The 576716-nt window shown below is 41.2% G+C and overlaps 1 protein-coding gene and 4 gene segments (V, D, J or C); all 5 read left to right on the top strand.

The window, feature by feature from the left end:
- Positions 1–27420: 27420 nt before the first annotated feature.
- Positions 27421–28237, top strand: LOC127230071 (T cell receptor alpha variable 19-like). The segment is given in 2 exon segments: positions 27421–27521; positions 27702–28237. Coding segments are annotated over 2 exon segments (585 nt in total).
- A 2468-nt stretch (positions 28238–30705) lies between these two features.
- Positions 30706–31822, top strand: LOC127230428 (mitochondrial 2-oxoglutarate/malate carrier protein-like). The gene is given in 2 exon segments (XM_051195746.1): positions 30706–30750; positions 30753–31822. Coding segments are annotated over 2 exon segments (951 nt in total). The 3' UTR covers positions 31659–31822.
- A 41427-nt stretch (positions 31823–73249) lies between these two features.
- Positions 73250–73821, top strand: LOC127230431 (T cell receptor alpha variable 23/delta variable 6-like). The segment is given in 2 exon segments: positions 73250–73301; positions 73444–73821. Coding segments are annotated over 2 exon segments (387 nt in total).
- A 50128-nt stretch (positions 73822–123949) lies between these two features.
- LOC127230430 (T-cell receptor alpha chain C region-like) lies at positions 123950–569511 on the top strand. The segment is given in 7 exon segments: positions 123950–124001; positions 124179–124452; positions 511045–511112; positions 565946–566203; positions 567500–567544; positions 568304–568411; positions 568980–569511. Coding segments are annotated over 6 exon segments (804 nt in total).
- Positions 316104–491568, top strand: LOC127230429 (T cell receptor delta constant-like). The segment is given in 9 exon segments: positions 316104–316152; positions 316381–316680; positions 357361–357378; positions 475734–475778; positions 488728–489006; positions 489472–489537; positions 489724–489729; positions 489869–489982; positions 490940–491568. Coding segments are annotated over 8 exon segments (876 nt in total).
- Positions 569512–576716: the final 7205 nt, after the last annotated feature.

The raw sequence follows: 576716 nt of genomic DNA, 5'->3' as shown, positions 1-576716 counted from the left end.
TGAGCTGAACAAGGATGAATCAATGGACATGCCAAAGTAGATATGGAAAAGTCCACAAGGGTAATGTGAACATTTAAGCCTGAACTCCTAAAGGGTAAGGAGCAAAAGGAAAGAAAAGCAAAGGCAGTCAGTCATCCATGTAATACTGCTCTAGACATCGATGTTTCAAGCACATTCAGCCCTGACCACAGTGGCCATGGCAAGGATGGGTACATGTATCTGACTTTTTGATGCTGTAGGAAAACATTCTCAAATGTTCCTATGCTGATAAACATATGTGAGCAATGCTTAAGGCATATTTCCCCCTCACCAAAGTCCTGTTCTTACCAGTTTTATTGCTGTGAAGAGACACCATGACCATGGCAACTCTTATAAAGGAAAATATTTAATTGGGGATGGCTTACAGTTTATAGGTCTAGTCCATATCATCATAGTAGGAAGCATGGTAGCACAAAGTTAGACATGGTACTAGAGAGGTAGCTGAGGATTCTACATCTACTGCTTACTGAGGATGGAACACATTTTCATCACTTTTATGTTATTGGTGGTTGACTTCCTGACAAAGCTTGGCTGTCCTGGAACAACTCTCTCTCTCTCTAACTCTCTCTAACCTCTAACTCAGAGATCCACCTGCCTCTGTTGACAGAGTGCTGAGATGAAAGGCATTTGCCACCAAGGTTTTCTTTAGTTCCTTTTCACAAGTTGGAAACTTAGCTGGGTGGTATCTTGTCCTGAGGTTACCACCCCTTTATTATTTACCCTCTAGCTTTTCTTTAAGCTTTTTCCTGTTCCTCCCATTCTCCTCAGACTGTATATTTTGTATTTTTTTCTTGCTCAGCTTGCTACTCTTCATTATAGATCTGCATAATCATGGCCACCAATAATCAAGCAACAGAGTCAATATTAAGCTGTCTGGAAACCTCCTCTGCTAAATATGTTAACAAATAATTCTTCAGCTTAGCCTCAGGCAGATTCTTTGGAAAGGAGCAGAAATCAGCCACATTCTTCACAGAAAGACCTTAAGAATAGTTTCTGGGCCAGATAATAGTATTCTCCTCTGAAACTTCTTGAGCTGGACCCCACAGTTCAAATTGCTATCAACATCATTGTCTTCCATGTTCCTTCTAGTGTGGCCCATTAAGCAGTGCTTAAAGCATCCCACTGCCTTTCTAATTCAGAGTCCCAGAGTCCAAATTCTTCCAAAGAAAGACACAGTCAGGCCTATCACAGCAATACCCCAGTCTCTGGTACCAACTTCTGTCGCAGTTAGGGTTTCATTGCTATGAAGAGACACCATGACAATGGAAACTCTTATAAAGGAAAACATTTAATTCAGGCTGCTGAACAGTTCAGAGTTCTAGTCCACTGTCATCATGGTGGGAGGCACGGCAGTGCAGAGGTACACATGGTACTGGAGAGGTAGCACAAAGTTCCACATCTGGATCAGCAGGCAGCTGAAAGAGAAAGACACTGGGCCTGGCTTAAGCACCTAAGACCTCAAGGCCCACTTCACAGTGACACACTTCCTCCGTCAAGGCCACATCTACTCCAACAAGGCCACATCTCCTAATAGGGCCACTCCCTATGGGCCTATGGGAGAAATTTTCTGCTGTATTTTCACTGAATGGAGTATCTGTGCCATCTGAGTCATTTTGCTACATTTTATTGTCAGATTGCCTTCTAAATGTGTATACATATGCCTGCAGTCCTGGGCTGCTTCTTCGCAGTTGGCAGCAGTCAATGCAGACATAAAACTGGTCAAAGAACTGAGAATGAGATACTGAGTGCTCAGCCTACGGGGACAGCTTTACTAACACCCACCGAGGCCCAAGCGACACTGAGAGAAAGGAAGCAGAAGGAATGGAAGTGTCAAAATATGGACAGGAGTCCTGTGAAATGCTGTCTTCTGGGCATGGCACAGCTGTCACACTCTTGAACTCACAATAGCTGTGACTGCCTGCGAAACGCCTACCTGTACAAACGTAGCCAACCAAAATTTATGCATAAATGGGGAAAAGTATCTTCAGAGCCCACCACTTATTGAGGAGCTATTGGCTGTTGGTGTCTACTGAGGGAAGGAGACCATTGAGAATGTGGGTATCCAGTGCTCCAATGGATGGCTCCACACCCATCCACACGTAGCAGAAATAATTGGACTTAGTGGGATATAGAAGAAGAAAAGGAGAAAGAGAAACAATAAAGTGAGAGAGAGAAAGAGAGATTTGTAATAATTAGAGATTGTGGAGGTAGAAATGGGAGATATGAGATTTTCAAGGAATAATAAAATGATTCTTAATTGAAAATACAAGCTTTTAAAATATAAAAAAAATTCTAATAAATGTATAGTTTCAAAAAGGAAATCACAAGGGTTAAAAAAATGTAAAAAATAAAAGGAAAGATAAGGTGTTGGAGCAGGCTGTTTTTGAGTACTGGAAAGCTGGACCACATGGTCATTGAATTTGTGGACTCATATTCTTTCTTACCTATGCTTTGTGCTGCTGCTGAGCCCATGATGAACAAGTGTCTGATGTCCAACAGAGCAGTATCATACTAATCGTGGTCTAGACTCCTTGCTGGATACAATTTATGTTTTTTTTTCTTCCACCCTCTCAAATCTCCCCACATTGGGTGCCATTTTGTCACCTAATGCTTTAGTTTTGGAATACATCTCAAGTGCATTAGGAGTGTAGGAATCACCACAGCACTGAGATTCCACAGGCACAGGACTGTGTTTCCATGACCTGCTGAGAATTAATCATTCTGCTTGAGTGATACAAATGTAGATCTCCTCCTTTACCCTGGAGATTCCAGGCTCCACAGCCAGGAAGGAAACAGGTGGCTCCAGAGTCTGAGTAGCCTCAAGCTGAGAATTCTCAAACAGTTATCTCAGCTGGTGAGGTCTCTTCTTGGCGATTGAGAGTGGGGCCGTCAGTCCCTAAGCTCTTTCTGATCCTTCCAATATCTGTAGTGTTTGGCTTCCCATGTCTGGGGAATTACAGGACAATTCATCTGCTTTGCTTCATGTCACTGGTATCATGAAAAATTCTTGAATATGCACTTCCTAATGGGAACATGTTAACTAATTAGATAAGAAATAAAAGCTCTTAAGGTTGTGAAATTAAAACAGAAGACTGGGTGCACAAGGTTCTCCCTTTACAATCTGTGAAACTGGCATTTTTCTCATGTTTTCTATCTTCAGTTTACTCATCTGTGAGTTAAACACAATGCTGTCTACCAGTGTGTAAATCATGTTCATACCTACTATATGACTTTACATTATACAGTGAAGCAAAGTACAAAGTTTGCAGTTATTGTTTGACCAGAGTTTTATAGTCATTACATAAAAACACCAAGAATTAGTTAAAGTCAACAAATATTTACTGAATATATATTATGACCCAGGCTCTGGTATTGGTACCAGAGATATAACAAAAATCACATGATTGGCTTCTGACATACAGATCTAATGTGTAAGGCAGAAGTTTGACCTTTTTTGATATTTCTGAAATTTACTGTAAACTAGGTAGCTCAATATAAAATTCACTGATATAATGGGAAAAAAAAAGCTTCACTATCAGTCCTTTCCTTGCCCTGCAGTGTGGCCAAATTACAATTTCTTGGTCAGTTGTTACTCTATGATCTTAACCCTCCAGGGCAAGTCATTATTGAATCGTAGACTCTTTCTAGCCAGACCTCTAGTCTGAGTTATGACAAAATGGGACTTCTCTTCAGCACCTGTTTACTTGATGAGTCGCAATCACACTGATACCCACACACTATACTTGTGGCTTGTTACTTCTGTGGGCTTCTCAAGATGATAGAGTCTCTTACCTTCTAAAGTTGCTTTTGGGAGGATCTAGGAGGAAAGGGGGGAGAGTAATGATCTAAATACATTGTATGAAAATAATTTTTATTCAATTAAACAAAACAAAACAAAATGGTTGCTTTGGGCCCTTGACCCTAACCAGAGAACTTCATAGCCAAGGATGTTAGGATGACTTCTCTCTCTCTCTCTCTCTCTCTCTCTCTCTCTCTCTCTCTCTCTCTCTCTCTCTTTACCTCTCCTTTTCCCCTTTTCTTTGTAGATTTCTGAAGCCCAAGTGTGTGGGAAATTTTATTGAATTTTTAGTAGACCTCAGGAGAAATTAAAATTAAATATATTGAACCTTCTAATTTATTACCATGAGTTACTTTTCTATTTAATAATCTTTCTTTAATTGTAGTCAGCATTGTTTTGAAATTTTCTAAGTAGAAGTATGGGAGTCTTTAAAAAAAGAAAATGACAAGCCACCAGGAGAAAGTATTTAAAATATGTTGTGTAAAGAACTTTAGATAGACTGTGTACAAAGCTTTAATTCAACAAAATAAAAAGAAAGACCCAATTTGAAAATAAACAAAATGTTTTAGCAAAATGAGTATGGCTAACTAATAACTCCATGGAAAGGTGCTAGGGGTCAACAAAATATAACTTCTATCAATTCTAGCCATGTTTCTACTTTTTCTGCTTTCTACAAAATTATGAGTGTATCCAGTGTTGTGAATGGTGTCACACAATTATCTAAGTCAGTCTATATAGGACCATGTTCTTATCATTGTGAAATGCTAATGCTGACTTGACTTTACAATGGGAAGAAAGGGAGTTTAGGCAATGATGGAGCCTGAGGGCTCACTGTGTCTTCTGAAAAGACCTCAGGGAAGATGTGGTACGTATATCACATTGCAGAAGCATTGTTTTTCCAAGGTGTATCCAAAATTTTAAGCAAGACTGACTCCCGCAAAGCATACCTCAGTACAAGACAGAAAGTATGTTGTAGCTCCCTCAACAAGAAAAGGGTATTTTCCATTGAAAGGAATATTGATGCCAGAGGAAGTCTCATTGATGCAGGTTTTCTGCACAGAAATCTTTAGGAAGCTCACCAAACTATTGAATGAAGAAAGACCTCCACATTTGACCACAGAGGGGCAGGGCTGCATCAATGCAGATGAAGTTTATATTTCACATATGAATCATGAGCAAGTTATTACTAAAACTAGTTATCATATCTCACATTGCTTAAGCTTAAGTAGAGATCAAATCCTATATTGTATTTATATATTGTATGTATTTATCCCAGGCTCACAGAGCTTATAAGTAGAACACTGGAAGTGAACACTTTGAAGATGCATGCTGTCCTTAAGCCCTGGGCCACATTAGTGTCTCTACTGTACATTTATAATCTTGTCATCTGCATTTGGTATAATCTTCAGCCACACTGATATAAACTGTGCCTAAATTTGCAATATGCATCCTCTGCACTAGAAAATCTACTCATGCTTTGAAGCCAGCTCAAACTTCTCCATCAGGATCAGAAAACAGTATCAAATCCTTTCCTTTGTCATCTTGACTGGACACACAGGTGCCATTTAGTATCTTTGTTTTTCTCTTCTTGTGTACTGGGAATAAGTTGAAGTTGGAACTGTGCCTTTCATAAAAGTCACTCAAGCACTACCCATGGACTAGGCAGTTAGAAACTTGTTGCACACATAGAAAATCTTCTTCATTCCTTAATTTTCTATGGGTTTTGCATCCCTAAGCAGTGGTCTTATAAATTTAAATGAAAAATTTTAAAAAGTAACTCATTCATTTCAATTGCTCACTCATTCTGAGTTGCATGACAAATTCCCCTGCTATTCTGCTGCATTCCACTCGGGATCTGAGTCATCTTTCTATCATTTCTGTGCTGTCCATATCGCCTGTCCATTTGATACTGAACAGTTATCAAAATGATTGTGCAGGAAGTGTTGTGCGTTGCTGTGATTTAGACATGCCAAAGAAAAGTCACATTTGCTTTCTTCAGTTGAAGCAGTGAAAACTTTCATAGTTGTTATGTATAGAGAAGAACATAGTGTGTGCCAAGTTCAGTACTGTTTGTGATTTGAGGCATTCAGTTGACATCATGAATTGTATCTCCCACAGATAGTGGATATAGTGTATGTTAGAGTAAATGAAAAAGACAACAATGTGTAAAGAGTAATTACAAACCCCCTGTGGTATAATCTGTTTATATTTTATTGTCTATTTCTTTATTTGTCAAGGTTTTGGGGGTTTTTGTTTGCTTTGTTTTGAGACAATGTCTCTTGTGTCCCAGGATGAGCTCAGTCTTGTTACATAACTGAGAATAACCTTAGATCCCTGATTCTCCTGCCTTTATCTTCCAAATGTTAGAATTACAGGTGTGTGCACATGACTAGTTTATACAGTGGTAGAAAACAAACTCAAAGCCTCATGAGTACACTCTAATGACTGAGCTACATTCCCAGCCCATGCTTAGAGATTTTGAGGAATGTGGACTATTGCCTTCTGTTGGACAGTGCTGGCATTCATCTTTGGTTGGACTTGTGATGACTTCACATACCAATAAAAGTTCCCTGAGTGTTGTACACATTCCTTGTGTTCTTTTAACTATTGTTATTGATAACACAGAGGACCTTTCCTTCATGAGATGCTTCCTTTTACACCTCTTTCCATGTCTTACTGTCATCCATCTGTCAAACCTAATCAAATTTTCATACTTTTTGCTTTACCCTAGCCTTATATTCAGTATAAGCTGCAGGATTTTTGCCACCCTTTCTTACTCATTTGAAGAGAAAAGCTCCTCCAGGGCAGATCACTCCAGTACTTTGTGATTTCTTTCCCACAGGCAGTTTCTCAGATACATTTAATTAACCTGATCTTTATTTGATAAAAAATTAATGAAACTGATATTAATTTAATTTCCTTAGATCTCTTGGTAAGACAAAATAAAATATGGACACACATGAAATTGAAATTCCCTTAAGACAAAGAAACCTCGTATCATCTGTGTTCTGATCCATGAACCTATCTGTTAATGGTATATGATCTTCAATGTGCATCCTTAATAAAACATATTAATATTTCCAATAAGAACAAATACCCTTATTCTTGCTAATATTGTGGCATCAGAGGAGTATTTTCTTCTATGAGTATAAAATAAAATGATTTCTTCTGACATGCCCAACTATCTTATGATGTAAATAGAACAGGGTTGAGGAAATGGGGTATTTATCACTCTAGAGGTGGTGGAACCTGGAAGAGTGGAGCCTAAGAATGATGCAGACTAAAGTCTCATGCAATAGTCCACTTTATTGAGAGCACTGGACAATCAACACTATGCTAAATTAGGTCAAGTTTGGTGAAATTAGGTTAAGTTAGGATTAAGAAAGTTCACATGAGTAAAGCCCTCATGAGGAGTTCAAGCTGAATATAATCACAAGGGCAAGCTACATGTGGGACAAACATGCATTTCCATAGACACATGTAAACAAATAGCAGTAGCCAGTGGTAACCAATTATCTAAAGTAAACTCACTTTTTTCCACTATACCTGGGAGGGCCACAAAAGCACATTCCAAGAACAGATCCCTGTTTTTGAAGATTAGCAGAGAAATTTTTTAAATTGATCCTTTCTATAATCATATATGTACCATAATTATCAGCACACATAAAAATGTGTGGGGTTTGCAGGGATATTTCAATGCTTGTATTTATGGCTATTTTCCTCATAGCCATCCTGCCTTCACACTATTTATCCTCTCATCTCCTATCCCTAGTCTCACTTTCATCCCCTAATTACCTCGGTTCTATTTCCTCATCAACCTCGTTTCTTTTTCCCTTTTTCACACATGATATGTGTCTAACTTATTTTGCTTAATATCATATCCCTTAATTCATCCATTTCCCTATAAATGTCATGATTTCATTCATCTTTATCACTGAACTTTACTAAGTTGTTTCATGTACAAAATTTTCTACATCTTAGCATCCATGAGTGGTGCTGTAATAAGCCTCCAGGTTTCTTTTTTGTGTGGTGGCCTTAGCTTCTTTGGATAAATGCTTACAAGTGATGAAGCTAGATCATTAGTAGTTCTACTTATATTACTTATTCATGTATATGCATATATGTATGCAATTATTTATCCCTTGATGACCCTATATTGTCATTCTTGTGTGCCTATTAATACACATTTCCACCCAAAGTGTGTAATGATTGCTTCAAAGGAAAATGATTTCTTATATGGGGCAGTGCTTATTATGTCAGAAAAATCTTCAATCCAAAGTACCTGGGAAAGGTTGAAGCCTGTTGAGAGAACTAAAGTATGAAATGAGAATAGGAGTTCTATTTGTGGGAGGGAAACTACCCCAGTTCTTACTGAGCTTCAGCTCTGCAAGGACTAGGCAAGGACCTAGCAGCAGCAATGTTAGCCCTAGGCCTTTACCTAGCCTGTGAGTTGTGGGGGACAATCCACATCATATTTGCTTGCTTCAAAAGAATGAGAGAATATGGGCACCAAACAAAATCATAAGCAAGGAAACTTTAAGCAGGAAGTAAACACCCTGGGACCTAATGATATTTATTCTTTCTCCCAGAGGAGTGGCCAAGAGACAGAGATGAGCACCAGCAGATGGAGTGAAGTCCTCCATCCCTGTTGAATGAAAAATCAGAATTGGATATACTTCATGTCATGAGAGAGGGAGAGATTTTCAGGAGACAAATTATAACTTATTATTTGCTCAGTGTTATTGTTAGGTTGAAAGGTGTCTGTTATACCATTTTCTGTGTTTTTAAATATGAGAACTATGCGATGACTTTAAAAGATTTAAACTATATTTTAAGAATTATGTATTTTCCATACTCTCTCTCATTCTCTCTCTCTCTCTCTCTCTCTCTCTCTCTCTCTCTCTCTCTCTCTCTCTCTTTGTGTGTGTGTGTGTGCGTGTGTGTGTGTGTGTGTGTGTGTGTGTGTGTGTGTGTGTGTACCATATCATAAGTAGACAATTTCCTGGAGTCAACTCTCTCTTCACAACTTACGGGTCCTGGAGATTAAACTAGGGTCATCAGGCTTGGCCACAGATGCCTTTGCCCACTGACCCATATCACAGGTCTAGGAGTTTTGTAGTTAAAAGAAGCATTTGTAGACTTTATGTCTACAGTACACACACAGAATGGAGGAGGGATCTTCTATTGTTTAACACTTTACAAGATGTATTTCCGTGATGCCAAAAATGCCAACAAAATTCCATTGAAAATGTGTTATTAAGGTATATGTTCATACCTCATAATTGAAAGCTCTGATATCACCACCTACATAGAGTCTAAGGCAGAACAATTGCTTGAGCTTGTGAATTGCATGCTAGCTTTGGCAATGTAGTTAAACTGTTTCTAAAAGCAAAGCAAAAGAATGTAGAGGTCATTTAATTTAAAGTCCACAGCCTACAATATCTCTTTCATAATCACAATGCATAGTTTTCAAAATGCAAAATAAAAAATAAAATTAAAAAAACTCAATTGGTTCTTAGCAGTAAGAGACAGATCACTCAGCTTCAGTTTGTGTGTTCTGTGAATTTTGAAGCTTTGCATTCTTTTCAAGTTTGAAAATTTGAATAAACAGTTGGAAAGGGTAAACACTTTTATCTGATAAGAGTAGACAACATTGCACACAAATGTACAAGAGTAAATAGAATAAATGCCATGTCATGGTTGGAGTGGGTATGAGAGCACAGGCATAGTCTGGAATGCAGGAAGGAAAACTTGGAAATTCTGGTCACCACAGCAGAAGTCTGTGATGCACAAGGGATGAAGTTGGGAATTTTGCAAAGGAACCAGAGTCTATGAGGTCAAGTGCATTTAGAATATCATAGTCATCACCACTTTGGTATCTTTGTGTGGTGGCCTGGTAAGCTTTTGGAGTTTGGGGATTAACATAAATTCCTTCACCAGATGTATTTTCAGCATATAGTCGAAGAGAGTTTTCATTCCTTCAGTGTCTGAAGAATGATATGTTTATTTTAGACAATGTTGACTTTTAGTTTGGATTTTCTTTAACAATTCAAACCCAATTTAACATTTTGGAATTACTTCCTTCTTTTATTTATATCTTTAACTTCTTTTAGTTGTTTGACTACAGCTACAATCATTCTTTTGAATTCCTTGTCTGAACGTTCTCTTAATGTTATTTTTATCAACTGTTATTATTATGCAACTTGTTGGTTTGGAAAGAAATATGTTATTTTGGGTTTTCACTTTGTTTTTATTTCTGCATTGGCATTTATGCATCTGGAGTTAGTTTGTTGGTTGAACTTTTTGGTCTTTCAGCAAAGGTATTTACAGGGTTCTGGAGGGGGCTAATTCATAGTAGGGTTGAGCTGTGGATCTCTTCAGTTTGTCTGATATGTGATGGGTGCAGACATCTGCTTTTCAGTGGCACTCTACTGAGTACTTCTCCTATATGCCTCCAGCAGTTCAGTCTAAAAGTTCAGGACAAGTTTCTTCTGATAGGGTGAACTAGTCCTCTGCCTCAAACCTGTATAAGGCAACTAGAGGCAGGTGACAGGAATTAGGGCCTCGTGTTCATGGAGTTTTGGCTTGAGTCCCTAGGGAATGGGCTGGGATTTTGGCAAGTCTCAAAGGGAGAAAGGAGGGTTCAGAAAATGAGGAAGTCCCTATAAAGTAGCCATAGAGCACAAGTTGAATCTAGAGCCCATTGATCAGACTAGACTAACAAACCCAAACCATTAAATCTCCAAGCCTTTCTGTATCTGCGTATCTGTTTCCCAGTGCTGGGAATACGGATGCACCCCACAATGCCTAAATTCAAATGTAGGACCTCAATGTTGTACAGCAAGCAATTTGTCCACTGAAATATCTCTCCTACTCATAATAACTAATATTTATTCCTGTTATAACTTCACAATATGTAAGTAAATGACCAACTTCTGAAATTCTAATGGGTGGCCTCTAATCCTCAGATTTAGAAGCAGTTTTGTTAGTTACAGAATTTAAATCAGTCCTTGTAGTTCATAAGGAAGGAAAGGGGGCTAAAATATTTTCAGTAACAGTATTTTCACAGAGAAATACAAACACCCGTGAAGATTCTTTTTTTAAAAAAAATAAATAAGGTTATGTTAATATTCTGAATGAAGAAAAGTAAATATAGGTTAATAATAAGTATTAATGTCCAGCTTCTCTTCTCAGCAGTGATAGACGCTCTCATACTCCCTTTAAACCCTGCTTCTTTTATTCACCAAGAAAGACAATAGTCTGTGGTGAGCTACACTTTCTCTCTCTCTACTTGGGACTTGTGGCCTATGGCCAAACAAACCTTCATTTCCTGGTTGGGGATGCAGTGTAAGAATGCAGGCAGTACACATGCACACTGCCAAGTACTCAGTCATTGAATACTGAGCTGAGCATAGCAGACACACTCATTCATGCTTTCCCATAGCCTGCTCTGTGTGTTGGTGCCCTTGGCTTTCTCTGGTATGGACGTTTTAGAAATAAAGATTGATAATATAGCACTGCTCCAGGCATATGGTACTTTACAGAAACCTGAGGAGAACAGGGACTGAAGAAAACAAACATAATGTATCTTTGGGTCTTGGGTTATTATGATTCCTACAATGTTTTATTCTAAACATAACAGTTTCACCTCTGTTCTCTAATTGTTCCCACAGGATCCACTATAGCACAAAAAGCAACACAAGTACAACCAACTATAAACAAGCATGAGGAGGAGCAGGTCACCTTGGACTGTTCATATGAGACAAGTATGAGTTTTTACCAACTTTATTGGTACAAACAGCCTCCTAGTAGAGACATGATTTTCCTTATTCGTCAAATTTCATCTTCTCATCTAAATGAGAGCAGTGGCGCTATTCTGTCATCTTCCAGAAAGAAGTCAGCCAAGTCAATCAGCCTCATCTTTTCAGCCTCACAGGTGGAAGATTCAATGAACTATTTCTGTGCTCTGTGGGAACCCACTCACAGTATTTGAGTGACAGCACAAACTGAACCTATATGAGAGTTCCTTAATCCCAGCCCCTTTGGGGGAGCCCTGCTGAGAACACACCTGCACACCCAGACTAGAAGGCCCCCCAGCTGTGGCTGTTTCATGTGTGGTCTGCATCAGAAATGTGTTTCTAAGTAAAAAATTCTTCTGTAAAATTTGGAAACAGTTACTATGAGCACATTTTCTTCTAATACATTGTCTTGAAATTTCTAAACAAAAACCCAGGTCATGCAATCTATGACAAATATTTCTACAGTCAAAAATCTTACATTATAATGACTTAAGCTGTTGAATCTCTTAGAGATGTTAACAGCATACATGTAGGTCTAGGGATATGAACAAGCACAGAACATTATAATTCCTTTGTGAAAGTTGTACCCAGAGAAGAGGCATCAAAGTGAAGTAAGTCAAAAATAAATTATAAACAATTCAGTCCATGAAATTACTTGAGGTCACTGGGGAGTCCCTTCAATTTTTTTTTTAACATCTGGTACTGAGTCTGAGTTACTGACAGTCAGCTAGATCAGCAGTTGAAAAGGATGGTTGCATGTGAGCAGCCCCTGGGTGCACTTAGACTTGTAAAGATATAATGAGATTCATAAGACTGCCTGGAACCTAGAAGAACAAACCTGCCTATTGTATAGTACTTTCCTCAACAAGTAAACCTTCCATACTGGGGGTAAACTCATTAAAACACATATTGCTAAAAGGTAGTTAAAACACACACACACACACACACACACACACACACACTATATATATATATATATATATATATTGTTTTTCTGTGGCTTTGGAGACTGTCCTGGAATTAGCTCTTGTAGACCAGGCTACTCACAGAGATCTGCCTGCCTCTGCCTCCAGACTAAAGGAATTCTCTGCCACTGCCCAGCTAACAATGGTATATTTTAAGACAGGATTGTTGTGGAATGTTAGTTGAAGATGCATTACAGTTTTTTATGCTATGGAACACTTGCTTAAGGATGCAATGATGTGTTACATTTGTTTAACTCTGTGAAACTATATTTCTTTGCCTGTCAAAAACACCCAATTGAGTTGGTCTAATAAAGAGCCAAATGGCCAATAGTGAAGTAGGAGAGGGATATGTGGGGCTGCTGGCAGAGAAAATAAATAGAATGAGAAAAGAAAAGATTGAGGAACAATAGAAGAAGAAGAGAGGACACTAAGGGCAAGATACCCAACTACACAGCAAGTCACAAAGTAGTAAAGAAAGGTATACAGAATAGAGAAAGATAAAAGTCCATAGGAAAAAGATAGGTGGGATAATTTAATTTAAGAAAAGCTGGCTAGAAATGAGCCAAGCTAAGGCCTGGTGTTTATAAATAATAACAAGTATCCACGTATGATGGGAGAGGTCATTCTGTAAATATGTTTCTTATTGGTTAATGTATAAAGCACTGTTGGCAAAAAAGGAAAGCAAGATAGGTGGGACTAGAAGACAAGAAGGATTCTGGGAGATGTAGTAGAGAGTAAAGATTGTGTTAGTTTGGGAGCTGGGAGATGGACCCACAAAGTGTAAAGAGTAAAAACAACCAACTACACAGGATGTTAGAGAGGAGGTAAAACAACTGGGTGTCCTAAATGGGTGTAAAACACTCCATCCCAAGGGATGCTTCTAATGCTCAGGAAATAAGCAACTCAAAAGCTTGAGGAGGGTCCTGAAACTAGCTAGGTTCACAAGGCTTCTCCCTCCCTAAGCAGAAGTGAGCAGTAACAAGTGCTAAGAGACACTTTGAAAAACTGAGCAGCTTAAACAAAGTAGAGAACAGCTGAGCTGCTTGGGAAGAGGCTTAGGCCAGCATAACTCCCTGGAAATGACAATCTCCCAAATATTGAATTACTTGTAGGTTGTGTAATGTACTCCATGCTTCCAGCTTTCATAGGTCATTACCCATACTGAGGTGGACTTTGCTGATGCAACTGCCTTTGAGTCACTTCTGCTCCTGAAAGTAACCTCTCTAATATTCTGTAATATCCTAAAAGCCACCCAAATAAAAAATTTTGGCTCATTAATTTGACCTTTAGTGACATCCATCCTTTACTCTGTTGCTAGTTCTCTTTCTGGAGTGAATGGATGTTTGTCCATATCTCATTAGGAATAATGTCATACAACACTCTCTCCCAATATCATTTCTTAGAACTTAAGAAGAAGCAGTGTCTTTTGTCAAGATACTACATACATACTTATTCCAAAACAAATAAAATATGTAGAAAATGAGGAGTAGGTAGTTAACAAGAAAACGAACCAGCAAATGATGAACAGATATGAGCCATCCCAGTGTCTAAGGCCTGAATATACAGAGAAAGATAAAAAGTAAATGCTCTCTCACACCAGTCTTCCAATATTATAGTTATTTTAATGGCAAAATTTGAAACAGAGCAACACTGGGAAGGAAATACTGTGAGACCTACTTCTAGATCAAACTATTATAGGACTTCTAGGTAAGATACTAGATCAAAAGTTGTGTTGATGTTGTTGCCATGAGGTGGTGGCACACACCTTTAGTCTCAGAACTGAGGAGGCAGAGGCTAGCACATCTCTGTGAGTTCAAGGCCAACCTGATCTACAAAGCTACACAGAGAAACCTTGTCTTGAATCACTACGCCCCACAAAAAAAAAAAAAAAAAAAAAAAAAAAAAAAAAAACAAAGAAACAAAATCTATGTTGATGCAATCAGAAAAAGAATTAAGGTAAAATACACTAGATCCTACCAACAAACAAGCTAAGGAAAATAGAATTTAGCTAATTCTCAAATTAAAAACAGCCAATTCACCCAGCAGAAACATTATTCTTGCCTGCTACACCAGTTGTAGATACTGATAAAATTTCTACATGTAGAGACATAAGAGGGAGAAATTCAAGCCACGCTAACATGAACACAGGCTATATTGGCAAGCATGGAGAGTTGACAGTAACTGGTAAGATACTGGACAGAGAAGCATGACTGTGGTACACAAGACTCAAGTTGAGATTGATAAAGTTTTGCCACTATATTAGCTGCTTTGCTATTGCTACAATAAAACATTATGTCTGAAGCATTTATCTAAGTTGTTCTATTATCAATAAAAACTCAGGAGTAAAATATCGTCATGAAAACCTGATATATCAAAGAAATGGTGGAGGAGTGACTAGCTGACCATATCTCCAATTTTACAGATTGAGAAGAGCCTGAAAAATTCAAGCCCCTCCCTCATCCTTACTATTCATCTTCTCTATCCATATTCCCAGATTTTCTGTGGCTAATTTTGATCAGCTAGCCACTGTCTCTGCCACATAATTCAAAGTTAACTTTATTTATACAGTCTCAGAGTGTTGCAGTGTGGTCAAATATCTTATAACATTTCCCCCTTTGTGTTTAAATAAAAAAAGAAAGGTTTTAACTCTAACACAGTAAAACTATATACAATAAGAACAATTATCAGGTATTGTCTAAATGAAAAGGAAAGGATTTAACTCTAACACAATAAAACTATATACAATAAGAAACGTCTTAAAGTTTCTTTTCTGAATGGGTAACAAAGAAAAAATTATAGCTATTATGTTTTCTATTCTCATCAGAGTCCCAAGAAGGATAAAACATTCCTGAGGAAACAGGAAGTACAGAGCAAACAACATTCAAAACTGTAGAAATGACAGAGATAACTGGCTGCCTGGATAGTCATCCAAGGTTCCTTTGCAATATTGGGTCATCCCTCTTTGGCCTACAGGCATAGATTATCTGACAGCCTCTTCTGTGATGCAAGAATTTTGAAGGACTGTCCTACCTGGTCTTTGCAGTTTGGCAGCCACCTTCTTTTTGTGTCCTGCTTGTTCAATTTGAACAGCATACTGTCAGCAGTCAAGGCAAGGGCAGTTTCTTGCCCAGTGGCTAACTTTGCCACAAGGAAAGAAACTCTATATGGAAGTTCTTTGATTCCTATCATTTTCTCTGAAGTAGATTGGTGCCAGGAGCAGAGTTATATAACTGTCATGAAAAGCCTTGGCTTACTAAACATTTTAAATGCCATATTCTATGGATTGCTGAAGTGTTTGAAGACCATCTACCTAAAATATACCAAAACCTTGAAAACATACCTAACATGACAAACTTGATTGTTATCAATGACAATTGAGCTGCATTTCTTAATGATCTAAATAGTTTATAATAATAGCTTTCAAGAACTAGAACTTTACATTACATTTTCCAATGAATAGAAACATATATACAGTATGTTTTAACTAAAATAATCTTAAATTTGTATTAATATACAAACATCCATACCAATGTAAAGTATTTGAGACTGGTAGCTGCTTTTTTAGTTCAAAAGTACAATTAACAATATACCCTTTTATCCTATCATCCCCATGTTCCCCTTTTTTCTTTTCAGAAAGAGATCCCTGAATCTAACCTCCTTTGCTTAGCTGTTTTTTTTCCTCTATGATCAGTAACAACTTACAACCCCTCTAAACAATGATAAACATCCAAAACCCACAGAATGACCAATCTACCTACCCACCTGTTGGTAGTGTGAGAATCATGTTCTTAAAATTCTTTCCTGTTGTCTTGGGGTGATGACATCTTTAAGGCTCCCTGAGAAAATTGAGATACCTGGGAGAACTAGCCGGGGTTATTTTTGGTCTCAGTGTGATTAAAAAAAAAAAAAAAAAAAAAGTTCAGGGCTTACATGAAATCCTGGATAGAGTAGTCTATGAAGCTGTACCGTCTCAGCAAGTCACCTTGAAATTGTCCTGACAAGCTTTTAGTCTGAAGCTGATCTTTGGGTGGTGTTTTTCAGCTTAATGGCATTATCACAGTCCAGGTATATTTGTCATTGCAGAGCCTCATCTTCTTCTTGAAGACTTTAAAGGTCACCATGAGGAATGGTCACAGTTCACTGCCAAATCTTAAACATTGCAAAGGTCATATGCAGCAGATCTTCAGGACATTAAAGGAACATAATCTGTTAAATATATCCAGGGTACACAAACTTAATGCCAAGTTATCTGTTTCAGACTGGGACTGGAATACATGTACAGGAAGACAGATGGAAACTATTTCTAGATTAATTAGTACTCTATATGTCCATATATAAACATATATATATATATGTATATATATATGTATATGTGTATATATATACATATATATATATATCCTTATACATTTTGGACAATATTTATATCTTTTTGGTTTATGTTTCTTACTTTACATATGGATCCCAGTTCTCTATTCCTTCCTCCCTCCCTCCCTCCGACCCTCCCTTGCCCCTGGAACATCCTCCCCTCCCACTCCACATGTAGGAGGGGTCATCTAAATCTATCAAGTCATTTTGAATAGGGAATAGGCCCTCCCTCCTGCCTCTAGGTTAATGGAGTATCCCTCCATGAAGAATGTGATCCCAAAGTCCTTTTGTGCACCAGAGATACATCCTGGTTCCATTGTCAGAGGTCCCTTAGACTACCCAGACCTTCTAACTGACACCCACTTTCAGGGGCTCTGACTCGGTCCAATGCTGGATTCCCCAGCTATCAGTCTGGGGGCCCATTAGCTCCTCCTTGTTCAGGTCAGCTGTCTCTGTGTGTTTCTGTAGCCTGGTCTTGTCCTCCCTCTCTGCATCTGTATGAGTTTGCACTCCTGCCAGCATTGGAGGAGTATTCTCCTTTCTTCACATCCTCTCCAGCATAATTGTCATTGGTGTTTCTAATTTTAGCCATTCTGGCAGGAGTAAGATGGTATCTCAAAGTTGTTTTGATTTGCATTTCTCTGATAGCTAAGGAGGCTGAGCACTTTCTTTTTTTAATAATTAATTTATTTTTTATTTTACATATAAATCCCAGGTCCCTCTCCCTCCCTCCCTCCTCCCCTCCTTTTTACCCTCTCTGCCCCCTCACATGCACCCTGACCACCCTACCCTCCCATTCCCCCACCCCAATTCCACATGTAGGGCAATGCCATCCAGGTGGAATCATGTAAATCTGTCAAGTCATGTGAAGCAGGGACTAGAGCTTCTCTCCTGTCTCTAGGTTAAGGGAATATCCCTCCATGGGGAATGTGTCTGCAAGGTCCTTTTGTGCATCAGGAATACATCCTGGTTCCACTGTCTAGGATCCCTTAGACTGCTCAGTCCTTCTAGCTGAGACCCATGCTCAGGGGGTCTGAGTCAGTCCCATGCTGGATTCCCAGCCTTCAGTCTGGGGCCCATTAGCTCCTCCTTGTTCAGGTCAGCTGTCTTTGTGTGTTTCTGCAACCTGGTCTTGTCCTCTCTCTCTGCATCTGGATTCTAGTTCGACTCAGTGTTTAGTTATGGGTGTTTGCTTCTGTTTCCAACAGGTACTAGATGAGGGCTCCATGATGGTGGATAAGTTAGTTGTTGATCTCACTATCCGGGAAGGGCATTTATGGTAGCCTTTCCACAGTTGCTCAAATTGTTAGTTGGAGTCAGTCTTATAGGTCTCTAGACCTTTCTTTTGGTTCAGTTTTCTCTTCAAACCAATAATGGCTCCCTCTTTTCTGTTCCTCTCTCTCTCTCTCCTGTCTTCTATTCCTATCCTGACCACTGATCTTAACATCATATCACATTACATTCAAAAGAAGGAGTAAATCTGTGGCAAAGAAAATAAATTCATAAACTGAACCAACAACCTTCATGACAGCTTTTTTCCCCTTGTCTTATTAATACAAGAAACAATCTTCCTACAGCTTTCATTTTTCTAGTTTCAAAACAGTTCAAGTTTCTGTTACTGTGTAATTATTCTTTTTGTAAACTATGACTTTCAAACAGAAAAAAGTATCTGATTGTTAAAAGACAATGTGTTTTGCCCATCTATTTTAAATATTGAATAAATGTTTCTTTAAGCTCAACCACCCCAAAAATGTTTATTCTAAAATATTATCTTCTCTATGTATAAGAATTCCTGTGGGAGGATGCATAGAAGGTAAATAACCAGAATATAATCAAGCTCTGGATCCAAGAAATCTACTTGTGCACCCTGTAATTTCTTTTCTACCAGAGCCAGTTCTCTCTCAGCCTCAACTGATTAAGTTATTACCTTGTAAGGCTTGAAATAAATTATGTAGTACTTGAGTTGTTAATCCAATTGTGGGCTATCTCCAGTTAATATCTCCCAGAAATATTTGAAAATCATTAAGAATTCTTAATTGATCTCTCCTGATTTATACTTTCTGTGGTTGAATTTTCTGTGAACATATCTTTTATTCTAGGTAATTAATCAAATCTCCTCTTTGTATTTTTTCAGGAGCAATTTGTAATCCCCAAAAAGGCAAAATTCTCTTTGCTTCTTCAAACATTTTTCTAAGGTATCTGTATCTGAGTCAGCTAGTAAAATACCATCCATATAATGGTAAATTATAGATATAGGAAATAGATTATGAATTATTTCTAATGGCTGTTGTACAAAATATTGAAACAAAGTGGGGCTGCTTAACATTCTTTGTGGCAAGACCCTCCACTGCTATCTTCTAACTGGCTCTGTGAAGGCTATTTTTCTCTGTCCTGCCCTTGTAAAGATATAGTGAAAGGAGGTCTTGTAAATCAGTCACTATAATAGTCTATACCTTAGGTCATATGGAAGGCAAGAAAAATCTAGTATTTAGAGCTATCAGAGCTGTTGCCATCCTCAATTTCCCAAGTTTCTTTTTAATGACAAATATAGAATTCCAAGGACTGGTCAATTCTTCAGTATGGTGAGCATTTATCTGCTCCTGTACCAGCTGTTCTAATGCCTGTAATTTTCTTGATGTCAAAGGCCATTGTTCTACCCAGACATTTTTGTCAGCTAACCATTTTAAAGGAAGGGATGTTGGTACCTTTTAATGATCAACAGCTATTGTACCCTCCTTATGTGCAACCTGGATGATCTGTGACTGTTCTTAATAATCCCCTTTAATATTTCTCTCAGAAGCATTCTTGTTTTGTTACTTGTTTCTGAGATAGGAGGAATGTTAATCTGTGTTTTTCATTGCTATGACAAATCATGTCCCCATAAATTCATTGCTGTGTTAGCCAGATATAGCTATAATTTTCCTATCTATCCTTCTGGCCCTATACACTTGGCCCATCTTATACTTTGTTTTACTTGAGAAAGAGTTACACTCCCTAGAAGCTGGATATTTACTTCCTAAAGAGGCCAATCTAGATACCAAAATTTTAGTAAAATTATTATTATATCTTTGCCTGTGTCAACCAAAGCTTCAGTTGTAATGCTATTTATTCATATTTTTAGCTTTGGTCTTTACTCATTCATAGAATTTACCATAATATCATTTTATTGTCTCTCCTGGTTGGGGGGGGGATCCTATTTTATCTATTGAAGCTGTTCTGTCATCTGTGAAGGAGTTTCTACAATGATGACAGGAAATAATTTAACCAAATTTGATATTGGGAATCACAAGAGTTCCCTAAGGTATTTTCCAATGGCAAAGGTTTACCCTGCCTGTCTTATGTTGATCTATATCCATTACTCTAGTAACAGTCTTTGCCACACCTTCTGAATACTCCAGAATGCTGAGGCCTTGTTTGGGTTATCACTAGACAAAACATGGTTTCTAGCAATGCCTTGCCTGTAATCGCTTTTTTAGATGACCTTGTCTACCACAATTAACACATGTAACATTTTGATTTGATTTTTCTTAAATTTTTTAGAAATCACTTCTATCAAAGAAGCATCGAAGCGTGAAATCCAATATCAACTGTATTTTGGATTCACTCTTGCCTTTAAAGGCCTTTTGCATTCTGAATTAGCATTTTCAAAAGACAAATATTCAATCCTTCTGGATCTCATGTTATTCTATTTACAGCTGAAGTAAATCTAAGAGAGAGAGAGAGAGAGAGAACAATGAAGGCTTCTTTTGGACCCTATATAATTATAGTAAGTGGCTCAATTCTCTTTCCTGATTCTTTGACCTTGTCCCAAGCACCCTAAGCTGTTAGGTGACACAGGGCCAAACCCATACTGTCTTTGCAAATCAGCATACTTGCTATCACCGAGAAACTGGCCTCAAGAAGTATCACTACCTCTAGACTTGTTCCCTGGCCCTAACTTCCTCTTTCCACCATTTCTCAATTGCAACTGAGGACCAGCTTCCCATATTGCTGTAGCTAAATCTTTTCAGCCTTATGGGATAATTCTGTTATGAGTTACCCGTGAATTTAACATTTTTCACATGGGGTGAATGCATACCATGTGAAATGACTGCTTCCTTAAATCTCCACAAATCTAATATTTCTACAAATCCCAGTTAACTTTTGCATATCATTTGAGGAACTTATCATCTAGTAATCATTCTCGTATAGTAACTGGATAAACAAAGGTTGATTTTCTAATAACTTTAGGCTACTCCTCTTCAGTTTTATAATACAATAGTGCAGTAGGTTCTCCTCTAAATTCCTGTTTGTGTCTGTATATTTGTCTTAGTTTCATTAGTAGGTCTTTCTAAGGCTTGTATCCTATCAATAGTAAGTCTTTCTGAGGCTTGCACTTTATTGGTCAATTTTTCATATTTGACATTTATCAAACTACTTTTTTAAGTGATAAAATATGAATTGCCAAACTGATAATAATTATAATTGCATTATACCAATCCTAGCTAAGTTAGCTAACCCTTCATTTATTTTTTTCATTTTCAAGCCATCCATTGTAGAACTATACAGAGTATCAACTCCTTGAAGTGTAATAATATTTCCCATTCTTAATGTGGGAAAGACTTTTTTAAATAAAGCCTAGTTCCTCCTCAAGAATTTCCAGGTATCTCTCTAGATCTGCTGAATTTTTAGTTTGTACACATCAGCAACAGTAGTGACTGCAGAGCTGTGCAGGGGTAACCAGCTGCAGCAGCAGCACTTGGCTTGGTGGAGGCACAGCAGGGTGCCCAGGCAGCGTGGCTAGCACTGTGCAGAGGGACTGTATTTCATAGAACAGGCAAGGGCACCTGCAGCTGCTCATAGCCAGGGGTTGAGGGCAGTGGTGACAGCAGTAGCAGAAGCCTGAGTGGGTAAGGAGGCAATGAGGCATCCAGCTTTTGTGGTGGCAGCCTGCGGAGTGAACCCAGGGAAAGTCTATGACCTGTGGGGAGGGGGAGCTAGCCACCTGAGAAGCAGATGAGGGGGGTGGGCAGGAGAAGCCCATGGGAGGCAAGGGCACCAGGGCATCTGAATGCCAGAACTGGCAGCAAATGTCTGTGACTCTGATGGCTGCAGAGCCAGCCACTTCAGAGCTGCCTCGTGATCTGGTGCCCCTTGTTGGACATGAGATAAACTATTTATCTAAATTGTTCTATTGTCAGTAAAAAACTTGGGAGTCAGATATTGAGGTAAAAACCTGATAGAACAAGAAAGCAGCAGAGGAATGCACACTCCCTAGATGGAAAGGACCCATGAATCTTTCTAAGCCCCTTCCTATTTTTCCTGTCTCTCTATCATATCCTGGATCCTCCAAAATCTCTGTGGCTAATTCCAGTCAGCCAATCATTGACTCTTCTCTGATTCAAGGTTAACTTTGTTAACAGTCTTGGAGTGCCACAGTGTGATCAAATATCCCGCAATAGATTGGCTTGAATTTCACCAAGATTAGGAAGGCAGAACTCTGGACTGCAGCTGCACATAAGGCGTTTTGTGAACAGCTTTGCACACACCACTTAGAGTTTGCAGCTCAGACTAGAGCCAACAGATCCTCTAAGGAATGGCCTGTGCTGTGTTTTTTTTTTTTTGTTTTGTTTTGTTTTGTTTTGTTTTGTTTTTTGTGCTGTTCCTGATTATGCAGTTGTTGATCCTGATTCTCAACCCTACTATGGACTTGGAGTCAATCTATTATTAATTTAATTTGATAATTAATTCAATTTTTCATTTTCTACTTAATCTAACAGGGGTCTATTTCTGTCACACAGCAATAAAATCCTTTATTTACATACAATATCATTCAAGCATTGGGAACAAGCAGTTTTTTTTTTCTATGAACCTCACAGATACATTTTATGTATCTCATTTATTATTGGTGTGTGTATATATATATATACACACTCATGCATCCAGGCACATATGTGTCATAGTGTGTGTGGAGACCAGAGGACAACCTCCTATAGCTGGTGTTCTCTAATCACTGTGGGTTCTAGGGAATGAACTCAGGCCATCAGGCTTGCATAGCAAACACTTTACCCAGGGAGCCATCTCTGCCCTCACAGATACATAGCTTTTTCAGGAGCTGTAGTTACTTAAGAAGTATTCTGTAAATTCTGTGCTTCGCCATTCTCCACTGACCTCTCACTGGAATTAGTCTGTGTGTCTTCTCACCATGTGCAGGAAGAAGACAGAGTAAAACAAGCTTGTAATTGTTGCAATCTACACACTCTCCATGCAAGAACACCTTCTAGTGGCAGGATACTGTGGTCAACACCAGATGGCAGTGCCTCTCTGTCAGAAAGATGGGGGCTGGGTTTGAGGTTGGAGTTGGGGGAATGTGGTGAACCAAGACTTGTCTCTGACTGGCTAAGCAAAAACCTGAGACTCTGGGGGACAAAAGATTAAATATAAACTCATCAACCAGAACTGAATCTTTTGTCTTCAGAACCAGGATCAGCTTCAGGGTACAGAACAGTGTTACCTGTGACGTCAATAAAGGAAGAAGAATGAACACATTTCTGAGAGTGTCTTTGGTGACTCTATGGCTTCAACTGGCCAGTGAGTTGGGGTTGGCAGTCATGGGGATGGGGAGACCTAAGTTAAGAGGCCACATGAATGAGAAATGTTCATTGGAAAATGCAATTTGAAAATATAACTACTGACTCCTGTTCTCTGGCCTGTGCTTCTATATAGGTGTAAAGGGCCAACAGGGAAAAGAGACTCCTCAGGCTTTGAGCATCCAGGAAGGGGAAAAGGTCACCATGAACTGCAGTTACAAAGCTTATTCAAACTTTGTACAGTGGTACAGGCAGGACTCGAACAGAGGCCCTACCATGCTAATCTTAATGCGTTCACATGAGAAAGAGAAACAGAGTGGAAGACTAAGAGTGACCCTTAACACCTCCACCCAGAGCAGTTCCCTGTCCGTCACTGCTGCCCGGCCTGAAGATACTGCTGCATACTTCTGTTCTACAGAGACATAGTGTGCAGCAGACACCTGCAGCCCCGACACAAACCCTCAGAGCTGTTTCCTAGACCCCAAGAGTTGGTGGACTGTTGCTTATGTTGTCCTGTGAGTGGATAACTGGAAAAGAGATCCTATTTAATTGTGTCATTTCTTTTTGTTTGTGTTTATCTCCTTAGGAGGGACAGAGAGCAGTAGGATGCTGAAATGCCAGGGTTTGCTCTGCATGTCCTAGCTAGCCACATGTCCTCAATCTCAACATCAGCGCAACCTCTCTGATACCTGCATGTAAGATCTGGGCCACTGAGCCTAAGGAGCCTTCAAGGCTTTGATTTTAATAAACACTGTATCCTTGTTCAGGATGAGAGAAGGTTGCATCTATCCCTTGTGCTGTCCTAAAGTCTAGTTGGTTCCTTGAGAAGCCAAAATTATTCTTACATCTCTCTAGTTCCAGGACAGTGAACATGTATTAAACAGTAGACTGAGGTCCCCACTCAGCACTTAAATTATGCCTCTCCTTTTACAGCTGGAGACTGGAGCCACTGTACAGTAGGGAGGCCAAGAGCTGAATATCAGAAGAAAAGAACCAAACATCTCAATCATCTTCTGCCTTTAAGAGCTCTGTGATTTTTTTCAGGCAATGCTTTACTCATTGGGAAAGTGAAAACCTATAAGTAAGTCAGCACCCCATTCATGTGGGGAAGCATGCTCCCTGTGGCCACATTCTGATGTGTTCTATGGAAGGAAGAACACTGAATCTGCTAAGAGGGGACATGTAAGAAGAACACGTGCCTTTTATAGTAAGGAATGAAATAAGTTTTGGATAGCACATGGGCAAGACTAGCAGCACTCCCCAGATGAGGAAAGCCTGAGCTAGGAAGAAGAAAATGGGATCCAGGCCACTGGAAGTCTATGTGCTAAGACAAGATCACTCATCTGTCCTTGCCTGGATCACTGCATTCATCCTTGAGAATTAATGCTTTTCCCACCTTCATTCATCACATTTACACACAACCCAGGAACCCTTTCAAGAAGTGGTACTTCCCACAGTACTTGGCCCTCCTACATGAATCAGTGTTCAAGATGCCCCACACACTTGTTGCAGGCCAATCTGGTGGAAGCAGTTTTTCAGTTGAAAATCCCTCTTTCCAGGTGACTCTATTTTGCATCAAATTACTAACCCACACAAGACATTTTCCTATAGCGTTTGTCTTATTAGTGTATTAATGTGTTGTTAAGGTTCAGGGAAATGATCCCACAGATGTGTATAGTACGAAACTAATCAAATCTTCCTTCCCTTTTTGTGGATCCCTCCCATGCCCTCTAGGCTTCCAGATGACTTAACTTTTCTTTTTCTTTTTCTTTTTTTTAACATCCAGAAAAAAACACAGGACATTTTCATGGTTATTGTTTTTCAGGGCAGATTGGGGAGGAGGGTCTGGTTTCTTCCACTTAATGCCCTCCAGGTCCATCAGTTTTGAAAAAAAAAAATCACCTTTTTGGCTGAATAGTATTCTTTGTATTTATGCTACATTTTTATCTGCCAATTTGCTGATGATGGCAACCTAAGTTGACTTCATATCTGAACTGCTATAACTAGAACCACATAAATGTGTGTAGGGGTGTGTGTGTGTGTATGTGTGTGTGTGTGTGTGTGTGTGTAAAACTAATGAATGCCAATTTCATCTTCTCTGTGCTCCCAGAAGTAGGAAAAACAGTAGTTCTGCTTTTGATTTTCTGAAGCATTTCACATACTTTCTACAATGAGGTGACTATTTTCATCTGCATCAGCATTCAAGGAATCCTTTTACATATATCCTCATCAGCACTTACGTCTTTATATGGTGAGTAATCTGGTGTCTAATCGTGACTTTGTTTTACATTACATCAATGGCTAATGGCACTGACCATTCTTATCTACTCCTTGGTTGTTTGTGTTTCTTCTCTGTTCTGCTCAGATCATTATTGATTGTGTAACTTTTTTATTGTTTTCATATTAACTCTGTGGCAGGTGAATGGTTGGAAAATAATAAAAATCTCTCCGACTCTGTAGGTTGTCTCTTCATCTCTACAGGTTGTTTGAATTTTATGCAGAATCTTTTTAATTTGATGTAATCTAATCTCTATTTTTCTTGCATGAAGTCATATTTCAATTACATGTATGACTGTCTTAGGAAATATCTTCCTTGATTTGGGGCTCTTATTATATATATTGGTCTGACAATTATGTTGGTCCCCATAAGAGCCACAGACTAACAAAAACCCCAATACCATAACTCTTAAAACAATATAGACTATTGCTGGTGCTCTTAGTTACCTCTCAGAGATGGAAGGTAAGTCCCTACACACTTTGGACATAGGACTCCAAAGATTTAAATGGGTCTAACCTGAGAGTCTTCCTCCTACAGTCATGATACAAGAAGCTGCCAAGAGAGAGAAGCAACCAATAGTCCTATTCAGTTGTGACACCTATGAACTCCAACAATAAGCAGCATGGCAAGCTATCCCTATCTTGCAATAGTGACATTCAAACCTTGGTGGGAACCAACAGCTGTTTAATGGTACTTAAGACTTTCTCAAAAAGAAAGAAATTGTGCCTGATACTAGATACTTAGTCAAGTACCTGGGGCTAGTAAGGTCATGGATCTTAAAGGAGAATATACTACATATACTACTTCCACTTTACTAGAGTAAAATAGTTTTACCATGCTACAGAACAGGATGCCAGCATGGATACATGGAAAAATGGCTGGGGTGTTGGTTTCATGAGAGACAAGGGTTTTAAGAGTCCTTGAATGTGAGAAAGTTGTGGCACCTTGTCATTCAATAAAATTTGGGGAATTTAATTTTGTTCATTCTTCTAAATATGAAACACACACATGTAAATAGAAAGACAAACTGTGTCTGTGTGTGTGTGTGTGTGTGAGAGAGAGAGAGAGAGAGAGAGAGAGAGAGAGAGATTCCTTCTGTTATTTGACATAGCATACATATGACAGATTTTGTTTCTTAGGGGACATGATGTAAAAACTTTCATTAAGAACAACATATTTCTCATATAAATTTTCCTATCTCTTTATTAGAAATGTAGATAGAAAGACTGAGGTGAAGTTTTACATTCTTGTTAAATTGTCAATCAATTTTTCCTCTCGGAAAAAGGGTGTATTGATAAGTCCAAAAAGGAACATAACTATATCATCCACATATTACTAGGTTTCATAATAAATACCATGTCCTGTGATGCCCATCACAAAATGATCTGAAAATCAGTCCATGTTAGTACTGATGGCTTCTGGTTCACTTTAATGAGACCAACAGATAGATCCTCAATATATTCTCCCACGCTGATACAGGAAGGTGTGACAGGGCACAATTAGACCAGCCCCATAACTGCCAACTGCATTTCCTGTTGGGGTGCTTGCACCTCACAGACAAGTAATGGAGCTTGTTTCTCTTAAGCACAGGTACAGATTAGGATCTGGGTCGAGACAGATCATAGAAAATATCACTCAAAACAAGAGCTAACAATATGTTGATCCTTAGACTGCTGGGAGCAATCTTCAGCTCCATTTTTTTTGGTAAGTATGTTCCCCAGAATAGGACAGGCTATCCCTCTAGGTCATAGGGAGAGGAGATCATTGTCCTCTGCTGAGGCTCAGAAGGGAGGGATCATCAGAATTCTGGCTCATAAGCTGCTTCATCCTTTAGACTTCTGTTATTATATTGAATGGTTGATGTCCCTGTGTTCTTTCCTTCAGCAGCCAGCATGGCCCAGAAAGTAACTCAGGCTCAGACTTCAATTTCCGTGATGGAGAAAAGGACTGTGACATTGGACTGTGTGTATGAAACCCGGGAAAGTACTTACTACTTGTTCTGGTACAAGCAAATGGCAAGTGGGAAAATGGTTTTCCTTATTCGTCAGGAGTCTTACAAAAAGGAAAATGCAACAGAGGGTCGTTATTCTCTGAACTTCCAGAATACAGAGAGTTCCATTAGACTCATCATCACAGCTGCAGAGATGGAGGACTCAGCAGTGTATTTCTGTGCTATGAGAGAAGGCACAGTGGCAGAGTGTCAACAAGAGCACCACAAAAACCTCAACCAGACAAAAGCTCTGAGGACAGGGAGAGATGGAACCTGTGGTAGCACAGGCAAGAAGCCTAAGTTCAATTCATGTAGAATGTCTACCTTCACCAGTCATGAGAAGTGTGCATGTTCAGGGCCTGAATGGGTCTGCACCAGGTCCTCCGTGTATATTATGGCTTCCAGTTTACTGTTTTTATGTGACTCCTGAGTGTGAGAATGAGTGGGTCTCTGATTCTTGTGCCTTCTCTTGGTCTCTTTTCCTTCTGATAGTTTGTCTTGTCCAACTTTGATGTGATAGGTCTTATTTTATCATACCACAGTTTATTTTGTTTCATTTTTTATTATCTCTTAGAAGCCTGTTCTTTTCTAATAAGATACAGAAAGGGAGTGGATCCAGAAGGAAGGGGAGATGGGGAGGAACTGGGAGCCAGATGCAGTAGTGCACATCTGTAGTCCCAGAACTCAGAGGTGACCAAAAGACTATGTGAAAAGTACCCACAATTTGTATCCAGGCAGATCATTAGCAGTGAGCTACTTGATTAAAAACTACTGGGTTAAATGTACATGCTGAGAAAAAAAAGTAAAACACAGTTTAATATATCTTCTTAATCTAGTGTTGCTTTTTTGGGGATGGGAAACTATTAAATTATCTTCAGACCAAATGAATAGTTCTACTCTTAAGTTGTTAAGTTTGCAGAATCATGATTTCATTATTTGTATAGAATGCAAAACTGCCTAATCAATGTTTTAATTTTTTTTATTTAAATTATTATTTTACATGTAGATCCCAGTTCCCTCTCCCTCCCTCCCTTTTACCCTCTCTGCCCCCTCACATGCACCCTGACCACCCTTCCCTCACATCCCCCCACACCAATTCCACATGTAGGGCATTGCCATCCAGTGGGATCATGTAGATCTGTCAGGTCATTTGAAGTAGGGACTAGGACTTCTCTCCTGTCTCTAGGTTAAGGCAGTATCCCTCAATGGGGGATGTGTTCACAAGGTCCTTTTGTGCACCAGGGATACATCCTGGTTCCACTGTCTGAGGTCCCTTAGACTGCTCAGTCCCTCTGGCTGAGACACATATTCAGGGGGGTCTGAGTCCCATACTGGATTCCCAGCTATCAGTCTGGGGGCCCATCAGCTCCTCCTTGTTCAGGTCAGCTGTCTCTATGTTTCTGCAACCCGGTCTTGTCTGCATCTAGATTCTAGTTCGACTCAGTGTTTAGATATGGGTGTTTCCTTCTGTTTCATGGATAACTTAGGATAAGTTAGTTGTTGATCTCACTATCCAGGAAGGGCATTTATGGTAGCCTTTCCAAGGTTACTCAAATTGTTAGTTGGCGACAGTCTTATAGGTCTCTAGACCTTTCTTTTTTTTAAATTTATTTTATATAACAAAGTCGATTTAAATGAAAACAAACATTTATAAACAATATTTGGGAATTTGCTTCTCATAGTCCCAGCACACTTGAGAAAGACCTCTAGCAGAACATTAGCCATCCAAAAAATATGAGTCTGTCCAGCTCATTGCTTGCTCACCCTGCTTTCTCATTCCATCCAGGACCACCTGCTCATGGGTAGCCCTGCCTGTGATAAGCTGGTCATCCTACATCAACCATCAATCATGAAAATGCCCTACAGTTTTGCCTATAGAAACATTTTCTTGATTATGATTCCTTCTTCCCAGGTGACCATATCCTGTATCAAATTGGCATTTAATACAATAGACAGCAAAAAAAGATGGAAAGACCTCTTGTGCTCATGAATTGGCAGAATTAATGTTGTGGAAAAGGCTATATTCCTTTAAGTGATCTACAGATTCAATTCCATCTGGATCAAAATCTCAATTACATCTTTCATAGAAATAAAAAAAATAATTAAATTCATATGGACCCCCAAATACCAAAATAATCTGGAACAAAGGTTAATGTTGGAGGCATCTCCATGTCTTAAACTATCTTACAGAGCTACACACATAAAGCAGCACAGTGGCGGCACAAAAGCAGAATTGTTTGCTGGAGATAGGACTTAAAACTAAATACAGATAGCCACCTAGTTTTTTATTCCATGAAAGGTCTGTTCATGTATATGATGCACATTGATCATATCCAGCCACCACTACCTCCCTCCAACTCTTTCTAATTGCCCCTCACTTCATAACTCTCCAATATTCATGTTTTTATTTATTTATTTTATTAATAAAAGTCACTTGAGTACAACTAGTGCAGCCCAAATGCACATAGTTGTGTTGTCATCCACTGGTTCATAAGCAACCTAACAACAGTTTCATCCCTCAGCAGCCGTCAACAATATGCACTTAATTTTCAACAAAGCTGTAAAAAAAAAATTATAAAATGGCAACTCATTTAATAAATAGTACTGGAAAAATAGGATATCCACATGTTGAAGAACGAAGGTGCCAACTATATTTCTCACTCTGCACACACACACACACACACACACACACACACACACACACACACACACACAAATCAGTTCAAAATGTATTTTAAAAAAATAAGGTAAAACTGGAAATCTAGGAGCTCAAGCCAGACTTGCCTGTCGGAGGGGCGTGGGCGCGCGCGCCCTTGCTCTGTTTCACGCTGGTGTCACCTTGGGCACGAGCGGGGTTGTGCGTGCACGGGACCCAAAGCCGAGGGCCATCAAGGGGTGATGGCGGAGGCGGCGAGTCCCAGGGCTGGCCGGATGGAGGGAATGGAGGGAAGCCCCGTACCTTCCCTAAGTCGGTCAAGTTCCTGTTTGGGGGCCTGGCTGGGATGGGCGCTACAGTTTTTGTGCAGCCTCTGAACTTGGTGAAGAACCGGACGCAGTTGAGTGGTGAAGGGGCCAAGACTCGAAAGTACAAAACCAGTTTCCATGCCCTCACCAGCATCCTGAAGGCAGAAGGGGTGAAGGGCGTTTATACTGGGCTGTCAGCTGGCCTACTGCGCCAGGCCACCTACACCACCACTTGTCTTGGCATCTATACTGTGTTGTCTGAGCGCCTGGCTGGGGCTGATGGTACACCCCCTGGCTTTCTGCTGAAAGCCCTCATTGGCATGACTGCAGGTGCAACTGGTGCATTTGTGGGAACGTCTGCTGAGGTGGCTCTTATCAGGATGACTGCTGATGGCCGGCTTCCAGCTGGCCAGCGCCATGGCTACAAAAACGTGTTTAATGCCCTAATTCGAATTGCCAGGGAAGAGGGAGTCCCCACACTGTGGCGGGGCTGCATCCCTACCATGGCTCGAGCTGTTGTCGTCAATGCTGCCCAGCTTGCCTCCTACTCCCAATCCAAGCAGTTCTTGCTAGACTCAGGCTACTTCTCTGACAATATTCTATGCCACTTCTGCGCCAGCATGATCAGTGGCCTCCTCACCACTGCCGCTTCCATGCCTGTGGACATCGTCAAAACTAGGATCCAAAATATGCGAATGATCGACGGGAAGCCAGAGTACAAGAATGGGCTGGATGTACTGATGAAAGTCGTCCGCTATGAGGGTTTCTTCAGGCTGTGGAAGGGCTTCACACCATACTATGCCCGACTGGGTCCCCACACTGTCCTCACCTTCATCTTCTTGGAACAGATGAACAAGGCCTACAAGCGTCTCTTCCTCAGTGGCTGATGTGGCAAGGTCCTGGGACTAGAGAACCAGGGCCCCCATGTCACCCACTGCTCCTATAGTGATGTGCCCTGGGCTCCTGGATTCTGCTACTCTGGGCTCCTCTATTTATTTTCCCTCTACAGTGTGGTTTACTCCTTTGCGGTAAAGAACTTTAACCTGTTCTACCCCTGCTTAAGCTTGCCATGCCTGGCCGATGCTTAGGATCATTCTGTCCTTGGCTATTCCTAGGAGGACTTGAGAAATTTCCCTGAGGATATCTAGTCACCTCTTGGGTGTTAGTTTCAGGGCACACAAGACAGACAGACCTCTCTCTCTCTCTCTCTCTCTCTGGAGAAACCAAGACAGAGCTGAGGTGGCCTGCGAGAGCAGAAGCTATCCAGATGGCCAGAAGGGTCTATGGTGGAAGGCTGTGGCTTCTTCTTCCCCGAGGACATAATTAATAAATTGGATTGATACACCAAAAAATGGAAATCTAGAAAGCACTAGATGCAACTATAAAGAAAAAGCTCTAAGAATAGAGGAAAGTAAGAAAAGAGGTACCATATAGAGGGTCCCATTATGAAATCTGGCATTAGAGAAATGTCCAGAGACCTAAAAGGATGACCCCAACTAACAATCTAAGCAATAGTGGAGAGGCTACCTTAAATGCCCTTCCCTGATAATGAGAGTGATGACTACCTTATACGCCATCCTAGAGCCAGTAGCTGATGGAAGCTGAAACAGACACTCACAGATAAACACTGAGCAGAACTCCTGGGATTCAGTTGCAGAGAGGGGGAGTGATGAGCAAACCTTGCTGGGGAAACCCACAGAAACAGCTGACCTGAATAAGGGGGAGCTCATGGACCCCAGGGAGACCTATCCAGACCCCCTGAACATGGATGTTAGTTAGGAGGACTGGCAGTCTATGGATCAGTATTTATTCCTAGTATACAAATGGACTTTGGGAGCCCATTCCACATAAAGGGATACTCTCTCAGCCTAGACACATTGAGGAGGGCCTGTACCCTACTCCAAATGATATGACAGACTTTGAAGTTCCATCATGGAAGGCCTCACCCTCCCTGGGGAGCAGAAAGTGGATAGGATAGAGGTTGGGGGGGGCAGGGAAGGGTGGGAAGGTGAGGGACCTGGGATTGACATGCAAAACAAGCTTGTTTCAAAATTAGATTTAAAAATATATTATGAAGAAAAAGAAAAATTCTTTTACACAGGTAGAGGTGAAAACTTTCTGAAAAAGTCATCAATACAAACATTGGAAATAATCCCAAGGAGCAACAATTAAGGTTATTAGAAATTAAAAACCTCCTGGAAAATAAAGAAAACTGTAAATGGAGTCAACAGACAGCTTACCAAATACGAAAATGTCCTTTGTCAACTATGCATCAGATGATTACTTGTTATCTAGCTTATATTAAAAAAAACTTCAAAATTAAAAAAACTCGAGAACCCAATCATCTAATTAATTTATGAAATGGTCATTATTTATTATCAATCATGACATGGATAGATATTCAATACAAACAGCCAATAAGTACTGGAAAAAGTGCACAACATCTTTAGCTATCAGGGAATGGAAAATAAAGGCTAACTCATTTCACTTCAGCCAAATGATTATCATGATAAAAACTGACAACAGACCCTGCTGAGGAAGGGAGGAAAGAGAAGCCCTCATACACTGCAGGAATAGCAAGCTGGTATGGCCACTATGCCAGTCAGCACAGAGAGAGGTTCCCTAAAGAGTAAAATTACAACTGCCATATGCTCCAGCTATATGACACATAGTTCTAAAGGAGGCTAAGTCAATACATGCATAGACACCTGTACATCTATGCTTATTGCTGTACTCTTCACACTATCAGGAAATTGGCACAATCTAGGTGTCCTCTGATAGGATAATGGACAAGTTATACATTCATTAGCTTAGGTTGTAAAGGCAGATTGTTTTGTCTCAAAGCTAGCCTTCCTTGTATTTAAAAAAAAAATGACAATTTGACTATTTCTTGTTTTTTCAATGGTATAAGTGATAAACATATATTACATTTTTGTTTTTATATCATGAAGGTGATAAATGATCTAAAAGATTTGATGTATGGTTAATAAAGCATGTGCTTCAGAATCCCTTACTTTTGGGTCTAAGCCCAAAAAGAGCCCAGTTCACATGGTCTTGAGTTTTATATTGTTTTTAAAAGTAACATATTTTGAAGGCTTTTCCTCTCAGAATTCCCCTTTCTTACAATTGATCTCACATTTTATAAACTTTGTTATAAGAAAACCTTGCAAATAAATAAACACAATAAGTAAGTCAAAATTAACCTGACCCAGAATCTATACAGCTTAGTGAACTTATATACACTTCAAAATGGCTGATGCTGATTATTATAACTTTACTTTTCCAGGTGATGATAAAGTGGCCTTAAACATATTTTGGATTTGTATGAAGTAAATAGTGGAGTTGTACGAGCTGTGTGACCAACTTTTTTGCCACCAAGATTTCATAGCCCTTAGTTATGGCTATTTCACAGAGACTTTTTTCTGTCTGGTTACTCAGCAGAAGCCGCAGTTTATTTCTTGCCAGTTTCCTGCACTGAAATGTATTCCCAATGTTCTTTTCTACCCTCACTCACTGCTGCCACGCTGTGCACTCTATTCTGTCTGAAGAGGGTTCTATCCTCTGTATTCCTCTTTTGGAAAAAAAAAAATGCCTCACTGATTGGAACCTGCTAAGGCTTACAATAATTGCTTTGATTCATCAACATGTTTATTTACACAATTTAATACTGGCAAAACCTTCCTTGAATTAGAATTGTGGTAGTAGAGTTGGAATGCTATGCTCATGATTCCTGCCCCCTGGTGTATGAACAGAGCAACTGAGCATAATCTCTTGTTGGCAGAATGTACAATATGACAAGTGTCATTCCTGGGATTAGGTTACATTTCATAAGAATAGCTAAAAGATTTCTGCATAGTTAACTAAATCTCTAACCAGTTTGACACATGTTGAATTTGACATTGAGTTAGTGCAGTGAACTGGAAATTGTAAGTTTCAGGCTGTAATTTTTTTGGCTCCATAATTCTTAATTAGGTCTTCATATGATAGAAAAAAAGAAATATTCCTAGTGCCATCAATCAAATTTCTACTCAGGAACATTTTTATGTTTAGAACTTTAACAATAAGATATTACACAGATTTCTGAACTGTGGTGTGTCTGGTAGGTTCCTTTAAAATATATTAAGATGCTGTATTTTCTCACTCTTGATTTTTTCTTTTTTATTTAATTTTATATAACAAAGTCCAATTAGATGAAAACAAACATTTACACAAAAATATTTGGGAATTTGGGCATTGTTCTTTCCAAACTACTTCCTGTTGGTAAGGGGCGCTGTCGTGGGGGATTCGAAGAAGATTCAGATATCCTGGCTGTAGTCTGTAGGGCTGTTTTCTCCAGCTGTTTTGAATGTAGGATCAGCTTGTACTCTGTTTCAGGCAGTCTGGCGTGATCAAACCACATTAGTCTGGAAGAAATCCACATCTTTTCATTTTCTGTGGAAACAAAAATAGAAATCCTTTTCCCCAGTAACTTGTCCTTCAACTTAAATTTTGGAGTCAAAGCATTTTTTTAAATTTAATTTATTATTTTACATGTCGATCCCAGTTCCCTCTCCCTCCCTCCCTCCCTCCCTCCCCCCAGCCCTACCTCCTTCCCTCCCTTTTACCCTCACTGCCCTCTCACATGCACTCTAAACACCCTCCCCTCCCATCCCCCCACCCCAATTCCATATGTAGGGGAATGCCATCCAGTTGGGGTCATGTAGATCTGACAGGTCATGTGAAGTAGGGACTAGGGCTTCTCTCCTGTCTCTAGATTAAGGCAGTTATCCCTCCATGGTGGATATGTTTGCAAAGTCCTTTTGTACACCAGGGATACATCCTGGCTCCACTGTCTGAGGTCTCTTAGACTGCTCAGTCCTTCTGGCTGAGACTCATATTCAGAGGGGCCTGAGTCAGTCCCATGCTGGCTTCCCAGCTATCAGTCTAGTGACCCTTAGCTCCTCCTTGTTCAGGTAAGCTGTCTCTATGTGCTTCTGCCGCATGGTCTTGTCCTCTCCATCTGCTTCTGGGTTCTAGTTCGACTCAGTGTTTATGTATGGGTGTTTGCTCCAATTTTCAACAGGCACTAGTTGAGGACTCGATGGATAAGTTAGTTGTTGATCTCACTCTCCCGGAAGGGCATTTATGATAGCCTTTCCACGGAAGCTGAGATTGTTAGTTGGGAGCAGTCTTGTAGTTCTCTAGACCTTTCTTTGTGTTCAATTTTATCTTCAAACCAATATTGGCTCCCTCTTTTATGTTCCCTCTCTCTCTCTCTCTCTCTTTCCTGTCTTCTATTCCTAACCAGGCTCAATCTTCCTGGTCGCACATGTTTTCCTTTCCTCCCCCTTGTTTTCTCCTAGTTCTCTCTCCATTCACTGCCCCCCCACTTCCCCTGAGATTTGGGGGACTTGTCCCTTACCAGTTCTGTGAGGGACTTTATATGAATCTCTTAGAATACACCTTGTATCCTAGTTCCTCTAGTGGTGTGAATTATAGGCGGGTGATCCTTTGATCTAGGTCTAAAATACATATATGAGTGAGTACATACTATGTTCCTCTTTATGTGACTGGGTTACCTCATTCAGGATGGTTTCTTCAAGTGCCATCCACTTGCCTGCGAATTTCAAGATACCATTATTTTTTCTACAGAGTAGTATTCCATTGTGTAGATGTGCCACATCTTCATTATCCATTCTTCAGTTGAGGGGCATCTAGGTTGCTTCCAGGTTCTTGCTATTACAAATAGTGCTGCTATGAACATAGTTGAACGGATATCTTTGTTGCATGGATATGAATCCTTTGGGTATATGCCTAAGAGGGGGATTGCTGGGTCCTGTGGTAAACTAATTCCCATTTCCCTGAGGAACCGCCATACTGATCTCCAAAATGGCTGTATGAGTTTGCATTCCCACCAGCAGTGGAGGAGTGTTCCAATTTCTGCACATCCTCTCCAACATAAGTCATCACTGGTGTTTCTAATTTTAGCCATTCTGGCAGGGGTAAGATGGTATCTCAAAGTTTTTTTTTGATTTGCATTTCCCTGATAGCTAAGGATGTGGAGCATTTTCTTAAGTGTCTTTCAGCCTTTTTGATTTCCTCCATTGAGAATTCTTTCTTCAGGTCTGTACCCCATTTTTTAATAGGGTTATTTGGTGTTTTGTTGACTAGTTCTTTGTGTATTTTGGAGATCAGCCCTTTGTCAGATATAGGATTGGTGAAAATCTTTTGGTCTTGTCAACTGTGTCCTTTGCCTTACAGAAGCTTCTAAGTTTGAAGAGGTCCCATTTATTAATTGTTTCTTTCAGTGTCTGTGCCCCTGGAGTTATGTTCAAGAAGCGGTCTCCTATACCAATTTGTTCAAGGGTACCTTCTACTTTCTCTTCTAAGAGGTTCAATGTGGCTGGATTGATGTTGAGGTCTTTGATCCATTTGGACTTGAGTTTTGTGCATGGCAACAGACATGGGTCTATCTGCAGTCTTCTACACACCCTCATCCAATTGTGCCAGCACCATTTGTTGAAGATGCTGTCCTTGCCCCATTGTATAATTTTAGCTGTTTTGTCGAAAATCAGGTGTTCATAGGTGTGTGGGTTAATATAAGGATTTTAAATTCGATTCCATTGGTCTACCTGTCTATTTTTATGCCAATACCAGGCTGTTTTCAGAACTATAGCTCTGTAGTAGAGCTTAAAGTCAGGAATGGTGATGCCTCCTGAAGTTCTTTTATTGTGTAGGGTTGTTTTGGCTATCCTGGGTCTTTTGTTTTTCCATATAAAGTTGATTATTATCCTCTCAAGGTCGGTGAAGAATTGTGGTGGGATTTTATTGGGGATTGCATTGAATCTGTAGATTGCTTTTGGCAAGATTGCCATTTTTACTATGTTTATCGTACCTATCAAAGAGCATGGGAGATCTTTCCATTTTCTGGTATCTTCTTTAATTTCTTTCTTTAGAGTCACAAAGTTCTTATTATATAGGTCTTTTACTTGTTTGGTAAGCGTTACACCAAGATACTTTATGTTGCTTGTGGCTATTGTAAAGGGTGATGTTTCTCTGATTTCTTTCTCTGCCTCTTTGTCGTCTGAAAAAAATAGGGCTACTGATTTTTTTTGAGTTTATCTTGTATCCTGCTAGTTTGCTGAAGGTGTTTATCAGCTGTAGGAGTTCCCTGGTAGAGTTTATTGTACTTATGTACACTTATGTAAGCTATCATATCATCGGCAAATAGAAACAGTTTGACTTTTTCCTTTCCAATTTGGATGCCCTTGATCTCCTTTTGTTTTCTTATAGCATTAGCTAGAACTTCTAGTACAATATTGAAGAGATATGGAGAGGACAGCCTTGTCTTGTTCCTGATTTTAGAGGAATTGGCTTAAGTTTCTCTCCATTCAGTTTGATGTTGGCAGTTGGTTTGCTGTATATTGCTCTTATTATGTTTAAGTATGTTCCTGTTATCCCTGACCTCTCCAATACCTTTATCATGAAAGGGTGTTGAATTTTGTGGAAGGCTTTTTCCGCATCTAGGGAGATAATCATATGGTTTTTCTTTTTCTGTTTGTTCATATGGTGGATCACGTTGATAGATTTTTGTATGTTAAACCAGTTTGAGGAGTAGTGGTATTAGTTCTTCCTTGAATGTCTGGAAGAATTCTGCGCTGAATCCATCTGGCCCTGGACTTTTTTTGGTTGGAAGGCTTTTGATGACTGCTTCTATTTCATTGCGGGTTATAGGTCTATTTAAGTTGTTTGTCTGTTCTTGATTTAATTTTGGTAAGTGATAGTTATCCAGAAACTTGTCCATTTCCTTTGAATTTTCAATTTTTGTGGAATACAGATTTTCAAAGTATGACCTGAAAATTGTCTGGATTTCCTCTGTGTCTGTTGTTATGTTCCCCATTTCGTTTCTGATTTTGTTAATTTGCATGTTCTGTCTCTGCTTTTTCGTGAATTTGGATAAAGGTTTGTCTATCTTGTTGCTTTTCTCAAAAAAAACAACTCTTTGTTGCATTGATTTTTTGTATTGTTTTCTTGGTTTCTATTTTGTTGATTTCAGCCCTCAAGTTGATTATTTCTGGTGTCTACTCCTGTGGGGTGAATTCGCTTCTCTCTGTTCTAAGGTTTTCAGTTGGGCTGTTAATTCTCTTATGTGACTATCCTCTGTTTTCTTCATATGGGCACTTAGTGCAATGAACTTCCCTTGTAGCACTGCTTTCAAGGTGTCCCATAAGTTCGGGTATGTTGTGTCCTCATTCTCATTGAATATTAGAAAGTCCTTAATTTCTTCAAAGAAGAAATGAAGAAAGAAATTAAAGACTTTCTAATATTCAACGAGAATGAGGATACAACATACCCGAACTTATGGGACATTTCTTCCACTTTTTTGTTTGTTTTTTCCTCCATTTCTTTAAGGGATTTTCTCACATCTTCTTTGAGGGCCTCTATCATTTTTATGATGGTAAATTTAAGTCGTACCCTTCTGCTTCCTCTGCTTTGTTGTTGTGTACCATTCTAATTGGTGTAGATTCCCTAGATTCTGGTGGTGTCATGTTTGTCCTTCTGTTGTTAGGTGTTCTCTTGTATTGCCTTCTTCCCATAGTTTCTTCCAGTAGGTGTTGGTGGTGTCTCTTCCCTCTCTCTATGGTACTTCCCCAATGGGCTTATGTGGGTCTGAGATTTAATATCTGTGGCTCTGTGTGGTCCAAGCTCTCTAGGAGGTTTCTCCGCAGACAGGGATCCAGGGATGGGGTCAAGGATGAGGATCCAGAAGAAGATGCCAGCAGGTACTCACAGTGGTCCTCTGGCCAATAGCTCTGGCCAATAGCTGGCGGAAGAGGACGAGGGCTGAGCTGGAACTTGAGAAGGTTTTGCAGGGTAGTGGGATCTCACTGGAAATTGGTGCTCTCCAACTGAGACCTCGTTCTTTGGCAGAGGCCAGGCTTGGGGGTCAAGGATTTTGCCCACAGGCTCACTCTCAATTTTTTGTGGACATTTTCAGTTGTTAATATTTTTTAAATTCACAAGCTTAATAACTTAGAAAGTATAAATTTTCCTTTATATATGACTTTCTTTGTCACTTTTCCTGTTGCTATGATAAACCATGGACCATAAGCAACTTGGGAATGAAAGGGTTTATTTCAGCATGCTCACCATTGAGGAAGTCAGGGCACAAATATCAGAGTCATTTTGATTTGCATTTCCTGATGGCTAAAGATGATGAACATTACTTTAGGTGTTTCTCTGATATTTAAGATTCTTCAATTGAGATTTCTCTGTTTAGGTCTGTATCCCATTTTTAAATTGGATTATATGTTTTTTTTTTGAAATCTAGTTTCTTCAGTTCTTTATATATTTTATAGCTTAGCCCTCTGTCAGATGTGGGGTTGAAGAAGATCTTTTCCTATTCTGTAAGCTGCCATTTTGTCTCATTGACAGTATCTTTTGGTTTACAGAAACTTTTCAGTTTCACAAGGTCTCATTCATCAATTTTCAATCTAAGTGTCTGTGTAATTGGTATTCTATTCAAGAAGTTGTCTCCTGTGCCAGTGCATTCAAGATCTATCAATACTTCTCTTGAGCATCCGAAGGATGCTCAATCATGCCACAAGAACACCTGTTCAACTATGTTCATACCAACTTTACTTATAACAGCCAGGACCTGGAAACAACCTAGATGTTCCTCAACTGATTACAGGGGATGGTCAGTTCAGGCTATGCATCCACTTCTGCAGGAGTCTTAGCTGGGGCCATCCGTGTACACTCATGGGAGTTTCTCCTTTGCATCTAATGTGAGGAGAGATCTTTGTGGAGCTGCAGTTGGAGCCAGATGAGCGGCCCCAAGTTCTTACTTGAGTGGGGGAGTGTGGATGAGGGAAAGGCTAGCTATAGCACATTTAAATGTGCCTAGCTATGGCACATTTACACAAGGAAATATTACTCAGTGGTTGAAAAAAAGAGAGAGAGGCATCAGGAACTTTGAAGGCAAATGGATTGAACTAGAAAAAAATCATCCAGGGTGAAATCACCTAGACCCCAAAAGACAAACATGGTATGTACTTACTCATAAGTAGATATTAGCTGTAAAGGATAACCATGCTACAATCCATAGTCCCAGAGAGGCTAGGTAACAAGGAGGGCCCACAGGGTAGGGGGTGGGATGCATGGATTTCCCTGAGAAGGATAAATAGAGGAGGTCTCCTGAGTGGACTGGAGGTGAGCGGGTATGGGAACTTGAGAGAGATGATTGGAAGGGGGGGTTATGGGGTTGATTAGAAGTTAGATTGTGGGTGCCCATAAAGATGGCTGCACTCCATCTTGGCACAAGAACAGAGAGTTCAAAACTGTCCTGAGCAAGTCATAAGACCTAAAGGTCAAAGGTGTAGCTACAGTAGGATGTTTGGCTGTCTTCGTCTACTTAACAATAGACCTGAATCTGAGGTGTGGCTACTCCTGACTCTCAAGGCTAAGGAAGGAGAAGTTGAATCTGAGGTGTGGCTACTCCTGACCTCAAGGCTAGGGAACAAGAAGTTGGAGCTAAGGTGTGGTTACTGAATCCTTAGAATAAGTGAGAAAGAAAAGTCTGTTTGTTCCATATACATGATACTGTGTTCCCCTTTTTGGTTAAGGTATATAAGAGTGGTGAAAAATAAACTCATGGCATTTCAGTATTGATTGATCAGCCCTCTTGACCTTTATCCTGTCTTTTCTTTATCATCTATAGCTAGCCTTTCCCTCATCCACACTCCCCCACTCAGGTATGAACTTGAGGCCGTTCAGCTGTCTCTGACTGCAGCCCCACAAAGACCTCTCCTCACATTAGATGCAAAGGAAACTCCCATGAGTGTACACGGATGGCCCCAGCTAAGACTCCTGCAGAAGTGGATGCATAGCCTGCACTGACCATCCCTGTGATCACATTGGTGATTATGATTACCCTAGTTGTTACTGGAAAGCCTCATCTAATGACTTATGGAGGCAGATTCAGAGACCAAAGGCCAAACATTGGGCTGACCTCAAGAAGTCCTGCTGAGGAGAGTGAGGAGGGACTGTAGGAGACAGGAAAACCCATAAAAATAGCTTTAATGGCTCATGGGAACTCTCAGAGTTTGAACCACTATCAGGAGACTGAATGGGACTTGTCCTAGGTCCCCTGCATGTATGAGACCATTGTATAGCTTTGCCCATTTGTGGGACTCCTGATAATGAGAACAGGGACTGTCCCCTGGTGCTTTGGCTGGCTCTTGGGAACCTATTCCTCATGCTGGATTGCCTTGCCAAGACTAAATACAGGGGAAGTGTTTGGTCTTGTGGCAGCTTGATAGACCATGCTTTACTGATGCCCATAGGAGGCCTGGCCCTTTCTGAGCAAATATGGAGGAGGGTGGTGGATTGAAGGGAGAGAGTGGGAAGAGAGGAGGGAGAAGAGGCTGAAGTCAAAGTAAAAATAAAATAAAATCAGAACCAGGGAGGAATACTACTTTCTGGCTTGCTTCTTGTGGCTTGCTCAACTTGCTCTGTCATATAAGCCAGGACCAGAGTTGTCCACAATGATCTGGGCAGTTACAGATCAATCACTAATCAAGAAATCACCTCCAGAGACACATCCAAAAACTAATCCCAGGTGACTCTATTTTGTGTCAAGTTGACAAACTTGACCATAGATGATCCCTTATCAACTTAGCTACTACCCTTCCTTTCTGGTTTTTTTCTAATATCTCACTAATATCTTGATATAAAGCACTGTATAACTTTAAAAGTCCTACAGCCTTTTAAACACTTTAAAAGTTTGGTCTTTTTAAAATACCCAACTCTCTTGAAAAATCAAAAATAAGACATACATGTCCTTGTTTCAAAATGGAAGAATCAAGGCACAGTTACAGTCAGATCAAAGCCAAATCTAACATTCTCCAGAGCAGATAAAATAGTGTACGTAGCTCATTCTCTGGTCTCAGGAGCTTACTCATGGTCTTGGCTTACGAAGTGCTAGGCAGTTCAGTTTACCTGGTTCTGCAAGCCACATCACACATAGCTTGTTTCATGCTCAGGCAAGCTCCACCCCATAACCACTGCAGTCTTTGAGGTCACCCACAGTAACCATGACATCTTCACCATGCCAAGGCCTCCACTACAACTGAGGCTTTACCTTTACTAATAGCCTCCTATAGCATCTTCAAGGACTCTGGCCTAACCTCAAGGTAACAAGTATCAAATTCTCTAAACAACCTCTTCATTCATTATGTTTTTCCTGAAAGATATTTATATATTATTGAACAAACTTGAATGCCATCTTGAGGTGTAGTTTTGTCCCTCTCTGGATCACATCCATGTGTAAATCCTGATGAAATACTTAAATTTAACCTTAGTGATACTGGTCTCTTATTAATCACAGATGATTTTTCAAACCTATTTAACTAACATCAATTGTCTCAATAAAGCAAAAGTTTCACTTCAGAAGTACTTATCTCTTGTCAATCACAAACGATTCTTCAGCCCTAAATGACCAGAAGCTACAGACTCTCAAATCAAAATATCACAAAACATTTTAAATAGTGTCTTTGGTGGACTTCCAAGCTTCCCTCTAAAACTTTGCAAACAGAGCACCTATTATCAGCATGCTTATCATGCAAACTCCTTCAACATCTCATTAAGCATGGCCAAAAGCCTGAAACCCTCTACCTTTCATACACAGAACAATTTAGGGCATACAACACCACATGGTCATATACATCAGAATGGGTACCAATTTCTGCCCTAGGTACTTGCCCTGTTGCTAAGATAAAACATCCACCAAGGTAACTTGGAAAAGAAAGGGTTTATTTCAGCTGGAGACAATCATTGAGGAAAATCTGGGCAGGGACCCTAGGCAGAAACAGAATAAGAACCATGAAGAAATGATGCTTATTTGCTGTCTTCCCATACCTTGCTCAGCATGCCACATTACACAATCCAGGATGGCAAGGCTTGGGGTGAGCCATATAGATCATTAATCAAGAAAATGCCCCACAGACATGGCCACAGGTCAACCTGATGGAGGCAATTTTTGAATTGAGGTTTCTTCTTCCCAAGTGACTACTTTGTGTCATATTGACAAAACTAACCAGACAAGAACTACAGCACTGTTTCTAAATAGGAAATGATTTTTCTGTAGACTAGAGGAGAGATGCAAAAACCTAATTTCTCTACTGCTATAGGGAGAGTCCTGACAGAGCACACTTTAAACAGTGATGGAGGAAGACTCAGATGCCAGCAGAAGCTGATTGCCAAAAATGCTTCTTCCTGCCAGTCCCTTCGAACTCCCTGTGGTGAAGGTATCTAGGTATCCTTAGGCTCAGAGCAACCTCTGTACATGTCTCTTGGTGTCCTCATAATATTTGCCTTTTGGAGAACTCCCAAGAGAGAGTGAGCTGCTTCTTGATCACCACAGTGACCTAACTGTGCATGCTGAAGCTTAGAGTGCTCTGAGAGTTTCACTCTGCTTTCATCTGTCTTCACAGAAGGAACACTGCACTGTTTCACTCTGAACAGATTTTCCTGTTGGCTGAGTCCCCCACACAGCACTGATGCTGCAGGAGGATGCAGAGCCCAGGTGATACCCAGTCTGATGGCTGCATCTGTGCATCTGCAGCTGCTGCTCTGAGGCTGAGGAACAGCTATTTACTTCTGTCTCTCAGGGTCCTTTCTTGGGTCTCAGATATCTCCTGATGCTCACAGCAGGAAGCCAGACTGTCTCAGGCATGAAGGGCTTCCAGACTGAGTGTGGAAGGATGGAAACTCCTTGTACCTGAGCATCCTCTGACAGCTGAACTGAGGGAGCTGGGTGCTCCTCTGCCCTGAGTCACAAGTACAGAGTTGGATACAAACCACCTGTGACTGCAGAGTAAGAGACAACAGCTACAGCCTCAGATACTTTCAGGGATTTGATGTGTTCGGTAAAACTTTAGAATACCTTTTCTCCATTGTTACATGTGCTGTGGCACACCAGAACTGCTGCTCCTGTCGCTCTGGAACTTACCGAATCTGGTTTGGTTTTCCCACTCCATTTTCTCATTATGGATCCTTTAAAAATATTTATCACAAACCTTGGTTGTAACAGGAACGTCCAAATGCACATATTTTTATCTATCCCAAGAAAAGGATACCATTAAATCTATATTACATAATAATTATTATCTTCTTTCTCTGTATGACTGGAGTATCTTCTTTAAATCAATCCATAGGTCAATAAAGATATTTTAGTCAGAGCATGCATCTTATTTCTGGGTATAACAATTAATTGTATTTTCTGTACCATACACCACTTGAGACATTTTTTTCTTAGGAGGTTCCTTCCTCCTCAGAAGTCCCTCATATATCTTATAACACCAATGTCATTTAAAAAATAAGGAACCAACTACATCTACTACACTCACCCCAGATTCTCAGCCAAGTCTGGCTGGGAGGAGCTTCAGGCTCAGAAAGCTGGGAGGGAACTCTGCAGTGTCTGTCCTGGCAGGGTTCCTGGGTGGAGCTGCCTGGTGCAGGAGGAGGGACATTCACAGCCATCCTGACACCACAGCCCAGGGCTTGGTTACTGCTTCTGTCTCCAGCATCCACACAGCACCATGAAGAGGCTGCTGTGCTCTCTGCTGGGGCTGCTGTGCTCCCAGGTTTGCTGTGAGTCTGGCTGTCCACACTCAGGGACAGAGAGGACTGTGCTGGGCACATGGAGGGTGGGGGAAGCAGCTCAGGAGTCCTGCACAGCTGCCTCCTTCTCAGAGGACTTGGGGTGTGTTCAGGGTTCTGTGGATGCTCAGTGACCTCCATCTGTGTCTGTTTCTCTGTTTCTACTCAGGGGTGAAAGGGCAACAAGTGGAGCAGAGTCCTGAGTCCTTGGTTCTGCAGGAGGGAGAGAGTGCAGAGATGCTGTGCAAATTTTCCACCTCTGCAACACAAATGCAGTGGTTTCTCCAAAGTCCTGGGGGACCCCTCATCAGCCTGTTTTTCAATCCTTCTGGAACAAAGCAGAGTGGAAGACTGAAGTCCACGACAGTCGCTAAGGCATATCACAGCTCTTTGTACATTTCCTCTTCTCAGACCACAGACTCAGGCACTTATTTCTGTGCTGTGGATGCACAGTGCTCCCCACACACCTGCAGCCAGTACACAAACCTTCAGCTGGGTGGGTGTGGCCCAACCAGTCACAAGACATCCAGAAACTACAACAAAACATCTGTCTGGTTTGATGCCTCTTATCTTTTTTTAATCTTCATTTCTCAATATATGCTTCTTCCTAAAGCAGAAATGTTCAACTTAGAATTGACAGAAAAGCTGATGGGTACTGAATCAATCTGAACATTTAAACTACAGTTTGCTTAAGCTGTAAAGGGTAAGGAGCAAAGGAAAAGAAAGGCAAAGGCAGTCATCCACATGAAACTGCTGCGTACAGTGATGCAACTGTCAAATGGTTTCACTTCATCTTGGCTTAAGGCCAGAAAGTTCAAGGTAAAAGTCATAAGCCTAAAGTCATAAGATCTAAGGCATGGCTACTGTAGGATGTTTGGTCTAGTGGTGGATATCTTATCTAAATAACTAGAGACTTGCTATAAGGTGTGGTTATTCTTAACCCTAAAGGTCAGATAATGAGAGATTTAGTCTAAGGCATGTTTTCTAAATGCTTAGAGAATTAAGGAATAAAGTCTGTTTCTTCCTTGTATCTTGGAAGAAGTCTTTTGCCATTTTCCCCTTTTTAGTTGGGTTGTTTAAAAATGTCGTATTAACTTGGGGCATTCAGTATTCACTGGATTGCCCTTCTGATTCTATCCTGTGTCTCTGTCTTTTCTTTACTATATTTACCTGTTTTTTCTCAATCTATACTCCCCATCTCAGGTATAAACTGAGTAAGTCGGCTGGATCCAACTGAAGCCCCACAAAGACGGGGTACTGCATGTCACTCCATTGTGTCTCGAGCACATCCAGTCCTGACCACAGTGGGCTACTGCAAGGGTGGACACATGCCTCTGGCCTATTGATAGAGTGAGAAAATATCCCAAAATGTTCCTATGCTATTAAACAAATGTGAGCATCACTTAAGATGTATTTTTCCCTCACCTGCCTAAGTCCTGTTCATATTCTTGGAGTTTCTCTTAACTAAGAACCTGCCCTACTCTGAAGAATGGTCTTTACATGTTGAAGAATATGTCACTGGCTGGGTGGATAACTGTGATCTCTCCTTGCTTTATAGTGTTGTTAGAGTCTAATTTCATTTTGTTACTCTTTTCATTGTTCTTACTTAGCATTAACAGTAAGGTACTGGAGTCTCCAACTAGTATTGTTAAATGATCTCTTTCTATTGAAGCCGGGTCAGTTTTTGCTTTATGTATTTGAAGGATTGTTATTAGGTACATTTATAAGTGTTATAATATCCTAATGTATACATTTTATTTATTTAATATTTAACCCAGGAAATCACTCTGTCATTGATCTATGTCCCTAGCTTTGAGATTGATTATTTAGATGCCTTCCTGTGCCTCTTTCCATGGAAAGTCTAGGCCATGCTAACTGTTAGCCTCATCTTCTCTGATCAAGAACATATGACTTCCTTCCCTAGCTGACTCCTTCCAACTGAGCTCTATCCACCCTGCCAACCCCACCCATCCAACTGTACACTTTAGCTTCTCATTTAAACAGACACCAGATTTGTAACACCATCTAATACATCCCTGCAACCCAAGGACCACTCATCTCTAAGAAGGAGTACTATACCAGCAACTCCACAAACTTCCACTACCTGCTAAGGTACACATGGTGTCTAACCCACCTGTCTTCCTGCACATCTTTTGGCATACTCCACTTCAGGTGTCTGATTTAGTTATTTTTAATATTCTGTCTGTCTCTTTCAGTTAGTTTAGATAAGGGTTTGTCTATCTTGATTTTCTAAAAGAATCAACTCTTTGTTCATTAATTCTTTGTATTGTTCTCTTGGTTTCTATTTTATTGATTTCATCCCTCAGTTTGATTATTTCCTGATATCTACACTTCTTGGATATGTTTGCTTCTTTTTGTTTTAGAGCTTTTGGGTGTGTTGTTAAGTTGCTAGTAAGAGATCTCTCCAATTTCTTTATGAAAGCCCTAGTACTGTGAAGTTTCTTCTTCACACCACTTTCATTATGTCCCATAAGTTTGGGTATATTGTGGGAGTGACCAACCAATTAGTGGTCCAACTTGAGACCCATGCCATGAGAGAGAATGCCTATGCATGACACTGCCTGGAGGTAATCAGAAACCAGAATCTGGATATCCCAGAGCCCTAGGATAGAACCAAACACAGACCAGATCCTAGCATAACTGTCAACAGAGAGGCTTCATCCAGCAACTGATAGAGCAGGTACAGAGAACTACAGCCAAATATTAGGTAGAGCTTGGACAATCATGCAGAAAATGAGGAGAAAGAATTGTAGGAGCCAGAGGGTTCAAGGATACCATAAGAAAGCAGCCTACAGAATCAATTACCAGGGTCCAAAGGGGCTTAGGCCATGATGGCAGTGACAATTGTTAGCTTCAGGGAGAAGAGACTGTTTTCTGTATGACAGTCACCCATGATATTTTGTAAGAATGTCATCCTAGAGCAAAGTACAGTAGGAGAGTACAAACACAAGAACATTTAGGCAGTGTAAACTTGTCTTAAAAGGGTTTGAGTTTTCCATTTGTTTGTTTTGTTTTGCTTAAGACGCAAGACAGGCTATATAGGACGAGGGGGATAGATCTTGAAAGAGTTGGCAGGAGTGGGGTGAGTTGTGGGAAGCCACGCTGGCTTCGTCAGGCTGTGCCACGTCAGCTTGTTTACTGCTTTTGTATCCTAATCGTCTGTGCATGAGCATATGACATTATCCTAATATGGCTACTCACCTATCCCGATTGGGTGATGCATAATCGTCCCATGAGACCTAAGCCAATCAGACAATGTTGCACATCCACATCATCCGGAGTATATAAGCTTGGCGCTCCACAGGGTCGGGGTCCTTCACTCTTTCAGCTTGGAGCTCCCAATAAAGTGTGCTTGAGAAGAATCCTGTTGTTGTCGTTCTTCCTGCTGGCGGGACAGACGCAACAAGTGGTGCCAAAACCCGTTGCCAAAACCCGGGAAATTTCAACAAATGGCCAGTTGAGAGGACCCCGGAGAATACTTCTGAGGGAGGATTCAGAACTCAACACACGGAGTGGCGGTACCGGTAAGTTCCCCTTTTAAAGGATGTGCTGTATATAAGCTTGTAACTAGTCTGTAAATCTGATGTAGATAAACCAGCTAATCTCCCCAAATGTAGGTCGACCGTATATAAGGTCGTAGAATGGAACACCACCACTCCACCTTTTTGGAGCCGCTACAGGAATTATTAAAACAACGCAAACTTAAGATATCACATAAGACTATTAAGGGGTTCTTGGAAGAGGTGGATGTGATAGCGCCTTGGTTTGAGCCGATTGGGGGATTAAATTTGGCCTGCTGGGATAAGCTAGGCAGAGACATTGACCGCGAGGCAGAAACGTGAAAGTTGCGCGCAGGCACACAGCCCTTATGGAGCTTGGTGCGATCATGTTTGGAGGACAAACCTTGTGAAGAGGTGATTAGTGAAGGCCAACACATATTAGCACATCATCAAGATAGTATGTCAGAGTCTGAAGAAAATAAAAGGGGAAAACAAAAGAAAGTTAAAATTAAAAGAGAACCTAGGTTTCAGACAGAACAGAATAAAAGTGAAACAAAAAAGGGAGGGCCAATTTCAGGTCCGAAGCTATATCCAGATTTGGTAGAACTTGCAAATTTGTGTATAGAAAGTTCTAGTGAATCTGAGGGAGAAGAATTAACCCCAGAGGAATAACAGGATCTTGAGGAAGCAGCGGCCGAATACGGTCGGGAACGTTATGGACCCTGAGAAGTTGGTGTCATTGCTCCTCTGCCATCTTATGCCTCTACGTGCAGGAGGTGTAAGCAAGATGGCATACTTCCGCCCGGGGCGTGTGCTTCATCCAGATGTAGTCTAGTGAAACCCGGCACTTGGAGCAAATTAATGAGTGTCTATCCTGTGTTTGAGGATCAACAGACAAATAATAGATATCATGAGCCTGTAGGATACAAGCATATCAAAGATCTTGCAGAGGCCACTAGAACTTATGGAGTGAGTGCCTCTTTCACTCTGGCGCTGGTGGAGCATCTAACGTATTCCGCTATGATGCCAACAGATTGGATGGGAGTTGCCAAAGCATGTCTAAGTATGGGAAAATATTTAGAATGGAAATATATCTACAATGATGGAGCACAGAATCAGGCTAGGACCAATGCTGCTAATGGACAGCCTGCTTGGAATGCAGATATGCTTTTAGGACAGAGACAATGGGTTAATAATCAAATTGCATATCCTCTTGAAGTTTATAGACAGATAAATGACATTGCTCTTAAAGCATGGAAGACACTTCCCAATAAAGGAGAAGTGTCAGGCAACCTGGCAAAGATTATTCAAGGAGCCACTGAACCGTTTTCAGATTTTGTGGCTCGTATGATAGAGGCAGTGGGCAGGAGTTTTGGGGATGCAGAACGAGCTACGCCATTAATAGAACAATTGGTTTATGAACAATGTACCAAAGATTGCAGGAGGGCCTTCACTCCCTGAAAAGGGAAGAGGCTTGAGGCATGGATGAAAGCCTGTAGGGAAGTTGGTGGGCCTTTATCTAATACAGGCCTAGCTGTGACAGTGTTAACTGCCACTAGAGCAAACAAGGGAACCTCATCTTGTTTCCGGTGTGAAAGAACAGGCCATTTTAGGAAACAATGCCCTCAAAATAATACTAAAGTGCAGGGTCAGGTGTGCTTACCTGGCTTATGCCCTAAGTGTAAAAAGGGAAAACATTGGGCGAATGAGTGTCGCTCTGTAAAGGATATTAATGGACAACCAATTAACCAGTCAACAGCCAATACAAAAAACAGGGTCAGGTGTCCCCGACCTCAGGGCCCTCAAACATATGGGGCATTACAGAAGCCCTTGCTGCGCCACCCGTCACAGTGAGGAGAGCCACTCCAGGTTCCGCAGGACTGGACGTCTGTGCTACCACCAGACTCATATTAACACCACAGATGGGAGTGCAACCTGTGGAGTAAGATTTTCAAGGCCCGTTACCCTCTAATACTGTAGGTTTACTGCTTGGTAGATCTTCCTCAGTACTAAGAGGATTGACTGTTACTCCAGGAGTCATAGATTCTGACTATACAGGCACAGTAAAAGTGCTTTGCTCATCCCAGAAAGGAATTGTTGCCGTCTCACCTGGGGATAGGATAGCCCAGTTACTGGTTATCCCTAGCCTTCATGAGCAGTTTCCTTCTTGTGGGAAAACTAGAGGGAACAAAGGACTCGGCTCTACAGGAGTTGATTTGACATACCTATCCATGGAATTAGATGACAGACCAATTCTACAGCTTACAATTGAGGGGAAACATTTTCAGGGATTGCTGGACAACATGGGAGCTGACCACAGTATTATTGCAGCTAAGTATTGGCCCAATCATCTTCACAAACCTTACAAGGTTTGGGGTATGCTCAAGCTCCAGATATTATCTCTCAGGAACTTACCTGGTCTAGCGCCAAGGGACAAAAAGGAAAAGTTATCCCTTACATAGTAGATATTCCTATTACATTATGGGGAAGAGATATTCTGGCACAAATGAATTTAAAATTAATTAATGAGTATTCTCCTCAGAGTCAGTCTATTATGAAAATGATGGGTCATATACCAGGTATAGGACTAGGTAAAAAATTACAGGGGCAGGTAGATCCTCTTGTAGCCTCAGGTAATACAGGCACAGGAGGGTTGGATTTTTCATAGGGACCACTGAGGATGAGATCCCCATTCCTTGGAAAACTGCTGAACCGGTTTGGGTACCTCAGTGGCCCCTTTCCCTAGAAAAGCTCATAGCAGCAAAAGAACTAGTAAAGGAGCAATTGTCATTAGGCCACTTAAAAGCCTTTCAATCCCCCTGGAATACTCCCATTTTTGTTATTAAAAAGAAGTCAAGAAAATGGCGGCTACTCCATGATCTCAGAGCCGTAAATGCACAAATGCAGGTCATGGGACCTATTCAGAGAGGTCTCCCTTTGTTATCTAGCTTGCCGGATGGCTGGCCTCTTATTATTATTGACATCAAGGATTGTTTCTTTTCCATTCCTTTGGCCTTAGAGGATTGTAAAAGATTCACTTTTACCCTACCAGCTGTCAATCATGAGGAGCCTGATCAGAGGTTTCAATGGAGGGTCCTCCCGCAGGGGATGGACAATAGTCCTACTATCTGCCAGCATTATGTAAACCTAGCAATAGCACCTACTAGGAAGAGATTCCCGAGACTGAGGATTTGCCACTATATGTATGATATCCTATTAGTGGCTCCCGTGGAGGACATTCTGTCACAGGCATTTCTATCCCTCAAAAAGGATCTTGAAGCATATGGTAAACCATAGCTCATGGGTAGGAATCTTTAGATACGGTCTTATCCAATTTATATCCCCTAACAATTTTTGAAAATCATTTAATGTCCTTAATATATCTGTTCTTATTTGTAGTTTTTGAGGTATAATGATATGTTTATTAATTGTTGTTCCTAGGAAATTACCTGCTAGTGGAAAGGTACAGGAAGGAGAGGCAGGTAAACCTACCCATGAGCTGAGACCCCTATTTCAAATATTGGAAGGTGACCCACATATCTCCTCATTCAGAACTTTGACTCCAGCTGTACGAGTAGCTATTTTTAAAGTGGAGCAAGCTTTACAGTCTGCACAGTTATGTAGAATAGCCCCAGGACAACCCATTTTGCTGTGCATTCTTGCTACGCCGGAAACTCCTACAGGGGTTCTATGGCAACAAGGTCCATTGCTATGAATACATTCTCATTCTTCTCCTAAAAAATGCATAGAACATTATCCAACTACGGTAGCCACCCTTGCTCTTCAAGGTATAAATTATCTCTGATGCACTTTGGTGTGGCACCTGATTCTTTAATTACCCCTTATAACTCAGAACAGGTATGTATTTTAGCTGCTGCAGTTGATGATTGAGCCATATTGATGTGCTCATTCTCTGGAAGATTGGATAACCATCTGCCTAGAGACCCTTTACTGCATTTTGCCTTGCTGCACCCCATTGTGTTCCCAAAGATTACCTCGAAGTCACCTGTTGCAAATGCCTTAGACATCTATACAGACAGATCTAAGACAAGTCTAGGAGCCTATGTAATCAAGGAACAACAACCAGTCACAGTATGATTTGAACCAGATACTCCTCAAATAGTGGAATGCCAAATTGTATGTCATGTGTTTGCACTTTTCAGTGAATCTTTTAATCTAATTTCTGATTCCCAGTATGTAGTTAATGCTATTAAGAATCTAGAAGTTGCAGGCCTCATTAAGGATTCCAGCCCCGTTGCTGTACACTTATCTAAGTTGCAACATCTCATTCGGTCCTGAACCAATCCATTTTTTGTTCAACATATCAGAGCTCATTCTATGCTTCCTGGTCCCATGGCTGTTGGCAATGATCTTGCTGATAAAGCCACGCAAGCCTTTTTTCTCCTGTCCTTGGATAATCTTTCCAAGGCTCAAGATTTTCACAAATTGTATCATGTGTCCTCTGCAGTGCTGCGCAAAAATTTAATATCTCTTGGGCCATGGCACGTGATATCATTGTCAACTGCCCTGCCTGTGTCCCCTTCTTGCACTCTCCTCATATTGGCATTAATCCCCGGGGACTGCGTTCGGGAGAGATTTGACAAATGGATGTTACACATAACCCATCTTTTGGCAAGTTGCAATATGTACATGTTTCTATAGATACCTGTTCAGGAATTATTCATGCTTCTCCCCTTGTTGGTGAACGTACTCAGCATGTTATTACTCACTGTCTAGAGGCCTGGGCATCCTGGGGAAAGCCCCGGGCACTGAAGACCGATAATGGACCTGGATATACTGCAAAAGGCTTTCGCCAGTTTTGTGAAACTATTGGAGTTACTCATACCACTGGCCTTCCTTTACAATCCACAAGGGCAAGGTATTGTTGAACGAGCCCATCATTCTATAAAAGAATGCTTACAAAAACAAAAAGGGGGAATAGGCCAAGGCCACACCCCAAAGAATAAACTATCTCTAGTACTTTTTACTTTGAATTTTCTGACGATTGATGCTGCAGGTCTAACGGCAGCTGACTGCCATATGAACCAATTCCCTCCTTGCTACGAGGATGCAAAATGGAATGATGTACTTGAAAATGTCTTGAAAGGCCAGGATCCAGTTATAGCCAGATCCAGGGGAGCTGTTTGTGTTTTTCCACAGGGCCAAGCTGATCCTATCTGGGTGCCAGAGCGGTTGACTCGAGTTGTACGTCATGAGAAGACAAGGAATGACAACCATCCCACTACCATTGATGATCCTGAGCCTGCTCCTGCCGATGATGATAAAGGGGGATAAGATGCAATTTTGGGCTGTGGCCAGAACATGGCCTGTCCCTGTGCAGGTTCATTCCTATTCTGGTGTCTTACCTACTTTATTCTCTACATCCTGTCAAGGGGAAATGCCTTGCATCAGGGACCCTATGCAAACACCAAAAATTTATAATCAAACCTCTTTTCAACTGAATGGCACTTTGTGCTTTTTCCAGGGTAATAAGAATCAGCCACCACCCTCCCCACCCCCCGTGTATTGTATTACAGAAACAAAATCTTAGTGCTTGGCAGGACCCACTTGAAAAGCCTGAAGTTGGTATGAGCGTCCTGCTCTCAGCTTTAACCCAGATAGCTAAGGGAAAACAGAATGGGTCAGGTTACAGAGGTTAACATTACCACGTTATTAATACAGAGTGAAGTGACCGTCCCCTCTAGACAGCCAAATCTTATGACAAATGCTAGTAATATTAAAAGTGCCCCCTGGTGTGAGCCTGATTATACCTTCCCCCCCGACTTTCACTCCATGTCAGAGTCCTGACCATATCCAGAAACAGATCCTGCAGGGATTCCAAATGACACCCTCCCCCCTGTTAAGGCGCTACCAATTTAAGAATAAAGGAAATGATACACTTAGTAATAGCGCTGGATGGCCCTGGTATCAATGGCTTCTTTCCAACAAGGTAGGTGCTATGGTGGATGTGTCAGCCTTAGCAGGATTATTGGGTGCTAAACATGCATTATGGAATATTTCAGCAGTTCGAATTAATAAGAATGATAAGCCATACATTAATAATATAACCAAAAATCACCAATGGACTAATAGTAGCTTTAATCCAGCCTCAATTTGTGTGCAAGCCCCATTCTTTTTTCTAACAGCGAATGTTAGCACCAACACCTCTGGTTGTTGTGCTGGCTTGCAGAATGCTGGAATGCCAGTGTCAATCTGGCTTTAATAGTAAAATTACCTACTTTTGTCCCCATTCCAGTGGAGGCGGATCCAAATAACTTTCCCTTAGTAGGACTCATTCGACATAAGATTTTGGCATTACTGCAGCAATTATTTCTGCCGTAGTCATCTCAGCTGCAGCTGCAACTACTGCTGCTATTGCCATGCCGTCTCAGGCTCAAACTGTGGAAATTGTTAATAATATAGTGGAAAAGACTTCTGCAGCACTAGAAATACAAGAAGCAATTAATAAGCACCTTCTCGCTGGCATTCATCTAGTTAATCAAAGAGTAGATCTGGTGCAAAATCAAGTAGAGGAGTTATATAAAATAATACAACTTGGCTGTGTTTCCCAGTACCAGCATTTGTGCATCACTCCCTTGCAATTTAATTTTACTGCTTTTTTCAATCAGAGTCACAAGCTAGCTGAATTCTTGGCAGGAAATTGGACGCTTGAAGGAGAGCAGTTATCTCGGAAGTTACTATTCCAGATTGTACAGCTGAATGGAACTCGTCTGGAGCCAGTCTCCCTGGGAGATTTTACCTCTTGGCTATCTTCTGCATTTTCCTTCTTTAAGGAATGGGTGGGGGTGGCTATGTCGGAGCAGCCTTCTGTGTGGCATGGTGTTCTGTCTCTGGCTTATTTGTCGAATCAGACGACAACAAAGGTAGGATAACATAAAGATTGTTCAGGCACTTATGGCTTTGGATCAAGGAGCATCTCCACAAGTGTGGCTGGCGGGCCTGCGAGATGGTTAGTTCCACCCTGTCTATTGTAAGGCTTTTGCACACCAAGTGACCTTGTTGTCATTGCACCTTGGAAGGCTTACATCCCTGCATGAGCAGCCTTTGCACCCCGACGGGGTTCTTCCCATTGCACTCGGGAAGGTGCTTAAGCAGGCTCTTGGTCTTGGGCTCTACCCTCGATCGGACCGGCCATCATGAAGGCTGGTCCTTGATCGGGTATCCTGAGGATCCAAAAACAGAAAGGGGGAACTGTGGGAAGCCACGCTGGCTTCATCAGGCTTTGCCACGTCAGCTTGTTTACTGCTTTTGTATCCTAATCGTCTGCGCATGAGCATATGACGTTATCCTAATATGGCTACTCACCTACCCCGATTGAGTGATGCATAATCGTCCAATGAGACCTAAGCCAATCAGACGACGTTGCACATCCACATCATCACGAGTATATAAGCTTGGTGCTCTGTAGGGTCGGGTCCTTCTCTCTTTCAGCTTGGAGCTCCCAATAAAGTGTGCTTGAGAAGAATCCTGTTGTTGTCATTCTTCCTGCTGGTGGGACGGACACAACAGTGAGTATAATCAAATCACTTTCTATGAAACTTTCAAAATAATAAAAGCAGATTCCTTATCTCTAGTCACTTTGGGGCTAACATATATCTGATCTAACAGTAGTGTAACTACTGCAGCTCCTTCATAGTTGCTATAAAGCATGTAAACCTTCCTATTCATTTAACTTATTTGAATCTCACACAGTATAGATTTTGAATGCCCCTAAAATGCTCATGGTTGAAGGCTTTTGTCCCTGGCAAATATTAGGATTTGAGACCTAGTTATATACCATAGTTCACTGGGAGCTTGACCTAGAAGAGACTTAAAGAATAGGGATTTTTTTTTGAGAAGGGGGGGGGGTTCTCTGTGGCTTTGGAGGCTGTTCTGGAATTAGCTCTTGTAGACCAGGCTGGTCTTGAACTCACAGAGATCCACCTGCCTCTGCCTCTCGAGTGCTGGGATTAAAGGCGTGCTCCACCACTACCCAAATGAGACTTTCTTCTTCTTCTGTACATATTTTTCTACAATGTCTAGTGCGGTGATAATTTGAATGCCATGAACTGCCTTAGCTTATGCTTTTGTTGAAACACCTTTATTTCTCCACCAGTTTTAAAAGGTGATTTTTATGGGCAGAGCAACCTTGGTTAACAGTTATCTACTTTCAGGGCTTGAATTACATTTTTTTTTCCTTTTGAGGACTACTGAGAGGAAAATCTGAAGTTATTCTGACATTTCTGTCTTTGTATACAGTAGGTTTTTCCATTATGACTTTTCACATTATTTTTTGCTTTGTATTTTTGACATCTTGAATAAAATATCCCCTACACCAATTCTTCTCTGGTCATGTCTATTTAGAGTTCTAAAGATCTTTGACATCCAAAGATTTGTTTCTTTCTCTACACTTCAGGATGTTTCTATTATAATATTTTGAGAGGTGTATCTATGCTGCTATTGTTTTCCTCAGCTCCCTTTTCCCATGAGTCTTAGGATTTGGTTTTTATATAATTTCCCAGAAGTCTTGGCTATTGCAGTCATTCTCATTCATTCCTTTTTATTTTCTTAGTAATTTTGGATGCAATATTCACCACCTCTGTGCTCTATTCCTGATGCTCATTCTCAGTAATAGTCTCTTTATCCATTCATTCTGTTTGGTTGAGTATTTTAATAATACTTTTCACTGTGTGTTCTGATTCATTATGTTTTTCATCTTCAACAGTTCTTCTTTTGCTTGACCCAGATCTTAATTTCCTGACTCTATTCTTGTTCCATTTTGCTGACTTTTTTCTCTTTGCTGCTGACTTTCTTCCCAAGGTCTTCAATTCAGTTTATCTACTCTTTCAAGTCATTAGTCTTTTCTACCAAAAATGTTTCAAAATTACACTGCTGCAATACTAGTAGAAGTATCAGGAGTAATGAACGACTTTCCAGTTGGATTTATACCTCACCTCACAAGATGAAATCCATACCCGGAACCATTGTTAGACTAAGAGCCTGTGGATTGACAGGCCAGATCACCAGGGAAGGCCTAGTACCAGTATTATTGTGCCACTAAATGAAGATATTATCAAGCCAGCTCCTAATTGCATCATTAAACCCATAGATTAATGCATGCTCAGCCCTCATCAGAGAAGGTTCTATTAGCAGTAGGTGTCAATTAACACGGAAATCTACCCAGAAAAAGTGACTAAGGCATGCTCAACTGTAAATAGGATATTCTTTTTATATTCCTTCCTCTCAAGGTTCAGGAATAATTAAAAGAGTGTAGAAAAATTACTAGACAGATGCAGAGATACACAGCCAAGCAATGGGCCAAGCTCCAGGAATCCAGTTGAAGAAAGGGTGGAGGGACTGTATGAGTAAGAAGGTAGAGGTCAAGATGATGACAGGGAAACCCTCAGACACAGCTAACCTGGGTAAGTGGAAGTTCATAGATACTGGATGGACAGTTAGGGAACTTGCATAGGACCAATCTAGGACTCTGTATCTGTATGACAATTGTGTATCTTGGTCCTTTATGGGAACCCTTACTGGGGTCCCATAATATGCTATTCCTGAAGCATAAGCTGGCTCTTTGGATGCCTTTCTCAGCCTTGATGCACTGGAGAGGAACTTAGGCCTGCCTCAAATTGATGTGCCATGCTATTTTGATTCCCATAAGAAGCATTACCCCATCTAAGTGGAGATAGAAGAGAAGTGGATGAGAGGGTAAGTGGCAGGTAGGGGCAAAAAGTGGGAGGAGAAAAGGGAGGGGAAACTGGTGGTTAGTGGGTAAAATGAAGTTTTTAAATGATGGGGGGGGGGGAGAATGTTAGAGCCAGGGAAGCAGAATTCAGGGAAATGGTGTTCTGTGGGCACAGGGAAGCTGCACATATAAACTCACATTAATTATGACAGCATGGACATGACCCATGCAAGCTTAAAACAGAATTAAATCTCAACATAGTGAGGGAAGATAACAGGTGGGAATAAAGGCCTATCTGTAACCAAGCAGCTGTTGATACTGGATAGCTGCTAGGAGAAACAGAGTTTTAAAAATAGATGCCTTGGTAACTTGACCAAACTTCATTGGAAAGCCACACATCCAAGAATAATGGAAAACACAAATTGAACTTAATAGATGAAAAAAAGAGACATAAAGTAGGATGGTTGGAGGAATAGGGGAGAGGCATGGATCTCAGAGGAGGTCAGCAGGTAAACATGATCAAATACTTCATAAGAAATTACCAGAAAATGGAAAGCTCTCCCAGGCTCTTGAACAGACAGGAAAAACATAGTAAAAATGGCATTCTTGCCAAAAGCAACCTAGAGATTCAATGCAACCCCATCAAAATCCCAGCATAATTCTTCACTGACCTTGAAAGGATAATACTCAACTTTATTTTTTTTAATTTTTTAAAATTTATTTTATATAACAAAGTCCATTTAAATGAAAACAAATATTTATAGACAACATTTGGGAATTTGGGCATTGTTTTTTTCCAAACTACTTCCTGCTGGTAAGGGGCACAGTCATGGGGGATTCGAAGAAGATGCAGAAATCCTGGCTATAGTCTGTAAGGCTGCTTTATCCAGCTGTTTTGAATGTAGGATCACCTCATACTCTGTTTCAGGCAGTCTGGCTTGATCAAACCACATTAGTCTGGAAGAAATACACATCTTTTCATTTTCTGTGGAAACAAAAATAGAAATCCTTTTCCCCAGTAACTTTTCCTAAAACTTAAATTTTGGAGTCAAAGCATTTTTTTAAATTTAATTTATTATTTTACATGTCAATACCATTTCCCTCTCCCTTCCTCCCTCCTTCCCTCCCTCCTTCCCTCCCTTTTACCCTCTCTGCCCTCTCACATGCACTGTAACCACCCTCCCCTCCCATCCCCCACCCCAATTCCATATGTAGGGGAATGCCATCCAGTTGGGGTCATGTAGATCTGACAGGTCATGTGAAGTAGGGACTAGGGCTTCTCTCCTATCTCTAGATTAAGGCAGTCCCTCCATGGGGGATGTGTTCCCAAAGTCCTGTTGTGCACCAGGAATACATCTTGGCTCCACTATCTGAGGTCCCTTAGACTACTCAGTCCTTCTGGCTGAGACCCATATTCTGGGGGGCCTCAGTCAGTCCCATGCTGGCTTCCCAGCTATTAGTCTAGTGGCCATTAGCTCCTCCTTGTTCAGGTAAGCTGTCTCTATGTGTTTCTGCCGCCTGGTCTTGTCCTCTCCATCTGCTTCTGGGTTCTAGTTCGACTCAGTGTATATGTATGGGTGTTTGATCCTGTTTCCAACAGGCATTAGGTGAGGGCTCCATGGATAAGTTAGTTGTTGATCTCACTATCCAGGAAGGGCATTTATGGTAGCCTTTCCACGGAAGCTCAAATTGTTAGTTGACAGCAGTCTTGTAGTTCTCTAGATCTTTCTTTGTGTTCAGTTTTATCTTCAAACCAATATTGGCTCCCTCTTTTATGTTCTCTCTCTCTCTCTCTCTCTCTCTCTCTCTCTCTCTCTTTCCTGTCTTCTATTCCTAACCAGGCACAATCTTCCTGTTCCCACATGTTTTCCTTTCCTCCCCCTTGTTTTCGCCTACTTCTCTCTCCATTTGCTGCCCCCCCACTTCCCCTGAGCTTTGGGGGACTTGTCCCTTACCAGTTCTGTGAGGGACTTTATATGAATCTCTCAGAATACACCTTGTATCCTAGTTCCTCTGGTAGTGTGAATTATAGGCTAGTGATCCTTTGATCTAGGTCTAAAATCCATATATGAGTGAGTACATACTATGTTCCTCTTCCTGTGAATGGGTTACCTCATTCAGGATGGTTTCTTCAAGTGCCATCCACTTACCATTATTTTTTTCTGCAGAGTAGTATTCCATTGTGTAGATGTGCCACATCTTCATTAACCATTCGTCAATTGAGGGGCATCTAGGTTGCTTCCAGGTTTTTGCTATTACAAATAGTGCTGCTATGAACATAGTTGAACAGATATCTTTGTTGCATGGATGTGAATCCTTTGGGTATGTGCCTAAGAGGGAGATTGCTGGGTCCTGTGGTAAACTAATTCCCATTTCCCTGAGGAACCGCCATACTGATCTCCAAAATGGCTGTATGAGTTTGCATTCCCACCAGCAGTGGAGGAGTGTTCTCATTTCTCCACATCCTCTCCAACATGAGTCATCATTGGTGTTTCTAATTTTAGCCATTCTGGCAGGGGTAAGATGGTATTTCAAAGTTGTTTTGATTTGCATTTCCCTGATAGCTAAGGATGTGGAGCATTTTCTTAAGTGTCTTTCAGCCTTTTTGTTTTCCTCCATTGAGAATTCTTTCTTCAGTTCTGTACCCCATTTTTAATAGGGTTATTTGGTGTTTTGTTGACTAGTTTCTTGAGTTCTTTGTATATTTTGGAGATCAGCCCTTTGTCGGATATAGGATTGGTGAAAATCTTTTCCCTGTCTGTGGGCTGCCGTTTGGTCTTGTCCACTGTGTCCTTTGCCTTACAGAAGCTTCTAAGTTTGTAGAGGTCCCATTTATTAATTGTTGTTCTCAGTGTCTGTGCCCCTGGAGAATGTTCAGGAAGCAGTCGCCTATACCAGTTTGTTCAAGGGTACCTTCTACTTTCTCTTCTAAGAGGTTCAATGTGGCTGGATTAATGTTGAGGTCTTTGATCCATTTGAACTTCAGTTTTGTGCATGGCGACAGACATGGTTCTATCTGCAGTCTTCTACACACCCTTATCCAATTGTGCCAACACCATTTGTTGAAGATGCTGTCCTCGCCCCATTGTATAATTTTAGCTGTTTTGGCGAAAATCAGGTGATCATAGGTGTGTGGGTTAATATCAGGATTTTCAATTCGATTCCATTGGTCTACCTGTCTATTTTTATGCCAATACCAGGCTGTTTTCAGAACTATAGCTCTGTAGTAGAGCTTAAAGTCAGGAATGGTGATGTCCCCTGAAGTTCTTTTATTGTATAGGATTGTTTTGGCTATCCTGGGTCTTTTGTTTTTCCATATAAAGTTGATTTTTATCCTTTCAAGGTCGGTGAAGAATTGTGGTGGGATTTTATTGGGGATTGCATTGAATCTGTAGATTGCTTTTGGCAAGATTGCCATTTTTACTATGTTTATCGTACCTATCAAAGAGCATGGGAGATCGTTCCATTTTCTGGTATCTTCTTTAATTTCTTTCTTTAGAGTCACAGAGTTCTTATTATATAGATCTTTTACCTGTTTGGTAAGTGTTACACCAAGATACATTATGTTGCTTGTGGCTATTGTAAAGGGTGATGTTTCTCTGATTTCTTTCTCTGTCACTTTGTCATCTGAAAAAACTAGGGTTACTGATTTTTTTGAGTTTATCTTGTATCCTGCTAGTTTGCTGAAGGTGTTTATCAGCTGTAGGAGTTCCCTGGTAGAGTTTATTGGGTTGCTTATGTAAACTATCATATCATCTGCAAATAGAGACAGTTTGACTTTTTCCTTTCCAATTTGGATCCCCTTTATCTCCTTTTGTTATAGCATTAGCTAGAACTTCTAGTACAATATTGAAGAGATATGGAGAGAGAGGACAGCCTTGTCTTGTTCCTGATTTTAGAGGAATTGGCTTAAGTTTCTCTCCATTCAGTTTGATGTTGGCAGTTGGTTTGCTGTATATTGCTCTTATTATGTTTAGGTATGTTCCTGTTATCCCTGACCTCTCCAAGACCTTTATCATGAAAGGGTGTTGAATTTTGTGGAAGGCTTTTTCCGCATCTAGGGAGATAATCATATGGTTTTTCTTTTTCTGTTTGTTTATATGGTAGATCATGTTGATAGATTTTCATATGTTAAACCATCCCTTCATTTCAGGGATGAAACCTCCTTGGTCATGTTGGATGATGTCTCTGATGTATTCTTGAATTCGGTTTGCCAGTATTTTATTTAGTATTTTTGCATCGATGTTCATCAGGGATATTGGTCTGTAGTTTTCTTTCTTAGTTGTATCTTTGTGAGGTTTGGGTACCAAAGTTATTGTGGCCTCATAAAAAGAGTTTGGCAATAAACCTTCTGTTTCTATCTTGTGGAACAGTTTGAGGAGTAGTGGTATTAGTTCTTCCTTGAATGTCTGGTAGAATTCTGCGCTGAATCCATCTGGCCCTGGACTTTTTTTGGTTGGAAGGCTTTTGATGACTGCTTCTATTTCATTGTGGGTTATAGGTCTATTTAAGTTGTTTGTCTGTCCTTGATTTAATTTTGGTAAGTGATAGTTATCCAGAAACTTGTCCATTTCCTTTGAATTTTCAATTTTTGTGAAATACAGATTTTCAAAGTATGCCCTGAAAATTGTCTGGATTTCCTGTTGTTATGTTCCCCTTTTCCTTTCTGATTTTATTAATTTGCATGTTCTGTCTCTGCTTTTTCGTGAATTTGGATAAAGGTTTGTCTATCTTGTTGCTTTTCTCAAAAAACCAACTCTTTGTTGCATTGATTTTTTGTATTGTTTTCCTGGTTTCTATTTTGTTGATTTCAGCTCTCAAGTTGATTATTTCCTGGCGTCTACTCCTGCGGGGTGAATTCGCTTCTCTCTGTTCTAAGGTTTTCAGTTGGGCTGTTAATTCTTTTATGTGACTATCCTCTGTTTTCTTCATATGGGCACTTAGTGCAATGAACTTCCCTTGTAGCACTGCTTTCAAGGTGTCCCATAAGTTCGGGTATGTTGTATCCTCATTCTCGTTGAATATTGGAAAGTCTTTAATTTCTTTCTTTATTTCTTCTTTGACCCAGGAGTGGTGCAATTGCACATTGTTATGTTTCAATGAGTTTGCAGGTTTTCTGCTATTTGTGTTGTTGTTGAATTCCAATTTTAAAGCATGGTGGTCTGATAAGATACAGGGGACTATTCCTATTCTCTTGTTTCTGTTGAGGTTTGTTATGTCACCTAGTATGTGGTCGATTTTAGAGAAGGTTCCATGTGGAGAAGAGAAGAAAGTATATTCTTTTGTCTTTGGATAGAATGTTCTATAGATGTCTGTTAACCCAGATGGGACATAACTTCTTTTAATTCTTTTGTTTCTTTGTTGAGTTTCTGATTTGTGGTCCTGTCTAGTGTTGAGAGTGGTGTATTGAAGTCTCCAACTATAAGTGTGTGAGGTTTTATATGAGCTTTGAGTTTTAGTAGTGTTTCTTTTACGAATGTTGGTGACTTTGTATTAGGGGCATAGATGTTCAGAACTGAGACTTTGTGTTGATGGATTTCTCCTGAGATGAATATGAAATGACCGTCTTCATCTCTTTTGACTAGTTTTGGTTTGAAGTCTAACTTGTTAGATATTAGGATAGCTATGCCTGCTTGCTTCTTATTTCCATTTGATTGTAAAATCTTTTCCCAACCCTTTACCCTGAGGTAATGTCTATCTTTGAAGCTTAGATGTGTTTCTTGTATGCAGCAGAAGGATGGATTCTGTCTTCGTATCCATTCTGTTAGCATGTGTCTTTTTATAGGTGACTTAAGACCATTAATGTTGAGGGTGAGTAAGGACCATTGATTGTTGATGCTTGTTTGATTTAGGTTTGTTGTTGGCAGTGGTATTGTGAATATATTAGTTCTGCTTTACCCTTGGTTTCTGGTGTAGTTGGAGTATCTGTTGCCTACATTTTTGTGGGTGTAGTTACCTTCCTTGGGTTGGAGTTTTCCTTCCAATACTTTCTGTAGGGTTGGATTTGTAGATACGTATTGGGAAAATCTGGTTTTGTCATTAAATATCTTGTTCTATCCTTCTATAGTGATTGAGAGTTTTGCTGGATATAGTAGCCTAGGCTGGCATCCATTCCATGTTCTCTTAAAACTTGTAGAACATCTATCCAGGACCTTCTGGCATTGAGGGTTTCCATGGAAAAGTCAGGTGTAATTTTGATAGGTCTTCCTTTATATGTTACCTGTCCTTTTTCCTTCGCTGCTCTTAATATTCTTTCTTTATTCTGTATGCTAGGTGTTTTGATTATTATATGTCGAGGGGTCTTTTTTCTTTGGTCCAGCCTATTTGGGGTTCAATATGCTTCTTGTACTTTCCTGGACATGTCTTTCTTCAGATTTGGAAAGTTTTCCTCAATGATTTTGTTGAATATGTTTTTGGCACCTTTGAGCTGGGCTTCCTCACCTTCTTCTATGCCTATTATTCTTAGGTTTGGCCTTTTCATGGTGTCCCACATTTCCTGGATGTTTTGTGTTAAGGATTTGTTGGATTTATGATTTTCTTTGGTCGATGAATCTATTTCTTCTAGTTTATCTTCTGCCCCTGAGATTCTCTCTTCCATCTCTTGAATTCTGTTGGTTATGCTTGCGTCTGTGTTTGCCTATTTTTTGCCCAGCTTTTCTATTTCCAGCATTCCTTTAGTTTGTGTTGCCTTTATTTTCTCTATTTCAGTTTTCAAGTCTTGAACTGTTTCCTTCACCTGGTTAATTGTTTTTTCTTGGCTTTTGTACTTTCCTTAAGGAATTTGTTCATTTCTTCCACTTTTTTGTTTGTTTTTTCCTCCATTTCTTTAAGGGATTTTCTCACATCTTCTTTGAGGGCCTCTATCATTTTTATGATGGTAATTTTTAAGTTGTACCCTTCTGCTTCCTCTGCTTTGTTGTTGTGTTCCATTCTAGTTGGTGTAGATTCCCTAGATTCTGGTGATGTCATGCTTGTCTTTCTGTTGTTAGGTGTTCTCCTGTATTGCCTTCTTCCCATAGCTTCTTCCAGTAGGTGTTGGTGGGGTCTCCCCCTCTCTTTATGATACTTCCCCGATGGGCTTATGTGGGTTTGAGATTCAATATCTGTAGCTCTGTGTGGTCCAAGCTCTCTAGGAGGTTTCTCTGCATACAGCGACCCAGTGATGGGGTCAAGGATGAGGATCCAGTAGAAGATGCCAGCAGGTACTCACAGTGGTCCTGCAGAGATAGGTGGATCTCTGGCAGGGGTCCGGGACTCCAGGAGAGGACTGGAGGCAGGGTCAGAGACCAAGCAGGTGGAAATTATGGGTGGTCCTGCACATGGATAGTCAGGTCTCCTTTGTTCAGAGTTGCTCTGAGAAGTCTCCAAAGTAGGGTGGACTGTTGGCTCCACCCTCTGTTCCAGTGCTCAACCAGAGCAGCAGGACCATGGATAGGGTAGGGCACAGGGTAGTTGGGGTAGGCTCGCCGTGGGGATGGGTGGGGGTGTATCTGAGCTCCAAGGGTGCTCTCGATGGGGATAGGAGACAGGAGCAGCAGGATCATGGGCCAACCCAGGGAGTTCAGGCGGGGGAAGGGGGGAAAGAGGTTGTAGGGGACAGGCAGCCCCGATTGGGCCCAGACTCACCTCTGGCCAATAGCTGGTGGAAGAGGACAAGGGCTGAGCTGGGACTTGGGAAGGTTTTGCAAGATAGTCGGATCTCACTGGACAATACTCAACTTTATATGGAAAACAAAAGATCCAGGATAGCTAAAACAATCCTGTACAATAAAGGAACTTCAGGAGGCATCATCATCCCCAACTTCAAGCTCTATTATAGAGCTATAGTTCTGAAAACAGCTTGGTATTGGCACAAAAATAGACAGGTAGATCAGCAATCGAATCAAAATCCTCATGTTAACCCACACACCTACAAACACCGGATTTTTGACAAAACAGCTAAAAGTATACAATGGGAGGAGGAAAGCATCTTCAACAAATGGTGTTGGCACAACTGGATGATGATGTGTAGAAGACTACAGATAGACAAATGTCTATGGCAATGCATAAAACTTAAGTCCAAATGGACCACAGACCTCAACATAAATCCAGCCACACTGAACCTCTTAGAAGAGAATGTGGGAGGTACCCTTGAACAAATTGGTACAGGAGACTACTTCCTGAACGTAACACCAGTAGCACAGACACTGAGATTGACAATTAATAAATGGGACCTCCTCAAACTGAGAAGCTTCTGTAAGGCAAGAGACATAGTTGACAAGAACAAATGACAGCCCACAGACTGGGAAAAGATCTTTACCAACCTCACGTCTGACAGAGGGTTGATCTCCAAAATATATAAAGAACTCAAGAAACTAGTCACCAAAACACCAAATAACCCTATTAAAAAAGTGGGGTACAAACTGAATAGATAATTCTCAAGAGAGGAATCCAAAATGTATGAAAGACACTTAAGAAAGGTCCTTAACTGTCGCAGACCTTTCAGTAGGCGATGGGTCTGTGGGGAGACCAAGACTCGGATGAACAGGTCACGAGTGGCTTCGGCTTGACAGACAGACACAAACACACTCAGGAGGTTTGCAACTGCTGTGATTTTTACTTCAGAGCATGGGGTTTTTATGCAGAAAGTTCAAGGAACAGATATTTTGCCACAGTTTAAAATTTACAGACATACTATAGAAATGTCAGCAATTACTTTGGAGCATGAGATCGTAAATACATGTAAGCAAGTGTGTAGCCGGGAACCTCTGTTTATTTTGGCCTGCTTATGATCAGTGTACCAGGGATTTGATTTACTGAATTTAGAGAATAATCATTGTCTCTGGTCAGTAAACTTTTAACAGCATTGATAAGAACACTTGTACTGTTTTATTGATTTAGGGGCCCTAAAAACTCAGTAGTAAATCCCACAACAGCTTTGCTCCAGGCGGGCTAATTAGGCAGGGTCATCTTGTGGGCAAATTCTTATAGCTTTAGGTATGTTAGTTTATTAGGCCTTGGGCTGACACCTGAAGTCTCAACTGGTGCCCTGGGATTTGTAGCTGATTGCTGGTCTATATCTCTTTCAGTCTCTTTCAGTTTTCTGGGCTTCTCTGAATTAACAGTGGAGCTACAGGCCAAAGCACCCATGATCAAAAGCATTATAGCTATCGTAGCACAACATACACCTAGCACCCATTCCAGACCTTCAGTCAGGCAATCACCTGCAGGGTCTTGAACCACTTTTCCCCAGGCGGCATAACCACCTGAGGTGCGAACCTCTGGACAGGTAGCCATTGAGAGTTCTCTCAGCCATTGCTACACTGTCTCCACTGGGGCTGGTGTGGCACTTAGCCATCAGGGAAATGCAAATCAAAACAACTCTGAGGTACCATCTTACTCCTACCAGAATGGCTAAAATCAGAAACACCAATGCCACTTTATGCTGGAAAGGATGTGGAGAAAGGGGAACACTGCTCCATTCCTGGTGGGAGTGCAGCCATTTTGGAGATCAGTATGGCGGTTCCTCAGGAAAATGAGAATCGGTCTACCACAGGACCTGGCAATTCCACTCTTAGGCATATACCCAAATTATCCACATCCATACAACAAAGACACCTGTTCAACTGTGTTTATAGCAGCATTATTTGTAATAGCAAGAACTTGGAAGCAACCTAGATGCCATTCACATAATGGAATACTACTCAACAGAAAAAAAAAACAATGGAATATTGAAATTGACAGGCAAATGGATGTAACTTGAAGAAACCATCCTGAGTGAGGTAACTCAGTCACAAAAAGATGAAAATGGTATGTACTCATTCATATATGGATTTTATACATAGAGCAAAGAATCACCGGCCTATAATTCACATTGTCAGAGAAACTAAGATACAAGGAAGATTCTAAGAGATTCATACAAGGGCCCTCACAGAAGGGCAAAGGAAAAGATCTCCTGAACATATTGGGTGTCAGGGACAGTGAGTGGAGAGGGAGTTAGGAGAAACAGAAGGGGAGGAGAGAACATGTGGGACCAGGAAAACTGAGTCAGGGGACGAATAGATGAGAGAAAAAAAGAGAGAGAGAGATACCATGATAGAGGGAGCCATTATAGGTTTAAAGAGAAAACTGACTCTAGAGAAATGTTCAGAGACCTACAAGGATGACCTAAACTAACATTCTGAGCAACACTGGAAAGGCTACCTTAAATGCACTTCCAAGATAATGAGATCGATAATTAATTTATATGCCATCATAAAGCCCTCATCTAGTAGCTGATAGAAACAGAAGCAGACACCTACAGTTGAAGAGAGGAAGGAATGATAAGAAAAGGGGTCAAGACCAGGATACAGAAACCCACAGAGATAGCTGACCTGAACAATAGGGAGCTCATGGACTCCCATACTGATAGCTGGGAAACCAGTATTGGACAACTCAGAATGTGGGTCTCAGTTAGAAGGCCTACACAGTCTAAGGGACCTCTGACAGTGGAACCAGGATATATTTGTGGTGCACAAAAGGACTTTGGGAGCACATTCCCCATGGAGGGATACTCCCTTAGCCTAGAGGCAGGAGGAAGGGCCCAGTCCCTACTCCAAATGACCTGACAGATTTTGATGATCCCTCTTGGAAGGCATCACCCCCTCTGTGGAGTGGGGACGTGGGGACAGTGATGGTAGGGGGTCAGGGGGAATGGGAGGGAGAACTGGGATCGACATGTAAAATAAGAAAAAAATTATATATATATATATATATATATATATATATATATATATTCAAAGAACTAATAAAAAAATCTCAAAAAGATGGGGCTGAAGAGATGGCTAAGCAGTTAAGAGTACTGACTGCTCTTTCAGAGGTCCTGAATTCTGTTCCAAGCATCTAAATGGAAGCTCACAACTGTCTGTAACTCCAATTCAAGAGAACCCAATACCCATGGCAAAGCTCCAATGCACATTAAAAGTGAAAAGAATTCTCCACTTTAAATTTATATTTTTCAGTATCTTTGCATTTAATAGTTGAGTTGCAGTGTTTTGAAAGATGTCACCTTTCTTCATAATGTTTCCTGTGATTCTCTATAATGATTTGTGTTATCTGTTGGTTTAGATGTCTCTTCCAGTTCTTACTGATCATCCTATTCTTGAATATTCAACCCATGTACCACCATATGAAGATAAAGTAAACTGTTACAGCAGCAACATGACACCAAAAACAAAACTAAACTAATCTAAACTAAACTAAAAAAACAAAACAGAAATGACAAGACAGGATTTCTCCCTACCACTGCCCATTTACCCATTCCACTACCCACTGCAGGAGTCAATACTAAAAACTTACTCAAGGCTTAGCATTGTGTGGACTTATCTGGAGAGCAAGCATGCTCATCTGCACTTTGTCTTACCTTTTGACAGCTATTTCTGCTTTCTCCCTAAACCTCCTCTCTCTCTCTCTCTCTCTCTCTCTCTCTCTCTCTCTCTCTCTCTCTCTTTCTTTCTTTCTCTTTCTGTCTGTCTGTCTCTCTGTATCTTGTCTCTATTAAGATCTCTATCTTTTCTCTCTGTGGGTTTCTGATGCTTTTCCTTTGTCTGAGTTTGAGATAAAGCCTATCTTTCCCTATTCTGATATTCCTTCATTAGTTCACATAAAAGCATCTCCCCTTTAGTCTGTGCTCTTACCTACAAGTCATTAGTTCATAAATGTCTAAAAAATAAAATCTTGGAGTTTTCATGATATTCCACTGAATTTATAGTAGACTTCTAAAAGAAACTGAATCTACCAAATCTTCTAATTAATTCTTGCGAGTTAACACAAAATCAGTCCTTAACTTTAGTCACCACTGCTTTGAAATTCTTTAGGAATAGGATTGGGAGTCTTTGATAAAACAAACAAATAACCAGGAGAATGTACTCAAAACACATACTGTTCAAAGAACTTTAAACAGAACATGTAAAAATATCTATTGGATAAAAGAAAAAAAAAGAATTTGATTTGAAAGTGGACCAAATGTTTTAGTAGACTCTGAAAGAGAATGACTGTGGCTAACTAATGACCACATGGAAAGGCCCTCTACATCAGGGTTCAAGAATAGAAGATCCAAGTCAAATAATTTCTATTACGATGAGGTTCTATAAAATGGTGACTATATCAAGTACTAGGAAGAAAGTCAAACAACTGTCCATTTTAAAGTCTACATAAGGTTATGTTCTTGTCTATATGACTTGACCTTAGTGATAGTAGAAGGATCATCTAAGCAGAAATGCAGCCTGAAGGCCCACTGTGTACTGTGAAAAGGCCTCACATCAGGTGTGGTGCATGAATCAAATTGCAGAAGCGCTGTTCTTCCCAGGTGTGTCCAGCATTCTAAACAAGACTTCCAATTCCCCCAAGGCACATCTCAGTGCAGGGCAGAAATATTGGTGCCAGGGGAAAACTCATTGATGCAGGGTTTCTACATAGAAACCTTTAGGAAGTTCAGGAAACTGTTGAGTGAAGACCTCCACATCTGGCCACAAAGGGGCAGTGCTGCATCAGAGCAAATGAAGTTTGTTTCTTCTAAATACTCACCAATGAGCCAGAGATTATGTACTCATCAGGCTGCACTTATATATTTATTTGCATATATATGCTATATATATATATATATTTTTAAAGGGCCCATGAATTTTGGAAGTGAAGAAGGCCAGTAGAGATTGGAAGGAGATGGAAGAGATAATTTATGTAAATACATAATATTTTTAAAAACTGCATAAAATAAATTCGCTCCTAACTTGCTGAGATATATTCAAAGAACAACAGATACATGTACTTGTCTAGCTGTTTACCTATATTATATGTTTACTCTTGGCCCATAAGGTTGACAAATAGGAATTTTCAAGGGAACACTAAAGATGCATGCTGTCTTTCATACCCGGGCCCACTTTACCTTCTCCGATGTACATTAGTAGGTTGTCATCTACACTTGGTCCAATCTCCAGCCACCCTGATATGACCTATGGCTAGAATTATGTTATATATCCTTTAGACTGGAAAAATCTTCTCAAGGTTTGAGGCCAGATCAGGATCTCCTCTAAGTGGATCTGGCAGCAGTGTCCACACCCTTTCCTTCATCATCTTACCTAGACACACAGGTGTCTTTGGTAGGCTTCAGTTTTCTGTTCTTGAGTAGTGAGACTAGATTGAATATTGGAACTGTGCCTGTCCAGGAAGTCACCTGAGCACTCCCATGCAGTAGGCAGTTAGGCACTCAGCAAATACACAGCACTTCATCCTCATCTTTGACTAAACTTGCTTTTATCTTCAGATCACCTCTACTTTTTTCTTCTTTTTCAAGTTTCTACACATGAGAACAAATGCATATTTTTTCTTTGAAATTTGATATTTTTTATTTTGACTAATACACCCTTCAGTTCTATCCATTTTCTTACAAATGACACGATTTCGTTCTTCCACATGGCTGAATATGCTCTCTTGTTTCATATGAAATATCTTCTTTATTTGTGTGGTGACAGGTGGTACCAGGCTGTTTCTACATCTTGGCTATCATGGTCTTGCTCTGGAACCAGTATGTAATGGTTCCTTTTAAGTATGTGCATGTAGGTATCTTTCTAGCTTGATGAGTTCAGTTAGCTGCATAAATGAAAACAAGTAGAACAGCTGAATAATTGGCAATCTATGCTTTCTTTTCCTTTCTTTCTTTTAAAAATCTTTTATTTAAACTTTTTATAAAATATATTTTGATCATATTTCAGCTTCCCAGCTCCTCTTCCATCTCCCTCTCTCCCCAATAAAAAAAACAAAATAAAAAATTTTTAAAAAGCAAAATACTAATAAGATGGAAAATGTCAAAACAAATAAAAAATGAAGCAAAGAGCCCATTTTGTGTGGCATTGAGGGCCTGGGATATGCCATGGGGTGTGATTGATATACCTGGGGATTCTCCATTTAGGGAAGAATGACTTTCCCTTTCAATTGCAAATAGCCTCTTCCTTAGGAGAGAGAAAGTTTCCCCTTCTCAGTGCTTGGATTTTTCAATTTTGTAACTTTGCAGGATTCATGCATTCTGCCACAAACTCAGTGTGTTCATATGTGCATCTGTCCTGTTGTATCTGGAAGACACTGTTCCTTACAGTCAGTCATCACCTCTGACTCTTAGAATCTTTCCATCCACTCTTCTAAATAGATCCCTGAACTTTAAGGGGAATACTTTGATGAAGACATCACATTTTGGGCTGAGTGTCTCAAAGCCTCTCATTCCAAGCACATTGTCCAGTGGGTGTCTGTATTAATTCCCACAACTGCAAGAATAACCATCTTTGATGAGGTTTGAATATAGCATTAATCTATGGCTAAAGCATGTATATACTGCCATTCTTGGTGACTATAGCAACATGCTATAATATGTTAACACCAGCGTGGAATGAGTTGTTCCTTGTAAGAAAGGGGTTTCTAATTTTCAATGACTGTATTTTCAGTGAAACTAAATTTGAGCAAAATAGGAAGTGCTTCCTATGTCAGAAATAGCTTGAGACACAGTGTTTGTGAGGGGTGGAGCTTGTTGAAAGTACTGACATGACTATAAAGTTGGAGTATGTATTGTGGGGGAGATAAAAGGCCACCTGTGTTCTCCCCAAGCTTCAGTCTAGGAGGAATGGCCAAGATCCTGAAAGCATCATTTGTAGTCCTAACCTTTCAAGCAGCCTGTGAGTCATGGAGGAGAAACCCCAGGATGGGGATTAATGTAGAAGCATGGGAGAACTGGGACACCAGACGAAACCATGAATGCTGAAACCATAAAGAGTGCAGACCTAGGAACCTAATAACATTTGTCATTTCTCTACACAGGGGTGAGTGGCCAGCAGGAGGAGGGACGTGACCAGCAGCAAGTGAGACAAAGTCCACAATCTCTAACAGTCTGGGAAGGACAGACTTCAGTTCTGAACTGCACTTACGACAATAGTGCATTTGACTACTTCCCATGGTACCAGCAGTTCCCTGGAGAAGGCCCTGCACTCCTGATAGCCATACGTTCAGTGTCAAATAAAAAGAAAGATGGAAGATTCACGGTCTTCTTCAGTGAAAGGGATAAACAGCTCTCCTTGCACATCACAGATTCTCAGCCTGGAGACTCAGCCACCTACATCTGTGCAGCAAGTGCACAGTGCTCTCCAGGCACCTGAAGCCCACACACAAACCTGCAGCTGAGGATCCAGGAAACCCTGCTGTGGGGCTGAGCCTGGCAGAGGTGCAGAGCAGCTTTCCTTTGCAGGAGCAGGTGACTGGTTACAGTGAATGTAAGGATTACACTCATTCAGTCACAGACAGACCGAGGTGAAGTCACTGCTTGCTTTTCTCCAGTCTCCCTTTGCTCCTCAGGCATCGCTGGAGTTTTAGATCTATTTCTGTAACTAGTTTAGTTTAATTGTTTACTGAGTAATTGTGTAAAAGGTTCTCTGTGTAGTTGGTTTGTATCAAGTGTAAATTAAATAAGGTGTCATCTCCCTACACTCTTGTCAACAATGTTAGTTATGATTATTACAGCTCAATATCAGTAGACTTTGACTGGTTTCTGTGATAAATATCACATAGAATTGTCTTTTACGTTAATTTCCTTTATGACTAGGGAAGTGGTGGTTTATGTGACCACCAACCTCTTTTACTTCTTTTGATTTGCCACTTATATCCCCATTTACCTTCAAGAAATTCAAGTATGTAAACCATGAGCTACTCACATGGATGCAGTTATGTTTACAATAAATAAATGACATTAGTGGGGAAGGAATGAAGTTTACTCATGTAATGAAAATATATAACTTTCACCAAAGAAATGGTTTCACATGTGGTTTTCACAGATTAATCAAAAAATACAATTATGAGTGTAAAAAATGAATGTCAGAATGAGACATACTTCATGACACTACTTATAAGATAGCAATGTCAGAAATACAAATGAAATATTGTGTGTTGAAATTCTCATATTCTAACATCATTATGTTTCCGTTGTTGTTGTTAGCTTGTGTTTGTGTGCATGTACATTCCACAGTAGTGCACTCATGGAGGTCAAAGGACAGCTTTATAAATTCAGTTCTTTCCTTCTTCTGTTACCTGGATTCCTAGGGTTAAACTCAGGTCACCAGGCTGCCAAGACAGTGCTTTTTACACAATGACCCACCTCACCTTTAAGTTATACTTTTAAAATTTTAGTGTGGTGTGTGTGTGTGTGTGTGTGTGTGTGTGTGTGTGTGTGTGTGTGTGTGTGGTGTGTAAGTGAACAAATGCTTGGCCCATGTGTAGAGTTTGCAGGGCATCTTGTGGTATGGGTTCCCTCCTTTTTACGCTGTGGGTCCCAGGGTCTGAACTAAGTTCATCAGGCTAACAGGCAGGTGCCTAACCCAGAGTCATCTCACAGTTCTTAGAGCTTTTTACTTAATAGAAGCAGGTGCAGTCAATATGACCCCCAGAAATTGCAAGATGGAAAAAAATGGCCTCTTATTCCCTAACACTTTGCAAGATGTATTTTGAAGATGTCACATATATGCTAACAAAAATTGCATGAGGAACAAATTTAAATTTGTTCATGCTACACGGTCCAGGGTTCCAGTAGGCCCAGATACACAGGAGCCTAAGAGAGGATTGCTTTTGTCTAGAAACTGGAGGCTAACCTAGGAAATAAATTAAAAGACTGAACCAAGAAAAATGAAACTAAACCTGAAGAACAAGGAAGTTGTTTAACTTAAAATGCACAACATGCAATATCTCTTCACTATTCCCTAACACATAGCTTTTCAATATGCAAAAAGAAAAGCTGGAAAGTCAAATCCAATCAATTGAGTCAACTGACTATTAGCAGTAAGAGACAGCCCACTCAATGCCAGTATATGAACTCCTTGTTTTGTTCAAAGATTTACATTACTGTCAAGTTTAAAACAGATCAGAAATTTGGATTGTGTGTGTGTGGGGGGTGTGAGTGAGTGAGTGTGTGTGTGTAGAATAGTCTTCAATGAATAGAAAGTGCACAAGTTAAAATAGAATATGACGCCGGGGTTATAGTGTAAGAGCAGAGGCATAGTCTAGGATGCAGGAGGGAGAACTTGGAAGCTGTGGGCACCACAGCAGAAGTCTGTGCTGTATAAGGGATGTGAAGTTGGGAATTTTGTAAAGGAACAAGAGAGTCTGTGAGATCAAGTAGATTTAGAATAGCATAGCCATCACTACTTTGGTGTCTTCGTGTGGTGGCCAGGTATAATTCAGCTTTCGGAGTTGAGTTTGGGGATTAACATAAATTCCTTCACCAGAGGCATTTTTAGCATATAGTCAAAGACGGTTTTCATTCCTTCAGTATATGAAGCATGAAAGGTTTATTTTGGACAGTGTTCTCATAGTCACAGTGTTGTCGATGAAAGATCATTGGTTTCTCTAAAAGCTGTAACAACAACTGCAGACTCATGTCAAACGTGGGCATTCTCCTATGGCAGTGAATATCATCACTGAATATCTGGTCACAGAGGCTCCACCGTGATCATGCTTCTCCTGCCCCAGACTTCCACTAAGATTCCCACAGAGAAAAAAATGAAAATAAAAAAGAGTCCCACAGCATTGTGTCATCACAATGAGCCTTTGCTGGGCCATTGGCTCTCTGGGACACAACCAGAGACTTCAGCCTCACAAGCCTATTCTGACACAATTTGTCTGAGCAGGCCTTTAGCTGATGTGAAGTCCCACTGGTTTGGGGTGAGAAGGAAGGAAGGAAGGAAAGAAGGAAGGAAGGAAGGAAGGAAGGAAGGAAGGAAGGAAGGAAGGAAAGAAGGAAGGAAGGAAGGTGTGAGTGAGGATTTCTGGTTTGTCTCTATAGGGAAGCCAGGGCTAGTCACATTTCACAAAAAAAAAAAGTCAGAACAGTTGAAATGTGAGTAAATAGGAGCATTACCTGGAGATTTGCTATTTTGTTTCAGGAAAGCCTCTCAGACCTTATCACAGATCAATTTAATAAACTATTTCTGAGCTTCCTTTATTCTTTGTCTTCAAGAATTTACTTTGAATTGTTTATTTGTGTGTGTGTGTGTGTGTGTGCGCGCACACACACATGTGTTGGGGGAGTGATTCTGGCACTTCTTTGAGACAAGAAGAGGATGTCAGATCCCTTGAAATGGGAATAAATGAAATTATTCATGAAACATGGTTATTGACAATCATGCTGATTCAACCAATTAAAAAATTTAAGTCCTTTTTTATTTATGGTTGACAAAGAGTGGGTCTGTGCCTTTGAAGGTCTCTTAGTGCACAGTTCACAAGTACAGATATTATAAAGGCCAAAACCACACTACCATAATTTACATCAAAGTTAGATGAAAGTTACGTCAAAGTACCCTTGAAATGCTCATTACTGGTAGAGCATGGTAATTATTTTAGATATAATGTGCCAATTATTTTTTACTTTTCTAGTTACTTTAACTTACTTAATTATTTCAGTTAACATATGTGGACATGGTCAAAATCATGGCATCTCAAATGTGTTGCCAAAGCAGGTGTGAGCATTGTAGTGAGGGAAGTAGAGGGCTGAGAACTGTCTAAGTAAACACAAACTGAAGCCAGAACAGGATGACCTCACCTTAGGTATTTCAGTAATAAGCAGTTGCTGGATGACCAGCAAACTAGAACCTGAATCGCCATCCTCATGATTGAGCCCCAAGTGTTCTTAATCATCAACCCATCTCTCAGACCTAAGCTTTATTCTTTACCAGGCCATATTGCTAGTCAATTAAACCACACAAAAAGGAAAGAGAATGTTTCTAATAGAAACAATTTCCCAGACCAATACAAACTTCATATACTATAAAACCACACTTTTGAGACCGTGGGAGAGCCTGCACCTGTTCTGCCAAGAGCATAGAGTAGGAATACAGTTCTACCATCGAGGCTGCCTGGGCTGCTGTGAGCTCCCATGGTCTCCTGCTTACCTACAGAGACTGAGTTACTGGGACCTTCTAGAATTCCGATGGACTTACTTTTACTGTGGGGTTTAAAAGTAGTTATTTTTTTTTAAATTGCAGAATCTATACAGTCCCTAGCTCTCAGTAAGGAAGGAAGATTGCTTCAGGTCCAGTGTTTCATAGGGAACGCATACACCTGTGCAGCCTTTTCTTTATTAGACAAAGAATGAAATGAAGTAAACATAGGACAATGGTCTATAAGTGCATTAAAGATAACACATGGATCATGGTGAATCTGACTTCTGGTCTCCCACATTATCCCACTGAACAACACCCATGTGTGCAAAGCAGCTTCACCCTCAGTAGGAATAAGTTATCCCATGCTGCTTTTTAATGGCTGTATCTTTTAACTACCAAGAAAGACAGGAAGCAAGTAAGTCTGTGACAAGCTACACTTTTTCTCTATGTGGAACTTGTGGCCTATGATCATTCAAAACCCATTTCCTGCTTGAGTCGATGTAAGAAGCACAGGCGGTACATACGCATACTGCCAGACACTCAGACATTGAGCACTGAGCTGAGGCAAAGCAGACACACTGGTACGGAGGGACACATCCTATGTGTCTCTCTGCGTGTTCTCTGGTATGGCCTTGACCTTCTGTGGTATGGATGCCTCACACACAGCTAAGGATATATTAAGCAGGACGAATTGCCCCATGACAAATCACATGGACTTGACGGGGAATGGGGATTGGAGAAAAGCAAGCAGAATGTGAGAATGTGTCTTCAGTTAGGTTTATCAATCTTAAGATAATCTAATTCCTACACTATTTTATTCACATCACACAATCAGCTGGGTTTTTTGTTTTTGCTTTTGTTTTTGTTTTTTTAATCCAATACAGGCCAGAAAGTGACTTGGGTCCAACCAGCACAAGTGGGAAGAGAGAGGAAGTCACCCTAGTCCGTTTATATACGACATGGCAGAACTTGCACCATAATTCACTGGTATAAGTTTCTTAGCAGAGAGATGATTTTCCTTATTCATCAGTTGTCTTCATCTAGTCAGAATGAAAGGAGTGAGCAGCCACTATTTCCATCATCTTCCAGAAGTCAGCCCCATCCATCAGCCTCCTCATTTCAGCCTCACAGCTAGAGCATTCAATGAATTATTTATGTGCTCTCTGTGAACTGGCTCACAGCGTTGGAAATGACAGCACAAGCTGAATAAATGTAGGAAGTCCTTAAGCACACTTCCCCCTCAGGGAGCCCAGCTGAGAAACACACCTATACACCCAGACAAGAATGTCCCAACCCTGGCTGCTTCATCTGTGGTCTGCATCAGAAGTGTGTTTCTAAGTCAAATACCCTTCTATAAAATTGGAAATAGTTATTGTGAGCACCTTATTATAATACATGGTCTTGGATATATTTTAGTAAAAGTCAGATTGGAGGGAACATATATAGCATTTCCTACAGCAGGGAAGAGTGCATCATAATAATTTAAGGTGCTAGTTTCTCTTTAAGGTGGTAACACTGCATACCTAGGTATCTGAAATAACAAAGAAAATAATTTCCTTGTGAAAGTTAACATGAAGTATGGTATGAAGTATGAAGAGTCAGAGATTAATATAAGGAATTCAACCATAAAATCACTGAAAGCGAGTGGCAAGTGCTGGCAAATATTTGTGTTTGTATCTGGCACTGAACCAGAGGTCAGCAGGACCAGCAGTTGGGAAGGAAAATTGTGTGGGGGCAGCACCCTAGTTACTGAGCCCTGTGAATGTGCAGTGAGACCAGAAAGGCAATTGAAATATATAAGGACGAACTTCCTTTGCCTCCTCAGTCTCTCTTGTTTGGGGGACCTTCAGAAAAAAGAATGTAATTTGGCAACATACTACACACAGAATTGACAGCATATGAGCCTGGAACATTCCTACTGAGGGTGAAGCTGAAAGATCTGCCTGGAACCCAAATCTTCAGAGTCATATAAAACATAAATGCTGAATCACTCTTGTCTTCCAAATCTTCTGTTCTTTCTTCTTTCATGTCCAATCCTGAAACCTAGCCACATAGGGAAGGGAATTCTGGGACATTATTTCTAGGCAATTTAAGTTGAGGCTCTAAAGCTACCACTTCTGGGTAAGAGATGTGTTTGTGTGATCATTTGAAAAGGATTTAAAACAGAAACACTATTGATCCTATTCACATAAGACAAAGAAAGAAAAAACAAAACAAAACAGAAAAACAGAAACAGCTAAATATCAGAGCAGCAGTGAGCAGTAGCCACTCAACAGGCTAGGGGTGGCCGGAGAGAAAATCCAGGCTTTAGTAATGCAGCCAGAGGCAAGATTGGACATGCATGCACAGAGACCCAGCAGAAGCAGACACTGGAGAAAGATGCACAAATGAAGCTGGAGCTGAGGCTGGTAGATAATTGCTAGAAAAGGCCTTCTCCTCTCCTTTGCCTGGAAAAGGAACGCAGTATCACAGGACACATACTGTGGAACCTGACTCTGTACCCTAGAGGTACAACAATGGTGAACACAGCATGGTGACTGTCATTCAGTGGTGGAGGGCTTGCCACATAAGCTGACACCCTAGATTCAGTGCCTAGAACTGCAAGAAAAGAGATTACCAAAGGTAAACTCGGTTGGCCAGGCTATCCACACACCCTGAGAGCATCAGCCAGAGAAAGGCTTGTGTTCAGAGTCGCCCAAGCTCCAGAAACAAGTTACAGTTTGCTGGTAGAAGACCTCACATCTGTGAATTCTAACTGAAGGTATACTTGGTAACAAAAATCCTCTTCTGGGAGGACACACTAACATAATTGGTTTAGATTAATGAGAACAGCAACCTTCTGATCATCTGTGAAGACTGGGAAACCTCATCATCCATATGAGATTGAAGGCTTGATTGTATGCACAATACTTTCAACTTTGTGTTATTACATATTTTAATTTTTTATTCATAATTATAAAGATATGTATCTGTAAGGAAATTTGATTCTATTCACCACTATTTTCTCTTATCCCTTCCCCTCTTCTTCCTGACAATGTCCATTCCTACTTCCATGTGCTTTTGTGTGTGCCCTCCTGGATTTAACTAAAGTTGTTTGCATTAGCATGAAAGGGAGGTTATTCAGTGGTGAAAGGCAGCTGACTAATGGCTATACCTCAGAAGAGTATGCTGCCTCTTGCAGGCATCCATTGATACTATGAAGTTATGGGGGTCTCATCAGTCCCCCTCCCATCAGTGACAGAGTGTTGATAAGACCAGGCTCATGTCATGTCACTGAAGGTAACCACTATTATGAGTTCGTGGGGTCAACAGCCACATTACACCTGAAAGACACATGTTTAATTCTGTATTGTTATTTGAAGTTTTACACTTTAGTAGTTATTGGGTTTTAATTCAATCTGGCTGTCAGTGAATTTATGACTGTCCTTTACCTTCCCAACAGTCTCTCTAGTGTGTGTAACTATGATTCACATGTTTCCTTTCTCACTTTCATTTTAGTACTTCCTCTTTCCCTTCCATTACCTATTTTGCTCTTTAATATTATCTCACAGACAGTACATTTCTTCCAAGCAATGCCTTGGAGCAACTATCTCTGAAATCTGCTTGGTTATACATGTAAAGTGTACCAGTGTCTTCTATTAGAAGTCAACACTGGGCAGTCTGTTAAGTCATTATATCTGCTAATGCAGGCACTTTTCTGGCTAAATCACCATGAAGCACAGAAATCCAAGTGAAGGCAACTCACTAGGAGAACTCACCTGAAATAAAACAGAAGGAAAAAATAAAAGCAGATACATCCTTCATTCCAGATACACAAACAACACTGATAAACACCAATATACAAGACAAGCACACACTATGACAACCCTTGGGAGTGTGCACCAAAGATAAGCTGAAATGCTAGGAAATGTCTTCAGACTCCTCTATTGAAAAAGATTCAGTGAAAATAGATAGGACTCAAATAAGCAGATGAACAAAGCAAGAAGATCAATTCGGGACCTAGGCAAGAAAATTACAAAGTACACAAAATGCTCAGTAACTTGAAAGGGAAATTTCAAAGACATGAAGAAAAACTCAGCAAGAAAATGGAGACTGAAAAGGAACCAAATATACATGCTAGCGATGGAGAAATGGATCAGTCAAATAAAACACAGTGGGAATCATCATTAACAGACAAGACCAGGCAGAGTGGGCTTCAAATGTGTTAAACAACATAATCAGAAACATGGGAGGGAAGAAAGAAAACTATGAACATACACCAGATTTCCAAGAACTCTGGCACACATGAAAGGGACAAAACATAGGAATCCAGGGGATAGACAGGGGAGCTGAGAAAAAGTGTAGCAGAAAACTCTCCAAAACTAAAGAAAGAAATACAAATCCAATCTTAAAAGCATTAAGAACCAACCCCTCCCCCAGCATATATGATTAGGCAAACTCCAGCTGAGTCTCAGGAGCACATGACCCACAAGGCCTTCATCCTCTGTTCCGAGAGACGTACTCACAAGGAAGTCAATGGGGGCTGTATAGAGGGGGCTGAGCTTTGGACAAGGAGGATTTCATCTGTGTAGTGTGCTCCTCCCTGGGGAAGTGAAGGATTTCTGCCTGCATCACCCCTCTCTGGAGGAGCTGGAGGATTTCACTGCTTACCACCTGTCTCTGGGGGAACTGAAGGATTTCCTCCCTGTACCACCTCTCTTGAGGAAGGGGAGGATTTGGGCTGTTTATCACCTCTCTCTGGGGGAACTAGAGGATTTTTACTTATTTACCACCTCTCTCTGTTGGAGCTGGGAAACAAAAGGCTCCTTATAAGTTTCTGTGGCAATTTCAGATGCAGTGAAATGAGGCTTGTACCTGATTTAATCCTTCCTGGTCCTTGTCACTTTATATGCTAGCATGACATTTTCTTCCAAACAATCTAATTCTGAAAAACTTTATGAACACTTATTAAAGAGTAAGCCTTTAATTCCAACCATAGACCCACAGCTGTTTTTTCCCAGAATTTTGCTAACTTGTTTTCTCGTGTCTTCCTAAACTTCAGGGAGGTCCTGTACACATTCTCTTCTTTAAGACTTGTATTGATTATTATATGGATTTACTTGTAAATTAATTTGGGTGATGTTAATTAAGAATTGAGGAATAACTGAGATCTTAATTTTGTTAAAAAATTAGTATTTTTATTTCACATGTATAAGTGATTTAACTGTTTGAATATGGGCCAGAAGAGGACACCAAATCCCCTGATGTTAATTGGTTGTAAACACCATGTAAGTGCTGAGAATTGAATCTCAGGACCTATGCAAGAGCATCCAGTATTCTTAACCACTGAGCCATCTCTCCAGCTCCAAAATCTTAATTTTTTAACATTTTTTTATTTCCTCTTCTACATTTTTTATAAACTGAAAGACATGCTAAAGGTAGGAGATTGCAACTAGTCACAAATGATGTGGGCATGAAAAATAATTGGGAAAAAGCAATTTTCAATTATTGGAATAATAAGCACCCCAACATTGTGAAGCAGAAAGTTACTGTTACTAAAAAAGATGATTAATAGACTTGATGAATGGCAAGCATATGGGCAAAAGGTAAACCTAATGCAGGTCCCTGAAAACCAGTGCTTTACTACACCATAGAAAACTTCTAAAGCCCTCTAGAGAATCAATGTGGCCAGAGATTTATCAGTCCAGGAGGAATTACAAGCATTGTCTAAGCCCTCATTACCACTACCTTGCTGTGTAATTTCACATCATCCCTTAAGCAAATAATATCTCATGAAATGAATAAGAATAGAAAATAAATGTGCTTATCATAGTTATTTAAAATAAATATTACATAAATACAATAAAATTATTTTTATAGTTTTTAATACCCTGTACCCTACCCTGCCCACTGTCCCTCCTCTCTGGTTGAGCACTGGGACAGAGGGTAGAGCCAACAGTCCACACTACTTCAGGGACTTCTCAGAGGAACTCTGAACAAAGGAGACCTGCCTATCCACGCAGGACCACCTGTAATTTCTACCTGCTTGGTCTCTGACCCCCACCTCCAGTCCTCTGCTGGAGTCCCGAGCCCCTCCCAGAGATCTGCCTATCTCTGCGGGTCCACTCTGAGTTCCACAGGCAAGATCCTTGACTCCCAAAGCAGGGCCTCTGCTAAAGAAAGAGGCCTCAGGAGGAGAGTGCCAGTTCCCAGTAAGATCCAACTATCATTGCAGAAACATCCTGAATATCAGCCCAGCCTCTGTCCTCTTCTGCCAGCCATTGGCTGGAGCTATCGGCTAGAGTCCACACTACTTCGGGGGACTTCTCAGAGCGAATCTGAACACAGGAGACCTGCCTATCCATGCAGGACCACCCGTAATTTCCACCTGCTTGGTCTCTGACCCCCACCTCCAGTCCTCTGCTGGAGTTCCGGGCCCCACCCAGAGACCCTCCTATCTCTATGGGACCACTCTGAGTTTCTGCGGGCATCTTCTACTGGATCCTCAACCCTGACCCCATTCCATGGAAACCCTCAAGGCCAGAAGGTCCTGGATAGATGTTCTACAAGTATTAAGAGAACATGGATGCCAGCCTAGGCTACTATACCCAGCAAAACTCTCAATCAGTATAGATAGGGAAAACAAGATATTTAATGACAAAACCAGATTTTCCCAATATGTATCTACAAATCCGGCCCACAGAAAGTATTGAAAGGAAAACTCCAACCCAAGGAAGGTAACTATGCCCACAAAAACGTAGGCAACAGATAATCCAACTACACCAGAAACCAAGGGTAAAGCAGAACTAATATATTCACAATACCACTGCCAACAACAAACCTAAATCAAACAAGCATCAACAATCAATGGTCCTTACTCACCCTCAACATTAATGGTCTTAAGTCACCTATAAAAAGACACAGGCTAGCAGAATGGATACGAAGACAGAATCCATCCTTCTGCTGCATACAAGAAACACAACTGACCTTCAAAGATAGACATTACCTCAGGATAAAGGGTTGGGAAAAGATTTTCCAATCAAATGGACCCAAGAAGCAAGCAGGCGTGGCTATCCTAATATCTAACATGTTAGACTTCAAACCAAAATTAATCAAAAGAGATGAAGATGGTCATTTCGTATTCATCGCAGGAGAAATCCATCAACACAAAGTCTCAGTTCTGAACATCTATGCCCCTAATACAAAGTCACCTACATTCGTAAAAGAAACACTACTAAAACTCAAAGCTCATATAAAACCTCACACACTTATAGAAGATTGCAGATAGACCCATGTCTGTCGCCATGCACAAAACTCAATTCAAAATGGATCAAAGACCTCAACATCAATCCAGCCACATTGAATCTCTTAGAAGGAGGAGGTACCCTTGAACAAATTGGTATAGGAGACCGCTTCCTGAACATAACTGCAGGGGCACAGACACTGAGAACAACAATTAATAAATGGGACCTCTTCAAACTTAGAAGCTTCTGTAAGGCAAAGGACACAGTGGACAAGACCAAGCAGCAGCCCACAGACTGGGAAAAGATTTTTACCAATCCTATATCCAACAAAGGGCTGATCTCCAAAATATACAAAGAACTCAAGAAACTAGTCAACAAAACACCAAATAACCCTATTAAAAAATGGGGTACAGAATTGAAGAAAGAATTCTCAATAGAGGAAATCAAAAAGGCTGAAAGACACTTAAGAAAATGCTCCACATCCTTAGCTATCAGGGAAATGCAAATCAAAACAACTTTGAGAAACTATCTTACTCCTGCCAGAATGGCTAAAATTAGAAACACCAATGATGACTCATGCTGGATAGGTTGTGGAGAAAGGGGAACACTCCTCCACTGCTGGTGGGAGTGCAAACTCGTACAGCCATTTTGGAGAACGGTATGGCGGTTCCTCAGGAAAATGGGAATTAGTTTACCACAGGACCCAGCAATCCCCCTCTTAGGCACATACCCAAATGATCCACATCCATGCAACAAAGACATCTATTCAACTATATTCATAGCAGCACTATTTGTAATAGCAAGAACCTGGAAGCAACCTAGATGCCCCTCAATTTAAGAATGGATAATGAAGATGTGGCACATCTACACAATGGAATACTACTCTGCAGAAAAAAATAATGGTATCTTGAAATTCGCAGGCAAGTGGATGGCACTTGAAGAAACCATCCTGTATGAGATAACCCATTCACAGAAAGAGGAACATAGTATGTACTCACTCATATATGGATTTTAGACCTAGATCAAAGGATCACCAGCCTATAATTCACACCACCAGAGGAACTAGGGTACAAGATGTATTCTAAGAGATTCATATAAAGTCCCTCACAGAACTGGGAAGGGACAAGTCCCCCAGAGCACAGGGGAAGTGTGTGTGGGGGGCAATGAATGAAGAGAGAAGTAGGAGAAAGAGAGGGGGAGGAGAGGAAAACACGTGAGAGAGCTGGACGCCAGCAGCCTCCCCGGTAAGAGAAGGCCATGTGAAAATATATAGATCAGCAGAAATGGGTTAATAATTAAGGCAGAGCTAGCTAATAAGAAACTAGTACCTGGTCAACAGTATAATATCAAATACAGAGTCTCAGTGCATTACTTGGGGCTGGCCCAGGAAGCGGGCAGAAAAACCGTACTTCTTACAAATGGTGCCCACGTGGTTAATAAGAACTTCCACTTAAAATTTAACAAAAGCTTAAAAAAGGGTTTTAGAAACAAAAGAACAGAGACAAGCAAGGTTTCTTGGCAGCAGCATTTTTCTCAGTTGAACTCTGCTTTGCTAGAGACACGCAGGTATTGGCGCGGCTCCTTTAAGCGAAGATTCCTGACTCAGCATAAGTGGCAAAAAAACCACACAGCTTTTAAATAACTCTGCTAACAATTTATTGGTGTGTATGAGAGATGGCAATGGCAGTGACCACATCTCCAAGCCGGCAGCATGCTTTCTGGGTGGCAGCGCAGACCAAGGCGGTGAGCACAGCTTTCCATGCTGGCGGTAAAAGATCCCACCACCATCTTTGGTAAACCGCGGCTGACACAGCTATGACTTTCATTTTAGCAATGTTGTTGTTTACCAGATAAAAGACTTGTGGCCAGACAAAGATAAAGATTTACAGTAAAGACAGATTCATATTAAGAAAAACCTCTAAAGGTTTACAGTGTGTTTTAAAATATATGTAGACATGAAAAAAAATGGTTTTAAAGAGACAAAGAGGAACTGGGTGTTGTAGCACATGCCTTTAATCCCAGCACTCAAGAGACAGAGGCAAGCAGATCTCTGTGATTTGCAAAGTAAACCTGGTATGCAGAGTAAATTCCAGGAGAGATAAGAGTTACACAGTGAAACCCTGTGTCAAAAAATGAAAAAATAAAAGTAAAATAAACAGTAATAATAAAGCCACGTAAAGATGAAAAGCTCAGAGAGAATCTGGTTACTGTATGCTATTGTGTTGTCTCTGCATTGTTTGACTGCTGAGAAAATAACAACTGTTAAAAAAATGCTGCTGAATTAATTCAATATATATATATTTTAAAAATGATTTGACTCAAAAATTTAAGTCTAAGGACAAGTTACTGGGGGAAAGGATTTCTATTTTTGTTTCAACAGGAAATAAAAAGCTGTGGATTCCTTCCAGACTAATGTGGTTTGAGCAAGCCAGACCGCCTGAAACAGAGTACCAGGTGATCCTACATTCAAAACAGCTGAACAAAGCAGCCTTGCAGACTACAGCCAAGATTTCTGCATCTTCTCAGGATCCCCCATAACAGCGCCCCCTGTCAGCAGGAAGTAGTTTGGAAAGAACGACGCCCAAATTCCCAAATATTGTTTATAAATGTTTGTTTTCATTTAAATGGACTTGGTTATAAATGGTTAATGAGAACAGCCAATTCTTTTTAAAGGTAAAAAGGGGATTATGGTATAGATATGAATACTTCATTTTGGAATGGATTTTCAATTATTGATACAATTTAAGGTCAATGTTGTGATATGTATATTTCTCTTCTTGCTTATGTATTGTGTTTATATAGCTCATTTAAAAATGTAATGTATAATTTAGTACAGATTTTACATAGTTACCTATAATAGTCAAAACTTATAGCTAAGTTAGTTAGGTTTTCTAGATATACAGAGATGTATTTGAGATAGATAGGCATTCTTCAAACCTTTCAAAGACCTACAGAATATGGCATTTAAAATGGTTTAGGGTTTTTCTTGACAGTGAGACATAACTGCTCCTGGCAACGCCACCTGGGTCAGAAAGGAAGATGGACATGGAAGAAACGCGTTATGGAGTTTACTTCCAATATGGCAAGACTAGCCATTTGGACAAGATACTGCTCTTGTCTGGACTGTTTGACTTTATGCTGTATAAACTGGACATGCAGGACCCACAGAAAAGTGACTGCTGATTCAAGATGGACATTGCTACAGAGTTCCTGCTTCATGGAAGAGTCTGCAAGACAGTATGCAGGATACAGAGAAAAGTGACTGATAAACTGCCAATACAAGAAGACAGTTTAAAGTGTCCCGCATTGCTGAAGAGTCTGCTAGACACACTATGGCCTATAGGCTGAAGATGGAAGATTACAAAAGAACTTCGGGTGACCAGGCAGTGAGTTGTCTCTGTCATTTCTAGAGCTTATATATTATCCTTCTGTGGTCTTTGAAGGAGTTGAAGACAGGTAGTTATGGTTATAGTTTTCATTGGTTAGGATTAAAGATAAGTTACTTAGACTTTAGACACACAAAGATAGAATAGATGATGAAATATTTTCTTCAAATCTTGCTATATGTTAATGGACTAAATATTGTTAACTGTGATTCTTACTTGATAACTGTTGTATAATATATTTTGCTATGTTAAGGTTAAAACCCTTTTTATTTAGACAGAAAAGAGGAGATGATGGGAGATGCCATTATGTATATATGTTTCTCATACTGGTTAATAATAAAGCACTGTTGGCCAATAGGAAATGAAGATAGGAGGGACTAGGAGACAAGGAGGAAATAGGAAGTAGTAAGGAGGAGTCAAGATGGAGAGTCTGGAGAGAGCTGGACGCCAGCCGCCTCCCCGGTAAGAGAAGGCCATGTGAAAATACATAGATCAGCAGAAATGGGTTAATACTTAAGGCAGAGCTAGCCAATAAGAAACTAGTACCTGGTCAACAGTATAATATCAAATACAGAGTCTCTGTGTGTTATTTGGGCTGGCGCGGCTGCCGGACAAGAGTGGCGGAGGGTGGAAAAACCGAACTCCTTACACACGTGTGACTAGGAAGATTGAGTCTGGGTAGGAATAGAAGAGAGAGAGAGAGAGAGAGAGAGAGAGAGAGAGAGAGAGAGAGAGAGAGAGAGAGAGCATAAAAAAAGAGCCAATATTGGTTTGAAGAGAAATTTGAACCCAAAGAAATGTCTAGAGAACTACAAGACTGCCGCCAACTAACAATTTGAGCTTCCGTGGAAAGGCTACCATAAAAGCCCTTCCAGGATAGTGAGATCAACAACTAACTTATCCTAACTTATCCATGGAGCCCTCATCTAACACCTGTTGGAAACAGGAGCAAACACCCATACATACACACTGAGTCGAACTAGAACCCAGATGCAGATGGAGAGGACAAGACCAGGCTGCAGAAACACATAGAGACAGCTTACCTGAACAAGGAGGAGCTCTTGGGCCCCCAGTCTGATAGCTGGGAAGCCAGCATGGGACTGACTCAGCCCCCCCCCCTTAATATGGGTCTCAACCAGAAGGACTGAGCAGTCTAAGGGACCTCAGACAGTGGAGCCAGGATGTATCTTTAGTGCACCAAAGGTCCTTGGGAACACATCCCCCGTGGAGGGATAACTGCCTTAACCTAGAGACAGGAGAGAAGCTCTAGTCCCTACTTCACATGACCTGTCAGACCTACATGACCGTAACTGGATGGCATTCCCCTACATATGGAATTGGGGTGAGGGGAATGGGAGGGGAGGGTGGTTAGAGTGCATGTGAGAGGGCAGAAAGGGTAAAAGGGAGGGAGGAGGGAAGGAGGGAAGGAGAAGGGAGGGGGAACTAAATTAAATATAAAAAGTCGTACTTCAATAACTGATTAAAATATCCAGAAGCCTAAAGAAGACCATTTAAATATTTCTTCTAGTTATAAAGATTCCAAGGATACAGGAAAGTAAAGAAATCTATCTATTAAGTGAGGGGGGTATAAGGGAAAAACACCAACTAATATTCAAAGGTAGCAAAGTGAAAATTACATAAACTCACAAAAATCCAGGGAAGCATAGGATGATATATTCTAAGCCCTGAATGTAATTACCTGTTAATCAAGACTACTACAGTTGGCAAAGTTACTTCACATTCCATGAGAAGAGCAGAGAAAAGGAGAGCTAATGGGGATAATATTGAATCTTGAAACCTCCAATATGAACAGAGAAAGAAGCAAAGAATAATAGGCCAACCAACCAAAATAATAACCCACAAAACCATGGCAAACAATGTTAAAAGTACATGACCTCAAAAGAAATGGAGGACACCAGGAAAGCATGGCCCACAAAATCAACTAAGCAGGGCTCATAGGAAGTCACAGGGACCTGAAGCAGCAAACATAGCCTGCATGGGTCTATGCTAGGTCCTCTGCAGACATGCTGTGGTTGTTTACCCTGGTTTTTTGTGGGACTCCTAACAATGGGAATGGGAACTTAAAAAATAACTTTTTTAGCTACACTCAGGACCCTTTTCCTTCTACTGGGTCTCCTCATTCAACGTTGATATGAGGGTTTATGCCTGGTCTTATTGTATCTTATTATGTGGTGTTGCATTGCTATCCCTACGAGGCTGTCTCTTTTCTGAAGGGAAACAGAGGTCCAGTGGATCTGGGATAGAGGGAATGGAGGGAGTAGGATGAGAAGTCTGGAGTGGGGAGAGGGTGTAGTCAGTATGTATTTTGTGAGAGAAGACTAGTTAAAAAGAAAAAGAAAAAAAGTGTGTGTGGGGGGGGGGGGGGGAAAATTGCTGACTCCTGGCACAAGCTTATAATGCCAGCACTCAAGAGGCTAATGGGTGAAGATGCTGACTTTGAGGTGAGATAGAGCTACATAATGTAATGAGTTTGAGGCCAGCCTGTGCCACATGAGATTATATTTAAAAAATAAAGGCCATATTTATGCTCTTGGAAAAAAAAAAGAATGTGACATCAACTCATCAATTAAAAGCCACAGGCTTACTGACTGTGTTAACAAGTAACACCCAACTGTCTGTGTTCCCATAAACAAGAACATCAAAACCTGACAGTCAGAGGATGGGGATCAGCAGGACAAGCAAATAAAAGCTGTAAACATAGCACAGCAAGGCTCATACCTGAGAAAGTAGCCTTCAGACCAAAGCTAGACAGAGGGATAAAGAGAGCCACTACACAGCCATAGAGTGTGAGCATTGTGCACGTGAGTGCACAGAGCTTTAGATTTCCCAGATCAGCAAAATAAACACTAAATGACACAAAATGTCACATGGACTCCTAATCAGTAATGGATCTGAGACTTCAGTGACTCTCTGTGACTTTAGCTATCCCCTCTGAACTAAAACCCAGCAAGGTAACTTAGAGAACTAAGGGGTTCTGCAAGGCTACCAATCTTATTTTGGCAGGAGAATCTTAGAAAGTCAATAGAAGGCAATACAAACTTAGAGAACTCACTAAATCAAGCAATGAGCTCCTGTTAACACATGTAAAAATCATATTCTCTACTATTCTCTACTCTGAGAAACAAATATTTCATTTGAAGTGAAGAAGTTATAAAGAATAAAACATTTTAAAGAGTTTAAAGGAAAGTTAATAGAACTTTCAGGATAACTTTCTATAAACTTGAAATGTGTTTCCAGTTGTTCTTGGTAAAGGTGGCTCAAGCGTGACACAGTGGCACCTACCTACCTGTAGTTTCAAATGACTTGTCTTGCGTGCCAGTTGAGGCTACCCAGAGTAACAGCTACATTCTGCCTAAAAACAAACAAACACAGAAAAACTTCAAAAGAAGGAAAGGGAAAGTTCAGGCACACACTGTAAAACTATTCTAGCAAGGCATAGTTCTTTACTTTCTTTCAAGGGTGTTATCACGCTATCCGGTCTGACCGAAAACTATTAGTCTGTGCTCATGTGGTCCTCTTCTCACCTGGACCAAAAACAAGTTACCCAGAGAAAGTGAAATTGAATGTGTGAGAAATTGAGCTCCTTGCCCAGTGCCATAGAGTACCTGTCAAACACAGCCTTCTCTCCCTCATATTTACAGACCACGCTGATCTACCAGAGAAACTAACTTGTTGGCTTACATCCATTTCACCTCTTTCTCTTGTTTTATACTCATTTAGATAGGTAGGTAGATATTAGATAGATAATAGATATTTAATAGATAGTGGATAGATATACAGACAAACAGATAAATAGTAGATAGATAGATAGATAGATAGATAGATAGATAGACAGACAGACAGACAGACAGACAGACAGACAGATAGATGGATACAAGGTTTCTGAAAACTTAAATTCAGAAACAAACACTAGTTGACCTTCTGAGTCTGATTATCTTGCTTCAGTCTATTTTCCTGCAATGATGTAATTTCCTCCTTTAGAGCAGAATAACTTCAGTTGTGTATATTCATTTATGCATTCATTTGATAATAGGCATCTAGACAGATTCACTCTTTGGCTGTTATGAATGGTGTTTCAATAAACATAAATGTGCAAGTGTATCAAACTGGCTTAGATTCTTCTTCTGGATATGAACATAAGAATTAATCATATAATTGTTGTGCTTTTAAGATTTTGAGAAGCTCAATAGTGACCTTCATAATAACTGTGTTTATACTCTCACACACAGTGTGCACGGTTTCTGATTCTAAAGAGTATTCTGTTGTCTTAGTGATGACCATTCTGACTAGAGAGAGACAGAAACTCATATTGTTCCATATTTTCCTTCTGGCCCAGGATATTGAAATTTTTCTCTGATATACTTAGCCAATTTTATTTCTTCTTATGAGAACTCCCTACTCAATTCATTTGCCTACTTATATATTATTGAGGAGATATTTTTGGTGTTTATCTGTTTTAGTTCTTTATAGATTATAGATATTAATAACCTGTCTGACATAGAAATGGCACAGTTTCTCCCATTCAGTATGTTACTTGTGCTGGCTAGCATTATGTCGACTTGACACAAACTATAGTCATCCAAGAGGAGGAAATCTCAGTTGAAAAAAAAAAAAAGAATGCCTTCATAAGGTATGGCTGTAGGCAAGCCTTTAGGGAATTTTCTTAATTGGGGGTTGATGTAGGAGAGCCCAGACCATTGTAGGTGATGCCACCCCTGAGATGATGGTCCTGGATGTTACAAGGAAGTCAGCTGAGCAAGCCACAGGGAGCAAGCCAGTATGCAGCAAACTTTCATGGCTTCTACTGCCTCAGATTTCTCCTTAGTGTTCCCGCCCTGACTTTCCTGACTGATGGACTACAGGCTATAAAAGGAAATAAAGCCTCTCATCCTCAAGGTGTTTTGGGTCATGGTGTATTATCACAATAAGAGAAATACTGAGTAAGACACTGCCTAATCACTCTGTTAAGTATTGCATTTATTACACAGATACTTTATAATTCTATGTGATCCCCCTGGTTAATTATTATCATTACTATTATTGTGGGAGGGTACAGGTGCCACAGTGCATATGCTCACATGGAGAGCAGACAAATTCATGTCACCATCTCTCTCCTTCCACATTTACATGGGGTGTGGAGATCAAATTTTGTCACCAGGCTTATATGGCATGCTCCCTTACTGCCCAAGCCACCTAGCCAGTCTCCCATCTTGTTAACTCTTGGAATTATTTTCTCAAATATTGGAGTATTTTAGAAAGTATATCTATTATTGAAATGGTTTATTTTGTTTTTTTTCTAACACTTTTAGAGTTTCAAGTCTTACAGTTTGAATTGATTTCATATCAGATAAAAGGCCTAGTTTTATTCTTCTTCATACTGATATCTTTTACTCAGCACCATTATTGAAGGTGTCTTTTCATCAGTGTGTTTTCAAAACCTTTGTCAAGTTACATAGCTGTACTTTTGTTGTTTGTTTCTGAGTTCTCAATTCTATTCTATTGGTCTGCATCTCTTTTGTGTCAGTAAAATGCTGCTTTTGTTCCTTTGACTCTTGTACTCTACTTTGAGATCAGCTATCATTGTAATGTTAAATTTTTTTAAAAAAGCAGTTTGAGAGAGAAAGATGCCAAGCAACAGAGTTCAAGTAGTTATTATTATTATTATTATTATTATTATTATTATTATTATCATTATTATTATTATTATTGGAAAAGGATCATAAAAAGAGAAAGGGGTGGGTACTGGCCTTGGAGCATCAGGAAAGAGGAAAGAGAGGCAGGAAGAGAGAGAGAGAGAGAGAGAGAAAGAGAGAGAGAGAGAGACCTGACAGGGAGGGGGGATGGGAGGTGGCCAGATACTTTTTAAAAGGGTACTTAGTGAATAGGCACAGGTATCTTCAGAACTCCAAAGGCAGGACAGTACAAATTCCTAAATAGTAACAACTGTGATACCTCCTGCCTTGCTATTTTTACTCAGAATCACATTGTCCACATTTGGGATTCTACATGAATTTCAGAATAGTTTTTTTCTAGTTCTGTGAGTAATGTCATTGGCATTTTGCCTGTGATTTAACTCTAGATGTAAGATCCTCTCAGTGATATAGTCATTTTCACAGTATTGACTCTACTAATTTGTTAAGTATTGGGGGTTTGATATTTTCTAGTGTCACCTTCAATTTCTTCCAGTGTTTTAAAGTTTTTATTGTGGAAGTTATTTACCCTCTTGATTCGATTGAGTCTTTACTGTGTATTTTTAAATGCTTGTGAATGTTATTTTGTTTCATTGCTTTCAGCTATTTATTTTGGTGGAGAAAAGAACTACTGATTGCATATGTTGAGTTTTGTAACCCACTACTTTGCTGAAAGTACTTTTCGGATATAAGTTTTTATGAAGCCTGTTGAGAATATACATGCCATTTGTGAATGGGGATATTTAACATCATATCATTTCCACTTCACTCTCTCTGCTCAGTGCTTGCACTTCAGGGTGTGACTTCTCAGCTTCCTGCTCCTGCCATCATGTGTGCCTCTTGCTCACCTGTATCCTCACCATGATAGACTCTTATCCCTCCAGAAACGAAAGCCCAATTGAATTCTTGCCTTTGTGAATTTCCAAGCTATGGTGCTTTATTGGAGCCAAAAAGAAAAACAATGTAATAAATACATTAACTTTGTGTCATCCCAAATTTTAGAGGAAATACTTTTAGTTCTTCCTCATTTGTTACAACATTGAATAAAGTTTAGTCCTGCATAGCCTTTATTACATTGAGACATGCTCCTTCTAGTCTGATCAGGGATTTTATTATGAAGGGATGATGGATTTTTCTTCAACTATTGAGATGATTATGTGATATATGTCTAAGTGTATTTACATGACATATTAAATCTGATGATATGTATAAATTGACTCATACTTGAATTAAACACATGAAATGAAAACAAATTAATCATGATGTATATTTTTAAAAACATTGTGACTATAATTTCTAAATATTTAGCTGAGAATTATTCCATCATTATTCATCAGGAAAATCAGTCAATGCTTCTATTATGTAGTGTTATTATCTAAGTTTGGTATCAATGGAACAATGACTTCATGAATAGTTTAATAGAATTCCTTCAATTTCTACTTCATGAGACATTTTGAAGAGCATTGCTGTCAATGTCATCTCTTCCTTAAATGTTGAAATGGACAATTAATCTGTCATCCTAGGGTCCTCTTATTTGGAGATTCATGTTTTTAGTGTCTCAATCTCACTACTTATTGTGCATCTATTTATGTTATCTGTATCCTTTCAATATATTTTGACAGTTCATATGTATCCAAGAATTTAAGGTTTTATTAGAATGTATTATTTCAGAGTATTCCCATGAGTCCCCTTGGTGTTAGTTGCAATATTCCATTTAAATTAATATGTGAATTACTATGTGTTCATGACATCTTTTTCTTTTGATTAATTTTCCAAAATCTTTATATTTTACCAGAACTCTCTATTGTTTCATGATTCGCTGTTTTGTTTATATTTTCAGTTTCATCAATTCCTATACCTGCGATTTCTGTTTTGTTTTTTTTTTTTTTCTTTTCTTCTTCTTCTTTTTCTTATTTTAAATATCGATCCCAGTTCCCTCTTTCTCCCATCTTCCCATGCCTCTGGAACCCCCTTCCCATCCCATTCCCCACCCACTCCACAGGGAAGTAGAGGCCTTCTAGGAGGGATCATCAAAATCTATCAAGTCATTTGGAGTAGGGTCTAGTACCTCCCTCCTGCATGTAGGCTAAGGGAATATCCCTCCATGGGGAATGTGCTCCCAAAGTCCTTTCATGCACCAGAAATAAATCTTGGTTCCACTGTCAGAAGTCACTTAGACTGCCCAGGCCTTCTAATTGAGACCCATGTTCAGGGGGTCAGGGTCAGTCCAATGCTGGTTTCCCAGCTATCAGTCTGTGAATCATTGAGTTCCCCCTTTTCAGGTCAGCTGTCTCTGTGGGTTTCTGTAGCCTGGTCTTGATACTTTGGTTATCACTCCTCCCTCTCTGGAACTGGATTAGAGGTATCCAGCTCAGTGTTTAGTTGTGGGTGTCTGCTTCTATTTCCAACAAGTACTACATGAAAGTAGCATATAAGTTAGTTATCAATCTCATTATCAGGGAAAGGCATTTAAGGTAGCCTTTCCACTGTTGCTCAGATTGTTAGCTGGGGTCATCCTTGTAGGTCTCTGGACATTCTTCTAGAGTCAATTTTCTCTTCAAATATATAATGGTTCCCTCTATTATGGCATCTCTTTTTTTTTGATCTCATCTATTTGTCCCCTGACTCAATCTTCCTGGTCCCACATGTTCTCTTCTCCCATTTTCTTTATCCTAACTCCCTTTCCATTCACTGACACACCCCCTACACACCCCCAATATGCTCAGGAGTTCTTGTTCCTTTCCCCTTCCGTGACGGACCTTGTATGAAACTCTTAGGTTCCTCCTTGTATCCTACTTTCTCTGGCGGCATTAACTGTGGCTGGTGATCCTTGGCTCTAAGTCTAAAATCCATGTATGAGTGAGTACATACCATGTTCATCGTTTTGTGACTAGGTTACCTCACTCATCATGGTTTCTTCAAGTACCACCCATTTGTTCTTCGAATTTCAAGATTCCATTGTTTTTGTTTTTATTTTTGTTTTTTTGTTTGTTTTTTCCTGCTGAGTAGTGTTCCATTATGTAAATGTACTACATTATCTTTATCCATTCTTCAGTTGAGAGGCATCTAGGTTGCTTCCAGGTTCTTGCTATTACAAATAGTGCTGCTATGACTATAGCTGTACATATGTCTTTGTTGCATAGATGTGGATCATTTCCATTTATGCCTATGAGTGGAACTGCTGGGTCCTGTGGTAGACTGATTCCCATTTTCCTGAGGTACGGCCATACTGATCTCCAAAATGGCTGTACAAGTTTGCACTCCAACCAGCAATGGAGGAGTGTTCCTCTTTCTCAGCATCCTTTCCAGCATAAGCTGTCATTGGTGTTTCTGATTTTAGCCATTCTGGCAGGAGTAAGATGGTATCTCAAAGTTGTTTTGTTACATTTCCCAGATGGCTAAGGATGCTGAGCACTTTCTTAAGTATCTTTAAGCCGTTTTGGATTCCTCTCTTGAGAATTTTCCATTCAGTTCTGTACCCCGCTTTTTAATAGGGTTATATGGTGTTTGGGTGACTAGTTTCTTTAGTTCTTTATATATTTTTGAGATCAGCCCTTTGTCAGATATGGGGTTGGTGAAGATCTTTTCCCAGTCTTTGGGCTGCCATTTTATCTTGTTGAATGTGTCCTTTGCCTTACAGAAGCTTCTCAGTTTAAGAAGATCCCATTTATTAATTACCCATCTCAGTGACTCTGCTACTGGTATTACATTCAAGAAGCAGTCTCCTGTAAAAATATGTTCAAGGGTACCTCCCACTTTCTCTTCTAAGAGGTTCAGTGTGGCTGGATTTATGTTAAGGTCTTTGATCCATTGGAACTTAAGTTTTGTGCATGGGTCTATCTGCAGTCTTCTACACACCCACACCATCATCCAGTTGTGCCAGCACCATTTGCTAAAGATGCTTTCCTCCTCCCATTGTATACTTTTAGCTGTTTTGTCGAAAATCAGGTGTTCATAGGTGTGTGGGTTAATATAAGGATTTTCTATTCAATTCCATTTGTCTACCTGTCTATATTTGTGTCAATATCAAGCTGTTCTCAGAAATATAGCTTTATAGTAGAGTTTGAAGTCAGGGACGGTGATGACTCCTGAAGTTCCTTTATTGTACAGGGTTGTTTTGGCTATCCTGGGTTTTTTGATTTTCCATAAAAAGTTGATTAATATCCTTTCAATATCAGTGAAGAATTATGCTGGGATTTTGATGGGGATTGCATTGAGTCTGTAGATTGCTTTTGGCAAGATTGCCATTTTTATTGTTTTTCCTGTCTGTTCAAGAGCATGGGAGATCTTTCCATTTTCTTGTATCTTCTTTAATTTCTTTCTTTAAAGACACAAAGTTCTTTCTATATAGGTCTTTCACTTGTTTAGTTAGCATTACTCCAAGATATTTTTATGTTTCTTGTGGCTACTGTAAAGGGTGGTGTTTCCCTGATTTCTTTCCAGCCCCTTTATCATATGTATATAGTGGGGTTACTATTTTTTTTTTTTTTGGTTAATCTATCCTGCTACTTTCCTGATGGTGTTTTTCAGCTGTAGGAGTTCCCTGGTAGAGTTTTTTGGTCACTTATATAAACTATCATATCATCTGTAAATAGTGAAAGTTTGACTTCTTCCTTTCCAATTTGTATTCCCCTTGATCTCCTTTTGTTCTCTTATTGCTTTACCTAGAACTTCAAGTACAATATTGAAGAGATATGCAGAGAGTGGACAGCCTTGTCTTATTCCTGATTTTAGAGGAATCGCCTTGAGCTTCTCTCCATTTAGTTTGATATTGGCTGTTACTCTACTGTATATTGCTTTTAATTATGGTTTTTAAGGATGTTTCTGTTATCCCTGATAGCTCCAAGACCTTTATCATGAAAAGGTGTTGAATTTTGTCAAAGGCATTTTCAGCATCTACTGGGATGATCATATGTTTATATGGTGGATCACAATGATAGATTTTCGTATGTTGAACCATCCCTGCATCCCTGCAATGAAGCCTACTTGGTCATGGTGGATGATTGCTTTGATGTGTTCTTGGATTCGACTTGGCAGTATTTTATTGAATATTTTTGCATCAATGTTCATTAGGGACATTGGTTTGTAGTTCATTTCTTGGTTGTGTCTTTGTGTGGCTTGTGTACCAAGGTAATTTTAGCCTCATAAAAAGAGTTTGGTAATGAACCTTCTGCTTCTATTGTGTGGAAAATTTGAGGAGTATTACTATTAGCTCTTCTTTGAATTTCGGTAGATTTCTGCACTGAAGCCATCTGGACCTGACCTTTTTATGTTTAGGTGGCTTTTGATGTCTGCTTCTATTTCATTGGCAGTTATAATTCCATTTAAATTGCTTATCTGGAAGATCCTTGATGCCCAAACCCAGCCCTCTGCTAAAGAAAGAGGCCTCAGCTGGGGGAATGCCAGTTTCCAATGAGATCCAACTATCCTGCAAAACCTTCCCAAGTTTCAGCTCAGCCTTTGTCCTCTTCAGTCAGCTATTGGCCAGAGGTGAGTCTGGGCCCAATCAGGGCTGCCTCTCCTCGACAACATCTCCCCCCTCCCTGAACTCCTGGGATTGGCCACTGATCCTTCTGCTCCTGTATCTGATCCCCATCCAGAGCACCCTTGGAGCTCTGATACACCCCCACCCATTCCCACCATGAGCCTGCCCCCAACCTTGTGCCCTAATCTGCCCACATTCCTGCTGCTCTGGTTGAGCACTGGGACAGAAGGTGGAGCCAACAGTCCACCCTACTTCGAGACTTCTCAGAGAAACTCTGAACAAAGGAGACCTGCCTATCCACACGGGACCACCCATAATTTCCACCTGCTTGGTCTCTGACCCCCACTTCCAGTCCTCTGCTGGAGTCCCAGATACCTCCCAGAGATCCGCCAATCTCTGCGGGACCACTGTGAGTTCCTTCTGGCATCTTCTACTGGATTCTCATCCTTGACACCATCCCTGGGTCCCTTCTACGGAGAAACCTCCTAGAGAGCTTGGACCACACAAAGCTACAGATATTGAACCTCTGAGCCACATAAGCCCACCAGGAAAGTACCATAGAGAGAAGGGGAGACCCCACCAACACCTACTGGAAGAAGCTATGGGAAGAAGGCAATACAAAAAAAAAACACCTAAAAACAGAAAGACAAGCATGACACCACCAGAATCTAGGGAATCTACACCAACAAGAATGGAACACAACAACAAAGCAGAGGAAGCAGAAGGGACCGACTTAAAAATTACCATCATAAAAATGATAGAGGCCCTCAAAGAAGAAGTAAGAAAATCCCTTAAAGAAAAAGAGGAAAAAACAAACAAAAAAAGAGGAAGAAATGAACAAATTCCTTAAGGAAAGTACAGAAAGCCAAGAAAAAACAATTAACCAGGTGAAGGAAACAGTTCAAGACTTGAAAACTGAAATAGAGAAAATAAAGGTAACACAAACTGAAGGAATGCTGGAAATAGAAAAACTGGGCAAAAAATAGGCAAATACAGACACAAGTATAACCAACAGAATTCAAGAGATGGAAGAGAGAACCTCAGGTGCAGAAGATAAACTAGAAGAAATAGATTCATCGACCAAAGAAAATCATAAATCCAACAAATCCTTAACACAAAACATCCAGGAAATGTGGAACACCATAAAAAGACCAAACCTAAGAATAATAGGCATAGAGGAAGGTGAGGAAGTCCAGCACAAAGGTACCGAAAACATAAAACTTTCCCAATCTGAAGAAGGACATGCACATGAAAGTACAAGAAGCATACCAAACCCCAAATAGGCTGGACCAAAGAAAAAAGACCCCCCTCGACATATAATAATCAAAACACCTAGCATACAGAATAAAGAAAGAATATTAAGAGCAGCGAAGGAAAAAGGACAGGTAACACATAAAGGCAGACCTATCAAAATTATACCTGATTTTTCCATGGAAACCCTCAAGGCCAGAAGGTCCTGGATAGATGTTCTAAAAGTATTAAGAGAACACGGATGCCAGCCTAGGCTACCATATCCAGCAAAACCTTCAATCACTATAGATGGAGAAAACAAGATATTTAATGACAAAACCAGATTTTCCCATTATGTATCCACAAATCTGGCCCTACAGAAATTATTGGAAGGAAAACTCCAACCCAAGGAAGGTAACTATGCCCACAAAAACGTAGGCAACAGATAATCCAACTACACCAGAAACCAAGGGTAAAGCACAACTAATATATTCACAATACCACTGCCAACAACAAACCTAAATCAAACAAGCATCAACAATCAATGGTCCTTACTCACCCAACATTAATGGTCTTAACTCACCTATAAAAAGACACAGGCTAACAGAATGGATATGAAGACAGAATCCATCCTTCTGCTGCATACAAGAAACACATCTAAGCTTCAAAGATAGACCTTACCTCAGGGTGGGAAAAGATTTTCCACTCAAATGGAAATAAGAAGCACACAGGCGTAGCTACAGATTCAATGCAATACCCATTAAAATCCACCATAATTCTTCACTGACCTTGAAAGTTGAAATCAACTTTATATGGAAAAACAAAAGACCCAGGATAGCCAAAACAACCCTATACAATAAAAGAACTTCAGGAGGCATCACCATTCCTAACTTTAAGCTCTACTACAGAGCTATAGTTCTGAAAACAGCCTGGTATTGGCATAAAAATAGACAGGTAGACCAATGGAATCGAATTGAAAATCCTGATATTAATCCATGCACCTATAAACACCTGATTTTCGACAAAACAGCTAAAATTATACAATGGGGCAAGGACAGCATCTTCAACAAATGGTGCTGGTACAATTGGATGAGGGTGTGTAGAAGTCAGCAGATAGACTCATGTCTGTCGCCATGCACAAAACTCAAGTCCAAATGGATCAAAGACCTCAACATCAATCCAGCCACATTGAACCTCTTAGAAGAGAAAGTAGGAGGTACCCTTGAACAAACTGGTATAGGACACCGCTTCCTGAACATAACTCCAGGGGCACAGACACTGAGAACAACAATTAATAAATGGGACCTCTTCAAACTTAGAAGCTTCTGTAAGGCAAAAGACACAGTGGACAAGACCAAACGGCAGCCCACAGACTGGGAAAAGATTTTCACCAATCCTATATCCGACAAAGGACTGATCTCCAAAATATACAAAGAACTCAAGAAACTAGTCAACAAAACACCAAATAACCCTATTTTAAAAAATGGGGTATAGAACTGAAGAAAGAGTTCTCAATAGAGGAAATCAAAAAGGCTGAAAGACACTTAAGAAAGGGCTCAACATCCTTAGCTATCAGGGAAATGCAAATCAAAACAACTTTGAGATACCATCTTACCCCTGCCAGAATGGCTAAAATTAGAAACACCAATGATGACTCATGTTGGAGAGGATGTGGAGAAAGGTGAACACTCCTCCAATGCTGGTGGATGTGGAAACTCATACAGCCATTTTGGAGATCAGTATGGCGGTTCCTCAGGAAAATGGGAATTAGTTTACCACAGGACCCAGCAATCCCCCTCTTAGGCATATACCCAAAGGATTCACATCCATGCAACAAAGATATCTGTTCAACTATGTTCATAGCAGCACTATTTGTAATAGCAAAAACATGGAAGCAACCTAGATGCCCCTCAATTAAAGAATGGTTAATGAAGATGTGGCACATCTACACAATGGAATACTACTCTGCAGAAAAAAATAATGGTATCTTGAAATTCGCAGGCAAGTGGATGGCACTTGAGGAAACCATCCTGAATGAGATAATCCAGTCACAAAAAGAGGAACACAGTATATACTCACTCATATATGGATTTTAGACCTAGATCAAAGGATCACCAGCCTATAATTCATACCACCAGACGAACTAGGATACAAGGTGTATTCTAAGAGATTCATATAAAGTCCCTCACAGAACTGGGAAGGGACAAGTCCCCCAAAGCTCAGGGGAAGTGGGGGGGCAGTGAATGGAGAGAGAAGTGGGAGAAAATGAGGGGGAGGAAAGGAAAATATGTGGGACCAGGAAGATTGAGCCTGGTTAGGAATAGAAGACAGGAAAGAGAGAGAGAGAGAGAGAGAGAGAGAGAGAGAGAGAGAGAGAGAAAGAGAGAGAGAGAGAGAGAACATAAAAGAGGGAGCCAATATTGGTTTGAAGATAAAACTGAACACAAGAAAGGTCTAGAGAACTACAAGACTGCTGCCAACTAACAATTTGAGCTTCCGTGGAAAGGCTACCATAAAAGCCCTTCCAGGATAGTGAGATCAACAACTAACTTATCCATGGATCCCTCAACTAATGCCTGTTGGAAACAGGATCAAACACCCATACATAAACACTGAGTGGAAGTAGAACTCAGATGCAGATGGAGAGGACAAGACCATGCGGCAGAAACACATAGAGACAGCTTACCTGAACAAGGAGGAGCTAACTGGCCACCAGACTGATAGCTGGGAAGCCAGCATGGGACTGACTCAGGGCCCCCTGAATATGGGTCTCAACCAGAAGGACTGAGCAGTCTAAGGGACCTCAGACAGTGGAGCCAGAATGTATCCCTGGTGCATAAAAGGACTTTGCGAACACATCCCCCATGGAGGGATAACTGCCTTAATCTAGAGACATGACAGAAGCTCTAGTTCCTACTTCACATGACCTGTCAGACCTACATGACCACAACTGGATGGCATTCCCCTACATATGGAATTGGGGTGGGGGGATGGGAGGGGAGGGTAGTTAGAGTGCATGTGAGAGAGTAAAGAGGGTAAAAGGGAGGGAAGGAGGGAAGGAAGGAGGGAGGGAGGAAGGGAGGGAGGGAGGGAGAGGGAACTGGGATGGACATGTAAAATAATAAATCAAATTTTAAAAAAATGCTTTGACTCCAAAATTTAAGTTCAAGGACAAGTTACTGGGGAAAAGGATTTCTATTTTTGTTTCCACAGAAAACGAAAAGATGTGGATTCCTTCCAGACTAATGTGGTTTGATCAAGCCAGACCACCTGAAACAGAGTACCAGGTGATCCTACATTCAAAACAGCTGGACAAAGCAGCCTTACAGACTACAGCCAGGATTTCTGCATCTTCTTTGAATCCCCCATGACAGCGCCCCTTACCAGCAGGAAGTAGTTTGGAAAGAACGACGCCCAAATTCCCAAATATTGTCTATATATGTTTGTTTTCATTTAAATGGACTTGGTTATATAAAATAAATTTAAAAAATCCAAAAAATAAATAAATTGCTTATCTGTTCTTGATTTAATTTTGGTAAGTGATATCTATCCAGAAATTTGTTCATTTCTCTTAAATTTAAGAATTTTGTGGAGTACAGGTTTTCAAAGTATGACCTGAAGAGTCTCTGAATTTCTGCAGTGTCTGTTGTTATATCCTCTTTTCATTTCTGATTTTGCTGATTTGCATGCTCTCTCTCTCTCTCTGACTCTCTCTCTCTCCCTCCCTCCCTCCATCCCTGTCTCCCTCCCTCTGTCCCTCTCTCTCTCCCTGCCTCTGTCTCTCTGTCTTGTCTCTCTCTCTATGTCTCTCTCTCTCTCTCTCTCTCTCTCTCTCTCTCTCTCTCTCTCTCTCTCTCTCTGCTTTTTGGTTAATTTGGATAAGGGTTTGTCTATCTTGTTGATTTTCTTGAAGAACAAACTCTTTGTTACATTGGTTCTTTGTATTCATTTCCTAGTTTCTACTTTATTGAATTCAGCCCTCAAATTGAATATTTCCTGGAGTCTACTCCTCCAGGTGAGTTTGCTTCTTTTTGTTCTAGGGTTTTCAGTTGTGCTGTTAATTCTCTAACGTGACTATCCTCCGTTTTTCATTAGGGCTCTTAGTTCAATGAACTTTCCTCGTAGCACAGCTTTCAAAGTGTCCCATAAGTTTCAGTATGTTGTGTCTTCATTCTCATTGAATTCTAAGTAGTCTTTATTCTTTCTTTATTTCTTCCTTGACCTAGGAGTGGTACAATTGTGCATTGTTCAGTTTCCATGAGTTTGTAGGGTTCCTACAATTTGTGTTGTTGTTTAATCCAAATTTAAATCATGGTGGTCTGATAAGATCCAGGGGACTATTCCAATTTTTTTTAATATCTGTTGAGGTTTGTTAAATTGCCAAATATGTGGTCAATTTTTGAGAAGATTCCACTGGAAGCTGAGAAGGTATATTCTTTTGTGTTTGGATGGAATATTCTATAGATGTCTGTTAAACCCAATTAGGACATAACTTCTGTTAGTTCTTTTGTTTCTTTGTTAAGTTTCTGTCTGGTGGTCCTGTCTAGTGGTGAGACTGGGGTGTGAAGTTTTATGTGAGCTCTGTGTTTTAGTAGTGTTTCTTTTAAGAATATGGTGCCTGTGTATTTGGGACATAGATGTTTATAACTGAGACTTTGTACTGATGGATGTCTCTTACGATGAATATAAAATAACCTTCTTCATCTGTTTTGATTGATTTTGGTTTGAAGTCTAACTTGTTAGTAGGATAGCTACACCTGCTTGCTTCTTGGGTCCATTTGATTGTAAGATCTTTCCCCATCCCTTTACCCTGAGATAATGTCTGTCTTTGAAGCTTAGATGTGTTTCTTGTATTGCAGCAGAAGAATAGATTCTGTATTCAAATCCATTTTGTTAGCCTGTGTCTTTTTATAGGTAAGTTAAGACCATTAATATTGAGGGAAATTAAGGACCATTGATTATTAATTCGTGTTTGTTTTGGATTTGTTGTTGGTATTGTGAGTATATTTTTTCCCACTTTTTCTTTTGGGTTCTGGTAAAGTGGGATTATCTGTTTCTATGTCTTTGTGGGTGTATTTAACTTCCTTGGGTTGGAGTTTCCCTTCCAGAATTTTCTGTATGGCTGGATTTGTGGATATGTATTATGAAAATCTGGCTTTGTCATTGAATACTGTTTTCTCCATCTATAGTGATTGAGAGTTTTGCTTGGTGTAGTATCCTGGGCTGGCATCTGTGGACTCTTTGTATTTGTAGAATATCTATCCAGGACATTTTGGCCTTGAGAATTTCCATGGAGAAATCAGATGTAATTTTGATAGCCCTGCCTTTATATGTTACCTGGCCTTTTTCTTTTGCTGTTCTTAATATTCTTTCTTTATTCTGTATGTTAGGTGTTTTGATTATTATGTGGCGAGGGAACTTTTTTTTTTTTTTTTGTTCAGACTATTTGGTGGTTGGTTTGCTTCTTGTACTTTCATAGGCATGTCCTTCTTCAGATTGGGAAAGTTTTCTTCAATGATTTTGTTGAATATGTTTTCTGCACCTTTGAGATGGGCTTCTTCCCCTTATTCTATGCCTATTATTCTTAGGTTTGGTCTTTTCATGGTGTCCCATATTTCCTGGATGTTTTGTGTTAAGGATTTGTTGGATTTAAGATTTTCTTTGGTCAATGAATCTATTTCCTCTAGTTCATCAGTGCCTGAGACTCTCTCTTCAATCTCTTGTATTCTGTTGGTTATGTTTGCCTCTGTAGTTCCTGATTGCTTATTCAGTTTTTCCATTTCCAAAATTCCCTCAGTTTTTGTTTTCTTTATTGTCTCTATTTCATTTTTCAGGTCTTGAACTGTTTGAAATGTTTCCTTCATCTGTTTGATTGGTTTTTCTTGGCTTTCCTTGCTTTAAAAGCTTTGTTCATTTCTTGTATTTTTTGCTTAGTCTTTTCCTCTATTTCTTCCAGTTTTTTTGTTTGTTTTCCATTGCTTTAATGGACTTTCTCATATCCTCTTTGAGGGCCTCTATCATTTTTATGAAGCTATTTTTTAAGTCATTCTCTTCTGCTTCATCTGCTTTGGTGTGTTTAGGTATAGTTGGTGTAGAGTCCCTAGATTCTGGTGGTGTCATACTGGCGTTTCTTTTGCTGGGTGTTTTCTTGTATTGCGTCATCCCATTGCTTCTTCCAGTGAGTGCAGGTGGAATCTCTCTCTCTCTCTCTCTCTCTCTCTCTCTCTCTCTCTCTCTGCTCTCCTGTGGGGTTAGGTTGGTCAGGACTTTGATGTCAGTAACTCTGGATGATCTGAGCTCCCTTGGAGATCTCTCAAGCAGAGACCACAGCAGGACCAATGTTGTGGAGAAGGCAGGCTCAGGATGGTCTCAAGCACTTGGGCAGAAGGCAGGCGAAGGGGCCCTAAGGTCAGGTGAGGTCAGTCCCCTGATGGTCCTGCATGGAGGGGCAGGTCCAGTATGCACTGAGCTGACCCCGGAAGTTCCAAGGAGATGGTTGTTGGAACCATGCTCTGTCTAAATGCTCACTCTGAGCTGTGGGCCTAGCAGGGCCAAAGATGAGGGGAAGTTAGGCTCTGGGTGATGAATGGACCAGTCAGGCCAAAGTTATAGGTGGAGCTAACCCAGGGAGTCCCAGGAAAGGATGGGGGGGTGGTTGGCCTGGGCTGGTCCCAGACTCACCTCAGGCAGAGGGCAGTTGAAGAGGCCCAAAAGTCAGGGAAGTCTCCAGATGGTCTTGCATGGAGGGGCCTACTTTTGAATTCTTATAGTATAGCGATGTAAGGTTTTACTTTGTACTTGCTTTTCTGGGAGCTTGAGATATATAATTAACATTAGCCTATTTGATAACTCTCTAATTTTATTTATTATTTTATAGGTATATTGGTCTCTGTTGTCTCAAAATTGCACATTTTCACATTCTTGCAATAGTTAGTTTATTTGTGAAGCTGATACACACTTGTTACCTAGGAAGAGAAAAGCTCAGTAGAGGAATTTTCTCCATCAGACTGCACTGTGGGCATGTTTGTGTTGAATTTTCTTAGTTAATGATTGATGTGGCAGGACTCAGTTCACTGTGAGAGCTGCTATCCATGAGCAGCTGGTCCTGGCCTGTATAAGAAGCAAGTTGAATAAACCATGGAAGCAAGCCAGTAAGCAGTGCTCCTCCGTGGTCTCGGCTTCAGTTCCTGCCACTACCTCCTGCCCTAGCTTCTCTAGGTGATGGACTATGATGTGGAAGTGTAAGCCAGATAAACCCTTTCCTCCCCAGATTTATTTTGGTCAGTGTTTCAGCACAGTAGAAAATAGAGTAGAACAGTGAGTTTTAACTTCTTTAATTTAATATTGTCTATTTAATGTAATATAATAGTATATCATTATATTCTATATATTTGTAGATCAACTTTACTAGCTCTTTGAAATTTTGAACAAAATACTTTGATCATTTTCACCCTTTCCACAAATTCCTTCCAAATCCACCCTCACATCCCTACCCACCAAACTTTGTGTCTTCTCCTCTTCCTCCTTCTCCTCCTCCCCCTCTTTCCATCCATTCAGTCATATGTATGCTGCTTATTTGCTCTTGGATGTACGTCCTTCCAAGGGCTATGGTCAAAATACCAGGGTCAGATTATCAAAGAAAACTGACTCTCCTTCACTGCTAATATATTTGTTAGCGGCAGGAAATAGTTGATAAATAAATGATGAAAATGTGGTAAACTTATGCATTGGAATATTACTCAGATATTAAGGCAAATGAGATTATGACTTTATCAGGTAAATTGATGGTACTTAAGAGAATCATTCTGCATGAGGCAACTCAGAACCAGAAAGATAAACATCACATGTTTTCTCTCATTTTTGAATGTAGGTTCAAATCTTCAAATATGTGTGTTTCATTTGAAATACAAATAGAACTCAGCAAATCAATAAAGAATTATGGTGAATAGAATTCAGTAGCCTAAAATGTTGATGGTGAATAATATAACAGGAAGGGTTAAATTGAAGTAAGGCATGGAGGGTAAGATAGAGATTATGGGAGGGATAAATAACTATCACTAAAGGCCTTTAAAAAAAACTCATAAGGAAAACCACCACTGTAGAAGCTTCCAAAAATGCACATACACACATACATAAAAAATTAAAATAGCGTTACCCTATGATAGTGTGATAATGCTCCTACTAAATAGCATGGGCTACTGATTAAAGCCCAAATGAACAGAACAAGTTGCCTTTCTTTGGAGTTGTTGGCCACTGAGATCTTATAAGACATTCCAATTACAGGATATTGCCAGTATTCTTTCCTGCCCTTCAAAATTTGATGGTTAGAGTCAGAAATAGTAAATGATTGTAGAGAAACAGTGGCTTTCCAGACACATCAGGGAAGTCACAGCAGTTTTGACATCATGACAGAACTACACAAGTTCAAGGTAGAAAAATCTTAAAAATGAGAGAAACACAGGCACAAATACTGCCCCATCACTAGTTGATGAGCAATTGAAGATTGATAGATTCTGGGACAGGGAGAGTCAGCTCCCTAATTTTCTAATAAAAGAACTTAACATTGTAAACATTTGTTTTAGAATTTGTATTTTAATTTTTTGTACATTTCAAAACATATGTATTTTGTGCTTGTGCTTGTCATGAATGTTGTGGTATATGTAAGACTGTCAGAGGAGAATCTGTGGGTATTAATTTTATCCTTCCACCATGAGAGTCCTGGGGACTGAATTCAGGTTGTCAAGCATGGCAATGAGTGTCTTTACCCACTGAGCCAACTAGTCAGTCTAGAACTGCGTTTGATGTATCTCAAAGATTGTGATATTGTATGGTTTCATTTTCCATTTGATTCTATGAAATTCTAAAGTTCTCCCTTGCTTCTTTTTCAGTGACTCACTGGCATTTTTTAAATATTCATATAATTTTGTAGTTTCTGTAGCTCTTCCTGCTATGGGTTTCTAATTGTGTACTGCTATGACCTAATAATATAAAAGACATAATTTCAATCCTTTTATATTTGTTGGGGCTTAAATAATGTGATTGATTTTAGAGAAAGTCTCATATGCTGCTGAGGAGATTGTATACTCCACAGCTTTAGTGTGGAATGTTTTGTAAATACTTGTTAAGGCCATTTGACACACTGTGCATTTAAATTCTGAAATTTCTTTCCTGGTTTGTTGTTGCTATTTGTTTTGTTTTTGGAATTGAAGGTCTATCTAGAGATGAGTTGGGGTTTGGTAGCATGCTGACCATAGCTACCCTCAAAAGATGAGTAAGCATTGACATCACTGAGTATTAATGCACTAGCACCTATCTGTCCTTTTTGTGGTCATGAGTTAGTAGCTCACAAGTATCGGCCATTTTAGGGGATTCCTTTCTTCATATACTAGGACACGTTGCAAATAACTTAGTTCTGTGGTAGTTGTCCAGGCACATTAACCCCAGCTCCAGAAACTCCTCAATTTTCATACCTTGGATGGCTAATGTCTAAATAAGGCACTGTCTCCTGAGCATGTTGGGGTATTGGGGAGGCAGCAGAGCATATGAATTTGTTACTGGAGGGCCCATCTCAATATTCCCTAATCCTGCTCAGTGCTGAATGACCTACAGAACAGATAAGGTGTCAGGAATGTCCCAGAAATATTTATTCTAAAATTATAGCAAATTGAGGAAGTGTGTGCTATAGGTACATAATACTTGCACACTTCTAAATTCTGAATTTTATTTTCTAAAGGGTAATAATGATGAAAGGCTTTAAAGTAGAGATATAAAAAAAAATTAATAGCATAAAAGAGGACTCGGGCAGCTGGTTCAGCAGGTAGAATCTGTCCACAAGGTGGCAGAGTATCTCCTCTGCTGCAAACTTACAAAGCGACTTTTTGGTTGACTACTGTGAGCAGCTGCAGCCAGCAGGCTTATGTGCAGACAATTGAAAAAACTGCAGTGCTGTGGAGACAGAGAAGGTGAGCCGACCACTGAAGTCTCTTACCTGGCTGAAGTCCACAGTCCCCAGGGAGAGCTATGAAGACACTGACTGGACCTTTGTTCCTGTTCTTGTGGCTGCACCTGAACTGTGAATGAGAGCTTTTAGGAAACAAGTCATTTTGGGCAATATTGATAATCAGTCTGGGGAGCAGACTGGTTCCTCCGGATTGCAGAAAATCTCTCTGGGAAGAAAAACAAAGTCTGGAAAATGGTGACCTGATGGTCTTCCTGTGGTTTTCTTTTGCACAGGTGTGAGCAGAGGGGAGCAGGTGGAGCAGGAGACTTCTGTCCTGAGTGTCCAGGAGGGCAGCATTGCCCTTATCAACTGCACCTACACAGACAGTACCAATTATTACTTCTCCTGGTACAAGCAAGAGCCTGGAGCAGGGCTCCAGTTGCTTATAAATATCCTTTCAAATGAAGATAGAAAAGAAGAACAAGGACTTATTGTTCTACTGAGTAAGAAGGATAAACATCTCTCCCTGAACCTCACAGATGCCCATCCCGGGGACTCAGCCACATACTTCTGTGCAGTAAGTGCACAGTGCTCCCCAGGCATCTGCTGCATGCACACTGACCAGTGATCACAAAGACAGACAGTTTTCCACCTTTAAGTTGAAAATATTTCTGAGTCATATGAACAGTGGGACATTTTTAAACAACTTGAAATTCTGTTTCCAGAGACATACTGAATGTTAGAATATTTTGTATTAACTCCAGATGAAAGTGAATTCCTCAGTCTGAAGGCTCCAGAACCAACTCCCAGGATCCATTTAGATCCACTTCCTCCATCAAAGGAACTCAATGATATTAGCACAGAATGATCATCTTGGTGTAAAGGCTCTTAACCTTTAATAACTATTTATTATTTCTTGTTAAAAAAAAATAGTACTGCATTTGGTTCCAGCCAGCCATCCACCAGGAGTTTTGGGTCATGCCACCTGCTAACTGTGTCTACTACAGAATTAAAGATGATGATAGACAAGGCTTTGGTGCAGTTTTCACAGAAACCACCAGAGATCACAGCTATTCTAAGTGTGGTTTTCATTTGCATTGGGGGCATCCTCATTGAACACACCTACTTCCTCTTGTCTCTCTCTCTCTCTCTTTCTCTCTCTCTCTCTCTCTCTCTCTCTCTCTCTCTCTCTCTCTCTCTCACACACACACACACACACACACACACACACAAAGACTCCTGTTTTGCAGAGTTTCTTGCCTATTAGAGAATAGTTTCTAGAAAAATCTTTCTGGAGCCTGGCCCTGTACTGCAAGAAACAAGAATCATCTCCTTCTACAAGCATGATTTCTGTCATCTGTTCCAATATTGTGATCTTCTTAATGTTCAGTAAGTATCTTTTTCTTCTAAATATTAATGACAGTTCATTTTCCTAAAAGTTAAAATGACTTTCATCCATCTTAACCTATAACAAAGCAATCTTATTTCTTTCTAGAGAAGAGCAATGGAGAGTCCATAACTCAGACAGAAGGTCCAGTTACTCTCACAGTGGGGGCACCTCTGATCCTGAACTGTAACTATCAGACTCTTTATTTAGACCCTCTGCTTTTATGGTACATGCAATATTTCAACAAGGCCCCTCAGGTCCTCCTGAAGAGCTCCACAGACAGCAAGAGGACAGAGCAGCAAGGGTTCCACGCCACCCTCCATAAGAGCAGTAGCTCCTTCCACCTGCAGAAGTCCTCAGTGCAGCTGTCAGACTCTGCCCTGTACTACTGTGCTCTGAGAGATACAGTGAGGGAGATGCAGGGGAAGCTGCACACAAACCAAGGTGCAGGAGGGTGAGGGGAGTGGCCCTGTGAGGGAGGGCTAAGTGTTGCCTTAGCTTTCATAAGAGCAGAAACAAATCCCAGACACCTGTAAGGTCATGAATTAAATTATTCTGAAGCAAAATAGGGTGGAAGTCAGTGTTCGGTAGAACCAGCATGAGATCCACAAACCCAGTGCTCAGCCAGAAAGGCTAACGAGCTCTGCAGAGTGCAGGAACTCTCACAACAAACATGTCCAGGGAAACCCTGATTACAATTAATCATCACCAAGATACATTACAAAAATAGCTTTTAAAAATCCTCATGGATTTTGTGTTCCTCTCTCACACAATTATGACCCAAAGAAAGACATACAATCTTTTACCTATGAATCCACTTCAACCTTCACAGTTGAGGCTCTTCTTCATGCTTCAGAGTTCAACCTAACTCCCACCAAGGTTGCTTAAGAGGCAGAGATGTGAGAAGATACCTGGTAAGGTCCTGAGAGTCACTCCTTCCATGCCCTCACTAGACACTGCATGAGGATACAATCCCAGTTGGGAAGTGCCATGTCCATAATACCCTTCCTTTTCATGCAGTCTTGTAGGTCTCTAGACCTTTCTTTAGGTTCAGTTTTCTCTTCAAACCAATAATGGCTCCCTCTTTTATGCTCATCCTCTCCCTCTCCCTCTCCCTCTCCCTCTCTCTCTCTCTCTCTCTCTCTCTCTCTCTCTCTCTCTCTCTCTGTCTGTCTGTCTCTTCTGTCTTCTATTCCTGCCCTGGATCAATCTCCCTAGTTGCACGTGCTTTCCTCTTCTCCCCTTCTCTTTCTCCTACTTCTCTCTCCATTCACTGCCCCCCCCACTTCCCACATGCTCTGGGGGATTTGTCCCTTCCCCCTTCTGTGAGGAATTTTATATGAATCTCTTAGAATACACCTTGTATCCTAGTTCCTCTGGTAGTGTGAATTATAAGCTGGTGATCCTTTGCTCTAGGTATAAAATCCATATATGAGTGAGTACATACCATGTTCCTCTTTTTGTTACTGGGTTACTGTTGTTCTTAATAAGAAGTTGGTTAGCTCAAAACATGAAGTTTGAAATATTTATAAGGTAATATGTATTTCCTTTTATAACAGATACTGTTTTATTAACATATTAATCATACAAAGTAAGGGCTTTCCTTGTGATGTTCTACACGTGGGAAAACTGCCAATTAAAAGAAATGTAAATCAATTCATTCCAGAGGGAAATTAACTTTGACATTTGAGAGAAGAAGGCAGAAGAAGGGAGCATCTATGCAGGGAGATGAGGGGAAATGATTCAAAGGTTTAAGGAAGTTGTCTTTTTTAAGAAAAAAAACTTTTTAAAATGTTATATGTCATTTGATCATATTCATTTTCCTCCAACTCCTCCTATGTAACCCCACTTGCTACCATCCCATTTTATATTATTTCTCTCAAAGGAAAAAAAAGGAAAACCAAAAACACTGACCCAAAACAAAACAAACAAAAAGCATTTTTAAAAGAAAAGAATAAATCAAGACCAACTGTAGTCTACTTTGTGTTTGACAGCAATTCCTGAGCATTAACATCCCTGGGGTGTAGTTAATACATCCAGTGTCACTCCATTAAAGGAAACTGATGTTCCTCTTCCAGAAGCTATCAATTGCAAATAATTTCTTAATTGGAGATGGCACTTAATGCCCACTTCCCCTTGTCCACACTGGCTATTTGAAGATAAGTCCCTATTAATGAAGACACCATGCACTTCAAACACAGGACTTGGAGGAATCAAGGTGGACATGGCCTACAAGCCTTCTCCCTGAGCACTAACTTTTATAGTACTAGGAAGTGCTGCTACTAAAGCTGCCAATGAAGAAAATTAACCAACACTTCAATCCTGATGTGATGCCTACAGACAACTATGACCTGCAAAGCAAAATATACCCAAAGATGCAATAGTGCCACTTACTTATTGGCAGTAAACAACCTCACCAGCTATCTAAGCAGATTTATGACTCACTCAGTGGGAAGGAATTCATGCCCAGAACTATAAACCTAGCAACTAACAGTGGCTGGTGAAGCACATAAGGTCTAGAAGAGAAACCAGTATAAACCTCTAATTGTATTCTTAGTACTTATCCTTATGCCCACAGGTAAGTGTAGCTCTCATCTAAGATGTTTCTTTTCACAAAAGATGGAGACCATCACAGAAATCCACAGTTGGTCAAAATGAAGAGAACAACCGACTGTGGAGTTCCCAGTCCCAGTTGATGTATCTATATTGCAAAACCTACGCCTAATGTTCAAGGAACATCATTGAAAATCACAAGATCAGCTGAGAGAGTATATCTTCTATATGTAACAAGGAACCTGTACCCATGATTTCTCAACAATATAGTTGGCTAAACTACACCTGAAAAATGAATCTATTGACATGCCACAATGGATGGGGGGAGTTCATAAGGCCTCACTCCTAGATGAAGAGCTAAGGCAATTCATTGATGCTGAGAAACTGAGAGTCAGTCTTCCCTGAAGATGAATGCCCTACATGGTTGTCCAATATTATGTTCAATGATTTGTCAGCCCTAAAGACACTGCAGCTTTGTGAGACCTAGTCTAGTTTTTGCCAGACTTCTGACCTATAGAAATTGCAGAGCAATACATAGATGTTTTTATAAGTTCCTAAGCTTATGATGATGTGTTACACAACAATGGGAAACACAGAGTTAATGAAGTGATTAATGGGTGTTCATGATACTTATGACCTATTACAACATAGGAATGCTCAAAATGTAATGAAATGTTTCATAGACTTTCTCCCAATGTAACTACATTTCCAAAATGACACACAATGTTATCATAATGCAACACAAATGAAAAATTAATGATGCTAAAAAGAAAGGCTGTGTTATTTTTCTTTTCTCTCCACTGAAAATGTTATAAATATGCTCTCTCACATGACTAGCTAGTGAGAAATTATGGAAACAAAAGGAAGAATAAAATTATGTCAGTGAAATAAGTAATAACATACAACTTTCTAAATTTTGTTGTATTCTCTTAAAATTTGACATTTATTATGAATTTATTTTTGTAAAATTTCCTGTGTGCCTATTTTCAATCCATAGTTTGTATACTTTACTTTATATGTATTATTATCTAAAAGATTTAGAAAACACAAACCCTTCCCTGAACATGCTCATAAAGCTTTGAAATTCAACCTTTGGAAAGACAGGAAGGATGGATGAGCACGACATGTAATTGGGAACTTGTCTTTCATTTTCTGTTTGGCTCCCAGGGGGTGATATCGCATAAAGGGGAAATTGCAGAACTACTACTTAAGGGCAAGCTCTAACTTTTGTTAGGTGATAACAAGAAGTATTTCCAACAGCAGGTTGATGTAGGGTCCTTTCATTCTCTGGAAGAGGACAAGTAGATCCCCTGTCATTCTGTTAGAGCCAAAGTTAACCTATAATTCCCACCTGTCCAAGGGCCAGGTAACTTCCTGGAATTCTGGGAATCATCCTTCTTAAAGAATAACACCTTCCCAAGGATGAAATAACTATGAGATTCTGGGAGTTGGATTTCTTTGAAACCAACAACAAAGTCTCATGTAAAAAGACCATGCCTTATGGGTTTGTCCATATAAGCTCCACCAACATGTGCCTTGAGGCCACTTACCTGGAACGTTTCCAGGTGATGGATCAAGAGAAAAAGAGGCCGTGTGACAGAGCTTGAATGGAGGTTGTTGTTTTCTTTTGTTTTGTTTTGGAAAAGTGAATGAAGTGGGGGTAGAGGAGACTGTCCTCTGAGGACAGGAGAGGCAGAAGAGAGGAGAAAGGCAAAAGGGGAGAAGGAATGAGGGAGAGAGAAAGGGAAACAGAGAAAGAGAGATATGTAAGATGGGCAGGGCCCTTTTTAAAAGGAACATAGTGAATGTGCACAGGAGGTGCTCTTAGTGGTTGCAGCTGAGGCTGTATCCTGTCAGAACCTCAAGTACAGATGTCTGAATATTAACACTGGGCATATTCCATCTTGGCCAGTATTTAATATTTTTAATAAAAGCTTGCCTAAATTCAACGAAAATGGTGGCACTGTTTTAGTTTTTGTGTTTTTGTTTTGTTTTTTGTTTTGTTTTTTCTGGTGGATTTTAGGACTTACAACTCCTCCTTAATCTGAGAACCATATAAGTCTAGATCTCCAAGTCATTAGATTCTATTTCCTTGAAATTGTCCAGGAAAGAGAAGTCTGTTTACTTTTTGCTTGTACACTATGACCTTGCTGTGCATCCTGAGACTAGAAGTGCCTCTATTACTCAGAATCACTCTGCTTAAATCCCTTATCCACAGAAAGAACACTGTACTATTTCACAGTGAACAATGACCCTCCTAGTGGCTGAATAGTTACACAGCACCGATACTGCAGGATGATGCTCAAGGAAGTACCCAGCCTGATGGCTGCATCTGTGCATTTGCAGTGCTGCTCTGGAGCTGAGGGGCAGATACTCTTCCATTGTCCCTCTATTTTTTCTTTTTAAATCTGGATCCCCAGGGTATTTTGAAGCTCACACAAGGAAGCCAACCTGTCTCAAGCATGGAGGACTTTCAGACTGATATAGGAAGAATGCAAACTCTTTCCTCCTGGTGAAAGCCTTCAATCATTAGTCCAGGACAGCTTAGTGCTCCTCTGCCCTGAGTCACAGTGCAGAAATGAACAAAAATTACTTGAAATATGCAGAATAAGGTGTCGTTCTTTAATGATAAGATAAAGCTGGAGAAGGGGAGGATCTCCCTCGTGGGCGTCCCAAGATAAGGGACCACGTGGGAGAGCATAACAGGTCCCATATCAGGTTTCATAGCAGGTGAGGGTGACCGAGATGGAGGGACAAACATGCCAGGCAGACAGAGCTTGAATGTGAAGTTTATTTAGAAAGGGGAGTGAGGGGGAAGGTAAAGAGACATAGAGGCACTGGGAACAGAAGAAAAGGGGGGCGGGGAGAGTCCTTTACAACTGCGTGCAGACTAGTATTCATGGGACCTCATGGAACCTTTGGCTGACCAGACTACTGCTTGAGTGCATTCTTCCAGGTGCCAGGGCAGGCCAGCATAATGCCTGAATCATTACATAAGGAACCTCAGTTACTTTCAGGGATGTGCATGCTCTGTGAAGGCAAATAGTACAGGGAAAATAGAATCCAAAAACATGATTATCTCCTATGGATGTAGGAGAAACTACTGGCCAGCCTACCCAAGCCACAGTCACCCTGCCCAGGAGCCCAGGCCAATCTGCATGAGCATGAGTGGTAGGCACCTCCTCCCTGAGCCAAGCCTGCCTCTATGCCCAGAGACTGCCGACTCAGAGACACCAATAAGGAAAGGACAACGCAGGAAAGTCAGGCATCTGAGCCAATAGTGTAGTGGCATCTTGCCTTGCTAGTGAGCCAGTAGTGGTGGCCACACTCTTTGGGTGTGGTTTCTGCTATAGACTCATTATAAGGTAGAGGAGGGGCTGACTTGTGCTCTCTTGGTTTTCAGAAAGCACTGGAAGGGCAGAAACTATATCATCTAGAGCAGGAAGACCACAGGGGTTATTTACTTTTATCTATGTAAGTGCTTCCCTAATAAATCTATCTTGAGTTTGGTGAACTCATTTAAACCACACCTTTACAATAGGACCTTGGGATGGGATATAAAGACAGGTCTAAATTCCTTAATAAATGAGTCTTCAACACGCTCTGCTACTCATTGACTCCCAGTTCCTGAATCGTTGGTGCTGTGTCTTCTCACCCCCTCCCCAAAGGGATGTCCTAGAAGGGTAACTGGAAACATATAGAGAAAGATCTTAGTGGTGAAGGGCCAAACCCCCTGCTTTGGAAACCATGACAGGCTGCAGAAAAGACCCAGCAAGACATAGGCCCCTGACTCAGCAACATATGTTGAGCCCCTGACCTTGCCCTAATTACTAGGAAGAAACTTCCAGATACCCTCCTCCATGTGGCAGGGAACCAATCAGAAGTTAATTCTCAGATTCTGGATGTGCTTTACTGATAATAGTGGAATATAGGGAATAGCAACTGCCCTGGGATGGCCCCTAGGCATAGCAACCTTTCTGCAACTATAGCTGATCAATCAATTCAGGACAGGTTGTCCAGCCCCGGGATGCACCAATCCTGAGATTGTTACTATGCAACTAGCGGATGCCCAGACACTCCCCTGGCTGTGCCCCAATGTATGCTCTGCCCCATTGCTCCAAGGGGTCCCTCCTACTCCACCTGCTGTGTCAGACCTGAGTGAACTTGTAAATTAAAAAAGACTCTTGGCTTTTGCACTGGATATGGTCTCTTGGTGGTTTTGGGGTTTCAGAGTCTGGAAACAACATTGGCAGTGTGCTTTCTATTTTGCAAAGGAAGTTTCTCATTCATGAATTATGGCATTTCTATCCTGGAGGTAACATTTTAGAGCAAATATATATATATATATATATATATATATATATATATATATATATATATATTTGGCTATAAAAGCCTCAAAGTTAACTGCTCCAATGCCAATGTGATTAGAGGGGGATGGGAAGATGCCCAGCAGATAAAGTGCTTGCCTTGAAACACTGAGGATCTGAGTTCAGATTTCCCAGCACACATCTAAAAAGCCAGGCACCTTAGCACCTGTAACCCAAGCAGAGATGAGACACAGCATCACTGGAGCTCACTGATAGGGTTAGCCCAAAACTGCAAGCTCCAAGTTCAGAGACTCAGTCTCAAAATAAGGAACATGATAGAGGGAGACACCCTGGTCAACCTCTAGATTCTACATCTGCACCTGTGCTACAGGTGAGTGTATGGACACATGCTCACACACACACACACACACACACACACACACACACACACACGAGAGAGAGAGAGAGAGAGAGAGAGAGACAGAAAGAGAGAGAGAGAGTTAATCATTTAGGACAGTGATTGGCCAGTTGTCATGAAGTTGGTTGTGAGTTATTTTTAGGCAAATGAGAGATTTGCTTTACATTATTAATTTTACCCCTCAGCAATTAAAGGAGTCCAGGATAAATGATAAACTATCTCTGTTGTGCGATCACAACTTTGGCACTCCTGAGATTGCCAATAAAGTTAACCTTGAATCAGAGGCCAGAGTTAGCTACTACCTGACCAGAATTAGCCATAGAGGCTTTGGAGGACCTAAGACATACAGAGAGATACTAGTAGGGAGTGGATTAAAAAATTGGCAGGCATTTTGAATCTTGGAAGGAGAGAGAGGGGAGGTCACTGGTCACTTCTCCTTCTCACTTCACCATTTAGAGGATGCTGAGGATTGACTCCAGAGGCTTATCTTTGATCTATGTCCCCAGACCCTTTTTCTTTCTCCCTTCAAGTTGGATTTTGCTAATTTGAGTACCCATTAATAATCAATGGCTCCATACTGGCCTTCACTTCCCTACACCTTCTCCCACAGTGACTACTGCAAGCATTTACAGCAGTTTGGACAGCTCACATAGATTTCTGTCTTTGCAGCTAACTTGGTTTTTCTACTCCAACAAAAACAGAAGGAAGAGCTATATTTTCCATTCTTCTGTCTTCCTACTCCATCTACTGCAGCAAGAACATAAACTAGTCTTTGTGAGTGTCAAATGTGCAGGTGTCTTCCTTGCTCAATCTACACACACACACACACACACACACACCACACACTTATTTTACATATCAATCCAAGTTCTGTCTCCCTCCCTCCCATGCCCCCCAAACACCTCTCCTATCCCACCCACCCCCACTCCACAGGAAGGGGGATGCCTTCCAGGAGGGATCATCAAAATCTCTCAAATCATTTGGAGTAGGGTTTAGGCCCTCCCTCCTTCCTCTAGGTTAAGTGGATATCCCTCCATGAGGAATGTGCACCCAAAGTCCTTTTGTGCAGGAATACATCCTGGTCAGAGGTCCCTTAGACGGCCAAGACCTTCTAACTGAGACCCATGTTCAGGGGGTCTGGGTCAGTCCAATGCTGGTTTCTCAGCTATCAGTCTGGGAGTCTGGGAGCCCCCACTTGTTCAGATCAGCTGTTTCTGTGGGTTTCTGTAGCCTGGTCTTGACCCCTTTTCTTATCACTCCTCCCTCTCTGCAACTGGATTCCAGGAGTTTGGCTCTGTGTTTAGCTGTGGGTTAGCTTCTGTTTCCATCAGCCACTAAATGAGGGCTCTATGATGGCATATAAGTTAGTTATCAATCTCATTATCAGGGAAGGGCATTTAAGGTAGCCTTTCCACTGTTGCTCAGATTGTTAGTTGGGGTGATCCTTGTAGGTCTCTGGATATTTCTCTGGAGTCAGTTTTCTCTTCAAACCTATAATGGCTCCCTCTATTATGGTATCTCTTTTTTACTCTCATCTATTTGTCCTCTGACTCAATCTTCCTGATCCCACATGTTCTCATCTCCTCCCCTTCTTTTCCTTCTAACTCCCTCTCTACTCACTGCCCCCACTCCCAATATGCTCAGGAGATCTTCTCCCTTTCCCCTTCTGGGAGGGACCTTGTATGAATTTCTTAGGTTCTTCCTTATATCCTAGTTTCTCTGGAGATGTGACTTATAGGCTGGTGAGCCTTTGCTCTATGTCTAAAATCCATATATGAGTGAGTACATACCATGCTCCTCTTTTTGTGGCTGAGTTACCTCACTTAGGATGGTTTCTTCAAGTTCCATTCATTAACCTGCGAATTTCAAGGTTCTATTGTTTTGGGGTTTTTTTTTGTTTTGTTTTGTTTTGTTTTGTTTTTTTCTGTTGAGTAGTATTCCACTGTGTAAATGTGCCACATCTTTTTTATCCATTTTTCAGTTGAGGGGCATCTAGGTTGCTTCCAGGTTCTTGCTATTTCAAATAATGCTTCTATGAACATAATTAAACATATATCCTTGTTGCATGGATGTCTCCACACTTTTTTGAAAGAGTCTCTTAATGAACCTAAGTGTGCCACTTAGGCTAAGCAGGTTGGAAAGCAATCTCCTGGGACTCATCTGACTCTGTTCCCAGTGCTGGGATTGCAGGCATGAGAGTCCATGACCAACTTTTATACAAGTGCTAGGCAGTTGGAGCCAGATCTCTTACTTTCATAGCCAGAAATCTTATTGAGCCATCTGTCCTACCCCTAAAATTATTTTCATGTAAACTTCCCAAGTCAGAATTTTGGTTTCAGTCAGAATATTTGATATTGCCTATTAAAGTCCAAAGAAAAATTGCAAAATCCAAAGCATTAGTGCTTTCCATGAAATTTAATGAAAATGAAAAGTTCGTGTTCAAAACACTCAATTCTAGGTCACTGAAATATATAATCAGTCCAACATTTTTTTTTGAAATAGAGTCTTCATATGAAGTCCAGGACAATCTTGAGTGCCAGTATAGCCTGGATTGGCCTTAACTTGCTGCCCTCCTTTTTCCCAGCCTCCCAAGTTTTGGAATTTTAAGTATACACTGTCATGCCCTATGGCATCACTCTTTATGCAGGTTAGTCACAATGTATAAAATCAATCTTAAGCAACTGTTGTGCATGCAGTCCTGATTTGTGACCACTTTTCTGTGCTATAAATAGGTGCAGAAGACAAGCAAGAAGTGAGCTCTTCAGAGACACTGGGAAATGGATACAAGAATCTGCAGCACCTATGCCATCAGTCAGGAAAGCTGGGGCCACAGGAAAATGTATTCAAGAGTCTATAGCACCCATGTCATCTGAGAAAAAGTTAGGACCACAGGAAAGTGCAAACAAGAATCTACAGTACCCATGCCATCTGAGAAAAAAAGCCTGGGCCACTGGAAAATGGATATAAGAAACTACAGTACCCATGCCATCAGAAAGGAAAGCTTGAGCCACATAGTTATGTTTTCTTATTCTTCCCTAAAGTTCATTCTAATATTAATTAAAAATTGGAGTTTCCAGGTGTGCTGGCAGTTTGGTCACGGTATTTATTACAGCAATAAAAACACAAAGATACCAGAATAAACTGCAAAGACCCCTTATGTCCAAACGCAGCACCTGGTTAGTATCTCAGTATATATAGGAGCATTGTCTTTGAACCTGAGGGGTAACTGTAGAATAGGTGTGTGTGTGTGTGTGTGTGTGTGTGTGTGTGTGTGTGTGTGTGTGTGTGTGTGTGTGTCCCTGCAGCTCTCTTACAAGACCTAAGACTAGTACTGTCTGTATATTGCTTTTGTTTCTGTATCCTTGTCATTTTCATGAAAATCACCAGAATTATGTTGCCCACTAATGACTGAATTATATTTATGTCCTGTGAATGAAACTTGAAGTAACCTCTGTCTTGGTGCCCATGTAGTGTTTGTGGCATGCATTATTACAACATTTTGTAAAACTTCTTTGAATTTACACAAAAATTACTCTCCCCCATACTCACTGTCATTAGCTCTCTGAAAGAGGGAAATGGTGTTGAATTCCTTTTGTTTTCCTCCAGGTCTAGGATGCACTTAACAATAATGGATAAATTGGATTAGATCATCCTCCAGAACTCACGTTTCTAAGTTCATAGGTAAAGATCAAAAAGGTTGTTTCACCTCACTAAATTAAAGGTATTTATTCAGGGCTGCTCTTGGCAGTGGACACATATGGCAGCTCACAACTGTATATAATGCCAGTTCCAGGGCATCTGATGCCCTCTTCTGACCTCTATGCCACATGAATATGGTACGCATACATATACTTAAGTAATACACATATAGTATGCACACACATACAGTAAATAAATAGTTTAAGCTTTAAAAAGTGTGCATTTGTAGAAAAATAAAATACATAAAGGGACTTCAAATCCTGCCTGGGCTATTCCCTCTCCTGTACACTCTCCTTGCCTTCTAATTGATTTTGTTCTGGTAAAGGTCGGGCGGGATTCTATGTCTTTAGAAGGGGAATAACAGCAAAGAAGAATGCTGAATTGAAAATATGGACCTCAGGAAGTTTTTACAGTCTACAAGTCAGGAACACAAAACGCATTGCCCACCTAAGGTACTATGAAGAAATTGTATCTGAATTGGCCCCACTTTTCCCCTTTGCAAATTATAATCAATTTATAATTACTTTTATCATACACATGAGAAATACTATTTACAAATGTTAGGGATGTAGCTAGGCTGCCCTGGGATCTCAGGCCCTCCTCCATCTTATGCTTCCTGAATGAAGGACCACAGTATATACCATGGGCCAAGCTTTATGTATATTCTTGTAAAAACATGAACTCATGCATATGAGAAAGGTAGCATGTGATATTTCAATCCACTTTTTTAATGTTTAAATTTAGTTCAACATAACTATGTCCTCATGTTTTCAAGGTTGAAAGTTTAAGGTGTTTTCTTCCAACATTTGAAATTTGCAGTGCTTATTGTTAGTTGTGCTCACTCTGCTGAGAATATCACAAGTAGATGTCCCACTTCTTAGTGCTGATCAGCCTTCCATCCTCAGCAAGCTCCTTCCTTAAAATAATAACTCTGCAGTGTCTGGCCTGACAGGGTTCCTGGGTGGAGCTGCCTGGTGCAGGAGGAGGGACATTCACAGCCATCCTGACACCACAGCCCAGGGCTTGGTTACTGCTTCTGTCTCCAGCATCCACACAGCACCATGAAGAGGCTGCTATGCTCTCTGCTGGGGCTGCTGTGCTCCCAGGTTTGCTGTGAGTCTGGCTGTCCACACTCAGGGACAGAGAGGACTGTGCTGGGCACATGGAGGGTGGGGAAGCAGCTCAGGAGTCCTGCACAGCTGCCTCCTTCTCAGAGGACTTGGGGTGTGTTCAGGGTTCTGTGGATGCTCAGAGACCTCCAGCTGTGTCTGTTTCTCTGTTTCTACTCAGGGGTGAAAGGGCAACAAGTGGAGCAGAGTCCTGAGTCCTTGGTTCTGCAGGAGGGAGAGAGTGCAGACATGCTGTGCAAATTTTCCACCTCTGCAACCCAAGCGCAGTGGTTTCTCCAAAGTCCTGGGGGACACCTCATCAGCCTGTTTTTCAATCCTTCTGGGACAAAGCTGAGTGGAAGACTGACATCCACGACAGTCGCTAAGGCATATCACAGCTCTTTGTACATTTCCTCCTCCCAGACCACAGACTTGGGCACTTATTTCTGTGTTGTGCTAACACCATACTTACCAGGCACCTGCAGCCAGTACACAAGCCTTCAGCTGGGTGGGTGTGGCCTTTCCAAGTCACAAGACATTAGGGAGTCACATGCTAGCTTGTACATAATTTAATATTCCTTTCCTATGGCCACTTTTAGGCACAGATTTTATTTATTTATTTATTTTTTAATTTGTTTATTTATTTATTTATTTATTTATTTATTTGCCCCTTGGGTTTTATTTTCCCTCTTGGAATTTTTTCTGCTTGAGCACTACAGATTTTTAACTTGGAATGAGCAGTGGACTGGAGTGAAATAAATATTCAATTGCAATGTCTTGGCTCACCAGGAGGCAAGCTGATTGAAAAGCAAAGAAATCAGGTCACCTCAGTTGGGAGTCCCAAACATGTTCAGGTCTGTCTCACAGAAGTGTCCCCATGGGTAAGGGTCAATCTTACATGTGTAGCCAGACCTACCAGTGCAGAAGGACAAGTAAAACGTCGTAAAATTCTCACATGTGACAAATCGTTAAGGCTGAACACTGAACACACATATTCAATTCAGGTTAAGCTCTTAAGCTGTTGTGTGTCTAGAAGCTGATCTATCCTAGAGCATGCACTGAGCATGCTTTAGCAATATGCTCAGTGATCCCTGGAGCGCAAAAGGCCTTTGGGAGCACATTCCCCATGGAGGGATACTCCCTTAACCTAGAGGCAGGAGGGAAGGCCTAGTCCCTGCCCCAAATGACTTGGCAGATTTTGTTGCCCCCTCCTGGAAGGCACCACACTCCCTATGGAATGGGGGAGGATGGGATGGGAGAGGGGGGAATGGGAGGGAGGGAGAGAGAAAGGGAGGGAGAGGGAACTGGGATAGATATGTAAAATAAGAATAAATAAATAAGGAAAAAAAGAAATGTGTTCAGTGGCTACATGGGTCTGTCATAAGCCTTGTGTTGTTGCTTATCCCATGTTTCCTTGTTATTCTGTTACATTGTTACTGAAGGCAAACTGACTATCTCTTTCCACCATTAGATTAACTTTGGCTTCATATGTCTTTGGGTTTGTTGTTAGTTGCATATATGCTTACAACTTTAATAATTTCCTAGTGAATTTAGAATTTTTTCTAATATCAAAGAGTCCCTCTTGTCTTTACCAACATTGTGACTTACAGTAAGAACATTCTGCACAATGACAAACAGTATGGCATAACAATGTATCTTAAGGTTCTGGAAGCAAAGGTGTCAGGATGGGCCAGGAAGATGGTTCAGGGCATAAAGTGCTTTGCTGTACAAGTGTTAAGACCTGAATCCAGATCTCCATCATTCATGTAAAAGCTGAGCATGGTGATACATGCCTATAACCGCTACAGTGGAGGTGAGGGTAGAGACAGGCAGATCCTAAAGGCTTGCTGGACAGCTGGGGTAGCTGAAATGGTAAGTTCAGGTTCACTGAGAAACTCTGACTCAAAAACAAGGTGAAAGAGATTGTGGGAAATATTTAGTATTGACCTCAGGCCTCTGTATGTGCACACACAGATAGGCATGGCCACAACATACAGAGAGAGGGTAGAGGAAGATTGCCAGACACCAGCCTACAAGCCTACCAGCCTCTTCCTCTGCTCCCTGGCAGAGGTAAGCAGGTTTCCTAGCCTGTGTCCCTGACATTACACAGTCTTACCCAAGATCCAAAAGCAATAACACTAATCTATCATAGACCAAAGTGTCTTAAATGGGAACCAAAGTAAGCTTGCTCTTTTAGAGGTTGATGTTACAGTTTAGAGGTATGGTGTTACAGTGACTAAAGCTGACTGTCACTGAATGCCATCAAAAGACAAAATTTAGAGTATCAAAACCCTGTTTAATTTTGTTTCTTTCTTCCACACATTCTAACTTGAATCTAGTGAAACAAGGCTATACTCAAGGGGATCAGTAATCTGTAAATTTGAATTATAAATAAATAAAACAACTCTTGTCTGAAAACAGTCATTGCCTCTTTCTAAAATCCTTCTTAACATTCCCAAAGCACTGGGTAATGAAATGGATGGTGGCCATATTGGGAAGTAGACCCATGAAGTGCTCTTCCCAGATAGACCTAGATGACAGGCAGAATTTCCTGAAGCTTATTTCTCTCCCACTTGAAATCCTTTCTGGAGCCTTAGCTGCAGGGTTAGGCATGGGCTGCTGGTGCCTGGAGCAGCAAAACCCTGCTGCTGGGCTGTGCCTGGCAGAGATGTGGAGAAGTTTTCATTTGCACAAATATGTGATGATATACAAACTTACCAGTGTGGTAGTACAAGAGTGTGATTGACAAAGTGAATTAATGAAGCTAGTTTAATCAATGAACCATTTCCAATGTATTTTCTGCTTATGTTAAATTATGTTGTGAATAGCTAGTTATACATTAGTGATAAAGTACAAAGTTGTACAACCTCCCTGAGAGTTGTTGGCAGATTTCTATAATTACACTCACAGATATTAACAAAAAAATATCAAAAGATGGTATACACAAGCACTTTTTCCATTTAAAATTCTATTTAGTTATTTGAAATTTTCATACCGTGTAAATATATTTTGCTTGCTTTTATAAAACCCTCACTCCTCCTTCCAGTTCCCATCAGGACCTTTCAATACATATCTCTCCCATCTTAGGACTTTTTAAAAAATAACTCACTGAGTCCAACTGGTACTGCCCATGTGCATGGGTGTGTGGTGGCCATGTCCCCACAAAGAACAGCCACTCTCCTCAGGTATCATCAGCTTCCAATAGCTCCTCCACAAGTTATGTGCAAGTAGTCCCAGCTGCTGCAAATCCATGAGTCCATGTACACAACTGTCATGCCACATCCAGAGGACAGTGTTTCACAGTGTTCCCCCATCTACTGTTCTTACATTCTTTCTACCCCCTTCCCACAATGTTCCTGAGTCTTGGAGGGAGTAGGATTGATACAGGACTCCCAACGGTAGTTGACCACATCAAGCCACATATTCAGCACTTTGAATGTCTCTACATTTACGCATTGTATGTAATAAGAAGCCTCTCTAACTGAATCTGGAAGCAGCAAAAAAAATCTATGATTAGAAATATTAATATTTAGAAGGCATTTGATAACCTGAACACTTAGCAAAACAACATCAATAGGCTCTGTCTTGTGCCTATGACTTCCTGGTCATGGCTTTTGGATATGATTACAGTACCAAAAATGAATTCTGTCCTGCAGAGCAGGCTGTGAACCTAATCAAGAGAGAAATGAGTAGCCCTCATAAATTAGTATATCAATGGACACATCTTCCTGTTTGCCAGTTTTCTTAGTCAGTGTTCTGTTGCTATGAAGAAACACCATGATCACTGCAATTCCCTTCAGTGCTGTTTAAAACTGATGGGAGATGTCATTCTGTGAATATGTTTCTCATATGAATAAAGCACTGTTGGCCAATATGAGAGCAAGATAGGTGGGACTGGGAGACAAGGAAGATTAAGGGAGACATAGAGGAAGAGGGTCAACATGTAGGACCAAGAGAATAGAGGTCCGGATCCTTCCTCTGGTAAGATAAGACCATGTGGAAATACTTAGATTAATAGAAATGGGTTAATATTTAAGACAGAGCTAGCCAATAAGTAATGCTAATACTGTTATTAGCCAACAGCTTTGTATCTAATACAGCATCTCTGTGTGTTGTTTGGGGCTGCTGTGGCTATGGGACCAGGCTGGGGGAAAACTACTCATAACAAAAAGTAGTAAATATAGTGACTCAATGGGATGTAAAGATAGCAGCCTATTCATACAATAAGAAAAAAGTACCTATTATAGGCAAAAGAAAAAAAAACAATGTGAGTCTGAACATATTTTATTAGAAAAGAACATTAGAAGTGAAATGTTGAGTTTAAATGTCTGATGCTCTACCAAATGAGCTTTCCGGCTCTTTGGGGAACACTCCTCCACTGCTGGTGGGAGTGCAAAGTTGTACAGCCACTTTGGATCAGTACGGTGATTCCTCAGGAAATTGGGAATCAGTCTACCTCAAGACCCAGCAATTCCACTCCTAGGCATATACCCAAAAGATGCACATTCATACAATAAGGACATCTGTTCACCTATGTTCATAGCAACAGTATTTTTAATAGCCAGAATCTGGAGGCAATCTAGATACCCCTCAACTAAAGAATGGATAAAGGAAATGTGGTATATTTACACAATGGAGTATTAAAAAAAATTAATGGAATCTTGAAATTTTCAGGATGGAACTAGAAAAAACTATCCTTAGTGGCATAATCCAGTCACAAAAAGACAAATGTGGTATGTACTCATTCATATACGGATTTTAGACATAGAACAAAGAATTACCAGTCTACAATCCACACCTCCAGAGAAGCTAAGAAACAAGGAAGACCCTACGAGAGACATACATGGTCTCCTGGAAAGAGAGAAAGGGATAATATCTCCTGAGCAAATTGGGAACATGGGGGGGGTGAGTTAAGAGAAAGAGAAGGAGAGAAGAGAAGGGAGGAGGAAGACATGAGGGATCAGTAAGATTGAGTTGGGGGAAGAATAGAGGAGAGCAAGAAAAGAGATGCCTTTAAGTTTAAAGAGAAATCTGGCACTAGGGAAATGTCCAGTGATATGCTGGGATGACCCCAACAAAGAATCTAAGCAATACAGGAGAGGCTATCTTAAATGCCCTTCCCCTATAATGAGAATGATGACTACCTTATAGTCCATCATAGAGCCTTCATCCAGTAGCTGATGGAAACAAAAGCAGAGACCCACAGGCAAGCTCTGAGCCGAATTCCTGGAATCCAGTTGTAGAGAGGGAAGAGTGATGAGCTAAAGTGTCAAGACCACACTTGGAAAACCCACAGAAACAGCTGACCTGAACAAGGAGGAGCTCATGGACCTCAGATTGACAGCTTGGAAACCAACATAGGATGGAACCAGGCCCCCTGCACGTGGGTGTCAGTTACAAGGACTGGACAGTCTATGGGGCCCCTGGTAATGGAACAGTATTTATACTTAGTGTACAAATGGACATTGGAGCCCACTCCCCACACAGGGATACTCTCTCAGCCTAAACACACAGGGGAGGGCCTAGGACCTGCTCCAAATGATGTTACAGACTTTGAAGATAGAAGACCTCATCCTTTCTATCAAGTAGAACAGGGATGGGATGAGGATTGGTGGAGAGCATGGGAGGAAGAGGAAACCGGGATTGACATGTAAAATAAGATTGTTTATAATTTAAATAGAAGAAGGTAAAAAAAGAAATGTTGAGTTTAAACACAGAAGGCTCACATGTCTTTAGAGAAGGAGTGTCTTGTCTCCCATGTGCATGTCGAACTTCACAGGAACCATGCAGGAAAAGGAACCAGACATAAGCCAAAAACATGGACTCCAATTTGACTTCCATTGGTTTGTTAGGTCTAATTCTTACAGTATCTTATTCTTTATATCAAAGAATCGTCTGTGTTTTCCTTTTATTCCCACAGGATCCAGTTTGGTCCAGAAAGTAACTCATATCCCACTGGATACATCCAGGCAAGATGGGGACACGGTGACCCTGGGTTGCTCATAGGAACAAAGTGAATCAGTGCCAATACAATCACCTTGGTACAAGCAACCTCTCAGTGGAGAGACTATTTTCTTTATTTACTGGAATTCTCGTGACCAGAAAGGTAGAATAGCCATTCCTCCGTGTACTTTCAGGAAGCAATTAAAACTATCAGCCTCACCATTTTAGCTCTGCAGTTACAAGATTCAGTGAAGTACTCCAACACTGTATGTGAACTGACCTGTAGTGTTTAGTCCATAGTGCAGGCTGAACACTATCAAGAACTGTATCAAGAGCTGCCTAACAGAAAGCTCCTTGCTATAGGAGGTCCAGAAGAGATGCATACCTGCACACCCACAGGGATATAGTGGCTGTGACAATAGGACCTCTGGTCTGAATCTGATGATGGAATTTTAATTCAATTCCAATATAAATTCCTAATTCTTTTACAAAGGAAATAGATAAATAGTGAGAATAATTCAGTTATTGCTATTTGATCTGCTCCAAAGACTGGTCAAACAAAAACATCTTTTTGAAATTTGGGGGCCTGACATACACACCTTCAACAAGTAACTTCTGGGCACAAAGTGAGAGACAGTCTCGAGTCAGCAGCTAAATGGTTAGCTGTTTGGGCAACTTCATACTGTGGGTATTAGGGATGTTTTGTGGATTAAACATTTGGGGAGAGGCTTTATCTTCAAGAAAACTATAACATCAATCAAAAACAGCTCCAAAGAACACACTGTGCTCCTGGTGACAGCCAGGCTGAATACTTGGGTTTAGTAGGCTCCTGGGTCTCCTTGTTGCAGAGCTGGCTTGTACAGGCTGGGCGTGGCTTGTGCCTTTGTGGTCTGACTGGTGTCAGCAGAGTCTTCAGAACTGTTGGGATCTCAGTGGGAACAGAAACTGTGTGCCTATCTAAAGCTTGGAATGAGAGGCAAGTGGGTGCATAAGAACTCTTGCTTTGCCTCCCCAGGAAGCCACAGGCTGGCGAGCAGTAATCACCTTGTGGAGAGCCATCAAATGTTGAGTAAATATTGGCAGGCACAGCCAGATTCATGGTATTTGCGTATTTGGGCAGAGATACAATTCCTAGTGTTTGGCTTCAGGTCAACATCCCTTGTCTCATCACTTATTAATTTACTAAACTTACAGATTTTTTAATATGAATCTTACTGAATACTTCCTAAGACAGCAAACTATCTTTTATGGAATATTATCCCTTGTCAAATAAACTATGTTGAATGGCAAAGCAGTGTTTTAAATGCAGTAAATTCCCAACCTAGGTATCATAGCACTCTCAAACTTGACCTCTCCCTCCCAAAGTAATCACATGTCAGGGGCAGGTACTATCTGCTGCCAAGGGATCCTGCAGCAGCTCTGTCAATAACACCAAGCAGGGTCACATTGACAGATGCTGTCTCCAGAACATCCAGTCTCCACTGGCTTAGCTATAGAAACTGCAAACCAGGACATTGGCTGCCTGTCAACCCTGGAGCTGAGATGCAAAGACAGTGGACTTGAAACAGTTAAAACCGGCCCCATAGCACTCAATGCTCTGCATCCACCAAGTGGGGCCCTTCAGAGACTTTTTCTGTACTTCCTATTCATTTTGACATCTGGTCTTTTTTTTTTGTGGTAATTCACTTATTAAAATTATGAAATCCAATGGAAGATTCCAGACATATTTAACCCAATGAGAGCACATCACAAAAAAAAAAAAATTCAGCCACCAATTTTGGTGGTGTTAATATCCACTAAGGGCTTGCAGTGCATGTGTGCATGCGCGCGTGTGCGCACACACACATATACACACACCAACACACACCACACACAGGAGCATGCCTGGTACATACATGTGTATGTATGTACACAGGCATCACAGTTTGTAGGAATGGATTCTAGCATTGTATAACAAATATGCTTGGTGTGGCTCACTATGAAGTGAGTTTACAGATTTAAAAATGCAAACTTTTAGAGTTAGAAAGAAATACCTTGAATCACCAGAGTAGAAAGTACAATATCAGAGTAATCTCGGGATATGATCTGAACAGTACAATTCTTTTGGGGGAAGGTGACATGATCAAATGGCTTCATCATTTTGATAAATAATAAATAATAATTCAATGTTTAATTTTCAAAGAACAATATTTTAATTCCTGATATAATTCCATTAAACAGAGACAACCAAAAGATTGATTTTTATCATTTGCTTTGGAAGTGGTTTTATTAACTGCTGAATTTTATGGGCCCTGGAGGCAGTAAAGGAGGAGACACAGCCATCATTTTGGATGTAACTGCCTTTCACTGAGACAAAGGCCTGTGAGTGTCGAACGTCTCATAAGTTTTATCAGATTTCTAAATGAAAACCTGTATGTTAAATTAGCGATCTGCAACTAGATTACAAGGAGAGTCCTTTATTGGTGATTTCTGGAACAGGGTCAAAGACATGATGAACAGTGAACTGTGAGAGAGAGGCTCCAGGGGAAAAGGCAGAGGGCCTTTTACCGCAAGTGCATGTTTGTTTTCTGATTATTCTTGGACATCATTTCATGCCTCCTATGACAGACATTTGCCATTTATAAAATATGTTTACTCTTGTTGGATGTTAGGTAATGGCTACAGAACCCAATCTGGTCAGTATACCCTGAATCAGGATATGGCTTCTGCTTTGCCTTTGTACTTTCCCAGACATAATCTATAGTTCATGCCAGGTAATCGTGTTAAAACTGATCTGTCCTGAGAAAGTTTCGGAAAAGGGCTGCTCTATTAATATTTAATTGTCTTTACTGATGTCTATTTACATGTTTTTCTGATCCTTTCTTGGAACCTTGCTTTCTTTGTTTCATTCTTGTATAAAAAGTACACTGAACTGACGTAAACCCCATTTTTTTCAGACCCTCAGATCCCTGGTCCAACAGACACAGATCTGCACAGATTGAATTCTACTTTAAATATATTCCCTTAATTATCCCCCTGAATAACACTGAAGTAATCATCTAGCTGTCTGTGTTTCTCTCAGCTCCAGCCCTGAACACTAACTGCTTTCCTAAATCTCTTTTCTACCTGACTTAATTACCAGGGAAAGTCAAGGAGATAAGCAACGGTTTGTGGTTATCTTGCCTTTGTTCCTCTGTGGTCCATCCTGTGGCCTGTGAACATAAGATGATCCATTTCCTGATTGGGGCACAGCATAAGAATTGGGGTAATACACACGCACACAGAACTGTTAGCCAAGACACGCTTGTGCAGGACATGTACCACATGCTGCTCTCCTGCCTGCTGAATGGGTTCATGTTTGTATGTCTCTGAAATGAATGACTCAATACAGTTAGGGATATTAAGGGTTGGACATTGCTTCCGGGCACGTGATGCTTCAAATTGACCTGGTGTAGCAACAGGAATTGCAGAAAAGCAAGCAGACCATGCCTTTAGTTAGGTCTGTCTGTCATTTCTAAATGGGCCTCTTTTTCACAGTATTTTATTCACTACATCAAACCATCATCTGTTTTCTGATTGCTCCCTCAGGATCTAGAAGACACCTCAAGTCCCACCAGACACATTCAGGCGTGAAGAAGCCATTACCCTGCTGTCTGCACAAGTCAGAATTCCACCACCTTCCTTGACACAAACAAATTTCCAGGTGAGAAGTCATTTTCCTAAACTGCCAAAGTGCTTTTAGTGAAAGTGCAAAGAGCTGTCACTCTCTGTCTTCTCCCAGAAATCAGCTAATGCCATTAGCCTCACCATTTAGCTTTGTGTCTGGAACTGTTCCTAAACTATTCCTGTGCTCCCTGGGACTCCCATGGTGTTTGGGGTGAGAATAAAACCTGGTCAAAAACCCAGGAGCTCCCTAGAGCCAGGCTCCGCTGAAGGATCCTGGCTGAGATGCACACCTGCAGATCCCAGACAGGAGGGCAGTGGGGTGGGTGCTTTATCTGTGGTCAGATGGTATTTACAAATGAAACTGTCTTCTTGGAACACAGGTGTCAGTCAGGAGCAGCTTCCTTCTAATACACCCTGTCTTGAATTCTTGAAACATACATAGATTATTCAGAACATGTGAAAAGGTTCTTAAAGATAAAAAATTATCCCGCCTCCATATGAGGGATTGTGCCTAGTCCTACTGTATCTTGTTATGCTGAATTTGGTGGATATTCCTGGGATATGTGCTCTTTCCTGAATGGAAACAGAGGAGGAGTGGATCTGGGGGAGAGGAGAGGTGGAGGGAATGGGAGGAATGGAAGGATGGGAAACTGTGGCCATGATGTATGGAAAACAAACAAGCAAAAAAGATCTGTTAAATTGCAGAAAGAAATTATCACTTAATAAAGTGTCAGTTTCACTTAAAGAAGCACAGATCTGGGAGTTGTTGGGATGGACAATGGGAGTCATATCCTTGCCCTCTTCCCACTAGACTTTGTGTTAGTTGTATACAAGCAAAGATATAGGACTATCATGAGTGATAGGAGTAGGAGATTATAAGTCACGTGATTTTTATTTTAGGGTTGGAGGGGATTCTGTGCAAATTTGTTTTCCTTGCCTGAATTTACTGAGGCAACACATGTGAAGAAATCCTGAGTGATGACACTTAGCTGAACTGTGACCCATAAGGATGTAATGAGGACAGTTTCACTCCACAAGGACAAACTTCCTTCAGTATGTTTGTAAAGTGAGCTTGAGATGCAGTTACTCAGCATCATTGTACATGTGCACACGGTCTAAGACCAAGAGACACTAAAGGAGGAGGCATAGTGGGAGGTGGGAGAGGCTACTGAACACAGCATTAAAAATTATAGTAAGACTAGGCACAAGCCCTCAAGACTAGAGTTGGATGAAGCAACCCAGTAAGAGGAAAAGGGTCTCAGGAGCATGTAAAAGAGTCAGACCCCCCCCACACACACACACACACTGTCAGGAGAAAACCCCAAGCTTGTATGCAGAGGGTGTAGCATAGACCCATGCAGGCTGCATGATTGCTGCTTCAGTCTCTGGGAGCCACTCTAGGCCCTGTTTAGTCGATTCTGTGGCCGTGTTCTGGTGTCTTCTATCACTCTGGCTACTGTAATTCATCCTCCCCACCTCTTTATGCTGGGTCCCCGAGATCCGATGGGAGAGATCTCTAATTTGGGCTTTCCACATAATCTTCTTCCATCAGAGAGGCTTCCTCCAGCCTCTCTGAGGACAATTGAGCTAGGTACCCATCTATGAGTATAGTAAAATATCATTAGGGTTTTTTAATGTTTTTTTTTCTATCCCAGGTCTCTGAGCTATCCAGGCCCCAGTTCCCAGTCAAGCAGGTCAAACAGACCAGTAATTGAGCCTCCAGTACCCCAGCACACCTTGCAGGCAGGATAGATTGCAGGTCAGAAGTTTTGTGACTGGGTTGGTAGCCCAGTCCCACCACTTGAAGCTGCCTGGTTATAGACGATGGCCTGTTCAAGTTTGGTATCCTCCATTATTATGAGTCCTCACTAGGGTCATCCTCACAGAATCCTGGGAGTTTCTCCTGCACTAGGTTTCTGTGTCGTCCCCCAAATACCACATCCCCCAGTTCCAGTTGAACTTTCCTCCCCACACCCAACCTGATTCCTCCTGTTCCCATTCCCACCCATCTCCAGTCCACCAGCAAAATCTATTTCGCCTTCTCAAGAAAATCCACATGTGTTTCTTAGCCTTTCTGGGTCTGAGGATTGTAGCATAATTACTATTTATCTAACAGCTAATGTTCACGTATAAGTGAGTACATACCATGTTTGTCTTTCTTGATCTGGGTTAAGAATAAACAGATTTAAAACAAAACAAAACAAAACAACAACAACAACAACAAAACCATATGAGCTAGCCTGCTGACAGAGCTGAGTGTCTGAATGTCAGCAGCATCGCTCCTGCATTCCTGTGAGATGAAGTACCAGGACCCTGAGGGACAGATAAAGAGCGCAGTCCCCCATCGAGGCTTGTGTTCATTACCTAAGTACGATTTCACTCAAACATGAAATTTTTCTCTGTTTCCTTCTGTAGGGATGGGGATGTAGCAAACACCATGCTAGGAAACAGGAAAGAGGTCCTTATGAAAGGTGGTCAATCTGATGTCCTGCTGAAGTAGTTTGTGACTTTACGCTGGCTTTGCTGCCCTCTAGTGTTCATATGTTGAACTGTTTTGAAGTCTGGTGAAGGTGCTGTCTTTGGGGAAACTGCAGCTTTCAGGGTCAGTAACCGAAGGCTGGGAAGGACTGGCTGGCTGATGCCGTAATGCCCTGTTACATGGTGACTTAGAGTGGGAAGTAGTGGTATGGTTCGTAAATAAGTCTCGGCATGATTCCACAAGGCAGAAAAGAGTGACTTTCGTTTTGGTTGGTTTGTTTTTGTTTCTTTAATCTCTCTCATACACTTCTTCCCTTACTCTCCCCCTTTTCTCTGTTGATAACTTAATGTATGTCTATTGTTCCTCCTTTTTTGTATTGCCCAAATATCCTGATAAATGGGAGCAAGAGTGACTGACAGAGAAAAGTAAACAACTGGAGGAAGCATTGTGAATAATACAGTTTGTAACAGGCCCTCAGACCTTAGCACAACTGATCCCCATGATGGAAGTGTCATTCAGGCCATAAAACTCAGCACATAGACAGCTCCACCTGCCAAAACAAAAACAAAGGCCTCATCCATTGAAGTCCATAGTTCTGGGAAAGTCTCTAAATGCACTAACCTTGCTTTTTTTTGGCTTCTGTAGTTGTGCTTCTGGCTAACTGTTCTTGTAAACTAAAGTCTGCCAACCCAGGACATGGTTCTCGTGCTCAAAACTCACCCTGAGAAAGGCTTTGGGCTACAATGGGGTCTCAGGCTCACAGTGTAGCCACCAGATGACTAATAGATTTCTATTGGCTTAAACCTGTGTCCCTCATAGCAACCTGACATGTGATATTATATTCACACAGTTGAAACAGGAAGATGAGAATTCAAGAACCCACCACAATTCCTTAAGCACTCTTAAAACTTAGTGATACAGTCAGAAGTCCAGGGAATCCCTTCCCACCAGATAAGACAGATGAAAAGAAGACAGCGGGTAAACTGATAGGTCATTTTGGAGAAACAAGAAAAGACAGCTCTGGGCACACACATGAGGAATACCCAGCCTATAACTATGGGGACCTGCTTCTGCTAGGTAATATAGTGCCCCAAGGACATGTTCCTGTCCCCAAACATGTCCTAAAACTCTGGTGTTGCTTTCCTCTCCACAATCCTAGGAGGAAGAGAGAGCTGGAACCTCACATCATCTGCCTAAAATCAGGGCAACTGTCCTTCACAGCAGCAGGAATGTATGCAAAGATTCAGGAAGACACAGAAGAGTTTAACATCTACAGTCCCCAATCCTCAGCTGTTGGTTTTTTATTCTATACAGTCAAGGAATTTCAACCACCCCAAAACTGATGCATTTGAAGAAATTGGGACACACATATTTGAAATAAAGGTAATCCGGTAGTAGTTTGCCAGAAGTTTAAGATATTAACTCAATGCTACCATGAAAGATTGGAGGAATTGGGAATTTTAAAATGTGTTCAAAATAGAAAAGTGTACCAGTGTCTTTCTGAAAAGCTACCTCTGCAAAACTAACTCCATCAATGTAGCACAGCTCCAAGTAATGAAATGGCCATCCATGAGTAAGTTACCTTTAAAGAAACCATGGAGAATAATTCTCTTTTTAAATAAGGGGCTCAGAAGAAAATGGGAAGTGACCCAGGAAAGGGTTCAGATGTAATCTCCTCTTTATTCCTCAGGCTGCAGCTATATTCTCTAAGTCCACTCAACTGTGATGGTACAAGTTTGAGTGTTTATTTTAGGTGGTCTGGACACTGAAAAGAGATAGTAAGCCATAAATTTTAAGAGGCCAGAAGATTTTTGTTGAATTTTTATCAATTATGTGACACCGGAACTTATAAGGTTTTTGCCCTTAACATGAGGACATAAACACAGTGGAAGAGTTCTACTATGGTGGAATGGACAAGTCAAAATTTTATACAGTTTTCATGGAATTGTTTTTAGCCTTAGTAACTGTGTTGGATAGTTTTATGCCAACTTGACATGGGCTAGGGTCATCAGAGAGAAGGGAACTTCAATTAAAAAAAAAAAGTCTCCAGCTGGGCAATGGTGGCACAGACCTTTAATCCCAGCACTTGGGAGGCAGAGGCAGGCAGATCTCTGTAAGTTCAAGGGCAGCCTGGTCTACAAAGTGAGCTTTAGGATAGCCAGAGCTGTTTCGTGGAGAAACCCTGTCTCAAAAACAAACCAAAAAACTCCACAAAAAAGCCAAACAAGCAAACAAACAAAATCTCCATAAGATCAGGATACAGGCAAGCTTATAGAGCATTTTGTTAAATAGTAATTGATGGGGGAAGACCCAGCCCATTGTGGGTGGCACCAGCCCTGGATTCAATAAGAAAGCAGGCTGAGCAAGCCATAAGGAGCAAGCCACTAAATAACTCCCCTCCAATGGTCTCTGTCCCTATCTCCAGGTTCCTGGCCTGTTTGAATTTCTATTCTGTCTTCCTTCATTGATGGACTATAATTAAACCTTTTCCTCCCCAACTTGCTTTTTGGTCATGGTATTTCATTGCAGCAATAGTAACCCTAACACAAGTTGATGCCAGGATTATGGAGTATTGATGTGGTAGATCTGACCATGTTGTTTTGAGAGGCTTGTGAAAGGACATTGGAATTTTGTGCAAGAAAAGCCACTGAGTGTTCATTGTTTGATGTGCTGTTCTGTAGGAGCTTGGGAGACAAGAATGTTGAGAGCACAGAGAATGGGGACCAGGCTTGGGAAGTTTAAAGACTCTGTTGGGGTCATTTGTTATTTTGAATAAAGATTCGTGTTAGCTGGCTCTGTGAGTAACAAGATACCAGACTGCTATAGGATAAAAGGGCCAGCCAAAAAAACCCACCCTGGCCCCAAAACCAGAAGAAACACATCCTGGCCCTGAAACCCAAGCTACTGAAAGAAACGGAGTTTGGCCCTGAAACCAGGGTCAACTCTGCCCCTGAACAGCTGAACACAAAACCAACCAATACCTGAGAAGGAAAACTAGCCAACCTGAGCTTGTCCAAGCTCAAAGGGATTGAAATTTGACCAATTCTCTTCCTGAAAATCTTCTCCCTGGAAAAACTCTGCCCTTAAGAAGCCGGATATAAGCCCCTCTGTCTGTTAAGTTACTGGCTGTCCTTCACCACCCTGTCACATAGCCAGTCTCCTGGATCCCTCCCCTTTTTTTGGAAATCTCTTTCTTAAAAGAGTTTTGGGTGAAGATCTTTCACCAGCATGGAGCAGAATCACTGTTGGGACGTTGCTTAAGATGGGCTGAGCTGAAGAAACAGATACCTCTGCTAGGAAACTCCTTTGGGAGTGGAGCAGAAGTAACTAGTTGTTGGAGCCAGAGGATGTTGCTACATTTCTTCAGGGGTTTCCTCTCTAGCAGAGTTAAGCAGAAGTAACATCTTGGGCCAGTGCTGAGAATAAGTGGACATTGGGACATTCCCTTAGCTGAACAGAGAAGAATTGGATGCCTCTGCTGGGAAGCACAGCTATATATAACTCTAAAGTCTCTCTCTTGGAGAGGAGCAGGATTGGTACATCCTTCTGGGAGACCATCCCCACCGCATCCCAGGTATAGCCTGAATTCCCAACAAGTCAGGAAACCTTTCTCCTCACAGATGTAGGTATTCAGGACACCTCCCTTCACAGCAGTAGTTACAGCCTGATTTCCCAACAAGTCAGGATACCTTTCCCTCTGGAGCTGTGATACTGGGAGCTGAGAAACTAGCAGTAATTAAGAAGAGATCAGCATTGTTGAGATGAAACCTTCTGAGAAATGTTTCTTGAGAGTTAGCACACAGTAGATGTGCTTCAGAGGTAGCCAAGTTTGTGCTGAATGATAGCAGTCAAAGTTGGGGGAGATGGCCCACACCTTTAATCTCAGCACTTGGGAGATAGAGGTAGACAGTTCTCAGTGAGTTCAAGGCCAGCCTGGTCTATGAAGTGAGTTCCAGGACAGTCAGAGCTGTTACACAGAGAAACCCTGTTTTGAAAAACAAACAAAAGTTTGTAGTCTGAGTCACCCAGGTGGTACTAGTTTGGAAGGCATGGATGGGTCATAGAGAGCAGCTGAGGCTTGGAACTGTGAAAGGCAAGAAGAGGCCATTGGTGAAGGTGCAGCCTCAGAAGTAGCTGAAGACACAAGATTGAAGGGGTCATGAAGAAAAGCTGAGGCTTGGCATCATAAAGAGAGCTAGGAGAGGCTATTGGTGAAAGTATAGTCCAGTTGCAGCCAAAGGCTCCATCATTTTGGATATATGGGTACCATGGGATGATCACCAAGAGCAGCATCACAGTGGACTTGAGCCAGCGGGAGGTGTGTGTGTGTGTGTGTGTGTGTGCGTGTGTGCATGTGTGCGTGCACGTGTGTATGTGTGTGTATGTGTGTGCATGTGCGTGCTCGCGTGTGTGTGTGTGTGTGTGTGTGTGTGTGTGTGTGTGTGTGTTGCACAGGATAGAACTGGAAGAGTGAGCCAAAGCTCCTAGAAAAGATGAGAGGAAATCAGACACTGTATTATTTACACTGTTGGGCTTGCTTTTATATGATTCTGGTACTGATGGATTTGTCCCCCTACTCCACCTCCTCTTTGTCCTCCTCCTTTTACTCCTCCTCCATGACTCTGGTACCAATGATTTTGTCGTCCTCCCAAAGATCTTTGTTTGGAGACACTTGCCAGGACTCCCCCACTCAACTGCTGTTTAAAACATGTAAGTAGCATTTACTCAGAACTTTATCACATTCCCTTTGTCGCATCAGTAGGGTTCTCCTCCTGTGCAGAGTGATTTTCCCACACTCTTTACCAAGGCTAACTTCACTGTTTACATTTCTTTCCCCCTCATTCTTAAGATGTATAAGAAACCAGGCAGTGATAGCATGTGCCTTTAATCCCAGCACTCAGGAGGCAGAGGCAGGTGGATCTCTGTGAGTTCCAGGCCAGCCTGGTCTACAGAGTGAGTTCCAGAACAGCCAGAGATGTTAAATGGGTAAGCACTGTCTTGAAAAACCAAAGCCAGAACAAAACAAAGATGTATAATAAAAAACAAATAATTGTAGTGTCATTTTACGAAATGAATAGAATTTCCAATTTATAAAGGGAAGACTTGAAATCTCAACCAATTAAGTAGCTTTCCAAAATCTGAAATCTGACTGTGTCAAGTGTTGAGGAAGACACATATCTCTTGTGCATCTTGCTCTGAGCACTCACACTTGTACAGACCATGCTTTTGTTAGGTGGGGGTTGGGTCTGTACCCAGAGAGCACAGTGAGAGAGGCACTGGGTTTTCAGTAGGGTGGGAGCCCAGACTCCATGTGTGCTTATACAGACTGTTTAGCCCTATAAAGGCTTGTTTCCCCAGTCACAACTGACACTGTGAAGAGCTGTAGTGGCAAGTGTGCATAGGCATCAGTCCTTTGTGATGGGGCTTCTTAGTCACAGTATTGAGAGAAGCTCCAAGCCTGTCACTTGCCGTGACACACCCTTTCTTCCATTTTCAGCTTCCCCATTTATAAAATGAGGATGATAGCATTCTCTAGATCATAAGATTAAATACTACTATTTTATACATACAGTTAAATTATCTCCTTTAAAAGTGCTCTCAACAGATTTTATTGCTTAAGAAAATAGATCCAGCAAAAATTTTCTGGCTGCTGAGCAGTCTCTGTCCAACAACCCCCGACACTAATCTCCCTCACAGTTTCCATCCCAGACCCCCAGAATTATGGGGCTTAAGGAGCCCTGCTCTCTTGAGTACCATCAATAAAGTTCAATGCACCTGTTTAAAAAAAAAAAAAAAAAAAAAAAAAAAAGACACAATTTGTTTCCACTTCTGGCCTCCAGAGGGCGGCAATGCTGCATAGACTGAATATCTATACTGAAAAAAAGAAAAAGAAAGAAAGAAAGAAAGAAAAACCATGTCATTCCAGAGGCTTCACCTCATAGCTCTCTGAGGTGCAGTTGTGAGTAGTCAGGGCTCTAGAGCAGTTGTTGCCAAGGGAGCATCTCTCCGTTAATAGTCTCCAAGCCTTGTTCATAGGAAGCTCTTCAATAGGAGTCCTCATTCCTGCTCAAGATTTCCCAGAATACATCTCCTCGCCTTCTCACTGCCTATCGATGTTCTCAGTGACCATTCTGCTGCTCGGCATGTTCTTCTCACTGAGTAAGTATTATTTCATTCCCCACCTTTGTTTCCACAGAAGGAACATGTTTCTAGTCAGAATCTAAACAAGAGACATGGTCTCACTGATGCTGCCTTGGTGTTACAGGAGGAAACAGAGCCCAGACAGTGGTCCAGCCTGATGCTCACCTCACTGTCTCTGAAGGAGCCTCACTAGAGCTGAAATGCAGCTATTCTTATGGTGCAACACCGTATCTCTTTTGGTACGTCCAGTATCCTGGCCAGAGCCTCCAGCTTCTCCTCAGATACTTCGGAGACACTCTTGTTAAAGGCATCAAGGGATTCGAGGCTGAGTTTATGAAGAGTAACTCCTCCTTCAACCTGAGGAAAAACCCAGCCCATTGGAGTGACTCAGCCAAGTACTTCTGTGCTCTGAGTGGCACAGTGCATGAGGCTGCAGGGGGAGCTGAGCACAAACCTCCCAGGACTTTCTGTGACTTGAAGGCACACCATAAACGATTCAGAGAAAGGTCACTAGTAATGAAAATGATCAAAATGAAGGAGCAAGGATATGAAGAATGTTTGACTCCTAGAAAGAAACAGAAATTTAGAGTATTCCTTATTTTACTTTGGAGTCATATCAGAATGAACTTTGGAGAGAGACTCTTGGATGGATGTCCTTCTGCATAGAGGCAACGTATACTAGAGACACTACACTCAGGACCACAATATGGTGCGACCAGACCTGATCTCCTGTCTTTCCCCAATTACCTACCAAAGGCTGCTTAGGTCACCAACATTTGTGTTTCAAATTGTAGTAACAACATGACCATAACACAAGTTATCAGAGACTTTACATGCACCCCTCACATACAACTCACTGAATAATTAGTTCGGCCCTACCTTAAAAATGGATGTCCTCTCTAGCCACCACTTCTTTCTTGACCAAGCTGTGGCGGATTTCTAAAGTGTTCCTCCCCTACAGTCTGTTCTGAACACAACAACCAGTGAGGTTCCTTAACACAGGATCATGGCACATTTGGCTCAGATCCTTGCAATAATGCCCTGGGTTTCCCAGAGTAAAATCAAAGCCCTCATAGTAGCCTGGTGTAGTCCCTGAAGTAGACAAAACCACGTCTCATTATATTTAAAGGCTACTTGAAAAATGTCAGTCCTCAATTCTAAAAGCAAACAAAAAATATCCTGTAAAAACTGTAGTAAAATATAGCCATTCTCAAATAAAAGCAAATGGTGGGGATTCATCTCAGATGAATTCTAAAAGAAACAGTTTCACCAACACTCCACTGTGTCTCTTTTTCTTTCTCTCCCCTCCTTTGTGATTTCTTCCTCCCTGATGCGGTCCTATCTACTTCTAACACACACACACACACACACACACGAGAAAAAACCTAGAGAGTTTGTCTTTCTGAATTTGGCTTGTTCTTAGTATAATGATTCTCAGGGATGAGGAAGAGGGCTGGCAAGAGATAGGCTGATGGGAGAAGGCAGTGGAGGAGGAGTGTGAATAAAAACAAAATACAATGTGTTTGAACATTGTCACAATATGCACAGTAAAATCCACTGTTTTCTATCCTAACTATAAACATACAAAATAAAAGTGAATATCATAATTTTTAAAGAGAAATCAAAAAGGAAGGTTCTGACTGGAAGGAGATGCTATCCAGGGGATTGGAACCTCAAAAATGAAGGGGGACTGGCAGAAACAGCAAATCTACAGTAAAATACAAGAAACAAATCTTCTCTTTTTTAAAATAGGCATTTTAAGAGTAGGTGATATACAAAAGCTGCCCTATCTAATATACAATTTAATGAGTTTGGACACACATGTACATAACACACATGAAACCATTATCACAGTGACCCTTTGGGAACTTACTTGCTAACATTGTTACTATTTCCAAATATCTTGCATGCAGTCTGTCCACTTGGGTCTTGAGCTCTTGTTGTTTAGTTTGTTATTGACTCTGTCTGCACTTGGCTGCTCAGTCTCTAGAGCTGATGCTTGCATAACTAAAATGTCACAACCACTGGACAGCAACTCCCCAGTTGTCCCTCTCCATCCATTCATAAATATGAATGTTTTTATATACTCATGTGAGAGGATTCAATAAGTATTTGTTCCTCTGTGATTGATTTATTTCATTTAATATAATACCCATCTATAACCATCCACTTTGTTATAAATATCAGAATACCCTTCATTTTCAAGGCTAGATAGCATCCCATTATGTCAGTATGCTACATGTTATTCACTCTCCTGTCAATGAGCTTCCATATTTCTTGGTAACATTTACGACAATGAGACACAGAACTCCTACTTAGAATCATGCACAAAAAGATAAAAAATGGATTAGATGTGAACATAAGACCCAAAACTCTAAAACTACTGAAGACATGAAAGAATAGCTTCATTCTGTTGATCTTGGAAGTGACTTTTGTGTACACAAGCAAGAAAAACAAAACAAGTATAATTGCATACAATGGAAACTTATGAAATAAGAAAGTATGTGCAAGCTGCCTGTCTGATAAGAGACTGGAACCCAATATATAACTCCTATAACAAGACAATAAAAAGAAAATCTGATTTTAAATGGCTATAAAGGTCCTAGAAAGAAAATATGAGAATAGCCAACAGCTATACAAACATGTGTCCATTATCTTTAAACAACAGGAAAATGGGAAGTAAAATCATGGTAGGATACCACATCACAAGCGGTAAAGGTATAACAAAACCCTTGACACTCTTGGTGAGAATGAAACATGGTGCAGCTATTTTAGACAACATGGATGTTGCTCAAAAAGTTAAAAATAGAACTATCACATGATTCAGCAACCAAATTTCTGAGAATACATCCTAAAGGGCTGAAATTGTCTCAGATGTATGTATGTATGTATGTATGTATGTATGTATGTATGTATGTCTTCTTTCCCCTGGTCCACACTATTTCTCTTTTTGAGATGTCTAAAATGCATATCATTGCATTCTGAAATTTTCAAGGTCTGAAGGTGTAAGACATCTGCAACCTACATCCCAAGAAGAAGAGGGTAACATAACCTATACAGTTTTTCTTTAAATGGTGAAACAACAACTATTAGACTAGGAATAGTTGAGTACTGTACATAACACAATCCTCAGAGAAGCCACTAAAGACATAAAGAGAAATAGATAAATCAAGTGATGAAATTTATACATAAATAAGTAGCCAATTATATATAAAGTTTCTCTCAAAGGAGTAGAGGGTGAAATACTAGTTAGCAGAGCCTGGGAAGGATGTGGGCAGACAGGGATGGGTACCAAATACAAAGTGCAGTTGGACACAAGCTGTAACTCTTTATATTCTATAGCACAGTAGACAACCAGGTTGACCACAATTAAAACAGGACAGAGAAATGATATATGCCTGGGGTGATAGATATGTCAATCACCCTGATCTGATCACTGTTGCATATATGTGTGAAGTATCACTGTATCCCATGGATATGAACAATTACATATATGCTACAAAAAATTTAATAAAACTGTAAAAAGAAATAATCTATTTCTATGTTTTTTAACTCTCTGGCAACAGTTATTTTCATGTTTATAAATAAGAATGCTTAAATCTTGGGTTATACAAAATGTAAAACACACATTACTTTCATGTAAGTTAAGCCTAATAAAATATTATCTCTAGTCACTCAATGTGGTAAAGCCCATTTGTAATTTTTGTCATTTTAAAGGATCGCATATCTGAAAATCCATGCCACAAATACGTTTTTTAACTTCTTTCTTTTTGAGATTATAATATAATTATAAAATTGAATATAGTTTTCAGAGCCCTGCTGGGTGAACAACTAGACATCTCTAGAAGCTAAGTGTCCTTCCTGCAGTCACTAATTATGGGAACCCTGAACAATTGTCATGGGTTCTGACATCTGAGGGCTGATCTGAAAAATACCTTTAGCTATAGGAAAAGCTTTGCACCAGATCAGCGGGGTAGAGATCTAGAGTGAATCATGGCCTGCAGTGGGACATATAGTGGCAAGCTTGGAGACACAGTATGCAGACACTCCTCAGAGAGATACTTATGGCACATGAGGAACCAAATACACTCACTACCCCTGGTCATCCCTCTTTATTTTTATTTTTCTCTATTTTCATGTCTAATTTCAACTCAATTGACTAGTGTTGTTTTCCTTGGGCTCTTTCTCCTTTTGCTGTTGGCATTTTGCTAAGTTTTCCCCCCAAAAGCACAGATTGACCCGGAGTTGGATGCATGCCTCTCTCAGCCCCTGAGTGCTGGAGTAGGGTTAGGTTGTCTGACTGTATTTCTTTACCTCTTTCTCTTTTCATTCAACCTCACATGGAGCTACCTTTTCTTCTTCTTTTGTCCTTATTGTTCCCCCTTCTATTTACTTTTCCTTCTTCTATGTTCTCCCTTTATTGCTCCAATACTTATTACTAGCCTTACAGGGCTTATTTCCCGTCCATCCCTACCCTTAGTAACTAACACCTTGGAATATAACACATGCCAAGTCTTTACCCCCTCCACAAATTATTATAATGGAATGGGTAATTGTTTCTAATTGAATTATTGTTGTCTTTTAATAGTGGCTCTAACCATTAGTTGTTCCTTCTTCTGAAGAAAATATTTTAGAGGATAGCTGGAGATAATAATATATGGCTCTAAACATATGAATGAGGGTTGAGCTGTAGAGCTGCAACACTGGTCTAGTGAGGAAAAATGGTGTATCAACCCAACTATACTCCTTATTCTTGAACACTGCAAATAGTTCCACTGAAAGAATAAAGGTGACTTTTAAAATTACAGACAACAATCTCATAATTGTGCAAGGAAAGGATGAGAGAGGTTAAAAAAATGTTGTAAACACAGTAGTCACGTATGAAATTATCAAAAAATTAAGTTTAAGTTTAAAAAGGGTATCAGTCGAGTAATACTAAAATCTGACAAAAAGAGACCTCAAAATTATTCAAGAAAAAAACTAAAGGCCACTTCATGTTCATCAGGTAAACAAGCCATGAACAGGTTACTGCCACCCTAAACATATCACAGAACATTGGAAAACCGAATTTACAAAATGTCACTGGATGGAAAGGTGCAGACTGTCCTCAACACAATGACAGTACTCTCACCAATGGACAGGTAATAAAGACAAAAATGACCAACAGTGAAATTAATATTAAAATATCATTACAAAGGAATGGCTGTAACAGACATCCTCAAAATAAAGCAATGAATATTGGATATCACTATGGAGGGAATGGTTGTAACAGACACCCATGAAATATTCTACCCAAGCATTGTAAAATACACACTCTTCTCACAAGGCCTTGGAAATTTCTCTTAAAAAGACCACATTTTGAGACACAAGGCAGATTTATAACAAAAATAATAAAATTAAAATTGTTTATTGTATCTGATCATAATGGAATAAAACTAGAAATTAGTAGCAAAATAAAAGTAAAGAATTCACAAAAGCATATGAAGAAAAAAAAATAATACTCTTAAATGGTAACTGAAGTTACTGAAGGAACCAGAAAATAAATTTTAAAGTCCCTTGAGCTGAATGAAACCACAGAACCTACACTTAAAAAAATAAGAAAAATTCAATAAATAACTATACATCTTAAGGATTTGGGAAGACAAGAAAAGGCCAAACCTCATGAATAGATGGAAAGAAATGATGAAGAACAGGGGAGGGATTAATGAAATGGAAATTAATAGCACAAAGACCAAATGAAAACAAAAGTTGATTCATTGAAAACTGAAACAAATCCTTAGCCAAGATGAAAATAAAACAGAGAAAACTCTTACGATTAAAATTAGTGGTGAAAGGAGAGAGATTGCCATGGCATCAATGATATTCAGGGAATTGTTTGAACACACTTTGAAAATCTATATCCTAATACACTGGAAAACATAGGAGAAATTGATTGATTTCTCAATACAAAAGTATTCCAAAATTAAACCAAGAACATATAAACAACTGAAATAGAGCCTGTCTTAGTTCTCTGTTTCTATTTTTAAACACCATGACCAAGGCAACTTATAAAAGAAAGCATTTAATTTAGCTTACTGTTTCAGATTATTAAAACTCATGATGGTAGAGGCAACAAAGGCATGGTATCAGGAATAGCCATGAGTTCATGGTCTTGATTCACAAGGAGCAGATGACAGACAGACAGACACACACAGACAGACAGACAGACAGACACACACACACACACACACACTTCAGTGATGCACCTCCTCTAACAAGGCCATGCCTCCCAATAATTCCCAAACTGTTCCACCAACTGAAGACACAATATTCAAATACATGAGCCTGTGACGGATATTCTCATTCAAACTACCACAGACCTATACTAAACAATGAGGCTGAAACAGTAATAAAAAGTCTCCAAACTAAAAGAAGCCCAGGACCAGATAGACTCACTGCTGAATTCTACCAGACCTTTAAGGAAAAATTAATATTAATGCTTCTAAAATTTATTCTGTAAGCTAGAAAGAGAAATGTAGCACAAATTCTAATTGGTCTTAATAATAAAAACCCTGACTCTGATATAGGGGTAAATGCTTTAAGACCAAAGAAGCAGAGCAGCCAGCCACTAATTCCTACCTCTATAAAATCCTTAGACTGAATCGGCCATTTTATCTCTAGGAATTCACAGACTGAATGCTCTGAGCTTCTGTCTTCTCCCACCTTTTATTTCCCTCTTCACCCAGCCATATCACTCCTGTCTCTACCTCCCTAGTGCTGGGATTAAAGGCATGTGATCCCAAGTGCTGGGATCAGAGATGTGCTCTCTGTTTCTTTATTAGACTGATTCAATCTAATGTAGCCCAGGGTAGCCTTGAACTCACAGAGATCCATTTGCCTCTGTCTCCTGGGTGCTGCAATTAAAGATGTGTGCCACCACTGCCTGGCTTATATGGCTAACTAGTGTTGCTAGATCTACACTCTGATTTTCAGGCAAGCTTTGTTACAGCACAAACAAAATTATCACAGGGAAAGAACTCCTTTAAACTAATTTTACCATGATACCAGCACCATTTAAGAACACAAAAAAAATGAAAGAAATTACAGGCCACTAATAAGAGTTAAGGCCCACTCAGGAAGAAGGAATTCATGCCTGGTACTATAAACCTAGCCAACTACTTGTAACTGATGAGATCATGTACCAAAGAGGAGAATCTGCTATCATCACTTTTCTAAGCCAGAATTATTCCTAACTTCATTCTAAATATCTATTCCTATGTCCACAGATAGGTGCATCTCTCACTCCTCATCAAAGAAGCTTCTCTTGCAGTAAGGCACAATCCATCACAGAAATCCACAACTGGTCAAAATACAGAGAACTGACCCTGGAATGCCCATCTCAAATTGCTGTATCTGTATCATAACCCCAACGCCTAAAGCTCATGAATATCACAGAACAAGTGTCAGAAAGTTTGCAAGAGCCAAAGGACCAAGATATCAAGAAAGCTGCACCTGTGAAATCTCAACAAGGCTTGCACAATGACAACACCAGCTGACATGCCAGCATTGACTAGGGCAATCTCATAAGGTTCTAATCCTAGATAAAAACGTAAAAGAAATAAATGGCTGCTGAGAGAGGGAAAACCAGTCTTCTCTCGGAAATAGGCCCTTAATATGAAAGAACAAAACAAATTCCATTTTGAGGAAAAAGCCTACATTTTCATACATGGCTTAGGGCTGACTCAGCTCCAAGGAGCTATATACAGTTCTAAGAAAAACCATAAATTATGTCTTCCCTAGTCAAAGCAACCCCACCCAAGTGGTCAGCCAATGGCTAAGTCTGGTAAGCAACATCTGCTTACCCCAGAGGTCCTTATGGACAACCGTTAGTAACAGTTTCTGAATTACCCTAGACTTCAGCCAATGAATTTAAAGGTCACAAACTCTTACCCAATCCTGAAACACCAAAGCATGTACCACCCTGTTTGTGGGTTTTTTTCCTTTAAAAACCCCTTACCCTAAGAGCTTGTGGCCTTCTCCTTCACCCACTACTTCAAAGTGCTGGTTGATGATCCAAGCTCTAGCTTGCAATCAATAAACACCTGTGTGTTTGCATAGGTTAATGGCTCTGTGGTGGTCTTGATCAGCGTTCTGGAGACTTGGGCACAACAGATAAATTATCTAATCTCAAGTAGTCAGCCTTAAGCTAAGACTCAGTAGCATATATATATATATATATATATATATATATATATATATATATATTATGTAAAAGAATAAAAATTAAACTTGAAGATGTTATTGATTTGAGAAGGAATGGAGAGGAGGCCTAGGAGGAGCTGGAGAGAGGAGACTATGTTAGGAATAATGTAAATACAGCACTAATGTATGTGTCAATACAGCACAGTATGAAGTAGTCAAAATAATATATATACACATATATGTATGTATATATATACATACATACATATATGTGTGTATATATATATATATATATATATATATATATATATATATATATACATATACAACCAAATTCAATTACATATCAAAAAGAACATTCACCCTGACCAAATGAGCTTTATTCTAGGAATTGAGTATGTATGATTCAATATACATAAGTCAACAAATGTATCTTAGTTATCAACTTAGCTATATCTGAGATCAACTAAAACCTATATAGCTGTGAAAAACTTTTTTTGATTGTATTATTTGAGGTCAGAATACCCACTGTAAATCTGGGCTACATTTACTGGTGGCAGCCTAGGTAAAAAGGATATGGAGGAAGGAAGTATTGTACTCTTTTTCCTGTTCTTCACTCTCTATGGAAAGATCATCTGTCTTGCTTCTAAAGCATTCCTTCCATCTATGGTACTAGAGTCTACTTCTTTGGTATTCCAGTGCATACTGAAGATAAAGCTGAGACATCTAGAATAATAGAATGAGTGAACAACTACTAGATTCTTGGCCTTTCCATCATGAGACAACCATTGTTGTTGGACTAACAGCCAGTAAGCAACTCTGATAAATCCTTTTTCAATATATATATATAGATTTATTCTATCAGCTCTGTTTCTCTAGATAACCCTGACTAGTGCAGTAATATATCACCTCAATAGATTCAAGGGTAGAAATCACATATAACCATCTCAATAGCCAAATAAAAGACAGTTGACTAACCCAACATTATTTCATGACTAAAGACCTAGGAATAGGAAACTATCTCCACATAATAAGGTCCACATATGACAAACCTATATCTAGTATCATAGTAAGTGGTGAAAACTCAAAACATTACAATTCAGGAAAAAGGCAAAACTGTCCCAGTAGCTTTACTTTAAACTAAAAACAAAAGTCCCAGCTAGAGCAATAGGAGAAAAAAGTAAAATGAATACACACAAGAAAGGAAAAATTTAAACTATCCTTATTTGTATACAATATGATTGTATATATAAGAGACCCTAAAGATCCCATCAGAAAACTCTTCTAAGTGATAACTTCAGCAAAGTAAGTGGATACAAAATTAACACATGAAGATCAGTATTTTTCTATGCTCCAATACTGAACATACTAATAATCAAGAAACAGTCCTTAATTTTTGAAATAGTTTTTAAATACATACTTACATACATAGAAATAAATCTACCAACAAAGACAAGAATTACCACACTGAAAATTTTAAAACAGCAAGGAAATAACTGGAGAAGGCACTAGAAATGTAGAGGTCTACCATGTTCATGGTAACAGAACCTATACAGTGAAGATGTCTATATTGTCAAAAGAGACCCACAGAGTCAACATGGTCACTGTGACACTTGAATTTCTCTTAGAAACACAAAAAAAAAAAAAAAACAAGCAAACAAACAAAAAACCAATCCTAAAATGCACTTGGAAGCACAAACAATACCAAATAGCCAAAGCAATCCTGAGCATAATGAACAACACTAGAGGTGTCGCAGTAATTGAGATTATGTCATACCTCAAAGTCACAGAAATAAAAACAGCATAGTACTGACTCCAAAACTGAAGCAAATATCAAAGGCTATAATAGGCTACCCAGATAGAAACTCACGCTGATAGAGCTACCTAGTATTGAAATTGTCAAAAACATATACTGGGAAAAAGGCAACTTCTTCAGCAAATGGTGCTGAAAATAGAGGATACCTACACATAGAAAGGTGAAGCCAGATCCCTGTGTTTCACTCTGAACAAAATTTCTTGTTTGGGGAGAATCACTTTGGTACTTTAGATTAGAAAAACAGTTGGACACTATCAGCAGAGTTTAATGGGCCATCTAGTAGGAGCATGGAAGACAGTAGAGCTGACAGCATGATAGAGGCCCAACTCAATGGGTTTCTAATGGGAACAATATAAGAAACTAGGCTGGAGACTTTCCTTGTGCTGTTTTGTCAAAGAACAGAGAAGCTTTCTTTCCTTATTTTAAGAACTTGCTGTTGTAGAATATTAAAAATGTGTTACATTTGTTCATGCTGTGGAACATTTGTTTTAATGAGGCAAAGATGTGTTACATTCTTATATGTACATTTGTTTAACTCTGTGACACTGTGTCACTTTCCTGTCTGAAATACCTGATTGGTCTAATAAAGAGCTGAACACCCAATATCAAGGCAGGAGGTAAGGATAGGTGGGGCTGGCAGGCAGGAAAAATAAATAGGAGGAGAAATCTGGCAAGAAAATATGGAGGAGTGAGAAAAGAAGGGGCCAGCCATACAGCAAGACACGGAATAAGAAGTGAAGAAAAGATATAGAGAAAGGTAAAAGCTCAGAGGCAAAAGGTAGACAGGATAATTTATGTTAAGGAAAGCTAGCTAGAAATAAGCCAAGCTAAGGCCAGGCATTCATACATAAGAATACGGCACTGTGTACATTTATTTGGGAAGTGGATGATGGTCCCCCAAAGAATAAATAGTAAAAGAGAGAGAAAAAAAATTACAACATACCTAAGACTGAATTAAAAATAAGGGATTTATTTCTTTGGAGGAAGAGATTTGAAAGCAGCCAAATATTTATTGTCATGTGGCATATATATATATATATATATATATATATATATATATATACACACACACACACACACATATATATGTATGTATATGTGTATATATATGTGTATGTGTGTGTGTGTGTGTGTGTGTGTATGTATTTAAATTTGAAGCAAGGTTGTTTTACATGTCATTCCAGTTCCTGCATCCTCCCACCCTCCTCTGTTTCCTCCACCAACCCCCATCCCATCCCCTTTCTACTCCCCAGGGAGGGTGAGGCCTTCCATGGGGATCTTCAAAGTCTGTCATATCATTTTGAGCAGGGCCCAGGCCCTCCCCATGTGTCTAGGCTGAGGGAGTATTTCTTTATGTGGAATTGGCTCCCAAAGTCCATTAGTATACTAGGGATAAATACTGATCTACTACCAGAGGCCCCATCAACTGCCCAGTCCTCCCAGCTAGCACCACCTTCAGGGAATCTGGGTGGGTCCTATGCTGGTTTCCCAGCTGTCAAACTGGAGTCCATGAGCTCCCCCTTGTTCAGATCAGCAGTTTCTGTGGGTTTCTCCAGACTGGTCTTGACTCCTTTGCTCATCACTCCTCCCTGTCTACAACTGGATTCCAGGAGTTTGGCTCAGTGTTTAGCTGTGGGTGTCTGCTTGTTTCCATCAGCTACTGGATGAAGGCTCTAGGATGGCATATAAGTTAGTTATCAATCTCATTAACAGGGAAAGGCATTTAAGATAGCCTCTCCACTATTGCTTAAATTGTTAGTTGTGGTCATCCTTGTAAATCTCTGGAAATTTCCCTGGTGCCGATTTCTCTTAAAACCTATAATGGCTCCCTCTATTATGATATTTCTTGTCTTGCCCTCCTCTATTTTTTCCCTGACTAAGTCTTCCTGCTCCATTATGCCCACCTCTCCTCTCTTCTTCCTCCTAACTCCCTCTCCCCTCCCCCATGCTCCCAATTTGCTTGGGAAAACTTGTCTCTTTCCTCAGTGGAAAACTGGGTGGAGGATGTAGCTCAGTGGTAATCACTCTTATGCACGTCTACCATTTAAAAAAAAGCAAGTGAAGCAAAAGGAAATATAAATGTACAGGTTGAAGAGGAAAAAGTGGACAGGGAAATTTAATGCTTATTCTAAAGCAGACAAGGAGTTTAAGAGGAGGCCTGATCTATACTGGAAAAAAAGGAAGGGGGACCCTCATGGCAATATCCCACCAAGCTGAGCACCCTACTTGTGAAAGGAAAGGGGCTAGAGAATTTTCTGCTCTTAAATAGCCACAAGTCAAAGCTGCTGCAAATGTGATTCAAAGGTGTTAGGGTTCACCCCAAGCTGGTAAGCAAGCTTGGAAGTGTCATTCTCATGATGCTGGCTAGAGTCATAGAGGACACATGATTAAGAGAAGCCACTGAAGCCAGGCAATGTGTGGCAGGACAATCCCTGAATGAAGGTTCTGAGAGGGCAAAAGGCCCTAACAGGTTATTGAATGACGCTGTAAAAGTGGAGCCTGGATTACCTCGGAGACCCCAAGATGACTGACATTCCAGAATCATGTGATGTCTGCCAAGGAGACCTGCGTAGAAGAGGCAGGCTTAATCAACACAAGAGAGAGAATTAGGTTAGGTTGCAGGGGAAGGGGCAAGTTGAATGGGCAAAGCCATATAAACATCAGACACAAAGTTACAGATTTTGTGTTGTCCCTGTTGGTTTCCTGTCTTGCTTTGGTTCATTATTTCCTCAATGTGCCACCACTCCTCACTTTTGGAATAACAATGCATATTCTATGTCATTGTATGTCACAGTCATTGAATTTACCTTTTGACTTTTCAAGAGGTGACAGTTGAGAGATTGCCTTGAGTTTCAGAAAAGATGTTGCACTTTGGAGTTTTAAACAGTATTGAGACTTTAAACAGTGGAGAGTTTTGAAGGTGGATTAAATGCACTTTGCATTATTATATGGTCATGAGCTTATGGGGGCCAGTGAACAGAGAATGTACTGTTCTGAATGAGAATAGTTCGCATAGGCTCGTCTGTTTGACAACATAGTCCCTATTTGGTGAAACTGTTTTGAAACTAGTAGGAGATGTAGACTTGTTGGGGGTGTGTCACCAGATGAGGGCTTTGAGGTTTCAAAGGCTTCTTGCCATTCCCACTGTGTCTATTTCCTGTTTGTGAACTAGCAATGAATACTCAGAGCTCCAGAGCCATGTTTGCCTGCCTGCTGCTGTACTCCTTGCAATATGGTGATAGATTCATCCTTTAGAACACTAAGCCTCAAATAAACTCTTTCTTCCAGAAGCTGACATGGTCACTGTGTTTTATTATAACAATCAGAGAGTCTTCATCCAACAGCTGATGGAAACAGATGCAGACCCACAGCCAAACATTAGGTGGAGTCTGGGAAATCCTGCAGAAGAGGAGGAAAGAGACTGAAGGAACCAAAGGGGTCAAGGAAACCCACAGAATCAACTAACCTGGGCTCATAGGGGCTCACAGAGACTGAATCAACAATCAGGGAGGGAGCCTGCAAGGGATTGACATAGGCGTTCTGCATATACTTTACAGCTGTGTAGTTTGGTCCTCTTATGGGTCTCCTAAGAGTGGGAGTAGGAGCTGTCTCTGATTCTTCTATTGGCTTTTGATACCCTACTCTTCTTACTGGGTTGCCTTGCCCAGCCTTAATACATGGGGAGGTGCTTAGTCTTACTGCAATTTGGTGCACCATGTGTTGTTGATACTCATGGGAGACCTGCCCTTTCCTAAACAGAAACAGAGAAGGAGTGGACTGGGAGGTGGGAACAGAGGTACAGAGGGACTGGGGAGGGGGATTGCAGCCAGGATATAAAATAAATAAATTTATATAAAAATAAACAGCTTCATATATTTAAAAAAGAAAGAAGACAAAGTAACTAAGGCAGAAAATACAGGTTCATTATATTCAACAAACTAAACCATATTCAGAAAGATAAATATCATGTTTTGTTTTCAGGTCCTACATTTTATATAGATACTTACAACTGTATGAAACCATTAGGATCAGGGAGAGAGAGGAGGGGAAAGATGAGGTGGGTAGATGATAAATAACAGAAAAAAAAGGAAAAAAAGTAAAAGTAATTTGCCACATTTTACCCCAATACTAAGAAGTAAAATGACAGCTTAAAAACAGAAAGTGGGTAATAAAATTGTGGACACAAATTGATAACCTTAATAAGTACAGTAAGTGAACAATTCCTGAACAGGTTATGCACTTTCTAATGTGGTAATGAACTCTGAGAGGGTATAGGAGAACTTTGTTCTTTCATCTGTTTTAAACTACCAATTATGGTGACAATCTGCCACAAAATGAATGCTTTTATGTGTTTGATGAATTACACTAGGCAGAGGAATCAGAAAGGACCTCATAGTAGTACATCTACATGTTGTCACACAAGGTGGAGCCTCATTAATTGTTACTGGAACTTGTCCATTCTGTTTTTGCATGCCTCTGAACAAATGAGCTCAAGACTACTCAAGTACACAACGGGTCAAGCCTAAGAACAGATGGTGAGGCTGAATGAACCACAAAAGGGGCCAGGATGCGGATAAGCTGAAGATGTATAAAAGAGGCAAGTGAGGGGTGTGTAGCCCTTCCCATCTATCTCAACATTCCCATTGTCCCCTTAACTTTATTGAACCTCAGTGTGACAATGTAAGGACATGATGCCATCTCTGCTAACTGTGAGCAACATTAAAGGTATGACAGCAAGGTGATTGCCTTATTTTAATTGTGTTTGATCTGGGTGTAAAATTCAATTGCTGTGTGTGGATAGGGAGGGAATCCATCGGAACTTCATCTTTGTGCTCAATTTTTCTCTTAAACTAAATTTTCTATAAAAAATAGTCTATTGTTTTTGAAAAAAATACATAAATTTTAAAAAGGTCAATTCTAAGCTTTATCTTATAGAAAGTGTTTGCTTCAATCATCTCTCATAATTTCTTCCTTTCCTATATTCTCTCACTTTTTGTGTGTACTTGCCATATATTTATTATTAAATGTGTTATGAAATACTTTTTACATGTGCAGTATTACTGAGTTATGCAGAGGAAAGTAGAAGTAACTCCTGATAAATAAAATGCTGAGTCACCTAAGAGAATGTTTGTGTATTGGATGGACATTGCATCCAACTCTCAGTTCTGTTGACTGAATTACAGTAGAAGTTAGTGAATGTTTTAAACCTCGACACTCCATCCATATACTGGAGTCCATCATCCTGACTGTATCCTGCCATGCCTGCACAACCAGGGTACCGAGCTGGCAGAGGGTGTCAGGATTGAAGCACTTAACATACCACCATGAGAAGTGAAGAAGAAGCTGCTGTTTATTACAGAGAGTAATGGGCTTATATACCTAAGCCAGGGGATGGGCTAAGCAGAGGAGGAAGCCATGCACCACCCACACCTGGGGTCAAGGTATATCACTGCATACCAGAAAGTTCTGAGAACAACCTCGTTTGCTCAACCTTGAGAGCATGGAAGTTCTACAGCTGGGTGGGGAGGAAGAGAGCTGTAAGGGACAAGTACTTAAATTTCCAAAAAGTACCCCATCAGCAGTCACTTTCAATGATCTAACAGGGAAATATGGTTTGAGCACCTAGTTTCTACCCTAGCTTAATGTAAACATCTAATAAATTCTTACAGATAAAGAAAAAGCTCATGTTAACACACCCAGTACTTTAGTAAGAGAGAACTGAATGCTTTATCCATGGAAACAGTGTTCTTGATTTATGATGTCACTAAGGAGTTTGTTGTTTTTCACACATGTGCTTGGAGTAAAGGATGGGCAGAATGGAAGAGTGGTTCAGGGAAGGAAGAACCTGGGGAGCATTGTGAACCCACAAAACACATATTATCTCAGGTATCCAATTGCATGGCTAGATGCATTCCCGGCTGTGGAGGCTGGGCAGCAAATCTGACAGAAGGGAGCATGAAAGAGCAGGCTCTAACCTTTGATTGATTTGTTCCCCAGACCTGGTCCACATCCCTCTGCAAGGCTGTAAAAGCCATGTGCTTTATAGCCCCTTCTTCTCAGGCTTATGAAACAGGAAATCATTTCTCTTCCATCCCGACACATCCCTGATCATAAACTGCAGTCACATCCTTGCTCCTATTCAATCTTGGTGCAGTTTCCTCTTTATTCTCAAGAAAGCATTTAAGTCAAGTGGCATGAGAAGATGGGGTGGGGGAAGTAAATGTTCCCATTTTTTTTTTCAGCAGGCAAGCCTCTACATAAATGAAAGGTGACAGTGGTAGTTTATTCCTGTACTCCTGAATTTCCATTCATTCAAACCTGTGCCTGATCAGCTTCTGGGGGATTATCTCTCCAATGGTCACTTTCTGTAGTAGCAGGCTCTTCCCTGGTAAGCAGTAATGCCATTAGAAAAGAACTGTTGTGTACCATCTATTATCAAAATGTATATATAGGGTCAGGCAAGAAAGAATTATGGAGAAAACTGAGTGATAGAAGCGAAAGTCACAATGGAATTTGAGCTCATTTATAGGATGATGGCAGTCAAGGACGGGTAACAGGGACTAGGTGTTTGGCTGTGCAAGGCTCTGTGAGTGCAGGTATTACAGGGAAAGTGTGAAGTCCTAAGGAGACATATATAGGATACTGACTGAAAGATGTTCTTCCTTTTTGTTTGTTTGTTTTTGTTTTTTCAAGGCAGGGTTTCTCTGTGTGGTCCTGGCTGTCCTGGAACTAGCTGTGTAAATCAGACTAACCTCAAACCCACAGAAATCCCCCTGCCTCTGCCTCTGCCTCTGCCTCTGCCTCTGCCTCTGCCTCTGCCTCTGCCTCTGCCTCTGCCTCTGCCTCTGCCTCTGCCTCTGCCTCTGCCTCTGCCTCTGCCTCCTGAGTATTGGGATTAAAGGTGTGCACCACTACAGCCTAGTAAGACAATTCTTTCAGATGTCCCTTTGTCCTAAAGTGACTCCCTGGAACACTTGAATGCATATGTCCCTTCTCATCTTGAGAACTTGTACAGAGCCACACTGGTGTGGAGTTCTATGGTCCTTTCTTTACCATGTCAGATTTTAGGATATGTATCATCTGAGATCAATTATCCCATAGAGGACAAGTCTATTTCAGTGCAGTTTCTACCCCAGGAAGGATCAAGCAGGAAACCTACTGTGTTCCTATCCTGGGACTGTACATTCACAGCTCTGTTCTTTCCATGGCCTTTCTCTGTAATTACCTACACAGCTGTGTTTACCTGAAAAATCCTATAAGAGATTGTACAAGGGGTTCATGAGGCTTCACTCTTTCCCTAGGAGCTATTGGTAGATGACAATTGCCTAGGGAGGGGAGGGTGCCACTTTCTTAACTGGTATAATTACTAGTAAGTTGCCCATACTACAAAAAAATACCTGCCTTACCCATGATCATACAAACAACTTCATTGAACTCAATGGATCAAAAAATATAAGTATGGGGAACTATTTGGGAAGAAGCAGTGATCAGTGGGAGTAGGAGGGGATAAGTGATACTGGCAGGTAAAAATGATCACAATTGTATGTAAGTATGTATGTATGTAAACAAATAATTTTAAAAGATGGAATTTTCCAACTTAAGGATACAAGAGCCCCATGACAAATGACATGAACAGCTTCTCAAATATTCTAGGCACAAAGTCCAGGAAGCTGAGCCTGCCTCAGGTGACCCAGAGAGGTGCAGCCATGTATGGCTGTGTTCTGAGAGGCATAGAGTGATGAATGTAGCTGTCTCTATGTAATGCCCCCATGATAAAAATGGATGGCAAGGTGGGAAGAGAGGAAAGAATATATAGAAGTATCTTCTCAAAGCCAGAATGCTAAGAAAGCCCATCTGGGGCATACTTCCTTAGTGGCCAGTTAATGACCACAAGGAAAATTAAATAGTGTCATTCTCACTGGCAGTAAAAACACAGCTAAGTGTGGTGGCACAAAACCTTAATCACAGCACTAGGAAACTAAGACTGAAGACTCCAGACTGTATAGTAAGACCCTGTTTCAAAAGGAATAATGTATATTAAGTGTACAATTGAAAAAATGAGAAGAAAAACAGAATAGATCTTTGAAAAATGCGTGAAAATGATATTGATAAATGTGAAAGCATAACAATTATGATGAAAATTAGAATTAGATTCACTGAATACTTAAGAATGGTCCACAAAAGTTGGATGAGTGGCTAACATTCAACTATTAAAATGAAGCAAAGACATAAGTTAATATAACTGAAAATAAGACTGAAAAATAGATGAATGTTTTAACATTAATAGATAAAATTTAACTTTATATAATAGAAAGTCATGTGCATATCCGTGTACATAAACACAAATACATACTTATACATAACTTACTTTAATTTTACTATATTTGAATTTGTATTTATTTCTCTTTGTTTCTCTTTCCCACTCCCTTACCTACAGGCAGTGTCCCTGTGCTTCACATGTGATGATATCTGACAAGACAGAAAGCTATGGTTTCAGGGCTCATACCCTATGTAGAAGACTTGGCTGACATACAAGAATCTGGGTTGAACTCAGAGTGAGAAACAAAGAACAGAACAGGAGAAGAGGGAAGCAGATTGAACTCACCCCGTGAGGTCTTCCGGCTTCTTTTGTAATGTTCATTTCAGTCAAGGATGTTTAAAGTTTGTAGACACAGTAGAAGTGGAAAATAGTTTGAGTGTGAAATAGAAAAGAGAAAACAGCTTCACGGGAAGAAGACAGACAGATGTCTCTTCAGGTCCCACAGCAGCTAGATCATGTCATGGTTTTCTGGTGGCTCTCCCAAGAGTGGGAAGGCTATTTGATGATTAGGAAGAGTTTTCAGCTTTATAGACCTCAAAATAGAATCATAAACATGGCATTGTCTATTGGATAGTTTAGGCATTTATTGAATTCTGTTAAGAAAATGATGGCCATATTTCAGCTCAGAAACCCTGAGCATTATGATAATTCATTGACTTATACAAGAGACCATGGGACAGGCAGCATGCTCTCAGATTGCCACTGTATCCATATACCTCATTCTGTTTCTGAAAGCATGAGGATGTAACATTATTAACTTTGAGTTTTTTAGTTGGATCTTGACCAGAACAAAGAAGACCTCAAATGCTCAACTCACCCTGTGGTCTTACACTGGGTATGTACTCAGAGGCTATCAAAGACTTTCCAAACAGGCTTGGTACTTGGTACATAGCCACACTGCTTTGGGGTTATATGGAGTGGCCCATGGGAAAGGTATACAAAGCAGAAAATTCTATTTAATGTCAAACTTGTATTTGTATGGTGTCATACATTGGTGGTGACAGAGTTCCTGATCTCTGTGAACAAAACAGAGAAAGGAGGTCAAAACTCCAATCTTGCTGCTTTACACTTTAACAGACACATACAGAATGCAAGGATAGCAGACACATGCTTATAATGGACTTGAATTGAACTGAAAAGTTAAAGTGAAGCTATTCAGCCAGTCTCCTTCTAACCTCATACTTTATGTTCTTTTGGCAACTGCAGTCTGTCTGGGACTCTCCATTGTGGCTATAGCACACAGTACCAAGCTAGTGAATTTGTTCTCAACAAGCGTTTTGAGAAGGACAAAGTAGTGAATTAAGTAATTTTACTATTCTGAAAAATGATCGGGAAAACCACAGAAACAGCTGACTCAAGCTAGTAGGAGCTCATGGACTCTGGACTGACAGTTGGGGAACCTTCATGGGACTGAACTAGACTCTCTCAATGTGGTGACAGTCATGTGACTTGATCGTTGCAAGGGGACTGGCAGTGGGACAGGACTTATCCTGGGTGAATGAACCGGCTTTTTGGAGCCCATTCCCTATGATGGGGGAGAGGGATATGATCCTTCCTCAACTTGGGTTGGGTGGGTGGGGGTGGAAAGGGGGATATGGAGTGCAAGAGAAGGGGAGGGAGGAAGAAATGGAGTTGGTATGTAAACTGAAAAAGTTAAATGCAAAATTACAGTACATTTAGATTAAAAAAAAAGTTGATACAGCTATTTCACCTACAGGTAAGCAATCACGGTCACTTATTCTCAGTACTTTGACCAATTATGCATTACTATATTAATTGCACCCCCATTGTAAAAAGAAAGTTCTCTTTTCAAGGCTGATGAGGCATAAATGTATGGGTAAAGACATAAATATATAGACATTAATTTGACAATGTATTTAACAAAGCAACCCCCAGTAACCTGCCCCCCAGGCCTTTGACAACTTTAGCCATTCATTTTTGACAGTACAAAATGTGACTTCTCTCCTGTGGCCCTCAAGTTCAATCAGAAAGCAATTGACAACTCTGTAACATCCATGCCATTATTGCACTGGTAGATACATCTTCCCTGGCAGATTGGTATTATAGCATTAGGGTAATGCCATTGATGCCCTTTTCCCCAAGTAGCCTGCATAATACCTTTGGCACTTTGAAAGTGTGTGAAAGTGTACCATAACTACAATAATAAAGGTTTACCATCTAATTCCAGTAGAAAACCAAGAGCAATGAGTTTTGTGGAGATGCCTCTGGGATCTCCCTGACCAACAGGGAGATATGTCACTCGAAGCTCTGTGATTTCATTTAATAATCCATTTCTTTTGGAGGAATCATTGTCTGCCCATGCATGATACCTGTGTTCAAGTTATTTATTCTCTCTCTTTCTCTCCCTCCCTCCCTCTCTCTCTCTCTCTCTCTCTCTCTCTCTGTGTGTGTGTGTGTGAGAGAGAGAGAGAGAGAGAGACAGAGACAGAGACAGAGAGAGAGAATTTTATTCTGGAAAGGCAATAAAATACAAAAAGAATCTTAGAGTAAAAAGGAAACTTTTTAGGTTACAGTCTGTCCTACTGTGCTATCAGGAGAGTTACAGTGGCGGGATCTTGAAGCAGCTAGCCATATCTGCACTCAAGAGCAAAGAGAAATTAGTACATGCATGTTTAGTACTAACCTATCTTTCTCCATTCTTATGCAAACCAAAGCTCTAAACCAGGAAATGGTGCTGCTCACAATGAGTTGAGACTCCATCCATCAAGTATGTGTAATGAAGACAAGGCCCCACAAACAAACACACAGGCCAACATGATCTACACAGTCTCTCATTGAGGGTCTTCTCCTGGGTTATTATGTATTTTATAAAATGACATTTACAACTATCACAGCACCAGCCCTACTTAACCTGACACACAAACGTATCACTTTTAAACCATAACCTTTCACCCCATACCCTCAGTGTCTCATGTTGCTATTTTTTTATAATATAAAACACAATCCAATTCAAAAGTCCTCCCGAAATTTAAAACTTCCAACATCTGAAAGCCCAAAGTCTCTTAACCATGAGCTTCTATAATCATTAGTTTTGTTTTATGAAACAGCGTGTATTTGTGTTTGCACCATATGTTCATAATTGCCATGTCCTCTTGATGGATTGTTACCTTAATCAATATGAAGTTAACATCTTTATCTCTGCTCAATAGTTTTGAAGTCTATTTAGTCAAATGTTAGAACAACAACACCTGCTGGCTTCATGGATCCATTTGAACGGAATACCTTTCTCCATTCTTTCACTGTAAGGTAGTGTCTGTCTTTTGTGGTTGAGTAAATATCTTGGAGGCAAAAAAAAAAGTAGTGGTTCCTGTTTTTGTGTCCAGTATACTAGTCTGTGGTTTTTGATTAGTGAACTGGGATTATTAATATTCAGAATTATTACTTAAAGTTGTCTATGGTTTTTTTATATTTAATCTGAAATTTTCTTTCCAGATTTTTCTATAATACTGTGTTAGTGTTACTAAATTCCATTAGTTGATTTTTATCATGGAAAGTTTGGTATTTCCTTCAATTATGGCATACAACTTTGCTAAGTAAAGTGGCATGGGTTGCTAGTTGTTGTCTTTCAGAACTTGAAATATATCTGTCCAAACCCTCCTGATTTTTAAGATTCAATTGAATGAGCTGCTTTTATATGTAATTGGTGTTTCTCTCTTGCTGTCTTCAACATGCTCTCTTTGCATTGGATGTTTGGAGTTTTAGTTACAATATGATAGGAGGGGTTTCTTTTCTGGTCTTATCTGTTTAGAATCCTAAATTCCTCCTGAATCTAGGCTGGCATTTCTTTTACCACCTCTGAGATTTCTGCCTTTATTCTTCCAAAAATGGTGACTAAGCATTTGGACTTATATGCTTTTTCAGTTCCTACACACTATAGATTTTCTCCTTTCAGAGTGCTACCTATACCCTGGAGTTCCCACTAGTGCCCTTCATTATCTTTGTTGCATGACTCCAGTTCTTCTGCCTTGACTTAAACTCCTCATAGCGGGCTCGCTCTTTGATCCATTCTATTGATGACACTTTTCATGGAGTCTTCTGCTCAACAACCATGGTTTTTGTTTTGTTTTGTTTTGTTTCTGGCGTTTCAGATTGGCTTTCTTGAGTATTACTATTCCTTTATTGAACTCCTCTTTCAAATCTTGCATCACCTTCTTTATTTCATTGAAGTGTTGGTGTTCTCTACAGGAGCTTATTTTCTTCTTCGATTTATTTCAGCACACTTATTATTGACTTCTGCCTGGGATTTCATCTGACTCTCACTTGCTGCCAATACTGTAGGATTACTGACTGTTTTGAGGAGTTATACTATCTTGATTTTTCATTTTTCTTGTGTTACTGTGATAAGACTTAAATATTGTGTGTTGCTTCTTTGATTTGTTTATGCCTTTAAACAGATATATTCTTTTTTAATTTTTAAAGATTTATTCTTAATGTGTGTATAGTTATTTTTTATGCATGCATGCAGGGCACTTGGAGGCCAGAACAGCGCATTGGTTCCTCTGAAACTGGAGTTACAAACAGTTGTGAGCCACCATGTGGGTGCTGGGAATTGTACCCAGGTCCTCTGGAAGAGGAGCCAATGTTCTTAACACTGAAGAATCTCTCCAACTGTAATATGAGTTTTCTGGCTTAGCAGGTCCTGGTGCTCTTCTCAAGAATTCACGACCTGCATCTCCTTTGCCAGCTACATCTCTGGAGAGAAGAGAGTGATTTCCTGTTTGTCCCTGATTACATTCTGATTCTGCCCAGCTATGTCACTTCCTGCCTGTCTGTACAGACCTCCTGACCTCTATGGTTAGCTAGTGGCAGTATCTGCCATGCTATGTAACTTCCTGCCTGGCCAACCAGTGTTTTATTCATCACCAATAAGACAAACATAAATACAGAAGAACATTCCCCATCATCTCCTCTTTTCTGTCTAAATAGAAAGAAGGGTTTTAACTTTAAGATATTAAATTACAAATAACAAAACAGTTATTAAGCAAGAACTATAATTACAATATTTATTTCATTAACATTATCAAGAAATAAAGAGAATATTCTATCATCTATCTTATCTTTGTAATTCTAAAGTATTATATGTAATTTATCTTTAATCCTAAATAAGGAAAATTATAACTATAACTATCTGTTTTCAACTCCATCAAAGACCACAGAGTATATAAACTCTAGAACTGACAGAGACATTCACTACCTGGACAGTCACCCGAAGTTCTTCTATAATGTTGGGGCATCCATCTTCAGCCCATAGGCCATAGTGTGTCTGACAGACTTCTCAGTGAAGCAAGAAATTTTAAACTGTCCATCTGTATTGGTAGTTTGTCTGCCATTTTTCTGTGTCTTGCAGAATGTCTGCCAGACTCTTCCATGAAGCAATAACTCTTCAGGACTGTCCATCATGTTTTGCAAGTTCAGCAGTCAACTTTTCTGTGGGTCCTGTGTGTCCAGTTTATACTGCAGCAGTCAAAGAGTCCATACAAGAGCAGTTTCTTGCCAAAATGGCTAGTCTTTCCATATTGAAACAAATTCCATAACAAGATTCTTCGATGCCCATCTTCCTCTCTGACATGATTGGTTGCCAGGAGCAATCATATCTCATAGTCATGAAAAACCCTAAACCATTTTAAATGCCATATTCTGTAGATCTTTGAAAGGTTTGGAGAATATCTATCCATCTCAAATACATCTCTGTGTTTCTAGAAAACCTAACAACATAACTATAAGTTTTGACTATTAAAGGTGATTGTATACAATCTGTATTTAATTATGCATTATGTTTTAAAAGATCTGTGTATAAACAAAATATCTAAATAAGAGGAAAAATTTACACTTAGAAAATTGACCTTAAAATATGTATCTGTAAATGAAAATCCTTTTCAATGCAAAGTATTTATTCCCCTTTTTTCCTTTAAAAAAAGATTAACTGTGATCATTACCATTTACAATCAACCCCATTTAAATGAAAACAAACATATATAAACAATATTTGGGAATCTGGGTGTCATTTTTTTTCCAAACTGCTTCCTACTGTTTGGGGGCACTGTGAATCATAAGAAAATAGAAACCTGGCCAAATCTTGGTTCTAGTAGTCTGAAGCTGTGCTGTCTACCTGTTTTATATGCTGGATCACCTGGGACACTGTTTCAGGGGGTCTTGCTTTATCAAACCATATTAGTCTGGAAGGAATCTACAGCTTTTCATTTTCTGTGGAAACACAAATAAAATCTCTTTTCCAAAGTAACATATCATTAGATTTAAATTTTTAAGTCAAAGCATTTTTTTAGCTATATAAGTTGGAGTGATTCAGCAGCATTGATAATCAAATGTCTTTTAGTAGTTGTTCCTGTTTCCAGAGCAATCAAACAATTCAAAGGCAGCACAATAGCATACAGTATCTAGACTCTCTGTGTATTTTCCATCTTTACATGGCTTTTTTATTACTCTATTTCTTTTACTTTTTTTTATTTTTTTGAGTCAGGGATTCTCTGTGTAACTTTGGCTGCCCTTGAACTCACTCTGTACACCATGCTGACCTTGAAATCACAGAGCTCTGCCTGCCTCTGCCTCCTGAGTGCTGGGATTAAAGGTGTGTACCAATATACCCAGCCACTCTTCCTTCCTTCCTTCCCTTTTTAAATCACTTTATCCTGTTTCTTTTTCTCTTCCAAGCCTATGTATATTTTTAAACACACTGTAGACCTTTACAGGTTTTTCTTCATCTGAATCTGTCTTTACTGAATACGTTTATCTTTTGCTGGCCATGTGTCTTTAATCTGCTAACCAACATTGCTAAAATTAAAGCTTCAGCTGTTTTAGCCTCTGGCTTTCCAAGATGGCAGGAGTGTATTTACCGCCAGCACTGAGAGCTGTGCTCACCACCTTGGTCTACACTGTCATTAAGCAGCATGCTGCTTGGCTTGGAGATGTGGTCACTGCCACTGCCAGCTGCTTGTACACACCATTCAATCGTTAGCAGGGCCTCTTAAAGGAGCCCTGTGGTTTTTCCGCTTATGCTGAGTTACAAAATGGCACCAGCAACCTATGGCATGAACTTCTGTGTAAACCTGACAAAAGCTTAAAAACCAGACTAACTCAGTTGGTAGAGCATGAATGAGACTCTTAATCTCAGGGTCGTGGGCTTGTGTACCATGTTGGGTACCATTTTGTAATGTGAGTTTTCTGGCTCGGCAGATCCCACTGTCCTTCTCTGCCCTAAAGTGGCACACAAACACTATGTTAATTATGAAACTGTTGACCATCGACTGTGGTTTCTTATTGGCTAGCTCTGTCTTAAATATTAACTAATTTCTATCAATCTAAGTATTTCCACATGGTTTTGGTTTACCAGGAATGCTGGACCTGCATCTCCTTTGCCTGCTATATCTCTGTAAAAGAGAGCTAAACAGCTATATTCTTTTAGTTGAAGTATTAGCAGGCTTCATAACCTAAGTGTATATTTCAGAAAATAGCTCATCAATCTTGGAATGAAAGGTGCTTGATATAATTTCTATAATATCTATTGAGTATGGTTGTACCTGTAAGGAGTACGGTTTTTTCCTCCTGCCGCCAGTCTTGTCCCGCCGCCTCTCCAGCCCCAATTAACACACAGAGACTCTGTATTTGATATAATGTTGTTGGCCAGTTACTTGTTTCTTATCGGCTAGCTCTGTCTTAATTATTAACCCATTTCTATGTATTTCCATGTGGTCTTACCAGGGAGCGGGGGCCAGCAATTCTGCTCTCTCCAGACTCTCCATCTTGACCCGCCCTTCCTACTTCCTCTTTCCTCCTTGTCTCCTAGTCCCTCCTGTCTTCCTTTCCTATTGGCCAACAGTGCTTTATTCATTAACCAGTATGAGAACCATATATACAGAATGACATCTCCCATCATCTATTTGTGACCTCTCTGAGATGACTGAATGAGTAATTCTTATTGTTTCCATTTAAGCTCTCACAGGATTATTCTAAGTTATCTTTTAAAATAGAAATGTCAAAATTATAAAGAATTATATAAGTTATGGTAAGGCTCATATATAGATGGAGCAAATGTAAATTTTTTATATGTATTTCATACCATGTTATAGTATATATACACTATGTGTACACACTATACTATATATATATATATATATAAATACACTACAGTGTGTGTATGAATATGTATTTTGTGCATATGTATATGTTATATGAATATATGAATAAAACAATAATAGTTGAAGAATAAGAGCCCAAGAATTTGATAAGAAATGAGAGAACATGGGAGCAGTTAGAGTAGGTAGAGGGAGGGAATGGAAGCAATATAAATGCAGTATTTGTTTAAAAAAAAATCTCAAAAAAATTAAAGAACTACAGGATAGGTAAAGGGATTGATTGAATTTGAATACATTGACTAAGGTAAGTTTTCTTTAGAATAATAACATTTGTTTTCAGCCTTGCAAAAACCATGGAAAGATAAAACAAATTTCTCTTCTAAGACAGGCAATGATTGAGATATCACAGTAGAAACTCAGTGACTGAGCTGAGGAAGTAGTTCAAGGAGATGACTATTCGCAGGTGTTATAGGTGGTGCTTATGTTTAATTACTCATAAAGTACAAAGTAGTTATATGAAGGTAAATATGTATTCTTCTGTCTTATATCCCTTAGCTTGGGTGTGTATTTATCATGAATTAAAACAATGATCCAGGGCTTCTGTGGATGTCACTTGCAGATTTGACTTCCATGTGGCTATCCTAGGAGTTTAAAGTACAACAAGCTCCTAGCCTGCACTGCTCCTTCTTATCAGCTGAGCACTTGTGCTCAGTTCACACCATCTTAACGAGAAGTATTTAAAGTGTCCATGCTTCAACCACAAGGCCTGGAGGAGAAACCTGGCCCTACCACTAGCACACTGTGATCCTGGGAAGATTGATTAACTTCTCCATCTCAGTTTCCTCTTCTGAAAAGAGAGAAAACACTAACAGTGTCCCATGCTGCTGTGGATTAAATAAACTGGTTGTCTATTAGAATCAATAGCACTAGTATTTGTAGATGCAGATATAGATCACAAACTGCACTTAACTAAAAATGTACACATGCTTTAACCTACTTTTGATAATTTTATCACTGTTATTTTTTAAAAATTTGGGTTTGTGTGATTATCCCACCTCTTCATTTAACCTTTGCAGAAAACAAAATACTCATGTGGTCTGGGTATTTTTTTATACATATGTGTGATGATATAGCTTAGATTTTTCTGGATAAGGAAGGATATAACTGATTGCATTTTCTGAGTGCCTATAGTTGATGAAGAGTGAAGATATTGTGGTTGAGCTTTAGGGAATTGTCTATATGGTCTTACTGAAACACAGTCATATATATATACATATACATATACACACACACACACACACATATATATATATATACTTACATACATACACACACACACACACACACACACACACACACACACACACACACACACAATTTTCCTGGGTAGATGTAAAAAAAGCCATTTTGCCTCTCTTGAAAACATTACATCAGTTATTTAATTTGAACTGGCTGGAAAATGTCAGTCATGGATTTTTACTCTAAATGTGTTTGGCTCCAGTATCAAATCAGTGAGGCGGCCATTATCATTGCTTCATCAAAAGTTCTGTTAGAAGAACTTGCAAAAGCTTTCAGATATGAAATGTTTTATCTTCAGTGTTGTGTCTGTTCTGATGAGACCTGGCCTGGCATATGCAGAAGGGTTTGCAGCGCTTGGAGGAGGCTCACACAGCACTACAGCTTCTTATTTCTCTCCTCACTCACTCATAACTCCGAATGGAAGGTAAATGGTGCATATGAGTCAAGTGGGGCATAAAATCTAACCACTACTTATTTCTTAGGAATTTGATGTGATGTTGGGTGATCATGGGAATACTGAGAAGTAGGGAAAAGACCCAGGACCCATATTTGACCCCACCCTTTTCTTTTCTTGTTCAATGTACAAACAGCTATTCTAATTTTCCTGTTCCCTTCCATCTTAGACAGTAACTTTCAGTATCAGTTTTTAATCTTCCATGCTTGCTTTATAGCTATTTCAAATCTCTTTAACATGTTAGCTTTAAAAATTGTTTCTGACAGAAGCAAACACCCATACCTAAACACTGAGTTGAACTAGAATCCAGATGCAGAGGGAGAGGACAAGACCAGTTTATAGAAACACATAGAGACAGCTGACCTGAACAAGGAGGAGCTAACGTGTTCCCAGACTGATAGCTGGGAATCCAGCATGGGACTGACTCAGGCCCCCTGAACATGGGTCTCAGCTAGAAGGATTGAGCAGTCTAAGGGACCTCAGACAGTGGAACCAGGTGCGGGCACATCCCCCATGGAGGGATACTGCCTTAACCTAGAGACAGGAGAGAAGTCCCAGTCCCTACTTCAAATGACTTGACAGATTTACATGACCCCACTTGGATGGCATTGCCCTACATGTGGAATTGGGGTGGGGGGATGGGAGGCGAGGGTGGTCAGGGTGTATGTGAGGGGGCAGAGAGGTTAAGAGGGAGGGAGGGAGAGGGAACTGGGATTGATATGTAAAATAAAAAAATAATTAAAAAAAGGAAAAAAATTGTTTCTGACTGGAGCTGACTTTGATTCTGAGACTTAGAAGGCACAAATTATGTCCTGTTACATATTTTTTTAAAAAATATTTGAGTCTGGTTATATTTTTATCTCCCTAACCTGAAATAGTGACTGAGGCTGTTTCTTAGACAAACAAACATATGATATTTATGAGGTGGAAGCATCTTTGACAGATATGAATGACTTAGACCAACATGTCTATTGGGTTCATTGTATCATTAATGAATTTAAAGATAACCTCAGAAACACTAAAATGTGTTGATGACAGATTGAGGAATGAAAACAAAGCCACATTCTCTTGGACTTATTTAACCAAAAGCAAACCCAAATTTGAATTCTCTATTTCTCTTTGTGTTCCACTGTCTATAGTTTCTGGTTACTGGTCTGTCTGCTGTGTCTGTCTCTCTGATGTCTGTGAGTTATGCCTCTTTCTGAGTTTGTCTCTAACAACAGGCTTTTCTCTATATTTAATGAGCATCAGAGAAAACATGGCATGAGAAAGGGATGAGGGATTAATTACAGAAATCTTTAAGTTTTACAAGAAAAGAAGCCACTTCACTGAACCCACCTGACAATGAATAGCATTCAATACCACAAACAGACATTATGAACCTATATCTACATGTTGCTTCCAACATTTATGGCAGATATTTGTTTTAAGGCTGCTTCCAACCTATTAACTCTTTTCAACAAATCATTAAAACACACACACACACACACACACACACACACACACACACCACAACATTGTTTTGGGTCAAGGGTTTGGAGTACAAAACTTAAGTTTAAAGCAAGGCATTAGTTTAGGTTGTAAAAGCTAGTTGCATGGGAAATCAAGACATAATGATATTGGTAACATTATTCTCTTAAATAGGCTAGTACACGGTAGCACCCATAGTAGTCTTAAATAATCTCAAGATGATATATTAGGATGGCTATGTATTGCCTGGTAGGAAATTCTTCTGATGTGCTGATAAGTGTGGTCACTGCGTGTCTTAGTTAGGGTTTCCATTGCTGTGAAGAGACACTGTGACCACAACAATTCTTTCGAAGGAAAAACATTTAATTGATATGGCTTACAGTCCATTACCATCATGGCAGGGAACATTGCAGTATTCAGGCAGATATGATGCTGGCTACATCTTTATCAGAGAGCAACAGGAAGTGGACTAGGTCACTGGGCATGGCATAAGCATGTATGAGACCTTAAAGACCATCTTCTTCATCCAACAAGGCTGTATCTACTCAAACAAAGCCACACCTCCTAATAGTGCCACTCCGGGGGGTGGGGGGGGGAGGCATTTTCTTCCAAACCACTACACTGGGGATTCCAGGTAAATGTACTGGGAGCTGACACTTAGGAATAAGATTGACTAGGAATGAGGCACTGAAAGGGTGCACAGGAGGGAAGAAAGCAATGTGTTCCACCAGGATGTGCTTAGTTCCCTGGGAATGACGGAAGGGGGTGAGAAGAGGTCATTTGCCGCAGATCTGGGCATAAGACTTGAGGACTGGTCTTAGAAAAAAGATGGAGAAGTGTACATCTGGACTTAGCCTATCTGCTTCCCTGGAAGGAGATGCCTTCAGGTTCTTTGTCTATGTCTGTTGGAGATGGTGTCTGGGGTAAAGCAATGAGTGGGAGGAAGGAAAGTAGGAAGTGAAGATCTCTGTAATATGCTGGAGATGAAGGAATGTGGGAAAGGATGCCTCAGAAGGTAGTCTAATGTCAAGCTAGGGATATTGGATCTAGAGGACAGGAGGGAGAGGTGAAGATCTGCAGTGATCATACCTGCATCCCTGGCTAGAATGGCCTACCTGTCCCTGGAGAATGCCTGCTGGAATTGGGGGTATGTCCCTGGGCAGAATCTAGTTTTAACTTATTTGTTTTTTATTATTGTGACTAACATCATTATACATATGTGATTGCAGGTATCACTATTTTATGCTGATTTGATTCCTACATGCCTAGATATTAAATTAACAGGGGATTAAACAAAAATATATAAATAATTTAAAAACTAATCATCAAAGGGACAAATCATCCAATAAGTGAGTATATAAAATTAATAAACATGTTGCCATTAGTACCAATGGCCAACAAAAATAGTCAACACTTTTGCAATCATGGAAATGCAAATCAAAGCTATGCTGAAATTATATTTTTACCCCATTCAATATAATTATAATCAAGAGAACAAAAAATAGTTATGTGTGTGAATGTGAAGAAAAAGAAACCTAATGTGATAGGGCAAGGCAATGTGGAGGTTCCTTCATCTTGTATTCTTGCTGAGGCCATTTGAGTTTTAACTGAATTTAATATCCTTGATGGGAAGACATGTGGAAATTTACCCAGCTCTGTTCTAAGACCCAAGCTAAAGATGTTCTAGCTAACTTATCTTAGCCTCTGTTAAGCACCAACTTGTGCAGAACCCCCCCCCCCCAATCTAGCTAACTGCTTATCTTATCTTCTGTTAAACTGCTTGCTCATATAAACCTCCTCCTGCAGCTGTAGAGCAAGATGCTGGAGTGTGGTTTTGCCTTTAAAAACTCATTACTCTAAATGCTGGATGCTATAGTTGGGCCCTGCATACCTGTATGTAGCCCCATTCAGCTGGAATAAAAACTTTAAATTGGCTACTGGTGGAATCTGAGTGGTCTTTTCTGATGGGCTTCCTGAAACAGTTATGCACTGTTGATAGAAATGCAAATTAGTCCGGATACCATGGAAACTAGTGTAGAGGTTCTATAAACATCTTTCTATAATGAGAACATCTGTGAGACAACCAAGAAAACATTTCTTCAGTCTCTGAACAAAGTCAATAGAAATTCTATATTGCCTCAGAATATAAATTTCTGCACAATGTAACAGTTGTTATATATTATAAATACTGCAGCTCATAGGAAATAATACTCAGACAACCCAATCATCCTGATACCCCATGCCAAATCCAGCTTGTTTGTGGCCATTGTAATGCCTGTGGAATACAGATCAAATCTAAAGATTCTGTATCTGTTAAGCAACAATAGGATATTTCTAGCTTTTTTGTATTCTAGAAAACTTCACATCTGAATTCTGTTAGGTCACATACTTTGATACCATAGGATATATACACTTATTTCCATTTATTCTGTAGTCTCACAGAGTTGAGAATATTAAAGCATAATAAAACCCCACTGGGAAAAGTCATATATACCTTGCTATCAAAGATTTCTAGTGTGTAACAGGACATTAAGGAGACATGGTTCCTTCACCACCAAAACAGAGCCATCTACACTGATAAAAAGGGGACATTGTTGATATGAGCAGCTACTTTTATCAAAGACATGCCCTATAATATAAAAAGAAAGAGCAGGGAGAGAAGAAAAATAAATCCTTGATTTCTTCTAGTCTTCACCATGGCTCTTCTTTAAGATTTTAGAATCATGTTAATGTGCCTTCTCCTCAATAATGTGCCACTGTAAGCACAGTGTCAAATAGAGTAACAGGCTGAGACATCATTTAACAGCCACACTTTAGTCCAAGCATGCTTCCTGTTCTCTCCTATGTCCTTACATGGCCACATGATGGAAAGTGGCATTCTGTAAATATGTTTCTCTCATTGGTTAATGAATAAAGCCCTGCTGACCAATAGGAAAGCAAGATAGGTGGGACAAGGAGACAAGGAGGATACAAGGAGAGGTAGAAGGATTCAAGATGTGGAGACTTAAGAGAGGAAGAGGTCCAGACCCTCTCTCTGGTAAGATAAGACCACATAGAAATACTTAGATTAATGGAAATGGGTTAATATTTAAGACAGAGCTAGCCAATAAGAAATGCTACTAACTGCCCAACAGCATTATATCTAATACAGCCTCACTGTGTGTTATTTGGGGCTGACTCAGCTCTGGGACCAGGCTGGCAGAAAAATTGCTCATAACAGCCACATTACTAGCTCCAAGCAATACTGTGAGTAGCTGGGGCGTATCCATCAAAGTGGAAAACAAATCACATGACCTGATTCTGCACATACCACTTAATATTCTTTCAGATTTTAGCATGTAATGTGCAGCAGAGTCCCAAAAAGCAGGACTTAACTGACCCAAAATTAACATACCAAAACAACAAATCAAACCTTGTTGTGAGCCACTAAGGTCTAGCTAATGTTGCACTGAGCATTTCTGCAGTCAGAGTAACTGACATACCAAGTCATGTTCCTGGACTTAAAAAATAAAAATAAAAACATCTGTCATATCCAGCTGCTGCTTCTCAACTTCCTGGTTACTATCAGATCAAGAGTCTCTCATTGTCTTTCCACTGGTTGTCCAGAAGAATTTCTTAACTGTACTGCCTATCTCTTAGTTCATACCTCTCCAATACACTGGCACTACGACTCAGTCCAGAGCACACATCCAACTTGATCACTTTACTGTTTCAGGACCACCACCACCACCACCCCACGTGCACCCCACTCTCTATTGTGCAAAGGAACATGTCTCCTCTCCTAGTCCCAGTGGCTTTTCATCCTCGTGGCCATTTTTACTGCATGGATTCAGACAAATGAGCTCAGTCCAGCATCTTCTTTTACACGTCATTCTTCATAAAGCTTGAAAAGCTCTACTCATTAATGAAACCTCCACAAATGTCACATCCTTTCAAAAGCTTTTTCCCATTCTAGATGATATTACCAAATTATGAAATTACATTTACAAATCAAAATTATAGGTACTTGCCCTTTTCTTCTTTCAGCATTTTCCAGGCAGTTTTACTTTAACCCATTTCATCAAATTATACCATTTGCTGGCTCTTAGATCCTTATTAAACCATGTTCCTCAGGGATAGAGAACATTTCCTATTCTTCTGCTTAAACTCAGCTCTTAATACCTTCTCTGTCATATACGTAAGAAGTACTTACAACTAATCCCCTATGCACATTGAGAGCTGGTTTGTGCTGGAAACATTGAACTTGAAGGATACTTGGAGGTGTCTCTGGTTCATTACATCTCTCAGGTCAACCCATTGTTATGCTTCCCTTTCTTATAACTGGCAATTCCTGGGTCATAACCCAAAAAGAAGGCAAAAAGTCAGGCATGCTCTTCTGGATTCCATCCCCTTTGTAAATTGTGGCAAGGTTCCCCACCCCCTACCCGGGGTGAATATGTTAGGAGAATTGGGTATTTTAAAAGGTCGTTCTAGATTCCGAGTCAGTATAATGACTAATGCTGAAGAAAATTATTCTTATATCCTTGAAGTCAATTAAGCTAGTCCACTGGAAAGAATTCACGTTGTCTTCTAAATGGCATGAGTTATGAGATGTTTCAAAGAATTACCCAACAGCTTATGGTCCTTGAGCACTCTTTTAACATTTTTGTCATCATGAATCACCCCCATTGTTTTATTGAAGAAATCTAGATTGCGGCATACCTGACACAGAACAAAAGTATACAAAGAAAATGCATTTGCATTACTATTCCCATTTGAGATAGCTAGTCACAGAGCCAACACCCCTTACCTTTACTGATGTTTATGAGAAGACACACCCTCATTCTACACCCCACAACAACTATACCCTTGAGTCACTGCACTAACCACATATATGTGTACCTGCACACATTTATTTAGTATTTGAAAACTGTGAATGCAAGTTTTGCTAATAATTTCTGGGGTCTCTTAGGTGATAAAACATGATCCATCCTTTGGGGTACTTACCATATTGGCCCAGTGAAAATAATTATAATGTGGTGTAGTTAGGGCTTTGTTCCATGTAAACCAGGACCTGATGGAAGAGCACTATAATATGGTGCCAGTAATGTATTCTAATAAATACTACACAACAGAAACACTCATGGTTAATTTGGTAAAAATAGCTGCATAACAAAATATTTACTCATTCCCCATACTCTAAATCTATAGCTCACACGTGTGTGTGCTTGCACACACATACACACACACACACACACACACACAGAGAGAGAGAGAGAGAGAGAGAGAGAGAGAGAGAGAGAGAGAGAGAGAGAGAGAGAGATTCAAGCATTATTCAGGAACACACTTCTTGAAGACACAAAAAAATGATGAAATGATATTCCCATTGTCTTCTATTTCTCTTCAATTCTGGCTTTTTAACTATCCATTTAAAAGGAGCTGTTTTCTATTTCTATTTAATTATCCATTTAAAAGGAGCTATTTTCTATTTCTATTTCCTGTCTCTCCACTGGAGGGTAGCATTTCAAAAGGCAAAATCTTTCTCAGTATCAAAGCAGAGTGGGCAAGATGGGAGAGGGTGGGGATTGTGTTAGTCCCTTTTCACCCCACATAGAGTTTCTACATCTTGGCTGAGAGCAAAGTACTGGCAACACGTGCTCCAGCCTAGAAAAGCCTCTTGCAGGAGAGCATTGAATCCAGTGACCTTGGCCACACTGTGACAGGAAAAAAAGATGCTTCTGAAACTCTCTGTATTGCTCCTTTGGAATCAAGTGACTCGTAAGTTCAGGGGATTTCCAGTTTACACAACAGAAATTCATTGAGAGAAAAAAAAACGTCTCTGGAGACAAATCATAAGTATGAAGGGAAGAGGGAGGAGTAGACAGGGAAATAAATAATGGGAAGAAAACACACCTCAACTTTGAGAATCCCTACATCCCTTGTGCCTTTGTATTTTTCCCTTTATTGATATCTATGATCTTCACAATGTGGGATTCACTGTCTTCCATACAGTCTTATCCATCCACCATGCACTTCCTGGTCCTGAGTGATCACCAGTCTACTTTTAATCCCATGGTTTCTTTTGTAGTTTATACACATGAGCAACATCATTCAAATTTGACTCTCTATGTACTGCTTTGTTCTGAAACAGGTTTGGGCACCCAGCAGCTGGAGCAGAATCCTCGGTTTCTGAATATTCCAGAGGGGCAAGATCTCAAGGTGTACTGCAACTCCTCAAGCACTTTCCCGCAATTTTACTGGTACAGACAGGTGCCCAGGGAAGGTCCTGTCTTCTTGATGACATTAGTCAAGAGTGGAGAAGTAAAGGAACAGAATAGGATGACTGCTAAGTTTGGTGAAGCAAGGAAGGACAGCTCCCTGAGCATCATCAGAGCCCAGCCTGGGGATGCAGGCATCTATTTCTGTGCAGGAACACATTGTTCTTGTGGCCTCTGCTACCTGCCCCAAAACCCTGCAGCTGTAGACTCTTACTACACTGCTTCCATGAGCTTCTAGTTCCTCCTTACCCAGCTATGAACATGCAAAATGTTAGCACCCCAACTCCTTGCTTCATGGACCTTTTTTTTTTTTTTTTTTTTTTTTTTTTTTCCTACCATTCTAGAAAACATGGACCACAGTGTACGGAGTTAGTTTTTCTGCCCGCCGCTGGTCTTGTCCGGCCGCTGCGCCAGCGCCAGCCCCAAATAACACACAGACTCTGTATGTGATATAATGCTGTTGGCCAGTTACTTGTTTCTTATCGGCTAGCTCTGTCTTAATTATTAACCCATTTCTGTTAATCTAATATTTCCACATGGTCTTACCAGAGAGCCGGCTGGCGTCCTGCTTTCTCCAGACTCTCCATCTTGACCCGCCCTTCCTACTTCCTCTTTCCTCCTTGTCTCCTAGTCCCTTCTGTCTTCCTTTCCTATTGGCCAACAGTGCTTTATTCATTAACCAGTATGAGAACCATATTTACAGAATGACATCTCCCATCACCACAGATACAACCCCTCTGCTGTGAGGTGGGTTTAGGGATGTGGCCTGCTTTAAAAAAAAATTCAAGAACAATGTGATAAAACAGTCACTCAGGACAGGCCTTAGAAGGGGTCAACACAAGAGACTGATGGAAATTATCATACAGGAAGTTCTATGATTCAAAAACTCAGTATACATTCCACACGCTGTGTTATAGCTTGGGCTTGCTATGAAAGGGTTCTGACCAATGAGACAATAACCACAGATCTCAGAATTGCCTTTGGAAGTGTTTCTGATCAATGAAATGTGATCACAGATATGTTTCCCATAGTGTTTTCACTTTTGTGGCAAAATCCTGTCTAGTCCTCTCCATCCTCTTTCCCTCATGCCACATAGTAGTAATAGTTTTGCCATGAAGAAAAGTGCAAGTGTAACTATAACTCCAGCTCTACCCAACAGAATCCAGTGTTACTCCAGAACACAAAGCATTTTAATTACTTTATTTCTTCCTTGACCCATTGGTAGTCTAGTAGGGACTTGTCCAGTTTCCATGACTTGACAGGCTTTCTGTTGTTTCTGTTGTTGTTGAAATCCAGCTTTAATCCATGGTGGTCTGATAAGACACAGAGGGTTATTTCAATTTTCTTTTATTTGTTAAGACTTGCTTTGTGGCTCAGTATATATTCAGTTTTGGAGAGTCCATGAGGTGCTGAGAAGGTACATTATTTTGGGTGACATGTTCTGTAGATATCTCTTAGGTCCATTTGAGTTATAATGTCTGTTAGTTCCATTATTTCTCTGTCTAGTTTCTGTCTGAACAACCTTCTCATTGGTGAGAGTTGGGTATTGAAGTCTCTCACTATCACTTTGTGGGGTTTGATGTGTGATTTAATATGTGGTGATGTTTCTTTTACAAATGTGAGTGCCCTTGCATTTGGGACACAGATGTTCAGAACTGAGACATCATCTTGGTGGATTTTCCATTTCCTGAGTATAGAATGTTCTTCTCAGTCTCTTTTGATTAATTTTCGTTTGAAATCTATTTTGTTAGATATTAGGATAGCTATACCAGCTTGCTTCTTAGGCCCATTTGATTGGAAAATGTTTTTCCAACCCTTTATTCTGAGGTAATGTCTATCTTTAATGTTGGAGTATGTTTCTTGTATGGACCAGAAGGATGAATCCTATTTCCATATCCATTCTACTAGCCTGTGTCTTTTATTGGCAAATCGAGTCCATTGATACTGAGAGATATTAATGATCAGTAACTGTTAATGCCTATTATTTTGTTAGTGATAGTGGTGGTGGTGGTGATGGTGTGTGTGTGTGTATGTGTGTGTGTGTGTGTGTGTGTGTGTGTGAGAGAGAGAGAGAGAGAGAGAGAGGGAGAGAGAGAGAGAGAGCGCACATGTGTGTTTCCATTCTATGGATTTTTCTGGTATAAGATTGCCTAATGCTTGTGTTTCCTTGGGTGTAGTTAACTTCCTTGGGTTGGAGTTTTTCTTCTAGTAGCCTTTGCAGGGCTAGATTTATGGATAGGTAATATTTAAATTTTACTTTGTCATGAAGTATCTTGTTTTCACCATCTATGGTGGTTAAAAGTTTTGCTGGGTATAATGTTCTAGGCTGGAATCCATAGTCTTAGAGTCTGCAAGATATCTGCCCAAACCCTCTGACTTTTAGAGTCCCCATTATGAAGTCAGGTGTGATTCTAATAGGTCTGCCTTTAAATGTTACTGGCCATTTTCCCTTTCAGCTTTTAATATTCTTCTTCGTTATGTATGTTTAGTGTTTTGATTATTATATGGAAAGAGGACTTTCATTTCCAGAATTCTGTCAACTTGTGTTTTCTTTATTACTTCTGTTTTAATTTCAGATCTTGAGTAGTTTGATTTACCTGTTACTCATTTTTTTTCTCAGCTTTCTTGGCATTCTTTAAGGGATTTACTGATTTCCTCTGGTTTTTTGGTTGTCATTTCCTCAATTAGGAAGCTTTTTATTTACTCTTTAAGGGACTCTACCATGTTCATAAAGTTGTTTGTAAAGTCATTATCTTGTACTTCAGCTGCATTGATAAATTCAGGTCTTCCTGTCATAAGGATAGCTCAGGCTATTGTTGATTTAGTCTTACACTAATGTTTAGGTATCTGGATTTGGGATGATTAAAGGTCTAGGTGTTGATTCCTGAGTTTGTCTTTGTAGGATGGTGTCTTAGTTACAGTTTCTATTGCTTTGAAGAAATACCATGATCACAGCAACTCTTATAAGAAAAACATTTAATTGGGATAAACTCCTACAGTTTAATATGTTCAGTCCATTATCATCATGGCAGGTAACATGGAGGCATACAGTCATACATGATGCTGGCTACATCTGGATCAGAAAGCAACAGGAAATGGACTGAGACATTGGGCAGTATCTTGAGGATAGGAAACATCAAAGCAAGCTAGCACAGTAACACACTTTCTCTAACAAGACTGTACCTATTGCAACAAAGCCACCCCTCCTAATAGTGCCACTCTTTATGAGTTTATGGGGGCCGATTACACTCAAACTACCACAGATGGGTGTTTTGTTTCTTGGTTTCTGTTTCCTCCTCAGTCTTCCAGTCTTTGTGGCTTGTATGTCTGGTGACCAGTTTGACCTCTGATCTAGGACAGGGTCTCTGTCCAAGTTGGGAGCTGGTAGTAGGCTTGGCCTTCGGTGCAGCAGGGGTTCTCTGTTGTTCTGATGGCTGTGTCCTGAAACTGTTCTTCTGACTGATGTGGCCTACACCTGAGCAGCAGGAGTCCCCTGGAGTTGGTGGTAGGTCCTAACCTCTTCATTGGCAATGAGGTAGATGGGGCAGGAGGTGGAATGGGAACAGTATCTAAGGAGTGGATCAGTTCTGACTGATGCAGCTTATAACTTAATAGCTAGTCTGCTGGAGTTAGGGAGAAGAACTGGCCACAAAGATGGGAGGGCTTGGGCAGTGGAATCATAATTTAGGGAGTGGGGCAGTTCAGCTGGCAGGCATGTCTTTCACATGTTCTTCTGACTGGTGTGGCCTGTACCTGAGCAGCTGTAGACTGCCAGGCACAAAGCATGTTAAAGAACCATGATGCCATTGAATCTCTTGCTATTATAGTCAAATGCAAGCCCACCTATAGTAAGACTGAGATGGCTTTGTGGTTTCTCTTTACATGTGCAAGTGTAGTAGGGAGTGCAAAACATTGTGCTTTTTTATAAAATGACCTTTTATGGATTCTACATATTTCCCAAAACATTAATATTCTCTTAAAGAAAAGGCCTTTCATTAGCACAGCCTCATCTTTTAAAAGCCCATCTCAATTTTTTACATTCATAGAAGACTCTGGGGTCTAGTTTTCTCACCAAGTCTTGTAACCAAGCCAATATCAAGTCCCATGCAAATGATGGATACAATATCTTACTCTTTTTTCTTACATTTTTATTTTAAAAAGTGATTTTTCATGTTCTATAATTGAACATCAGTACAGTAGTCAACTTCAAAATCAACCCTTAAGAGATTTAGCATATGGTAAACCTTTATCACAAGTTTAAGGGAGCATAATAAATTTATAAATAAGAAACTGGTGGCTGGAGAAATGGCTTCATGGCTAAAGGCAATTGCTGCTCTTGAGGAGGACCCAAGTTCAGTTCCCAGCATTCATATTCTGTTGCTCATGACTTCCTGTAACTCTAACCATAGGAATATAATACCCACTCCTGGCTTCTTCAGTCATCAGGATAGAGTTACACACACACACACACACACACACACACACACACACACAGTGGGAGAAGGGAGAAAGGAGGGAGAGAAGGGGAGGGAGAGGTAGTGAAGAAAAAGAGGAGGAGGGAGGGAGAGGGGGGAGAGAGAGGAGGAAGGAGAGAAGGGACAGGAGGGAGAGGCAGGAGGAAAGGGGCAGGGAGGGAGAGGGAAGGAGGGAGAGAGGAAGAGGGAAAGAGATTAAAAGAAGTTTTATTAAAAAATAAGAAAAGAATTTTAGTTCTCTCTGGTACAAGGGAAATAATTCTGGCCCCTTCCCTTTCCTCCAGAATTTGCTTACTCTGAATTCTCTGTGTCCCTTTGAAATGTACATAAATCTTTTCAAAAGAAATAAGCCCCTTAGCCAGTTTTGTTAACCTACAGCTGTCTTTCTCAAGGTTCTGGAAGCCATAAATGAAATGTCATCATCAATAGATGCAGCACCCCCTCTCTCGGCTCTCAGGCAGGGGAAGCTCGCTGTGGAGATATTTTCTCCAAGTTTAAGACTTACCTCCTGTCATAAAGATAACAGCTATTTTTTTTTCTTCAGAAAAGTGGCATTCATAATGTAGCTAGCTCGAGCATGAGATAAACTAAGGCTGGGTCAAACATGCTCTTAAGCTCACTTATTTTAGAACTCAGCTGTTTGAAGAATCATATGCATTTTGGTCTACCTAGCTATATGAAATATATGAGATGTCTTTCAAACTTCCCATGCCTTTAGCAAGTTGCTTAGGATATGCACACATTAAGATTTATTGCTTATTAAATAATAAAACTGTTTTCATTTTCTTCTACCTTTTTGGAGAAATTCTTGGCTGCAAAGGGCTTGCTTACATTTCCCCGACAAGACTCCTCAATGTCTTTTCATAGCCACTGTGCTTAGAGGCTGTCTCCTTGAAAAGCAATGCAGACACACTGTGGGGAAAAACAGTGAAGGGCAATTGCCATTTACTGACTGTGTAATCGGGGGATGTTTTTCCCATCAAGTTCTGTGCAAGGTAAGTGTAAGTGCTTAATTCACAGCACTTTATGGGGATTAGCAGCATTTTGTGAATTGCTTACCACAATCACAACTTTTAGGAGACACGCTAAAATTTTCATCTGTATCCTGCTATGTATTCTAAACAGAGAATATATAAATGATGCAGTTCCTTCTTCCAAGGAACTCATTCATGGTAACAGAAGGCTGTCAGCTAGTTCCCACAGCCACCATTCCCTTGAGGCTAAAATCCTGATTTACAATCTCCATTTCAACGAGTAATGAAATGCTCCACGTGCCTGTGTCTTCCTGGAAATACATTGTTGACTCCAGGATCAGATGCAAATATCTGATCTATGTAGATGCAGACCCATCATGTCCAGAAGACATTTCTAACAACAGTCCTTCTACTCTCTGCTTTTTACTCTTCCTACCCTTTTTTCCACAACGTTCCCTGAGCCTTAGGGAAGGGAAGTGTAGCATAAATGCTCCATTTAGAACTGAACACTGGACTGTCACTTATAAGCAGGGCTATGGCATCCACAAATTTACAGCATCCAGCATCCATTGTTTCCAATCAACCAGGCCAATCAACATTCCAGCATGGAGTAAGAAGGAGCATGAGGTCTATCGCCTAGTGAAGGAGCTATTGGTAACTGATGGCTGGGGGAAGGAGACGACATGGTTTTCTTTGGAGGTGTGGGCCTTTGGGAGGTTTCTCATGCTCCAGTAGATGGTCCCATATTCATGCATATACAGGCAAAACTATTTAGAATAATTAGATCCAGTGGGTTATTTTTTAAAAAGGAAATAAAAGTAAGAAGAGGGCACGGCATTGGGGTGGAAAGGACATGTAGTAGGGAGGAACCTGGGAAGAGTAGGAGGACAGGGATGAAAGATGGATATATGTGAATATGTTGTGCCCCTGTGTGATGTCCTTAAAAAAATGTTAGTTTTTTAAGTTAAAAAATGTACCTGTGCAGCTGCATAGCTGTTCGGAATGTGGTACTAGTGCTAGGTTTACTCTTCAAGGGAGCGCTCTAGTTAGAGAAAGGATCCCTTGGCTTTGAGAAAGCCTGACTACTTCAGAAAGAATCTCTGAAGCCTGGGAGAAATAATGATGTAATTGGGGGGGGGTGGAGACTGAGAATACCCTCCCCCATCCCTGTAGGCTCTTAGATTTGAAAACTCGGTCAAGGGAGTGATACCATTTGAAAGGATTAGGAAGTGTGGCCTTGATGGAGGAAATGTGTCACTGGGGTGGACTTTGAGGTTTCAAAAAGTCCATTCCAAGCCCCTGCAGCTGTTGAACCAGATGTAGAACTCTCAGGTATCACATCTGCCTGTGAGACTCCCTGCTCCCCACCATGAGGAAAAGGGGCTAACACTCTCCAACTATAAGCAAGTCCCAATTAAATGCTTCCTTTTATAAGAGTAGGCATGGTCATGGTGTCCCTTCACAGCAATAGAACACTAAGTCAGGGACCAAGGGTCCTAACAAGAGAGAATGTGAGCCCCCTTTAAAAAAATCGGTAACAATATAATCCTATGTTCTCATCATGAATCTATTTTGGGGGGGAGCAGGGGTTGGGGGGTTGAGAGGGGTTCCAGAGAGGTTTTCTCCATGTAGCCCTGGCTGCCCTGGAACTTGCTTTGTAGAGCAGGCTGACCTCAAACTCACAGAGATCTGCCTGCCTTTGTCTCCCAAATGCTGGGATTATAGGTATGCACCACCACCCACTGGCTCATAAATTATTTTCTTATCTCTAATATTCAATATGAAGTTTAGATTAAGCCAAACAATTTGTTTGGCATTTATTTAGCCTTAGTCTCTGAGAATCTATATTTCTTAGTATCAAAGCCAATATAAGATTTTTGTCTTTGTCCAGAAAACAAAAAGGTTGACCTTTAGAAATTATGACTATACTACATCCAAGATCAGAAGGCCAAGGTCAGAAAAAGTAAGAAATGAAAAAAAAAAAAAAACCATAATTAAAGAAAAAGGAAAGTGTAGCTGGGCAAAAGATGAAGGAGTAAAGACAGGAAGGAAAAGGCAGAGGGCTGCAGGCAATGAACATCAGCATTACTCTATACAGCTATACAGGGGCAAATGGGTGACTAAGGACAGAGGCTGCCTTGGGTATTACATCATCTTATCCTTCTTATAGTCAAGTGGCATTCACAGCGTTTACTCCCCAGATTCTGGCAGCACCCCACAACCACAAACACTGAGTGTCCAGATACTGGCCCTAGCTGAAAACTAATGTCCTAATGTTATGTACTGAGATGATAGAACAGAAACAAACTTTTAGGGCTAGTATGTATTTATACATCTTGTGTCCTGGACTACTGTTTATCCTTTTACTTCATATATTCAGTAAGATACATGGAATACAAAAATAAAAACTAGGTATAATTTTTACATAAACTATTCACAAATCAGAAAAGTTTCTAAGACCCATATTGTATTTAGCTTGGTCAATATTCTTACTCCTGTTTGACATATATTATTTCTTTATTTTCCCTCTAAGCTACTGAGTCCTTATTCTTTATAGAATATTTATTTCATAAACACCCTGTATTTAATGTCAAAATAGTAAAAAAAAGTTCCCAATCCCTGAAACAATTCCCCTTATTATCAACAATCTCTCCCCTCCTTTACCTCTCCCTCTGCTCCCCTTCCCTCACCCCTTCTCTCTCTCTCTCTCTCTCTCTCTCTCTCTCTCCTTCTCTCTGTCTCTCTGTATCTCTCTCTCTATCTCTATCTCACACACACACACACACACACACACACACACACACATACATAAGCACATGCACAGTATAGAAGTCAAACCATAGTTAAGTGGAGCTTGCCAATACAAAACCCAGGAATGGCAGCTGCTGGATGTGTTTTATGAAATTGAAATGCTATAGGAAAAAATTAGTCTCAAATAATAGATAGAATATATATTTATAGTTGAGCTTATTATACATCAATGTGTGTGCTCACAGCAATTATAAAGATGAAGAGGGCTTTTGTTGGGACTCCTATGTACAGATTCACTGAATTAAGAAAATCCCTGTTGGAAGCTTGGAGGATATAGTTGCCTGAGTGGGGAGAGGAGCACCCCACAGTAGAGAAAAGTGAAAGGAGAAAGCAATGAATTTCTTGGGCTGATGAGCCTTGTACCCTATGTGGGGAAACTAGAGAGAAGTTCTCTATGCCTGCAAATGAGTGACAGCAACTTTTGTAGTAGCACCCACTGGCATCTTTTATTTTAACAGTTTCCTGAGACTTTCCCATGAACTCAGGTCACACTTGAGTAGCTAGAGATACCTGAACCACTCTCTGGCTGCTGTAGTATCTTATGAACTTGGTTGGTAGATGTGGTGATATATTATTTATGATTTATTAAAGCTTGCCTGAGGACTCAGAAAAGCAAAGTGATCCTCAAGCTATAGAGATCAGGCAGTGGTGACACACACCTTTCATCCCAACAGCTGGAAGCTAGGAGGTCATGGTACACCTTTAATCTTAGGACTCAGGATTAAGAGGTAGAGGGATCTCTGAGTCCAAGGCCACCCAGATCTACACAAGATTGATCCAGTCACATGAAGAAACAGCTCACCCAAAGATGATCTCAGTACCTGGGATCACTCCCAGCATTAGGAAGGTATATAAGACAGGAGTAAAGTCTCAGTATCAGGCATTCATTCTCCAGCCACACTGAAGATAGGAGGGATTCATTCTCCAGCCACACTGAGGCTAGGAAGACACTAAACTCTCAGGATTCTCCAGTCAGGCTGAGGAGAGGCAGCAGTTTAAGGTTTGGAGAAGCCAGGATCACCTTTCAGTCAGAGTGAAAATAGAGCTAGTGCCCGGCTGCTTTCCTTTGTTTTCAGCTTGAAGCTTGAACCCCAATTTCAGTCTCTGGGTCTTTTATTTATAGTACTACAGGAAGAGAATTCTTTCTCTGACCCTCCAGCTGCCCCTAAGTTTCAATTCCCCCACTCCTTTCATACATATATAAGCCCAAAAGTCCTGTACCAAAGCTTCTACCATTAACTCACGGGTGTTCTGCTCTGTAGCTTTCTTTAAGACTGATGCACTAGGCAGGTGTAAGTGAATACAACATGACACCTTAGTCTAAAGAACGGTGAGCTAAGGTGCCTATGGCATGAAAAGAAACAGAAATGAATATCTCTTCAAAGAATTCAGTCAGCAATGGAAAATAGCAGAAAGACAAAAGGGCCTTTTGTTTTTATGAAATGATGGATTTGAGAAGATAAATGTATCACCATGTGCCAATTTATGGATAACATGCTCTTAGCAAAAACTGTCATTAGGATAAATTACTTTCAATACAATTTTAAAATATGGACATGATTCTGGGTTGTTACAATGAAAGTATTAAAGGATGAACTCTCACGCTCCACAAATTCCTAGAAGGATTAGTGAGCAGTCCTTATTAGGAGGCAAGAGTTAATTATACATGCTTGTCTTTATAAATGCTTACACACATACACTCAAGAACACACATGCATACACATACATACATGCTCGTGCTCGCAAGCTTGCACCCACGCATGCACACGCGCGCGCACACACATACACACACACACACACACACACACACACACACACACACACCAGCACAGTCTATACAGACAAAACCTCATGCCCCAAGTCAAACAAACTTCCTGAGTGGTGATGATTGGATCTCCCATATCCAGAGATTCTGTGTGAAGACTGTCAAAATAAAAAGCAAACAATGCTGAGATCCAGGCTTTCAACATTCATTTTTTTCTATATGAACACACTACCAACATGAATTCAGCAAGCTTCATCCCCAATGAAGAGCTCAGTCTTCCTAAATCTATGTCGGAATCTTTCCACCTCTGAAAACGACGTCTCCTGATCTTATGTGGTTGTGCAAGCATCAACTCTTGTGCTGAACACTCAGCAAGGATGAAAGCTCTATCTCAGTCTAGTTGTTCTATGGTGTGCTTTACCATCATTTTAATAACATATTAATACTGCCACATTCCTAAACCAGTGTAATTCCTTAGTGAATTATAAATACATATTTTTATAGTTGTACATAAGTGAGATCTCACCCTTTATCAACAAACCTTTTTTTTTCCTTTGTAGCAGAGACTATTACAGAAAAATACAACTGGTCAAAACACATAGAACAACTGACTATATGATACCCAGTCCCAATTAATATATGGACAACATAATTCCTGCACTCAATGCTCAAGGAACACCATGGAAAAGGGGGTGGAGATATTGTGGAAGACAAAGTTCCTTGTGGGATTGTGTCTTCTAGCTATGACAAGGAACCTACACTCATGGAATTCCAACAGCATTGCTGCATAAATAACACTTGAGCAATTCCAATACCAATTGACATTCCAATATAGATGGGAGAATCTCACAAGGACCCAACCCTAGATGAAAAGCACACACAACTAACAACTGATAAGGGGAGAGAATTTGTCTTTCTCAGGGATGAGAACCTTATCCAATATTGAGTGCAGATAATACTGACACAGGGTCTGCCCTGGAAACATGTACATGGAGACAACACTGAACAAACTCAGCAGGTTATATTCACATTTTTATTCATTTATCTGTATATGTAGAAACAATGGTTAAAGAAGTTTAGGTAAGGGCAGGTATGGGGGGGTAGAAGGGAGGAAAGGGGGAATGGTATAATTATATTTTTATTTAGTTTTCTATTTTTCTGTACAATATATTTTGATCACATTCTTTCTCCTCCAGCTCCTTCTGTATCTTACCCTCCTCTCTAACCAACTAAATTCATGTTCTTTCTTGCTCTCAAAAACAAAACAAAACAAAAAAAAAATCAAATCAAACCATAACAAATGACAGCACACAAAAATGTATGGAGTCCTCTTTGTTCTGGCCAACCACTCATGAACATGAGACCTGACCCAGACTGTGGTTGATATCCCAAGTGTCACTGTGACAGACCAGCATCCAATAATGGAGCCATGTCAGGACAATTCTGAGTGCTTGTGAGAAAATTCCAAGGAAACAAGAGTCTTGTGCCCCAGTCTCTTCAAACTTGTAATGTGCTTTTGGGCCCCTCCCAGGTGTGGAGGATAGGAGTGAGTTTACTTCAGATTATTCATTACAACTGGCTGTTGCTGTGTGTTTACATACCTCTATGGAAAAACATGTTTCTGCCACTCTGTGATTTCCCCACCATGTGTGGCTTGCCCTTGTGATTGTATACTTCGTTCATGTGACTCCTGTTGACCCTCAAAGTATAAATTGTATGATGCTCTGAATAAACTTGACTATTGCATGAGACCTTAATCCACCTCATTTACTGGCTTCATTCCCCTAGGCCCCACTGCCAACTAGAGCTATGACATCACTCACTACCCTGGAAAAAGTTAATTTTATCTCTTCCGGCAGGCATTAGTTGCAAATAGTTTCTTAGTTCCCCTTCTGCATGCTGGTATTTTGTCTGGCTTAAATTTGTGCAGGCTTTCCTTATGTCTGCTGTCAAAGCTTCTGGAAATTCATATGGGCAACATCCCTGTTAAGTCTTGAATACACTGGTTTCTTGGAGTCATCCTACTACCTCTGGCTCTTGTAATCTTTCTTCCTCTTATTCTACATAGATCCCCGAGCCTTGAAGGAAGGGATTTAATATATACATCCTATTTAAGGCTGAGTGCTCCAAGATCCTGTGTGTGCATTGTGCAGTTGTAAGTCTCTAAATTAATTCCCATGATGAGGGTCAACTGTGACACTGATTTACAGGTCCAGCAACACATCAATGGGAGTTACTTTACTGCTGTATTCACTTAACAGAATAATAATAGATTCTCCCCTAGGGTCCATGACCTATCTGGTTCTTAGCCTCCTTAACAGTGTTAGATATAGGTTCCATCTTTTAGAGTGGGTCTAATGTCTAATTAAAGAGATTGGATATTTCCATATTTATACCACTACTGCACCAATGTCTCTGCTATAGATCACAGTGTTTATAGCTGGGAGATACTGATGATTGTTTTTTTTTCCCTATGGTAGCAAGTTCAGTAACTTCCAACAGTAGAAATGCTATTCAGTGGCAACTAAATACTTCTAGTTGATTATGGGCTAGATTTCTCCATATCCTATGCCATAAGTATGTACTATCTTCAGGGACAGGTTCTTACTGTAATGTTGTGGAGCATAACCAGTGGAGAGGGTGGGTGGAATGATGCAATTCTATTTAAACTTTTTAAAACTTAAAGTTATAGACAGAAAAAAAAATAAACGAAAAGCCCACCTCTTGTGGCTTCAGTACTAATACCCCAGAGCAATGCAATCTCCTTAGCAGTTTCCTCTGCCTCACTGGCTACAGGCTAGCACATGCTGTTCAGTCGCTTTTGTCATGGCCTCCTTGACCTACTCCACCTACTAGCCTGTGCAAGTCTTTACTTCCTCCTGAAACACACTCGAGAAGAAAGTATCAGAGGTGACATAGCTGGTCTCCTACCACCTGTAGACAAGGCTGGGTGAGAAAGAGAACTACACATACTGCTGACCCCAGGGCTCCCCATTAGGTCTGGAAATCCAGCCTTCCTGGCTTCTAATGCAAAGCTTGTGATTTACATGTCACTATAGCTATTCTTCCTAATATCAGTTTATAAACTTGATATACGTAAGCCCTAAACTACTGCTGTAATGGACTGAGTAGGTTTTTACAGCACTCTGGCTATAAATTGCTTTGAAATGGCCAGAAATGTCCTATTCTTGCATAACCATATTCAAAGTCCCCTAGTTTTTAACATCAAGTTAAAAAATTACCCCAGCTTGCTGGGCTATTGCCTGACTCCACACTGCAAGCCTTCTCAGTGGAATTAATGGTTCACCACTGTTTGCATTTTATAAACATCAAGTTCTGTACCAAGTATGTTTTAGAAACTGTTAATTGACTATTCCAGTTCACAGACAAATCACTTGGGACTGGAGAGATGGCTCCATGCTGAAGAGTGCTTACTGCTCTTGTAGAGAACCCAAGTTTAGTTCCCAGAATTCATATCAGGCAGCTCACAAACACTTGTAACTCCAGCTACAGAGAATACAAAACCCTCTTCTGGCTCCACAGTTATCTACACACATGTGTGCCCATACTCACACCCAGACACACATACATGCATAAATAAAAATAAAATATTTTTTTAACAAAAGAAAGTTTCTTTACTAGGAAACCTGATTTATATGAGTGACACATTAGATACTATAAATGGGCTTAGTGTTGCCATTTCCAAGCTATTAGCTTACCATTAACATTTAAAAATAAAAATGTCTTACTACATTACAATAGATAACTGACACATTTTTGTCATGTGTGTTTTCTTAAAACTAATTCTAAATAAACATCTACAAATTTACAATTAGTTATAACTATTCATTACCCTATGGATTTGCATTGAAACTACAATCGATTCTTCTTGATTCTCCTTTTATTCAGCTGAAGAAATAAATTGCATGTGGCCAAGACTGAGGCAAGTATGTTTTCTCTGGCATCTTCTGACTTTGAAGATGAAGATCTAGTGTTGTATCCTCCAAAGGATGAAGCCATTGCTTTCCTCATTGGAAAACAGGGAGAACACTGGGTAATCTGATTCAGATTCCAAGATAACCCAGTTGTAAGTAAATGCAAAGGATGGATTTTGTGTGTTCCTTAAAAAACCATCCACTAGGTTAAGGGGATTCCCTCCATGGGGAATGTGCTCCCAATGTCCTTTTGTGTACCACTGTCAGAGGTCCCTTAGACTGCCTAGGCCTTCTAACTGAGACCCATGACCTAGAGGCAGGAGGGAGGGCCTAGTCCCTACCCCAAATGACTTGACAGATTTTGTTGACCCCTCCTGGAAGGCATCACCCTTCCTGTGCAGTGGGGGGGGGATGGGATGGGAGGGAGGGCATAGGAAGGTGGGAGAGACAGAGGGAGGGAGGGAGGGAAGGAGGGAAAAAAGGAGGGAGGGAACTGGGATCAATATGTAAGATAAGAAAAATAAATTTTTAAAAAAGTGAAACAAACAGACAAAAAAAGAAAAGAAAAAAGAAACCATCCACAATTTAAATCCAATTTAGTTATCTTGTGCCATTTATTTAACCAGGAAGACCATGGTAGGATTCAAATACATTAAAGACAAAATGAATATCCTGTGTGCTAAATGTGTAATCTTTTTTTTTAAGAGAACATTATATTGCTATGTGGTTCCAATGAGAACCAGATCTTCATCATATTTTAAACAAGGTATCGTATCTGCAGAAGTTTATAACCTGGCAAAGTAATAATCATTTGATACAATATAATTATTTACATTTTTAGCTTCCTTTTGTATCATTTCAACCCCCCCTCTCTCTCACACACACACACACCACTTGAACGCTGAAGGTTTTTTGTCTCTTCTGATCCCTATTGAACTTGAAGTCAGATATAGATTTTCAGAAGTTTTCTACATTTAGTCTAGAGGGGGCAGTGCTTTCTTTGGCAAAGATGACTAAGTACTTAAGAACAGTGCTATTACTCATGGGTAAAATAAAAGGAAATTAAGTCAGTAGAGGAAGACGAAGTCAGAGCTGCAGTCCCCAGAGTAGAAGATGAGACAACTCAAATCTTTATAGAAGGAATGGCCAGGCTCCTCGGTGCCATGCTGTTGGTTCTGTGGCTTCTGCCAGAATGTAAGCTGCAGATGGGGTATTTAAAGTGGTAGGCAATCTCCAAGGACTGCTCCAAGGAAATGAGGCAATTGGGAGATTTTGTGTTGCTTTGTAGGAACATTAAGGAAATTTAAACACCAATTTCTCTTTCCAAACAGGGGTAAAGGGTCAAGAGAAGAATGGTGGCCAGCAGGTGAAGCAAAGTTCTCCATCACTGACTGTTCAAGAAGGAGAGATTTCTATCCTGAATTGTGACTATAATAATAATTTGTTTGACTATTTTGCTTGGTACAAAATATACCCTTCCAAGAGCCCTATTTTCCTGATATCTCTACGTTCAAATGTGGATAAGAAAGAAGACAGAAGGTACACAATTTTCTTCAACAAAAGCAGCCAACGTTTCTCACTGCACATTGCAGCCTCCCAGACTGGAGACTCAGCCGTGTATTTCTGTGCCGCAGGTGCACAGTGCTCTGCACACACCGGCAGCCTTTGTGCAAACTCACAGCTGGGTCTTCGGGTTTCAAAGGTGTCTGTGACCTTATTTCCATTGCACATAGAAGCATGACAAGGTACATAGAAGCATGACAGGGAGCAACTTAAACATTTCTGAATGGAGACAAAGGAGGAATAGCTGGGGAGTGGGGTAGATGGGAGGCAGTGGGGGTGGGGGGAACAGGAGAAGGGAGGAGAAACTGTAAATGAAAAAATGTTAATTCTAGTTTCTATGGCGGTGTGAATTATAGGCGGGTGATCCTTTGCTCTATCTCTAAAATCCATATACCAGTGAGTACATACCATAATCCTCTTTTTGTGACTGGGTTACCTCACTCAGGATGGTTTCTTCAAGTTCCATCCATTTGCCTGTGAATTTCAAGATTCTATTGCTTTTTTTCTGCAGAGTATTATTCCATTGTGTAAATGTGTCACATCTTCTTTATCTACTCTTCAGTTGAGGGGCATCTAGGTTGCTTCCAGGTTCATGCTATTACAAATAATGCTGTTATGAGCATAGTTGAACAGATGTCCTTGTTGCATGAATGTGGATCATTTGGGTAAATGCCTAAGAGTGGAATTGCTGGGTGAACCTAAGAGATTCATACAAGGTCCCTCAGAGAAAGGGAAAGGAACAAGATCTCCTGAGCATATTTGGAATTGAGGGGGGGGAGTGAATGGAGAGGATGCTAGGAGAAAGAGAAGGGGAGAAGAGGGGAGCATGTGGGACAAGGAAGATTGAATTGGGGGAGGAATAGATGAGAGAGAAAAAAGAAAGAGATACCATAAAAGAGGAAGCCATTATAGATTTGAAGAGAAAACTGACTCTAGAGACCTACAAGGATGACCCCAACTAACAATCTGAGCAACAGTGGAAAGACTACCTTAAATGCCCTTCCCTGATAATGAGATTGATGACTAACTTATCTACCATCATAGAGCCCTCATAGTATCTGATGGAAACAGAAGCAGACACCCACAGCTAATCACTAAGTCAAACTGGAATCCAGATACAGAGAGGGAGGAATGATAAGAAAATGAGGACAAGACCAGGCTACAGAAACTCACAGAGACAACTGACCTGAACAAGGGGGAGCTAATGGACACCCAGACTGATAGCTGGGAAACCAGCATTGGACCGACTCAGACCCCCTGAACTTGGGTCTCAGTTAGAAGGCCTGGGCAGTCTAAGGGACCTCTGACAATGGAACCAGGATGTATCCATGGTGCATTCCCCTAACCTAGAGGCAGGAGTGAGGGCCTACTCCATACTCCAAATGACTTGACAGATTTTGTTGATCCCTCCCCCGGAAGGCATCACCCTCCCTGTGGAGTGGGGAGGGGGAAATGAGATGGGAAGGTGGTTGGGTGGCATGGGAGGGAAGGAGGAAGGGAGGGAGGGAGAGGGAGAGGGAACTGGGATCGATATGTAAAATAAGAAAAAAATATAATAATAAAGAAAAATGTTAATTAAATAAAAATTTTAAAAGTTGGAGAGCCAAAATCAGCTTAAAGGAAGGATATACTTGACAAGATCTACAAATAAATGGAGAGTCAGGTATGATGACATGTAGTGAGATATCCACCCTGCCCAAAGCACAAAAAGAGTCTGGATACTATATGCTGTTCTGTTACCTTTGTATTGTTTGACTACTGAGGAAATAGCAACAACTGTTAAAAGAAATGCTGCTGAATTAATCCAATTTATATATTTTAAAAATGCTTTGACTCCAAAATTTAAGTCCAAAGACAGGTTACTAGGGAAAAGGATTTCTATTTTTGTTTCCGCAGAAAATGAAAAGCTGTGGATTCCTTCCAGACTAACATGGTTTGATCAAGCAAGACTCCCTGAAGCAGTGTCCCAGGAGATCCAACATTCAAAGCAGCTGGGACAAGGCAGCCTTGCCAACCACTAAAGCCAGGATTTCTACATCTTCTTAGGATCCCCATGACAGCACCCGCTACCAGCAGAAAACAGTTTGGAAAGAATGACACCCAGATTCCCAAATATTGTCTATAAATGTTTGCTTTCATTTAAATAGGCTTGGTTATAAATGGTTAATAATCACAACCAATCTCTTTAAAGGTAAAAAGGGGATTATGGTATAAATATGAATACTTTGTTTTGAAATGGATTTTCATTTGTTGCTACAATTTAAGGTCGGTTTTGTGATATGTATATTTCTCCTCTTGTTTAGGTATTGTATTTATATAGCTCATTTAGAAATGTAATGTATAATTTAATGTAGATTATAGTTAGTTACCTATAATAGTCAAAACTTATAGTGTTATTTAGGCTTTCTAGATATATAGAGATATATTTCAATTAGATAGGCATTCTTCAAACCTTTCAAAGGCCTACAGAATATGGCATTTAAAATGGCTTAGGGTTTTTCTTAACAGTGAGGACAACTGCTCCTGGCAACACCACCTTCATCAGAAAGGAAGATGGACATCAAAGAAACTCGTTATGGAGTTTGTCTCTAATATAGCAAGACTAGCTATTTGGGCAAGATACTGCTCTTGTCTGGACTGTTTGACTTTATGCTATATAAACTGGACATGCCGAACCCACAGAAAAGTGACTGCTGATACAAGATGGACATTGTTAAAGGATTCCTGGTTCATGGAAGAGTCTGCCAGACAATCTGCAGGACAAAGAAAAAAAATGACTGACAAACTGCCAATACAGATGGACAGTTTAAAGTTTCCTGCTTTACTGAGGAGTCTGCCAGCACACTATGGCCTATAAGCTAAAGATGGAACATTAAAGAAGAACTTCGAGTGACTGACCAGGCATTGAGTTGTCTGTCATTTCTTTCTAGAGTTTATATATTATCCTTCTGTGGTCTTTGAGGGAGTTGACAACAGATAGTTATGGTTATAGTTTTCCTTAGTTAGGATTAAAGATAAGTTACATATAGGACTTTAGACTCACAAAGAGAATAGATGATGGAATATTTTCTTTAAATCTTGCTAAATGTTAACTATGGTTAACTTGCCAAATATTGTTAATTGTGGTTCTTGTATGGTAACTGTTTTGTTATGTGTTTTGCTATGTTAAGATTAAAACCCTTCTTTTTATTATAGAAAGAAAAGAGGAGATGAGGGGAGATGCCATTCTGTAAATATGTTTCTAGTATTGATTAGTGAATAAAGCACTGTTGGCCAATAGGAAAGCAAGATAGGCAGGACTAGGTGACAGGGAGGAAAGAGGAAGAAGTAGGGAGGAGTTTCAGGATGTAGGACCAATAAGGTAGTACACCAGGCCCTTTCTCCAGTAAGATAAGACCACGTAGAAATACTTAGATTGATAGAAATGGGTTAATATTTAAGACAGAGGTAGCTGGTAGGAAATGCTAGTAACAGGCTTACAGACTAACAGCTTTATATTTAATACAGCATCTTAGTGTGTTATTTGTGGCTGGCACGGCGGTGGAACCAGGCCAAGGGGGGGGGATGCTACTCTTAACACCCTCCCTCCTCCCTCCTCCCTCCTCCCTCCTCCCTGCCGGTTAGGGCGTGGTCACAGATGCAGCATGTTAGTCCTTCCAGATACAGCACACACTATTTAGTGAAGCATACGTATTTGCTGCTACTGAGTTAGCCATCTGTCAGTGATGGTGTATAACCCCAAGTCTTTGTGTCCTAATAATGACACAGTTTACCAAAAATTTGTGGAATGACGGCTTAAATTAGGTTCTGCTAAACAGTTCTGGGATTTTCTGGGATTGAAAAGTTCAATCGTGTCTGAGATCAATCATCGGTTTAGTCCAGAAACTGTAAATACTCAACTCCAGCTAACCCCTCATCCTGCAGTAGTCTCAGTGTGGTGCACTCTCAGTGCAGTCCCAGAAAGGGCAGGAAAGCAAGAGCTGTGACTCAGCACTTCCCACGGCTCTGCTCCCATAGTTTTATCCAAAGTGGCAGAAGCTATTCTAATTCAGAATTGAGGAGGCTCCAAAGCCAAAGGTTCTGTGAAAACCTACTCACTACAGATAGCATGGGCATGGGAAGAGGTGAAAATGATATCTACTTAATTACTAAACTGGGTACTTAGTGCTGAGGATCTAGTCTTCAAACAGGACTCTTGCCAGCATTTGTTCAAGTTGACCATAATTCTGAGTGATAACGTTGCGTCAGGCTTGTGCAATTCCTGAACTCACCCACAAATCAGTGACTTAGTTCTACTAATTAGCTGTTATTTAAAAGTTGAATCATAACTAGAGGAAATATTAGTAATTCAGCTTAGACGTTCACTGTGCTGTGTTTGAAGCACATCCTAAGGAAATTCTTTCTGTCGTGGGAAAATTAAGCTAAATCTTGCTGCACTTGCTGCCTCACTTCTCGTCATGGCTGATTTATTTGCTTTGTGCTTGGCATCTAAGTCAGTCTCTGAGTCACAAATTGCCTTATCCTTCTAATATGGTTGGTTTCAACGTCAATTTGCCACAAATTGGAATCATCCGTGTAGAGAGCCGCAGCTGAAGAAGCATCCTGACTGCTTTGACTGATGTGGGAACACCCACATCACCCACAAGGCAGCTTCTGGTAGCAGCCCAGAAGAAAGGGGTGTTTCAGAGGAAGACCTTACCCCTTGCTGTAATCCCTCCAGCCTCTGAGTTGATTTATCCAGTTGCTGCTGCTGCTGCGGATCCTACTTCGTTCATATCAAAATCAGTGTTGTCCAGTGAGCTTTCATTTTGGACTAGGGACGACTGGCTCTCAGGAACCTTCCCAGCTGTGGAACTACTGAGTAACCCCACATGCCTTGTGAACTGAAAACTACTAGTTGTCCCCCTCCACTGAGAGACAGCTAGTATGGGAATTATTAAATCCCAATACATATAAATATTCATCACCCTGGTTCTGTTCCTCTGGAGAACCTTGACTATAACATAGTTACCATTTATTTATGTATCTAATAATTTTAGTGTTTTGACATTCATAGTTAAGACTAATAAGTTCTGATCTATTTATTTCTACTCTGGCATTGATACTGGCCTTCTATGCACTCAGAATTCTTTAGAATTCTGCTCTCTTTTTGTTTGCTAATTGTTCCTGTTCATGCTGTTATATAATATACTTCTGCCATTATGCAATATACTTCCTTATATGAATAATCAATGGTGTATGTTAACATGTAAAACATACACATGGTCCACAATAGTAGATCTGAATGGAGAGAAATAGTAATTTAACATAATGTAACATATGATGTATTGAATTATGTGTTGATATATTCATATATTTACCTTGATACCATTGTGCTTACATTTTATTCATAGTGCTTTATGTATTTTTTATTGTGCAATGTTTTATGTTGGTAATTCAATTTTAGCAGGCTAAACAACATTTTTTCACACATAAATGACTTCTTAGAGTCAAGATTTATTGTAGTGCCAATAATAGAATAAGAACATCTTATTTATTGATATCCTCTGGACATATTCATTTTTTATTCACTTACATTAAAATATGGTGCAAATTCCATTTCTGCCTGCATTATTTCTTCTTATTAACTGTAAGATAACTCCTTAGCTGTTCTTGTATCAAATATCTTAAGTCTTTGTATGAAAATACTGTGAATTCTTTTTCATTCTGCTAAAATTTTTAATGATCGAAAAGCCTTCAGTACTGTCTAAAGATAGTTTGAAGATAACATTCCATTTTTCATAGCTATTGAATTGCTTTCAAGAAGTATTCCTTTTAATTGCTGCCATTCTGTTTGTCTTTTCCTCTGGTTTTCATTTTATTCTTCCCTCTTAACCACATATAATGACTATGGATGCCAAGTGTGCAGTTTAATGAATTGCACCTAGACCTGTGCAACCACCGCAGTGATGAAGACACAGAACATTTTCAGCATCACAGAACATTCCTGTACCCATCCTAACTACTGTCCACTCCTACAGCAGTAGCTACTGTTCTGATTTAATTCACTACAACATAAATTTCATGTCCCAGAACTTATACACATTGGATTGAACAGAATCTACTTGTGTTCTGCCTTCTTTTATATGGTACCACAACTGTCAATTAACCCACTTTGTTGTGTATATCAGTAAGATGTTTCTTAGTTGACATATACATATTGCACAGATTAACGGGGTGTCACGTAATAACCAGATAGACAAACATATGGTGTAGTGTTTAAATCAGGTTAAACATATCTCTCTCAAGCCAAGGGGTGGTGGCTCATGCCTTTAATCCCAGCACTTGGGAAGCAGAGTCAGGTAGGTCTCTGTGAATTTGAGACCAGCCTGGTCTACAGAGCAAGTTCCAAGACAGTGTCCAAAGCCACAGAGAAACCCTGTCTCAAACAAAACAAAACAAAACAAAGAAACAAACAAACAAAACCTGTCTTCTCAGAAGCTGACAGTTTGATTATGATGAAAACTTCTTTTTTTTTTTTTTTGAGGTGGAGGTACTTGTTTATTTTTACATGAATAATTATATCTTGGCCTACCATCCATTACTGTAGGATATAGGGCATCCTTAGTGATTTGTTCTTGATTAGTGTTTTGGGGTTTTTTTTGTTTTATTTTGTTTTTCCATTTTTTATTTTACATGTCAATCCCTCTTACCCTCTCTGCCCCCTCACATGCACCCTGACCACCCTCCCCTCCCATCCCCCCAAATGCCCTTCCTGGATAGTGAGATCAACAACTAATTTATCCACCATCATAGAGCCCTCATCTAGTACCTGTTCGAAAAAGAAGCAAATACCCATACATAAACACTGAGTCGAACTAGAATCCAGATGCAGACGGAGAGGACAAGACCAGGTTACAGATATATATAGAGAGAGACATCTGGCCTGAACAAGGAGGAACTAACGGATCCCCCAGACTGATAGCTGGGAATCCAGCATGGGACTGACTCAGGCCCCCCCTGAATATGGGTCCCAGCTAGAAGGACTGAGCAGTCTAAGGGACCTCAGACAGTGGAATCAGGATGTATCCCTGGTGCACAAAAGAACCTTGAGAGCACATCCCCCTTGGAGGGATACTCCTTTAACCTAGAAACAGGAGAGAAGTCCTAGTCCCTACTTCAAATGACTTGACAGATTTAGATGACCCCACCTAGATGTCATTGCCCTACATGATGAAAACTTCTAATGTCTTTTCTTTTAGTTTCTTTGTTATCTATAATCACTCATGTGCAATAGGACAAGGAACTTCCTGCTGCTACCTAACAATAGCTCAGCTCCCATTCTTCATCCTTGTCCTGTATTCCCAGCTTGTCACAGCAGCCACTGTCCTGCTCTCAACTGCTATTAAAAAAAAAACAGCCACAACAAAACACATTTTAGATTTCACATGTGACTGGAATTATGAGTCATTTGTCTTTTTTTGCATTTGGCTTATTTCACTTAATATCTTCAGTTTCTTCTATTATGTAGCAAATTACAGTTTTTCTTCCTTTTATGGTATTCCACTGTGTATATCACTACTCTTCCTCAGTTCATTGATCATTTTTATAAACAGGTCGTTTCTATTTCTTGACTTGTTTCAACAAACACAGCTGTGCAGACATCTCTTTCCCTCGGCTATGCACTCAGAAGTGGGTGCTTCTATTTTTGGACTTCTATTATATGGACTACATGGAACTTCTATTTTCAATTTTTGGAGAACCTCCATACTATTTCCATAGTGGATTTGCTAATATGCTTTTTACAAAAAGAAAAAAAAAGAAAGAAAGTTCAAGAATTCTCCTTTCTCCACATTCTTGTCACTACTGTTAACTTTAGTCTTTTTTTAAAAAAATTAGTCATTCTTACTAGGAAATACAAAAGGGTTCTTTTTTAATTACTGTGTTAAATTTCAAATTCTGAATCCACTTGATTATTCGTTTACATGTTGGTAGGTGTTTAGGTTACATTTGGGTTTTTAATGCTGTGACAAGAACGTCTATGAATACCCTTGTGCATATCATTAGTGGGGATGGGCTCACTACTGTCATTTATAAATCCCAGGATCAGGCAAGCAAATAGTTACTTAGTGTTTTCCAAAATAACTTACCAATTCACAACTCCTTCCTCGATGTATAGCACCTCTGCTGCTTTAGAAACTAAATTTGGTCCTTTTGGTAGAATGTGATTATTTGCAGGCTTAATTTGTGTTCCCTTCATGAATAATGACATGGAGCAGGTCTTCTGAAGGCTTACAGACATATGCTGCATATTTTTTATTGGACTCTGTATCATTAATTCTGTATCATTAAATATTTATAATCACCCTGTTTCATGACTATGCATTATAGGAAACTATCATACAGAAATATATTGATGTCTTCTCTCTCTTCAAAGTCTGCACAGTTATATCAGACAAGGCAATGCTATACAGAAGTTCAACTTGATCTGTTCAATCTCACAGTGATTCACGCTTCACATTTCCTTCATTTTCAGTCATTAGTTATATTGCCTCATCTACTATCACTATACAAATGCATCCTTTTTAAATTTTTATTTTATATTTTTTCCGATTTTACATATCGATCCCAATTCCCTCTCCCTCCCATCCTCCCATGCCCTTTGGACCCCCCACTTGTCTCATTCCTCATCCACTCCCCAGGGAGGGTGAGGTCTTTCAGAAAAAATAATGAAAATCTGTCAAATCATTTGAAGTAGGGCCAGGCAAAAGGAGTATTCCTCCATGGGGAATGTGCACCCAGAGTCCTTTTGTGCACCAGGGATACATCCTGGTTCCACTGTCAGAGGTCCTTTAGACTGCCCAAGCCATCTACATGAGGCCCACATTCAGTGGGTCTGGGTCGATCCTATGCTAGTTTCCCAGCTATCAATCTGGAGTTCTACCTTGTTCAGGTCAGCTGTCTCTGTGAGTTTCTGCAACCCGGTCTTGACCCCTTTGCTCTTCACTTCTCCCTCTCTGCAACTGGGTTCCAGGAGTTTGACTCAGTGTTTGACTGTGGGTGTCTGCTTCTGTTCTATCACCACCTACTGGATGAGGGTTCTAGGATGGCATATAAGGTAATTATCAATCTCATTATCAGGGAAGGGCATTTAAGATAGCCTCCCCACTATTGCTCAGATTGTTAGTTGGGGTCATCCTTGTAGGTCTCTGGAAATTTTTCTAGAGTCAGTTTTCTCTTCAAGCCTATAATGGCTCCCTCTATTATGGTAACTCTTTTTTTGCTCTCCTCTCTTCTTTCTCTGTCAATCTTCCTGTTTCCCCATAACCACCTCTCCCTTCCTCTTCTCCCCTTCCCTTTCTCCTAACTCCCTCTCCAACCACTCCCCCCCCACACACACACACACTCCCAATATGCTCAAGAGATCTTGTCCCTTTCCCCTTCTTTGGGGGACCATGTCTGTCTCTCTTAGGGACCTACTTATTTCCTAGCTTTTCTGGTGGTGTGAATTGTAAAATGGTGATCCTTTGGTGTATGTCTAAAATCTGTATATGAGTGACTACATACCATGTTCGTCTTTTTGTGACTGTGTTACCTCACTCAGGATGGTTTCTCCCATTTCCAACCATTTGGCTGTGAATTTCAAGACTCCATTGTTTGTTTGCTTTGTTCTTTTCTGTTGAGTTGAGTAGTTTCCCACTGTGTAAATGTACCACATTTTCTTTATCCATTCTTCAGTTGAGGGGCATCTAGGTTGTTTCCAGTTTCTAGCTATTACAAATAATGCTGCTATGAACATAGTTGAACAGATGTCCTTGTTGTGTGAATGGCATATTTTGGGTATATGCCTAAGAGTAGAATTACTGGATCCTGTGGTAGACTGATTCCCATTTTCCTGAGGAACCGCCATACTGATCTCCAAAATGGCTATACAAGTTTGCACTCCCACCAGCAGTGGAATGTTCCCCTCTCTCCACATCCTCTCAAGCATAAAGTCGTTGGTGTTTCTGATTTTAGCCATTCTGACAGGAGTAAGATAGTATCTCAGAGTTACTTTGATTTGCATTTCCCTGATGGCTAAGGATGTTGAGCACTTTCTTAAGTGTCTTTCAACCATTTTGGATCCCTCTATTGAAAATTCTCTATTCAGTTTGTACTTCACTTTTTTAATAGGGTTATTTGGTGTTTTGTTGACAAGCTTCTTGAGTTCTTTTTTATTTTGGAGATCAGCCCTCTGTTAGATGTGGGGTTGGTGAAGATCTTTTCCCACTCTGACGGCTGCTATTTTATCTTGTTGATTGTGTCTTTTGCCTTAAAGAAGTTTCTCAATTTCAGGAGGTCTCATTTTTCATTGTCGATCTCAAGATCTGTGCTACTGGTGTTATATTCAGGAAGCAGTCTCCTGTACCAATCAATTCCTTAAAAGGTACTTCCCACATTCTCTTCTAAGAGGTTCAGTGTGGTTGGATTTATATTGAGGTCTTTGATGCATTTGACTTAAGGTTTTTGCATAGTGATAGACATGGATGTTTCTGCAGTCTTCTACACACCATCATCCAGTTATGCCAACACCATTTGTTGAAGATGCTTTCCTCTTTCCATTGCATAATTTTAGCTGTTTTGTCAAAAATCAGGTGTTTATAGGTGGGTGGGTTAATATCAGGATTTCTATTTTTGTGCCAATACCAAGCTGTTTTCAGGACTATACCTCTATAGTAGAGCTTGAAGTTGGGGATAGTGATGCCTCCAGAAGTCCCCTTATTGTACAGGGATGTTTTGGCTATCCTGGTTCTTTTGTTTTTCCATATAAAGTTAAATATTATCCTTTCAAGGTCTATGAAGGATTGTGCTGGGATTTTGATGAGGATTGCATTGAATCTGTAGATTGCTTTTGGCAAGATTGCCATTTTTACTATGTTTATCCTACCTATCCAAGAGCATGGGAGATCTTTACATTTTCTGGTGTGTTATTTAATTTCTTTCTTTAAAGACACAAATTTCTTGCTATATAGGTCTTTCACATGTTTGGCAAGCATTACCCCAAGATACTTAATGTTGTTTGTGGCTATTGTACAGGGTGATGTTTCTCTAATGTCTTTCTCAGTCTCATTAACATCTGTATATAGTAGGGCTACTGATTCTTTTGAGTTAATCTTGTGTCCAGCCACATTGCTTAAGGTGTTTATCAGCTGTAGGAATTCCCTGGTAGAGTTTTTGGGTCACTTAGGTAAACTATCATATCATCTGCAAATACTAAAAGTTTAACTTCTTCCTTTCCAATTTGTATCCCATTGATCTCCTTTTTTGTTGTCTTGTTGATCTACCTAGAACTTCAAATACAATATTGAAGAGATATGGAAAGAGTGGACAGCCTTGTCTTGTTCCTGATTTTAGAGGAATCACCTTGAGCTTCTCTATTTAGTTTGATGTTGACTGGGTTTACTGTATATTGGTTTTTATTATGTTTAGGTATGTTTCTGTTATCCCTGATCTTCCCAAGACCTTTATCGTGAAAGGGTGTTAGATTTTGTCAAAGGCTTTTTCAGCATCTAGTGAGATGATCATGTATTTTTTCTTTTTCATTTTGTTTATATGGCAGATTACATTGATACATTTTCCTATGTTGAACCATCCCTGCATCCCTGGGATGAAGCCTACTTAATCATGGTGGATGATTTCTCTGACGTGTTCTTAGATTCGATTTGTCAGTATTTTGTTGAGTATTTTTGCATCAGTGTTCATGAGGGATATTGGTCAGTAGTTTTCTTTCTTAGTTGTGTCTTTATGTGGCTTCAATACCAAGGTAATTGCAGCCTCGTAAAAAGAGTTTGGCAATGATCCTTCTGTTTCTATTGTGTGGAACAATTTGAGGAGTATTGGCATTAGCTCTTCTTTGAACTTCTGGTAAAAGTCTGCACTGAAGCCATCTGGCCCTAGGCTTTTTTTTTTTTTTTTTGGTTGGGATACTTTTGATGACTGCTTCTATTTTATTTGGGGGTTATAGGCCTGTTTAAATTGCTTATTTGTTCTTGATTTAATTTTGGTAAGTGATATCTATTCAGAAAATTGTTCATTTCTATCGCGGTAAATAAGGATCAGGATAAACAAATAGGCCGAATAGATGTTTATTCAGGGAGAAATAACTTACAACCTAGACAGATGAACACCAGGAAATTCAACCCGATCCTCTCCTGTCCGAGTCACACCAGCAAGAGAGAGCCTTTTCTGGCCCCCTCCGACCTCCTTCCACAGGTCACTTCTGCCCATGGCTCCACCCCCCAATGGGTGTGGTCAGTGCCACAGAAGGACAATCTCACTACAATTCCCCTTTTAGTCTAAAGAAAAGATTTAGGCTTAATACAAAATATATACAAAACAGTGAATAACAAGTGTGCTCTAAGGAAAGGAAAATCGAGAACAAAATGACCTACATATCTAGTCCTAGGGTGAGGAGTTTGGTTATAGAATGAGCAAGTAGGACATTTCCTTACTATTTCCTTGGCTTGTTCCCAAGTGATAGAAAAATCCTTTTTTAAACCTTTGCTGTTCACGTGGTGTTTCTTATGAAACTCTGAGGCTTCTAGCACACTTCCTATCAATAAACGATCAATTTCATCATTGCCTTGTGCTAGAGGACCTGGCAGACCCATATGGGATCTGATGTGTTTTATATATATATATATATATATATATATATATATATATATATATATATGATGGATGAATCCTCTTTCTGATAGTATCTTGTAACTGTATAAACAATGAAGTTAATTCTGTATTGTTAGGAATAAATTCTGCAGTCTCAATGTATAAAACGACTCTCTCTGCGTATTGAGAGTCAGTAACTATATTGAGGGGTTCTGTAAAATCCATAAGTACCATGAGAATGGCATACAATTCTGCCTTTTGTACAGAATTGTAAGGGCTTTGAACCACTTTGCTAATTTTTCCTGATTTATACCCTGCCTTACCTGATTTGTTTGCATCAGTGTAGAATGTATGAACTTCAGAAATAGGTGTTTTTCTTACTATGCATGGAAGAATCCAAATCGTTTTCTTTATGAATTTGATTCTCTTAGTTTTGGGATAGTTGTTGCTAATCGTTCCCAAAAAGTTACTGCAAGCTCTCTGCCAATATTCGTTATCTTTCCATAAGGAAGAAATTTCCTCATTAGTTAAAGGTACTATAATTTCTGCTGGGTCCCTTCCTATTAGCTGATGAAGTCCTAATTTACCTTTTATAATCAAGTCAGAGATCTTGTCTATATATGTTTTTAGTTTTTTATTCTGTTTATGTGGTAGGAATATCCATTCTAATATGATATCTTCTCTCTGCATCAAAATTCCTGAAGGATATTCTCTAGATGGTAATATAACCAGAATACAGTCTAGGTTTGGATCCACATGGTCCACATGTGCTTCTAGTATCCTCTTTTCTACCCATTCTAATTCCTTCTCAGCTTCAGCTGATAGTATTCGTGGACTATTCAAGTCCTTATCTCCTTTTAGGGCCATTTTCAAGTTTTTCAAACCATGCCCTTCTACTCCAATAATGGTTTGCAGTTGAGAAATCTCTCCTAGTAATTTTTGAAGATCATTAAGAGTCTGGTAGCGATCTCTTCTGATCTGTACTTTTTGTGGTCTAATTTTCTGTAGACCTATTTTATATCCTAAGTAGTTGGTAGACTCTCCTTTTTGTATTTTTTCAGGTGCAATTTGTAATCCCCAGCGAGGTAAAACTTCCTTTACTTTCTCAAACATTTTTTTCTAGTATTTCTCCTTTAGAGTCAGCTAACAATATATCATCCATGTAATGATAGATTATGGATTGTGGAAACTGTTTACGAATTATTTCTAACGGTTTTTGTACGAAATATTGGCACAGGGTGGGGCTATTTAGCATTCCCTGTGGAAAAACCTTCCATTGATATCTCTTCACCGGCTGAGAATTATTATAATTAGGTACCGTGAAGGCAAATTTCTCTTTGTCTTGTTCTTATAAAGGTATAGTGAAGAAGCAATCCTTTAAATAAATAACTATACTAGGCCATTCTTTGGGTATCAAAGAAGGCAAGGGCATTCCAGGCTGTAGAGAAACCATTGGCTGGATAACTTTATTGATGGCTCTCAGGTCTGTAAGCATTCTCCATTTACCAGATTTCTTTTTGATCACAAATACAGGAGAATTCCAAGGGCTGGTTGATTCCTCAATATGTCCAGCATTTAGCTGTTCCTGAACCAGGCTTTCTAAAGCTTCTAACTTCTCAGAGGTCATAGGCCATTGTCCTACCCAGACAGGTTCCTCTGTTAGCCATTTTAAAGGTAGGGCTTTTGGTTCCTCTGTTTGTTCAGCATTTATATTTTGTTTTTGTACTGCCTGGATATTTGATCTCTGTCTTGTATAGTACTTAACAGTATTCTTTCCACAATCATGAGGTCGTCTATGGTTCCTATCTAATACTGGAGGAATGTTAATCTGTGTATTCCATTGCTGTAATAGATCACGACCCCATAAATTTATCACTACATCAGCCACATATGGTCTCAACCTCCCTCTCTGTCCTTCTGGTCCTATACATTCAATCCATCTCGTGCTTTGTTTTACCTGAGACAGGGTTCCAATCCCTAAGAATTGAACATTTACCTCATGCAGGGGCCATCTTTGAGGCCAAGATTTATTAGATATGATAGTTACATTGGCCCCTGTGTCCAGGAGACCCTCAAACAGTCTATTATTCATCTTAACTATCAATCTAGGCCTATGACTATTTATAGCAGTTTGCCAAAATATACGTTTTTCATTCCCTTCTGTCATGTTTGATTCAACTTCTGTCACTAGTTTGTCATCCAGAGCAGTATGAGTTTTTATAATAGGCACAGAATTTTCTAATTTTCCTGTGGGAGATTGTCTTCCACTGTGACTGGAAATGTTCGAACCACCTGTGACGTGGGGGCCTTCGAGAGGCCCCCCCAAGGAGTTTCCCGATGGTAAAGGGTTTCCTTGCTTGTCTCTGGTCGATCTACACTCATTTGTCCAGTGTCTGCCTTTGCCACACCTTCTACATAACCCAGGAGGCTGAGGCCTTCTGTTTGATTCATTCCTGGGGGTGTTATTTCTAGGGAAGCTTTGCCTACAATTTCTTTTTAGATGTCCTATCTTACCACAGTTATAACATCTGACATGTTGATATCTCTTCAAACCTTTGGGGATGGCTTCTCCTACCCAAGCTTCTAAGTCACCATAGTAAGGAACTCTGTTATCTTGTTATCTTCTCTGACCTTTAGATATGGCTTCTCCTATCCATGCTTCAGTCTTATTGTCATTATACTCAATGTTGCCTGTATATAGGACCCAAGGGTGCTGATCGCATTTTTAAAGGCCAAAGCACCTGTTTGCATTGAGGATTCGCATTCACATAAGCTAAAGATTCTATGAGTATTCGCCTAGCATCTATGTCTGTTATCTCTAATTGTACTGCCCTAGATAATCTTTCTAGAAAGATACTAAAACGTTCTCTAGGTCCTTGCTTTTTCTTGGTATAGGGTTCTATCCTCTCTCCTAATTCATGAACCTTATCCCAAGCATTCAAAGCTGCTGTACTGCATAGAGACAAGATGTGTTCATCATAGGCAGCTTGGGTTTCTGGGTCAGCATAGAGACCCTCACCAAGAATTTTATCTTGGGGAGCTTTATAACCTTTCTTTAAGCCCTGAAGTTCAAGAGCTTTTGCTTCCTCTCTCCATAAAGCCCTCCATTCTAATTGAGAGGAGCTTTCAAGGACAGCTGATATTAATTGATCCCAATCCTTAGGGGTTACCTTGTTATTCCATGCCCATGATTCTACTAATTGCTTCACATAAGGTGAGTGCATGCCATAAGAGACTACTGCTTCCTTTATACCTTTTAAATCTTTCATATGTATTGGTTCCCACTGATATGCAACGACACCTTTTGGATGATTCTTCGTTGCTGGCTTTTCATGAATAGATACAGGGAAAGCTCCCCTGAACCTAAATGGTGTGGAAAATTTTAAATCTTTTTCATGCCCTGTTACCTGTAGTTCTTCTTCTGATGTATCAGACTGAAGGTCTTCTAAAGCCTGAAATCTATTCACCATTGTTTCTTTGAGTGTCTGAACTTCTTGAATCAAATAACTTTCTAGAGACTTCATTGCATCAGTCAGTTTCTTACTTTCTCCAACTACAAATGATTCCATGTTTTTAATCTTATCATCCTTAGATAGTATCTGAATGGCATGTAAACTGTAAGGCGTACAGGTTTTTCCACCCACCGCCCGGTCTTGTCCTGCTACTGCGCCAGCCCCAAATAATATACAGAGACTCTGTATTTGATACAATGCTGTTGGCCCGGTTACTTGTTTCTTATCGGCTAGCTCTGCCTTAATTATTAACCCATTTCTGCTGATTTATGTATTTTCACATGGCCTTCTCTTACCAGGGAGGCGGCTGGTGTCCAGCTCTCTCCTGACTCTCCATCTTGACTCCTCATTCCTACTTCCTCTTTCCTCCTTGTCTCCTAGTCCCTCCTATCTTCCTTTCCTATTGGCCAACAGTGCTTTATTTATTAACCAGTATGAGAAACATATACAGAATGACATCTCCCATCAGTAAATTGCCTTCCAGAAACAATGTTCTATCTGCTAGCTTGCCATTATCCTCAGACATGGAAGAGATTCTGTCATCTAGTCTTTCTATCTGATGTTCCAGTTTTTTTAAACTTATTAGTAGCTTCCTCCGACCAGGAGCGAGCTGTTTCTGCTAGTTTGTTAATGCATTGCATTGTTTCTGTTCTTGTTATTGAGGTATCTGACATGAAACAAATTATACCTTTCAGCTCGCCAACGCCATCTTCAATATTCTGAACCTTTCTTTCTATACTTTCTATGCTTTGAATTCTATCATTTTCAGTGTTTCGAATCTTTGTCTCTATGCTTTGAATTCTATCATTTTCAATATTTCGAATCCTTGTTACTAAGTCTCCTATGGTTTGTACAAGTTCCTTATTGTTTGCTGTAATCTCAAACCATTTCTTTAAGAATATCATGTTAATGATGAAACCCATTGCTATTACAAAATAAAAGTATATATTGGTCCAGTCATAAGTTTCTTCTGCTAAAATCCCTTCTACATATGAAGTAAAATAATTCCTAAAGTTCTGCATAGTAAAATTATCTGCCATAGTTATGGAACAATTTATCTCAGATTTTATATCAGCTTAAATTGCAAAGGATGTTACAATTACCTTAGGTGTAATTCTGCTGTCCTGGAACTTTGATGCTTTTAGTTGTATATCTCAGCTTGTGGTAGCTACGCCTGGAGGTGTGTCACCAAATAGCGTCTAGCCGCCGAGGCCCGTCTTATTCCGGTTCTGCCTAGAAGTGTGCCGCCAAATATTGTCTGGCAGCAGACTATCCTTCTGATTCCGGTCCCTGTAGAATAGCTCTTAACAAACTATGACAAGCAGAATTTTGTTAAAAGGGGACTTTTGGAGTTACTTGTAACACAAGACGAAAAGCATGCAAGCCGGGCGGGTGCCGCCGAGCGGCTCTGCGCAAATGCAAAGTCCCGTGCGGAAATGGGCAAAAAATGTTAAGCGGTAAGTGCCTTCTCAGGTCTGCTTTAGCAGGAAAGATCTCCTTTGCAGTAAGGAAGAGGCAAATGTCCCAAAGCTGTGGTGAGTCCACCTGGTTAAACCCTGCCCGTTGGGGAAGGTGGGGGAGGGGGGCGGCTTCTGCCGCCTGGGGGCGAAACCCAGGTAAATCCCACTTCTGACACCAGATATTGCGGTAAATAAGGATCAGGATAAACAAATAGGCCGAATAGATGTTTATTCATGGAGAAATAACTTACAACCTAGACAGATGAACACCAGGAAATTCAACCCAATCCTCTCCTGTCCCAGTCACACCAGCAAGAGAGAGCCTTTTCTGGCCCCCTCCGACCTCCTTCCACAGGTCACTTCCGCCCATGGCTCCACCCCCCAATGGGTGTGGTCAGTGCCACAGAAGGACTATCTCACTACACATTTCCTTTAAATTTTTTAGTTTTGTGGAGTACAGGTTTTCAAAGTATGACCTAAAGATTCTGTGAATTTCCTCAGTGTCCACTGTTATACCCCCTTTTTCATTTCTGATTTTGCTAATTTGCATGTTTTCTTTCTGCTTTTTGGTTAGTTTGGATAAAGGTTTATCTATCTTGTTGATTTTCTTGAAGAAAAACTCATTGTTACATTGATTCTTTGTATTGTTTCCTTTGTTTCTACTTAACTTATTTCTGCTCTCAATTTGATTATTTCCTGGTGTCTACTCCATCTGGATGAGTTTGCTTCTTTTTGTTATGGAGCTTTCAGTTGTGCTGTTAATTCTCTAATATGACTATCCTCCAGCGTCTTCTTGTGGGCACTTAGTGCTATGAACTTTCCTTTTAGTACTGCTTTCAAAGTGTCCCATAAGTTTAAGAATGTTGTGTCCTCGTTCTCATTGAATTCTAGGAAGTCTTTTATTTCTTTATTTCTTCCTTGACTCAGGAATGGTGCAATTGTGCATTGTTCAGATTCCATGAGTTTGTAGGTTTTCTGTGATTTGTGTTGTTGTTGAATTCTAACTTTAAAACATGGTGGTCTGATAAGATATGGGGTTATTCCAATTTTTTTATGTATATCTGTTGAGGTTTGCTGTGTTGACGTGTATGAGGTTGATTTTAGAGAAGGTTCTAGGTGAGCTGAGAAAAGGGTATATTCTTTTGTGTTTGGATGGGATGTTCTATAAATGTCTGTTGAACCCAATTGGGTCATAACTTCTGTTAGTTTGCCCCCCCCTTTGTTAAGTTTCTATCTGGTAGTCCTGTCTAGTGGGGAGAGTTGAAGTCTCCCACTGTAAGTGTGTGAGGTTCTATGTGAGATTTGAGTTTTAGTAATGTTTCTTTTATGAACTTGGTGCCTTTGTATTTGGGGCATAGATGTTCAGAATTGAGACTTCGTCCTGATAGATTTTTTTTCCTGTGATGAATATGAAATTACCTTCTTCATTTCTTTTGATTGATTTTAGTTTGAAGTCTAATTTGTTACATATTAGGATAGCTACACCAGCTTGTTTCTTGGGTCCATTTGATTGGGAGATCTTTCCCAACCCTTTACCCTGAGGTAGTGTCTGCCTTTGAAGTTGAGGTGTGTTTCTTATATGCAGCAGAAGGATGGATTCTGTCTTCGTATCTATTCTGTTAGCCTGTGTCTTTTTATAGGTGAGTTAAGACCATTAATATTGAGGGAAATTAAGGACCATTGATTATTAATTCTTGTTTGTTTTGGATTTGGTAGTGGTGGTGGTATTTTGAGTATATTTGCTCTTTTGGGTTCTGGTAAAGTGGGATTATCTATTGCCTATGTTTTTGTGAGTGTAGATAACTTCCTTGGGTTGGAGTTTCCTTCCAGAGCTTTCTGTAGGACTGGATTTTTGAATACATATTGTGTAAATTTTGTTTTATCATGGAATATCTTGTTTTCTCCATCTTTAGTGATTGAGAATTTTGCTGGGTATAGTAGTCTGGGCTGGCATCTGTGGTCTCTTAGTGTTTGTAGAACATCTATCCAGGACCTTCTAGCTTTTGGAGTTTCCATGGAGAAGTCAGGTGTAATTCTGATTGGTCTGCCTTTATATGTTACTTGGCTTTTTTTTTTTTTCCTGCTTTTAATATTCTTTCTTTTTTCTGTATGTTTGGTGTTTTGATTACTATGTGGTAAAGGAACTTTTTTTTTAATCCAGTTTGTTTGGTGTTCAGTAAGCTTCTTTTACTTTCATAAGCATGTCCTACCTCATGTTGGGAAAGTTTTCCTCTATGATTTTGTTAATATATTTTCTTCTGCACCTTTAACCTTCTCTTATACCTATTATTCTTAGGTTTGGTTTTTTTCAAGGTGTCCCACATTTTCTGGATATTTTGTGTTAAGAATTTGTTGGATTTAATATTTTCTTTGGTCGATGAGTCTGTTTCCACTAATTTATCTTCAGCGGCTGAGATTCTCTCTTCCATATCTTGTATTCTGTTGGTTATACTTGCAACTGCAGTTCCTGATTGCTTACCCAGCTTTTCTATTTCCAGCATTCCCTCAGTTTGTGTTTTCTTTATTGTCTGTATATCAGTTTGCAGGTCCTGAACTATTTGAATTGTTTCCTTCATCTGTTTGATTGTTTTGTTTGTTTGTTTGTTTGTTTGTTTGTTTGTTTTTGGCTTTCCTTGCTTTCTAGAGATTTGTTGATTTCTTGTATTTTTTGTTTGTTTGTTTTTTCTTCCATTTCTTTATATCCACTTTGAGGGCCTCTATCATTTTCATGAAATGTTTTTTAAGGTCATTCTCTTCTGCTTCATCTGTGTTGGGATGTTCAGGTCTTGCTGGCATAGAATCCATAGACTCTGGTGGTGTCATATAAGTCTTTTTGTTATTGGATGTGTTCCTATATTGTTGCCTTCCCATCTCTTCTCCCAGTGGGTATAGATGGAGTCTCTCCATCTCCCTTCTTTCTAGCAGGAATTGCACCTGATGTTGGGTCCTTTGTTTTGCCTCCAGGTCCCTCTGTGGGATTCAGTGGCAGAAAGGTTCTGGCAGCCACATGTCAGGGGACTCAAAGAATGGCATTCTTATAAAGAGTTCTTCTAGCTTTGATCTAGTCATGGATATGATATGTAACTTTTAGCAAACCACCCTTATCAATAGTAATTTCTTTTTAACCTTTATATAGTCATGGATGTGACCATCAATAGCCTAATTAATAATTATAGCTAGCATAATTTTATCAATCCAGAATTATTCTTGAAGTCTTAACATGTGATCAGTTTTTAATGCATTACAAAAGGAGAAGTATAAAGGATCAACTCTTTCCATGTGTATCTTTTAAAATTTTTATCAAACTATATGTATCATTGTAATTGTAATATCTATAGACAAATACCAAGTTTTGTCTCAAAAATAGATCCTAGGGTGTGTGTGTCTGTGTATGAGTCTGTATATACAACATGGAAGTTGAAGTAAAGCTACTAGAGAACAATTATCCATTAATCATATGTAGGGGATGGTGGTTCTGTGACACTATTCTTGTGGAGACCTGAACAAATATCTACTTATCCCAGATAGGGAACTGAGGACAGACTATGTAAAAATGCTATTAAAGTCAACCTTGGTGAACCAATGAGTTTTATTGATGTCACTTCCACGAATTTGAGGTGAAAACTTAGTTACAGGCATGGAAATGATACAGAGAGCGGTAATACCAAAAGCCCACCCCAGCATGGATGACAGCTCATGAAATTCAAAAATATGGAGCACTCTGCACTACTTGTAAGCAGCACCATAGTCGAGAGACTACCACTTTCAGGCAACTCCAATGGTGTGGGCATCTTCCAAGTGGCTATGTTTCTTTTATACAGGTGGGCTGGACTGCTTCTTCCAAGTGTCTTAGGGTGGTCTTTGTTTCTCTAGATGGTTTGCCTGCCCAGAGCCTCTACTAAGCAACTCAACTTGCCAGAGACTGCTTCTTAACCACCATTAAAGCTTATATATGCTTGGAGAGGGAGGGACCTAATGAATATAAACAGTTTCAGGTACTTCCTGAAGACTTTGAGTTGTTTACTGCCTGAGATTAATAAACTTCCTTATAGGATGGAAGATTTCACCTCCTCTTAGAGCATCCCATGTCTCACTAAGTTGCCTCCTAAATGGAATGTTTCATCCTGGAGGAAATTGTTATATAACAACACATAATGAAATTTTGTTCAACCATAAAAAAAAAAAATAAAATCATGTTGTTTCCAGGAAATAGATGCAATGCAGATCACTATTTTGAGCAAAATAAGTCAGACTTATAAAGACAAATACCACGTTTAGTCTCAAATGTGGATCCTAGATTTTATACATACTCATAAATGATTCTATATATACAAGAAAGGTGAAGTGAGATTATCAAAAAAGAAGGAAACAAGTATTTAAATACATATTTATTTCTACATACATGTATATGTTGGAGAGGAAATGAAATTACATAATTTTCTCTTACTAAATTCACAGGCTAGTTAATGTATGCATAGGAAGCTGATCAGAAATGGTACCATGAGATGAAGCCTTGATTGGAACAGCAAGGGAAGGGGAAAACTTGTATAAAGGGTCAGCTCCAGACCACCCTTATAGGTGAGCTGGTAACTTCCATATCACATGTTTTAGGCCAAAAGACTGTGTAGAAGTCCATTGGGTTGAAACATAAAAGTAATGAAGGACATAATCTTAAAAGGAACAACACTTCCAAAGCAACAGAAAGCATGGAGAACTTGAGAATTAAGATAGCTGTCCTACATACATATACATAAATATATATAAACACACACAAAATGTTTGAATAAAATATGTATATTATGCATATATATATATACACACACATACATATAGCATACAACTGCAGTTGGGCACATAGTTAATCATATATTTGTGTATGATTCCATATGTTATTAATATATCTGTAATGATGATAATCATAAAACTGTCAAATCACCATATCACTCTATAAGTGAGAAGTCACACCTTTGTGAAGTTTCCAAATGGATCCTCTATTTACTTAAGATTCCATAAATAATCTGCATTTTATGACTAGTGTATGCCTTAGACTTGAGTACAGATGGTATAGTTGGGATAGCAAACCTTATTTCAGTCTTCAAGGATCTTGTTATTCTGCGAAGTATATGCCAACATGATGTAGTGAGCAAAGTCTACCACAGAGGAAGAAAATGACATGTAGCATAAACATTTAACTGGTAGCAAAATGAAGACAACAGGAATTTAAAGAGATAACATCTAAATTCAGAAGCATAAAATGAATCAGCCAATAATAAAGCCAAAGAGCATTACAGAAAAAAGGAAAAGTAGAATGTGCAGATATGAAGGCAACCTTTAGTTTTGGGGAATGACACTAAATGATGATTCATACTGGTGGGTTACCCCACTCAAAAACTGGTAACAGTTGTAAAATAAAAGCAATAAGCAGAAATCACTTTGTGAATAATTATAAGCCATTATAAGATGCTTGTGGACTACACTGAGACAATAATAAATGCTGGAAAGAATATGAACAAACAAATGGTATAATGAAAATGTTACTGTTTGAAAGATTGCTTTCATTTCATATCTGTCCACATACTTTTATATATTTATGTTTGTGTATATGTATATCTTCTAATAATTTTTCCTAACTAATCTTGGGATTGTTCTCTCTTCCAGACTATATTAATTGACCCTTCCATACAGCAAAGAAAATATTTATGGTGTGATTTATGTTACTCAAGAAGATTCAAAGCCCATTTGTTCTATTCCATTTTTTTAATTTTTTTACTCTTTGACAATCCTATAATGTACATAATGAATTTTAGTCATTTTTCATGCCCCATTAACTCTCTCTAGTCTTTTTTTCTCCCCCCCCCACCACCCTTATCCCTTCCAATATGCCTCATGCATTGTTATTTTGGGTATTTTTTATCATGTGACCCACTGAGCTTGGTTAGAGTCAGTTGCATATACATGGGTAGGAAGTTGCATGAGAAGTAATCAGTGGCTACTTCAGACACCCAGTAACTGTCAATAGTCTCTCAGGGAAATGTGGGGACGAATAAGCCCTACTCCTTCTATGACAAAATGTTGATGGGCCCAATTTTGTTAAGATCTGTGCAAGGGACAACAGCTGTAATATGTTCACAGATGCAATAAACATCATATTAAGAAGACATCTTTGTGGGATAGGCCTCCCCACCCTGGTGTTCTTTCATTCCTTCTGTTCACTCTTTCCTTGATGTTCTGAGAGCCCTAGAGGGGGTGATAAAGACAACCCATTTAAAGCTAGTTCCCCCATCATCCCTTATTGTCTGCATGATGACTAGTTATATGAGTCTCTGCTTTGACTGTCACTGGCTTCAACGAGAAACATCTCTGTTTAGTGAGAGCAACACTAATTTATATTGATGTAAAAACTACAGCTCTCACCTTAAAGGGAAATACATTTTTTATTCTAGAGCCATTTTGAGTCACCATGCCCTAGGAACACAATTTAGGTTACTTCAAATCCCATGTTCTGATGTGGAAACAATTTCACGGGATTTTTATAGTTTGACAGAGCAAAGAACATCATAAATCACACCAAGTTTAAGATAAATTGGTGGGTGCACCAGGGAGGTAGATACCTCCAGATAGGGAAAGTTTTTCTATAGCACTAAAATATTGTCAGATGACATTCTTAGTTATTGGATTGGTGGAAGCTAATATACCACTAAGTTAGCAGTTTCTAATTATTTATTTATTAACACAAGGTATTAGTTCAGACACACAGTGGGGCAAGGAATAAAACTAGCCCAACAGAAAGTAATTAGCCTCTGAACCTACAAAATTTCAACCTCTCCACAGCACTGAAATTCCATCAGTCTCTGCACACACAAAACCTCCTCCCAAGAGTGTTTTGTTCGCAACCAGACACAGCTTCATTGGGAGAATTTTCATTCACAGATATAAACTAAGTATTTAGAAGGCAGTTTGGCCACTGGCAATCTGGCAAAACGATAATAGTGACTGCCTCCCTTATCCCCTCCTCTGGGACCCATGATCTCCCTAACCAGCATTTGACCCAGTGATATGTACTCCCCTGTTGAGTAGCAAAGCCCATATTCTGAGTAACAACTCCCACCTTAGCCATAGGGAGGAACTGTTCTAAAGGTTTTCTGGACAGATGCAGCTAGTGTATGCTCAGAATACAAGTGCTGTCCTGTTGGAGGCCAAGAGACCATTCTTGGTCATTCAAGGTCAAAGTCGCTGCTACTGAGGAAGCACTTTCCGAAGCTGACTTGGGCCACCAGGTCTTCTAGAGACAGAGGTATGGATGACTGAAAGTGCTTTCAGGTACCCTGTTGTAACAGCTGACCTGAGAGCAGCCTGGAGGGCTTGTCAATAGAAAGACAGGGTGAAATGCTTTTTTTTTTTTTTTTTTTTTTTTTTTTTTATCTGATTCCTTATATGAATTTGGGACAGTAGGTATTAAATTGTTGAAGTTGTCACTCATATGAAGAAGTCACTAGCCATATTTCCTATATGGTTTTTAATATCTGTCTTTGGGAAATGGCACTGGGAAGCACTTACAGTTTTAAACTTGAACCAGTTTTTTCCACTGATTTCTTCTGCATGGTTTTGAGCTTTTTCATATATCATGTGAAGCCAATACAATTTGCTTTACCTGTTTGTCCAAATACGACCATCAAGATTCCCTAACAGCAAAACTCTGCACTACACTGGGATGTAGTAAGAGTGAAAGAAGTTTTTATTAATTGATTTATTGATAAAAATTTAGGGTAGCAAAGAGAAATGTTCTGGAACTTAAAGCATATCACAGCCATTGATCATCATTATACAACTAAAACAACTAGAAAAGTGTGATTTATAGTCTTGAAAAAAACCAACAACAAATAAAAAGTAGCTGAGATGATTCAGTTTAATAGACAAACATTTTAAATCAGCTATAATAAATATGCAGTGAACTAATGGAAGATAAGTCCACATGATGAAAGAAATATGCATTCTTCATAAATGAACAGAAATAAAATCTCAGCAGATAAATAGAAACCTTATGATAAATAGAAATTTTTAGAACAGCCAATTGTAATGCCTTTAAAAGGAAATTCACCAAATGCCTCAATAGCAGACTTCAGACAGCCAAAGAAAGGGTGCATAATTCATCAAACATGCAGAGGTGTGCTCATTAAGTGGAATATGATTCAGCAACATGGGGAAGTAAACTACTGGACCACCAATCAGTGTGGATGACTATTAAAAATATTATCTTGAAAAAGGTTAAACATAAAAGAGCATATATCATACAACCTCATATATATAAAATGCAGAGAAAGCAAATCTACTGTTTGGTGACAAAATCAGGTCATAGTTACCCAAAGATGGGAAGGGAAGGAAGACATTGGCAACAGTAGGTGACAAGATAACTTATAAAGTGACAAGATATTTTATAAATTAATTAGAGTATAGCTATATGCCCATTTGTCAAACTACATTTAAATGTAACACTTGAAACATAACATTTTATTCCACATAGATTAGAACCAATACAGTTGATTTTAACAGGAAATTGTTTAGGTTCTAGATCTCATTATTGTCTTTGTGCATGTATTTATACATGCATGAGAATGTGCACATGTGTACGCATGAGGAGGCCAGAGATGGACATCATCTTTGCCAGTCATTCTACACTTTATTTTTGTTACAAGTTTCTCACTGAACCGGGAGCCTTCCAATTTAGCCAGAAGAGATGGACAGCGAGTTTGGGGATCCTCGTGTCCCCACCTCCCTAGTGCTGGAATTACTAGTGTGCACCATCAAAGGCAATGTTTACATGGGTGACGGAGGACAAACTAAAGTCCCCCCACTGAAGTGGCAGACAGTTTTCTAATTGATCCCTCTCCCTAGACCTCATAATGTTGTTTAACACAACTTTTAAATCAGTAGCAAGGATTTTTCCTGTTTTAACTTGGGACAATTAAATAGGAACATAAGAGTAGAAACTGTGGACAGGATAACAAGAGGTAGCATGAGGAGAGTGAATTTCAGTCTCTTACATGAAAATACAGCCAGATCCAGTATGCAAGATCCTCTGTTTCCCAGCTGTGCTCTGGAGCAAGTGAAACTGGGAACTCTCAATGCAATCTTGGGAAACTATCAACAAGGTATGAAAACTCAAAACTCTTTTCTCCTTTCTCCTCCCGAGTAGTGTGTACAGATGGAGGTCAGAGTAGAGTACAAATCAGGAACTGTCCACCAACTGGAATCATGGCCAGTGCTCCATGACAGAGGTGACCCTCTTCCATGTTGGTCCTAGGACTAACAACTGGACAGAATGGAAGGTGGAAGGATGTTTGGTTGGTTGGTTTTCCTTTTTTAAAAATGTGCTTGCTAACAAACATCAACAGATACAAAAAAAATTGGAATAGTCCCTTATCTTATCAGACCACCATGCTTTAAAGTTGGAATTCAACAACAAAACAAATTGCAGAAACCCTACAAACTCATGGAAATTGAACAATGTGCGATTGCACCACACCTGGGTCAAAGAAGAAGAAAGAAATTAAGGACTTCCTAAAATTCAACAAGAATGAGGACACAACATATCCCAACTTATGGGACACCTTGAAAGCAGTGCTAGGAGAGAAGTTCATTGCACTAAGTGCCCATATGAAGAAAATGAAGGACATACATTAGAGAACTAACAGCACAAATGAAAGCCTTAGAAGAAAAAGAAGCAATCTCACTGCAGAGGAGTAGACTACAGGAAATAATCAATTTGAGGGCTAAAATCAACAAAATAGAAACCAGGAGAACAATACAAAAAAATCGATGCAACAAAGAATTGGTTTTTCAAGAAAATCAACAAGATAGACAAACCTTCATCCAAACTAACCAAGAAGCAGAGAGAGAACATGCAAATTAACAAAATCAGAAACAAAAAGGGGGACATAACAACAGACACTGAGGAAATCCAGACAACTTTCAGGTCATACTTTGAAAACCTTTACTCTATAAATTTGAAAATTCAAAGGAAATGGACAAATTTCTAGATAACTATCACTTACAAAAATTAAATCAAGAACAGATAAACAACTTAAATAGACCTATAACCCCTAATGAAATAGAACCAGTCATTAAAAGCCTCCCAACCAAAAAGAGCCCAAAGCCAGATGGCTTCAATGCAGAACTCTACCAGAAATTCAAGAAAGAGCTAACACCAATACACCTCAAATTATTCCACACAATAAAAACAGAAGGTTCATTACCAAACTCTTTTTAGGAGGCTACAATCACCTTGGTATCCAAACCACACAAAGACACAACTAAGAAAGAAACCTAGAGACTAATATCCCTCATGAATATTGATACAAAAATACTCAATAAAATACTGGCAAACAGAATCCAAGAACATATCAGAGAAATTATCCACCATGACCAAGTAGGCTTCATCCCAGGGTTGCAGGGATGGTTCAACATACGAAAATCTATCAACGTGATCCACCATATAAACAAACTAAAACAGAAAAAAATACATGATAATCTCACTAGATGTTGAAAAAGCCTTCGACAAAATTCAACACCCTTTCATGATAAAGGTCTTGGAGAGATCAGGGATAACAGGAACATACCTAAACATAATAAGAGCAATATACAGTAAACCAACAGCCAACATCAAACTGAATGGAAAGAAACTCAACGCAATTCCTCTAAAATCAGGAACAAGACAAGGCTGCCCTCTCTCTCTCCATATCTCTTCAATATTGTACTTGAAGTTCTACCTAAAGCAATAAGATAACAAAAGGAGATCAATGAGATACAAATTGGAAAAGAAGTCAAACTGTCTCTATTTGCAGATGATATGATAGTTTACAGAAACGACCCAAAAAATTCTACCAGGGAACTCCAACAGCTGATAAACACCTTCAGCAAACTAGCAGGATACAAGATAAACTCAAAAAAATCAGTAGCCCTGAGAAAGAAATCAGAGAAACATCACCCTTTACAACAGCCACAAATACATAAAGTATCTTGGGGTAATGCTTACCAAACAAGTGAAAGACCTATATAATAAGAACTTTGTGTCTTTAAAGAAAGAAATTAAAGAAGATAGCAGAAAATGGAAAGATCTCCCATGCTCTTGGATAGGTAGGATAAACATAGTAAAAAAAAAATGGCAATCTTGCCAAAAGCAATCTACAGATTCAATACACTCCTCATCAAAATCCCAGCACAATTCTTCACTGACCTTGAAAGGATAATATTCAACTTTATATGAAGAAACAAAAGACCCAGGATAGCCAAAACAACCCTGTACAAAAGGGAACATCAGGAGGTATCACCATTCCTGACTTTAAGCTCTACTAGAGAGCTATAGTCCTGAAAACAGCCTGGTATTGGCATAAAAATAGACAGGTAGACCAATGGAATCGAATTGAAAATCCTGATATTAACCCACACACCTATGAACACCTGATTTTTGACAAAACAGCTAAAATTATACAATGGGGCAAGGACAGCATCTTCAACAAATGGTGCTGGCACAATTGGATGAGGGTGTGTAGAAGACTGAAGATAGACCCATGCCTGTCACCATGCACAAAACTCAAGTCCAAATGGATCAAAGACCTCAACATCAATCCAGCCACACTGAACCTCTTAGAAGAGAAAGTAGAAGGTACCCTTGAACAAATTGGTATAGGAGACCGCTTCTTGAACATAACTCCAGGGGCACAGACACTGAAAGAAACAATTAATAAATGGGACCTCTTCAAACTTAGAAGCTTCTGTAAGGCAAAGGACACAGTGGACAAGACCAAACGGCAGCCCACAAACTGGGAAAAGATTTTCACCAATCCTATATCCGACAAAGGGCTGATCTCCAAAATATACAAAGAACTCAAGAAACTAGTCAACAAAGCACCAAATAACCCTATTCAAAAATGGGGTACAGAACTGAAGAAAAAATTCTCAATAGAGGAAATCAAAAAGGCTGAAAGACACTTAAGAAAGTGCTCAACATCCTTAGCTATCAGGAAAATGCAAATGAAAAATAACTCTAAGATACCATCTTACTCATGCCAGAATGGCTAAAATCAGAAACACCAATGACAGCTTATGCTGGATAGGTTGTGGAGAAAGGGGAACACTCCTCCACTGCTGGTGGAAGTACAAACTTGTACAGCTATTTTGGAGATCAGTATGGCGGTTCCTCAGGAAAACAGGAATCAGTCTACCACAGGACCCAGCAATCTCCCTCTTACGCATATACCCAAACGATCCACATCCATGTAACAAAGACATGTGTTCACCTATGCTCATAGCAGCCTTATTTGTAATAGCAAGAACCTGAAAGCAACCTAGATGACCTTCAACTGAAAAATGGATAAAGAAGATGTGGCACATTTACACAATGGGATACTACTCTGCGGGGGGGGGGGACAATAGAATCTTGAAATTCGTAGGCAAATGGATGGAACTTGAAGAAACCATCCTGAATGAGGTAACCCAGTCACAAAAAGAGGAACTTGGTATGTACTGACTCATATATGGACTTTAGACATAGAGCAAAGGATCACCAGCCTATAATGCACACTGCCAGAAGAACTAGGATACAAGGTGTATTCTAGGAGATTCATATAAGGTCCCTCACAGAAGGGGAAAGGGACAAGATCTCCTGAGCATATTTGGAGGGGGGGGTGGCAACAAGTGGAGAGGAAGCTAGGAGAAAGAGAAGAGGAGAAGAAAGCATGTGGGACTAGGAAGATTGAGCCAGGGGAGGAATAGATGACAGAAAATAGGGGAGGAGAGAGAGAAATAGGAGAGAGAGAGAGACTATAAAAGAGGGAGCCATTATAGGTTTGAAGAGAAAACTGAATCTAGAAAAATGTCCTAAGACCTACAAGACTGACCCCAACTAACAATTTAAGCAATAGTGGAAAGGCTACCATAAACGCCCTTTCCGGAAAATGAGAACAAGGACTAACTTATCCAGCATGTCATCTAGTAGCTGATGGAAACAGAAGTGGACACCCACAACTAAACACTGAGCTGAACTGGAATCCAGATGCAGAGAGGGAGGTCAAGTTCAGACTTCAGAAACACATAGAAACAGCTGACCTGAACAAGGAGGACCTAATGAACCCCCAGACTGATGCCTGGGAATCTAGCATGAAACTGACTCAGACCCCCTGAACATGGGATTCAGTCAGAAGGCCTTTTCATTCTAAGGGACCTTGGACAGTAGAACCAGGATGTATCCCTGATGCACAAAAGGACTTTGGGAGCACATTCCCCATGGAGGGATACTCCCTTAACCTAGAGGCAGGAGAGAAGGCCTAGTCCCTACTCCAAATGACTTGACAGATTTAAATGATCCCTCCTAGAAGGAATCACCCTACATGTAGAGTAGGGGGATAGGAGGAGAAGGGGCATGGGGGTAAGGAAGGGTAGGAAAGAAAGAGGGAAGGAGGGAGGGAGAGGGTACTGGGATCAATATGTAAAATAAAAATTAAAAAGAAATTGTGCTTGCTTAGCACAGGTACACATTAGGAAGAAAGGCTGAATGCAAACATTGTCAGAAAAGTGAATGGACTTTGAAAGAACAGGTTGAATACACACAATTAGAGGGATAGGAAATGGGAAATTTATGTGCAAGAATATATATATATAAGTGCCAGCATAGACATAGAATACACCTGCATTTTAATTTAAAATACCAATTCTTATTGGAAAGAGGTTACATAGAGATTGTATTTTTATCTTAATGAAGCTCACAAAGCAATGGGTTTCATTATGACACTTTCAAACAAATAACTTTGGTTGTCCTTTAACCAACCCCATACCTCCTTGTTCTTTTCTACCCCAAGTAGCTTCTTTTCCATTTTTATTGCCACCCCCACTTCCTCAACACCTCTTTATACTTCTTTCATGACCCTCTTTCTATTTCTATATCTCTTATCTACTCTCATGTATGAGTATATGTGTTGTGTGTATGTATGTTTTATATTTATATATATTGTGTACATGTATGTTTTGTTTGTATATATACATGTGAACACACACTTATATATGTATACATATGTAGCTAAGCTATTCTAATGAGGGAAAGTATATGATATTTGTCTACTCAATATAATAATTTCCAGATCCATGTATTTTCTCTCCCCATTTCCTATTTAACTTTTCTTTGAAGTTGAACAAAATTCCATTTTGTCCACATATTACACTCTCGATATCTATTACTTGTTTGTTGAAAGCCATCTAGGCTGATTCCACTTTCTTCATATTGTGAATAAAGCAACAATAGACATGGATCTGCAAGTGCTTCTTTATTTTTAATAAAGTGGGAAATAAATTATCATTGGCCAAAACTCTCCATAGAATTCTGAACAAACTGATGTATATTTAACACACCAGGGATTGAATGAAACATAACTTACCACCGTTCCAACTTACTGTTGTAAACTAACTGTGTTGACCTGAGGAGAGAGTTCATGCAGTAAAACCCTTGCCATGAAAACGGAAGATTTTGAATCAAAATGCCCAGAATCCACATAAGAAAATAGACCTGGTGGCATGTACTTGTAATCCCAACACTGGGGAGGCAGACAGGCCAATCTCTGGGACCTCCTGGCCAGCCTCACTAGTCCATTTATTCAATCCCAGACCAACGAGAGACCTGTCTTGAAAATAAAAAGGTAAGATATGTAGCAGAAGAGGAATCATAGCCAGACTGTCCTCTGATCTACATGTGCATACACATACACACAAGCATGCATACAGAGGCAAGATACAATAACAGCTGCATTGCTTATATTTAATAATTCTAAATAGAGCTTTATACAATACTGAATGAGATTGTGTTTAGTTGTTTAGTGTCAGGAGAGATTTTTCTAAAAACAGAGATGTTAAGATAGTACTATAGTATAAATTCTAATTGGTCTTAATAATAAAATAATAAAATAATAAAAACCAGAGTCAGATATAGAGGTAAATGCTGAAAGATCAGAGAGACCAAGGACCAAACCACAGCCACTCCTTACCTCACCAGCTCCTCAGCCTGAAAAAGGACTGAACTCCTGTCTCTACCAATCCTCAGACTGAATGAGGAAAAGATCCTGTCTCCAACCCCCTTATATTCCTATTTCCACCTCCCTAATTCTGGGATTAAAGGCATATGTCTCCCAAATACTGGGATCAAAGGTGTATGCCATCACTGCCTAGCCTATATGGTTAATCTAGTGGCTAGCTCCACCTCTGATCTTCAGGCAAGCTTTGTCAGATCACAAACAAAATATTGCCACAAGTACTTCTGTATGTCGTGGGTACTGGTCCCCTGCCACCTTCTGAGGTACAGAAGATGGGGAAAGCCTATGATTGGAAGATAGGAGTAGAAGGGAGGGCACCAGAAATGAAAAATTGTCCATGTCTGGAAAAGATCATGAATATTTGGATCCTTTTCTCTTCATTGATGGTTTAACTTTCTGCTTCATAATTCTCTCAGTAACTCTCATTCAGGACAACTCAGATGAGAAATCTTGTCATTTTTTCTTGTGCAGTACCCAGTATGTCCTGAGATGCCATTCAGTCACAACCAGAAAAGCCTAGGTGAGAGGGTGAGATTGTACACTGTTATGTGACATAAAGGTAATATATTATGTACCACATTGGTACTAAGTGCCTGCAGATGGAGAGCCCATAGTCCCATCTTCCAGGAGGCAGATGAAGAAACCAGTCAAAATACAGGGCCAACATTTTGTGAACTTCCAGAAATCAGCCAATGGCTGGCTCATCTCACCATCAACACAGCCGAAGACTCTGGAACACAGTTCTGTTTTCTCAGACAGTACTCTATGAATGCATCATGATAGATGATCCTTACAAAATACCAGAACTCAGCCAAAGGCAATAGCCAGTTCCCACATTCTGAGGGAAAATAACACAAACTATACCAAGTATCTGTTGGGTGTTCCTGGTTATCGAACATAAGACAAGATCTCGAAGGGAAGTTGTTGAGCTCACTGTGAAAGGTTCTTTATCACAGATAGCTCAATGAAAAAACAAGGGACTTGAGGGGCAGGAAACAATGTCTCACCTGGATACCATAAACTATCAAATAAAAAGCCCAATGCCAACAAGGATGAGCTGCATCTTTCCAATTTGTTGGTCAGTAGAATTCCATAGAATCTCTATTAAACATTACTAGGTATAGATAGCCATTGCTCTTGATTATCTTTCAGAACTTGATGGTAAGATACCATCACTGAAGATACCACATATTTGAGAACATGGGTAAATCATGCTGGTACTGATAGAAGTTTCATGTCTACTGGTTGCCTTTCATAGTGCCAGAAAGTTCTATTCGTGCTACAAGTAGAGAAAAGTATAACCTAGTTGTGAACCCTGTGAGCTACAATCACAACTTTTCAAGTAGATATATCCACCAGCACAATAGTGGTATGAGTGTTATAGGACTAACTAAACACTCTCTGATTGGATTTAAAGACAACTCCAAGACAAAATCCGTGCTTGGAACCATTAACTGGGCCCAAAAAAAAAAAAAAAAAAAAAAAAAAAAAAAAACTATTACTTGCTAGGTCACAGACTCTGGGAGAAAACCCAATACTATTATTCTACTAAATGGAATAAATTACTCTTTAAGTTCTTATCCATATACCCTTATATTATCACATCTCTCAACCCTAATCAGAGAAGTATCTTTTTGCAGTATGTAATAATTGGTAGAAAGACCCACAACTAGCCAACTAATAGAAAATAAGAAACTGTGAAGTTCTAAGCCCTAAATAGATCATCTCTCCCTTCAAAAGTTCATGGATAATCATAGAAAGGGAGAAGAAAAAATTGTAAGTAAGAAGTAGAAGACATCTTCAGAAAAACACTATTTTCTGGATATGACAGGGCCATTGCACACACAACTTACAAGAAGCTGTGACTGCATGTGTATAATTTATATAAGATTAAGTCACCCAAAATCCTAGTATGGGTAGGAAAAAGGCTCTCAAATTCCCTCCCTTAGCTGAGAAGCTACCGATAATTGATAGCTGCTGTAGTAAGAAAAGTTTTCTTCATGAATGTGGCCCCAGAAAAGCTACCATTCTTCTAGAAATAGCCCTATATGCTTACAGGGTTCACTAAATAGATACAGCTTGTTTTGAGAACAAATATTAGGAGGGAAAAAATGGTGGAATGGATAAAGAAGGACTTAGAGGAGAGAGAATAGGGGTGTGGTCAATCAAAACACATTGGATTCATGTATGAAATTCTCAAGCAATGAAAATAAAAAGGCAGTAACACTGTGCTTGAGACAGACCCTGTTTCTAATTGTGAATGAACCCTGAGTAGTGACAATAAAAGACAATGTCCAGGTGTTTGACATATGAAATATATTATAAAGAAAGCCATTAGGGGAGTGGCCTATCAGTCTTTGGGGGCAGCAGGTATCTTATTCCCTGATATGTTGAATTAAGGGATGCATTTGCTTTCGGTATTTGGCATACAGACATAAATGAACTCCCCCTCAGAAGCAAATTAGAAATATGGTACAAAGAACATTTTCCTAAAATATTGGAAACTCATTAGCATCTCTTTTTATTATTATTGCATGTGTATGTATACGGTGTGTGTGTGTGTGTGTGTGTGTGTGTGTGTGTGTGTGTGTGTGTGTGTGTCCTTGAAGGTCAGAGAATGACTTTGGGAGTTATCTCCAAGGATAGAACTCGGGTATCAGGCTAGCTCAACAATCTTTACACTTGCTAAACTAGCTCACTGGTTCCTTATTAACATTTTTAGCTGGATGCTTTCAAAAAATAAATTTCTGGCCAGCAATATGGCTCATGACTCAGCCAATAAAACCCTAGTCATAAAAACCTAGGGACCTGAGTTCAATCTCAAAACTTACAGAGGAAGGACAGAACTGACTCTGACTGTAGCACATTGAACCTGTGTGCGAGCACCATAAGCACGCTCGAGTGCGCGCACGCGCGCGCGCACACACACACACACACACACACACACACACACACACAGTAACAAAATAAAATTAACAGCTAGACTTGTAGCATTTCAGGAGCTCTCAGAAAAACAGTCTACAAACATCAGAATAGTTAACGTTCTCATTTCTCGATGCTAAAATTTAGGGATTAGAGTGAGATATGTGAGCCTGACTCTAGTGGGTGGGTGGTTCAGGTCAGGCATTCACGGTAATCTGGGCAGCCTTTGCCTCAGAAGGTCAAAGCTAGGAAAGCTAACGAGGTTATTTTTATCATCGTTACACCAACATCATAATTACATGAAGTTAGGTGTAACCATGTCTACCAAGGAGCATATGGGATCATCCCTCGGGTGGACTCTACAGATGGGACCAGCAAAGGAAAGTGAGCTTGTGAAGTGGCAAGTTATGTGCTGTCGTGTATACCTACAGACACCCTGGTTTTAGCTTTATCACTTAGAGAAAAAAGACCTGAAACTAAAGTGCTGGCAGGGTCCCGAATTCATAGCTTTTCCATGATGTTGGAGCTCAACCTGTCTCTGGTGGTTACTAACTATAGCCTGTAACGGTGGCCACATCCCTTGGGCGTGGCTTCAGGAGACTGGAAGTTGAAAGAGGGAAATGTAAGGCATGGTCTTGCTTTGGTGGGTCTTTTCTCTTGAGTCAGCTGATCAGGTAGGAAAGGCAGAGAAAATGCTCCTGCAGTTCTTTGTATTTTTCTGTGTAAGTGTTCCCCAATAAACACCCATTTATCATTTATCTTGAATCTAGTGAAATCATTACACTCTCACCTATAACTAACAATTCAAGAAAAGATCCCACTAATACCAAATACGTTTAGATGACATTCAAAGCATCTATAGAAGCTCTGTGATCTTGTGTGTTGAAGAATCAGGGAGCTAGAATTTCAAATACTATGTATATAAGAATCAATAGGATGATTGGGGGAGGAGCATCTGGTGATAGAGAAAAATTATGATGTCTCCCACCCTGGCCAGCTCAGTGCAATAGTGGGAAGAAAGAATATAAAAGTCAGAGACTGAAAAGAAAAAGTGTTGTGAATTTGTGAATGACACCATGAAGTTCACATAAACTCACAGCAGTTGTGGCAACCTGAAAAATACCTACACAAGATTGGGTTGATTATTTCCTCACCCAGGGGAGGGGGGCTGGTGAGACCTCATCCCTCAGTGAAGGAGTGAAGGTAATTCATGGGTGCTGGAGACAGAGTTCCATTGTCTTAAGTAGTGTAGCTACTTATTGTTACAGTAAACAGCACTAACTCATGCTCCTGAAAGCAATCATAATAAAGCTCAGTGGGTCACAGAAGAGCAAAAATGATGAGAAAGGGAATTAAGTGGCAAAAATGACCAAAATTCAGTACACACAGTGCATGAAATCTTTTAAAAGGATGATATAAACCACCATCTTCTGTTATTCAGCCCCTTGCTTCTACAGGACCTCTTTTAAATATGCACAGTTGGAAATTGTACTAAAGCTTCCTAGTGAAAGGTCTGTTTACTCTTCCATCTGAGTCCATTACATACCTGACAGACGAAAAGTACAAGCTAGCATAGCCCATCCTCCTGAGGATTGCCTGACAGAAATGCTTGTTGCCCACTATTTAAATATTTAAATGATGCCTCTACTTCAGGAAGCAGTTGTGAAGAATCTCTTTGGGATGGAAATAAAAATATTCTCCAGAGGCTTTACAAAAAGTCTCTTTTGTATTCCATCCTAAAATAATTGTTTCTGGTATTTTAGGCACAGTTCTGCTGAACTTCATCTAACTTAAGTTTACACATTTTGCTTTTCTTTCCATAAACCATAAACCATGCCCCAACATTTTTGCAAATAAGCCTATTGGTAATAAGATGTGAAATTGTACATCTGTATACAACCTTCATTTCCTCATTAACACAAAGCTTCCAGTAAACGTCACTGTTCACCTGCTGTGAAATTTGAGTACATAAGGTCTCTAACTTTCCCAAAGGACATTTATAGCCAATGACACAACACAAATTCTATAGAACTGATTATAAATATATCTGTAAGACAAAGTCAGTGAATAGCCCAGTGTTGATTATAAATATATCTGTAAGACAAAGTCAGTGAACAGCCCAGTGCTGCCAACATTTCCAAACTTTGCAGTCTGTCTCCTTCCCTCTGATAGATGTGAGATCACCAGACTCCGTGAGAGGCGTGAAGCCATCATCACTTGGCTTCTGTCAGATGATTTTTCCTATTGGATCTAAAACCTCTACTAAAAACTAAAGATTTGGATTTTCTAGATTGGACCAACCATGGTCTAAGAAATCCAAGTGAGTAAATGAAATGGTCGCTTGAGAGACTTTATCTTGTCTCTTCTTCAGATATACATACTAAATATTTAGTAGAAATATTGAAATGAAGACTCTTTAATTAAATGTCAGGATTTTTCCCCCAGGCATTCTGGAGGGAGCCAGGAACAGCCATTTCAAGATAAAAAGCCATCTCTGGAGCTGTTAAGTGCCAAGATCTCGTATTTATGTGTCTGACAGCTCCTAGGAGTTTGCTTTTCTTAACACTCAGGAGGATACATTGATGTTAAGAACTTTCTTTGTGGTGCTGAGGTTTAGCTCCAACTTATTTAACAATACTGTGTTCAAATACAGAAGTTATATTACCGGGCAGTAAAAAAACTTTTTTTTTTTACTGGACTGTGTACTTGCTTCTGTATAAACAGGGTATAGGTAACATCACTGGGTCTTGGTGTCTGTATGCTAGTCTAGATTGTGATTAAGGTATATTTTTACTTTGTATTGAGAGATGTTTTCCCCTTTGTTCCCAAGTCTTCAATCTCATAAAGAATGAGCATGCAATAAAAAATTAAAAGGCAAAGTCTGCAATATAGTCACTAGAAACAATTGTTCCACTTGTGTAGCAAGAGGAGTTTGTGGTTAGCAAACAGATATGCCAGCTCTCCTTCCAAAGATAGAATGCCCGTATACTCTGTCCTCTTCAGCAGCAATCAGAACTACACACGAGGTGGCAGCACTTCATTTCAAATGCCAAACCAAAAAAAAAAGTGGCTTCACTCAGTTCAATACAGTATTTGTGGGCAGGGAGGTTTCCTATTGGCTCAGTGCCAAGATGAGAAAGAACAGAACAATCATGAATAGAACATGTACCTTCCCAGGAAGTATAGATCACTGTTGATCTGAACAAGAAGAATGGAGATGTCCTTTGAAGCCTTGTCCATGCTCCTCTGTGTTCATCTGAGCTGTGAGTCACCCCTGGGCTTCCTGAAAGGCTTCACCATAAGTCTGGGGAAGCAGAGGGATTCATCCTGATAAAGTGCTCCCAAGATATTTCTGTAGATATTCTAGAAATAAGTTGTAAGTTCTGAAGGTGACCCAGTAACGCATCTTTACTGTCTCAACAGTGGTGAGTGGCCAAGCAAACACGGTGATACAGACTCCTTCCATCCTGGACATCTGGGAAAAAGAAACAGCTGTTATCAACTGCACTTACACAAATGTGGCATATAATTATTTTCCCTGGTATAAGAAGGATGGAAGGAAAGGCTTTACTCTTCTAACAGACATTCGCTCAAATGTGAACAGAAAGACGGAGGGAAGATTCACAGTGATACTGGATAAAAATGCTAAACTCGTTTCTTTGCACATAACAGCTGCACATGCAGAAGATTCAGCCTTGTACCTCTGTGCATCAAGCGCACAGTGCTTTGCAGGCACTTACAGCCTGAATGCAAACATGAAACAGGGGCTGCAGTGACATTTTTGTCCTTCAAAACATCTTAGAGTATAATGAATTGCCATGAACTGAGATAATAGGTAAAAATATCATATTAGGGCAATCAAGATGGTTCAGTGTGTAGAAGCACGTTTTTACCAAACCTGAGGACTTGAGTGTAACTCCTTGAGCTTCATGTGGAAGGGGAGAACCAACCCCTAAATGTCATTCTTCTATACACAAAACATGGCAGGAGGAAACCTGCACACACACACACACACACACACACACACACGCACACACACGCACACACACACACACTGGAATGGCATTTTATGCTTATGGGTCACAAAGATCAAGATGTTCACACTATATTCATTATAATTCCTATTGAAATACCAATTACAATCTTTTTGTAAAACATTTTTAATTCTTTAATTGTGTGAGTTTGTGCATGTGAGGGCAATGCTTGAAGGAAACAGAAGAGGGTGTCATATCTCCTGGAGTTGGCATTATAGGCAGTTGTGAGCTGCTCCATATAAATAAGTGCTGGGAACTAAACCTGTGTCCTCTGCAAGAACACTCTACAGTCTCAACCACTGAGTATCTCTCCAGCCCCTCAATGCCATTCTTCATAGAATTTACAAAAGTGAAAGAAAAAACTTAAACAAAACAAACAAACAGCCAAAGGAACAGTTGGCAGAAAATAAGCAGGAGAACAATGCATTACCTGAATTTAAAATATACTACAAAGCTGGGGAAATCAAAACATCATGGTGCTGGCATAAAATCAGACATGTGGAGCAAGGAGTAGTAGAGAGCCCAGAAGCCATGTTCTTGATTGGTTACTGATGTGAAAGTGGCAGGCTGATGGGCAGATGTACTCTTGGGTGGTATAAGAAAGCAGACTGAGCAAGTCATGAGAATCAAGCCAAAAGGCATCATTACTCCATGGCCCCTGCCTTGGCTTCCCTCAATGATGGACTGTGATCAGGGCATGTAAGCCAATAAACCCCTTCCTCTCCAAGTTGCTTTTAATAGTCATGGTTTTTATCACAGCAAGAAAAAGAAAACTAGGACAGTTACAGATACATCTTCTGTACTTCCTCTTAGAGCTTGACACTGTGTGGGTGCAATGTGTAGGTTTCAGGAGCATGAATAGAGAGGGAGGGAATTCATGCAATTCTCTCATTTATCATTCCACTAAATTACTTCATGACTCACCTCTGACAGTTCAAGGGAGCTGGTTCTACCTTCAGTTTCACACTGGGATCCAGCATGGTTACTTTTTCTGTTGCTGTGATAAAACACCATGACCAAGACAACTTATAGGGGAAAGAGTTTACTGGAGCTTAAAGTTTCAAAGAGCTAGAGTCTATAATGTCAGGAACAGCTGGCAGAGGGCAGCAGGTGTGGAACAGGAGCTAAGAGCTCCCATTTTTAACTGAAAGCACAAAGCGGGGCACGGGGGAACTGTTAATAGGACACTCTTGGTGCTATCCTTCCCCCAGCAGGATCAGACCTCCTACACCTTCCCAGACAGCTTGGGGATCAAGCCTTCCAATGTCTGAGACAACGGGGGGGGGGGGGGAGAGAGAGATATGTCTCAATCAGTCCACCACACTGAAGACAAGAAGGCTGCCACCTCTTACTGCATGTATGAAAACAGATGGAGTGTTTGTACTTGCTACAAGTAATCTCTCAGTGGATAATATTTTTGGGTTTTTTTTTTTTTCCTTTTCTATCAGCAGTATTCAAATCCTAACACAAAGCTTGATTGCTATGCTGAGAACCTGAACAGATGGGGGTGGGAAATCTATCAATCTATCAAGCTCACTATCTCTTCCCAAAAACTCTGGTAGACTCAACAAATTACTTCCACATTCTCTGGGACCTCAAAGACACAGGAATGACAGTGAAAGATAAAAAAAACAAACAAAAAAAACTAAGTTCCATAAAGGCAGTTATCCACTGAGAGTGAATATCCATAAACAGCAGTCACGAAGAACACTGGCTTAGTAGTGTCATAGCCAAGATTGTGTCACTGTAAACTTTTCAAACACACACACACCAGAGGAATAGAGTCCGAGCCCCATCACCCACATGGCAGCTCACAACCATCTGTAACTCTACTTCCAGGGAATCCAATGTCTTCTCCTAGCCTCTGTATACACAAAGCTCACAGGTAGTGCACAGGCACACATGCTGGCAAAACACCAAGACACATAAAGGAAAAATGTTATGCTCATGTATTGAGCTCAGCAGATAGAATATTAGTCTCTGAAGTTCTTGGATATTACATTTGTATTTGAGGATAAATATAAGCCATAAAGAGCTTTTCTAATGGTTCCTAAATAAACTGAACAAATCCATTTATTTCAGGAAGTACGGGAACTCCACTGACTTTCTTATTTAAGTAGTAACAAAGCTATTCACTTTCATACATATAAAAAAGACACAAAAGTGGAGAGACTTGTTGAAGAAAAATAAGGTGATATAAAAATGAATACTTTGCATTGGTGGTTTAGTAGTAGAATTCTCACCTGCCACACAGAATCACCACACTGCCAAAGGAGTAACAACATGCTGGGGCTTTACCATAGGTGGAAATACATAGATTGATAGAAATGGGTTAATAATTGAGACAGAGCTAGTCAATAAGAACCCCTAGCCATTGACCAACAGTTTATAATTAATATAGAGTCTCTGTGTATTTATTTGTGGCTCAAAGGCTGTGGGACCAGGTGGGATAGAAAATATTTACCAACAATAAGGGTGAAAGAGTGATTAAAGAGATGGAGGACTGGCTAAAAGGTCTATAACTCGTTATATATGTCAATGAAACTGTCAAAGAATAAAAAGTAAATAATAAAAATCACATTTTCCATAAATGACAGTGTATGTATGCTATGTTAAAGACACTTTCTAGTGGTATACTGATTTTTAATAGTGACTGTGAGCAGGAAAATGATAAAGGATATCTCATAAGGCTAAGTCAGAAAATGCCCAATCAGGATCTCATTAACAGTCTTCATAATGATACAGGATGAATTAGGTGCACACAAGAAGCAAGTCACTGTTCCTTTAGTCTACTGGGACTGTGGAGTTCAATTTACACCCACAGAACTCATTGTAACACTATTGATACACTGACCTTAACAAGACACAGAAAAAAAAAACTGGTAATAGTCACTGTTGTTTTAGGAGACCAGCCTAATCTTCAAAATAAAAGTGAATGAAATTTGTCTTTAATCATCAGACAACCTCACTCAGTTTGCATGAACTCAAAAAGTCTAATAAAACCTTTTGTTTGTTTGTTTGTTTTCTTTTTCAAGACAGGATTTCTCTGCACAGTGGCCTTGGCTATCCTGGAGCTTACTTTGTAGACCAGGCTGGCCTTGAACTCACAGAGATCTCTGCCTGCTCCTGCCTCCCAAGTGCTGGAATTAAATATGTGTGCCAGCACACATATTTAAATAAAGCATTTTAAAAATGTATAAAAGGGATCACAACTGAGTTGGAATTCATATAATAATTACTTAACATTCTAAATAAAACTAGGCATGGTGTGCATGACTTTAATCCTAGCACTTGGAAGGCAAAAGCAGGAAGATCTCTGTAAGTTCAAGGCCAACCTTGAACTACAAAGCAAGCTTCAGGCTAGTCATAGCTACACAGTGAGACCCTGTCTCAAAAGGTTGATGATAAGTTTTGCTTAATACAATGCTTACATACCTCATTAAACATAGAGACAACACTTACATATTCCATTGAACAAGAAGGCACTAAGCTGGTGCCTAGCTAGAGGCTTCACCCCTTCTGACTGCTTACTGTTCATGGTACTGAAAGGCACTCTGCATGCTACTAGAGGAGAAAGGTAATCACCAACCCAGCTACAAATCCCGAAACCTACAACAGCAGCCTGCCTACGGGTTATACTGGTGCAACAGAGGTACAAACACTGTGGGAGCAACCAACTACTCTCTGATTAGATTTCAGGGCCACTCCATGAGCTGGACCCATGCATGACAGTGCTGTGGTGGCCAAAAACCTTAGACCATGGGCCTAAGGGAAACCAAATACTATTGATTTGCTAAAGGAACGCAGCAATAAAATAACTCCTGATGACTCTCTTTTATACCCGTAGAGCATAGCATCAATAAACCCTCATCAAAGAGGCTTCTTGCTGTAGGTGAGAACTAACACAGAGACCCACAACAGGACAATATGCAGAGTAGAGTCGAAGAGACAGAGGGGAGGGTGCCTCCATAGAAACAGTGCCCCCCAGACACAAGGACTAACGCACATGTAATTCACAGAGACCGTGCCAACACACATAAGACCTGCACAGGTTCAAGCCAGACAAGGTCCCAAAAAGCTGCCTGCAATTGACACTCACTTCAAAATGAAACTTGGTTTTCTCCAAAGGAGTCTCACTGGGAATATTAACCCCACATTTCAAGGTAAGACTTCTGCCAAAACACAGATGAACTCAATGGTATTTTGGGGTAATTTTGTCTCAAATTGCTGTATTGACACATTTTTTTTGTCTTATTAATCTTTTGCTTATATATTTTGCTTTCTGATTTTTTGCTTCTGTGTGTTTTGTGTGTGTGTCTATAAGTATATATGTATGTAAGTATATATATAAATATGTGTATATGTTTCCTGAGTTTTATGTTTGTTTGTTTTTTCAAAGAGAAAAAAAGGGTGTGGAGTTTGGTGTGTAAGAAAGTGGTGAAGAAGATGCTGAAGGAGTTGGGGGAGAGGGAAATGGTGATCAAAATATATTGTATGAAAAAATTAACAAAAAATTACACCAAAAAGTAAAAACTAACTCTAAATAAATCAAATAACCTCCACTAATAAAATCATAGTGCAGTCATCTCGATAGTTACCCAAAAGTGTTCAATTGTGATCATAATTTATTTACAACAAAGGAATAAATCCCTAATGAATTGAGAATGGAAGAAAATCACTTCATTCTGGTTAAGATCATGTACTACATTCAAAGCTATTATGACATGCCATTGAATTCACTGAAGTAAGCTAAAAGAGCAATCCTTCCATTAAACAATGTACTGAGGTCCTGAACATTGTAATGACTACAAAAGAAAGAATACAAATACCTTTCATCAAAAATGATATAATGTAATATAAAGAAAACAACATAATATATATATTTATATATGTGCGTGTATGTTGAATCACTAAATTAGTCTGCAATGCAATATTTCAAATTGGTGTTTAATTGTAAATAAGATAGTTTAACTGAACCTTTAAAATCCATAATATGAAATTAAAGGCCTCAATACATAACAATTATTTTTTAATTATATATATATATATATATATATATATATATATACACACACACACACATATATTTTGTGCTTTGGCCTTGCAAATATGTGTGTGTGTGTGTGTGTGTGTGTGTGTGTGTGTGTTGCATTACTAACAGGAATCAAATATCTAATAAGTGGGAAAATAAACCATGATCGTGAAGTATATAATGCAAAGACAGCACTATCATTTCAATCCTCGACAACTCAGCAATTTTCCTATTCTGTTGATATTTGATAGAACAGCATATGCATGTAGACCTTGAGGTATTCAAACACTTGCAGAGAAGTGCCCTTCATCCTAGCCAAATGCAAATGCAAAGAGAATATCCATCAGACAGAATGAACAACCGGACATGTTACAGTGGAGATGTCTGAAGCACCTCAAAACAGACATGAAGGGCTCACAGCTGGAAGTAAGACAGCCAAGCTGAGCAGGTAAGAGAAAAGATTCTGAGAAAACTGTCAGTATGGACAGGCCAGCTGGCTCCTACCCTCAGCAACATAGGCAAACAGGAACGTTGCATTTCACATATCCTTGCTTCTAATGCAGCTAATTATAACACATTAATGGCTTCTATAAAGCATCCACCTATTCCAGAAAGGCGATTACTGCAGACCATGGCAGAGTCAAGGGACTTTAAAAGAGTGACCAAGAAAAATCTAGCCACATCTTAATAGCTGTGAAAAAAAAAAAGAAAAAAACAAAAAAAAACAAAAAACAAAAAACTTCGTGCAAGTCACATAGACCAGAAACACAGCATAGATTAATTAGTAGCTACTAGATACCTCCTTCTCAAGGTTGAAGACCAGCACTACTTGCAAGATTTAACAACCTGCAACACAGGCTGGGGCTAGTGGCCACTAAACAGCCAAGGGGAACACCAGACAAAGCAAATCCAAGAGACAGTGGGCTTCAAGAATGTGGCTGTTCCCTAAGTAGGTGAGCAGCATGTGAACAGAGTCTCAGCATCATCTCCCCAGGTGGGTCAGAAGAGGAGGATGGTAGTGTGGAAGCCCCTAAAAAACACAGCTCACAATAAACACAGAAACCAGTCTCAATAGCAATGACCTCAGCCTTTGTCCAGTCCCTGACGTGAGTCATAAAAGTGCCCAAATGAATACTTGTTCCAAGAGTTTTCCTCTCACCACCCCTCCCACTCACGGGAGTTTCTCTTACTTTTTCCTAACAAAACTTCCGTCCTTAAATTTCATTAACAAAATCTGCACTTGCTTGTTTCCAGTTGTGACCATGTCTTTTGTCATTAGCACCTGAGACAATGACCAGAGGCCTATGGTCTCAGGTCACATATTATGTAACTTCATTTCTAGGAACTGTTCAGAAATTCTGCAGAGACCAAAAGATAAGTGGTTTCCTAGAGGGGATCTCATGGGCAAAACTCATCTGTGACTGCTTATACGTAAAGATTCCTTTAGAGCAGTGTTTCTCAACCTGTGGGGCTCGACTCCTTTGTGTGTGAAGGAAGGGGGTGAACAACCTTTTCATAGGGGTCACCTAAGACCATCAGAAAGTACATATATTTACATTACAATTCATAGCATCAGCAAAATTAGTTGTGAAGTAGCAATGAAAATTTTGTGATTGGGAGTCACCACAACATGAGGAACTGTATTCAAGGGTCACAGCAGTAGGCATGTTGAGAACCACTGCTTTAAAGGGATGGTGAAAATATTTATGATTGATTATGGAGATGGTTGCATACTTCTGCAAATATGCTAAAGTTCTGGAATTATACACCTTATCTGGATGACTTGTGTAATATGTGATTCCTAGCTCAATAGCACTATCACATAAAACAGACAATAACAAATGATATTGGAATATTTATGTTCTTTTAAATCAGTCTGGATTCTCTACACCATTAGAGCACAACAGTAATGAACACTAGATGAAAGGTTCTAATGTTGGTCTGATCTCTGGCATTTCTAATCTTTATTCTCAACCCCAGCATTTTTCATTTTATATGACTCAAGTCTAATGACTGCCATCACCTAACTAGCTGGCACACAGTAGGTGCACAGTGAATATGTGTAAGTATGATTACAATGTTGCCATGTCACACATAAATAATTACATTGTCACAACCAGGCTCCCCATGTTCTAAATCTATGATTTTGGATGGTGAGGCATGAGAGTCAGTATTGTGTTTGAATTTTATATATACTGTTAGTATTGGGTTGTTTTATTCAAAAGTAGAAGCATTGATTTGGAGTTATTTAGAATCACCACATGTTCTTCTCTGGCCCTGTGATGAATAAGCTTTAACTAACACATTCACCTGTGAGATTATTGCTCAGTGCTTAGACTTCCAAATCCTATGCCTTGTGACAAAGAGTTGCTTTCAAACCAAAAAAACAAGAAGTGAAGGAAGACAAATTTAATTTGGATGTTGGAAGCAACATCAGAGAAACAATTCCAGATTCCCAAAACCTGCAAACAATTCTGTCTTTTTTAGAAGACAGTGACAGCAAGCTCTCCATTGCAGCTTTTCAGTAGAAGGAGCGACCATATCAAAAACATCCTGAGACAAACTCCATGCTGGGTCCTGGGTCTCAGGAAAGGAGTTCCCATGAACAGTCACCAGAGGGGGGCCACCAACCTAAGTTCCCTCCAGGCTGAGCCAAGGCTGCCAGAATGTGTACAGAGAATTTCACCCTTTGTCCCCTTACCATTTTATAAACATTTCATGAAGACATTCATAGCTTCAAATATATGGGGAAGCTCAAATAAACAGGTGAGCCCACTTCTTACCCAGGGAAAGTAAGGGGAGGAGTTAGAAGAAATAGGAGACAGACTCTATTGTGGGCATTCACAGAAGAGGCTAGAGCACCAGAGACCTTGGCTTTTAGCCTGGCTTTTTTTTTTTTTTCCTGCCATACTGATCATAGCACTGTTACACATTTAAGAAACTATTTTCATTAAGTATGTTGCAAATAGCTTCTACTACAATATTGTTTTATTTTTAACTTGGTTTATAATTTTGATGGGACAAAGAAGTTAGCATCTTTAAAAGTCAAATTATATATTTCTGCTCTGAGACTTGTGTATTGCCAATACAAATAGGAAGTGTTTTCTTACCCTTACAGCACAGAGCTCAACAGGATTCACTGAAATAAAGAGCAACTCTTACCAGCTCAATAGAATACTAGACTGTCAATCGACACCGAGCTTTGCCTAAAACATAAACAAGAGTGTATCGTTTCCTTTGAAAGGTTTGGTACATTCAAACAGCATTGTTGTGTTTGAACCTTGAAATGATCTTGACTGAAACTTCAATTGAGGATTATGTAAGAAAAATGGTTTCATCTTCTTTTAAACATTGTATTTAGACTTGGGAGGTGGAGATAGATCCACGCAAGCAGCCCTTGACTGGAGCCAACCACAGAGAAGGCTTCTCGAGGAGGGGCGATGCTGGCAGCTGCTCCTTTGTGGCTTGAGGCCTCCCATTCTCACACTAGACACAGATTCTGAGCTCAGAAGCCCAGAACATGCACTTGCTCTTAACTATGAGCTTTGTGCATGGAATCGCAATTCTCCTGACTTTGGGTAAGTGTTCTGGGCCTAAGGAAGGATGGCTTTTGTGCCTAAAGACAAATAAGATGCACCTGCTGCCTGTATTCCTCCCTCGGTGGTTTTCCAGACTGCTGGAGAGAATTGGTGTCTGTGTGATTCCTAAGTGAGTCTGAGCATCGTCAGCCTGAATAGCTGCATATCCCACCCGCAGACTTATATATAAGAAGCTTCAGGCTCATTAAGCTTAAGGAAAGAGAGACGTGGGCAGCTTCTTTGGCTGTGTGATCCTGCACAGCTAAGGAGCAAATGTCAGCGATGTCCTGTGATCCTGGGCAACATGCAGCACTCAGGCGCAGAGTCCAGGAGAGGAGTTTTGATGCATCTGTGACTCTGACATTTAGACACTCTGATATTGAATGGTACAAAGATGATCTGTTGTTTTTTAACTCCTTAGGTATTGTGGGTTATGCTAAAACGACACAGCCAAGTTCAATGGAAAGTACTGAAGAAGAAACTGTACACCTGCCGTGTAGCCACTCCACGATCAGTGGGAACGAGTATATTTATTGGTACAGACAGGTTCCTCTTCAGGGTCCAGAGTACGTCATTCATGGCCTACAACAAAATACAAGCAATAGAATGGCCTTTCTGGCTATTCCCTCTGATAGAAAGTCAAGTACCTTGATCCTGCCTCGCGTCAGCCTGAGAGATGCTGCTGTGTACCACTGTATCCTGAGAGTAGCACACTGTGACAGACAGGGCTGCACCTGTGCAATATCTGCCAGATGGGGGAGGGGAGCAGTGGCGTCCTCTCAAGAGGCCTCTGCACAGTAATGAGCAGCGTCCCTACAGGGAAAGAGAAGACTGGGGAACCAAGCAGGGATGAGGAAGGAATGCTGGGACTGGGCAAGAACAGCCAACAGTAAATGGATGGACGTGCCCGCAGGGCAGCTGATAGCACAACTTTCAGTTCGGCAGTGAGAAGGGAATGAGAACTTCTAACTCTTTCTTCTTCATAAAAACGAGTTTATTTCTCCGTACACTTGATTTTAAACAGATGAGAAAATCCTTTTGGAGCCAGGGAAGTGCCCAAGCTCTGGGGATGCATCACTATGTCCTTCCAACATTCCTAAAATGGAAAGAAGACTCGGCTTCCTTCCATTTACTCTTAAGAAAAATTAGATTTTTTTTCATTGCTCCCTGTGGCATACGGTCTGAATAATCAGCTTTCTAAGGAGCAGATAGTTATTTTATTTTTAATCTGCATTGAAATATTTTATTCTTACATAAGATTTTCATCATTACTCAAGTAGGAACTGACCCTCCCCTCTCCATCGTCTTCCTCTTTAACTCCTATAATGACCAGTTTTGAGTGTTTGAAGTACATCCTGACAATCACATTCCGTTCCATAGTTACATAGATCCTCCTCCAGTTACCCAATTTTATTACAGAAAGCAGAGTGTAACACATTCTCTGCTGCTTAATTTTATGTTTTCATTTATAATTATTTGAGGTGCACCTCACATATATATGTTTCTCTTCGATACCCAAAAATGTCTTCCTAGTGTGGTTGAAAAATATTTCACTTGCTTGATTTTAATGTTTATATTTTCTCTTAGGTGTCATAAACAGAATTGTAATTTCACACACACATACACACATATGTACATATATATGTGCATAGAAGGAGGGAACAGAAAGACTTGATTTGTAGCTTAGACTATCCTCAAATTAACAATGCTGCCTTAGCCTCTCAAGTACAGAAATACAGAACTGCACCACCACAACTGGCTTTTAATATAGGGATAAAAAAAATTGAGGAGTTAAGTTTGGTATACAATTTGAAAAACAATATAAGGCATTTTATTAGCAAGAAAAGTATCACATAATCTCAATAATACAGGGTATCCTTTGACAAAATTCAGTGGTAATTTTTTCATAAATTGGGAATAAAAGTAAACTTTCTTAACTTGATAAGACAACTTCATAAAAATCCACAATTCAGTTCAAACTTATTGGGGTGAGTCTGAAGTCATCCCCCCTCCCAATATCAGAAACATGGTGAGAATGTCTGTCCTTGCCGCTTCTATTCAGCATTGTCCTGGGAGTATGTTTCAATGTAATGAGACTAAAGGAAAGATGAACATATCTTGTAGGATAAAGAAACTATGGATGACTAGGGAGTGATAAAATGAAGAACTGCGTAGAAGATATTTCTTGGTTCAGCCTCAAGTAGAGAAGAAGGAGGACTCTGTGATCCAAAATGCAGACAGGAGCTTAACAATGATCTGGTTCAAGAAACTACTATAGCCAAGAGACAGTCAGCACTTTAATTGCTCAAGTTGAGAAAGACTTTTAAGCAATAAAAAAAAAAAAAAACCTGCCATAGCCTGGCTCAAGAGGCTGTGGGACAGAGGATGTGGTCTGACTGCTATGGAGGCAGGAAACTGAGTAACATAATAATCCACTGTCCTTAGGGCAAAGACTACATAACATGAATCAATGTGAGTGAAATCCTCTCTGATGGACCAGATTGTCAGGACCTTTAGGAACACTGAGACACCTCCATCTGAAGTCCCCCAAAGCATCCAGGAATGAGAGAATAGCCTGAACACAGGGACAGCTGATGGAACTGGGAATAAGAGGAGCTGTGTTTGACCCCTACTTCATGGACCGGATAGAACTGTGTTCACAGGGAGTTGATTCATTGGGGACCTTGATATTGGAATGCAGCTATTGTGGCTTTATTGAGTTCCATTACAGGATGTGATCTTTATGAAATAGGAGAGGTTACAGCAGATCCAAGCTATGTAGATATGAATCAAGTTTGTGAAGTGATAAAACAGTCTAGAGACAACTTTAAGAAGTTCAAAGCCAAGAAAGAGGTCCATCTGGGTCACTTGACAAATTTGTTAAGATACGTGGCAAGTTGGTGCCCTTGAGAAAATAACTTTACAGAAAGCCATATACTATGCTAGTGAGCATCTGGAAGATTTTAAAGTCTCAATTCATAGAAGGCATTAATGATAGCACAGGTCAAACAAGAAAGTCTAAGCCTGCCAGGGTGGGCAGTCATGCCCACAGAGTAAGCTGTGTACATTTCTTTCCTGAAGTAAAGTTTAGTAAGGTTTGAAATGATTCATCCGGTTCATCCAGTCTGGAGCTTCCATATAAGCCAGGTATGGCTGAGACACTTAAGAGGGATTGCTACAACTGTGGTGCCCATCCAGAGTCTGCAAGATGAGAGGCTTCCTCAGTATTGAGATATGGCTGTGGAAAAGACATTTGGAGTGGTTACAGCTACAGTGCCTGCCCAGAACCTGCCAAACCCAGGGCTCTCTCAGCAGTCAGGTGTGGTTGAGGTAGAGCTAATAACAGTAACATCAGCCCAGGACCTGTCAGACCCAAGTAGCCAAATCATGTGTCAAGTGCAAGACAGCCCTTTGACCTAGGCAGTTTGAGAGAGACACACTAACCCCATCAGGGTAGAGATATGCACAGTGCTCCCATGAAAGCATCCCAGGATAAGGAAGCAGGAATGTGCATGGAAAATGATTGTTGATTACAGAAGACCAGCTAAGGTAATAGTTGCCAGCCACTCTCCTGTGCCAAATATTGAATCTTTAAGAAAATGATTGATACAAGTGATAGAATTGTTTCAGGCTGTATTGGACCTTACTAATAGCTTACTTTTGTATCCTCTTGTGACTGGGTCCCAAGCCAATTTTCATTCATCTGGAATGGTCAACAGTGGGCCTTCAGAGTGTTCCTCTGAAGTCACCTTTTCAGTCCCACTATTCATAGGACGGTGACCAGAACCTTGCTTTGTTATCCTGTCTGTGCCATGTAAAAAGGTTTCATTACACAGATGACATAGAGTTAACCTCCAAATGCTTTTGTAGATTTATAAAATCATATAAAAGATATGCATGTGCACCTAAAGGAATGAGGGTGGGCAATCCATCCACACAAGGTGCAAGGGCCAGGCACAGCTATAAAATATCTGGGAGTATTGTGATCTGTGAAGATGAGTATCATATCTGATGAAGTTTTTAATAAAATCCTATATTAACCAGTGCCTGTAAATATAACATTATAGGTGTTCTTGAGGCTCTGGGGATATTGGCAGATTTTCATATTCTAACTTGTTCGATAACTTAATGTGGAGGGGTATCATATGGTATTGAAACAGAAGACTCAGGAGACTTTAGCAAGCTAACACTTTTGTGGAACAAGCCAAATGACTATGTGCCCATTAGCCCAGTGCCCCTTCATGGTAGAAGTCACCAGAGGCCAAGAAGTCTGTAGCTGGGGGCTATAGGAAAACAATCTAAGTGGTTCCAATAGGATATTGGCCTCATCTGTGGGAAAGGGCAGAAGATTGGTATACAGTGCTAGTACAACAATTTCTAGCTGTGTATAAAATATTATAACAGGTTGAACCCATCACAGGTCCTACCTCAATAACTGGGGAAATATAAACAGTTTATCCAATTAAGGGTTGGATCAAAGGCTTTCTAGCCAAGCCTCTATCTGGGGTGGCACAGATGTAATCTCTATAGCATGCATATTTACAGCAATGTGGTGTCATTTCTCTAAGCTGTCACCAGTGCCACCCAAGATCTCCTGGGGCCAGTGTCCTTTCAAGCCACTAAGCCCCTGATACAGATTGACACAGACACCATGAGGTAGAAATGTATAAAAAGGAAATGGTAGCCAGTGATTAAGTCGAGAGCAGTATTTATGACAGTAACTCGTAGGAATAGGCTAAGAATAGGCTTGTAGTGATCTGTACTAACCCGTGTGCTATATTCAGAGACCTCACTTCATGGCTGGCCCAGTGAGAAAAGATGTAGGCAGATGTTAGATTTAGCAGCATAGAGTGAAGAGACAGAAAGCAGAAAAGGAACAGAGTCTGACCTCAACAGATGAGATGATTTATTTCAAATAGTTTATTTCAAACAGTGAAGGTCAGACACTTGCCCTAGGGAATGAAGGTTCTGCAAGAGTAAAAAGCTGTCTGGGAACCTTTATGTGGGTAGTTGAGGGGCTTGGAAATGAGGGAGTTGATGCTGTTGTAGGAGGCTACATGCAAGTCTTTGGCCTCTTGTTCCTGGAATCATTGTCTTGGACAAGATAGATTATCATGTGATATAGGCTGTCCTAGCAAACATTCCTCTCTGGGTTGTGGCTGACTGGTAAGGTTGAGCAAGGTCAGCTATAATCTCTTGGGAATCCAGTCTTCACCACAATGTCACTCAGTCAGCAGGTGTTGGGGCAGCCACTGTGGTATAAACATATAACAGAACTCATCAGGAGTCAGAACCGCTGATTAGCATGATCTGACAGTGACAGGTGCTGAGGAATTAAAGTCCAAGTTGAGATTCAACACCTCTAGGTGATGATGCTGTTCTAGGGTGCACTCCCCGGCATTCTGTGCAGCTTTCATTTCAGATAGCTCTGAATTCAAAGCAGGGACAGAGAAACAATGAAAAACATTCAGAGTATCTCTCATCACATTCAGCAGAAATACTCAGTGCACAAAAGGTCCTGTAGCCTAGTGGGGGCTGTTTGCACAATGCCTTTGAGCTTGCTAAACTGCACATCTGAGGGGCCAGAAAGAAACATCTTGTCCATTGCATTCCTTAGGCAAGCAGAGATGTTCCTATGGGAACAGAGTTCACATAGAAGGATAGTGTAAGAAAGTCTATTATATGCAGATTACACCTGATAGCTTTCCATAAGGCAGCCCACAGCCAATTAAATCCTCCAGGTAATTAGGAGGCAGGTGCCCTTACTGAAGCACAGGTGTCAGGCCTCAGTTACCACCAGAGGTTGCTAACTGGGTTCATGTAAAGTCTAGTCACACATGAGCCAACATGGGTTGGAAAACAGAGAAAGCCTCTGGGGTTCCTGTAAAATATAGCTTTAACATTTTTCCTTCATGTCACCTATTCTATCCCCTCTGATTATATTTTTTTTAACTTGGGTTGCTAAAATATTGAGTTTGTATCACAAAACTTAAATATACAAAAGTATATTTTTGTGTATACTTTTGTATACAACATGTTTCAGTCTAGTCAAAGGGTGGCAATGTTATAGAAGTATCTGAATTATGTTAGTGTAGTGCTGAACAAAAAGAAAGTCAGTGAGATCTCTGATTGAAGCAGTCTCCTTTGTGAGCTCTGTAGTCACCGCTCTGAAAGGCCATTCAGAGAAATCTGATTCTGCTACACTCATAGGTGCCAAGTGATGCTGTTGCTCCTTCAAGTACTTGTTTGGCTATTAAAGCTTCAGGCGTCCTGTGAGTACATATGTCATTTGGGGAACTGTGAGATGACAGTGCCCTCCTTGAGGACTCTTCTGTCCTGGGATGGAGGTTTTTCAGAGCCAATATATTTAACAAAATAGACCATATTGTGTGCTGACACAATGATGCTGTTACTTGGGGGTTGGGCGGGGTGTGGGGATTCACCATCTCTACCACAACTAAGATCTTATTACTGCCTCTTGTATTTTCTTTACGTTATGTTTTCAAACAGGGGTCAATACTCAAAAGTTGCTGCAGAGCCCTCAGTCTCTGGTAATCCAAGAAGGAGATGAACTCACCATCAGCTGCAATTCATCTGAATCTTTGTATGCCTTACACTTTTATAGGCAGGGGAATGATGGAGACCCCATCTTCTTGGTGACTTTACAAAAAGGCAGAGACGAGAAACATAATGACAAAATAACTACCAAGCTGGATGGGAAAATGCAACAAGTTTCCTGCACATTCAAGCCTCCCAGTCTTGTCAGTCCGGTACTTACTTCTATGGAGTGGATGCACAGTGGTCTACAGACAGTCCCAGGCTGTCTCCAAACCCACAGCTGGGCCACAGGGGCTCTGCTGACATAGGGCTCCTGAGACAGGACTAGAACAGCTGCCAAAACAGGAGACTGTCTCACCACATAAGAGAGGAGTGGGGATGATGCAATGGGAAGCTATTTCAGTAATTTAAAACAAGACCTGGACGTACAGGAAGACATCCATGGGACTGAGCAGGTGGATCCCTTTATGATGAGCATGTATGTGGTGGAGAAATGGGAGAGAAGAGGAAGCAGAGTGGTCTATGTGCTGTAGAGAGGGGTGGAGTGGAAGAGGTGAAGGCAACGAGAAGCAGGCTGATGGAGGAAACATTCTTGTGCCCCTATATTCCTTCCTTTGGCCAAGCCTGGGCTGCTGCCAAAGGCCATGTTTGGGTTCATGGGTCTGTGTGGCCAACCATAGCCCATGTTGCCACTTAAGGTCACAAGGATGCCCACTGTATAGGTGGCCTGTGCTGCCATCAGGGATCATGGTGTTGTCCAGGCCTGAACTGCTGCCAAGGGCCATGTCTGGGTCTCTGACACTCCAACATCCAGGATCTGAGTAGACAACTGTGACTCCTATTGCAACCAAGGGTTCTGTGGTTGCCTAAGGTTAGATCCATGGTTGCCATGGCCCCACCTGGGACCATGTTGTGCCCAAGTGCCATGCTGCATGTGGGATCATACAGATCTGAGTTCCTAGGTCCATGGCCCTATAGCAGCCAGGGTCTGTTGCTGACCACAGCTCCTGTTACCATGAGGGCAATAGGATTGCCAAGGTCTGGACCATCATCTGGAGTAGTGTTGATGTCTGAGGACTGTGCTGCTGCAGAACATGCTGGTCTGGGTCGCCTGTGCGACTACCTGGGGCCATGGTGACACCTGGACCCAGGTTACTGTTGAGGACCATATCTGGGTCCCTGATGTTACTACAGCCAGGGTCTGTGTTGAAGTCTGTGGAACATGTTGCCACCAAAGGTCTTGTGGATGCCCAGGGTGAAGTCAGCCACCTGAGTCCATGTTGGTGACCAAAGAAGCCAGGACCATGCAGATTTGAGTGTTCTTCCCTGCTACCCAATGCCATGGTGACATCAGGACCAGAACTACAGCTGAGAACCATGTCTGGGTCCATGGTCCTAATGCAGCCAGGGTCAGTATTGCCACCAATGGTTAGTTGCTACCAAAGGTTACTTGGAAGCCTGAGGGCAGGGCCCCAACATGGGGCCTTGTTTGTGTCCAGGAGCCATGGCAACACCAGAGCCATCCTCATCTAAGTTGTCTGTGCTTCCATCCAGAGCTAGGATGTTGTCTAGACCCAAGCTGCAACCAAGGGCCATGTCTGGCTCTATGGTCCTGGTGCAGCTTGGGTCTGTATTGATGCCTGTATTCTGTGTCACCTCAGGAGGTCATAGGAACCATGTGTGATGAAATCAGAGGGCCATGCTGAGCCAGTCCCACCCTTACTTGCCCTAGGATAGCTGCCCCTGCCCCTCACTGAATGCTGCAGCAAGAGAGCTGGCTCCTGGCTCCACCTCTCAGGTAGGAGAGAGTGCACTCTGATGGCATGGGCAGAGGGGACTCCACCCCTTGCCTGAGAGGAGCAGTTCGAGTGTCCAGCTTAACTACCACCCAGGCCCACAGCCCATCTAAGACCTGCTGGAGCTTGTGAAGGAACTGGTCCTGTAGAATGATAACCACAGGATTTCCATGATTCAGGGTAGCAAATCGGGATATCCCAGAGGAGTTTTTGTGAGGATCCAGTGAGGATGGTGTACCAGAAACCAGAGGCCTTGAACCAGACCAGTGACTCAGTGCAATGAACATTTGCAAGTAATGCTGATTGGACAAAAGGGTGTACTAAGTGATACAACTCTGCTCTCTGTGCCACCAGGACAAATGAAAGTGTTGGAGGGGCGGGAAAGATGGAGGAGTGAGGAGGGTTTTTGTTGTTTTATCTTGGTTTTGATGTGTGTGTGTGTGTGTGTGTGTGTGTGTGTGTGTGTGTGTGTGTGTTTCCCTTTGTGTTTGTTTGCTTGCTTGCTTTGGTTTGTTTTGATTTTTATTTTTATTTTCATTTAGGGGGCCGCTGCAGGGGAAGGGAGTAAATGGAGGGCCTGGGGGGGTGAGCAGAATTGGGGTGCATAATGTGAAACTTGCAAACATTCGATAAAAATTATATTAAAACAAAACAAAAAACACTAATGCACAAATCTCATGTCTTATTGTTCTGAAAACATTTTCCTCCTGCTGTTTACCTACCTTCCTAATAAAAAAAAATCTGAGTCATTCCCTATACCTCTGGAAGCATGTTAAGACTATCTCATGACTCTTAGCTAAGCAATACTGTCAGACACAAGAGTCATTATAGGCAGCATATTCTTTCAGCATTTATATCATAAATGCAGAGATAAATTGATAGAAAGACAGATGAACAGAGACCCAACCAGTCTTAGCCTGGCCTCCAGCTCTCACTGTACTTCCATTCACATCCCATTCACTGTATTTCTCTGAGCACACTGAACTGAAAGAACTTTTCCCCACTTTGCTTCACTATGAAATGATCAACAGCTGACCTTCTTCTAGTCCCTCCACATGAGTTAGAGTATTGGCCCTGTTTCAAAGCATTGACTGGATACCTACACCAAGCTAAGATCATAGGCTAGAGGGAAATAGTTCTTATGCTTCTTGGAGATTCTAAAATGCTCGAGCAAGGGAGGAGTCAGTTCTGTTTGTTATAGACTATGTGAGAATCAACCAATAACTATACATTTCTAAGGTTTCATTTCCCCCTTATAAAACTGATATGATCATACAGTTTTGCTCACATGCATCACATATGTTAAGCAACTGACATATTGCCTACACTTAGCAGTTAAAATAATATGTATAAAGGTTTATAGAGGGAGGGGACAATGGACAGGACCAGTCCTTGGCAGCTACTTTGCTCAAGGTGCTTGGCTCCTCTGCTTCCCTTTGGTGTGATATGCAACCCACACACATCATAAACCTGAACACTTGACCTTGGAGACCTTGAGCATTGCCCCATCACACAAGCTGCACACATCTGGAATCATACAGCTATGCTCAGCTTGCTGACTTTCTCATCACCCCTTGACCCTTAGGCCCTGGGGCAGCACAGAGAAATGACTGCTGTTCTTTGAGTCCAGAAGAGGCAAGAAGGACCTAAAAATAGTATTACCACCATTAATAAAACAATGATAATCTCAAATTGGTCAAAATTCTCTAGGTAAAATTTTCCTACACTGATCAACATGATTCCAATCTAATTGTGGGAGTCTCTGTTCTTCAGATTTAGAAAAGGAAATTAAATTTTCTCCTGCTCTCAATACCTGCCTAGTGATACCTGCCTAGTGATACCTGCCTAGCTTCAAAGAAAGTAGTGCATAAAATGGAAACCATGCTTTATGTCGGCTACAGCCAGAACAATAACATACTTTCCCTACAGTATTTGTTTTGCATTTTGTTCATTTTGGTAATGATGTTTGTTGGTTTGACTTAGTTTTTTTCTTTCATTTTGGAATGCTGGGGGTTGAGATCCAGCTGTGTGTGTGCTGAGAAAATGCTCTCAGCTGAGGTACAACTTCAGCTTAAATAATCTCTGTTTAAAAATAAAACAGAGTTGCTACACTGAGAAGATACCTCACTCACTTAAAATGCTGTCCCCATACCCATGATGACCTAACTATCAGTCTCCCTGGTAAAAAGTCTAGGAGGCAGAAACAGGAGGCTACCCTAGGGCTTCCTGGTGAGCCAGCTCACCAGCTGGAACCCAGCTTACCCTTGGGTTCCAATGAGAAACCCTATGTCCAAAAGTTGGGTGAACAGCTCCTGAAGAATGGTACCCAGGCTGGCCTCCTGCATTCATGCACACACATGAACCTGAATACACATAAATACACATCCACATTCAAGCACACACATGACATACACACATCAAAACATGTATCATGCATAACACACACATGTGTGAACACACATCATACACAGACACACATGCATATAAACTAAAGTATCTATGAATGTTATAGCCCTGACCATGCTTTGATTTTTAAAAATGTTCATTAAAATAACCAGAAAAGAGCAAAGGTAAAGAAGTCTGCCAATGAAATTTTTGGGAAAATGTGATAAAAGGAAACATGCAACAGAAAGGACAAAGGGTCATGATTTTTATGAACAGTGTGTAAGTGGAACTTATCCACACATGTATGTTATATACATGTACAAATACACATCTAAGGTGTACATGTTTGCATTTTAGCCTAAAGCTTCATTTTTCTAATTATGAAATAAAGATACTGTCTTCAATAGAATGATACAAAAACTAAATTTTGCAAATACAGAGAGGAGTCATGACTGAAGAGTAATATGCAATGTCCCAGAAGACTGGCAAGTCACTGTCATCAAGAGGAAAGTGTTGTTAAGTCCACGCCAGTGTCAGCCTGTGACAATGGGCCACATGTCATGTCCTGTGTGTTGATCTTTCTCCCTTTCTTACCATAAACCCTTTCTGTTAGAGAAAAGAACTCTGTGGTTCTGCTTCAACTGATCTGGCAAACTGAACAAGGCTGAGCCCTGGGCATTGCCTTAACTCAGAGCAGCATAAATTTCCAGAAGGGACACAAACCCAGAATAGTATTTCACAGTGTGCCATGAGCAGTTACTAATATGACATCCTCAGGGAACTGTGCAAATGGAAACAGTTGATGGTCAGAAGAAAAAGTTGCATTGTGCTAACATGTACAATGTTTAGTGTCTATTGTGAATAAGAACTATTAAAAGTAAAAGTGGCTGGGTGGTAGTGGATCACACCTTTAAACCTAACACTTGGGAGGCAGAAGCAGGCAGATCTCTGTGACTTCAAGGACAGCTTGGTCTACAGAGCAAATTCCAGAACATCCATGGCTACACAAAGAAACTCTGTCTCAAAAAAAAAAAAAAAGGTAAAAAGTTTAAAGAGAAAAATCTACAAAATTTATCACTAGTATATGCACACTAAAAATAAAAAAATAACTCCCAAATATAGATTGGAAAAATATTCCAAGGAAAAGTTAGTAGACAAAAAGAGGGAAAAAAACAGAAAAACATATGAAATAAAATATGAAGACAGGATAAAAGAAAACAAATTGAAAAGTGTCATAAAAATATTCAAATAAATATCAAAATAGAGTAAGTTGGGAGGGGCACATGGGAGGGGGAAATAGGGGAAACAGAGGGGAGAACTGAGCATACACAATCATATTTTATTGTAAACATGTATGAAATTCTGAAGAATAAATGAAATAAAAAAAATACAAAAATGATCTTGACTGGTAGTGTTTCATAGGACTGAAGTTCATGTTCAGTGGGATGATAAATATACTACATAACCAACTTTTGCAGAATTAGTGTTGTGAAATGGCCAAGTGATCTACAGGCTCAATACAATCTTTCACAAAATTCCAATAATGTTCTTCACATAAGTAGGAAAAATAACCCTAAAATTCACATGGAAGCACAAAAGATGCCAAACAGCAGAAAGCAATCTCAAGAATGAAGAGCCAAGCTGGAACTGCCATCACATCTGATTTCAAATTATACTAGAGCCACAGTTAGAGCATGACATTAGCATAAAAGGACTCATGGATCCATGTGATAGACAGAATCCAGGAAAAAAAATGTAACTATAGCCATCTGACTTTTTACAAAGGTATCAAAAGTATGTGTCGGAGGAAAACACACACACACACACACACACACACATACAGCTAGGAACACTGGTTCCATGCCAAAATCAATTCAAAATGAATTTTAAAAAAACTTTAATGTGAGACCTGATACATTAAAACTACTCAAGGAAAACTATTTCAAGACAGACATGGGTAATGGATTTCTTCTTGTTACTCAAAAAGTAACAAGAATTGATGCATGGAACTCCATACAATTTAAAACCTTTTATACAGTAACAAAAATAAAAACCTTGAAATTTGCAGGTAACTGTAGATCTCACTTCTCATCCAAGAAGCCTCTTTTTACATCACAAGGAGACTATTGCAGAATCACACAGCTAGTTAAAATACAGAGGATGACTGACCATGGTGTGCCCAGCCCCAATTATGCACCTACAACATAACTTCTGTATCCAAGGCTCAGGAAACCTTGTTAAAGCCAGGGAATAAGGGTGAGGAACTGTACCATGAGAGTAGCCATCTGGCTATGACCAGGAATCCACAACCATGGAATCTAAACAACATGGCTGCCTAAACAAGACCAATACCAGCTAACACCCCAGTGTAGATGGGTTGACTCTCATAGGCCTCCATCCCCAGATGAAGAGCTACAGGCAATTAGCAACTGCTGAGAGACAAAGGATAAGACCCTTAGTTGATTTCCAGTATCAAGATGTCTGCCTGGAAACAACATATACTCCCACAGCACTAATGAACTCAGCAAGTTGTATTTATATGTACACATTGATCCATTGATATGTATATGTAACAACAGTGGTTAAAGAAAAAAAAGCCATAAATTTGGGGGAGGGGCCAGATGTGGGGGGGTAAGAAGAAGGAGAGGGAGGGGAGAAATGATGTGGGTATATTTTAGTTAAATAAAAAAATTAAGTTCAGAGATAGAATACAAAATGGAAAAAAAATCTTTGCAACCTATTCATCTGACAGGGACTTGATATCTAAAATAGATACAGGACTCAAAACTCAAGAGAACTAAATAAACTAAAATAATACATTCAGTAAGTGGGTAAGTGAATTGACCAGATAGTTCACATAAGAAAAAGAAATGTGTATCTCCATGGCAAGGTACTTCCTTAAGCATATGAGATCCTGAGATACTGGGCTTGATTCTCAAAACAGAATGGAAGGGAAAAAAGGAATCAAGAAAGGAGAAAAGACTAAGACACCACAGGAATTTCATTCTTTAGAAGAAAGTCCCTGTGAGTTTCCTTTCTATAGAAATGAGGTTTTGATAATATCTGTGGTTTCACCTGATTCTGTGGAAAAACCAAATGGCCACACTGCTGTGTTTAAAGTCAGAGATAGCCTCCTTTCTGTCTGTCTGCCCTCACTGTCCCTGTTGGAGCCTTGTCCTTCTGTTTTGGTTTCTGCTTTTCATGTTGAGAGTTTTAAATTTCTACTAACCTGGGACAATAATACATTCTTAATGAGTTATAAATCCAGAAAATATGGTTTCTGTTCCTGTTTTCAAATACCTGCCCAGTGCACTCTCAACCTGGTTTGCAGACTCTGCCTCTTTGTCTTGAGAAAATGAGTTTTCTTCAGTACAGTGTGGGTTTGTTGTTGTTTTCCTATGAAACTGCCTTTCCCAGTCTCAATGCAAGACCTGAAAGTCTAGTTCACTTTCAACTACAGCATGGTTCACAGTTCACAGTTTCTGGGTGAAGGCCATTACCCAGCCCTCAGCTTCCATTTTCTGAGGTAGCACCTACCCTATTTAGCAAGGCTGTTAAAGGGTCCATGCTTCTGTGGGCATTCTGATCCATGTGCCTGAAGAACCCCATTCTGTGGCCAGTGAAGCCAGCTCCACACCAACTCTCCAAGCATCTCACACACCCACATGTCCTTGTCAGGGAGAAAAATACTTTTCTAAATGCATTCTAATCAACCAGAATTCCGTCTGCTACTGTGCCTTCACCAAGATAATGTAAGTTGTTCTTGGGCCATTTTTCTGCTCTAATTCATGTCTGTATAGTTCTCCCATATCCTGGGTATATGGTAAGTGTGTTTATTAAAGGAACAGAGAAATATGATCAGTAAAAGACTGAAAGCAGAACCAGAATCTAGTTTATGACCATAAGGGGGCAGCATCTTCATTCCTAACTACTTTCTAGATTAGTTCTAACTCCTGGGAAACATCCAATGAGCGGTCAGGTTAGCTGATACACAGAACAGGTGGTAATTAAATCGTGTTACTCTGAGCCTAGATGAGTTTCTTGAAAGGGGAAACCATTTAAAAATAATTGCTTGCTGTGGAGATGCTCCTTGAAGGTCTATTAACAGTTCTCTGGATGCAACTAACATGTAAGTCTCAGGGGTTTCTTCTTCCTCCACAGGGAATTCTGAAACATAAGAAACTCTATGAGGGGATGAGGTGGGGATTTATCCAAGTCTAGAAAAGACACCAAGGAAAGCTAGAGGATGGGGAAGGAAGTGTACAGAACAGAGCTGGGTACTTCTGGGATACAATATCCTCCACGAGTCTAAGAAAGGTGGTCTAACACAACTGAACTGCTTTCTTTGTCTTTCCATCTAGCGGTGAATGGTCAAGTTCTGAGTCAGAGTGTCCAGTATATATCTGTCCTAGAAGGACAGGATGTCTCCATGAGCTGCAACTCCTCAAGTACACTTGACAACGTTCTGTGGTACAAGCAGGACCCTGAAGGGGGCCTGGTCCTCTTGGTGGCTGTATATAAGAGTGGTGAGTCGGTCAGAAATGGCAAAGTGACTGCTAAGTTTGGTGGAACAAGAAAGGACAGTGTCTTGACTATCTCTGCCTTGGGACCTGCTGACACAAGTGCCTACTTCTGTGCAGGAGAGCACAGTGTTCCCCAGGCACCCTCAGCCTGTATCAAATCTGCAGCTGCGACTCCAGTCATAATGTTGCCTATAGCTCCAGCTCCTTTGGTGTGAATTGTGATGACACATGTACCTGCTGTTCTGGTGCTGAAAATCCTCATTTACTCAAGGGCCTGCCCTCAAAAAGCAAAGAGTCCTGGGAGCAAATGAATTAAGAGAAAACTGCTTAATAATATAATATAAAAATACAACCAGGAGAGACATCCAAACCAACAGATGTAAAAGTCAAAAAAAAAAAAAAAAAAATAAGACACAAGAAAAACAAAAAGAGCAAGATGTGGTGATATATTGTTTATGATTTATTAAAGCCACTGGAGATCAAAGTAGCAAAGTAGCCATACTAGTTAGCAGCCATAGAAGCCGGGTGGTGGTGGTGCACACCTTTAAACCCAGCAGCCATAGAGCTAGGTAGTGGTGGTACATGTCCTTAATCCCACCACTTGGGAGGTAGAGATAAACAGTAGACAGATCTCTGTTAGTTCAAAGCCACACTGAACTACACAAAATTGATCCAGTCCTAAAAAGATACAGCTCACACAAAGGTGATTTTAGCACTTGGGATCACAGGCCTTTAATCCTAGCACTAGGAAATGGATTCTCCAGCCATGCTGAGGAGAGGCAGCAGTCTGAGGCTTGGTAAGAGTTTGGAGAGACAGAATAAGCCCTTTCAGCTTGAGATAGAGATAAGAGAGCAAGTGGCTGGCTGCTTTGCTTCTTTGATCTTCAGCTTAAAGCTTGAACCTCGATATCTGTCTCTGAGTCTTTTTCATGCTACAGCAAGATAATGCAACTCTTCTAAAATATCATACTTTCTCAATTACTGACTTTAAAGAAACTGAGGAAGGTAGAATGCTAATGTTATCAGCATATATATATATATATATATATATATATATATATATATATATATCAAAACAGCTCCAAACAAAGCAGATGAACTCAATCAAGAGCTGCAAAGGAACAGAAGCAAATTAGAGAAAAGGTCATCAAATTGGATGAAAAGTCAGCATGTGGATGAAAAAGCAGCAACATGAAAGAAAAACTCATAAGATTACTAGATGAACAAAGGAGAGCTAGGGAGGAATCAATCATGTCACACACACACACACACACACACACACACACACACACACACACACACACAGAAAACTCCTGATTCTAATCAGTGTTTTAGTCCAGTTTTTGTTGCTGTGTGTGACAAAAGTCACTTTAATAAATAAAGGGTGTTTTCATTGTAAAGGCCTACACTCCCAGCTTATAGTCCATTATGCAGGGAAGTCGGGCACTTGAAGAAACCAGTCACATCCACAGGCAGCAGCAGAGTCAACTTCCCAGCTCGCTTTCTTTTCTTTCATAAATCCCAGGATCCAACCTAGGAACAGAAGGAACAAATATCAAGATAATATAGGCTACATGGGACAAACCTACAGCCAACAACATACTAAACAAGAGAAAGGTATTTTCTTTACACTCAGTAACAAGAAAAAAATGCCCACTCTCTTCACTATTATTCAACATCGTGCTTAGAGTCTTAGATAAAGTAAAGTAATAAGCCAAACTAAAGACTAAAAAGGGATACAAATAGTAAAAAAAGGTCAAATTTATCACTATTTTCAGACCACATAATCTCATACTTAAAAGACCCTAAAGACTCCACAAGAAAACTCTTAGATGTGATTTAAAAAAAAATACTCAACGAAGTATTAGTATACAACATCAACAAAGAAAATCTACAGGCCTGGGAAGATAGCTCAGTTGGTAAAGTGTTTGCCTTGCATTCATGAGTCCCTGCGTTCAATTCCCACATAACTCACATTAAAAAAAAAAATGGAAGTGATGGTACTCATTTGAAATACTTATGCTGGGAAGTAGAAGACAGAAGGTTCCATGGTGTTCACTGACCATCCCCATCCATCCAACCCTACTTGCTGAGTTCTAGGCCAGTGAGAGACCCTGTCTTAAAAAAAATACTGAAGTTGTCTTTTGGGATACACACATACACACACACACACACACACACACACACACCTGCATACACAAGTACATTCATGCAAATATGTATACTCACACACAACTCCAAAAAATTCAATAGCTTTACTATATGTCAATAGTGGCATATTGATATAGAAGTCAGAAAAACAATCTGTTCCAGAACAGCTTCAAAAATTAAACAGTACAAATAAAATTAACCATGAACATGAGAGACAATTTACCATGAAAATTTTTAAATAGCAAATGTTCTAGTTAACTTTAACTGTCAATTTCTTACAACCTAAGGAGGGAATCTCAATTGAAGAATTCCAAATTATATTAGCTTATAGATGGGTGTCTTTGGGGTATTATCTTTATTACTAATTAGTGGCAAAGGGCTCAGACTACTGTTATCCACAGCACTCCATGTGTAGGTGGTCTTGGGCTATATAAGAATGCTAGCTAAGCATAAGCCTGAGATATCCATCATACTGGAAAATCCTCCATGATCTCTGCTTCAAATTCCTGATTGAATTCCTGTCCTAACCTTCCTCACCGAGGAACTGTAACTTAGAATTGTAAACCTTTTGTACCCTAAGTTGATTTTGGTCAGAGTTTTGGGTTTTTTGTTTGTTTTGTTTTGTTTTATCACAGCAACAGAAATGAAACTAGAACACTAAAGAACATGATTTAAGAAGACACTAGAATAGTGGAACAGTCCTTCCAAGATTATAGGTGCAAATGATCAGTGTGAAATGGTGATGTTATCAAGTGCAACCTGCATATTCAGAAAAAAAAAAAACTCCCTACCAAAATTTCAATTATATTCATTATAGAGCAAGAAAAATAGTGTCTGGAGAAACTGCTCAGTCAGTACAAGACTTCCCATATAAAAATAAGAACCTCATCCCAAGTGTGTGTGTGTGTGTGTGTGTGTGTGTGTGTGTGTGTGTGTGTGTGTTGTGGTGGTACACTTACAATCCCATCACTGAGAAAGCAGAAACAGGATGATTTCCTAAGGTTTGCTTGCTAGCCATGCTGCTTGTCAGCCATGCTAGCCTAATGGGTGATTACCAGGTGAATGAGACCCTGCCTTAAAGGAGGTGGATACTATTCTGGTTAGTTTTTTGTCAACTTGGCTAGAGTCATGATCTAGAGATGGGGGCATTTTCTCAATTGAGCTTCTCTCTTCCAAAATGACAAAAAAACTAATTATCATAATTTTTAATCTTTAGATATGTGTTTCATTTAGAATAACCATATATGCCGCTTAGTGAGGAAAGTTGTGGGAACAGGTAATCTTCCAAGGAAGGGGAAATAGAATACAGTTCTATAGATGGATAAAGGAGAAGCTAGAATGAGAGGATTAAATAGGAAGAAGGATGGGAGAGCAGGCTAAAAGAAAGAATATGGCAACCCACTACTGTAGAATATATAAGCCTCACCCCTACTGATTAGCATCCATTTGTGCCACTGTTATACCAGTAGATCTTGTAGGCTGATTACTGTTGTAGTTAACAAAGTTGGTAGCTGAGTGATATTGATGATTACTCTTTTCAACCTGTGCCAAAATAAATTCAAACTGGACCAAAGACTTAAATATAAATCCTAACACTTTAACACTGCTGGAGGAAACATAGGGTAACACTTTCTGAAAAAAACTCCAATAGCGCAAGAAATAATCCAGCAATCAGCAGACAAATTACCTGAGATTAAAAGATGATTACACAGAAAAGAAACTCACCAGAGTAAAGAGAGACTACAAGTTGATGGGGTGCTTTGCCACCTATACGTCAGACCAAGGACTGACTAATATCTAGAATATTTTTAAAATTAAATGCAAAAGTTTCAAATCATCCAATCAATAAATGGGCTGATGTGCTGAATTGACAATTCTCCAAAGAAGAAACACAAAAAGCCAACTTGGCTTCTATCCCTGGAACCTACATGGTAGATAGAACTAACTCCTTCAAATTGTCCTCTAAATGCCACACACATCTGTGACATACATGCCCCACTATCACACATACAAATAAATGTAATCAAAGTATTTTTAATAGAAAAACTAAATGATCAGAGAAATAAAATTAAAAGTACAGTCAGAATGGTTAACATCAAGAAACAAGCTGCAGCAAAAAAAGCTTGGGAGTGAATGAGAGTAGGAAATCTTACACACTGTTGGAGGGAGGGTAACTGATTCAACCACTGTGGGCATCAACAACTTGAAATAGACCTTCCATTTGATCCACCACTGGTAGGTGTAGGGGACACTATGTATTCCACAGAGACACTTTCCCAGCCATGCTTCTTGCTATACTATTCACAATAAATTAAATCAGCAGCTGCATACACAAAACAAAAATAGAACCAGTGGGTTTTATTCTATCATAAAAATGAAATAGAATCAGATTTTAAAGGAAAAACTTGAGACTCTGTATTTCTTTCATATTCAGAGCCTAGATTTGAATATCTATTGGTGGTGGTGGTGGTGGTGGTGGTGGTAGTGTGTGTGTGTGTGTGTGTGTGAATCTTGAAAGGGGACATGAGAGGGGAAGAAGAGATCTTGAGGGAGGAAAAATGACAAGAATGTAGAGAAATTAGTGTGAGTGACATGAAAGCAGAATTGGGGAAGGGGAAAGCTGGAGAGGATCAGGAGAGGAGGAAGGACGGGGGAGAGAGTGGGCAACTGAAACAAAGTCTAATGAAAGATGTATGAAATGCCAAAACAAAATCCATTACTTTGCATACTAATTTTTTTCAGTTGATGAGTCTGTTCCCTAACTTTTTTTTTTTTTTTTTTTTTACATTTTGGGGCATTCAAACAATTCATGAATATATATTGTAACTCGTCTGGAACCTACATCTATTTCAGTGAAAATTACTTCAGAATGTCTGCCCTTCAGCCAGAGAAATAATTTTCATCTTTGCCTTACTGACCTTATGTGTATCTCAGCATCGAGCATGAAGCCTTGGTGTAGTGCCTTCTCAGTGTATTTTTAATATTGTATTGTATATTATTAATATAATAAACTTTCTAGGGGGCTACTTCACAGCAGACTTCCTGGTATTCTGGCTCTTGCAATTTTTCCACCTTCTCTTCCACAGTACTCCCTGAGACATAGATACTGGCCCTGCAGTGTATCCATTGGGGCATGGCTACCTATGTTTCTGTTAGTATCTGCCTTGTATGCAGCTGTGGTTTTTCTCTGTCTAAAATTGCTGTAAAGATGAGCTTCTTTAATGAGGGGTGGCAGCTAAGTTTTTCTCTGTGGATATTGTGCCATTCTGTTATTATCTAAGTAGGACCGTTCAGTTGTTTCCCTTGCATAATACTTTCTGGTTCCATGGAGACTGAAGTAATGTCAATGTCAATGGACATGTTAACATGTAAGATGTAAAATCCCACAGGGTTCCACTCCTGCATTAAGAACCACAGGCAGCTAGTGACTTCTGGGGATAGAAGAATTAGCATCTCTCAGGGATGAGCCCCCTTATTGGTTGTACAACACAGCCCTAAACCATATACACACAAGAAATATGAGACTGGGAGAAGAAATATGGGATTGCAAGGAAGGTCCCTGAGAAGGGGTGGATGGAGGAAAGAGGGGGGAGAAACTTATATAAATCTCTTCTATTAAAAACACTTCTGAAAGATTTGGATTGCTTTTTAATTAAAAGAAAAAGAATTCAGTGGAACTGAGCTGAATGGAACTGAATTGATTTTAACGGAATAAAACTGAAACGTGTGTCCATAGGAAATAAGATTCAAGAGGCATGTATCTTGCAACACACAATACAGACAAGTTATCTAAAACTGGTACTAAAATAAAACCAAGTTCTTCGTGAAGGTGATGAACACTGAAGTAAGATTCCAGTAGCCAAGGGGTTGGTCTTATTGAGTGGAAGTTTGTGTGCCATTTATATTGACTCATTTGGAATGCCCTGGTATTCAAATTATTACAAGTCTAGTATGTTACAAAAACACATGTGTTTCAAAGAAAACTGCTACAGACACTGGAGCCTTGTTCCTTAAATGACATTGAATGGATAAGAGCCAGAGCAGGTGTCTTGAGGACTTCCTGATGTCACAAAGAGAAGGTAAGTGATGTGAAGATTCCATTAGCTCAGCTGTTATTGTGTTCTAGGATCTAGAGGTTTCTCTAGGGTATCCAGTATAGAGGACAGCACAGTTACATACAGCCAGATATGCCTTCTGGATCACTGAGGAAGATGTATGACAAAAAGCACCTTATATACATTGTCCAAGTCCCTCACGTCATTCTTCCTGTACGTAGTACCCTCTGACACAAATGTCTTTCAGTATGAAACTATTTCACTATTACATAAATCATTCCAATAAAAATGTCTCTGGAAATTCCACTCTTCCTCTACAGTTAAAATTCATGGATATCAGAAATATCTGCTAGAAGCAATGGAAACACTTTATAAGACAGGTTTAAGGGAAAAGGCTATTGATCATTTCACAAGGCAGACACAGGCAAGTCATATGCAGACACCCTCAGGCCACATCACCTCACACCAAGAGGCAATACTGAAGCTTTTTGTCACCAACATCTTCTCAGGGAGAATTCAGTGTCAAATGATCACAAAATGGTGATGCATGTGCCTATAAGCACCAAAGGTAATTTCAGAAGGAAGGTAACAGAATAAGCCCTGTTTTCACTTTTTTCTTTTCTCAGGAGGGTAAATCCCTTTCAGAAGTATCTAGAATGTTTATTTAAATAATGCAAGAGAGTATTTGATCATTTTAAAATTATAAATAAAGAATATAAAGTAATTCCATATACCTAATAAAAAATAATCCACCAAATAAAAAATAATCCACCAAAACATCTCAGTAAACACCTGAGAGAGAAACTAGAAGCAATCAGTGTGTGCATTCAGTAACTGTCAATGGATAAATTATGACATATTCATAATGAGCAATATAGTCCGTTATTTAAGGAGAAAGCAGTATGTCTTTATGCAATAATATGACAATAATTTAAGATACATTATTTGAGCAAAAATTAAATGACAGGAAAACATGTAATTTCATTTTCTTAATAACTCAACAATTTTCAAGATGCATAATCAAAGCTGTGCATGTCACCTCTCTTGAAGTGAAATATTAGCTGTTCATTTAAATCATTAGAGAAGGAACTAGCTTTACTCAAAAGTGCATGCTTGCACACATCTTTAATCCTAGCATTCTAGAAATAAAGGCAGAAAGAGGTTTGAAGCCAACCTGAGCTAAATAGCAAGACCCTGTATCAAAAAAAAATTTTTTTCAGGAAAAAGGCAGGGTAGACTCATGTATTAAATGCACTAGGGTACCAAGATCCACAACAGTTGTGAGAATATCCTACTATCTGTGTAACTGTTCAGCAAGCATCCCATCATACACACAGAGACATACACACACACACAGAGAGAGAGAGAGAGAGAGAGAGAGAAAATTACAGTTTATGATGTTTTAGAAATTGTTTATAGAACAGGAAGAGAGATTAGATGTGCTTTATATTTATTGAATTTGCTCTTTGGCAAATTTATACATATATAAATTTCATCCTGATTATTGCAACCCCCTACCCTCCTTTTCTCCCTCATCCCTATAATTCTACTCCAAATGTTCATGTCTTCATTCTTAACTGCCCATTGGAACACGGATGTCTATTCAAGATGCTGAGAGTAAGTGACTTTATGAGACTTGACAAGAATAAGTACTGTAATTTTAATGAAAATACAATATTATTTATTGTTGAAATACTAACAAAAAAGCATTCTGGGTGAGGGCATGCTGGGGATAGGGCTTAGGCCATGGTTCACTGTGCTTTTCCACTGGTCCCTTGGGAGAGGCTTCACATTTTCTTCAATGTCTATGGAGTCACTGAGTAATAGAATGAGGGTGGCTTGGCATAGTCTGTCCTTCAACAGAGGGAGGAGGTCAGAAAAAAGCTACAGTCACTGGTAATAGGAGCAAATACAAGTTCCCAGGTGTTCTGTGCTAGCACATAAAATGGCAGGGTGTCATTTGTAGTGATTCCTACTGACGATTTGTGGGATTTAATGTAAACTGGAGCCAAATGATGTATTTTTTAATTTAATAACTAAATAGATGTTTCTGCATGTGTGTGTGTGTGTGTGTGTGTGTGTGTGTGTGTGTGTGTGTGTGTGTGTAAAGGAACATGGTGTTGGTAACAGGACAAGTAATCACATTTCACGGGAAAATAAGCCTAAAACTCAAAGATAATGTGGACACATATTTCACTAGTGGCCTTTTGCCCTGAACTAAGTATATGAGTCAGGGATAACCAAGTAAACCTGAGAACTGATCATTAGAAAAGGAGGAAAACAGATTCATCTTGCTGTTGAGGAAGCCCTAAACTTCCAGTGGAGAGAAGTCATGGTCTCAGTGAAGATGATCCCACATCACTTTTCTTGGTGTGTTAATCTTACAAAAGCAGGGGTTAGCAGAGATGGTAAGGTAGTGCAGCATCTATGGTTGTGAACTATTTTGCAAAGCTTACACTGATACGAGGAGCAAAAGAAAGCTCCCACTTATTGATTTCGTGGGAGAAAAGTCTAGAAGGTTAAATAGTACCTTAGACAGAAAAACTATGCAGCACCCTGCACATGACCACCTCAGTCTAGAGTGTGTGTGTGAACCACACTACCATGCATTCTGCCCCATGGTGCAAATGAAACCCTCTCTGATCAGGACTGGTCCTGAAACTAGTATGTACTATGTACATTGCCTCTACTGTAAAAGATGTGTTATCTTCCACCTAGACTAGACACATATGTAGTAATTAGAAAGCCTCGAGCTAGCCAGCGGCCACAGGCCCCACCAGTCTCCATGTAGTGCAGGCCAGGCAGAAGATAGACAGTCAGAGACTGCAGATCCAATGAACATCACTACAATAAGCACACATGTGATGGGAGAGAAAAGAGAAGCCGAGCAGTTCAGGTGCTGTGGAGAGAGGTGGAACTGGAGATGAAACAGTGACAGGGAACAAGTTGATGGAGGTGGCCTATGCTGCCAGCTAAGACCATGTGATATCCAGGCCTGTGCTGTCACTGAGGGCCATGTCTGGGTTCATAGCCCGACAGCATCTTGGGGTCTGTGTTGATGTTTGTGGCCCACATTACCACCAAAGGCCATGTGAACACCTGTGGTCTAGACTGCCACATGAGGTCATGTTGATGTCTGACAGCCATGATGAGCTTGTCCTGCCCCTCACTGGCCCAGGGACAGCTGATCCAGTCCCTTACGGGAGTTCTGCCCCCAGTGACCAGGTGCAGAAGAGCTGGCCCCATGGCATGGGCACAGGAGAGCTGGTGCTGCCCCTCATGGAGGAGTGGGATTACCAACTCAACTCCAACCCAAGCCCATATCTAGGGCTTTGACTTGGCCGACCCCAACATCTACCCCATCTATGACTTGCTGGAACACATGAAGGGGCCAGTCCAGCCAAACCATAGCCACAGGATCTCCATGTCTCTGGGCAACAGCAGGATATTAGAGAGGAATTCCAGTGAGGACCCAGTATGGATGGTGTAGCGGAAACCAGAGGCCTTGAACCAGACCAACAACATATTACACAGTGAACATTTGCAAGTAAAGCTGTTTGGACAAAAGGGTATCCTGTGTGACACACCACAGCTCCCAATGCCACTAAGACAAATGAATAGGTGATGGATGGAAAAGCAGGAAAGACAGAGGAGTGAAGTGATTTATTTTTATTTTTATTTCTTATTTTTTCTTAATTTTCTTTTTGGCAGAAGTTAGAAGGATAGAGGGCAGACATGGAAGGACTGGGAAATGAGTGGGATTGGGATACATGATGTGAAATTCCAAAAATAAATCAATAAAGATATTAAAAAAAAAAGAAAGAAAGCCTGACACTTTTGTTGCCAAACTTAGCAAATAAGAAAGAGTAAAAGCCATTGGGCATCATTATTTCATTCAAACAAGTCTTTCTCCGCATTTGTCCAATTCATTCTTCTACTCTTTGTTTTAACATTGTTTCCCATATCAAGTGCCTCATTAAAAAGAGAGATGACTTTTCTGAGCACTTATCATAAGCAGCCTCCGGAAACAGAACACATCCTTTGTAAGCCTCCCTGGTACTGGTGGTGCAGGTGCAACAACCAAGTTTATAAAATAGAAGCTAAAGAGGCAGCTCTTCTTGGAGAGTTTATACAGCCAGACTGGAGCATTTCCTTTACTCTCTTGCCTCGTCCACATTGTCACAAATACCAGAGGATTATACATCTTACAAGATTAATCTGTCACCAAAATAATTGTTCTAAAATTAACATCTGTCACCCATCAATGAAAAAATAAAGGAACAAACAACCCCACCCTATAGACATCATCACCTTTAATGGAAAAAATAAATTCAGAGAAATACACAATTCAGACTATCTCAGATAAAGAGTGAGTGTTTCTCAAGTTGTGGAGAATTACTTCAGTGTAAGGATTCAGGCATTATCCTGGCCTGCCCCATCACATGGCAGAATGCACTCAGGGTTCCATGAATACTAGTCTGCATGCAGGTGCAAAGGACCTCTTTAAAAGAAAGATCTCTGCTTACTTTCACTCTCTTTTTCCTCTCTCTTCCCTCCCCAACCCCGCTGTTCCCCTGGGGTAGATAGGACTTTCCCTAACATTCAGTTCCTTCAGGCAATTCTCTAGTTAACTTGAGCTCCTCCCATTTCTGACCTGTGATAAGAACCAGCCAGAAGCCTCCTCCCAGGACCTTGACTGAGAGATGCTACCAGCCTGATGTATCCAGTGAATAGTGTAAGATCTGGAATCCATCAGGACCTCAGAAGAAACAATGCATAGGCCCTTTGTCTTCACTTCACTTCTAGCACTGGCCCTCCCAGGTAACAGTTCTTAACCGGCACTTGTGGAGGATGGCCTCTGTTTGATGCCTTCTGCTGTGTGTTTTATGTGACAGGGCTTAGAAGAGCAGACTGGATCACATCCCAGGACACAGAGGTATGTGCAGCAGAAGGGAGGTCTGTGCGATTGCGTTGTAGTTACAGCACCTCATCCACATACTATATTGTCCTCTACTGGTTTCGACAGTATCCAAACAAGGCACCAGAATATATTCTCCACAGAGGGTGGAGAAACCCTGAAAAGGGGGCTGCTGATTTTGCCTTAGAAAGGTTCTATTCAAAGAGTACAGCACATTCCATAGATCTACAGATCAAAAATCTGATTCCTGCTGATACAGCCCTCTATTTCTGTTCATTGGCAAGCACAGAGATAGTATCTCATGGGGCAGCCACACAAAAACCTCAAGCAGAAGGCATGGAGCACATAAGCCTGTGTGTGCTTTGCTCTGGTTTTGGTTTTTGGTGTTTCTGCGAAGGCATTATGGTAGTGAGGAGACATTAGGTCCAGGGGAACTGTGCTCTGCACATAGTAAGCATACTGACTGTATCAGCATAAGCAAAATACTCCCAAGCTTGGAAATTTAAATTGCTGTAGTAATAGAGCATACCTCTAGCTCATAAGTTATTGTAACACATGGCTTTACTGTTTGGGCTAAGCAAATCCTTTCTCATCTTTCCTATTTTTCCCTTGTCCTGGCTTGCTTGGATTATAATGCATTAGAGATTTACTCTGAGTTATCAATAATGCATCAGTGTCTCATTAAGGAAAGAAGTACAAACACTTCCCCTTGGAGTCTTTAACCAAGAATGAGTACATACTTGAATTCTCTACTTCTTGCTCCCTGTGTCTTCTGTCCTCTGTCTGTAGGAACCTGTGCCTGCCTGAGGGCTATCTTGTGAATCTGTTTGTCCTCATGGCTGTGTGTCTATCCCTGTGTGTTTGTTATTTGAACTATGTGTGTCTGTATGTGACTGTCTCTGAGTGCTGTGTATGTGTCTGTCTGTTAAATGAGCTTGCTCTCTCTCTTTCTGTGTGTGTGTGTGTGTGTGTGTGTGTGTGAGAGAGAGAGAGAGAGAGAGAGAGAGAGAGAGAGAGAGAGAGAGGTCTACATGTGTCCATCTCTAACAAAGGCTTCACTCTGTGTGTCCTGAACAGCACAGAAAGCATCATGTGGGGGAAGGAATGGGATACTTTACAAAAAAATTTAACAGGCTTTTACAAGAGATTAAGTCACTGGCTCCAAATGAGACTTGTCTTACAATTGTTTCAAAATGTCCATGTATTTAAGTTAATCTATACATAAAAGAAATGAATACCTTCTGACTTTTTGAAGTTATTATGTAATAGATAAAAATGTGGTTTGAGTTTGTGATGTATATTTAGACCTATTATCAAAATTTACAAAAATATACACACGTATATGTATGTGTTCATGAAATTAGAGGCTATGGCTTTGTGGCATCTTTGCATAATTGTAAACACTTAGAGACCAAGACTTTTCTTCTTTAGTTCCCTCCTCCATCGTGGCAAACACTCCTTATTACAAACCTTCCAGATTCTTCCATCAGAAACCACTTCTTTAATCACTGAGAACACCATGCTTCTGCCACCATATTAGAGCCATGCTTACCATAATATGTTTCCTGTCACAATGTACTCTACCTTCAAACTCCAAGCCAAAATAACTCCTCCTTTTCCTCATGTTGCTCTTGTGGAGAATGTATCACCACAATGAGATATATAAGGCCTCCTTATCTGGTGCTAGAGAAAGTGTCCAAACACTGAAAGACTAAATAGAAGAGGAAATCCACCAGAGTTTATATTTTTAGGCAACAGTAACTCAGTTTTGGTAACTATTGCTGTTATCAGGAAATGTGGCTGTGTTCCATGAGGAAACACCACAGTTAACCTCATGAGTGAACTCTCACCCTAGAGCCTGTCTACTCTTACTGCAAGGCCTTTCCTCTTGCTTTGCTAATCAAGATCTCTGCAATAGTTTGATTATAAAATATTCCCCAAAGGCTCATATACTGGACTCCGGGGACCAAGGTGGTGGCTGGAAACTTGAGGGAATGGGGATTATCAAGAGGAGGTAGGTCTCTGAGACATGTCCTTCAGGCCATGTATTGGCCTGGAAATCTTGCTCTGTCTCTCTGTCTCTGTCTCTGTCTCTCTCTCTCTCTCCCTTCATCTCCCTTCTCTTCTTGCCCCTTGTCCTTCCCTTTACTATGCCTTGAGATGAGATGCCCATACTACCAACACTCTGCTTTTCAGCCTCACCTCACACCAACAACAATGGGCCAACCTATTTAGGACTGAAGTCTCTGAAACTCTAAATCCTTCTTTCCTTCAATTGTTCATCTCAAGTGCTTGTCACAGAAACAAAACATCTGATTAACACACACATGAAAAAATGAGTTACAATTAGTCAGGTTTGACTATGGCTAGATCTAACCGTGTGGTTCTCAAGCTTTCGGGTTCATTTATTGTAGAAATTTAGAGATATTTAGAGAGGCAGGTTATAGAAGTCTTAGAATACCAGAAGTAGAGCTTAATGTGTGATCTTAATGAGTGATTCTACCAGGAGCTGAGAAGACCGAATGTCAATAGATTTGCAGAAAATGACAAGCAGCCATGACACTTTAGATGGGATGGAACACTCTACTGGGACCTCACATTCTGGCAAAGAATTGTCTCCACTTTCTTTGTGTCTTAAAACTTCGTGAGAGATTGAATTAAAAAGTAATGGACTAATTAGGAAGGAAAATTTCAGGGTAGCCTGCCATTTCCCTGGCTGCTTTTCACCAAGGTTCTATTGGTTAATAATAATAAGCAAACTCAGAAGGGAGCAGTTACATCCTGCCCCTAAGGCTTTTTTTTTTTTTTTTTTTTTTTTTTTTTTTTTTTTTTCCAGAGACCTCTACTGAGGAAAACCAATTCTTGGCTGTGTTGTGGAAAAGAGTTTCAGGAGGAGACAATATGAAGTAGGGTTTATTGGAAGAGATTATAGTGAAGATTTCAAACATGGGTATGAAGAGAGATGGGCGCTCATGACAGATAAGACACACCCAGGAATAAGCGTCACCATCCCACAGGAGATGCCCTTAGGCATCTTTACATATAAGATCCTGTGACTATTTAAACTAAATTGTTCAGAGTGTAATTTCCAATAAGGTATAAATATTAAAGAATTTCCTCTTGTAAACACAGTTTGTTTAGATCAGGCTGCCCCTTGCTGTGAGTTACTCCATGTTGTATAAAATAGCATCTTCCAGGTGGTGCCTTATATTGAGAGTCTCATTTTGTAAGTAGCTTTGACTCCATTTTAAGGATGGAAAATCATCATGCACTAGGGCCAACAAATGAATAGCATCATCTGTCAGGCGCTATCAATACAGCATGGAGTGATAAATGACTCATTTCTGAGGGTAGACATGGGTCACCTATAGATTTACAGGAATAAACTGAGACCGCAGAGGCTCATGGGTGCATCAACAAAGCCAGGTCCAAGAACATATTGAACACAAAAGACCAAGGAAAGGATGTAACTCCCTCACCTGGACCCCATAAATATGTGGAAATCTAGAACTGTAATGGTGACATTCCCCACCAACCTATCATTTGACCACCCAGTGTTAGTGCTGAAACCTGACAAAGAGCTCCCAAGGATTCCAAAAGTTTCAGCTCAGCTAGGTCCCTGCCATTGATCTGGGCTACTCAAACTGCCATCTGCCCATCTGTGATGGCTAGTTTTACTTGTCAATTCAACATACCGGTAAAGTGGGAACCCCAATTGAAAAATTGAATCAGATTGGCCCCCTGGCATGTATATGAGACATTTCCATGATTGTTAATTTATGCCAAAGAGACAAGCCCCCTGAGGAAGGCAGGTGGCCTTAGCCTGTTCTAAGGAGCAGAAAGTGTACCGGGCAGCAGTCTAGCAAGCAGGCGGTTTCTGCTTCAAGCTCCTGCCTGGAGTTGCTGCCCTGGCTTTCCTTGCAACTGGACCCTTAACTCTCCAAGTTGCTTTTTGCCAGAGCATGTTATCACAGCTATAGAAATTAGCTAATACACCACCCTACTCTTCACCCATCTGGACCTGCCATCCATCCACACACCTCCTCCTTTGTCTGGACCCAGACAAAGGTGCTTTTTCACCTCTGAAGTTGCACTCAACTCTGCAGCTTCACTTGCTAACATGTGACCTGCAGCAGCCTCACTGACAGCAGCACAGCTTCTCCAGCTGTTGGCTGTCTTGTTCTTTGTAGACACTCATTGCATCACTGCCTCCAACTTTCCTGACCATTGGGAATTCCGAAACACCTTGAACTCTGCTGTGGCCTCTCAGTCCTTTGTGACTGATGTATAACATGTCACCTGTGGAATATTCATTGGAACACAAGAACCTGTGGTCAACTCAGCCAGGACAGTCAAGAAAAGTGGGAACATCAGCAAATCGTGCCAAAGAAACCACCACACCTGCCTTGTGAACTTACTGTTATTCAATAAGTTCTGACATCATGAAAAGACACCAAACAATTGATGCTTCTAACATAGTGCATGCGCAACAAAGTTGTAAGGTAGATTTATGAGAGGTACTTTCAGTTTTAGGAATGAGAGGGGGCTGTTCAAAACTCAACTCAAAGTTATAGCTAGATCATGCTAGCCTTAAGAAAGCATGGTTTCTATGCGGTCTTTGACACATTTTTCATGAAAAGACACAACACTCACACATTTACTCATCCTACTTAGGGAGCATTATGTATATGACTGAAGTCCAACTTGGTGAACCAATGAGTTTTATTGGGGTCACTTACAGGAATATGGGTAAAGGATTACTTACAAATCAAAAATGATTCAAAAGCAAGAGCACCACCAAAAGCCCACCGCAGCCTGAACAGCCTGAGTGAGAGCTCACAAATGCTGTGAACCTGGAGCACACTGCACAGCCTGCAGGCACATAGACAGGCTCTATATAGACAGGAAGGAAGTTTCCTTCCCGGTCAGCTCAGCTGATGTCTGCTTCCTTCAGGCTGCGTGGCTGGTCTAAGAGTCTTCTGAGCTTGACTCCTCTGAGAGTCATCTCTGCAGTTTGCATAATCTGAAACTCTCCCTTTCTCCCTCTCTCCCTCCCCCTCCCCCATCCCCTGCAGTCTTTACTGTTTACTCTTGGGAACAGAGGAGCCTGGTGAATTTGGTCAGTGTTGGGACTTCCTGAACCTATTTTGACCTGTTTTCTTTCTGTCTTAATGGACCTCTATGCTGGATGGCATGTATGAGTCTTGAGGAAACTGCTGTACAATATATGTCTTTAAAGAAACATGTGTTATCTCCATAGGCAATTTTGTCTTTGCCAGCTGTATCTGAAACCTCCTAAATATCACCAGGAAACCAACATAGATCCACAGATAAGAGCCTCTTTTCATTCCATGTTTTCCCTACTAGGGCACAGCTTCTGTTCAAACTGGTAGTAACACTGGCATCATCCTTTATGATTCTGGATTTGAAGATATACAGAATGAAACAGTGACATGATCACAAAGGCTTCCACTCAGGTTTTCCAGAAAGGCCTGGGAGTCCAGGCAATATGTGGTAGACTCAGGATCCCTATAAGCAGCCACTAAGAGTAGCTCTGAAGACACAGGAAGTTAAAGATCTAGGAGTGTGGGAAATCTTGCAAGACAGAGGTTAGGGAACAGGGTCATTCCAAGGCTACTGGAAGTCACTATCTGGACCAACTGTTTCCAGGTTCTTGACATCATTTTAAAAAATTATGAAATCACAAATAGTAAAGGACCAAAACATTTTATTTAAGGAGACAACAGAGGATACACTCAGGGAAGCAGTATTCTTCATGGGCTGGAATGAATACATGCATTGTTGTTTGTGGCCTCTTGTGGGATACAGGAGAAGGAATTGGTGCAGTAAGAACTAATCTCATGGAATTCAAGGTGGGAAGGACACTGTCAGAAACTGGACTTGAGCCATTTGTATCTTAAAGAATCCAGATATATCCTGAGTGTTAGGAACTAGCAGCCAGCTGACCCCTGCCCTGATGATGGGCGGGACGCTCATGGCCTTGTCATCACTATGTCAGCTTTACCTGGTGACTCAAGCTTTACCTGGCTGCCAGAGGATTCAGTTACGCTTTCCGTTGGCCACCAGCTACCCCCTCTTTCTCTCCCTTCTCTCAATAAACTCCACATGGGCGCTGAGTCTCGTGTTTGTGTTTCTTAGGCATTAGCTGTGCAGCAAAAGAACAATACTGAGAATATGAGTGAGATTGGATTTAAAGATGTGAACTAAAATGTTTGGTAGAAGAAATTTCAAGATGGGATAGCCTTCTATCCCTCTGACATGGTTTTTATCACTCATCCCATCCAAGTCAAAGAAAGGAGAAGAGTATAAAGATGTGAAAACTTGACATTTGGTAAGGAAAGGTAGAAGAGAAATTTTTACATTGTGAACAAGGAGAGTGCCCATGACAAGTAATTACTCAAGAAAACCACCACTCTCCTCAATGGGGCAGTAGAAGTACTCTGACAGCAAGAACATACCCATTATAGGCTTCTACTTGTGAAAATGCAAATTCGTCTGAAAGGAGAAATCCTGAACTGAGAATCCTACACAAGGACTCCCTGGTTGAAAATAATTGCCTAGAAAACTGATATTTGCAGATTCAATCACCAAGGTACACAGGGGCTACTTATAAAGCTGTGGCCCAAGAAGGGTATTCTACATCTTTAACTGGCAGCAGAACTTGGGAGAATTATCCACATGAAACCAGGAAAAATGTAAGACTGAGTTAAGTCTTGGGCCATAGTTTCAGGGAGCTACTGAGCCAGGCAAATTGCAAAGAATCTGAAGAGAGGTCCTGGAGGATCACTGGGAAACTGAAAATGAAACATAAATTGCAGCGGATATTCTAGGATGTTGAAGATGACAGAAACATGGGATGTCACCAAGAAAAGCTGCAAGCATTAGATAGAGTCGATGCAAGAGAAGCTAGGTGCTACAGCTAGCAGAGATGGGGGTACAGGCCTCACCCAACCCTTTGGGGACCAGATGGTTTCATCACAAACCACAGGTGTCCAACATGAAGCCGCAGGATATAATGTTTCTCCAGATGTGGGTCTTGCTTTGGTACAATTGTTCCTTGATGTGCCCTCATACCTCCCTTTCAGAATGCTAATATTGAATCTGTGCCATTGCATGTTGGAAGTGGGTAACATTTCTTTTATACTATAGGGACTCACAGGTGCCTGCTTCTCAGAAGAGACTGTACTTACACCTTACATTCTGAGGTGGCTATGAGCCTATGAAAACCGAGGTGGTCCTGACTTAAAACGGATGAGTTTGGTGTCAAGTAAACAAAGGGTAGAGTTGTTAAGGTTACTATTGGCTGCAAACCTGACAGGACATGGGGCCTTCTGGGAGGTAAACCTCCTGGATGCCTGTGAGGGGTTATCTCGAGGATATTATTTGAAGCAGGAAGGCTGCCCAGAGTATGAATGACATTCCATACAGGTCCTGAGCTGAATGGAAAAGAGAAGCAGAAATAAGCAGCAGCGTTCTTGCTCTAATTTCTTACTGCAAATGCCTCACGCTGCTGCGTGCCCCCTCCCCCCACCCCACCCACTGCTTCCCTGCAGGGAATGACTGTGCCCAGGAACTGTGAATCAAATTAAGCCTTTCCTTCCTGAAGGTGCTTTTGTTGGATATTTTGTTGCAGCAGGCAGCAACCAACAGAGAGGGTGAACTAAAAGCAGCCTCCATGAATGAAAGAGTCAGGGTATCAGTAGCATGTGACATTCTGAAAAGAAAGGGCTCTAAACACTTTGAGAAGCACAAAAGTGATAACAAAATGGCTAAAAAGACAAAGGGAACAGAAACAATATGTAAAGAGAGAGAAAAAAAAAGTAGCCTGAAGCTCCCTGGTAAGAGAGGGGGCCAAAGCTGAGGCAGAGCTACTGATGGAAGAGATTGGGGGAGGGGAGCACATACAGTCGGTCATCATCTTTAATTGTGTACCCACTGAGGAGTCAACCAGGTTTTCGTGAACAGTTGCATCCTTGTGGTCATGATCCTGCTTAAACTCAGTGGTCTCAAAATAACAACAAACCCTGAATGTGGAAAGGGACTTGCTGGAAGGAGGTAAGGGTAAGAGGGTGGAAGTGTAAGGATGGAAAAATTTAGCCTAATTTTCCCTAGACTCTGCCCCCTAGCAGTGAGTAGGCAAAAGGTCATTCTTGACTGTTTAGGACAGGGCGGTTTACGGACAGCACCTGTGAGTGAATGAGAACAGGAAATGAGCCGCCACACTACCCAGAAGCCCTAGCGAAAGCAGACTTCCTGGGCTAAGTGCGGGATTGGATAGTTCAAATTGATAGGTCCACACTGGATACTATGAGATGATTGGTTTGTGATGCACGGGCTTTGTTGTAACCCTATAAAAGCTGCCTGAACCCTGTACCCAGGGTTCCCAGTCCTCTACCCCACGTGGAGTATGGCTGTGGACCCCAGTGCACTGGGGTCCTCATGCTTTTCCATCAAGACCACTTCTCATGAGTGATTGGGGGGGGCCTTTCCTGAGTCGGGGCGTGAGGGTCCACGCCCTCCACAGGTCTTTCAGGAGGGAGACAAGAAAGGAGGGGCTCATGCTAATCAGAATATATACAAATATAAGCATGGAAGCCGAAGGGATCTACTGATGAAGAGGAAAGGTACTAATGTGAAGGAAGGGAAGCAAGACAAAGTAATGGGGTATGAAAAAGATCACAGTACACAGCACACATTCTTGAAAATGCTATATAATGAAGCCTATTATTTTGTAAATGAACATATGTATATATGAATAAACAGTACTTTAATCATAATATTAATGAAACAAGTTCAGGCTCAACTCCCACTAAGATTTAGTCTGTTGATGTGAGATTTGAGACTGTATTTTTTTTTTAATTTCCAACTCCCTGTTCTGGCTGGATCTCACATTTATTTGTCCATGAATATATTTCCTCCTTCCGTGAGGGCTTTGAAACTCACAACTGTTTATTTGCTGTAATTCACCATAAAAGTTAGTGTGTTTCAGAGAGTGGGTATTTAACACAACTAGTATGGCATCTGATAAAAGTGGACATTTTTGTCTTATCTCATGTATATGTACTATTGAAAGACAAAAAAGTAAAATTAAAGAAACCCCCCCACTTGAAATGAAGGACAGACTAACCTGGAAAGCTAACCCAGACCAATATCTGTTCCTTGGAATTTGCTAACTTCCCCTCACAAGGCCCTGAGATAACAGGACACCAAGAATTCACACTGCCCCTCCTTTCTTGTGACTCAGCAGGTGAGCAGGTGGTGAATAGGGTCCTTAAGAAACAAAGAGATAACTGTACCCTCGGTTTGCCCAGACAAGATTAATTAGCACACCCTGAGGTCCTAAGGTCTGTTGACCCTAATAGCGAGACCATCCAGCCTCAAAGGGTCACATACTTGATGGACAGAGGGTCCCACCCCCTCCCTAAGCTTGTAGGTTTTGCTTTTAAAAACACCTGTGCCCGGGGGAGGGGGCTGCTCTCTAGCCTGTGTGCTGGATGAGCCTGTTTGCGCAAACGTTTCCTGTTCGTTAAAGGCTCTTGCATGTTGCAGCAACTGGACTAGACATTGAGTTCTTGGGGGTACCAACCAAAACTGGGAGACTCCTCATTCTGAGGGTCTTACACTATAGTACCTGGTGAAGGCCTGACACTTGGTAAATGCTCCATATATTCCAACTGAATTAAATCAAAAGATAAACTGTAATGAGAAATAAAGCATAAAAGGCTTCTCTTACCACAATACAATATAAAAAGTACCTAAGGAAGATATCAAAATGAAAACCTCAAATTTCACATAAAGTTTAAGTGACACTAAATATTCAAAAGTTTCACTTCATAGAGAAGAAGCATTTGTGCCAATGAGTCAGGATGTCTTTTGGAATATCCTGGTATAAAAATTGTTGCTCACAATCTTACAGAAATATTTGATTAGAATCCATACTTGGGCCGGGACATGACTTATTAGTAGAGCACTTGCTTAGCACACGGGTGCTGGGATTGATTCTCTAGTGCAATGAAATAAACAGAACTTATATGTCAAAAACAAAATGATAGGCAGGAGAAATGGCTCAGTGATTAAGATCACTGTCTGACAGCAAGAGCACAGCCTGTGGAATCTCCTAAGCAGGGTTCATGGGGGCTCACAGAGACAGAAGCAGCAATCACAGAGCCTGTGTGGGTCTGTGCTAGGTCATCTACATATATAGTTATGGTTGTTGGCTTGGTGTTTGGGGGGACATCCCTCAAAGTGGGGTGGGGAGTGACTCTTTTCCCTACTCTTAGGACCCTTTTCCTCCTACTGAGTAGCCTCGCCCAACCTTGAAGTGAGGATTCATGCCTGGTCTCATTGTGCCTTGTGCCATATTCAGTTGATGTCCCAGGGAGGCCCCCATCTACCCAGTCAATGTTACCACCCACAGGGATTAAGTCTCCCCACTTAAACCAACCTAATCAAGATAATACCCAGCAAACATGCCTAGAGACCAACACAATGTAGATAATTCCTCTCAGGCATACCTCGAGGCCTGTCTACCAGGTCAATCCAGATTCTATGAAAGTGACAATTACCACGAACCCTTGCATCCAGCCACTATGAAAGTTAGTATGGAGGTTCCTCATAAAAATAAAAATAGAGCAACTTCTTGCACTAACCTTTTATTTTTCTGGTATTTCTTCCTGAGGGGGTCACTGTGGAGTCCCCTACAAAACATCACTGTAAGGAAAATTTCACAGAAAACCCCTAATGAGTAAACTGTTGCCTATGGAAGTCCTCTCTCTTCTCCCCTTTCTCAGGTTGGGTAAATAAATCCCCTGAGCAAAATGGTATTTGACATATTATTAACAGACATTTAATTTCTGAGCTCCAATGACAGCAGGGAAATGTGTGCAACTGAGCTAGGAAGCACATCTTTTGAGCTCTGACAAATAATTGGATTCTGAGCAAGCCTGAGCACGTAGCATCCAGACACCTTCAAGGCTTCCTGTGATCCAAGTCACCGTGGATATACACCTAAAAGCAAAACATCAATACGATGATTACTATCTATATACTTCAAGTTTGTTTTTAATTATCTTAGTATGTCACTTAAAATGATTCAAAATAAATACCTTTTATAATCTTTGAAGGAATAGGCATGTGTGCATGGGAACGGGCCGAAACTAAGAGAGGGCTTTAAGGAGAAAACGTGAGAAGGTAATAGAATACATGTGCAAGCTTGAGAGTGGCAAGAGGAGAGGGAGGAGAACCAACAAGCACAAAATGTATGAAAGTGCCACAGTGAAAAACTGAACCCCATTATTTTGCATGATAATTACAGAAAACACACACAAAAATGAATAGGGGGAAATAACGTTCATTACACTTAAACCTTTTAGATACATTCAAGTGTTCTAAGCTACTAATCAATGGTTGAATGCATAAATGGCTGGTTATATTTATAGGCAGGTGTGAAGGAAAATTCACAGTTACATAAAAGTACAGTTCCATTCACCATAAGGAAGAATTGTAATTTGAAGCTTTTTTTTTAAATGAAACAGACAGCTATGAGACAAAATATTCCATTTCCTGAGAAATATGGAAGAAATGTGAAATATTCATTCGTCCAATGATGTTAAAGAAAAAAAAATAACAAAATGATATCATTTATAAGAAAAGTAAAATTTGACATTTTATACTGGAAAACTGCATAAAGAACTGACTAACCCAAAAGCTTATTAAATTTACAATGTGCTTTTTAAAAATCACCTTCAGCCCGATACAAAGTGCACTTCGGTGTCTTCTGTGTGAGACAGGGAAGCTGGACTCATGAGATCTCAACAGTAACCATGGGTACCTTAACAAGCCCTTCATAATGACACCACTAGCTGACATGCTAGCAAAGATAGGGCACTCTTCCAAGGTTCCACTACTAGGTGGCAATTAAGGGAGTCTCAATCCCCTCCAGGGATGAGCCTCCTGAGAGATTATCAAATACCAAAAAGTTATCCCCAACACATATGAACTCTGCAGGATGTATGCATGTGCATGTGTGTGTGTATAAGAGGCTATGAATTTGAGGGGTAGGGGGAGCATAAGAGGAGCTGGAGGGGGGGAATATTATACATACAGTACTCATATATGAAATTCTAAAAAAATGATTTTGTAAAAAAAAAAGAAACTGTACTTTGAATCTGTACTTGATGCATAGATATGAAGAGAACACAGTGCAGGCAGAATAAACTTACTAAGGACAAAATAATTAACAATTAAGCAAGTTCCAGCAATTGAGAAGAAACAGGCTCTTTGTGAGTTCAAATCCAGTCTAGACTACCTAATGCCCTATCTCAAAAATGATGAATAATAATAATAAAGATTTAGGTAATCAAAACATCTTAAGTATGACTGCCTGTTAGAGACAATTGGGAAGTTATCAGCATAACACATAAAAATAGAAAGTATTACAGAAATGAGACGAAGCATAGAGAGGGAAGTTATAACTGAACACTGTAGAAAGATTTTCTCCATCTATCTCCGTCCCACTGGACCAGTTTTCTCTCCACCCACTGGGTCCTGCAGCCAGTTAATAAAATGACCACTCTGAGACTTAATATCAGTTACAATTGTTTAGCCAATGGCTCAGGCTTCTTACTGGCTAGTTCTCTCTTAATTATTAACCCATTTCTATTAATCTGCTTATCTTCACATGGCCTTTGCTTACCTGTGATGCCCGGGTCCCTTGACTACCTGGCTGCTACGCGGTATCTGCCCTTTGTCTTTCTTCTCCCATTGTCTTTGTTTGAAATCCCAGCCAGGCTAAATCCTGCCTGTCCACTGGCAAAACAGCTTTATTCATCAACCAATAAGAGAAACACACAGTCACAACATACAGAAGGACACCCCCATCAGAACACAACTATTCTAAGGACAGCTTCTTGTCAGTGGATATACAGTTTTCCTCATTTTTTCTTATTTTTTGTTTCTACTCTAAAAAGTGGCTAGATCTTTATCAGCGAGAGCAGGATGTTGGGGGTTTTGTTGACACTTTAGTTGAGGAGAGGGAGGAAGTGTTTGACTATCCTGATAAAAACCCATGACACTACTGCACCAGTCACAGTATCCTGTCAGGCCTGCAACTACTGTAGCTTGCAGGGTTGGCAGCTAGGTAAGACTGATGAGTCTTTCCTCCCACAGTAACCTGCATAGGACCTCCCAATAGTCAGTAGAGATGATGCTTCCAGACCAATACCAGTTTGATTTCTCTGTGTTCTATGACTTGAGTTTGTGATATCTTCAACAATAGAGTCTTATAAAGTTCTGTAGGGAATCAAGAGCAATGACAATAGCCTGTGAGGTTTAGGGGTCTGTGGGAACCCCTGGTCAATGGCTTCAAAAGAGGTAACCTATGATGGCAGGGAATTGACCTCCCTTCACTACCCTCATTTTGTGGCAATTCCATTCAAACCCTTTATATATGTGTACGAATGTGTTTTAAGAATTGCCAAAAGTAGTGGATTTCTTTGTGTCTTTTTAGAGAGTCCTTTAGTGTTAGTTATCCCTCCCCATATTCCCCATACCTGCCTCTCATTACCCAACCCATTCTATCCTTTCCATTTTGTTATTCCCCATTTATATCACTGCATTTTAACTCCTCTCCCTTTAAATCCACCTTCCCAGTCCCTTCCTGACCTCTATGGGTAGGCCAAATGAAACACACCCAGTGAACATGTAAAAGCTACCACCTGCATCTCAGAGAAAACATGCGACACTTTTCTGGGTCTAGGTTACCTTACTCAGGATGACCATGTATAGTTCTATCTATTTACCTTTGAAATTCATAATTTTCTTTTTGAGATAGGGAACTTGCTTTGTTTGATCAGGCTGGCCTCATGCTCACATTCATCCACCTGCTTCTGTATATCCAGTGCTGGAATTAAAGGCACACACACACATTGACTAATTTCATTTGTCCTAACAGCTGAATAGTATTCCATTGTGTAATGTGCCACATTTTCATTATACATTTGTCAGATGATTTACACTTAGGTTATTTCCATGTCAAGGTTGTGATTAGAACAGCAACAAAGAGACACTTTCTGGTTGGTTTTCAGGCCTGCTCCACAAGATGCAAGCCATACCTGGCACTATTGTAAGAGCCAAGAACCTGTGGTTAGACACAATTCTACTACTACTACTATTCTGGAATCTGCTGTCATTCTGATAAATAGATACAGTATTAAACTGATTCCTAATGACTTATTGATATATTCATAGTGCATCTCTCAACCCTCATCAGAAAAATTTCTTCTTGCAATACATGGCAGTTAACACAAAGAATCAGAGACTGTGGAGTAGGTGGTGTGAACTCAACTTACTTCTTTCCCATAGACCCTCCAAGCCTTCCCTTCTAGCCCATCTCCATCTTTTGTGTCAGCCATCACTACCTATAAAAACTTTCTACCAGGGACTCCCAATGGCCACACAAGGCTTGGAATCAGGTAGGTGATTATCATTATCCTCCCTGTCCTCCATTATGATCTCACAAGTTTCTTATGCAGTTCTGTAGCAGCCTGCTTGCAGGTGCCCCTCCTCCTACCCCAGCTCCATTCCCTGTAAACTCCACCTCTTGGTACAAACCCAGGGTTCCTCCTAGCCCTTTAATCTCTGTCTCTCCAACCAGACTTATATTTCACACCTCCGCTCCCAGGATCTGCCAGCTCTTTCCCATAGCCCCTTTCAGCCTTTACTCTTAGACCATTGCTATTCCTCTCTGCCACATGTCACTTGTAGCTCTTTATCTATAGCTCTGATGGTACAAAAAGCAGAACTGAAATCTTGTCAGGGAACATCAACAGTTCTGATCAGAGGAAAGGGGCACCTGTTTAGTGTGCTGTTAACCAGTTGTTAAATAATAAATGATTGGAGAAGCAAAAAGAATTTTGTAGTTTTGTAACACAGGGATAAAACTCCAGCAAAACCATTCATATGATGGGATGGCACTGTGTGTTCAGAACCACCAACTTCACTCAGTTTTGAGTCAAGGGTCATTATTGCTTTATATGACAATTGCCTTTAATTTCACTGAAATGAGAGAGAGGCAGAGACACTGAGGAATGTTCAGGCCTAAATGGGACCTCACACTCTTCCCTATGAAGTTTAGAAAACATCTCATGAATGGGAAGAAACTTGGTAAGAGCCCGAGGTAGTGGACGATTCCAATGAAGCAGTGTTTCTGGGCACAACAGGACAGTTGCACATGTGAACTCAAGATGGCTTTGACAAGATGCACAAGACCCATGCAAGCTCAAGCCACACAAAATTCTCATGTAGAGGAGAAAGATAGACATGAAGTCTCACTCCCAGCTGAATAGCTGTTGGCAGTTGATGGCTGTTGGCAGATGGAAGAGGGAACAGTTGGGTTTCTTTACGGAGGAGGTTTCTGGTGGGCAGACTAGGCTCCAGTGGAAAACTACAGATCCATGAGTGTATGAGGGAATGCCAACTGTACTAGATGGATTATAAGGAGAAAAATAAAAAGAAAAGAAAAGAAATGACACAAAGTTGAGTGGATGGGGGAATAGTGTGTGATCTAGGAGGAGTCAGGAGAGTGGAATGGGTAAATATGATGAAATGTGTTGTATGAAATTCTCAGAGAACTAGCTTTTTAAAATGAGGAAAAAAGGAGGTCACAGACTTGTATGGATAGGGTAGTAGGGGTTGGTCTTGAAGGATAAGGGGAGGGGTGAATATGATCAAGATACATTGGATGAAATTCCCAGAGTTAATAAAATTACTTTTTTTTAATATTCCATGTGTGCTGGCAAGTTTTATGTCAACTTGACACAAGCTAGAGTCATTTAGGAAGAAGAAACATAACTGATAAAATGTCTCCCTCCACCAGATTGACCTGTGGGGAGTTTTCTTGACTGATGATTGATGTGGGATCCCAGCTCCCTGTGGGCTGTGCCACCTCTGGGATGATGGTCCTGGATGCCTTAGGGAATCAGGCTGAGCAAGTCATCCAAGCAAGCCAGTGAATAGCACTCCTCCATAGCCTCTGCTTCAGTTCTTGCCTCCAGATTCTTGTACTGCCTTGAGTTGTACCCTGGCCTCGGGAATTAACTGTTACCTAGATGTGTAAAAGAAAGAAACCCTTTCCTCCCCAAGTTGATTTTGGGTGTGGTGTTTTATTGCAGTAGTAGAAGCCCTAAGATACCATGTTATTTGAAATTGCAACAAAATGAAAAAGGAGATGGAAAAAGGCAATGCCTAAGATATGAGACAAATCTCCTAGTGTATCAGAGCCTACGAATCTAGATCCACTTAGAGCTGTAAAGGTCAAAATATTGTCTCATTTAGAAATTCATTTATAGCCATAAATATTACCATAAGAGAGAGAGAGATGCTTGTGGACTAGTCTAATTAGATCTGAATTTACAGTGCATAGAAGCACTGTTCAGCCAGACTGACCAGAGATACATAAAGCAGATCACAAATATGAGAGATAATATTGCCTTATTGAACTTACACAGATTTATGCCTTGGAGATAGAAAAAGAGTTAGGAAAGCATTAAAACTTACAATTCTGCCAGAGACATGATGGTTCCCTGTTTGTATTCTGTCTATATTTTACTTTTGTCTATTTTTGTTTCTGTGTTACCAATTGTGTTCCCTCATCAACAACCTCATTTTCAACATCATAAATGATTTGAATTAGTAGTTTGAAATTGTTTGCTATTCTCTATCATTGATATACCATAATCATAATAAACTGTTTAGTTTTCCTATTCTGGGGACTCATATCCAATTTTCAGTCATTTAAATAGTAGTATCATAAATACCTTTAAATATAAAATACAATCCAAATTTCTCACCATGTTTTAAGACAGCTTTTTAGAACTAGTCTTGTTGTTCCAGTGAGTAAGCAAACCTGCAATTGTGCCTTGTCTGTGTTACTAACAAGCTTTCTAAATTCCAAGTGAATTGTCTCTACTCCTTTGCTCTTTTCCCAAAGAACCCATTCTGGTCAGCCTCTAGTCCACTGCTACCCCTCTTGCTGAGGTTAGCAGGAGTTTCTATACCTGCAAGTCCAATGATTTTATCATTCCTTACCTTATTGAGATTTCTCAGAAGCACTTGACATAATGTTTCTTCTCTCCTTATAACTTCATCACTTGAGTTCTGGGTGGCCACAATTTCCAGTTTGCCTGTGGCCCCAGATCCACCCCTCTCAGTCTCCTTCTCTAGCCCAGTCTTACTTTGCTGACCTCTAGATAGTGTGTTCTCCTGCAGCTCATTTCTGAAACACATTTTTGACCTATGTTCATACTCAAATGAGATCACCCAGAGATGTGATTTTAATTGCTGTCTGCACACTGGTGATTTTCACCATCTCCATCCTGGCTCTCAAAGTTGAAAGTCGGATATTCACATAAGGTACTGCTTATTGTTGTGGTTAAAAACAAAACTGCCAAAGGGGGCAGCACTATTTGGAGGTGTGGCCTTGCTGGAGTAGGTGTGGCCTTGTTGGAGTGGGTGTGGCCTTTTTGGAGTAGGTGTGGTCTTGTTGGAGGAAGTGTGTCACTGTGGAGCTGGGCCATGACCAGTAAGACACATCAGTTCCTGTTGCCTGTGAGTTGAGATGTGAGAACTCTAGCACCATGTCTGCCTGCACACCACCATGCTCCCTGCCATGATGATGATCGACTAAACCTATGAAACTGGAAGTTGCCACCCCAATTAAATGATTTCCTTTATAAGAGTTGATGCGGTCTTGGTGTCTCTTCACTCAATAGGAACCCTAATAAGACAGCTATGGTGCCATACCATGCATGACGGACACTCAGAATTTAGCATGTCAAAACACAATGTCTAGAATGGGAGGCCATAAAATCTGCCTTTCATCCTTGCTGATCTTGATAAAATGGCAAATAATTTATCTAATTATGACAGCTGAAAGTCTTAGATTCTTATTTGACTTCTCTTTCTACCACAACCTGCATTGTAAGGCACCCTAGCCATGTAAGATTTATTTTCTTCGGGAAAAGTCTGGCATCTTATTTTCAAATCAAATAGGATGTTTCATGGTGAGCCCAATGGCATCCAAGCCATCTCATTCTCATTCAAAGACAGATTAATGAATAAGATATGGAACTTTGCTTTGAGGTTGATGCTTAAGTGATAAATACCCTGTCTTTCCATATTCCTATTATTCACAGAATTCTGAAGCCAATGAATTGTCTGTTTGGTATCAAGATTTGTTTTTTTCCAACCAGGAAGAAATACACTACAGGAAAGTTGAGGTTTGAGATACAGTCTTTCCTTTGGGTGGTTTGAGTGGAAGTGATGACAGAAAGACTCAATCTCTGAACTTCCAGAATGCTCCACAGCAGACCAGTTTTAAGAAAGTCTTCACACAACTCCAAGTTTACAGAACCAGGATGCTGGTCTGAATTGAGAGGGCAATTACATCATATCTGCCCCAGTCTCCAGCTAAGATAAACACAATTTGCTACAGCAAACTTTCAGAAGTAATTTCTCTCACTGAGCCAAGATGCTGGCTTTGTCATACCTGAGTTCCCATGCACCATTGGGCTTAAGTAGGGATTCACTAATCCATTTATCTAACTTGTCAAACTAGGCTTAATTTTCATTTAAGAGTTTTCTTCCTCTACCTTGTGTGTTTGATGAAAGTAGAAAGGGACAGGGGAGGTGGAGGAAGAGACCTTAAAGGAAGAGGGAGTAAGGGAAGAAAAGACAGGGTTGGAACACATGTGGTATAGAAAGGGGACTAATAAGACAAGGTCAGAGAGATGGGGAGGATGCTGAAAAGGATAAATTCAAAGATACCATGATGCCCTTGGTATTGTATGTTGACTTTACTTATAAGACAATTTCCTTTCTTTTATGAAATAGGAAATGTACTCTCTATTTCTGGTTTCTTTTGACTGTCTTTTTGGGGTTGACATATAATATGCTATGTTTGTTATAAACCATTTTTGGTAGTAATTTTGTTCTCTTTCAGGTTTCCAGGTATATAATTATTTGCAAACACACTGATGATATCTTGCCACTTTCTTTTCAAGTCACAGTTCTGACATTTTGTTATCATTGTTGCTTGCTTCCTGATTTCACTAGCCTGAAGCTCTGAAACAGGGTTAAAAAGTGACAGAGGTACAGGGTAATTTTGCCTTCTCCCTCTTTCTTAAAAGAGCTCCAAGTACTTCCCGTGATGAAGCACTGTTGAGACTGTGGCACATACATGCTTTTATATTAAGAAATCTGTTGGTGCTTCCTATTTCAAATGCTCTTAACACAGATAAGGACCACTTTGTCCGACTCCTTTTCTGAGTCAACAGAAATGCTCATATGAAGAGTCCCTTAACTCCTGTGTTAATCACTGAGCTACGGCTGTGACTACAAACACCTGTTCCTGTGCCATGCCGCCGCAGTAATAAATGCTTGTGGCAATCATGCACTGCCCTCTGGGGTTAATTTTACCTCTTCTTACATGATTGTCTTGCCTTCCCAACTATGCAATTAGATGTTCTGTTTCATACATTTTATGAAATTTCCCCATAAGTTTAAATGGAATGAACTATAGCTAACAAAAACAATATTCATTGTTCACCTGTCACAACCCCTGTTGATCATCGGTTAGGAAAATTCTAGATTTTTTTTAAAACCTAGATCTACATTCACTGATACCTGTCTAGAATGTTGAAATGATCATAGTTGAACATGGAAAAACAACTGTAAGGAAAGTGTTCATGTAAATAGAACTCCTTCCAAGCAACTGGACATCTCTCCTCAGTTCTCACCAGCAAAACATCCCTTCTTACGTTCCTGGCAAGACTGTGATTTATGAAAGAGGAGAATCTCTGTACAAAAGAAGTACTATTGGCAATTTGTGTTCCAGAGATAGTATGAGTTGAGGATCTGCTCTGTCTAGAAGAGTGACCTTATTGTTCCCAGTATAGTGTGGCCAAGAGTCAAATTCCCAATGACTGCCCACACACTCTCTCCCTTGTGATTGGTTTTTCTCAAGCAAAAACAAAAACAAACAAGCAAAAAAAAAAAAAAAACCCAAACCTCACATCTTTAGGAGAAAGCTAATTCTATCCTGAAGCACAAGGGAAATGATAAGGAAGGGGGTCTCCTTATTTTACATAATTCCATATCTGAAAAGAAACAAAGGATTAATTTCCACATTAACACCCAAGAAGCTCACAACTCAACTCTTTATTCTTCAGACTCTCAGGATGGAGGTTTAACTACTTACTTTGTAATCATATGAAGGACAGAGAAAGGGAAGGTGGCGATAGATTTGCCAGGGCTTTGCCCAGGCAATGTAGCTGAGGAAATGGCCTTGAATGGTAAGCACCTGCCATTAGCAGGATGAGGACTAGATACAAGAAGTAGAAAGGAATTTGCTCCACAACTTTTAGTGCTTCTGAGATCTTACTAACCCTTTCTGCAAACACATTAGACAAAATGAAGAGTTTCAAATAACTGATGTATGAAATATGAGCAAGTCCCCCAATCTACCCATGCACCCAAGACTAAATATAAGAAGAATTCCTACGTTTGCAGATGCACTAACATTTTCAAAGTTAGCCAGATGGCAGGCTGCTTTTTCCTGCCTGAAAACATAAAAAAGTCCCACTTTGTGTTTATAGAAATGGTTTAAAGTGGCTCGGGTTGAACTGTAATAAAACCATGATAGGAAAAGGATTGATGGAGGAAAGGTTTACCCTCAGCCTATTTGTGCATCTATAGATGTAGCACAGAGTTCATGCACACAAGAAACCTTCAGGACTTCCATGAAAGGCAAGGAGAGGGAGGAAAGGAATTTATGCCATTAAAATATCCAATGATCACTCTCCTCCTCATACACATTTTAAAGTTCTTTTCTTTTTTTTTTTAAAAAAAATCTAAATTAAAACTATCCTTATTTTTGCATACTTTCTCAGATACTTAATGTCCAAAATCTTGGAAAGCCCTGGTTATTCATCTCCATGGTGCCAGGTTTCATCATCATCTTTAAAGGCAGGACTAAAAAATTAAACAATTACATGTAGATTGCATAAACAGATGTGATCCTATTGCACATAGTTTGTTTGTGTGGTAATATAAAAATAGGCGTTGGAAAACAGTGATAAAATATAAATAAGGAGAAACAAATTTTAATCCCTAAACAACAAAAGAAAAATATTTGTCTTTGGGAAATCCATCTCTCCACTTAAACCTTATTCTCCATTATGAGAGAAGGATGGTAGGGTAGGATAGAGGCGGGGATTGGGGGAGGAATAAATAACTCTAAAGATGCTTGAGGAAGCCATGTAGAAACCTACTATTTTATAAACTCATGTATAGACATAGATATGAGTTTAGAGTTACCTGCAAAGGGGATTATGGACATCCTGGAAGCCATGGGTTACCAAAGAACCCCTGTGTCAGATGTGAGACACCTCCCTTCAAATTGTTGATCAGAGGTGTCCCAGAGACCCCCAAAACAATACATGTCACTGCCACTGATCTTAGCTGCTGGGGTGGTTTGAATAAGATGGCCCCAATAGGCTCATATATCTGAATACTTGGCCAACAGGGAGTGGAACTTTTTAAAAGGATCACAGGATTAAAAGGTGTGGCCTTCTTTGAGTATTGAGGAATTGTGTCACTGGGGGTAAGTTTTGAGGCTTCAAAAGTCCATGCTAGGTGCAATTCTTTCCATGTTTCTCCTATCTGTCTGCCTGCCTTCCTCCTCCACCCTCAATCTCTCTCTCTCTGTATGGCTCTGTCTGCTTGTAATAATGGACTAAGCCTCTAAAACTATTAGCATGTCCCAAATTAAATGCTTTCTTTTATAAGACTTGTCTTGGTCACGATGTCTCTTCACAGAAACAGAACAGTAACTGAAATAGTTGCCCACCAGAATAATGTAGTTGTAACAACCTGTTTTTAAGGAGACCCCACACATTAATCACAGCACAAGGGGAAATTAAATATATGTCAACCAGGAAGCTTCTGCCCGCTGCCTAAATTGTATAGTATTGAAAGGCACTATATGGGCCACTGGAGACAAAACTGTCATCAACAGTCTTACCAATCTGTGAACCTTATGAACTGCAATGCAAGCTCCAATGACTGGCATGCAAGATATGGCCATGGAAGAAATAATGACACAATATTATGGGAGTAACAAAGCCCTTTCTGACTGAACTTAAGGACCATTCAACAGGAGGAAATATGTGCCTGACACTGTAAATATGATCAAGAATTCACAGTAAGGAAGCTCATAGTTCCAGGGTTGAACCTATTATTTTGCTAAATGGATCTAGCATCAAACCACCCTCTACATTCTTATCCCTGAATCCTAGGATGAGCACAGCTCTTGAACTTCATCAGAAAAGCTGCTTCTGTGCAGTAGATAGTAGTTAATGCAGAAACTCACAACTGATCTAAGGGTAAAGAATATTATTTGTATAGTGCTCAGCCACAACTGGGACATCTATTTCACACCCCCTCATGGATCACTCGCCAGAAAGATTGTAAGAACCAGAGATTAGGAAAGACCAGAGTATAGCAGTGTCTTCTGGGCATGACAGGACCACTGCACACACTAACTCACAGCAACCATGGTCCCTGCACAAGATGAAGCCAGTTAACATCCCTGCATGGAGTGGGAAGGAGTTCATGAGCCCCCATCTTTTTCTTAGAGGCTTTGGACAAGTGATAGCTTCTGGGTGAGGCAGAGTCGGTTTTCGTTAAGGATGTGGCCCCTGGTTGGTTGGCCACATTGCAGTGGATAGCCCAACACCTAGAAGTATGTGGACAACACACGGAGTCAATGGACTATCAAAAGAAGAAAGAAGGGCATAAAGCTAGAATGTTATGGAGATGGGAGAAGATATGGGAAGAGTTAAGATAGGGTAGATATGATCCAAATGCTCTCAAAAGATCAGCAAAATATTTATTAAATAAGGTTTGTCTTAGTAAGACAAAACATGGTCCGTTTTATTTAAAAGATAAGATATTGATTGCGAAAAGTTCTATTTTCTAGTAGATGTGTGAGAAAAGTCTAGAAATATTCATTCAGACATTACTGAGCTAAAATGAACAAAGAATTTGATAACATTCAAATTTATGAAATTCAGTTTACATCAGCTAAATGCATCCCCTACACAGCCCTCTTAAGATTCAACGTAGCATAGTGCACAGTGAACCACTGTTGCAATATAAAACCAAGTCCATGTGGTTTTTTTTTAAAGCTTTTCTATTAATTGTGACTTGAAATCCATACCAAAAAAATGCTAACAGACAAACAAACAAAATACCTTTATGTTTGATACCAACTAATAATACTTGATACTTTTTTCCTAAGTAAAAAGTTTTAGGAAAATCCATATGAATATTGACTCTTCATGGGAGGAAGGGGCAGGAGGAAGGGTGTGAGGAAGAACTGTGGTTGGAATGCAAAATGAAATGTAAAAGAATAAATAAATCATAAAAAATTCATATGAATTTTAAGATGACTCTGCTTTAATAGGCGTATAGTGCATAGACTTGATGCAGCCTCCATTTGGTGATTTGCTTTGTTTTGCTTTGTTTTTGTTTTTCAAGATAGGGTTCCTCTGTGTAGCTCTGTTTGTCCTGGAACTTGCTCTATAGACCAGGCTAGCCTCAAACTCAGAAATCCAACTGTTTCTACCTCCAGAGTGCTGAGATTAAATGCATGTACCACCATGCCTGGTCCTGGTGATGTTTGTTTTTTGGTTTTGGTTTTGGTTTGGTTTGGTTTTCTTTTTTTAACTCAAATATTTCCAAAGTATCCTCAGAGACAGGTGGAGAAGAAAGACGTATTTAGTATTTCCTTCACACAACAACAACAACAAAAATGTCACATGGATTGAATTTGGAATCCTAAGAATGTTTAATGTGGAATCCTAAGGAGGAAAATGTCCAACAATTCATAACTCCAAAATACTTTGCAGAAACACAGCAATTGTTAGTCACGTGATAGCGCTAACATCATGTGGATTTCATTCATCTGCTTTTCATCTCTCTAGTCCATCTTCTTTTAATTTTATATACTCAGTTACCTTGTGTTAAAGGGCAACGAAAAGGGGTTTTAATTTAAAACTTTGTTTTGCGACGAAGTAAATGCTGACAACTGGAGAGATGTGAAGGAGAGTCACCACTGGGAGGGCAGGCACTATTTCATGCATGTGACAGGAAGGTTTTCATTGTCTACAAAAACAGAAGACACTGTCAGTGCAGCCCCCAGCCAGTCCTCGGCTCCAGGAAGAAAAAAGGATGGGTCCTTCTCTATCAGTCTCACTGCTTGTCCTTTGTGTGCTGCTGACCTGTGAGTTGGGACAGCTGGGAGTGGGGGAAGTACGGGGGGCGGGGGGGGGGAGGACACACAGTCTTGGCATGAAACGTAAGGAGTCAGGATCATGTGGGTCTTATTCTAAGAAGTGTAGGACACATAGGGGCAATTCTAAACTTGTATGTTAATATTTTATGAATGAAAATCCTTTTGTTTTCTGCATAAGCAGGGGCAAATGGACAGCCTCTGGTGGAACAGAGTCCTCCTTGCCTGACAGCTAAGGAAGGTGAGGACTTCACACTGAACTGCAGTTACCGAGACAGAGCTTCCAATGTCTTCCAGTGGTTTAGGCAGGACCCTGAGCAGGGCATCATCACCCTGATACAAATGTTTCCAACCATAAGAGAGAAGATTAGTGGAAGATTCACAGCCAGGCTGCATATAGAAGGTCAGCTCTTCTCTCTGCTTGCAAAGGATGCCAAGCTCCAAGATTCAACTCAGTTTTTCTGTGGAGTGAGCACACAGTGGCCTTCCTCCACCTGCAGCTTCTACCTAAACCCTGCTAGGAGGCCCAAGAACACACACACCCTTTCATCTACGTTTCAAGAGCACTTACTTCAGTTTGGCTATGAGCAAAAGAAGATGTTGGGAGGCCCTGCGAAAACATGGCAAACATTTCCTTCTGGGGCATGTACTACTGGACAATGCCTTCAAATACTGTCCAATGTAGTTTTCAACTCAGTGTGCAGGCCAAAGTCTTGAGTCAATACAAGAAAGAGAAAGCACCAAAAGACCAGTGTAAAATGCCTGCCTTTGAGCTTCTTTGTAGGCTTTCACAAAAATGTCACAATACAAATCTTGAAAGCTAGAACCATCCGATACAGTTATGAAAGAAAATATATTTGATATTTCAAAAAGATTAGCTTAGAAGATCAAGTATAAAAACTTACAGGAACTGATATAAAACTTAAAACAATATGGAGAGTATTTGGTTAAACCCAGAAGTGCCAGAGTTTGTTATCATAAGAGAAATAATTAATTGGTGATGGAAAAGTTCACAAATAATTTCTCCAGCCTCTTCAAGATTCATTTGGAGTAACTCTAAAGGCTATGCTATCAATGTCTCCCAGACATACCCAACTATATTTCACTATAGTGATAGCTGACTATTTGGCATGTATTATCTTCCTTCCTTTCCCAATTTACTTCCAACTGACATTCCCTAAATGCAACTGTAACAAGATACTTATACACAAGTCTCTGTATTGGTACTGACTTGAAGGGATCTAAAACCAAGATTCAGGAATTCCAGCCATGAGACCAGGATGGAGATGATGTAGGAACAATTCTAGTGTCGCTTTTATTGCTGTCATTAGAGAGGATGAGATTTCAGTAGCTTCTGTCAGAGTTGGTTGCAATCCTCCCAACTCCTTTGCTGTTTCTGTGAGGGGAGACTTGGAGTCACCTCTCTGTGCTTCCCAGACAGCACCCATCATGTGACAGAACTCCAGTTCCTGTCCCCAGCTTGGGACTCCAGACACTTGCTCTGGAAAGACTCAGAGTTAATGAGTCAGTGAGGGACTTCCTAGAGCTCCTGTTTCATATTTTCTCAGAATGAAATGAGTTATAAGAGTAAAGGAATAGAAACCAAGCTCTCTGCAGCAATTATGTGATGAGAATGTCTACAATCACTATTTCAGGGCTTCTTGAGGTAGCACAAGAAAGATCCGATTTTTAAACAGTATCCATAGAAAATAAAAGCACAATTAGATCTTATATGCTCTGTTTCCTCCATTTATTTCCATAATTGTGTTTTACCTAGCATACTTTATTGTGTTATTTTTATAAGAAATTTTCTAACTCCATATCTTCTTTCTTTTTATTCTGTCAAAAAAAAAAAAAAAAAAACTCACAATTGACTATCATTTAAATTATAACTAAAGGCCTCCTTCCTGAGAAACAGAGCAACAAAGGACCAGAAAAACCTCTCCTCTGAGTGACATATAATCACCCACCCACCTGTGAAAACTTTTTCTGCTTTGAAGAACTGCCAGTAAACATAGAAGACAACATCAGAGCAGGAGACTTCGCCCTGCAGGGCACAGCTGTGAACATGGCAATTGTTAGCTCACTGTGGGCAGTTGTGGTCACCACCTACCTAGGTAAGGAAGCTGTGGGTCTTTATCCCTATTGGCAACTAGGGTTTTGAAGAAAGAGGGAAGAATAATAGCAGAAATGCTGCATTGGCTCCAAACCAAGCTTCCAGAAAGCATAAGGCTGGTATCTGCTGTTTGGCACTGGAAACAAGGGGAAAGGTAGATGAGGATAGGAACCAGGTTGAGTGTTTCTCTCGCCGACAGACACCACAGTGGAGTTGTTTCCCTCTTCTTTTCCACAGGAGCCAGCATGGCCCAGACAGTCACTCAACCTCAGCAGGAAAAGTCCGTGCAGGAGGCAGAGTCGGTAACCCTGGACTGCACATACGACACGAGTGACACCAATTATTACTTGTTCTGGTACAGACAGCTAAGGGGGCAGATGACTCTCGTTATTCGCCAAGAAGCTTATAAGCAGCAGAATGCAACTGAGAACCGCTTCTCCGTGAACTTCCAGAAAGCAGTGAAGTCCTTCAGCCTCGAGATCTCAGACTCTCAGCTGGAGGATGCTGCGATGTATTTCTGCACACTCACGAGAGGGGCACAGTGACACAGGCAACAGAGAGGGGCTAACAGAAACCTCAGATCTCAGCATCTGTGCAAACAAGGAGGAAGCAGCTAGGGTACCAGAAGAGAAAATCATCATCTTCTCTTAGGCGTAAGTGCTGCTCTCATCCAGCTTTAAGGAACACAAGGAAAGGGGCTTAACTCTTAAAGTAACAGTAATATGACAGTGCAGAAGTCCTAGCTTCACAGTGCTTCCATCATCACCCCTGACTCTTGGAGCTTTGGATAGTGCACTGGAGAAATCAGACATCTTAAGCATTCCCTCCGTTCAGTTGGCCTTTGTAAGTTAGGAGTTCCTACCCCTGGGAATCTTGTCAAATATTCATACTTTTCATTGACCGTCCATATCCAAATGTAAATCTCTTCAAACCATCATACTATTGGGTCCTCACCAGGATAGGACTCCACTGGACCTACCATGCACCTGCAAGATGACTTAGGTCTGAGATACCTGTGCCAAATGGCTTAGAAGAATGATGGAGTGGCCTGCTAAATAAAAACGTCAAGCCCCAATTCCAGTAGCATGCTTGGTGTTTGTAATACTATCCTCCAGGATGTGATGGCATTCATTAAATAACTGTCCAGCACAAGGCACTGAGGCACGAGTTTAGAAACCAGGAAGTGGGTGTAGAATTGAAGCACCTAATCTCATTACCCCAATCCACTTTCAGAAATTGTTTTCCTTTCCCCTTAACCCTAGGCTCTGCTGGGTTAAATATCTTAGTGCCAAAAGAAAACATGCTTCCACCAGAGAATTCAGGCAGGTGCCATTTCTGTGGTTGTCATCTAGGTTACTTTGAACTCTATAAATCCATGATCCTCTTGGCAAAGTTAAGAGTTCGTGACTTGAGAGGGCTAAGTGATTTTGCTGGGACAGGAGAGGAGAAAGGGGAATATAATTATAAAGTAAATGTTCACAGTGCTGTCTTTGCTGTTTACATACTAACATGAAAAACAAGTAGAAGTATAGCAACAAGCTCTGACAAAACCAAACTGTTCAAGAAATAAAAGCTCTCAGCATTGAAGACAAGCACTGGTCCACTGCACAGGCAATCCAGGCTCACTACATGCTATCCAAGGGTAAGGAAATCTTCAGTGTGCAGCATAGGAGACAGGAGGAGAGTGGGTACCAACTACAGCCTTAGCTCCAGCTAAGGAAGTGGAGGCTAGAACTCATGTCATGAATCTTGCTGTATTAAGTGTCACAAAGAGTGAAGCCACTCAGTGGAAACAAAGTAGGGCAAACATGCATCTGATGAAAGCCATAGCAAGTATCTCATTGAAATCGTCATCCCATCCAAAGCCCTATCTCTGATTTTAGCCAGAACCATGATAACAATGGAGTTGAGACTCACCTAAAACTCATAAAATCAAACACAAATGAGATTCCCTCTGTTACTTTCCCTAGTCATATTTGGCTGTCTTGAAATCTCCTCCACCAAATAAATTAGTCCATTACTTTTCAATTTAGCTTTGGGCAGAAAACAACCACAATCTTTGCCAAAATAACACTAGAATGGTCTGTAATCTGTTTGCTAATGTTGTTCCCCTCTGAAACTTCTTTATCTGGGCCTCCATAGTCCACACTCCTCTCACCACTACTGTCTTCCAAGCTCCCACTAGGAAAGACTCATTAGCCTCATTTACAGCATCTGACCTAGTCCAAAGTCCCAAAGTCTACCACATTCCTCCAAAAAGAATTAGAAGATCAGCTCTATGATAACAATACCCTGGTACCAACTTCTGTCTTAGTTCCTTTTCTATAGTTGTGAACAAAAAAAAAAAAGCATGACCAATACAGCTTATAAAAGAAAGCATTTAATCTTCTGGAATCCATTTGCAGAGAGGGAGGAGTGATGAGCAAAGGGGTCAAGACCAGGCTGGAGAAACCCACAGAAAGTGCTGACCTAAACAAGGGGGAGGGAGCTCATGGAATCCAGTCAGATAGCTTGGAAACCAGCATGGGACTGATCCAGACCACTTGAGTGTGGGTATTAGTTAGGAGGGCTGGGTAGTCTATGGGACCTGTGGTAGTGGATGAGTATTAATTCCTAGTATACAAATGGACTTTGGGAGCCCATTCCACAAAGAGGGATACTCTCTCAGCCTAGACACATAGGGGAGGGCCTAGGCCCTGCTCCAAATGATAGGACAGACTTTGAAGATCCCCCATGGAAGGCTCCACCCTCCCTGGGGAGCAGAAAGGGGATGGGATGAGGTTGGAGGGTTACAGGGGAGAAGAGGAGGAAGAGGGAAATGGGATTGACATATAAAACAAGCCTCTTAGAAATTTAAATTAAAAAAAAAACATTTAATTGGGCTTAGTTAGAGGTTAGAGGCCATGATGGTGGAGTACAGATATATGGCAAGAACATCAAAGAACTCACATCTTCAGCTGCTTATGGGAAGTAAAGAAAGATGTCACACTAGAAGTGGGTTGTCTTTTGAAACCCTGAATTCCATCCCCAGTGACACAACTTCTCCAACAAAGCCACATCCCCTAATCCTTCACAAATAGTTCATCAGCTGCGGACCACATATTCAAAGATATGAGCCTATGGAGCCATTCTCATTCAAACCACCACAGAGACATTATGGAAACTTCAAGAGGTGCAACCTTTCTGGAGGAATTATGTCACTGGAAATATGTTTTAAGGGTTCATACCCTCACCCCATTTCTTGTGGTCAGCCAGCTTCCTCCTCCTGCCATCACGCCATCCATGCCTTTCCTTCCATAATGGACTATTTTCTTCTGGAACTGTAAGCCTCCTTATTGCTTATAGCTCTAGTTGGCTGTGTGAACCTTGGAGAACAGGGCCTAAAAATGAGGTGAACTAAAGTCTCACATAATAGCCAACTTTATTCAGAGCATTAGACAGCTTATACTCTGAGGGTTAAGAGGAGACACATGACTGGAGTGTACAATCACAAGGACAAGCCAAGTGGGGCAAAAACATACTTTCCCAGAGGCATATGAATAACAACAGCTGAAATAAACTCTCTTCTACTCATTACACCTAGGGGGAGCACAAAAACACTCTTTCAAGAACAACTCTGTGTTTTGAATAAACTGAGGACACAAGACTCCTGCCTTGTTTTCTTACAAGCACTCAGAATTCTTCTCACATGACTTCATTCTTTGACTGTGTTCCAACAGAAACCGACACAAATTCTATTGTCCTTAAGTTGTTTTGGGTCATGATATTTTATTATAGGGGCAAACAAGTAACTAATATTACCAATCCAGTTTGAAGGATCTACAAAAATGGGGCTTTACTATTACTTGCCTCCTGGTGGGAATGGAAAAGACAATACTTTAGGTGACCAACTATGACTAAATCAAAGAGATTATCTAGGGCACCAGTGAAAAATCAAGCCTTATCTTTCTCCCTATCAGAAACTATGATAAAACACATGATTCCCACATTAGGCTGATGAAAGAAGACTACATCTCCTCTTCCATTTCCTTTTCCTGTCAGCACCTGATATTAGAAAGAAGTTTCAAAGATTAGAGGACGGCCCTCACATTCCTCAGAGACTTTATAAAAGTAGACTTCAAGGCCTTTAATAGCAGAGGAGGCTCTCGAAACACAAGAACTCAAGTCAAATAAGGTTAAACAGCAAATGCTAGCATCAGTCTGACCCAGGGGTCACCTCATGAACACTCAAAGACCTCCTCACTCATGTCTGGCCCACCCAAGGCCTACTTTAAACATAGTCTGCCCCAAACCGCATTCACCTCATCTCTGCCATCTTTGTGGGGAAAGGACATTGGAAATGAAATTGTGTTCAGTTCCTGAAAGTCCACTTCTGAGCTAGAACTTGGTGAGTTTTCTAGGGTTGATTACTATTGACTGATGGGAGCCCAGGACTGATCACCTCTACCACCGCCATCCTCAGTGAACTCTATTAACCCTGTCAGTAGCCTATAAAAGTATGCCATGTTTATTGGATTGCAGGGGGTAGGGGCTTAATTATTCAGTTTTACCTGAATTTGCTGGAAGAGCTCCTTGTCTGTAATGGGGTTAGCAAGCATTCCGATAAAACATAAATAGACTGTAGTTTAGTTATTTACCATACAGTCTATTTGGGCACTCCTTTTCCTGCTCATTACTGTTCCTTCCTGGCCATCCAAACCTTCTCCTGGGACAACATTCTAGAATCATTTCATGTCTCTGTTACCTTTTCCCTTGTAAGGCCCCCAGAAGCAACCTACTTCCTGTTACACTGTCATCCAGACTTACCTCCTACCAGGAACTCTCTTGTTATTCTCCTAGCATCTTTTATTCCTGGGATCTGAGATTCCTCTTCACTCAGTATTACTACCCACCATACTCCTAATTAAGCTACAGGACCCCTCCATCTTTGTACATTAATCTCAATATCCACTCACACTTAAGGGACTGAAGGGACTTAAATCTGTCATTGTCAGACTTCTCTCAAGGACTACATTTTGTGGCCTCCTAATTCTCCCCCACATAAATGATATTCAGAAAGTCCAAAAAAAAAAAAAAAAAAAAAAAAAAAAACAGATCACTCTTACAGGCTAGTCCAAGACTTAAACCTAATTAACCAAGCTGAATTCTTTACCTTGACACCCTTTTACTCTACTTCCTTCTGTTTCTCATTCCTCAGTCCTTAATTTCAAGAGATACTTTATCCCCTTGACCCTTCTTGCCAAGACATTTTCACATTTACTGGGACAAACCCTGACACAAAATGTGACCCAGGTATCCTGGGCAGTCCTTTCCCAGGGTGCATCCCTTTGGCCAGGCTCTTTATCACAACCTGTTCAACCTTACTCACAGCACCCTCCTCCAGTATGTAGCAGCCTCTACTCTGAAGTCCCTCTTGTATCCTGTCTCTACAGCACACCTCTACTCTCCTTCAATTTCTGCTTTGTGTGCAATATATTGTCCCCTCTAAGACTATGATAACCTCCTCAAGACCTCAAAAATTTAACCTAGAACATGCCCTTCTCCAAAAGTAATTGAGATCTTCTCTCCTTTCTAAACCCAGACAGTTTTATATCTGGAGCCCCAACTTCTAAACTAAAGCTCTTTGCTAGGCTGCACATGGCCCTTTTACATAAACTTTGACCCCCACTCCCAATCCATCTAATCCTCATTCTCTTAGCTCAGAGGCATTCTGATTGCTCCTGCCTCAGGACACCTAGACCCCTCCAAACCTTTCATCCTACTTGTATCTTCATCCATAATTTAGCCCTAAGTCTACTCTGTCACTTCTATGAAGAAATGTTCCAAGCAATAGCCTGATTATCCAAACAGCCTTCTTGTTTAAAAATCCTTGAGGCTACCTCCATTGTAATGATAATAGCCCTTCAAGAGCACTCTATCAACCTGGTACTGTCTCTATCTCCTACAATGTTCTTGGGCTCATAAGTTACCAGTCTCTCTCTCTCTCTCTCTCTCTCTCTCTCTCTCTCTCTCTCTCATACTATTTATGTAAAACCACTTAGTCACCTTTCAGTGTAAAGCTCCTAATCCAGCTATCCTGCTTCCTATAGACTTTCAGAAGAATCAGACATGCACATACTCTACTCTTTCATTGGTCTCCTTGACTTCTTGCTACCACCATTATAGTCACCTGTCAGATGTTCCTATTGCTGAGACCCCTAACTGACATGCCAATGGGAGGTCTTCGATGAGACAGCCCAGAACATCACAAAGCTGGCCCCTTTGCTGAGCAGGTAGTGCTGGCCTCCACCTCACATGCTTCCAGTTCTCCAAACTCTGCTGAGCCAGGGCCTGTCTCCTCCTTTGCTAACTCTCTCTTCCTTCCAGTCTTTATCTCATTTCAACTACTTGCTCCTTGATGAAGTTCTCCAACTAGACAAAAGGGAAGCCATCCCAAAGATTCTTACTATGTGCTCAATGACTGCCTTACTCTCCCTTCTGCTCAAGAGAAGGTCCTCCTGTCTGTCCTACATGATCAGCTTTATGTAAGACACCAGCCTTTGCTCACCTTGCTCAAGTCCTAACTCTGCTCCTCCACCTTATCACAGATTTTCTCCAAAGTTGCAAACTTCAACCCCAACCTTCAGTCTCCTTAAACATCTGAGATAACTAAATCTACATTTCTGACTCTTCCCCATCTTTGCAGTCAAAATACCAACGAGTTCACCATGCAGTCTTGACTGCACCTACCACAGTAAAGGTAAAGGGTATCTCTCACCACATCCAGATCATAAATCTAAAACTTCTACCTCTTTTGGGAACTCTTCTCCTGATTAAGCCTCTACTCTTACAGGTCTAACTCCTACAAACAATCCATAAGACCTAGAACTTCCAGACCTATCAACCACTCCTGGACTAAGCAAACACTAGAACCAGCCTTCCTGTGCTTCTCACCTGCTGTCCCCTCTGAACAAGCCATAATACACCTTCGAGTTCTTTGTTTCTCCCCTCCCCTACTTACTCCTCTCACCATCTGGCCCCTCATAAGCTCTACTCACTGTCTCCTAAATGATACTCTCTTCCTTTTCCTCTGACTGCTAGGTCTTTTTGTTCAATTAAGATTAGTGTTCTTTAGCAACACCAACCCTTCTAACTATAACTACTTGGATGAGCTCACCCATGAAACTTCATTTTACCTATTCAGCCAGGTCCCTTTCTGGCCCTTTTCCTATTACTTATATTGAGAGATACCTCTGTCTTTTCCACCCACTAACTGCCTCTTACACTTTCTGCAATCCTGACCAGCAGACTATTGTGCTTCTTCAACTTGTTAGCTCAATAAACATAGTTCTAACCACCAGGATCACCACTGTATTATATTCTAATAATGGCCATGTCTTTGAATATGCCCAATGCTCTCTGTTCACCTATGCGGTATGGAGAGTCTAAGTAGAAAGTGGTCCCTACAGGGGGCCTTGGGCAGATTCAAAGAAGTGGTCATTGCTAGAATAAATCACAGGGGTGAGCCTGGTGATTACAGGAAATACATCTATTTAGCTAAAAAGTTGAAGAAAAACAATGCACATTGCATATGACAGAGGTTGAGCTCTTTACTTTGAAACCACCCAAGGCATATAGACAGCATCTTTTCTCAGAATTTCAATACAGAGACTTCCCCAAGCATATACTAAGGATACAGACCTCACCCAGAAAAAGATATAGGGACAACCAACACACACCCTTGTAGTGAGATAGTCCTTCTGTGGCACTGACCACGCCCATTGGAGGGTGGAGCCATGGGTGGAAGTGACCTGTAGAAGAAGGTCGGAGGAAGAGCTAGGAAAAGCTCTCTTGCTGGAGGGACTTGGACAGGAGAGCATCGGGTGGAATTTCCTGGTGTTCATCTGTCTAGGTTGTAAGTTATTTCTCCCTGAATAAACATCTATTCGGCCTATTTGTTTATCCTGATCATTATTTAACCGCAATATCTGGTGTCAGAAGCGGGATTAGGATTTTCACGGGACCTGGGTTTCACCCAGGCAGCAGACACCGCTCTCCTCCCCCACCTTCTCCAATGGGCAGGGTCCCTTGCCTAACCAGGTGGACTCACCACGGCTTTGGGACATTTGCCTCTTCCTTACATCTCCTTTGCCACCACAGCGGAACTGAGAAGGCACTCACCGCTTCTCATATTTTGCCCATTTCCGCACTGCACTTTGAATTCACGCAGAGCCGCTCAGCACCCGCCCTGAGGTCCCAGCAATTCCACAAGTCTCCTTTTAACAAAATTTTGCTTGCCATAGTTTGTTAAGAGCTATTCTATAGGGACCAGGATCAGAAGGATTGTCTGCTGCCAGACGCTATTTGGTGGTACACCTCCAGGCATAACTACCACAAGCTAAGATCTACAACTAAAAGCATCAAAGTTCCAGGACAGCAGAATTAAACCTAAGGTAATTGTAACATCCTTTGCAATTTAAGCTGATATAATATCTGAGATCAATTGTTCCATAACTATGGCAGATAATTTTACAATGCAGGACTTTAGGAATTATTTTACTTCATATATAGAAGGGATTTTAGCAGAAGAAACTTATGACTGGACCAATATACACTTTTATTTTGTAATAGCAATGGGTTTCATCATTAACATGATATTCTTAAAGAAATGGTTTGAGATTACAGCAAACAATAAGGAACTTGTACAAACCATAGGATACTTAGTAACAAGGATTAGAAACATTGAAAATGATAGAATTCAAAGCATAGAAAGTATAGAAAGAAAGGTTCAGAATATTGAAGATGGCACTGGAGAGCTGACAGGTAGAATATAAACCGTGGAACATGAAAATGACCAAGTAAAAAACAGAATTTGTTTCATGTCAGATACCTCAATAATCAGAACAGAAACAATGCAATGCATTAACCCGCTAGCAGAAACAGCTCGCTCCTGGTCTGAGGAAGCTACTAATAAGTTTAAAAAACTGGAACATCAGATAGAAAGACTAGATGATAGAATCTCTTCCATGTCTGAGGATAATGGCAAGCTAGCAGATAGAACATTGTTTCTGGAAGGCAGTTTACATGCCATTCAGATAATATCTAAGGATGAGAAGATTAAAAACATGGAATCATTTGTAGTTGGAGAAAGTAAGAAACTGACTGATGCAATGAAGCTCTAGAAAGTTATTTGATTCAAGAAGTTCAGACACTCAAAGAAACAATGGTGAATAGATTTCAGGCTTTAGAAGACCTTCAGTCTGATACATCAGAAGAAGAACTACAGGTAACAGGGCATGAAAAAGACTTAAAATTTTCCATTTAGGGTCAGGGGAGCTTTCCCTGTATCTATTAATGAAAAACCAGCAACGAAAAAACACCCAAAAGGTGTCGTTGCATACCAGTGGGAACCAATACATATGAAAGATTTAAAAGGTATAAAGGAAGCAGTAGTCTCTTATGGCATGCACTCACCTTATGTAAAGCAATTAGTAGAATCATGGGAATGGAATAACAAGGTAACTCCTTGGGATCAATTAATATCAGCTGTCCTTGAAAACTCCTCTCAATTAGAGTGGAGGGCTTTATGGAGAGAGGAAGCAAAAGCTCTTGAACTTCAGGGCTTAAAGAAAGGTTATAAAGTTCCCCAAGATAAAATTCTTGGTGAGGGTCTCTTTGCTGACCCAGAAACCCAAGCTGCTTATGATGAACACATCTTGTCTCTATGCAGTACAGCAGCTCTGAATGCTTGGGATAAGGTTCATGAATTAGGAGAGAGGATAGAACCCTATACCAAGATAAGGCAAGGACCTTGAGAACACTTTAGTATCTTTCTAGAAAGATTATCTAGGGCAGTACAATTAGAGGTAGCAAACACAGATGCTAGGCAAATACTCATAGAATCTGTAGCTTCTGAGAATGTGAATCCTCAATGCAAACAGGTACTTTAACCTTTAAAAATGCGATCAGCACCCTTAGATGAATGGGTCCTATATACAGGCAACGTTGAGTATAATGACAATAAGACTGAAGCATGGGTAGGAGAAGCCATATCTAAAGGTCAGAGAAAACATCAAGATAACAGAGTTCCTTACTATGGTGACTTAGAAACTTGGGTAGGAGAAGCCATCCCCAAAGGTTTGAAGAGATATCAACATAGCAGATGTTATAACTGTGGTAAGATAGGACATCTAAAAAGAAATTGTAGGCAAAGCTTCCCTAGGAATGAATCAAACAGAAGGCCTCAGCCTCCTGGTTATGTAGAAGGTGTAGCAAAGGCAGACACTGAACAAATGAGTGTAGATCGGCCAGACACAAGCAAGGAAACCCTTTATCATTGGGAAACTCCTTGGGGGGGGGGCCTCTCGAAGGCCCCCACGTCACAGGTTCCCAGTCACAGTGGAAGACAATCTCCCACAGGACAATTAGAAAATTCTGTGCCTATTATAAAAACTCATACTGCTCTGGATGACAAACTAGTGATGGAAGTTGAATCAAACATGACAGAAGGAAATAAAAAAAAAAAAAACGTATATTTTGGCAAACCGCTATAAATAGTCATAGGCCTAGATTGATAGTTAAGATGAATAATAGACTGTGATGGATTACTGGACACAGGGGCCGATGTAACTACCATATCTAATAAATCTTGGCCTCAAAGATGGCCCCTGCATGAGGTAAATGTTCAATTCTTAGGGATTGGAACCCTGTCTCAGGTAAAAACAAAGCACGTGATGGATTGAATGTATAGGACCAGAAGGACAGAGAGGAAGGTTGAGACCATATGTGGCTGATGTAGTGATAAATTTATGGGGTCGTGATCTATTACAGCAATGGAATACACAGATTAACATTCCTCCAGTATTAGATAGGAACCATAAACGACCTCATGATTGTGGAAAAAATAATATAAAGTACTATACAAGACAAATATCCAGGCGGTACAAAAACAGAATACAAATGCTGAACAGAGGAACCAAAAGCCCTACCTTTAAAATGGCTAACAGAGGAACCTGTCTGGGTAGGACAATGACCTATGACCTCTGAGAAGTTAGAAGCTTTAGAAAGCCTGGTTCAGGAACAGCTAAATGCTGGACATATCGAGGAATCAATCAGCCCTTGGAATTCTCCCGTATTTATGATCAAAAAGAAATCTGGTAAATGGAGAATGCTTACAGACCTGAGAGCCATCAATAAAGTTATCCAGCCAATGGGCTCTCTACAGCCTGGAATGCCCTTGCCTTCTTTGATACTCAAAGAATGGTCTATTATAGTTATTGATTTAAAGGATTGCTTCTTCACTATATCTTTACAAGAACAAGATAAAGAGAAATTTGCCTTCATGGTACCTAATTACAATAATTCTCAAACGGTGAAGACATATCAATGGAAGGTTTTGCCACAGGGAATGCTAAATTGCCCCACCCTGTGCCAATATTTCGTACAAAAACTGCTAGAAATAATTCGTAAACAGTTTCCACAATCCATAATCTATCATTACATGGATGATATATTGTTAGCTGACTCTAAAGGAGAAATATTAGAAAAAATGTTTGAGAAAGTAAAGGAAGTTTTACCTCGCTGGGGATTACAAATTGCACCTGAAAAAATACAAAAAGGAGAATCTATCAACTACTTAGGATATAAAATAGGTCTACAGAAAATTAGACCACAAAAAGTACAGATCAGAAGAAATCACTACCAGACTGTTAATGATCTTCAAAAATTACTAGGAGAGATTTCTCAACTGCAAACCATTATTGGAGTAGAAGGGCATGATTTGAAAAACCTGAAAATGGCCCTAAAAGGAGATAAGGACTTGAATAGTCCACGAATACTATCAGCTGAAGCTGAGAAGAAATTAGAATGGGTAGAAAAGAGGATACTAGAAGCACGTGTGGACTGTGTGGATCCAAACCTAGACTGTATTCTGGTTATATTACCATCTAGAGAATATCCTTCAGGGATTTGGATGCAGAGAGAAGATATCATATTAGAATGGATATTCCTACCACATAAACAGAATAAAAAACTAAAAACATATATAGAAAAGATCTCTGACTTGATTATAAAAGGTAAATTAGGACTTCATCAGCTAATAGGAAGGGACCCAGCAGAAATTATAGTACCTTTACCTAATGAGGAAATTTCCTCCTTATGGAAAGATAACGAATATTGACAGAGAGCTTGCAGTAACTTTTTGGGAACGATTAGCAACAACTATCCCAAAACTGAGAGAATCAAATTCATAAAGAAAACGATTTGGATCCTTCCAAGCATTGTAAGAAAAACACCTATTTCTGGAGTTCATACATTCTACACTGATGCAAACAAATCAGGTAAGGCAGGATATAAATCAGGAAAAATTAGCAAAGTGGTTCAAAGCCCTTACAATTCTGTACAAAAGGCAGAATTGTATGCCATTCTCATGGTACTTATGGATTTTACAGAAACCCTCAATATAGTTACTGACTCTCAATACGCAGAGAGAGTCGTTTTATACATTGAGACTGCAGAATTTATTCCTAACAATACAGAATTAACTTCATTGTTTATACAGTTACAAGATACTATCAGAAAGAGGACTCATCCTATATATATATAACACACATCAGATCCCATACGGGTCTGCCAGGTCCTCTAGCACAAGGCAATGATGAAATTGATCGTTTATTGATAGGAAGTGTGCTAGAAGCCTCAGAGTTTCATAAGAAACACCACGTGAACAGCAAAGGTTTAAAAAAGGATTTTTCTATCACTTGGGAACAAGCCAAGGAAATAGTAAGGAAATGTCCTACTTGTTCATTCTATAACCAAACTCCTTTACCACCAGGCAGTAACCCTAAAGGTATAAATAGGAATGAAATATGGCAAATGGATGTGTTTCATTTTGCAGAATTTGGAAAATTAAAATATGTATATCACACTATAGATACATTTTCAGGGTTTCAATGGGCTACTGCTCTGAGCTCGGAAAAGGCTGATACTGTTATCACACACCTATTAGAAGCAATGGCCATTATGGGCATACTTGCACAAATAAAAACTGACAATGCTCCAGCATATGTCTCCAGCAAATTGAAACAGTTTTTTGAGTATTATAACATAAAGCACATAACTGGTATACCACACAATCCTACAGGACAAGCAGTGGTTGAGAGATCCAATCGTACTTTAAAAGAAATGCTCCATAAACAGGAAGGAGGAACCAAGACACCCAAACACAGATTACATAATGCTTTATTAACATTAAACTTTCTTAATGCTGATGAAAAAGAAAAAACAGCTGCAGAAAGACACTGAACAATAGAAAAAACTTCTGAACTAAATCAGCCAGTGTACTTCAAGGATGTACTGACCTCAGAATGGAAAGCAGGATATGTGTTACGTTGGGGTAGGGGTTTTGCATTTGTATCTACAGGAGAAGAAAAACTATGGATACCATCTAAGTTAATCAAGATCCAAGTTGAACAAGAGAAACATCTTATTGAAGAGAAATGACAAGTCATCCAACAAATTAGGTCCCATGAGGTTGCGGAGGCCTCTCAAAGGTAGGGGAAGTGTTCTGTTCTTGTTCTTACAGGAAAACAGAGAAAACCTATCATCAAACAGCCAAAAGACACTGAACATGTAGGTGCCTACAGAAGAGAAGACAGCTCTTCAGAAACAATCACTTAATGAAGCAGAATCTGATATATGGTAAAAATATTTAATTGTAGTAAACTATTTCTATACAGAAATCTATTTCTCTCTACTATCTAGTATTCCTGAAGTCCCAATTCATGTAAACCAATGCTGGCTTTGGAGTTGGAGTTGGCTTTCCTTCTCTAAAGTCAAGAATGTTGTTAAGATTAAATTCATGGTTTCTGCCTGAAATCAAGAAGCCAATTGGTGTAAGGCAGAAGAAAACAAAATCTGGGGACTCATTCCTTACGCAATTTTCTCTCTGAAATCCTAATTTTCTCACATATGTTTTAATGCTTATTGTTGTCTTTCCTTAATGCATACCTTAAAACTTGAAAATTTTACTTTAATATTGATATGTAACTTTTCCACAAGGAATAATACCGATTCCTAACAGCAGTCTTTGAACTCTCTGGAAAGAAGATGGGGCCCCACATCATCATTTCCACTTGTCTCAACCTGATGCATCTGAACTACAAACATCACCCTAAAACCAGTTTGAGACTGTTTTGCTTGAGACAACTCATGACTAGCTAGCTGTAATGGTGCACCTTCTTATTACACCCTGGCCAGAATTTCAAATAGAACTACAGCCAAGCATTTTCTGCCACACAGTGACTAGCTACATATGTCACAGCCAGTTCTGTTGAGAAATTTGATTGCTAAAAATTTTCTTCCTACAGGATCCATTGGAGCAATCATCGTCCCATTTCAGCAGGAAGTAACCTTAAGATAACGATGGCCCCTTTCCCTACCCTTGGAATTTTGGGATAATAGTCATTGTCTTTGGGTTGGTTTTAGTTATTTAGGGTTGGGTATGGAAAGTGATGCTTACACTCGGGTTTATTTTTTTTTTAGACAGTAATAGGGAATGGTTGGGAAAGGTATGGTTTAGATGGGATATAGGTAGATTAGCCTATTTTCTTGTGAATTTGAATAAGAATGAGATAATATTTTACAGCTTACATTGTTATGTATTCTTATATGTGGTAAGCTATGTAAAATTAAGTTTATATTTTGTTATATTGTGTGAAATCTTTCCACTTACGATGTTTTATGCACATTATTGTTTACCATATTCTATGTATGTATACTCTTCTTGTATTCAAGACATTTTGTATATTGATACAATTTGGGATATTTATCATGCTGCCCTTTATAGTTCTACCTCTTGTCTTGACATTTCTACTCTACCTCTATTTTAGGGATTTATATGTATGTATATAGTTATATTGTTTAAGTATTTGTTCCTGCTTTACTCAGGGAAGTTTTAATCAGTTTTTTAGCTAAGTTCCTGAGTATTACAGATTATCTTCACTCATGTTTCCTGTACCTATGAGATTAGTCAGATATAGATGCTTAATCTTCAATCACTTCATAGACATACATAATATGGCATTTAAATGTTTTAATATTAGTACTCCATTGACATGAGACACTGTTGCTCCTGACAGCACCGTGCACTTTCCCAAAAATATGTTGGACACTGTTGTTGCTCCTGCTGGAGTTCATTCTTGCCTCAGCTAATGGCCTGTTGGGCAAAGAATTGCCCCCACCTTGACCACTGATTTGGACATGCAGTCCTATGTGCTTGCAGGAGACAAATGTAGAAGACTGCTGCACCTTGCCAAGTCAGGGTAAGACAGCCATTCTACCTCCCTGCTGTTGTTGTGGTCTGTCAAGTCTTGGCCTTAGCCAAAACTGGGTGTACCAACGTTGCTGTGAGACCTAGGGTGACTGTCCAGGTGGCTTGCTGTTTCTGTCCTTGCTGCACCTTTTGGAATTTGTCCATCCGCACTTCCTATCTACTCTAGTATCGTTATTTTCCTTCTCAGGTATTGATGAGGTTGAAGATTAAACTATCACAACTATTATTCTCTCTTCCTAGTTAGATATATTAGGTACTAGACTTATGTTTTCCAGTTTAGGACAACTGTATTGTAAATTCCGTTATGCCTTCACCCTAGGACTAGATATGTAGGTCATTTTGTTCTCGATTTTCCTTTTCTTAGAGCACACTTGTTATTCACTGTTTTGTATATAGTTTTGTATTAAGCCTAAATCTTTTCTTTAGACTAAGAGGGGAATTATAGTGGGATATTCACTTTGTCTCCTTCTGTGGCACTGACCACGCCCATTGGGGGTGGAGCCATGGGCAGAAGTGACCTGTGGAAGGAGGTCGGAGGAAAAGCCAGGAAAAGCTCTCTTGCTGGTGGGACTCTGACAGGAGAGCATCGGGTGGAATTTCCTGGTGTTCATCTGTCTAGGTTGTAAGTTATTTCTCCCTGAATAAACATCTATTTGGCCTATTTGTTTATCCTGATCCTTATTTAACCACAATACACCCTTTGCCACCTATCTATGAAACAAAAGTGAGCAGTGTCAGTGAGTGCCACACCAATTTTAAAAGTTCTATTTTGTTTAAATTGTGGCCATTTCCCAAAACCACAGTAATTAGTATTCCAGAACTAAAATAGTGGCTAGTATCCACCCAAGAAAGGAGCTTTTGACTCCCATTCTCCATCCTGCCTCCTGTTTTTCTCCTATAACTATCCCCAGTTGTAAGGGACTAGCAAGTTCTCTGGGTTCCCAATCAGGAGACTGCCTTCCTGCCTTCCTGAGTGTTTGCACTAATGAACCTGCTCTGCTGTAGAAGATGCCCTTCCCTTGTCTGTCTTTGTTAGTCTGACTTCACTTACTAACTCTGTACTCCCCTAACTGTCACTGTGGTGTCCCCCTAAGTCAACTTGCCTCCCTTACTTAAACTGCATTCCTAGCTGTTCCCCAAATACCCCTGTTTAACAGTTTATTTTCTTCACTGACCCACACTGCCTCAAGCTCACTGTTAGCTCCAGCTCTGTCCTCTCTGGGTAACAGAATTGTCCTTTTCTTCCAATGTCATTCAGCACTGACTCTGAACAAAGTCATTCAGCTCTGTATGACATACCATCTTGAGATGCACTCACCCTTCCTCCGCTAAGCACATGATGTCATGAAGTAACATCTCTATGAGGATCCATCCCACCAAGATCACAGTGTTCGACATGTGTTAACAAATCTCTAAGATTGTGCTCATTCTATAATCATTCTATACTCTTGGAAGAACATTAAACAGAGTCATTGGAGACTAGGGAATACAGTTAGGTCTGTAGAGCATTTGCCTAGCATGCAGAAAGGCCTGAGTGCATTACCTAACACCACTGGGGAATGCAGGGCATGCCTGTAATCCTGACACTTAGTAAATGGAGGCAGGGGGATCAGGAATTCAAGGTCACCCCAGACTCCATTGGCAGTTCAAGGCCAGCCTAAACTACAAAAGGCCCTGTATCAGAATTTAAAAAAAAAAAAAAAAAATTAAATGAGTATTCTGGTGTGGTCACAGGATTCCTTTAGGAGCAAAGGCATGGTAAAAGGTAAGACTTAAAAACAGTGATAAGGAAAATAATTTGGTACATTTTAAATATATAGTTACATTTGGCATAAATATAAATCTGAAAATCACATTGCTTTCATGATAGATTTTTTATTTATTTATCTTTAATTTATGTTATGTGATAAAGAGAGAGGTACACATCACAGAGTGTATGTCAGAGAACAACTTGCAGGAGTCAGTTCACTTTTCCACATGTGGGTCCAAGGGTTTGAACTCAGGTCCTCAAGCTTGACAGCAGACTCCTAAACAGATTTCTTGATGCAATCAAATTCTTTCTTAGAAGTAAATTCCAATGATCAGAGTAGTTATGTCCTTAACCTGAAGAGGGTGCTGCGTCTTTGCACTAACACTTAACCTGTAGAAGTTGATCTATAAAAAGTTACATCACTGATACTCACCCAAAGAACACATACATATCAGGGATCCCCATATCTGGACAGTTGGTGTCAGACATTTACACAAAAACTAAATTTTCCATGACTTTAAAGGCCAAACATAGAGATGCTTTCTAGGAGCTATGTCTGTTACCTGGCAGCTCTGGCTTGGATGAGCTTAAGATTCATTTCATCAGGACTCTACAGGACTAAGAACTGGTCTTTCTTTTACAGAAGACACAAAAGAAAAAAATAATGTTTAAATGAACTCTTTAACATTTTTAACTAAATTGGCCCCCAGTGCTTCCCAACTGATCACTCACAAAGGGATGCCTTGCAAGTTTCTAAGCAGTGTCCCAGCCCCACACTCAGGGATGATTCTGTCCTTGTTATTCAGAGCTGTGTGGGGCTGCTGTCCCTCCCACCACAGTGGAGGACCAGAACCACCATTCCCTTCCCATAAGGCCTCACAGTCAAGAGGCCGAACCACCTAACTATGCCGCAGAAATCATGTTCCTGGGGGACACTCAGGTGCAATCAGAACTTAGTAGACAGTCTCTATTGCCTTCTCTGATAAGATAAATTGTGAGCTACTACAGCACAAAACCTTTTAGGAAAACTTGTTCAAAGTGTTTTGTTCACTTTGTTTTCGTGTAAATTTGAGTTACGTGGACACTGGGCATGAGATTACCATTTAGCTATCTTGATCAGGTCTGTTTTCTCTGCCAGTTAACTAAAAGGCAGGAAAAATCTTGAACTCAACAGGTAGCAGAAGAGAAATCTGGAACACAGCAAACAGGAGCTGACAGGATCAACAGCTGAAGAAAGGCTTTTGTTGGGGGTGAAGAAACCCATTCATGCAGCAGACCTTCCACAAAAAAAGAAAGGGGATGGCATTCCTGTGTACTCTAGAGGGCTGGGTGTTTAGGTGTCTGAAGAGTTTCCTCCTCTAACTTAAGGCTGATTGGTTTGAAGGAAGATAGGATGGCCAGTTTACCCATAACCACTTTGTGACATGTCCTGATTCGACTCAAACCCGTGGAGCCAGTCCATCAGCAGGAGAAAAAACCCACAAAGCTATCAGAGGAGAGAAAGAAGACATCTTGATAACTTCGAAATTTACCATATTTGTTACCTAGTTACAGCCCTCCTTCCTACCAGGGAATGTGCCTGGCCCCTCAAGATGATGCTCATGACTGAAAACCCTGGTACTTCTCAATCAACTGCCAACTAAGAGGGCAGCGTGTCCCTTCTGTGCCACTGGCATCTATCTGTGCCTGCCTTCGGCATCTGACAGTAGGTGTGTGGCATTCACGGGTGTTTCTCGAGTTCTATGTCTAACTGTGGTGTGAAACCTTGTGACCAGAATTGCCACGTGGGATTGCTTGTCCAAGCTTGAACACGGGAACTTTTCATCGATTGCCTCTGCCTATCCTCACTCTGAATTTACCCACTTGAAAGTTCGATTGTATACATCATCTTGTTGAATTTTCAGAGTTCAATAACTTCACTAGGAAATGGTTGGATGGTGATTATCAGATTATCAGATTCTAAAGTTTTGTTGGGTGGGCCCAGGGAGCCAGGAGAAGCTACCAAGAGCAAGATGGAGTTGCTGATCTGAGACCTGGCAGGCACAGCGAATCAGGAAAGCGGTGGTGGGGAGACCCTCGTTAGTAAATGCACACCTTGAGCTGGGCTTGAGTTAGGAAATGAATGCAGCCCTGTCACCTGGAAGCACCTGTAAGAGGCTGGACAGGTAAAGGGAAACTGGAGGCCCTTACCATATCTGTAAAAATTTCCTGAGGCTTCCACCGTAAACCTGTAAGGAGTACAGTTTTTCCACCCGCCGCCTGGTCTTTTCCTGCTGCAGCGCCAGCCCCAAATAATACACAGAGACTCTGTATTTGATACAATGCTGTTGGCCCAGTTACTTGTTTCTTATCGGCTAGCTCTGCCTTAATTATTAACCCATTTCTGCTGATCTATGTATTTCTCTTACGGGGGAGCTGGCCAGCATACTGCTTTCTCCCGACTCTCCATCTTGGCTCTCCTTCTTACTCCTTCCTCTTTCCTCCTTGTCTCCTAGTCCCTCCTATCTTGCTTTCCTATTGGCCAACAGTGCTTTATTCATTAACCAGTATGAGAAACATATATACATAATGGCATCTCCCATCATAAACCAGTAAACAAGTGTGCTCTAAGGAGTTCTCCTCAGGGAGACATCTCTGCCAAAAATACATACATACATACATACATACATACATACATACATATATATATATACATACATACATATATACATACATACAAAACCCTCAGTGGACCAAGTGGAAATAACAAGCAAGATGGGGGCATTGGGGCCACCACTCTACAGCATTTCATTTGATCTTCTATTCCCTGTCTGGTGTTATGGAGGGAAGAGGCCTTGACAGAAGGCCTGACACTGTGGAGGGAGGTAGCTGTGACAAAACCAGCTGACACCGATTCTGCAGGTGGGGAAAATTCATGTAAATGAGATTCACAGTTCTCAGCATTGTAGATTCCCATTTTTGCTCAGGTGCCTCATTATAAAATAAGGACTGTAATTTGTGCCCTTTCCTCTCTCAAAGAAAAAAAAGTGTCTAAAGAACAGTGAAATGCTGATGACAAGCTGTCAAATATGTAGTAAAGAATGTTCATAAATAAGCTATGCTGTTTTCTCCATAAAATCATGAAGAAACAACATTCATAAAACTCTTCACAACAATGCTTGCCACCAGTATGGTAAAGGTCCTTGACATAACCAAAGCCAGGTATTTCTCACAAAAGAAAATATCTTCCGCAAATAACACTGCAATTAGTATTCAAATTCCTTCAATTGTCTTCGTTATCTGAATGTTGTCACCAAAGGAATTATGTTAATTATGTCTCAAACCATCAAAACATTATTGGTCATGGGTCTGAGAAAGTGGCTCAGTGAGTGAAAGCATTTGCTGCATACCTGGACCTGAATTCAAATCCCTAAAACCACATGAGAAGCTAGAGACAATGGAATGTATCTGAAATGCCTGTGTTCATGCGGTGAGCTGGGAGGTACTGACAGGAGAATCTCATAGGATAACCAGCCAGCTTCCCTGCCATACACAGCACAGTGGCAGAAATAATGAGAAAATCCTGCCTCAGAACAAGGTGGAAGGCAATTTCCAAAAGTTGCCCTGTGACCTCCATAGACATGTCATGGCACATGTCCACATTTACATATCATATCTTTTAATTATTGGTCAAATTTATACCTGACTATTTTATGATATCAACTTTTCAGATGGAAACAGAAGTGGAAAGAGAGAAAGGGAAGGAGAGGGGAAAAAGAAGAGGGAAAGAAAAATGTTCATTGAAAACTTAGGCATTACTGTAGCCTTGACTGTCTTCTCCTTATCCACACTACTACCACCAGAGGTTTTTTGTTTGTTTTATTTTGTTTGGGGGGGGGGGCTATGATTTTGTTTTTTCAGACAGTCTTTCTACATAGCCCTGGCTGTCCTGCAACTCACTATGTAGACCAGGATGCCCTCAGACATGGAGATCTTATCTTTACCTCCCCTCTGGGGTATTGGGATCAAGGTGTGCACCACAAGGCTGGCTTCTCCCCCAACATTGTGTCTTTATAAATACAATTTGCCACTTTCTTATTTTCTGTTCTATTCCAGAGAATGTTTGATTCTGAGCATAATATCTTTTTTTCACTTGAGAAAAATTTATTCTCTGATGAGTGAGATAAGACACATTGACAAGTTTTCTAAGTGAGATATCATCAGTGACAGCGATTCAGCTTACCATTTCCTGTTTCAGAAGAGTGATGTTTCCAGTCTAGCTAGTAGCAAGGACTGAATCAGAATCGGGCTTCCAGCATGGCATGGGCATGCTTGCTGCGGACGCTCTTGGTTTCCACCTATCTTGGTAAGAAGGCAAACACGTTTGCTTTTACTGGTATTCATTAGGAATGGGAAATAGGAAATGGGTTAACAGCACTGGGTTCTGAAACCATCTTCATCACGTGCAGCTTCTGGGAAGCATAAGCCTGGCACTGGAATCAAGAGGAAAGGTAGATAAGGATAGGAACCAGGTTGAGTGTTTCTCTCGCCGACAGACACCACAGTGGAGTCGTTTCCCTCTTCTTTTCCACAGGAGCCAGCATGGCCCAGACAGTCACTCAACCTCAGCAGGAAAAGTCCGTGCAGGAGGCAGAGTCGGTAACCCTGGACTGCACATACGACACGAGTGACACCAGTTATTACTTGTTCTGGTACAGACAGCTAAGGGGGCAGATGACTCTCGTTATTCGCCAAGAAGCTTATAAGCAGCAGAATGCAACTGAGAACCGCTTCTCCGTGAACTTCCAGAAAGCAGTGAAGTCCTTCAGCCTCGAGATCTCAGACTCGCAGCTGGAGGATGCTGCGATGTATTTTTGTGCACTCATGGAGAGGGGCACGGTAACACAAGCAACAGAGAGGGGCTAACAGAAACCTCAGATCTCAGCATATGTGAAAAAAAATAGCAGGAAGTGGCTGGGGTACTAGTAGCATACAGAGGAAGAAAAAGTCTTGCTTTTCTCTGGAGGAAAAAGTACTCATAAGCAACTGTAGGAAACACTGATGTAATTCTATCAACTGTAGTTCTCAAAACAGTAATAAAGTATGGGGGTGCACAAAGCTTTATAGTCCTGCAAAGTGTGTTCACATGCATTATTTCCTTCACTGCCAAAACTCATGTGTTGCATAGGACAAGTCAGGCATTTTCAATGTCACTGTGATCCAACAGAACCCAAAGCTTAACCTAAAGCTATTCTTTGAGAATTTTGTCCAGATCTTTCCATTTGTTAATTACTCTAAAAACTACTTGTACTCATTACTTTTCTGTTGTGATAAAACACCATCACTAAGGCAACTTATAGAAGGAAAGGGTTATTTGAGCTTATGGCTCTGGAGGGCTAGAGTCATAATGGCAGGATAGCATGACAGCAGGTAGCAGGTGACAGGCACCACAGCTGGAGCTGGAAGCTGAGACCTGAAAGTTCACATCTCAACCATGAGCACAAAGAGACCCAGCAAACCGGAAGTCAGATCTAAAAGTTGGGACCAAGCAGCTGTCTGGCCACAGTAGCCACCCTTACTTATACCCTAAGGTCTGAGGCATTTCTAGAGCATGAAATGTACCCACCTTATTTAGGCTAAGGAAAAAAGGTTGTTGCTATTTTTGTTGTTTTTTTTTTTTTAATGGAAAGATGCAGGTATTTCTTTTCATATCTATAAACCTCAAATGATAGTTGTTTCCCTGTTTAGTACCTTGGTGCAGCATTTTATTGCCTCTGCTCACTTTAGAGAGTATAGGAAAGAACAAGACAAATCCAATAGGTGTGCTCTGAACTTTAGGTTTGGAATCGTATTTAGAATGAATAGTGTTTGAGAGAGTCCAAGGCCAAATGCTGAAACATAATTCAGATTGATAAATCATTTTGCGACACCTATCCACTCCTCCACTCACTTTAAGTCTAAGAACACCCCACTCAAGTGTTTTCTCCTCATGAAGGATCTTTTGAAATGACAAACATGGGCTAAGCCCTAAAATTAGTGAAAGCATTGTCCTCACAAGGCAGAAACCATCAGGACCACTAAATTTTATTCTCCTTTAGCCCCCAAGCCCACTGGACATCAAAGTTCACAAACTCAGCCACATGTCGTGGGTCTCATCGATGTTTCCTTCTCCTTTCCATCCTTGCTTCCGGTGCCTGCATACGTCTCTTCTCGTTTGAAATGGTACAATGATATTCACCTAATCTTGGTCCTCAATATTCTCTTTCAAATGTTGATTCATAACGCCAACAGAAGATTCAGATCATGAGTTTAATAAAACCACTTACCATGAAAGAACCTATGATTATTGAAGAATGTTAAAACCCACTAAAACAGAGGGCATCACTAAGATGTTTCAAAACAAACAGCCTAGATGTCCATCAGTGGATGGACATATAATGAAAATATTCCATTTACACAATGGAATGTTATTTGTCTGTTGAAAATGGAATTATGAAATTTGCTAGAACAAATCATCCTAAGTAAGGTAACACAAACCCAAGAAGACAAATGTTTTATGTTTTCTATTATATGTAGATGTTAGATTTTAAGTATTCAACAGGCATGCTATGATACATATAACCACAGGAGTTAGGTATTGAGTAAGGGACTAAGGAGTAGGAAAGGGTCTTCCTTCTATGGAGAAACAGTCAGAAGACTAGAGTAGGAAGATTTAATGGAGAGGATAGAAGAAAGGTATAAGTAAAAGGATACAGAGAAAGACAACTAACAATAAGAGCCACTTTGGAGGTCATATGGAAATGTACTACTGTAAAGGTTTCCATATATATATATATATGAAAAGTCTAAATGGAGTCACCAAATAATGGGAGAGAGAATTCCCCAACTAGACATCTTTTGGCACCAAATGAAACCTCCAGTGCTAGGCAGGAATGGGTTACATCTAGCTGAGTCTTTGGCCAAAGGAAATCCCCAAATATCTCAGACTATTGCCAAGGCTATTGCCTGCTCTCCACAAACTGATGTTAAGTCCCAGCTGCTGAAGACAACACTTATATATCACATTGAACATAGAGAAGTTAAGCTGGTGCCTAGCTACAGTCTTCATCCATACTGACTAGTGTTTATTGTATTAGAAGGTATTCTGCATTCTACCAGAGAAGAAATGTCAGTCCAGCTACAACCCCTGAGATCTTACAATGGTGATTTGCCTGTACTACATTGTACAAATGTACATTGTACATTGTACAATGGTGATTTGCCTGCACAAACATTATAGAAATAACCAACCATTCTTTGGTTGGATTTAAGGTCAACTCTATGAGATGGAACCCATGCCTAACTCTGCTTGGGTGTCCAAGAATCTGAGACTGGATAGGCCATGGGTGTAGGAGTAAACCAAATACTATAGTCAGGGTGACTCCTGATGACATTCTGCTATTCCCAGCGTACCTTGCTCAGTCAACATCAGAGAAGGTTACTCTTAGTAGTATATGGAAACTAATACAGAGACCCACAACTGAACAGTGTAGACAGTAGGAGATTTTGGAACACACAGTACTAAATGAGATGTCTTGATCAAACCCCTCACCTCTAAGCTCAAGGGGCTACTCAGAAGAGGAGGCAGAAAGGTCACAAGAGCTGGTGGGGATGAATCACTCCAAGAAAACTGTGTCGTCCAGACACAACAGGACTTACATACATATTAACTCCCAGAGACTGTAATAGCATAAATACAGCCTGCAAAAGTTCAAGCAGGCATGGTTCCAGTGCTGAAAGGAGAAAGTGGACACAAGTTCTCACTCCTAACCAAGACATAATCTCCAATTGACATTTACAAAGGAAAAATTATAGTTTTCTCAAATGGAGTCTCACTGGGTATATTAACCACACTTAAGGGCAGACCCCATGCCCGGCAATAGATTACCAACACAAAATGAACTCATTGATGTTTTCGCAAACTTCTTGTCTCACATTGCTTTGTTTGAGCTTTTTTTTTTTTTTTTTTTAACTTAAGTGACTTTTGCTTGTATATTATGGCTTATGGTTTTGTGTTTTATGGGTTTTTAGTGTGTGTGTGTGTTTGATTATGTGTTTCTTGTGTTTTCTCAATTCTGGTTTGTTTGTGTTTTTTCTTTGTTTATCTCTCTTTCTTCCTTCCTTTCTTTCTTTGCCTGTTTGTTTCCTAAAGAGACAGATAATGAAAGAACATGGAGTTAGGTGGGTGGAGAAGTGGGGAAGATCTAGGATGAGTTTGGGGAGGAGAAGCTATGATCAGAATATACTGTGTGAAATTTTTTTCAATTAAAAATGCTTTTAAAAAGGTAAAGATGTTTCCAAACATCCACTCCTCTTTGAATGTTATATTGAGTTACTAGATCACTTTTTCAATTTGTGCCGTAACTAAAATCTCAAGCATGGATACAAGACAGCAAACATAACCATTTACAATCTATGTATTTTTCATTGGCTCTTTATTAAAAGCAAACTTTAATTATCGTGAACTTAGTGAGTGCTACTCATTGTTAGCATCAGTGGCTTTATTCTTTAACCCATAGATGTGGAGAATCAATTCTTTAAGTGAAATTAATTCATAGAATTTCTTCATTATAAATTATATATAAAAAGATATTGCTAACTACTCTGTAGTTAATTTAGGATTCTAAGCTAACTCAAAGGGACATGTGGTGTGCTGAAAATTAATATCAATGGTAATATTGTATGCAATAATAGTAGATATTGTATATGTATATGTGTCCTACATCCTGACAGGTATATAAAATGTACTATTTCATTCAGTAGTCAACAAATCTAGACACAGGGAATATTGATATTCCAATTTTATATAAGGATTTAACATTCAAAGTGCTAACTTTGACTAGAATCAGACAATATATATGGCCACTGGATTATCTTCTCCCCAAAAGATGGGAAGAATCTATAGCATATGTTGCTAATTTAATAGAATGGTAGATAGAATATAAGAAAGATATGCATGAAAACTATTTTGTGCTGGAAGTGCTGGAAGTCAACTTCTGAATGTTCCTCACTTAATGGTTAACACAAAATGAACCTGACGTCATTTATTTTTATCAGTAGTTCAATATAAGATTAACACTGCTAAATTATTGATTTTTTTAACATTGGCTTATAATTATTTAATTTGGATTATGCAATGTGACCAAAAGAAACTGTGAATGTGCTTTCCTGTTCTTTTCCTCAATTGAAAACCTGACATAGTCCTACAGGGGCGGGGGGGGGGGGGACATCAGCTCCTATGCTATTGCTGAAATAAGATACCATGTCTAAGGTAACTAGATTTCAGAGAGTTAGAGTTCATGACCTTCATTACCATGCAAGGCATCAGGAAGGCAGGCATGCTACTGGAGCAGTAAATGAGAGCTTACATCCTGTTCAACAAGGTGGAGGCGGGCATAAAGAGACTGGTTATGGTATGAGTCTTTTGAAATCTCAAAGCCCACCCCCGGTGTTACACCTTCTCCAACAGGGCCACACCTCCTAATCCTTGCCAAACAGTTCTACCAATTGAGACCAAATATTCAAACATATGAGCCCATGGGGTCCATTCTCATTCAAACCACCACATTCCAATCCTGGTCCCCATAGGCTTATAGCCTTTTAAGGCAAAATGCATTTTACTCCAGCAACACAGTTTAAAAATCCAAAATCTCTTCTGAGGTTCAAGGCAATCTCTTATAACCCTTTGTAAAATGAAAATGCAAATCATTTATCTCCAACATACAATACTATAGAATATACATTACCATTTCAAAAGGGAGAAATGCGGGCATAATGAGGAAATACCAGACTAAAGAAAGACTGGAACACAGCAGGGCAATCTCCAAATCCTATATGCCTGATGTAAAAAACAGCATACCTATATATTAGTACTCATTGCATTTTTTTAAATTATCCAAAATGAAAAAGTTAAATTTGCAATTACATAAAAGCTCCCTTGGCCAGAAATTTAGAACATGTGGAGATTCAGAATCATTTCAAAGTGTTTGTAGATTAAAAAAAAGAAGAAGGTAAGATATTAAATAGTAGCTTTATCTTGTGGCTTATTAAGTTGTATATTTTAACTTAAACTTGAGAACAAATAAAGAGAGAGTTTGAAAAAATTTGCTATAATAAACCTAACATGTCATTCTACATATAGTCACCAAAAATGTTCACAGGAGAAAACATGGAGAAATCTGGACAGAATCATTCTAAGACACATAAACCTTTTAGAAATGGTATTAATCATTTTTGTTGCAAGTGCACGAAAGTGTTGTTTAATCAACTCACAATTTAACAGCTATTTGGATGACTCTAAAATACAAAGGGTGATAAGGGCAAACAGGAAGAACACTAGCCAGTAAATAAGACTAAAATAAGCATTCTTTGTACTTAAAACAATCATTGGATTATCACAGACACACACACACACACACACACACACACACACACACACACACTCACACGAAGTTGAGCATACATTGAAGATTTAAGACAGGCCATAAAATATAAGAATACTGTCAGAATTTATTACAGTAATACAGAGAGAGAGAGATGTCAAGAGAAGTTGTGATAATACAGAAATTTCAGGTGAAGAACCAAATCAGAAAGAAACATGGTAGGAATACTGAAGAAAATTAGAGTTGTCTAGTTTGCTTCCTGTTGTATGATAAACATTATGAACAAAAGCAAGTAGGAATGAAAGAGCTCTTTTTTTGTGGCTTATAGTTTTTCATGAAGGGAAATGGGAGCAGGAACACAAGACAGGAACTGATACAGAGGCCATGAGCAAACATTATGTATTTGCTTGTTCATCATGGCTTGCTCAGCCTATTTTTCTAGTACAGTCCAGACTACCTGGCCACGGGTGGAACTACTTACAGTGGGCTGGAAACTTTCACATCAATCATTAACCAAGGAAAAATACCCCTACAGGCTTATTCACAAGCCAATCTAATGGAGGCAATTTCTCAACTGCAGCCCCTTCTTCCCAGGTGACTCCAGCTTATGTCATAAACAAAAAAAGAGCAAAAGAAAAAGCAGAATTGACTCCTTGTCGCTATAATCTTTCCATTCTTATTTATACCCACAGTCCTATTTTAATATAGCAATATAAGATATAGTACAATTTTAATAAAATTCCCACAGTATTTTCCATCATTTAAAAGTTCAATATATCATTAAAATAGTTCAAAGTCTCTTAACTGTGAGCTCCTACAAAATCCAAAATAGACTACATATGTTTTTATTCCAAGAGGGAAGAACAGAGGCACTGTCACAATACGATCAATGTAAAACCAAATTCAACAAAGTAGGACCCTCAGTGTCCAACATCATGGACTATGGTCTTCTGGACCCCAGCGGGATTGGATAGTCCCACTTCTCCAGCTCTATCATCTTCAGCACACAGCTTGTCTCATAGGCTTGGCCAGCTCCATTCCACACCAGCCATTATCCTTGGCAGACATTCCATGGCCCTGGAAAGTCTAGTACACTGCAGCTGAGGCTGCAACTTCACCAATGGCCTCTCCTGGCCTCTCTTCTAGACCTCCAAACTTGCCATACAATATCAAGCCGTATCTGCTCTCCATGATCCTTTCATGACTTCAAAGCTTGTACTATGTTCAAGAGAGTGATGCGTTAAGTGTGACACTGGGCTATAACAGTTTCTGTGTGCTTGCCCTAAAGAAATATTTCCCAGATTTTCCTGCTGGCCTCTTGTTAACCACAGCTGATTTGTCATCAGTAGTATGCCATGGATAAATACTGCTTTATTGTAGTGCCCCACAGCCACCTGCCCAGAGATGTCACTGCCTACAGTAGACCAGGCCCTCCCTTTAGAGTAGCAGTTTTCCATGAGAATGAGTCATTGCATCCTGCAGTAAAGGCTTTAAGACAGAGGATTAAACAACTCAAAATCGCTTCAGGAAGTTCCTGAAACTGACCATATTCACTAGGGCCCCTCCCTCCAAGTAGGCAGCAAAGACTGCTGAGAGTCACTCTTCAGACTAGCCAAGCTGCAGAGAAGACTCTGAGACTAGCCAAACTGCTTGGAAGAGGTTTAGACCAGCCGGATCACTTGGGAAGGACACTCTCAAACATGTCAAGCTGCCTGAAGGCTGTGCAGTGCTCCAGGTTCTCAGCTTTTGTGAGCTGTCACTGTGCAGGCTTTGGTGATGCAGCTGTCTTTGATTCATTTCTGCTTCTGTAAGTAACCCCTCATCCATATTCCCATAAGTAATCCCAAATAAAGCACATTAGTTCACCAAGTTGGACTTTAGTTATCTGTACTTTGCAGGAAAAGGTCTTGTCACATGACGTACCACATCAATCACCAAGCAAAAAGAAAATGTACCATAACATTGCCCACAGGCCAATCTGGTATAGGCAGTCCTTAAACTGAGGCTCTCTTTTCCCAAATGACACCAGCTGTGTCATGTTGGCAACACACACACACACACACACACACACACACACACAGGCGTGCACACATGCACAATAAAAATACAAGCTGTATATTCATGCTACCATAAAAGTCATGATGCATTAACAAGACAAGTTAAAGGATATAGAATATATTATTCTAGAAATAGCATATCAATGTATTATATTCTGTTAGCGTTTGGGTGCAAAATAAGAAAAATGACAGCTAGAGTAAATATGTGAACATTTTAAATTTTTATGATGATCATAGCTTTATGTTCAATATTACATATGAATCAAAGTTATAGCACAGCTCTGAGTAAAATTTAGGGAAAGTAGTATCAAATATTTCATATATGAAAGTAGAAATAATTATAACACACAAATAACATTCAGTTGTAGAGACCCCTCAGGAATTGTAACAGTCAACATATTAAATTGGGTTTTAACACTAAACTCAAGCTGACAAGATGGCTTGGTGGGTAGAGGTACTTGCGACCAGGTCTGACAACCTGGAAACTCATCAAACATGCCCAAGACTCACACAGCAGAAGGAAGGAATTAACCTATATACCACCAACATGTGTACATGCGCGCGCATACACACACACACACACACACACACACACACACACACACACAGTATACATAAGTATGATTTTTTTTAATATTTTAAAAAACTAAAATCAGGTAAAAAAAATCCTCCAAGCAATATAACATTGGGTATTGAATATACTAAAAGTATTTACAACTGGTGTGTGTGTATAGTATATATTACATATTATAAAGAAAAATATATATATTTTATTACTCTCAGATAAATCTTACTCTGTCAGCTTCTTTTTTTTTTTTTTTTGCCTTTCCCTACTTCTTGCTAGATTTAGCCTCAGGTTTCCCTGGAGAGTCCCTTCTGTGGAAGACCTCTGTAGTCAGAGTGTTCTTCATCTTGGCTGTCTCTGTGAGGAGTTCCTTCTGATCTAGCCATTGCTACTCCCTTCTTTCCACAGAAATGTGCCTTGGTGTGTGCAAGCAATTTACTGTTGTCAATCTAATACATGTTTGTGATGAACTTTATTTATCTTCATCCCCAGTTATCCTCTTTCTTCCAATTCTGTCTGTTTCTGAACCTCTTATTATTCCAACAAGTTCCCTTCTACCTCTGTCTATTTTCTTGTGTGACTCATGAGTTTAATTGTAGTTGCTTACATGATCATGAATGGAGGTTATTAATTGGAGCAGGGGAAATTAATCACCACCAAAGAAAGTGACATTCCTCCTTAAGCAACTATTAATTGTCAATAGTCCTTGATAGGGGCATCTTGACACCTTCTCCATCCATGATAAAATGGTGACAGGCCCAATCTTGTGCAGGTCTTATGTGGATAGATACAGCTATAGTGAATTCATGTTTGTTACAACCCTTACATTCTCCTCTTCTATGATGCTCTCTGAGACTTGATGTTCCATTTGAGCTGTAGATATCCCATTTTCACTCTTCTTAGCATTCTGACTAGTTATTAGTGTCTGCATTAACTGCTGCCTGCTGCAATAAGAAGCTTCTCTGACAAGGCTAAGCACAGTGCTAATAAAAAGAAATAAACATGAGTTATTTAGGAGGAAAACTTGAAAATGTGACCATTTAGCAAAATGATAATAATAGATTTCCCCTAATGCCTATGACTTCCTCAGCTAAGGCTCTCAATCAGGTTTAAAACAACAGGCATGATTTCCTTCCTTTAGAATAGGGCTCCAATCCAGTGAGAAAGCAGTTGGTTATCTATAACAGTCATGCCACTACTGCACCAGAGGGCACATGTGAAAGATATTTATAAACAATAGTCCTGTAGAAGTAAGAATACTGTAAAATCTTTTATAATTATTTAATTTATGTGTAAGTTTATGTGTGCCTACATGAGTTTATATGCACATACAATGCCCATGGAGGCCACAGGACATCAAATTCTCTGGGACTGGAGTTACAGCTGGTTGTGAACTGCCTGATGTGAGTGCTAGGAACCTCCATGGTGAGGTTTAACTTCTAGAGTAGGGATGGTAAGAGATTAACATCGTAATCAAAAATAAATGATAAGAGCTGGGGAAATGGCTCAGCAAATGAAGATGCTTGCCACCAAGCCTGATGACCTGAGTTCAATTCCCAGGATCCACATGGTAGAAGGATAGAATCAACTACTGAAAGTTGTCCTTGGACCATCACACATGCACTACAACACACACACACACACACACACACACACACACACACACACACTAAATATGTAATAGACAATCTAAAAGTAGAGAGCTACAATAATGTATAATAGCAAAAATTATTTTAAATTTCTGAATTGTTTCAGGAATTTATTATTTAATTTTTTTACTGCAATTGTCCATTGGTAACCAAAACAGTGGAAAATTAAATAATGGGTGAGGAAGAACCACTTCCCTGGCTGACAGGAATAATTTATTGCCCTCAAAATGTGTCTATATTTGTAACACATTGGACTAATGGCAGACACTGGAAACTATATAATCTTCCCATGTTTTTAAGATGACTTCTGAAATATTTTGTCATTAGTTAAGATATGATATTTGAATAGCTACAACGTCTGCCAAGTCCACTACTTACAAATATTGGCATTTTCAGGTAAAATTTACATAACAACTTTCAAATACACAGCCAATAAAATCTTGATTTCAAAATGAATTCACACCTATCAACAGCCAACAAAATTTGTGAACAAGCTCTTCTTTAGAAGCTGAGGGCTTCCTGTTGCTCCTTTCTCTTCCTGAAAGCACATTTCCACCCACCTCTATAGAAATTAACTTTCATACAATATATTTTTATTTGTCTTTTGATTATCACCCAAAACATCTGCACCAAAGCATGACACTTACATTCTCATTGCTTCTGACCATACTACCACAAATTATTAAAGACTAAAATTTCTATATTGTAATAAAATATTAATATACATTTGAACAAATAGTGTGGACATTGTCTCCCTCTCAGTAACTGATCAAAACAATATTGATATGTGCAGTTTTAAATAAGTTTCAATGTGAAAGACAAACAATTTTTTGAAAATACATTGCTTACTTGAATGACTTGGCTGGGATTTGAGAGGCTTTCCTTCAAAGCAGCTTCCCTATTCCCTAGAGACCCCACCTCTTAGTAAGTCTCCAGCTTGGCTTTTTCTCTGTGGTTGTTCCCAGACTTTCCCTTCTAGGCATCTCTATTTCTTTGTACCAGTGATTCCTAGAAATAGTCCCTACCAAGGACCTCCAGTGACCACATCAGGCTAGGACTCAGGTGACCAATTTTCACTATCTTTCCTGTCCTTCATTAAAATCTCTTCAGTTTAACCCACAGTCCTGCAGCAGCCTACTTGCAGGTGCCTCTCCCCCTACCTCAACTCAATTAACTAGAACCTCCAACTCTTGGTACAGACCCAGGGTTCCCTGAGCACTTTCATCCCTTTCTCTCTAGACATATTTGTAGCTGGTTGCTTTTTTAATTTTATGCTCCCAAATAAATACACAGAGACATATTCTTTCTTATGAATTCCTGGACTTAGCTTGGCTTATTTCTAGTCAACTTTTCCAAACTTAAATTATCCCATCTAACTTTTGCCTCTGAGCTTTTATCTTTCTCTATTCTATATAACTTTCTTTACTTCTTACTCCATGGTTAGCTGTACAATTGGGTGGCTGGCCCCTGGCGTCCTCCTCTCCTCCTTGTCCTGCTCCTGGATCTCCTTCTCCCTGATTTCTCCCCCTCTTTAGTCTCTCTGCCTGCCAGTTCTGCCCAACCTTTCTTCTGCCTTGCTATTGGTTATTGGTTATTCAGCTCTTTATTAGACCAGTCAGGTGTTTTAGACAGGCAAAGTTACATAGCGTCACAGAATTAAACAAACGCACAAAATAAAAACATAAAATGCAAAACATCTTCACATCATTAACAACCATTCCACAGCATAAGCAAATGTAACAGATATTTAACTAATATTCTAAAACATATTCTTTGTCTTAACACAGCCTACTTGCAGGAACTTTGCTTCCCACCACACCTCCAACTCCCTAGGTCACCTGCCTCTTGATGTTGACAGGATTCCCCTAGCTTCTCAAAGTCCCTCTCACCCTTTTCTCCTAGCCCATATCTATTACTTTCTGCCACCCATCAATCTGCAGAAGCGCTCCCTACCAGAAAATGCCCACCCACCACTTTCTGAATATCCAGAGAAGACAACAGAACAAAAAAAAGGAACACACACCCAACAAATCCAAGACCAATTACCAACATCAAGTATCACCTCAGTCATCATAACTCTAGACGAATAGACACCAGCACACACACACACACACATACACACACACACACACATACACACACACACAAGAAAACATATACAGTCAAGACAATATCCTTCCACCAGAACACAGTAACCCTATTACTATAGGTCCTGAGAAAAGCAATATGATTGTAGCACAAGACAAGGATTTCAAAATACCATTTATGGATATGGTCAATGACCTCAAAGAAGTTCTGAATAACTCCCATCCCTGCATGATAACAGTAAAATTACAAAGAAACAGTTTAATGAAAACAAGACAAGACTCTCCCTCACTATTCTGAGACTTCATTAGGTTCACCTTCATATATTTTAGGAAGTGTCTACTGCACTAGGTTTCCATGACACCCCTCAAATGTTTCTCAATTCTAGCTGTCTCTTCTTGCACTCCCTCCTTCAACCCTTATCCTCCTCCTTCTCCCAGTCCAATCCTCCCATTCCAGTCCCCCTGTCCCCTAGTCCTCCCCCCATAAAATCTATTCTATTTCACCATCCAAGGAAAGTCCCACTAGTCCCTTTCTCTATGCCTAACCTCTTTGGGTCTACAGATTGTAGCTTAGATATTGTTTAATGACTAATATCCACATACAAGCAAATACATACCATATTTGTCTTTCTGGGTCTGGGTTGCCATACTAGGGATGGTTTTTTTATAGTTACATCTATTTACATGCAAATTTTATGATGCTATTTTTAACAGCTAATATTCCATTGTGTAAATGTACTGCATTTTTCTGTTGAGGAACCTCTAGGTTGTTTCCAGTTTATGGTTATTATAAATAGAGCAACAATAAACATAGTTGAACAAGTGCCTTTGTGATAGGATGATGTGTCCTTTAGGTATAGACCCAAGAGAGATTGGATTTTGAGGTAGAGAAATTCCCAACTTTTGATGAACCACCAGACTGGTTTTCTTAATGGCTGTACAACTTTGCACTCCCACCGGCAATGGAGGAGTGTTCCCCCTGCTCCACATCTTACCAGCATGAGACATTAACTTGTGGTATTGGTTTTAGCCATTCAAAAAGGTGTGAGATGAACTCTGAAATGGTTTTTGTTTGCATTTCCCTGATGGCTATAGATCTGAAATTTTCTTTAAGTGTTTCTAAGCCATTTGAGTTTCCTCTACTGAGAGCTGTCTGTTTAGGTCTATGCCCCATTTTTAATTAAGTTATTTGTTTTTTATATCAAGTTTCTTTTAGTTCTTTATACATTTTAAATATTAGTCCTCTATTGGATGTGGCATTGGAAAAAATCTTTTCCAGTTCTGTAGTCTGCCACTTTGTCAAAATGATGGTGTACTTTGCTCTGTACAAGCGTCTCAGCGTAGGTCCCATTTATCAATTGTTAATCTTAGCATCTGTGCTAATTAACAGTGTTCTGCTCAGAAAGTCTTCTCCTACACCAGTACATTCAAGACTATTTCACACTTTCTCTTCTGTCAGGTTCAGTGTGCTTTTGATCCATCTGGAGTTCCGTTTCCATAAAAGTAGAATTTTCCAAAGAAGTAGAATTACTAAAGAAAACCCAAACTGAAATAAAACTGGAAATGAAAACTTTTAGGCTATTTGGAGTGGCACATGCCTTTAATTCAGCTCTCAGGAGACAGAGGCAGGCAGATCTCTGTGAGTTCAAGGCCAGCCTGGTCTACAGAGCAAGTTCCAAGATAACTAAAGCTGTGTTGATGGACTGTTTCAAAAAAAGGAAAGAAAGAGAAGAAAAGGAAAAGAGAAGGGGAGCGAAGAAGGCAGGCAGAGAAAAAATCCTTTAGGAAGTCAAACAAAAACCTCACAGGTAAACTCAACTAAATAAAAAACATGCATTTGTAGAACACAGCGTAGAAGAAAAGAATACCTCAGCCCAAAAAAAAAAAAAAAAAAAAAAATGTTGACTCTAAAAGAATTCAAGCACAAAGCAGCTAAGAAATCTGGGACAGTATGAAAGGAACAAATCTATGAATAATAGGGATCAAGAAAAGAGAAGAAACCCAAGTCAAAGGCATAGGCAGTATTTTTAACAGTCATGGAAGAAAATTTTCCCAACCTAAAGAAAGAGGTGCTTATCAAAGTACAAGCACACAGAACACCAAAGAGAAAAAGAAATTCCCATAAAAATCAAAATATTAAACATACATAACAAAGGACACTGATATCTTCAAAAGAGAAAAGGGACCAAGCAACATGTAAAGGCAGACCCATCAGAGTAACTGATTTTAAAATAACTTTATTTATTTGTTTGTTTGCTTATTTTACATCCCAGTCAGTTTCCTCTTCCTCCTCCCAGTCCTTCCCCCACCCCCACCCACCCACTCCCTCTTTTCCCGCCCCCAAATCCACTCCTCTGTTTCTATTCAGGAAAGGGAAGGCCTCCCATGGATATCAATAAAACATGGCATATAAATTTGCAGTAAGGCTAAGCACTTCCTCATGTATTAAGGCTGGGCCAGGTGACCCAGGATGAGGAATAGGGTCCCAAAAGCCTGTAAAGGAGTCAAAGACAGCCCTTGTTTCCACTGTTAGGTATCCCAAAAGAAAACCAAGTTACACAACTGTAACATATATGCAGGGTGCCTAGATCAGTCCCATGCCAGCTCCCTGGTTATTGGCTCAGTCTCTGTGAGCCCTATGAGTCCAGGCTACTTGATTATATGAGTTTTCTTGTGGTGTCCTTGACCCCTCTGGCTCCTACACTCCTTTCTCCTCTTCTTCAGGGTTCCCCAAACTCTGCCTAATGTTTGGCTGTGAATCTGCATCTGTTTCTATTGGTTGCTTGATGACACTTCTCTTATGACAATTGGGCTAGGCACCAATCTGGTCACAGGAGATGGCCAGTGCAGGCTACATATCTGCTATTGCTTAGAGTCTGTGCTGGGGTCTTCCTTGTAGACTCCTGGGAGATTATCTTGTCCCAGATTTTTACTTTACCACAAAATGCCATCCCCTCTCCAACTGTCTCTTTCAGTTTCCAGGTTCTGGCTATTACATATAAAGCTATTATGCACATAGTTGAACAAGTATCCTTGTGCTATGATTGAGCATTCTTTGGGCCCAAAAGGCAAGAGTGGTATAGCTGGGTCTTGTAGTAGGCTGATTGCCAGTTTTCTGAGAAACTGCCATATTGATTTCCAAAGTGATTGTAAAAGTTTGCACTCTCACCAGCAATGGAAAAGTGTTCCCTTGCTCCACATCCTCTCCAGCATGAGCTCTCACTTGTGGTTTTGATCTTAGCTATTCTGACAGGTGTTAAGTGGAATCTCAGAGTCATTTTGATTTGCATTTCCCTGATGGCTAAGGATGCTGAACATCTTATAAGTATTTCTCAGTCATTTGAGATTCTTCTGTTGATAATTCTGTTTAGATCTACAGATTTTTAAATTGGATTATTTGGTTTGTTGCTGTATAGTTTCTTGAGTTCTGTATATATTTTGGAAATCAGCCCTCTGTCAGATGTGAGATTGGTGAAGATCTTTTCCCATTCTGTAGGCTGTGTTTTATCCTATTGATGGTATCCTTTGCCTTACTTATATAGAGATGCTTTTCATTTTCATGAGGTTCTATTTATTAACTGTCAATCTTAGTGCCTGTGCTATTGGTGTTCTGCTCAGGAAGTTGTCTCCTGTGCATTTGAGAGAATTTCCCACTTTTTCTTCTCTCAGGTTCAGTGTACCTGATTTATGTTAAGGTCTGTGATCCACCAGGACTTGAGTTTTGTGCAGGATAAAGGATATGGATCTATTTGCATTTTTCTACATGCCAACATCCAGTTAGACCAGCACCACTAGCTGAAGATGCTGTCTTTTTTCCATTGTATAATTCTTGCTTCTTTGTCAAATGATAAACAGGCTGATAAAGAAATCAAGGAATCCACAGCCTTTACAATAACCTCAAAAAAATACAAAATATTTTGGTGTGATTATAAGAGAGCAAATGAAAGACCTGTATGACAAGAATGTCATATCTTTGAAGAAAGTCAAGATCATGATGGAGAAATTCAGAGACAGCTCACGGAAACTCATGAATTATAGACCCACCGCTATGGAGCCTCCATGGGACTGAGCTAGGCTCTCTAAATGTGGGAGAGAGTTGTGAAGCTTGGGCTATCTGAGGGCACCCTGGTAATAGGACCAGGATCTATCTTTGGTGCATGAGCTAGCTTACAGAAGCCCATTCCCTATGAGGGGAAGCCAAGCTCAGACTTAATACAGAGGAGAGGGGCTTGTTCCTGACCCAACTTAATGTGCCAGACTACTCGTGGGAACCCTTACCTGTTAGGAGGAATGGATGGGCTTGGGATTGAGGGAGGTAAGGGGGCAGGAGGAGGGATGGAGGAGAACTTTGGTTGGAATGTAAAATGAAATTTTTAAAAAAATAAAAAATTATTATCCACATTTTGGGGTATGCTCCATACCCAGCAGTAGACAGCAAACACAAAATGAACTCAATGCTATTTTTGTAAACTTGTTGTCTCATTTTGCTTTATTTGGTCTTTGATTTGTTGTTTGTTTGTTTGGGGCTTTTTATTTGTTTTGTTTATCTTACTGGTCTTTTACTGGTGTATTTGTTTCATGGATGGGGAGGTGACTTCCCTGCATCTTTCAAGTAGAAGGCACTGTTGTAAGTTAACACTTGTGTACAAACTAGACAAAGGCAACTGGAAAATGAGAGCAAATAAATGAAAACTAAAATCAGACTCTTAGGCCATTTTGAAGGAAGGTTGCATAGGAAAGTGCAAGGTCTGAAAAGTCATTCCCTTTGACCAGCAATAAGACCACTGTTTGGACTACACTAAACATTACAGGTAAATTCTCAGCCAGTTTTCATGAAGTGTTATTTGAGAAAGATTAATAGGGTATTTGACAAAAGAAAAAAGAAAAGAAAACTTGTTTCAACAAACCTAATAAAATTCCTAATGCCTGCTTGGCATTTCTGACTTGGACAAAGAGTTTCAAAAATATGGAAGACTGAGTTCTTGAATGTTACAAAGGTATGTGAACATCGATCTCTCCTTAGGAAGGGCATTGTGAAATGACACAGTCATTTATTAATAGCACTGTGAAGGAAAACATTATTAAATCTGGTAAGAAAGAAAAGAGCTAATGTGGCTAGCTTTGTAGGAGGGGCGTGAAGGGAAAACAGGAGAGCATTTTCAAATGAGCATTATTGTAGACTCCTGGGAAATGTACTTGTTAGTCACAGCTTGTTTACTTAGCAATCTGTTACTGAGGGAAAGGTTCAGATGCTTTACATTTCTATAAACTGGAAGTTAACCTGCAAAACAGAAAGAAAAACTAACGCAAGATTGTAATGTGGACTGTTTTAGTTGCTGTCTGATTGCTGTGAGAATGATCAAGGCAACTCACAAACAAAAGCATTCAATTAGGGGCTTGCTTGAGAGGGTGAGTCCATGACCACATGGCAGGGAACATGGCATCAGGCAAGCAGGCATGGCACTGGAACAGTAGCTAAGAGCTCACATCTCCTCAGAAAGTTGAGGACAGAGAAAGCAAGGCTGGACCTCGTATGAGTATTTAGACCTCAAAGCCCACCCCCAGTGGCACACCTCCTCCAACAAGTCCACACCTTCTAGTCCTTCTCAAACAGTTCCAACTAGGAGCCAAGCATTCAAATATGTGAGCCTATTGGGGGGCCATCTTCATTCAAATCACCACACAGACACAAATAATGCATTAATTTGCAGCCAATTCATTTACATGTCTTTCCTGTAGACCTCTGTGTAATCATTATTTATTATTACTGTTTTTCTCAGTAAAGACACTAATTAAACTTGAACACAGCCTCATTCCCAATTTCTGTGAAAAATATTACCTTTAGGGGTAATACGCCCAACTTGCCACCTAAATATGGTAAAAATGCCACATTTAGGGGGTATTCTATTATTGATCTAGATGATCAATTTCTTATACTTAGGTTATAAAATCCTTATTCCATATCCAACTGATTTGGACAGAAAGGTAGCTGGCCATTATTTATTTAATTTTATCATCTAGCATTCAAATATTCTGTTAGAACTCTAATGAAGCACATGCTTCAGAACATTCTTAATTACTTTTTAATAGTCTGAATTTGGCCATAAAGAAAAGAGAAAGTTGATTAATTTATGTCAAGAGTTTCAAATTCTGTGAAGTATGTGAGACCTTTCTTCATAGCCATCTGGCACATTCTGGCTTTGAATAGCAACTTCATAGAAACATTTTCTGCAAGCAAAGAAGTCTTTATGAAGCACATTCTATTCTATACCTTTGTGGAAAGGTTTCATATTTATGTGGCTATGACAAAAGCCTGAATATGTCAGCATGAACTTACATCTTACTTGAAATGATCTCACTAAATGCATCCTTGTATCCTAAATACAAAAGCCTGTTCTGACTACTTAGGGAGAATTCAGTTGTCAATGCATTAGTTATAGTGTTTCCCTTTCTTCCTTTCCACCAACTCTTACTTTCTCTCTCCATTGAAGGCTACAATACCTTCTCTACCAGTTTCTTGAGTCTCTAACTCTTTTTCAAGCTTACATACAAGTTCTGGAGAATCTTATTGATTCCCCAATCTCAAATACCCACTAACTTCTCAGATAAGTGTTAATTGATAGGTGTGCATCTCCAATGAGAGCCCTTCAGCACAAACTCAACAGCACTGCAACCTGAAGGCACTCAAAGTTCATCTGTTTATCAATGCTCTTTCGGTCCTTGAATTCTTAAGTTCTTGGGTCCTTGCGCTTTGGGCTCAAGTTTTACATCAACTTGACGTAAGTTAAAGTCATCTGAGAAGGGGACCCTTAATTTAGAAAATGCCCCCATAAGACTGGATTGCAGGCAAGCCTATAAGGCATTTTCTTAATTAATGATCGATGGAGGAGGGCCCACTCTCTTGTGGTGGTCCTGGGTTCTACAAGAAAGCAGGCTAGGCAAGCTACGAGGAGCAAGCCAGTAAGCAGTACCCATTCGTGGCCTTTGCATCCTGCCTCCAAGTTCCTGCCCTGTTTGAGTTCCTATCCTGACTTCCTTCAATGATGAACAGTGATATGGAAGTGTAAGTCAAATAAACCCTTTCCTCTGCTACTTACTTTTTGGTCATGGTGCTTCATGGAAGTCAGCCCTTCTCCAGTGTGAAGGAAATCCTCATCCCCTCTGAGACATTTTCCTTGGACAAGGGAACTCCTGTGGCCCTAAAGTGGGAAAGGAAGGTTCTTGTATCCAGGACATCAAAGCAAATTTACAATGTTCATCCTCTAGCCTGAGTTATCACTAAAAAATACAAGTGTGAGGTTAAAATGACAAAAGTCATTAGTGTTTGGTCTCAGAAACTCAGAGCAAACAGCTAACTGAGGTGCCTGCTAATGTATCAAAGCATACACTGGCTAGCTCTCTCAGAATCACTGGTATCTTTGGATACTCCCACCTGTCCCAGCATCATTCAGTACCTGTGGTTCCTCCCACCTCTCCCACCATCACTCAGTACCTGTGACCCCTCCCACCTCCCCAGCATCACTGAGTACCTGTGGTTCCTCCCAGCGCTTCTCACCCCACCCCCCTACCTTTCTCCAACCCTGATCCTTATATAACTCAGCCATTTTGGCTACACTGATCTCTTGAATTCTTGGCCTTTTGGCCTCGACCACCTCTTGGTCAATTGCTCCTTTTAGTCTCCCTCCCACTCTCTTCTCTCACGGTCTGGTTTAGTCAATCAGCCATGTTCAGCCTGGACTTTCCCTCTGCCTGCTTTCTCCCTTGTATCTTCAACAAAAATCTTTTCCATACTTTATGAGCAGTCATGTCCTCCTCCTTTTGTGTCTTGGGGTGAAGAAGTGCTTATAAGGTTGGGAGGTGAATAAGAGAGAGTGGGGTGAATGTAATCAGAATGTGTTATGTACATGTATGACATTTCAAAGAACAAAGTTACAAAAGCAGAAAACTGTAAGTATAATCAGTTTGATGTGAATCCAAAATCATTACCAAGGCTCACAAAGCCTTCCTTGCTGGAGCCTCATCTAGCTTGTTTCTCTGACTTCATCTTCCACGACTCAATCACCCTTACTGAACTGTGTACCTGATATCTCCAAATCCCTCTTTAAGCTTCAAGCTCTTGTCACCCTGACTTCCAGCCATGGTGGATTTCTGTGCTTGAACAATGAGCCACAGTAAACCTCTTCTCCCTGAAGTTGCTTTTGTCAGAGTATTTTGTCCCAGCAACAGGAAAAGGAACAAAGATAGCACACTGTTCCATATCCCATAGCTGTCCCTGACTCCTCATGAATGTGACTGTGCCTGACTTTGAGAGTCCTCCAGAATCAGTGCCTCAGCTTGCTAATCCATCCTGATTCCAATGGGTGATTTCCATCCTAAGTCTTCTGGCCCACCAGTCTTTAGACTTTCTCAAAAGCATTTCACTCTCTCCTATCTTCCTGTGCTTTCTGAAGTGACCTTTAACCCCCTCTCTACCCTACTGTTACATATCCTTTGTGTTTCAGTTCATCCACAAAAACCACACTAAACTGCTATAGCCATTCATAATCCCTCCTTTTGTGAATGCTCATCACCTGCTCCTAAAACTTATAAACCAATGCTATGCTGCCTTGCACTGTCACTGTTTGGTCTGCGGGTAATGCTAAACTTTCTAACTACAGCTTCATCAAGATAAGATTAGATCTTGTGAAATTACTTAACATTATTTTCCATTCTTAACTTACCTGATTTTGACTGTGATGCCTTTGGTTTCTGCTAATGTCTTTCATTTTCTCAAGTGGTTTTAAGGGGGGAAAGTAGTTGTAGGTGCCTTATCTGTTATAGAGTTCATGTAGGAGATGCCTGAGACAGTAGAGAATTGAATTTAGGATTTAAACTGTAGAAAAATTATTTGTAGAAAACTATCTAATGTTGACTGCAATGAGCATAGTAGAAAAATCCTGTCTGTTCCCCATATGCCCAAATCCTAACAAACATTGCTAAATACACACAGAAAGCATTGGGTGTCAGCCCAAAAGTGGGTAGAGGGTGCTGAATCCAATCTGTCACTACCAACTAGTTGTGTGGGCTTAAGCATTTGTGCAACTCTGATGGCCCTAGTTCCTCTTCTGCTCTGATGATACAAGGGGATTCTGCCTTCATTTGGCAGAATGCTTAGTCTGCAGTAGGACTAAATGCGCATTGGTGGTTATGATCTCATTTTTCTCGTTCTCCCACATTCTTGTGTAAGAGTTGAGGAAGTGAAGAAACTGACTCTGGCAATCAGCATGGCACAGAGAAGATATATGCCCTAACGAAGGGCAGTATCACTCTTAATTTAACCAGTTTATCAGAAATCTTCAAGAAATGCCCTTTCAGGCCATTCCCACAACAGTCCACAGGGTGGATGTCTATTTTTTTTCCAAGTCAAGGCTTGCAACTCAGCTAAGCATGACAACAGGGTTCAAATTCTGATTTGAAGGAAGGATAAATTCTAAGAATGTGGTATGGAAGTGATGAGCTTTATCTCAGAATGTTAAAATTGAAACTAGGAAGAGGAAGCTTGAATGTTTCTTTGGTGACTATACTGCGAAATAAGCCCCAGCCAGGAAATATTTGCAGTCATGTCCACTGCCTTGTGACGGCATCCAGTCCAAGTGAAGGAATCTGATACAGAGAGAAAAGAGAAGAAATGGATGCACTTGTAAGACTCAGTTCCCTCATACCCCAGATGCCTGAAGCCCAGATATACTTTTCAAATTTATCAGTCAGTGTGTATCTCTTATTTGTTTAAGTCTATTCAATTGATGCACCTTGAGGAAAAATCCTTATAGAATTAGTGAGATTATATATATATATATATATATATATATATATATATATATATATATATATATATTCCTAAGGGAAAAAATGTAAACACCTGTTTTGGAAGTGCTTCTCAGTAATCTAAGTACCCTGAAGAGGGCACTGTTTGCATTCACATATCTCTGCCTGTCCCCCTGTTCCTCTTCTCTCCTCTCTTCATCCCCTCCCCCTTCCTTTTTGAGTGAATTGCAAAAAAAAAAAAAAAAAAACTAGTGTATTTGGAGAGCCCTGGCCAGCTTGTAGGGGTCCTAAACCTGAGTGTTCAGTGAGCTGGCATGGAGAAAAACGGAGAAAAGAAAAATGAAGACACTGCTAGCCATGATTCTGTGGCTTCAGCTAGACTGTGAGTTAACTGTTCATTGTTAAGGGAGCTCTGAGTGTAAAGGAATTATCTGTACATTGTGCAGTGAGTAGCAACAAGGTTCATGTTGCCTCACCTGGGTTCCTTGAGGAAGAACTAGGTGATGGAGTAACCAGTGACCCCATCCTTCTGGAATGTTCTCTGCACAGGGTTAAGAGGAGAGAGGATAGTGCAGCAAAGCCCTCTGCCCCTGCGCACCTGGGAAGGAAGACACAGTACTGCAACTATTCAAGCACTGCTACAGACAGACTGATCTGGTACTGGCAGGATCTGGGGAAAAGCCCGGGCTTCTGTTTGTGCTGCTGTAGAATGCAGCAGTGAAGGGAGATAGAAGATTAACAGCCTCAGTTGATGCCAAAGCCCACATCAGCACCCTGAACTTCTCAGGACTCCAGCACAGCCACTCTGCCAGCTACTTCTTTGCCGTGAGCACACAGTGCTTTCCTGACATTGCTGTCCTATACCTAAACCTGCATTTGGCACTGCAGGCTTCCTTAAAACTCAGAGGTTGCATGGCTTAGCTCTATCTTTTCATGTTTCTGCAAGAAAAGTGCTGAAACAAATGGGGAAAGATGGTGTTTAACATTTATTACCTTAAAAGGAGAGTGAATTTAAGAAGGAAAATCCTGAACATGTTTTCCCTGAAACCATAGTGTCTTATTCTCTATGTCCTCACATTCAGCATTCATCAGCCTTCCATCCAAAAATGAGTTTACCTTCATTACTATTATTATTATTATTATTATTATTATTATTATTATTATTTGTGATGCAGCCTCACAAATAATTCCTATAAAATATGGAGTCGTTTGTTTTATATGTGAATGTAACATATACCACTTACCAGTGGAGGGGGGGTGAGTATATAATTTATGAAACTATTCTATGAGCAGCTCCTTGCCTAGTGTTTCTCAATAAAACACAGAGTATGGCAGTCAAGATATAGGCATCTGTCGGCCACAATATTTGGGGAGTAATTTGTGGGACTTTCAAGGGTAATAAACAGGTTAACTGAAAAGCCCTGAGCATAAACTGGTGAGTGAAATCACTACATCTGCCCTACAAGCCTAAGATACAAATTCTCTTTTGTCTCTTTTTTCCAATTAATGTTAGAGAAACCAACTGTCAAATAAGCAGAGACCCCATTATCTCTCTCTCAAGAACTTTGCTACTGCCTGAATCATTTGAGAATGCAGGAGACATAAGCCATTGAAGAAGGTTGTGCCACACCCATAGCCAACCACTGACATTGTTTTCCCTACAGTCTAAGAGGAAACACTGGATAACTACTAATGCAGCCCCAGAAGTATGACCCTACACTGTGGGTCACAGCTTGGCCATGCTTACCTCCTTGCTTGGTTCCCAAGCATGAAGACTTTGTCAGTACCCTTTGCACAGATATACAACCACTGTCTGTTCCCTGGTAACCATGGAATGCTAGGTTTAGATGGGTCCTGATAGTCATATCATGCCCCCCATAAGTATTACAGCTCATATGGAAAGGAATTCTGCAGTAGGGAGACAAGGAATACCATGAAGGCACACCACATAACAAAACTTACACATGAGATTTATTGGGATAATCCCAGGAGGATGTTTGCCTCTGCTAAGGTGAGAAACACCAGAGAACTGAGCACAAGATGGAGTTTATATAGCTTTCCTTGGGGGATGGAGCTTTCCAGGGTGGGGACTGGTAGGATTGCAAGTCCAGAACTTGAAGTAAGCTCAGCGATTGATGAGATTTCAAGTCCTGGGCTGGTGCTTTTTAACCCTGTAGGGCAGTTAGAGTGCTCTATGAGTGAAACTTGGTGGTTGAAGGTCCTCAGAAAAGGGGCCGGCAACTCACAGTCCTTCCAGGGCTTACATCTCCAGTAATAGCTCCTTTTCCATATTCTGCACTGCATACATAAGTGATAAGTGTATTATGTGGTCCAGGCTGTCTCTAGGGTAACAGCAATAAGGATATAATAAGGATATTCACCACTCACTAAAATAAAGGTATTCTTAGTAACCTATGACAACCTGTGAGCCTGTGCTAACCAAGAAGTCCTTCAATGACCACAGATGACTTACAGCCCCAAATAAGAGTCTATAGGGGAACAAATCCAAGTTTTCTATGGAAGGTGCCTCAGAATGATTTCATGGAAGCAACTTAATGGACAGAGAGTCTGTATGCATTTCCCAAGGCTTCCTTCCTAAGACTGAGAAGCATTCAATTTTTATAATTAAAGTGAATTAAGTATGACTTTATTAGAAAAATGAAAAGTGTATGTTAAGTTGAAGTCTCCTTTCTGAAGCATTGAGAAAAATATTGTTGAAAGAATTGTTTGCTCTGCTGGGATTCAGCCTCAGCTAGGGTTCAAGTCCTAAGGTGAGGACGGGGCATCAGTACAAGGAAAACTTCTGACTACCAAGTGAATTACATTCAAATGGCCTCAAATAGCTCAGACCATCTTTATTTATACTTAAACAGAGTTGAGTTTTTTGTTTTGTTTTTCGTCCTTACCAGGGTTCCATGAACAGCTTTATCGTTGGCTTCTGTTTTTTTTAATAAGAAATACATCACAATTTAAGAATACATTGTGATTATTATGAAAGCCCCTATTGTCTCCCTTTATGCTTCCCCAATACACCTTCCCCTCCCTGCACAACCTTATTCTAGACATTGGGTTCAATGTTTTTGCAGGCTTACCTAAATATCAAACCAGACATATCCTGCTCTGGCAGTACCATGTCAGCTGACAGCTACTTGTCAGTTACAAAGTTAAAAGTAATAGACATGGGCACAAGGCTCTAAGGACAACAACATTCAAACCCAGACAATTATTTTGTGTCTGAAAGATTTGTTTTCATGCAGTTCCCTTTTCTACAAAAGGGTCCTGTGTCTCGATCTCTCTGCCAAAGGCAGACTTTGATGAGGCACTCTCTTCCCATCTCACTGTACCATACTTAACACCAATATAAGCTCCTGTATGGTAAAGGTGGATCTCTCCATCCTACATTTTACATTGCATTACTCCCATCAGAGTATACTAGATCTTATCATTGATTCTATGCGATTGGTCCCCAGGAAACTTACTCATAACAGTTGGCACTATATATATTCCTGAAGCCTTTTCCCTGTTCTGTGTAGGCAGACCGACTCTCCTTCCCAGGACTGTGAGACATGGTCAACATTCCAAGTGTTGTTTTCTCATATGTACCTAACTATCTCTCCCAGGGTTAGTAGTTGTAGTTAGTAATTAATTCTAGAGAAGAGATTTGAGAAGCATTATCCTCCTGGTTTAATCTTAGGGAAAAATATTTGAAAAGGAACAGAATTTCCACGGAAAATTACAGCTGTTGCATGTGTGACTGACAAAGTAAAACTAAAAACTGCCCAAAGAATTGCCAATATAATGAAAGAGAAGAAAGCCTACAAGTTGCACAAACTTTTCAAATTCCTACACTGCCTTGTAAACTACTGGTCCTTGGAAAGTCCTATTCTGCAGGTGCCTTGCCCCGAGGAAACCTGTTGGACAGGTAGTCATATACTGATCGAACACTAGGCTGTGTGACTCCCGACACTTCTCCTGTTATAGAAAGCACATTGAATTTTAGAAAAAGAAAGAAAAAAAAAAGCCCTGAGAATAGTGGTATATTCTCCTGTAGCCGTTGAAGCTGCAGAAGAGGGGAAAAGGGAAAGTTATTAATAAATAGTAGTAGTAACTGTATGTCTCTGACTGGGGAATTTATTGTATTTCTTTTCCACCACCATCTCTCCACCCATAGATAGGAATCAATGCACAGCTTTCTCATTCCCAGAAAGATTTACATAATTGAGATGCTCATTGAAGCCAGTCAACAAGACTGTTCCAAAAATACTCCTGGGCTGTGGGAAAGCACTTATCTAAAATGTTCAAAGCCCTCAGCACTGAAAATGAGGCTGATTCTTGCACACTAATCACATGGCTGTTTGCACACATAATCTCAAATACTCTACATACAGCCCAAAGAGTTCCAAAGAAAAGCTTCAAGGAGGATTTTGGGAGGAAATTTATCTTCTGGCTTATACCCAGATTTATCTCAAGTAAATGAGAAGAATTGCCAATCAGAAGAATATCTTATTTTTTCCTATATTCATTGCCCCTTTTCATCTCCTTTTTTTTTTTTTTTTTTTTTTTTTTTTATTTTTATTTTTTGGCTTTATTTTTGTTAAATTGTGGCATTTATTTAAACTTTTCTTCTTTTCAGGCTAATGGCAAACAAACTTCACTTTCAGTAAATGTCTAAGTGCAATGTTCCCCAAAACAGTAACTGAAACAAGCTTTCCTCAAATATCTCTGTGATGAACAAACCTGAGTCAGCACCCTCCGATACTGATTTCCTTGGATGTTTTCATTCTAAACTTCCAAGAAAATGATAATCTTTGTTCAATCAGGCTCAGAATATATTCCAGATGGTACAATTATAATGTAAAAATGAACAACATTCATTTCAACATGTCCTAAGCAGAAGCATAATTATTAAAGGTAAATAATGACAATGGTACATCTCCTCTGGTGGCCCCAGCATCTGCGTGGGCCAATCAGCTTCCATGGTGGGTGGGAGAGGTCAGCAAAAACACCTGAAGGAGCAAAGGCTCCTGTCACCCAGCAGAGCTTACATCCCTGGCAATAATAACTTCCATATTTTGACAAAATGAAATTTGACATGAAAAACTAACTCAATTCCACAGGGTCTTGCATGGAACACACCAGGCAGACAGAACTCTGACCTTGTATTTGTCAGTGGTTACAAGGTGTCATAAATTTCAGCTTTCCTGAGCTGCTGCAAAAGCAAGGTTCTTTGCTGATGACTGCTTGTCAGGAAATTTTTATTTTACATTTGTGAACTCAGCTTTCATGTTGTTACATAATATAACACAATAATCAGAATCAGCATTGTGAGAGACTTCTGTAAACTTTAGCATCCTGTCTTCACATACCAATTCCCATTTTGAAACAATGTCACAAAGAAACCATTGATGACCAGGGAAAAGATACCTTCAGCCAACCTAATCTGCTGAAGGAATAATACTCAAGCCTCCTAGTCTCTCCCTTTTTGTTTGTTTGTTTTGTTTGTTTGTTTGTTTGTTTGTTTGAGACAGGGTTTCTGGTTTCTCTGTATTGCTTTGGAGCGATCCTGTCCCGGATCTAGCTCTTATAGACCAGGCTGGCCTCAAACTCACGGAGATCCGCCTACCTCTGCCTCCCAAGTGCTGGGATTAAAGGCATGTGCCACTACCTCCTGGCTCCCTTCTTCTAGAAACTCTTGGACTCTGAGAATCATTAGATCTTCTTAAAGTCAAAAGTAAACAAACCCCTCAAAAGATGAGTATGACTAAGAATTTATTTGAATTTTAGGACATTTTTACTACCTCCCTTCCTGTCCTATTTCCTAACCAAGGAGTGCATAGAATTTTTAAAAAAAAATTACTTTTGAACAATTTTTTATCAGAATTACACACTGCAGGAAAGAGATCATAATTTTTATGTTCATTTATCATGACTTTCTTTGAGGCCAAGTACATTGTTGTAATTAATTTTATTTGAAGCTAAAAATATGTATGTGGGCATCTATATCCTCAACATTTTTTATTATATCATTAAATTCTCCTCTGTCTTTGATTTGTTTTCTACAAACTCTTGATGTGTAAATTGGCCTGAGTTGGGATCCCAGCATTAACATGCAAAGCTGGGCATGACCACTCAACAGTTTGTAGCCTTCGCAGAGTATAAGAGCAAAAGTCATAAGGAGAAGGATCACCAAAACTTACTAGCCACCAGCCTCCAAGTTCAGTAAGAAGGTCTGTCTCAAAGGGATAATGTGGAGAATGATAGTGTGGGATATCTGATATCCTCCTCTAGTTTGCATAGCCAAGTGCACACATACACACATACACACACACACACACACACACACACACACACACACACACACACGCACGCACGCACACACATACACAATGATGACTACTAAAATCTTCTAATAACTTTATCAAGTTGTTCTAGAAAATGAATTCACTTCACTTATTTAGCTACATAGTATGCTTTTAGCATTTTTTTATATAGTCGTTTTAGCACTGTATAATGTAGGGGAAGCCATCCACTTCATCTAGATTTTAATCATGAGACAATGTATTTCATCCTGGGTGGTACTGTCTGCTATTTTCCTGTCAATTCTTACCTCTTTTTTCTTTTGCTTCAGAATAAAAGCCTCTGTTTCTCAGACTTCTCTGATGCCAGGCATGATCATGAATTCAACTCTGATTACTAAATGTGATTATAAAACCATGTGGCTACCTGCAGGGATTTCTCTATGCCTCAGTCTTCAAGATCCTTGGTGTTCCCTGATGCTTTGGATCCTTCCTCCTCTCCTGCTGGAGTTGTTGATCCTCTGAAACTCAACCACAACCTTAGTTTAATCTTCACACTATGAATTTTCTTCAGGAAAGACCAGTTGACAACCATGCAGTTCTCAATCCCACTCACCTTCCATAAGTCCCTCTAAGAAAGTAAAGTATTTTCAGGTGTTTTGAAAAGACGACATTTAAAAACATCATGCTGCTGCCATTTATCATCTTCTATGTCTGAAATGTGTTGGATAGATCATTTTTTTCAAGTTCAGTTTCTCAGAGTTCAGAGAGGAAGCAGGTAAGAGTCTTCTAATAGGGTAAACAATCTAGTGTTGTGGCTTTTATCAGCAGCATTCCTAGTTACAAGTTTTTGACTCAGGATTCATGATAAAAGCTCTTAATGTGTATATTTAAAAAAAAATTACCAAATGTTTTTATTTTTAAGGATTTTTCTCAGAAGACTTTTAAGTTCATTTTAACGCCAAGTCAGGATTTTGTTGAACCAGCCTGACTCCATCTTAAGGTTGTAAACCATTTTGTTACAAGGTCAGCATAAGTTCATTCCTGTTTACTGTAAAAGGCAAGTCTGACCGTGCTTTAACCTACTTATGGAATTTGACATGCTCCCCACCTTACCAAGTTTGACTCACACTTTGAAAATACCCTGAACTCTAGCTTGATAAGATGCCAAGGAATCCTGAGATGTTCTGCCAAGATCATCTGTCAAATAATCTTATCTGCTGTCTGCTTCTGTAATTTGCTTGCCAAGTCCTTACATTACCAAATTCCTCTGAAAATCCCCAGTTTGCACTTTTTTTCCCCATATAAAAGGAGGCCTAAAAAGTTCACCCACACTGCTCCCTCAAATCCCTCTTTGGAGAGCCAGTCCTATGCATGGTAAATAAAGCTGGCTTAATTGACCTTATTTGGGTGGTGATCTTCATTCTCACTTAGTGAATGGAGGCCTCAGCAGAGCAAGATCCCCAACCCAAATTCTGAAGTTGAATTTTGGGTTGGTGGTCTTAAGTCTTGTTTGGTGGGGTTAACACTTTGACTCTTCGGCCAGGCTTGATGGCAGCACATGCCAGCAATCCCAACTCTCAGGAAAGGGAGGCAGGAGGACCACCACTAGTCCAAGACCACAGTTCCAGGGATACAAAGTCTCAAAAACTTTAGTACTTTAGTCTCATTGGGATTTTTTTTCAATCTCTTTGCCTTAGTTACCTCTCTATCACCTTGACAAAACACCATGACCAATGCAGCTTATAAAAGAAAGCATTTAATTTGGGGGTCATGGTTCCAAAGGGTAATAAAATCCATCACCATCTTGGCACTGAGGTCAGCAGCAGGTGGGCATAAAGGGGGAAGAGAATGTGTGAAAGAGAGAGACAGCAAACTAGCTTTTGAAATCTCAAAGGTCACACCTCATAATCTTTCCCAAACAGTTCTACTAACCAAATGCTTGGGGACCAAGCATTCAAATATGTGAGCCTGTGGAGGCCATCCTTATTCAAACCACCATACTCTTATTCCTGAACCATCACAATTCATATCCAGAGCTTATGGAAAAAAATATAACAGGAGGAAAATGGTTTTGTTTTGAAACAAAGTCTCATGTCACCTTGCTTGACCTAAACTTACTATGTACCTGAGAACAACCTTGAATTCCTAATCCTTCTGCCTCCACCTCTTACGTGCTGAGATTTCAGGCACTCACCGAGTTTTTAAAGTACTGAAAATTGATTCAGGGCTTCAGGTACGCTAGGCAAGGACTGTACCAACTGAGCAACACTCTCAATCTAGAAAATTAATTTAAAGGAATAAAAGCACAATATCAAAATTTGATTTCACTGTACTGAGGGCTGGAGATTCTTGGAATGCACTAGCATAGCCAAAGGACAGAAAGACAGGAAGGGCTCTAAGCATATGAGAAGGGAGAGGAGCCACTTGGGATCTGGTTAAAAACATTTCACCAGCTGAGACAGAAGGACTCCAGTATAATTAACAACTGCTTAAGGCCTTTCCCATTTTCCACCTACAAACCTGAATGTTTCTAGATACCTCACCAGAAACCCCATTCACAGCGAAAACATGCCCTAAGTCCCTCATGCAATCCTAGTGGCTCCTGGTTCTGCCCCATCAGATTATGATCGCATACAGGTCACCTTCAGAGTAGCAGTATAAAATCACAACTCTTACCTCAAAGGGGACAAGCACATCTGGAGCCAAATATGAGTAATTATGGTCCAAGGACACAGATTCAAGGTACCCCAAATTCCTTGTTCTAAGATGGCAACCATTTCATGAACTTTTAACAGTAACAGAACAAGCAAAATCAGACCTCAGACACTTATCTAATATACTAAAAACATCTAATAGTTTCATTTCCTAATACAATGAAAACATCGGTGGGCAACTACAGCAAAGTGGGGAAACCCACTATCAGCTATCAGCCTCAGATGGTTTTGGGTTGATGGAAGCTGATGGTCTTCTCAGATGGTAGACCAAAAGATTTGACCTGGTAGTCACAAGGATGTCAGGTCAGACACAGGGGCAGGAAAGGAATGGCTAACAAGGTGGATAATGGTAGCCAAAGAAAAATTATATTTGGTCTCTTCATGTGCAACATTCTGACATATCACAGTCATTGGAGTTCTAGTCAGTTAATCAGAATCATAGAATGTTGCATGTAAGGTACCTCTCCTCTTCAGGATCTTTCATTCATAGGAACCACCCTAGAATCTCACCAGAAACATAGAGAAGGAAGTAAAAGACTCTAAGCACCTTCTGGGTTACCATTTGTGATCTACCAAAATGGTGTGTCGATCTTCTATAAGACATCTATTTGTGACTCTCCACTGAGGGTTCATAAGTGGGAATTTTAGAGAAAGCAAGCAGAGCCTCAGCATAGCAGAGAAAGTTCCCAGAGATGGACACCATGAAGATGTTTATTTGGGGGATTTTCCAAAGGCTGGGTTGAGACATAGAGAGATGATGAGGTCAGTTCTTGTGGGCCACTCATCAGGTGTACATGCATCTTTCTGTTCCCATAGCTGGAGCGTGAATACCAGTACACTCCAGTGCTTCCAGATGATACATTTCTGACATGTTTATTTGTTGGCCAGAAAAGAATTGAAACCAAGACATGAATCAGTGATTCTGGCCAGAATATGTCTGACATTCCTAGCCAAAGCCCAGAATCAGAACTGCCTGTTTTTAGAGCCCAAACCCTGTCTGCCTGATTGGTCCTTTTCTCATCACTCTGACATTTATTTATTTTTTTATTGATCACAGTTTCCCCTCATTCTAATCCTCCCAGTTCCTTTCTACCTCCCCTTCTCTCCAGATTCACTCCCTTTCACTCTCTCATTAGAAAATAACAGGTTTCGAAGAGATAGCCACCAAACTTGACAAATTAAACTGTAATAAGATGAAACAAAAACTTTCATATCAAAGTTGGGCATGGCAACCCCACAGGAGGAAAAGAGTCACAAGAGCAGGCACAAGAGTTGGAGGCTCACCCATTAACATAGTTGGGAGTCCCATAGAAATACTAAATAAGAGCTACAGTGTATACACAGAGGACCTGGTGTAGAGCCAGGCAGACCCTGTGCTTGCTGCTTCAGTCTCTGTGAGCTCATACACACCTTGCTTAGTTGAATCAGTTCTTCTCCTGGTGTCTTCTATGCCCTCTGGCCCCTATAATCTTTGTGCCTCATCTTCTGCAGGATTTCCTAAACACTAAGGAAAGGAATTTATAGACACCTCCAATTTAGACTCAGTCTCCACATAATATTTGGCTGCAGGTCTCTGCATCTGATCCCATCTTCTGCTGAAGGAGTCTATCTGATGATGATGCCTGGATAAGGCACTGATCTATAAGTATATCATTAGGAATTATTTATTTTATTTTATTTTTAGAGCAGTCATGTTTGGTTTTTGAAGGGAGACGTCATTTAATGAATAAAGCACTGTTGGCCAATAGGGAAGCAAGATAGGTGGGACTAGGAGAGGTGGAGGATTCTAGAAAACATAGGGAGGAGTCACCATGTAATCTCGGGAAGAGAGGACAAGAATATGGCATTCTCAGTAAGATAAGACCATGTAGAAATACATATAGTAGTAATTATGGGTTAATAATTAAGACAGAGCTAGCTGATAAGAAATGCTAATCACTGGCCAACAGTTTCATAATTAATATAGTGTCTCCATGTTCATTTGGGACTCATGTGACTGAGGGACCAGGCTGGCGGGAAAATGCCCATAACAGATTTTACCCTAGACCTCTGGGCTATCTATTCTCTGGTTCTTGACTACCTAAGCAGTGTAGTATATTAATTTCTTCTCCTGGAGTAGGCCTTAAGTCAAATCAGACATTGGCTGGCTATTTCCATATGTTCTGTTCCACCATTGCCCTAACACAGTTTGCAGGCAGGATAAATCTATAGGTCAAAGGTTTTGTGGCTGGGTTGGTGTCCATGTTACTCTTTCATGCAGAGTACCTTCTCATAACAAAGAGACTAGAACACAGGAGTGAAGGTCCCATGTAGGTACCAGCTCAACTTCTCCATGTTCAATGACTTGTATGGATATTATCCTTGGCAATGGAGTCCCACTATCAGTTTGCAGAGAGCAACCCTTTGTCTTAGCATCATCCTGGGTTCTTTGGAGATTTCAATGGGATTCCCTTTGCTAACAACTCATTTGAATGCAACCCAGTCCCTCCATTGGAATCCTTGCCTGGCTATAAGAGATGGTCAATGATATACCCAAAAGATGCACACTCATACAACAAAGACATCTGTTCAACTATGTTTGTACAGCATTATTTGTAATAGTAAGAACCTGGAAGCAACCTAGATGCCCCTCAACTGAAAAATGAAGAGAGAAAATGTGGTACATTTACACAATGGAGTACTACTCAGCCAGGAAGTGGGGGGTGGCGGTGGCTGGGATCTTGAAGTTTGCAGGCAAATGGATGGAACTAGAAGAGACCATCCTGAGTGAGGAAATCCAGTCATAAAAAGACAAACGTGGTATGTACTCACTCATATACGGATATTAGACATAGAGGTTTACCAGAATACAATCCACACCTCCAAAGAAGCTAGGAAACAAGGAGGACCTTAAAAGAGACATACTCAATTCTTCAGTGAAGGGGAAAGGGTCAAGATCTCAGAGCAAAGTGGGAGCAAAGGTGGAGGAGAAAGGAAAGGGGAGAAGAGGAGGGGAGATAAGGAGGGAGCAGGAAGATTGATTCTGGGGAAGAATAGAGGAGAGCAAGAAAAGAGATACCATAATAGAGGGAGCCATTATAGGTTTAAAGAGAAATCTGGCACTAGGGAAATGCCCAGAGACCTACAAGGATGACTCCATGAAGAATCTAAGCAGTGGTGGAGAGGCTACTTTACATACCCTTCCTCTATAATGAGATTGATGACTACCTTATATGTCATTCTAGAACCTTCATTCAGTAACTGATGGAAGCAGAAGCAGACACCCATAGCTAAACACTGAGCTGAACTCCTGGTATCCAGTTGCAGAAAGGGAGGAGTGATGAGCAAAAGGGTCAAGAACAGGCTGGAGAAACCCACAGAAACAGCTGACCTGAACATGGGGGAGTTCATGGACCCCAGACTAATAACTGGGAAACCAGCATAGAACCAACCCAGACCCCCTGAATGTGGGTGTCAGTTAGGAGGCCTGGGCAGTCTTTGGGGCCTCTAGTAGTAGAACAGTATTTATCCCTAGTGTATAAATGGACTCTGGCAGCCCATTCTACATAAAGGGATACTCTCTCAGCCTAGGCCCTGCCCCAAATGATGTAACAGGCTTTGAAATTCCCCCATGGAAGACCTCACCCTCCTTGGGGAACATAAAGGGAATAGGATAGGGGGTTATGAGGGGGGAGTGGGCATGGGAGGAGGGAGGGAGAGGGAACTGGGATTGACATGTAAAACAAGATTATTATTCACTTAAATTAAAAAAAAATAAAATAAAAAAGGAAAAAGAAAAGAGATGGCCAGTTGAGATTCCATATCCCCCATTACTGGGAACCCTCAATAGGATCACATTCATAGATAATGTGGACTTTCCAATGTACCAGATTTCCACACCACCCCCAAATACCTCCCAATTCCAGTCATCTCTCCCTTCATCCCATCTTTCACTTAACCTGACACCTCCCACTCCTGTTACCACCAGTGCACCTGTAAAATCTATTCTATTTTCCCCTCCCAGGGGGAATCCATTCATTCTCCTCTTGACCTTTTTACTTTTTTTTTCTTTTTAACTTAACTTAACTCTGTGTCTTTGGATTATAGCTTAGTTATCCTTTACTTAATGGCTAATATGCACTTATAAGTGAATATATACCATATTTATCTTTATGAGCCTGGGTTATGTCACTCAGGATGATTTGTTTTCTAATTCCATCAATTTGCCTACAAATTTCATGATGTCATTTTTAAAACACTGAATAATACTCCATTGTATAAATATACCCCATTTTCTTTATCAATTCTTCTGTTGAGGGACATCTAGGTTGTTTCCAGTTGCTGGCTACTATGAATAAAGCTGCAATCAACATGATTGAGTAAGTGTCCTTGTGATGTAGTGTCCTTTGGGTACGTGGCCAGGATTGGTATAGGTGGATCTTGAGGCAAATCAATTCTCAATTTGATTAGGAAGCACCATATTGATTTCCACAGTGCCTACACAAGTTTGCATTCCCACCAGCAGTGAAAGAGTGTTCCCCTTGTTCCACATCCTTTCCAGCATGAGCTGTCTCTTGTGTTATTGATCTTAGCCGTTCTGACAGGTGTAAGATGGAATCTTAATGTAGTTTTGATTTGCATTCCCCTGATGGCTAAGGATGTTGAACATTTTGTTAAGTGTTTCTCAGCCATTTGAGATTCCTCTATTGAGAATTCCTTCTTTAGATATGTGTCCCATTTTTTAATTAGATTGTTTGGTTTATTGATGTCTAACTTCTTGAGTTCTTTATATATTTTGTATAGTAGAACTCTATCAGATACAGAGTTGGTGAAAATCTTTTCCCATTCTCTAGGCTGCCATTTTGTCTTATTGGTAGTGTGATGTAGAAATCCTTCTGTATGCTACAAATATGTGTTGCTTTTATTGTTTGATAAGTAAAGCTGATTTGGCCAATGGCCAGGGAGAATATCGCTAGACAGGAAATCCAAACAAAGATACAAAGAAGACAGAGTCTACTGAAGCTGCTGAAGAAGTAAGATGCCGGAACATTACCGGTAAGTCACAGCCTCATGGCAATAAACAGATTAATAGAAATGGGTCAATTTATAAGAGAGAGCTAGCCAGTAATATGTCTGAGTCATTGGCCAAATAATTACATTTAATCTTAAGCCACAGACTGTAATTTCATAAGTGACTGTGGGAACTAATGGGCCAGACAGAAAGAACCCAACTACAGTGGTGTCCTTTGCCTTACAGAGGTTTCTCAGCTCCATTTATTGTTCATCTCAGCCTGCACTATTGGTGTTCTGTACAAGAAGCTGTCCCTGTGCCTATGCAGTCAAGGCAATTCCCCACTTTCTCTTCTATCAGGTTCAGTGTATTTTGCTCTATGTTGAAGCCCACCTGGACTTGGGCTTTATGCAGGGTGATAAAAATGCATCTATTTGAATTCTTCTAAATGGCATCCTGTTATACCAATCCCACTTACTGAAAATTCTGTCTTCTTTCTGGTGTGTGTTTCTGGCTTCTTTATCAAAAAATCAGGTGTTCATATGCATTTGGATTTATGTCTGGATCTTTAATTTGATTCTATTGATCAACGTGTTCATTTTATGCCAATACCATGCAGTTATATTGCTATAGCTCTGTAGCACAGCTTGAAACCAGTTCTTAGCTATCCTGAGTTTTTGTTGTTGTTGCTGTTGTCCTACATGAAGTTGGAAATTGAATCATCCTTCCATGGTCTGTAAAGAATTGTGCTGGAATTTTGATGAGGATTGCACTGAATCTGTAGATTGCTTTTGTTAGGATGGTCCTTTTTACTATAATAATTCTACTGACCCACATGCACAAGGAGATCTTTCTATCTTCCAATATCCTCTTCAATTTATTTCTTCAAAGATTTCAAGTTTTGGTCATACAAGTCTTTCACTTGCTTGGTTAGAGTTACCCCAAGATACTTTATATTATTTGTGACTATTGTAAAGGGTGTTGTTTCCATGATTTCTTTCTCAGCCCATTTGTCATTTGTGTATAGGAGAGCTAGTTTTTTTTTTTTTTTTTTTAGTTAATCTTATATTCTGCCACTTAGCTGAAAATGTTTATCCGCTGTCATTTAAAATGAAAAAAAAATACATATGTCACATATCAGAGTTTTTAAAACAGTATTTCCTGGATGACATTTATAAAAGCAAGGGAAAGAGTAAGAATAAGGCTTCTTTGGAGGCAGCAGCTCATATTCAGGGGCAACACACAGAAAATTAGCAGGGCTTATGTCAGACCCTAAGAAAGAGCTCACAGTCTTGAGCCATAGAAACTCTTAAGTCTTTTAACCTGGTATTGAGGGAATGTTCCAAATGATGTCATTTTATCAATATAAGGGAACTCGTAGCCTCTGGGCCTACTCTGAAACCTCAATACTGTTCCAAAAAATGATTGATTCAAGTACTAGACCAAAGCACAACTTAAGTAAATCAATTCCCTCCCCAGAAGGGCAGGCCACAGAGAAGCAACTTGACCTGTATGTGAAATCCAATCCAAAGCAGGGATGCAGTTGGGCAAGGAATGTGTGTATCAGGAGGAGAATAACCAGCCCTTTATCATGCAGGAGGTGCATTTGTCCTCAGTTCAAACATTTACACAATGGGTGTTTATTTAGTATCCACTGAGCGCCAGATGCCATTCTCGTATCTATATCTATAACAAATGCATAAAAATTCAGATTTTATAAAAATTGAATTTAATAAGTTTCAAATATAAGCAAATTACACATGTGTTAGATGAGGAGAGAGAAAAGAATCAAAGCAGGTTAGAGGTATAATGGTTGCTATGCAAGATGACAGGAAGATAAGTTCCCTTGAAATTTTAGGTAGGATGTCAGAATAGGCAAGTAACATTTGAGAAAGCCTTTGAAGAAGATGAGAGAACACCTTGAAGATATCCAGGGCAAGAGCTTCCCAGAGAGAGAAAAGGGACCAGTTCTCAGCCAGTAAACACCTCACATATTCAAGGGCCAGGTGGAATGGGAAGCCACAGGAAGCCTCTGAGAGGAGAAAGGTGTGATCTCGCTTCCATTCAGCAGCCTCATTCAAGCTGCTCCGCTGAGAATAGAGGTGGGGGAGATGAAAGGAGGAAAATTGTTGAATTAACATCAGAGCAGATGGGGGCTGGAGTTACAATGAGCGAGTGCAGAGGCTTCCTGCACAATCTGTTGACACTGTTCCTGCTATGGAAAGGGGGTGTAGACATAGTAAGTGGCACTTCTGGAGAGCCTTTGGCCAAGGATCTCCTGTGTAATAGGAAGGTTCGTTGTGCCTCTTCCAGAAAGAGTAATGGTGCTTCCTTCTGTCGTGTAAGACTCTACTCAACGTCAGGTGTTATTGAGGACCTTCAAAATGTGTGGTATTGACAGTAAAGGGAAAATTGGAGGAGAGGGGACAATGAACAGCTAATAAAGAAAACTGTGCCTCTTTGTTCTGCAAAATGGTGGGTAATTAACAGATAAGGAAGAATGTTAACTCTTGAGCATACAGGAGCTATTAAGCATCAGCAGGACTGTCTATATAATTTTCAGGGTCCAGTACAAATAAAAAGAAACACTGTGCTTCTTATTCAAACTTAAGACAATGGTAGCATAGCTTTAAATAAGTTACAGTGCCCACAGGTTGTGCTAGCCCTGGTCTTCAATTTTAATTACTCATGGTCAACTTATTCAGTTACAGTATTGATGTTACAGATAAGAACATAAAAGGACTGACAATAATGTGATAATAGTTCACTATAGTTACATCCAAAAAAGACAGACAGATTTACCCAATTTTAAGCTAATGAGATACCCTATTCTGTGAATATCAAAAATTGAATATAATCCCTTCTACCAGGTGCCAGGAGAAATCTATCTGTAGAGGAGGGTTATTAGTCAAACCAAGAAGGGAACTGAGTTTTTACTTCATCATGAGAAGTATTCATTGTCCTTACCTGTAAGTACTGTCTAGGTAGGATTGACAACTTTGTTCCCTTCTGATAACATCAGAAACACACCTCTACTATGAGAGACTTGATCAGGGATCTGGGGAAACCTGTTAAAAGAAAACTATTTTCTGGGTGTGGGTAGAGACATTACATTCCAAACCTCCCAAAACATAAGTACTAATCCAGTTGAGCCAGTCAATCACCTAGCCAAATCCTTGCCTCGGGAAGGTGGATTCATCTTAAGCCATGTGAGAAATGGAAGGAATAATTACCCCTTTAATGAGCCTGCCAAAGACTAAGCTTTTTTTATCCAGGACACTGACAAAAGAGATGTCAAAAACATCCTTCTCTTCCAAAATTTCTGGTACCAAAAACTTCCCTAAGACCTCCCAGTGAGGATGCCCCCCTTTTCCAACAGGAAAAAGCTACAAGAATGACAACTGTGTCCGGCTTCCTCTTATCTATACCAAGAATTGTAGCGGTGGACACTCCACTTTGTGAAGCAGATTCATCGTGGTTCAATTTTGACAATTCTAGTCACTTCGGTAATTTTGTTTCAAATCTAAAGTAACTTGTTACTCTAGATTCTTGTCTTCCCTGCCCTGTTGACTTCAAATAACAGCCAGCCAGGAAGAATAGTTATCAATCACCTGATCACCTAGGATTCTTTAACTACTTACTAGTTACCCCAGTAAACGCCAACTGCCAACCAAAACAGGAAACTTATCAACCTCTTTCTTATCCCTTTCTACTCTATACTACCCCAGATGTAACCCCTCCCCTTTCTACCCTATTAACTGCCCCAGATGCTAACAGATAGAGGCTCTGATTCTTATAGAGACCTCCCTCTGTAGGGTTTTCCCTAAAATAATGGCCTTGTGTTGTCTTAGGTCCTTTCCTTGTCCTTCCGTCTTTCCTTCTTGCTGATCTTTCAGAGATAACACATTGTTCTTTCCTGGAAACCCCACCCCAGATGTTGTTGCTTATGAGACATGGGCCTCCAGATACCCTAAGCCTGCTCACTTTTCTGAATGACTTGGGAAAGTCTAACTTGTCCTTTTTTCTTGTTTTTATCTCTTTTTTGTTCTTTTGGATACGTCCTAATGTCTGCTCATGTTTTCTCAGACACTCTACACTTTCTCATTTTTTTTCTCTGAAGCTCACAGTTGTGGCCAGGTGGCTGCTTACAAATGGCATGGTTTTTCTCTCTTCTTCTTCTTCATATTCCCCCTCTGGGCAGCTGCTGGGATTTGCAGCTTGCCTGCCCTGGGGTGTTTCTTTTAAATATTGATAAAGTTTTCCTCATGTTCTTTTCTGGATCCATTCTTAAACTTTATTGTTAATGAAACTAAGAATCAAGAGATAGAACCCCAATGCCCTGGTAACTAACATGTGGTAGACCAGGTGGCATTCCCCAAAATTTCCAGTAACACCTCCACAGGAGAGATTACATTATTAAAAATCACTTAGCATTATCCATCTGGAGATGTCCATTTGGATCCTTGTTTTCCCTTCTAAGACAAAGAAAGAAGATACAAAGAATTAACAAAATAGCCATAGGAGGGTATATACACTAAATTCTCAGGCTCTGAAATGAAATATATTTGTTCATACCATGTATTGCTATTTCAGTCAAGGACAAACTATACATATAACAATGGCTTGAGAAGATTATGGTGAAACCGAAATTTTTCTTTTTTCTTTTATCCCACTCAGACTGGCAATCATAAGAAAAGAAATAGCTGAAAATGCTGGCAATGATACAGAAAGAGAGGAGCCCTTATATACTGCTGATAGGAATGTAAATCAGTGTAGCCAGAGTATGGAAGTTAAAAAGGAATCCACTGTATGGCCCAGACGAACAGCCCTCAGTATATACCTGAAATACCTTAAATCAACATCACAGCAATACTTACACATTGATGATTGTTAGCACATCATTCACAATAGCTGAATTATGGAATAAGTGTTCATCAACAAAGAATTGGAGCAAGGCATTGTGGAATAGGACTGTGTCACAGAAGCAGTAGGATCAGGAGTTCAAGGTCATCCTCAGCTGTGCAGCAGGTTTAAGTTCAGCCTTGATTACGTGAGACCCTGTCTCAATAACATCAGAACCACATAAACAAATAAATAAAAGCCAAAGTAATGGATGAAGAAAATATGGTATATATAAATAAAATTTTACTCAGTTATAAAGAAGAATAAAAGTGTGCTATCTGTTAGAAAATAGATGTAACTGGAAATCATTGTGTTATACAAGTTAAGGCAGACTTAGAAAGATAAATCTAATGTTTTCTCTTATTTGTGGATCGTGCATACACACACACACACACACACACACACAGTAGATGTGGAACTCTCTAAAGAAAGGAAGGATGGAAGAGATGAGTAGAATGAGATCAAAATCTAAATACTTGGATGAAAATGCCCTGATTAAATTCAGCTCTGTGTACAGTGAATATATGCCAATTAAAGTGATTTTCAAGTTCCCATGAGCAATACTCATGTGTTTGTGGGTAATTCAAATAAAAGCAAATCTATTTCACTGCCAGCCATAAGTGTATAAGGCATAAAGTACATATAAATATATACAGTACATAATACTCAACGACAATGACTATTTCCAATATATACACTATTCTCTTTATCTGCATCTTTAAATGTATTGCTCCTTATAAAATTATAGTTGGAATCTAAAACCAAAAATTGATGTGAAAGTGTAAAATGACTAAAAGATAATAAAAGCAGGAATACAGAAAAGTTGTGGGTAATGTGGGAGGTAAATAAAATATAAGTAATATGTATGTATGAAAATTTCATAATGAAGTGCACTGTGTAATATTCTGATAACACTCTTATAGCTAAAACATCCAAATCGTCAATAGTAAAACATTAACATCTCAGAAGAAAAATAATCAACTTGTGAAACTGGTACAAATGGCCATTTTATTAAAAGTTCTATAAATTTTTAACAGTCAGAGAAATAGCAACAAAAGTTAAATCTCAGAGCTGAGGAACATGACAAGGTCAGGTCCTGCCTGGCTGCAGCACAGACCCAAGGTCAGCCTATGAAGCAGACAATTTGCAGATTGGAAGCAGCATCAGTGAAACCAGGAGTTTAGAAAGAACAAAGCCAAGATAAAAAGTCACCAATGGAGAAATAAAAGAAAGGTCTGCAGAACTAAGACGAGGTCGAGTCTATTAAGAAGTGAGCCAGCACTCTCAGTCACGCAAAGCTACCCATGCTGATCCAGGTCCCACCAGGGAAGTGCAGTCAAGAACTCTGAGAAGGCCACAAGAGTCAGTTCACAGTGCTGGAAACTCAAATAAGAGGCTGAACTCACCATCCCCAGGAGGAGAATGGCAAGCCACAATTACAGCACCAGAAAAGCACTTGAGGCCTGAAACACTCACTGTCCTATCCTGCTCACCACTGAGAGGTAAGCAAAGGATGATGCTGGGAACAGAAGAGTCATATGGATTGCATTCTGGTACAAGCCATAGAGACCAGTACATCTGGGGAGATACCAGGGGCGTGGAAGGGAGTCTGAAGTTGAAAAAGTCTCAGTCTTCGACCCCACCCCAGCCAGGTATGTGGCAGAACTGACTGCAGCACGGACCTAAGAGGCAGAGCCATGGTAAATATGGGAAATGGGTGGGGGAGCTGAGTACACACACACACACACACACACACACACACACACACACAACACACGGCACTTTCTTCAGTGTGTGTTATCTTAATCTTTAATTCACTTTTTAAAAGATTTGTTTTGTGTATGTGGGTAGAATGAATAGCTGGGGGAGCATCATGCTCATGAGTGAAGGTGCCTGCAGGAGATAAAGACATCAAACATCAAAGTCCCTGAAAATGCAGTCACAGGCAATGATGAGTTATTGGATTTGTGTGCTAGGAACCAAACTCCAGTCTCGCGAAAGAACAGTATGTGCTCTTAACTGCCCAGCCATCTCTCCAGCCCCCCCCCCCATTTACTCTTTTTTTTTTTCCATTTTTCATTTGCTTTTTAGTTTTTTTGGTTTGTTTGTTTGTTTTTGTTTTTTCTCCCCCCCCCCATTTTTTGTGTTTATGCTTTGGTACTTTTTGTTTTTCATTTTGAAGATCTCAGGCAGAAATTTTCTTTTTTTTCCTTTTATTTATTCTTCTTTCATACAATATACCCTGACCATAGCCTCCCCTCATTCCATTCCTCCCAGCCCCTCCCCTAGACTTTGCTTCCTCCAAGAGTTCAGCTGGATTTGTAGCTTGCACATCACTGGAAAAACTTTTTATGTCTGTCCTTCCTTTCTGTAAATCTAATACATACAATCACCTCTACTTTATTTCTTACCTTGAACATTCCTTCTTCTTAAACCCCCTTCTCTCTTTCTCATTCCCTCCTCAGAATTTTGCAAATATTGATACATTTAGCACTAAACAAACTATAAACTGCATTTCCCCAACAATGCCTTAACTCTGCAGTCTCTGAGTCTTGCAGGGACACTGTGACATGCAAGAGTACCTTCTGCACTTAGCAGTAGGGCTACTTTCAAACCATCATGGTTGCTACTGCAGTACACTTTCTCTGAACACAAATCAAGGCATTGGCAGCTTACCTGGAGGACTCATGTAAGATAAAACAAACAAGAGGGAAACAGTGAGGGAAACTAGGGAGTGACAAACTTAAAAACATATCTATCCCAACAGATGTGAAAATCATAGTGATGCATAGATACATAGATGATGCAGTAGTCCGCCATGACACCCCCCCCAAAAGCTGACAGTTTCATAATACCAAAGAAACAAAGATAATGAGATAGCTGAAATCAGAAAAGGCTTCAGAGTCTCACTTCTATAAAGGATCAATAACCATGAAGAGGATTCAAAAACAGAAATCAGTTTCAGGAACTAGACAAGAAAGTTACTAGAGAGGATGAACTCATGAAAATTCGACAAGTAAATTAAGATGCTGAAAAACAACTAACTAGAAATTCCAGCCATGCAAGAATCAATCAATTGAATAAACAAACAAACAAAACTCACAGAGATAAACACCAGCAACAGACAAGACCAAAAGGATGAATTCTGGAGATGGAAGACAAGACAGTACAACATGCAGACACATATGAAAGGAAAGGTTAGCAAACATGACCAGAACTTGTGAAAAGTCTAGGATACACTCAAATGATGACACCTAAGACTCTATTGACTAATAAGAAGGGAAATTCTTCTAGCCAAGAAATTCTTGTACATTACCTACAAAAGATATACAGAAAAAGCATTCAAAACCAAATAGATATGACCGGAGAGCAATTTCTCTACACCACACAGAAGTCAAGATAACAAAACTGTGAAACAAAGAATACTAAAAGCTATCAGGCAAAACTCACAGCCAACTCACATACAGAGGCAGAAACTATACCTCTTCATCAGCAACCCTAAAAACTAGGGAATTGTGGAATGATCTTTTAAATCCTGGAAGTAAGTAATTGTAAGCACAAATACGTGACTCTAAAACACATATTGTGTTGCACTTACACATCATACCAAGTCAGAAGAATCTAGACATGAAAGAGGTGAGTGTGTGTGTGTGTGTGTGTGTGTGTGTGTGTGTGTGTGTGTGTGTGTGTGACAATGTCCAAACAGGCCCATTTCTGTGTGAGAGAAACTTCTTTACTTGGGTAAGATGTTCACCAACACATCTGGCTCTTTAGCCTGAGAGCCAAATTCCAGCCAGTGTCTCTTAGGAATGAATGCTACAGAGAACAGTGGAGTTGTTTGGAAGCAGGTGAGTGTTTTACAGTCTGTTGACTTGCCACACAGAGGTGCTGGCCACCAAAAGGAGTCAAAGTGCATGCATGAGCCTTTCTGTGGTTCCTTTACGACTTCAGTGGGATCCTGCCTGAGGGCAGACTAGGACCTTGCACTCTCCAGTTCTGACCTTTATGTTTGGTGAGTACATTTTATAAGGACAAATTGTATAGTTTCAAAATCTTGAAAGCTTCCTCCAAATAATATGCTTCTGGTCAAACCTATAAAATAAGCATTTTCCCTTGAAGGAGGAACTAGAGGAAATCCAGTCAAACAGATAGGCCAAATATTTGTTTCAAGAGGAACAGATGTGACTATGGGTTGTAATTATACACCAAGGGAGTACCCCATTCTTTTCTGGGTTGTTTGCTATCCCAACAAAGTTCCCCAGTGTCTTAAGATAGAGGCAATGGAAAACAGCAAAAACTTTGAAACCAAAAACATTAAAGATTAAAAAAAAATCTCACCCACTGTGAAATATTTAGACTGGGTTTTCAGACTCCACCGTGCAGTGCTGCCTTCTGAGAGACACAGTGCCAAGGACACAGCAGGAAGCTATACAAAAACCTCAAGGGCCCAGATGAAGTAAGCTTTGAAACTGTGAAACCCAAGCTGAGGAACCTCATTCTGTCTAACCCAGACAGTCCTATTGGGACATTATTACAAGATTAAAAAAAGAAGAAGAAGAAGAAGAAGAAGAAGAAGAAGAAGAAGAAGAAGAAGAAGAAGAAGAAGAAGAAGAAGAAAATTATCTACAAGTGCCCAAAGGCATAGAGGTTTCTCTGAGTAAAGAAAGACAGGTCAGGGAAGAGTCACAAACAATGTCCCTCCTTCCAGTAGTGCTAACTCTTGCCCTTGGGGGCACCATGCAGGATAATTAGGAATCAGTATCTAATGGACTGGATGTCATTCCTGGCTCTACTACTTACTGATTGTACAAATTTGGCCAAGTTGCTGTCTCAAAGCTTTAGTTTTTCCTTTTTTAAAGTTTATTAGTGAGCATTTGTTGTACCAAACAGTAAGCATCATGATGACAATTTTGTTCAAATATATCATGTACTTTGACCATACTCATTTCTCATTACTCTCTCCTGCCCCTCCTTCCCAAAGACTGTTCTTCTAAACTGATTCTAATTTGTTGTCAAGGTGACATAAAACTAGGCAGCACATCAGGCTAGCTGGATTATGAGCTCCCAGGCAATCCAGTCTTCTCCTCTCACCTCACCCCATGAGTACTGAGGAAATAGATGTATGCTATTACATTCATCTTTGTACATAGGTACCAAAAGATCAAACCCAGGTTGTCAGGCTTGTGTGAAAAGCCTCTTTACCTGCTGAGATATGTTGAGGGTTCCATGACAGTCCCCTTAGTATCTCTTTATTATACAACTTCTCCTGGGTAGGGGACATGAACAAGCATCTATTGACCCCAGTTAAGACATTGATGCCATGCCACAGACACTATTCTCCCCATATCTGCATCAGTAAACCAATGTGTTTACTGGGGTTCCTTACCAGAGTGTGGGTGGAGGTTTACAAAGCAGAGGTGACTCAAAGGCTGCTGTATCACAGAAAAGCACCTGGCATGGACTCACAAAAAGTGCATCCCTGGAGCTCCCCACACAATTTGCAGGCAGCTAGGCTGGTGGGATGGAAAGTCCCTTCTAACAATTGTCACTGCTTATTTAACCTTGGGGGTGGTGATTGCTGATTTTGTTAAGTTTCTTGAGTTTTTCGAGATTTGTGAGCTTTGCTTATCTGCTGCTTTGTACAACAAATGTCCACTAATACACCTTAAACAAAAAAAGAAAAAAGAAAAAGAAAGAAAGAAAGAAAGAAAGAAAGAAAGAAAAGAAAAGAAAAACCCTAAAGCTCTAAGATAGCAATTAACTTGGCCAAATTTGCACAGTGAGTATGAGTTTGGTGAGATCTGTCATCACCTAGGGCCTTTGGGCATGCCTATGGGGTATTGATTATTCAGGTTAGGTTAGCCTCTGGACATGCCTGTGATCAACAGGGTTAATTAAGGTAGGATGACAGATCCACCTTAACCATGAGCCTATGGACTGGGATTCTGGGATGAATAAAGGGACAATGGTTCTCAATGTGTAGGTCATGATCCCTTTGGGGTATAAGGACCCTTTCACAGGGGTCACCTAAGATCATCAGAAAACACAGATATTTACATTATGGTTCATAACAGCAGCAAAACTAGCAACAAAAACAATTTTATGCTTGGGGACTCACCTCAACCTGAGGAACTATATTAAAGGGTTGCAGCATTAGGAAGGTTAACTCCTGGAAAGGGAGAAAGTGATCCAAACATCAGGATTCATGACTCTGTTTGCTGGCTGTGCATGCAGGATAGCCGGCTACCAAAAGCTCCGCTACCAAAAGCTCCTGCTGCCAAGACTTCCCACCACAATGAACTATATCCTTGAACTGTGTGCCAGAATTAGCCTTTCCTCTTGTACGTTGCTATTGTTTTACATTGCACTGCATTGCCTTGTATGGTATTGTATCACAGCAATAGGAAAAATAACTAATATATTTCCTGAATCTTGGAGAGTTTCCTTCCAGAAAGGAATGTTTTGATCTGAAGAAAATAGCTGCAAAATACTGCTCATCTGTCAAATTTTTCAATTTCTGTCTTTTTCTTTTACAGTTTGAAAGTTATGCTGTCTGGTAGGGAGTGGAAGATGAAACGGGGAGTGGGGTGTGAGCCACCTTGTATTTTCTCTTCCTCAGGAAAAGTGGGTCCATTCTGCTGAATATTCAAATTACCCACACTCCCCTCCCCCCATTGTTCTAATTGCCCTTTATATTATAATTCATATGCTCTTTAAGATTTAGCTTTTCTTTAGGTTTTAATGTTTTCTTCAGAGGCTCCTAAATACTTTGTGCCCCCCTTATTTATAATTTTGGTTAGGATCTGAGTTCTCCATTTCTCTGTTCTCTAACTGGAGTCTAGAAGGGAAGCATAGAGGACGAAGTGAGGCAAGGCGGGAGAGCAATACCGGCTGGTTTTATGTCAAGTTCACAGAAGCTAGAGTCATTTAGGAAGAGGAAACATCGCTTTAAAAAATGCTCCCACCAAACTGCTCTGTGGACAAGACTTGTGAGGCATTTTCTTAATTCATGATTGATGTGGGAGGGCACGTCTAACGGCAATGGGTGCCACCCCTGGACTGGTGGTCCTGGATTCTATAAAAAAGAAGCAGGCTGAAAAATCCATGGGGAGGAAGCCCAGTAAGCAGCACTCCTCCACGGTCTCTGCATCAGTTCCTGCATCCAGATTCCCACCTTGTTTGAATTCCTGCCCTGACTTCTGTCAGTGATGGATTGTGCTGTGGAACTGTAAGCTTAAACAAACTTTTTCTTCCCGAGGCTACCTTTGGTTGTGGAGTTTCATCACAGCGATAGGAATATGCAGCACAACAGAATTAAGGGAAGCCTTGTCTGAAAAATGAGGTCTCACACACACACGCACGCACGCACACACACACACACGCACATACACAAGATTTAAAAATATTCTAAATGCTTTACATATTAATTCAATCTTCACAAAAGTCTCATGAAAGAGTAGATGCAGTGACTATCCCCATATTAAAGATAAGGAAACTAAAATACAGAGAAGTTAGCTTATTTGCCTGAGAAGGCAAAAGAAGAGAGGTGGTCCACAGATCCAAGTAGATTAATTACCCCAAAGTCTTCAATTTTAACCACTTCACTTGTGTTAACTCTCAGTGCTGTCTGTGATTCTCATCACAAGACTGAGTTTGGCATCATTGTCCCACTCCAGAGAGGAAGACATTGAAAAGTGAAGACCTAGGGAAACTTCCTAAAACCCACAGTCTAGCAAAACTCAAACAGGTTCATTTCGTTATGAACAAGTTATGTTCTCTTAACTCTTTGCTATTCAACACAAAGTCATAGGCAATTGGTATATCATCAGCTGAAAAATAGTTAAACATAAGACCTAAAGGTAGAGCTCCCGTGTAGTGTAAATATGGCCTGGGGCCCAATTCAAGAACCAGAATACCATGTGTAAAGATTTGATTTAGAACAGCATTCTACTGTTACACCACAAGGTTTAATTCTTCATCTTGACCCACCCATAGTCATTTGGCATAATTCATATGAATTATCTTCATCAAGTACAAAATAGTGCATGGTTGAGAATGGCAACCAAGATGTCTTATCATGAGTTACAAATAGAAAAGCATTTCAACAAATCCAAAAGATGAATTAAAGCAGCCAAAGTGAAATCTGTGTGTGTGTGTGTGTGTGTGTGTGTGTGTGTGTGTATAAGTTTGCAAAAATTAGTTGCAATGTAAGGAAAAAGGACCCCAACTTGACAGCACTTTCTATTTAGCTATAAAAAAATGATTTTTGCAAAAAATACAGTTGTGTATCACAGGAGGAAAGAAACTATTGACTGGCTATTCTTTCTGAACCTACTTCCTTGAATGTATTCTAAGCTGTCCTCTTGAGAAACCAGACTCAACCCATTATCTCAGCTGCCATTTATATATGAATCTGGTTCAGACCCATAGAGTTTTATAGCTCTACTGACAGACACCAGCACAGTCTAGCCACTGACTCTACAGCTCAGTCCAAATTGATGATCTTAATGTCTACCTGGATCCAATCAACTATTACCATGGAAAATAGGCATGTATACTCTTTTAAGGGGCACTTCTAATGGATGAGGTATGGGATGGAAAGGAATCTCACAAGCAGAAAATTACTATAAGATAGAAGTAATTAACCACTGAGGCTAAACCACTGACTCATGAACTATAATCATATTTGAGTGAAAACTACCTGATTAAAATAGAAAACCTCTAACAGGAAAGTAACATTTGAAACATATTTGAAGGAATATTGATAAACTGTAATAAGACCAACAAAAAAAAAGAGCTGAAATAATATGTGGAGAAATAAGGGTATTATATGAAAAAAGCAAAGGTGTTTATGGTGATATTCTTAGAAAAGAAAAGGCACATACGTTTGAATCTTTGAGAGACATAGGGTGGAAGACAGTTGCTCTACTTGATGGAGCACAACTGGCTGAAGTAAAAAAAAAATCATTGGGGCATCTATTCTCCCAGCTGTCCTGACTCCTAGGAATCCTAGTTGGGTAGTACTATCTGGTTCTGTATCTTTCTTTTTCTAGACAAGTATTTTACCTGTTTAGCAAGTGGCTATTGAGCTTGCTATTGAGCCAGATGGTAATGTGAGTGTTATATTTAAAAGATGGTGGATGGTTCCCTTTGCAAGTAACCCTATTAACACTGTGATGAGTACATGTGCAATTCTGTGGTCTCTGATGAACTTGGAATGAGGCTGCAATTTAAAGAGTCCTTAGATGAACAAATGTTTATTCCAAAATTCTCTAACAGAGACATTTGCAAACTTTAACTATAGTAATAATGGCAAAGACCCAGCAAGCTTTACTGGCTCTTTTGTGGCTTCAACTAAGATGTAAATTGAAGAATTTCTAGATACGAGAACATGATGAGTAAAAGGAAATTTTCTCCTAATTCGGAGACTGGAAGAAAGGAACCTCAAGTTCCTAGTCTAGAATGCCATCCAGAAAAATTGCATTAAAATGTATAGACGTGCTGCAATAAAGGTGATTGTGTCTTTGGGAACAGAGTAAGTGCCAAAGATTAAGGAATAAAGCCTAAGTCCTGGGTAAGGAGAATTTCTACAGCTCTGGTCACTTAATAGTGGTTATGAGAATCTTGCAGAAAGCATTACTTCCTTGCTACACCCACCTTAGAAATGAAGAACAGACAAGTTGGTGTCATGATAAACACAAAGGAAAATCAAAGTACTGTGCCCAGAATCTCCATTGGTAGTTTGCTAGGTTTACAGGACCAGGCATAAATTCCCTCCTATTGAGTGTCCCTTAAGTCCAATTAAACATTATTGGTTACTCCCAAGACATAAATGCCACTATTGTAATAGTGTAGCTACCTTGCCAAGCTAGTCATTGTTGTGGTTATAAACTACTGCTTCCCCCACCCCCTTGGAAACTTACGAAACACTTTTTGATAATATGAGAGTTAATCCTTTGAGAGGAGGCTTCTTGGTCTTTCTGCTCAAATCCTCCAAGTCCTGTGTGTAAAGTGTGTGATATCATCTGAAATCCAGTCTTTCCCTTTGAGTTCTCAAAGGGAAGCAAAGACAACGGCAAAAGCCTATATTGTTTTGGGAGTCTATTGGAACTCCCTGACCAACAACTTGAAGGAAGGTTTGCCATGCCTGGAAGTGGAGTTTTTGTTAGTCTATGTTGGCCAGCTTTCTTACACAATGCAAGACCAATCTGCCCAAGGGTGGCACCCCCTACCCAGCAGTTTAAGCCTTCCTCTATCATTTAAAAACTAAGAAAGTGCCTCAACAGACAAACCCACAGGCCAATATGAAACAGGCAATTCCTTAAGTAGGATTCCCTATTCCCTGATGTGTAAAGTTCACAACCAAGATTGGCGATCACAAGTCCAGTCACTGTCAACTTGACATACAAACACATCACTGTTAAACCATAACTGTTCCTTTATGTTTGTCTCCCAAGACCTCACATTAATATAACAGTATTAAAATGTACAACCTTACAAGTTCCAGTCTTTTAAAATTACAAGGCTTTAAGTCTCTTTAAAATATCCTAAATCTCTGAATTATGGAGGACCCATAAAGTCAAGAATAAATTACATATTTTTTCTTTATTCCAAGAGGGAAGAACCTAAAACACTTAAAATCAGATCAAGGAAAACAATATATTATGTGAATGTTATTCAGCATTTGGGCACTGGTCATTTACTGGGCTCCAGACTCTGCCATGCACAGTACACATAAGCAAGGCCAGGAGCTAGAGGACAGAAGCAGAGATTGTGGATGAAGGTTTCTTACTCTCTTCTTTATGCCAGCTTGGGCTCAGGGCCACCTGCCCGGGAGTGGCACATTCCACAATGGGATAGTCTCTCCCCCATCAAGTGGCAATGAGTAAGATACTCCATAGACCAATCTGATAGTGATGATTCCTCAATTGTGTTTCCCTCCTCCCAGGTAAGTTAAGTTGACAACCAAGATTAGCTATCTCAATCAGTTTCCTATCTTTCTGAGTTTTCAAAAGAAATTAAAATATTTGGTAATGTCTCCCAAGTGGTTCAAGTATACCAAAGAAATTATTAATTTTTTTCTTCCTTTTGATCTCCATTCTTTGCTTTATACAGACTTACTGCTCTTTGGAATTAGTGCATAATACATCAAGGGTGTTTAGCATCTTTCTTCCATGCTGCTTTTTGCATCTTGAATCTTAGATCTCATTTCTTGAAGATGCATAGACGAAAAAGGAAGGGATGGAATAAGGGATAGGAAAGATAACAATGTAGTGACACCACTTAAACAAAGGGGAAAGCAATTGAGTAAATGGCTTTACCTCCTCAGCAATACTGAGACAATTCTGTACAGCTCTTGAGAAGTTCATATGAGAGTCAAATACCACAGTACCCAGTGGTCAGCTCCATTGAACACTGTTAAACTGGCTTTCCCTGATGACAGTTTTGTGCCCTTCACTTCTCACTCCACCATCATCAGAGTATCATGAATGCAAATTCAAAGTATGCAAATCTTTGTCTCAGATAATTGTAGTGGGATATTCACTTTGTCTCCTTCTGTGGCACTGACCACGCCCATTGGGGGGTGGAGCCATGGGCGGAAGTGACCTGTGGAAGGAGGTCGGAGGGGGCCAGGAAAGGCTCTCTCTTTCTGGCGTTGACTCGGACAGGAGAGGATCGGGTTGAATTTCCTGGTGTTCATCTGTCTAGGTTGTAAGTTATTTCTCCCTGAATAAACATCTATTCGGCCTATTTGTTTATCCTGATCCTTATTTACCGCAATAGATAATGTCTAGGCTAAAACATGCATTTCTTCCCTGCGAACAGACAGCCTACAGAGGGAAAATGCTCAACCCAGGAAGTACGTTATCCCCTTCAAAACCCTATGTGTTCTGGCCTATGCATCCTCCCTATTGATAGAACAGGTGCCTGGATATCTATTTTTAAGAATTATTGGACACATCAGAATCATTATCCTAAGAGTTTAGGAGTGCCTAGTGTAAAAAATTCAGATGAAGTGCCAGAGTAAGATAAGGAAAGCTCTTCTCCTAAGAAATGCTGTGTCAGGGGAGGGGTCCATTAGTCCATCCTGAAAGTAAACACACCCATCATATAATGAGTCATCAGGTGAAAATCTAGAGAAAACACAAGCATGAAGCAAACTTTGCCCAAAGAATCAACAAGGCAACTGAAAAGCAAACTGATTGGCCTCAGCTTTCTCTGCAGGCTCAGTGTTTGCTGCAAGAAAAAGCTAATCACAGAAAGAATGCTGATGCTGGGTATAAAGATATGGAGGCCAGCAATTCCTTCATTGCAATCCGTTCGAGAATGGAGTGAAGGAGACACCGGAATGTCTAAATGAGAAATTGATTTAGAATTAGAAATACGACTTTAAAATAAGTATAACCACAAAACATTATGTGATCTAGACATCTGCTTACAATCGAAATAGGATAGCACGAGCCAGATTTACCATTCACTTAAAAGAATTATCTGAGACAGTTACCTGGAGCAACAGTGTTCAAGAGGCTGCACAGAAAGCAATGAATAGCAGTGATCAGTTGGAGAGGAAAAACAGTGCGGCAATCCCTAATATACCCCCACTTGTTGTTTATTAAAGGTCTCTAAATAGAAACTACAAAATTCTAAAGCAAAAAGTCCTGGTTAAATTACACATTTTTAAAAACTATCTTAAAAAACATAGAATTTTGAAGATATCCGAAGTGGGGAAGATGGCGTAGCAGAGCAATGTACAGCAGAGGGAAGCAGAGGCAGAGATGCAGCAGCAGCGGAAGGTTCGGGGGTGCAGCTGTGGTGCATGAAGGAGCATGTCTCAGTGGAGCAGAGCTGGTCCTCGGGCCACCACCATGCCCACCTCGCTCTGCCACCACCGACCAGGACGGTACTGCCATTCAGCTTGCAGGCCTGGCCCAAGGCATGGAGCCACCTCTGCTGCTGCCAGTGTGGGCCCTGCTGTGAGGAGAGTATTGGCCTAGGTACTGCCCTTGGGCTGCAAATGCAATAGATACTAGCAGGGCAGCCTGGAGCTCATGCAGGCAGTGTTCCAATATGTGCCACCACCGACGCTGACCAGCAACAAGATGAAGAATGGTCATTTTCTGGGTTAAGTTTCCTTGGAAGACTTCTTTGATCCGTGCTGCCACCAGAAATCATGTTGGTGTCAGTGCGCTACCACCGGAAATCATGTTGGTGTTAGTGATTCATGCTGCCAGTGGAGACCATGTTGATGTCCATGATTCATGTACAGCCAGAGATCACGTTGATGTCTATGATCTGAGCTAACACTGGAAACCAGGTTGTTGTCCGTGATTCTGCCTCCAGCAGCTAAGGGCAGATGGGCAGGGAGGCATCTTTTGCAATAGTATCTATGACTGCAGACCCATAACTCAGAATGAAAGATTGAAGGCTGCTGTGCTGACCTCTTCGACATTCCTACCAACCCCACTCTCCAAAAAGAAACAGTCTAGATGGGAAGCTATTGAAGAGAGTCCTTAAAAACTGTGATAAAGATGCTAAAGTGTAGCTCTTCACAGTTGATGGCTTTTGGCAGGTGAGGGGACTACTCTGTTTTCTTTAAGGGGTTAGCCCGTGGGAATTTGACCAGGCTCCAATGAATATATAGGCAACAGAAATTGAACTTGGCTGCTTTTTGTTTAGGGTATTTAGGGGGAGGGGGGGTAGGAGGGTGCAAGGGTGGAAGGATGGACCTGGGAGGAATGGGAGGTGAATGTGATTGGGATACATTTTATAGAATTCCCAAATAATTAACAAAGACACACAATATTGAGGGAAAACAGAATTTCTAGAATGTAATGGAACAAGACAATGCAGTGGGTCCTCATCTTGTGTTCTCGCTGAGGTCATTACCGGTTTGACTAGAATTTGATCTCCTTGATGAGAATCCCGTGGAAAGTTACCTAACTCTATTCTAGGACCCAAAGGTCAGGATGACCTAGCTAATTTAGCTTAGCCTTTGTTAAAACTATGCTGCAGGGACCCTCCTTCAGCTAACCATTCATCTTAGCTGCCTGTTTATGTGGAACCCCCTCTGGCTGCCTAACCACTTATCTTAATCTCTGTGAAAACTGCTTGCTTCAAACTTCTTACTCTGCAAAGGCCCCAGCCCCATCCCCCTGCAGCTGCTGAGCAAGAAGCCTGGATGAAGTCCTTGCCCTTAAAATCTCACATTCTGGACACTTGGGGCCACACCTAGGTCCTAGAACACTTGGGTGTGGTTCCAGGCAGTTGCAATAAAAACATCCAATTGGCTGCATATTGTGTCTGAGTGGTTATCTCTGATGAGCTGCCTATAACAAGATCTTTGCTCAAGAAGGGGGAATTGAGAGCCAATGGGTTATCTGACTTAAGGAAACAGAACTGGAAGAGGCCAATGAAGCCACAGTTTATAAGACCAAATGTCTTAGGGTTTCTATTGCTGTGGTGTAACACCAGAACCCAAAGAAAGTTGGAAGAAAGGGGGTTTACTTCCACTTACTCCTTAAAGTTCACCATCCAGGGAAATCAGGACATGACATCAAGGGGGGACTTACAAAAGAAGGAATAATGCTTTGTGTCCTTATCCAGAAATGGACTTGGCAAGGCCAGTCTAGGGCTGGAGCCAGTGCTGGGCCAATGGAAAGTTTCTAGGTTCCTCACCTTTACTAGCTTCAGAACTGGGTTTTATGGAGTCCCCCCACCCCCGATGACTCAGCCTCACTTTTCCCACCTCTATGTGCGCATGCCCTGTCCACCTCGAATGAACCACCATGATGCTGGCTTTACCTGCCGCTGTCTCTGGTTCTACCTCAGAGGCTATCATGGAAAAATAAGGATCAGGGAAAACAGATAGGTGAACAGATGTTTATTCAGAGAGAAATAACTTACAATAGAGACAGATGATTGCCAGTAGGTTCCATTCCCAAGGATGCATCCGGATGCCCTCTGTCTCTGTCCCTCTGCCCCTACCCAAGACCTAGTTCTCCCAGGTCATGTCCACACCTGTCCCCCCAATGGGCGTGGTCAGTGTAACAGGTACGAACAGAGTAAATCTCGCACTACAAGAGGCAACCATTTTCTATCTTGGTTTAATAAATTTCTTGAGAGACCTTGTTGTTCAATGTGACTGTGGTAGCTCTCTCACTCTGGAGAAGCCTGGGCACCCCTTGAACCTGGACCTCCTCAAAGAGTCATGTTGCAGTTTCTGGGGACCCTACTCTTCCCCTTCAGTTATGGTCAACAGTTCTTAGGCAGCCATGTCTGAGTTATCCTGTGGTCATTTTGCCAACATTGTCTGCCTTAGCTCTCTTCTGGCCTTGCCAGTTTTTCTCCTTTAAATAGTGTACATAATGCTGTACTTTTTAGAAAGCTTGTTTTGCATAAATCATCATTGTAAGCCCCAAGAGCCACATGAGTGGTCAGTTTCCTCCCCTGAGGACCTCCAACTGCCAGGTTCTACTTACAGAATACTCTTAACTGCCCTAACTGCTGAACCTAGCCCCCCACCCCACTCTACATAGTGAAAAGCCCAATCTCTGGGTGTGAAATCCCACCAATCTCCATCTGGAAAGCTTCACACTGAAAAGTTCCACCCCCATCCCCAAGAAACTGTATAAACCCTGTAACCTGTTCAGTTCTTGTTGTTTCTCACCCAAGCAGAGGCAGCCAGCCTTCTCGTTTTTGTCCCTCCCAATAAATCTCTTGTGTGACATTTGTTGTGTAGTGTGACTTTGTGGTATTCCTTGACTCCTGACTGCCAGGATCTCTTTCTATCCAAGCTATAATACCTACAATCAGTTTTAGGAAGATCTCCTGGTCCCAGCTATTGCTTTTGTCTTCTTGTCTTCTCTGTTTCTCATTTGTGACCTTCCCTCAACAACCCACATCATCTGGGATCCTTCTTCCTCTTGGTTTGGGACAGCATATTGGCTTGCTCCTGATGCCTTGCTCATCTTGCTTTCCTACAGCACTAGGATCACCATGGGGAAGTGGCATCACTCACAATAGACTGGGCTTTCCCACATCAATCTCTAATTACAAAAATGCCTTACAGGCTTGCCTATAGCCCAGTCTTACGGAGGCATTTTCCTAACTGAGGTTCTCCCCTCTCAAATGACGCTAATGTGTGTTGAAGTAACATAAAAACCAGCCAGCACACCAAATATGCAAGAGGAAATAAGTACATAGAAGGAAAAAAAAAAAAAAAGAACTCTGAAGAAGGTACCCACAAATATTTAATAAAATTCTTATTTACATAAAGTGTGTAAATCATCTCCAGAGTTAGGAAAAGGGATATCCAAAAGACTAGGGGTAGCAGGGCCCCATTTGAGTATATCCAGAATTCAGGAAGGAGACTATCACTGGACCACTTGCTCCTTTAATTCTTTAATTCGTTCATTGCTCCAGCTGTAGCCTCTTATCAGTGTTGACCAGTTTTAAAGGATCTTTTGTATAGATATTTTTAAATGCGCTGTTGGGTTTAGATAACGAATAAAGATAAAAGTAAATGTTGTCCCCATGGCATGGCACAGTAGCTACAGATAAGGCTCCTCCCCCCCCCATCAATAACACAACCATGTTAAAAATTAGTTTTAATTTTCCATCCCTGAATTCACTTATATATATTCTCAAGTTATGATAAATTTAAGCCTGGAAGAATGTGATTTAAGTGATGAGAATCCTACCAATGCAAATAACTGCTCTTTCACTTGCACTATCTGTTGTAACATTTTAAATAGTTTCATCATGTTTCTCCTCCTTATATCTTCTAAGACACTCTGTTACCAATTTTTTAGAATCTGATGGATATCCCTATACCTTCTTTGTTGTTGTGTTTTAAAATTTTTAAATAAAATGTCATAATGGCTTTCTAAGAGGATTCAAATGCCATCTCCACACACTGTGATTCCTGCCTTTAGGATGCTGACCTCCCTTTTAAAATAACCAGATTTCCTAGATCCCCTTACACTGAAGGGCAGACCTGTAATTGTCTAACTTTTGGAAGACCAGGCACATAAAGAATAGACTGAGTAGGACTGTTCCTTTTCTTGATTTGGAGGCAATGGAGACTTCATGGGTTGGCAGCAGTAACAGCTTCTTGACTAGTGAGATATAGAGGCTTCCTGTTTGGCCATTTTGGCTGTATGTCCTATGGCTGGTGGCTGTATGTCCTAAGGGCAGCTGCACCTGGAAAAGGGAAGCAACCCCCTTCCTAAGCTTGCTTATGGTTAGTTCTGGCCATCGCTGCTGGGGGTCATCCTAGAGTCTGCTTCTTTGTGTTATGATCTATGGCCATCTAGTACCCTCTTCAAATCTCTGCCTGCTTAGGCTAGGTAACGTGACCCTTTTCTTTCTTGTCACTTAGCACTTGGATGTCTCACATGCTGTGCTCTGAGGCCCAGCATGCCTTTATTTTTGTATACTTTAAACGGAGTATCAGGCCAGTTAACTTTTCATCCCAGCACAGTCAGCTTCCAAGTACTCATTTCTAGCATTTCACGATGCCTCCTGGATCTCTTAGCAGAAAACTGACTGTGCAGAAGAATAAATCCAGTTTTGATAATAGACCCTAGACACATGGTGGAATGAAAACAGTGTGGATGGCACAAGTCAGATCCACACTCCAGAGAAAAGCATCTTTGGATGTTACAAGCACAGCTTAGCTGAGGATGCTTCCCAAGGTGTCTTCTCAGTGTCTGTAAACATTCCCACCGTGTTTCATTCTACCTCTGATAGCAAGTGAATGACCTTCACTGAAAAGACCACCAAAGTTCAGTTTTCGTTGAGTATTTCTCTCATTTGGAAGGAGTGGAGAGGCATTCAGATACTGAGCTTGGAGCTTATATTATGCCATCTTAGTTTATGTCAAGTTTCTGTTTCCAGTTAATTGGCCAATATTTACTCTTTTAAACAATTGTTCTGCATTTACTTATTTAGCATGGTGTGTGTGTGTGTGTGTGTGTGTGTGTGTGTGTGTGTGTGTTTGCTTCATTCTCTGTTATTGTCTCTTCTGCAGCCACATCTGGCTACTGCACAAGCATTGTTCAACAGCACTTGTTGGTTGTTTTGCATGATATATAATGTTTTAACACACCACTACATGTGTTTCCAGTAGATACATAGGGCATTAAAGGCATTAAGATCAATTCGAAATAGTTGCTGACAAAGCCATCTTTAAAAGACTGAAATAAAATCCTGTGCTTAAGTGATCCTTGATTTCAAGATAGTTTCCCAAACAGCCAAAATCTGAAACACAAATGGCAGAAAATATAAAACATTTTTTGCTGTTTTTAATAACAAGACACAGGTATAGCCACATTAAAACCAAAGAACAGGTCAGAACACTGAGCTGTTAGCTGGTCTTAGGGAAGAGCAATAAAAGTGAGATAGAAAGCATTTGTAGAGCTGGATTTTACAAGAAAGTTTGTTAGATTTGAACTAGGCTGTTTAGACCTCTCTCCCTGCCTCCCTTCTTCCCTCCCTCCATCCATCCTTGCCTCTGTTCAGTTCGTCAAAAGTAAACCTTTAAAGTGGATCTGTTCCAATAGCTTTCCTTAGGGAAACAGCTAGATGAAGTAAACAAGCCCCTGCCAAGCTCACCCCTGGACTCCACCATTAATGACTTGGAAACCAAGCTGTTCTCACCTGGCACTCTAACTTTTGGAGACTTCCTTCCTTTAGCATGTTAATAGGGATGCAAGATTTTTCTTAGGCCTGAGAAAAATTCCAGGGCCCTCAGAGTAAATCTCCACTCTTTAAAGAGCTCTCACTGGAGAACCAAGAACACACCTAAATATGAGATTTTCCCCCACTGATTTCCCCCTGAAAACACCCAAGATGGCCTCCCACTTTGAAAATGGCCACTGCATGTGGTTTCTAACCCATTTTCTCAAGCCAGGACTCTCATCTACCAATACTCTCTTCCAATTTGTTTTGGTAAAAGTTGCAGGTAGTAGAACCTGCAGGCATCAATAACAAACCTGCTTTGGTTCCCTCCCACCTAGCCCCCTCCAAAAAAAGCAAAAAACAAAAACAAAACAAAACTTAAATGCTCCTTAACTTGCTTTTGAGCCTGGCTTTCAAATTCCCACATTAGCCTGGAAAAAGGAATATTAGCAACATATTTAGATACTAGAATACATTAGTGGCAATAATAATATTTCTTAGTAACTATATCAAAGCAAAAATTATCTCCTCACAACATTGTCAAATCATGTACTTTTTAAATGAACTAAAGCAAAAGTACCTCTGCATTCAGATTAATCCTGAAATTAATCTTTTAATTTTACTCTAAGTTTGTCTGGCAAAAGCACTTCAGATTTCTTTTTTCAATATTTAATAAAAATACATTTAGCTATTGTTAGATTATCTTTCCTAAATTTTGTAGTCAGATTATTTTCTCAACCAGAGTTCCCATTTAAAAGTACCAGACCCATCATTTAGGGAAGGACCCAGGCCCTCCCCCATATATTTAGGCTGAGAGAGTATCCCTCCATGGGGGAATGGGCTCCCAAAGTCCATTTGACTACTAGGGCTAAATACTGGTTCCAGGCTAAATACTGGTTCCACGCACAAGGTCTCCCTAGGCTTCCCAGGCCTCCTGTCACCCACATTCAACATGCCTGGTTCGTTCCTATGCTGGTCCCCAGCTGTCTTCCTGAGGTCCGTGAGCTCCCACTTGCTCAGATCAACTGTTTCTGTGGGTTTCCCCAGCATGGTCTTGACCTTTTTGCTCATCACTCCTCTTTCTCTACAACTGGATTCCAGGAGTTCTACTCAGTGCTTAGCTGTGGATCTCTGCTTCTGCTTCCATCAGCTACTGGATGAAGGTTCTAGGATGGCATTTAAGGTAGTCATCATGACAGACTTTGATGATCCCCATGGAAGGCTTCACTCTCCCTAGGGAATGTATTGGGGAGGGGGGGAGTCGGTGGAGGGATGGGAGGATGAGAGGGACAGGGAACTGGGATTGATATGTAAAATAAGATTGTTTCAAATTTAAATAAAAAATATTTTTAAAACGACAAAAAAAAAACCCAGACCCAAATCATGTTAAAAGCTTAAATTTAACATTTCAATTAATTTTAGATAAAATTGCCTGAGGTAAAGAAAGCAGAGTGCTCCTTTTTCTTTTTTAATTTAAAATTTCAGGACCTATGGGGTTTAACTTTTAAAAATTAAACATAGCCACCAAGCTCTCAGGATCTTTCTCGACCAGGGAACCAAAGTTGTCACATTAGGCTGGGAATTAGGTATAAGGGATCTTCATCTTTCCTGACTTCCATCCATCTCTCCAGACTTACTCCAGTCTTGCTTCAACCAGCCTGAGCACCTCCTCCAAGCCTACCTCTATCCCCCTGGTACTCTGCCTAACTGCAGACCCAAGGTCCCCTTAGTGCTTCCTGGCAGCCTCTTTCAGCCTTTGCTTCTAGCCCATCTCCAACCCTTTGTGACTCCCTGACAATCTGCAGAATTTCTCTCTACCAGGGACTCCATGGTCACCACACATTGCTAGGACCCAGATTGGACAACAGCAATCAAAGAAATAGAGGAGGAAAAAAAGTAATCAATTTCAGCCAGCTAAAATCTTTGTGACCTAGAGCAAAGACCTGCCTGTAAGTGATGTTATGGGAATGACCAACTGAACAAAAATGAAGACATAACCACTCCAAGGTATGGTTGAGGAGAAGGGCTTTACTATTGAGATAAGGGAGAGTCCAGCCAGAGGCATTAACAAAGGTATGGACTAAATCAAGACATGAGAGGAGAGGGGGAGAGAATAAGAGAGGGAGAGAAAAGGAGAGGACAAGCAAACGAAGAGAGGAGCCAAGAGAGCACAAGGCCCAAATGTCTAGATTGTTATATAGGAGTCTGAAGCTAGAGGAAGGTAAGTGAAGCTTAGCCCGGGCTGGGGAAGTTTAGAGCAGGGGCAAGGGGAGAAGTGCTGGAAGGAGACTCGGGTACTGAATGAGCCTTGTCCCAGGATTCCTTGGGACCTAACACCAACCATTCTATAAATTATTAATTATTGTTGGATTGAGGGCCCACTCCCTGAGATGGTTGACATTGCTAAAGTGGACCAAGGACCTCAGGGAAAATAGGTCATGGGCCCAAGGGAAAATTTGTTACTATAATTCTGCTACATGAACAGAGCAATGAAATGACTCTTAAGGACATCGAGCAGAACATCGTCCCTCATCAGAGAAGCTTCTTCTTGTAGTAGACGGCAATAAACAAAGAGATCCAAACCTGGACCGTGTGCAGAGAGTAAGAGGCTCTGGAGCACTCAGCCCTAAATAGGATGCTAAGGCTGGAATCCCAGGCTGAACTAAAACAAAAGGAAAATAGCACATTCATTTCTCTGATTCCTAACTATAGGTACAGGGTGATTAGGAGTCTTCCTGCCATCATGACTTCCACTCCATAATGGACTTCAACCTTAATCTGAAAATCAAAATGTAAGCCCTTCTTATCTTGAATTCCTTTGTCAGGTGTTTTATCATAGCAACAATTAATATTGGTATAGCCATGCGTTGGTGGCACTCTCCTTTAATCTTAGCACTTGGGAGGCAGAGCCAGAGGCAGGCAGATCTCTGTGAGTTCAAGGCCAGCCTGGTCTACAGAGCTAATTCCAGGACAGGCTCCAAAACAATACAGAGAAACTCTGTCTCAACACCCTCCCTCCCCAAATAAAAAGTGGGCTCTTTTTTTTTTTTTTTTTTTAAATAAACCTAACAATGTGGTTCTTAGATCTTTGGGAACTGGGTTTGCAAAGAGAATATGAAAAGTTTGCAATTTTATGCTACAAAAGCCCTAGCAAGCTATAAGAAACCTTCATGGGCAGATTATCTGATGGTTTTTAAAACCTAGAATGTTGAAAGACATGTGGACACTGGAGACCTAACTTGAGGTTTCAGAAGGAAAAGGGGGCTGTTTGAGTGTTTTTCCTGCTGGTCAGGGCCCAGAGCTATGCCAGCCCCAAATAACACACAAAGACGCTGTATTACATATAATGCTGTTGGCCTGTTAATAACATTTCCTATTGGCTAGCTCTGTCTTAAATATTAAACCATTTCTATTAATCTAAGTATTTGCACTTAGTCTTATCTTACCGGACAGAGGGCCGGCGTTCTGCTTTCTTTCTGTCCTACATATTGAATCTCCTCCCTACTTCTTCCTCTCTCCTGCTTGTTTCCTAGTTCTGCCTATCTTGCTTTCCTATTGGCCAACAGTGCTTTATTCATTAACCAATAAGAAAAACATATTTACAGAATGACATCTCCCATCATCTTCTCTTTTCTGTCAAAATAAAAAGGGTTTTAACCTTAACAACCTTAACATAGTAAAATATATAACAAAATGATGATCAAATAAAAACCACAGTTAACAATATTTAGTCCATTAACATTTAGCAAGATTTAAAGAAAATATTCCATTATCTATCCTATCTTTATGAGTCTAAAGTCCTATATGTAGCTTATCTTTCATCCTAACTAAGGAAAACTATAACCATACTATCTGTCTTCAACTCCATCAAAGATCACAGAAAGATAATATATAAACTCTAGAAATGACAGAGATGTTTTGCCTGGTCAGTCACCCAAAGTTCTTTTGTAATGTTTCATCTTCAGCCTATAGGCCATAGTGTGTCTGGCAGATTCCTCAGCAAAGTAGGAAACTTTAAACTGTCCACCTGTATTGGCAGTTTGTCAGTCATTTTTCTCTGTGTCCTGTAGAATGTCTGGCAGATTCTTCCACGAAGCAGGAATTCTGTAGCAATGTTCATCTTGTATTAACAGTCATTTTTCTGTGGGTCCTGTATGTACAGTTTATACAGCATAAAGTCAAACAGTCCAGACAAGAGCAGTATCTTGCCCAAATGGCTAGTCTTGCCATATTGAAAGCAAACTCGATAATGAGTTTCTTTAATGTCCATCTTTCTTTCTGACACAGGTGGTGTTGCCAGGAGCAGTTGTGCCTCACTGTTAAGAAAAACCCTAAACCATTTTAAATGCCATATTCTGTAGGTCTTTGAAAGGTTTGAAGAATGCCTATTCATCTCATATATCTAGAAATCCTAACTCACCTAACTAAAGTTTTGACTATTATAGGTAATTATCTATAATCTGTACTAAATAATACATTATATGTCCAATGAGCTATATAAACACAATACCTAAACAAGAGGAGAAATATACATATCACAAAATTGACCATAATTTGTATCAATAAATGAAAATCCATTCCAGTACAAAGTATTCATATCTATACTATAATCCCCTCTTTACCTTTAAAGAGATTGGTTGTGGTCATTAACCATTTATAACCAACCACATTTAAATGAAAACAAACGTTTATAAACAATATTTGGGAATTTGGGCTTTGTTCTTTCCAAACTGCTTCCTGCTGGTAGGGGGCGCTGTCATGGGGATCCTAAGAAAATGCACAAATCCTGGCTATAGTGGTCTGCAAGGCTGCCTTGTCCCAGCTGTTTTGAATGTTGGATCACTTGGGATACTGTTTCAGGGTGTCTTGCTTGATCAAACCATGTTAGTCTGAAAGGAATCTACAGCATTTTATTTTCTGTGGAAACAAAAATAGAAATCCTTTTCCCTAGTAACCTGTCCTTAGACTTAAATTTTGAAGTCAAAGCATTTTTAAAATATATAAATTGAATTAATCCAGCAATGTTTCTTTTAACGGTTGTTGTTATTTCCTCAGCAGTCAAACAATTTAAAGACAATACAATAGCATCCTATTGGCCAACAGTGCTTTATTCATTAACCAATAAAAGAAACATATTTACAGAATGACATCTCCCATCAGGGAGCTCTATTGAGAACCAGGTTAGAAACCATTTATATTGTCTTCTGGAAATAAATATAACCACATTCTAATCATGTCCCGAGAATTTATTTGGCGGTAAATTCAAAATTAATAGACAAATTTGTTTGGCAAAGGAAGTCTCAACACAGAATAGCATTCAGACTATCCTAAATAGCACAGTTCCTGCCCATTACCCACATTTATATCTGTGTGAGAAAGAGACAAGTAGAGAAGATAGCTATGTAAAATGTGCCATTTGGTAGGGAAAAGAGTAAGTTCAAAGTTGCAACAAAGGAGGCTGAGAAATCAGTTGCAATTTTTAAAACAACCAGCCTAATTAAAGAGAACTCTCACCTTACAAGTACCAAGCATACTCTGTACTAGGACAACATGCAATGCACCCTGCAGACAAGACCCTGCTCATAAAGACTCCAACTCATGAAAACACGAATTCATTTGAGAGGAGAAACCTTGACCGGATGTGAGGGATGTTTGTTCTGGAGCTCCACACATTTGCTGGGGCCCCAGTGTGTGGCACGGCAGAGAGCCTACTGTAAGGCCCTGAAAGGCCACTACATTGTGCTGTGAAAGTGAAGTCTAAGTTTTGGTGGAGAGCCAGAATGTTAGAGATGCCTAGACAGTGGCTGTTTGTCAAGGAAAGCATTAGGCACAGAACAGATTCATCCCAAGAGAGGCTACGTTTACAGCAGATTGAAGGACTGTCCAAGGCTGTTGAAAAGGAAACCAGATGATTCTATCACAAGCCCCAGATGCTAGACACAAAGCTCAAGGTTTGATAATTGCCCTGATGGTTTCTGGTCCTTCTTTGATCTAATCTTTCCTTGTTATTTTTCTATTCTACCCTTTTGGAATAGGGGTGCCTACAAAGTGCTTCTGTGGAATAATCTTTCTGTACACTGTGAGAATATATATTAATTAATAAAAAGCTGACAGGCCAGTAGCCAGGCAGGAAGTATGGATGGGACAGCCAGACACAAAGGATTCTGGGCGGAGGAAGGGTGGAGTCAGAGGGACTTCTAGAAAGCAGGACATGTAGAAAGTGATGTAACAAGCCATGAGGCACATAACAAAGCATAGCCAATTTATGTGTAAGAGTTAGCTAGTAACAAGCCTGAGCTATCAGTTGAGCAATTATAAATAATATTAAGTCTCCATGAGGTAATTTAGAAGCAGCTCCTGGGACAGGAAAACTCTGCCTACAAACGACCACCATATATTAGAAGTTTGCCATTTGTTCTGCTTCTTGCTGTTGTTTTGGTTTGAGTGTTTTGTTTTGACTTTATAGAAGCACACAAATAAGAGCTTGTCTTGAGGCTCAGAAAAGGTCTTGAATGTTGTTAAACAGTGTTGAGACTGCTAGAGATTATGGTGACTTTTAGGGATGTACCAAATGTATTTCCCACTGTGAGACCAAGATGAAAATTTAGAAGCCAGGGACAGAATGTTATGATTTAAAGTGGTAAGCTTAAGGTGTTGTATTCAAAAGGAGTGGCAATGGCTAATTTTCATTGTCAGTTTCACTAAATTTAAATCACTATGGAGTTCCAGGTGTGTCTGTGAGGGTTAACTTGTTCCTGGGTGAATGTGAGTGATACCACTCCATGAGCTGGGGTTCCACGCTGATTAAGAAAGGAAAGTGAGCTGAGCACTCATCCCTCTGTTCCTGAGCAGCTGCACCACACCTCTGCCACTGGGCCTTCTCTGCCGGGATGGCCTGTATCCTCCTGCATCCTCCAAATGTGATCCAAATAAACCCTCCCTTCCTTAAATTGCCCTTGTCAGAAATTTTATAACAGCAAAGAGAAAAGCACTTAGTGCAGCAGGGCAAAATGATTACTGAAGTTATAATTAAGACATAGTAGAAAATGAAGCTGTCCTAGAATGTGCATCTGAGAAATTACAAATTTACCAACTACATCTCTATTCACTGGGTCAGCTATATTCGAGCTTGCTCTGCACAGATAGCAAATAACTTTCTCATGTATTACACACACAAACAGGCCTACCAAGGATTATGCATTATTCTAAGATCAGGAAACCAAAATATCACAACTGAAAACCAGTGACCTGCATACTTACTAAAAGAAGGCATTGAGTTGGTACAGAATTTGTTGCAAACCTCGAATATGGGAATTCATTACAAGGGGCAGCAAAGCAGTGCCATATTCACCGTTAAGGAACCCTGCCGGCAGTGAGTGCATTACAATGAAGGCAGTAACTGGCAAACAACAACTTCAAATAGCCACATAAACAACATTGAGAAACAGTAAACACATAAGATAACTCATTTGGACACATTTATATGCAGCATGTATGGGATTGAAAATAGCATGCCCAAGTTAAACCGAAAACATTACTATGTAAATGCCACAACTAAGTCAAATTTGATAGTGAATACTGGCGTTGCAATTTGGTCTCCCTTAAGGGCACTCAAAGGACTTAAACTGCAAGTTGCATTCCTAATCAATGTCCTCCTCTATATCAATCATTTCTGTCCTGACAACAAACCCATTGACCAGCAGATGCTTTGGAATTTCTCAACAATTTACTTTGAAAACCTAACAAATGTTACTTCTCCATCTTCTCAGATGCCTCCAAAGAGCCACTATTACCAATAAAAAATATTATAAATCTAACCTCAAAATGGGGTTATTCCAAAAGTCATCCTTTTCTCCACATTGTCTATATAAACTGTGTCAATTCTGAACCACTAAAATGGGACATCCATTGGAAGGTGTCACCAAGCTCAAATTGGAATGGGCCAACAGAAAAATAGAGTCCCAACTGGGCAGTGGATACTCCTTTAATCCCACACTCCTTTAATCACAATTTCTGTGAGTTCAAGGTCAGCCTGGTCTATAAAGCAAGTTCCAGGACAGCCAGGACTGTTGCACAGAGAAATCCTGTCTTGAAAAAACAACAACAATAATAATAATTACAGTAACATAAAGGAGAGACAAAATGGAGCTCCTTTTTTATTCCCTATTGTTACCTACTAAAATGTAAATTGCTCACTGATCTCGTCTCGCTGAATTATGTTTTGCTGAAATGCTGAAAAGACCCAGGCTACACACACTCTTGATGGCTGTAAATAATGCCCCCCCCCAAACAGATGTGCTCTTTCTCACAGGAGCTCTCTGTGGAAGCAAGACTTTATGAACCCAAAATATCTGCAGTTCAACTCTGATTAAAATCAGATTAAAACTACACATAATTTTTGCAAAATACTTAGGGTTATTGACTCAAGGACTTTTGATACTGAACAACACTGAATTAATGCTGTTTTTCTTGATTAAATAATAGTATAGGACAAAGGTGATGAGCATGGTCATATAGGCCATACAGTCTAAATTAGAGCTTCCATGTTTTCGCTTTATGGCCTTGATTATTTGGCTTCTCCAGATTCCCAGTTTAAAATAAATATGAGATAGGAAATAGCTATTCCCCATGGTTACCTTAGAGGACAATGTGGGCAATATTTGTATAGCGATAGAACAATCCTTCCATAATCCTCCCCAAAACAGCACAGTCAGGTCCATAATAGCAATAATCCCACTGTTTTCACACAATGTCTCTTCTAGTTTGTTTCTGATGCTGTGATAAACACCATGACCAAAAGCTACTTGGGGCAGAAAAGGCTTTTTTTTTTTTTTTTTTTTTTTTCCCATCTTACATCAAGGGAAGCCATGACAGGACTCAAGCAGAAACTATGGACAAATGCTGCTCACTGGTTCGCTCCCAGACTCACATGTAGTTTTACCTTTCTTAAAAAGCTTAGGCTTCAATCAGACTGTGGGTTGATGGTCTCCTTTCTTTTCCCATAACCAACTAATTTTTTGTATCTGTCTATCCTGCCTCAATTCATTCACTTTTATGTTGAGTCATAAAAATTTAATTATTTATGGATGCCTTTCATTTTTAAGGATGTATCAAGGCCAATTAGAAAAAGTACTCATACTGTTCTAGAATCCAAAAAACAGTAGTGTCCATTACGTAAAGTATTCCATTATCTTCAAAACCTTCTTCCTAGAACACAATAACTCTCATGTTTCCCTGAGAAACGACTTCTGTAGAAAACTATCATACATATGTATCCAAGAAGACTCAAGTTTGACACGTATTACAAGGATCAGTTTTCTTGTGTTTTATTTTAAAGGAGAAAGTGAAAGCTACTTATTAGAAAATAAAAATGGAGAGGTTTATAACTGTTAAAAAAAAACAAAAACAATATCAAGATGCTTCATGGGATTTTAGGAACATAGATTTGGCTTTCTAAAAGTACAGCACAAGGTTAGAAAGTGGTGAAAGTTAAAATGTGAATTTGACACAGTTCCAGTTTGGTGTCCTGAGCAGCTCACAAGCTTCCAGCTCCAGTCTGAGCTGGGGCAATTTCCTTTCCTCCAGTATGGATAGCTGCAACCTCACAGGCTCTGAGGCCTTGGGAATGCAGAGAAGTTGTGTCTGCTACTGGTTGGGAACTTGTACCATATTTGTTTCTTTCCTTTTTGAGAGCAGTCAATCCTTTGCGTCCAACTATTTGGTGGTGTGATCTAGGTCCCTTGCCCCTTCTAACAAGAGTGTCACTGTTTGCCAGAGGGCTCCATCCATAAGTCAATCTATCAGAATGATTTATGACATGAGCTTAGGAACAGGCCATATGAATTTTGAGCTCTGGAGGAACCAGACTAAAGGGATCATCTAGAACCAGCTGGAGGTGCTGCAGGTCAAAGTACACCCACTTGGACAGGATGGTCAAGTCCCAATAAAACCCAGGACACAGAGGCTCATAAGAACTTGCCCAGTTTAAAACTCCGAGCTTGTTCACACACAACATAGCCAGGAGGGGTTAGCACCGTCCCATCTCCAGACACTTCGTGTTAAGAACCTGCTTAGGTGTCACCCATGGGTCTCTCCCTTCAAATGGTTCTGATTTTTGTCTATTTGCTAGATTGAAACTTTACTCTCCAGTTTACCACCTGATTGAGTCCCCTAAGGTATCCTGTAGATCTATTAGATAGTCCTCCACAGACACACAGACAACTGGTCAGAAGGACCAACAGCCTGAGGGCACTTGAACGTGCAGCTGGTATTTAACATGAGGGCAGTCATATGGAGGGCAGCGCTTTTAATTTGTGAAGTTTGCTCTAACTCAGATAGTTGGTGTCCGAACTTGTTATGGGCTATTCAAAAGGCAGTACTGGAAATGGAGCCAATAGTACCTGACATCTAGTCAGTCTTCCAGGAAGTCTATTGGGAGAGGTCCCTGTTCTCATCAGATTCCAGCAAAACCTAGAGGGATTCCTGATTCCATCAGTGATTGTGTAGAAAAAAGGGGCTGTGCCTCGGTTCTAAGCACCTCATTATTGATTAGTATTTGAGCATTGCAAATAGCCTTTCGGTGACAGATTTGTCTTCTGTATAATTAAAATTATTCTTAAATGAATGGTTGTTTTTCAGTAGACTCCCAGGAAGAGGCCAAATTTATCAACCTCAGCAGCTCACAATTACAACCAGGAACCTATATATATGAGCTCTGTGAGAAATTGTGGAGAGTAAACAACAAAAGCTCAGGGGCTGGAAGACCTGCAAGCCCACTCATAAAGAGGCTGGCTAATGGGAGTGGAAGTGGCCTCTTAGGAAAGTACTGGTAGTGTAGGGAAAATATTCCATAGCAAGGCTCAAAGGTCATGGTGTTCAGGCCCCGTTCTCAGAATCATCACAAACACACACTCATACACACACAGAGAGAGAAACAGAGAGAGAGAGAGAGAGAGAGAGAGAGAGAGAGAGAGAGAGAGAGAGAGAGAGAGAGAGCATGAAGTGATTGGGCAGTAGATTAAAATAATATTTTCTCAAAACACAAAATATAGTTCTTTGTTTTTGCTTTTTAAATAACCTGCAGCCTGAGCCTTGCCTCCCCATGGAAGTCGGAAGGGACATGGGCTCCCCCAGATGTGCATCTGCCGGCATGTCCCACACGGAATGTTTGGTTCTTTCTTCTTCCTCATTGGCTCACCAGGACAGGCATTCCACAGCCTGATCCACCTGCAGTTTCCCAGGATCCAGTTCCACCCCTGTGCCTTTCACCCTATCCTATCCTAGCCCATCCCACCCAGTCTCCCAGGGCATCTCTCTTTTACTCAGAATGTCATCCCAGAATTCCTTGTGAGGCCACGCTTTTCCTGAAAACATAATGTAACTGCCACACTCTTGCATGAGCCATCCCATTGGTCTCCAAAGCTGTCTTATTCATTTCTTAGTACTGAAATCCCACCCCAAACTGTACCTACCAGAAGTCAACCTTGTTTGCCCTAACTAAGTCTAAAAATTTACAGTGATCATGTTAACTTTGATGTCATTCACTTGTGGACAGGTTACAAGCACTATGTTAACACACCACAGACACAATGCTAAGTAAGTAAGGAGATCCTGGCAATAAGCCCCTGGAAATTTGGTGGGACAGCTATGATAATGAGACATATAAGCAATATATACACAAGTAAGGCTGAACATTCATTATAAAGTTGAAAAAGAGGAGGCTGAGGGAGAAGATGAAAGGTACAGTTTAAGCAGAATGGTTAATGCAGAAGTGCCTCCCTCTTCTGGAGTGGTGAATGGGTACAGGGGATCGGAGTTATCTCAATGACCATCCCCGTGCTTGGAAATGATGACCAAGTTAAAAGGAGCTTCTGCCTAAGGGAGGGGGCTCTAAAGGTGTCTTGGATTATGACAGCCACAAGGTAGCACTCCCATTTCCACATACTGAAGGATTTAAGTTAGAAGTAAGAACCCAATCACAGAAAATGAAAGGAACCAACAAAATACAGTGGCTTTCCTTTCCACATAAGTGACAGCTATTTCTAAAGCAGAGGTGCTGGGGGAAAAAAACTTTGAGTATCACAGTCTTTCCTAGCAAGGATCTGCCATCAGTAATCTCAAACTGCCATCAGTAATCAGTCTCAAACACACTGATAGGCGTAGGGTCTCAAAGCACATGCAACTGAACTGAAAACCAAACAGAAGCCTAGCTGTGGGCTTTCTGAGATGGATGGTATTTCAGCATATTAGTCAGTGAAAAAGATAAGAAAGTAATACAGGATGTAATACAGGATGGTAGCTTGAAACAAAGAAATCACACACACACACACACACACACACACACACACACACACACACACACACACACTGCATAAATCTTGAGACTGAATGTTCAAGGCAGAGGTGTCAGCAGCCTTGTTTTATCCTGAAGGCTCTCATTCAATTACAGATACCTCTCCTGCCTTTGTGCCTTCATGCAGCCTTATCTCCGTGTGCAGTATCCTAAGGTGTCTTTGTCTTATAAGGACACTGGCCCCATTGGAGTAGGACATCGCTTTATGGTGGTGTTTAAGCTTAATTACATGAAAGGTCTTACATGTGTGAGACAAGCACTCCACTACTGCACTGTGTCCTTAGCCCAAAAGCAAAATCTTGAGTCACCACTGACTCACTTCTTGGCTTCCATATTCAATCATAATTCTCCATGTCTCTATCAGTATTCTTTTGACTATTTACATATCTACCAAGAGGGTAATTAAGTTCTCATTGTTTTTCATGAGTACTGTGGAAGCTACTCATGAAAGCTCTGGTCAGGAACCCCTGGTGTAGGGCACATTTAACCTTTCACTTCCACATTATTATTATTATTTTGTGGCTGAAATTAAGACTATTTCATTTAAATTTGTGGTTGAAAATAAGTATATTTTCATGTGAGGTTATTATATCCTAAAAACAAACTGAAGCTGGTACCATTCACTTTGGCTGTTTCCTGATACTTGAATGAATGTTTTTACAGTAAGCCCAACTTTCTCTGAGTTTCTATGATTACTAAAAGCCATATCTCACTATAAGAAGCAGAGTTTGATAATGGCAAACAATCCAAAGACATTCCATCAACACTTGGACCAATATTGCTCGTGTACAAAGTGTGCAGATAAACAGGGGTAGACAATAGAAAGAAGTAGAAAAGCAGAATAGCAAGTGTGGATGATAGTTCAGTAAGGACATATAGCTAAGACTCTAGTTTGAGTTCCTTTCACATCACTTGATAGCTATGTGATACTTTGTTGGCCTGGATATTGTTCTATTGCATGCTTTGGATCCCTAAGCATAAATAGATACAAGGTAAATTCTTGGGAGAACTCTCTAAGACAGTACATTCAACAGGAACACCATTGTATTGACAGGATAGAATGAAGAGTCAACGAAGTATAACTGTCCATGGTAATAGGACACTAATAGAACACTGATCGTGGTTGTTTTGATGCTGGAAGTCCTTACATGTACATTTGTGGTAGTTCTTTAACTTCCTGGAAAAAAAAATTTTAAATCAATTACTTTCTCTTAAATGTCAAAAGTATATTTTATATTATAAGTTGAACAAATGACTCTAGAGAAATTTTCAGAGACCTACAAGAGTGACCCCAACTAACAATCTGAGCAACAGTGGAAAGGCTACCTTATATGCCTTTTCCTGATAATGAGATTGATAACTAACTTATATGCCATTATAGAGCCCTCATCTAGTAGCTGATGATGGAAACAGAAGCAGACATCAACAGCTAAACACTGAGCCGAACTGGAATCCAGATGCAGAGAGGGAGGAGAAGACCAGGCTACAGAAACCAACAGAGACAGCTGACATGAACAAGGGGGAGCTCATGGACCCCAGACCGATAGCTGGGAAACCAGCATTGTACCGACTCAGACCCCCTGAACATGGGTCTCAGTTAGAAGGCCTGGGCAGACTAAGAGACCTCTGATAGTGGAACAAGGATGTATCTCTGGTACACGAAAGAACTTTGGGAGCATATTCCCCATAGAGGGATACTCCCTTAACCTAGAGGCAGGGGAGAGGGCCTAGACCCTACTCCAAATGACTTGACAGATTTTTGATGATCCCTTCTGGAAAGCATCACCCTCCCTGTGCAGTGGGGTGTATGAGAAGGGGTTGGGGAGCATGGGACAGAGGGAGGGAAAGGGAACTGGGATATATATGCAAAATAAGAAATAATAATAATAAAAGAAAGCAGAGTTAAAAAAAAAAGTAAGTTATACAAATGGACTCCCTAGCCCACAAACATAATCAAAACCAAGAGTTCCCTGTCTCCTGCTATATTTGTCACTTACAAAGAACTTGTAATTCCTATGAGTGGCCATATTCTTCTCCTACTTAAACAGTTGCACTAGAAATGCTTAACTCATAAAATTTCTTCACCAGCAGCATGACGATGTAGCCTCTTAAAAACATCTCCATGACTCCGGGGCCAATGGTCCAGTGAATATGCTCCACTTTGAATAGTATGTGACATACACATCCATATATTTTTCATATACTTTTGGAATTTTTAAAATGAAGATATTTCCTGGGCTGCATTTTTTTTTTCTGTCTGAAGGGCTAGCTGTGGATGAGTGCAGTTCCAAGCTCATTCAGGTTATAAACAGAAATCATTTCTTTTCAGCTATATCATAATTCCTTCTGGCTGACAGTGGGAGCCTGCCCTCATTTCCTAGAGGTTGCCCACACTTCCTAGACATCACCTGAAGCTCCTTTGTAACAAGTGTATTCAACATGACTCTGTGACATTAAACCAACAAGAGGAGTCTGGCATTTTGTCCTCCTAGGGCACAATCTTTTCTAATGCAACATATCAAGAGTGGCACCCCACCTAGGCTTAAGAGGAAGTCACAGGTCTCTCTGATCCTCAGGGAAGGGGGTTATATGGAGATGTGAACACCAATAACTAGGAGTCTGTATATCTACCCACAGTCTACTGTCTGGTCCCCTATATTATCTACCCCATACATGAAAAACATGTTCATAAGCATCCCTAAACCTCTCAAGAGTTCATTCCAACAGTATCAACTCAAAGTCAAAATCTAAATCATGGCCACATGCAAATGCAGCCTCTCAGAACAATCTATGAAGGAGCATCTCCGAGGTACAAGTCACCTCCATCTGTCAACGTATAGAGCTGAGGGAGTAAGTGATTTATCCATCGTTCCATACTCACGTCATCCAGTGTTGGAAGGGACGTAACTGGGAAGGCCTAGGACTGATTTAAAGGGAGGAGAGAGCAAAAATAGAAAGGAGCCTCCGGATCAAATCACCTCTGAAATCCAGCTGAGAAAATGTTTGAAGTTCCTCAAGTCAACTGTTGAGGCCTTAGATTTTTTTCTTCAGCTCTACCCACTTGGCTCTTATTTCCAGTCTCTGAGTCATTTTTGCTCTGTCATGACAGGTAACATGTTTGCCTTGATTAGCAGTGTCAGCTGAGGCCTGCCAGCAGAATTTGAAGGGTCTGACAGCCAGCCTTCTTTCACTATATTCTCTCTTTCCCTTTTAATTCAAGAACTTTGTTTTCCATGGCTTTAAGTGGCATTCATGCCATCAAACCCCAACAACAGATACAATCCCCAAAGCCACATTCACAGGCCTTTTTCAGATGACCTGTTCAGAAGGCTAAGGGACAATGTTCTCAAGCTTCCTAAAGGCCCCACAGCCCTAGGAACTATAAGGCCCACTCTTAATCTTTAAAGAGATTCATTTGTACAATTGAATGCTCTCACTTTTTAATCTTTCTGACGCTTTAATTAAAAATTACATGGCCATGCACTCAGGTTTTATTCTGTGTCAGCTTTAATTTTAGTATTTTTTCCATTTAGAGAAATTGAAAGTTTTTTGATTAATCTACTTATGGCTCCTCTTCATTTAACAATTTTTACCTTAATTTTTCTTTATCAAATTCCACTGTCAGAAGCTGCAAGAAACACATGACAACTCCATCATGTTGCTAGGAAACGTCTTTTGAGCTCCATAACCAAGTCTATCACTTACAAATCCTGCTTTTCATATATCAGGAGGAGACAATTTGCAGAGCTTTGCCACTACCTAACAAGGATCCCCTTTTTTCTGGCTTTGAAGGCATGTTTCTTACCTCCTTCTGAGCCTTCAAAAGTAATGATATTAGAATCCAAATTTCTATCATGTCTCTCAAATTAATTTAGGTTTGCTCTTTACAGTTCTTTCTGCCTCTTCTAGATGTTTGTCCTGTAAACTCTGCCCCCTCCCCCATTTCCAGATGCCAAAGGATGTGTCCCTTCTGTCCTGCTGCATAACAAACTATCACAGCTATGGTGTTAGCATAACAATTATGTTTTTCCAGGAGAACATGCTCTGATCCTATGGGATTAATGAAGTAAGTGTCAGAAACCTGTAACCACAAGGAACTGTGTCTTGGGGTTTCTATTGCTGTGACAAAACATCACAATCTAAAGGAAGTTGGGAAGGAAAGGGTTTATTCAGTTGATACTTTCACAGCACTATTCATCACTGAAGGAAGTCAGGACAGGAACTCAAGCAGGGCAGGAACCTGGAGGCAGGAGCTGATGCAGAAGTCATGAAGGGGTGCTGCCTACTGGCTTATTCCTCATAGTATGCTCAGTCTGCTTTCTTACAGAACCCAGGACCACCAGCCCAGGGATGGCTCCACCTACAATGGGTTGGCCCCTCCCCTACTGATCACTAACTAACAAAATGGCTTACAGATGGATCTTATGGAGGAAAGCCTTTTCTCAACTGAGGTTCTCTCCTTTCAGATAACTCTAGCTTGTGTTAAGTTGACGTAAATCTAGCCAGGACAAGCTGTGAGCAGAAACTCTCTCTCTCCTCTGTTTATGTGTTTGTATTTGTACAGGTGTGCATATAGAGACTAGAGAAGGGTATCAGGCATCTTCTCTTGTTCTGTGCCTTATTCCTTTGAGGTAGAGTCTCACTCTCTGAATCTGGAGTTCCTGTTTTTCAGGTAGGCTGACAGCTAGTGAGCCCAAAGGTCTTCCTGTCTCTGCCTCTCATAGTACTAGGGAAGGGAAATAGGCACCCACGAGACCATGCCACACTTGTTATGTGGGTGCTGGGATCCAAACTCAAGTTCTCATGGCTGCCTTGTCTTACCCACTAAGCCGTATTTCCCAGACCCCTTTTTTTCTGTTTCTTCTCACATAAGAAACTACAGAAATGGATGAAGACTAACAAAAGCAAAGAAATGACACTGATGGACAAGTCCAACACCAGACTCTAGGAGGCATCTCACTCCAATACAGACAGAAGGAGCAGTGTTTGGTAGAATTTTGCCAGACTGCCCTCACAGGTGCATCTAGCTTTATCTCAAAATGTCAAGACCACTCGGGAAGCTTCTTTATAAGCTTGAAGGATAGCCTGCCTGGGAAGAAGTCCAGGGACTGTCTCTCCTCCCTTTTCCCACTCCCACACCCCTGATCCTACATCCAGAAGTAAAATAGACAAAGTCAATAGGACCACATAGTGATGACGAAAGGAGAGAAAGCATAGATTTTATATGCCCGTGTGCATGTGTATATGTATGTATATATATATATATATATATATATATATATATATATATATATATATGTGTGTGTGTGTTATGAGTTCCCATGAAGAATAATGTATACACTGCAGGTGAGTGGTTCAGAACAAGTCACTTAAAATCATGCCACTTCGACCTTTTATATGCTTTTAAGTCACACACACAAAAGTTGAGAACAAACCAGTACAGGAAAAGATCTCTGTGCCCCCTTCAGCTATGTAAGACAGTGTGAATTGCTCATTTATAAAGGAAATTTTCATTGGTAAATGTATCTGCACCAGAAAGAGAGCTACTCAGAGGCTGTTGTCATAACCCAGAGACTTTTATACATGTAATAAAACATAAACCCCTACCCATTTCCTCCCCTCACCTTTCCACAATGTGTCTCTGTCTCCCCAACCCTAACACCTCAATCCTTCTTCTCTGTAGCTTGCAGTGACATACAAAACTCCATCACCTGGCCCTTTCATCGAGTCTTTTATATTTTTTCTTGGACTCCCATGAACACGTATGTAATTAAAATTGGTTTTCTCCTATTAATTTGTTTTGTGTCAGTTTCATTCTTAAGCCACCCAAAGAGCTTAGCAGGATAGAAAGAAGCAATTTTCTGTCTCCACACAGGTGAGAATTATAGAATTTCTATACCACCAATTCAGAGTGTGAGAGAACCAGGTACTGTAAACATCAAAGAATAGTGAAGCCATAGATTGTTAGCTTGTTTTGCAAAACAATTCTTTTGTTTTTGAGTTTCAATACTTTGTCTTCTTTTTAAAATAAGGAAATAGGGCTAGATAGCTTCAAGAAAGTATTGCACTTATTTGTGTGTGGGGGGGTTGTTTTAAACAAGACTATGACTCCCAATGATAGAACGTTAATTAATAGTGATGGTTTAGAATGTAAATATCAGGGTGCTGGTTTAGGAAGAAATGGTGAATCATTAATAAGGTTTTGGCTGGTGTATTTATCTGAGTTCTCTAAGAGACAGAACAAATGTTGTGTGTGTGTGTGTGTGTGTGTGTGTGTGTGTGTGTGTGTGTGTGTGAAGCTGGCTTATGTTAAAATAGTAGCAATAGCTGAATCACAACTGAGAGGCTGAGAACCTGGTAGTAGCATGGTCCTTGAGGCTGGGTGGCTCAGCAGTTGGAATAGTCCCAGAATAGTTGTGACTTACTGGAGAGGCCAACCATTTAGGAGCTGCTCGGTTCACAAGACTGTGTGTCTCAGACTTTCTAAATCTAGTGTCCAAACCAAGAATATTCCACAAGAACTGCTTAGTCCACAATGCAAGTCTGGAAACACTGGTTCTGTAACAGTGAAGGTTCCATCCAACCTCAATCCACCTCTCTGTCCATACATTGACTGCAAACAATATGTGTATTCCATAATTTTATCTTTAACTGTAATTTTGCTCCAGACATACACATCTAAATGCCTTTAGGTCAGATGACCCTTGAGTAAGCTAAACTGTAGATGCCTGAAACCTAGCATCTCTCCACTTCCCCATCTGAGCTCTTTTTTCTCTACTAGAGACCATCAATGAAGAAGTTCCCTTGTGGCTCAGTTAAAAATTGAGGGTTTTTTTTTTTTTATGTTGCTTCATTTTTCAAAATTCTTAAGACTTGGAAAGCCTACATAGCTACCAATCCAACTTTATCTGCTCGCACACCTCTCTCATCAGCTCTGACACTCTAGAGATGCCACGCTACCAGTCCCAGGAAATAAAGTTTTCACTCCCCTAGCTTTCCCCCTTGGCTCTACTCTTCCCTCTGTTTGGAGTGTCAACCTCATCAACACCTCCTCTTTATAGTTCCCTGCCACCCCTCTCTGAAACCTTCTTTAGTCTTCCAAGCAAAAGTTTGAATCTCCCTCACTCCCCTCTTCCTTTGCTTCTTTGAACTTTGTGTACCTCCAAAATAAAGATTGTCTCAGTACATTATAGAGCCTGCTTTTTCTAGAATACTCTACTCCTTGATAGAAAAATAGTATGTCTCATTCAACCTTGGTATTCCAAACAGCATAAAAAACAAATGTGACAAAACTTGCTATTTCCTAGTTTTTCACCTTTATCACCCTGTGACAACATTTTTTAGCCAGTAGCAGATAGGTCCAACCTTTTGGCATTGTGACATGACTCTGTTATCTATGAAGTTATTCTCAAGAACTGAACAATCAGGTTTTTAAAAATCTCATAATGTTTTAAGTAAATGTATGACTTTGTGTTGGGCTACATTCAAAGCCAGCCTTAGCTGCATGTGGCCCATGGAACACAGGTTGGACATACCTATGAGATTCCTTGAATGTTCAAGTTGTCTTCATCTCAATGTCTTTGTCATGAATACTCTTACCCCAAATGACTTTCTCCATCACACCATCTGGCTTGATGGCAGGCACCACATCAGAGAGGTCTTTCTTTCAATTCTATGTAATGTATGCCCACCTGACTAATGCATCTTGCCTTATTTTTCCATGGCAAACATCAGCAGCAGACAGATTATATATTTGTCTGTGTATTTCTTTTCTGGCTACTCACTAGAATATTAGCATCATAAAGCACAAGACTTTGCCTGAATTATTCAATAAATGAAGTTCTGAATAAATAAATGATGTTCTTCATAACAAAACATGACACTGACTCTCCAATTTCACTTTCTCTTTATCTTTTGTTTTTCACAACAATCCATAAATATCAGTAAAAAAAGGGAATTAAGATACAAACTCCAACAATGTGAAAATATAACAAGACTGAATTGACAATAATCTAATTGGGGACGGGAGACAATTTAGTTAGCCATATAATAAATGTTTGAAGTGTATTTTTTTTCTAATTCATTTATTCAACACATATTCATACCATGCTTATCATAAGTTCCTTTTTAGAAATTCTTACATTTGCAGCTTTATTTATAATTTACAAGGCCTTTTCTATCACGTCACTGTATCTTCATAAATAACCCTATGAGGTAAGCGGGTCTTCTGAGGAATGAGTTGCCAGATTAAGGACCACTGGGTTGTGAAAATTTAGAGCTAAGAATATATTCTATCATTTTATTGTTTATAAAACTATGTACAGAATCCTATTATCAGTATATTCATTCCCCCTCGGAGAGCTATAATACACACATTGTCCATCAGTAACAGTACATTAACTCTTACTTCTGGGACTTTCAGCCTACTCTTAACTTCTATGTTAATATGAATATTTCATGGTAGTCTGCACATATTTTGAAGATAGACATGATACCTTTGTTGGTTTTTCTGCTTACATTCAGACTCCGCAATACAATGGATTCTCATATTTATTGGTGTGGAGATAATTATAAATGTAAGAATTTCCCTATTTACAGCCTAACTGTTCATCCACAGATGAATGGATAAAGAAAATATGGTGTCTAATATACAGTGGAAACTTACTCAGCCACAGAGAGACAAAATTATGTCACCTGCTAAAAACTGAATACAACTGAAGATAACTGTGGCATGTAAAATGTTCAACTCACACAAGACAGTGTTGAGTGCATAGTTCAGAAAAGTGTTCTGGGGCTCAGAAGCATTGGGCTCCCAGTGTGAGCTCTATGTTCTCCCTGAGTAGGATGGTAACTTAAAGAATAACCACGGCTGCTTGATACTATCACTATGTACATGGTATAGCAGCTAATTAAAAACATTGGAACCCTTTACTTCAACAACTGTTAGAGAATAAAAAATAAATTCTGATTTAGTTAATATTGGGAATAGATAAGAAGTAGTGGGTAAGGATAAGGATTAAATATTACATCTACTTGGGAAAAAAACAATTGAGGTGCATAAAGTAGTCAGGAAGGAGAATGTGGAATATAATTAGGAGCCACATCTTGAAATCTGCAGGGTTGGAGGGACTGGTAAAAGCTGATATCATTGTTAAAGCTATGTAGGGAAGTTCCAAGTAAGAAGTGAAAAGAAGAAGGAATAAGGAAGAGAGACCATCAAAAAGATGCTGGAATAAGAAAGGAATATAAGAGATGTGGGTGAAGAATGTAGTAAGAATAACTTAAAGTAAACTATGTGGAGAAAAAAAAACATAAACACAGTTCTAAACCTAACTGAGCAATAGGCAAACAAAAGCAAAATTATCATGAGACATATATACAAGAGTGGAAATTAAATAGGAAATACAAAATAAAAAAGAAAACTCAGAATGAATTGCTGGAGTGGCTACACTGAATTAAAAGGTGAAGTTTTCCAATCCTTTTGGCTATAGTAAGTTCCACAAAGTGCTGAGGGGAGGGAAATCTCAGCACCCTCAAGGTTCCTGCAGTTCTGACAAGTGCAGGGATAGTCATAAGCCATTCCTGATTGTTCCCTTGGATTCCTGTACTGCACTGTAGCCTTTCTTGGTCATGCAGGGTATTTGAGGAGCAGTGCTTCCCTTGCTGTCTGAGTTGTACTGTTTTGCACAAATTGTGACTTGCTATGAAGCTGCTAGTTTCTGAGAAGTATGGTATCTGATTCAACCACAATTACAGGCCTTCATCTCCTTAATATCAAGTAAGTCTCCAGTTGGATGCCATGTGTATGAGACTCCATTGTTTGTGGATTCCATAAAACCATACCTACAACTTCTGGTTCTGATTCTACACACAGAAAAAGTCAAATCTATGCTTAGCATACATGTATATCTCACCACAATAAACCACTGAACCTTTTAGGTCAAAAGGATGTCTATGTAATATACTTGTTAGTACACTTGGGTAATAGGACCATATCAAGATTCAGCACTAAGACAATAATATGAGTTCAGGGACATACTGGGCTACATAGCAAGGCTGAGGTATTGGAGGTTAAATTGGCATTGTGAGTCAACTACCCATAGTATCACTTTTTTTGCCTTGATTGTTATTAGTCCTTGAAGTCAACAGAAGAAAGGGATTTCATTTAAAGAAGGTGACAGGCATTCTAGTTTCTTGCCTGATTTGGAGTTGAGAGTATAATGCCCTGAATTCATTATTGTTTCTCCAGATTGTACATGGCACTGTGAAGCAATTCACAGTGTAACAATACTCATTATTCTCCCTCTTTTCACTCTTGTTTTATGGCAGTGGCTACCCAACAGTATAAACTTTGCCTTTTATGATCTTCTTTTTATCAAGGACCACTAGTGTCTTGTTTGTCATTGAGATCAACACCAATTTTCTATACTTTAGATTCTATCTCTGGACCCTTAGTGTGATGTAAACAGAGCCTGTCCCCAACTCTTTGCTAGCTTTTAGGACCCTACTCCTCATACTGTTTTGCCTTGCCCAGCCTTAATACATGAGGAGATGCTTAATCTTTAAAAATAAAATTTCTTTATTGATTCTTTGGGAATTTCATATCATACACCTCAATTGCACTCATTTCACAGTCCCCCCCACATCCACCCCTCACCCTTGCTCATCATACACTGGGGTCATCCCTCTCAGGTGACTATCTCTCCCTCCCTTAGTGTTGGGGAGGCAAACTCTCCCGTGAGAATAGGCTGTGTCCAGCAAGTGGCAGAGCCAGCTTTCCGAGCACCAGCAAAGGTTGGAGGAGTAGGCTCAACATGGCCCTCTGATTTCATCATGAGATGCTTAGTCTTACTGCAACATGATATGCTATGGGAGAGCTGCCCTTTCCTAAACAGAAACAGAGGAGGAGTGGACTAAGAGGAGTAGGAACAGAGGGGAGGTGGGGGGAGGGCTACAAGGAGAGGAGAGAAGGGAAACTGTGGCCAGCATGATATGCATATGATTCTATCTCTGGAGTCACCTCCAGACCTAATAATTCTGTCATTCATCTAGGGAAAGAAAGCCATTATGAATGGTACAGAATTAAAAACTAATAGCCATTACAGAATTAGACCTCACCCATGTGATAGGAGAGAACTAACTGACAGGAAGGGGATGAGAAATGGTAACCATCCCCCCTGCCTGAAGTGAGAACACAATGGACACACAGAGGGGGAAACCTGAGAGGGTAGACACACACCACAAACTAGCAGTGGAAAGCACATCATGGAGAAGTGAGTGGAATACTCCTGTCACCTTTGTGGACCCACTCCCAAGCATCTGATGTTGCACTGATGCACCCGTGGTTATTGATGGTAGCTGTTCAGATTAGTAGGAAAAGCAGGGTATGGAAGCACAGGCCTGTCATTCCAGCACTTGAGAGGTAGGCAGGAGGAAAGCCTCAGATACATTGCAAGTCCAAAACCAGTCTGGCCTGACAGAAAAAAAAATCTGTCTAACATCAATTAGAATGTAAGTACCAAGAAGTTATCATAACACACAAAAAGGCTTTGCCACATGGCCAGGGTGGCAGCAGTTTACCAACTGAAATAATATAAAACTTAAGTTGGAAAACATCACCAAGTTGCTAGTAGTACTCATAATCATGGTTACTTCTCTTAATATCACAACACTTAAATTTTGGGAAATGTATGTCTCATGTTTTACATATTGTTTTACAGAAACACATATCTAATTCCCATTAAAACATGAAGAAAAGTCTAGAGCTGTATATATTCCAAGGATAATTAACTACTACAAATAACTTTTTTTTGCAGTTTGAAGGCTCAATTCCAGGACCTCAAGCATGCTAGAAACATGTTCTATTACTCAACTATTCTCTAGTTGAGTATTATAAATATTTTTAAATATACCTTTTAAATTATCCTTGTTACTATTAATAGTTTACATACAGGTCTTGGAAACATACCAAAAGTAATGAAAACTATGCCTCTGTGAAGATACAATTACTCAAAAGCAGACAAAAACTTAAAATATGGAAACCCTTTGCTTTCTAAATTTTCCAAGCAGAAATCTAAGTAATGAAAATTCCTGGGACATTTAATCCCTAATTTGCCCTGGTGACTTCAAAGCACTACAATAATCCGATCACTAGATGCTACTACATTATAACTTTTTAATTCCCTGGGAGATGTGTCCAAAGTGAGTCTAGCATTAACATCTAAGGACATAACAATCCCAGGGACAATAATGGTCAAAAGCATCCAGTCAGGAGAGGGTATAGGAGATGGGGGTTCTTCCCTTGACTTCTTAGCACCTAAGAAATGTATCAGGTGCTCTCTCCTTCCCAAGCCATTTAACAGTGAGAACATTATGAAGTTTGTGTTTGAAAGTATTTGTAGACAAAGAAGGGGAAATGAGGCTTGAATGGGACCACAATGCTAACATACTGGCTTCTGGGGTGGCCCTGACCCTTGTCTCACTTTAGGTTCATAAACTGACATGAGATCAAGCAGATTGTGAAGAGCACTTATGGTATTGGTCTTATATCTGAGGCCCAATCATTCAACCAAGGAATTGCCCCAGCAGGATTCTCTAGCCAACACCCAACTCTACTACATTCCAAAGCCATTTGAGAACAAGTGAAATTTTGCAAGAGAAGGAAAAGATGAATTGTCAAAAGACTCATTTGAGTTTGATAATGCTAATGAAAGTAATGAATAGAACGTTCTAGAAGAACTAAATCTAGGACCACCTTGTTTGATGGATGTACAGACAAAAATTAAAATTTGAAAATTATATATAAATTGTAGGTAAATAATTGAAAAAAATCAAGAGCACTGAATTTAAAATTTAACTGAAAACTATTCACATCAAATTAACATGTCTTATTGTTTTAAAGTAATCACAACTAAATGCTTCTGAAACTGAACACATTATGGATATTTTTATTTATTAACATTAAGTTTACAACTTCATACAGTGTAACAGTAGATTGTGTGGTATTACATTCCATGAATATTTACAGTGGCCCACCTCCTGGCCTACCTAAGAAGATTTTTATAAAGATGTTCACTATATGTTTATTGTGCTTTCAATAATTAGAAATAACATAAACATCCCAACTAGGATACTATGCTACTATTAAAAATTAAATTTTGCCCAAGTGTGGTAGTACACACCTTTAATCCCAGCATTTGGGAGGCAGAGGCAGGCTCTGTGAGTTCATGGTCAGCCTAGTCTACATAGTGAGTTCCAGGTCAGCCAAGGATGCTACATAGTAAAACCTTGTCTTTTAAAGGAAAATAGATTTTGTTAGCCTTAAATATACAGGTAACAAAAGCAACATGAAAATAGACTGAACAATAAATCAGAGGTATTGTGACTTAAATATAAAGTGGCCCTACAGGCTCATGTGCTAAAGCCTCATTCCCCAGCTGGGAGTGTTAGCTTGGGATATGATGGAAGCTGTAAGATTCAGGGCTGAGGTGAAGGAAATGGGTCATTGGGTTGCACCTTTGGAGAGCATCTTGTCCTGCCCTACCCCTTCTCTCCTGGCCACCATGAAAAGGGTAAGCCTCTGCCATGTGCTTCCACCATCGTGAGGCTCTGGCTTACCCAGATCCAGAATCAACAGAGCCAATCCTTGTGAACTGATTCAGCTCTAAAATCATGAGTTAAATAAATCCTGTCTCTTTTAAATAGTTTCTCTCAAGCATTTTGTAATATTTAAAAGTGCTGTCAGAGGAGCGGGGTTGTTGTTTTGACTAAACCTAGCTGTGTGGTTCTTAATCCCCTAGAACTGTTTGGAGGAGGAATTTGGAAATTTGGAGATGTGTGAGAGAGAAGCCCCAAGATGCTGTAAGCAGAGATCACGTGTGATTCCTGGAAGGGTTTGGGGGACCTGGATACCCATAGAAGTACCACCAGTAAAGAACATGTTTGTGGTATTCCAGACAAAACTAAGGGCTTTATTGGGAACTAGGCTAGAGTCCATTCTTATTATATTCTGGCAAAGAAATTGTCTATATTTTGTCTGTTTCCTGTTGTTTTATGGGAGGCTAAGTTTAAAAGTGATAAATTTAATAATATGCCAGATAATATAAGACATTTCAGAATTCAGGCAAGGCCATGGATGTAAACAGATGCCATCTATTGGATTTACAGTTGACCTAAGAAATTGGCAGTTTGGTCAAAAAAGGCTCTGTAAAGACAAGATTAAGGAAGGTGTGTTTCTAATGAGATTGGCACACACACACACACACACACACACACACACACACAAAACACCTAAATGAAGAAGAGGAGGAAGAGAAAGAGAAGGAATAAGAGAGGGGAGAAGGGAGAGAAGAAGGAGGAGGAGGAGGAGAAGAAGAAGAGTATTTTGCACTGGGATAATATGAAAGATGCCTTGGGGTCATATCAGGATTAGCAAGACCTCATCAATTCCAGGCTCACAGATCTGAAATTTTAAACTCATTCCAAAAACTCCCTTGAGAAAGGAATGCTTCCAGGCCATCATTTTTGTCCACATAGGGCCATCTAAGTCCTCCAGGACATGCTTCTTTGTGCTCAGCTTCCCAAGATATGGTCTAAAGGGTGTTAGCTACTGTTCAGGATGAGAGAAGACCTTAAAACCACCCATAGGAATCTTATTTTTACAGGAACTTGAGATGGATATGTTTAGGATTGTGGAGACTTCTCCTGAAATTTCAATGGAAGGTCTGAAGGCAGGCACCACACACTAACATCTCCCATCTGACTGAGGTTCTTGCTCTTTGACCATCACATCTTTATTTTCCTGACATCCTAGCCTCTGGTACCCACATCCCACACTCTGCTCTTCTTCATCTGTTTTAGATGGCACACAAGGACAGACTGCATATGTCTTTCTGAGCCTTGCCTTTTCACTTGTTCTCCAGCTTCATCCTGTAAGACCCTCAGAATGAGGAATCTTCCAGATTCGGTTGATACCCCAAGAACTCAATGTCCAGTCCAGTTGCTGCAAAACGCAAGAGGCTTTAATGAACAGGAAACGTTTGCACAAACGGGCTCCTCCAGCACACAGGCTAGGGAGAAGCCCCCTCCCCTGGGCCCAGGTGTTTTTAAAGGCAAACCCACAAGTTTAGGGAGGGGTAGGACCCTCTGTCCATTGAGTACATGACCCTTGGAGGCCGGATGGTCTGTTATTAGGGTCAACAGACCTTAGGGCCTCAAGGTGTGCTAATTAATTTTGTCTGGGCAAACCAGAGTTGCAGCTATATCTTTGTTTCCTATGGACTCTATTCACCACCTGCTGACTCACAGGAAAGGAGGGGCAGAAAGGAGGGGCAGTGTGAATTCTTGTCATCTCAGGGCCTGGTGGGAAGAAGCTAGCAAATTCCAAGGAACAGATATTGGCTAGCTTTCCAGATCAGACAGTCCTTCATTTAACTTCACTTTTTGGTCTTTCACATCCCTGTTGCTGCAAATGGTGGAAATTGTTCCATTTAAAGACCTGGATAGTGTCCTGTTTGTGTATGCTTGTCTTGTTTTCCTATCTGTTGCTTGGCTATGGGTACAAGGTTGACTTCAGAACTTGGCTACTGTCACTGGAGCTGTAATAAATACCCAGTGCAGACTTACTTTACACTGTTTTCAAGTCTTTTGGGTAAACACCTAGAACTGGCATTTCTGAATCATGTGGTAATTCTATTTTTAGTTGCTGTTTGAAGAATTCTCATACAACTTTTCTTACTGGTTGTATTAATGAGCATTCTTTCAACAATGTGCAAAGGCTCCCTCTTCTCACTACATCCTCATTCCACTTGCCTTCCCTCTTTTAGATAAAAGTCATTCTGACCGGGAGTCTATGCTGATTGTGTTTTTAAAAAGGCTGTTGTGGTGAATATGGCAAATAATATGTACATTTCCCATGTTCTTACTACAAAAAACAAGTCCTGAAGATGATAAATTGTGTTAATTACCTTGATCTAGATATTCCATAATGTAATCCATGAGTCATCATATCACTTTGTAGTACATAAATATATACAGCTATAATTTGTTTATAATTAAAAATAACATTCAAAAAATTACATTTGAACAGTTTCAAATCACTGGGGGAAAATACTTTGCTCTACTATAAATGGGAAAGAGTTATCATAAAAATGAATATACAATATGAAGTTTCCCAGCAATGTAAGGAAATGCACTTAAAACCAAGAACTACAAGAAAGTCTACTAGCTGCATAGTTGGTTTCTCTGGACGGGGCGGGGGGGGGGGAATCTTTGATGTTTTCCTTTCCTTTTTTATAGTTAGATGTGAACCACAGTTTTCCCTTCGAGGAGTACATGCACTACTGTTATTATACAGGGCTAAAATATGCACATATACACAGTGCTTTCAGAAATGCCCCTTTTCGGCTTCTCCTCAGTTTTGTTTCTGCGTGACAAAATGTACATGACTTTATAAACCTATGAAGATTAAGATCTACAAATGAGTTAAAGAATGTGAACTTGTCTTTGTGAGACTGAATTAGCTTACTATCACTACCTCCGGCAGCATCCACTGTCTCGTAAACACAGAATCTTATTCTTCACAACTAAAGATTCCATTGTGTGTGTCATGCCCCACTGTGTTTATCTTTGTTGCTGGAAACCTTGGTTGTTTTTATGGTGTAGCTGTTGTGAACAGTGCTGCCAGAAAACACTGAAGCACTTTTAAACAGACAAAAACGAAAATCTGAAAAGGTATTTTTTAAACACTAGGTTACAAAAGTAGAATACTCAGACATTCCTAATGTCTCTGAAAGTGGATATATGTTTGAATTTCTGTAAAACACATATTCATATGCTCTGACCCTGGGACAATGAGTCCCTAGCACTTGCTACCTACTGTAGAAAACAGAACTGCCCCCTTTTTCCCTGAATTTAACCATCCAAACTTAAAGTAAAGCTCTCTGCTGTTCGGTTCAGAAACACAAGCTACATGGTTAATCTTCTTAGTGGATCACCTTACTCAGAAGCAAAACAATGTTGTATTTCCAAATCCTACCAGAAGATCAGGGAAAGGGGATGCAGGAGACAGAGGCAAGGCAGGTTGGGACTAATGCAAAGGGACAAAAGGCAACCAACTGCAGGATCTTCATCTGTCCCTAAAAGCATATAGTTAGCAGAGCTGTCACAAGACACCAGAGTAGCCACAGGGCCAGAGTGTTTCAGACTAGAAGAAGTCCCATGACTAGACCGAGCTAAAGCTAGTGCCGTATGAAATGGCTATATAAATGACAAATAAAAGCAAGCAGGAACTGTCATATCAAATGTCTTTGGCAAGTCCCCATAATCCACTCAGGTGACAATCTGTTAGAGCAAAATCACAACATTTTGTCCTGATTTATAAAAATCACTAATTTGAAGGTCACACAGCCGAGCAATACAGCACTAGGCTCCCTGTAGCTCTGAAAATACCTCTGCTAGGTGTCGTGCTTGGGTTATTTACAGAAACTTGAAGGCCATTTTTGCTGACACTAACTCTTCACCTGAGCCTACAGATGTCGGTCAGGTGATTAAACAAGAAAGTCCTGAACTCTCTGTCTTCATATCATGTCTGACTCCTTTGCTGCATCAACTTCTAAGTCGGAAACCACTCTGCACTCCTGATAGATGGAGATGCATTTCCTCTGCCCCATTTCCATGCTCTCTGCCCAGCTCCCTCAGTTTTGTAACACAGCCAAAGCTAAACCTTGAGATCAGGTTGTTTGTACAAGATGACATCAACAGTAGGAGAGACTTAGTGGTTCCCAGTTTAGGTCACTCCTGTTAGCCTGTAAACCTAAAGGCCACCATGCTTGTACACAATAAAAAAGCACCCCCAAAAAGCTTGTTTCTTCCATTGTTAGAGACGTTTCCTAGGTGCTTCTTGTCAGTGAAGTCTCAAGAAACCTGCCTTGTTCTTAATATATGATTCAACATCATTCATATCAACTATTCCAGATCTAGTCATCTAAATGACCAACAGACCATATTTGGCCACAATTCCCTGAAAGATTCAAATAAATTCAATAATTCTGACATGAGTAGCACAGGTCATTTCTGCTAAGTCATGAGAATTGAAATAAGATGGTTTCAAAGAAATGCTTGGTAGGTGGCAGTAAGCAATTCACCCTGGGTTCTTGCCTTGCCTTTGAAAAACCACCAATGCAGCCAAAGAGTCACTTTATCAATAATTCCAGAACAAAAACTGAGTGGTTACAGATGTGTTTTTGTTTTTTGGTTGGTTGACTTGGTTTGGTTTTTTGAGACAAGGTTTCTCTTTGTAGCTCTGGCCTGGTACTTGGAAATCTGCCTGTGTCTGCCTCCCATGTGCCACCACCACATCCACCACCACGTGCCACCACCATGCCCTATTTCTATAACAAAATAGCAAGCAAGCGGTGAATAAGTCCTGTGTCTCCCCTGTCCAGGAGCAGGGATAATACAAAGAGGTGATGAAGACGCCCTTTGAGAAATGAAATCATCCTCTGCTCTGTGAAAATCTCACCTGTCCTGGCCATTATCCTTTCCTGCCAAGAAGGGGAGTGAGGGGAGGACTCAGCTGGACAGCTTCAGACCCGTGCTCTAATTGTGACCCTTTGGAACTAATTATAGAAAACCAACCCAGGCAGTCTGCATTCTCGGTCTGCCACTTACAGGTTGATGAGCGGCACCAAAGACTGAAGGATCTCCTTGGGTTTGTGAGGAGCTCCATCCCACCTGGCACCTGGAGACACTGCAGACAGTTTTTGAGAACCAGAGACTCTGAACTAAATGAGAATATAGATCCTCGGCACAGAGTTTTAGACACTGTGCAAGCACTTTTGGGTCTTTAAAGTAATTAATTCGTCCCTGGGCTGTCTCTTATAACTTTAATATTTACACTATGACAAAGGGAAAGTGCTCATTAGTGTTTAAGTCAAAGTAAAACCATCCTCTCTATTCATTCCAATAAGCTTATTTTACATTAGTGAGAAAGAGCTGGAGATGTAGGGGCCCGTGGAGTATTCTAGACAAAGTAGATATCAGAAGGAAATATATTTGAAAGACATTAGTGTGGGGTCTAGTGAGAATTTATTCTTCATCTGACCTCCATTGATTGAGTTTAATATATATATATATATATATATATATATATCTTTTGACCTGCCTTTTCCCTAGTTTATCCTGCTCAATCAATTCTAAGAAGTATCCAATCGATCTACTCTTCAGCTTCAGAACTATTAGAGAGAACTGAAGGAATGGTGATGACTAGGGTAAAGGACAAGCTCAACAAGAGCAGATCAGAGATCTCTTCCTCAGACAAACTCAAGGACATCATTGCCCAAGTCTCCCTCAAGACTGTTTTCTTAGCTATATTCTCTCTAATGATGATGGTCTCTAATGATGATGGTCTCTAATGATGATGGTCTTGCAAAGGAATGCTTCACCTCCCAAGTTTGTGTCACCTTCTACTTCACCATGAGTAGAATGTGCAATGGTTCCAATTTGAAGCCACCCAGAGGCATTTGTTCTTTTGGTGACCTGGTGTGAAATCTTGTCCTCTAAAGTCAGTTGGGATTTTCTTAAAGGGGTAGCAGCATAACTAGCAACAGGGCCTCCAGTGAGTGTTCAGGCTCACTGAAGAGTGCAGCTCCATGTACTGGGGCCCTTTGTGTCTTCTAGTATATCCAGAAGACACATCTGGTCAAAGGCTTTTGGGATTAATTCTGTAGTAGCTTCTTGCTCCAGAAAGGATTCCTCCCCCAAGGGGTGATTCTGTCTGTACTTCTGAGCTCTAGTGACATTCTCAGCAGCAGCAGCAGCCTTGGCAGGGCCGCAGCAGCAGATGACATCCATACACTGAAGAGAAGGGACGCTAGCTGCTGCTCCATAGTTTCAACAAGAGACCAGAGGGACATCACTGCTGTTCCAGTTGGGGACTTCTCTAATATTGAAAGTAAAGCAGAATATGCTTTGAAATTTTCCAGATTTCATTATTGTAGGCCAAAATTAGCATTACCCATAGAGATAAGATATCTGTGGCAAAAAATTATTACACACATACACACACACACACACACACACACACACACACTGCACAAAAGAATTATATAGCCATCAACTTGCCATGAGATCTGAAATCTATCCGTTAGTCATCCTTTGGAGTTCAGCCGCCGAAGGCACAAGTTAAAATGCAAATTTGTTCCTTGGAGAATTGGCACATCAAACTTTGTAAACTGTTAATGCTCCAAGATGGCTGGAATATCATACTGAGAAGTTGTGTTAAAATTGACATGTCAACAAAGGAAGTCTGGCTTTATATGCTACGTATTTCATTTATGAAAATGAGCATATAGATTGGTAGTCCAAAAATATAAATATATTCAAATGTATTTGGGCCCACATGACTGATCTTAGTAAGTTATTAATGGAAATGAGTTGAAGGTTAGAGTTTAGCCTTTGAGACTAGTGCTACGAAGGAAGAAGGAAGGCTGTGTTCACTGGTGTTCATAGAACATCTGATGATTGACCAGGGATCAGATTCAGCACTGGCAGCATGTACACTAGAGAAGGTGAAGATTTGGCTTCAACTTTGTCTCTGCTACTTGCAATGACCTTGTTCTGGCCACCAAGTCCTCATCTACAAAACAGAAATGTAGAAATAAGATCAAATATAAAATTTGTATTCAGCAATCCCCTATAAAGACTGTTCCTCCTGCATCTCTACCCATCAGGGAGAGATGCAGACTTCCAACTGCCGGTCAGAGACCTTCAGCAGGCTGAGACTATTTCTGAGCTATTATGACCTCCGAATTTAGTAAGCCACTTCCTTGGTAGGAAAGGATAACCTTTTTCTGCTTTCATACTAAAAAGTCTGAATATCTGACTGCCTTCAAAGTAAGAAACTGCTATTGATTCAGGCTAGAAGCTTCAGGGACACAGTTTCTTTTCATTCCACTAATGACGGCGTTCAACAGAGAGCCACGTGCAACTGGAGACCAAAGAATGCATGGATTTTGTGATTGTGAGGCCACGAATATTGAAAAAATACCTCCTTTCACTGAGTTTCCAACTCCTGCAGTCTACAAAAAAACAAAACCATGTTCTAAATACCACCACAGAGGAAACAGGCAGAACAGCCAAATGTCTTGATTCTGTTCATCATCCAGTGTGACTAGAGGTGCTCAGAGCCTGGGCGGGAACCTCTCTGTGACTCCTCTCCAGTTATCACATAAGGCAAACCAATGGAGCAGCTGCAACATGTTCCCAGGGGAAGACAAACTGTGAGGGGAGCACGAGGAAATAAGGTGTGACTGGGCCTCCCCTCCCAGGCACTTGAGGCCAGTGTTGAGTTAACACCATAGCTGGGCCTTTTGACTTTGTAAACAAAGAAACTGACCCCCAGAAAGGCCTAGTATCTTACCCAGGACCAACCCCAGTAAAGCAGTGTTGGAGCCAAGAATTACTTATGCAAGATCCTGATCCAAGCAGTAACCTGGAAAACCTTGACAGTCCTACCTAGCCTGCAGAGCCTCCTGCTGTTAGCAACAATGCTGAACCAACCAAAGACTGCTTCACAGCTTCATGTGAAATCCAACCAGGAAGGACACTAGGAGAGATGTGGGCTGCTAAAGACTGCAATGGTGAATAACCTATCCCAGCAGGCCATGCTCCTCAGGGGAAGCCTTGAGCCCTGGACACAGTTCCTACTGAAGCCTGGAGCTGGAAGCCAGAATGACTGAGTTCCTGATATTTGGATGGGGGGGGGAGGGAAGAAGGGCTTCTGATCTATTTCTTTTATTTCTGAGATCATAATATAATTACAATATTTCCCTTTTCCTATCTTCCCTCTAAACCATCCCTTGCTCTCTTCCAAATTCATGGCCTTTTTTTTTCTAAATCAGTTGTTGTTACGTACATACATTATATCCATATTCATTCCTAAATACATGAAAGCAACCTGATAAGTCTGAATTATATTACTTGTATGTATGTTTCAGAGCTGGCCATTTCTCACCAAATATGACTGCCTAAACATGAGCTGAACAAGGACAATGAATAACGTACACACTGAAGAGGACAATGGAAGCCTATGAGGACTCAAACCTTCGCAAAGGACTACAGGAATGCTAAGAGCAAAAGAAATAGTCTTCCCCAGGGATCTGGAGACTTAACAATGGGGCTCTAGGACCACGGGAGACAGCTGAGGGTCCTTCTGCCTCTGAAAGCTCTGTGTCCTTCAGAGAGCAGTGGTAGAAGAGCAAGGAGGAGAGCCGCCATTTCCCTCTCTCTGCTGTACCTATTCAGTCACAGAAGTTGTTAGGACTTTAGCCCAGCAGGGTGATTCTGTTCCTGGCACTAAGTAGTTCTAAAATTTTGGGGACAGTAACCTTTTGTGGACTCCGTTTTCATAAGATGGGAGTACAATGTGCATCTTGGTTGTTGAGTGAGGTGTTGTAAAGATGAAGGCACATCACAAAGGCTCAGTGAACATCACATTTTCTCCCACTTCCTAACTTGTGGGCCAGAGGTTAATCTCAAAATCTCAGGAAAATTATAATGGGAATTGAGGGAACTGGTGGAAAGCTCAGGGACTACAGTTTTCAACAATCCATGTCAGGCGTGGCGTGAAAGGATACCACCAGAAGCCCATGGAACTCATCAGGGCTCGCTTCCCTTCTATGACATTTTCAGAGACTCTGGTCTTTCACTCCACTGTGGTTCCAAGATCAGCACCTGTCGATGCAGGAAGAGAGAAAAATACCATTGTGGCCCCACCTGTCTGCAGACACACACAAAAACAGACAAGCAGCTTTCCCAGGTCCCAGGACATACAGAAAGTCATGGGCCATTAGTACCAATCATTCCCTGGTAGGCTCTGCCATGGAATACAATGAGCCCCAGCAAGGGGACAGGAAAAGGACTAGGCTCGGAGCTGTGTTTTACTTTAGTTACATCTGGCTTGCTAAGAAGGAAACTAGGCACTGAGGCAAAGATGGGGGTGGGGCAAGTCTAAAGTCATTCTGCCTAGAAGCAAAGACCACAGAAGAGAGAAAGAAAGAGACAGGGTAAAAAAAAAAGGAGTGAGTTCGTGTCCTGCTAGACTGAACAAATTCTTCTCCTGCACACGTACTCTTGAGTTCTAAAGGAACAGCACTACTCTCTTGAGCCCACCCTGACCAACAGTCCTCAGTTAAAGTTTATGTTCCTGCGGAGCTGGTATCAAAGCTTCTTGCCCCTTGTCAGTAAATGTAAGAGGCCAAATCTGCGTAAATTTAAATTACATAAAGTCTTTTCCTCAACTGCCCAGTCTCAGAATAGCCTTGCTTTCACTGGGCACTACAGCCTTTATCAGAGCAGCCCAGGCTTTGAAATGTTGGCATAATCAAATTGCCTCCTCCCAAGGCATATCCAACAATGCTGCAGAACAGAGTCTCATATGCTTTTAAGCAATACTAAATCAAGAGCTTCTTCCTGTCTCAAGACTATTTCCACATGACAAATGCAGTGTTCTCTGTGACCATCCCTGACAGCTGGGAGCCCAGGAGTCCAGCCAGTCATCCTAAGGACAAAGGTTGATGGGACTGGGAGAAAGGGCAGCAGGACACTGAAGGCAGCTGGGAGGTGGAGGACCGCCTGAACCTGTCTAAAAGCATCAAAATGTGAACAGATACTCCAAAATGAGGAAGTACTTGAAGATGGGGGCAAGAAATGGTGTGAAATTTGGGGGTTGTTGTTGTAGTTGTTGCTGTGTCTGTAATGCAAATGCTGGGACAGTGTGGGTTATTGAGTGAGTAATGAATGGATATGTCAATCAATGAATGATAGCAATATTTGGAAGGGGAGATAGCTGTTATAGATCTATGAATTGGGGCTCTGGAAGACACACCCCTGCACCCCCATGGCTCTCATTGTCTCCCCCATAGGGAGACAGCTGATAACCAGAAAAGAGATCTGAGGACATTGGGACTTTAAGAGGCCACCATACATTTTAGAGAACATTTTACCAGCGAGCAGTTTGAGTTGTTTACTCCTGTAACCCAATCTTCAGTGAGACCCAGTTTTCTGTGGAGATGTTTTTCCATTTGAAGAATCAATGCCACCTTGACTGTCATCCTTCTTTCTCTCTCCCTGCTATAATAATAATAATAATAATAATAATAATAATAATAATAATAATAATTCAGATTGTGTCATGTGATACTTTTCATGTCTAGTTGGCTGAATATTGACATGTCAAGTACATATGGAAGAATAAATCAATTAATAAAATTAATTTATTTTAGGAGGAAGACATTAACTGCTTGGTTTAAAGACAAAAAAGCAACATCAGTCTTCATGTCTAAGTCCCCAGGCCAGGAGTAGTTGCCATCCCTTTCTGTAATGAACCCACAGTGGTACACAAGCACCTGCACCCCATGCATAAACCCACAGCTGGTGTGCGAACTGCCTGGTCGTCACTTGCCACGCTCATGAGATGCAGTTAGTTCAGCTCTTTGTGTTGCTCTGTGTCTTCCTAGGGGAGTGTTTTTCATCCACCATGAACCCAAAGCAGCTGATTCAAGGCTGGACACACATTCCGATGCCAACACAGACAACAAGATGATGGCAGACAAGGTCAGATTTGGGAAATACAGTACATGGAGGTGGTGGCCCTGGAACTAACATCAGCCTCCAGGGACTCTAGATGGAAATAAGTGGATGGATAGACAGCAGAAAATACACATGGGGTTTCCCTTCTGCTCTATGCCTTTTCCCTCCCAACCTTTGAGGGTTTTTCAATATGTTAGGAGGAGAGTATTTAGCATGGGATGTAGGACTCAGTGGCTTAGCTAAAGAATCTGCCTTGAGGCTCACAAGATCTTCAACGTATGTATGATAAATTTTTATGATTTGCATTTAGAGTCAGGGTACAGAATGCTAATGAGAAAGTCTATGGGGCATGTGGGGAGGGGTGTGGAATGACTCTCAAGTTCTGGGAGGCTGTCCCAGGGTGGCCCAGGCTGGCATCCATTGATTGATAACAAGAAGTTTGAGCAGACCGTGATTGCCATTTTCCTCCGCTCCATTATTTTTAACAGAACCTCACTCCTGTTAGACCAGAGAGCTAAGGCTGTATCTGATTCTGAACATACAATAGAGAATAGACAAGGAGCCACTAGATGGCAGCAGATGGTAAGAAATGTGAGCTCCAGGCAGGCTCCTGGAAAAAGGTCTGAAGCCCTCCATTTTGCTTTGCATCTTTAATGAGATATGTGAGGAAAATGAGTCCCTTACATGCCAGCTACAGATGCCACAGCATATGGAGAGATACCGCACAGCAATCTTTCTCTGTTTATTAAACAGGAGGCAGCTAACCAGTCACCCACTGCATCCTGGTGCAGTTGTCCTTTAAGTCGTTGGATACTATTGTTGACAAGGTAATAACAAGAGACAGGGGTTAAGAAGAATGACACTGAGGTGTAGACTTCACTACTAAAGGGCATCGTCAAGCTGAGGTAAGGGCAAATTACCAGCAAAAAATGAGCGACCCTCGAGGGCTACTTGAAGAGGACCCTGTCTGTGTAGCTTTCTGCTGCCACATTTCTCCCTTGTGATGTCTGCTGCTCTCTCATCTCCTTGGTAGACCTTGGGGCCTCATTTATCCAGAAACCCTATTACCACTAGACAAGCTCAGTGGTCTGACCTTTAATCCACAAAACCCAAATGGGGAAGGGAGCTCTGGGCATTTTAAAGAGCAAACCACACTTGCTGTTCTAGCAGACTGAAAAGATATAGCATGACCAGAATGTGTTAGGATGCACCTGAATAGGGGAGTTATGCTTGCTAAGCTGCCCAAAACAAAAGCAGGGGTCCAGTTCTGCTGGCTGCAGAAGGGGCTCAGCCTGGAAGACAGCACTGTGCGAAATATCCCAGATCTGAAGCTGGCCAATTTTGCTACTTCATTCCTGTATTGCACCCACTTTTTTTTTTTTTTTATCACCATCTACTTACTATAACAATTCCCTATTGAATTCTCCTAACCCAGGAGATTCTAAAGCCCTGAGTGCTTGTTGAGAACAGGTACCCCTAGCCTATTGAGAAACTGGACTGCCTGCCCTCCGTTAACAAAAATGCCCTTGGATCCTAGAACTTTTCAGAGTCGGTTCCACACAGAGAAACTGAGATGCAGAACTGAGAAAGGATTTCATCCCTCCTGGGTCCTCATCCCGTTCCTATATTTAGCCCTCCGTGGGTACCAAGGTACCCTGTCACTGCCTTCCTCTTTAGGATGACTTCATATGCCAGAAGCTCTTGCCAATCTGTGTGACCTCAAAGAATTTGTACTCGCTGCCTGGGCCTCATTTGTGATGTGGAGCTTGAGGCCCTGGAATTAGAAGGTGACTGAGCCCCCTTCCAGCTCTTCCGTCTTGCAGTTTTTCTTTACCAAGCTCCTGCTGGCACATAAAGAATGGCACTCAGGATGCTGCTCCCAACAATGGGCAAGCTCACCAGGAACAAGCAAAATTCATCCTCCAGTGGAGAAGGACTGCAGCTGTGGTTGGAGTCTTGTTGACACTCTTTGTCCTCTGAGTGAAGCAGGCTGGGAGGCTGGAGGTGGTCACTCCCTTGTGGAAGGAACCTGCAGTGCTGTCCCTGTGGGTGCTGGACATGCCTAGTCCAAGACTGAGGGAGTTTTAATAAGTATTTCTCAAATTTTTCAAAAGACCTTTTATGTTCAGCATAGGAGGGTTTGGGGGTAAACCAGGTCTCCCAGGAGGGCTCTACTCTCACCCATAATGGGGGTTGGTTTAGCTCAGCTGCTCCTACAAAGGGCTGAATACAGCAAGCAGCAGTACAGGCAGCTCCCCACAGCTCCATGTGAAAATGACTCACAGCGGTCATGAATAGCAAGCCTCCTTTGATGTGCTCCCAGACATGAGGAACAGCCAGGAAGAGGAGGTAGGCTCTGGATGCCTGCTCTGTGGGGTGGTGCACAGAGGCCTGAACACATCTGGCACTACTATCCAGAAACTCCGGGAGAAATTCAGGCTGGGTAATTACCTAGGATAACACAGCTCCCTTTCATCATGGTGTGCGCTCTCTTTCTCTCTCTCCCCTCTCGCTCATGCACACACACACACACACACACACACACACACACACACTCTCTCTCTCATACTCTCTCTCTCTCTCTCTCTCACGCACATACACACAAACATACACAGTAGGAGAATTAGATTCTCCTAGAAACTGCAACCTGCTTCTCCAGCTTCACCTTTCCTGAGGGGATAGCAATTCACAATTCACACCAGTGAATAAAAGTTGTTTTACTGAGCACAAAATGAATGCACCTCCTCACCCAGCATCTGTACCAATTGCTGTAAAGCCATAGACCCTGCCCCAGTCAGCCAAGCGGAAGGAGTTTCCTCTGTAATGGCCATTTCTAGACTCTTAACCTTTCAAGTGGCTGCATGGTACCTTGTTTTTCTAATAGGCTCTCAATGGTGATTGAGTACAGTACCTTCAAGCCCTTCCTCTGTTAGCAGCTCATACGACTGGGTGAATCACACTTAATCTGTGTGACAAAAGACAGACTTGTGGTCACAGCGTCCTGGCTTGTAGTAAAGGGATGGATGAGCCACTACCACTTTATGTCTGTTTCTGGGACCAGTGTATGCCTATGCCAGGGTTTCTCCTGTCTTACACCAGGTTTAATAGCATATCATTCCTGGAAACTTTGGCAGAGTCTCTACAGTTATAGAAGTGAATATCACTATGCTCTAGTAGATGTTACCACCCATGCACATACTAGCAGCACTAAGTGGATTCGGTGTGTGTGTGTGTGTGTGTGTGTGTGTGTGTGTGTAGGAGAGAGGGGGCAGAGGGAAAGAGAGAGAGAGAGAGAGAGAGAGAGAGAGAGAGAGAGACCATATGAAGTTTGGAGGGGAAAATGGTAGACAGAGATGTCAGAGGAATTAGAGAAGGGCACATCTTCCTCCATAATATTACTCACCCTCTGGGTCAGTGTGTGGGAAACGAGAAAGCACTGCTTCTACTCTACAGATACCAAACAAAAGGCTCAGATAGTCTGAAACACTCTCCTAACTTTCAAAAGCTAAAGTGTTATTAAAGAACAACTTGGGTTACAGATGGTTAGATTCAAAAACGTTGTCTCTAACCACTGTACCATGAGCTATACTGCCAATATCTTATGCTTGCTATACATGAGGCACTGGAGTTTTAATATTCTAATATTTGGGTTTCACAAAGCCTCTTTTTAACCACATACAAGGACACAGACAGCTTGTGTCTATGTATTGGTATAACTTATGGCATCTTCTCCCAAGACTTTGAGAAGCAAACTGCCCTTGTTTCATCCATCCACACTGTGCTTCTCCCTCAAGTCTCCTGCCCTGAATTCACTCCCTTTATTTCTTTATTGCTAAGGTCTTCTACCGTGAGGCTTCTGGGACTTGAACTTGACAGCACTCATATGAGCAGTCCAACCTTCCGTGCATCACGCTGTAATTACCCAGCTAGTGAACCAGCCACTCTTCTGCTTCATTTTTAAATTTAGCAGGTTCCTCTTGCCTGTTTCTTTCTCTTTTCGGGTGCAAGAGAGCCAAGGGATCAAGGACAGAAAATATTTCAAACTTGCATGTGCAGAAAGCCACATCATAAGTCAACTGAAGGAGTGAGTAAAGCAGGAGAAAGCCTGGGGTGGGAGTGCAGCTCCGCTGCGTTTGTGACCTTGGAAGGCAAATGATGACGTAGCTAGTGGACACTGTGTGTTGAGGTGAAACAGAAGGCAAGAAACAAACATTGCACTGGTTGCAAATCTTGCCAAGAGCAGAGCAGCTGCCAAGACAACTTCAGCCTTGACTCCTACACGGGAGATCTCAGAGGAAGAATAGCCTACTGTGATGAGAATCTTCTGGTGACATTGACCCAGTTGTAGCTGGTATTGTTGGTGTGTGTGTGTATGTGTGTGTGTCTGTGTGTGTGTGTGTGTGTGTGTGTTTTCAGAGGTGGGTAGCTTCTTCCTTCAAAGTCGGACTAATAATGAATCTTAAACCATTTAAACCCCAAGGAAAACACAAGCTTACTTTGTGTTTTGCAAACCTAACAACATCCTTTATCTACAGGAGTCTGAATCCTACTTCATTTCAGCAGATTTGTGCTTGTCATTGCCAGAGAGTCTCAAGGTAGCAATTCTCAGTTAAAAATCTCTCTAGGACCTGAGAGACTTGGAGACCAGATGATCATCTTGGGTAGACACCCCCTCCCTTCCTGTCAGCACCACACTGTCTAACCTCTGAGGCTGCCTGGTCGTTTTGCCAGCCAGTTACTATTTCTTCTGGTAAAATCCAGGTTAGAAAAATAAATTGGTTTTTGTTTCTGATTCTTTCTAGGCAAAGCTCCTAAAATTCCCAGTCATAAGTGAACAATAATCTTCAATTTCAGTTCTCAGAGATGGTTTTCAATCCACCTTCCCAACCTGCATCAGAGGCAGCTGTTCCAGAGTCCTTCCTTAATCCGCATGTATCCATCCATTGGTTGACTCCTGCAAGCCACATATCTCTACATTTGACCACTAGGGGGCAATGCTGGATCAGTCAAAACTCCAGAAGAGCCCCACTCCATCTTATCCTTACCTTTCCTCAGGACCCACCCTCAGAGCACCCCTCAACCGACAGCATGACCAGGCTTCTTGCAAGGCCTTTCTCATGCCTGGGTTCATAGGAATAAAGGCAGTTGACTAGCAAACAGATCCAGTCCTGTAGGTGATCTTCCCCCGAGAAAGAGAGCTTGCCTAATCATATCAATAACCAGGAGCAATCTGTATCTTTGCAGCTATGCTTGCTTCCACTCATTCAGGAGTGGCATATTTAAATTCCTGGGGATAGTGTAGTATTTGCCCACAAACACTTGTTGGGTGGATGGATGAACACAAGTGTATAAACAAATTTACTAGCTTCAGATTTGTTACCATTTTCCAGCTGTCTGAACACCTAATGCTCAGTTGCTGAACATGCATTTTTGAAGATGGCAGAGGATGCCCAGACCGTTAGGCTAAACCAGTGGCTGACGTTGTGCAAATGTCATTTCAAGTGGAGTTCAGATCTCTTCTTTCTAGGGGCTCTTTCATAGCATTGCCCCAAAATACTTGAGCCTTGCTAGATTGAGGTTTAACAAAAACAGACACTGTACCAATAATAGGCAAATGTACAAAACCATGCAGCCTCTTAATGTAGACTACATAGCACTTGTCACATTCCTAAGTAATTAGTTGGAATTTTATTGCTATCAGTGGGTCCCCACCATACTCAGTGTGCTCTACTGTGTTCTTCTTCAGGTGCCTGAGGTCTCAGGAGACACCTCTCCCCTTCTTTTTCATTGCAATGGCTCCTGAGACATCGGGGGCACAGCCTGGTCTACTCAGAGAACCACTGAATGTTCAAGGAGAGAAAGGCATGCATGCTTTGAAACCCCAGACCATCTGTAACTGTGATGTTATAAAAGGAGTTCCACCCTCCCTTGGCTCGCTTTAGCAGAACTGTTCATGAATTCCACAGATGCTGTTGGGTTTCTGTGGCTGGAATCAAGACTCTGGATGAGATTTAGAACACTCTTCTTTTGTTGAGAGTGAGACTGTCCACAGGAGTCTCTCCCAGTTATCTGGCTGGCTTCTCCCAGCAGCAACCAGCTCAGGGCCTCCAAATAAAACTTCAAGGGCACTGTGACATCCCATGTGATTTCTGTTCAATGTAAGACTAACTCTTCCTTCCTGAAATGATTGACAGGAGGAAAACTTTTCCTTCTGGGGAACTCTTGCACCATTCCCTCTGCTGTCTACCTCCACGGCCCTGACAGGGCCAACATGGGTTTCATCTGTGTTGTTAGATCTAAGCACCGGGGAGTACCTCATCCCAACTGAAGTCACAGCTGAGAAAAAAACATGTCCCTTGTTGTAACTAAAAGTTACCACTTAAGTTTTCTTAATGAAGCACTATCTTGGCATACCTATTTTAGTGCTATGATCACTTCAAGGTCTCAAAAACAACCAATGCACACTTTCTAGATGTAAATAATCTCACTCTCAACAAGAGAGGACTGCTTTGAATCTCATTCGGGGTCCTTGGTCCAACTTCAGAAGCCCAACAGTGTGTGCAGTCTCCAAGGAACACTTATGTTAAAGGGAGACAAGAAAGTGTGGGGATTCCTTTCACCATGTGTGCCAGTTATAAACACTTATCAGTTAAACCTACTCTTAGAGTCTACACCTAGGTCCTCAGATTACACACCCATAGCTCTAATCTGGAGAAAAGTTGCTCTTTGATGCCTCCCCTGGAAGCAAGCAAACTGAAAAACAAATCATTCTAAAGCAGTGTTTTTCTTTTTCTGCCCATGGAGGTTAATGTGATTGTATATATAGCTCTCCTGCACTATGGCTTTTGCAGGATGCCTTGGTGTGCTTAAGGGAAAGACCTCTTGGGTAACATCTCTGTTCTCCACCCCCCCCCCAAAAAAGGAGTACAGAAATTTCCATACTGGCAGCCATCAGGTGAGACTCACTGTGTCCCCAGGTAAGCTCACTGTGTTCAAACACAGTCCTATTATGGATCCTTGGTTTCCAGGCCTAAACCTCTGGAGGATTAGTTGCCGTGGTCCCAATGCCACCAAGTCTGAGCAAAAGTAGCACATGAGCCATATTTGGGGACTGGATGGAAATGAACTCTACATCAGCCAGAGCAGACAAATGGTTGAAGTGGAGGCTGTGTCTTCACTGATGAAGGTCTTGGGAAACTGGCTAAAGCACGTGGATTCTGTTCTATGAAAAATGGGCAGAAATCAGAAGCCCATAAAGGAAAGTATACCCAGAAAGTGTTTAGAAAGATCCTGTCAATGTGGAGATTAATCTGGGGACAGAAGGAGCAAGACTGGCCACATGGTTAGTATAACACCCGAGGTGGGCACTGCAGGCTCAAGCTTAAGGAAAAGCCTAAAGTGGGTGAGTGGTGCATGAAGGACAGAGAGGATGGGAAGGCAGCCTCTTCCTGGAATGTACTTGTGTGCTGGAGGTCTTATGCCCTAAGTTCTTATCATTCAAAATCCATTCTCATTCATTTTTAGTGCGTTAGATTAAGGTTCTAGTTCCCCCGGGACTGGTTCTTATTTCTGTAATCCAAAGGATTAGTCTCCAAATGCAGAATACAAGCCACCAATACAGACAATTTGGAAGGCCAGAGTCTTCTTAGAAGCCTCAGTCATTATTACACTATTGATTGATTATTATTTATAAAGACCATTGCATAAATATTCAACCAACTACAACTAGTGTTCATAACTAATTCATAATGTCTGAATATTAAATCCACAAGGAGCATCCTTCCCTTCTTTAAATTCTCTTTTCTACTGTCTTTTGGCATTGGGATAAGGGAACTGAGATCCAGAAAGAAACTGCCACTATCCCTGTTCTCTTCAGTCACAGCACCGTCTCATCTTATGAGGGCATTCCTCCTCATCAGGAACAGCCTTCTCTAGGAATTTTGAGTGGACCACCCAGAGCCACCATGCAGTACACATGCATCCTCTGCGACCAGCTCCACTGTGCCAAACAGCATCAGTACCATTTGGCCAATGCTCTAGAGGAACCCAGGACCTCAATGTTATTCTACCTACTCTGGTGCAGTCCCATCACAGCCTTACCACCTATAACTCTCTCCTATATTGCTCTAAAACCAGACGACACCCTTGGGTGGGTATTTCCTTGTGTCTATCCACTTCCCTATCATCCCCTGCAAGCTGTTCCTACAAATGCTTTTCAGACAGACAAGTGGCCTTGGAAAAGAAAGGAGAGATGAGGTAAGGGGATAGCAGAGGTAGGAGGAAAGACTAAGAAAGGCAACAACAAAAAAGTCCCTGACCTCAACTTCCAGAAGAAGATCTGCCCTAAAGATAGCCTAGTATTCATCCTAAATTTAGATGTCCTGGCTTTGCAGTCTTTCGTTGTGTACACAATGAAAAAGAAGTCATCACACAGTGAGAACAGCAGGCAAGCTGATTCTGCTTCAAGAATAGAATGATGACAATGCTAATTAGAACTATAGAACTTTAACAAATAGACTTCTTGATGGGAGAATAACTACAAAGGACGATGGGAAGAGAGTCCTTTGACGCTGGATGGAACATGAGGTGTCAGGGAAAGTTCCAGCTTGGTCTCCTCCATAGTGAGCCTCATGACCAGTAGTGTAGGCTGGAACACCCTCACCTCACCCTGTAACATAGTCACTACTACACTGTCTTTTTCACATGTTCAAATTAAAAGCCAGCAACAGAGTCTAGACTGTAGACATGTTGGGTGGCTTTGCTTCCATTGTACCCACAGCTTATATACAGTTGTCTCTCAGAAAAACATTAGCTGAATAGGTGGTTGTTTGATTGGGTCATTACAAATGAACAAACTGCTTTCTCCCTTGGTGGCTTCTGAAGAGCGACTCTCAGAACCAGAAATTTCTAGAAGGGCAACTGAAGCCGGATACATGGCTGTTGCTACCTCCACTGCCTTCTGTGCACCTTAGATTCCTGAAATTTAGGAACAAGACCCAAGAGATCATGACCCACCAAGAGTCTTTCAAAGAAAGATTATCTCCCTAGTTGTTTCCTTTCAGAGAATAAGCCTCCGGGGACTGATCAGCAAATAGACCATATGCTGAGAACACAAGCCCAGTGTAGTGAAGAGGGACCCAGGCCCCCTCTAAAGGAGCCTTTTGGATTGCTGCCTCTGAAAAGCCCGAGTGTGCTTTTCAATAGTACAGGCACCAACCACCCCCAAGGACCTCTTTCTTTTATTGCTGCTGCATAGAAGCAGCCACATGGCAGTTGTAGATAAGGTGGCCCAAGTGTATTGTGCATGCAAAGCAGGCTATGTGGCACAGCACTGAGAACTGCAAAGCCTCCTGTCCTGGCTTCCCCCTGGTAAATGGGCATGTGTTCCCAACACTTCTCCTTTTCCATTGCCTATTCCTTATACCAGACATCTCCTGCAGAATCAAAATCACAGAATCTCCAAACATGGCTGTCATGACTAGGGTGGAGGTGGCTCCAGTGTCAGTATAAAAATGTTAATGGCAGTTACAATTCTTGTATGTGCAAAGAGCTAACTAAAGGCTCACCTATTCCTATAATGCCTATTTCCATGAATGAGAGCATGGTCATCTGTCTATGGACAGAACACTGTTCTCCATTACCTTACCTATTGAGAATGTGAAGCCAAGAGGCAAGGCCATCTGCTACTGTGCACTAAAGGCACTGTGATGTTTGGATATCATTATGAACAAAAGACTATAAGTCCCAAGCAGGTAAAATACACAAAATCCTGAGTCTATCAGCAAGGCATAAGCATCAAGTGTCATCTTGAACTTGCCTCATTTACTTGTAAATCATTCATTCAAAACTAAAAAGCCCTTATGCCTTCCAAATCAATACACTGAATGCTGTGAAAATACAAATTAAAAACTAGCCCTTCTCAAATATAAAATGCACTCAGCAGGTATCAGCTCCTTACTTTAATCTTTTTAAACCATGAAAGGTGAAAATTAAATCCTATTGAATTACTTGAATTTTCCACCTGAAAATAAAAGCACAGTCCCTGATTCCCAGAAGGACAAATAAATTACACACATGCAAAATTATGGCCAGCAATTAGCATCTTAATTACAGATCCTTGATAGCTTACCAAGGTTCCTAAAAGCCTGAAAAATAGTAAACAATTATATACACATATGTAGTAAAGTAAATATATTAAAGATATATGATGGATAGATGATGGATGGATGGATGGATGGACAGATAGAAAGTAGGTAGCATAGTAAAGTGGCTGAGTGCAGACTTGGAAGCCAGATTTCTTCTAGTATGAATCCTAGGCTTCTCTGGTTAACTCACTAGTCACATGACCTTGGACAAGTTACTTTGTGTTTTTCTTTTCTCATAAAAACTTTCATGAGAATCACTGCTAAAATTAAGAGATCTAGTTGATATATTTAGAGCAAGGCCTGGTACACAGAAAATACATCAACTACTGTGCTCTTGATGGTGTTATCATGGTGACAATTGCCACATTTTCCTACAGTCAACTGGGCTGAGTTGTTCATAAGAATTAAGCAAATTTCTGGTCTAGAAATATTGGTCAGTCAGTAAATTGCTTTTCCTGCACACATGAGGACCTGCGTTCATATCCCCCAAACCCATGTAAAAAAGTTAAACATAGTGGCACACAGCTGCAATCCTAGTACCAAGGGGGTGGGGACAGGAGGATCCCTGAAGCTTGCTGGCCTGCTAAATCACTAATTTCCAGTCCTGTCTCAATAAAATAAGGAAGAAAGCAAGAGAGGAAGAATCCAATACAAACCTCCAGTCTCCATATGTACTCACATGTATCATATGTACCCACATGTACACACACATATACATGCATGCATATACTACACACAGCAAACAGAATTAAGTCAGTCTCTTGGAAACATAAGCATCTAGTAAGAACTAAATGTCAATGGGAATTTTAAGAAATTCAATTGAAAAGACCTTCAAGATCTTTTTCAAAGGATGTTGCAAAAGATGCTGATAAATTATTAAGGGCTACTACATAGGAAAAAGCAAACAAGAAGGTAATTTTTGTTTGACCCTCATAAAACAAGCAAACATGGACTTTGTGAGATATTAAAATACAACAATTCCTCCACTCATTAAGTGGGCAGAATAATGGAATAATTTACAAACACATATCCAGAAATAAAATTAAAGCTGTTTGTGAACATAAATATAGGTAATGAATTAGGTCTATCAAAATACCAGCATACTGGATAACCTGAAAAGGATTCCACTTCCAACAAGGCAACAAAAAAAGTCTAAGTGTATCTGACCTTACTACATCCTTAAAAAAAAAAAAAGTCAACTTCAGCTGCCCAAAGACACTTGCACATCAGCCTAGCTTAGTGCAGAAACCACCATAGTGACTCCTGGGTATGAAATGCTGAGCTGGGGGCTGATGGTGGGCAAAGGCTATCTTCTGTCAGTAGACAGAAAGAGAGGAAGATATCCAACATAAGCCCCCAGTCTCCATATGTACACACATGCACACATACGACCCACATGCTCACACACATACATATACTACATACACATGTCTCTTCTAATGATGCATGTTTTCCTGGATTTCAGAGCCTGTTTGTTCTTGAATGGAAGTTTTATCCCCTGCCATCTTGCTGGCTTTCTCACTTCCAGCCAACATATGGGCTTATCAGAACTGGTGGCCCCTGAGATCAGCTCTTTCGAGGTACAGGATAACACAAAATGGGGTTTTTCTTGGGGTGAGAAGTTGGAGATAAGTTTATGTTTAGTTGGGTGTTAGGATCAGATTCCAAAGGCTTAGTTTTGCTGGACCAATTCCATGAGTTTGGCTTCTCCTCCTGGGCTTGCTTTTCCCCCAGAACATTAAGCATCACTGAAGACATGTTCTCAGAATTGTTTAATGAAATCTAAGACACACACTCCTGAGAACTATGGTATTTTGTCTACCAACAAGGAACTCTACTGTTACACACACGAGGGAAGTATGACTCTGTCAGGTCTCTGATCTTCCATTCATTATCCAATGCTGAGTGCATGATAGCGCTATCATCTTTTCCAAGGCAAGCTACCACAAATAGTAAAAGAAAGTTTGAAGAAAGAAGGATCATGCCTTGGCATGCTATATATTGACTGGCAGGCACTGCCCAAGGGCAGGTTTCCAGGCACCAATTTGTGGGAATCAAAACAAATATTGTGTTGGAGCTAATGGAAACTTCCAGTCTGTTCTAAGCACCTTATCCTCTACAGCAAGCCCTTCAATCTCCCCATCTCATCTGTGAAGGACAAACATTGAGGAAACAGTGGCCAGGAACATTCAACTAGTTAAGTGTTCAACTATCAACAGCCAAGTCTCAGCATATAGAATAGGAATAATTGGTGCTTCGTTCAGCACTGTGCATTGGTTATCTACTATGTCCTGATACCCTGACAAGAGTCAAGGTCAAGGGAAGTAGCATAAACCCCGCTGACTGTGGCGTTCCCATGGTGCTGGGGGCACACAGTGCAGCAGAGGGGCCCTTCCAGGCACATGTGGGAAAAAGAGGCTGATTCTCGGCTTGATTAAGGGAGTGCATCCTCAGTGAAGCATACATTGCAACTATGACATTTAGATTCCAGGGTGAGCTGCTGCTGGTGGGAACCAAGAAAACATCCCAGTGGGGTCAAACCTTGAGCTGCATCTAAATGTGAAAATGTTTATTTGTTTACAACCCACGGTCCCAAGTCAGCAGCAGCAGCAGCAGCGCCCAACTGGAAGGAGTCTCAGCTCACCTCTGCTGTTTTCCTTGGCAGCTGTTTCATTCAGTGCCACACAGCTGGGTAAGTGAATTGCAGATGGAATATTGGCAAAAATCTCTCATGTTTGCTTTAAAACAACCAATGTGGCACAGACATTTCAGGGAAAACAAATCAAAGAAATAAAGAAATCCCAGCAGCCTGCACATTCTAAACTCAAAACAGACATAGGAGAAGAATCATATATATATATCGAAAAATATATATATATATATATTTACTGAAGGCAGTCCTGGGATGCCCAGCAGCTGAGGTCCTGTATCTGTCTGGGGTGAAACACACATGCTACTCCTTTCTTTAGTCTTTCTTGCTCTCTTATCCAGCCAGTCAATGACAGCAGAGAAAGTAAAAACAGATTCGTAGCAGAGTGACAGCTGATAAAGGCCATCCTAAACAGAAATCCATCACAGGCACACGTGAGAGCCAATGAACTGTTACCAACCATTTGCTTGAGAAGTCTGAGTGTGGTGCGTAAAAGATAAACCAAAGAAAGAGCTTTTCTTCACTTCATTTACCCTTTTATTCACTCAAAGAATCTAGGAATGTGGGGAGAATGGATATGTTCTCAAACCAAAGGCAAAGCAAGTCCTAAAGGTCTGGTTAATAGAGAACATCAGTTTGGCACTCTCCAATGAACACTCAAGTGTTCCTAGAGATCAGCAGACAGAACCATAACCCCAGAGTGGAGGAGACCATCAGAAAGAAAGTTAGCAGGCTGGGTATGTATAGAATAGGAGTTGGTTTTATTAGACCACATTTTGCCTCTTAAAAACCCTGCTCATCCCATATGAGCTGGAATAACTGAGGCTCTCTGCTCTTGTGACCTTTGCCTAAATGTACAGAAGGCAGCACTACATCTCTGACATAGCTCCCTGCATTTTCAGGTCCAGAGTCCTAAAGACAAACTCACAAACTTAGGCAGGAACCTCACTCCCTCAGAGGACTGTTCTGTATAAGACTTGAATTACAAGTTCTGTCTTCCCTGGTGACTATGACTTAGGCAGGGAGCTATGACAAGGTCACAATCCACCATGACAAGGCAGAAAAGGCAACATAAAGAAATCAGCATCTCTGGTGAGCTTACAGTTATGCTCCAAACCAAGGAGCCACTGCTTATCTGTGGGTGTTTGTTTGTTTTCATTTCCACCTCACAGCATCCCTACAAAGTAACTAAAATTTCCCTGTTTGCAAATGAGGAAACTAAGGATTCAAGATGTAAATCGCCTAATATTGTCGAGTTCCAAAGCAAGACTCAAGCCATAGATAGACCTGCAAAGTCAGTGTTCCTTTTACATAATGATGGCCAGTTGAGTAGCTCCACCTAAGCAGTGAGCCTCATGCAATTGCAAGCAAGTTCTGTTTAGATAGGTGTGACCTTGTTGCTGAAGACATACACAAAGGTGGACAGAAAACATAGACACCTCAGGTGTTAGCCTATTTGCTGATAAATCTTTCTCTAATCTCAGCCTTCAATAGAGTGAGCAACCAGCCATCTGGGCTTCTTGGAACTTTGGAACTCCAAGCAAAATCCTCTTTGACCAGTAAATATCTAATATTGACATAATCTATACCTGGTAATGGGAGTGCATGTGTAAATAAGTTTCTGTTTTGAATAACCTTTAAATAATCTTAAAACCCTAGACAGGAAACCAATTCTCAGATAATTAGAACAAAGTTGATTAGTGCTACCACCTAACATCTCAGAAAATCCAGAGGATGCCTCCCTCATGGTAGTGGGAAAGGGAAAAGGAAGGTTATTATTATTCCAGGAAGAAGCAGCAGCAGAAGCCGATCACAGCTACATAACACACCTTTGAACTTGGAAGCACTTTCTGTAGGTAGCACAAGAAGGGGAAGGCCTAAGACCAGAGGAGGCAACATGTCAGGTGTAAGGGACCACTCAAGAGGTTATCTGGAGGTGGAAGAGCTAGGGAGCACTCACACAATGGATCACTTCATCTCATGCCTTCTCTCTCCCCTGCAGAGCTCTCCAGACACAAACTCTGCCATGTCCTACTCTGCTGTTAGGGCTCAATCCAGGATTCCCTGCTTTGAGCATCCCAGGAAGTTCTTCCTTGCTGCTCTTGGAACACTGGGACTACCTTTTTCGTAGAATCTAATTCTGCTGTTTGTCTGTCTTCTACACTTCCCTGTAAACAAGCAAACAACAACAAAACTGAATTCTTTGAAGCCAGAAGTCTTATCTTTTTCACTTTTACATCTCCCAAATAATATCTAGGCTGCAATAGGTGGGTAGTCTGTGTTTGTTGAGTTACCATCCTAACAGCCCATAACCTCACTAGCTGGCCACATGTCTCTCTGAGGAAGTGACTAATATCAAACCACTTTTACAGAAGATAAGGATTCTCACAGAGACAGAGGCAGAGGTGAGTGTTGGCAGGGCAGCCAGGGAAGCACCAGCCTACTGTAAAGTCATCCTCATTGAAGCCATGCTTTGGAGATGTCCAATCTTCTATGTTTTCATCTTCTGTACAGGTAAGGACAGGTACCTGGGTCTTTTACTCATTGGGAAGTATATCTCTGGAATAATTTCCTGGGGACATAATAGGGTGAATCGATGGCTAGCATTTGCCAAAACTCTGTCCACTCGGGGTGGAGGAAGTTCTCTGCAAGCTCTCTGACTTTAGGTTCTTTCCTCCAGGGGCCTCTTTGGATGTAATTTTGGAACAAGTTGACCAAATAACTGTTTCGGATGGGAATTCTGCCAAATTCTACTGCACTGTAACAGGAGGGGACTTGAAGAATTATCAAATGAGCTGGTATAAGAAGAGTGAAGACAATACTCTGATTTTAGTATACAAACTAAATAATAATTCTATGGATGATTTAATGGGTAATTTCAAAGGGGAAATTGATGTTTCAAAAAGTCAGTTTATACTTGACATCGAAAAGGCAACAACAAAAGACGCCGGTACTTACTTCTGTGGGTCAGATATCCACAGTGCTGTAGTTGCTGCTTCTGACCGCTTCAAGAAAGTCTAAGGTCAAACCGAGGCGGCAGACCCAATAAGAAACCATCTCGGGCTGAGCCCTGCACCACATCTGAGATGGGAACTCCTGATTACATTAACAGTCACCTCTGATAAGAGAGGCTGAAGCTGAGTTGGCCAAGACCTGACCTTTGAAGTTTCTATACCAGCTGAGGAGAGAAGAAAAAGTTACTAAGCGTTTGTGTGGAGAGACCAACAGGCCCTCAGCCCTCGCTACCTATAGGGTCCTGGTATTGAAACGGCAAACTGATGAGCAGAATGTCTTCCATCATGAGTGTTGTAGTTCCCTGTGCAGAAACTAGATAAAACAAAGATTGTTTTCAATTAGCATTCTAATCAAAATTTCCAAAGCTATCAGCAACAGTTTTAACTCTGGCTCTGAAGAGTGAGTAGGGTTGCTTTCTGAAATGTTACAAGCTTTCTTTCTTGGCTAGAGAAGAGTTCTGAGGCCCCAGGGGTGCAGACAGAGAGGGGTAATACACATACAGCTTTCCTTCAAACTGGTCACTAGAAGAATCTTGTAAACAGATGATAGTCATCAAGACATGGACGGTGTTGACGTGAATCAAGTGAATAAAATACACCGATTACCACCTAAGAAGGGCTGAGTCCACAGGAAGTAAGGTCTGGAGGGGCCCAGTAAGCAGACTGGTGGCCAGGCACTTAAAGATGCAAGCATTTGGGAATCATTAGGGGACTATGCTAGCAGCCACCTTTTCTACTCAGATGTCTGTTTGGAATCTTCTCTTCATGTAAAGCTAAGCATTAGCATACCCAGCAGAAATGACTGTGGAAACTAAAAGTTGGATCTTGCAATGTCTTCCAGTCAACATTTCTTACTATGCTATCTTTACCACACATGACTTAAAGTCCCTGGTGTCATTCATGGTATCAGGTTAGGTCATGAGAATAGAGAAGGGAAAATTCTTATCAATGTGCTTACAGTTCTTCTTCAGAAGACCTAGCATCAGCAATTACAATTTTGTGTTCCCAAGAATACAAAAAATTAAAGAAATAAATATGAATGAATAATGGAATGTTTATGAAAATGTCATTTTGAAGTCCATTATGTTGTAAATTAACTTAAAAGTTGGAAATATAAAAATTTAAAAATATAACAAATGCTAACTATATAACAATGAATATTACTGATTTTACATGCAATGCCCTAAGAGATCATGAAAGGACAATCTCTGTGAAAAAGATTTTCTTAGAATTTTCTAGGCTTGGAAGAGTCAAGATTTGAATAAATGAATAAGGGTTTTTCCCAACAGGCATACAAGTTATCTATTATTATAAGTTACCTCAAAATTTAAAGGCTTAACCTCAGAAACATTTCATTATGTCACATTCTCTGTGGGTCAGAAATTCAAGTGTGGTAGCTGGTTTTCTGGCTCGAAAATTCTAATCAGGCTGCAGCTGAGGTATTAGCCAGGACTGTAGGCATCCAGGGCTTGATAAGATCTCAATGGGTATTGAGAGCCTGAGCTGGCTACTTTCCTATTGCTGTGCTATGACACTATGACCAAGACAACTTATAAAAGGAAGCATTTAATTTGGTTCATAATTTCAGAGGATTAAAGTCCATGATGGTGAATCAAAAGAAACACTGATAGCTCACATCATAATCTACAAGAGAAAGGGGAGAGAGAGAGAGAGAGAGAGAGAGAGAGAGAGAGAGAGAGAGAGAGAGAGAGAGGGAACTAGGAATTGCACAAGTCTTTTGAAATCTCATATCCTCCAGGTGACACACCTTTTCCAAGGTCATCCTTCCTAATCCTTCCCCACCAACCGGGGACCAAATATTCAAATATATGAGCCTATTTGGGCCACTGTCATTCGAATCACTATGCAATCTGTGTCCTCAACATGGGTATCTCCATAAAGTCTTCTTTTTTAAATTAATTAATTTTTAAAATTTATTTTACATACCAACCACAGTTTTCCCTCCCTTCCCTCCTCCCATTCTCTCCTCCCCCCCATTTCCATTCACCACCCCCTCCCCATCCACTCCTCTGCATCCATTCAGAAAGGGACAGGCCTCCCATGGCATGTCAAGTTGAGGCAGGACCAAGCTTCACCTACATCGAGGCTTTATTATCATGGGGCTCCCTGGGATGAGGGTCCTCGAAGACTAAGTGGGTAAGGATTCGGCGGTGACAAACAGAAACAAACACACCTGGCTGGGGTGATCTGTGACAGAGTATGGCTCGGACAATGAGGAAAAGAGTTGTCTGAGTTAGAAGCCACATTCTTTTCCCAATCTATCTTGGAAGTGACAGTCCGCCATATTCTGTTAATAGTGGTGTAATAGTAAGTGAGGCCACATTAAAGAGGAAGGGTTACATGTAAGTATGAGTCAGAAGCAGCCCACCTCAGGAGCTGCCTATTGTAAGGGATTGGTGCAGAGAGCATGGAAAGAGAAATCTCAAAGCTGCCTGTAACCAATTGTTTAAAGATCTCTGACCATGGGGCAAGGGGATTTGATTTTATCTTACAGACCAACATGTTGTTGCACATATAAAACACCTGGAGATAGTTTCAAATACATGTTCTTGAGCTCAGTGTGAAGATCTTCTCAAGGGAAGGCCCACAATTGATTGATTGAGTGATTGTTTTTGAGACAAGTTATCCTTATGTAGCCTTGTCTGACCTTAAACTCATGGGATGTTCCTTCTTAACTTCTTGGAATTATCAATAGGAACCACTATGATTGGAATATGCTTTTACAGCAAGTGTCCAAGACATCTCTGGGACAGGTAATCCAAAGACCTGTTTTGAGCAGACAAGGAAGACCTGGGGTTTTATGAGTTTGGTACAGTACCTGGGATTGAACGCAGGACCTTGCTTCTTGTCTCTTGCCTTGATTCAGAGAAACAGCCAGTAGATATGGTCACTTTATCTCTAGAGCAATGATTCTCACTCAATTCCATCTTAATATTTAAATCACCAGGGGAAAATTCTTTGAGAATATCAGTGTCTGGGATATATTTCCAGAGATTTTTATTTAACCTGCATTGGAGTTCTTGTTTGCAGAACTCAGGTAACCCTTTGCTTCCTGTACTCTTCTTCCACTCTAGGATTGAAAACCACTGGTCTAAGCAACTAGTCTATTCATCCAGATCATTGGTATCAGTATCACCTAGTTGTTTTTCCAAATGATGAATCCTACAGCATCAGGATCTGTATTTTAACAAGATCCCTGGGCAGGTTATATTTGCACAAAAGTTTAAGATGCACTGGTCTAGGAAAACCATTTTTCCTAGTCTATAACAGAATACTACTGATTGAACAGTTTATAAAGAAAATAAGTTTGTTTATTACAGTTATAGAGTCTGAGGAACTCAAGGACAAGGTGCTCACATCTAGCAAAGTTCTTCATGCTGCTCCGTCCCATGGCAGCAGGCAGAAGGGTGAGGAGCAAGGGAAGGGTATCACACAGCTGTTTTGTCAGGCACCCACTCCCAAGAAAACTAAGGGCATCCATCCATTCCTGAGGTGATACATAGCTAACTGCCCCTAAAGGCCCCAGGTCTCATCACTGTCACATTCAGGATCAAGTTACTAAAGCATTAATTAGGGGAAACACATCTAAATCATGATTGCTGAAGCATTCCGTTGAGGTAGAAAAATATAAACAGGTTTTTCCTAATTGCGGGGGAAGAGTCCTATTTGTAAATTTCCCTGAAGTAATTCTGATACACAGACAGTTGTGAGACTTACTTAGAAGCAGTTGCCCATCCTTAAATCAGGAAACAGATTTTTTTATTTGCCTTATTAATATAATAACTATGCTTACTAGGGTAATATTGTATCTTACATACTTACTGGAAGAGCATATTGTATAAAATTTATGTATTTTTCTCATTCATTTCTCATTCATTCACAAGCAAAGGAAGAAATGAATAAATATTGATTGAATCCCCACCTTCACAGATTATCCACTGAAATCCAGGATCTTCTCCCACCAGCTCAAGACCAAGCCAGAAAAAGAACATGAATCCTTAGGGCTCGGTTAAGTCTCATTGGAACTAGAAGCAGTAGAAAGATAATAGTGTTCACCCATACCCCCTGCACAGCAGTGGTTCTCAACCTTCCTAACACTTCCGCACTTTAACACAGTTCCTCATGCTTCAGTGAACCCAGCCATAAAATGATTTCCGTTGCTACTTCATAACTGTAATTTTGTTACTGTTGTGAATTGTAATGTAAATACTTGTGGAGATAGAAATTTGTCAAAGGGGTCGAGACCCACAGGTTGAGAACCACTGCATTGCAGGCTGAATGGGAGCATGTTGAGGTGGGAAATTTCAAAATATAAGATGATCATGGGGTAAGCATGTAAAACACAGCATGGAGCCAAGGGAGAAAGACATCCTAGAAAAAAGTAGCCTCTGTGTCCCCAGTGTCCTGAGAATCCACACAATGGAAAAAAGACAGAGCAGAGAGGGGAGAAGAGGAGAAGGGAGAAGAGGAGGGAAGGGAAGAAAGGAAGAAGAGAATTAAAGGTAAAGACGTAGAGCAATTCCCAGCTTACAACTAGGCAATTGAGGAAGCCTTTTGTATGAAATCCAAAGCCTCATACTTAATAGGAGACAGGCCCACTGAAGGTCTTATCTATTGTAAACAGGGACCAAAACTCTCTGCAAAAATCCTGAAGCCACAAAAACTGGCTATTATTTCTATATTACCCGCACTCTTCCCAACTCTTCCAATAAAGGCAATCGATATCAAGGCAGTTTGCATCAGGGTTGCTTCCCCTCTTCTGTAATTTTTATCCATCATGGAAAGGGCTTGCACAGTGGTCAGAACACTGAAAGTCAATCTCACCTTCTAAAAACAAAAGCCTGAGTTCAATTCCTAGACCCAGGAATAGACGTGCCACTTCCTCTAGACTCCCAAGCAGAGTCGTCTGCAGGCAAAATGCGCCTCACACCCAGAAACAGTGCCATCATCTGGCTCCTGTTAGACAGGTCACCCAGCACTGGAGAGTCACCCCTAAGAATGAGAGACATGAGCAAAGAGGGAAGCTGCAAATGCAAATGTATCGTCAGTTTCCTCCTCTGCCTCAGATGAAAGAAAGAAAAGAATGTTCTATCATACAACACATCTCTCATTCCAAAGGAGTCTCAAGCTTGAAGAAGGAGCTGACTGCGGCATTTTAAAAGTGCCTAGGAAATGTGCATCTACAGTCCAAATAAAAAAAATCTATTTGAACAGCTCTAAGCTGTGACCTTCATTTTGAACAATTAAGATTTTAAATGGGAAATTCAAAATCATTGAATTTGAAAGCCAGAAGGAATCCAAAAGGTCAAACAAGAAGTCCTCCATTTAATATACATATTCATCAAATATTAATTGAATAAATGATAACCCACTCTCCATTCAAATATTTTCAATAATAATTCTTATTTAAAAAAGTAAAATTCCTCTGGGAGGTCAAAGAAAGGGAAAGAATATGATCAAAATATATTGGGGTTTATTGTTGTTTTAGCTATTTTTATTTTTTGAGATTGTAACATAATTACATCCTTTTCACCTTCCTTTTCATCCCTTTTAACCCTCCCATATGCTCCTCCTTGATCTGTTTCAAAGCTATGGCCTCATTTTTCATTAAATTGCTGCTATATCCAAATATGTATGTAAATATTCCTAAATACAATGTGATGTGTCTGAATAATGCTTCTTGTGTTGTATGTTGTCAGGGCTGACCATTTAGGATTGGATAACCAATTGGTGTGTGCCCTTCCCTGGAGAAGACTGTTTCTCTTGTCCTCAGACTTCCATAGTTACATGTAGTTCTTGTGGGCTATCTCCTGTACACTTTGGCATGTCCGTTAATGTCACCCTTGCCTGTGGCCTTTTGAATAAACTATCCTGCCTCTGGTACCAGAGTGAGCTCTTCAATACAACTCTGAGCATGTCATGTCCCTTATTAGAAATTCTCCTGCAGCTCCTCATTACTTCCAGGGAGACCTGAAGCCTCCAAAGCTCCGACAACGGCTCTGTCTAACCCTTCTTCACCTCCCGTGCGGCTTCTCTGCCCTGCTCGTTTACTGGGCCTCAGTCAAACATGTCTTCTTGCTGTTGCTTGTGGGTGCAGGCGGGCGGGTGCTCTCCCACCTCAGGGCTTTCCCACATACTGTTCCCTGAGGAATCTTTCTCTCTTCTCCTTGCTGTCTGACTCTTGCTTCTCAGGAGCATCTTGAGATCAATGGCAAATTCAAGCTGTTCCCTCCCTAATGCTTTCATATTGTAACCTAGGATGGGATTTCATTAATTTCATTGCGCCTATTTCCTCTAGACTGTAAGTGCCAAGAGAATCAGGACCAAACTTGATTTTGCTTTTCATTGGACCTGAAAATTACATAAATGTATCTGTATGGGGAAAAAAAATGGATGTATCTTTCAGAATTTGGCCTCCATTCACTGCAGACTCTGTGATGTAGTAAGGCCCTGTTTTCAGTGGCCTTAAAGGCCCTGAAGTGGAATCTAAAGGTTTTCAGAGGTTACTCACCCCTACCCACTGTGTGACAACCTCGGGAGCGCATTCTGAGGCGCACACAGCAACAACAGGGCCTACAGCCCTCCATAGGTCTAAGGTGTCTCCATACAGGGATGCTGCCAGGTGAGCAAAACCTTCCCAGAAGTCCAATTGCTCTGTGGAAATCACAGGAGTCTAATATGATTGTTATTTTTTTCAGTGACCTCTATCTGAAATAAACATAGCCTTTTGGTTATTTTTCTCCACTTGGCTATTTTCAGAAACTATATTATTAAAATGCATAAGCCTGTAATTAGAGAGGCCAGCACAATGTTCCTGATGCTGTGCCACACACTGAGCTGTAAAACAGCCAAAGCTGAATTCCTGTCCTCCAAATACAGTCTTAGTAACAGATCCGGGAACAACCACTGGGAAAGCCCTGGGTGGGAGATGACCCACCTGTACCCGCAAGCAACAGCAAGAAGACATGTTTCACAGAAGTACAGGAAATGAGAGAGGGAGGGAGGAGCTGCACAGGGAGGTGGAGGGGTCAGACTGTGTGGTCTTAGGGGTTTTGGAGGCTTGAGTTATTCCTAGGAGTCATGAGTGGCTACAGAGAACAGGGTGATGGCTCATTGCTTTTTGGAGGCTACCCGTGTTTATAACAGGAAAATGCTACTTTCCTGGGGTAAGGTGTGCTTAGGGGTTATTTGAGATGGTCCAGGAAGTAAGGTGATTGTCCTCAACAGTGAGACATCACACAGCAGTGTTTGGTGCTAAATAACTAAATATGATTGTTTTCTATTTGCAGGAAGGAGACAGTCTACCAAGATTTCATGGGACCTCTGAAACCACAGAACACAGCTAAACTTTATGAAGAAAAGCTTAGAGGTTTTTTTTGTTTTGTTGTTTTGTGTTGACATGGGGGGTCTCATATGCATCCCCAGCTGATGGGGAACTCATTTTACAGAACAGACTGATGTCAAACTCCTGGAGATTCACCTGCTTCTGCCTTCTAAGCACTGAGATGAAAGACACAGCCTATCCTGCCAGCAGCTTAGCCATTCTGAAAATGCAGTGATCATACACATCTCAAGACAAATCCCCTACAGTGATAGTGGAGATATTCTTTAAGAAGATAAAGAATTAAGGGCAGCAAGGGGGAAGAGGGCTCCCTCTTTCTGTAACTATCACTCCTCTTAATTATTGCTCTTATTAAGGAGTTCTCCAAAAACTCTGGGATTTTCCAGACTTTGTTACTTCTGGGACACATACCCTCCCTTTATGCCAGTAGGAACCCTAAGATATCCCAAAAGAGACCACTGGAAAAGTGTCGTGTCTCAGTTGACACAGATAATGCCTTCTGGCATGGCTGTGAACTCCCACTGGGATTTCAGTGTGAAATATTGAGACCTCTTCTCAAACATGCAGGCACTCACAGCCTACATTAGGTCTACAAATCTTCATCTGGTCTAGACTGACTCGTTTCCCTTCTCAGAGTTGTGTTCAGTCAGAGCAAAGTGTTTCCCTGTGAACTGTGAAAACACTCGGCTGAACCGAGTCACCCCAATCCTACTTCCCGCTTCTCTGGAACTGTCCTATGAGAGCTGAGGGAAACAACATTCATAACTACCAGCCTTCCACATTTCCCTCACTGCCCTAGGAAACTCTTGATATGTTAAGAATGCCTCACCCTCAATGTTTTGTGTTGGAACATTTTCTGTTGCTTTTCTCACAAGTTGGTGGCTAGAAGTTGAGGCACCTTCCCTGTATCTTCATATTTCAGAGCCCAGGTGGAAAGAGAAATCACTGCTTGGGACACACTGTCCTCACAGTGCAAAGGAAACAGCCAGAGGAGGCCAGCATGAGTGCTGAAAGGCTTCGCTGACACGTCAGCCACGTCTACTCCCACTCACTGGCCAAGGCCCTTCTGGCCAAAAGACACTTGTTAGAGAGACCATAGCCTTCCCACAGAAGGTACAGGTTCATAAGGATCCTACATGGAAGGAAAAATCAAATTCTTCGGGATAACAATGATAGCCCACTGTGTCTCTGATGCCACCCATGTGCTCAGTCTCCATGTTGACTGGAAAGAAGCCTGATATGATTTAGGTTTTCTTAGAATCCTTGGAACATTCTGGGCAACAGTCAGCAAGTTCTTCTTCACATGTCACCATCCCTCCAGATAATAACTGTAGTTGCACAGTTAAAAATAATTCTGCAGTTGAATTACTTTGGCAAAGAATGAGTATTAATAATGTTCCCAAATACTCATAATTTCTACTGACATATTAAATGTTCTGAAAACCAGTACTTTAGACAGCTATTTAAGCCAGAATTGACATCACAGACTCAGGGTTTTGTGTGTGTGTGTGTGTGTGTGTGTGTGTGTGTGTGTGTGTGTGTGTGTTTGACAACAACTAATGTCTCATGAAACTTTAGTGGTAAGTACTAAAATCTCAAAGGGTTGTGGGAGAATCGGCCAAACAAATTATTATTGTTTGTTCATTTCTGCACATCTAAATTGAACATCTAATGACATTGAAATGAGTTACACAAAAGGCCAACAGACCTGCCCAGGCCTCTAAAGGAAGTATCTATACTTTGCCGAGACTCAATTCCATATTGGGAAGCTGAAAATTGCCATTAGATAAATTATAAATACCTGAAACTAGTTCTTTAGTTCTCTATTCTTTTGTAACAGCTGTATCTTGCATTGTCCTGTGCCAAATGCCGTGCCCGGCATTGGGTATATAACATGAGCAACACAGACATGGACTCTGCCCTCATGGCTTTGTTTAAAATGAGAGAAAACTTACCTAAGGCCAGCACATGACTAGTAGCCAGGGGTCACACCGCTTTCCAGCTGTGGGCCATCTGTTCCTTCTCAAAATGTTTCCTGTGCTTAGCTTCTGAGCCACACTTTGCAGATCATTCCATCATAGGCCCCTCATTCGTTATCAGTTGCCAGATGGCGTTTACTCCTCTGTGGAGTGTCTAGAGTACCAGGGCTCCTACTGGACCCCGCTTCTCGGTCTCTTTCTGAGTGATCGCACACATTCTCACAGCATTAAATTTTATATATGTGCTCACGACTCAAGAATTTATATTTCCAATGTAAAATTCTCTTCTAAGGATAGCAGTTGACCTCAACAGCACCCCCTAAGTACCTGCCTGTCTTGGATTATTTCTCTCATGCCATGATTGTTTAGCTCTTTCCTCCATCTGCCCCGCCCCCAATTTATAAACCCCTCAGGGGCAGGACACCTCAGTCTTCCATCTTCAGTCTCCACAGTGCATTACTATATGTGAATTATGAATTTATATATATATATATATGTGTATATATATATATATATAGGTTCCACAGTGCTTATTATATGAATATTGAGTTTGCTGCCTGAGCTGAATTTCTGCCCTAGGGATCACTGAGACACAGATGATGCGGGCGAGAATGTTTTATTTAAAGAAATAACACCACAGTCCCCTGCGTTTCTAAACGAACAATCTCAAATGAGAGAACACATTGTTGTGAGGTAAATGCTTGAGTTTAAAATTCTAAATTGAGCTAGCATCATCCCCCTTGGGCATGGTAAGTGCCACAAAGCTTTCCTAAACCATCCACTTTCCCCACCCCCGCTGGTGAGCTGGTATGTGACAGACAGCAAAGATAACTCACTCCTCACCACGGTCCACTCAGATCTACTCTACTCCAATGTGAAAAGACACAAGGAAACAATACTGGGCTTTTTGAAAATGCTCCTGCTCCACCAGAGCAGCAATTCAATTCACCTACCACACAATGCTGCCCCTTGATTCAGACCTGGGGCCACAGTAAAAGCCAAAGAGAAAAACTCCCTGGACCAGGAAAGAAGTCTCCCAGCACTTCTAATAACAACAATGGCAACCTCGATTTTTCTGAATTCTGATCCCATTCTCTCTCATGTCCTCTGAGAACTAACAATTGGTTAGTTCTCAGATGCCCTGAGGGCCCAAGTTCTACTGGGTTGCCTAGCTAGGAACTAAAAAAATCTTTGTACTAATCTGTCTGTATAAATGGAGGTCTCTGATGGTCATCTGAGAAGACCCTGCTTCATGTGTTTGAACAGCTACCACATGTTATATGCAAAGGCTAATCTTTTTCACCTTGGTTGCTATAAAGAAAGTTTGTCCTAAGCTTCCATGTATTTGGAGCTCAGGGTTTAATTTCTATCAACATAGAAGACATTTGTCTGATTACATCTCTACTGCAAAAATAAACATTTCTCAGCTGCAATAGCATTTTGAATTTTATTTTCCTTTCCACTTATGTCCCTTCTATACCTATCCCTAGATAAACAAACATGATATTTATTACTAATAAGGAGTCCTCTGGGTCAACAGTGGTATTGTGAAGGGCCTTTGGAATGCTGCCCAGCAGAGTCCCCAGCTATATTGCAGGTCAACTCAGACACAGTACATTTGTGAATCAAGGCAGCTGTGGTTCTCAGCTCACCCTCCGGATCTCAGTTCTGGCAACTGAGCTGACATGTTTTAAAATCAGGTAATCTTAAAGAAACCATTGTCATTTTAGTCTTACAAAAGTCCTATTTCCCTGGGCTTTTCTGGTCTATCTCCTTGGCATGAGTCATCACTTATGACCCCCTGATTCCCACTACAGCCTGAACATTGCCGATGAGTAGGCTAACGCCATGCTCTTTGTTATGGACTGTGATTTCTCTCACAATATTGTTTCAGTTTGATGGACACGGAGATTGCTCATCATGTAAAAGGCAATCTTGAGGCATTTCCTTTGCCCTCTTCTGGTAGTTTCCCAAGTTCCCACAGTCATTTCTTAGTCAAGTACATGCAATGACTCTCAGATTACTTTGCAATTAGAGTCCTGCCAGCCAGATAGCTTGTATTCTCGTTCACTAATCTTTTCATTCACTCATACTGAGCATTCATTACACAGCTCAATGTTAAGAGCCCTTTAACTTGTCATATACATGATGTATATAGCATCACATGCTTTCAAAACTAGGCGCTAGCACAGCAGTACAGTGGTAATTGTAAAACAACCACTCTTTGATATGGCATCTCTAATTGTGCTGAATGTGACGAATTGTACACACCTGTCATTGTCCCTGAACCTGCCTCTCCCTATCTTCAAAATTCCCTACATTCTGCAGACTCTGCCAGAGCACCTGGGGTACACAGGTTATGACAATGGGAAGCAGCAAACACAGAATGAGTGGAGCTTTTGGGACATGACAAGGACACTGGGTGACAATGATCTAAGCTGTTGTAGTCCAAGTTGTCGCTTGAATACCAACTTTCCCACTTACTTGGTTTTGAAACCCTCTTCATCTAGTCCCAAGGCTACCCTCAGAGGCACCATTTCATTTTACTGCACATCTGTCTTCACAAAAGTCCCCACAGGGATTTCCTGGTTTTCTTCCATTATTTCCTCAGCTCTAACTCTATCTTACCATTCTTTCAGCCTCATTCCTTTTTCCTTTACAATCTGTAATAAAACTAATTGAAAAATGCTAGGGATATTTAGCTCAGACAGAGCTCAAGAGCTGGGCATGCTGCAGAAGCGTGAGTGACACAAAGGTTTGTTGGTGGCTTTGAGAACCACTGGCCTGAAGGGTCAGAACCACCAATACCTGGTTCAAGAAAAGAGGACAAGTCCTTTTCCATCTGTCTTCCAGAAGATTCTCTCCTACTTGTGGCAAGTGGGAAATGTCTTGCTCCCAAAGAGGCTCCTATACATTTCCCCCTTTCCTTTGGTTGGAAAAGGGAGTCCAGATGGAAGATAAAGTGGGGGAGTTTCCCCAGTGTTCTGAGAGAACACAGAAGTTGTCACCAACCTGTGCTCAGCAGGGTAACTAGAGGTAGAGGATGTAAGAGCTATGCAGCCAGATCTCAATTCCACAGCTGTATAATTCTAGCTACAAAACGTAAGCATCCTAAAGCAGCCATGTTTTACTTTTATTCATCCCACCACCAGAGGAGGAAGACATTAGTGCTGGTTGGTGTTGATGGTCAACTTGGCAGAATCTAGAGTCACCTGGAGTAGGGCCTCTGGGTGTGCCTGTGGAGGACTTATCTTGATTGTACAATGGGATGATCCATCCACTGTGAGTAACACCATTCCCTAGGCAGGAGATCCTAGACTGTATAAAATGGAGAAAGGGAACTGAGAAGCATTCATCGTCCCTGCTTCCTGTTCATGAATGGGATGTAACCAGCTGTTTCTAGGTCCTGATGCCTCAACTTCCCAACCTTGAACTGTGAGCTTTTCCTTATACGCAAAGAACACTTCAAAGAGGAAGGGCCTATTCTGGATCTTTAGAAATAAGAAATAAGTAGCCTGATGCTTCTAATCCAAGTTCTTCCAGGTTTTATCTCTCTTTGGGAATATTATTGGACAGAAGTACAAAAATCACATGTGTTGTTTGTTTTGAATAACTGGTCTTCAATCAATAAAAACTTAAGTTTCCTCTACCAACAGCATGAAATCTGCTAGTATCTTTACTCTGGGTTCTGTCTGAAGTTCACCATGGTCCCCAGGCTTCCAGCAAGCAGTGAAAATAAAGATTTCCAGAGTCAGAAAGAACTCCTCATTCCAGGCTGGACAAGTAGCTCAGCCAGTTAGAACACTGGCTATTCTTCCAAAGGACCCAAGTTCAATTCCTAGCATTCATGGCAGTCACAGATGTCTGTAACTCCAGGGGTTCCAATTCCCTCACTGGGCTTCCTTGAGTGCTGCACGCACACAGTGCACAGACTATCTACCCACAAAACACCTGCACACATAAATAAAAATAATGTAAAAAGAGGAAAGACCTTCACATTCTATCCAAAGGGCATAACGTTCACATCCTATGGCATAAAATCTTCTCTATGAAATCAGAAATTCCAGGAAAGCAGAACATAATCTGTCAGTCTCTTAAAAAAAACCGTTACCATGTGAACCAAACACATCACCCTTTATGGCAAGTATCCTTGGATCACTATAGTCTGCTAAAAGTCTAGGAATTACAAGCAAAACAGCTCTTGGCTTGCTTGTACACACACTCAAGGTCTTGTGTACCTTTAAAAAAAAATCTTCCTTCACCCCTCTTCTCACGGCAATTTCAAGTTTGGCTCAGAGATTGTAATCCTGCTAGCAGTAATCAATAAATCCTTTAATTACAATTGGATTGAGCTTATGATCCTTTCCCTGGGGTCAGGAACTCCATAACACCCATAAGTGATATGTGTATGTATGTGTGTGTGTGTGTGTGTGTGTGTATGCTAAATAATTTAGTGTTACTCACATGTACATGTGTTTAGAGTTGAATACTGAACTGGATAACCTACTTCAGTGCTTTTCTCTGAAAAAATCAGATTCTCCCTCCCTCAGGAACCATTGATCAGCTCTTCATCTAGGGTGGGACCTTGTGAAATTTTGTTCATGCATATTGGCACATCAACTGGTATTGCTATTATGTATGTCTTGTTTAGGTAACCATATTTTTATTGTTTATATTACATGAGTGCAGCTTGGAAATATATTTTTAAGATTTATTTTTATTTTTTGAGAAAAAGAATATACCAAATGTATACAGTGCTCATGGAGGCCGGAAGAGGGCATCAGATCTCCTGGAGCTGGAGATTCAAGTGATTATGAAACATCTCACCCCAGGTAGGAGCTGAGAACTGAACTCAGGTCCTCTGGAAGAACAGGAAATGCTCTTAACCACAGAGCCATCTCCCCAGCATGTGGAAAGAATTTTTAAGATATTGATTTCCAGAACCTACCCAGGACTGACTAAGGAGACTCCAGAGAAGCAACAGACAGTCTTTAGTAACTCTTAGTAACTCTTATTCCCAGGTATCCCGGTGTGGGGTCAAAGATGGACAGTTTGTGTTAATTGCCTCATAAGCTTCCTTCCACTTCCCTATTTGTTGTGTAAGCTACCCTCGTCCCTTTCATATCTAGTTTGCTATACTTTGTCCTTTAGAGGATAAGTCTATAACACTACACTAAATTTTCTTGTGTTTTAGGTTTGATTTTCCTTCTTTAATCTCCATGTCTGTTCTGCTGATTCATCTTTCCATTATATTTGTTTTATTTTCTATTTTCTTTAGTCCATTTATAAGACATTATAGACATTTATAAGGCATTTGATAAGGGCAGAATAGTATGGTAAACAGTTAACTGCCACTAAACATGAATCTAATGCAATAATGTTCTCTATTAAGTTCCATACTACAGCTATGGAGTCTTGTCTGAGGGACAATTGGCACTTTTGCAAATCTATCTCTCTTCCAAGGTAATAGCTGCCTTGGTATATAAATAATAAATCCAAAATAAATAAACTGCAATAAAATATTAAAGAAGTACCTACAAATAGAGGCCAAAGAAGCATTAATAGCAGTCAGAAACTAAATATCAACATCTCTAACCAATTCAACCTTATTCTAGGAAGGAAATGCTTCGATTTTTAGCAGATAGAAAAAGGCTCAGACCATATAACAGGCAAGGTTACTTCTAGAGACAGAATGCCTGCTGATTAAGGCTATTTTCTCTTCATTTGTGTGATGGCTATTCTTGGTTGCCAACTTGACTACATCTGGAATTAACTAAGACTCAAATATGGAGGGCACATCTATGAGGGATTTTGTTTAATTTAAAGTAGAAAGATTCATGTCTAATTTGGTCTTTGAGGTAGGAAGAAACACCTTGAATCCAGATCATTTGATCTTGAAAGTCTACCTCTAATCTGGGCCACACCTTCTGCCAAAAGCCTATATAAGGACATATAATCACACACACACACGCACACACACACACACACACACACACACACACGATTACATATATTAAATCTATTATAAATAAATATAAATTAAATATACATGAGGGATTCATTTTATAACTTCTGTTACTCTAGAGAACCTTGACTAATACAATCTGAAAGCCAGACAGAGCATTTGGTCAGTCTCTGAAATATGAACTATGAGAAGGAGGAGGAGGAAAAACAGATGGATAAGGAAAAAGAGGTGGAGGAGGTGATGAAGGTGACGGTGGGGGAGGAGGAAATGAGGAGGTGATGGAAGAGAAGGAAGGGGAAGAGGAAGAGGGGCCAGAAGACAGTCCTGGAGGCAGAACCCCTCAGTTCTTAAGGGAAGCCATATAGGGCGTCTGCCTATTTGTCCTCCTGCTGCCCTGCCATATAACTAATGCCACCATGGAACCTCGGAATCCCAAGGGTGTAATTTCCTGAACTGGTCAATCCAGAAGGCTGAAAACACTGTCTTCCCTACACGCTCAGCCTAAGACTGAGCAACTATGTAAGTCAGCAGGCACCTTCCAAATGGCTTCCATTTGACTCTATGGAAATTCTCCTTGGGCAGAATTTATGGGAAGACTGAAACAGAAAAATGGCTCTATAATCCTACACTGATGCCTCAGTCCCTTAATATTCTAATACTGATCTTCAATTTCCTTTTAAAAATGCTTTTATCTGTATATGTTAATTATACACAATAATATGATTTGTTATAACAATTGTATATGTGTACATAATGTGTTTTCATCATATTCACCCCTACTACCCTCCTGTATTCTTCTCAGTCTCATTCAACCCCTTCCTCTTCCCCATTAGCCCTACTTCTGTTTTTTTCTATATGACCCAGTGAGTTCCATTAGGATTGTTTACCTTTCTTGGTAATGGTGGGGATTCAGCCAGCCAAGTCTCTCCAAAGATTGCTGTAGTCACCATGATGGAGAAGGCACATTATGACTGTGCCAACCTGCCTACAGTGCCACTGCCCTGCCTCCAGATCACAGACCCCAGCTGTCCCCTAATGCAGATCAAACATTTGGTCACATCTGCAATTTCATGACTACCAACACCCAAGTGGAACAGAACTATTTTTAATTGTCCTGTAAACTGAAGCCTGGTGATATGAGACTTGGAGTAAGTGATGGAGTCAGTTTCAGACCCAGGAGCTGTGAATCTCAATTCAGTGTTTTCACAACAGCACAACTTCTGCTTGAAAACTGGGGTAGGCAATGAGGAAAGCTCCACACTAGCCTGATGTTTGTGTGGACAGAGGTTTTCAGCCGGTCCCTCAGCAATCTATGTAGATTATTAAGTGAAACACACAAGGCACAGAAAGGCAAGTGCCCCATGGTCCCACTCAACAGGCATCTCAAAAGTTGATCTCATTGAAGTCGGTGGTTATCGGAGGCTGGTGAGAATGGGGACCAACCGAGAGATGGAGAAAGGCTGATTAGCTGGCTCCAAGTCATGGTTAGACAGAAAATGTTCAGCTGTGCAATAGGGCAGCTATTGATAGCAATTATTGGCTGCATGTTCCAAAACAGCAAAAAGGATCCTCCATGTTTTCACTATGTCAAATAGTAAGTGTTCCAGGATGTATTTAACCCAATTAAAAAAAAATGTAAACATGTTTCATGTTTATGTAAACACGTAAATATCACCTAGTAAACCATATATGCATATATCCTTCTTTTCCCTTATATTCTCAAAAAAAGTAAAACAGCATCTTCCCCCAGCACATTATCATTGTTGGTTGATTTTTCTGGTCCTCAAAGGAAACACTCTGACTCTGAAAATGATATATTAACCACATATTACAGCCATCGCTGCCCATCTACACCAAGAGAAAAACAAGACAAACCCATGACAGATTATATATAAGGGTCAGCAGTTTCTTTTCAACCATCCTCTGCCTATGATTGTAGGAGGGAATGGAATGTCATATGATATGATATGATATGATATGATATGATATGATATGATATATGATGGTCTGACTTTCAGAGTCACAACCAGAAGGACCAGTGAGGTGGCTCATCTTCATTTACAACTTGACATTGTTTTGAGTCACCTAGGAGACACACATCTGGGAGCATCAAGGGCATTTCCAGAGAGATTTAACTGGGAAAGGAAAATTCACTCTGAATATATAGCACCACCAAATGGGTTAAAGTCCCATACTGAAAAAGTCAACTGAACACTCTCTGAAGCCACCCTCTTTCCTCTTCCTAGCAACCACCCAAAAAAGAGCAAGTTCCTGCTGCCATGCCTCCCCACCGTGATGAGCTGCTCCCTCACACTGCAAGCCAAAATAAATCCTTCTTTACCTTGATGCTTCTTGTCAGATATTTGTTTTGGTTTGGTTTGGTTTGGTTTTTGGTAAGAACAATAAGACAATCAACCAATACAGAGACCGGTACCATAATATGGAGACATTGTCCATGTAAGTCATATGCCTTTGAAACCTGGTTTCCAGGAAGAACATGGAAGACTTTGGAGATGTGCCTAGAAAACCCTGGAGTTCTGTAAACAGAGATGAATGGGAAATAGGAATACATGTAGTGGAACGTGGGCTCTTGGAGTTTCTGAGGGGAAAAAGGGGGACCTTGTTGGAAACCAGAATAGCCACAAAGTATTGGAGGCAGGAAGAGTCAAGATAGTGTTCCCTATACTTCCCCAGGATCCTGTTTCACAACTATCATGATCCTGCTAACACCCTGACTTCAGATATTTAGACTCCAGAATAGAGACAAAATTTAAACCATCTAACTACAGAAAACTACCACAGTGGGGGGTGTAAGAGAACAAATAAACGGTCCTAGAGAGTGAGTTCAGTTAGAATTAGTGGTTGCTCTTGGGTTCAATACCTAGCACCCACGTGGCAGCTCACTGCCACCTGTCACTCTCATTCTAGAAGATCTAGTGCCAACTCTGGCCCCCCAGGACATCAGAGATGTGTGTGTTACAGAGATGCACATGCAGGCAAAAACACTCATACAAATAATAAATATTTGGAAAGAAACAAAGAAACCAAAAACGAGAAAGAGAGATGGTGAAATAGCCAGGGACTAGCAGCACCCTCAGTCCAAAATGTAGCAGGAGGGAGCCTCACTAAAACCATTCTCAGTGGAGGAGGGCAGCCTCTGCCAACACAGCCCTGCAGAATGGAATTTGGACCTCACTTTCCATTCCTCCAGACTCTCCTCTCCTCCTGCATCTCATTGACCAAACCAGAGGTGATGCCAAGAAGCAAAGGAAGCAGGTGGATGCAATACATTAAAGTCAGTCTGCCATAAGTTCTCATGACCTTTCTGTGTCTACTGAATACTCACCACTGCTGTGATGAAGAAATTGACTATGCAAATATTTGAGTGATGATTAGCTGTGCTGTTCAAACATAAGCACCATGAGATAAGAGACCTCACCTGTTATTCTTTAGCAAATCTTCGGGGTGTGATACACAGTAGAATGCCTAGACTTATAGACCAACAACTAGACACCTCATATGAGAAGACCAAGTATTAAGCCCAGGGAGATTGCCTTTGGAAATGTCTAATGTACTATAGACAGGAAACACCATTATACCCTTCATGTGAACACTGACGTCATAATCTGTAATAGTGAATAATATGTCCACCCTGAGCATCCTCACAGTCCTTCAGAATTCATGCATATAGTAGACGTTGGGGCCAAGTGAGGGACAACAGTGTTGAATGGAAAGAGCAACTACCACAGGAGACAGCAAGTTTCTACTTAAACTTCCTCAGGACCGCTGGCCCCTGTAACATGGGAGAAGTCATGAGAACTTAGGGTGTTTTCACAGCTAGCGTGGAAATGTAGATCCTGGATCCACTCAGACATTTTGGGAGATCCCCATTCTTGCCTTTCTATTTGCCACAAACTCAATTCCAAGTTCCTCCTGCACTCTATATTTCCTATTATTAATTGACCTGCTTGACTTCAAAGATTACAGTTTTCATCTTCCAAAGGATATATTAAAAGAATTCAAACATTCCCCTCTTTTAAAATTAGTGTAAATAGTTGGCATAAACTGAGATACAGTGGAAGTATTTTTTTCTTTTTTTTTTCTTTATTACAACATTTCTTCCTTCCCTTTCCTGCCTCAGAATCTCCCCATATATCTCTCCCCACTTTCCTCCATATATATATATATATATATATATATATATGTATATGTATGTATATACAAGTACATATATATATGCATAAACATTACTTAAATGTATGTTTTCAGGGCTGATCATTTGGCACTGTACAACCAATTGGTATATCTAAAATTTTTACAATGTTTTACCTAACTCAGCATAGGTGACTCTGGTGGAGGGGGAAAACAGATAAATTAATAAAGATCAAGAAATGGCTCAAATTGGGAGATGATGTCTCACTGAGTTGTTTTTACACAGAGGTGAATCATCCTTGTCCAACTGTGCCCAGAGGGTGTTTGCATAGCAATCATTACAACATCCCCAGTCAGTGCACATATATCGATCTCCTTGATGTTTCTTTTGATTACATCAGAAATGCCAATGGTTCTTTTTCTTAACATTAGCTTTAGCATCACAGCAGACTGTCCAACAGGTACATCTAATTAAAAACAGTAACGATATCAACTTTTAATTCTAGGGAAGGAAACAGAAACCTCGCTATCAATTCATCAGTCAAATAAGCCGCCTCAGCTGCCTCTCAAGTGGCCTCACGAGGTCACTCTGCAGATCTTGAAGGTGCTTTAATCATCTCATTACCGGGAGGCAGTACTGCCAGCCTCGGTGCTCAGAAGGAGATTTCTCTGAGGCAGAACATGATGGTGTGCGCATGGAATCCAGGCCTTGGGAAGCTGAGAGAAGAGAAATAAAACTCCAGAGTCAAACTGGGTAACACAGTGTTTCCCCAAAAAAAGGGGGAAATGTTCCTAAGGGGAAGGAGGATGGGACAGTTGGAAACGAGTGCTGACTTTCTCAGATGCAAGTGTGTCAGAGAAAAAGGCAGGGAGTGAAAGGGGGAAGATACCCAGACAGCCATCTCATCTTCTGCAGATTAGTCACAATCCAGAACTTTAAAACCAAGCAAGACTGCCCGGTGGTGGCGGCGCACGACTTTAATCCCAGCATTCAGGAGACAGAGGCAAGAGGATCTTTTGTGAGTTCAAGGCCAGCCTGGTTGGTCTACAAGAGCTAGTTCCAGGACAGGTTCCAAAGCCACAGAGAAACCCTGTCTGGAAAAACCAACCAATCAAACAAACAAACAAAGCAAGATTAAGAAGGCAAGAAGTGGTGGTGGCACACACCTTTAATCCCAGCACTTGGGAGCCAAAGCAGGCATCAGATCTCTGTGAATTCAAGGCCAACCTGGTTTACAGAGTAAATTCCAGAATGGCCAGAGCTATATAGAGAAACCCTGTCTTGAAAAACCTAACAAAAAACAAAGGAGGAGGAAGAGAAGAAGAAAGAGGAGGAGGAGCTGCCAAGAGGCACCCGGTGTCTTGGGACATGTTAGTTGTAGACAGTGCCTCCATGCAATTGTGCAATTGGCTCAGCCTCAGTGCCCACAGGGCCCCTCCACACCTTGTCTTTCAGGACTCACAGAAGATGTGCTGCTATCTCATGTGGCAGTCGGGCACTCTGGGGAGCCCTCGGATACTCCATGGAAGGAACCACTTATAATTAACTAGCACAATACAACCAGACCAATGCAGACTTTCATACAGAGGAAACACCTGTGGCTCTGATTTCAAGGACAAGTTCCAAGGTGAAACTGAGGGTCAGCAACCAGGCTCTGCTCAATATTATCCAGACATATGAAGGATCTTACTGCCACCTGCTTCAGGGTTACTTCTGAGCAGCTGAAAAACCACTGAGATCTATGTAAATAGCAGTCCAATAAGATCTCGGCTTCCTTGGATTTGTAATTTATTTGGAGATCAGTCCCTCTTAACCTTATCTGTGCATTCCTATTTATTTGCTCAGATAGGCAGTAGCACTGTGGGTTTCAGCCTAGTGTAGGGCAGAGAAAGGAATTAATTGTTGCATTTACTCTAACAATGTTCTTGAGGCTTCACAAAACATTTAGCTATATACCCAAAGTTCTAAGATTGTGATGTAATTAAAAAAGACTCTGCCTGAAGTGTAGCTATGATGACATCCAGTTTCTCCCCACTTACACCCTGACTCTGAGTGTACTAAGAGAGACTAGGAAAGTGATGGGGAACCATTCTGTTCCTTCAGCTCCAAATAGTTAGTATGCACTGCCATCTTGTCTAACGAGGGCCAGACTCCTTCTGCAGCACCACACATGCTTCGATGGCTATCGGCCCTGCTAGACCTTTTGTTCTCCCTTCCATCTCTGTCTCCTTACTTTGATTGTGTTTGTGACAACCCCATCAGGTCATTACCAGCTCCATTGTACACACAGGGGTACCGAACCCTGTAGAGACTGGACAATTTACCCCAGAAGCAGACCCAGAAATTGGATCTAGTTGAAGGCTGGTTGTTCTCGTCCTGGGATATGGGCTGTGGGATAAGCTGAAGAAATACCTTACCTGTCTAAAGTGTGACTGCAATTGAGCCAGGGATTGATAGCACACGCCTTTAATCCCATCACTCGGGAAGCAGAGGCAGGCAAATCTCTGTGAGTTCTAGGCCAGCCTGGTCTACAGAGCTAGTTCCAAGACAGGCTCCAAAGCTACACAGAGAAATCCTGTCTCGAAAAACCACACAAACAAAAAGAATGACTGTGATCAAATGCATGGAGTCCTATCATCTTGGCTGAAGCAAAGGTTTCTTTGGAGTCTCTGGGGTTGGGCGTAGGGGATAAGTACATGACTCTTATTACCACTCTATCTTCCTTCCCTACTTTAAAACACCATCTGCAATTTCAGCACAGAAGGTGTTCAGCTAGGATGCCTTTCTCTCACTGGGTACCACTCCACCCCATCTGTCCTGCATTTCTCCCAGACCAAAACATGAGAAATGATCCCATATGCCTCTTGTTGCTGATGCATGCCAAAGGTAATATGTTATTGGCCTCTCATGGTTTCGGTGCCTTTTTATCCTCACAGAGGCCTGGAATGATGGTGATGAAGCTTTGGGATAGGAGTCCCGAGGGTTGGGGAAAATTCTGTGAGTTCTCTCAAGTCTATAGGATTACTATCTTTACCACCCATATATATCCATACAGTGAGGCAAAATGTTCAAATTGTATCTTTTTTTTTTTTTTTTATCCACTTATCAGTTAGACAAGGCAGCAAATGGGCTTAAGATCTGATATCAATAGCTCTTACATTGAGAGATGAAGTAATGTGTTCATATGCACTATGGTGGATTCTGGTGCAGGAAAAACTGTGCAAAGAACAGAAATTGCTTTCTAACCAAATCTTCCTTGCTGTGAGTCGGGTCATAAGCACACTGCAGTGCCTCAGGCTATGTGTGCTGCCTAGGAATTTTTCCTCGTTGACAAGGTGAGCAAACTCCAGAATCTACCGCCTTCTCTCCTTTTCAGTTGAATATATTTCCCTTCAACATTAGTTGAAATGACATGATGATAGAGCTCTGGTTTTTTTGTTGTTGTTCAGAGACTTCAGTTATTGATAAAGCAAATAATTCTCTCATTTCTGCCTGTTTGTGGAAGACAGGTAGTTGGTGTCAATAGTCTTTTGAGGTTGGGTTTTTTTCCTTTTCTTTTTCTTTCTTTCTTTTTTTTTTTTTTTTTTTCTTTAACTCCAGCATTTGGAAAGTCTAGTACATTAGACATTCACTGAAGGATAAATCCAGCACCATGAGGGCCATGTGCTGATGCTGATGCCTGTGGGGACAAGATTGTGTTCACTGTCCTCTGAGTTGCTCTGCCTCAGACTGACTGCCCACTACCAAAAGGCCATTGGTTACAACAATTTCTTCTGAATAGCTGACAATCCTACACTCTCAAACACCAGCGACATGGCTCTGAGAGGCCAGCCAAGAGGCCAGCCATCAGTCCTCTTATGTTCCCTAGACACCAGATGACAGTCAGGTAAAATGGGAAGGTACTAGGGTTTCCCCTTTCACCAACTCTTCTCATGGATGAGTCCCAGTGCCCTAAACCCTGTGTCTTGGACTGTCAGAGAAGCGCTGAATGTTTCTACTTCATTTCATAAAGGAATTCTGTACTTTCTCCCCAAACAGACAGACAAAAGTCTGCTACTGCATCGTTAAAACTTATAATAACTCACCTTCCTAAGCAAAAGGCCATTGCACCCTCAGTACTGAAAGAGCTGTGTGTGTGATTCCTAAAAGCCTTGTACCCTAGCACTACCACAACATTTGGGCACTCCTCAAGAACACGGAATCTTTTGGGGTCTCTACAATGTTTCAAATATTGTACGCGTACATTTATGAGCAGTAACAGCATGCAGTAGCATGCAACAAATATGGCAAGGACTCCCCCAAAGGCATGACCTAGAGATGCCCAAAGGCTCCAAAAACAGACATCAGTCAGTGGAGCTGTGCACTTGTCCAGCATGCCACACACAACTGCAAAAAATACCTGGAGACAGGACAAAGGAAGTTAAGTCGGATGAATGTAGCTGCTGTATACATTAAAATAAGGTCAGATTCTCAAGTGCTACATTTAACTAATAAATCCAGCAATCTTACATTTCCTCTTCACCTGTATGCATATGATACAATAGGGAGGTTTAAATTACCCTTCCCCAGCTTAAGGGCAGAGCCTCATGAGTATTTATAACTCTCAGAAGCAGAAATGTCAGTATAAATATATCACTATGACAACAAATCATTAAGAGAGAAAAATCAATCTCAACTATAGACTTTTGGAGATTAAAATTGCTTTCATAGAACGTAACAACATCCATCCATTCATTCAATAACAATTTATTAAGTGCCTACTGTGTGCCGAGTACATTTTTTTTAAAGTGCTGGAATTGTGGCTTTTGGAAGCTCGGGAGTTTATATTTTAGTGGAAATAGATGGTAAATTAAATTTAAAAGTAAATGTTACATGGTGATTGCATTCAAACAGAATAAAGTAAGGGAGGAGGATGAAAAAAGGGGGAGGGAGTGAAGAGGGGGGAAGAGAGAGAAAAGAGGGAGGGAGGAAGGAAGGGAAGGAAGGGAGAATGAAGGAGGGAGGGAAGGGATGGGAAGAGGGAGGGGGAGGGAAAGAAGACTCACAGGTCTTCTGAAAGGCTGGCGAGAGAACAGTTTTCTACCACTTCTCAAAAAGGCTGTAAAATAAAAGTGATACTTCAGTGGGGGTTTCCACAAAGACAGCCTGACATTTGTCTGCTTTCCAAACATCTCTGTTAAAATTAATTATTTTCCAGTTTTAAGATAAAACAGCAGTTTTCTTGTAAGTATCTCCCTTATCTTGCTAAGCATTCTTCGACAGGCACAGTCATTTCTTTAAGCGTGAATGATGGAATTTGATTAATTGGCACAAACTGTCAAGGGACAAGTATGAGGCACCAGCACGGATGGGATCCAGAAGAAAACAGAATTCAGTTGTTGACAAGTGGGAAACGCATGGGGTGTGTGCCACTGTCTCCCTCTTTAAGTGACTATATTCTACAGACTAACAAGCTCACCCTGTCTGCCACAGAAGGGAAATGATGTGGAGAACATGAATTACTTCCCTGCCTCATCCCAGGCTGACTGTAGTCTTCCTAGGAAATGACCTCCTCCTAGTCTGCATTTGCAGATCAGTGAACTCTCCAAACTGCCTTAATAAACAGTGAAGCTGAAATCAAAGATGCCCACCCCAGGGAGGTTCTTGGGATTCTCCTCCCTGGCACTTGGAGGGAACAGGTGACTGAGAAAGATGGAAATGCCTTTACAATCCCAACCCAGCCTAAAGTGCTGGGGCTTCTGGGACCACAGAGCCCAGAGAGAAACCCCAGGGCTTATTTCCATCTCTGCCTGTCACCTGACAAGGCACTACTTGGAGGCAATGGGAAGGAAGTCATCACCCACAGGGGCAATACAAAGGAGGTACAGCCTGGGTGTGTGGTCACAGCTCTGTCACATCAAAAGCATCCCGCCTGCATAAAGACCTCAGCTCTGTTTATGTTGCAACTGGGGTTTAACCCTGAGAGTTGGTGAAGGCTTCGTGCAGCAAGTTATAAGTAAGGACACAGCACTCCACACAGGCCAGAGTATCACTGAAGTCAGAGCCGAGCTTGGGGATAAGGACTTGGCAGGGAGGAAGAGTCAACTGAAACCCTTGGAGGGCATCCCAGCCACCCTACCATACCATACTCTTGCCATACAGTGTTAGAAGTGAAGGATGTTTATATCTCCATCTGGCCCAGCCCCTCTCACTAAGCTTGTCAAAACAAAAATGAGACCCAGTTCTCCCTTCTCTGGCTCATAGCTTCCTCCACCAGACCCTGACATCTGAGACCCACGAGAAAGCACTCTGCTACACAACCCCCCCCCCCGCCCTTGCCCCCACCCTGTGCTTCCCACCCACATCCCCGCTAAGGAAGTTCTTGCCAGCCAACTGAAAAGCTTTTCTCCACCCCACTAGGATGAGCCCCCTACTAGCTCCTTCAAGGCTTGCAGAGTGAGTAGTTTCTTCTACATCGTAAGAGTACAAAGCTCTTGATGAAGTCAGAGTGCTTGCCTAAAGCTCAGTCTGTGGTTTCTGACTTTCTAAAGATCCTCAAAACCCCAGTCCCCACCCTGGATTCCTTGGCGGCACTTCTGCTGCACCTAGCATCACACTGAGCACAAAGCTGGTAAAAGAACAAAGGCCAGGCTCCCCTCTCTCATCTCAACCCTGGTAACCCCTGCCCCTCACCACAGGGCCTCTCACTCCCTCTTTGGAGGGGTAAATGGATCAATGGCTTGAGCCTGCCAGGCAGCTTTTCCCTGGCTTTCATTCAGCTTTCATTCAGAGACAAAGAATCTCCCATTTCTGTCTTTTTCAAAATAAAAGCAAGTTACTTGTCTTAGTTAGGGTTTCTATTACCGCCACAAAATACCATAACCAAAAAGCAACTTGAGGAGGAAAGAATAATTTCTTGACTACTACATATGTATACATCACTGAAGGAAGTCAGGACAGGAATTTAAAACAGGGCAGGATCCTGGAGGCAGGAGCTGATGATGCAGAGGCCATGGAGGATTGCTTCCTGGCTTGCTCTTCATGGCTTGCTCAGTCTGCTTTCTTATAGAACCCAGGGCCACAGCCCAGAGATGGCACCACCCACAACTGGCTGGGCCCTCCTCCATCGATCACTAACTAAGAAAATGCCCTCCAGCAGATCTTATAGAGGCATTTTCTCAGTTGAGTTTCCCTCTTTTCAGATGACTCTAGTTTGTCTCAAGTTGACACACATCTAAACCTAACCAATACGTTACCAGTATGGCAACATTGCAAAGAAAAAGCCAGGTTATTAAAAATGCTCTTATATTTTAATAGTAACAGTTCACTCTGCTCAGCACTGGTCAGTCTTCCGTAGGGACTCTCACTGAGTTACCTCCAGGGAGAGACAACAAATCAGACAGGATTGAATTACTGCACATAAAGAGTGGTCACAGAATGGGAAGGAAACCCCCATGACTGTGACGTATTCCAAACCCGTGTCCATCCTGTGAGATCGTGAGCATCATCTTCTCTCACACTCATTCATCAGATGAAGAGGGAGAGCCTGACACAGGCAAGATCTCTTCCGGCTCTCACTTTCTATGAGAAGCTGTCCTCATTCCCCACTAGTTGGGGGAAAAAAAGGAAAACCTTTTTTTTTACTTTCAGCAATAAGAAGTTAAAATAAAAAGATCCCCTTGAAGTGGGAATCATTAGTCACTCCAGAGTCACCAGTAATGGGGTTAATAATCCTGGCCTGCAGTCCCCGAGAGCCTCTGCACACATTGTACGTTCCATTTGTTTAGTCCTCCCAACAACCCACTGCTGTTATTGTCTCTGTTTCACAGATGAAGAAACCAAAGTTCAAGAAGGTTTGGAGACTGCCCAAGGCCATGCCACTGAAAGCAGTGGAGACAGGACACACCCACAGATATCCTTCCTGCACGCTGCAGAGTGGCTGTTGCTAATGGCCTGGTGACCTTTGGCTCTCTGTGGAACCAGACCCCACCCCAAATCTGTGGTACCCTCATGCTCTCAGCATTTAGTATCTGCCTGAACTGGCTGCTTTGTGGTGTTGCTCTGTGGAGATGCAGTGGCCGCCATCTTGAGATGATGGGATACAATATCAGTGTCTTATGAGCCTCACCAGTGGTTCCTTTTGTCCAGTAAACCTCTTGCGGGGGGTGAGGGCTGGCCATGAACAGTGAAAAGTAATGGCAACTCCTTTGGGTTTAACTTTGTATTCTTCTGCATAAACCAGTATTAACAAGCACCAGGAAAACTACATGCAAACTTAATCCTTTGGGAAGTGTGGTAGTTTGAGTGAGGATGGCCCCATAGGCTCATTTATTTGAATGTGTGACCCCCAGTTGCTAGAACTATTTCGGAAGGATTAGGAGATGTGGCCCTGTTGGAGGGGGTGTGTCACTAGGCTGGGCTTTGTGGTTTCAAAAGACACTTGCTAGTGTGTGTGTGTGTATGTGTGTGTGTGTGTGTGTGTGTGTGTGTGTGTGGTTTCTAGAACAGTGAACCCCAAATTAAATACTTTCTATTGTAAGTTCCCTGGTCATGGTGTTTTATCACAGCAATAGAAAATTAAGTAAGACAGGGAATATTAATTACTGAACATCTTGCATAAAAGGATATTTGTTATCACCAGGTAGAATACTCACACTCACTTGTATTTATTAACCAAGTGACTGAAACAGGAAAACTTTGTTATTGTGTATTGTATATCTATGACTGGGAATCAAAAAACTACAGGAAATGAAATTTCCCCAATAAGGAGAACAAAGTAAAATCTGCAAATATGACCAGGGACACGCCTCCCCTGAGATTGTTTCTTTTCAGTATATCTCCATCATGATCTTGCTTAGACGACTTCTTTCTTCTCTGAGGACACGACTTCCCCACTTTGCTCCTTCAGGTCCTACTTGTCTTCCTCCTATTAATAACAGCATCCAGAGCTACCTGGGCCAAAGGGTAAGGAGGAGTGTGACCAGTCACAAGGGTCTGAGTTGCTCTTTCAGAGTCCTATTGGCCAACGGACATGACTACTAGGTAGACAGAAAGTCTCATACCTCCTTCTTAGACAGAAATGGCTTCCCATTGCAGTTATTTTCCTTAGTCTTATAGGACACTGGAAGAAACAAACAATAAGGGCCAAAGGTATGATCATGCCAAGACAATGGCCATGAGTCCCCCTAGATCCATGAAAGATTCTTTGTTTTCCTAACAAAAAGTCTTATGTTGCTATTTAAATGAGTATATTTTCCTCTCAGAAATGCCAGAATGCAATAACATTCACAAAAATATTAGCATGCATTGAAATTATTTTTTCTTCATAATATGAACATGACTGGAGAAGTTGTTTTGGAAAGTTTGGCCTTGCCTACCTTTATGAATTCTCTCATGCAGGACCTCCCCATGCTGGGGGCACAGAGGTCTTAGAAGCCACAGATGACTAAGAAAGGCAGGAATGTTAAACAATCAGGGGTGTCTCCTCAATGGAGAAGTTAAAATGTTTGCATTTCACCCAGAAAGCTGAGAGTGGCTGTTGCTAATGGCTTGGTGAACTTCAGCTCTCTGTGGAACCAGACCCCACCCCAAACCTCCTAGAATGATTAATGCAGACTAGATCTTTATCTTCGGCTCCCAGTAATAGAAACCATCCTTAGGCAATTTGTCTAAAGACAAATGATAACTTCCATACCTCTATTGTTAAAGTGCTAACATTGAAACTTGTAATGCTTTTTATGTAAAGTATTGGTTTATTTATTTCTTTTCTTTGCACAGCAAGTTCTTTAGGTACATGGGACAGATTTTATTAATCAGCATTTTTCTTTTCTTTCCTAAAGCACAAACAGACAGACTTGCATATCCACACCCATGCACACACTCACTCCTTTCTTTTAACATACAAATATTCATTTAGGGTAATTTATTCCATGTTATTGAGAGGCAAATTAGAAAATTATGGGATAGATAGGATTTTTTTTACATTTTAATTAAAATAGTTTTTCCTCTTGATTTTCAAAATAAAGGCAATACACATTAGTAGATTTCATGTGATCCACTCAATGCTTCTTAAAGCAACTATGTGCTTCTGTAAATTCTTGAAATGTATGCCTTAATGAGCTTCTTATTCTAATGGATCTGATTTTTGTAACACATTATACATCTCAAATGACATATTTAATACTTATCCTTTCAAAGGCCATTGGCAATAACTGTGAATGTAAGTATTGAAGGTCTATCCCAACGTATTAGTCAAAAAGAAAAAAGGATAAGGATGACACAGTTACCTGAAGAATGGGTTGAGCACATGAGTCATTCTGGCTTTGTAACGGTTTCATTCCTTGAATACTGACCCTTGTGAAAACCAATACTTAATGCCTAAGACCGGGCCTCCATGACTTTTTGTTAGTCTCTAACTTTAAAAGTCTCACCATCTTTTTTTTTTTTTTTTTTTTTTTTTTTTTAAGTCTCACCATCTTTACACCACTATCACCACAACAAAACTTCCAGGAAGATGAAACTAGGCAAGGCCTGTCTGATCAAAGGAAGAGTCCTAAGTAGCAGAAAATTAGGAAGAGCATTTTGATGACATTTATAGTTCCAGTAATATATGATTGCAAGGAAGAAGGGGGATTTGACCATGGTTTTTAGGATTTTGACTTGAGCAACAGAAATAGAGAACAGGAAAGAAATCCACCTTTGAGATGTGCTGGGTTGGAAGTGCACCAGGTTATTCTTGATGAGGTATTTCATAGGGCCATCCATTATTCTTTATAAGCAGTGTGTTAGTTTTCAGCTGATAATGTAAGCAGACATTACATCCCTTATTTGACAGACAACATTTGAAGTTTACTGAGGCTAGATGGCATGCATTTTTTTTTTTACTATGTGTTTAAATTTTATTTATTTTTTTTCCAACATAATATTTTTATGGATTCTTTGAGGATTTCACATCATACACCCTGATCACATTCACATCCCTGTCCTTCTGTGTCTGCCTTCCTACCTTCATGGCCTTGCTCCTCACCAAAAAAACAAACAAACAAAAAAGATAGCAAACAAAAAAAGTTCAATTTGTGTTATCTGTATACTCAATGGAGCATTGTCAGATCTCAGTGTCCTGATCCTTAAATAGAACAAAGTCCTTTGCCTCCTGCACTGCTGCTAGAAGCCATCTAGTGTGGGAAGAAATACTTAAGCATCCTATCACAGTTTTTAAGAGTTCTCTTTGATGGCTTCCTGTCTAGGCCTGCTGATGTCTACCCTCTCATGGTCAGAGACTACACTAGATACTAGGCCTTTTAGCTAGAGTCCACCCTCATGGCCACACATACTTTGCAAAGAAGTTTCTATGTAGTTATACCTTAAGCTTTATAGTGCACCTGGAATGGGAATCTTTGTCTCCTGGAAACTTTATCCCAAATTGTACTGTGTTTAAATATGCTGGCAATAAACCTCCTGACATCACACTCTTTAGAAGATTGGTCCAGCCTAAGCCAGACTGAACTAAATTTTCATTCTCACCTCTGTGTATTGTTTCCATGCCTGCCATGACACCCGCAGGGACCTCCTCACCCCTGGTCTTAGTTAATATGTCCTTTTAAGAATAGAGCTTTTCAGCCGGGCACTCGGGAGGCAGAGACATGCGGATCTCTGTGAGTTCAAGGCCAGCCTGGTCTACAGAGCAAGTTCCAGGACAGGCTCCAAAGCAATACAGAGAAACCCTGTCTCGAAAAAACAAAAACAAAACAAAAAATACAGCTTTTCCTGTCCTTGAAAATGATCAAGTTAATTACTAATATGAAAAGCATCATTCATACATCCTTGTGTTGCCCATGGTGTCTACAGAAGGTTAGTTTTTTACAATACTACTCAGCCAAGAAAGCCAAGTTCCCTAAATGAATCTCAAGAATAAATAAATCCATTCTTCCATTAACAAATCACAAGGAACTGGTCCAGGAGAACTGGAGGAAGAGCCAGGGAATCAGAGTCACTCTCTTGCCAGAGAAATTCGAGTTCTGGTGAGAGACAATAGTGAAGGGTGGTTGTGCCAAATCACAGGTCTGAGAGAAGTTAGGTGAGACTTGAAGAACCATCTACCTACTAAAGGGAGCTAGAAACCCATGTGGAATTTAAACTCCACTTTGAACTTTCTGTCTGACTTTGGCCAAATCAGCTGACCACTTTGAGTTTCTGATGGCATCTGTACAACTGAGTTGGTACTGGATTACCACTAAGACCCCTTCAGTGTAGGCATCTGCACAGAAAGAGGACTTAGCTATGGGACAAAAGGGGTCAACTTTGACAGATTCCCAAGATATGGGGAAGCAAAGATTCCTGCCCTGCTGACTCCTTTATGTGACCTTCATAAGAATACTTTATGTTCAAAGAACTAAATGAAATATACCCCCGTTAATCAAAGGGAATTGAAAGTCATTGCCAACCTCATGCCTACCTTGCGAAGGCCCCTGCTTCCCCCCTCCCCCGGGACACCACCTCTTCTTTAATGCCTTGTCATGGTTCTCAGAAACTGTGATCATTCAAGGTTGAAGCTTTTAATCTCCCATGTATAAAAGGATATGCAAATAGAGTTCAGTTTCCTGTTGAGTCTCTGCCAAGGTCTTAGCCTGGCAATTCTGGGAAAGGGGCCAAAGACCTCATATTTCTTAGCTGTTATTCTCCCTTTGGTGCTCAAGTCAGCAGCTAGAGCTTCTGCTGTGTGCCATCTTTAGTCTTATCCTTTCCCAAGTCATCTAAAGGAAGCATTCAGAAATGTCCCTGAGAGAATGTAGTACACAGCTGACTGCTAAGTAACCAGAAAGAGCATTATCTGGTTATATTTGAGAATTGCAAGGAAAACCAGAAAGTGTATATTCCTATTTTATGGCCTCAAAATTCAATCTTATAAACTAATTGAGGTAATGACATTAGTTAGGTCTGAGACGGGGCTTGCAGTAAGCTATCTGTGTCATCAGAATGAGGTGTCACACTTGTACAGGGTATGAAGAAAGCATAGTCTACAGCCTGCACAGCTTCCAAAATAGAGTCCTGACAGCACAGGACATCTCACAGTGACTCTGAACATGACACTCCACTAAACAGCACAACCAAGGGCCAGATGTGTCATGCCACGTCTCCTGACTGAACTCACAGGCATCCAGACCCAACTCTTCATTGGAACTGAAAATTCACTAATATTCCAGTACTAATTTACATGTTCCAAACTATGTTAAGTAGGACCATGTGTGTATTAAGCATGGAATTATTTTTTTATGCAAATGCTATTACTTATTTGTATTTCTCAGAACTTCCTTTCTGAAGACCACTCCCATCAGGACCTTCTTGTGTATTCTCATTCCATTCTAAGGCCAATGTATGAGTTAAACTGTACAATCTCTTTGGAAATCTCTGTGGGGAGATTTCTTCTTTCATGACAGAACACAAGTAAAAAAAATCCTCTGTATATTGTTGCTCCAAATGTTGTATCCCACAGCATTTATTTGTAAAATATCTCTCCTCCCCCTCCCCACCCTTCCCCTCTCTCCAGTGTGTGCCTTTTGCTTTTTAAATTTAGGCCCGTTGTAAACTCTACTCAATGACATTTATACTCCACATTTTCCATGTCTCAATTCTGTCTTCCAGTCTTCCAACAATGATCATCTTGGAAGATCCCTTTTTCTCTTCCCATTCCTGAGTGTTTTATTTTGGTTTGGTTGGGGGTGATTGCTCTGGGATTTGGGTGATAATGCTTTTCAGTTCCCTCAGTTCCCACAACTGAAAGTTGGCATCACTACACATCATTTTGGGGTGCTTTTCTCAGAGACTTATCCACAGAACAGCATTGGCTTGAACTCCATCAACCTTACCTTCCTTGGAAGTGCTGGTCAGAGAAATTCCAGAGTTTCTAACTATTCCTGGCTATATCATCACTATAATGAATCTTTAGGAAAAGTTGGGTGGTTGGGCTAACTTTACCTTGAAGGAACACAGCTGAAGCTTAACTTGCACTAATTCTCCAAAGCTCTGAAGAAAAGACTAAGTTCTGTGGACTCGAGGAAGACACTCAGACCACATGCTTCAATGAGAGAAGAAACACTGACAACTCAGACAGCTCCAGCTCTCTGGTCCATGTTTGCCTGTCTAATGCCACACCTTCCTCTTCTGGTCCAGTTGATAATAGCCTAGAGTAATAAGTCAACATCAGCTGGTGTTGCTATGGAGACCAACTGTAAGATAAGTGAATCTGACACAAAGAAAAATTTTTCTTTCGAATACAGGAAGCAGGGCTTTAAACAGCCTACATTTCTGGCTAGATATGTGTATTGCACTTCCTGTACATCATCCCTGCTTATACAAAAGTTGGTGATGAAAACGGAGACTCTGCCCTCCCTGTATTAACCAACTCAGCCATCAGTGGATTGGCGTGAAGAGAAAATACTTTGAAGCCAAAACTTACTAACCATTATTTCAATGAGGAAAACATGAAAAAAAGTTTTTCCCCCTACTCTCACTTTCTCTCAAGCCAGCAGGGCTTAAGACAGGTCTAACATAGCCTTCAGCCTCCCCCCAAGCCGTCTGGTCTCCATCACATCTGGAGGAAGGACCTCCTTGCTCAGCATTGTGTATGCCATCCCACTAACGCCATTAGTCAGGCTGACTCTGCAACTTGGCTAAAGGACCTGGAAAGGCTCGTGTTCCAAGAGAAGAGCAAAGTGGTGAGAGACATGGGGCCCAAGTGCTGGGAAACTGCTCGCCTCAGTGGCTGCTGACTTAGTCTTCTCCCCAGCTCCTTAGCCCAGCAGATGTGGCTTCCTTAGGAGGCACCAGAGGCCCAGGGTGCTCACATCCTGTGGTTCTCCATACCCTTAAAGCCCCACATTTGAGTTCCTTTCCAGTTCAGAGAATCAGAGCTGCAGGCACTGAGCCAATCAACAGCAGATGTGAGCCATAACCACCAACTACCCAAGACTCTTCCGCTGAGGTGGGCATGAGAATTGGCTTCTTAGAAATTCTCATAATCATGATCTCTTCAATAATTTAATACCTGCTCAGAGAGAGGGGGCTGGTCGACTTTCTCTTGATATTTAATGCATTCTGTTGGGAATTAAGAAGTTTTAAATATTCCAGAGACTTAAGAAGACTCAGGCAGAGGTGAGGAAGTTACTGGAAAGTGGGTACTATAATTTTATTTGTACTGCTTGGAAATCTGCAACTCTGTCCTGATGTCACTGCCCTTGTCCCCTCACTCTTTGAGTCCCATGTAGTGGACACGTACTAGATAGACATTCCAAATCACATGCAACAGGACTTTGCCTCTCTGCATGTAAGACAATGAAGATGAGGACTCTGGTGACCAGAGTAATATCTGCCTGTGCCAGGTCTTGTGAGTGCATCTTTGATTTCCAGTTGTCTGTAAGGAACTGTGCCCTGGCATCTGTCTTTTAAAAATTATTTTTCTACCTTAAAAAAAATAGTCCTTGTAATACATCTTCTACTTAGTAAAGATGGAGACAATGGGAAGGAAAGGAACAAAGTACAAACAGAGAAACAAAAATAATGCCAGGAAATGTTTTTGTTCACTCAAAAGTATTTATCATTTGAGTTAACATTAATCTTACCTCCCCAGAAAATGTCAAGGTCCATATTACAAAATATATTTTCTTATGAGCTATGAAAAAATAGGACAATTCCATGAGTGCTACTAACCTGCAAGGAAGACAGGAAAGAAAGATCAAGAGAAGAGAAGGAGAGAATAGCTGTGACGGAGTGGTCTAAATAATGGAAAGGCTTAGCAGTGAACAAGAGCGTCTGCCAGCGGCTGGCACCTGTGATTTATGAAGCAGGTCAGCTGTGGCTCCTTGCTTTCTGTGTCCTTTTCTTGGACACTGCCCCTCCTCACATCCCAAGTGTGTTCTCAATGTATTCTCACTAAAGCCCAACCTCAAGAAGGATCCTAAAAATCAAATTGCACTAATATTTAACTAATATAAATAAGGAAAATAAATAAATAAATACTGAGGGGTGGGTAGAAAGATTTTTCAGTGGTTAACAACACTTGCTACACTTGCAAAGGACCCGAGTCAGTTCCCAACTCCTAAATGGCAACTTAAAACCATCTGTAACTCCAGTTCAGAGAGTCTGATGCCCTCTTCTGGCCTCATGTGGTCACTACATGCATGTGGTACACATACATACATGTAAGCAAATACTCATACACTTAAAAATAAATATTTTTTTTAATAAGGAAGGGATTTAACTTCTCTAACACTTGGGGGGGGAAAGGAAGGATAATATTTTTTAAGAGATTATAAGCTAAAGACTGGAGGAACCATACGGCATTCTCAAAGCTTAAGAAATACTACCTGAAATGAAAGACACAAGGTTGCACTGTCTTTGGAGTCTCCATGTGAAGAAATGGAGGGTGAAGAAATGAGCTGTTTTCCTTCCTAGAATTCTTCATAAAATTACCCTGACCCTCCTTCCCCCTTCTCACTTGTCCCCTTCCTCCTACCAAATAGTCCCCCTTCTATCCTCATGACTTCTTTTTAACTACACATATGGGTGGGGCATGCAAGCATGTAAGAGCAGGTGCCCTCAAAAGCCAGAGGATCCCAGAGCTGGGGTTAGAGGTGGTGGTGAGTGGGTGCTGGGAACTAACTCAGGTCCACTGCAAAAGCAGCGCATACTGTTAATCACTAAGCCATTCTCCATCCCTTCTCGTTGTCTTCTTTTTTTAAAAAACCCAGATTTCACATGTAAGCGGGGAAAACAGTAAGTATTATCTGTCTTCCTGAAACTGGTTTACTTTGCTTAACATAAAAATGCCATGATTTTGTTCCTTTGTTGTTGAAGAATGTTCTATTGGCAATACCTATTCCCATAGCACCAAAATTGTTAGTTTTTACTTTTATACTCTAAGCAAATATTTCTAATCTCCACAACAAAACATTTCAAAGACTTCTTAAACAATATCAAACATTGAATAATTATTCTGTTTTTTGTTAAACTACTTTAGTATCTTTTTTTTTTAAACCAGTTCTATCAACTGGCAGTCATGAGCATCCGAGAACAAGCACTAATTGTGAGATCATCCTGTTGGATGACTGCAATCATCTCTATTTGACTGTTGAAAGAACAAAAGTTGAATAAACACACTGTACTATTGGTTTTGCAATATTTGAAGGAATTGAATATAAGCAGCTTCTTTGAATTTTGATAATTGGCTTCCAAAATATTAAAAAATTTATGTTGTCACCAACGTCTTCTTAGCATACAAAGCATCACCTTTTCTAGAGACAGCACTGCTTAATTATGAACTCAAAGCAGCAGTTGCTTAATGCTTTATGTCTCCACTGCTAGTGGGTTAAACTATCTTTCCAAGTTTGATAACAAGTAATTTTCTTCATTTCGCCACAGTCTCTCTCTCTGTCTCTCTCTCTCTCTCTCTCTGTCTCTCTCTCTCTCTCTCTCTCTCTCTAAGTCTTTAGTACTTAGCGTACAATTGTGATGATTTTATGCACCTGAGTTTTAAGACTCTAAACCACAAGAACAGCTTTGGTGGAAGATTCTGACGCAGAGGGTGGTGATGGCAAAACGCCAAGGAAAGGAATAAAGGGTGTTTTTGTGCTGCTGTGTTTCACGGTGATAGGTACCACGCAAGTTGAAGCATATTAAACCTACGTTCAGAAACACCCAGCTGTGTTTCCCTGTGCATGCCTCAGCATTGAAGAGCCCATTGAGTGCTGTAGCTAAACAATATGGGAGCTTTAGTGCCTCCCTGCCCTGATTTTATTTATTTGTTTGTTTTCCAGACAGAGTTTCTATGTGTAGCCCTGGCTATCCTAGAACTCGCTCTGTATACCAGACTGACCTCCAACTCAAAGATCTGCCTCTGCCTCCCTTATGCTGGGATTAAAGGTGTGTGCTACCACCAACCTGAGTCTTTTCTTAAGATGTTTGCTTTGTATTGTTACTGAAATAATTAAAGAATAGGAAAGAGTATCACCAAAGTCTTCAGTAATGAAACCCTGAACATGTATCAAGTGGACTGACATGACAGTGATGAATACCAGTAAACTATGTCATATAGTGTACATGAGAAACCAAACATTGAATCCAAATCTGTATCAGTTACATAATTCATTCTTCCAATGACCTTAAACCTTGTAGATAACAAAGCAAGTGCTGAAATTGTTTCAGTGCTGGAGCATAACATGTTGCAGGATCCCAGCTGTTTACAATGATGCATTTCAAAAGTCATGACTGGAAGTAGATCCTGGGGAGACACTCTAAAACCAAATTCCCAAATCCTGACAGGTCATGTTACTCATTCTGATGATAAAATTGCCAAATGAGGTAATAATGTAGCAAGAAGGTTGTACAGAAACAACAGCCTCTGTGATGAAAAATGTACACCCTCTCTAGGGAAAACCTGAATCACCAGGAAATAAGAAAAAATATGGTGAAGAAAATTTTTGTTGGGTTGAGACAGCCAGAAGAGCTTTTGAAGATGAACCTTATTTGATCCTTGAAAACAGTGTGGCATAGTATCACTGGGAATTTTGGAGTCACATCATCCTCCTGTCTCACTAATCCACCAGAAGTTCCCTCATTCCATAGTAAAGACACAATTTCCCTCCATCCCCTTGGACTTAGTTTTGGGTGAGGTGTTTCATGGGAACTAAAGTAGTAGTTCTCTTCACTTCAGAGATAAACCAATACTATAGATCTGAGAGTTTTCCAGCCTTGGACTCTCTTCATTCTCTTCTTGATCCATATGAGTTGGTCCAGGGACACAAAAATTAATCTCTTCCTCACAGAGTGACAATCTTCAGTGAGCACATTGGGTCAGATTCCTCTTTTTTTCAATACAGGAAAGCAAAATCCATGCACAAGGGAAAACTATGTCAAGGGCTCCTTTCTGTATTGTTGACAATAACTGGGCATATGGTTCCCATGATAGAAGCCTCAACCCAATCAAAATAAAATCAAAGAAGCCCATTTTCAGAGAATATGAGCAATTCACAGTCATAACAACTTTAATGAAATTCTCATTTTTTTCATGCAGAAATAGATTGCTTATTTGATGGAAGTGCAAACTCACAGATATTAACTTTTGAATAGAGTAATGGTTTATAATTTCTTTCTTACAGCAGACTGTAGACATTCACAGTTACAGAAATAAATGTGATGAACTTCCTGCCTTACCCAGACAAACCATGCTAAAATAGAAGGATTAAAACATATGAAAGACTCAGGATTTGTGCTGGTTGGAATGGGAATGGGTTACCTTACAAAACAGCAGATTTATCTGTCACTGTGTTGCCCATGTTATCTGCCACCCATGTCCATCTTGGCACGGCATGACTCACACTTGGTGCACATGACATTCACAGTATTCTTGATGGAAATAAATAAGTTAAATCTACTCTAATCTTCCAATTCTAATGAGAAACAAGAAAGCAAGAGGAACCAGCTACATTATTTCACAAAGGAACAATTAATCAAACCCAGACAGTGAGTATTGTGGTTTGGATTTGGTCTGAATTTGGTTTGGATTAGGGGTAAGGGCTTAGGTGTTGTTCGTGGCATTGGGAAACAGCCTTTAAGAAGCAAAGCCCATTGGGAAATAAAACAGCTGCTGAAGGACCTCTTTTTTGGAAGGAGTTGATGTAGATATCAGACCCAAGTCAAATGTTAGGTTTTAAAAAAAAGATTACTTTTATTTTATTTATTTGTTTTATGTACTTTGCCTGCCTGTGCAAATGTACACCATATGCATGCATGGTAATGCCCACAGAGTCCAGGCGAGGATGTTAGATCGCCTGGAACTGAACTGATGTGAGCTTTTATATGAGTGTTGGGTAGTTGTGAGCTTTTATATGAGTGTTGGCAACCAAACCTGGGTCCTCTACAAGAGCAACAAGTGCTTTTAAACACTAAAAAATAAATAAACCTGGAAAAGAGCAAGGCTAGTCCCTCTGGGCTTTCTCTGGCCTGATCTGGCATTGTGTACTCTCTTACTTGCTTACTTGCTCTCCTGTTTGATGCTGTTCACTATAAGGTGACATGCAGAACTCACAGGCTCAGCATCCTGCTGTTTGAACTTGCTGATCCAAGGCTGTCAGTAAACAAATCTCTCCATTTCATAAAGCACTCAGCTTGAGTATTTCCTTGCAGCAAAGGAGAGTGGACTGATAGAGTGAGATATTCTACATGGCCTGATCCAGTGAGGTATTCTACACGGGCTGATACAATGAGATATTCTACACAGGCTGATACAGTGATATATTCTGTAGAATAACAGGCCCAGTCACTACCACAAACAGTGATATGAGAAGCGGGGAGGCATAATGAAGGGGGAATAGAGTGTGGGAACTGTTACGGGACTTAAAGTGTATAAAAGGGACATAGAAAATTATAACTACTTTGACCAAATGAACTATACTGTCTTTAAATGGATCTCCATTTTCTTTTTCATTTGTAAAGAAAAAATGGGGAAATTGAACAAATCTGACTACAGAGATGTTATTAAGTGATTTGAGGAAATTATTATTGACACTATTGACCTTGGTAGATTGCAATAAGATTGTGACTGTGTTAAAAAAAAAAAAGTCAATGTATAATAAAGCCAATCGTGATGGTCCCTCCTGTGATCCTGACTGAGGCTGAAGTACCCAGATTGTTGCCTGTTTGAAACCAATGTGGACTACATAGTAAATTCTAGGTCAGCTTGTGCTATAGAACGAAACTCTTCCTCAAAAAGCCACATAAAAAAGTTAATGTATGTTGAAGTGTGTGCAGTAATGAACTGTCATGTTTGTGATGTATTTTTAAGTTTTGAACAAAATAAAAAATATAGTGAACAATAACAATTATTAAGGCTAGATGACAAGTCTATGATACATTCGTCCCTTTTGGAATATTCCAAAAACTTTTAATATAATGACTGTTTTTTTAATTGATCAACAAATCTGCAGCAGATTTAAACAGATGAAAAAAGTGAAATGTGATATTGTTTTTAAAAACTCATGTAATCGTTTAAGAACTCTGCCTGAATCTATAGAAGTGAGAACCAATTAAAATATGCTATGCAAACTTTTCCTGTGGAAATTAGTAAGCTCCTATTCACCCTGGATAGGGTGACCACAACAGGCCAAAATACTCATCCCATGCCAATCAGCTTGGCAAAAACAGTGAAAGTTGTTGGTGATACTTACAGGGGTGTTAGGGAGACGTCACTTACAGGACCACTAGCAATTTATGGGCAGCTAGATCACTAAAGAAAATATTTCCTTATCAACTGATAACTATTTGCATATCCTTGTGGAGAGATGGAACTATATGAGACAAGTAACTGCTTATAAACTCTTAGAGAGCTATGTGGACTCACGAGCAATACCCCCACTATGTAAGCACATCAGTGACCCCAGTCATGTACAGGTCTCCTCCATAGTAACAATTCAAGAGGGTGATGGCCATGCTATGTCCAGATGACAGTTAGACAGAAACGTGATATGTCTCTCACATAATAATGAATCCTGTCTATAACTATACACACATCAAATCAATAAGAGAACCGCTAATAATTAAGTGTCCATTTTGGATTCTTACTATTCTTTTAAGGGACACAAGCATAACCTGGGGGCGGAGAGATATCTTAGGATCCTTTCAAGATCTAAGATAGTAATAACATCTAAAACCCAGGCTGTATGGGGACGGGGAGGAGGGCATTCCAGATTTCCATGGTTCTACCAGCACGCTACCATCTGCCAATTGTCACGCTCACATCTCCTTAAGGTGAGCAGGTGTCTCAGAAATGGTAGAAGGGAGTTTTGTCAGAACCAAAATGTGTCTCAGTCTCCCAAATGAGAACTTGACAATTGTGATGGTTAAAACTGTCAGCTTGACAGAATTTAGAGTCACCATGGAAACAAATCTCTAGACATTCTATGAAAGGATTGTCTACATTAGGTTAAGTGAGATAGGAAAACCAGTCTAATTGTGGGCAGTACTATTCCATGGGACAGGGTCACAGACTGAAGCAAAGGAAGGAAGTGAGCTGAGCACAGACATTCACGTGACCACCTGCCTCCTATTTCTGCTGTCATTTACCTCCCCTACACAACAGACAGCATCCTGTGGAACTAACTATAAGCCAGAACCAACCTCTCTTTTCTCAAGCCACTGTTGTCAGGTATTTTGTCATAGCGATAATACAAGTAACTAGCACAATAAAATTAAGCCATTTTAAGGTCATGGATGAGTCTCAGTCCAAAGACCTGGTTAATTTGCATTCCTGTCTAGTTGCTAAGTTATTATTTGACTCATTGATCCTACAAGCTATGGTGGTCCATTCTTCCCCTTCATGGTTTTGTAAAACTGCATCATCAGTTCTAAGTACTGGCCACCTAAATAAGTGGATATTTATTTCAATGAGAATGCTGAATTATTGCTAAAGATATATAGTATATATATCAAAGATATGCAGTCAAATTCTTAGGTCATTGTTGGACCTTCCTATATCAGCAAACTTGTCACTTAAATAAGGGAATATTTACATTTAATTAAACATATTGTGCATAATGAATATAACACAGACTCTCAGGTCATCACTGAGCCTCACCTATGTCACCAAACACAGTGACCATGAGTCCAACATCTGGCCTCCAGAGTACCACTAGAAAAAAGAAATTAGTGAGCAACATTTAGATCCATGGTCCTGCACTCTAGAGTTCCCACCAAAATGTATATGTTAAATCCATCATATCCACAAACACAGGAAGCTGTCACTCAAATGATTTCTGATCACTGCGCAATGATTAGTGAAAGCACAAGCTGTGAGCAATCTGCACCCACTAGCAAGCAGGTAGTGTGATGAAATGGTAGAGAAAGCCCGGACTCTCCCACTGCTCTTGCAGCTTTGACAGTACAAATAACAGAGAATCTTCTCCAAGTACAGCCTGTCCAGCCCTCGGGACCTTGAGACTTGTTCAGAGAACACATGACACTCAGATCTATTTTCATAATACCAAAACAATATTTCCTCTTTCATCATGCTGACATTTGCACTGATGTTGCAAATACAATGTTTGGTCAATTGCCATGTGCCTTAACATGAAGCAATGGACTCACACCAGTTTCCTAAAATATTCACAGTGTTCTTTGCTGCCACATAGTTGCAAGAAAAACAAGTGACTTCAGATAAACATTTCATTAACTCTATCAGCTTTCTGTGACTGTGTGTGCCTATTTGTATGAATGTGTGTGTGTGTGTTAGTGTATTGGATAGTTACAACTTAGGGCCCTGCATTAGTCTGCTCAGATTGCCATGAGTGAGCACCATGGACTTAAACAATAGAAACTTAGGTTCTCACAGTTCTTGGGTCTAGGAATCCAAGATCAAGGACTGGCAGGGTTGGTTTACTCTGGAGCCTCTCCTCTTGTTTTGAAGGTGGGCAGCTTAGCCTTTACCTACTTGTGTTCTGGGTAGTGGAGTGGAATAGCTGTGTTGAATGTAAGACTAGAAGTGGCAAAGATGGCCCTCTCAGGTGCTGGAGATCTGGTTAGAGGATAAGACAGTGAGCTTACCATGCCTGCCAATAAAGTTAAGACAAAACTACTTTGCTGGCATGGCAGTGAGAGAGCTTGAAACCCTGACCCCTGAGGGGCGAGGTCCCTGAGCAGCATACTGGTTGACCTTAGTTTTAAGGAACTAAGTTTTCTCTGGGGGAAAAGAAGATGAGAAACCAGAGCTGGGGGTTAGGATAGAAGCCCTGCGAAGGAAGGGGTCTGGTGGGACTGTGACAATCTAGGAAGCCCTTCTTGAGTTTCGGTGTCAGTGCGTAGGAATTCATATCTAAGAATTAAATGTGTAGGAAGAAATAAAGGATGAGAGTTTAGACAGCCACAAATAGCACAGCTTCAGTTAATGCCAGAGAGGTGACCATGATGAGGACATGTGAGCCAGAAACACAATGACCAGAGTTCTACAGAATGCAGATTACATGCTTCAAGCTAGGGTATGGTAGGGAAAAGGAAGGAGGGTTTTTATTTCTAATCATTTTTTATTTTAAAACAATATTTTCTCATTTTACATACCAATCCCAGTTCCCACTCTCTCCCCTCCTCCTGCACCCCACACCCCATGCCCCATCCACTCCTCAGAGAGGGTAAGGCTTCCCATCAAAGTCCATGAAGTCTGTCACATCTCTTTGAGGCAGGACCAAGGCCCTCCCCCTTATATCTAGGGTAAGCAAGGTATCCCTCCAAAGAGAAGGGGCTCCAAAAATCCAGTTCAAGCACTAGGGATAAATCCTGGTCCCATTGCCAGTGGCCCCACAGACTGCTCAAGCCACATAGCTGTTATCCACACTCAGGGGGCCAAGTTCAGTCCCATGCAGGTTCTCCAGCCATCGGTCTGGAGTCAGTGAGCTCCCCCTAGCTCAGGTCAGCTGTCTCTGTGGGTATCCCCAAATGGTCTTGACCTCTTTGCTCATATTATTGCTCCTCCCTCTCTTCAACTGAACTCTGGGAGCTCAGCCCAATGCTTAGCTGTGGATCTGTGCATCTGTTTCCATCAGTTGTCAGATGAAGGCTCTGTGATGATAATTCAGGTAGTCATCAATCTGATTACCAGGGAAGGCCAGCTCAGGTACCCTCTCCACTAATGCTTAGGGTCTTAGTTGGGGTCATCCTTGTGGCTTCCTGGGAATTTCTCTAGTGCCAGGTTTCTTGCTAGCCCCATAATGACTCCCTCAGTCAAGATTTCTCTTTCCTTGCTCTCCTTCTCTGTTGGGATTAAGAGTTTCTTAAGGGCAGAATGGGGAAATTGGTTGATTTCTCAGATAAGCTGTGTTTGAAATGCAGACACCTATCTCTTTTTGCAAGGTTGGTGTCTGAGGTCAACATCAGCTGCTTCTCATCTGCAGTATACAAACAGCTAGCTTCCTGAGACTTTGAGTTCAGTGTAGGGTCTTGGCTTGGGGGTATATCTTTATTCTCAATCTGTAGAACTCAGCTATTTCTGTTGTAACTATGTTGTGTAACAAATATCTCTAAATTTTCAGTTGTCTAGTGTCTTGCTTTTTCAGCAGGCCAGCTGGATTTGGCTTCAAGGTACCTGTTGTGTTCAAGTCTATTCCCCATGTTATAAAAGGACCCAGACAGAAGCAGCAATAAATTCCTACATCACAGAAAGCTCAAGAACAGGGGCAGAAATCCATAACAAGGAGTGTCTGCTTGGAACTGAAACACTATCCTGCGCATCCAAAGCACCAGTGTTAAAGAGTAGGGGGTACATTATACATTATACATTACACCTATAGCAGATCATGTGGTATCTAAACTGGATATATACATCTGTGATGGAATAAATGAAGAGCTGGGAACTATACAGCTACGTCCACATTGAGAGGTCCCAGTCTTTTCTTTCCCTCAATAGTCTCACTCAGAAAAGTTTCTCGTGGCTGCTTCTTGGTAAAGTTTACACACCAATACTAGGAAGAAAACTTGTGAGTACCATATTAATCAGTTTGATTAGTTCTTCAGTACAGTGACCATCTGCCTCTGGACATTTCAAAGACTAACCCTCAAGAGGATTACAGAGATACTCTGAACAAGTGGTCATCAGTCTAGGTCAGCTGGAGTCATCAGAAAGATCTCAAATGAAATAGCAACACCTAAATTAAGCCATGGTCTCCTAAGACCTCCAGGGAGCGAATATCAACCCTGTTTCAATTCTACTCCCTTCTGGCAAACAATAAGCACAACACTCATATACTCCCCTTAATACTCAACAGTTAACGAAGTCACTTTAGATGAACCTATTGTGCTCCCATGTCTTAACAGAGACCCTCACAATAACCAAGAACAAACAAGATCAGTATTTAAGAGCCTCCAGGAAAGACTTCTGCCCCTAACCAGATGCCAAACATCTACATAACTAAAATGTACCTATTATATTTAGGGAGAGTTACTGTCTCTGCTTGCTCTGGTTGTGCTCTGACCAAGGGCACTGGGCAAGAAGACCTAACTGGCGTATGTGAGGCCCTAGTACAGGGCAGCATCAACTGGAGAAATTGAATGCCTTTTATAAAGCCTTCAAAAGAGAGTTCTGTTGACCAAGCTGGAACCCACGGTGCTTCCTCTGCAAGCCCAGCAGGTTGTCATTTCTAACTCACACAAAGCGCCATATGGGCTACTGGCTCCAAATTAAGCAACTGAGAGGTCAATGGAGAGAATAAAATCTTTAATTTACATGAAAGCCTTTTTCAGACTGTATAACACTATTGAAGTGAAAAAGCAAGGCAGGCAGAGGTGGCTCTGAGGCCTAACCCACAGCATGTAGAATACACAGGAGACTTTCAGATATCTAACACACTTCTCTGTGGGAAGCCATCCGAGAGAAGACTGGCCACAAAGTCTGGATAGGCGTGGACATGACAATTCCTAACAGTCCACTCTGACCCCAGACTAGATCCAGCCAGCAGGGCAGCAAGGATTAGGCAGGAGTGCCAGGCAAGTTGAGCCTGAACTGCCATTCCTTTTGATCTTGCTGTGGTTTGACTTGCAGAAAACATCTGGCTACGAGTTCTCAGAGACACATGATGAGAGCCCAAGGAAGGTTTTTGTAAAGCTCTGCAACACCGTGATTGGGGGAGTACGCTCACAGTGTTACAAACCCCACTGGAGACCCGTACAAAAACTGCAAGGGTGAAGAACCATCTCCCTGGGAAGAGTCCTGCCTGAGTCAGGCACCATGGAGCATAAATACACTGGGGCAGCGTGTCCTCCTTGTTTGGAAGCCTGGAAAGTATCAGGAAGTAGACTGGACAAGAGATGAGCCCAATGGCTGGCCTCTGCCTCACACCTGTTCCTTGGGTAAAAATATTATTTTATCATTTACTTACATGGAAAATAAGGAATATGAAAGGTGTTTGTTCACAGGCATACCCTTGTCATGCTTTCATGTTGGGTATACAACATTAAAAGAGATAAACGAGCTGTTCCATGTGGAATTTGTAAAGTCAGGTCCCTGGAGAAATTTGCCCAAGTTCTTCTCTTTTGCAATTTGGGAAGGTTGGGCTTGAGGGGAGATTTAGCAATTTTGAAGTTTTCTATGGTGGAACTGATAAGCACTTCACACCACTTGCCCCCCTCGCTTACTTCACTTTATATTCTCTGACCTTAAAACCACATGCCAAGTATAAAAGTCTCAACTCTGGAGCAGTCATGGATCCAAGCCCTGATAGTGTTGGCTTTTTGAGACAAATGTTTATATGTGGGGCTAAGGAATGGAAACAGCTTAAAACAGCAAAAAGTTCAGCTAAGAGAATTTCCTATGTGTACTGTGTAGGTAACTTTTACTGTTGAGTATATTGTTCCCACATGCTGCTCAAACATGAACCTCCTGTAAACAAATCCATCCTTATACACATTTGCTAAGTCAATGATGAGCCCTCTGGATGAGTGACTATTGCCATCTTTAAAGTATAGAAGCATGAAATCCCTCCAGCCATGAAGTCAACAGAAAGAAGTTGAGGAAGAACCATTGAGGTTTTTGGAATGGCCTCAGTGGCTGTGCACAACAGACAAACTCATCTTTGGAAAAGGAACCCAAGTGACCGTGGAACCGAGTAAGTTGTTTATTTGTCTGGATTTGGGGCTAATGGATCTTCCACTTAGGTGGGAGTATAAGGAAATGTGAAGGGAATAATACGAACCCAGTGATCAAGGGTCAAGGAAAATGTCTGAAAGAGGTGAGCTATAGTTAGCTCCTCCATAGGAGTTGGGGTACCCATAAAAAAGTAGAATTTGGGGAACTTGAAATTACCTTTGTGGCTCAGAACTCGAGAGAATTGTGCCTGCTCCGTGGAAATAAGTTAAACTGTAGAAACCAAAGTGGGATAGCTTCAGCACAGTCGGGATGAGTCTGACCCAGGCATCCTATAGCAATGGCTCCAGACTTAAATAATGCTGACCTCCCATAGGCTAAACGCCTGCTCCTGGGAGAGCATGGGATAAAATCAATGTCCTGATGGTGTATGAAACCAGAACAAGTGGCTGTTTGGTACAGTATGTGACCCCAGTGCTCTGGGGAAGGAAGGTGCCCAGACATTCATGTCCATTTGTTTGAACTACAGATAGAAACTGTAACTAGAGAGAAATGAGGATGGAGCCTTGTACTTCCCAGGGAGAGCAGATCCAAGAATGAGAATTAAGCGAGTTTGTGAGACTTCCAACCAAAAGACACTTAAAAGTCTGTGGGAACACCCTATGGACCTTCTGACTCCGTGTTCCTAGCTGTCTTAAAGCAGTCACACTAAAAATGTTCAAAGAGTGTGTTCCACACAAAAAGGTGTCTTTTAATGTCATTCGGGTTGCCATCTAAATTCAACAATTTCTTGTAATTAAAAAAGATAGTAGTTTCCACTTGGTAGAAGCTATCAGTTATTGCAGTCATGTAGTGGATCTTGTCCCTAGGCCAGGGGTCTACTAAACCAGTAAGCTAAACTCCAGTCAAGTCTAGTGGTAAGCTAGTCCTAGCGATAAGCACCAATGGCCACAGTCACCAGACTGACCTCTAGGGAAAAAAACAACCTACTGTTTTGGCTTTCAGCTTGTTTTCTAAGGGCAAGAGAAGGCTCTGGAGAGGCCAGATGGAAGGCTGTAGTGGGGCAGGCTCCCCTCACTCAAAGAACTGTCAGAATGGGAGGGGGGCTGCCGGGTGAGGGAAGTGAAGAAAGCAAAGGGTCTGGAGACTGGAAGGGAAATCCAAGCCCAGGGGCATCTTCTGACACGCCCCCCCCCCCAAGGCCATCTACAGTAGAAACACAGCAAAAAGGAGGCAGACCTGAAGTCAAACTAACAGGGAAGTAGGGAAGCTCAAGTTTGCCATTTTGTTTTTGTCACAGGAAAAGTTTGTAAAGTTGAGTGACTCAGACTTTTGCCTTTCAATTTCTTTGACTTTGAAACTTCTCACTAAAATAACAGCATGTCCCCATTCACAGTGAGGTACTGACCAATTTCCCTAATCCCCCTTTGTTCACCAGGCTCTTTAATGAGTTAACTTGCTCTGATCTACTGGGCCGGTGTTCCCCAGGTGTAGAATAGCAGAAATCACTTCTCAAATCCATATGGCTTAAAGTTTCCTTTTAATTATATTTTAACTTCAAAAGTGAGTGAACTTAAGGAAAATGATTTGGCAAACTGTGACAGATAGATGTGACCCTCTTCCCCTTCCAAAAGAGAGAGAGAGAGAGAGAGAGAGATGTTATTAATTGAAGTTTGCCAGACACCCAGCCAGTGTACCACATTATTCTTTGAACTAGAAAAGATAAGGCGAATCCAGGGGTAGGGCCCAGAATAGTTTTGAATGGCGCATTCCTTTTTAGCCAACCAGGGCTGGATTAATGAGGTACAGCTGCAAACAGGGCCTTTGTCTTCTCTGAAGCCAACTTTCCTTTGATTCTTTCTTTGGAAGCCTCTTTCAAGCTCTTGCTTGCAAGGTTTCCAGGAAGCCCTGGACTGGCTGATTCTATCTACACACAGCAGCAGGTCCCACCAGGTAGCCCTAGGCTGGTGTATAGAGTTTACATGGAGAATAAACCTGGGGATACCATGCAGGCAGGCCCCAAATGTAAACATATGCTTGAAAGTGTCCAGGGCAGGGATTCACAAAAGGGCCACAGTCCACAGAAACATCTTCGTGAATAAAGGGGGCTGTAAGATGTCTTGCGGTGCTATCTGCTATTATATACCATCCCTACATCAAATATTGTTTTTTGAGGGCCTACCTTGCATCAGTTCATTTATTCAGCCTCATGGTGATCTTTTTGGATTAGTTACAAAGAAAATGAATCTTGCTGGGAGGGGGCTACCCAAGATCACACAGCTTAGCCAAACTCTAATTTGAATGGCCTGTAGGTTCCAGCATCTCTGCTTCTGAGATCCCTGCTGTTCTGTCAGGCTGTCTCTCCATGCATGGAGGGTTTCCCACTCAGAAGAGCCACCCCTTCAGGACTTTGCACTGTTACCTCTCCAGCCACCATTTCCAACACCTCCCTCACTGAGGCAGGGCTCCTACCCTCATATCCAAATCCAAACCAGATACCCAGAGAGTCATCCCTCCCAGGAGGCGGAGGACATTGTGGCTTTGGGACCTGAAAGTTCCTAACATAGAAAGGCCTAGACAGAGTTCAGAATATTTTCCTTCCCCCCAGGGGTTCTGAGTACCTTTCTTGTTCTTCCCTGTCACCAGCTCTTCCCCCTCCCCCATCCCTTTCTCATAAGCAGCAACCAGAGCAGCATCTTTATGCTTGCAACTCTCTACCTACAGCCACTTTCAATCAGGGACTGGTATAGCTTTCTCCCAACTCCTGCTTAAAATGGGAGGCCTTTCCAACACACACCCCAAAAGCCTCTTCTCCCACTCTATTATTTATAGTCATTTTGTCCATCTGAAAGTATCTGTTGATTTATTATCTATCTCTCTTGGTCCATAGAGAGAAACATGGTAAGATTTATTATCCACAAGGACATTTAAGACACTGAATGTGTTTTGTTACATGAGTGACTCAGTCCATCGAGGACACTTCAGTTGTAGCACAGAGGAAAAGAAAAACACAACGGAAGTATGCTAGAAAACTGCTCAGCAAAGCACAGTCCAGCTCTGCAGCCCGGGGGCATGTCACTGTCACTTGTTGCCAAGCACTATTTTAGGTACAAAGAGTCAGCACAAACAGAACAGATGGAAATTCTTACTCTGTAAAGGCAAATGACACAAGGTAAAAGAGTACTATAGGCGACAACAAGCCAAGGTCCAAGAAGCAGGATAAAAGGCACAAGTAGAAAGGACCAGTGTGCAATTCCAAATGAAGGAGTGTGCTTGGAAAGGTGGCATTTGACATGGCCAAGTGCAGCCTGCAGCTCCCTGGAGGAATGTAACTTCCAGGCAAAGGGGACATAGTACCCTCTGGAGTGTGTGAAGAATCCTCAGGAGGCATGGCTGAATGAAAACGAGTACCAGGGAACAAATTTGAAAGGGAGACTGAAGAGAGGGCTCCGTCAGTAAAGTGCTTGCCACGCAAATATGAGAACTTGAGTTCAGAATGCCAGAACCCATGTAAAAAGCCTGGTACAGTGGCATATGCCTGCAATCCTACTACTGGGGAGGCAGAGATAGGAGGACCTCTGAATTCACGGCCCAGATAGTCTCTCCTAACCAATGAATTCCAGGTTTCAAGAAAGATCCTAACTCAGAAAGTAAAGAATGATAGAGGAAGATACCCAACATCTCTGGCTTACAACACACACACACACACACACACACACACACACACACACACACACACACACACACGAGAAATTAAGTTGGTAATGAAATGGGGAAGGGTAGCTTACAAGCAACTGTAAGGACCTGTTCTCTTTGATTTGAGAGGCAAGGCTAGAGAATGGAATGGAGACCATAACTGAGGAATGATCAAGGAATAGAGAAATCTGGATTCCATCCTCAACTGTAACCCTAGGAAGTAAGCACCATCCTCATGTCAAAGAACATCAAAGGTGGGATTCCTTCCCCCTCCTCAACAGCTCCCAACATTCCTCCTGAGTCTGAGCTCTGCCCTTACTGAAGTTACATCTCTCCTGCTTCAAGTAAAATTCCTCTTCCCTCAGTCTAGACCTAACAAAATTCTAAGAATTACATTGGTTCTTTGAAGATTGCAGAATTCTCTATACTTGTCCTCCCATTGTCATATAACCTGCCAAAAAAGAAAGCATCTCTTCACTTTATCAGGAAGCAAACCGAGCTCCCTACACATCATAAAGATAATCACTGAGGGTCTTCTGACATCTTGTTCACCAACAGCTAAGAACCATCCTGTATGTTAGTGATTCTCAGAGTACTTCAGTCTTCCATGGGTTCCAAATAATTTGAAATGAATGGTCTCTCTTTGGGTTTTCGAGTACAAATAGACAACCTTATGGAGGGATGTTTTTACAGAGCTAATTTAGCAGTCACTTCTGAGTATGGCATTAAAGTTTGCTAAAATGTGGCATCCATGAACATGACTCACGGACAGGGGCTTGATACTATTATGCACTAGAAGGCACAGCTGCTGCACACTCTTGGCAATGGCACAGTGCTCTCACTGAACTAAAGCAGAATTTGTGAAAGATCAGGCCCCAGGGAAGTCCATAACTCATTGGAACTTTGCCACACCTTCATGTTGCCCAAAGCTTAAGAACCAACATTCTACCTTTTGTTACTATTGAATTAATAATAATAATAATAATAAACAACTCCTTGTCAGTCTGCTTTCCTTGTCTCTCTTTCAGAGGACAAATTTTGTTAAAATGTAACATGGCAGAAGCTTGGATTTCTACATGATACCGAAGTTCCCTTCTGTTTGTCTTGGAGGATAGCCCCTAGAAGAAAAGAAGCAAGAACAGTGGGACAGGAAATCCCACCCAGTGGGTCTCACATAGCTTCAGCAAGGGTTTCTGCACAAAGAAAAGCAAATTGGTTTTGGCTTAGGCTTACTAGCTGAGGCAACCCCTGGTCTTTCCCACAGGAACCTGTCTATGCAGAGGTCGAATCACATAACTCTCTCTCTCTTCTGTGACCACTGTTTTTTTGACAATATCTTTGTCACCCATTTCCCTAAGACACCAGGTCAGATAGCTCAAATTATTGAAAACTTTCTCCAGGGGCCTAATTACCTAAGGAATGATTTTAGAATCGGGGACTAAATGCCTGATAAAATGTATGGTGGGTTTGTGCTTCCGCTAGCCTTCTTGATCTCATGTCCCTGTCTGGCAGGGTTTCATTGTCCTCCAGAAAAATGGTTCAACAGCTGTGATTTCACCACATACTGGCCCAGGCCATGGCTGTCATCCTGGTAGGAGGTGGTCATGAGATGTGATGAGAAATTTGTTCAATGACAACTCAGAACCAAGTTTCATTCCTTCTCTTAGGCAACTCTGAGACATCCCTGAACTCTTAATTTCTTATGGCTACACGAAAGAGCTCCAAGGAACCCTTTGGCTTGAACACACTATGATACTAACAATACTTCAAATAACAAGACCAAACTTGGCAAGAAATGCAGGAAAGTCCAGTGCTGTATATATCTTGTGACCAATAGAAATTCTGAGATTTTGTGAAAAACACAGTGGAAAGAGATTCAGCTTTCTCTATGCATCTTTCTGTCAGCCTGTGTACGATCACAGAGGGTTGGGAAAATGAGAATTAGTGTTATTTCCAGTCCTACCACCCATTCCCCTGCCTCAGTGAATGGAAACTGGGTTCTTGAGGGCCCGGCCACACTCGCTGTCCTTATAGCATCAGCTCATGAAGTTGATTACAATGTCTGCTAAAGTAGTGTAGACACCAGTGCTTGTTAAGAGTGGTGTTTTACACAGTTACTAGGAACTCGTGAACAGACCCAACTCTCTTGTTACAAACTCTTGAACAGACAGAACTCTATTGTTATGAACTCTTCAAAGAGTCAACACTCTTGTTATGAACTCTTGAACAGATCCAATTCCCAGTGACCCTCACCCCAGACTAATGTGTCCTCCCCTGTCTTGCTGATGCATGATCTGGTGGTCATTGGCTTCCTTGAGCCTTCCTATGACTATTTTTGCTTACAATGACCATTTAACATTTCAGCAAAATCAAGACATTCCCTTTCTCTTCGGGAAAATGAAATCTTTAGCAAAATCTAGGTATAAGAGATGGCAGGTTAAGGAGCTAGTAGCCAGAAACCTAGGGACACCCCTAAATGTAAACATTTAGAAGATAAAAGAAGTTAGACAGGCTGCAAAATGCAATGCTTAGATCTCAGAAACCATCACAAGATTCTATTCCTCATGCTACTCTTATTCTAATCCACAAGCCTTATCCAAACAGGTAAGGTAGACTGAAAAGGATGAGTAGCCAAGAATTCAACTGATGCCTAAGCTGACACTGTAACAGTGCTGTTTATCTATGGAAGTGGGCACCCACTCGTGACAGAATCAACTGCACATCCCCTTAGAACAATGGTTCTCAACTGGTGGGTCATGACCCCTTGAGGGGTGGTGAGAGAACCTTTCACAGGAGTCACATACCAAATGTCCTTCATATCAAATATTTACATTACAACTTATAATGGTAACATTTATGAAGCAGCAATTAATAATGGGTTGCCACAACATGAGGACCTATATTAAGGGGTCACAGCAGTAAGAAGGTTGAGAAGAACCACTGGCTCAGAGTTATTGCAGCACAGTTTCAATAAATGAAGCTTCTCAGGACATTGGGGGTGGAGGGGTCTAAATTTAAAACTCATTGTTTGTTGCAATGAATTAGAATAAAATTTGAGGGCAAATGGGTTTTTCTTAAGAAAATACTCAACACACAACTGAAAACTCTATCCTGATGATTAATAAGAATAAACATTCTACAACTACCTTGAAAAGCAGTAGATCAGTTTCTGGTTCAGGGACTAGGAACACAGAAGCCCCAGCTGAGAGGAGTCTCTTTCACTCTCAGAGGAAAAGGAGCTGTGGTCATGGTATAGGAAGGAGATTAGAAACAATGAAAAGAATAAAAGAAGCCTTTAAGTATAGTCTATCATCTGTCTGTCTGTCGGTCTGTCTATCTACCTATCTCACCTTGGTCTCTTTTCTTCTCTGTCTTTTTTCTTTTGAGAACTTGCATTATACCAGCAAGGCTGGCCACAGATTTAGTGGTCCCCAAGATCCCATCCTAGCCAGGGTCACCCTTAACTCTTCTGTTAACCGTGAATCTGGAGACCCTGCACAAGGCATCAGGGACCTCTATTCTCACACAGAAACACAGCCACTGACTCCAGAGCAATAGAGAAGTGATAGCATTCTCCCGCAAGCATACCCGGTGGTAACCTGGTCCAGTATTTGGAAATTCGGGGTCTATATTCGGTGGTTTGTATACCAACAGACAAGCTCTGGAGCCAAGCCAGAGAACAATAGTCTTTGAAATGACTTCCAAAATGCCAAGTCCAATGGGGCAGCCATTACCTCCTACATATGAGTTTTACTCATTCTAGAGGAAATAGAGAAGGGGGAGAGACGTGGCAAAACAGTAAATGTGGCAGTCCTAAGTGATGGCTACTGTCAACTTGTCTGCATTTCAGAGGATAATAAAAACTTAAGGGTTTTCATTTACTGAATCGGTAAGGCTTCTCCATTGCCTATTGCTTTCAGGGAAGCAGTGGGATTTGCTGAGTGTTCTTTTTTCTTTCTTTCTTTCTTTCTTTTTTCCTTCCTTCCTTTACTTTCCTTTCCTTTTCTTTTCTTTTTTCTTTTCTTGGTTTTTTAAGACAGGGTTTCTCTGTATTGCTTTGGAGCCTGACCTGAAACTAGTTCTGCAGACCAGGCTGGCCTTGAACTCACAGAGATCCGCCTGCCTCTGCTTCCCAAGTTCCCAAGTACTGACACCCGGCTAAGTGTCCTTATTTCTAAGAAGAACACCAGAGCAATGAAGAGAACAGGGAAGGCAAATTATATTATAGCTGATTGCAGTCTGATTGATGTTTGGCAAATTGCATGAGCAAAAAGTACTGTGTTTCATTTTCTCTTTAAACTGTTTCCACTTGAAATTCAGAATTATCTTCTGTGTTAAGAGTCAGATCTTTGAGGCTGTGTCATTGGGAGACTTGGGGGAAAGAAGGTTGAAAAAGCAAATGCTTACTCTCTTTTGGGACACTGACTGTCGGAAGCTGTTTCTGTGGGGCTGCAATCGGAACCAGCCAAGCAACCTTGGGTCCATTCCTGAGTCAGGGAGTGTAGATGAGGGAAAAACTAGCTAATGGAATTAAGAAACCGAAACACAGGATAGTCTCAGAAGAGCAGATTCAGTCCATACTGAACACCCCGTTTATTTCATCCCTCCAAACTTTAAGTAATCAACCAAAGGAGAAGTCAATCGCAGAGGACTCCTATCATTATGTATAAAGGGCTAATAGCAATTACTTCCCCTAATCCCAAAGGCACTCCATAACTGCACGTACTCTCTGCCTGCAGGATGAGTGTGAAGCTGTCTGGGTCCGAGCGTATTGTTATTTAGATAAGAGCCACATCCTGTAGACAGTAACCTAAATGTCTTTAGGACAACAGAAAAGTTCTGCGCTCTCTGGCAGATATGGAATGGCAATATGGAATGGATCCCATATATGGTCCCGACCACCAACCACACTTCCCAGTGATATTCTACTTTCTTCTCTGATTTCTACCCACAGGGGTGGAAGTTAATGTGATGTGTGAAGCCTGGGTGGGCAGAGTAAGAATTTCAAATGAAGTCTTCAGGTCTGATGGTCTGATGGTCTCCCTTGACTGTCATTGTTGCCTCCCTGGCTCTAGCTCTACCTCCTGAGTTTGATGATGAGATAGTGTGATCCCAAAGTCGCGATGATTGCTATACATCCCTGAGATTTGTATCTGGCCCCAGAATTAGAAGGAATCATAAAACAAAACTAACAGGATAACAGCACAAGGGCTGATCTCCCTTACCATACAGCACCAATGGGGTCCTGCCAAACACAGCCATTTTGTTACTCAACCCATAAGTCCTTGGCCCTTTTCTAGGCTCAGTAATTAGAAAGCAAACCCATTACTTCCATGAAACTCATCTGAATAATGGAGGGAAAATAGGGCTCAAATCAAGATATATGAATTGTAGTTCAAGAGAAGGGAACCAAAGCATGAGAAAATGGTGTTTCTAAGGCCTCCTCTCCTTACTTTTCAGTCAGGGTAAGAAATTTAGTATTCGATCTCTGTATCCAGCTACTGTGTTTTTCTTAGAAAGCCTTCTCTATAAATTGGGAGTTACATTTTACATCCTAAAGTCAGCAGTCTGTCACCCTCTCTTGCCCTGCTTCAGCCCTGTCCAGACACCTTTTAGATGGAGATTTCCTGCTCACTCATTTCCAAACATTTAGCTACTATATGCTCAAAAGAAAAGGACATTCTGCCACTCAGCCCCCTGTCTCATCAGGGACAACTTTGTGATTCTCTGAACTGCAGGCTCTATAGGCTGAGATGCAGGCTGCCAGTCAAAGCACAGATGTTCAAGCTCAGGCCCAGGGCTAGTCCCAGACTGGTTATCTGTAAAGCAAGGTTATAATGTGCTCTTGGAACACCCGGCAGATGTTTTTTGGAACTGGTACAAAGCTCTTTGTGGAGCCTCGTAAGTTGACTTTTTTCTATGTTTCTGTGGATAATTTGAGCCCTGAGACTAGAGCTAGCACCCAGATTATATTATAAATTATAACTAGTAGATTCGTTCACATATCAGATAGAGTGGAGCAGATGGAAGTGGACCAGCGAGAGGAAACTGAACTGCAAACATGAGTCTGTAACTATTTTTATTTATAATATATAGATATCAAAACTCTAGTCCTCATTTATTTCTTAAATCTTCAGATCAACCTAGAAAACAGAGGAACCTTTATTAAATTATACTAATAAAAGTATCACTGGAAGGAAGGGAGGGAGGTAGTCACAGGAGCACTTGGGCTCAAAGTCCCCAGGAAACAGTTTACTTACTGCACATACCTTTGGCTAAGCTGACTAGTCACCTTATCTGCCTCCTTATAGAGCACAAATATCCCACCGCTAGGAAGGCTTTGGAGGGAGGTAGTTAACCAGGTGAGAATAACCAGGGAGAGCAAACTTTAAAGCCTCAGTGAAATCCCAGACTAACAAAGAGCCTTGGAATTCTGAGTGACTGTATTATAGGTGTCACAATTCTTAAAGAACCAGTAGGATGCTCTGTGTGGTTCTACAGTGGATGATGGTTAAGCTTGTAAGTCATAAAGAGCATTTAGAGAGGGCGTTCCCTCATCCTTCTGCTGTTTGCCAGCATGTAATCTTAGCACTGTATAAGTGCTCATAAGAGAATGTCTGAAAATAAAATGGTATTGTCCAAGTAAATACTCTTGAAAGAAAGTGTTGAAATATAGTCATATTCGTGGAATAATAAGAGACTGTTCTCAAAAGATAAACAATGAATCTTCCATTTAAGTGTTATCTTCAAATATTTGTTTAAATCAAATACAAAATAGACTAAGTTCCATATGACAACTACATGGAATACATTCTACTTATTTAAAAAAGAAAGGATCAACTCAAATCAGGTATCTGTTTTCTTTAGTCACCATACCAATCAGAGGCCAATAAATTGAATAACTTTTCTTTCAGTTATATTAAACATATGGATCTTAACTTAGGGAGAGAGGCTGAGAAAAAGTTTTACTAAATCAACATACTGTGTTCAATTTGAAACCTCAACAAATATGTTCAAGTCTCAGCATGTATGTGCATGGATGTCTTTGGACATCCACCTTGTCATTTATATTTTAATATTCATGTTACTCAGAAATAATCTTCCTAACCTAAAATGTTAATTGATAACTTCTTGATGCATATATATTTTAAAATCCCACACAAGCAGCTAGGCCCAAAAGCACACACCAATAATTTTAGCACTCAGCAAGCTGAGGCAGGAGGATTGAATGTGCCTTAACTACTTAGAGAGACTCTGTCTCAAACAGCAACAATCCAACCAAGTCTCCACTGTCCAACTTATTCACATTGAATCATACTCTTGAATAACTGACAAAACGGGTTTGAGTTTGCTTTGGTTAGTCTGATTTTTTTTTAATTGAATAAATTTCTAACTCCTAACTCTCTTGAAAATCAACCACAATACATCTCAAGCCACAAACTGGGTAATGAACAAGAAATACCATGCTCCTGAAAAGAGACAAGTAATGAAGACTTGTGGTTTCCAGCCGTTAGTGTTGGGGTTATCAGTTTTGCTGTCAGTGACTTCTAGTGTGTGAGGAAGAAGAAGAAAGAAAAAAGCAAAGGTTTTCTCATGAGGGTTGAGAGTGGATAATTCTAAGAAACTCTTTGAAAAGAAGAAGAAAAAAGAAACCAATCTTGTTTAGAACTAAAGCCCAAATAGTCAAATTCTTGGGAATTTGTCTCCTGCCCTGGGTGCCAGAACAGATCCCAATCTTCCATTTGAGCTTCTTGGTGAAGAGAAAAAAATGTAGAACTATGATGCAGTCATGAGGAAGCTGGGTCAGGACATCTTCTTCCTTTGGACATCCCTGATCAGTCATGATCTAACTATACTGTGGGGATCAGCAGGGACCTCCTCACTAACAGTCATTCCTCTCAACCAATCGGACCAAGTGATTTGGTTGTGGCTTTACTACCATGGACCCCATTGCTAAAACTCAAACCCAGACTTTGGATAAAGCATTAGAAACGTCAATTCTTTTCTATACTTGCATGTGCACAACAAAGATTTTATGTTTAGTAAGAGACCTGGTGTCTTGATCATAACCCATAAGAGATTTGAAACAAAAAAAAGTACATTGAATTTCAACATAGTTTTCATTTGATACCAACAACCCCAGCTCTTTGTTAGTAAATACTATGGGCTCTGTTCACAAGCGAAATTACTGTTGAAAGCCAGAAATTAATCTTAGGATTAGACATCTGTTCCCAGGTCAATGGCCATTCTTTATTGTACGTAGTAACAAGGCTCTGTCTTAATGGTTATTTGAAGATAATGCAGAATCCAAGGCTCTATGAACACAAAATTTATCACAGTTTAGAAGCTTCACCAGGTAGTATAAGATACACAATGCAAAATATGAGTCCTTCTCATAATCTCCGAGAGCTCCTATATTTAAAACTAACCAACTGACACAGATTGGTATTCAGCCTGACCTCAGTTGTCCAACAAATTAACAAATCATAGACAGATAAAATCCAGCTTATCCAAAAATGTCATTAATTTTTAATGCTTGTGTGAGCACAGGTACACATGTGTGTGCAGATTCATACATACATGCACACATGAAAGCCAAAGGACAACATTGAGTATTATCCTCAGAAAACTGTCTACCTTATTTGAGACAGGGTCTCTTTTTGATTTGAGTTCACCAATTAGGCTAGACTGGCTGGCCAGCAAGCCCCAAGGATCTCCTGTCTCTGCCTCCCCAATGATGACATTACAAGTACATGTCACCATGCACGGCATTTTTATGTGGGTTCTTTCTAGAAATCAAATTTCAGGTCTTCATGTTTGCAGACCAAGTACTTTACCAAATGAGCTATCCAGCCTGTTTTGGGTTAGGTTTTGAATTGGTTTAATACAGTGTATCATATAGCTGAGAGTGGACAGGTACTCAAGGCTAATCTAGAACTCCCGATCCTCCTGCCTCTACCTCCCTTCTGGAATAAGTGATATATAGCACTATGGTATATTTATGCAGTGCCAGGGATCACACCCAGGACCCTGTACTAGAGTCTCAGTTCTAGAAACTTCTTTATAGTCGTTATACCCCTTCTCATTTCCAACCCTATCTCATTTCAGTTAGAAATCTAACTAACTGTCCTCTCTTTCCTTTCACCTTGTCCACACTTCCATGAAATGCTATCATGGATGAAACTAACAAGGTATATAACCTTCTAGATTCTAGCCAACACTTATTTAATTCTCATAAGGCTGTAAATTGTCACCTTAGCTGGTTATACTTTCAGAAATTCAGCCTCCTACCAAACCATCTGTTTTCGTCATGAAAAATGGAACGAAAGTTGCCTGTCTGGTGAAGGATTTCTACCCCAAGGACGTGAATATAAGTCTCAGATCATCCAAGAAGATAGCAGAATTTGACCCTGCTATAGTCATCTCCCCCAGCGGGAAGTACAGTGCTGTCAAGCTCGGCCAGTATGGAGATTCAAAGTCAGTGACATGCTCGGTTCAGCACAACAGTGAAACTGTGCACTCAACTGATTTTGAAACACTTGAAAATTCTTTTGGTGAGTATCTAGCTTGAAGGAGCAAAGATGGAAAAACTGGAGGAAAGAAAAGTGATCAGTGTGAACCCAGCACTGATCACTTTTGATTTAGCATTGTGCCAGGGCAGGGGGTGCTCATCTCTGGCTAAGAAGGAAACATTCTGTATCTCTCCTCTTATTTAATCCCAGTCCCCCATATTCACTAACCAGAGTCTTTTTCATAGAAATGTCTGGCACTAAATGTATCATGACTCTAGCACAAATCCTAAAATTCCACAAGGGTGGCTGTCTCACCACAGGATTGAAAACCCTTGTTCTGCCTACAAGTTAGAGAGCATCGTGGTGTCGTCCTGATGATGCTAAATGGCCCTAAACAGGAGGAATCATGTCTATATAAACAGCTATATGACCTTCTTGTCCTCAGTTTACCAACTTAGAGTCTCCTCCTTTTGCCAACATAATCTTGAACACTGTTGTTTTTTCTAGATAATATAAAACCACCAGAAGAGGAAAATGTCACACAAACTTCAGAGACTTGTCATGGCTCAAAAGGTTAGTTCAAATCAAGTGGTTAAAACAAATTCTGTCATTGTCACCTGAGATCTCAAAGCATCATATTTCAAAAGAAAAAAAAAAAAAACATACTGAGTCCACTGGCCGTCATTCCAGCAGAGGTTGCCAGGCCGTGAGCCGCTACTTCCAAAACTGGCCTGTCTGGTGGGTACAGGAGCCTTAGAGTTCTTGGTGCTGTCTGGCACCACACTGGGTGTGCAATCCAGCAAGAACTATGGGCATTTGGAGCACACTGGTGACAGTTAATTGGCCCTGTAGAAAGAAATTTGGTCTTTTCTTAAGCCACTGTTTTACTTTTGTTCCATCATAGTTCACACCAAGAAGGTAAACATGATGTCCCTCACGGTGCTGGGGCTCCGAATCCTGTTTGCCAAGAGTGTCGCCATCAATTTTCTCTTTACTGCCAAGTTATTCTTCTTTTAAGGTAAGAATTAGTCACTCTACACTCCTAGGTCCACCCTAATTTTGCTATAAATTAATTGTAAAGGAGGTTTGGAAACTGTAACAAACAAGGAAAGTGTGGTGGTATAGTTCCATGATTTTAGCACTTGAGATGATGAGGCAATAGGATTGATATGAGTTCAAGGCCAGCCTGGGCTATACAGGATCAAGCCAGCCAGGACTATATAACAAGACCTTATTTCAAAAAGAAGAGAGAGAGAGAAAGAGAGAGAGAGAGGGGAGAGAGAGAGAGGAGAGAGAGAGTGGACTTGCCTATGAAGTTCCTCTTCCCTGGGCCTGGAGCAATTGCTCAGTGGCTAAGAACACTGGCTGCTCTTCCAGAGAACAAGAGTTCAATACCCAGTAACCACATGACAATTCACAATCGTGTAACTACACATACGTGGTTCACAGACATACATGCAGGTAAAACACCCACATTCATAAAATAAATAAAATAAATACTCCTCTCCATTATCTTTCCCAGTATATGCAAATGTTCATCAATTCTGTTCAAGGAATGACCCTAGATTGATTGGTTGGATTGATCCGTAAGTACAGACAATCATTGCCAAATGGGTATCTTGCCCCACCTGATTTCGCTCACAGCCCAGTGGTTACAGGCAACACAGCAGTATAAAGAATCAGAAAACTGAGTTTTAGTTCTGACCTTCTGACTAGATCTCTGATACCATGGCCAGTTTGCTTATCCTCTCGGGGTCTGGGTTTAAGAATGGTTACAACAAAGCAAATAGGGTTGATTACTATACTGACCAGCAGAACCACTGCCATGTTAGCTGCAGCATGTTCCACAATTGATTAAGGATGTCTGTAGTGGTGTAGCATAGTAGATACCTGCCATCCCAAAATGTTATCACTCCTACAACCCTTTCCAGTGCTCAGGGTCTGTGATTCTGCAACAATTTTCCTTTACTTACAGGCCGGCTGGCATGAGGAGACTACAGTTCCTGAATGAAATCAAAAGCTTACAAAGATGCTATATCCAAGGTTACCAACTCCTTAATGCTTCAAACGACCCATCACCACTGCTTCTAAATGGCTGCTAACAAAATCAGCTTTTCTGTGAAGGCAGCAAACCTAGCTAATCCTCCAGTGTAGTAGCAAAGCAAAAGCCTTGGGGAGTGAGACTTGTGGGCCTGGCTTTACACACTGCCTTATAAAGGCATGGAAAGCTATGAAAACATAGATCTATTTTATTTTACCCCCATAACTGGTATACTTCCAGAATGTTGTTCCATCCTTCTTCATTTACCCAGAACTAGAAAGTGGGGACTAGTAAATCACCCACTTAATTACCCAGGAGGAAAATGGTCTTGGGAGAGAGAATATTTATCTTTCTAGCTAAAGGTGGAAAGCTGCACTCAACCCACATCTAGCCAGCGCCCCCTCCTCCTCTCCTGGGCCACCCTCAGTGTATGCCCCACCCTGTGTATTTGCTTCCACAGCCATGCAGGAGAGTTTAGCCCCTTCTGCTTCTCCTAATACTTTACAGTCATGTTCGGCTTCCTTAATGCTCTCCAAGTAGGCAATAAAGCTTCTACAATCACATCTGATTATTCTCCACTCTATTACCAAACATGAAAGTAAAATACAGAGAGGAAGGACACCGCTTTCTGTGAACTGACTTCACCGGTACAAACTGGCAGTGTGGAGGGTGCAGAATTAAGACCTGTGCCCAGCCTGCCAACGTCTCACTGTGCAAGTGTTTTGGAAGCAGGGACAGGAATGTGACCCCTCTCTTTCCCTGTGAAGGCAGCACCTTTATTGTCTGTTGCTGGCCAATTTTGACATCATTTGGGACCAGATCCTTTCACCTCAGTCTTTGATGACAGTGCTTTTCTGCTTTTCTTCTCTGGTCTGCCCCCGTTGCATTTATTAAGCTGCTCACCTCTGCCATCATTCATTGTGGACTACCAGGAGAAGAGGGTACTCAGCTCTATTGAGCTAAGAGTCTGCTGGAAGCCAGCCTGAGCATGCCAGTCACACCACAGCTTCCTGATTCGCAGGCCCAAAGTTCCTGTCTGGGGTGGGGGAGTGGTTTCCTGCTGCTGTTAGAACAGCAGCACCTTCCCTGTGGTGTTCAGCTCTGTTAATCCCAGCTCAGAAAGGCCACAGCTTTATTGGTATACCAAGGTAGCAAGCTTAGCAGCTCAGCACTGTGGTTTCCTCAGCTCCTATGAGACGCACAACGCAGGGATCATGGTGTGACAAGGGAAAGAGCAATTATCATGAGCAATTCTCCTGCCACCATCAACCATAAACTCCAAACCAGAGGAAGTAGTGATGCTGGGAGTTGCTGGGTTCAGGAAATCTGGATGGATAAGCCAGGTCTACCTAGGAAACAGAGGTTGCAGCATTCCACACTTCGCCTGGGATGTAGGAAGAGTGCTTAGTCCCAAAACACACTTCTGTGACATCAAAGAACCACTCTGGAGTTGTTAGAAAAGATCACATCCTCGTTTTTCAACTGAAACAAAACATTTGCCCTGCCTGCCCCACCCCCTGGAAAAAAAAATTGTTTGGTTTGTCAAAAGTCATTCAGTGAGGCAGAGATATTGCTGGGAATGGAACCAAGGTCTCGAGACTGTCAGCCCAAAGTTACTGTCTCATGAGCTCACTGCATCACCAAAATGAGGATCATGTGTCAATCTAAGTGTCACCACTTTGAGCTTCAGGACTGCCTCTTGTCAACAACAAATGAGACAGTTCTGACCCAGCACGCCAGGAAAAATAAAATCTTAGCACATCACAGGATTATAAATTTCTTCCACCATAATGAACCTCCAAAATTTTTAAATTAATATTTGTTAGTGTACAAATGACGAGTTTGAGTATAAGATTTTCCTACAGTCGTGTCATGTTCAGATCAACCACTATTCTCTCACATTCCTCCCTTCCCACTGGTTCTCTCCCTCCCTGAAATTGTTCTCTCTCCCCCCCCCCTCTGTGTGTGTGTGCGTGCGTGCGTGCGTGTGTGTGTGTGTGTGTGTGTGTGTGTGTGTGTGTGTGTGGATTGAAGGCAAGAGCCAGGAAAGAGTTGGTTGCCTTGGGATGGACCATGCCTGTAGCTCTTGCTCTCTCTCTCTCTCTCTGTGTGTGTGTGTGTGTGTGTGTGTGTGTGTGTGTGTGTGTGTGTGTGTGTCGATTGAAGGCAGAAGCCAGGAAAGAGTTGGTTGCCTTGGGATGGACCATGCCTGTAGCTCTCGCTCTCTCTCTCTCTGTGTGTGTGTGTGTGTGTGTGTGTGTGTGTGTGTGTGTGTGTCGATTGAAGGCAGGAGCCAGGAAAGAGTTGGTTGCCTTGGAATGGACCATAGCCTGTAGCTCTCGCTCTCTCTCTCTCTCTCTCTCTGTGTGTGTGTGTGTGTGTGTGTGTGTGTGTGTGTGTGTGTGTGTAGATTGAAGGCAGGAGCCAGGAAAGATTTGGTTGCCTTGGGATGGACCATCGCCTGTAGCTCTCTCATCTCGTCTTCTCCATTACTCCACATAATGGCTACATTTCACTTACTGTGTCTAAAGTGTGTGCAAACTCCTGCCCAAATTCATTTTGATAAAGCCTCCTGGGATCTAACTGCAACAGAGTTCTAGAAGTACAGCAAGACGTCCCTGGCTGTCCTGAACCAGCTGAGACTGTGAAACTATTTACTTCTGGGATCTTCCATCCCTAGGGTTGTATCTAACAACTGTGATGGTATAGTTAAGATGCAAACATCAATAGAGAAGTGGAGAGAGGTAAAACCATGTCTCAGAGACTGAAGGGGCATCTGTTTTAACATCACACAGTCAGTTTCTCCTGAGGAAAATGTTCTTGTCTCAGGACACCACTGAGCTCACCACCTTAGAAAATGAGTTCAGTTCTTAGACACCTGGCCAGGCATGATCTTCAGCAAAGAGAGAGAAACATTGTCCAGATAAGTAAAATGGAGGCTATGGGGAATACCCTGGAGGAACAGCACAATTAGACATAACAAGATACAGAATGTATACAGAAGGTAAGATAGGGGTGGGTTTAAGAATTCACTTGAGTCTCAAAATGAAAGCTTACTAATACACAGTAATGAGTAAGTGATGGTGAAGATAAACTAAAAACAGTGATGGTGATGTCCTTGGCCAGGCACCTGCACCATTCTGATACCCTCATAGCAAACAGCACAGACTTGAGGACAGAGAGACAGTATTTCCTCAAGCTATAGTTCTCCATAGCCAACCACAGGAGACTTAGGTGGCAAAGACCCAGTGAACCCAAAGTGAGATGCTCTGCTCCTCGGAAGCCAGGGTCTTCCTTGGCTATGACATGCCTTTTATTAGCAGTCACTTAAGGGCACCACTAAGGCCAGACTGGAATACAAATGACTGAGAAGGATGCCTAATAACCTGACATATGACTTTCTGTGGAAGGGGGCCACTCCTAAACAGTGTGCCAGGGGTTTAGGTACAGGCTTCCGAGGCACCTGCTTCACAGTGGCATTTGAGGCACAAGAGTAAGTGCTACTGTTTTCAAGCTTCACTGGAGAGATCACCAGGCAGAAAGAAAGTTCTACAGACCTTGCTGTGTTTCACAAGAAATCGACCTTGAACAAAGTCTGCATAGTGGAAACTTGTGTCATCCCTATAAAGGATGAACTCAAAGGACAGGTCTTGCCTTTCGCGATACCAAAATAGGTCTGGATTGTGAAAATTCTCATTGTAAATGCAAAGCAGTGTTAGTTGGTTGCCACTTGCCACTGTTTTGTGGGGGGGAGCTCTGGGTCAATGTGATACTCAGGGCATCCTTGTCTGTGAAGAGGAAATGACACAATGGTAGGTTTTGCATTCCCAGACACTGAGCAGCCCAGGGGAACTCAGTGGAGAATAGGGATGGAGATGACAGGCAGAGAATGACTAGAAGTGAAGAATGAAAGAAAAAGGACCAAGCCTCTGAAGGTCAGGGAAACAGGAATGGGATGCAGAGCAAAAGAAAGAAACCTCTTACAGGAGAACAAAAGGCTGAGAGTCAAGCCAAGCATCATCCTTTCGGTGAGGGCAGGAGACATAACCTAGAGGAGGTCACCGGAGTCTATTGAGCCATCGCTGGGCTTTGGACAGGAAGGAGGTAGGAGGGAAATAGGAGGGGAGGGCGGCAGCCCCTCACATGACTAGATCAGTTGAAACTGTAAGGTCAGTGCCTTCACAAGCAGCTGTTGTAGTTTACAGAAATGTTGGTCTTCATCTAGAACTGGTACTTCTGACAATGAAAATGAATTGCTTAAAAAATATAAATAAATAAAGGTGAGGAGGGGTGGAGGGAAGGACAGAGGGGGGTTGAGAAAGTAGGATAAGGGAAGGAAACTGCAGTCCCCACGATGGCAAGCTTTGGCATACTTAATACATAAAGTAACTCACTCTCCATTCCTGTGTACTCTGATCCCAGACAGACACCAGTTCAGGAATCACACTCCAAGTAGCCCTGTTCCAGGGCACCTGACATCTGTATATCCACCTTATGGAGCTCAATAAACTGAACAAGTTAACAAGTACCTGTTTAGCATGCAATGTGTAAAATAAACGAGTAAGTCCTTTACTCCTCTGAATAAAGGTGGAAAAATGGTCAGACAAGATTGTTTCTAAAACCTTTTCCAGCCTTGGACCCTAGAAGTCTTTGGTGTCTCATGCTAGCAGGAATGCTTGCTGGTGCTGGCAGCATTTACTGTGTTACACCACATGGCTCCCTGTCTCTTGGAGCTGTCTACAGAGCTTCAAGTGTGCTCAGGTACTGTTCTGAGAAGCCCTGTATATGCCTGGCATGGCTGGAGCCCCTGAGCCACCCCCTTCCAGTCACATGCCTTAACGATACAGTTTTCCATGTAGACCATAACATGGTATCTAGGAAGCACTGCCCTGGTGTTAGAAATGCTAATTTACTCCTCAACCCCCACTGAGTTTCTACAAAGGCTCCTTTCCTCACCAGTAAGACCTGTTAGTGCCTCTAATCACCAGCCCATCTCCTTCTCCCATCCCCACTGCCCACTCCCACAAACATTGTCACCTCGTACAAGGACCTCTGCAAAGAGTCCCAACTTGTCCCCTTACATCTGCTGTCATCCTGAATCATCCATTTCCCAGGTCTTTAGAATGCCAGCTGCTCCTCTTTGTCTCTAAGACCCTGCAAAGCCCTAGCCCTTGCCTCCTTCCCAGCCTTACATGCATTCCTTGCTTTCTCGGTCTACCTCAGCTGTAATAGCCTTTCCTGGAGTGCTCCATCTGCTTCCGTTCCAGCAATCTAAGACTCTGACCCTAATTCTTCACTAACTTCACTCCAGTGAAATGGCCCTGGCCACTCCACTTAGTTACTTACCCACTGCCACCCTGGATTATAACTCTGTTGCAATTTCCCCTCAGATTGCTGTCTGAAATCATCAGATTTGTAGTATGTATGTATGTACGTATCTTCTTTCTTCAATCTCAACACGTATGCACTCGCACACACTTGCATGAGCTCCACAAGTCTAATGAAAATATTCATCTTTTCACTGATATGTCTCTAACCTCCAGTTTGCCTTTCAATTAATATATGTATAATAAAAGAATGCTGCTCCACCTGGTGCTGGGGTACTTACCTAGCACACTGAGGCTCTGGGGTCCATCTCTGGGGGTGCTGGGAAGAAAGGGAGGAAGAAAGAAAAGGAGAAAGAAAAGAGGAAAGAACCCATCAGCAGCACACACCAAGTTGCCAGGTGTATCAAATAAAACTACAAGAGAAGAGTCAATGTTTCCCTCCAATAAGTGACAGCCAAATTTTTACTAATATCTGGAATATGCCATGTCTGGGACATCACACTACATTGTTTTTAAAAAGTATTCATTATTTACCTGGATTTCAGTTTTCACTTGACTTCCTGAATTATATCTGGCAACCTTAGGCATGGGGAGTTCTCAAGGGAAATACCACCTAGGCCAACATCCCACTGTGAGCACCCCTAAGGCCCCGGATGCTGGAGAGAAAGACTCAGAGGGAAGATTCAGAAGGGCCTCCTTCTCAAAGACTGAGGCTTGGAGGGTTCCTTGCACACAGCCCAGTCACTGCTGGCAGAAGTCATTTTCAGAACTTCCAGGTCCCCAACCCACCCCTGAACTGAACCATTTTCTTGATGACCTCTTTGCCCTACTTCAGTGACATCTGAACATGGACAAGAACACAGACACAGGCTTCGTGGGCCCTCACACAGGACACATGCAGCCAGTTCACACTGGGGCACGGCACGGATGCTGGGTGCAATGCTGGATGGGTGTAAGTGACATCTTCCAGTTCTGGTGTCCTCCTCTCTTTTCCTGAAGGGAGTGCTTCAGAAAGGACACTTCTGAGGAGGCCATACAGTAAGCCAGCTGGGCTTCTTCAGTCAGCCTGCACCTGCTTATCAAATATACAGATTAATAAAGTTCTAAGAGTATTGTTCTCAAAACCACTCAGAAAAGATGCTAACTAAATATGAAAAAAAAATGGCTGCTAAATTTAGCTGGTTTGTTCTGTCAATTGGTGGTTTAAAAAGAAATATATAAAGACCATTCCTTTTTAATGTTTTTAAAGGTGTGTGTGTGTGTGTGTGTGTGTGTGTGTGTGTTTGACCACACTCACATGTATTATTCACAAACCACCACATACATGTGCAGGTCAGAGGACAACTTGCAGAACTCTGTTCTTTCCTTCTGCCTTGTGGATCTGGGGGTGGAACTCTGGCCAAGAGGCTTAGATGCAGGGACCTTTACATGTTGAGTTATCTCATTGGCCCAGAATTTCTTACCTTTATGTTGTCAGTGTTCAAACACATCATAGAGCACTGGGCTCCCCTGAGACTGAGCCAGCTATGCTCTTCTCCAAATCCAAAGAATCTGGGGAACGTGAGAAATAAGTCTTCATGCCCACTGCCCTTAGTTCTGTATGGCTAAGTGAGCCTAAAGTTCTATCAGGATATGGTAGGCCACTACGGATTACTGCCCTCAAGAGATCTAGCCATCTCCCTAATATTGCTATATGCAGCCTGAGCAGTTCTCAGGGGAACTAGAACTTTACAGGCACCACCAACCACCTAAAAAAACAGGACTAGCCTTCATTAGCTTGAAATCACCTCTCAAGAGGGGTAAATAAAACCTCCTCTATCCTTCAGTCTGAATCTTGATAACTCCTGCTACTAAAAGAAAGTTGGAGAGATGTAAAAACCAGAAGGCAGAGAGAAAAGCTACTGAATGCTATCTTCTGATAGTATCTTCTGGCCACTGTAATTGGGAACTCACTAGCTCAGTTGCCTGCACTGGGCCTTCACAAGCTTGAACCTACCAACAGCCAGTCACAGATGGAGAGGGGTCTTTTGGGGCCCTATCTCTCCCTGATGGATTGTTGAATAATGGTGGATTGGAGGGAAGGCTATCTTCAGATGTGTACCCAGCAGTCAGTCTTCCAGGCTCCATTGGATAGCTCCATACCCATAGTCATACAGGTGGCCCTGGTTTAGCTCGGTGAGTCACCAAACAAAACATAACAGCATGACCATGGGAAAGGGACCTATAAGGCAGAAGGGGAATGGCTGGAGGAGCAGAAAGATAGAGAAGGTGGGATAAAGGAAACTAGAATGCATTGTAGACATGTATAAAATTATCAAAGCAAGAATTTAATTAATAAAATAGGGGAGAGGGCTTTTTTCCTTCCCAGTGTCCTTTGAGCTGGGTGACTTTGTTTTTGACCTTGTAGCGCCCTCTGCTGCTCTAACTAGTCCATCTCCATAAATATATGCCACCCTGGAGCTAATAGAAAATAGGTCAAAGAAGGAAAACACTCTTCACAGCTTACCTCAAAGCTGCTCTCCTGTTTCCAGCCCCTTTCATTACTGAGCCTGGCAGCTGCTTCTGTATCAGGTCCTATGGGCCCAGTCTTCACCAGTCACTAAAAGAAATCTGGCTTCAAGGAAATGAGACATTACTCTAACAGACCCAGAGAAGTCAACATTTTTGCCTTCAAAATGCCTAATGCCACAGTCAAGAGCAGGGAAATTTATTTGGATGGACAAAGAGAACTAGGTAGATTGTGGAATACTAAAAATATGTAACTGAAAGGGAACCCTTAGAGGCATCCAGAATGTGTGGTTATGGAACAAGTGTCCAGAGAAAGAGCTTTGGCATCACCATCTTCCTGAGGCACCTTCCATTCTGTGACGCCTGGTAACAACCTGGCCTGGAGAATACCAGGAAGTACTCCAAAGGAGGACAGGGACCAGCACATCCGCAGGTTCCTGCTTTGGGGAAAGGCCTTTCAGATTTGGACAAGAGTAAGCATGAAGAACCTGCCATGACCTCCCCTGGTGCTACCCTCTATAAGGCTGGCTTTTGGAAAAACCCTCTGAGGACGATGGGACACTCCACAATGCCCTTGATGCCACCTCTAGAGCAGCCTGTGGGAAGAACAGTCTTCCTCCAACCAGGTTTTCGATACCTTTTATGATGGAACTGTGCCTGACTCCCTACAGTCAAAATTCTTGGCCATCTGCGGGATCTGATCCATGGTTGTTCTCCTGATCAGTGAAAGCCAGCAGGTTGCATCTCAATTACCAAGAGCTGACAATTGGCAGTGGCTCCCTGGAGCACACTGGTAAGAAGCATTCTTTGGTCACATCTACACTCAGAGGGAAAGAGCTCCTCTATTCACAGTCCTTACTACGGAAGTGAGAAGAGGAGGCAGGACCATACAGTTTTGTATTTGCCGTCCACACATGCAGTGTCATTCCCTGTAATGAGTCCTGGAGAGACACTAATCAGATCCAACTCTCTGTTGGATTATCCTTTTGGTAAAGGGCAAATTTTTCCATCTCTGTCTTTTCCTTGGCTTCCCTGGGTATCCCACGGGCCATTTCCCTTGCTATCTATTGTTATTGCCTGCAGCCTTAGAAATAAATGAAGAAGTTCTACTTCTCATTTGCCATGTCCTCCTTCTTGGTGCCATTTCTACTATTTAAGAGGGAGAATAATTCCCAATAGCTCCTGTAGGAAGAGATTGCCCAGAGAAAGCCCTGTTATCTTGTGGCACATGCAGAAAGAGGCAGAAGGCAGTGCAAGGACTCAAATGTCTTGAATTCTAATCCTAGTTATGACCTACATGACCTTGAGCAAATTTATCATTATGTGTCCAGTGAGCACATTGGGAAATCCCTTTCAGGTCTCTCACTCCAGCATGCCACTGTGTAGAGCATTGTATACAGCACTGACCCAAGGCTTGCGAGTTTCTATCACCCTGTGTATGTTGCTTGAATCCCCATTGTCCAGCAAGAAGAAAGAGGAAAGCATCTTTCTGTATTTGGGGGAGTAGCAGAAAGTCTTAGTTCAATGTGTGTGACTCATGGGAGCCTGGAGGTCTATGTCCAGATGCCAACTTGAAATCCAGTTATTACTGCATCTGGGAGAAAAACAAGTGCTGAAAACAGCCTTTGGCAAAACCATCAATTTAGGAGAAAAAAAAACATCTGCCTGGTGTGATAAGATTTCTGAAATCTTATTTATCATCTTCATCCTGAAATGGACTCTTTTCTCTCCCACATCTACTCCAAAAGAAGAAAAGAGGCCAGCCCCTTCTCAGGGAAGGTGGGCATCTCTGAGTAACAGAGGGTGTCTCTTTCTAGCAAGGAAGGAGCAAAGCCCCATTGCCTTTGAACCATGCTGACACGGCAAGTTTTTGTAAAGGTGCTTGCTTCTGTGGGTGGCAAATTAATAGGAAACTGGCATTTGAAGCCATGACTGAAAGAATCATGAAACTCAGCAAATAATACCTGACAGAATTATTTTCTTTCCACCTAAAAATTGTTGGAGAGAGATTGAAGTGTTCTTTGAAGAATAGTAACAAAACATGGATATTTAATACATATTCATAATACATATTCAACTTAACAAATGCTTATTGCACACCTACAGTTTTCCCAAGGATCATCCAGAATGTTTTATGAGTAGACATTGTCATTTCCCTGAGAGAGAGACAAAGGTTTTGTCAATGGGCCAGGGATGTGGATGGACAGTTTCCGTCACTAAGCCAAGACTTATTTAACAGTGGTCCTGAGTGGCGTGGCTTCAGAAAAACTGTGTACAACATGGATAACCTTCAACACCAGGTAATCAACAGTGTTACTTTCTGACTGGCTCTAGCATGTATTTTCTTGCTTTGTAGGGTAGAGTTGTCTCTCACTATTGCATGTTTTCCTAAGCTGAAGTCCACAGGAAGAAACCATCTGAAGAACAGTGTTTCTTCTGGTACCCAAGGAAGGGCAGGCAGTAGTCTGGGTCTTTGTGTAGTGGAATGGGAAGCCTGACTGTCCTGGTATACTTGAGGGCCCCCAGAGCTCTCCTTCTCTGCTGCAGGTCAGTGGTAAACACCAAGAGTTACCTTCCTATCACCTACAGAACAGCATGGGTGAGAAATGGCCTAATAAAGTTTCAGGAAAGGTTCGCTGATCCTTGTGAAAACAGACAAGGTATCTGGAGCATCCTGAGATGTTTGGTGGCTCCCTCTCATGGCCTGCATCTTAGGCTGCACTAGTCAAAAAAGAGATAACCTCAAATGACAGTTCAAGATGCTGGCCTCCACTCCTGCCTAATCTCACTGGAGACTGAGAGGTGGGTCTCTCTGTCCAACACTAAGGAATACACCCAGTGCTCCATCAAGAACACTGAGGTTCTTGGTGACCTATGTGACCTGTCAGCCCAGCGAGCCTCACTCAGAGGTGATCAGCAGCCCTCTGTATGAGCACCTGGAACCTGGAGGCCTGGAACATGCTACATAGTGAATTACCTTATCCAATAGGAGGTCAGTCTCGGATTCAAGGGCAGAGAGCAAATCCTGCAGAAAAGGAGGAGTTAAAACTGCACCTGCAGCTGGAGGGCATGAAGCTTGAGAAGAACTGTGTTTAAACCAAAGGTGTTGGTTTGTTTGCTGGGTTTTGAATTACCTGGATTCATTTAAGAAAATATAGCTCTCTCTGAGGATTTGGTTCCAAAATTCTGACTTCAAACTCTAAGAAGATCAAACACTAAAGCAGATGGTAGGGTTGGAAACCACCATTTCCCAGTATGCTAAGTAGAGACCTACTTTCCTTTTTTTTTTTTTTTTTTTAACTTTTTTGTTTGATTTTGTTTAGGAGATGAGGCGAGTTAGATGAGCCAGGGGGTAAAAATGACACAGCATCTTTGAATACATTAAATACAGAGAAGCAAACGAAATCCTCACAGCTTACAAAGTCCTTAATGACCTCCTAACTTTGCAAATGAAGACAGTGAGACTCAGTGAGGAAGTAAAATCACTCAAAGTCATGAAACTGAGCCTGATACCGAGGTCCAGGACAAAGCCAAGATGCCTCATAACCCTGAGCAGCCCAAACCCGATGGAGGAAAGCAACACATTCTTTATACAAAGTTTGGACAAAATAGAATTTCTGATTCCAAAAACGATAAAATCACTATGTGTTCCTTGGGGCCGGGGTAAGCCAGCTGAAGCAGGACCACTGACTGACAGCAACTGAACAGCAGAAAGGAGCAGCTACCTGCAGAAGCAGGAAAGGGTGAAACATCAGCCTTGCCTTCAGATAATGACCATAACTATTGAATCCTGCACAGCTGACTTTTCTCCCAGAGGAGCTCATATTCGGTGGGATTGCATGATGTGATGGCTTTGAACTGTGGATCATATATATAGAATTGGCTCGCAAAGCCTTCTGGGATATTCAAGTTAAAAATCTCTGGACACTGTCTCAGCTCTGGCATCCCTGTTCACCTAAAAGAATGGTATCCCTTATTCCTCTTCTGAAACTCGGACAACTGAGGAAATGTCTAGTCCTTGGGAAGCTCTGCAAAGCTGTGTTCATTAAGTTGATGCCACAGGTTTTCGCAAAGCCCTCCAGCACAGTGCCCAGCAAGTCAGTGGCTCTAAGTTGACATTTGGGAAGGGAACAAAGCTCACAGTGAATCCAGGTAAGTGTGGGAGTATCTAACTCTCTTTCTGAATGTGATCTGAGATCCCTTTTACATCAACTAATGGACATGCAGCTTCTTGCCCTATGTCTACCAAGATTCAAGTCTAGTCAGGTTTTAAAAAAAAAAAAAAAAACAAAAACAAAAAAGGAAAACAAAAGTATCCGTGATCCACCTGCAAGTGGATAGAGCTTTGTCCCATTTCCCACAGGCTCACTTAACAATCACCACCCCCACATCAAACTGTCTAGCATCTCCTCTGTGCCCTTCATGCCATGCTGGTCTTCAGGTAAAGCCCATAATTCTACAATCTCACATGGGTCATCATTCTAAGAAAGGTCATACACATTGCATTTGACATGGAGGGAAACAGCAATAAGGTTTTGTTAACCACCTCCTGCATGCTTCCAATGCATTGGCACATGTAATCCTTATGTGGCTCTGAGTTCAGTGCCGCTGCAGCCCTTGTTTTAAAGACAACTTCTCCTGTTGTTAAGTAATTTCATCAAGTCTGTGCAGTAGGAAAGAGAACTCAAGGGCTAGGAGTAGTGGTATAACCTATAAACTCAGCACATGGGAGGCAGAGGCAGGAGGATCACTGCAACTTCAAAATCAACCCAGGCTAGATTGTGAGCTGCAGACTAGCCTGGGCTACATAGTGAGACCCAGACCAAAAAGACAAATTGAATAAACAAAAAGAAGAAGAAAGAAGAGGAGGAGGAAGGAAGGAAGGACTTGAAACTTAGCTCATGACTTTCAGAAACCATAGATGAATGTGTACTACTGAGATTGTGTCTGGGGCAATGTTACTGGCACTTCACTCTCTGTAGTTGTAAAAACCAGAAGTGTGTCTCACAGGCAGCCCAGGATTGACCAGACAGACTGCTGCCACCCAGTCATAAACCCCTAGTCCCTAAAGCAGCATTGACAAACTGTTGCCATTCTCCCACTTTACAGATGGGGAAACCAAGGTAAAGCAAGTTAAAGCACATGCCCTTGGTGTCAAACTCATCTCTGACCCCAGAGCCTTGAGCTCCTTCAAATTAACTATACCTGCCAACCAACTGGATTGATTACCTACATGATTAATAAGGCAGTGATCTAATAGGCTCTTAGGTAGAAGAGCTACCAAATATTTTCCACTGCCCCAATCAGGAATAGCCATGCAATTGCACAATGGCACAGCACCCTGATTCTGCCTTTGTCCCTCCCCTGGGAGACTTGCTAGAATTCTAACCCCTGGCAGTTGGCAGAGAAGTCTAGATAGTATTTGTAAAGCAGTGTGTGGATGTGTGAATCAAGGAGGATCTGAGAAGCTCACCTTCGGGAAAGGGACAAAACTGACAGTGAACTTATGTAAGTTTTAATTTCTAATATTCCAAGTTTCTCTCTGGAACCCTGATACGCAAATTTTCTATTCTGTCTTGTAACCCAAATCCATACCATAGCAGTCTCATTGACTGATTCCAATCCTAACAATGTCTGGTGTATCCCTGCCACACACAATACACTGCCTTTGACCCTACATGCTATTTATCTGTGAGGCATGATTAGAATGACACTGTACATTTGCACTAGGATTCAGACTGCTAAACATGTGATTTTTAAACTTGCTATCGGTGGGATTTTCCATGGAACTAAAAGAAAATCAACTGACCCTTTGTGCTTCTATTTTTCTCTAATAATTTTGGAGAGAGGGAGGAGAAGGGGTTCGGGCCTCTGTGTTGCAAGGCAGGCAGCAGTAGGAGATGGATGCTAACATGCTCCCAGAAAAGTGGCCATAACTTCAAGGAAAAGGGGGTTTGTGGACAGTCCACAAACCCTATCACTGCTCCTCATTATACAATGCTGGCTTCATCGGGGAGGTTCTAGACCAATAAGCAAACACTGAAGCTTCAAGGGAAGTTTGGACAACTGAGTTTTTGTAGAGTCGTGTGTCATTGTGTGACTACAGGAGCCAACAATAAGCTGACATTTGGAAAAGGAACGATTCTCAGTATTACTCCAGGTACGTTCTGATGACAGTTACTTGTTTCTAAACATAAACCATCGCCTTTAAATTTTCAATGGAAACAACTGAGTTACCCACTTACTGGCACCTTTTGCTGTGTTGCTAACTGGTGGTCGGCCCCTAACAAGGGGACCTTTAAGACTGTTGCCAACACTTTCAAACACTTGAGATGTTAGTCTGCTTCTGTTAAGGGGGTTATGTCTGACTGATGAATTGAAGCTTTAGTATTGAGGAACAAAATGCATCCAGAAAGGAAGGAGGGTGAGGAGAGCACAGGCCGACTCGAGGCAATGGTGATAGGATCACAAGCAGCCTGATCTAGGAGGAGACAGTGAGGTGCGTGTTGGTCACTAAATGACCACCTTCTTTTTACGTCCTTGACTAGGCAAGACTTCCACGTTGACAGAATTAGGGAAGGAACTATCTGGGCTCTCTGTAATACAAAGTCCTGAAGCCTAGCTAATTAGGCAAAGTTCTGTAAGATCCTTTGGTACTGACAATGATGAAAAGCTGATATTTAGGGGCAGGTAACATTTAAAGCAGATTTCAAATGAGGCAGAATGACCATGAGCTTCTGAAACAATGTCCCAGGATGCTGGTCACTGCTGGGTTCTAATCGGGTCCTCTGGAAAGTCTGCATCCCTGCATGGACTGAGTTCTGTGTATCCATGGAGACCCTTTTGATACTCTCTCATCTCTGTACTCTTGCTGACAAACTGGCCACTGGGCTTGAAAGGGGACTCTTAGGCCAGGCATATTAGCTGCCCTTCCCTTCACCTCACAAGGCCAGAAGGAAGCTTTGAACACTGCCTCACCATTCTCAAAACAAAACCAATTTCAATTAACTTCAGTCTGGCTGAAATTTTGCTTTGTGGAACAATTTCTATTTTCTACATCAATAGAAACTCATCCCAAACAATTATTCGGGTTTAACATTGCCTCACAATTCCAAAATACCAGCTATCCAGCTGGGTACCTCAAAGTAAATCCACTTGCATAACTGAATTATTACCCACATTAGAAAGGCTAGAATCAGAATGTCCTCATAACCATTGTGCTGCCTCTATTTGACCTTCCTTAAGTCCTTCATGCCTAAAATAGCATCAAGTAGAAAACCAGTTAGATGCTGGCCTGTGTGTCTAGTAGTTCACAGGAACTAGCAGGTCATATGCTAACACTACCAGACTGGACCAGCTATTTTGAGCTCTCCAGATAATAGAAATATAATCAGGAAAAAATATACAATTCTATTTTATTTATAATTCGAATATGTCCCAAGGAACTGTTTTAAATTCTTTCCCAATAGTGTTATAGTCTCCTTTCCTTCAGTTCCTCTATTTGTGATGTGTGTGAAGATGAAATATCAGTTGAGGTTCAAAACACATCCCTGAGATCTACCTTAAGCTTTCCCTGCCAGAGGGATTCTAAAAAAGATAGGAAGCTGACATTTGAGAAGTAGATTAAAGAGGAAATCCAAAGTAATCCCAAGGAGTGATGCTCAACAGACAGCTCCTTAGACATAGCCTGTCAGTCCCAAGAGCCTCATTGGCCAGTTACCTGGACTGCATATTTGGTCTTGCCTGGAAAAGTCATAATAATATGTTCATCCCAGACCTGTCTTGAGCAGACAGAAATGTCAATCTCTAGCCCTAAAAAGTCCTTGTGATTTGTTTTGTTTCAGTAGTTTGTCATTCTGCACAGTGTTCCGGAAGTAATAGAAAAGTGCATTAGGGAGCTCCTGAAATGGAAATGAAATGGAAATTTAGATTGTAAATATATGACTGCAGTAAATAGATAGCAAGAAAAAAGATGAAGCGATTAGAGACTTAGCACATTTCTCTAACCTAAAGGGGTGTTTCTATAAATAGTTTGAAACTATTAGAGAAGGACAGGAAGGGGCTGAAGCAAACAGATCTCCTAATCCTCTCATGTTGCACAACTAGGAGCTGAGTGGAAAAGGGTACCATGCCTCCTTTCAAGACTAGAGGGCATATGGGAAGGGTCCTCTGGGGTTGATTTTGAGGACAGCTCCCATTAGTAACAATGACCTGGCTGCCAGTTGTGGGGGAGGGGAGAGGTGTTCAGAAATAAGCACAGAGGGATGACAGGCCCCTGCCTGGCTCCTCCATGCGCCTTTTAACCTTTCCTGTCTGAGAGCGGAGTGTTGAGTCCCCGAAGAGGCGGCCCCAAAGTCAGCCCAGAAACTTTAAGGAGGAAGCCAGCTTAACTTCACTTGGGAGACTTTTAAGAGTGAAGACTCTTTTTAATCCAGCTGTTTTAGGGAAAGCTCTCCAAAGGCTGGATGAAGGGCGAGAGGAAAAAAAAGTTAAAACCTATGAAGGGGAAAAAAGATAAAGATGTTAAGTGTCTGACAGACACTGAAGTTTCCAGTGCACGCTACAGCCGGCACAGGAGACTTTGTGAAGGACTAGAAGAGCACAGCAGGGAGGAGCAGCCACACCTCTCCTGTCTGTGGGGCTCAGCCATTCTCCACAGCTGACCTGACTGCTAGGAGCCTGGCCTGGCTTCTTTGAGAAGAAAAAGGCCTTGGCTATGCAGTGTGTATACAAGCTCTGTAAAGCTATATGATGTGACACAACTCTTACGGAGGCTTCTAGAAGCTTGTGTGTGAGGAAGGGACAGGCTGACCCCAGTAAACATGGAGGCTGAAGCTGCTTGTAGGTCTCCATAGCCATCATGCTGGATCGTGTCCTCTGAACTCTGTTGGAGAGACACACATGGTTCGCCCACTCCTCGGGGGATGATGGACAAGTCCTCAGCCTCACGTCATACCTGTGTCCCTGGCCGTTTTCTCTTCTGAAATCCATTTCACATGGACCAGAAACCAGTGAATTGATTATAAGTAATTCAATAAACAGCAGAGAAATCATGGCCCCCAAAAGTGCAATAAACTAGAAACTACGTGAGCACCAAGCAGGCGACAACAATTAGGAAGGAAGAGAAAGAAACGGCTTGCCAAAATGAAGGTGGCAGCTGAATCATAAAAGGAGTAATAAAATATAGCGTATTTAAGACTTAAAGATGTATACATTTCGGGTTTATATATCACAGCCCTCCAATGGCTTCTAGAAGCCCAGGTCTTGGCAAAGCCTGTAGTGCAGTGTGGGAATGAGAGCAGCCTGGGCCCTCTTGCAATAGCAGCCTGGTCTGTTTTTGTAAAGCCTCCCCGGGCTGTGGGAACAGTGGAGGCAGCAACTACAAACTGACATTTGGGAAAGGAACTCTCTTAACTGTGAATCCAAGTAAGTATTAAGGGGGGGCAGGAGGGGCCCTTCAGATGCTTCTCTTTCCAAGCATGCCCCTCTGAAGCCTCCCAGCCTAGCTCCTAAATCTGAATGGATTTATTATTGGAGAGATGGTGCCCAATGCCGCTGCACAAAGACTAAATTGCCTCTAGCCAAAAATATCCCAGTCATTCACCTTAAGTGAAATTATTGGTATTATGGGTACAGGGAAGCAAATTGCATACAGGATCCAGAGGGATTCGTCTAAGGCCAGAAGGGATTTTCCAGAAAAATTGAAAGTCAATTGGCATGTTGTGACTATGCAAATTTAGTGAACCAAAAATACTGTAGATACTAAACCTACCCCCCGAAATAATGTGGAACCCTGTGACTTCATTAACTAGCGATGGGAATTCTGTAGCCTGGTTTTCTTTTTCTTTTACCTTCTTGCTCTTTCTCTTAAAGAAACTGTCCTCAGTCCCTCCTGGAGTACTTGAGATCTCTGTAGGAGAGACTGTCTGGTTCCCTGGGGAGAGTATTTAACCCCTTTTAGATTCTTGGTAACAAAATAATGTTTTAGCCTCTGCTTAGTTCACTTAAGAGTGGAGGAATCTGTCTGTCCTCTGAGCTGTGAGAGCAGAGAAGTCTCTGCCTCCTGTACACTCCTGCTCTCTCTGGTGAGGACATATGTGCACTGAGACAGTTAAAAAAAATTATAGAAAAGTCACTGTGGTTTGCTATTGACATGGGTTTAAGAATATACTTCAAAACTGACCTGTTCTAAAATTCGGCTAACATAAAAGTAGGAAGACTTTGAAGGGTGTGAGTCTCCTTCCTAGCATAAGCTGCATGGTCTGGATGTTGCATAAAAGCCAGATTCCTGGTTTTATTTATTCTGTGATCAAGGGGTGTGGTTGTGGTGAAACAGTCCAGGCAAGGCTCTTCAAAGGAGTAGCTCCAGAAAAGGGACATTGATGAAAGATTCAGGGTAGGCTGTATGCAGCCGCGAGGAGTCAGGGAGGTTAGATGGTACCAGGCTTACAACGTTCTGGGACACATCCAGGCTGCAGAGCACACAGCATGGTTGGTGCACTGCTCAGCAGGGGCAGAATCAGCCAGTCCACGGCAACACAAACAGTGAACAAACATGGTGCGGCTAAACCCCAAGCACTCCGGTAGCTTATGGAAACAGGAGTCCTGGGTGGGCACCTAAGGCTGAGTAACTAGGCGGTAGGTATTAACTTTAGGTGTCTTACAAGATTAGAGCAGAAGTTTGTGGTGGGTTTTCCCGAATGGAGAAGCTAAGACACCCCTCTTGGCTCTTCATTGGCTTTTTTGGAGCCTGAGAGTTGTAACAACCTCCACACTTTAAAATGTTGGTAAACCAACCTAACCACGCAAAGATAAGAGCTGTGTGAGGCAGGCATCCTTCTGGCATGCTGGACTGTAACTGCACACAAGGCTCCCCATGCAGTGGGCTTGCTCTTTGCAGAGACTACAAGGCAAGGCTGAGCCTAACAAACCCATGATGAATTCTGTTTTCTTCTGTCTACAGAACACAGATTTTGCCATAGTGGCACTTAGGTGGCCACACATATGAGGGCTTTGGCTAAGAGCAGTCATAGTCTTTGACTTGTGTTCTATGAGGAGGAGGTTACAGGCAGTGAGGGAAGGGCTGCACAACTTCTTCACTCCCAGCCTCTTTCTCCTCCATCCTAATGACAGTGGCAAGCTAAAACTTTAACTCTTTGTTAATAAGTAATTGCTAAAGACGTGAGTAGAGATACAACCATAAACTTTGTTTTTTTTCCTAATGTTTAATAGCAGTTTAAAAGTCAAATTGAACTAAAGGACTAAAATATGCCATATAATAAAAGCATGTGAATTTTGCTCTTTGCGATTTTTTTTGTAGCATCCATCAGACTAGCCAACAAAAAGCCCCAGATTCCCATGGTTGTAACTATCAGCACTAGGAACTTTGTTTGATCAAGAAATGGAATTTACAGCTATCTCAAGTAACTATACAAGAATGCCCCCACAGGGACATCTCTTAATTTCTCCACTGTAGTGCCAGGTCTGCTCTGTAAGGTCGCACACCTCTGCTGAGATGATGGGGTCACCAGCTCTTTGCAAGATTGAGAGGCCTCCCCAGACAGGTCATTATATTAACAGTAGTTAATTGTGATAACTGGACTCAGAGGTAAACTTTCCTGTGGGCTACTGCTTACACGCCATCAGTTCAAGACTAACAGAAAGCTACTCTATGTGGAGGCTCGGCTCAGTGTGCCCAACATTTCTCTTTCCTGTGCTAAGGCCAGAAGGGAGCTGAGGAGACAGTGTTTCCCAGGGCTGGAATCTAAACCTCATCTCATTCTAGTCAGCCTCCAAATGGCGGAACACTATCCTCCTGTCTCCTTGTAATCAATTCATTGTCATCAGAAATGTGTGACACCTCGAGGGGAGGGAAGGACATGCCTTGAAAACTGAACAGAGAAATTGTCCTGAAAATGATGTTGTAAAATGGAAATGAGACCTTTAGAAGAGAACACTGAACGGGAGAAATCAGTAAGACTTGTTATGAAACCAGAGGAAATGGGTGGGAGGCAGGCCCTGGGTACCTGCTGGTCAGCATCCCTGGACCAAATGTAGAAATGGCCCCAACCTTCAGAGAGTTATACTCAGTCTCACAAACCTAGGCCTTTCTGGGTGAGTTTATTTTCCCCCAAAACTAAAACAGAAAGGTGCCTGTGAGCCTCAGAGTTCCACCTAGTGTTTTTGTAAAGGCTTCTGTTACAGTGCTAACACTGGTGCTAACACTGGAAAGCTGACATTTGGACAAGGGACCATCCTTAAGGTCCATCCAAGTAAGTGAGAAAGGACATGGCAGCACAATGGGAATTCTGAGGGCAATCCCTGGTGTCAGGTTTAAAACAATTGTGTGTTGTTTAGGAGCCACGCTTTGCTGTTCAAGCTCCTTTGTCTTCTTCAGCCTCATCTAGTCTCTTCCCCTGTGAGAGTAAAGCCAATCCTAACATTGGAAGGCAAGGATCTTTACCACTCTTGAAGTCTTCTCTGGAAGTGGGGATCTTACTTTTGGAGGGAGGAGGAAACTCTTTCCAAATGACTCCTCCTGAGTAACCCATCTTATATTTCACAGCATTCCCTACCAGAAAGGTCCCCCTTATAGAAATCTTAAACTCTTCTTGGCACAGCTAAGTCCACCTCCACTGGAGACCTCCCCAGCAGAGAGAGATAATCAGAACAGAGTGTGAATAGCTATGTCGTATTCAGTTCGGAAGGGTTTTAAATGAAACAGAGAAGGAAAAATAGACAACTGGATGGGACTGTAAGGTCTCATTTCAAATCCCTCTGTGTTCTCTGCATGTATCCAACTACATCTATAAATGCAAAACTACAAAAAGAAAGAAACGACAGACAGAAAGAATGACTACTATGTCCATTCCCTATCACCGAAACCACAGGCAAAAAAATTACAATTAACTCCAAAGACTGTCAGATCCGGGACTTAAAACCTTTCTTCTCATGGTAACTTGCATCTTTGCAAATAATTAGAGCAGATAGGAAGACTTGGTTCTAGTGTGTTTGTGGCTGGATCCCGCTGGGGAGAGAGGAAAATGTGACTATTTTTTAAGATGCATAAAATTCCTCTGTCATCTGTTGTAAAACTCCCACTGCAGAGAGATGTGTGACAGTGAGGCAAAGCCAATATGTGGAAAGAGACACAAACTGGAAAGAGAGGCCCATCTCAGTGTCCCCCACATGTCTTTGTTTACTTCCCCACTTCGGGCCTTTTGTATCTTCCTTGTAGGGATCCTAAGGGAGCCAAATAGACATGAAATAAAGAGATCCTGAAGCTTGGAGAGTGTGGGTGCTTAGAAATAATAAATTCAGCGAATGGCAAGCAAGAGAGGAAATAGTTAAAAAGGAGCTTGATAGGACTGAATCAGGAGGAAGATATCCAAAGAGAAAGGTGTCACCGCTGTAGTTGCTATCCCAGGAACTCTACCAAGGACAGTGTCTTCTCACAAAGAGATGTGTGCCTAGACTGGCCCTGAACCAGCTCTCTGCAGGCAGAGAGCGCAGCACAGATTCTAAGTGTGTGGAGAACATACCTATCAGACTTGACTCTTTTTATCTGGCCTTAGCAGTGCAGATTCATACCAGGTAGGTGTGGAGTGAGGCTGTCAGCAATACTGCTCTCAGGGTCAAGGTGGGTTTGCATAAACGTCACAAATTTGCAAGACAATTCCTAGTAAAGTCTGGTTCTAACTAGCAGAGTCACGGTTGTGGCAGTATTGCTCATTTTGTTGTTGTTGTTGTTGTTAAGTTCCAAGCCCAGGAGTGTGAGCACCAACACTGAGAGCTTGACATTTTTGCTCAGATCCAATTGACTGAAATATGCCAACGGGGTCTGAAAGGCCAAGAGAGCCTCCGGAGCATGATCTTTGTTGTTAGCTCCCTGGCAGCTGTCATTTCAGCAAAATGCATCCACTTAGAAAGGTCAGCCCTTCATTAGCCAGACAAATGAGAACAACATATTGACCAGAGGTAAGATGCAGGGAGTCCAGATCTCAGCTTTGGAGAGCCTGGCATTTGTAGCCCTTTAATCACAATGTGCTGATGAACATACGCTGTCTCCAAGAAGGTAGATCGATGATGCCTGAGGACCTAGTGTCACCGACCTAGCTTGGAGATGGAAATGAGATACAGATGGTAATGCTGTGGGGTAGAGAAATCATAAAGATGGGAGAAGAAGACAAGGGTGCCTTTTAAAACCTACTGCATACTAGGGGTTCTAATGACACCAATAAGAATGGCATACTCCTAGGAAGTGCACTGTTATCCCAAACAAAGTCTGTTCAAAATGTGTCTCGTACTCAGATCCCATAAGTTGAACAGGACCTGAGACACTTTTGAAGTTGTATCACAAAAAAAGCTAGGAGCTTTGCTTTTTAGGAGTCACCTGCCAGTTATTGTAAAGGGTTGATTTGCTGTGCAACATCCTCCTCCTACAACAATCTGGTGTTTGGACAGGGGACATCCTTATCAGTCATCCCAAGTAAGTTTGCATGCTGTCTGTGGAGCAGTGGTTCTCAACCTTCCTAATGCTGGGACCCTTTAATACAGGTGTTCGTGTTGTGGTAACCCCAAACCCTCAAATTATTTTCATTGATACTTTTAACTGTAAGTTTCTACTATTATGAACTATAATATAAATATCTGATATGCAGGGTATCTGACATTGCACTCCTGTGAAAAGGTTGTTCATCCCCCAAAGGGATGGAGACCCACAGGTTGAGACCATTGCTGTGGAGTATGGTAGGATTCATGGTCATAACATGGAGCTCCATGGCAGGGTGAGTGAGGACATGATGCTGAAGGAATTGAGGTCTACTAACTTTCACCAGAAAAGATGTCAAAGAACAGCAAATGTAAGTTTAGACCTTAGAAGGTATCCTGGAAAGTGTGGGCCTTGAGAGTGGTGTCGAAAAGGCTATCTGTGCTCTACTACTACATTCTCACCAAATATTCGAGGTATTTAAGGTGGAGAGAATGATGAGCATCCAAGGGTCGAGGTGTCTGAGAAAAGAAGCAGAGTGGGGTATAGCAACATGGTCCTAGCTTCTGTCTAGATTAACCAAGACAGTTTAATAAAGAAATAAAATCTTCCCCAGAGTCAAGACAATTCATAAGGAGTCCTGGTTTTACAATGTGTTTCAGAATCATATGATCAAAAAGATAAGTTAAGTCTTAAAAGGAAAAAACTTAAATACCCAAGCATAAAACAAATGGCCTACACCTAAATTAGACAGTAAGGCACAGCAAATGCATATTAGTAGTCCTTCTAATCATCTCCTAAGAGGAAGCCACCTTCCAGCAGCACAGGGTCAAGGTGCTTTAAGCCCTGGAACTTCCTCCTTCTAATACCCTTGCCTTACAGGGAAAGTGACAGCCAGCCTGTCGCTCCCCACTTGCCCACATGGGGAGCCCAGGTGTAGACTCTAGTTCTGTCTTCTGCTGGTTTTTGTTGAGGTTCCTGTCACAGTGGAACACAGGTTCCCAGAAACTCTATTTTGGGACAGGGACAAGCTTGACTGTTATTCCAAGTAAGTCAAAAAATTTTCTATCATCATTCTGTAAAATCCTGAACCTGCAGAAGGAGCTACCAAAAGTTTGCTACTGGGTTCCCCTGCTCCTGGGTAGAATGTTGTTGGGCCTTCCTCCCAGGATGGTCTATGCCAGGAGAGGTCTTAGTTCCTGAGGGGAGATGATCAGACAATGGATGGTTGCAGCAGTTGCCTTTGCTCTTGCTCATTCCCCAAGACTGCAGTGACATCAGTTTCCACCACAGTATCCCACCTCAGGGACAGAGGCTGAAGGGATGACTCAGCAGGGAAGAGAGACAGAGGGACAGAGGCCAGGAGAACAAGAGGAAACTTCACAGAAAAATGCAATATGGGAAATGTCAGGGCGTGAGAAGCATGGCCAGGCCCCCTGACTTGTATCTGTGCTTAGGCTCAGCACTGAACTGAAAGTACCCAGAGAGAAGAAGAAGGTTCCTGTCCTCCCTAAGTACAAACTTAGCAGAAAGTCACCTGCCACGCTCTCCCGATGACAGCCTGTTGCCTCAGCTGATGCAGCGGGCAGTGTGAGGAAGTGCCAGAGGGCATAGGCTCACCAGAAATGGGCTGAGGCTTGCAGGGAGTTGACAGAGTTGGCACGGTGGATTTTGTAATGGCTTGGCACACTGTGCCAACTATGGAAATGACAAAATGACTTTCGGTGCTGGAACCAGACTCACCGTTAAACCCAGTAAGTACTTCATCCTAGTCAGGAAACCAGCCTGTCAAATTTTAGGGATCAAACTGGACTATTCAGGCTTAAGAAAATTCTACATCCTTTTCCATTATTGACAAAGACAGGTGGCAGCCATGTATCTGAGTTTTCTGGGGGAACTCCAGCCATGAATATTTAATTCATAACTAGAAAATGTGATTCACAGTTCCACTTTTGCTGCTGGTATCATGTGCCAAAGTGACATGTGAAAAGAACTTAGAATGCCTGCGAGTCTCCTCGTTTATCTTGTGTGATGGTTTTAACTTTGGGTGCTGGAAGTGTTTGGGAGAAATGGTAGAAACATAAGCCATCAAAGAGACTCGCAGGAGATGAAGAGATGCAGACAGAGAACTCCTGGCAGAACAGTGTTATAGAATCTACCCGGCGTTGTGTCTCTTTGCAGATGGCAAAGACATTGGGAAGGGAGGGAACACTGATGCTCTGGGTGAGACAGGGTACCCAAGGTAGGAAAGCAAAGCACCAAACTCAAAGGGAAAATAAATTTAGAAGAAATTCCAGGCTCCCCCACCCCCAAAAAGAGCCTGTCAGTGTGGCAGCAATATGCATTTAGTTCATCGCATTGCCTTTGAGAGTGCAGTACAGACCAACGCTGTGGTATGGTCCACAGCTAAAAAAAAATGAGCTTAACCTTGAAAAGAAAAATTGCCCTCTCTGTGGATCATGCTGCGTAATATTTGATGTCTAGATTTGCAAAACTGAAATCTAGAATTAACTGCTGAACACTCTGAAGTGAGAGATAAGGATAATAGACAGATACGAAGACACGCTGTATATCCACAGAGAAATGTGCAAACATGAGGCCGATAGAGTCCCAACTACAGTTAAAAGCTGTAAAGTTGCATCACAAAGCAGGAAGCCATACTGAATGAGCAAGAACTAGGGGGATGGATGGAATGTCTCCAACTTGGGATAGTCTAAACCACTATGTTTCCTAGAGGAATTCTCTGTTTTACTGCATTGAAAATTAGAAGCCTGAGTCCTGAGATCTGTGTGGTTCAGACTCTTACAGTAGGACGTATACTATCAATCACCATCCAGCCAAGCTGGATAAGGCACTTTCAGATTCCAAGGTTGTTTTTGGTTTTGGTTTTGTTTTCTTTTATCTCTAGATAGGCAGGAAAATAGTCTCCTCACTCTGAATCCAGGGGCAGGTAGCTCAGAGTTCTGAAGAGTGACAGTGGCAGAGCTCAGCCATGGGAGTTGGGGACCCAGTAATTGTCAGCCTGCTTCCTCCCTGACTCTATAGTTGCTGGGGACATTCAGAGAAATATCTCAAGGAGAGACCATAGTACACCCAGGGGAAATGCCACCAAGAGCAAACTCAGCATAGGATGTTTTACCCAGAAGGGGACAGACTACCTGTAAGCCAGCCCAGAGCTCCAGACATTTCAACACCATGCTGAAGCTGTAATAAGTTCATCCTCCAAACAGATGGTCCAGAGATGGTCAGGCAAAGGCAGTGGCTGTGTGTTTGGAGTTGGGGGACATTCCAGCAGAGTGGAATCATGTAGAACAGGGGTGTCTGATGGGATTAATGAGATGAAGGACAAATGCTAACCGGAGGGCTAAAAACATCCTGAGAGAAAAGAAACAGTGAAGCACGGGGATTGTGTCTTTATCCTAGTCCAGGAGCCAAATTCTAATGCACGGTCAACCCTCTTTCATTTATAAGAGTCTGTAAGTACTACGATGACTTCAGCTCTCTGGCCCAATACCATCAGGGCTTAAATGGAAGGTAGGGGGGTCTTGTCTCCAGCAGCAAGCCACTCACCCCCACCCACTTAGCCCACCCCACTCCCCACACACTCACCACACTCAGGCTCAGGTGCAGTTTTTGTACAGGAGTTTGAGGCTGTGTGGACAATGCAAACAAGCTGATCTTTGGCTTGGGGACCATTTTGAGAGTCAGACCTTGTAAGTACAAAACATGTTCCGATCTACCATGATCCCAACCTAATCTTCTCTGTATGCTGAATGGACTAGCTTAGAAGTATTTGATTTTTAAGAAACAAAGCTCCAGGTGCAGTACACCCGTATCACAGGTGTGGCTCACGTAAGAATTTCCACACACTGCCTTGGAGAGCATTGTACACACCAGATTCACTGGTGTGGCCCACAACTGGAAAACGGAGTTTAAACTTGGAACAAAAAAAAAAAAAAATTTCTTTTGCCCTCTCTACAGACCATGCTGTTTGCTGTTTCGTGTCTAGATTTGCAAAATGGAAAGCATGGACTGTGTTGTTAAACTTAATCGTCCTCAGTCTGTAACTTGGGTGTTGGAAAAACTGGGCACTGCTGGCTGGCAGGGCATTATGAGGAGAAAGCCCCAGGCAGATGGGTTGGTGAGAAGAGGTTGGCACCCAGTGCCAGCTCTGTTTCTATACTGCTATTGACAACAGCAAGGAAAACAGCAGCACAGAGAGGCATGCGGGCTTTGCGGGGGGGGGGGGGGGGTTCATAGCAGAAAGGCACACAATGTCAGCACAAAGAGAGATCTTTTCTGTGCCTTCTCCTATTGTTTACTCCAGACTGGCATTTGATCTGTCCTCCTTTAGATTCGTATCTACAAACCATCATGTTGGTTTTGCTTTTGTTTTTTTCTTTGGGGTTTTTTGGGTTTTGGTCTTATTGTTTTGTTTTGTTTTTGGGGTTTTGTTTTGTTTTGTTTTTATAGTCTTTTAAATACTTGTGGCTAAGGTCCTCCACTCTACCTACCCTTCCAGAGAGTCTATGGCAGACATGTCTGGAAGACATGGACAGTGCTGTGATTGGTAACTATTGGTGACAAATGATAAATATTTCATGCCAGCAACAAGGCAGAGAAAGAAATGACCAGTAGCATAGACCAGGGTAATAAGCTGGTGCTACCTCTGTAGAGGCTCTTGGGGGCTCAGGATGCATGTTTGTGACAGAGGTTTCTGTCAAGGCTTGACTCAGAGTGTGAATACAGGAGGTACAAACCGACTCACTTTTGGGAAAGGAACAGAGCTGATCATCCAGCCCTGTAAGTGCTTCTACCTGAGAGGTGGGAATCTAAGGGAGGGCTCTATGGGGATATTTTCAAATCCCGTTTGCAAGTATCTGGTACAACTGCCAGCGCCAATACTGTTCTAGGAATATAAAAGGCCTTGAGCCATGTGGGTGAAGAAGGTCACACGGTCCGTGTTTGCGGGGGATTCCTGAAATTTGCCCCTTGTCTCTGTGTATGACTACATGTCCATTGTGGTGTATTCTAGACTTCCACAGACAAAAGAGATGTGCTTAGGACTGAGACATAAAGATACACCAGTCACTTAGCCAGCAGCATTTCTGCAATGAAAACCATTTCCACGGGGAGCTTTGCAATGGATGTGCTAACAGAGACTCACTGTGTCCCTTTTTCTGTCTTTGTGGCTTTGTCTCAGCCTGACTTAGGGACCTAAAATGGAGCAGTTATTAATCATTTGGTTTCTCAGCTGAATCACTCATCAAAAATGACAAGACAGATCCATTAACATAAACCCAGGAGAGGGCAAAGAATTCGAGTCCCAGTGTGTTCAGAGTTGAACTTAACTCCCTGGTTTTAATCAACTAGCCGGTGCCTATGACCCACTGGGCCAAAAGGGCAACCAGCAGGATATGCTCATCAAGCAATTATCTGACCAGAGCCCTCTGCCCTCACAGGAGTTGATACTTGAGTGTTCAGGAAAGCTTTCCCTGTGCTGCCTGTCTGGAAAGAAGCCATGGGGAGAACTCTGAGGCAGGAAACTGGCTTGAAGTCCAGCTTCGAGTTTCTGTTAGGGAGTTTCTCACAGTGTAAACACTGACAGCGGCAGGAAACTCACTTTTGGGACTGGAACAAGACTTCAGGTCAGCCCTGGTAGGTACTAGGAACCATGAAGTAATTTCTGGGTATTCCTTTAAGAGAAGGAGTATTATAGAGATGTGCTAGCTAAGTATAATCCTCCCTGCCTTCCAGTGGGAGGAAATCTCAGGGAGTACACCAGCCCTCAATTATTATCTTGATTTCTGTCTGTGATGGTAACCTCTGCTCCAGGCTTCTTCAGGCTTCCTTGTGCTGTGTGTTTTCCCTGGAACAGTAGGACTGGAAATTAATTTATCACAGGACTTTGTCACTTAGCAACAGGGTGGAAGTGCTCTCAAACAGAGAATAGCAAGTCACTCTGACAACTTCCCAAGGGTGAGAAGTACAACATGGGGAAGTAGGCTACTGTGATCTTCTAATGGACACTCTAGAGAGACCCTAGGGAAGCTTGCTTCCTCATCCAGGTGCCTTCTGGGAGGACTCACCTTACTGGACTCTCGGTGGAATCAAAGCAAAACTTAGACCCTCTGAGAATAGAACCAGGTGACAGATCTTTTCCTCCAATGCACTGCTATGTCTCGTTATTTACTAGTCATGAAATTACTGGTGATAATTAGCACAGAATGATGAGGATGAGTTTGAGCATTCTTAACCTACGATTAAGATAAAAATAGTAGAATTTTTGGGGCAAGCCTCCAGGCAGTGGTCCCTAAAGATAGTCTGTGTACCTGGCATGATTTCTTGTCTATGCAGGTTTTTGTAGAGTTAAGGGATCTCTTTGAAACTGATTAGCTGTCTTGGAGTACCAATTTGAGTTCCCGTTAGGTATGCTGGATGCACTGACAAACACAGACACTCACGGTGTAGATGTGTGACAAATAACCTATTCCCGTAGAAATACAGCACTCCTGTAGAAAATCCCTGTGGAGTGTGCCATGTCAGTTCCTCTGTCCCCATCCCTGCCTGGGAGATAACTACAATAGTCTCCCAGGATGTTTTTGTTAGAGTGTGTATTACTGTGGCAATAACAATAATGCCCCACGATTTGGAGCAGGAACCAGACTAACAGTAAAACCAAGTAAGTAGATGATTGAGCTCATCCCAAAGCCAACATGAGTGGGTGGCTTTGCTGTTCTGTACAGTTTCAGTGGGTACACATCACTGCCTCCAAGATCAGTGTTAATAACTCTTTTTTAGGGGGGCAGGTTTCAAGACAGGGGTTTTTTGTGTAGCTTCGGAGCCTATCCTGGAACTAGCTGTGTAGACCAGACTGGCCTTGAACTCGTATAACTTTTTAATACTCCTCTTGTGGATCTTTGTTGGCTAATGAATTCTGAACACTCAAAGAATTTGGTCAAGAAGTAATTAATGTCACTGCTTTCTTTCTTCATTAGCTCAGGATGTGCAGAAATGCTAAGGGTGATTTATGCATGTTCATGTAAGATGAAATTACGACTAGCAATTCAAAAGTCAAGTTTTCCTCAATGCGCGCATGCACGCACACACCACGCACACACACATACGCACACACACATACACACACACACACACACACATGCACGCACGCACATATGCACTCCACTTCTGAGGGCCATGCAACTGCATCTGGTTTCCTTCATATAAAGGTTGTTGTATTTGCCTCACTGGAGAAATACAGTCATATCTGTAGATCAGCTGGTTGATTAATTATTGTTTTCTTGATACTGTTATTCTTTGTAAACACTTTGCCTGTGAAGGAGACATGGTGCTACCCATCCAAAAATTGCCACTCTGTCCTTTCTATTGTCTTTGTAATTATTAAGCAAGAGCAGCCCATCAGAACTCAGTGTCGTAGCAACAAAATGAGTGGTTTGTGACCAAGCTCTGCTGTAGCTCCATAATCCAGCTGTTGTTTTTAGAGAATGTTCTAAGATTGCCAAGAACCTGGGAACTAGGCCTGCAAGGTGTGAGGCTTCCACTAGAGGGGAAGATGAGGTCTTTTTTGGTCCTTCCTGCTTGCTGGTTATTGTAAGGCCCTAAATGACTGTGAATTCTGGAGGAAGCGTAGGAAAGCTAACCTTTGGAAAAGGCACTAAACTCTCCATTCAATCAAGTAAGTGTTAAAGATTCCAACAGCTGCACCACGCTGTATAACTGAAGTTATAATCTTCAGAGGGGATAAGGTGTGCCCCCATAAATCCTACAGAACTACTTTTGTCAACTCCTCTGGTGGTTCTCGGTCCAGACTGGTACTTCCCTGTGCTGGATGGAAGCAAACTCTAGGCTTCATAACTTTAGCAAACTCCATCCCCAGGATGGTACTTCCTCGGGAGTAAGGGCTCATCTCACTATGGTAATTTCAGCGATGGTCTCGTGGAAGAGGTTCCTAAATGAGCCGTGATCTATGACTCCGGGTGATTGGCTTTTAGATATTAGTTTCTATAAGGAATCATGGGAGGAGAATTGATGAGGAGGTTTTTTCAAGAGAATGTGCTGTGGGTCTCAAATGCTAGGCCCATGTTGGCAAAGGCACCTCACTGTTGGTCGAACCCAGTAAGTTCTTGTGGCTAACTAATTATCCTTTCTGGAAAGAAATCTACTGGGGCCTGTTGAAACACAGCTGAATTTAATTGCTTTGTTTAGCATGCAGTTGTTAACTATGTCGGATGTGTGAGCAAGATATGAATACATGTCTCCCTGGAGGCTGGATTTGGTTATCAGGTCTATGGGCAGTTTGATGAATTATACTAATACTGCAATCAGTGTTTCTCTCGAAGGTCCACAAAGCACGTTATGGCTTTGGGGAATAGGCAGAGATAAGAAGAAAAGCTTTGTGATAGAGACAGAAACAACGAAATGGAAAGGGAGTCTACTGAAGCAGCAGTGCGTAGCCAAGGAAGTGTGTCCTCAGCAGATAAGTGATGAGGACCCAATCGGGTTTACACCATGTCATCTAAGCAGGACTGAAAAATAAGGCAAATGAGCAGAGGATGGGGGTCTGGGGGTGCAGAGGACAGCCACAGTTCCTGGCTTTCTGATTCTGAGCAAATGTCCAAACCACAGAATTTCCTCTAGACAGAGAACAACCCTAGCTTTGTCACATCGATGGGCTTATTTTTCTTCAGACAGCCCTTCTCTTCATCCTAGAGCAATCTCACCGTTGTATATCTAGGCCAAGGCAACCCTATGAGACAGACTGAGAACACCAGAGGCTTTAGATGGCTTCCCACCCCTACAGGGTTATCTGTGATGAAGAAGCAGACTTGTGGGTTGTGCATTGTCAGGGAGAGCATTATAGAGATAAGTAAATGGAAGCAATATGGAAGATTTTTCTGGCTACCCACCCTTCCAGGTTGGTAGGGTTTCTGTTATTCGTTTTGTTTTCTTTCTGCTAGAATTACAGAAGTAAGTACCTTCCATGCAGACACACTTTTTACAGAAGTGGCTGCCACTTCATGTTTTTGTAATATTTCATCAGTGTGTGAAATAATACAGTGATAGGGTGCTTTGTCGCTAGCAGCACTTGAGTGGCCAGTCAAAGCACCAAGCTTAAAGTGCTCTACACTTTCCCACTGGCCGTTTCCTCTTCTGAAATGGCTCTCAAAGGACACAGCCTTTTCTTCCTATAGCAACCCATGATGGTTTCATCCTTGAAACCTTGAGAAGTAGATTTCACTATTGTTAATGTCAAAAAGCTTTCAGAAAAAGACATCAATCAAGAAGGGAGTCCAGCTAATTGCTAGTACTGTTTGGAATCTAAAATGAAGTCTGTCTATGAAAAATGCCATTGGTTTGTTTTATGGCTCATCCACTGACTCTCAGAGAGGATCCTAAGGAGAATATTTTGCAGATTTCAAGAAATTGCTTAGATGTTTGAGTCCTGGGACATTTGTTAAAAATCAGCCTCTTCATGAACAAATAGGATGGTAGCATGAAATTGAGGGAGTTTTGCAAACTCGAAACCAACCAAAAGAGCAAAGGCTTTCTAGATAGACTGAGATATAATGCCAGCTAAATTCCTCTTGTTCTAATGCTGATTATTAATTTTTAACAACAGCAGCCTTGCCTTGGTTTATGTAGAGACACAGAACACTGTGGCTAACACAGGAAACTACAACTATGTCTTTGGAGCAGGTACCAGACTGAAGGTTCTAACAAGTAAGTAGTATAGGCAAGACAGACTTGATTTTAAAACTGTTGATGTGTACTAGTGAGGGATAGGGTAAGCAGAATAAACATCCACTACAAACAATGACAGAGGCTAAAATGACTACTCTCCAAAGAGGTTCTGGGTCCCTGAGTCTGAACAGAAACGGTTAAAAGAGCTGGGGGAGGGATCAGGATGATGGACTTCTCATTATTCAGGAGAAGAATGCTGATGAAGCCAAGCTTGGTGGTGCAGATCTGTAATCCTAGCTCTCAGGAGGCAGATACGGGAGGGCCACAGGTTCAAGGCCAGCCATCACTACACCATTAAGTCTTTGTCATAAAATATAACGAACAGAAAGAAATGTCTGAGACAGCAAGAGGCTTCTAAAACAGCAAGCCTGTGTTCTTAGTTCTCTTCTTTCATAATGATATTCTCAGTTCACATTTGCCACTTGCCTTCCCTGTCCCTCATTATGTCTCTCTTCTCTGTCCAACCTAGGGCTTTGTCTGGGCACTCACAGTTTTATCTCAGGGTTTGATCATATCCATTGCCTAGGCTGTCTCTCCTTCTGAATCCTGGGCATTTCCTGGCCTTTAATTTGATTTCCATATATTCCCCTTCATAAACTCTCTGACCCAGGCAAACTGTTTCTCCTGAACAATTGCTTGCATCCACACTTGTGTCCTGCGTCCATCCATACAGAAAACTTCCTGACCTAATACACCACTCAGACTTGCACAGGTTTGTAAACACTTAAGTTTCCTATCATGTAGTCTAGAAATTCAGCACAGTTGTCACCAGGCCTAATTTCACAAGGAGATGTGAAAAACTGTCAACTTTGTTTAAATATTAAGAAGACCAGAGTAAGGGATTCGGTAGACAGATGAAAGGGGGGAGGGGAGAGAGAAATGCCGGCTTCTGTAGTGAGTGTGTGGGGAAAAAAAGAAGGTTTATGAGCTGCTGCATTACCTATTTGTTTCTGTGTTTGTTATGTGGGGGGGTCCTGATTATCAGTTGTTAAGCACTGAATCATCCAACTGGCCTAGAATGAGGAAGATGGAGGAGGCCATGCTGACACTTGGCAATGGGTAGTGTACTGTGGAGCTTTTGACTCAGATTCTCCTTCAAATTGTGTTAAAATTGGAAGAGTACTTACTCTCCCTTTCTCCATGGTGGAGGGCACTTAGAGAGAATGGAAAAAATTACTTGATCATAAGGGAACGGTTTCAGGCTAGCTGCTGAGCTCTGTTAGCTCCTTGGAAGGGATGATGAAAATGGAGAAGTCTCACCTAGGGCAGGGATCATAAGAGGTGGAAAATCCTCTTTCTGGTGAGCATCTAAGCAGAGGACCAAGAATATCTGAGCCCAGGGGCAAACTCCAAGGCAGAGGTGTGTGTGTGTGTGTGTGTGTGTGTGTGTGTGTGTGTGTGTGTGTGTGTGTGTGTATGTATGTGTGGCTGTCTCTCCTTCTGGGTGCTGAAGAAGCAAGCCATCCTCTTAGCTGTACCAAGAGCTAGGTATGGAGTGTGGTCCCAAGTACCTGGCCCTAGAATGTGGATCAACACTCTGACCTCTCTTGCCAGGGAGGCAGTGACAGTTTCCTTCAACCCCTCTGACCGCGGTGACAGTCTTAGCTACCATGGACATAAACTGTTCCTCTTTTGTCCAAATGAAGTATATGATTTCCAGAACCCTGGAGAATTACTATCTAAAGTACTGAAGTTATGCTGGGATTTTGACAGCCACTGTTCTGGGCTTATGCATGAGAATGCCTTCTTCGGAGTATTCAGAAAGAATACCCTTCACTTGTCCAATGCGGAAACAGACCTAAAATTCAAGCTGGTGCTAGGATTCTGTGCCAGCTTATTACTGTGACAATTACTTAATATTCTCTATGTTCGCGGCATCACTCCTTCCAGCAGATCTTTAGGGAAAACTTAGCTCAGTTCGTAGGAGGTTTTTGCTGAGCTGAAGATCACTGTGTGAATAATAATGCAGGCGCCAAGCTCACATTTGGAGGGGGAACAAGGTTAATGGTCAAACCCCGTGAGTATCTCTACTGAATCAATAGTGAACGTTCTAATTTTGTAAAGAAGCCATAGCACTAAGCACGGTTTTCTGCTTTCCCTACTCAGCTTTATTTTCCTGTTAATGTAGAAATTGTGTGGTATGGATGTGACATAAGCACATGTGTAGTTGTATGGTGTAGGAACAAATACACTGGAGAACTTAGATTCCTTGTCCTTTTCATCTTAACCATTCGGAACCTGAAGACTATTCAACACAGAGAAGATGAGCACTGGAGTCAGGGAATCCTGAAGCAGTGTTGTCAAGACAGCACCCTCCCTGTTGTGCTGGTCAGAGAGCAGCTGGGCCTGGAGGTGGAAGGATGGTGTTTAATCTCAGCTGAGCCTTTCCACCCTGCCATACCCTGAACTAACCACAATAATAGACTGGCTTCCCCATGGCCTCCTTGGCCAGGGTCCCAGCTGAAGGAGTATGCCATCAGATTTGGGGACTGGGGACTGAAAGGGATTCCCTGGTCCTCATTGGCTGCCCTGTTTCTGTAAAGCTCTCAATAACTGGGTAATGTTGGTGACAACCGTAAGCTGATTTGGGGTTTGGGAACAAGTCTGGCAGTAAATCCAAGTGAGTCTTCATGTTAACTGTCTGTACCATTTGAAAAATCCCAGAATCACCATCTTTTCCATTCCTAATGTTTAAACTATCTGCTTCTAGCTAGCATTTCTCTCCTGCCCACTGAAACTGAGTTCTTGCTGATTGCTTAATCAAAATAACTAGATCAAGGAATCAAGAAGGCAATGGTAGGAAGGCAGGTGGAGTGTGAGGCTCTCTTTTAACAGGGAAACTAGGCTGTCTCACCTCAGAGGGGCTGCCAGGAAGCCCTGAATGTTGGAGAAAGTTGGACTGTTCATCCTGCACCGGCTTCCACATGAGCTATTGATAAATGCTGTTTCTCGACAGCCAAGTGCTTCTGGGAATTCTTAAGACTTGGGAGCCATCTCCAAGTCAGTGACCATGCAGGGAATATTTCCCCATCAAACGTTCCCCAGAGACCTTACAGCCCTGTGTTCTCTGTGGCTTGGAGCCTTATTGTAACCTTGCTAGATGTAACAAGAGCTAGAGCTGATTTTGCTCTAACTCTGGCCGTTCCCTCCAGGGGTGTTCAGGAGCACCTTGGGGCCCTCTTCCCCTCCTGCTGGGTCTTACCAGATTGTTGTTCTCTTTATGTCTCATTTTTTCCCAATTGTAACGTGAGGGTGAGGGTGGCAACCAGCTTTCCAAGATGTCATGAGGCTAACAGCTAACAATTTAGAGGTGTTTGTACAATTCTGAACATATAGTTTAGTGTCTTTTCACTGTGGCTAGAGTAGGCAACTGGAGAAAAGGAAGGAAAGATATAAATGCACCCCACTGACAGTTTTTGTAAAGTGCAGCATTGGGGTGTAAATAGCAACAACTGGAAACTCTTCTTTGGGCCAGGGACAACTTTACAAGTGCAACCAGGTGGGTCTGAACGCTCCCACATGAGTCACAACTATGGCTTAGGCTTATTTTTTTTTTGTTTTGTTTTGTGTTGTTTTTTGTTCGTTTGCTTGTTTGCTTGCTTGAAGCAGTCTTCATTGCCCTTTCTACTTCTAAGTAAAAGCTCTTGGCTTCAGGTTTTATTTTCCTTTTATGAAGTAGAAATCACATAAAGTAACTAGCAAGATCTTCTCTGCCTGTTTGGTTTCAGCTCATGGCCAAGGAGGCAAGGTTTACATGAGTTGGCTCTAAAATTTATAGCTAAGGTAGAGGGAATGTAAGTCTGATTAATTCACAGAAAAGAAAAAAGTTGATTTTGTTTTGTCTTTTATCATAATAATATTCTTTAAAAAAAAAAAAAAAAAAGACCACCACTGTAGCTTCTAAAAATCTTCAAGTACTGTCTGTCCTACAAGGAGAAATAATGTGAAAATTAGCCAGGTTTCCATTGAAAAATCCAGGGGGCTATTTGTGGTAGAATTTTTTTCATAGTTGTTAAAAGAAACGTAATACAGTGTGTTTGTAATTGAGTGGTTTTGACTAAGTAGAGGTCCAACTATGAATACCACGTCCCTGGCGAGCATATAGAGGGTAATGGAGTACATTTAGCAAAGTAAGAAGGTGCTTTTTAAACTGGGTGGAAACACTGTACAAATAGCCTCGTCTTTGAGACTAGAACAAGACTCGCCATTATTCCTTGTAAGTCCTTTACCACTTGAAAAAAAAAAAAAAAAAAAGCCCTTCATCTTAATGGGCTCTTACAGCCTGAATGACTAATGAGCTTCTAAATGAGATTCCATGTGTTCACCTGCTAAGACTCTCAGGGGAGGTCACTCTTACCTTTGCAGTTCTAATGTAAGACAGGTATTCTAAGAAGAAGTGGGAAGTGTCACCTGCACCATGAAAGTAAAGAGAACAGGTGCAAATATCTAGGCCGTTCTAACGTTACATTTATAAAACTGTAGCCTTTTACAAGAACCAAACCTGGGTTCATTTATCAGTGCATGTCCCTACACCACCAAAGTCCAGTTAATTTGATTAATGCCAGTAACTGATCCAAATAGTTAGGTACCCCTCTAAGCAAGCTTCTCTGGGCTCACATTGCTTGAATTGACTGTTGCATTACCTAAATAATTGCCAAATCTGTTTTACTTTGTGCTGTATAGACTTGGCCTAATAAAAACAAATGCTGCTGTGTTCCCCCACCCCAGCCTCCCCTCACAGAAAGGTTCCCATCCAAACAGCATCTCTTCACACAAAGACAAGACATGCGGCAAGCCACGTGGCTTGTTGCTGCTGCTATTTAGCATTTATATGACTCTTTTCCATGGAAGAGATTAAAGCACTTTATACGACTTATTAGCTAAACAGATTGACAGCCTAATTAGGAAGAGAGAAACAGATTCTGAGTGCCTTTTTGTGGCTGCAGTTCCAAGCCACTCATGTAGAACACTTGGTCAGATAGCCCGGTAACACAGGAGCAAGACGGGAGGGAGGAGGTCAGCGTGTGTGGTGTGGGTTCCTCGGCAGCACTGAGTACTTGCCCAGGAGGAAGAATCTAAATAGGTAAGGGCAACTGCTCCCAGAAATCACCTGTACTCACAAAGCAAAGAATGGCAAGTTAGGCATCATCAGCTCTCAGTGTGTCTACTGTCTAGCTCTCAGCTCTTAGTGTGTCTATTGTCTTCTTCCCTACTCTCCTACTCGAGTTCTGGTCCCTTCTTCTCTAATGCCTATGTAACCCCTGAATTTCTATCTACTATGCTTGCCCTCTACCAAGCACACATCACTGCCTGACTCTTCAGCAAGCCTGCTATAGTTCTCAGCAGTTTCTTGGCTTCCTAAATGATCCTCGGGTTACTAGAGGACCTGGGAGAGTCCTCTTTGGTGGGCCTTCAGCAGAGCCCCTACAGTCATGCAGGCGGTGGCACGGTCCCTAAGTGCCTATTAGAGGACTGAATGGGGTCATGAAGAGGAAGAGCCCCAGGAATAAGGAATAGCACCTCTTTCAAGATTATTTGAGTCATCTCAGGTCTAAGAAGTTTTAGCTCCCACCTTGAACTATGTGGCTCTGAAGAGGTTTTTGTAACAGACTCAGCCACTGTGGGCAGACAGGCTTTGGGGGTGTGCTGCAATATGGACCCGGCACAAAAGTGATTGTTAAACCACGTAAGTGTGTCTTCTTCCATGAGCTTATAGCTACTCTCTGGTAGGATACAATTTCAGGATTTACAGACACAGCCAGTTTAACTATTTAAAAGTTCAAATTTAACTATTAAAAAGGTCAAGTTCTTTTTTTAAAATAACTTAGACTAATTCCTTTTAATGCCACCAACATCCAAGGGGAATAACCCGTGCAGATACTTAATCTATGCTCACCACCTCTGTCATGTCTTCTCTGCCATCATTAGACCACAATTTTATGGCCTTTTTCCATGACTGTCTTTTCTGGTAGATGAAAGTGGTTGTGTCTGCCAACTGTATTGTGAAAAATACACAAGACAGACATACTCTCCTTTATTTCTCACTGAAAATGTTTTTGCATTATTAGCTTTGACAACACATTTGAGTCAACATATTCCATTATTCAGATTAACAGTAACCTGACTTGAACAATCACATCTTCCCTCACATTATTCAAAATGTGCTGTAACCCATGGGAACAGCAGCCCTTCTTATCTTCTCACTATATCTAATAAAATCACAAGGATCACATGGCATCAAACATATTTCAGAGGCAGAAAAGTTGATGAGCAGGAGACTTAAATAATTTAAGTCAAGTCAAAAACTCAGAACTGGGCATAGAGCTTGAGATGTGCCCCTTTCCCAGAGTGAATCGTCTCTAGCTCTTGGTTTGTTAATTAGAAACATAGTAAACACAAGCCACAGACATTTTCAGGAAATGAAACTTAGCATGTGGAGCTTTACTGTACCCCCAAGTCCCTACTCCCGGTAGCTATTTGGTACCAGAAACAAAAAGAACATGGGGTAGGGAGTTTTTGTAGACCTTGGTATCACTGTGTACTCCAATAACAACAAACTCATCTTTGGAATGGGGACCAGATTACAAGTTTCACCAGGTAAGTTCTGAAACCAGGAAGCAATGTAAAAGGTGCTTTCTATAAATCCCCAGCCTTAACTGGTATGTTCAGGCCACCCTGCCTAGCACTGGGTTTTGCATGCATGCACTCTCCACGCCTCTGGTTGTTGTGTCCATGGAAGCACAGGTTGCCATTTCTTCCATAAACAAATCTGTCTCATCTGTTTGAGAACACAATTCTTCTGAAAACGAGACACTAGAGAGTTGGCTGCCTTAGAATGCCAAGAAAATGATCTATTTCTCATTTACAATTTTATTTAGAATATCAGGGAAGATAAAGTAAGTTCAGCTTCTCTAATTTGAAAACAGTTGTGAATTCTACCTCCCTTATATGCAGAGAAACCAAGACTGACTTTGGATGGTTAGTCATTTGATTTTTGTCATCTGTGTCTGGAATCTATAATGGGCAAGGGAATCAGATGTAATTAAATGAACAAATAATCTTCAATAGTCAATATTCCTACATTGTTTTATGTGCTTCACTCTGGAGTTTTTATCTGTGCTTTATCTCTAATAAGCTCCCCAGAAGGACAGTAAATGTTTTTGTTAAGGTTCTTGTGTCTGTGTGGATAGCAACTATCGGTTGATCTGGGGCTCTGGGACCAAGCTAATTATAAAGGCAGGTAAGTCTCAGATACATGACAGTAAGAAAGAAGGCACTAGCTGAATAATACATGAAGTGTAGCATGCAAATTATATTTTTAAGAACAATCCAGCCTGCTGGAGACAATGCACTCAGCCCAACAGGGTCTTCACTCCCAGAGAGAGGCAATGTCAGCCAGCGACTCCCTTGTTTAATCTACTTGCTTCCAGAATGAATAATGCTTGTCTAGCCTTCTAAAATAGCAGAGCCAAATGGTTAGGCAATGTCTAATTCCCTCTGGTATGTTTAGAATTCTTCTCCAAAGACAAGCCAGCCCATCTCACTAGGAAAATAAAGTCAAAGAAAAAAGTCAAAGATGAAGATAAAAAGTAGTGTAGTTATAGCTATCCTGACACCCTTGCTTTGGGCCACTGTCCTGTGTGGAGAGCAGATGCCTACAAAGCTCTTGGTCACTTGTTGATTCCTCAGGGCTTGGGGCTGTAGCTCAAACCCCACAAAGATGTCAATGAAAGGCAGTGTTACAAGAATCAGAGGGTTAAAGGGCGCCTGGTTCTTGACTTCCGCCACAGTAGTGCTAAGATATTCTTGACATGAAAGGGCACAGTGCTTTTCTAATCCCATCTCCTATGGCCCTTCCTGAGGGTTATTGCAAGGCTCTGAAGGGCTGTGTGAATTATGGGGGTAGTGGCAACAACCTCATCTTTGGGACTGGCACCCTGCTATCTGTCAAGCCAGGTATGTGAGTAATAAGACTTGTGTACTAGACCTTGCCCATGGCAAATGTCAAGTTTTGCTGAGGAGGGCTAAGGCTGGCTTCATTGCCTTCTATGTCCCTTTGTCTGTCACAATATGCTGGACTCTGAAAATGCCCCCACTCTGCTGAACTGCAACTTCAGCCGGGGAAGAGGAGATGGTGTTAAGTTTAAAACAGACCCTAGGAAAGCTGTAAAAATCTGTTGTGGGAAGTTGTTCCACATATGCTACAGAGCATCCACTTCTGAGTTATGCTTTCTAGCCACTGATCAACTGTGATCAACCTGTGCAGAGCCACCTCTCTGGATTTGTTCATACAACTCTGTGTCAGCTTCCTTAAGTTCTATCCTTTTTTCCCCCATAGACTCCAGAGTCTTCTTTGATGAGATTACTCGGGGCAGGGGGACAGGTAGAAGGCTGGAGTAAGTTAACTCCATCATTGAACAGTGGTCTAGCGAAGTACTCCCTGCACTTGCTCCCTTTCCACTTTGCCTGAGAGAAGTCCTTTCTCTTCGCTGGGACACCTGTTTCCCCCTGACTATAGAAACCCATTCTAACCTGTTCTTCAACCCTGCTGTATCCACATTACAGTTACCTGGGGGGGGGGGATAAAGTCTCTTTCTCTCTCTCCAAACTTTAAATGTTATCCATGAACCTCAACTTTTAACCCAGAAAGTCAGAGTCCTACTGCCCCGCCTGAACTGCTCACCATCTCTCTTTAATAAATGACTCCATGCATGTTAAAGCCCAGCCAAAGTACAAGTTGGAGATGAATGTGCTCTTGGCACCCTTACCCTTTCATACACAAACTTTTTAGAATGGAAGATGTTCACTTCGTCCATTCATTTCCTAAGGTTGAGAGAGATCATGGGGCTCTTTTTCTTTTATTGGTTTTTGGGTTTTTCTTTTTGTTTTTGTTTGTTTTTTGTTTTTTGTTTTTAACTTCCAACCCTTTCTGGCTAAAACCACATAGCAGCCCATGGTGGCATTTCTCCAGGAAATATGTAGACAATTATATAAGCATTATCGTACACTGAGAAGGCTCCAGAATAAGTAAACCAGTAAGTAAGGGTAGGTCAAGTTTAGAGGTGAGTTCAGATGGTTCTGGGGCTGCTGAACATCCCTGTGGATACAGGAAAACACCATTTCTAGTTGTTTCTACAGTGGCTTCTCCAGACACTTGCTTCCTTAGTCCCTATGTTAATTTTTCTCCCAAAATATACCTGTATATCTGAGAATGAGCCCACACAGGAGACAGAATTGTTAATCAATTGCTTGATTAAGCTTGGGTAGATTTCAGCTTAGAAATGCTAGGGTGAGTGTCTTGTAAGTCTGACCTTTTAAAGGAGAAATGGTTAGCTTTGTGTAGTAGAACAACTCTTTTTCTACCTATGAGAAAAGGCAATTTCCAGAAACAAAGAAGAAAAACACAAAGCAAAGTGAGTCTAACTGTCTTCTCTCTGTGATGCTATGTGTTTGGTTGGGCCTTACCAAGGGTTTCAGTAAAGGCAGGAAATGCTGTGGGAATAACAATAACAGAATCTTCTTTGGAAGTGGGACGCAGCTGGTGGTGAAGCCCAGTAAGTATCTCTGTTCTGCTTATATTTGGCCAAACAGGTAAATACTGTAACTATAGCAGAGATATAATTTATTATAAAATCAAATGTCCTTCTTAAAGTGAATGTTCATTTTAACACATGAAACATTCATGATGGTTGAGAATACAGCAATAATAATAAATAGATGAGAGATGAGACCATCCCAAATCGCCTTTAATATAGTAACTCAGCTCTGTTTCTCCAGGCAGATACTGAAACCATGAGTTATTTACAGCCTCAGTATCTCCAAAACTATATTCTGCATGATTTGTGTGTTTATTATGATTTTGCACACAAAACTTGTCTTGTATTAAAAATGAGCATCTATCTCATTTTCAATGCTAATAATATTTATAATGCACCTTCTCTTCTCTCATGTCTAACACATATTTATTCTCCAAAAGTCTAGCAGGAAATCCCTGCACTGTCCTATTTTGGTAAATGTCCGTGTCTGGTGTCATCATTCAATCAGGTCAAATTCCACTAAAAACACAGCCTGGCTGTTCAAATGGGGTGGGGGTGGGGGTAAGGGGGGCCATCCAGTGAGGACCTGATTATTCAGGGTGGTGTTATAAATACCTGAAAGGAAATTCATCATGGAAAAGGTGGCAGGCATGACAAGATTCTTGTTCAATAATCAATGCTTCCTTGTAGAATAAAAATGTATAAATGTACCTCATTAAAGGGCTGAGGAAGAAAGGCATTCAGGAGCCTAGCAGCCCTAGGAGTATTCCTAGGGTGTCAGTTCTCTTCTCCACGGTGCTATTTTAGGAGCTAAGACCCACAAAAATGTCAGGCAATAAATATTAAGAGGCAAGAGTTATCAAACTGACTGGCCAGGCTATTAAAGCCTACAACAGGTTATGATCGTGAGTCTAGAATGAGCAACCAAGGAGATTTAAACTAGAGTAGTTTATCTTCTAGCATTTTGCTGAGGGCAATGCTGAGAGACGGAGAAGTGGGTTGCTGGCTCCCTAACTTTATTTCAGAGCTGACAGTTTAACTGTGTCATGTCGATCTCTTTCGATGACTGTGATGAGGCACATCTGTGGGATTAGGTGGACAAGGAGGAAAGAGGGGACCATAGGACTTGTTCTTTGAGTGTCATGCAGGGGTCTTTTCGGGGTTGATATGAGTCTCTTGGTAGTAAAAGAATATCCGTGGGCTACATACGTACATTTCCCCAAAACCAGGAATTCCTCTGAGCCAAAATGAGTGGTCTCCATTGTCTCCAGCTATGGAAGGCTACAATGGGTCCATCAGATGTTTGCTTGATTCAAGGAGAGTAGACTGAGAGTTTGGACATGTGGCTTGTTCCCAAGCTTACATCTCATGCTGAGTGTGAGGCGAGAGATTAGCAATGCAGCTCCTTTCGGTGGACCTTCAGCTGTGAGACCTACCCAAGCTGCCCCTTCCTGCCCATATCCTTGTTTGGGCTCTGGAGAAAGGGTGTCTAGATTGGTGGCTGCCTGCCAGATATCTTTTGCCTGCAATAACAGAATTGTGTTTGATATCCCAAAGAAGTTTGTTGAGTTGCTGCTTTTATAATTCACTCTGTATCAAATAAGGTCAATAAGCAGCATAAAATTCAGGCAAAATAATGAGGAGACAGAGACGGCCAAATAGATAATGAGGACAGTTTATTATAGCAAAAAAGGCAATGTGGGATCTGTTAAGTCCCACAAAGGTGAAATATCCATAGCTTTTCCCAAAAACTGTCACTAGAAGTTTTGGGTAGGGACCCAACCACAGTGTGACTCAAACTCTTACAAACGCATCTTCGGGAAAGGGACCTGGCTTCGTGTTCTTCCTAGTAAGTGCTGTTCCATTTTCTAACGTTGTGACATTCTCTCACACTGAGTTGAAGGTGTGATGAGTGTTGTGTGGGAAAGTCTCTTACACTCTGAGACTCGGGGGCAGCCCTAGCGTCCAGGGCACTCTATGGCTCAGCCGAACACCACATCCTCTACCTCTACAGCAGAAGAAATTTCTCCCACTCTTCCCACCTAGCACAACAATCTTTTTCATTGTTTACCTAGTGTGAAGAGTAAAAGGAAAATCGGGAAACTTTGTCCAGAATCTATTTTCAAGTCTCCCCACCCCACTCCACCCTAGCCCCTGCTTGTCCCCAACTGACTGTACATTCAATGTGATTTTTTACTCTGTCTAAAAATAATCCACTTTTTTGTTCTGTTTTATGACTACCACAGTTTCTCCCCCATCCTTTATAAAAGGTCAACTTTCTGTGTTTTGCCTTTGCTGGTATCCTGTCCCCACGCTTACTCGTGTCCCTTGTTCCTGGGTTGGGCAGTACACAACTTCTTTAAGAGCCACTTTGATGCTGGAGACAACAGAGATGAGCTGCTGGCCAAGGGTAACAGCACACGTGCAGTCTTCACTCCATACCACTCTCTCAATTGTTTCTTTCTTTTTGGAGACATGGCCCCTCCTTTTCATGTCTGTGACATTCAGACACAGCAAAGTGCTCACCATAAGGCCAGGACTAGGGATTTCCTTTGGGATGTTTTTCTCAGGCTAACAATGGGCTGGACATTCTCAGGGAGCTCAGAAATACCTTCCTGGACCACAGCTCTGCCCATGGAAAGTCTATGGTCAGGGTAGATGGGCAAAGCCAGATGTGTTTTTATTATACTGTCATTTATAAGGGTTAGAGATAAGGACTCAAAGGAAAATAACGGCTATGGTTAAATGGGGAGGTCTCTGGATGATTCTACCAGGAAAAAATGATTAACAGGAAGAAAGGCCCAAGAAAAATACTGGGCCAGGCACTGGGGGTGAGGGGGTGGGAGTGAGCAGGAAGAGGGTCACCGTGGGAATCCAGGAAGTAGGGGGGCTTGTCTTAGGAAAGGAAGCAAGACTTTCTATGGCTGAAAGTGCCTAGCCAACTCTAGTCTTAATCAACAATGGCTTCTGACCTCCAGTGAGTCTTCAGTTGGCCTAGGAATGCCTTTGCCCCCCAGCAAAGGTCTGTTAGGGATTGGGGGTGTAGCTCAGGAGTACATATAGCATACACGAGGTCCTCTGGTCAACCATGAGAGAGAGGTTAATTCTGTTAGGAGCTAAGTCCCAGGGTTACACAGAAGGATACAGCAGTCATATTACTGTAAACCAAACTCCAGCTAGTGGGCTGTGGGCAGGTACAGGACCCTACTCTGAGCTGTGTCGCACCCCTAGCTTCCCCTGACCATACACACGTCCCAGGAGAGTTCCCACCCCTGACCCCAGGAGTTCAAAGCTTTGGACAGAGAACCTGAGGCCCCTTAACCTGAAGAAGTACAGAAAGGATTGTCAGGGGCCAGGGGCCAAGGGGAAACTTTTAAATCCATTGTGGATTTCTATTTAATGTTTAATAGTAACACATTTTAGTTTTCCTAAGTAATACAGAAAATGTTCTTATTGCAAACAACTCCAAGTAAGGACAAAGACAATATTGACCGTGGTCCTTTCCTTCAATGTCAGTTTCTTCCCTGGGCTCATATGCTGTGGAGTTTGAGTCTCTCAGCATCTGTGGGGTTTTTGCAAAGAAAGGAAATTCTGTGTCAACCTGGCACTGGGAGTAACCAGCTCACTTTTGGGAAAGGCACCAAACTCTCACTCATACCAAGTAAGTCCCTCATGCGAGCTAATTATTTTCTAAAAGAAGCCCACCCTCTATCATGCAGAAGCTGTCAAAACACAGGTGGTGTTTTCGTTGCTTGGTTTGTGTTGTGCGGTTTGGGATACCAGTTGGAAAACAAGGTTATTAATGTGTGTGTTCCCTGAGGCATTGTACTTGGGCTTTTAATAGCCATGTAGTCGCTCCCTGAGAAAATATGTGAACCACCAGGAGGGGGAAGGTGCAGGAAAAGCAAGGAGAGGAGGAGGCAAGAACTGGATGGAAAGGACTGAAGGCCTATGGGACTAACAAGACTCAGCCCCATGAGACAGGCAGTAGCCACTCTGAGAATTTCCCAGGAGGAGTTCTCTCTAAGATTCTTTCTTTCAAGGAAAATTATGGCAAATAGGATGGAGCCAGGAAGTGGCTGCTTATCAGTATTCCTCCCACGCTCTAACCTAATTACAAGGAGACTGTTTTGGCCATGGGCAGTCATTTCAGGTTTTGTTTTCCTGCCTGCCTCCCCCACCTCCACCTATCTTCTCAGAGGCTCCAGTCAAGGTTATTGCAAAAGTAGGGAGCACTGTGTAACACCAACACAGGCAGATTAACCTTTGGGGATGGGACCATGCTCACGGTGAAGCCGAGTAAGTTGCCTTCCTCTTAGCTGGGGCCTTTAGGGGAAATCAATCAAATCATTAGTTTGAAATATACTTTAATCTTTATGCATCTGCTTGGGCTCTTTATTAATGTTCTTTCCTCGGGCCAGAAAAGAGCTGTTTCTCTTCCCAGCTTTAAAATGAGGCAGGAATGGGGTAGGGGTAGGGAATAAAGATATAAACAATATTTTAGGCACTGAGGACATTAGGAGGGAGCTCTAGGGAGTTCTGTACCCCACCACTTTTGACTAGACTTCCTGGCAGGCTCCCCAAGCATGTGGGATGCACTTTGGTTCTGGCTAATGGTTAAGAGCAGAAAAGTCCCCAGGCTTCTGTCTCTAATCATTTCCAAAATCTAGCAACCCTCGATGCCAGAAAGTACTTTCTCCCACTTAATTCAGATCCCCTGCTACAGTTTAAATAACTGAAAAGAACCAGGAGGACCCTGTATATCTGCATGAAGAAAAATATATGTCTTCCATAGAATGTGAGGTTTAGCTCAATTCTAAGACTCCTGGGGGAGGGGGAGGAATCTGAATTCAAATTCGTGTTCTACTCCTTAGCCAGCTGAGTTATCTGGGGTGAGTTACTTAATGTCTCTGAGCTTTTTCCATCCACAATATCAAGATAAGAATATATCTGCCCCAATGAGTTATTGTGAAGATCAAATGAAATAGTACAGCTCACATACTTAGCATAGTGCCCAGAACGCAGGGAGCTATCATTAAGCCCCAGCCATTAATAATAATGACATACGTCATCTCTGATGCATGGTAGTGCTTTTGCTTCACCCTTTGGGCTCTTCTGTCAAGGCTCTGTTACGCATCAGGAGCAGAGATGGAATAGAAGGGAGGGTGGAGAAGTGTCAGCCTGTTCTCTGAAATTCTTCACCTGGGATTTGAAACTGAAAATAGAAAGAGCCCTGACTCACTCCCATAAAAACCATCTCGGTGTCAGAGGTGGGGGCGAGGTTTCTGCAGAGCTGCGTGACCCACCTACCTGACCCCAGCACGACTCCTCCAGGTTACCTGGAGCCTCTTTTCCAAAGGGGGTTCCCAAGTGACAAAAACAGGGGAGACTCAGGAGGAGGGGTGACCTGTCCCAAATTATCCTACTCTTCTGGGTGGTGATGCTCATTAGAAATGTGGTTTCTGAAACTCTTTTGCCACTGACAAAGCTCTCCGGCCTGGAGAGGGAGGCTCAGCATAGTCCACAGATGTCAACAAGGACTGTTTATTTCAGGGGAAAGCTGTGGAGGGTCAGGTGGGTACAGTCCCATTTCTAAGTCTGGGAAAGGATGTATTAGACAAGACTGAGGGACGTTGCCCTCCAGCCTGGCCGGGATACAGAACATAAGATGCAGCTGATGCTGCAAGAACGAAGTAACGTTAGTGGTAAAAACCTTCCTAATAGGTTTTTGAACAGTGAAAATGAGCTGTCAGGAGTCATTGCCAGAGTGCTTTCTCTAGAGGATTTTTGAGAGGAGATAGACACCTCCTATCAGGGGTGAGTGAAGTGCAGCCCTGCCTTGGGCAATTGGAGGAATGAGAGAACCTCTTTAAAGTTTCTGTAGCCTCCAGAGCCTCTCTCTGTGAAAATACATGACTGGTTAATGCAGAGCTCCAGCCTTCAGGACACGAACATGGCTTACCGGCTAGGTTTTAGAACCATTGCTTGCTTGGTTCCCACACTCCCTTTGTTCTCAAGACTCAACAAACAGGGTGGCTTTTTTATTCTAAAGCCAGAGCTGCAGGTTCCAGGTACTGAGTCATCTGTGGTGTTGAGATGTTCTGGGGTGCAGAGAGGAAGCACTAGTGAGTTTTTGCTGAGCACAGAAGCACTGTGGAAATAACTATGGCAAGGGACTGACCTTCGGTCTTGGCACCAGATTATCTGTGTTTCCCTGTAAGTACACCTAAGTGAAAAGACACAATGAGCTGGAGGGACCTCAGGCCAGAGGTCCACTGTGATCTCAGGAAGGGCAGAAGGACAGAGGAGAGTTTGCTTATTGGAGGTGGCTAACACTGCAGGAATTGCAATAGATGTTCCCTTCTCTGGGGTGGGGGTGGGGGGCACCTGAGCTGGTTTTTGATGCTGAGACAAGAACTGTGCAGAAGGACAAAGTGTCTCCTCTGCCTTTGGGACAGGGACAAGGCTGCTGGTGAAGCCAAGTAAGTGGCAAAGGATTTGAATTATGCGCTGAGTGAGATTATCTCCAAAAGGACGATCTATTTCCCATGGGCAGGGGGCCTCCTTGAATCAAAAGTACATGGGCAAACAAAGGCCCAGTATCTTGTCACCTTCTGTGGAGGAGGCAGGGGTGGAGAGTGTAAGATTCGCAGGAGGACTTCACCATGCTGCCAGATTTCAAGTAAATAAACTCAAGTGGCAGAGTCTTGCTGGGCAGTATACTCTAGCATAGTCATCCCCACTTGGCAGATTTTAAAACTGAGACAAAATGAGTTCTGTAACTGGCGTTGCTCCAATAAGGACGGAACAGGCAGTGGCACAGGCTTTCCACTGGACTCCAGGATCCAAACCACAGGCTCTTCCAAGAGTTGAGGCCTGCTGTGGCTGCAGTCCAGCTGCACCAATGAAGGGGTTGGGGATCAGATAAGCTCTGAGGGTTTCTGTCATCACAGAGTCTCGAAGTAGTGCAGGCTTTATTAACCCCACGATGCCTGTCTCTGGCTGTTCTGCTCAGAGAGTATGCCTCTTGGCACACGTCATCCTCAATGTCTTGAGAAATGAGGAATTAAAAGAGAAGAGGAAAATGCTCGTATCTCACATCATGCAGTTCCCTCGTTTTATAGCAAGATTGTTTCCTGATGAGCAGTTTGTCTTCATTTAGCAGCTGTCTTTTCTGGGGAAGCCATATTGTAGAAGTGTTTGTCACAGTGTGACAACTACCGGTTTGGGGAAGCTGCAGTTTGGAACAGGGACCCAGGTTACGGTCACCCCAGGTAAGCCTGATTCCATGAAGCCTTGGCACCCTTCATTTTAACCTTTGTGTATCATTCCTTTCCAAGTAAACCTTTGAGAAATGCATTGGGGAGGAAGCCATTTCCCCCAAACAACAATATCTGGAGCCATTAAACAAAAATGAGACACCATTTTGGCATTCAGTAGAAACATTTTTGGATAAATAAGACTTCTCATTATTGCCTATCAGACTCCTGTGTGTGAGTACTCTTACTCTCCCTCATGAGAAAAAGTTACAGTAAGAAATGTTGCCATGATTCATGCTGCAGCGTGGGAGCAATCAACAGCGGATTTGAGGGTAGAGGATTAGACATGTGTTCAGGCAGATTGAATGTGTTTTTGACAGGGTGTGTAACACAGTGTGAATTATAACCAGGGAGGAAAGCTTATCTTTGGACAGGGAACCAAGTTATCTATCAAGCCCAGTAAGTATAAAATTATATCCTTGGATTAAGCAATGTCTATGGATTAAGGGCTGATTTTGACTCAATTATACACTATATAAAGAATGCCTGCAGAGGGAGAATGAGTGTCAAAGAGGAGGCCGGAGTCTCCTTTGTTAGGGCCTGGAAGCTCCGTGCAAAATGAGTCATGGAGGAATGTCTCTGGGAATTGCTTCCAGGATATATGTGTTGGGACTAAGGATGCATGACAGATCGCCTTGGGCTTTGGTTGGGATCATAGCCCTGGATTTGTGCAGTAACCAGTGACAAGATTTCTAATTCCTTAATGAGCTCTCTGAGGTGCCATTCACTTTGAGGTTATGCCCATGTTTAGAATGAATCTTTTGTAAATAATTATCACTGACCAAAGTAAAGGATGAGTCTCTGTCAAAGTCTGAAAAGTATTCATAAATACTGAAGGACACTTCCTGTGTCTGGAACATTAGGCCAAAAGTCCATATGACGTAGACTCACTGAGCAGAGACGCTGAAATCATCCTTTTGGACTGTCACCATTTATAAGAACATCAAGCCCAGGAAGTCAGCAATCGTCATGACATAGCTATTCTCTGGCTGAGCTGAAACTGATCCTTAAGTCTGGGGCCTGAATTCTGAGAAGTCCACAGGACCCATCTGAAGGATGGCCTTGTGCCACTACCCCATGTCAGGTTCATGTTAATGCCAGGGCTGCAGCAGAAATCAAAACTAATGTGACAATGGCCTCACAGAACCGGCTGCTACACATGGGTCCCCTTGTTTCCTCCAGCAATCCAATGCACACCCTGACCATTCCTGAGCATGGTCCTTGCATACTATCCTTACCATCTTAGGAAATATCAAAAGTGACTTTTGTTGAAGTTTTAAAGACCATTGGCAGATAAAAATCAACACAGGTGAGAGAATAAGAAATAAAATGCCTAAAATTAAAATTAAAAACCAGCAATTTTCTTGTAATTTGATACTAACAAAATTATTTCAATATGACAGTGGGAACCAAATTAACTTGATGCCAGCTCCATGCCCACCATACTTAGGTTCCACAAGCTCAGGCTGAGGATGTGAAGCATATCTTATTTGTGCCCACAGTGGAGATTTTCTCTGTTCTAACTCTGAGAGTCTCTTTAAATGGAAAAATCTGCATTCTGGTTTGACATCTAAAATCAAAGAGCATTTACTATATAAAATTTAGAGACCATATTTGATGCTCAGAACTCTGTGGTTAAAAAAAGAAAGAAAGAAAATCAAAGATTCCCCTAAAGGAATCTAATTCCTATGGAATTTCTAATGCCATAATTAGAAAGACAAAGAAGGACTCATTTAGAGTGTGTAGATTAGTGATTTGGTTACTCCAAGCCAGCTTAGATTGAAGGATGCAGACCTTCTTGGAAGGAACTTCCAACTCTACATTGTGTCCTGACCTCTCTGCTGAGGTTTTTGTGTTTGGGCAAATCACAGTGCATCTTCTGGTTCAGGCTGGCAACTCACCTTTGGATCTGGAACCCAACTGACAGTTATACCTGGTAGGTCACTAAAGTTAATTCCTATTTACACCAACTGATCAGGAAACAACTGTATATAAACTCTTTTGAGAGCCTGGGGTGGGGATGAGAAAGCCACCAGCCACGTATACTAGGAAGGGTAAAATAGAAGAGAATCCGTCACCAAAGACCATGTAGAAAGAGAAGCTTGACCAGGATTCCATGGAAGTGAGTGGAGCAGAAGCCAGGCCATCCCAGGAGACCTGCTGAACCATGCCTGCAGACTGTAAGGGGAGCTCCAACTGTCACTGTATTCCCACTAGAACTAAACCAATTGCTACAAGATGGCTTTAGCCAGAACTACCTAAATCTTACAACTTCACCAAGTTAGGCAGCTGCATTTCTAGCTTAGGAATTCCAGCCTATGCTACACAAGTCCTTTAACACACGGTGCCTGTTTAAGATATTTAAATTAAGCTCCGTTTTCTGTAGTCCTCAGTGCCCTACAAGCAAAGCATTCCTGTAACACACTGCTTATCATTTTTACAAGTCAGAGCAAGCAAGCCCTTTGGCTTCAAAGCTGCCTAAGTATTATAATTACTTGGCTTAGGCTGAAGTCACCTCTACTTTATTTCTCCTAACTGTGTTCATTTGTTGAGATCCATCTAAATTCAAACAGCGTGGGTGTGCGCAACTGTTGGCACCGAGGTTTCCTTTCTCTTGAAATTGTCAGCAAAATATTTTGCCCATAAATAATGTTTCATCTAGACTTGCAAATGACAGCCAACACAGCAGCCTCTTTCTTCTTTGTTTCTGTTTTCCTGAAGGGAATCTGCAAGCCGAAAGCAAAAACAAACTGAAATGTCAAGTTTTTCCATGGAGGTAGGGGATTGTCGGTATGGATGTCAAGATAGAGTTGGTTATATAAAGAAGGTACTCTGTCAGACAGGATTGTGTGGTCTTGGTAGCCACATCTGCAGAATCCCCCCAGCTAGCTTGCATGGCTCAGAAGGTCCTGAAGAGAGCTCAGGGCCAACTACCGAGAACATTTCAGATCTAGATCTGGGGTTAAAAGAGAGGCTTCAGCTAGCCCTGGAACTAAAGGCAGAGTAAGGATTTTCGTCCCAGTCAAATCCACCTGAGGGGAATTTTCACTGATAATTAGGAAGGCAAGGAGTAAAGAGCATTTGCTCACAGCGTCCATGCTCCAGAGGACATAGGAAAGAAGCCAAGCAGAAAACTAGAGAAAAGAAATCGATGAGCACTGGAGAAAATCAGTTGCCCTTATCTTGCCTGTCTCTGATAATGAATGTGTCTGCTCTGCTCGTTCCTCACTGCTCTTACTTGACTTCTCTATAGCACAGCAAACAACTGGTGGGCTTCGTTCAGTCTTAGCATGACTTGGTTAGTCACATTTTCATAACGAGCCTCCCTTTGAAGAAGAGGACTTTTTGTAATGGTGCTAAACACTGTGTATGATTACAATGTATTTTACTTCGGATCTGGCACCAAACTCAGTGTAAAACCAAGTAAGTTATACTTACCCACCCCTTCCACTAAACCCTCCTCTCAGGCTGTATTTGTTTTGAATTCTTTTTGCTTTTGGGTCCTCGCCCAGTGTTTTATTCTAGTCCTCCTTGTCTCTACATCTCTTCAACAGACATGGAGTAAACAAATCCCATGATTCCTTAAACATTCTGAAAGAGACAAGTGTGTTCTTGACACCCTTCATAACAAAAATTCCCAGTGTAAGGAAAACTACTGTTTTTACTAATTAATACACAAAACACATACATACACACACATACACACACACACACACACACACACACACACACACACACACACACACAATGGATATAGTTTAAAGTACCCAAGTACCTAGAATTTCATAAAGTAGATATGGCATATTATATGCATTCATAAAAGATCCCATAACTAACATTTATTGAACCTTTGCTATATACAAAAAACCCTGAGTAAATGTCCCTTGCACCTTATCTCATTTAACTCCCGCGATGACTCTCTGGGACAGATATTTTCCCACTTTCAAGGGTGAAGTTGAAATAGTTACCAAATGGTACAAAGGCAATGGAGGGCCATGCTAGACCAGCAGGCAGGCCTGCATGTCCCCACAGCTAACTTCAAAACCAGGGTCTTGCTGAGGTCTGCACAGGATGAAGAAGCCTGTTGCTGTGATAACTACAAGCTCCTGTTGGGACAGGAATCACAATGACTATAAGAACAATAAGTGAAATGGTAAAATTCAGAATGCTTTCAGACAGAATGGTGGATACATGCGTGAGCGACTTCACTTGGAAAGTAAGGTTGATGACCAGTAAATAAATTCAAAATCCATTCTCCCTTTGGGCTAGAACCCCGGCTTTTCTGCCTCTCTTTCCTCCCTCACCGCCTCTTCCTTGGCAAATGGACGTCTTTCTTAGAGAAGCCTTTACAGTGTCGTGTTTGTTGTGCTATCTCAGGGCCACACTAAGAAACTTAGAAGGTGGCTTTTCCCAGTATTTGAGAACTGTTGTGGAGGTGAGGGCAGGGTTAGAGGCGCTGTGGGCAGGCAGGTCACTGTGTTAAGTCTGGGGACATCCCTGAGAGAGCTTCACTCTGGGTCCTTGGAGCCAATGTGCAGGACATAGTGGAAGGGATTTCTGTGACATTTTAGACATTGGACTTGATCAGTTCTGACATTCTGTCATCTCTAAATGCTAAGACCCCTGTGACTCTAGCATGAAAGAAAAGGGGGTGAGCTAAACCTGTTCCTTCTATTTTTATTATTTTGAAAACCAAGAAATGAGCCATCAAATCGTTCACAAGCTGAAGTCTACAGAGATTTCTTTTCTTTTTTTACACTTAAAAGATAATGAAGTATGATCTCTCAGTGCAGTAAATGGGGAAAGAAGAGATGGAGAAGAAAGAGAGAAAAGGATGCCCTGAAGGAGGACCAGAGGTTGAATGAGGGAAGCGGGGTGATTTTGCAGAGGACAGATCTGATCTACCAAAGTTTTCACAAGTTCAGCTTTGGAATAGGATCCAAGCATAATGTCAGCCCTAGTATCTGAACAGCCTTTTGGACTGGGAAATAGGGCCAGGGGAGCGAAGTTCCTTCCAATTTAAACACTCTCAAAAGGCTGTGTAATTGCTTTCTGATAGGAGAGGGCTCTGAAGGCAGAAAGGCTATTGTTACCACAGATCATCTGTCCCTTCAGATGCAGCCTCTGAGACTGACTATCTACCTTAGGCTACTGGCTGCTCAGGTTGGGGAGGAGGGGAGACCTTGGGGCTGCTTAGAAGGGAAGCCAGCCAGGAAGAGAGAGTGAGCAACACTGAGACAGGTTTGTGTAAAGGGGGCTAGCACTGTGTAGACAGAGGCTCATCCTTGGGGAAGCTGTACTTCGGAGTGGGAACTCAGCTGAGAGTCCTGCCTGGTGAGTGGGCTCCTTTCTACTCCAGGGACAAATTCCATTATTCTCAAAAAAAAAAAAAAAAAAAACAAGGAAATAGGAGTATTTCTTTCCATCACTACCTCCCAGGCAGCCTGGTATGATGAAGCAGAGGGAAGGGCCAAGACAGCCTAGTGGTTTCTACCGACGGGAACATAGGAGAGCAGATGTGCTGGAAAGGTCTGAAGCATCCCTAAACACCTGCTCTGGACATGAGTAACATTTCAAAACGGCTGAAGCCCAAAACCAGAACAGGCAAGCCCAGCTGTAGAACAGTTGTACAGGATTGGCCCTCTGCCTGTGAGAGGCCCTGTTAACTACTATTTGTGGAGAATGACCTCTGCATGACATTCCTCCTGTGCATTCCCCAGGGTGCCTGCTTACCACCTTCTCTAGGTCTAAAGCTGAGACTAAAGTCTCCTTCCTCCTTGGGCACCAGATGGAGACACTGCTAGGAAGTGCATTGTCCAGCACATTCGGCCTTCCCATTCTAGATGAATAACATTCTGACTCTGAAGGCTCCAGAGTTCCTGGTTCCTTCATGTATTAAACATAGTCATACATGCTCCTGGATGAGGTTATGATTCAGACCTGTTACCCTTGAGCACAAGGTCTGAAAGGCCAAAGCTGGGAAATAATCAAATAAGTAAACAGGTCAGAATTAAATGTGTGCCCGCCTACAGCCATCCCATCTCTACGTAAGGTGCATACAGTGAAGAGGACAGGTTTGCCCTGAATACTGAAAGCCCTCCATCTTTTTAGGCATAGGGAATGTCCTCTGCCCGGGATCTGCTAAGTGTGATTCCCTTGGTCCCTGTGTTTTTGTTGGGCCTCACATCACTGTGTGAGTATAGTGCAGGGAACAAGCTAACGTTTGGCAAAGGAACCAGGGTGCTAGTCAAGCCAGGTGAGTGTTTGGACCTGAACCACAGCTCCACTCCCAAACTTGAAAGAGGAGCCTGGTCTTCAATTTTTAAGTGAAGTATGATAGCTTAGCCCAAATTAATCTGTATTAAATTCGGCTTTAAAATGTGCAGTATTTCTCTTATGTAAGTGTGGGTAAATGGATGGATAAACTTAGTGCAGGTAAAGGATATTGCTATCTTGATGTATCCTGGGGTCAGACTTCCTAAAATAAGCCTGCCTCACTATCCCAAAAAACATAGAAAGGCAGAGAAGGTGATTCTTTCTGTTTGGATTAGTTAAGTGACTCAGACACTTTCACAATGATGGGACAAGGACCCACATTTTCTAAGATTCAATATATTGCTGTGTGTACCCAGCTGTAGCCTCTGTAACTACCCTTCTGATTTATCTCCTCTGGCTCTCATTTTTCCCAATTATTGTAACTGAAATATTGGTAACCCTTATCTCCTGCTTCACAGAGATAAAAAGGGATCGCAGGGATAAAAAGACAGTGAGCTTTCAAAAGGAGTTAGGCTAGAAGGGGTTTCGTTTTATTTACTCTCTTGGGGAGGGGAGGAACTTTTTATTAAATTGGAAGGGGGACTAAGACAGAAACAGTACTTGAAAGGCAAGATGCTAGGATCAATATATAAACATGCACAACATAACTGTTAAGGCTTTCAATCAGAAACCAAAAGACAGCAAGCCCAGCGCACCCGTTTAAATGACCAAGCACCCATGAGGTCTACTGAGATCTCTAAGCTTTGGTTCATGTGTAACATGGACTTCATGATTCCAGCTCTGTCTACCCTGGAGGATTCCACGACTGAGCTAGGATAATGTTTGTGAAATGGCCTTGAAACCTTTAGTTAGGCAGATGGTTCATGAAGTGTAAGTTATATTTTTATGTGAAATTCCATATGAGGGTAAGTTAAAGAGTGAAAAAGTTTGACAGACTTTGGCTATGGTTGAGAAAGGCTTGAGTCTGGAAATAAGGTGAGGGTCTCCAGTTGTGGGGGGGAAAAATCATAAGAATTAGTGACCAGGACTTCCCTGGAGATCTTCACAAACCTGCAATCACTTCATAGAGAAATATGCATTTGGTGGAGTGTACTAAGTGACTCCTGGGGTCTCCTTCCATCTGAAAGAGCATGAGAGAATATTTTCCCTGAATTTAACAAAATGTGTGCCTAGCATAGGATTATATCTCAGCCAAGCAACAGAACCCTGGGAGGTTTTGTGTTTGGGTACCATTTGGTTTTTGTGGTGAAGGAGATCACTGTGGCATCTTCAAGTGCCCAGAAGCTGATTTTTGGAAGGGGGACAGTGTTAAAGGTGCATCTTAGTAAGTATTTCTATGGATTATGAATTGGTTTCATTGTTGAGACAAGTGGCAAGCTTTTTGGACATGCAAGTGAGCTATCAAATGTCTCCATTTATCCAGGTTTCACAAGAAACAGGGTGCACTCTGTGCCTTCCCCATACTGACTAGAAGAGTTTATGTTGCTTACAAGCAGAATGGAAGACACTTCCTATGCCTAGAAGCCAACCCAATCCCAATAAGAGAAAAAGGCTGCTCTGAAATGCAACCTTTTTTTCCACATGGCATCATCTGATGATCTCAATGCCCTAAATAGCCATAGCCACATCTTTCAGTTTCCAAGTTAGCATCCCAGTCTCTCATGCGTGTGGCTATGCACACATGTTTACACATTCCTGCAGAAGCCAGAAGTCAGGGGATGCTGTTCCTGGGGGTCATCTACACTGGCCTATGAGACAAAGTCTCTCACTGATTAAGTAAGGCTTGATTAGCAGAGAGCCCCAAGAAGCTGCACATTCCTGGTGCTGGATTGCACACATGCACACAACACACACAACTCAGGTCCTCATGCCTGCATGGCAAGCTGTTTCCTGACTGAAGTATCTCCCTAGCCCATCTGTCCATATTTGTCTTTTTCTTAGAAAGCATTTTTTTTTTTTTTGGTGATATTCAGATCTAGTACATCAGCAGAAAGAGGCATGATGTAAACGTCCCTCACTGACACACTGTAATTCAGAGCCAAACTTTGATTTTTCTGCCCCCCATTTGCTCTGTCAATGAAGGTAATGATTAACTCCTCCATATCTTCAGAGAGAAAATTTCGGCCTCACCAGCCTAACAAGCCATCAAACACACTGTTGCCTGGTTGCCCAGTATCTGGTTACCCAACCTGATTTTAATGCATGATGTTTGGTCACTTGGCCTCATAAATCTAAATAGTTGTTTATTGTTTTCCCCACTCCTAGATGTTACTGTCACATGGGACAGTAAGCGGCTGCCATTGTTTCCTCAGGGTAGTGTTAAGTTACTATGTGAATTAAGATCCAACTACCAACCTGCCTTTCATTCTCAAAAAAGTTATAGTTTTGTCACTACACACACAGACACTGAAAACTCAAGATCCTGGCCAACAGCAAGGATGGAATATGGTTTCTATTGTGTCTAGTTGAGCTTGAATGAGTGAGCAAATGAGGAATTTGTAGGGCCACATTTCACTGTGCCTACCAAGCAGGCAGATCATTGGTCTTTGGAAAGGGAACCATGGTATCAGTCAGTTCCAGTAAGTACCTGACAGCTATTGATTATAATGCCTGTATTTATCATATAGCCTGTATCACACAAATGACTACATGCTTTCTTATCATCTACATAAAGTAAAATTAGGGTTTAATGAGAAAACAACTAAATATTATTAATGGATGCAGTTCTCCATCCCATGTCTAATTATATGTCATAATTATTTTAATATGGAAGAAAAATTACTAGAGGGATTTATGCAATTTGTTAAACACTGGTAAAAAAAAATAAAAGTTTATACCGGCGTTGGTCCCTAGGTTCCAGTGGAGATCAGAAGGGACAGCCTTTGACTAGGGAAAGAAAAAAAAACTACTTAGTGAAGTTTTACAAATCTTTTTTAAAAGCAGTGTTTTTCAGAATTGGCTGGAGAATTATCAGCTGTTTCCCTCTCAGGCTTTCAGCTACATCTATGGTACCACTGTTATTGAGCCTTGAAAAAAAGGCTTTCATGGGTTTAATTCCATGGCTTAGGCTTTATTCCAGTAATCAAAGGGAGGAATCCCCAGCAGAACTCCCATGAGGGAAGATAGCTGTGTGCTGATCACATTAATGTGTGATCACAATAGATTGGGCATCTTTGTCAGACAACCCAGGACCACGATTTACAACTTATTCATATTGGGGAGTTGGACATCACTAAAAAGAGTCTTAATGTGGTGGCTGAGGCCCCCGACACTGCTGCGGTATTTGTGAGCTACAAGTGTCAAAGAATTAATGACTCGTGCAAACGAGTGCATTTTTGTATAGGAAAACTGTTAAAATAAGGGTATAAAACTGGCTGTAGCAAAACAAGTCATGAAGGTTCCCTAGAATGAATAACTCGGAGAGCTGATCCTAAAGAAAGGGCAGCTTAGCAAACACATCCAGGTCCTCTAAATCTGGTTTAACTAGTGCAGTGGACCAGTTTTATCAGCAAAAAGAAAGTAATGGTACCTTGTGAGTTATTATAAAGGTAAGTTAATGTATGTTCAAGTGTTTCATAGGTTCTGAAATGCTACCTATATATAAAATATGTGTCTGTAGAACAAAAAAAAAAAAAATTAAAGCTGGGCCAGACAGTAGAACTCTTTTAAGATGAAGAGACCATATCCGTTCTTTGAAAAGGGGCTGTTTTCATGTATCTCTACCACCATGGGCACTTGTTAAAAACACTCTCTCTTTCATGGAAGTATAGTGAGTTGAAAGCAAGGGAAAGGAGCCATTTTGTAAAGACATTTCTGGCAGTGTGAATGCTGGGACTTACCAGAGTTTTGGAACAGGAACAAAACTCCAAGTTGTCCTAAGTGAGTCCAGAATCATTCTTTCTCCCTCGAGTTGTCTTCTCTGAGATGGTGGCACTTGGAAAACGTAATGGGGTGCAATAGACCTTCTCTTTCTTGGTCATTTTCAGGAGATTGGAGCAAAGCATTTATTGGATCCCTCATTTATCCCTTAACATTTAATAGTGTTGTTTCACCCATGTTCTTTTCTAATAGGAAAGAAAGCTAAGACGTTGCCTGTGGGGCCAAATGTCGAACGGTAGAGTCACAAAGCTAAAGCAGAGGACTGGTGTTTGTCTTTACCAAGTGTCAGGCATCGTGTTATATAATCAGGAGGCCGCTTGACTCTGAAGGCAGAAGGCAGCTTGAGTAAGCCCCTAGCTTGCAGGATGAGTTGACTGGGGTAGGGGAGCCTTTACTTATAGTGATCTGGATACTACTTCGTGAAGTTGCCAATTGATTGATGGTAAAGTTAGGAAGACACTGGCAGGAATCTAAAACAACAGTTGTGAAGATGAGAGAAGGGCTAGATACAACTGTGAGATAAAAAGAGTTGAAAATCGGGAGGGCGACAGAGCCAGAGACACCGGCAGAAAGCAACTTGTTAAACTTGGCACCACAAATGGCCCAGGTTTGAATTAAATGACCTGTGTGCTTGGCGGAGTGTAAGAGAAAGCTAAGGCATCAGCTGTTTGTAAAGGAAAAGCTGGGGTTGGGGTAATCATGGGTGTTTTTGACTGACTAAGAAGCACTGTGGAAACAGTGGCGGCTATACATTCACCTTTGGGAGTGGAACTAGATTGCTGGTCAGCCCTGGTGAGTGGGGTAAGAAAAGAATAATGGGAAGGGTAAATGTTTTTATGTTCCAAGGAATGGCTCTGTAATGAAGGACAAACTAGAATTTTTTTTAATTTAATTTTTTTTGAGTCACTGTTACTAGAGTCCTACTAGTTCTAGCAAAAAATGGAGGGGCCAGGGAGAACAATCCCATGCTAGAAGGGATGATGAGGAGTTTTCTGAGATTTGTGGGTTCTCTGCTTAAAATATCACGTAGACACAATATTGTAATGTTGGTAGTCTAACCCACTTAGCCTTGGGTCTCCTCACTTATTAAACAGGGTAATAATGTCCAAGGTCACTGTCCTAGGGAGGTGATGTAATGTATGTAGACTGTTAATTCTTTTGGCATATTATTTGTTCTCCATAAATGATGAACTCCTTTCTCCTTCCAAACTAAATCACAGTTGAAAAGCCCTATGCTGTGGGCCATTTTTGTGTAGAGGTTTGCTACAGTGTGAATTCAGGATACAACAAACTCACTTTTGGAAAGGGCACAGTGCTGCTAGTCTCTCCAGGTAAATGCTGCTCTCGTCTTTGCTTTGTGTCCCTTTGTCTGGGTTAAGGTCTCTACACACTTTTGCTGTGTTTCATGGGTTACATTATCCTTGTTCTGTTGGTTGACAGTGTGTGAATTTAAGCCTGTTCCTTCCTGGGCTCTTCATTTGGACAAGAAAGTAAGAGATGAGCTATAAGTAATAGTAGAGCCAAGTCACTAGAATAGACTGGAATGCAGACTAAGACACTAGATAATCAGGAAAAGGTAGTTTCTCTAGGAATATCCTAGCTTCCTGTGAAAAGCCTGGAATGTGTGTTCTTTCCCTTGAACACCCTTCATAGTCTTCTTACCTTCTGTATCACAAATTTAGCTATACAGTCTTTGTCTGTAACAAAGCTATAGCCTTTAATCCCAGCACTCAGGAGGCAGAGGCAGGTAGATCTCTGTGAGTTCAAGGCCATCCTGGTCTACAAAGTGAGTTCCAGAACAGCCAAGGTTGTTACACAAAGTGACACTGTCTCAAAAAACAAAACAAAAAAGTGATCGTGACAGCAAAGGTTCTTCACAGCCCTTGCAATAGCTAATATGGTGCTTTTATAAATCAGAATTTCCAGGCCAAAGGGGAGGGAGCACAGGATTCAAGGATGTAGAGAAAGGGGGTAAATATTAGGCTGAGAATCAAAAAGATCATGCTCTTTTTCTAGAAATGCAGCCTTTGTGCCTGAAAAATCTCTCTCTCTCTCTCTCTCTCTCTCTCTCTCTCTCTCTCTCTCTCTCTCTCTCTCTGTCTGTCTCACTCACACTCTCTCTCTCTCATTGGAACTTGAGCTCAAGTCAACACTCTATGAATTTGCTCCATTTGAGGTTGTGAAGGGAGAACTTGTTCTTCCTCTGAATATGTCAATTATGTTCGATCTCGGGTGTTTTTACAAGTCATTAGTGTAAGTGAGGCAAGGGCTGACATGGAAGACTGTTTACTGTGGGGGCCTCAGACACTGTGGGGAGCTGGGAAGGAACAAAACTCACCTTTGGAGGGGGAACCCAGCTAACAGTGGACCTGAGTAAGTTAATTCAGGGAATACATGGGACAGTGAATGGTGATAAAATATGATGTTGTCATTGTATCTCATTTTTAATTAATTATAATCAAATGCTGAAGTATAAGGATTGTAATCTCGAGGTAGTATTCAAGACTGATTTGAGTAAATTTTCTCTGAGGTGGAATTTAGCATTCCATTAAGACTTCTTCCCAAGAACTGAGGCTGACAGAAGCTTTGCCTAACATTAGAGTTTTGACCTGAAAATTTTGCTAAGTGGAGTTGAATGGACAGCGGCAGCTGGAAGAGCAGAAAATTACATGGCCACTTTTATGTTTCCACTGCTGTTAAGGGTGTTCGAGATCCTTTTGCCTATGCCCCAAATAAGCTAAGCCAAATTCACTCCATCAACTAAGAGCCCATTTACACAAACCACTGTTCTGAAAGAATGAGTTTGGTACAAACAAGGGACCCCAGGGATTCTAGTTTCAGGCAAGAAGCTAACCTTGATTTGGCACCAACTTGCTGTGCAATACTGAACAAATCATCACCCCTCTATGACCCTCAGACTCTCCCAGGAGAAGAGGGATGCAGACATCTGTGGTCCAGAAGCCCCTCCTTTGGGAATCTAGAGCTCATGCAATTCAAGAGTGTGGATTTGGGAATGTTTCAGAGACAAATTCAGGGGAGGGGGCATATTATGTAACCTTAATGAATAGCCTCGCTAATCAATAATCTAACTCAGCATATTAATATTAATAACTGGCCCAGGAGATGCCTCAGCAGGTAAAATACTTCATACATAAGCTTGATGATAAGAGTTCCATCCCTAGAACACACACACACACACACACACACCATCATCACCATCATCATCATCAAGGGAAAAGAGCTGACAATAACTATCGTATCGATGCCTATGATGTGCGGGTAAGCAATAGATACAGTATTGAGTGTAGAGCTCTGTAAGGTAAGGGATAGCATTCTCTATCTTATGGGGGTGGGTGATAAGGCTCAGAGGAGTTATTGCCCCAAATTCTATGGCTAGTTACCTGAAAGACTTATATTTAAAACCTGGTCACCCTGTCTGATCTCTGTCCTTTCTCCTTCGTATTGCCACAGGCTCTGTTATGGTTCACTTACAAATGAGAGATAATGCCAATCACAGAGGGTAGGGAAATACATGGAGTTTAGCTTTTCTACCCTTGGATGTTACTATGAGTTAGAGATTCAGAAAGTCTTGCTCTAGATGCCTCCATTCTAAAGGGTTCTCTTCTCTTTTCCATAACACAAGAGAGCATAGGGCTCTTGGGATCACTTATCCCAGAGGGGAGAAGGAAAGGGAAATGACAGACACTCCTCATGCTGACTCCCTCCCCTCCCTCACTTTTCCTTCTATCTTCTCAGGCAGAGCAGCCATGGGTTAGCTGTCTGCAAGTGCCTGGCTATTTGCGAATTACAGAAAATGCACTTTGGATGTTGCTAGATCACAGATCACTTAGCTCTTATTTTGGGAACCATCTAATTCAGAACTTTTTCTTTCTAAAAAGCAAGGAAGACCCAGAAGCATTGCTTTAATCATCCAATAGCATTTTTAAAAAGTTAGAGCAAGTTAGGCTTGGTCTAGAAGCTGGAACCTGGTCTGGGGCCATATTCTGTGACCACTGTTGAATGGCTGACCATCTTGCAGGTTGAGTGCAAGATTCGTTGATGAACAGAAAACATACAAAGCATTTTACTAAAGATTTACCATGAACTTCCCAGGCATATGTGTGCCCAGCTGTGTTGTGAGAGTGGAAGTGAAGGAAATAGCCCATTTTGTCACAGGTTAAATCACTGTGAGCAATACAGGATACACACTTATCTTCGGGACAGGAACAAGACTGCTGGTTGATTCAAGTGAGTTCAATGAATAAGTTGATTTATATTACAGAAGGAAGGACGTCTGTTTTTCACCCACTTATTTCTTTGTCTTCTGAGGGGAGATAGGGAGTTAGCCTTGGCCTTGTGTGCTGTTTAAATAAGTAGACAATAGTCTTATATTACATATAGTATCTATGAGTATCATGCCTGGAAACAGCATATAATGAATAGGGCAAGGTGATAGAGAAAATTGTCGTAGGTCCTATCTACGAAGAAAACTCTAATTGTATGAATGGCTTTTCAGACTGAATACTAGTAAGAGTTTTTATGAAGCCTGCTGAGTACCAAGCAGAATCTCCCATTGGATTCTGCCTTATTTCATCTTCCAGTAGTCTTAGGAAAATGAAGGTTAAGATGATGTGCCCCATGCTGCTTTGGAACACTTAGTAACAAACCTGAGTGTGCCCTTGGGAATCCAGGCCTGGCTGCAAGTGCCACCTTGTATGGATTTATGTCACAGAGAGCCCTGGTGAGTGATGAAAACCACCACTCAGTTTGCTTTTTGCTATTTGCAGCTGTTGTACTGGTGTGTTAAGTGATCTCTGTTAAGAATGCCTTGTTTCTGATCCCAGAGAAGCTGTTGACTTAGAGTATATGTTTCTGTTGTATTATTCTTTTTACCCTTCAAAGGGAATCACTGTTGAGCTACTGCAAAGGGATAGCATCTGTTTCCTTCGAGTGATTTGAGTGATTTCTTATTTGCTCATTCAGTTCCCATCTCTCTGCTCGATATCAACATGGAACTCACAGTGCTTTGCTGTACATGTCTCTTTATTGTCCCTCAAAAATACCCCCTTGATTTTTCCTTGCCTAGCCCTAAGGTTTTGCAATTCAGAGTATACTTAGCTTTTAGTTTCTTCCTTAACTGGCCTCTTTGCCCCAATAATAATGTTCAATAAAAACCAGTGCAAGCCTTTAATCCCATCACTGGGGAGGCAGAGGCAGGCAGGTCTCTGTGAGTTTGAGGCCCGCCTGTTCTACAGAGCTAGTTCCAGGACAGGTTCCAAAACTACAGAGAAACTCTGTCTCAAAAAAAAAAAAAAAAAAAACAACAACAACAAAAGCCAGTGCAGCTTAGTAGATGATTAGTAAGTGTCACCAACAAACCAAGGACCACAGTTGACTTAAAAACAAAGAAGAAAACTGAGATATGACCTCCCACCTCAGGAACTTCAGTCTTGGGGTGTGGTGGCACATACCTTTGATCTCAATGCTTGAGAGGCTGAGGCAGGCTGAACTCTCTGAGTTCAAGGCCAGTTTTTTCTATATAGTGAGTTCTAGGCAATCCAGAGCTACAAAGTGACCCCCTGTTTCATGGCAGCTCTAAGTCATGCCCTGGCATGATCTTAGCATGTGCCCTAGTTCAGTGGGCTGCGTGGATTCTTGGTTCTGCTCTTCCTGGCAAAATGAAACATCATTTTTGCATCTATCCACAAGAAAGCAGGACCTTCCATGCAAGGGTAACAGATAAGGGTGAGAAAATGGCTGCCTGCTCCCTCGGGTCTTTAGAAATTCTCTCACCCTCCAGGTCCACAGAGGAAGCAGAATGTTTCACAGAGCTTTGTAAAGACTTTGGTTTTTCCCAGATGAGGAAAATCAGTGGTGATCACTGGTGGTTGTGATGAGTGAAGTGTGTGGTACTGAAGGCTGGCACTGCTCGCTCTTATGACAAGGGCTCCTTTGTGTCTTCGTAAGACCTGTTGCAGGAGATCCTTCATCGTTACTTGTTGCTGGGCCTCGGCTCCAGAGCTACTGTGAAGGGTGTGCATCCTCCATAAGAGGGTGGAGCCCAAACTTGGTAGTTTTTGTGAAGCCCTTTCTCAGAGTGGGCCTATGGAAACAACAGGCTAACTCTGGGGACGGGAACCCAAGTGGTGGTGATACCAAGTAAGTGAGCTAGGAGCTTTTCCCCCAAGTGGCCCTCTACTACAGCTTCCCCTTGCCTCTCCTTACCATGGTGCTGGACAACTCCTCCTGACTCCAGGGCAGTAGAGAACGCTCACTGTCCATCTATTGCCCACAAACAAGGTTCTTGGGCGACCCTAAGCTCCTTTCTCCTACCTTCTCTATCAGCAGCTCCCATTTTCTTTATAAAACTTTCCCTGCCATTCCTTGAGGCTTGGTTTCAAATTGAACAGAGGACCACAGCAATAAGGACTGGCAGGGGACACCTTGCTGCTGTGGCTCAAACAGCTTGAGGTCCAGGTCAATGCAGAGTCCTGTGAAGCCCGTTTCTCTCACCCTGAGTCCAGTGTACGCCCATAGCTCTTCACTGACAACTCTCAACCACAGTAGGAGATCAGTAGGGAGCCAGAGGCATGCAAGGGTCAAAGATGGCTCCAGTGCCCTCCTCAGCTTCATACTGCAGCCTAGGCTGTGACTTCTGGGAGCACTCCTGTCTCTGAAGTGGCTTTCAAAAGTTGCAACTCTATTCTCTGCTAACCTAGGATTTCATAGAACCAGGGGCCTGTCTGAATCAGGGCCACTGGAAATAAAGAAAATCAGATGGCCTTGGGTTCCTTTCTGCAGGCTGAAAAAAGGATGGGATGAAAACCCAAGCCACAGGAAGGGCCTTAATCTTGCCTGGAACCTTGCTCAGACAGGGTTTTGCAGGAATCAAATGCCTGGGGCTCACATGGTGAGGAGGCTAGGAATAGAAAAGGTCAGAGTATGGAAAGGAAAACTAGAACAGAGGGAAGAGAGCCTTGACTGAAGTTTCGAGGTGCTTCAGCACAAGCTGTCTAAAGTCCCCTGGTGTCCCCAGTCTCAGAGCACCTTCAGAAACCCCTTGCATCTGGAAAAATAGAAATGGAATCAGACCAGACTGGAGTGGTGGTGGTATTAGGGCATTCCTTCTATGCTGACAAGTGTAACTGGGCTGGGGGGAGGGGGGTGAGGAAGACTCCAGTACCCATCCTTGGTAGCCATCCATCCCATTGGGTACCAGGACCCAGGGCTATCTGACAAACTTAGCACTGTAGCCAGTGTTTCCATGGATTGCTGCCCCAACACAATAGCAGAAAGAGGTCCCAGACAACAGGTTTCATCAAAGGCTTTCCTCACTGTGTACCTCAGGAGGAAACTACCAACTTACATTTGGGAGAGGGACCATCCTCATTGTTCATCCGTGTGAGTACCACAGAATGGCCCTTGGGGAACTGTTGTGAACAGATTGAGTTGGGAAGGACATCCTACAGTGAGAGAGTACAGTGGCCTACACTCATTTACGGAGTCCTTTGCTGAATAGGAGTGACTGTGGTGTCGGGGTGTCGGGGTGCCATTGTGGTCTAATGAGGCAATCCTGAATAGTAGATAAGGGCTCTGCTTGAAAGGGCAAATCTCCAAATTTAGAGAAGAGATTTTACTCTTGTCTGGCTTCTCAAGACCTTTTCTTCTAGGCAAGCACAGAGTCCAGCCCCTTGTTCCCTCTGTGTCTGAGATTCACCATCTCAATGACATCTTTTCTCCTAGACCACAGATTCCCAGCCAGGATGCTGAGGAATCCTAGAGAAAAATGGGTTTCCTCTGGCTACAAGAAGCCTCATCCCTTTCTCCATGTAAAGCATGATGGGAATAATAATAATAATAATAATTACTACTGCTTACAACATGCCTGGCATGCCAATGACTTGGCTATATCCTTCTCAAACCAGTACACTCATCCCTCATAATGATAGGTAATTGATATTAGACCCATTTTATAAGTAAAGAAACAGAGACTTGGGGTGAGAGAGTTACCTAAAATAGCACCACTCAGAAAAACAGAACTAAGGTTGAGTGAAATCTACTTGACTACAGGATTTATTATTTATTAATCATACCACTGCCCAGCTGCCACCATCTTACTTATACTGTGTGAAGGAAGACTCCACACCTCAAAGGCCACCTGGATATAAATGTTTTCCCCAGGTGAAGAGGTTGGGTCCAACCCTTGTACATCCTAATCCTCAGACCATAGTAGCCATGGCATAGTGACTCAGCATTTCTGGAGGCATACATAGAGACATGCTTGTATTAGCAAGATGCAGGTACATAAGAAAAGGAAACAGAAACATTAGGACCACTGGGTATTAACCTGCAAAGGAAGCAGAATTAATATTAAAACCATAAAAGTTTTGTTCCCTAAGAGGCTCTGAGTGGCCACAGGCCAGTGAGAGGGCAGGTATTTGTACTGTCCTATACCAGGGTGGGGGCACAGGTAGTGGGCCAGCTCATTTTGGGGAGTGGAACAAGGCTCCAAGTTTATCCAAGTAAGTGCCTGGCCTTAGGAAGTCACTTTGCTTTCTTAAATATGAACCTGTGGTTCCTGAACTATTTTTTGTGTGTTTCCTCGTAAGATTCAGTTGATTTGGAGTCTAAATTCCCAGCCATTGGCTTAATGGTATATCTTCTAAGATAGTTGACAAAGGGAATTAACCTTTCCATCCTCACAGGGATACTCTTTTGTGGTTTCTAGATCTTTATCAGGGAAGAAATTATGACTAAGTGAAACAAAAGATTTATTCTTGCTTTTGTTACCATTTAGTTTCATAAAAGACAATGGATTAAATTTCCCAAAGACAGTGAACTTTGGACATACGCTAAAGAAACTCTATACTCTGCTGAGAGAAAGGGAGTAACATAAAACCTACATAATGCCAAAAACAATACAAGATTTGGAAAAGTAGACCCTACAGAAGTTACAGAAGTTAAAAGACAAGTTAAATAGATGTAACAAAAGAATACAAATATCAGGATTGCATTGAAAAGAGAATATTTAGAGGGTTTATCCATTCAATAGCTATTTATTGAGCAACTCTGGTATGGCAACCATTACACTAGATGAGAGGAAGAAAGAGGGAAGCTGAGGAAATGCAGGGTCTCTACCTCCAGGTCACAAGTTTAAACAGACAGTTACGGCCAGGGTTACCCAGATTCTAGGGAGGCACAAGCGAGTTGCAATGAATACAAAGAAAGGTATAGCCAACCTCTTATCCAGACTGCCTCGTTTTTATATTTATCCTCTTGCCAAATCTCTACTAGGACAAAGTTTCTCTCTTTCGCTCTCACACTGCTATACGCAGCACAATGCCTGGGATGTAGGTATCCTCGAGCTAATGACTATTAGGAGGGAGGAATGCATCCTGGGCTAACAGGGTGATTCACTGGGCTGGGGTGCTTGCCCCTTGATTGTGTGATCTGAGTTCAATCCCTGAACCCCGCATGGTAGAAAATAAGAGGTAACCTCTGAAAGTAATTGTCCTTTGACCTTCTATGAGCGCACGCGCGCGCACACACACACACACAGACACACACAGATACACACACACACACACACACACACACACTAAATTTTTTCAAAAGTGCCTGATAGAAGAAGAAATCACTGTTTAAAAGATGTTGGGTTTGGCATTAATAAGTATTCTCCAACAGAGAAAATGTTCGGCCTTTAAAACAGGGAGATTATGGAGTCCACCCACAAGGAGTATGGTGCAGCAAGGAGTAGAAATTTAGATTGCCAAAGAGGCCGGAATGTCTTTGCTGGCGGGGGAGCTTCCCATCTCTCCAGGGAAAGCTCCTCCTGTGTATTTGTTTGCCTTTGTACTTCATCAAAAGCCTCTTCCCTGCCAATTGTCAGTTAACCTTGATTAGAAAGCCCGCCATATTTCTGGAGAACCAGAGTTTCAAGGCAAAAGGATGAAAATGTCTGTACTAAGGGTGCGGCACAAATGGGCTTTAGCAGAAAAGGAAGGTGTGATGACAAAGGCGTGATGTCTGTGTGTCCATCTGAGGGTCCACTGGGAAAAGAGGTTCGCTGAGGAAGTGTTCCCACTGGGGTCAGAGTTGTCTTTGAAATGCACAGCTCCCAGGTGTGCAGGAAATTGTGGAAGGAAACTCAAGAATGTATGTTTGGAAACGGCTTCCAAGCTGACATTGTTCCTGGCAGGTAAACCTGTTGGGAAGATACCATCCTGTCTGTGTGTGCAGATCCCTCAGGCTGGGACTGCTGGGGTGGGGGAGGAGAAGAGCAGAAGCGGATGCAGCTCGGCTGCCTAGGTGCAATTGTGGGAAGGAAATGAAGCTGTTTCATAATGATTAGAGAGAAACAATCAGCACCGGCGAGGCCCCTAATTGTGGCCGCAGGAGTGAATAGGAGAATAAGCCAATTCAAAGCAGAGAGAGCCTAATGGAGAAAACTAGACTGGTATTGAGAATGGAGTCTTAATGTCCTGCAGCTAGAGAAGGAAGGCACACCCAAGACTGAAATAGACACACACACACACACACACACACACACACACACACACACGAGCACACACCAGATATTAATGAATAGTAAGCTTGAAGCACTGGCTTACTTTATTGTAAGATTTCACAAACTTTAAAATGTGAGTGTGCATTGTCAATCTTCAGGACTGGAGCGCATTGCACACTTTCTATGCTTTCTGGGCTTCAGATTCCTTTTTCATACAAATTCAGAAGCCCTGAAGTTCTGCAGTGTCCTCACTGAGAGCTCATGCTTCTCCACACTGTTCTCAGACTTTAGGGTCTGTGTCCCTTATGCTGTCAATCCTTATCACGGAGCTCCCCAGGAAGGGGCAGAGCTGCTCCTGCTCTCTTGTGGATATGTTGTGATGGCTATAGTCAGTGCATCTTGACTAGCAGACACCATCTTCTTAAGGGAGGGCCCTCCTATGCCCAGTGCTGTCACTAAGCCTTGCCAATGTTTTCCACGTGTTGCCAGTGAAATCTTCCCTCAAGATTCATGTCATACCAGGCATGGTGGTGCATGTGTATCCATAGTCCAAGAAGTTGAGGCAGGAGGATCATGAGCTCAAGGCCAGCCTTGGGCTACAGAGCAAGATCCTGTCAGAAAAGAAAACAATGTACACTTTAAAAATCACTTTGCAATTAATCCATGGCTCTTCACATTCTTCCAAGCTGCCTGTTACATCTTCAGTTGTATTGTAGAAGCCAGGTGCCTACCTTTCAGGAAACCCCACTGGCTCCAGGGTGGCTGATGGGAAGGTTTATGGGACTATTCCTGAGGAAAAGCATCAGTGGTGAGACTTCTTTTACATTGAAGGCAGGCTGACTTGAGGGAGATTAGTAAACTGAGGCAGGATGTGAGTATCGCATCCAGGCTGGTCCAGCCCAGGTTAGAGTTCTTGTAAAGCACCCTTCTACTGTGTGTTGTATGGTGGCTTCAATACGCTGACCTTTGGATCAGGGACCAGACTGGCTGTGAGCCCATGTGAGTACAACCATGCCAATGACCAGAGCAAGAAGACCCGATGACTTGTTAGTGTCATTTCTAGCTAACCTGGGATGCGTGAAGCATCATCTCTTCCCACAGGCTCTTGGGGTTGCCTAAGTGTGCCCAGTTTTCATACTGAAGTCAGAGAGGTGCCAAGAGCCACCGAATAAGTGAAAATCTGAACAGAATAATTTATAGGGGAAAAAAATTAAAAGAGTTGCAGATACTTGGTACTAATACGATCAGCACCAGATAACCTGAACATTCAGAAAATTAGCTAAGTGCCCTTGGGGAGGAAGAGGTGGGTTAATGGTGAACACAAATTCTCTTTTATTGCAGCAGGTAGTTAAACTCCTGGGTTAGCTAATGAATGTGGTAACAGGACACCAGTTGACACAGACTTTTCTCAGAACCCTCGCCCAAGAGTAAAAATGACTGAGCCCTGTGAATGACCAGTGTGATCCATGTTATAATAAGGCTAGAGCAGGAGATGGACAAGGAGGATGACGGGCCTGGGTATATCCTGGCCCCTCCTTCATGAGCTGCATTTAACACCATTTCCAAACTGATAGCACCACATCATAAGGCAAGATCTTGCCTGCTCACAAGAAATCCTTCTCCAGGAGAGTGTCCTTGGTATATTATCATGGCCTTGCCATCCTCAGGGTTACATTATTATAAAAAGAGAGGCAACAGCTTCCTTGGTAAATAGGCATTGTAAGAAACCAAGAACTTGAGAATAGTTTAGGGTAGTGTCCTCAGACCCCAGTGGACTCCAGCAGAGTGGTATCAGAAAGGCTTCTGCAGAGACCTTACCTATATGGGGTTTCAGTTCTAGCCACAGACTAATCTTTGGAGCAGGAACCAAATTAAGCAATCCACTGTGTATGGAGAATGAGACAAGTATAGAATGCACAAGTACTTCCTCTTCCTCAATGTCCAAGATGCTGGCTTGAGTTCAGGTATTTTCTTCTGTGGGATCTTAAATGGTTCTAGAAAGTAACCATCCTGCCCAGCACTAAGTACTGAGGAAACATTATCCTGCATTGACCCCTTGACAATCACAAGGCCGATGATAATCTAGGCCCCTTCAACTAGAGGATCTAAGGTACTGGTGTTCTGAGCAGGGAGTTCTGATCTCATGAATTCTACTGAATTTATGGAAATCACATAAACTCATTTCGGTTTGGGGTACCACAGTAGAACTGGACAGGAGGAAAGAGCTAAGTCTTAAGAATATGATTCTCAGACGGGCAGTGGTAGCACATGCCTTTAATGCCAGCACTCAGGAGGCAGAGACAGGCAGGTCTCTGTGAGTTCGAGGCCAGCCTGTTCTACAGAGCAAGTTCCAGGACAGGTTCCAAAGCTACACAGAGAAACCCTGTCTTGAAAAAACAAACAAATAAAAAACCACCAAACAAACATAGACTATGATTCTCTACCCTGAGAGACAGGGAGTCTTCTTCTATCTGTGTGTGGGTAGGTCTCCTGAGCTTCTGTAAAGCTGTCACCTGCAGTGTGAATACTGGAGGACTAAGTGGGAAACTAACATTCGGGAAAGGGACCCAAGTGGCAGTCATATCTGGTGAGTCATCCCAAGTGGCACCATTTGCAACCCTGTAGGCTCGTGTCATTAATCCTTTCCCTGGAGATGGCCACTGTTACGATGGCAGGATAAGGCTTATTGGGGGTATCGTACTAATTGTTTTACAGAGGTCTGCAAGAGGGGAAGGCATCACTATCAATCTTAAATATCTGTGTTTCTCTAGGTCAAACTCATTAAAAAACGACTTTAATCATCCAATGGACACTTTTAAATGCCTTCTAAGTAGCTATCATTCTCGATAATGTTAGGCTGAGAATAAGAAAGCCTAAGATAGATGTCTGACCTGTCCCCAAACAGCATAAAAACCGCCAAAGCTTCGGAACTATTATATATTTAGCATCCTACAGACTATTTTAGTGTCCACAACTGGTGGTGTAGATAAACAGATTCCAATGGGTTAAAGTCCTGGTAGATGGTGCCCTAGACAGAGGTTGTTTCCGTGCTAGAAAAGATTTGTTGAGCCTTGACAGATTAGTATGATCTGTAGGGGTAGGAGAGAGGAGGAAGGCAGAATTCCAGCAGTGGGCAACAAGAAAATAGATCCCATCTTGGAATAAACAAGGCACAGGGCTTTGGGGCTATATAGGCAAATCTGATAACAAAAGTAGACTACAAGAACAAAACAGAAAGGAGATACTAACCAGGCAGTGGTGGCCGACCCTTTTAATCCCAGCACTCGGGAGGCAGAAGCTGGCCGATCTCTGTACATTCCAGGCCAGCCTGGTCTACAGAGCTAGTTCCAAGACAGTCAGAGTTAGAGAAATCCTCCCTCAAAAAGAAAAAAGAAAGTAAGGAGGAGGGAGGGAGGGGAAGGGAGAGAGGCAGGCAGGCAGGCAGGCTAAAACTTTCCAGAGAATACAGAAATTGGGACCAGAGCCAGCCACAAGAAAAGTGAGAATCCAACTTAGAATGCAGTCTGGTGTGACATGAGAGAGATCAGTTCTTTCTATGGATGACCAGGGACTCCTTTCTCTCTCCATCTTCATCCTCTTCATTGGACCCTAGGAGAGTTCATCCCAGCCTCCAAGGGAAGCAACCGCTGGTTTCTCTGTAAAGGGACATCAGGAGGGCTGTACTGATATGATAGATGCACCATCTTTCCTGAAAAGCCTACAGTGCTGTTTCCTGATGCTAAGTCTGAATGGGACCCACATCTGCGTTGATAACTCCCATTTCTGGGTTCCCAGTGCTTAACAACCAGGCACAGATTTAGTGGCAAGGGTGTTTTCCATCACTGCCGTGTCCCTGGGGACCTACAGCACTAATACGTTCAGACATGGCCTTCTGTGTTCCTTCTGAATTGTGATGACAGGTTAGGAGCTACAACAGCTGAACTTGTAGTTGAAAAATTGATCCAGTCCTGCTAAAGTGACCTCTGATGCCATTCAGTGGTAAAACGTGTTTTTCTTATGAGGTAGGAATAGGATGTCTCTCACCACAGGGCTCCGAGAGGCAGAACCCCAAAGACCTCCAATTAAAGGTGATTTGTTTCTGATTTTCAGGGGGACAGGTAAGGTGGCAGCAGATATCTCTGGGGCTGGAAATGAAAGGGGCTAAAAACTAGGAAGTTCCTGTGCGGTCACCTTACTGGCCTGCCTGAAAGGGGCTAACGCTCCATGTCTGACCAAGGAGCCCACCTAGCCGTGCTGTCTTGACTCAGCATCCTAGAGCTATGCCAGGCCCTGGTTTCTTTGGTTCAGGATCCAGTTGGAAACCTGCATTGCCAAGGCCACCCTGGTTGTCTCAGTGAGCAGAGAGCATCACCCAGGTCTAAACTTCCTAGCATACTGAAGAGACGTGGGAGTGAGACACAGGACAGGAAGTTCCCACCCCAGCCCTGCTGGAAACTCCCTAGGTGGTCTGTCCTCCTGGCCTGCATCTGCTTCCTCCTCTGAAGGTGGAGTCAGTGAGAGTCACATTAAACATAAAAAGCCTCAGAAAAAATAGAGTCCTGTCTCAGCACCGAGGAAGGAAGGGCCTCCGGTGGCCCCACAGTCCCATACCCCATTCCTGGAATGGACAGTGTGATTGTCTGCTCAGCAGTGTGTTTTTATGGTGAAACCCTGGCACATTTGTTCAGTGCTGTGTGCTTGGTTAGGTTCATTTGATTCTGAGAAACAGTCATTTCTCAGCAGAGCCTGGTTGGAAAGGTGGGTGGGTGAAGCAACATGTCCATTTTATAGGTAAAGGTTCTGAGACTCCAGCTGCTGTTGATCTAATCAAGGCCGTCAAGGCTTGGATGTGGGTGTTTTCGTTTGTTACTCAAAACATTTACCAAAGAGAGAAATCGCCTGGAGTTATGATAGATTTTCCAAGTTAATGTCTAAATATCACGGGCCTGCATTTCCCACAGTGACCAGCCTGTTTGCAGGGGAGCACTCTAGAGGGAGAGCTTGGTCCTCTGGGCCCCTTTTTCTAAGCTTGTTTTCATCCTGCCAGAGCAAAATCATTGACTAGACTTACTGGGGTTTTGGAGATGCCATTAAGTCAAAGAATGACAAGATGGTTTAGTGACCCCATGTTTATGGTCTTCCAGACCCTATGGAGAGCAACTACCAAGAGTATGAGATCTTGGCCAGGACTCATGACTTGTGCCTGTCCCTAACCCCAGACCACCATGAGCAGCTGGTTTCTAAGATCTCGCTTCCGACATCTAAGTTCTGCCCTAGGTTAGGACACAAAAAGTAAAAAAAAAGAACATCTTCTAACCTCAGTCCTCTTGGCCCACAGACATCCAGGACCCAAAGCCAGCTGTGTACCAGCTGAGAGACCATCAGTCCAAGAACAGTAGCATCTGCCTGTTCACCGACTTCGGTTCTCAAATCAATGTGTCAAAGGATGTGCCACCTGGTGTGTTTGTCTCTGACAAAACTGTGCTGGACATGAGATCTATGGATTCCAAGAGCAATGCAGTCATTGCCTGGAGCAACCAAACTAATTTCAACTGTAAAGACACCCTCAAAGAGAAGGCCTCCTACCCCAGCTCAGGTGAGTGTCGCTTCAGGAGAGGCCCAGCTCAAGTCTGTGCTATGTAAAAGCTGCTTTAGATCATGTACTCATCAGCAGAATCTGCATCCTGTTTGACTAGTATCCTGTCCTAGCAGGCCACAAGCGCCCTGGCCCTAAAGCAGGCAAGAGAACATGACACAGGGCATTGGCCCACAGTGGCCTCACCATTGGGAGTTCATGCACCTTCCTGTCTTTGTTGGAGCCACTTGTCCTTTCTGTTCTCCAAGGCACAGTTTCCTGCCCCCCAGCTGCCTTCCCTAGTTTCTATGTCTGCCAAGATCGTGTGGGTACACAGTCTCAGATGCTGGAGTGACATGAGAAGTCAGATGAGGGGTTGTCCCTAGGGAACACCATTCTAAACAAGGAAGACCATCTCTCAGCAGAGGGACATGTTAATTAGGTTGGACTATAACTAATATACACATTAACTTGGAGTTGAGGGAAGAACTACCTCAGAGAAGGGCTCTGAGGTAATGCTATCTCACCTCAACTAGATAAGGAGGGACCATCCATGCTTAGGACAGAAAAGACCCTACCAAAGCCCAAGAAAGGAGAATGCTGAGAACAAGGAAAAGCTGCAGGAGATGAGTTGAAATAAGGGCCAGATCACAGGTGGAGGCAAGAAGGTCAGAAGTTCAAAGTCATTCTCACCTACATAGCAAGTTCAAGGCCATCCTGGACTATCTGGGACCCTGTCTCCATAAACAGCTAAATAAAATGAAATATAAGGCTGGTTGCTGTGTGAAGGGTAGATTGTAGGTCCAGCAGAAGAAAGAGCTTGCAGGAGAGATGATGAGAGCTCTACCAGGTAGGAGTAGGGACTCCAGTGACCAAAGCTACTTGGGCATCAAGGACAGAACCATAAGAGATGAAAAGGCAATGTGGCATCAAGGATGGTGGCAGCCTCTGAGTCAGTGGGATTAGAGACTAAGTAAGAGACACAAAGGGGAAAATTTGGGCATCAGAACTTTCCGCAATATGTGAAAATATATAGCCCTAATCACTGTGAATTGTCTTTGGGCCTCTATTGGCCTCTGGACTGAACCCTGCCCAAGTCCAGGGACTGACTATCTTGACTTTGCAGTCATGGCGTGCAGCAAACCCTTTTGCATAGCCAGTATTTGTTGAAAGAATGGAAGGGTGCCCAGAAGTCGGGGTATCGTGCCACTAGGCACGATATTGCTCCTGGGCAATATGCCCCCCAGTTCTCTCCCAAAGAATCCAGAAGAGTCCGTGCAATTTAGACTAAGACGATTTCTTTCTTTTTCCTTTTAGATGTTCCCTGCAATGCCAAGTTGATAGAGAAAAGCTTTGAAACAGGTAAGGGACGGAACTGTCCCATTTTGAATGATGCTGGGGGAAGCAATGAGCCCATAATAACCTTCATTGCATGGGGAGGGGAAGGGGTGAGTCTGGAGATGGGGACAGCACTTGCAAACCTGCTCCCAGCTGCCCAGAGTCCAGCACGGTTGACTACATTTTCCATTCTAAGTACTTAGTAAGGTGTGTCTTCTGTTTTACTAGGCCAGAGGAACCACTCCCAGGCCTCTGTGTCTCTTATTAGTTCCTCTGTAAGGATAGCCAAAGAAAGCTGCTCACTGTCCAACTGTGAAGTCTGTGAGTCCCTTCAGAGCAGCCCTGAACTAACCATGTCACTCTGAGGACACTGTCCCTCTATGTCTTGGAAAGAACCTTTCTAGAAAGGCAATAGACTCACAAAGCCTCAGGCTTGTCATGTCTCAGTGCCACCTCATTACTGAGTCATCGCCCGTCTGGTTTCACTGAGGGGCCCAGGCCCACAGGGTTGTGAGACATGTTCTGAGCACCCACCCCAACCCTATGCTAAAGCCTACAGGCCCTCAGTGTGTTATATGGCCTAAGTCCTCTTGGTGGTTTTTGTCTTAAAAGACAATGTTCTTGCCCTGGAGGCATACACAAATACCTTTGCCCTGGGATGTGTGCAGAAGTTGAAGTTACCCACATCCAGCCTAACCAGCTCCTGGGAAAGTCCATAGTGCCTTGCAGTACAGACCTCTCGTGTGCTTAACCCTTAACGGCTATGACCTCTTGGTTTTACAGATATGAACCTAAACTTTCAAAACCTATCAGTGATGGGACTCCGAATCCTCCTCCTGAAAGTGGCGGGATTTAACCTGCTCATGACGCTGCGGCTGTGGTCCAGCTAAGGTGAGGAGGCATCAAAGCTTGGAGGGGGGGTGTTCAGGATAAGACCCAGCCCTGAGAGCAAATCCTCCATGGGAATTTGCCTTTAAATCCTACGACTGGACCCTTGGGACTTTTCTGTCTCTTCCTGTTACAAGCTGCTGTGACACCGGCGTCCTGAAGTGTGTTCCACAGGACACACTCACTTCAGCACCCTCAGTTGAGCCATACCCCTCCTAAGATACATGAGGAACAGCTCTGATTATCCTTACTTAGAAACAAAGAAAGTGAGGCCAGATCACATCAAGGGCACACAGGCAATGGGTAAAGGACAAGAAAAATTCCAACTCGGATGCATGTGTACCGAGTGCTCTGCCCCTGCCGGTCAGTGTTTTTTCTCCGAGCAAGCTGTCTCAGCTTGATGCTTGAAGACACTGTATTTGTTAACCCTAAGCCTGGCTAGAGTCATCATACTTCCACCCTGTCAAAGCCCCCAGCCACCTTGCACAGCCCCAAACAAAGCCATCCCCAAAGGCATCCCTGAGTGCTAGTCCTCACTACCAAGCCTGACCTCTGTCCTTCCTCACTACAGGTCAAGACTGAAAGAGGCTGAACTCCGAGCTCCTTCCTCTTCATCACCCCTCCCCTCTCTCTTCAAGCAAAAAGGAGCCCTCCCATCTCATAAAGAAGGCTCTCAGTCACAAGCCTGCCAACTGGATCTCCTGAATTTGTGATGGAGATTGCTGAAGAGCTGCTAAGTGCTACTGCACCCAATCCACTCCCTTACTGCTGCTGGCCATTCACAGGAAGGAGGGGCTGCTACTTCTCCTGGATATGAAGACCCCCCCAACCCTGACCTCACCACCACCTCCCAACCCACACCCATTCCCTGTGGCAGATCCCCAGCAGAATCTCTTGGACCGCAGCTCCTGGAGAATATTGTAAAGACCATGTTTTTGTTTTTGTTTTGTTTTTTAAAGCATCACACATTACTCTTTCCTCAAGATGTAGAAAAGATTGTCTCATTGTCCAGCCCCTCCCTGCTACTGTGTGAATCTGAGCCCTATTGTATATATGGTTCTGCTGTCCATGGCTTCATTAAAGATGACTCAGAAAAGCAGAAACTGTGATCCTGTATGACTGGGTTTGGTGGGGTCATTTTCACACTGCTGATCATCAGCTCAGCAGACAGAAACACAGTCTGTGCCTATCATGATGCCCAACTTCTTCTAGGAATGAACTCTTAAAATCCCACTAAGCAAGCTGTGCCAAGGGCCAGGAAGGTCCTTTTACAAGTGTGCATCCCAGCTCATACCATGCCTCAGAGCCACTCGTAACAGGCTCACAGCATGGAGGTGTCCTGACTCGTAACTGAAATTTACCAGACAAGAATGCCAAGTGTCCCCAACATTGCCACCCTCTAGCTAGCTCCTGCCCTCCAGGGACACTTTTTTCTTTTTCCTGTCATGCTCAGATTGGCTTATCACTGAAACTGTGTTTTACCCTACAGATCTATGGCTGGGGCTTGGCCAAGGAGAATTAATGTCCTAAACTCTTACCCCCAGCATGAGTGAAAGCCCCTGGGGCGCGGCTCTCTGCCAACCCTCTGCTGCCAGTCTTCTCCAAGGTCAGGAATTCTGATAGGAATTCACTCTGCCTGTTCAAGGCCAAAAAGGAATACTCACAAATTCCCAGGATGCCCTCCACCACTACCCAACTCTTCCATGCTAGCCGGAAGTAGGCAAATCCTCCCAGCCGGAAGTCAGGCGGGGCTGCTTCTTCTCATAGAGATGGGTCTACCAGCTTGAACGGGTGGTCTAGGGCATGCCCCTCCCCGCTCGCTGTGAGCTTCAGGTGGGACTGGAGGACACCTACAGCAGAAAGCCATGACCCAGAGCAAACACAAACGCTCATTATTTCTAAACTGCCCATCTCTGGCCTACATGGAAGCCTTTAAGATTACTAAAGTGAAAGGGCTCAGGGGACACCATGAGAGGGCCCACCTCACACATGGGAGGAGGGCTCCGAGGCCTCTTCCCCAAGCCCCTCCCCGTCTGCCTGACACCATGCCAGAGAATTACCACTGGGAATTTCTTTTAATTAAACCATTCTCTTCCCTGTATTAAATGAAAATGCCCCTGGGAAGGTTAGGAGAGCAAGCCTTTATCAACCATAAAAAACTTAGGGCAAATTAGTTTGCCCCCCCCCCTAAACTGCTAATTCACTTTGCTCCACAAAAAAAATAAAAAGAAAGAAAGAAAGATCCAGGCAAAGAAAGTGTGGGTGGTTGGGGAAGTAGGTGTGCTCCTGAAAATTGGCTACAGTTATGCAGAAGCTGAAGGGGAAAGCAATATAGGAGCAAAGACAGACCCCTCCGCTAGACTTGAAAGAGACCCAGGCCTCTGTTGGACCATTCTAGCCCAGTGCCGCCAGACAGCAACATCCTGAGGTCACTAGAACCCTAAGGTTACCTGAGGACCATAGTGAGGGCATGTGTCAGGGGTCTGAAGACCCACCCACAACCCTGGGAGTGAGGCTTCCTCCTTCCAGGCCCAACCCAAGCTAGGTGATGACAAGGCCCAGGCAGGCAGGAAGCCATCAGGGGACCACGTTCGACTTCACCCCCAGAGAAATGTCCATCCAATCTGAACAAGACCATCCCTCACAGCTGGGGCTGTCTCCACAAGGGCAGAACACGTGTTGTGAACAGGCAGAGTCTCCTTCATGGCAGGTTCTAGGCTGACCACTGCTTAGTCTAGAAGACCGACCGCTGCTTAGTCTAGAAGGAAGGAGCTACTGAGGAACCCTGAAGACATGACAAAGATACAATGGTCTCAAAGCTGCCGCTGCATCTTGACCAGCCTGAACCAACTCACAGAGGGAAGGCACTCGTCCCCAGCCAACGTCTTGCCAAGGCCAGCTGGAAAATGGATGCCTCTAGAATCTAGCTCCCTCGGGGACTTTACACAGACCAGCTCTGGTGGCAGAAAAACAGACCCCTCGTGTCCCAAGACTAGAACTGTGGACAGTGTTTTGAAACTGTCCCCAGAGATTTGCCCCACCTTCCCCTCCCCCAGCAGCTGGAGTCACAGTTCAGACAGGCAGGAACGAGGCTGGACGGACCTGGGTTACGGAGCTTCAGCTCTGACCACTCAGGCAGCCACCTGACACTTAAAGGTTTGCTTTGTCTTGTAGGTTTGGGATACACCATAGAGTTCAGCTCCCAAACCTCATGTGAAACCCTGACCTCTTTCTTCTCAGGTGACTTCTCACCGGGGAAGTGTGCTGGACCATATCTGTTCCCGGGGTGGTAGGGGCAGCCTGCTCATCAGTCTGTCCCTGTAGGGCAGGGCCTGGCACCCTACAGACACCAACAAATGAACCAATGAGGGTCCGTCCACACAATTAGTCACTGAGCTCGAAGAAAGGTGAAGTTAATAGAGGAAGTGGCCAGGTCAGCCCCTGCTTCAGTTTGGAAGAAATAGAGTAAGCTGGCAAAAACTATCAGAATAATGAAAACGTGAGCGGTGGCTCCTTGACGAGGGCACCCTATGCAAGCACTCTAGGCCCACTGAATACTGGAGGAGAGTTACTAGGAAATACAGGTTTCTAAAAGTCTCAGCTCTGGCTATACATGACCAGTGACATTCAGGGTCAAAGGTCACTTGATACTCACTTCGCTTTTTCCTGTGACCCACACAAATCCCCTCAAACCTTCGTCCCCCAAGCAACACGTGGGAAGAAGGGCTTGGGGCTTACTTCGTACAAGGGGGTTAAAGCTATGTCCAGACCACCCTGCCCCAGACAGGAAGTAAAGGCTATCTCTGCCCACACACAGCCAAGGCTGTTCCCCAAGGGACACTTCCAGAATGAGTGTGAGAGACCTGTCTAACACCACGACTCTTGCTGATGCATACACTAGGGTAGTTTGAAGGACCACCAGCCCCTGCCTTGTGTAAAGGCCACATGGGCAGAGACACAGACAGCTCGGGGCCTCTTTTCACACACGTAAGGCATGGGATCCTCTCCAAGAACCAGACGGCTGCACCCTGAAATGGTAAGCTAGTCAGATACTGACTCAATCGCCAAAAGTAGAACAGGAAATGGAAAAGTTTCCCACTTCCCTCCAGGTGTTTGGGGCTGAATTGCCTCCTCCCATTTCCGTGACGTCATGGTTGCTGACAGGGGCATACAGGGCACCCTTTGAAGCTCTCCCACAGAAGCCACATCCTATGGAAAGAAGAGTTAAAAATACAGAGTTAGAGATAGCATCTCTCCAGGCCACGTGCCCAGAAGAGGTAGGCTGGGCCGTTACACCACAGCCCGACCACAGGTGCAAAAAAGAAGGCCACGAGGCACACTGGGAGGGGCTTGCAGGCCCTGGTGCTAACACCCGTACTCAACAACCGGCTGGGGAGGCATTGCTCCTCCACTCTAGAAATCCTCCTCCCCTGACTTCTATTGACCTCAAATCAGACCATGGTATATGCGTAGTTCAAGGGAGAAAGCCTATGTCCAGCCCACCTTGCGTGGGACAGGATGCGAAGGCTACATCTGTCCCCACACACAGCTAAGGCTAGTTCCCCCAAAGGATACCTTCCGCTATATGCCCTGTACTCTCTAGTTCCCCCTCCAGGATAAGACTTAAAGGTCGAGTAATAGCCCTGGGGAACATGTGCTTTCAGGTCCATGGAAGTTACAGAGCCTGAGACCTGAAAACAATCCAGTCTTGGTGTCTCACTCTATTGTAGTGTCCCAAGATGCCCACACGGGGGCAGCAGTACTCCACCCAAAAGGCTGCTTCTCCCTTGGTTGGTTTGGTTTTTGTTTTGTTTTGTTTTTTTTTTTTTTTTTTTTTTGGTTTTGTTTTGTTTTGTTTGTTTGTTTTGTTTGTTTGTTTGTTTAGTTTTGTTTTGTTTTTCTTGATAAGGAAAATCCCCACAGCCTAGGAAAAACTCTTTCCAGGGGGAAATAAAATGGCAGATGACTTCCGTTTCACAAGCTTCTGTCCTGTGCCAGTCACTGCACCGGACTCGAGACTTGTGATCTTGCTACTCTGTGAATCTAGGGTCAGGCACTCAGGCAGCAGGGGGCACTGCCTGCCCAGGTTTATGAGACCTGGGAACCCAGAGAGAAAGCCACCCTGCTGGAAGCCAGGAGGGCACAGGCGGATGGAATACGGGAACCTGACTGGCCCAGGATCCATGGCTTCAGTCCGCGTAATCTGTGAGGCCACAGCCTCAGTTTCCCACTTTGTACCAACATTCTTTCTTAAGTAGTTAGGAACCAAGGCTTTCTTCCCCCGGGATACCTGTTTCAGCGACTCTGTGACACCATATAGAAGAAGCTAAAGAACAGGCCAAAGGGATGGCCCACGGCAGGCACTCACATGCAGGTGTCGCATGGTGGGACCGGAGCACACGGGCTCGGAATTCAGGGCTGCTGACCTGGAATGTGGATGAGGGGTCCACTGGGGGAGACGCCTGTCAATCCATCAAGCAGGAAAACCTCAGTCTACTGCATTTCAGTGTGTAAAAATTAAACTCAACAGAGCGCCTGAGGCCTAGGAGCAAACAGTCCAGGCGGTATGTGAGTGTGAGAGCCGTCACATGTAATTTCATGTCTTCTGTTAATATCTTACTGGCAGGCAGGGGTCAGGCAGAGCAGGGGTTGACCCCTAAGCTTCACTGTCCTTTCCCAACCTTCTTTCCTGGGGCTTTTAACTTTTCTCTGTCTCAATTTGTCATTGTTCATTTGGAGACAGAAAGGCATGCCCACCTACTTCTCGCTGTTGTTGAAGGGACTGAGCGATAATGGGTATGCTAATACCAAGTGAACTGAAATCCCATGGCAGGCATAAAGCAAGCGGGATGTCAGAGCGAGCAGAGGGAAAGACCATAATCCTGCATGCAAGACTGACAGATGCACCCATGCACCCCCATGCTGAGATAAAAGCAGGCTGCTACTTCAAAATGCCACTGCCCAGGTATGCTTGGGGCTCGCCATGTCCCCACTTAGCAGATGGCCGCTTCTACCACACTGTGACCCCAGCAGCTTCCCACTGTCATGCCCATTTGTCACTCTTTCCATGGCTTCCAGCTTCTGAGAAGTCATGATGGAGAAATTCAAGGACCACATGGCCCCACAGTCTTCCATGGCCTCCCTGACGCCTGTCACCAATCTTTCTTCCCTCCTTTCTGGCACCTAGGTGTTGGGGACCATCACCATCCTCACTACCTCAGACCTCTGAGATAGAAAATTGCTGCCTCTTAAGAAGTAAGCAGAATGTTCAGTCCTAGATACAGGCTTGCAGTTTTACAACCAGTTAAAGAATAGCTCAGGATATTCTCCTGCTACAGTTTTACAGCCAGTTAAAGATTAGTTCAGGGCATTTCTTCTACTGACCCTTTCATCCTGCCCATTTGCAAACCCTGCTCACATCCTGTCTATGGTCCTATATAATCCTTCCCTGAGAAAATAAAATTTGGCAGCTTGATCAGAATATGGACTTGCTGTCGTTCTTATCCCTTGTTCTTTGATTCCCCTAAGTGTTTCCTGGTTCGTGGTTGACTGCCCCATGGGTCGGGGCACCTAGGGACTTCCCTGATTATAGGACTCCTTGAACCAATAGACACCCACCTTGTCTCAAAGTACCTCCCACAGGCAGGTTTTCTGAGCAGCACCCCTCCTCAGGCCAGGACCTCCCCCTCCCCCTCCCCCTCCTCCAAAGGGCTGTCCACATTTGAGAGAGGTGCCCAGGTGTGTTTGCTTTGGGAGTGGGAACATAACCCCCATTCCAGAGGTCACAGCCTCACAGTTTCAAAGGCCCCCCTGAAAGCCACTGTGGAGCTGTCAGGTTCCACCCTTTCTCTGAAACATCCATATCAAAACTATCAACCAAGACAAAAGGAAAGCATTCAACAGAAGGAGCACATACAAGTGTGAGGGGGGGCTGGCAGCGCGTAAGGGGGTGGAGCAGGCCAAAGGGCGCAGTGTGGGCAGTGGAAATGGCGGTGTGCTTCACGGTGAGCCTGGGCAGGAAGGAACTTGGGTAAGCCTAAAAGAGACTGCTGTCAGTGAAGACTGCAAGACACTATTTTTATCGACTCTAGGATGTCCTTCCCTCTCCTGGCAATGATGTAGCAGGTGACATGAGCTGGTAGCATCCTTGTCTAGCATCAATACCAAAGCAAACATTACTTCCTTTGATCTTTGCAAGCCTGAACAAAAGGCAGAGTATTTACCTGCCCCTTTTACAAAAAGCATGTGAATTGGTTTTCATAAGACCACGGTGGGCCAGCCGTGGTGGCCTGGCTTCCCACCAAACACAGCAGATGTGATGTTCCAGGGCTAGGTGTGGCCACCGTGTAAGCGGGACCTCCGCCAGACCTGGCACTCTGGAATTCTTCTGTGAAATGTGTGCACGCACTTGGTACTTGGTTCCTCTTTAGGATTAGATTTGAATGCCAAAACAGAGCCCTGTACACTCCAATGGGCATGTGCACAGGATTCACCTGCTGAGGCAATATTTTCCCTACGTACAAGCTGTGCTGATCTCGTGACAGAATGGTTGCCGTGATGTGCCGGCACATCCGGGGAGGATGTGCCATGATGCACACGTGCAGGTCAGAGAACAGTTTCAGTGGAGGTAGTTCTCCACTTTCACATGGAATCTAGGGGTCAACCTCAGGTCACCAGGATTGCACGGGTGTCTTTACTCACTGAGCCATCTTGCCAATCATAAGGGTCAAAAGTTCGGTGATAAGGAAAAACCAAAAGACACTTGGCAAGATGGCTCTGTACATAAAGGCACCTATTGTCAACCCTGGTAACCTGAGTTTGATCCCCAGTACGTACCCAGTGGAAGGAGAGAACCAGCTCCTGCCAAGATGTCCTCTCACACACCCGTAGACATGCACGTGCACGCGCGCGCGCATACACACACACACACACACACACCAACGATTAAAGAAAAAGAGGCCAGAGACCATGAATTTGGCAGAGTGCAAGGGTTGGGCCACGTGGGAGGGGTTGGAGGGAGAAAAGGGAAAGCAGAAAATGATGTACTATTTTAACTTCAATTATTTAACTAATTAAAAAATCTTTTAAATTGTTTTTAAAAATTAAAAACAAAAAAACAGGACTGTCAAGATGGCGCAGGGCACAAGTCTTCAAGCCTGATGGCATGACTTCGCACCTACACAGTAGAAGGAGAAAGCCCATTCTGCAAACTGTCTACACTGCTCCCACTGGCAAGCAAGGCACTTGGTGAGGGCCAGCAAGGCTGAGGGAGAAAACGCCAATCTGAGCTGTTGGCGGCTCTGCTCCT

This window comes from Phodopus roborovskii, unplaced genomic scaffold (genome assembly GCF_943737965.1).
Source record: "Phodopus roborovskii unplaced genomic scaffold, PHOROB, whole genome shotgun sequence".
In the NCBI taxonomy this organism is placed as follows: domain Eukaryota; kingdom Metazoa; phylum Chordata; class Mammalia; order Rodentia; family Cricetidae; genus Phodopus; species Phodopus roborovskii.
Note: the sequence above shows the minus strand (reverse complement) of the source record. Positions and strands in the feature narration are given on the sequence as shown.